The 546,740-nt window shown below is 42.4% G+C and overlaps 2 protein-coding genes and 1 long non-coding RNA gene across 4 annotated transcripts; all 3 read right to left on the bottom strand.

Annotated features, from left to right (window-relative positions):
• Positions 1-15,146: 15,146 nt before the first annotated feature.
• LOC132670459 (uncharacterized) lies at positions 15,147-32,910 on the bottom strand. The gene is made up of 3 exons (XR_009606701.2): positions 32,588-32,910; positions 15,736-15,925; positions 15,147-15,346 (listed from the first exon to the last, which is right to left on the bottom strand). It is a non-coding gene; the product is annotated as an uncharacterized LOC132670459 (long non-coding RNA).
• A 253,334-nt stretch (positions 32,911-286,244) lies between these two features.
• On the bottom strand, positions 286,245-336,769 carry LOC132668529 (S-formylglutathione hydrolase-like). Its single transcript, XM_081795801.1, is given in 5 exon segments — positions 286,245-286,832; positions 286,835-287,186; positions 325,329-325,430; positions 332,602-332,740; positions 336,495-336,769. Coding segments are annotated over 5 exon segments (1,413 nt in total). The 3' UTR covers positions 286,245-286,287.
• Positions 336,770-352,114: 15,345 nt separating this feature from the next.
• SV2B (synaptic vesicle glycoprotein 2B) lies at positions 352,115-546,357 on the bottom strand. Of its 2 annotated transcripts, none has more exons than XM_060617724.3 (13): positions 545,814-546,357; positions 436,062-436,904; positions 401,812-401,992; positions 401,321-401,472; positions 395,242-395,375; positions 393,073-393,162; positions 387,606-387,716; positions 386,689-386,777; positions 384,196-384,360; positions 366,079-366,212; positions 362,374-362,574; positions 357,760-357,919; positions 352,115-355,103 (listed from the first exon to the last, which is right to left on the bottom strand). In XM_060617724.3, the coding sequence occupies exons 2-13, from the start codon at positions 436,510-436,512 to the stop codon at positions 354,920-354,922; spliced, it is 2,052 nt and encodes a 683-aa protein (XP_060473707.2). In that variant the 5' UTR covers positions 436,513-436,904; positions 545,814-546,357; the 3' UTR covers positions 352,115-354,919. The 2 variants fall into 2 exon arrangements, with proteins under 2 accessions (XP_060473707.2, XP_060473710.2); XM_060617727.3 differs by lacking the exon at positions 545,814-546,357 and adding an exon at positions 521,497-521,519.
• Between the last annotated feature and the right edge of the window lie 383 nt (positions 546,358-546,740).

Here is a 546,740-nt window from a genome sequence, read left to right as displayed (position 1 = left end):
AGTCTTAAATTAATAATAGTTATTATTTTTAAAAGTTTTTTTTAAGTTTATTTATTTATTTTGAGAGAGAGCACGAGTGGGGTAGGGGCAGAGAGAGAGGGAGAGAAAATTCCAAGCAAGCTCTGAGCTGCCAGTGCAGCTGGCCCCATGTGGGACCCGAACTCACAAGCCATGAGATCACAACCTGAGCCGAGACCAAGAGTCAGACGCTTCACTGACTGAGCCACCCAGGCGCCCCAGTGGTTATTGTTAGTCAGCATTATCATTCAACGAGTCTCTGCTGACATGGAATAAACCGCAGAAGAATTTGGAGCCTAATGTCCCCTAAGATTTATTCTTTAGAGCATTCTTTATGGCAGGAAAGGGAGTGCCATGTGTCAGGACCTGTCAGCCGGCCAGTTCAGAGGTGTCTGTTCTTGAACATTTATTGAACACCTTCTACATGGCAGGTACTTTTGCAAATATTGTGGATATGTAGTAAGAACAAACAAGAAAAATTACTGCTCTCATAAACCCTACAGTCCAGTGGAGGAGGGAAGACAATAAAAACTTGAGTAAGTAAAGCATATAAGATGCCAGATGGTGATAAGTCCTATGTTGAGAAAATACGGGAAAGACTCAGGAACATGTATGCTAGTTTGGAGGAGGGTTTGTCATTTGAAAAGGGGTGGTCAGTGCCAAAAAGCTCTCCGTGGAGGTGATTCCGGATTTGTACTCACAGAACATCCTGCCTGGGACTCCCAAGGGCACCTACAACTCAGAGCAGAAATTAGGAGCCAGGAGGTAAAGGTTTAGGGGACACCCCAGGACAGACTCCTTGTGAGCCACCGGGCTGATGTTTCCCACTAGAGTTTTTTGTTGCGCACTGTGGTGGGTCCCTTTAGAACGGGACTGTCACACGCAAGTCACAAATGCCACCCAAGCATGTCTGAGACTTGGAGAAGTCCCGGCTGCCATCTGGAGCGCACTTGGAGAGGGAGATCCAAGACATGGGGACAGAGCTTCCAGGCACCTCCCACTGCCCTGTGGGATGGACTCCTGTGCCAGAAATCACAATTCTCATTCCGCAAAGTCCTGGGGAAAGCACGGAACTGTATTCAGAGATGGATCCCGACAGCAGGCATAAGAGAGGAACAGACTCATCTCTGGTGTGAGTATCTCAGTGGGGCTTTTATTCATGGTGGATTTCCCTTTCTGATGGGAGTCAGGCGAGTGGTTTTGCCAAGGAGATAGCACTGTGATGCCTGGCTTTCTGGGCTCACACACAGAAGGGACTTCATCCAGTGAAGAGATGTCTTTACAACATTCAAAACTGCCTTTTCTGCCCAAGGTATTAAATAGAATGTTACTCAAAGCTGTGATCTCTTTGGGGAGAAAAACACTTAGCAGGTAGCTCTTCCCCAGAAGTAGGTTAAATGAACACGCTGCAAACCCTTTTTTTCCTTCTTTTGACTTTATCAAGGGGAACTATCACTTAGGATCTCCTACTAGGTGCCAGGTATAAACGTGACACAGATATCAGCTAGGAATTCATCTCGCTGCAAGCAGCAGGATATCGGTTACCGGTGAATTGCGTGACAGATGCATTTAATTATGTAAAGGTAGACAGTGTGGGGCTGGTGTGAGGCGTAGTGATGTTATCAAGAACCTTGGATCTTCTGTCTTTCCACCTTGCTATCCTTAACCCGTTGAACTTCTCGGTCCTCAGAGCTTTTGCCTCCGTCGATCAGCATTCAGGGCAGGAAGGAAGAAAAACGGGCAACCTCAACTCCATCTGTCCTTTTTAAAAAAAATTTTTTTTAATGTTTATTTATTTTTGAGAGAGAGACAGAGAGACAGAGAATGAGGAGAGGAGAGGGGCAGAGAGAGGGGGAGACAGAGAATCCAAAGCAGGCTCTCGGCTCTGAGCTGTCAGCACAGAGCCCGACACGGGGCTCGAACTCATGGACCGCGAGATCATGACCTGAGCTGAAGTTGGATGCTTAACTGACTGAGCCCCCCCAGGTGCCCCTCCATCTGTCCTTTTTACTGGAACACATTCTTCCATGTTTCATGGGCCAGAACTGGTACCACACAGTCATCCCAAGCTGTGAGAAAGGCTAAAGTTTGGTCTAAAGTGGTCATTTTGCAAAATCGAATCAATGTCAGAATCACCTGGAGGGTTTCTTAGAGCACAGTTTGTTGGGCATCTCCCTAGACATTCTGATTCAGTAGGTCGGGGGCAGGGCTAAGGATCTGCATTGCCAGCAAAGTTCCCAGATAAACTGTGGCTGCTGCTACAGGGACCTCCTTTGAGAACCACTGGCTTAAAGGAGGTCTTTGACGTTTTTATTGGCACTCTCCTAAGCAGATCCTTATTTGCTTTCTCTGAACTCTTGCCATAACACCTTCCCTATTCTTCCTTCCTTTCATGGCACATTTATTTATTCATATTTGCCACGTTTGCCATATTTAGTTTCCAAATTCCAGGTCTGATCATCTTGTATCTCTACTCAAAACCCACCAGCGAGCCCCACTGCTTAGTATTCTCTGCAATGCAAGGTGCTGCATGATTGAAAACCAACGTGGCTGTGTTTCCAACCACTCATTGTACACAATCTATGCTTCGTTCACACATGGCCCTTAAGAAAGGTCTGTATAATGACTCAGTTGTATCAGAACAACATCGTGCCGAGAATCATTACAAAATCTGGTTACAAAAAAAAAAACAAACAAACAAACAACAAAAAAAGTTGTGTGAAATCATCGCACAGTAGCCAAGACAGCTGGATTTTAGAGGTCAAAATCCAAGAGAAAAGAGAAATGCATAGATCAATTTTTGCAAACATTTAAGGAATAAAGAACCCCAATGTTACACGAAATCCTCCAGAGAATAGAAAAAGGGGGAGGGCATCGGGACGTATTTTATGAAACCAGCATAACTTTGACACCCAGCCTGATGGGCATACTATAAGAAAGGAAAGACATTTGCCAATATCCCTCACAAACATAGAGGCCAAAATCCTAAACAAAGTAATAACAAGTTGAACCCAGTGACCTGGAAAAACAACAGACTACAGCCAGGTTGAAATCCAGGAGTGCAAGCTTAGTTTTAACACTAACAGAAAAAAGGTGAAAAATCTCAGGATCATGTTCATAAATGCATAAAAAGCATTTGATTAAATTCAATCCTCAATCAGGAAAACAAACAAAAAAATCCTTTTTTACAAATTAGGAGTAGAAGGAAACTCCCTTAATGTGGTGAAGCATCTCTACAGAAACTCTTCCACAAAAATCCTACACAAGGTTGAAAGAGAAGAATGCAAATTTGGATGTGAGGCAAGAATGCTCTCTGTAACCATTTCTGTTTCACATCACATGGGAGGACCCAGGTAGCACAAGAAGGCAAAAGAAAGAAATAAAAGGCACAATGGTTAGAGAAGTCGAATTCAAATAACAATTGTCCACAGGTGACCTGAGCGTGTATATCAAAATTAAGAGCATGACTAAGTATTCATGACACGTATATCTAGCGAAAGATTCCTACCAAACGTACGTTGAAAAAAGAACATCAAAAAAATCAGTAAGAAAAAGATATCCTGTTGAAAAATGAGAAATTGAGGAAGAAAACTTTTTGGCAATATTGATAAGGATCTGAGGTAGCTGGAACTCATAATTCGCTCTTGGGAGTATTAAGTGGTGCACCTATATTGGATAACCAAGCACAGATACACGCAACAGAAAGTTCTGTATGCTTTCCAAAAATCACAGACGGCAATTTCGCGACATTATTGCGGTAGGTAGAACCTGTAAACAATCTATAAGTCCATCGGCAGGAAAATGGATACATGGAAGTGAACTAATCAGATGACAGAATACGACACAGCAATGAAAAGAAATAGTCCTGGGTCAACCCCACACACGGGTTGAGCAGAAGAAACCAGACACAAAGGAATATACAACATGGTTTTATCTATAGAAAGTTTGCAAACAGGCCAGACTAATCCTTGGTGATGGACATCTGGACAGAGGTTGCTTTTAGTGGGAACAGCTGGAGAAGGCAGGAAGGGGCTCTGGGGACTCGAAACACTCTCCTTTTGGGTTTGGGTTGTGTTAAAAAGGAAACATTTACTCCAAAGACCGATGAGATTTGTGTGCTGAACTGCTCTGTTTGTATCTCGTACTTCAATGAAACATTTACATGAAACATTTACATGAAACATTTAAACAAAACCAAAAATAACAAAAGAAGGAAACAAACGAAACTCTGGCTTATGTTTGCAAGGACTCTTTTGCCAAGTATGCCCTTCTCCCTCCTGTCCCTCCTCTCTCTCTCTTTCTCTCCCTTGCAGCCTTTTTATAACCCCATTCGGCAGCCTACTTCCAATCTCCAGGCTAGAATTGGCTTGGACCGCAATCCTCTCTGCGATCCCATAGAACTCGGTTGTGATCTCCGCCGCGGCCCTTCCGTCTCACATGCCAGCTCTGTGTGCACGCCTAGTCTTCCCTGGAACATTGCAAACTTGTGAAGACAAGGATGGTAACGGGCATCTGCTACGATTCTTGAAATGCGAGGAAAACAAAAGTTCCTGACAGTGCTTATGGTCTCAAGAAGAGAAAACATTTATACACATGAAAAAAAAAAAAAAAAAAAAAAAGGAAGAAAGAAATCAAAACAACAAAACAGGAAAGACTTCACAAAGTGTCAAAGCGTATGATAGTAAGGGCAATGGGTTGTCAGTGACAGACCCTGTCTTTAACCAAAGGCTTTCTGCATCTTCTTTCTGACTAGGTTTTGCCCTTGGGGTCTGTCCTTGGCCTGCTAAGTCCAGTTGCAAGGAGAATCCTACTAGATCAGTTGAGAGGAAATTTCCACCCCCCTCCACCCTTCCCATCTGATCAAATTCCTCATCCTTCCCTCTTGATATTGGACCACCCAAGATATCTGATTGAATTCCATGTCTCCCCGTGCTCCCCCATATCTTATCACCCTGGCCTGCCTTCAGCAAGAAGCCTACCAATTCAGATTAGCCAAAGTTCCTCCTCACCTCTGGTGCTTCATCTTTTTCCATCTGGCACCCCCCTCCTTGCTCCTTGGCTGTGAATCCCCCCTTGTCTTTGTTGTATTTGAATTGGAACCCGGTTCTCTGCTGAGGTCTTTCTCCCACTCCTGCAATAGATCCTAAATAAAATATGCCTTTGCTGTTTTAACTTCTGTCTGGCTCTGGTTTTCTGTGACATCAGAAATAACTATGAGAGACAAACGGTTGGAAACGGGACAAGTATAAAGGCCCTGTGTCTGGGAAAAGGCTTATCTTGTTTTGAAAACTGTTGGAAGGCAGAAAAGGGCCGGCTCACCTGGGCCTTCTGGGCCCAGATACGGGGTTTAGTTTCATTCCAGTTGGAAGAGTTGAAGGTATCGGGGCAAGGCAGGATTTCTTGCCTCTTGGCCTGAGGCCCTGAGCCCCCAGCCCTCTCGAAAGCTCTCAGACCTACGCTGATTAGCATAGATTTCTTCCAAAGAGGTTGGCAGAGCCCCCTATTCTTGAATGAATGATCTGGGTAAAAGCTGAGTGAGTACTGGAATAGAAATGCAAATGTCTGATTAACGTGGTCAATGGATAGGGGATATGCTGATTGCTGCTTTATTATTATACAAATGATTGCCTGTTACTCAATCTGCAAGTATTAATCTACTGCAGAAACACCATGACTCAGTAATTGAGAGCACAGATTCTTGGTCTAGACCATCCTTACTCAAAATGAGGTCCCCTGGGGACCAGCAGCCCAGTCAGCGTCCCTTGATCTTCTATAGAATCTCAGGCCCCAGGAAGATAGGCTGAACCTGGCGTTGGGGGCCTAGCCCTCTGGGTTTTACCAAGCCCTCCAGGCGACTAGCACGCATTCCAACACTGATCTGACTGCCTGGCGTTGCACTCTGGCTCATCACTTAGCACCTACACGATCTACAGCAAATATTTCTATGCCTCAGTTTCCTCATTTGGAAATGCAAGATAATAATGGTTTGTTGGATTGTTGTGCAATATTGGGCACTCAATAAATGTTGCTATTGTGGAGTCCTTGCTGTAAACTCAACACCACAAAGCTAAAAAGGTAGAGGCTACCATCTCTGGCTTTCTGAGCCTGGCTTCTGCTCAGGGGGACGATACACCACCTTCACCTGGGTTTGTATGAATTCTATTCCCAGGCTCTATAACTCAGAGTGTGCATGGGCTCTCAGCCTCAGTCTCTCATCTGTACAATGGGGACAAAAACACTGCTTCCTGAATAAATCTGTTGGATGAGTGACTGAGATTATACACATTAAGCTCCTAGCAGAGTGCCTGGTATGTTTCAAGTGCTCAGTTTCATGGATAACTGGAATATGAACACGGAGTGTAAGGTTAGACGCATTGCTCAAAAAGGAGTTTTTAAAAGAACACATGTGGGGCACCTGGGGAGCTCAGTCGTTTGAGTGTCCAGCTCTGGATTTAGGCTCAGGTCATGATCTCACAGTTCATGGGATGGAGCCCTGCGTCAGGCACTACACTGACAGCAGAGAGCCTGTTTGGGATTCTCTCTCTCTCTCTCTCTCTCTCTCTCTCTCTCAAAAGAAATAAACATTAAAAAAATTAAAAGAACACATATTTTCTTGAAAAGCCTGTGTAAGTTATTGCTGGGCTTTACTGCACATTTTTTCTTGGCTAAAAGCCCTGAATATGGATGGCAACCACTAGTTGTATAAATTAAGCATTAGGTTAAAAATAGCTTTCTTCACACACTTCTCGCTATCTGTAAGAATATTATTTATTTACTTGTTTATGATCTTTTCCTCTCCCATTCGATGAAGTGGTACTCTTGTCCATCACCATAGCCCCATTGCCTATCTAAAATAGGTACTCACCATTTTTGAGAAAAGAGAGAATGACACAAATCCAATCCACATATCTTTTTAAAAAAATGTTTATTTGTTTATTTTTGAGAGAGAGAGACAGAGAGTGAGAAAGGGAGGGCAGAGAGAGAGGGAGAAGAGAGAGAATCCCAAGCAGGCTCCATGCTGTCAGCACAGAGTCTGACACAGGGCTCAATCCCACAAACCGTGAGATCGTGACCCAAAACAAAGAGTGGGATGATTAATACAGATCTTGTATGCAGAGGTAATATAGTAAACCTGGATTTGAGATTGGGAGCGTAGGAAAGGGAGGGAGAGTATTTCATATATTGATTTTTCAACAGAAAAAGCATTGCAGGGAATTCCAAAGTGACCAAACATATACCAGATACCTACCCAGAGCTCCCCATGAACACGGGAGGTGTTGTGGGCACATCAGAAGTATCAACGTGTGGAGGATGGTCTGGTCAAAGAGGAAGAGTAAGGGGCCATCTGATCAGTGGGGATAGATATGGTGAGTGATCCAGAAGGGCAACCTGATGGCAAGGGTCAAGTTCAACTCTAAAGGTCAGGTAAAAAATAAATAAATAAATAAATAAAAATAAAAATAAAAATTCAGGAAGTCTAAAGCCAGGGCAAAGAGTCAGTAATCAGGGACTGGAGAGTACCAGTGGGCTGGAGAAGATAAGAAGATACAGTCAATCCTTGGGCTTGAACTGTACCAGGGACAGTTTGTGGTCTTTTCTTACAGCAACACTAGGAGACAAACACAGCAGTCTTCAGAGTTTACCCCAGAGTCAAGGAGAGAATTCCAATGCCTAAGTCTGGGTCAGATCTAATCAGCTATGGCAGTGGTTCTCCAAGGATGGTCCTCAGACCAGCAGCCCCAGCCATACTTGGGGGTGTGTTTGAAACACAGATTCTCAAGCCCTACCCCAGTCTCACTGAATTAGAAGTTCTAGAGGTAAGGGTCCCCATATCTGCTCTCCCAAGCAACCCGTGGTGATTCTGACGCACCTTCAGATTTAAAATCCTTTGAGCTACGGCAAGAGGGAGGTGGGTGGGTTGTAGGAGAGTGGGAGCAAGTTTCATAGAACGTGTCCATGACTTCAGGGGCCCATTTCTCTGAGTGGGTAGGGCTTGATGGCTCTCAGGGAAAGGAACTTGGGCATGGGAAGGAATCCCAGGAGATGTCTTTTGTTCCTCTCCTCCTGAATCTTAAGAGAGGCATCTGGGATTCTAACAATTCCACTGGTGGGGATGGTATCAGAGATCTAATATTTTGTTACTGCTCTTATGAAACCATTATATTCCAGGGCTGGTCTGAACCAGGGCAGCAGAGATTACAGATAAGAATGGGTAACAGAGATAATACAGGAACTGGATAAAAGTAGCTTTACTAGAGTGTTCCTCAACCTTGGCTACATATTGAAATCACCTGGGGAAGTTTAAAAAATACAGACACCTGCGCCTCACCTCCAACCACTCTGATTCAATTGATCCAGAACGCAAGCCAGGCATGAGGAGTTTTAAAAGCTCCCCAGGTGATTCTCCTGTGCAGCTCAGTTTGAGAAGCAGTAGGCTAAAAATCTATCATCAAGGCTGTGAGCTTTAAGTATCTTTTGAAGGTGATAAGGGATGTGATTTGCTCTAGGTGAGTTTTCTGAGAAGAAATGGCACGCAGTTTGCTTTGGTAAAACATGTACCATCGGTTTACAGTAGGAGTTGAGGTTCAGCCCACGTCAACAAATATTAATTGAGCTTCCTGTGTCAAGCTCTCTGCTAGGTGCTAGGGATACAGTGCCAAAGGAAAGTTTGTGTTCAGCTCCCTCTTTAGGGCAGGAATCAGGTATACATGTGATCTGGGTTTTGTGTTGTTTACACATCGGTGCTTCTCAATTTTGGTGCTGCAGGGCATTGGTGAGATCCACCAGTTGCTAAAAGGCCATACGTAATGTGTTACTGACCATAGCGAAAGTCCCCAGATTTCCAATGAATTTACTCTAGATAAAGAAATTATGGCGCATGTATTGCTATCTCCAAAATACTGTCACTCGTCCACTGAAATTCCAGCATTTAATGAGAATTAGAGACAGTTATGCCTGGGAATTGTTCATGACCCCCACAAAATAATCTACACAACCTTAAATTATCTATGGAAGATCCAGTTACATCTGTTGTTGACTAATTTTATCAGTAAATTCAGCTTATCCAGTCAAACTGGTGGAGCGATTTGTCTCAGGCACACCTATAATATATGAGGGGATATCTGCATTGTAAGAAGGAATTGGGAAATATGGATGGACAGAGTAGAAGCCAGTGATTCCACGTAGTTATGTGGCACTGAAAGTTCCATGGAAGCAGATTCTTCATTTCTGTGTTCCTGGCAGAGCCCAGCACAGAAGGCCCTGCCTAGCACATAGTGGGTGATCCACCATGTTTATTAATGTTGAATTGACTGGCAGGTTTTCTGGGTAATCCGATATCACAGGATGGCCATCACTGTAGTGTATTGGTCAGGGCACTGGTGGCTGAAGATGGCAGAAACCTTCTCAGACTGCTGTAAGCACAGCTCTGATTTACCATTAGGCCATTATCTCTGTCTCTAGGATCTGTGGTTGGCTGTGTTGGCTCCAGATTCTTTCATTGTGAAGGTCATTTGGTCACCAGCTCCTCTGGGTTTATGTTCTATTAGCTCAGCAGCCCCGGGGGAGAAAGAATTCCTGTTGATTGCAGCAATGTCCTGGGGGAATGGGGGAGGGTCGATCCAGGTTGGCCTGGCTTGGGGCCCATGCCCCATGGGGATATGGTTATTTGATGGACAAAGCCATAGAACCAACCCATGAAGTATGAGGTGGGCTCTGACTCATTGGCTGAGAATAAGGGAGGGGAGAGTTCCCCAAAAGGAAAAGTGGGTTGCCATTTCCAACTCTACCAGGAGGTATTATTTGAAGTAGGTATCGTTTGAGGTAGGGATTGTTTGAAGAAACTGATGTTCTGAAAAATAAGTGATTTGCCTAAAATCATATAGGTAGTAAGTGACAGAGACAGACTTCCCCTCAGTCCGCTTAACTCAACAACCTGGCCTTAAGAATGGAGTACTCATCAAAAAAAAAAAAAAAAAAAAAAAAAAAAAAAAAAATTAAATAAGAATGGAGTACTCATGAGGTTAAAGCAAATTTGAGCATTAGGGCCCTCTCCTGATGGGCCATGGAAGGGCCGTATCATTCAAAAAAAAAAAAAAAAATAGTTTGATATCCTTTTCTCAAATAGTGTTGTGATATCTGTACAGGCTTCCAGTCTTCCCCCAGAATGTGAATTTGATTCCTGCTTATCTCCCTTGTCATACTCAGTGCCTCTGCTGTCTGCTGAAACAGTCTGCTTTGGGAAACAATTTCCCCACATTTCATACTTAACACCACGTCTGGACTGAAACTTTCTCTGGCTTCCGCAGAACATGATTACTCCCTATGCACGACACCTTCTTTGAAGATCTTCTAGGACATTTGTCATAGGCTCCCTGGTGTTGTTTTTATTGTTTGTGTGCATATTTTATCTTTCCTACTGAAATATAAGTCACTTTCAGGATGATACTTGCTTTCCTGGCCCCCACAGTGACAAGTGTATTGCTTTCTAGAGTGCATGCTCCCACTCCATGCGTGTTGTATGAATGGATGAAGGATGAATGTATGCCAAGAGCTTCTTTGTGGGATCTTCTTACAATTCCTGGCTTTTTTGTGTGTGTTTTGGGCAAACTCTTTATCTTAGTTTTCCAAAAATAGGAAATTGCTCTCTGTCAATGAGTGTTGAGGATTTTCTAAGTAGAAGCTTTGAAAGACCAGATATCCTTTTTGTTGTTCAGGGGTCATAAAGGATGCATTAAGGGAGTTGCTAGAAATGCTATCTCTTATAATTTTCCTGTGATTCTCCCCTGTGGGACACTTTGCCACTCATTTGAATGCTTAAAAGGTGGTTGGGTTGTTATCAAGTCTTTCCTGGTAAATATTTAATCAGTAAAAGCCTTCTTTAAGCCTTTCTAATGGTGCATGCCCCAAATAATACAAGAAATAATAGACTTCTCTCAAATGTATCCTGAACTACCTCTAGAAAATGCATAAATCCCTAGATCCAAGAGTGCAATTTTCTACCCATGATAACCTAACAATTCTCTTTTTTGTTAGATAAATTTCAAAGCACTCTTTTTTTCTATTTAATGTAAATAAAACTTATTTTTACCTATTGAAAATGTAATACACGCTTGTTGTGGAAAACACACAAAAAATACACGCTAGGGGGAGAGGCCTATATGTATCCTCTCTTTTGTAGATTTCTGAAACATTTTCACCAAGGTATTTAGTAGAACATCACTGGTAGAACATCAATAATTCCACTCTATCTCTGCGTGTGCCCACCTGAGATCTTAAGATGCTACTTTAGAACAATTGGAGAGGAAACATCACGTCACCAACCAGTAGGAACAGCCTTATCAATCTGTCAATAAATACGATTAAGATGAAGCTAGGAGGCCAGAAAAACAGGTGTACATATGTTAAAGAAGGTGAATCAGAGCCTTGGTGGACCATGCCTTCAGAATGATCTTATTTGCATTCAGGCTCTACTTAAAGTTCAATTTTAATGAGCAGATGATATTCCGAAAACATCCATTGTTAGACTTTGGGAATTTACATCATTGTTAGTTTTCTCCAGTAAAAGTTGCTTTTGGAAAATACTTAAGTTTCAGGAGAAATCAGGGAGGCTCTACAAGCCAGGTCTGGTGTTAATGGAGCCTGGACCTCCTCTTGAGAGGAGGGGATCATGTGGGGTCCTCAGAAAGGATCCTGTGCCACTGAACATTTCCTTACCTGCTCTGCCATGGCCGTCAGAGATCTCTGCCATCTCACGGACCACTCACTGGCAATGTGTGGATGACACCCGCATCTCCAGTCTCAACCCCAAATACCATGCCTGTACTGTGAAAAACCATCTCAATGTTGGTCACTTCCTTCAAACTCAATACGACTTATCTTACAAACATCCTTATTTCTATTGAATGTACCACCAACCATCCTCTTGATATGCTCAGGCCATAACTGTAGTCACTTTTGGATCTTCACTGTCATTTGCCTTCTACTGAAATCTCTCCTCCATCCCTCACCAAAACGAGTAACAGGTTCTTATTAGTCCTTATAGTCACATTTAAGTCTTTTATTCTCTTGCTACATGTATTATCATGTCTTTCACATTGGACGGCGGCCATCTTTAGTTATCCCCTTACTGGTCCCACCACCAATATAACAAATAACCATATTCACCACATTCTATCAATGTTAACTTGCTGTTTCCTTAACATCCATTTTTTAAAACATTCTACAGGCGCCTGGGTGACTCAGTCGGTTAAAACATTCTGGCCCTGCCCTAGCAGGACCTGGCCTCATTTGCCTCACCTTCATCTTGGTCCTGTTGAATACTGACTACTGCTCCATTACCAACAGACTCATCTACATCTTCAAGTTCACCAGATATCCCCTTTACGTTCTGACTTAACTGAGAGCTGCCTCCCCTGGAAGAGATCACTTCCCTCTGCTCCGTTCTTCTTAGTGGTGGCTGTTTAGTCTCTCATATCCCATGCAGCTCACAGTAATAAGGTGGGTTTTGTGTCCCCTGATTTCTGCTTCCAGACCCTTATTCTGCCTCATTCAAAAAGTTTTGTTTCTCTTAGCCTCGTTCATATGATCATAGCACTTCTCCCCCTCTTTTTCTATCAACTAAACAGCCTATCATTCCCCCTTGTTGAAGACATTGGCTCCTGGGCTCAAAATCTTCCTCTCCACACCAAGCTTTGCCATTATCCTAAAACGAAGTTGAAGCTGCACATGAAAGATCCATGTAAAGCCCTGGTATCTCAGTTTCTTGGACCTCCAATGGCTTTCTTTGCCTCTCAACCTCATCTGGACCTTTCATGGCCACTTAAAAGTGCTACACCTCCAGTATCATTAATTGAAGTATTCTCATTCCTAGGTTCATTTCAGCTTGCTTATCAGGTACCTACAAAAACCTAATGAAGCTTTCCAGCCAGTGGAGTACTCTATGTCTCCAAATGCATCAGCCCTCTCTTTACCTTTATCCCGCCCATCTTTACAATAGAGCTCTTATAAATACTCTAAATACCTCCTTCCCTTTATCTTTTTTGCCTTCTCCATATGGTAAAAACTCAGACTTTGATGAATCCGTTTATCTGTTTCCCTCTACCTATATCTTCACATCTGTGGGAAAGACTATTCTACCACAAAGTCATGATTGCAATTTCTGATGGATGCTGATAACCAAATCAGAATCCTCTAGGTAACTCTTTTATCCATTCTACAAAGGTACTTCTAGCCATCTTCACTCTCCTCAAAACTGTGACCCACTTAGGTCCTCTCTACAAGCACTCACAAACTTCTTAGCATATGGTTTTGTCTGTCCCCTTCCTTCCACAGAAAATGGGTGCCATAGATAGGGATGCCCTAAATATCCTACTATATGCCTACAACCCTAATTCTATCTTTACCTAGCTACTTTCCTTCCCATTACAGTGGGATTCTCGCACAGAGATGCAGGACACTGAGGCTCTTCTTTCCAGGAAGCAGCTTTATTCGTGTTGGCATGGACTCAGTAGGCTAAGACCCCAAGCACAGTGGGGTATAGCCTTTTATGCAATTTCTACTTCTTTGTCTCTCATTTATGGTGACAGATAGTCGGATTGGACACAGTCCAAGTTATACTTGTGTCAGAGTTATGCACATGTGTATAGGAGTTGATTGGGCCACATTGCACGTTGCCTTCTTTTGTTTTGATCCCCCCTAGGGAGGGGATCTACCACACCATCACCTACAACAAAAGTGCTGTATGGCCTCTTCTCTATGTTCAACGACTCCACCTATGTTTGGGTGACCCCTATTCTCCCCATCTCCATCTTCTTAAATTCTTGGAGACCACTAATTACCGACATCTCCAACTTTCAGGGCAGGTGTATTTCTGTATCACCTGGTTGTTTCCTTCCTTCAGCATCCAGACACCTGATGGTATTTTCAAAACCTTTCTACCAAGGTCTATTCACATATGCAAACAGCCCTCACAGACAGGCCCTAAGATGACTCTACTCTGGCTCTCCCTTGTAGGTAACCCACCTCTCACCTCTGGGCAACCCTGACTCTCCCTTTTTGCCCTGAGAAATGCTAAAAGCATGGGTTGATCCCTATACAGCTCCTTCCCATTGCCTTCATGTACTTTTCACAGTCTACTTCCACCAGTCTCTCAATCTTTAGATTTATAAGACATGAGTCAGATCTAAGGCAACTGTTTAATTCCCTACCCAAATTAAGGAGACACATATTCAGCACTCTCTCTCTCTCTCTCTTATGGTGAAGAGGGGGCATCACTACACCTGTGTCTTTTGGAAGAGTTGGGATTTCCAGTCTTCCAAAGCTATCTTTAAATATCTCTGTGCATCTTCTATTTGGATTCCTTATTGCCAAGCTTGAGTCTAAGAGACAGAACCCTCATGCCTAAAACTCTTACGCCTTTGAGGTAGGTGAGGGGTTCAGGTGTGTAACTAGTTTTTGATGATCTCCTTCACAATTCTGGATATGGTCTAACAATCTCTTTATAATATACAGTATTGATTGCTTCGTGCTGTATCACCAGAAACTCCCATTTAACAAAGCAATAATTATGTAAAGAAAAATTGGAGGGAATAATATGGAGGAAGAGATTCTGGGCATGCAGTCTATAGTACTCTACCCGTACAACCTACACATTTGTGTCTTTGGCCCCTAACTCTCCCTTGAGCATTAGACTCTACGATCTATCTGATGCTTTGACATCTTCATTTAGGTAACTCAAGGTATATCCAATTCAACAAGGCCCAAACCACCCATGATCTGGTTCTCTAAATCTAATCTTATCTTCCCTCGGTGCCCTCTAATGTGGTGGCTAACACCACAATTTGACTTTCTTTCATCCACTCAAACCCATGATCAGGACCAACTTATTTAGTTCCTAAAAACGTCCATATCTCTTGATTGATACTGCTGTCATCTGAGCTCATCCAGCTAACCATCACCTGCCACTTCACTGGTCTCCCTACCTTTACTCCTGACTGGCTCCAGACTGTTCATTGCACTGTAGCCTAAATTATCTTTATTAAATCTAGTTTTCCCTCCTCTATTAGGGCCCAGTCCTGGAAGAAGAAACCACACAATGATTTGAACAGGGAAGACTTAAATTTTTTTTTATGTTTATTTATTTTTGGGAGAGAGGGAGAGACAGAGCATGAGCAGGGAAGGGGAAGAGAGAGAGGGAGACACGGAATCTGAAGCAGGCTCCAGGCTCTGAGCTGTCAACACAGAGCCTGACACGGGGCTCGAACTCACAGACCGTGAGATCATGACCTGAGCTGAAGTCGGACGCTTAACTGACTGAGCTACCCAGGCGCTGAATAGGGAAGATTTAAAACAAATAATTGTTAACCATCTTTTGCTAATTCATTACTAAGAGAGGATAAATACTAAAGAATACCCTAAGGCTAAGGGGGAGTACCCAAACTTGGGAGAGAGCCCTCCTACCCAAGGTCAGGAATCCAACTTCAGTGGGGAGGATGTGGGGATGTGGTTGCAGCCCACTAGATGGCAAGAAGTTCACTGGGTTGCCTTGACCAGAGTTAATTCACAGCTGGGGGGTTGAGGTTGACAGCCAGAGAACTGTGGGTTGGGGCTGGCAAGCTAGAAGTCTCCTGGGGTACTGCCAGACTAAAGCTGGTGGGTAGGAAACCATCTACTGGTATGCTAGAAAAGGCTGTTCATGGTGAATTCTGCTGAACTCACCGGGGAATTGGCTGTGGCATCAGTAGGACTCACTGGAAAGCCACCAGGAAGCCACCTGCAGATGATACTGCTGTAGATGTTGGGAAGTTGCCTGAAGCATCCTTGGAACCTGGTAAAAAGCTACCCTTGAGGGTCCCTCTGAAACTTTCTGGGCATGAATTCCACTGGTAGCTCTCATGCCAGATGAGTACTGCAGAATCAATAGAGAAATGACACCATAAGGCGCTTGGATGGCTCAGTCAGTTCAGCATCTTGACTCTATTTCAGTTTGGGCCAGTTCACAGGATCGAGCCCCATTCCTGCTTGGGATAAAAACTTAAAAAACAAATCTCACCGGTACCAAAAGCCCTTTCCTTCTGCAGTATCTGTCTGCAACCTCTACCAGCAAAGGAGAGATGTTTACAAGATCCATCTCTAGTACCCAAGCAAGGACATGAAGGGCAGATTAGGAGCTGAGAGGCAACACACCGACAACTGCCATACCACTCGTGCTGAAAACTCCTCTGTTTCCCATTTTTATTGCTCCTTGGCTAAAATCTGAAGTGTTCCATACACAGCGGTGGAATGAATGTGTAGATGAATGAACACGTGGGCCCTTGCAGTACCCTGTGGTTGTCACTAATGTTGCTCACGAAATATTCCTGGCTCTCTGCCTACAAGGCAATGGTAGGATGGGACTTCTCCATCCCTTCGGGTTTGGGTTGGCCAAAGAGTTGTGAATGACAGGTGAAGTGAGTCCAGTGGTGTGTTGGCAAATGTTTAACAACTGGTTCTTTGGAGCAGGGAGGGAGCCATGATTTGTAGGGCTTGCCAATTTCTGCGGTGCAAGTAATCCCACCTCGGATGATCTCAAGCTACCAACTTGACATCGCTGAGTGTGAAGTTGGGAAAGAAAGGCCACAACTGGCTCTAGCCGACCGCTGTATGATTCATTTCAGCGCCAAGCCGTGGAATGGCTGGTGTGAGACCCTCCGGGGCTTTCTTTTGCTTTGTCAAAGTTTGAGACAGTGGTACCACCATCCCTCTATCGAGTTAGATCCCTGTGTGAACATAAAGAACAGAGCTCCCTGTTTCCTGGCAACAAACAGGTCATATGAATAAAAAATACACTTTTTTTGTTTGTTTCTTTGTTTTAAGTCAGGAGAGTTTGGGGGCTGCTCCCCTCTTTAGCATAACCTAGCCTAACCTGCCTGATAGTCTAGCTGGCTTGATTGGAGTGCTTTGTACTCCTTCCAATTATTCTTTTATACTACTGCCAAATGAAGTTCTATAATTATGTTTTCTTCATATTTCATATCTAATTAAAATATCTAATGGTCCCGCTCTGTCCCCTGCCTCGCGACAAAAATATAAAGTCCCAACTTTTTGGCATGGAGCTCAAATTTCTCCCAATGTGTCTTCACACTGCATTTTCTACCTTATTGATCATCATTACTTCGTATGAACGCACCATTCCTCAGAATTTTCTTTCCTTTGGCTTTTTCTGGGCTTCACCTTTGCCTCAGCCTAGTATTTAGCACAGTGATGGGAACGTGAGATGTTTGTTGAATGTTCTTTCAGCTTATCACCACTCGTCTTAATCAACCAATTCTGATTTTAAATGTAATAGTAGAAACATAATTACACAGGGATCTAGAGAGAAAATTTTCTGGTTACCTTCAGATGAATGTGGAGTGTTTCCAGGGTCTGAGGGTGTTCGTGAAGCAGAAGAAATTTCTCTCCCTATGAGCGATAAATATATCTTAAACACACACCCATGCACACACACACACACACACACACACACACAGAGTAATGCTTACAGAGAGAAAAGTACAGTGAAGATAAAGTTGGAGAGAGAGAAAGAAAGAAACCAACAAAAAGACAAGACAGAGGAGGAAAGGGAGTGACAGGCAACCTAAACTGAAAAGACTAGGGACAGTGATGAGAGGCAAACTCAATGAGAGTTCCCCAAACCAGTGACTGGAACAGCACAGTTCACAAAGGAGTGGGGAAAGCATTAGCAAGGAAGTGTAGTGCAGACTGCAGTGAGACAAAACAAACCACTAACATTGCTAATGTGCCAGGCCCTGGGAAAAGATCACCTTTCCTTTACAATTTTTTAAAAATGTTTATTTAGTTTTGAGAGAGAGAGAGACAGACAGAGCGCGAGCAGAGGAGGGGCAGAGAGAGACAGAGAGGGAGATACAGTATCCAAAGCAGGCTGTCAGCAAAAAGCCCGACGCAGGGCTGGAACTCATAAACTGCGAGATCATGACCTGAGCCAAGGTTGGGCACTTAACTGACAGAGCCATCCAAGCACCCCAAAGTTCACCTTTTCGAATTCTTACCCTTCTGTGAGGTGCAGGTGTTCGTTCCGTTTTTCAGAGTTAGAAGTGAAGCCTTGAAGATGTTTTGTAATGCGCCCAAGAACTCAAGCTAGTGGACCCTGGTTCCTTCTGCACCCTCCATTCTTCCTTCTTATTTTTTTTAATTTTATTTATTTATTTATTTATTTATTTATTTATTTATATTTTTGAGACAGGGAGAGACAGAGCATGAACAGGGAGGGTCAGAGAGAGGGAGACACAGAATCTGAAACAGGATCCAGGCTCTGAGCTGTCAGCACAGAGCATGACGTGGGGCTGGAACTCACGGACCGCGAAATCATGACCTGAGCCGAAATTGGCCCGCTCAACCGACTGAGCCACCCAGGCGCCCCCATTCTTCCTTCTTCTTGTAAATCCTCAGGTTTTGCTTGTCCTTCTTCACGGCGCGGGGTGCCTCAGTCCCAGGGGATGAATCCCCACTGGCCCAAGCGGCTCCTGATAATCCCACCCCTCCTGCAGTGACTGCTTAAGGGGTGTGCACCTGACCCAATTCCAATCCAGAACATGCAGGAGGGAGGCTCTGACACTGCCGGGAAAAGATTTGTTCCTTTCAAAAAGAGACCCAAAGAAGAGACAGTGTCTCCTTTTACCGGATGCTACCGTGGCTGACTGGGACATATGCTGTAATGTCCTGCTGTCTCCTAAAGACAAATGCAAAACACTAAGGAAGGCCAAAATGATAATGATAATCATAGTAATAATAATAGTAAGTTATTATTATTATTATTATTATTATTTGTATTACAAAGAATCTGGGTCTGTGATGACTTCCTCAAGTGACAAATTAACTGTCCCTCACTCCTGATTTCTTTAATTTCTTTACCGTGTGAGAGATACATGAATTGCGGTTTTTCGTTACTCGCACCCTAAAGCACACTAAATGATAAAGCAAAGACTTCAATATAGTTTTTTTATACTCCAAAGTCTGTGCTCTTTAGGATTATACATGCCTTGCCTGTATGGGCATTGTCTGATGTTCAACAATTACCCTTGGTCATGAACCCAAGGGTAAATTGTGTCATACGTGCTACCTTATATTCTTAAGGGAAAACAAAATATGTGTGTGTGTGAGAGAGCATACACACACACACACACACACACACACACACACACAAATTTATGTCAGCAATTTTAGAAAAGGATTTTTTAAAAAACCGGTCATGACTTCAAAGGATAAACTTCAATTTCTTAAGATCCACTCACTTAAAAGGGATTCCTCCTCATCCTTCAGGATTCCTCAGATGTTGCTGGTGATTATGGCCAGCCCAGATGTATCATTCTGTGAAGACACCACGGTCCCTATATACTGGATGTGAGTGAATTTTAGACATTTAGTAAGTACCGTGAAGTACGTCAGTTCCTTGCAAGATAAATGTCATGTGAGGTCAAAGTAACATCATTCATCAAATTGAATAACCTATTATAATGGCTTATAATGGTGATGATTTATTTTTAGTGCTCCCTCAGTTACTCTCCACCTCTGATAATAATTCAGATGACAAGAGTAGAGTGTAGTTGATATAATGTATACATCCAAGTGGTTGACTTGATGTCTCTTAATGGTCAAGAGTCATTATGGTTATTGAAGAAAGAGATACTGAATGTAATAAGCAGTATGAATTTTAATTTATAACTGTATGAGGGCACTGAAGTAGATGGGTGGCTTTTAAAAAAGTAGGAAAAGGGGCGCCTGGGAGGCTCAGTCAGTTGAGCGTCTGACTTTGGCTCAGGTCATGATCTTGCGGTCTGTGAGTTCGAGGCCCCGCGTCGGGCTCTGTGCTGACAGCTTGGAGCCCGGAGCCTGCTTCGGATTCTGTGTCTCCCTCTCTCTCTGCCCCTTCTCCGTTCATGCTCTGTCTCTCTCTGTCTCTCAAAAATGAATAAACGTTAAAAAAATTTTTTTAAAAAAAGGCGGGATAAAACCTGTGAGTTCACATTTTAAAAGAATCAACCTGTTTATACAACTCGATCTCTCATCCTAAATGTGAACACTGAAAGTTCCCTCGGTCAAAAATGTGGAGAGACTGTAAACGAAAGAACTAGTGGTGGAAGACAACTTTCTTCCTCAAGAAAGATACACAATTGAAGATATGCAAGATGTGTGCATGACAAGACGTGGGCCATGAGAACCAGTTAGTGATATTGTGCCGGCGTTACAAATACGTTCGGAGGAAACGTGGGTCTGTTCAGTAATCCTTCACAACTTGTGATTTGTGGGCATTCTCCAGGTGTCTTCTGGGGTGACAAGATTATCGAACTGATCTTGTAAGTAAGGGATTCATAAAGAGTTATGAGGGAAGACCGAACACATTTTTAGGTGAGAGAAATGTCATATAGGAACCCGGGAAGACTGACCAACTTACATTTTGGTAGCATTTGAGTAAGACTGGTACCGAAGATGATATTTGGAGACAGACGGGAGGGAAGTTGGTGAGACACGGAAGCGATACAGCGATGTGTCCGTGGAATCCAGGAATAGGCCATTCAGGTTAAAATGTTATGCTGCCTTTTCCCTGAGAGGTATCACTGTATCAGTGGGAAAAGCCTTGGAGTCAGAATCTGAAGACCTGGGATTAACTATTTATCCCATTACTGCCTCCTCACTTATAAAATTGGAATGGTGACAGTATCTATCCCGCATTGCCACTATGTCAATTAAGTAGGATAAGGTATGCAGATGTATCCAATTTCATTCTTGACACAAAGAAGGTGTAACTTTTTGCAAGTTATCCCAAATTAAAGCATATACAACCCAAACATGCTTACTTCTGACCTATTTCTTGTTAAGACACTATCTACAAAGGTCATTATTAGAAAGTCAGCCTGTTTGTAGCAGATCTGCATGGATTTATTGAATAGCCAGAAAGCATAGCACATAGGTCTTCAATACCTCTCTTCTTAAATCCATTATTTGATTGTTGAAATGAATACATTTCAGTTGTGCTGAACTGAGGAAGTCCTGTGAGGCCAGCACCTTCCACAGAAACCCACCAGCCCCATACCAGCGGGCTTCCTTTGCTACACCCTTGTCAGGCAACAGGCGGCGCTGTGCTGGGCTGTCTGTAAATGGATTTCCTGTAGAAAGGCTCTTTTTCCAAAGTTTCTACTGAGCAGTAACCAGCACTGTAATCAAGCTGACATCACTATTTATCTTCCTCCCAACCGCTGTAATTCTTCTCGTTGCCCACAGAGTGTTGTGGCCCAATTGCTTTCAAAGATCTTCTCAGGAAATGCTCTGTGAGCAAATTAAAGGGGAGGCAGAAATAACTGATAATTATTTATGCGCCAAACAGCACATTGCCAAGTTCTCCTGTGGTCACAAAGAGGAAGCGTTCAAAATGATTGAGGGAGCCTGAGTGCACACCCCACAGCCCCAGTGGCTGCAGCGGTAGAGAGGGGACTTTGGTGGTGAGGATCAAGGCAAGTGTGGGTATCAGAGGTTCATGAAATGTAAACACAGACTAGAAAATAAAGTTTTCGTCCTTAATTTCCTCGTCTGTGAATTCAGAATAATTACCGTGCTTTTCTCAAAGGCAGAGAGAATGCTAAAAGGCAGACTTGACATTTGAGAATAACACCGTTCAGTAGAACTTTCAGCGATGTTGGAAATGTTCTGTATACCTGTACCATCCAACATGGCAGCCAGTAGTCACATGTGGCTATTAAGTATGTGCAAAGTGGCTAATGTGACTGAGGAACTGAATTTGTAACTTTGATTTTAATTCAAATGGCCACATGTGCAAATCCAATGAATATTGGATAGCACAGAGAAGTTATCCAATTCAAACTACACTTCTTAAGCCCCATTCAAGTGTCCCACACCTGTAATCCAGGGGAACGTTTGTCTGGAAACCTCCAATGATGAGAAAATCATGGTTTCCCATGATGGCCCCTTCCACTTCGGGCCCTTGCAAAGAGAGAGGTGAACTTATTATTGTCTTCAAGTCAGTCTTTTGACACTGTCGTCCCAATGCTTTCTTTTGGGATACCCATAGAGGTCATTCTGCAATCTAGCTGCAATGTAGTGGGAAGGGGAGCTTTTGAGAAGTTGAGAACATTTAATATGTCACTGGTTGGTCTATATTCCAGACAAAACATGGTTTGAATACTATCTGATACTTAAGAGCACATCTTGTGGATGGAATTAGACTCCCTGGTTCTAAATATTGGCTTTATTATTTACCACATACACAACAGAGGACATATTACCAATCATAATTCCATTTGTGATTTCCCTTACCTACGCAGAACATAGTGGAGCTGAAAGAATGAAATAGGGCTGAACATGTAATACCATCAGTAGAGTGCATGGCCATTGTAAACATTCCAAAAGCATGAGCACCTCTTATCGTTATTGGTCTCCTCTGGATGTGCTCCCATTTATGAATGCCCTCTTATGCAATACCCAGAACTGTGAAGGTGTGTGCACAAGAGCTCCATAAACTAAAGGGCTGTAAAATATACGATGTATTGGTTTTTCTCTTATTGTTATGGTCACTGGGTCTTCCCTCTTACTTTAGTTGACATGGTGTTTTGAGATTCTTCCATATCCTGAAGTAATGCAACTTCATGGCTGGAAGAATCTTGGGACCTTTTATGGGTTCAAGCCTGACACACAGAGAAGCTTTCACAAACATTTGTGATTAAAATATTAACATATTTCCCAGTCTCTGTTTATGAGCTGTTCCCTTCCATCAGGCTAGATGCCAGAAAGAGTTGGAGGAGAAATGCTTAAAAGGGCATAGCCACAAGCATTTCTCCTCTTTCATATGGCAGAACTTATGCCCATACCTCAGCCAAGAAGTAATTGAGTTACATTTCACATATCAGTGGCACTGGGAAAAATACTTATGGGCCACCAAAAACAAATAGAGCAACAGAATAGTATTAATGCAAGTATGTGATCACCAAAACCATATCCTCAGGTGGTAACTCCTAACAGGAAGGACAGGCAGAGCCGGCATTGTGTGGGAGTCCGCTCGGAGTGGCTTGAGAGAGCTAACTGTTGAATTTTCAGGAATTTGGCAAGCTGGTTGACCTCACAGTGGCAGTAGCTTGAAATTGGCCATTGTGGGAGTTTTCATATCATGGAAACCAGCAAATGTTGTATCCCCCACCGTCACCATCTTGAGCCCTCCTTTCCTCTTCCAATCTCCCTTGCTTTGTATGTATCTCATTTCTGCCTTAAATGTAAAACTAAGGGACGCCCACTTATTTGAGTCGATCAAGACATTTTGGAAGCTTTGATATTACCGGATCATCTTGGACTAAATGAAATAATCAAGCACCCAAAGAGGAAAACCTTAGAAATTGTGTTTGAAATATCTTTGCTCACATATCTAGCAGGCTAAAATTTCCTTGCATTAGATAGGTGCACCAGATTAGACACTGACTTCTAATGCTGCCTGTGACACGTGATTCGTGGTGGGATCCTGGGGAAATCATGTAGCTGTAGATTAGCTACCTGGGCAGTGATCATCTTCTCACATCTTTTCTGATATGGAGGTTAATTGGAAATAGGGTCTAGATTACACTGGCATATCTACAATAAAATTTCACAATGTCTCCTTGATGGCCAACTTCACCAGCATGCTGGCCACGTGCATTCTATCAGGAAAGGCAAGTGCATTATGGAAGGCAATAGCCAGCTTTAGCTCAAAAGAACCAAGGAATAATGCCAAAGGAGCAATATCAATCATCATTCCAGTGGGGGAAGGATGAGGCCAGAGGCAGTGGACAGGGCAGCGTTGAAGCCGAGCAGTGTCGTTTATGGTCTGTAAGGGATCCACCAATTCACATCCGAGGCAAGAGTGAGATGTCTATGGCAAGTGCAATCTTGATCAAAGAGGAAAACAGTCAAAGCAGTTCTGAACTGATAGAAGAATAGATGGATCAATGTAGATACATTTGGGGAGTGCAGATACATAGTTGGCCTTGAACAACATGGGTTTGAACTGTGAAGGGTCCACTTAAATGCATTTTTTTTTACAGTACAGTTCTGTAAATGTATGTTTTCTTCCTTATGATTTTCTTTTTGATTAATTTGTTTTAATTTTCAAGTTTTTTATTTGTCTGCTTACTTTTGAGAGAGAGAGAGAGAAACGGCATGGGAGGGGCAGAGAGACAGAGAGAGAGAGAGACAGAGAGAATCCTGAACAGGCTCCACATATCAGTGCAGAGTCTGATGCAGGGCTTGAACTCATGAACTGTGAGAGCATGACTTGTGCTGAAATCAAGGATTGGATGCTTAAACAATGGAGCCACCCCGGTGCCCCTCCTTATGATTTTCTTAATAACGTTTTCCTTTCCTCCAGCTTACTTTATTGCAAGAATACAGTATATAAGGCACACCACACACAAAATACGTGTTCATCAACTATTCATGTTATTGATAAGGATTCCAGTCAAACAATAGGCTATTAGTAGTTAAGTTTTAGGGGACTCAAAAGTTAGATTTTCAGCTGCACAGAGGGTCCACGCTCCTATCCACTGCATCATTCAAGGGTCAACAGTAGGGGCGCCTGGGTGGTGCAGTCGGTTAAGCGTCCGACTTCAGCCAGGTCACGATCTCGCAGTCCGTGAGTTCGAGCCCCGCGTCAGGCTCTGGGCTGATGGCTCGGAGCCTGGAGCCTGTTTCCGATTCTGTGTCTCCCTCTCTCTCTGACCCTCCCCCGTTTATGCTCTGTCTCTCTCTGTCCCAAAAATAAATAAAAAACGTTGAAAAAAAAATTAAAAAAAAAAAAAAAAGGGTCAACAGTAATTGTGAATTACAGAACCAAGCATCACTCCAGCTGCAAAAACAATGTGCAGGAGAAATTGAACCCAGACTATAGCATCTTACACTGTCTGTGATGAGTTAATTTTGCCTTGTGCTGTCATAAGGGCCACGGCCCCTGTTCAGACTCGTCTGTTGTCCTGTTCACAGGAGCCAAGTGCTGTATGTCATGAGAACTGCACCCAGCCCACAGCTGACTTTGACATCTAGTGAAGCCGCTATGAAACACCCCAAATCATAGAAACCGTATCGCCTGCCTCACTGAGACATTCTGTTTTTCTTTGGTAAACTGAGTCCTCACTAGCTTGGCTGAGCAAAAAGCTTGTCTCTGAGGAACTCTCTCCTTGCCCATCCTTGCCCCCTTACATGGAATATTCATTTTGGGCAGAGAAATCCATGTTAGATCTTGCATTGGAGAACGTTTTTCTTATTTTTTTTCCCACTGCTTCTTTCTTGTTGACAGAAGGTCAGACTCCAGAATACCAAGGTGTCAGGAACCGGAAGGCAGCAGAGGGTTCAAGAAAAAAGTCAGAGGGACCAGGGTTCTGGCTTTCTAGGTGGCATGTCAGTTGATTTAAGAGCACCTAATTGGGCTAAGAGTCAGGCTCAAAGGGACCACAAATCACTGAAGTGTTTTATCATTTTTGTAAGTCTGTGAAAATATATTTTGTATGCTGAATACTTGACCCTGGGTGTCGTGAATAAAATTATATTTGACAACACTTAGCAAGTGCTGTATTGTTAGTGGGACTTTGGAGCCAATAATTTCAGAGTAATTACAATGTTATATGGGATGAGATTTTAGTGCAATCTTTTATCCCATCTTCTGACTTCTCTGTACTGTCTGTCTGTGTAAGGCAGGGAAGCTACTCCCTTCAAATCTTGCAAGTTCTGGCTTGTTATTCTGTGAGCTGTTACACAGAACTTTGTGTTTGCAAACCCCTTTGTAATCAATTATTAATCTCTTCCAAGATCACTCTTTGGTTATATGAATTCTTTCTCTTTTCTCTGCCTTTTTTTTTTTTTTTTGGTCAAAAAAGCTATATAGCGGTAATATTAATTTTGTAAAATAAAAGTCATTCATAATCCCCAAACCCTAATACAACTTGTCTGTCTTATTTGTATATAAGTGTCTAGGTTTTGCCTTTATGAGCAAATGCTGCAACAGAACTTTATGCAAAATTTAATATTTTCAAGTTAGCAATGTATCATGAAAATGCCCTTTTTCCTATGTAATTTTGACATATAATTTTAATATTGGCTATATTTATGCAAGTCAATGTAACATAATACATAAAATAACTCTCCATAATTGAACATTACGGTGGTTTCCAGTTTTCACTGTCGCAAAGAGGGCTGGCATGAAGGGATTTTTGGAATGAGTTTTTTGTTTGTCTTCTCCCCTGATCCTAACAGCATCTGATAGGCAATAGGCACAAATAAATATTTAAAATGTTAATTAATGAGCGATAGTTTTGTTTCCTTCTAATGAATTATTTCTTTAGGATGAATTTCCAAGAATAAAAGAGATTACTGAATCAAAGGGAATAAACATTCTGAAACTCTTTTTTTTTTAAATATTTATTTTTGAGAGAGAGACAGAGAGTGAGTGGAGGAGGGTCATAGAGAGGGAGACACAGAATCTGAAGCGGGCTCCAGGCCCTGAGCTGTCAGCATAGAGACTAATGTGGGGCACAAACCCACCAACCGTGAAATCATGGCCTGACCCAAAGTTGGATGCTTAACCGACTGAGCCACCCAGGCACCCCATATTCTGAAATTCTTAATATGTTCTTGTATGTTCTTGTATGTTGCCTCTTAAAAGACTTATATCAACTCTTTAAAGCTTTCTAATATTTCAAATTTTGGCTTGGTCATCAAAACGGTACCTCTAATGTTTTAATTTGCATTTAATTGCATTTAATTTGCACATCATATTGTTCATGGTTATTTTACATGCCTGTTTCCTCCACTGGATGTCTGAAAACTATCTTGATCTGTCTCCAATCCCTAGTGCGCAGCACAGGGCATGATATATAGTAGAGACTCGATGAATATTAAGTCAATGAATTGCAGAACACTTTTGACCATTTATGCTGTGTAATTTAATTTTTTGGAATATCTAAAAGGAAAAACAAGAGTAGTAGTTAGAGCAAAATTTCCAGCCTCTGCTTTCTATGTCTATGGGACCAAGTGGGGTAATATCTAGAAAATGGATCTATTAAAATCTCTGGTCTCATGGAGTTGTGGTGAGGGTCATATGAGCTAATGTAAATAACTGCTTGGCTCAAACACTCAACAAATATTACCTGTTGTCTCTGGCCCATGTATCTATATGGTCTTCCTGCTTACTTAATAAAATTGAAAGAGCTTTTACCATGTTGCAAATATTAATTTCTTGTATGTTTCATCAAATTTAGTGAGAATTTTTTAATATTGTGTACTTTTAAATTTTTTATTTTTTATTAACAGATTAATGTATTTTTGAATATTTTATGTATTTGAAATATTTTATGTATTATTTAGTGATTTTTTTTCCCTTCTTAAGTTGAAAAGGTCTTGATCATTTCCCCAATGACCTGGTTAATATTTTATTGAACTATGAGTATATCTTTAAAACAAAAATTTAGGGGCGCCAGGGTGGTTCTGTCGGTTAAGCGTCTGTCTTCGGCTCAGGTCACGATCTCATGGTTTGTGAGTTCGAGCCCTGTGCCCGGCTCTGTGCTGACAGCTCAGAGCCTGCTTCAAATTCTGTGTCTCCCTCTCTCTCTGCCCCTCCCCCTGCTTGTGCTCTGTCTTTCTCTCTCAAAAATAAATATTCATTTTTTTTTAGAAAAAACATTAAAATTTAAAATCTATTCTGCACTTTAGTGTAAACTTAAAGGTAACTTAAATGTGTTTTGGAGTATAGTGTCATATATAAGCTGAAAAACTTACTCTTTTTTCCTTCAATTTGCTATTTCATTATTATTAATTGATTCTTTCTTATTTTCTTGATTTGAACGTGTTAAGCACTCATGCAATATTTCAGATATTGACCCATTCCTGAGGACTTATACCTTCATTTTGGTGCCAGTGCCACACTGCTTAAATGACTTTGGTTTGTAATATATTTTAATATTTAGCAGGCTAGGGTCCTCGGTGCCCCCTTTCTACCATAATCTTACTTTGTGGTTTCTTTTAAGTTTATTTATTTATTTTGAGAGAGAGGGTATGTGTACATGTGCCGGGGAGGGGCAGAAAAAGAGGGAGAGAGAGAAAATCCCAAGCAAGCTCCACACTGTCAGCACAGAGCCCCACGGGGGGCTTGATCCCATGACCGTGAGATTATGACCTGAGCCGAAATCAAGAGTCAGATGCTCAACTGACTGAGCCTCCCAGGTGCCCCCACAATGATCTTACTTTGAACTGGCTTTTGAACATCCTGTCTCACCAGTTTAAAATAAGCTTGGTTGGAATTTTGATCGGAATTGTTTTAAATGTATGAATTAACATAATCTGCCTATTGAAAAAAAACAAGAGTCTTCACTTTGGGGAATGATTAACAAAGAAGGCTCTGTTGTATTTAAAATTCACATGCCACCTTTCCTCACATTTCCTTGTAAGTATCTTATGGTTTTTGATTTTGTGAAAAGTAACCTACTTTGCATTATTTCCTAGGTGAATTTTATACATATATTCTAACGCTATCCATTTCTGAGCATTTCCTTTGTGTCTGATCATTTCAATAAATGCTTATTTATAATTCTAGCATATTGTATATTTTTCATGTGTATAATCATTCTGTCTAGCAGTAATAATACCTTTGCTTTCTTTCCCAATGGGAAGTTATTATTTAGTGGTTATTATTATTGTTTAATAGATATAGAGTTTCAATTCTGCAAGATGAAAAAAGTTCTGGAGATGGACATTGGTGATGGTTGTGCAATGTGAATGAATTTGACGCCACTGGACAGAGTGTTTAAATGGTAAACTTCATGTTATGTATAGTTTGCCACAATTAAAAATAAATTTTAAAAATTGCAAAATTATGGTGATTGTTGCTGTCCTTTTTCTTACCGAACTTAAGGTATTAAGGTAATACTGTCCCAGATCCATGTTGAGTTGAATAGCACTTTGGGTTGAAAATAGAAACCTGACTATGAGAGAGTCTCTCTATTCTCATATAAGCTTTTTATTTGTACAGTACTACGTTCTGTCCACTGCTTTTTCTGCATTCTCTGATGGGTAAATTGTATGGCGATAATCGACTTTCTCGGGTGAATTTGCAATCACATAACACTGTCTGAAGATCTGGGATAGACCAGACCCTCTGCTGGAAGCTTTGTTTGCCCTGGACACAGCAGGTGAATTTTGTGGATGCTGTGGTCCAACAGTGCCCCAGGCCACACAGCACTGATGGCTGGAGCCAGGATTCCTTTCTCCTGACTTCCAGAGTAACTCTTTTACTTCACTACTGGCATTGCATCCTACTCATAGACATGATGGCCTTGATGAACAGGGTGCTTTAAAGAATGTTGAGCCAACATTTTAATAACCTGCAGAATTTGCATAGCCATCCACAATGTGTTCCCCTTCTTAGCAGGAAGTAGATTTTCTGCACAGTCAGCTCTCCAAGGGAAGAAGCCATGCCCCTTGGGATGGAGCACCTATCCCCAGGGCTCTGCAGTTTCAGCCACCCTCTACTCAAAGAGGAGTGGGTCAATGGCCACTTGTCACCTGCTCACACTGGTGTTCCCTGTTTTCTCTGGAGATATGCAGATTTAGGGGGATGATGGAAGAGAGCACTTTTCTTTGGAGAAGTGAAGTTTACATCAAGGCATTAAGTATGAAAGTTGCCTACCCAGTCCTCCAGTGGGTTTAGAAATGCTGCAGGATGTGAACAGCCTACTTGATCCTTGTAGGATTCTCCCTCTATGCATAACCAAATTTTAATTTCCATTACAGTAGTTTATAAAATGTTTGTGTTGCCAGGACTTGAATTATAAGGCAATTGATTCAATGGGAATAAAGATGCTTTGTGCTTTAGAGTTGCAGCTTGGCAATAACCACATTATTTTTCCTTCAGGAGTATCAAAAGTAAAGGTATTTTTATAGCTATAAAAGAATAGCTATAAAAACTCAACATCGCTGAGCAACGCAGTTTTGCTCAAATGGAGCTGGTGTGCACGAGTAATGACTTTTCCTCTTCTATTCTTGCCAACACTGTTATTGGCACAAAGACTCTCACTCACTTTTCCCGGCTTTATTATCTGATGAACTAAACTCAGAGACACTCTGAGAATTGCCTTATCGCTAGTCTGGTGGCTCCCTCCCCCCTCAGCCTGAGTTGCTGGTTCCGAATGCTAATTATAGCATTACCAATACAGCTCCAAGGGACTCAAATCACACCCCACACAGATCAATCAAGTTATTGATAAGTAGTGTTGTGAAAACCCATGTACAGAAGTAACACATTTAAAAGAATTTTTTCTTAATGTCCTCCAATGAAATTATTTTAAGTGACAAAGGGAGAAAGAAAGAAAGAAGAAAGAAGAAAAGAAAAGAGAAGAGAAAGACCTTGTATTTGTTTGCTAGGGCTACTTTAACAAAGTACCACAGACTGAATGACTTAAACAAGGGAAATCTATCTTTTCACATTTCTGGAGGCTAGAAGCTCAAGTCCAAGACCAAGGTGTCAGCGGGGTTCTCTTTGAGGGCGGTGAGGAAAGAATCTGTTCCAGACCTCACCTTTGGCTCATACACGGCTGTCACCTTCCTACCCAAATCTTCCCAGTGTCTTTGTTTGAAAATCGCAGTGAACTTAGCCTTATAAAAAGAATGTTATCATCTGATCATATCTTTGCTATTATTTTTTATGCAACAAAAGATTATTTCCTCATTGAATGTCTGAAACAATTTAAGAATGAGATTCTGATTTCCTAGACTAGTAAACTATAACATCTTTGTGAATTTTTTTTGGTCATACGTCTGTTTATGTTTTTTATTTAATTAATGCATATTGGTATTTATGGTCGTTTTTTAGTATAGTTGACACACATTGGTTTCAGGTATACAACTTAGTGATTTGACAAGTTTATACATTACAACGTTTCTGGTTTTTTTTAATAAGACATATGATTTATTGCCTTTTTCAAATTTAATAAATATTAATGTAATATTCATATGAAGTTAACATCTTTGATATTGGTTGTTTACCCTTTCTCATTTTTAAATGGTCCATTTATTATTTTCACTATATTTCCATTGTTAGATTTACCAACAATTCGTCCTTGTATTAGAGTTTTCAAAGATGTAGTCATGATATTTATCATTTCCACTGTTTTTGTACATTTGTCTAAATTTCTTTCTTCAGATGTATATATTTCCTTCTTTTAATTTTTCTTGCCATGTTTATTCATTTATTCTTTGAAAATCCAAACTCAATTCACAAATTTTTAACTTTCTCTAAACACACACACACACACACACATTGATCTCAATACCATACGATCAGCTAGTCATGAGTCCTATAAAGGAATGTGGCAATTTTACTTTTATTGTTGATTCTTCTGTCCTTATATCTTAATTAACTGCTAAAGCACAAGTTGTGCAAGAGGGTAAGATTCTTTTTTTTTTTTCTTTGAGATTCTTTGGTCTAATCCTTGAGGAAGTGGCTAGTAATAGGTTGGTATTTCTAGATGCATCCAGGGCTTCTACAGAAGGTTGTACAGTTGAAACTCTGCACCCCCGCAGTGGTACCACAAACAATGTGCAACTCTGGGGAGGAGGGAAGCTCTGTGAATAGCGCCATTGAGCTTACGCTGTGCACCATCCACAAGAAGGTATTTAGGAACACAACACACAGGTGCGTGCCTTTCTGTCAATAATTGCAGTCCCAGAATTTCATCTTGAGAAATAATTGCACAGAAGAAAAAGAAATGTGTTAACCCTTATCCATGGTGATGACAAATTGGGAACATTTATCATATTTTCGTTTTTAGTATCCACAATTAGAAATGATCGTAGGGGCGCCTGGGTGGCTCAGCTGGTTAAGCCTCCGACTCTTGATTTCAGCTGAGGTCGTGATCCCAAGGTCATGGTATTGAGCTCCACATTGGGCTCCACGCTGAGCATGGACCCTGCTTAAGATTCTCTCTTTCTCTCCCTTCTTCTCCCTCCCTCTGCCCCTCTCCCTTGATCTCACATGTGCTCTCTCGCTCTCTCTCTCTCTCTCTCACAAATAAAAAAAAATGATCATTACATTTCCATAAATTTAGATATCATGTATCTCAAATACACAAGCTATTACACATTTATTACTAATGTTAATTAAGAAAGAAAATCCAAGCAAATATCTGAACTTTATTAAACTTTATTATATAAAACTTTATTATTAAAGCAAGAATTATAAATTATATCCTCTCACTTATAATACCTATATCAATATCCTTTCACGTGGCCCCAAATTAGGATATATTAAAAAATAAAAATAATTATAGATTTTTTTTCTGTAAAAGTATTCCCCAGTGTTATAGTGACACATCTTTTTTTTTTTACATGCAAGCAAAAAATAAAATAAATAAAAAATAAGAGCTGCGGCTCCTAGAAAATTAACACTTGGTGCATGTAAAGTCAGAGTGCTATTCTTTGGACTGAAATGTGCTTTTTTAAAAGGGCATTTCAAGAGTGATGAGTGATCCAGCCTGGTGTCCCCTCCCTGACTTACTGTGGAATACGTGGCTGTGTTCTCCATTGTCACAGGGTGTCCCGACCTCTTCCTGTCATTTTGTGTCTTTGTACCCCTCTGAATTTTCCAAGACCCAGGATACGAAGCTCCCCGACCAGTTAACCACAGTCAGCAAGGGCAGGGGCAATTTTCTGTCTCCTACCAGCAGCGATAATCCATGAGAAGACTGGTTTTCATACTGGGAAGTAGAAATTGGCAGCAGGTGGCTTTCTGTCATGTCGACAGCATCTCATCGAGCTGGCACCTCTTTCTAAAGCACAGCAGGAACATTGCTCACTTGCTGATCCGTACGTGAGGACATGCCGTTCTTTTTTAAGAATTTCCCTCAAATACTTGCCTAATTTGTGATGAAATCATGGGCAGCCCTCGACCTTAGTTAGAGCGTTAAAACAGTGTAATCAGGTCACCCAGGTTTACCTAAATGTTCTTTGAATTCAGTCATGTTTTATTTCAAGAATCCAGGTTATATATAATGGAGCATCTGTTGTGTATGGCTTCAGGGAATTATAAAGCAGATTTTCCTGATAGGATCTGGGTAGATTCTCTTTTTGGATCTCAAGACCAGTACCCTGGTGAATGCTAGTACCCTGAAAAGAAAGAACACTCTATGCATAGACAGACAAGATTTTTTTTTTAACTGTGCAGTTCCCTGCTTTGGTATAGACATCAGTGATAGTTAAGCCAGGACATAGTTGAAAAATGAATGTAAACATTTGATTCCAGGCTGATTTATTCCTCCGAAAAACAAACACACCATAAATGATAAATGATAAACACGATGTCTTGAATCCAGTAAAATCTCAAACCCTGTTATTTGGAACTGATTGGGTGCTCCATAGATGATGGTTTCGAGTGAGCTCAGAAAATAATCACTTGAAGAAATAATTAGTTTTTCAATTTACAAATTTGATGTAGTCGGTTGCCTCATGTAACCCCTGCGCTCTCTCTCTTCTATGGTTTTCATCAATTTTATACTTAGTATCTGTCACAAAAATGGAAAGACTTGGCCAAACATGATCTAGAGATGTGACACTGCCTTAACGAGAAGAGGCATCTCTTAAATCCATGCTAATAATGTTTTCAGAAGTCTCTTGAAGGTTTGAACCTTTTTTTTTCCCTTTCATTTCCACTGCCCTAAATCCAATCCTCATGCCTTGACCCACTAGGGCTCGAGATATCCTGGAACCAGGAGAAACAAGTGAGGACAGACTTCTCCCTGCAGACGTTAACACCTGAATCAGGCAGTTTTCAAGAGCAGAAAAGCATGAGCACTTTCACAAGCAGAAAAACAAGGTCAGAGCTGGGTCAGCAATCAACATGGACCAGCCAATGTGAAAAATCGGTATCTGGAGTTTTCAGTGTCTATTTCCCACCAAGATGCAAGAGGCAGGGAATGACTTAGATACAGGGATGGGATTTGGATGCCAAATGGACAAAGAATGTCAAATATGTACTACAAGTCCCAATTATAGAACAGACTTTTGTTAGATGCTTTATATGTATCTTCTTATTCATTCTTGTAATAGCTTGTTATGATAGGAATTATTATTATTACCAATACAGAGGTGTGAAAATCAATGTTTAGAGAGAATGCAAACATGGGTCTAACAGATAACAAAATATGTATAGAAAAGGGACTTTTAAAAAATGAGAATTTTTCCTTGCAGTTGATCTAGGGGAGTAGCAAACTCATTCAGAGCCCAATCCAGAGCCTAAAGTTTATAGGATGTAATTTTATGGATGGAGGGTCAAGAGAATATGTTCTGCAGCAACACATTTATTTCTCCTCCAATATTTTTAATTGATGAATTATGTGAATTAAAATTATGGGGATCAGAATGGTTCTGGAGACTGACTTAAGTGATTTATAGCAGATTAATGTTCTGGAAAAATATGCTTGGCAGGGAAATTGGCCCAGGCTTCTCATGTGCTGGAGACCAAAATCACCCATTTTCTTGGCGAAGGTACTTGTAACAGAATGTCACATTTCTCTACCAAACAGCTGGTGCATGACACATGCTGTTAAGGAATGTAAACCCCACTGACTTTATTACAAAGTTATGTTTGAGTGGTCAACACGGTAAATCCAAGGCCAACAGCAGGGCACAGGACAAGATGCCAAATTCAAGGCAGGTGAGTCCACCTTCCTTAGGGGCTAACTGATATGTGCTCCCACGCTGGACTCCAGCCATCATTTCCCATTGGACGTAACACCTTCGGCAATCAGTCACCAGTAAGCCCGTTAGTGCTTCCCTGCAGGACGTCATGATGTCCTCTCTGAATGGAGGTAGAATTCTAGAAAGCCTGAGCTTCAAAGATTCTGAAGAGCACTTCCCTAGCACATAACGAATTGTGACAATTACTCTGCATGCTGGTCTTGGACAGGCTGCTTCCACGTGGGAAGAAGGTGTTTCTATATGATGCTTTCTTACCCAGAGGACAAGCGATGTCAAGAAGGAGGTATGGCCTTAGTTTATGGTACAGAACAGGAGGTGCACCCGTGGGACCTCCCCCTTCTTTCGACAAGAACATTTGCCCTTACGCACGATGCCTTTAGCGATATCCTGTCACATTCAAGACTTCCTCTGATGCCCGCTGAGCCTGATTATACATTTGCTAGTTGCATTCTTCCAGAAGCTAAGCCTGAGGACTGGATTTGAGTATAGGTTATTTCAAAAGTGACTCCACGGAGCACCTGGGTGGTTCAGTGGGGTAAGCATCCCACTCTTTATTTCTGTTCAGGTCATGATCCCAGGGTCATGGGATCAATCCCTATGTTAGGCTGTTTAAGATTCTTTCTTAGCATGGAGCCTGTTTAAGATTCTTTCTCTCCCCCGTTCATGAGCTCTTTCTCTAATATAAAAAAATAATTAAAAAAAATTTAAAGTGACTTCAAGAGGGTAAAAGAAAACCAATAGAGGGAATGTGAATGATAGATTATCTCAGCAGGTGACTGAGGCCCAGTCCTATGGGGGAGCCTCTGAGAGAAGTAGAATATAGGATGTATTAGTTGATTTGGGCTGCTATAACAAAACACCACAGATGGTAGTTTAAACAACAGAAGTTGTTTAAAAAAAATTTTAAAGACAACAACAGAGGTTTATTTTCTCTCAGTTCTGGAGGCTATAAAGTCCAAGATCAAGGTGCTGGCAAATTGAATTTCTTAAAAAAAAAATTTTTAATGTTTATTTACTTTTGAGAGAGAGAGAGAGAGAGAGAGAGTGAGTAGGGGAGGGGCAGAGAGAGGGATACACAGTATCTAAAGCAGGCTCCAGGCTCTGAGCTGTCAGCACAGAGCCCGAGGCAGAGCTTGAACTCACCAACAGTGAGATCATGACCTGAGCCGAAGTCAGATGCTTAACCAACTGAGCCACCCAGGCGCCCCCCCAAATTGAATTTCTGGCGAGCACTCTCTCCCCAGCTTGGAGATGGCTGCCTTCTCGCTACATCTTTACATGGTATTTCCTTGGTGCCTGCCCATGGAGAGAGCACGAGGAAGCAAGCTGTCTGGTGTTCCTTCTTATAAGGACACTGATTCCATTGGATCTCCAAATACAGCCACACCAGGAGTTAGGACTTCAATATAGGAATTCTGGGTGAGGACACAGAGATTCAGTCCAAACAAAGGTAAGGTCCCCACACGAGGCAGCCAGAGCACGCCCTCTAGTACTGACATGAGAAACTGAGGCACCTTCACCAGGTGAGCTCCAGAGTGGGCTGAGGAGACAAAAGCTGTGAGGAAAGCAGGTCCTGCAGCCGGTGGGCCTCAGTAACCAGTCCTGGGCCCTGGACCCCTGGACACGGCCCTGGGCATTCGTGCCTGGATTCTCCCAGTGTTTCAGGGGGATCTGCCTCTGATTGCCCAGTACATGCCCAGTACATGCCCCCCAGAAATGGATCAAGGACAGAGTGAACACAGGGAGACCGTAAAGGAAATAAACCTTTATATTCCCCAAGATGAAATATGCCACTGCCTTCCATTTTTAGGACATATTAAGAATTCATGAATTGAAGGGGTAGCCATGAAACACCTTTTCCAGGGGCCGTTCAACATCATTTTTTTCTCCAAATACTTACGAAGCAACTACTATGTGCTTTCAGGTGAGCTTTTTGTTTGTTTGTTTCATGGTAAAAATGTGTTTCCCCGGTGAACTTCTTGACCAGTGATCTGGACATACACTTATCCATTCTTGGAGCACCTGGGTGGCTCAGTCAGTTCAGCATCCAACTCTTGATTTCAGCTCAGATTGTGAGCTCAAGATTTGTGGACTCAAGCCCTGTGTCGGGCTCTGTGCCGATAGCGGGGAGCCTGCTTGGGATTCTCTTTCTCCTTCTCTCTCTGCCCCTGCCCCACTCGTGCGTACTCTCTCTCTCTGTCTCAAGATAAATAAATAAACTTAAAAAAAAATTATCCATTCTCTTCTTAAAGACTCACAGGGAAGACGGCATCAGAGCCCGCTGTCAGTTGGATTAGTGAGCTTCGCAGTCTGGAAGCTCTTCCTTCTGTCCAAAGTATTTTCTATTTTCCAGTCATTTATTATTATCTTTATCTGCTGGCTTGCATGTAGCATGGCAATTTTTATTTACACTGTCCAAGTATCTGCCTCCTTGGAACCAGAAAGCAGCAGAACATCATTTTTATTACAAAAGCTGCAGAAGAAAGGAAGGCAGACAGTGCATATTCATTTAGCACCTTATGGTAATCAACACAGCTAAATTTGCAGGCTACTTACTAAGTCTCAGACATGTTCTGAGAGCTTAAATATTTAGAGCTCATGAAAACACAAGGCGGTAGGTATTATGATTTCCATATTTTACAGGCAAAGGGACTGAGGCACAGAGAAGTGAAGCTGCTTTCCCAGAGTCACATGGCTGTACATGGTAGAGTCAGGTGTAGCTCAAACAGACTGGGTCCCTGGGCCACGGTCTTAACCACTAGGGTGTCTTTCCTCTTCATGTGCAATTAGGTGCTTAGGGGAGTCGTCAAGGATATGTAGATAGGTAGTAAATGGTGTGGCCACCTTTCTACTGGTCTCTAAGCTCTTTCCACTCTGCACTCCAAAACAATAACCAGATGCCCCCTTAGGTAATAATGTTTACTTCTTTCATTTTTGTAGAGCATTGTCTTGACAGATCTTCCTGGGAACCTGTTTGATGGGAAAACTCTATATCCTGTCTCTATGCATTTTTATATTTGTACCTAGGTTCACTTTGCAAAGAATTCGACGTGGTTAGTTTTCAGCATGTTCGCTTTCACAACTTAGATTTTTGGATTTGCTAAGCCTGGTCACACACAGGGAAGGAGGTGGTAAATTACTAAAACCAGCTTAAAGGAGGTAAATTTAGGCCCAATAAATATAAAGTTGATATGGGTCTTGTTATCCTAAGATGGTGAAAATGTAAATAGGTTTAAGGATGGCTGAGATAAATTTGTAAATGACAGTCCTCAAAGATGTTATTAAGGAAAATTGGTACATAGGAGAAATACATTCCTATCCTATTTATGGAATTTTGTCTAGTTTGCACATTTTCTTATCTCATCATTGATGAAATGGCTCTTCCTTGTCTCATACCAGTTTCTTAATGAGCAAGAGACCCTTTTGGCCTCCTGGCTTTGCTGGGGTTACTGGGGGCCCTGTGCACTGCCAGAGCGGACCCCCCTTTCCACGGTGTGCTCTGAGACTCTCATGTGGTCAAACATTCCGATCCCACAGCAAACCCTCAAGGCTAAAGCAATGCTTTAAAATTTTATTTCCTGCTGCAATCTCAGTGCTAGAAGGAATAACACGATATTCTATCAGCACACATTTATTTACCACTCAGACAAAATAGGCGAAATGTACATTTCAAGGGATTATCTGAGGATCGTAAAGAATCTCGGAGGCCACGGAGTCCGGTGGAATTCAATCTTTTTATTTTACAGGTGAGGATTCCGAGGGCCAGCATTCCAGTCATCTACTGATGCGCAACAAAATACCTCCAAATTTAGTGGCTTACCACAACAATTTTGTTATAGCGCCTAAGGTTGTGAACCCTGCATCTGGGCAGGGATCAGCTGGGTGATTCTTCCGCTCCATGTGGTGATGGCTGGGACTACTAGGTGATATTTGTCTTGTGGAGGATCCTTTCTTCTCTCTAGACTTCAAACCTGACAATTCCCATTGAGCCACAGAGCATCTCCTCCAAGAGGAGTGGATCACTTACCAAACTCCTCCCCAAACATGTTTGCTAATGACCCAGGCTACGTCATGGGGTATGTGACAAAAGGTGACAAGGGACATTTTCTTGCCTTCAGTTCTACATTCTACTCGGTCTTGCTTCAAGTTCTTTTAAATAGGGTGAGCATCTGTTAGCTCTTAGCTGTTTTCTTTTTGTTATTATTTTCCCACACATCCTTTGTAGACTCACCTTCGCTCCTTTCTGGTGGATGAGTGACCTAACTTGCTGGGGACTCAAGAGCATTTGTCTTGCTTGGTATGTAGTCACGTTAGAAGGAAGTAAGGGACTTTGGGGCTGGATCTAAATGAGCTGGAGCTCTGCCATTCAAGCTAGCAGCTCTGGTGTATACGGTTTCCAAAATCACAGCTTCTGTTTACTGCTAGGCAGTGAAAAGGGGGACCAGGTGTGGGGGGACTGCAGCAGCCCAGGGTATCATTATTTCTGGACAAACCAGCCATCCTGATGAAGGGTACCTGATGTGAATCCGGCACTGGGTGCTTCTCGGTTCTTCTTGGCATCTTCTCACTTCCTTTCAAAGATAAAACGTGGGAAGCACATGCTGTTATAAGGTAATTTCCAGTGCAGACACTACAGAAAGCACATCAGTAAGTTACTGCTTTTCCCCTTAGTTCCACGTGGCTATGAACTTGATATTTAATTTACTTTCCCAGATCCACATTTTCATTTTCTATTCCTCCTGCCACCCCCAGAATGACAGAGAGACAGAAAGAAGCATCTGTAAGGATCTGCTGAACAGCAGGTGCCTACTCAATGGGGCTGTTTGTTTACATTTTACAATAAAAAGTTGATTGAAAGAGAGAGTTACTGAGGTTACTAGAAGGGGAATATGTTTGGCATCAGATTGGTCTGAGTTCAAATTCTAGCTCTGCCACTTACTTACCATGTAAACTTTAGCAACAACAACAAAAATATCTCTGAGCCTCAACGTTCTCATCTGCCAAATGGGCATACCAGTACCTGTGTCATAGGGTAATGTTAAGGACTACAGGAGATGACGAATGTGCAGGAGTATAATACATGCACAAGAACAGTCCTGCGAGTGAACCTGACATATAAAAACTCAAGGGGATATATTTTTGTTAATACAGAGTTAGAAATGTGAGGTCATAATAGACATATTTTTTCAGCATTTCACATTTTAGACACTGCGTTAGATTCCATGGGGACCACGTGACAAGCCAAGTTCCCAATCCTCAGGTAGTGGAGCAGGGGGAGAGGAGTGGAGGTCAGGAGGACCACAGGACAAGAAGACAATGACTTTTGGGGGGTGGGGTGCGTGCAAAGGTTCTCAGGGAGACCGGAACTGCAGTGGTGGGTGAAACGAAACCCTTTCATAACAAGAACAGGAGAGTTGCATAATGACACAACACAGCTCACCTTGAACTCTATCGGAGTTTTCATTTGACTTTGAATTTTGAATTCTCTATCAAAGGAAATCAGTGCTCTAGAAAAATTGCCAAGAAATTACAAAAAGAAGTCAGATTCCCAGGGGCGCCTGGGTGGCTCAGTTAGTTGAGCATCCGACTTCAGCTCAGGTCATGATCTCGCAGTCTGTGAGTTCGAGCCCCGCGTTGGGCTCTGTGCTGACAGCTCAGAGCCTGGAGCCTGCTTCAGATTATGTGTCTTCCTCTCTCTCTGCCCCTAACCCACTTGCATTCTGTCTCTGTCTCTTTCAAAAATAAATAAACATTTAAAAAATTTTTAAATAAAAAAAAGAAGTCAAATTCCCAGAAATTCGGGAACCAGAAGCTGAGATAAATCTTTTTTGTTGGCCTGTTCAGGGATAAAAAAAATTAGAAATTTGGCAAAACTTAAAACATGTACAATGTGTTTTTAAAGTAATCTTTAATGATTATATAATTTAGGAACATGCAAATATATGCTTTTTTTTTTTTACATCAGAGGGTTTTTTTCCCCATTTTAAAGTTTTGAATAATTTCAGACTTAGAGAAAAGTTGGAAAAATAGCACTTAAAATCCCTACACAACCTGCACCCTGGTTCCTCAAGTGTTAATTTTAACAACTTTGCTTTATTCTGTGTCTCCCTCTATCCTTTGTTTCTGAACTAGTTTGAAGGTATGTAGAAAGCATTATACCCCTTTACCTCTAAATACTTTAACATATATATCCAAAAAACAAGGGTATTCTCTAACATAACCACAGTACAATTATCAAAATCAGGAGGTTAACTTTGATATTCTACTATTAATTATCTCCAGGTATTAAAACCTCGTCAGTTGTCCCACTAATGTCAGAAAGAAAAACTTCTCTGGTCCAGGATCCAATTGGGTATCACACATTACATTTACATGCCCTGGCTCCTTAGTCTTTGACTCAAAGCAGTTCCCAGTCTTTCTTTGTCTTTCATGATTGGCATTTAAAAAGAAAATAGACTTTCTGTTTTAGAGCAGTTTCAGGTTCACAGGAAAATTGAGAGCAAGGTACAGAGATTTCTCATATACTTCCTACCCCTGCATATGACCAGCCTCTTCATTATCAACATCCCCCCAACAGTGTGGTACATTTGTTACACCTGATAAGCCTACGTTGACACATCATTATCACCCAGAGTCCATAGTTTAGGGTCCACTTCTGGTATTGAAAGTTCTGGGAGGCTGGACAGATGTGTAAAGATATGCATCTACTATTCATACATACAGAGTAGATTCATTGCCCTGAAATCCCCGTGTGCTCACCCTATTCATCCCTTCACCTCCCCACCCAGCTTTTGGGAACCATTGATCTTTTTACTCTCTCCATAGTTTTGCTTTTTCCAGAATGCTAGATAATTGGGCATATAAAATATGTAGCCTTTTCAGTCTGGCTTCTTTCACTTATTAATACGCACTTAAGTTTCCACCATGCCTTTTCAGGGCTTAATAGCTCATTTCTTTTTAGTGCTGAATAATATTCCATCGTCTGATGCATCACAGTTTGTTTATCTACACACTTACTGAAGGACATCTGGGTTGCTTCCAAACTTTGGCAGTTCTAAATAAAGCTGCTACCAACACCCCTGGGCACGTTTTTGTGTGGACATGTTTTCAACTCCCTTGGGTAAACAGCAAGGAGTGCGATTGCTGAATCACGTGTTAATAGCATGTTCGGTTTTATATGAAACAGCCTGAGTGTCTTCCAAAGTGGCCCTACGAATTCTCACTTCCACCAGCAACGAATGAGAGCTCTTGTCACTCTGCACCTTCACCAACATTTAGTGTTGCCAGGGTTCCGGACTCGGGCCATCGTAATAGGTACGTAGTGTTAGTTCATTGTTGCTTTAATTTGCAATTGTGTGTGTATGTGTGTGTGTGTGTGTGTGTATGTGTGTGTGTGTGACTTAAGATGTGAAGCATCTTTTCATCTGCTCATTTCCACCTGTATATTTTCTTTGGTGAATGATGGGCATTTTTGAAGAGTACATACAAGCCTTTTGTAGAATGTCCCCAATTGGTTTTGTTGAATATTTCCTCGTGTTTAGATTCGTGGTGTAGATTTTCATCAGGGATACACAGGAGTGTTATGCTTATTCTTCAGTACATCATATCGGTGGGCACATGGTGATGATTTCTCTCATTATCAATGATGCTGACCTGGACCACTAGGTTAAGGTGATACCCGCCAGGTGTCTCCACTGAGAAGGTATTTTTCCTCCTTTGTAATTAAACAGTATCTTGTGAGGGGATACATTGCAAATACGCACATGTGCCATTTCTTGCCACATTTTCCCCCACTAGTTTTGGCAGCCTTGATGATTCCTATACAATTATTACCATAGTTGCTGCCAAATGGCAAGATTCTAATTGTTATTTCTACATTTTACTGGAATTTTTCTGGGAGAGCTTCTCTTCTGCAACATGGTCTTATTTATTAGTTTACATGATCATCTCAGTGAAGGCTGATGGGTTCCTATTTTATTCTATGGGTTACTATACTTACTTATTTTGTGGCTCCAATTATCCCATAGTTGATTAGCGGAAGCACTCTCAAGTTAGCTTCTGGATCCCCTTTAACAAGATACTCATTTTGTATTCTATTCGCCCAGCCCTGGAATCAGACATTTTCCCAAGGAGCCCCGGTTCATTTTATTAGAAAAAAAGTGTGTTGGTTAACTCTAATGTATGGTTTATGCTTTTTCTTTTTTGGCTATAACTCATCATCTATTATAGTTAAGGCACTGAATGTGTTCCTGGAGACTAAAGATGTGATTCTTTACCCCAAGGAGTTTCTTACTAAAGGAAAGATAAGGCAAACACACAAATCCCCATATAAGATAAAGTGATGCATCACAAGAGGCTAAACATGAGGTGCTGTATGAGGCTGAAAAGGGGAAGATCCCTGCAGGCTGTGAAGACTTAGGAAGGTTCCACAAGTAGTATCTGAGCTCTATGGGAGGACTTAAATAGGGAGTAAATGAGGAAGACATGGAAACGGGATCCGGTGGAGACAGATTGCTCATTACTGACACAGCAGATAAAAATTTGCGGAATTTACCTGTAACTATTTTAAAGCTGTACCTCTTGTAAAATTTGGAAGATTTGCAGTTGCCTCCTCTATTTTAAAGTAATTTCTGATATCACAAAGCAGGTGGACAGATTTCTTTTGCATGGAATGTCAAGGAGGTGGGGGTCAGGGGTTTCTCCTCAGGCCTGATATAGACCTGTCCCTGGGCCTGGCCCAAAGCAGAGCCTGCTCTGATCAGTTTCTGGAATCAGGCAGGGCCAGAGGGCCCTGTCTCACTTCACTCCAGCCCCTCTTGTCTCCTCCGGGAAGCCCCGGCTGTGGCACTGAACACAGCTCTGTCCTCAGATGTTGCTGGGCTTTGCCTGGATGTATGGCCCATTGGGGCCTCCATTTTTGCTCTGAGTCTGAGGTCCTGGTTCAAGGGTCTGTTGCAAAGAATAAAGGAATGTGCAAGAAAACACATGGTAAAGCATGTGAATTTTTAAATATGTGTCTCCTGCCCTATTTGTGCTACAAAATTATCCTTTGTGTATCTGAAATTCAAATTTAACTGGGCATCCTGCATTTTATCAGGAACCCACACTGTCGGGAAGCAGAAGTCAGTACTGACCTCCTGCCCCATGATACCTCCCTCCTAAGTGCCCAGAGCAGCCAGCAACCCTTCTGGAATGCCCAGCAGATCACACCCTGCTTGCTCAATAATTGTGCGGTGTGAGATTGGTGGGTAAATTGGACATTGTGGGAATTTACAATCAGATGGTTCATACAAACACCATGAGACAAATTACCCATATTAGTTTTTATTTAAACTATAATTGAATATGTGAATAGAAAATTAGTATAATGTATCGATACCATCTGGTGCTCCAATCTTATACCCGTTTTTTCATCCATCTTAATTTAAACAGGACTGAATTTTTTCCCTACACATTATTTTATTTCATTAATTACTCTGTTGTCATTTATATGCCATTGCGTTGCCCATCATCACGAATGCATTTAATAATTTGTAGACAACAGAACAGGTGTGTTGCCTTCAACAAGCCAGTGTTTTTCCTAGCGATACAGATGCTGACCCTTGATAGTCACCCCCATCCCAAGATTGAGTAATTTCCAATATAACATGGCATTCTCCAGAAGCGTATATAAATAGTTCAAGTTCATCACTGATGTATTCTTTCCGTACCTCCTTGTTAACTGCCTACTATGTGCCAGGCATTAACTGGGCACAGTGTGATTCAATAAGGCACAATGGCAGTGCTCTGGGGACACACAGAAAAGGGTCCCTGATATGTAGAAAGAAGGGAAATGGGTAAAGAGAGAAATAAGCAAAGGACATTCAGCCGGAGAAATGGTCAGAGAGGCAGCAGGGAAAGGCGCTTAACACAATCCTGTTTTCTAGCCCAGTTGTTGAGCTAAGAGTACGATAGACTAATATGGGACTTTCTGGTTTAAGAGCACATCCACAGACTCACACACACACGTGCTTGCGCTGTGCAAAGAGTAGTGTGAGGTTGTCTTTAAGGGCAAGGAAGCCCAGAGGAACGGAGAGAAGAGGCAGGTGGGATCTGGATCCTTGGAGCTCACCGAGGATAGCGGAGAGGTGAGAAACAGCCAGCCTGACTGGTTGGAGGTCTCCGCTTACAGGTGGGTTTTTCCTTTGTGTTTATCTCTATTTTCTGAGTTTTATGCCTTAAACTTGTGTTGCTCTGGTGTCATTCCTTAAAAGGCATTTTTATCAACATGCAAATCAAAACCACAGTGAGGTTATCACCTCGCATCTGTCAGAATGGCTAAAAATCAAAAACACAAGAAACAACAGGTGTTGGCAAGGACGGGGAGAGAGAGGAACCCTTGTGTCCTGTTGGTGGGAATGCAAAGTGGTGCAGCCATGGTGGAAAACAGTGTGGAGGTTCCTCAAAAAGTTAAAAATAGAAACACCATAGGATCCAGTATTTCCAATAGTGGGTATTTATCCAAAGAAAACAAACAAGCTAATTTGAAAAGATACATGCACGCCGACGTTTATTGCAGCATTATTTACAATAGCCAAGATACGGAAGCAGCCCAAGTGTCTATCCATAGATGAATGGATAAAGAAGATGTGGTGTATACACAATGGAGTATCACTCAGCCATAAAAAAGAGTGAGAGCTTACCATCTGCAACAGCATGGATGGATCTAGAGCATATTATACTAAGTGAAATCAGTCAGTCAGAGAAAGACAAATACCGTATGATTTCGCTCATCCACTGAATTTACGAAACAAAACAAATGAAGAAAGGAAAAAGAGACAAACCAAAACCCAGACTCTTAGATGTAGAGAACAGACCAGAAGGCAAGTGGTTGGGCAGGTGGGGGAAATAGGTAACGGAAATTAAGAGTACACCGAATCATGAGAGCACTAAGTAACGTATAGAACTATTGAATCACTGTGTTGTACACCTGAAACTAACATAACCCTGTGTGTCACTTATACTGGAATTAAAAAAAAATTAAGGTATTTTTATGAGACAGAGAAAGGCTATCTATACAAATGTTCCAGATTAAAGGGGGGTAGAGACATGTAACCGGCTGCACAGCCTGACCCTAGGCTGTGTCCCAGAGCAGAGGGGGAAATGCTGTGAAGGTCAGAGCCAGGTCAGCCGACGGAGCTGGATTAAACTATTGGATCCTGTTGAATTCATGCAGTTGGTCACTGTGCTGTAGTTATACAAGGGAATACCCTTATTCTTAGGAAATACCGGTATTAAGGATCATGATGTATGTACCTTATTCTCAAGTGGTCAAAGTATTTTTTGCATATATTTACTGCAAAGCTTACCTACTTAGAGAGAGAACGAGAGAGAGTGCAAATGCCAAATGATGAAGCAAATAAGGTACAATTCGACCACAGATAAATCAGGCGAGGGATATACACGCGTGCTCTCTGTGTTATTTTCGTTCTGGCCACTTCTCTGGATGTTTGAGATTATTCTCAAAAAGCACTTTGACACATCATCACTGTGGTCCTCACAGCTAAGTAACACAGCCTTATCCTCACGATACAGGTGAAGGCGCCACGAGGACATATGCAGAGTCACACAGCCAGTAGGTGACAGGCTGAGGAGCAGAGCCCAGGGTTTCATGACACAAAGCTTGTGTGCACCTCCTCAGTCTACTCAGACAGCCACATAGCTGACTTTATTTAGGTGCATGGGAAGGGGGATTGGTTTTTTTGGAGAACTTTTGCCAATGACACACACAGTGCCTCAGGTCTGCCCTGGGGGAGGCATCATCCGCATTCTGTATCAACCCTCTCCATCTCTCCGTGGGCAGCCTCCCACTGGCCGGACATCCTGCACTCTCCTCCCATCTGTGGAACTTCTGTCCCATGCAGACAGACTCCCTTACATGGTTCATCTCTCTCTAAATGTCCTTTTGTGCTCATCACCTTACAGGAAACCCGACTCTGCTGAGATGGCATGGCTCCCCTGCCTCTGTCCCTCGTGCAGACCTCAGGGTCGGGATTTGGGTCTGAATTTTCCTTACCCCCCAGTGTCTGCTCCCTCCTCTAAGTTCTCCACCTTGTGTAAAAATCGTTGCTCTTCCGAGACTTGATCGGTTTGGCTAAATCATTGTATGCCAACCTCCTCATTTTTTTCAGAGTGGCTGGTTGGCCACTTTCCCTCATTTTCTAAAGTTTGACATCTGGTTTACCATATTCCTCTTCTGCAAATCCTACCATTATTATTCATGACATCAGTCTTCCACACATGGCATGTCCAAAGCTCTGGCCTTTTCCTTGACCACCTCTTCTCCAGTGACATGTATCTTCACTGCACTTCCTCTACTCGCCCCAGACCTTCCTATTGCACAAACCACTTGTTCCAGGCAGGGATATTGGTTGTAAACCACAGAAATCAATCTCATCCACTAAAACAGATGGAGCTGCCACTCATCCACTAAAACAGTGTACAGAGTGACAGGGAAAACCAGAACACCAAGTCAGAAAACTGTCAGGGCTCAAGCAGTTCTGGACAGCTAGGAGCACGGGCTGGTCCCTGGTCCTGGGACCCAAATCATAGACCATTGCCCTGTAACTGGCATTGCTGGCCCCCCTGTAAGCACACCACTGGACTTAGCTCTACACTCACTCAAGTAATCACCCACTGTCCCCTCTTCTTGGCTGCCCTCCTTCGGGAGTAAGGGTCTGGGTGAGAGTTCTTGATTATCCAAGCATAGCTCATGTGTGCACTCCTTCCTAACTCTAGGGACCTGGGAAGAGAAAAATGTCTTCCGACTGTGCAGCCTCCCCTGTAAGGACAGGGCTGTGTTATGGTCTGGATGCATGTATCCCGCAATGATTAGTGCCCATATTAGAAAAGGAAGAGAGAAAGATCTCTCTGTCTGCCCATGCTTGGGCACCAAGGAAAAACCACATGAGCACACACATACAGCAAGAAGGCAGCAGTCTGAACGCCAGAAAGAAGGTTCCCACCAGAACATGACCATACCAGCAATCTCACCTCGACTTCCAGCCTCCAGGACTGGGAGGAAATAAATATCTGTTGTTTAAGCCACTCAGTCCATGGTATTTTGTTGTAGCTGAATGAGCAGAATAAGGCAAGCAGAGTAAGTCCCACGTCTGTGATCATCCTAAATGGGAAGAGCATGGGCTACTGAGAAACCAAAATCAACAACGTCCCACACTGTACGTCTGCTGTCTGCTTGGCGACCCTGCATTTTCTCGTACTCTTCTCATGATTACCTTTCAAAACAAAGCTCTCCCCTTGCTACTTGCCACTCACTTTTATATGTTGAAAACTCATTCACTCCCCCACTGTCCAACCAAGGAGACATCGCACACATCCCTCCTAGAGGCTAAAGCGTCCGGCTCTGAGTCCAGGGTTTCTGGACAATGTCTGCTCCCCCTGATTCTCCCTTGATCCAGTCTCAATATTTTGAAACTGTAAACCATTACAACCTATAAACAATAGTGTGAGGGGGAAACAAATGGATGGAATGAAAGAAATAGCAGTTAAAATTTATGTTTGTATGTGTATGTTTATATGTATATACTTTGTGTGTGGATATATTATATATATTATAATATTAACTTAAATTTATATCAATATATTAATATAAATATATAGTTGTTAATATATAATATAATATGAATATATTTATATTAATTATACATTTATATCAATTCTATTAACCTATAATAATATGTTAATTTACATTAATCTATACTATTAATTTATATTAATAATATATTATATATATATAATAATATCAGAGAAGGCCATGACCCTTGTATTGCAAGTGGTTTCAAGGCCATAGTTGATATATGCAACTCTCTCCAATATCCTATGCTTTCCTTGTTCCCTAGACCTTCAGACCCCACTATGGTGATTGGAAATGTTTGCCTAGTGAGATGACGCCAACCTTCCTTCCCAGAGGATATGAGCCCTTGGTGGTCTCACTCATTAGCATTGTGGAGTGGCTGAACTAAGAGACACCCAGGGGAACACCTGTGTTCTATTTATAACTCTTCCCATTCGGCTGCTTAAATCAACACTCTTTCCTCTTGGTGAGATTAAGGTTCTCAGCCAACACTCTAGTGCCCATTTTTGCTGATGGGTTGAATGGCATGAGGAGCTCCTTGGGACTCCAAGATGGCAAAGCAAGATTTTTGCTAGTGAATCATTAGGTTTAATTGTGTCATGTTCCCCCTCAATTCTAGACCTTGTAATGGACCTTTGTAATATTCCTGAAAGGCTATATTACAAATTTGTTCTGAGCATATTCTTTATTCTGCAAGGCTTCATCCCCTCCAAGGAAGGTATTATTTCTTAGTTGGATCAGGAGAGTGGTTACACACACACACACACACACTAATATACAATGACATGTACAGGTAATTAGCAGAAGTGCGACTAGCAGAGAAAAGAAATTAAAATTCAGAATGTATCTCTTCCACTGAGAAGGAATTTATGTCTCTGCATGGTGGAAGGGGGTTGATGGAACCAACCAGCCACCAGGTGCCAAGATGGTCCTCCAAGATACTATACTAAAGGCTTGGAGTTAGTTGTTGCTGTTGAAAGTTGGCCACTCGGCAATGGGATAGCCAAATAAGCTTACACAAAGAGGGACCCATGTTGTCAGGCCCATGTGTGGCCCTGGGGAAGAAGGCTGGTGGATGGATATTCCCAGACTGAGTCAGTTTTCCCTCCTGATTAGTGAGAAGTCACTATGTGGTGGCTTTCATATGAGATTCAGATATTTTTGCATTCTGGGGCCATTCCAAAATTTCCACAGACCTCTTTCCTGAGAGTCTTTGTCACTGATGCTCTAGTATTACTTCTTCCAAGTCCCTGACCAACTGATCAAACCATTAACCACTGCCCATGACCAAGTATAAATACTCAAGCTTGCTCCTCTTACAGATAAAATGGCGAAGAAGACAGGCTGTTAAATTGTGTTTGCTGAGCCAGTTTTCCTTCTATGTTTCTTCAGGACCATTCTTGAGTAAGCTTAACATCGTATCAGTTAATGTGGACCATTGCTAGGATGCCACACAGAGCCATCCAAAACACAGGCTTAATTTTCTTCCTCAGTCAAGTGGCATAGGGACCCATCTATGAAGGCACAGGTGTGGGTTGAGGGAAAGGCAGACCCTGTGCTGATATGTGTTACGCCTGCATAGCTCAGAGCACCTGGGCTTCTCATTTTTTTCTCCTGAGAGAGAGAGAGAGAGATTGCACAGGCAGGGGAGGAGCAGAGAGAGCGGAAGAGAGAATCCCAAGCAGGCTTGCACTCTCAGCGTAGAGCCTGAGATGGGGCTCTATCACATGAACCACGAGATCATGACCTGAGCCAAAATCAAGAGTCAGACACTTAACCAACTGATCCACTCAGGTGCCCCTGGGCTTCTCACATTAAAGGATGTATAGGATACCTAACTGATATATGTGTCCATGTGCATATTTTCCATACATGTATGTATATAATTCTTACACACATGCCTGTATTATCCCAAATCTTATAAGCTTTTGGAAGGGCAGCCACCTTTCTATCATTCTTTCTATCATTCCCAGCCACCATCTTTAGCATCCAACACAATGCCTAGTCATAGTTGTGTGGTTGTTATATTTGACAAATAAAAATACAGGACATCCTGTTAAATTTGAATTGCAGGCAAATGATAAATTATTTTTAGTATGAATACATCCTGTGTGATATTTAGGACCTCTTTATACTAAAAAATGTGTTATTCATCTGAAATTCAAATTAACCTGGCTTCCTGTATTGTATCTGGAAACCTTAAGAGTAGGTTCTCAATAAATATTTGTTGCATTCATGAATAAATAAATGAAGGAAATAATGAGATTTACCTAGGACTTTCATATGTCCTCCTCACCTCTTTGGACTTTTCTGTAGCTACATAATAGATTGAAGTGCCAGCGTTTTCTCTCTGCAGCTGTTACAGATGGCCACTTCTACCCCAATGGAAAGTTGTCCTAGTGGAGCCAGAGAACATAAAATGTCAGGGTTCAAGTGTGAGATGGGGAAGTTGGGGGAGAATCGCTGCGAAACCAATGGTTTCTCCTTTGTGTAGTCTACCTGTGGGCACAGGGGTTGGGAGGGAGTCTGAGAGTTGATCCTGAAAAGATGATGCTTATTTTCTGACCTGGTTGAATACTGGGCTCAGAGAAATGATAGAATTCCTGGATAGATCAAGAGATCCAAGAATAGAGGAAACTGCTTTCCAACTCTCTGTCCATTTCCCTGGGAGACTGGATTCATCGGCTATTGCTAAGTAACAAATAGTCTCAGAATCTTTTGACATATGGCACTGGGCATCTATTTTTGCTCATAGGTTTGCAGATTGGTTATGGTGTCCCTGTTTCAGACTGCAGGTTTCCTTCATGGGTTGTAGTCAGGAGCCCGGGCCGGGGGACTCATGGCAGGATCAGGAAAGTCCCAGAATGATGAGCAGAAGCATGCAATGACTCTTCAGGCCTGGATTCAGAACTCAGACACTGCCTACATGCCATTTGGCCAAAACAATACAGGGCCAAGCTCAACTCAGCATCAATGGTGAAGAGGTAACCTCCTTATATTCCTTGTATGGGGTGACAGCTCACTGGATAATAACTGAATTTTCCACCAGGACTGTAAACTCTATGAGAGTCACACAGGGTGTTGAAATGGAAGAGGTAAGGCCGCCTCTCTGAGACCTTGAATCCTCTCCTGAATAGAAGGAGCAGAAATATTGTACGTGCTCACAAATATTTGCAGCGTCTTGGCAGCTCTCCCATAGGCCGTGGGCTACCTAGCACCCGCGTGCGCACGTTAGGTGTAACAGTCACCAGTTGCTGAAGGCTTGATGGGTGCCATTGTTTGGTCTCAGTTAATCCTTCCAATCATCTAATAACATAGAGAGTATTCTTTCTGATTGGTATATAAGAAGGCTGAGGCTGGTAAGCGGAGTAATTAGCCCAGGGAGCCTGGTGAGACCAGAAGAGCTGGTGTCAGAACCCCAGTGAGTCTGGGTACAAGGCCTGTGCCTTTTCACTGCTCTGCCCGGTGGTATGTGAATTCCAGTCTCCTCTCTTTCACAGTCGTTCTCTTCTGTCTTCTTCCAGGGGCTTCTGAGAGCGCTCAGGAATCAGCTTCTAGCCACAGCTGTGCAAAGTCCAGGAGGAGAGATTTATGGAGTGAATTAAGCAGCTTTCCAAGTAGGAGTTTGGTAAAGGATTCACAACCAAGACCAGTGGGGTCCAGAAAAAGTCTCTGCCAAGAGGTTTTGAGAACGCACAGCTTGCCTGCCTCCAGCAAAGACCCCACGGGGTCCTGGAGAAGGGGAAGAGGACTAGGGCCCTGGGGCCTGGCCCCAGACAGGGATGGCAGGCTCCAGCCACGGCCTTCGAGATTGACCACCTCCAGCAACACTCTGTTTATCAGGCTCCTGGCTCTGCACTTGGCTTTGTTAGCCACTGCTGAGTCAGTAGGGGGAGTATTTAATTAAAATCACTGTAGTGCTGCGAAATGAGAGATTGGGAAGACGGCCAAGCTCTGCAGCCCTTCCCACTAGCTTGGCCTTCTGTGTGGAGCCCCACTGCCAGGCCTGGGGCCTGTGACTGTCCCTCTGACCCCTCTCCTGTGAGGGGCATGGCCTGCCGTGAACCTCCAACCTTCAGAGGGGGGCGCTGGAGCTCGTAGAGCTCCACGTGGATGGAGGATACGCAGCTTCTGTTTTATCCAATAATCATGTGCAGAGGCTGGTGGCAGTGGTGGGAAGCAGGGGTGTGACGTTACCGGCTTGCATCATGGACCAAACCCTACTTCCAAGGAGTGACGTGCATGGGGTCAGACGTGGATGGAGAACCAAAGTACCCTTTCATTAGGACGTAGCTGGGACTGCGGCCCAGACACCGCCGATGGGCTCTCTGGGAAGCTGGGCCCGAGCAGGTGGCCTAGGCTAATGTGAAAGGGTGCTGCTCGCTTCCTGGGCCCAAGAATCTGGGACTCGGTGATTGCACAGCAAGCCTGTGGGAGAGGCGAGAGTGCCTGGGCATGTGTGTCCTGGAAGAGAGGAGAGAACTGAGCTGGGGGATGTGTTCAGGGAACCAGCCAACTAAGGTAACTGAATGAGTGTAAGATGGGGAAGAGGCTCGAACCATAAGGTGTCACTGCAATGTGCCGGACACGCGGGCTGCCCGAAGTATGAGCTGTGTGTGTGGAATACAAGGCAGAGAAGGAGGTGGGGCAGTGAGGGGCAGGAAGTTCCAATCCCTTCCCTCCACTGCTGGCCCACACCTGCCGTGCTCCAGACCGCAGGTCCACTCTGAGCGCTCAAATGTGAATAAAGCCCAACGTCTGCCTTCAAGCAACTGACTTTCTATCACAGGAGATAGATGCTTTTTCAAGTCGTGATGAAAAAACTCATGGTTTGGGGAAGATTGCCCTCATCTCCTTTCTGTACTGGTTCCCTCCTCTCCTACCTGCTTAGCTGAGAGAGTGCTGGTAAGAGGTACTCAATACTCAAGGTTCAGGACTTATGCACAGGACTGATGGGAATAATTCTGACCCCCAAGGGGAGGCAAGAAACCAGCCAGCAGTTACCTTGATGCTCTTGTACATTTCTAATCCTGAAGAGCTTGTTGTTAAACTGCTTCTTGAGTCTAACCAGCCTTAAGATTGTGCATAGACTATTTCCAGGAGGGTCTATCCCCAGATGTTCCTCTTTCTTCTCCCAAATCCACTTATCCTCAGCTTGTGCCAACTGGTTGGAATAAAAAAGAAAGAGAGATGGCTTTTGCAGGAAAACAAAAGGGTCCTGTGCAAAGGTCCTGGGGCTTGAATGTTAAGTATCCTCATCACTCTCTCAGCTAAGGGTGGATTTGGGGGCATGGTCCTCCTTGGTGCTCAGACTGCATCCTGAGTCTAACTTCCTAACATTCATTGTGGTCTACTGTTACGTTGTCCTCCATGTCCATTTTTCCCACCTGGCCATGAGCTCCCATTTAGTACCTGGTGGAAAGTACATGCTCAATGGGTACCTGTTGAAGCAATGTAAGGTTGATAGAGTTAGAAGTGGGTCCAAGTAATAAGAAGCATAGAGGAGGCGGGACCTTTCTGCTATGGTAAGAAAAATCCAGAAAGCTTCATGGAGGAAGTGACTTTTGAGCTGGGCTCAGTACCTCCAGTATTTACTAACTGACCTTATGAACCTCAATCCTTTCATTTGTAAAATGGAAATCATAAGTTCGGGGTGGGGGGTGGTAATTCAATATGAATGTGAGAATCTAGGGCAGAACCTGGTACACAGTAGACGCTCAAAACCATGATAGTTGTTTTTATTAAAAATGTATACATTACAAGGTATTCAATGTAGCACAGGGTGTGCTGGGTAGAGGAGGTGGGACACGATGAAAACAGGGTCTAGAAAGGTGGCTTGAGTCCTGTTGACAGAGGTTACCCGGCCAACCCAAAGAATTTGGCCTCGTTTCTGGAAACAGGCTCGTGGTACCAGCGTGAGGCTCTGAGCACAGCCTCTGTGGTCAAATTCTAGCTCTGGCTTGATCTCTTGGTAGCTGTGTGAATGGAGCACTCTACTTAAGCATTGTAAACCTCAGTTTCTTCATCAATAAAATGGAGATAATAAAAGTATACTGATTCTCTAGAGCTGCTGTAACAAACTATCACCAGCTTGGTGACTAGAACCAACATATTTATTCTCTCACAGTTAAGGAGGCCAGAAATCTGAAATCAAAGTGTTGGCAGAATCGTGCTTCCTCTGAGAAGCTCTGGAGGAGAATCCTTCCCTACATCTTCCAGGTGATTTCAGGTGGCTCCAGGTGGCTCCTGGTGGCTCCTGGCTTGTGGCTGCAGAACCCAGATCTCTGCCTCTGTCCTCACATGGCCTCTCTTCTGTGTTTGGGTCTTTTCTGCTCTTTTAATGGTACTTGCAAGATTTAAGGTCCACAGGGGTAATTCGGGGTGACCTCATCTCAAGGTCCTTAATCTGATCACGTCTGTAAAGACCCTCTGTTCAAGGTCACATTCACAGATTCTGGGAGGTGGACACATCTGTTTGGGGAGTCACCATTCAACCCATCACAAAGAGTGCATGAAAATGAGACCTGCAAAGTTTCAGTAAACTTTACCGCGTGAAACTTGACTGCGTGAAACTGCTGACACTCTCGTGCACGTGTTTTGCGCGTATGGTGCGCACGAGAGTGTCAGCAGTTTCACATGGTAAAGGAAATTTTCAACTTTGAATGTTTGTGGGCCCTCCTGGGCTGCCAGAAAAGCTATACCTTAACTTTTAACCAAGGTCAAAATGACTCGGCAAGACCTCCCAGCACGGGCTCTGTCTCTGCCCTGAGCACACACTGTACATCTGGGAAGAACAAAGGAACCCAAAAGGAGCGTTCCAAACCTAAAGATGAGGAAAACAAAAAAGACCTCCCTGGCTCCCGTAAGATTAAAGTCACACAACTTTGCACACACAAAAAAATGTAAGTTAAAGCCTGTAGCTTTCTGCAATGCCTTTCGTCATGATGATTTGTAACTCTTTATGTAAAAAATATAGATATCCCGTGAGCACTCTCTTCTTTGTGAAGATTGTGCCTCCCGGACACCTGCCCTAATGGACTTGAATAAAAACGCTTTTGCTTCCTCTTTAAAATGTTTACAAAAGGCTTGTTCATGTGAGCATCTACCTGCTAATGGAATACAGGTCATGGTGGATGCGTCTCTGGGAATTCTGCTGCATAGTCCACAGATAGGCACTATCCTAGGGTCTGTTCCTAGACCACATTGGCTGGTTGTTTCCATTGTTGCTTGGCCTTCCTTCTCCTCCCGATGGCCATCTCACTTTCTAGTTATTCTTCACGGTGCCTGATTGCCTGGTCTTCATCTTTGCTCAGTCATGAAGACTGTCATGATGGCATCCCCAGGCCCCTACCAATATTTGAATTCAGGCACTAACAAACATCACCGGGGAGGCATGGGAAGAAGGTGGGTTCAAGAAGACTTGCATGAATTCCAGCCCTGTAACCTTTCTGTGCCTCAGTTTCCTCACCAGGAAAATGGACACCTTATTCCAACCTTGAAGACGATTGCAAGGAACGAACTGAAATTATCTGTTATGTCACTTCAGATTCAGTCTTGTGCCTCTTAATCCACTTACCCACAGTGTGTCTATTTTTAAATATACCCTTCCAGAGAATATAATTCAGGCTTTCAATTCATTGGGGAAAAAAATCCCGGGATTTCATCAGGTTAAAACCAATATTTCATCCGTTTAATGTTTTGTTAAGATTGATAATATATTTCTTTTTCTTGAAGTTTATTTATTTATTTTGAGAGAAAGAGAGAGGGGGAAAAAACAGGAGTGGGGGAGGGACAGAGAGAGAGGGAGAGACACAATCCCAAGCAGGCTCTACAGGGTCAGTGCAGACCCCAACACGGGGCTCGAGCTCATGAACGGCGAGATCATGACCTGAGCCGCGATCAAGAATTGGATGCTTAGGGGTGCCTGGGTGGCTCAGTCGATTAAGCATCCAACTCTTGGTTTTGGCTCAGATCATGATCTCAGAGTTTTGTGGGTTCAAGGCCCCCCCCATTGGGCTCTGAGCGCTGACAGAGCAAAGCCTGCTTGGGATTTTCTCTGTCTCTGTCTCTCTCTGCCCCTCCCCAACTTGGCTATCTCTGTGTCTGTCAAAATAAATAAATAAACTCAAAAAAAAAAAAAAAAAAGAAAGAAAGAAAGAAAGAAAGAAAGAAAGAAAGAAAGAAAGAAATTGGACCCTTAACCAACTGAGCCCCCACGTGCCCTGACAAGCTATTTCTATCTGCTTTTTTTATTAATCACCAAAGAGAAAAAATTCCCATAGTATTGTGTGTTTAGCTTACCCTATTTATCCAGAACTGAGATAAGTAAATACGGTAGCAAATTGGACACTAAACCACTGGTCAAAATCACAGCAGTTGCCTCTGGACACCTTGTGTTTGGACATATTGACATTTCATTTAAGCCTTAAGTGGCTCATCTCTTAAGTGAAAGTACAAATGAATACTATACTTACTGAGCTTTAAAAAATGCCATTTCCTTCTCTTCTTCAATGCTGGACAAAACAGTGTGCCACTAGAGTTCCCCGGGAGAAAATGAACCATTCTCAACAAGGAAAGTAGAGTGTGCTGCTTTGTATATAATCTGCAATCTGTGCGTCAACGGTATTAGAGCTTTTAATTCCTGGTTGGACTACAGTAGAAGCAAGAGCAATTAGATGTCCATTTTCCTTATTCTCTGTGTTGGAGGTTTGGGGAGGGCTATGCCACTGAGGAGCGCTTCTCTGATTTCAGAAACACAGTTCCCACAAAGGACAGCTCTTCAGTAGAAGCTGGAAAGCACTTTTAGCCTTGTGGCTTTTTCACTCCTTGAGTGGTTTTGTTTTATTTTTCTTTTACACTTATTTGTTATTTTATTTTTATTTTTTTAATATGAAATGTATTGTCAGGTTGGTTTCCATACAACACCCAGGGCTCCTCCTGACAGGTGCCCTCCTCCATGCCCATCACCCACCCTCCCCTCCCTCCCAGCCCCCATCAACCCTCAGTTTATTCTCAGTTTTTAAGTCTCTTATGCTTTCGCTCCCTCCCTCTCTGACTTTTTTTTTCTTTCCGTTTTATTTTTTTTTTAAGTTTATTTATTTTTGTAAGACAGAGAGACAGAGCATGAGAGGGGGAGGGGTAGAGAGAGAGGGAGACACAGGATCCTAAGCAGGCTCCAGGCTCTGAGCTGTCGGCACAGAGCCCAACACGGGGCTCAAACTCACTAACTGCCAGATCATAACCTGAGCTGAAGTAGGATGCTTAACCGACTGAGCCACCCAGGCACCCCTCATTTTTTACTTTTAAGTGTGGTTTGGATAAGATATAAAAACCAGTGGCTCTCAAAACTGGCCTGTGAATCAGAATCACCTGGGGAGATATTTTACTTTTAATTAAGCTTTTATGGAAGTTTTCTGCCATATCACATACAGGCAGAAAATTGTAGCATTTGGGGGGGGGGCGGTTCACAAAGTGAACACACCCATATAACCAGTTGGGTTGAGAAATGGCACATTGGGAGCTCCCTGGGAGCTTTCTAAAGCCCATATTTCCAGGTCCTAAGAGTGGCTCACTGAATGCAAAGCTCTAGGGTATGAACCAAGGATCATTGTTTTTAACAGGCTCCCAGGTATATCTGACCCAGCCAGACTGACGTTATCATTTGGATGCCTCCGAGGTAGACAGGAATTTGTTGTTGTTCGACCAAACAAAAAGGGTCTGATCATCTCTATGGAAAGGGACTCTGGGCACCACATTAGATGTGTTAGCCTGAGGCTTGGTGTGTCAGAATCGATGTCGGCATGGAGTAACCAGGCCACAGGGAAGTGGCTCCTTCCCAGGCTGGCCATTCTGCTTAGAGCTTTCTGTGTGTTCTTTCCAAACCCATGATGACCCTGTGATGGTTGTATTGTACTCTTACTTTGCCGATGAGAAGCTCAGAAGGGTAAAAGAAGGTGCCTGTCATCACACAGCCACAGTGTTGGGTTTAAAACTCAAGTCAGTCAGATGTAGAAACCCACAGTCTTTCCACATCCTTTGTCATCTTAAGATTAAAACCAGTTCCAACACAACCAACAAACAACTGAATCTGTGTTGGGGGACATGGTGCCTGGCACCAGTTCGCATCAAATTTGTCAAGTATTGCCTCAATTCCAGCACAGACCGGTTTTAATTGCACTGTGGAGGTTCTAGAAAAAAACTTGGATAATCTTACCATTTAAAAAAATGTATTTATTTATTTTTTGAGAGAGAGAGAGAACAGGGGAGTGGCAGAGAGAGAGAGAGAGAGAGAGAGAGAGAGAGAGAATCCCAAGTAGTCTCCTGGCTATCAGTGCAGAGCCCCACATGGGCTCAATCCCATGAACCATGAGGTGACCTGAGCTGAAATCAAGAGTCAGATGCTCAACTGGCTGAGCCACCCAGGCGCCCTGCTGTCATTCTTTGTGATCAGACAAAAATGGTTCTTCATATATAGCATTGACAGAGTGATCCCTTCATTCTAAAAAGGTAGCTTCAGGGAGGGGGGGGGAGCACCTGGGTGGCTCAATCAGCTAAGCGTCTGACCTTTCATTTCAGCTCTGGTTGTGATCTCACAGTTGTGGGATTCAGCCCCCCATGGGGCCCTGTGCTGGGCATGGAATCTGCTTGAGATGCTCTCTCCCTGCCCCTCTCCCCTTCTGCCATTTGCATGTGTGTGCTCTTTCTTTCTCAAATTAATAATAATAAATAGATAGATAGAAAAATTAATTAATTAATTTTTTAAAAGATAGTTTTGGTCATATGGAAATGCAAGGAGCTACAAATATTTTTTTATTGATTTAGAAATTTTGTTATAGGTAGATCTTGTTGGGAAAAAAAAAAAAACACCAGTGATCTCCTAGGGCTTACAAGTGTTACATAAATTTCCCCTCGGATGTGTCTAATTTTGTGGTTAATTGTTGGCACAGGCAGAATCAATATTCTATAAAACTGTGTCCTGTGGAATCCACATTAGACTCTCCATGACTCCCTCTCCTATTTTATTTTATTTTATTTTATTTTATCTTATTGTGCCTTTAGTTTTCATGTCTTGGGGCTGGGAGGTGCTAGTGACTTCCATGTGACGTGCATACTTTCATAAAAAAAATAGGGGGTGTGATAGTGAAAAGCTGTGACAGAGACAGGAAATGACTGAGGCCAGAAGACAGGTCCAATCAACCTCGAGTAAGGATCTTGCTGCTCTTGTGATACTCACTAAATTATGTGCAAATATATCATAGTTCCCTTTAATGGGCATTCTGGGCATGGGCTCTCTTGTACTTGGAGTATCGGTTATCTAGTTTAGGAAGCTAAAAGCGAGGACTGATAAAGGGAGTTATTCATGGGATCACATGAAAATGAGTTATTCATGGGATCACATGACATTTCTCCTTCAGATAATAGATCTCAACTGGAGTCATTTTGCATGCCCCCCCCCCCCCCCGGGGATATTTGGCAATGTCTAGAGACTTTTGGTTGTCCCAGCTGGGGATCAGTGGTGTGGGGGGAGAGTGGATCTACTGGCATCTATTGGGTAGAGGCCAGGGATACTGCTAAACATTTTACACAAGGCAGCCCCCCCGCCCCCAATTATCCAGTCCAAATTATCAGTGGTGCCAAACTTCAGAAACCCTGGTAGGAAATGGTAATAAATCTCACACAGAGACCAGCTTTTCTGTAAAAACAATGGGAACAACTAAGTTATTTCTACTTGGATTGAATAACACGGTACTAAGGAGACCATGTATTTGACGGGGCTTGCTTGGATTCTAAATTAGTTCCCCTCAGGGCTATATGGGAAACTGGAGCTAAGAGAAAACCACTTCCTCTTTGGGATTCAGGTTATTAAGCCTCTCTAATCTCTACCCCCCAGCTCTCTCCCCTCCCAGCCAACTCTCCTCTGAGGGTGGAATTTGCTATTCTAATGAGAAATAGCACACAAACTAAAAAAAATGATAGCAATGCAAAACGTATCTCTCTTGAGCAAAGTTAATTTAGGTGTATAAAATCTCAATTGAAATACTGTCAGTTTTTGTTGTTGTTAGAATCCCGACTTTGAATAAACGTGGCTGCCATGGTGCCCCTAGGAGAGAGTTGCTAAGGAAACCAAAAGCCAACCCCACAGCCAATGTTCTTCATCCCCATGGAATAACATTATGGCCCATCAGTCATTTTGAGAGTTAGAGACACCCCAGCAAACAAAATGACAAGTATCTGTTTATCCCAGGAGAATAGTTTCAGGAAACAGATCTACCCGACACCATCAGAAGATTATCTAACGACCCCTCCCGCTAATGAGACAGAAAATGGATGTCGCTCAAAGAAATGCTACCTCAGAATACCTCAGAATAAAGAAATCCAAGTCTTTAACATAGTGATTATACAAACGCAAAGTATATTTTCTGATAGCTTGAGTTATAGCTAAGGTGAGTTATATCTGCATGCAAGCAATTATTGCTGGGGGCACAATGCATTCACTTAAACACAACCTTCGTACAGTTGCTAGAAAAGCTAACAGAAATTCCCTGAAACTCTTCTACATCAGCACAGGAAGTTTGCTTGTTTGTTTGTTTGTTTGTTTGTTTTGGCTATTCTTTACCAGTATGATTACATCTGGAATACCACAACAAAAGTTAGAGAGGGAGGAAGCCAAACCATAAGAGACTCTTAAAAACTGAGAATAAACTGAGGGTTGATGGGGGGTGGGAGGGAGGGGAGGGTGGGTGATGGGCATTGAGGAGGGCACCTGTCGGGAGGAACCCTGGGTGTTGTATGTGTTGTATGGAAACCAATTTGACAATAAAGTTCATATTAAGAAAAAAATAAATGATACCATAAAGAAAAAAAAAGTGGAACACCACAACAGGCAATAGCTAAGGAGAAGTTTTCTGTCAATGTGATCAGGAATAAATGCTGTAGAAGGAAGAGTTGTCAGGAATTGGGATACTTCATCTAATAGAGAAATAGGAGAATGAGATCTGTCTCCTAATGCCTCCCGAATTCCCCTTCCTGGGGGCCCGTGGCCTCATCTGAATCCGGACCAGCCTAAGCCATATGCGGAGGTGTTTTAGGTTTCTGTAGAGAGAGGGCTCTCCAGCCCCCCTCCATAGCAGCGCCCCTGTTGATTCCTTTTGCATTCACACCCACTAGCCCTGCGCGTGTTGTTTCTTGTCCTCCTGATATGGACACCCTGCACTCTGGGCCAAGCACCCCCAGCAGGGTCCCTGACTCCCTCTCCATGCCCGCCCACCAGCCTTGACCTGGGAGCCATTTCTGTTCACCCATTGACGGGTGCGCCAGCTGGGGCTCCTGCAAGCCAGCGAGCTCTTTGGCCACCCACTGGCCTGCAACCACAGCTTCTCCAATGAGATGAGAACCTCTTCTAAATTTGTCCTTCTTAGAGCATTCCCCCTGGCCCCAGGGTATCCTTTAGACATTTCCTCCCAGCCCCCACCATCTTTATAGTTACTCTGCTGTCATAGCTGAATGATCACTTATATTATACGTGCTCTATCTAAATTACTTCGTGATGTCTGTCTTCTGGTTAGGCCCAGATTGATACATCTCTTTCCACACCCCTTGCCCAGAATTTGTGTCAGATCACAAAAATAAATGCTGATTTCTTTCATTTTGTTAGCATGGGTGAAAACTAAAACCACGTCCACATTTTCCAGAGTGGCTGGTCTCTGGGATATGAAAGTTGGATTTCTCTGAAGAGGCTTGAACGGAAGCAGGCACAAGTTTCCTTTTCTCCCTTCTGGAAACACCTACCCTCTCCAGACAGGAAATAGCCCCTTGTTTCAAGAAACCACAGTGATCTGTAACCTAATATGCATCAGTGCCCAGGTGCTGTGTTCCTCAGGAAGGAAGAGCCACTTTCTCCTCCACCTGAGTGTTCATCCCCATCCCTCATACACACCTCTCCCCATCAGTGTGTGTGTGTGTGTGTGTGTGTGTGTGTGTGTGTGTGTGTGTAAAAGATACAAATGCATAGTGCTCCCTATGTGTCAGCACTATTGCACCTCTTTATGTATCAGCTCATTCAATCCTAGTTACCCTGTTAGGTGCTGTTAATCCTCCCATTTGCAAAGGAGGAAATCAAGGCCAAGAGAGCTTAGCTTGGCTTGCCCAACATAGCAAAGCCACCTGATATTTTTCAATTCACCTGTGCTGTGCTATTCAGGTTGACGGTATAGGTCTCCAAAATAAGGGAGGGTAAGAAGCTAATGAGCCAGTGACCCTAGGGAAGTATCTCTTCATTATACATGATTAATCATGGAAAAACGTAAATCATAAACAAGACGAGCTGTGCTCTCTCATCTGCTTTTAGCCTGCTGTGTTGGAGGAATGAAAATAAAGACCAAGCTGGGCTCTCCCTCTCCCTCCTCCCTTTCCTAGATATCCAGCCTCTCAGTCCACAGGAAAGACTGTAAGAGATTAAGAAGATTCCAGCCAGAGAGAAGGCCATCTGGAGAGATTGATTTACAGGCATAGCAAACAGAACCAGGGGATCAGAGGTAGGGTGACTATATAATTAATCAAAACTGGAATACTTTGGGGAGTGAAAGGGATGCTATTAATAATTACACTGGTACAAATCATGTAAGCCAAAACTGTCCTGGGCACACCTGGACATATGGGAACAGGTGCACCTGTCGGCAGGTAAGACCACCAGGGACCAGGCATGAACCAATGGGTCACTCAACTGAGGAGCTGATGAAGGGTTTGCTGGATGAGGTATGGGCAGAGATGTGAGAACCAACAAAGATGGTGATTACCAAGGGATCAGCACAGGGAGAAGAGTCACTGGCTCTTGATCAGCATGAGCTAGAGCCATAGAAGAGGGGCTGCCTACAGAGCTGGCACTCAGAAGAAGGTAACCGTTGCCATGATTGCTAGGAGGCAGGGAGGAAGCAAAGAAAAAATACTGTCTCCTCTCTCTCCTTTAGCCTTCTGATCTCCTGCTACAGCTTCCCACTAGCCAGGGAAAGCTGAAGTCAAAGGAAAAAGTAGCCTAAATGGTTCAACTGCAAGGAAAGTAGGCTTCAGAGAAGGGCAAAGAAGGGCAGAGAATGGGTTTGGGAGCAGAGTCAAACACAGATGCCATGCATTTTGTGACTAATTCAAGAATTCCCTTCTCAAGAATTCTCATTCTATGTCAGCTCTCGGAAGTCCCAACTCCCACTTCTCCATTACATTGACTCTAATACCTATAAAGATCAACACATGCCCTAATCTAACCCCATTGCCACCCCACAGCTCCTGGCCCCTTCCTCTGTGCTTCGAGAATTATGGGCAGCCATTAGCAAAGTCTTCCTCATCACCAGCCTCTCCTGTAATGTGCCCTTCATCTTTGTCCAAAAGAAACTTAGTTCTCTGTGGACTCTAATTTCTCTACAGATCTCTCAAGTAGTGGCTGCTTTCTTTCCCCTTCCCTCTACTCTGCAGACTGGTGGTGGGAGATATATATATATATATCTCCTATAGCCATCCTTGGATATATCTAAGGATATCTATATATCCTCCTTAGATAGGTGGTAGATAGATATATAGATAAATAGATAGGAGATAGATTACATAGGAGATAGATAGATAGATATCGATAGATATGGAGATAGATATGGAGATAGACAGTAGATAGATGGATAGATAGATGATAGATAGATCGATGATAGATAATAGATAGATAATAGAGAGATAGATAATAGATAGTAGACTGATAGATGATAGTTAGATACATAGATAGATATAGATAGGGAGCTAGATGATAGATAGATAGATAGATAGATAGATAGACAGACAGTAGATAGATGGATAGTTAGATGATAGATAAATATAGATAGTAGAGAGATAATAGATAGAAGATTGATAGATAGATGATAGATACATAGATAGATATAGTTAGGGAGATAGATAAATAGGTGATAGATAATTGAAAGATGATAAATAGACAGATAAAGACTTCCTCTAAGGAAGATATAATATATATCGTTAGTCCTCATTGACGCTTTACTATTCTTCCCTCTCCCTAACAACCCACAGTTTTAAAGACCACCCTTCAGACTCCACTATTTACTACCCACCATCTTGAAATCACTTAAAATGCTTTTCTCAGGTACTGTTTTTCATTCTTTGAAGATGTAAGCACTGAGCTTATGGCCACTCACTGCAACTGTTAGTATAATTCCAACACTTACTGTAATCCCTGATTATTCCAATATTAACGAAGACCATCTTTCTAACACTGCAGAGTTTTAGTTTCTCAACTTTTGTCCTCAAATAACCAGTTTTCCACTTCCTTGATCACACCCTAGACTTTGTCATCATCAATTACAGTACCACCCCTACGATCTTACAGAAAACATCCCACTTTCTGACCATTACCTCCTATCTTTCCACTTTACCCCCTCAAGTACCCCACTCTCTGGACTCTTAGACTAATTTAGATCTACAGTCATTAACTTTATCATATTAAACAGTTGTACTGCCCTTCATCCCACATCATTATTACTTCCTTTCTCGTCTAATCTCGTTTCCATGGTCTGTGGTCATAACCATTCTCTTGCACACAACCCTCAACTCCCTTGGCTCTCTTTCCTTTATCATACTCACCTGATGTTTTAGCTCAGGCTACCATAACAAATACAATAGTCTGGGTGGCTTAAACAACAGAAATCTATTTCTCACAGTTCTGGAGGCTGGGGAGTTCAAGACTAAGGTGCCAGCAAATTTAATTCTTGGTGAGAGCTTTCTTCCTGGCTTCCAGACAGCTGCCATCTCAGTGTGTGCTCATATGGCCTTTTCTTCATGCATGAGCATGAAGACGGAACTCTCTTTTTCTTTTTATAGGACCACTAATCCTATCAGATTTGGAATCCCCACTTGTGACCTTATTTAACCTTAATTATCTCCTGAAAGCCCTTTCTCCAAATAGAGTCTCATTGGAGATTAGGGCTCCAGCAACTAATTGTGGGGGGACACACTTCAGTTCAGAGCAGCCAACACAACCTATGCCCTGTTTAAATCCAACATTACACCTATTCCATGTAGGTCAATGTTATACTGATTGATTTAACTTTAGATCCTCAACCACTAACCTGCAGTGGACCTTTGGTGCTTTCACTAATTCCACTACATTTCCCTAATCCATTCACTTGTCTACTCTCCTGGTTGACTATTTCCTTCTTCCCAAATCTTCATGGTCTCTTCTTTAATTTTCACTCCCAAATAGTTGCTTTGCTTCCTATTTCATTGTACATCATAAAAGCAATCAGAAAGTAATTTCCATACATTTCCATCACCATATCTATCTGTCAACATACACAAACATCTCACATTCTCTTGTTTCTTTGGACTGACTTCCTTTCTCCTTTCTCTGGCCAACTCCCCCTTTGGGGATGTACCTGCTATTTCCTCTCTGCCTTGCATCATCAACCTCCCTCACTCTTTTTCATTAGTGCAGAAACATTTTATATTTTCTCATATTAAAAAAAAATCTTCACTTGCCCCACATCCCTCTTCAGCTACTGTACCCATTTTTGCACCTCCTTTCCAGGAAAATTATCCTAGAATAAAGTCATCATCCTCATTTCCTTTTCTCCTACCTTCTCCCTAACCCAATGGCATCCAGGTTTCATCCTTTTTCCACCCCAGAAATAGCTCTTGTCAAGGATGCCAATTACCTTCTCATCTCCAATTGCAGCAGGTAATTCTCAACATGCATCTTCTTCCATCAGTGTTTCAAGCAGTTGATTGCTCCCTCCCTCTCCAAGCACATTTTTATACTTTTCTACATACCACTCTGTTCTGCTACCTCATTGGAAATACTCCTATAAATTTTAGAAATTTCCACATCTCACTTCTTTTTAAAAATTTTTTTTAAATTTTTTTTTTTAACGTTTATTTATTTTTGAGACAGAGAGAGACAGAGCATGAACAGGGGAGGAGCAGAGAGAGAGGGAGACACAGAATCTGAAACAGGCTCCAGGCTCCGAGCTGTCAGCACAGAGCCCGACGCGGGGCTCGAACCCACGGACCGTGAGATCATGACCTGAGCCGAAGTCGGATGCTTAACCGACCAAGGCGCCCCAAAAATTTTTTAATGTCTATGTATTTTGAGAGAGAGAGAGACAGAGTGCAAGTGGGGCAGGGGCAAAGAGAGACAGAGATGGAGACACAGAAGCAGAAGCAGGTTCCAAGCTCTGAGCTGTCAGCACAGAGCCTGATGCGGGGCTTGAGCTCACAAGCCATGAGATCATGACCTGAGACGAAGTCGGACGCTTATCCAACTGAACCAACCAGGCGCCCCTCTTTTTTGCTAATTCTTAAACATGCCGCCCATGCTCACAGACCAGGGACTTTGCACTTGCTGTCCCTTCTTCCTGGGACACTCTTCCATGCAGAGCTATATGGCTAACTGACACATTTCATTCAAGTCTCCCGCTTCCCTCCTATATTATCACATGCTGACACACTCTATTTTATTCTTTGTTTAGTATTTGTTCCTCCCACTAGGATATAGCCTCCTTGCTCATAGTGGACCCTCCATAAGTGCATTTTTGAAGAATAAAGAATTGAAGATGATTGAAGAGAGCATGGAATTTGTATTCTCTCTCTTTCTCTCCCTCTGTGACTGCAGGTGAGCCAAAAATTAGTCCAACAGCACCTGATAAACACATCTTTGAGACTTTGACTATTTCAACATTAGCATATTGTCTTGGCGAAAAGCACCCTTGTGGAGTAGTGACTACTGAGGCAGAGTCACCTTCAAAGGAGTCATGAACTCACCTGACAAGACCCCAAACCTGTTTAAATTCTATTCTGCTCCTATGCCATCTATGCTTGCCTTTCTGTAGCTGAACATGGCTGGGGGAAAAAATGTCACAATGACCACCTAACCTTAACATGTGTGACCCCTAATCTGAAAGGGACCCAAGGGCTAGTCTTTGATAACCAGTGAAGGAAGCAATTTTTTTTTTTAACGTTTATTTATTTTTGAGACAGAGAGAGACAGAGCATGAATGGGGGAGGGGCAGAGAGAGAGGGAGACACAGAATCGGAAGCAGGCTCCAGGCTCTGAGCCGTCAGCCCAGAGCCCCACGCGGGGGCTCGAACTCACGGACTGAGAGATCATGACCTGAGCTGAAGTCGGACGCTTAACCGACTGAGCCACCCAGGCGCCCCTGAAGGAAGCAATTTTTGAAGTGCAACCTGACTTATGAACGGAATCCAGATAGGCCAATCCCCAGGGAATAACATTTGGGCAGAAGGAACAGTAAGAAGAGAGGCCTTGAGGTCAGAACAAGCCCAGTGGGTTCAATGGAGAGAAAGAAGCAGTGAGCACAGGGCTGATGAAATGGGAGGGGCTGTCAGGGACTAGATCACGCACAGGTTTGGAGACCCAAGTAAGGATGTTGGAGTTTCTTCCCATGGCAGCATCAAGGAAGACACTAGAGGGTTTCAAGCAAAAGAGTGATGGAGTTCTGGTTCCCAATTCTGTGTCACAAAACTCCCCTAAACTTAGTGTCTTGATACAGTGACCTCTTTCTTGGGCGGAGATCTGTAATGTGGGCAGGGCCTGGTGAAGTCGGCTGACGTCTCCACCATTTGGTGTGGAGTCATCTGAAGACTTGCTCACTCATGTCTGGTGGCTGATCCTGGATTTGGGACCTCAGCTGGATGACACCTGGCCCTTCTGTGTGTCTGCTTAGCTTCCTCAAAATATGGCGGCTGGATTACCAGGGCAGCATCCCGGGAAAGAGCCCAGTGGTAGTCTGTATTGCTTCTTCTAACTTAATCTTGGAAGTCGGCTGTGTTCCACCCTTGGAGGCCAGCCCCCCAAACCTGCCCAGCATCAAAGGGAGAGAATAGAGACTCTACTATTCATGGAGGAACCTCCACATCCCCTTGTAAGAACATTTGGAGTGAGATGGACCAGGGTAGCTGACTTTGGAAAATAAAATTTGCCCCAGACAGTATGTGATTTGTGTCTGAAATGACACTCTGGCTGCTTTGAGGAGAATAAATTATGGTGGGGGAGGGGATGGGAATGGAGCTTGGTCCCTTGGGGCAAGCAGTCCTGGGGAGAGATGATATGGCTTCAATGATGGTGGGGGAGTGCATATAAAAAGAAGGACTGAGGGACGCCTGGGTGGCTCAGTCGGTTGTGTCCAACTTCGGCTCAGGTCATGATCTCACAGTTCATGGGTTCAAGCCCTGCGTCGGGCTCTGTGCTGACAGCTGGGAGCCTGGAGCCTGCTTCGGGTTCTGTGTCTTCCTCTCTCTCTGCCCCTCCCCTGCTCATGCTCTGTCTGTCTCTGTCTCTCAAAAATAAACACTGAAAAAAAAAATTTTTAAATAAATAACTAAAAAGAAGGAGTGAATTCAGGATTTAAGTGCCAGTTTGGACAGAGGTTAAATTAAAGTTCTAAGGGGGCTCTAAAGACAAAGGAGAATGAGCAAGGGGTGGGGACACAGAGACAGGTCTCTTACCTTCAACGGTGCAGGACAGCCTGACCCTCAGGGAGAGAAACATGTTTATATTTCCTTTCTCGCTATTGGAGGTTACCTAAGGGTGAGTTTGTTGTTTTGTTTATATTATGATCATTATTTTAAGCACTCATATTTGGAATGGCTGCTTTGGCAGAACAGAAGTGCTGTGCTAAATAAAGAACCAAGATAGATTAGGAGAGTGCACCTCACCTTGGTGGTAGAGGAAAAATCTGGAAAGCTGTGTCTGTTTCTCCGGAGTGCCTGCAGGCAGCCTGTTTTGAACAGATATGACTGGGGTCAAGGTCGAGGCACTTGACCTCCTTCTTAGCAGTTGTGACAGCATCTGCTCCCCTCCAGCCATGGCAGGCTGTGTTCTTTAATAATTAAGTCATTAGGACTCCAGAGAAACAATGGTGTGTGCTCCCACAGACCCAAGCATATCTACAAGCCAGATTTCATCTTTGTGGTCCCACATCCCAGACTTCTTTCATTAGAGTCTCCTCATTCCTGGGGCACCTGGGTGGCTCAGTTGGTTAAATGTCTGACTTTGGCTCAGGTCATGATCTTGCAGTTCATGAGTTCAACCCCTGCATCAGGCTCTGTGATGATGGCTCAGAGCCTGGAGCTTTCTTTGGATTCTGTGTCTCCCTCTCTCTCTGTCCCTCACCCATTTGCCTCTCTCTCTTTCTCTCTCTCTCTTCCCCCCCTCAAAAATAAACATTAAAAATAAAAAAAAATTTAAAGAGTCTTCTCATTTCTGCTTCAAGTCACAGAGGGAAGAACTAGCGTTGAAATCAAGCAGCACTAGGCTCCAATCCCAGCTCTGCCACTTAGGAATTATTTGACCTTGAAAAGTTATTTAACACTTCTGGGTCTGTTTCCTTCTCTCTAAAACGATGATGATAATCCTATCTCATGAGATTTATTGTAAAGATTAAATGAAACACCGAGCGGGTAGCTAACGGAATCTATCACGTATTAAGGGCTCAATAAAATGTAGTGATAACTATTATATGTTGAAGGATAGGATGCCACAATATTTAGAGGTCCACCCCCAAATTCCCCACAGCTAGCAGCACGCACACCAACTGACACTGCCTGTGGTCATGTCACATCTTTTTATGCCTCGGTGACTTAACATTTCGAAGACGGAACTTTCACAGCCAGAGCAAGTTGAAAAATAAGTAAAACCCCAGAGAGCATTTAGGCACAAACTAACTTAGATGAACGTGGATTTCTCAGCTTGGTCTGCCAGCTGGATGGCTTTTACATTCCGCCTGAGCAAAGCTATGCTGTCCCAGAGGTTGTTGCAAATTCACCAGCACTATGTGCATGTCAAAAAGTCCGGAAGAGATCAGCTTTGAAAGGCTGACACGTTTCTACATATCGCCAAAGCCAGGAGCAAATGGGGGTCTGAGAAACACTTTGAGTGCCTTTAAGAGGGTTAATAAGAGAAGCTGTCACTAGACTTAACTTTCTGGGTGACGCTGAGTGTATAGGTCATTCAGATCACCTGCACAACACCAAGTACTCAGACGTTGGGAATCCCCAGATGATTTATATTTAATGCATTCTAACGGATGCATCCAAAAATTAGTCTTGCGCTGGGAGCCTCCCCTTGTACGAGACTTCCTTTTAAGGGCCACCTATAGCTGTTCTTTGATGAGGGCCCAGAAGTGGCAAGCATCATACTGGATTTTATACGCATGATGTCATTTGCTCCTGACAACTAAACTCATTTGTTCATCCACGTGACAAATGTTAACTGATTGCCTGGGAGGCACTGATGTCAGGGTTCCATTCCAGAAGGGAGGCACTCAAGTTTCAGAGAAGCTCAGTGGCTTGCCCAAACCCACTAAACTGGTGAGTAGGAGAGTCAAGATATGAGTAAATCCAGTTCCCACCCTGTCCCTACAAAACCATACTTTTCCAGGGGTACTAACCTAGAGACAACTTACTGGATGACTACTGGTTATAAGATCTTGGTGAAGTCACTTAATCTCCTTGGGGTTATTTCCTTATCTCTATGGCAAACTGCTGATCGCTTTTTTTTTTTTTTTTAATGTTTACTTATTTTTTGGAGAGAGAGGGCATGAGCAGGGAGGGGCAAAGAGAGAGGGATACAGAGAATCTCAAGCAGCCTCTGCACTGTCAGCATAGAGCCTGACACGGGGCTCGAACTCATGAACCATATCGTGACCTGAGCTGAAACCAGGAGTCAGATGCTCATGTGACTGACCCATCCAGACACCGCTGCTGACCAACTTTTAACCTCCCTTTTGGTGTTTCTGTGAGAATTAAATGCTATAAAGTAACAGTATGTAGAAATTTCACAAACATCATGTTGGGTGAAGGAAATCATACCCAAGACAGAGTATACAATGTGATTCCATTTAGAAAGACTTACGAACAGGTCAAAGGAATAAGAAATAATGGTACTGGTTTCTTCAGGGAGCAAGGAAGATATAATTAGAAGGGACAATAAAGGACTTCTGGAATTCTGAGAACGTTCCACGTTCAATAAAACACTACATTAAAAAGTATACGGGTATGTAAAACTACTTTGAAAAGAGTAGAATCAAATGGAAGGTAGCGTTCTGAGCTCCCCACTCCCTGCCCGCCCACACTGCTCATCTGCGGCTGCCGCCAGCAGTGACCTGTCTGGACATCCCTATGTCTCCAGGTTAGACCTCACCCTTACAGAAAAGCTAAGCTCTGGGTTTGGTCCATGCCTGGTCTTCCAAACAACCCCAGACCTCAGGGTTGGTGTCTCTTAGGCAGCCTTCAGTTTCTTTTTAAGAACACCCCTAATGGAGTCAGCCAGCCTCAACTCAGATGACTCCAGAGACAGGGAACTCCCTCTTTGCAAAACTCCTGCTGGCCTAGTACATGCTTCTCCAACATTAAATCTGCCCACTGCCCTCTTCTGCTTTTCATCCCAAGCGGATTCTCAGCCACACTTCATCCAAACCACCCGCGAATGAGCTCTTAGAAAGGTCTACTATTTACCCACCATTTACATCAGTGTAATTTCTCAAATTTCATATATTTCTGTGTTTCTCAAATTTTCTACAGTGAACATATGTCACTTTGATAATCAGAAAGAATTCTCTTTTTTTAATTTTTTTTAAAAAAGTTTTTAAGCTTATTTATTTATTTTCAGAGAGAGGGAGAGCACTCAGGTGGGGAAGGGGGAGAGAGAGAGAGAGAGAGAGAGAGAGAGAGAGAGAGAGAGAGAGAGAATCCCAAGCAGGCTCCACACCAGCCGTGTGGAACCTGAGGTGGGGCTCAAATTCAAGAATTGAGAGATCATGACATGAGTTGAAGTTAGACACTTAACCCACTGAGCCACCCAGACGTCCCAAGAAAGAATTCACTTATAAAACTAGTCTTTGTCTGAAAAATATTTAGGGACCTTAATAAAAAGTAACATTCTCATTAGGCTTTACTGTCAGAATGTTGTCCCCTGATATGTCCCTTCTCATAGACATTTGGGTGTGTCCCCTTTTGGAGAATAAATTACATGGTCACTCCATCCATAATCTTACTAACCAGATAAAACCTTTATTAGCATTTTATTATAATCCACTCTGGTCATTTTTATCCGTTATTTTATACCTTTGATCTCATTCCACATATAAAACTTTATACTCTAATTTTATATTTTTCACTAAAACCTAGGCATCTCATGATCTTAAAATATTTTACAGATATTTGAGTGGCTACATTTTGTTATTCTGATTTGTGTAATACCACTCTTATTTTTTGGAAATTTAAATTCCCCAATTTTAATATTATAAACAGCAGTGCAATGAATGTCTCTGGCAGAAAACCCCTTTTCTGTGTTTTGGATCATTTCCATCATTAGAATCCCAGAAGTAGACTTTTGGAGGTGAGCGTTACAAATATTTTCAAGGCTCGCACACTGCACGCCACATTCCTTGCCGAGGGCTGGAACCGCTTTGTATTCCTTCCAGCTGAGCTGAGCTCCTCTGTGTCACTACACTCCATCTCCGCATTCGAATATTCTCTCTCTCTCTCTTTCTTTTTTAGTGTTCTAGTAATCTGATAGGTTAACAATAGCATTTCCCTGTTATGCAAATTTCCGTTTCTTTGATGATGAGGGAGGTTGAAAACTGTTCAAATGTTTCTTAGCCATCAATATAGCTGTGCTTTCGATTGTCGATTGTCTTTACTCCCTTCCCCCCTTTACTGAAGGGGAACTTAATGCTTTCATTATTACCTTTTGGCAGGAGCTCTTTTCCTGTTAAGGATATCACCCTTTGTCCTGTGGAGAGCGAGTATTTCCCCCGGTTTATTTGCCTGTTAAGCAATTTTGAGAGAAATCGTAATTCGTACATGAAGTTCTTACTGATCTTCCCCTTTGTTATTTCTTCTTTTTTTTTTTTTTTGAATGTTGTCCATTTTATTTCTTCCTTTTGAAATCATATATACATATATATAATCATATATATATATACATACATAAATGGACATAAAATGGACATTAAAAAAATGTGTGTGTGTATATATATATACACACACACATTTTTTTAAAATTTTTTCTTTTTTTAACTCGAGTTAGTTAACATACAGTGTAATCTCGGCTTCAGGGGTAGAAGCCAGTGATTCATCTCTTACATACAACACCCAGTGCTCATCCCAAAAAGTGCCCTCCTTGAGGCCCGTCACCCATTTACCCCATCCCTCCTTCGTTATTTCTACCATTCCTTGTCAGCTTAGAAAATTCTAACTTCAGTCTACATTTGATCACTATTTCCATTTACCCTGACTGCTCTTTACAATTTATAAATGTTTAAACAAGCCTCGATTCTCCTTGGTCTGGCCACACTATATACCGCTGGGGTTTAATAGAAAACGTTAATTTATATTTTGTTTTGTTCTTCTGCTTGGGAATTCTACTGCTACTACTCATTGTCCCTCTTAATAAGGTGCTTCCATTCCAAGGCAGTTATGCAAAGGATACAATTGGATACATAAATAATGAAGAAAAAATGCTTTTTTTTCTCTTACTTCATTATTTAAGTAGAGAAATGCTAATTTTTCCTCAAGTGTGGGGCACACCCCATTTTTCACCAATAAATGTGCTAAAAATATACATTTCTTTTATCTGGGATAATGATAGAAATAAATCGAAGTTTTGAATTATTCAAGTCTGTTGTATTCCAGGTAACTATGTTCAGATGGTGGCATCTAGGGGATTCATTCTAGTCCAAAGGGTTTCTTTGAGTCGTTAACCAAAAGTTCGGTGACAAGGGCAACAGTGATTTTGGAATGCAAAAGAAAATGCCAGGCAACCTCTCCAGACAATAGACTATTTATCACAATTTGCAGAGGTGGAGCAAGTACATAATTTTTTGATCCAGTTGACACATTCAATTATCTTCTAAAAGTTTCTATCATTGGACTTCTTTCAGCCATTTATTGGGTACAAAATGTAATCCATAATTACAGATATTTCATGTGCCTTCTATCAAAAGCCCAAGAAGCCCTTCCTGGGGCTTTCTGTCTTCCAGACAAACAGGAGAAAGAAACTAAATGCTTGGCAATCAAGACTTGCAAAGTGGCTGTGAGGGGCAGTCAGGGAACTGACATAGGAAAACAAGGGGAAAATATATACAATGTAGCCTCCAGTTTGGGCTTGCAGTTGGAAATAATTTGCTGTATATCATAGACCCACAGATGTCTGGGACTGAAAGGGACTTTGTGAACATTAATTTCATCTGTCTCCTTGCTTTTAGCTAAAAGCAATAAAATTTTCAAAATCTGCGTGCATATCTTAAAGATCAAAATGTAATATGGTGAAAAAAATCAGAGTCTAGGTCCGAGGTCAATTCTCATTTTTCTAATAACGTTTTGGAGGGTAGTAATGTGTTTAACCCAAACAATCCTGGATTCTTTTTTGAAAGTATGAGGTTATTGTACTTACCTGGCTGGATTCTTGTGGTGTTTAGTGGGACTGCAGCTCCTTCTTAACAGTAAATGCCTGTCAATTTTTCTCCCCTTCATTCTCCATACAAAGACAGTGAGAGAGGCAAGATGTCAATGAAATCTTAAGATATTTCGATATTTATCAATCAGCCTTCTAAGATGGGAAACCTTCCTGCATGCCCAAATTCTATTTTTCAGGTTATAGTTTTTGCTCTTTTCCTGTTTTGTTGTTGTTGTTGTTGTTGTTTGTTTGTTTGTTTTGCTTTTTGGGTTTTTTTTGTTTTGTTTTGTTTTGTTTTGTTTTGTTTTTGTTTTTAGCCAGTGGAATCGGACAGCACAGGTGATGGAACTTGGTAAGGCAATCTTCCATCTGATGTTTCTATAGAGTTGATAGCTGTCATCCACGGATAGTTCATAGGTCTTCTTCTTCCCTTAGGCTTGAAAAATGAATGGGAAACAGCAAGAAGGTTGTATTGCTAGATAACATCTGACAAGTATCTTCTCTTTTCCTTCGTATCTCATATCCAGCTTCCCTTCCTCTGCTCCACGTGTCCCACTCTGTCTGATGGGGAATTCCTAAGACAGGACACCTGGTTTTATGTTAGACTATCCACTTCTTTAGGTTTATTTATTTTGAGAGACGGAGAGAGAAGGAGAATCCCAAGCAGGCTCTGCCCTGTCAGCAGAGCCTGATGTGGGGCTCGAGCTCACAAACCTGAGATCATGACCTGAGCTGAAATCAAGAGTTGGATGCTTAACCAACTGAGCCACACAGGCGCCCCTAGACTATCCTCTTCAAGTTGCTTTACCCATCGCAGCAAGGGCCAAGCAATACATCCTGTGAATCCTTTCCATTGTCTTTGAGTTACTCCATGGCTGAACTGCCTCTAATGAACATCAACTGACTATGTTTAATGTTTTTCTGTTCTGCTTAAAATGCATAAGACCGACTGGTGGAAAGCAAAAGTCTTTTTCTATGTGGAAAATACTCAGTAAAGTAGGAGGAACATAAGAGAACATCTTTCCATTTCTTAGATTAGAAGAACCGATGCTCAGAGATGTCCAAGGAGTCACCAAAACTGTGAGTTAGTCCGTGTACATTGAATTTGGCCACTCATTTAGCTTCTGTTTGTCTATTTCCAAGCTGATGGAAATAATCTGCACAACTCAGGTCATTGTCTTTGAAGCCATCCTTTAAGCCACACATCCAAGGCACTAAATGGTTGGGAAAAGCTTAACATGACCCGGGAGACCTAGGCAGCCCCTGGCATAGTTTGGCAGCCCACCAAAATCAGTGGAAGGAATCAATGATTATTTTTCTTTACTATTGCTACTCATAATATTACTACTACCACTAAATTAATTTAGCATCATTATTGTAGTATGGTCGTTCAAATTATTGTTTATCAAATATTCACTTCCTTCTCTTTCCTATAGTGGGTGAGAGTTGCCCTACCCCATTATGCTGGGGTTGCCATGTGACTTGCTTTGACCAGTGTAATGTCAGTAGATGTGATGTAAACAGAAGGCTTCAATGTGTGTCTTTTGGCTTGGCATGGTGCTCCTGTGACCCATCATGAGGAGAGCACAGCCTGTAGCTATTGATCCTTAGCCTTGACCATGGAATAAAACACACATGGAACAGAACTGAACCCAACTAGCATCCTGGCGCCGAGCCCAGCTGAACCCCAGCTCAAGCAGAGCTGCCCAGTCAAGCCCAAGCTGCAAACAACCTGCAGAGTCTTGGACAAAAGAATAAATGTGGACCATTGTAAGCTACTGAGTTTTGGGTGGGTTGTTATGCAGAGTCATTATAGCAATAGCTGCTAATAAATACAGCCAGCCTTTGCATATGAACTATTTGACAGACTCTATACTCAACATTTTAATCATTTCACTGCAATCTGAGAATAACACTGTGAGGTAGGTGATATTATTGAACCTTGTATTTCTTATAAGGGCGTGGAGCTTCAGAAGGGTTAGGAAACTCACCCAGGGAGATATGGTAAGAAAGGGCTGGGACATGACTGGAATCAATGAGTCAGTGTCTTTCCGATTCCAACATCTTTGTTATGTTTTAACCATGTATTCTTTTCAGTTTTCACTAATATGGGGGAAATGAAAGCTATGCTTGGTACTTACCGGGGTGGTTATGTGGGCACGGAGCCCAACAACTGCTGCTCAGCTCTTCTGTTTCATTCCCAACCGTCATCACAAATGAGTTCGTAAGGGCTCCATTTCAACTTTTGCCAAGAATTGGGCTGATTCAGCTCTTAGAAGCTCAGTTTATGAGGCAATAGATAAAGACTTCTCTGAGGGAGACAGACCGGTAATTTCTCAGATAACTTCCCCAGCAAGATGCCATCAAGACTGGGAGGCGCATTTTGGGGCCATGACAAAAGTGAGTGATAAAGCCCTTCTGATCTTCAGGATCATCTCTTGAGCTCTCTGGAGCCGTGGATATTACGACCGTATGAATTTATTCCAGCTTTGAGGGTGGGGAGAACAACTCAACGTATTCTTCAAACAAAGGACAACTCTTTTTTTAGAATTAGCTCCTTCAGAGTTCTTCTGTCTTTATAAGTGTTTGCCTGTGGGCTTCAAAACAACCTCTGTGTGCTCCATAATTAATTTCAAAACGGAGGGAAATCCTCTGCTTAAGCTCTGGCTGTATCCTCCTATTTCTCTGATTCCTTCTACTCACCTCCTTTCCTCCAAACTCTGGCATCAACAAGACTTGGACAAAACCTTGAGGAAAGGGCTACCTCACCTCTGCACCCTCATGAGGGTATTTTCTTCATATTTCCAAAAGGGACGGATGGAAGTTCTTGGAATGGTGAGCTGGACATGGTATCTGCTAAGGGGGGTTGATCTTCCCCTGAGAACGGGGAGGAGGTGGGCAATGAGTAGGAGAGATGGGAATCCAGCTAGAATACAACATCCAAATGAGGTGGCACATGTAAATGTTGAGTCTAGGGTTTGTGATTTTTGTGAAAGATATTTCTGAGGCCTAGGGAGATGATCAGTGGGAGCTGGAATCCATGCTCAACAGCAGCATCATGTAACCAAAGGTGCATAAGTGTATCAGCCATCAAGGACCTGATTGTTAACTTCCTGGCTCCACATAAGGCTGGGAATCTTGTCTGTAACCACAAAAATAACTTAGGTACTCTGTGAGTGTAGGATCCTCACGTAATGCCTCATTCATTCATTCATTCATCCATCTATTTGGCAAATATTTATTAAGAGTCTACGATGTGAAAAACATTGTCTTTTTTCCAGGAATACAGCAATGAACAAAAGAAACAAAGTCTCTTATAAATCTTCCATTCTGAAGTGACAGATGAGAAAGAGATAAATATAGAATATAAGTTGGCACTGTGAAAAAAAGTAAAAGAGAGTAAGAGGATGGAATGGAATAATTTATATAGAGTAGCCAGATAAAGCCTCTCTTAGAGACGTTTGAATAAAGACCTCAATAAAATGAGGGCATACACCATGTGAGTATCTAGGGGGAAAGTGTTCTGGCCACTACAACAGAATTGTATTTGCTTGGTGTGGTCAAGAAGGTCAGTAGGCACAGGGAACAGTGAGTAGGAATCACAGTGGTACATGGCGAGGTCTGAGAAGCAGGCGGGAGACAGATTGTGCAGGGTCTTGTAGGACCTTGTTTGAATTTGGATTTTATTCCAGTAAGATCAGATGCCACCAGAAGGTTTTGAGCAAGGAAATGACACGATCTGACTTTATGTTTACAGAAGGTCGCTGACTACTGTGTCAAGAGACGACAACATGGTAAGAGTGGAGGTAGAGAAGCCAGATAAGAAATTATGTAATAATTAAGGCGAGGCATGATGTGGTTGTTTGAAGGAGCCTGATAGCAATGTAGGAGATGACGAGCGGCTGCATTTTGGATATATTTTTAAACTGGAACCAACAAGTTTTGATAAGGGGTTGGATTTGAAATATGAGAGGAGAGGATTCAAAGATGACTCCAAATTTTGACCTTGACTTAAGCAACAAGATGCAGTGGGAGGTACTGGGTTTCTTGTCAGCTTGGGCTGCGGTAGTAAAATACTGTACAGCCGATGGTGTAAACAACGGCCATTTATTTCTCTCAATTCTTAAGGCTGGGAAATCCAAGATCAAGGTGTCAAGGCAGATTTCGATTCTGGTGAGGGCCCTCTTCCTGACTTTTGCTTTATCCTCACAGAGGGGGCTCTGGTCCTTTCCTCTTCCCATAAGGACCCTAATGGGGGCTCTTCCCTCACGATCTCATCTAAACTAAATTACATCCCAAAGGCCCCACCTCCAAATACCACCGCACTGGGGTTTAGGGCTGCTACGTACTAATTTTGAGGAGACACAAACATTGATTGCTCACAGCACTGGGAGAGGGGATGGTTTGTGTGAACAGGAGAGAACCCAAGGGCTCTGTATGAGATACCTATGACACATGCAAGAGGAAATGTTACATGGAGATTTGAATACCCGAGTCTGGAGTTCAAAGAGGTGTTGGCTGGAGACAGAAATTTGGGCATCATCAGAGTATCCACCAGGGGAACAAATAAGTGGAACATTTAAAGGCTGAAAGAAGTAGAGTCAACAAAGGAGACTAGAAGGGAAACTGAGTTATGTTGAAGGTAAAGCAGGAGATGGATGTTTTAGAGACCAAGGGGAAAGAGAGTCTCAAGAAGAAGGGACTAACTAGCTTCCTAAAATGGTGCTTAGTCAATTAAGAGGAAGACTACGCACAGGTTGTGGGTTAAGCAATGTGATTTCATCGATGACTACTACAAAAACTTTTTCTCTGGAGTGATGAGGGGAAAAGGCGTTAACGGAGTTGGTCCGAGAGAGTGGGAGCATGTGAAAGAGGCCATCGTGAGTGAGAATGGGGAACTCTCAACAATTTTGCAACAAGGGTGCAAAGCAGGCTGGGGGTTAGAGGAATCAAGAGAAGTTTGCGTTTATCTTTTTGTTTGAAACAGGGGAGACAAAAGAACACATTTTTTGTGATATTGAAAATGATCTGGATGGGAGGAAAAACTTGATGATATAGGAGAGAGAGGATGGGATTGATGGGTGGAGCTAACCGTAATGAGTGTTCTGGGGCCACAGGATCCAGTCACATATGGAGGAGCTGATCCTGACCCACAGTCTGGATACAATTCATGTAACAGGGGAGGAGGCAGGCAATATGTCCTTACAGATGAAGACAGGTTAAGAAATTGGGTGGGAAGATGAGGAAATACTCTTTTTATGGGTTTTGTTTTCTCAGCAAAATGAGGACAAGTCAACAGTTGAAGCTGAGGATGAGGAATGTTCATTCTCATTGGAGATTTGAGGAAGCAGGGTGGGAGGGGTAAGTGGTCATCTAGGAGGATAGAAGAATGTGGCAAGGACAGTGTGTAGGGCCCCTTGGCAGTGATGGGAGCTCAGTAAGGTCACGAACTGGAGTGTGGCCACTAGTCCTGAGTGTGTTGTTTTCCGAACCACATTCATCTCTCGCACAGAGGGCCGGGAGTAGGACAAAGGGGGAGGGGCCAAGGATGTTGAGTGAACAACCCACTTGACAGGCCTGTGATGTCAAACAATTCATTGAATAATTTGAGTCATTTTGAAAAGTCTTCTCTTAAGAACAATGTTTTACAATTTAGAATAGAGTAAGCTGTACTGTCTCAGAAATGAAAGTAGCTTATGATTAGTTTCATTATCAATATCAAGCACATGTACAATCATATTTCACAACATCATTAGTAGCAAGCCATTGAAGACAAAATGGCAGAAATCTTACGTTAAACTGATGATAATGCAGTTGTATCCAGGTAAGTATGTCTTATAATAATACTCATCCAGATGTGCTCAGAATAACAATTAACTCCTCTATCAATCTTCATAAAACACAAAGGTCAAAATCATAGAGAATCAAACCTCCTTCTCTCAGTCTTCACTCCATAGGCAGCTCTTTCTTGCTACTAAAGATATTTATTTAGAATAAATTATGTTTGAGTTTTCTTCCTTATATCTTTCCTTTCTTTTGTCTATTTTGCTTTATTTTGTTACCTTTCTCTTTCTTTCTGTATCTTTTTTTCCTTTTTCCTTTTCCTTCTTCCTTTCCTTCTTTCTTTCTTTTTCTTTCTTTCTTTCTCTCTCTCTTTTTCTTTCTTTCTTTCTTTCTTTCTTTCTTTCTTTCTTTCTTTCTTTCTCCTTCTTTCCTTCTTCCCTCCCTCCCCCCTCTTTCCCCCTTCCTTTCCTTCCCTCCCTTTCTTTCTTTCCTTCCTCCCTCCTTCTTTCTCTTTCTTTCTTTCTTTCTTTCTTTCTTTCTCTTTCTTTCTTTCTCCTCCCTTCTTTCCCTCTTTCTTCCCCTTTCTTAATATTGAAATTTACCATAAAAGAGAAAGAAAAAGCGCTACTTGTAGAATTTAGCTGTTCATGTGTGCTAAATCCACCATCTACCCTCTGCTCTCGAGAGCATTATCTGATTACATCACTTCAGAACTTGGAGAGTTACCATGGTAACAGCTTTCCAACCTTTTCCTTTGAAAAGAATCCCTCCTTGCCCTAAGAGAAATCACCTTCAGGTAGCTGTCCAGCTGCCTTTGTTCTGCTTGCTATCTTCACCCATTGTCTGCAGTCGGACTTAGGTCAAGAGCCTTGCTAATGACCCCTGAAGTGGAACAGCATCCAGAGTGCTGGTTCAGGGCTGGGCTGGAGCCTGCTTTCCTCCACACCTCTGCCTCCCCTCCTCCACTTGCCTCACAATATGGGTATTGAGTCCAGAGGGAGGGGGCACAGCAAAGTCTCTTTTCGAAACCACCTGGATTCCTTTTAGCTGCTGCCAAGCCGCTAAGGAATTGAGCCCCTGCCCTAGAATTTGACAGATTCTGTCCTCCACGAGAGGGGAGTTTTCCTCTCTTTTGATTTGCCAAAAGCAAAAGCAGCAACCCCCACCACCTTCCACTTAAGCAAGAGCAGATTTATTATATTTGTTCCCAAGGATATTTGTTACAATTAGAACATTGTGTCAATCAAGAGGAAGTTTGGCCATGATGATTCGTGTGGTTAACGGACGGATGCTGTCCCACTTACCCCTCACTTACCTTCCAACACGCCTTCTTCCCAGTGATGTGGCATGGTCTTCCTTCCTGGTCGGTTGGTCTCTCATTTGCCCTCTGACTATAATCACGGAAACAGATCAGATTAGTCACTTAATGTGAGGTGATATGTGAACTTAGTCCCTGACATGAAGAGTCCTGGCAACGTCTTTGTATGGCTCACTTTCTGCAACATGGAGGGGCTGGCATTTATTCCCTGTCTGAGCTGTGTCTCTCCCACCAACAGTCAGGAAGAGGATATTAAAGCCAGCCAGGGGTACCACTTCAGGCACTATCCACATGTCTGTGACTTGTCTGTCTCAGACAGACCCAGAAACATAACTTGTTGGCAGGGCGTTGGAGTAGCTTGGAGAACAATTTTTCCTTTAGCTTTGGTTTTAGAAAACAGAACTATTTCTTGGCTTTTGGGGACCTTATTCTTTAAGTGGAGCTACTGTAATTGGCCAATAAATAAGAGATTACAACTCAGAGGTATAGATTTGTGTACCAAGTCTGATTTTTGTTGATGTTTGACAGCCTTTTAAAAGAATAGTTTTTAAGTTTATTTATTTATTTTGAGAGCAGGGGACAGGCAGAGAGAGAGAATCCCAAGCAGGCTCTGTGCTGTCAGCACAGAGACCAATGCAGGCTCAAACCATGAGATCATGACCTGAGCTGAAATCAAGAATTGGACGCTTAAGTGACTCAGCCACCCAGGTGCCCCATGATGTTCGACAACTTTTAAGCCTCATCTCTCCTTCTTCCTCTTCTGCTCTGCATCCTGGAAAGTTGATAAGAAAGCCTGGGTGCTCCCTCCTTGGCACCGGGTGGGAGTTTCAAAATCCACATAAGCCCATTCTTGTAAATAAAAGTCCTTTCCCTGGCCTCAATTCCCACCCACAGTAAAAACCCCAAACAAGTTGGGGCACCTGGGTGGCTCAGTCGTTTGAGCATCTGACTTTGGCTCAGGTCATGATCTCATGGTTCGTGGGTTTGAGCCCTGTGTCAGGCTCTGTGCTGACAGCTCAGAGCCTGGAACCTGCTTTGGATTCTGTGTCTCCCTCTCTCTCTGCCCCTCACCGTCTCATGCTCTGTATCTCTCTCTCAAAAATAAATAAACATTAAAAAAAGTTTAAAAAAAACCCAAATCAATTTCCTTGTCTTGTTCTCTCAAGTCATTTTTTAGACCAGCATGAGAGACACTCCTTCCCCTTCCCCCAAAGGCCTCATTAAGTAGTTAAAAACTCTTTCATACATTCTTAGTGTGTGGAGTCACCAGACTTGATATCTAAGCCAACTTTCCAATGGGGGTCCATCTTATTTTTGCATATGTCCACAAAAATTTGAAAAAAAAAAAAATGGGGCGCCTGGGTGGCGCAGTCGGTTAAGCGTCCGACTTCAGCCAGGTCACGATCTCGCGGTCCGTGAGTTCGAGCCCCGCGTCAGGCTCTGGGCTGATGGCTCGGAGCCTGGAGCCTGTTTCCGATTCTGTGTCTCCCTCTCTCTCTGCCCCTCCCCCGTCCATGCTCTGTCTCTCTCTGTCCCAAAAATAAATAAAAAACGTTGAAAACAAAAATTTGTACAATAATTTGTGTATAGGAGGACTGAGAAAAGAAACTTTCCAAAGTAAGAATAGAGAGCTACTCTAAAAAATCTTGTAAAATCTTGTCCATCTTTCCATCCAGTAGGGAAAAGTTGAAGGGCTAGACCCTGACTTAGGTTCTATGTTCTATGTTTTCTGAGCTTATTTTCCTAACCAAGTATCAGGCAGGGGGCAGGCTGATACAATGATCAGCCAAGTCTCATGAAGGGGAGAGTCCAAACTCCATCCTTGCAAACTGTTCAATATCCATGGCCTAAAGGAGCTGGTAGAATAGAAGCCAAGGGGGACATGGTAGGGACAATGGAAGGAAAATAAAAGTGGTGACTTGAGTGAAGTGACTTCAAGTAAACACACTGGGGTTGGAGATAGAGCTAGAAAAGTTTGAGTTGTAGGAATGAAGCCATCAATGACTTTTATAGGGAACCTGCAGGTTCAACTCTGGGTAAAGATGGAGCCAAAGGTTTTTAGAAGCTCCTCTTCTAAGTACAAATGTCACGTCTGGCACCTGTGGCAGCCTATCCCCATTTCATCTGACAGGTACAGCTAGTACTTACCACAGATGTTGTGGAAGGCAGCAAGACAAGTGAAAGTGTTGCTCAGGTGCTGATGCCTGGAGGTGGAGAGATTGAGCAGATGGTTAGGAGCATAAGCTCTAGCCCCAGACTTCCTGGGTGTGAGGGCATGAACTCTGCCTTGCCACATGCTAGTTAAGTGAACTTGAGCAAGCTACATAAAATGAGAAGAAGTTGAGTTAAATTTTAAAGAGCATCTTTAGGGACAATAGAATCATTTCATAATATGCTCAATTCACCAAAGAGATGGATATGTAAGCACTTAATAACATAGGCTCAAAACATACAAAGCAAAATTGATAGAAATAAAGAGAGCTTAATCTATCTGTCACCCAAGTGGGAGGTTTCAACACACCTCTCTCACTATTGATAGGTACAATAAGCAATATAAATAAAAGAAAACACAAAGAACTTCAAAAACACAGTTAATATGCTGACTTTTTTGTCAAGCAGGATTGGGTTCAATGATTCAGAAAAGACATTTTTCTCAAGCAGACATACACCATTTACAAAAATTATTTCTCTACCAGGCCATAGAACAGGGAAAATACGAAAGGACAAGTAATATATAAATAAAACATATTTTCCAGACAAACTGAAATAAAGTTATAAGTAATTTAAAAATATATATATTTAAAATATTCATGTATTTAAAATTTTAGGAATGATTTCTAAACAACATATAGATCGAAGAAGAAATCATAATAGAAGTTAAACAATTCTTAGATAAGAAGATCACATAGGAGAAAAATCTAGGTGAACTTGCATTTGGGAATGACTTTTTATTATTATTATTATTTATTTATGTTATTTTAGAGAGAGGGAGCATGAGCCAGGGAGAGGGCAGAGGGAAGGACAGAGACTCTTAAGTAGGCTCCATGCTCAGCGCAGAGCCTGAGGCACGGCTCAATCCCACAACCCTGGGATCATGACCTGAACTGAAATCAAGAGTCGGACACTCAACTGACTGAGCCACCCAGGCACCCTGGTAGTGACTTCTTAGATAAAACACCAAAATCATCATTCATAAAAGAAAGAAAAATGATACATGAGACTTCATTAAAATTTTAAAATTTTGCTCTGCAAAAGACACTGTTAAAAAAATTAAAAGACAAAGCCAAAGAAGAAAGTTTTTGCAAAACACATGCCTGATAAAGGAGTAGTGTCAAATATATATGAATAAGTATGAAAATTCAACAATAAGAAAGCAAACAATCCATTGAAAAAGCAGGCAAAAGATCTGAACACACACTTCACCAAAGAGATACACAGATGGAAAATAAGCATATGAAAAGACGCTCAAGATCACATGTCATTAAGGAATTGTGAATTAAAACAACAATTTTAGAATGGCTAAAATTCAAAACGGTGACAAAATCAAATACTGGCCAGGATGTGGAGCAACATGAACATGAACAATGTTAATTGCTAGTGGGAATACATAATAGCATAGCCACTGTGGAAGATAGTTTGGTGGTTTCTTACAAAAGAAACTTACTCTTACCATATGATTCAACAATTGTGCTTCTTGGTATTTACCTAAATGAGTTAAAATTTCCACCTACACAAAAACCTGTGCATTAAAGTCTATAGAATCTATATTCATAATTGCTATAACTTGGAAATAACCAAGATGTCCTTCAATAAGTGAATGGATAAACAAACTATGGTATATCCATAAAATGGAATATTATTTAGAAAAAGAAAGAAGGAAAGAAAGAAAGAAAGAAAGAAAGAAAGAAAGAAAGAGGAAGGAAGGAAGGAAGGAAGGAAGGAAGGAAGGAAGGAAGGGAAAAGAAAGGATATTAAGCCATGAAAAGACATGAAGAACATTAAATGCATATTGCTAAGTGAAAGAAGTCCATCTGGAAAGACTACATACTGTATGATTCCAATTATACGACAGTCTGGAAAAGACAAAGTTATGGGGACAGTAAAAAAATTAGTGGCTTTCAGAGGTTCAGGGGGAGGGAGAGATTAAGGTGAAGCAAAGGAGAATTTTTAAGGCAGTGAAACTATTCTGTCTGATACTATAATGGTGGATATATGTCGTGCATTTGTCAAAACCCACAGAATGTACATTGCAAAAGGTGAACCCTAATGTAAACTATGGACTTTAGTTAATAGTGTATCAATACTTCATCAATTACAATAAATGTATCTTAATGGAAGATATTGATAATAGGGGAAACTGTGGGGGCGGGGGATTAAGGATGTCTATGGGAACTCTCTGTAATCTCCAGTTTTTCTGTAAACCTAAAACTGCTCTCAAAAATAAAGCCTGTTAGGTTTTTTGAAAATTTACATCTGGAGCTTACATTATATTTCTATTACACAGTATCAGTATAAAGGCTTTAGTCAGTGTAATAAGAATTTAAAGGTATAAGAATTGGAAAAGAAGAAATAAACCTTTTATCGATGACATTTCGATGATTATTTGCATAACTTTTCCAAAAACAGTAGCCAAATTATTGGAAATAATCAAATTAGATGAATGGAAAATCACAACACAGAAGTGAATTTCTAGTCCACTACCAAGGAATAATTAGAAAATGTAATAAAAAAGAATACCCCACTTAAAATAGGAGCAAAAACTTAGAAAAATTTTTTCTCACAAGACCATTAAAAAAGACCAGAATAAACACAGAGATACACCTTCTTTGTGTAGAGAAAGACTTAATATCACAAAGATGCCAATTATATTAGCTGCTCTCATTCTTGATGCCCAAATATATGATTAGTACTGTTAGGCTATTTTCAACATGCTGGCATTTACAGTTAATCCTTGCAATAGTATCTTCATTTTATAGGTAATTGATGCTCAGAGAGATTAAGGAATTAATACAAGGACACACAGTGCTAACAAGGGACTGAGCTGAGGGTGTATCCAAAAACTGTGCTCTTCTTCCAAGAAATCTGCAATGGGCTTTTCAATAAAACATGTCATTGTGTCACTAGACCCCAAGACCTGGCCTTTACCACCCACCTGCTTATATTCACTAACCTTTGTCTTAACATTTTCCCCTAAGCTCTTCTTTTGGGTTTTCCTCTTAACTCAGGCAAATGAGACCCCAGACCACCCCCAGGTGATGGCAATGGCCTGGACAAGACCTCCCGCTGGCCCAGACCGCCCAGACCATTTGAGTTAAACTTGACTTACATCTGCGCGGATAGACGATGGAGTGACCTCTGGAATGACCCACAGTCACCTTTTACCTCATTATAATACTAAAATCTCCACCTAGGGAGGAGCCTCAGCCTCATTTACATACCATACAATATACATAGGCATGTTTCCTTAAGACACATTCACTACCTTATGCCCACCTATACACAGGATTACAAGGCTTCCCTATCTAAATATTCATCCTAATTCTAAACAAAAGACGCCCATTCATTCACTTTTGGGAAGTCACGGCTTTGGAAGCCATTCCCTATGACCTCCTCATTTGCTGCAAATAAAAGTTTTCTTTATGGGGCATCTCAACCTGGTGCAGTTTCTGACTTACCAAGGAATGAACTCACGTCGGTTCAGTTACAACCGCAAAGCTGGAAACGTGGAAATCATCCTTGATTTCTCTCCCCATCTCATGCCGCAGCCAATATATCCCAAGTTCTGACAATTTTTCCTTTTCATCGTTTTCAAGTCATTCGTGGTTCTCCATCCTACATAGGCAATAGCTTTTATTAAACCAAACCTTTATGTCTTGCCTGGAGTACTGCAATACCACTTCCTAACTAGTCCTTAACCTACTCATTTCCCATGCTGTAGCCAGAGTGATCTGCAATCCAGTGTGGTCCTCTGCATAAAGCCTCTTAGCATGTGTGGTACTCACTGTCCTCAAGGAAATCCTTTAACCTGTAGCCTCTTAAAACTTTCAGTGCTTGCAGCTCAGTACTCTTCTCCAGACTCAGGTCTGCACGATTGATCATCCTTATATGTACCAAGCTATATTCTGCCTCCAGATCTGTTCACATTCCCTTTTCTCTGCTTCCCCCAATTCTTACCCCTCCAGGTTCTCAATATTAATCCTCAGGAATTACCCTGAAATGAATAATGTCCTCCAGGAAGCCTTCCTTAACCCCTCATCTTCCATGAACACCCCTCCTTCGCCTTCACCCTATCTCACTATGTGTAATTCATTCTTTTTTTAATATGAAATTTATTGTCACATTGGTTTCCATACATACAACACCCAGTGCTCATCCCAGCAGGTGCCCTCCTCAATGCCCATCACCCACTTTCCCCTCCTTCCCACTCCCCATCAACCCTCAGTTTATTCTCAGTTTTTAAGAGTCTCTTATGGTTTGCCTCCTTCCCTCTCTGTAACTATTTTTCCCCTTCCCCTCCCCTATGGTCTTCTGTTAAGTTTCTCAGGATCCACATAAGAGTAAAAACATATGGTACCTATCTTTATCTGTACGACTTATTTCATTTAGCATCACACTCTCCAGCTCCATCCACGTTGCTACAAATGGCCAGATTTCATTCTTCTTCATTGCCAAGTAGTACTCCATTGTATATATAAACCACATCTTCTTTATCCATTTGTCGGTTGATGGACATTTAGGCTCTTTCTATAATTTGGCTATTGTTGAAAGTGCTGCTATAAATGTTGGGGTACAAGTGTCCCTATGCATCAGTACTCCTGTATCCCTTAGGTAAATTCCTAGCAGTGCTATTGCTGGGTCATAGGGTAGATCTATTTAAAATTTTGAGGAACCTTTTCCAGACCGGCTTCACCAGTTTGCATTCCCACCAACAATGCAAGAGTGTTCCCGTTTCTCCACAGCCCCTCCCCAGCATCTATAGTCTACTGATTTGTTCATTTTAGCCACTCTGCCTGGCATGAGGTGATATCTCAGTGTGGTTTTGATTTGTATTTCCCTGATGAGGAGTGACGTTGGGCATCTTTTCATGTCCCTGTTGGCCATCTGGATGTCTTGTGTAATTCATTCTTGACTTGATCACATCCCCATTGGACTTAGAAAGCAGGGGGCATTGACCAGCACATAGTAAGAGCTAAATAGTTATGTATTGAATGAATTCCCTTAGGTTTCACTAGGGAGACACATTGAAAGGCAGATGCCACAGCCCACAATACATACGACCATGGTTGCAGGTCATTTAATACAAGGTTGGGCTAGTAAGTTGGAATGTAAGAACATGCACTAAAAAATTAAATTAAAAGTCTTCAAAGAACCAGAGCCCAAGGTCATATTGATAATGACTGATAATCATTCATGACAATATTTATAAATCCCGAAGAGCATGTGAAAGAGACTGATTGGGCAGCTTAGAGTCTTTATAGGACATGAAGTCCAGAGAATGTTTTAGCTTGTGTCTGATTTTGACGATGAGATTTGAAATTAGGGCAGCCTTCACCCCAAGAATAAGGAAAATAAAGAGTGGTAATCATTGTTAGCCACATTATCTGCCCTTTTTTTTTTTTTTTTTTTTTACTCAGAAAAGCTTCATGAGACACTAAAAATGAAACAAAACACTTTGGGCTGTCAGATTCAAGTGCTTCCCACAGAGAAGATAAATGCCTGGGACACCGTAGGAAGGTTTGGGGAGAGGGCTTGTTGAATACCTGTATGGCTGACAGGAAGTGGTTAGTGCATTTCCCCCTGACATCTGCATTGCATTTAGCCTCATTATATGGAGTTTTATGAGGATAAAAGGCTGGTGAGGCACTTTAGAAAATTGGGTGACATTTGCGGATTCAAATGTGTGAGGTTTTTTTTAAAGAGGCACAGGTGGGTATATATTCCTGCCTATTCATCCCTTTGTTAACACCAGAAAACTGTATTTGGCTTAAATATTATAAAACCATGTAATGGAAAAATGTGACCACTCTGTAATTTGGATAGCAGGCAGCATTTAAAAATTAGCAAGGTTTCTTTGTGTCCAAGAAGAGATCTGATTAGCATACTCTTTGGGATTTTTCTAAACTCAGGTTGCTCGCCCCTTCATAAAAAACTGCTGCTTTTGAAAAAGGGGAGGGGAGCTGGGGGCTAGGCTTTGTATCCCTCAGGCCTGGTAAATTGATGAACTCAATTTAAAATCTTCAGACTAGATTCACAAACATGATCTAGAGGTGAGAATATATCAGCAAAAATGGAACAACTGGGAGATTCATTTTTTTGTAACTTTCTACTTGATAAAAGAAAAACAGTTAACAAGGAAAGCACAATTGCTCATTTCTGTGATCCTTGTGCTTTTATAATTTTTTAAGCTTGTTTATTTATTGAGGGGGAGGGGCAGAGAGAGGGAGAGAGAGAATCTCAAGCAGGCTCTGTGCTGTCAGCACGGAGCCCAACTCGGGGCTTGATCTCACAAATAGTGAGATTGTGACCTGAGCCTAAATCAACAGTCGGACGTGTAACTGACTGAGCCACCCAGGTGCCTCTGTGAACCTTGTGTTTTTAATGTGAAAGGAACCCTTTAAATTCAAAACTCTTGGTATATATTATGATGTTTCTCAACTGCAGATACAAAATGCAAGTGAGTCTCAGGTTGTTCATGCAGCAGGCTTTCAGAGTACAAGGCAATTCATTGGTATCTTACAGCCTCCCTTCTCTTCTCTACGGAAGCGGCAATTATCTGAGTAGCTATTTAAGAATCCTATTATATTTTGTGGATTTGAATTCAATTATATTCAATTATATTGTAAACTCAACAAAGACAGAAATTGGAGAAATCAATTGCTTCCCAAAAATCAGTTAGAAAATGTAAAGTACAAAGATCCCATGACAATAGCAAATTATAAAATACTTACAAGAAGCTTGAGGAAAATAACCTAGATCTATGTGAAGAAAATTATAAAGCTCTACCTACCACAGTCATAAAACAACTTCTAAAAAAATGCTGTAAATTGTATTTCTGGGTAGAAATACTCAATATTCAAAGATACATGGTTATCTCAAATTGGTCCATAAATTCAGTTCAATTCTAATAACAATCCCAATGGGATACTGCATAAAATTTAAGTTAATTCTACATTTATCTGGAGGAGTCAATGCATAGAATTAGCCAACATATTTTTAAGTAAACTTCCATGATTAATAAAACCACCATACTGGTAAAAAATATTATATATATATATACATATATATATATATATATGTATATATATATACACACACATATATATATGTGTGTGTATATATATATACATATATAGAGAGAGACAAATAAATAAATAGACAAGCTACAAATTCCAGAAAAAGAGCCTTTGAAACTTAGTGTAAGATAAAGATAATAATTCAGTTTCAGTGCAAAGATGGAAACTTAATGAATAAATGGTGTTAAAACAATTTACTGTATCAATTATTAGATTGGTATAAGGCTACATTCTCATCTTGCCACACATTTAACTAAATACTAGGTAGAATGAAAATCTAAATGCAAAATTTATACATGTATTAGAAAAATAAGACCTTATTTTCCTAATCTTGGAATAACAAAGGCCTTTTGTAAATGATACATAACCCTGAGAAACAGTCAAAAAAAGATTGACATAGTTACATTAATAAAAAACAAAACCAAACTTTAGAACTAGTAAGTTAATTTAGCAAGGTTGCAAGACACAAGGTTAATATACTGAATCCAAAGTATATCTATGTACTCTTAGCAAACAATTGGAAAATTAAAGTGTAGCAAATTCATTTACAATACTGTCAAAAAACATAAAATACTTGGGGAAAGCTAACAAAAGATCAGCAGTACCTATACACTGTAAACTATATAACATTGCTGAAAAAAAATGAAAGACCAGAAAGTAGAGAGACATACTGTGTTCATGGATTGGGAGACTGAATATGATTATGCCGTCTGCTTGAAGAGCGCATTTGGAGGACTTAAACTACCTAGCATTAAGACTTACTATAAAGCTATACTAATTAAGACAGTGAAAAAGTTCGACAAGTAGATTAATGCAATAGAATATTTAACCCAGAAATAGACCAGCATTTACACAGTCATTTGATTTTTGACAAATGAACCAAAGCAATCCAATTAGGAAAGGAAATCTTGTTAGTAAACGAGTGGTGAAATAACTGATATCCATGTGTAAAATAAATGAATTTCAACCCCTATCTCATGCTATACATGAAAATCAACATGAAATGCATCAGAGACCTAAATGTAAATCTAAAACTTGATTAAAGATTTGATTAAAATTACTAAAATGCCATCAACCAAAAGAAAATATTTGAAAACCATATGTCTTACAAAGAACCATAATCCAAGAAAATAAAACATCCACATCAAACACTTCTCTAAAAATTGGCCTAAGACTTTAACAAATACTTAGCAAAGGGAGATATAGAAATGGACAGTAAGCATCTGGAAGAGTTTTCATCATGATTATTCGTCAGGAAAATGCAAACCAAACCATCCTGAACTATCACTCTACATCCACCAGAATGGCTAAGATTAAAACTAACACCAAATATGAGCAAAGATGTGGAGTAACTGGAACTTTCATATGATATTGGTGGAAATATGAAATGATATGACCACTTTAGAAAAAAATTTTGAATTTCTCATATAATTAAACATATACCTCTATTTGACCCACCCATTCATTCCATATGATATTTACTCAAAGAATTGGAAACATATAGCTACAAAAATACAGGTGTAAAACTGTTTCTGGCAACTTTATGCATCATAAACCCCAGGTTGGAATTCCATGTCCATCCCCAGAAGAATGGATAGAGAAAAACTTACAGTATACTCATACAATGAACATTGCCCCTGCACAGAAATAAAAACCAAGAAACTTTGATACAAGCAACGTCAGGGGTGAACCTCCAAAACATTATGCCGAGGAGGAGAAATTTTACACAAAAAAGTACATACTGTGTGGTTCCATTTATATGAAGTTCTAAAATAGGCAAAACTAATTTATGGTGGAAAAAATCAGAATAGCGGTTACTTCTTGGGAGGAAAGACTAGGGGTGGGTGTTGACTGAGAATGGACACGGGGTCATTGCAATATTTTATATTTTGATAAGGGCTTAGGTTACATGCATTATGCATTTATCAAAATCATGGAATTAAAATGTGTGTATTTGGGTGTATATTAATTTTTTTAAATTACTGTGAAAGAAAACAAACAAATAATGGATTCTAGTTAACAAAATACATGTTGAAGAACTCACTGGGAAGTGTGCTGTTATCTGAAACCTACTTTGAAATGCATTAAAAAAATAAAATTTATTGAAGATGGATGAAAGGACAGCTATGTAATAAAGCACATATTGCAAAATGTCAATTATAGAACCCATGCAGGAGATAACTGTAAAATTCTTCCAACTTTTCGGCATACACAAATATTTTCATAATACAGTGTTGGAAGAAAACACCGCTGAAAATAATAAAGAGAAAGAAACAGAAAATAAGTATTTTTGACCTCAATAAAACAAGGAAAGGAGTACAACTACAAACCACAAGTATGAAACATGATTTAATCTGTGGATCGAAAGGACAAAAACTTTCCCAAGAACTGATACAAAAAATAAACACCGAGACATAGCTTCTTGAACCTGAACGTCAAGGACAAAAAATATATCTTATGGTCAACTGGGTAGAAAAATCCTGTCACGTCAAGGAGAAAAGAATTCAAGCTGACCTCATACTTCTTCCCCAAAACAGCTAATGCCAGAAAACAGTGCAGTGATGTTTAACATGGTCCAGTTAGCCTCTCAGGAAAACAGACCAGAGCAAAATGAACAACTCAGACATTCCCAAGCAAATAAGAACTTAGAGTTTCCTGGATCCCTGAACTCTTAAACTGATTGAATCTAGTTAACAAAGATAAATCAAAACATGGATGGAAAATAAAATCTCAATAAGGGAGAGGAAATGGTACAAGAACTGGTGGGAAACCTTGAATGCATTATGATATGAAACCAAAAGAAATAAAAAGTAGTGCTTGAGAACAACTCACCTGACTACCTTATTCAGACTTACAATTTTATTCAATTTTTTTTGTATTGAATGGTAAATATGGTCATGAGGGATAAAAATTGAAATTATATAAAAGGTATCTATTAAGTTTTCCTTCTACCACTTTCTCCATCAATCCTATCCTGATTCATTTAGAAAAATCACTTGTGTTAGTTTTTTTTAATCTTTCCAACCTTCCATTGTATGACAATTTGGAAATGCAAAGATTACTTGTAGCTGTGAGACAAGGGTACACCTGTGAAATCATCACCACAGTGAACGCCATAGATTTATCCGTCACCTCCAAAAGTTTCTTCCTGACCCTTTGGCTTTTGTATGTTTTTATGTTTACTTTTGTTTTTATTTTTGTGGTAAAAGCACTTCACATAAGATCCACCCTCTCAGTAAATTTTTAGGTATACAAAACAGAATTGTTCATCATAGACCCTATGCCATATAGTAGAACTCCAGAACTTATTTATCTTGCATACTGAAACTTTCTACCCTTTGATTATCGCCTCCCCTCTACTCTCTGCTTCTATTAGTTTGACTCTTTTCAATCCTTCATATAAGTGAGATCATGCAGTATTTATCTTTCTATTGTTCATTTCATTTAGCATAATGTCTTCCAGGTCCAGCGATACTGTTGCAAGTGGTAGGATTTCCTTCTTTTTTTAAGGCTGAATGACATCTCATTGTAGGTACATACCACATTTAAAAAATCCATTCCTCTATAATTGAACATTTTAGATTATTTCCATGTCTTGGCTATTATGAACAATGCTGCAGTGACCCAGGGAGTGCAGCTATCTCCTTAAGATTCAGATTTCAGTTCCATACAGATTTCTGATTTCCGTATATATCCAGAATTGGGATTGTTATATCAACTGGTAATTCTATTTCAAAAGTTTTCGGGAAAATAATCTTTGAATTGCTTTCCCTAGTAGCTGTACCAATTTACACTCCCACCAACATTTCACAAAGGGTTTCTTTTCCTCCACACCCCCGCCAACACTTGTCTTTTTATTTCTTTAATAATTGTTATTCTAATATGTGTGAGGTGATCTCTCATTGCAGTTTTGATTTGCATTTCCCTATTGATTAGCAATGCTGAGCACCTTTTCATATTCTGTTGGGCCTTCATATATCTTCTTTGGAGAAATATCTGTTCAGTTCCTTTGCCCCTCTTTTAATCTGGCTATTTGGGTTCTTTGCTCTTGAGTTGTAGGAGTTTCTTACATAGTTTGGATAATTAACCCCTTACCAGATGTATGGTCTGCAAATGTTTTCTCCATTCCCTAGGTTGCCTTTTTATTTTGTTAATTATTTTCTTTGTTGTGCAGAGACTTTCTAGTTTGATGTAGTCCCTTGTTTATTTTTCATTCTGTTTCCTATGCTTTTTGTGTCATGTCTAAGAAATCATTCTCCAGTCCAAGGCCTGCAAGCTCTTTCCCTATGTTTTCTTCCAGGAGTTTTACTGTTTCAAGTTTTACCTCCATTTTGTGTTGATTTTCATATGTGGTGAGACAAAAGGGTTCAGCTTCATTCTTTTGTATGTGAATATCTGCTTTTCCTAACACAAGTTATTGAAGAGACTGTCCTTTGCCCACTGTTGTACCTTTTGCATCCTTGTTGAATATCGGTTGACCGTATATGTGTGGGATTATTACTGGGGTCGCTATTTTCCTCCATTAGTGTCTATGTCTATTTTTAATGCCACTACCATACTGTTTTATTACTTTAGCTTTGTAATATGTTTTGAAATCAGAGTGTGATGCCTCCAGCTTTGTTCCTCTTGCACAAAATTTCTTTGGCTCTTTAGGGTTTTGTGGTTCAAAATAAATTTTAGGATTGTTTTTACCACTTCTATAAAAAGCACCATCAGGATTTCAGTGGGGATTGCATTGAATCTGTAGATCACTTTGGGAAGTATGGAATGATTATAATCTTAAATTTGGTGAGACTTGTTTCGTGACCTACCATGAGGTAGGTGATCTATCTTAGAGAATGTTCAGTGTGCACCTCAGACACGTCTTATGAATCACTCCGGATCCTCTGAGCCACATTTGTCTCTGGGACCATTATCCACTTTTTCCAGGCTCACCGTTTTGATAATCAGTTGTCATACAATCAAATTCATGAGTGCGCAACCTAGAGATGCCTCGCCTACCACCCTCTCTGATGTTTCCTGTCCCAGTCCTCCAGGTTAGCTGGGACTGGGATGCTGCAGGAGAGGTGGGTGCCCAGGAATGCACAGCCTATAAATGCCTGGAATTAAACCCTGTGGCATGAACCTTTGCCCAGTGGGCGACAGGAGTCTACAGATAGATTCTTACTTCCTCCTTCACTTATCCCCTGGAACTGACCTGAGATGCAGGCATCATAGTTGAATTACAGGATTGTATGGGCATTATAGGATCCAGCACCCAGAAAACACTCTTGACGCCGAGTGCTGCTGGTTTCATTAAGCTCCTTCATTTGGAATGTATCTTCTTGGCCTCACTTCACATTTTTGCAGCAGGTTTCATTCTCTGGGGAACTCAGTCTAAGATTAATAATTTATTTAACTAATAATTTATTTAACCATTTAACTGGGCTGCCCCTGGCCACATGTGGCCGTTCAATGCCTGAGGTCTTGCTAGCCTGGATTGAGATGTCTGTTGTGTGTAATAGACATTGGCTTTGGAGAACTTAGTATGAAAAAAAGTCATGTAAAGTATCTCATTGATAGTTTTTTATATTGATTACATGTCGAAGTGAAAATCTTTTGTCTCTATTGGGCGAATAGGTTATTAAAATAAAGTATACCTGATTATTTTTATTTTTTTTGAAGGTAGACACCGGAATACTCAAAATTACAAACTGACTCACATTTTTGTTGGACAGCACTGAGCAAACATTTGATAAGACTTGGGCTTTTGCTATTTTTTGCTGTAACAAAAAAAAAAAATGTGTATGGAATAAATTCCCAGAAGTAAAATTTCTGAGTCAGCATTACCTAGGCTGAAATTTTTCTCCATAGGAGTAATACCATTTCTGACTCCCTTATTGTATGTTGGAGCCTGTTTACTCGCAGCTAATCAACAGAATGTGTTATCAACGTGCTGGATTTTGCTTGTCTAATTGGTAAAAAATGGTACCTCTTATTTGCTTTTTCCTTCTGTTTGGTTATCCTTTTTTGTGCATTTTTTTTGTGTTTAGGGACCATTTTTGTGTCTTTTTCTGTGAACAATCTGTGCACCTCCTCTGTCCATCATTTCACGGGGAAGAAGAGGCTTTTATCTTTGATACATATTGTACATATTTCCCCTGTTTTGACATTTTTCTTTTGACTTTGTTTATGGTGTTTATATATACTTTATGTGGTAGAATTTATCAGAGTTTTAAAAATGACTTTTGGATTTTGGAAAGGTGAGACTGTCCACGACAAAGGGACTTTTCATGTTAGATTTTCATGAATACACAGTTTATCTGTATGGTTTAGAAAAAGGAATTACAGTGGGTTTTGTGGGTTTTTTAAGGACACACAGAAATCTCTCACTATCAGGTGGGAAATTAATAAGCAGTGTCCCATCCTGAGACAGGTAGTTTTCTTAGATTTCAAGAGCCACAGAGCTCTCAGCTGCCAGTAGATTCAAAGCCACTTGGGATTGGGGCAACTGAGCAGTGTGAACCATATTCTTTATATATCTGTGCTATTATTCAGACTAATAAAGTTGTACCACGTCCATGCCAGAAGAGCTCATCTTACCCAAATTTCTCCTTTTAAATTGTTCACAGACTTTTGGAGGTGAGACTTTCCTTAGTTTCCTTGCCTAGGGAGTAGAAAGAGGCACTCTCCAGAGCAGGAGTCTAGAAACCTACTAGTAGCGACCCTCTTGTTGACATCTTGCTGATCACCTTAATATCCCTATGGAAGTATGAGCAGGAGCCACCCGAGGCCAGTCTTGGAATATTCATCTTGTTGAAACTGGGTGAAGCCAACTGCTGTCCAGGACAGGGATCCAGTCATTCTCACACATGTATTTACAGAATACAACATTAATGTTTGGAACCGTGAAAACACAAGAGAAAAGAAAGGAAGTCAGAAGAAGTGGACAGGTACACATTATCCCCATCTTTCATTATAGGGAGTAGGTAGATACAACCTAAAATAGGGGCGCCTGGGTGGCTCAGTCCGTTGAGCGTCCGACTTCGGCTCAGGTCATGATCTCGCTGTCTGTGAGTTCGAGCCCCGCGTCAGGCTCTGTGCTGCCAGCTCAGAGCCTGGAGCCTCCTTTGGATTCTGTCTCCCTCTCTCTCTGCCCCTCCCCCGCTCATGCTCTGTCTCTCTCTGTCAAAAATAAACATTAAAAAAAATTTTTTTAATAAAAAAAAAAAACCTAAATTAAAAACATTCTGTCTTTCAACTTGTTTCTTTTTATAGGTTTACCATAGATGTTGATTTCCCAAATAATGGTTTTGTTGGTTTTGCAAAATTTTCAACTTCCTGTAATTATGTGTGTGTTATGGTACTCCATTATTCTTCAGTCACTTGGCTTTTTCACTAAATAGTGAAATTTTCTCCAAGTCCATTAATTAAGCATCTTAATTGTGTTGATCAAAACTTTCAGTCTTCATTGTTTTTTTTTTTTTAATGTTTATTTATTTTTGAGAGAGAGAGAGAGAGAGAGAGACAGAATGCTAGTGGGGAACAGGCAGAGAGAGAGGGAGACAGAATCTGGAGCAGTCTCCAGGATCTGAGATTTGAGCACAGAGCCCGACATGGGGCTCAAACCCATGAAGCGCGAGATCATGACCTGAGCTGAATTCAGACTCTTAACTGTCTGAGCCACCCAGGTGCTTCTTCACTGAGTTTTCTTCACTTGACCTATCAGTTACTGACAGGGTAGCCTGGTTTTGACGATTCTCCTCATAGTTCCTTCAATATTCTCTATCGAATACATTTTGAAGTTAAATTGTTGGGTTCATACTAGTTTATATTTTAAATATCTTTTCTGTGAATTCAACCTTTGATATTTTGTATATTTTGTAACTGTCAGATATTTTTTTTTAAAGTAGGTTTCGTGCCCAGCGCAGAGCCCAACATGGGGCTTGAACCCACAACCATGAGATCAAGACCTGAGACATGAGTTGGAATTGATCGACTGAGCCACACAGGTGCCCCCTTAAATTTTATTTATTTGTAAAGTAGGCTTTAGAGTCCAATGTGGGGCTTGAACTCATGACTCTGAGATCAAGACCTGAGCTGAGATCAAGAGTTGGACACTTAACCAGCTGAGTCACCCAGGTACCCCGAAACTCAGTTTTATTTCCATTAGTGCTGTTGCCTTAAATTCATCTTAAGCTGCTATTAATATAGGTCAGTTTGCTTCCTATTGTTTAGTACTTCACTAATTCTTTTAAAAAAATTTTTAACATTTATTTATTATTGAGAGACTCAGAGAGAGACAGAGCATGAGCATGGGAGGGGCAGAGAGAGGGGGAGACACAGAATCCGAAGCAGGTTCCAGGCTCCGAGCTGTAAGCACAGGGTCCCACGCAGGGCTCGAACTCACAACCTGCAGATCATGACCTGAGCTAAAGTCGGACACTTAACCGACTGAGCCACCCAGCTGCCCCTTCGTTAATTCTTTCTAAAAAATGTTTACTGATTTTGGAATATGTATCTGAAAATTTAGATGAATCTAATGAATACTAATATTTGTTGGCTGCCTGACTGAATAAAGCTTCCTTTTAAAAAAAGCTTTTATTTTAATTTGTTAGGTAACAGCATATTAGCTTTGGGTATATAATAAAGTGATTCAACACCTCCATACATCACCCAGTGCTCATCACAAGTGTACTCCTTAATCCCCATAACCTGTTTCCCCCATCCCGCCCCCCCCACCTCCTCTCTGGCAATGACCAATGTGTTCTCTGTAGTTAAGAGTCTGTTTCTTGGTTTTCCTTTCTCTTTCCCCCCCACCATGATAGTTTATTCTGTTTTTTTTAATCCCATATAAAAGTGAAATCGTATGGTATTTTTCTTTCTCTGACTTATTTCACTTAGCATAGTACTCTCTAGCTACATTCACATTGTTGCAGGATTTTCTTCTTTTTTATGGCCAAGTAATATTCCACTACATATATATATATATATATATATATATATATATATATATATATATATATACATACCACATCTTCTTTATCCACTCATCAGTCGATGGACACTTGGGCTGTTTCCACAATTTGGCTATGATCAATAGTGCTGCTATAAACATCAGGGTGCATGTGCCCCTTCAAATTAGTATTTTTGTTTTCTTTGGGTAAATACCTAGTAGTGCAATTGCTGTATCATAGGTAGTTCTGTTTTTAACTTTCAGAGGAACCTCCACAGTGCTTTCCAGAGTGGCCACACCAGTTTGCTTCATCCTTTAACTTCACCTTTTCAGAATTTTTATGTTCTATTTCTTCTTTAAACAACATTTAACTACATAACTTTTTTTTTTTTTTTTTACTTTTTCTCAATCTTTTTAAACTAGGGAGGGATTTTTTGTCATTTTATCAATTATAATGACTGATATATTTGGATGTATTTTTTTAACCATCTTATTTTGTGCTTTTCATTTGTCCCAACCCTTGAATGTTAATTTCCTTTTCCTTTCTGGATTTCAATTAGACTGATGGATATTTTCTCTCATGCCATGTTTTCTCTTTACTTGTTGGAAGTTATATAATTTCTTTATATTTTTAAAATTCTTTTCCTTAGAAATGTTGTGTGCACGCTATGTTAAAAACTGCTTTGGAGTCCCTGGGTGGCTCAGTCGGCTGAGCGTCTGACTTTGACTCAGGTCATGATCTCATGGTTGGTGGGTTCGAGCCCTGTGTCAGGCTCTGGTGCTCACAGCCGGGAGCCTGGAGCTGCTTTGGATTCTGTGTCTCCCTCTCTCTCTTCTCCTCCCCTGCTCGCACTCTGTCTCTCTCTCTTTCTCAAAAATAAATAAAAATTTTAAAAAAATTTTAAAGACTACTTCTATCCTCTAGTGTCCATTACGTCTTTTTTCCTTTTATTAACAGATCCCCTGCACAATTCTGATAGTTGTGTGTCCATACCATTATTAACATTTCTCAGTTTTCGTCTCTGCTAATTAAATTGGCCATGTGCCTGGGTAGCTCAGTTGGTTGAATGTCCGACCTTGACTCAGGTCATGATCTCACTTCAAGCCCCTCATTGGGCTTGCTGCTGTCAGGGTAGGGCCTGTTTTAGAAACTCTGCCCTCCCCCCAACCCCCCGCTTCTCCTTCCCTCATGCAATCTCTCTCAAAAATGAATAAACATTGGGGCACCTGGGAGGCTCAGTCGGTTAAACGTCCGACTTTGGCTCAGGTTATGATCTCACTGTTTGTGAGTCCGAGCCCCACGTCAGGCTCTCTGCTGTCAGCATGGAGTCTGCTTTGGATCTTCTGTTTCCCTCTCTCTCTGCCCCTCCCCAGCTAGCGCTTTGTCTCTCTCTCAAAAATAAATGAACATTAAAGAAAGAATTTGTCTCCTTTTTCTTTATTCATTGGTTTTGTTTCTTAAATTCCACGTATGAGTGAAATCATACAGTATTTGTCTTTCTCCATCTGATTTATTCACTTAGCATTATACCCTCTAGAGTCCATCCATGTTGGTGCAAATGTCAAGATCTCATTCTTCTTTATGGCCGAGTAATATTCCAGTAATATTCTATTATTTCTATATATCTATATATCTCCACACACATATATGTACACACCACACACACACACACATATATATGTATGTACATATATATATATTATTCATTCATTTAAAGATGGACACTTAGGTTCTTGGGTTGCTTCCATATCTTAGCTATTGTCAACAATGCTACAGTAAACATAGGGGAGCATATATGTTTTCAATTTAGTGTTCTCATTTTCTTTGGGTAAATACTCAGTAGTGGGATTACTTGGTAATATAATAATTCTATTTTTTTAATATTTGAAGAACCCTCAAAACCCTGTTGAGGGAAAAAACCCTATTTTCCATAGAGGCTGCACTAGTTTGCATTCACACCAACAACATGTGAGGGTTCCTTTTTCTTCACATCCTTGCCAACCCATGTTATTTCTTGTCTTTTGATTCTAGCCATTCTGTGAGGTGATACATGTTGTACATGATTCTTGATTTACGTTTCCACGATGATTAGTGGTGTTGAACATCTTTTTTGTGTGTCGGCTGGCCATCTATATGTCTTCTTTCCAAAAATGCCTCTTTAGGTCCTCTTGCCATTGTTTAATCATGTTGTTAATTATAATTAGTCACTTTAACATTCAGTGTTAAGTGGTATTTAGTGTATTCACAATGTTAGGCAACTGCCATGTTTTTTAGTTTCAATTTATTTTTAATCTTTATAGAAACACCCTACACCTCTAAAGTAATTACACTCCATTTTTCCCTTCCCTCCAATTCTAATCTGTGTGTCCATGGACTCATCTATCCTGAATATATCATAAAAAAGGAATCATACAATATGCGATCTTTTGTGTCTGACTTCTTTCACTTCACATAATGTTTGTGAGGTCTCATCCAAGTTGTAGCTCTTATCACTACTTCCTTCCTTTTCATGGCTGAATACTATTCCATTGTACGAATGTGCCACATTTTCTTATCCATTCACCTGTTGATGGACATTTGTTTCTACCTTCTGCCTGTTATGAACAATAATGCTACGTGCATTCATCTACAAGTTTTTTGATGGCAAGTTACCCTCTTCTCTCTTGTTTCAAACATTTTCTAGTTGGTTCTCATACATTTTTCTTCTAGATGAGCTTTAGAAGAACTTGCTAAGTTTCAAAGAATCATGCAGGAATGTTAGGACTGGAATTTGAATTGTGTTAAACCTGTATTTGGGGGGAGATTGATGTTTAAAATTTTTTGTTTTCCCTCCTAAGCAATTATTTGTGTTCTATTGACTTCTTTTTAGTTTCATGATAAAGCTCAGTGCACTGTTTTAATCTAGGTGCATATTCATAGAAACATTCGTAGTTACACTTGTCTTGGGAAGGCGGCTATGCTTTGGGCTGGGAGAATCTACCTGTTAACATCTGGAAAGCTGTTGACCTTGGTGATGCTGTGGGAAATGCATGATCAAACCGTTACCTGTTGTACTTTGAAGGTCAGAAGGTGTCTGCCACATCAGGGAAAATACAGGAAAATGGTAGCTGTTGGCATGTGTTAGCTACTCACTTTATTTAATATTGTCCCATGAAAGAGGCAAACTCAGAATGGAACCAGTGGGGAAGTAACCCCCTGGAGCACAGAACTTCCAGATAAGCTAACTGCTCTGCCAGAGCAGGAAGCCTTGCTAATCTTGCCCAGCAGGATTTCATCATTGCTATGAAATAGTGACTGATACATCCGCCCATTATCCCTTTCTGAAAGGAAGAGTTCAACCATCACGATCCTGTTTCTTTATCATAATTGCACTGGCAGCAAATAATTTTTTCTATTTTTATACATTCCTGGACATAAGAAACCACACTTGGACCTGATACGGAGGGCCACATTTCTCTCTCTGGCCCTTGAGTGAGGTGCATTCCCTGGATGATGACTTGGGATGTCTCCTTAGGAAAGAGGTGATGTGTTCTATGGAAGAAAAGAAGGACGAGTATAGATGCTGAGAAATAAAAAGGGTAGGCTGCAGCTGAAGCTGTTAATTACTTGCCAGGTAACCATGATCTTCTTTGCTTCTTTCTTTTTTAAAAAAAATTTTTTTTGTTTTTAACATTTATTTTTGAGAGACAGAGAGAGACAGAGGATGAGCAGGGGAGGGGCAGAGAGAGAGGGAGACACAGGATCTGAAGCAGGCTCCAGGCTCTGAGCTGTCAATACAGAGCCCGATGCGGGGCTCGAACTCACAGACCGTGAGATCATGACCTGAGCTGAAGTCAGATGCTCAACTGACTGAGCCACCCAGGCACACTCCTACTTACTTCTTTCTTATTGATAAAACTCTGGTTTTATTACAGGAAGCAATATGCTCAGCTAAAATACTATTTTTCCAGTCTCCTTTACAAGGAGTGGGTAATGAATGGCAAATGGAAATCATTGGTTAAGGCCTCAGGAAAAGCTTTCTAAAGGCAGCTGGTCTCGTGGGAGAGGCTGTCTTTTGACCCTCCCCTTTCCTTCTCCTGGAATGTTTCAGCAGGTTGGAAGATTGGCTTACTGTCTATTGCAACTCCCTGCGAGCATTGTCTTTCAAAATTTCAGAGACCAGAAAGCTAAAAATGATTTTCCGCAGGGGCGCCTGGGTGGCTCAGTCAGTTAAGCATCTGACCTCAGCTCAGGTCATGACCTTGCAGTTTGTGAGTTCAAGCCCCACATCGGGCTCTGTGCTGACAGCTAGGAGCCTGGAGCCTGCTTCACATTCTGTGTCTCCCTCATTCTCTGTCCCTCCTCTGCTCATGTTGTGTCTCTGTCTCTCTCTCAAAGTAAATAAACATTTTAAAATATTTTAAGAAATGACTTTCTCCAGATTTCCTTGCAAGTAAGGTTCTGGACATGGTAAATGTTTGACCCCTCTGATGCATGCATGAAAGATCTGGAAGGCAGGAGTAAGCAGAATGCAGATGTGCTCGTTCTACTGTTTATGCCGGCAAGCCTCACTGTGTGGGATCCAGTTAGCCGGGGAAGCATTAGCTGAGGACCCCATTTTCGGTCACTGAAGTCGTGGGTGCAGACTGAAGCAGAAACACCTTGGTTCCGAAAACACCAGCAGTGACTCCGACTCTCCAATCATTGTAGCTTTGTGGTTTAGGTGACTCCAGGGATTGGGTGGCTCTGACTGTGCAGTAGCCGTGTGGGTCTGGATCCAGCAAATGAAGGGGCAGCTCTCTCACCAGGCAACCAGCTTCTTGGTCGCAGTAGGGACAGCAGGACCCTCGATGGCCTGGTTTTTTCATGTGACTTGGGAGTTTATTCCTGAAAGCTTAAACTGGAGGTTGTTTTTTCAGCCTTCTCTCTGATTCTATAAGCACTTTAGAATGCGGGGACGCAGTCATTTTTGTGTGCAGTGGCTAAAGTAGATTCAATTCTCGGCAACCGGAAACTGATGAATGCAAATGTGACATGATGGGAAAAACAAACGGTTATCCTGGACCCTAAGGTCACTGTAGAGTCGGAAACTGTGGCCAAGGAAGGTGGAATAGAAAGGGAAAAGGTAACTGGGTGCCTATGGAACCACCACTTTAGTTAGCCCTTTGTTGCCTACCTTGGAACATTCTTTTTTTAAGACAGGTAACAATACTTCCTTAATTTAAGTTCTCAGTTTCTTGCAGGCAAATGACCTTCCTTTTGTACAAAAAGAATGTTATACAACATTCATTCTATTATTTATTTTTGTATTGATGCTATTTTTTAATGTTTATTTATTTTGAGAGAGAGAGAGAGAGCACAAGCAGGAGAGTGGCAGAGAGAGAGGGGGAGAGAGAATCCTAAGCAGGCTCCTCACTGTCAGTGCAGAGCCTGATGTGAGGCTTGAACTCCCGAACCGTGAGATCATGACCTGAGCCGAAACTAAGAGTCAGATGCTTAACCGATTTAGCCAGCCAGGCACCCCCCCCATTGATTTAATTAATCCTATCTGTTTTCTACCACTTTCATAACTGATTATTAACAGAAAAAATTTCTAATCTTTATTGTTGTATCCATCTACATTACAGAGCTCTCCTACTCATATGAGTAATTTTACTGTGAGTTCTCTTGGGTTGTATTTCTTCTCCAATAAATCAGGATGTTGAAAGGGAAAGAGAAACCCCAAGATGGCTGTATAACAGGATATCTTTAACTTCTCATATAAATCTGGCTAAAACAAGTCTTTGACTTTTATATAATTTCACATTTATTTTATTATGTGAAATATATCCAGAAGTTTTTGTGCTTATTTCATCAAAAAAGGTTCCCATTGTTAGACACACTGAATATTTAAAAAAAATTTTTTTACTGTTTGTATTCATTTATTTTTTTAATGTTTGTATTTATTTATTTATTTATTTAAAAAAATTTTTTTAAGTGTTTATTTATTTTTGAGACAGAGAGAGACAGAGCATGAATGGGGGAGGGTCAGAGAGAGAGGGAGACACAGAATCTGAAACAGGCTCCAGGCTCTGAGCTGTCAGCACAGAGCCTGACGTGGGGCTCGAACCCACAAACCGCGAGATCATGACCTGAGCCGAAGTCGGACGCTTAACCGACTGAGCCACCCAGGAGCCCCATGTTTTTATTTATTTTTGAGAGGAGCAGGGGAGGAGCAGAGAGAGAGACAGACACAGAAACCGAAGCAGGCTCCAGGCTTTGAACTGTCAGCACAGAGCCTGATGGGGGGCTTGAACCCTAGAACCACGAGATCATGACCTGGGCTGAAGTCGATGCTTAACCGACTGAGCCACCCAGGCACCCCAAGACACACTGAATATTTATAAACTATTGCTTTTGGTTACAGCTGTCCTTCTACATCAGTAACACAAACATATTCTCAAACTTCTCTTGCCGAATTACAGACGGTTCACCTTCCAAAGAATTAAGTGCATGTTTCATCTCTTCAAAATAAGAGCAACACTGATGGTAAAGAAGCTTTTCGGGGCACCTGGGTGGCTCAGTCGGTTAAGCAGCCGACTTCGGCTCAGGTCATGATCTCACGGTCCGTGAGTTCGAGCCCTGCGTCGGGCTCTGTGCTGACCACTCAGAGCCTGGAGCCTGTTTCAGATTCTGTGTCTCCCTCTCTCTCTGACCCTCCCCCATTCATGCTCTGTCTCTCTCTGTCTCAAAAATAAATAAATGCTAAAAAAAAAAAATTAAAAAAAAAAAAAGAAGCTTTTCATGATAAAATGACTGCTTTAAATGTACATTATCTTCCTTTGGATAAAATGTTGTGAACAGAAAGGCAGAAAAACTGCACATTGCCTATTGAGTCATATCCGGTCCTGTTCCCTTGCAACATCACTGAAGTCTTTGAGACCCAACTTGTTAATAAGGAAATTCACCTTGTCTAGCTCTAAAATTCTACTTCTCGTAAATACATATTGAATATATAATAAGTTTGCACCAAGGTATAAGGTAGTTTTTTTTCCAAATTTCTTAATGTTTGTTTATTTGTGAGAGAGAGACAGCACACGAGTTGGGGAGGGGCAGAGAGAGGTAGTCACAGAATCAGAAGCAGACTCCAGGCTCTGAGCTGTCAGCACAGAGCCCCATGTGGGGCCCAAAGTCATGAACTGCGAGATCATGACCTGAGCTCAAGTTGGACGCTTAGCTGACTGAGCCACCCAGGCACCACGGCAGGGTTTTTTTGGAATAAAGGAAATACAAAAGCAAATTTCCCCAAAATATCTCCTGCCTCACCCCCCAAAACCCATTAAATTAGATCTCTTTCTTCAAGTTTAAGTTTGATTTTTTTTCACTTTTGAAAGTTTTTGAAATTGAGATGCATCTTAGAATCAAAAGTATTTATAATATGGTAGTTCTTTTTCCCAGCCCTCCCCTACAGCTGCCACCACCACCACAACAACCAAAAATAAATCAAAGAAAGAAAGAAAGAAAGAAAGAAAGAAAGAAAGAAAGAAAGGAAGAAAGAAAGAAAGAAAGAAAGAAAGAAAGAAAAAAGAAAACAGCTCTTGCTGCACCAGTGATTCCAAGAATCTAGGAACAAATGAAACAAACAAACAAAAAAAAACCGGGGCCAGTTTCCCGCATGAATCTAAACTGATATGTACACATAGCTGTGTGTGGGGCCAGGGACACACAAGTGTCGATGTCACTTGATTCACATTTGGAATGTAGGTGAAGAAAGATGACTGCCAGGAGGAATTTGTTGGACGGAGATGCCTGTAGACAGGGTCAGGAGAAAGATGGGTAAGCTGTGAACCGTACGGGGGGCTCCAGATGAAGAGCTATGACACGGCATCTGGGAGATGAGCTCTTGGCCCACCTTTAGGAAGATCACATCACCGCTGTGCTGGGCCCGTTGCCACCACGTTGGTGATGATCTCAGGAACTGTGGCAAAGTGCCAGGAGGGGCTCTAGGGGCCGGAAAACATGTTAACCACCACTGGAAGCCCCATGGACGTGGAGGGCCTCTGATAGAATCACAGCAGCATCCAATAAAGCACATTTATTTGTGTGATGAGACGCCCGGGAACCATCATCATTGGGGCGGCTGTGAGTGAGGCCCTACAGAGAAGTGGATGTTGTGAGCAAATGAAATTTGGGTGTTAATGTTAATGTGATCTCATCCAAACCCACAGGCTAGGGAAATGTTTTGGAGGAAATATAGAAATACATACACAAATACACACACACATATGTATGTATGTATGTACATATATGTATATGTATGTGTGTGTGTGTGTGTGTGTGTATAAAATATCTATACGGATGTATAGAAGTGTATATGGAAAAACAAAACCATCCCCATCAACCACACATAAATTAGGAAAGAAAACAGTATTTAATTTGGGACTTCCTTATAAGTCCTAATTTGTCTTAAATAAGTCCTAATGAGTCCTAAAGATTTGTTTCCACTCAGGATGCCTGGAGCTGAGTTTGAGTACAAATCCAGTGAATGCTAATCACGCGACATAACAAAAATTGTATAAATTGGATGGAGGGAGGGAGGGGTCCTGTGAAGGTGGTGCCAGGAGGGCAAGAATGGATGAGGGCATGAAAGAGGAATTTGAGAAACAAAGAGACAGAATATTCAGTTTTAAGTCACTTGGGACATAAGGTGTTTGCTCCTCTTTCAATGTCCAAATTTGTCATCCAACAACCAACATCCAATAATATCTGTCACAGAAGTTGCTGTTTTGTAGAAATCAAAAAAGGAGTTGAGTTTCCTTTGATGCCAAAATGTAAATTAAAATAGAAAACAGAGGTGTGAACAATAATTCAGAAGAATCAGAAAGTTAGGGCCAGAGGTAACCGTGAGAAGGCAAGGCCCTGGTAGCCACAAACATTTTGGAAAGGGCACTGAGCACTTACAAGGCAAGAAGATGAGCCCATCTTACCCGGGTCTTAAGAGAGCAAAGAGACATTTAGAGACAGAAATAGATGTGGGTGTAGGTGTAGGTAGGGTGACCATGTGACCTGGTTTTCCCAGCTCAGTACCACTTTATCTCCGTTGCCTTCAGGTCTCGTCAACTTTTGCATTTGCCCATTTTCTAATCGAGCATCATGATTAACAGTTCTATCAAAATAATGCAAGCTGGGTTTAACAGGTGTTTCACTTTGAAGTTCCAGCTTCTCTTACAATCTGGCAACATGTAAGACACATATGCTAATGGCTAAACCTACATGCTACCCCCAACCTTTTCCAGATGTAACAAACGTAACGTTTGTCTCTCAAATGACTGCAAGCAAGTCAACTGATGATAAAATGAAGTGCGCTTGAACATGAATGTTTGGGAACAGCTAATGCCATTGGTCTTAGGAGGAGGTAAGAGAAAGATTCTGTGCTACTGTCTGTCCCTGGCTGACCCCACGGTCTGGGCCACAGTCTGCAAGATGCATAAAGTCTCTGAACTCACGTTGGCAAGGTCAATGGCAAGGGAGGGAGGCTGCAAGTTAAGAGTGTGCCAAATGTGTAGACGGAGAGACAGAGCTGTCCCATTATAAATTATACAGTGTGCAGAAAGGGTGTTCTTGCTTTAGTGGCTTTGCTATTTATCGTATGGTGTCCAACTACAGACATTACTTCATTTCAGTTTTTGGTAATTTTTTTTTTTTTTTTTTTTTTCAGATTAAGCCCTGTAGGCAGCAATAAGCTGACAGTGAAAATCAAAAGATAAGGGTCTGCTGAAGAAGTATCCCCATCAGTGTCAAAAGTTATCATCTACTGTTCAGGAAAAACTCGTCGTGATTTTCCTTGACCCTCACTCGTAACACCTCTCACACCAGATGTGTGGGTTTTTCCCACACTGATTGGTTCTCCAACACCAGTTGAGTATCCTGTAATCCTGGTAACACCATCTGCCTGGAGATAGCATCAGACCTCACAAGTTAAGGACTCAGTCTCACAAGATGGCCCCACTTGAGATTCAGTTACAAGCCCCCGTTTGTCACTCATAGTGATCAACCAGCTGCAAGTCAGAGTTCTCAGGACCCCTACCTTAAGTTAAATAATTTGCTAAAATGGCTCACAGAAGTCAGGGAAACCCTCACTTACATTGATCAGTTTATTATGAAGGACATAATAAAGGACACGGATGAACAGCCAGATGAAGAGATAAGTAGAGCAAGGCTCAGAAGGGTCCCATGTGTAGGAACTTGTGTCCCCATGGAGTTGGGCTGTGCTACTCTCCAGGCATTTAGATGTGTTCACCAACCCAGGAGCTCTCCAAACCCCATAATTTTGGGATTTTTATAGAGTCTTAATCCTGTGATCATGATTGATTTTTAACTCATTTTCCAGCCCATCTCCCCCCTGGAGAATGAGAAGTTGCCCTGGAAATTCCATGATTCTTACCATGGCTTGGTATTTCCGGTGACCAGGCCCTATCGAGGAGCCCCATCAAGAGTCACCTCATTAGAACAAAGAATGCTACTATCACTCAGGAAACTACAAAGGTTTTATGAGCTCTGTGTCAGGAACCGGGAACACAGATGACAAATTAGCATGAACAGGGGTCAGAGACCCATATACTCTGTTATTTCAGAGTTATTTAAAGAACATTGTGCTTGAGGACAAGTTCATGCGTGCAGTTATGCAGAAAGTATATTTACATATCCCTGTGAAACATGACTTGTCATCTAGATCAAATGAAAATAATACAATTGAGATCACTTAGACACTTCTAAAATAATTTTTCTTGCACTTATTCCAAGTTTCCTTGTGCCTATAAAAAAGTAAAGCAACAGCTGTTCATGTCCCAGTACAATTAGAAAAACAAGCACTTTGCAAGCATGAGATGCTTCAAGTAGAAAATTAGGTTGATTCCATAAGTGCTGCAATTTTTTCACCCAGTTTATGAAATTCTAGCAAAGCTTTCTGAAGCTCATCCTGTCACAAAAGTGAAACACTTCTGAAATTATTGTAAATGTGTTGCAAATTCAATGATAAAAACTCAACATTAAAGGAAAAGTTGTTTGATTGGGGGATGATAATACAAATACAAGTTTTGGTGGAGGACAGCATCATGAAAAAATAGTGTTCTAAATTAAGAAACCCATGGAACAGAAGTACTCTTGAATTGGTTGCAGTGAAAATAGTCCATAATTGCTTCTAGATAAGCAGTGATACTCTCTCAATCAGAAAGAAGCAGGAGTTGACAAAATTTATAAATATTTTTACATACATTCAGGGTTAATAAGCCACATAATTTTGAGGATAAGGCTGATGTTGAATTATTTTTTTCTTAATTATTTTCACCACAAAAAAGAAATGATAATTATGGGATGTGAGAGAGGTACTAGCTACTGCCTCAGTGGTAATCATATTGAATATAGAACTGCATTACATCAACACATTGTATACCTTAAATATATTTTAGGGGTGCCTGGGTGGCTCAATTGGTTAAGCGTCTGACTAGGTTTTGGCTCAGGTCACGATCTCATGGTTCGCGCGTTCGAGCCCCGAGGGCTGACAGCGCAGAACCTGCTTGGGATTCTCTCTCTCTCTCCCTCTCTGTCTGCCCCTCCCCTGCTAGTACTCTCTCTCTCTCAAAATAAATAAACACTTAATAAAATAAAATAAAATCTATTTTAGCACGGAGATCATGCTTTCAGTCTTTGATGCTGATTATGTCATATTTTAGAAATGTTTGAATCTTGGAAGATTTTTTTTTAAGTTTATTTAATTATTTTTTTAGAGACAGAGAGAGCAAGGGGAGAGGGGGAGAGAGAGAGAGAGAGAGAGAGAGAGAGAGAGAGAGAGAGAGAGAGAGAATGAACCCAAGAAGGCTCTGCACACTCAGTGCACTCATAGACCGTGAGGTCATGACCTGAGCAAAAACCAAGAGTCTGATGCTTAACCAACTGAGCCACCCAGGCGCTCTTTGGAATTTTTTTTTTTAATTAAATGAGGTGATCTAAAATAGTATGAAGCATTTTTGTAAATCAGTTTCTTAATTTTGTTTCTATTACTTACAAAAACTTACAACTTGCTCATCAGGTCTACTTCAGGTTGTCATGTTGCCCCCGCCCGTCCAAAGCTCTTACACCGTGAATTGTGCCCAGTCCTGACCAGTTTGCAATCTTGCAGACCTGCCCTAAAAGTATCCAGCTCAGGGGCACTGGGGTGGCTCAGTAGGTTAAGCGTCTGATTCCCGGTTTCAGCTTAGGTCTTGATCTCGCGGTTTTGTGAGTTCGAGCCTGACGTCAGGCTCTGTGCTGGCAGTGTGGAGCTTGCTTGCAATTCTCTCTCTCTCTCTCTCTCTCTCTCTCTCTCTCTCTCTCTTTCTCTGCCCCTCCCCTACTTGCACTGTCTTTGTCTATCTCAAATAAGTAAAAATAAATTAAATAAATAAGTAAATATACAAATAAATAAATAAAAGTATCCAGCTCAGACCCAAAAGCCTGATAAAGATCCTTCTCCAATTTCCCCACTCAGAGACACCACTAAGACTCTGTGGGCGGTGGTATTCTCCCTCACTGCAGAAGGTGTAATAAACTCACCTTTGCAATTTTAAATTTTTTTTTTTTCAACGTTTTTTATTTATTTTTGGGACAGAGAGAGACAGAGCATGAACGGGGGAGGGGCAGAGAGAGAGGGAGACACAGAATGGGAAACAGGCTCCAGGCTCCGAGCCATCAGCCCAGAGCCCGATGCGGGGCTCGAACTCACGGACCGCGAGATCGTGACCTGGCTGAAGTCGGACGCTTAACCGACTGCGCCACCCAGGCGCCCCACACCTTTGCAATTTTAAATTGATTGATCAGTTTAAACCAAACGGGCCCTGATTTTTTTGGTACTTTGTCTCTCTTCACCTATTCTGGTATCATCAGTTTGACCCACGTTTTGATTTCTCTTGTGGAAACTGTTTTCTCTGAAAATTACTCTCACTCCTTTTCCTGCCGTTTTGCAGGATCAACTGTAATGTTAACAGTTTTCTTCCATCTTTGCTGTTTCCAGGGCAGGTAAAGGGTTTTGTTTACAGGAACAGGCTTACGATCTACCAGCGGCTGAGGTAGGGGAAGCGCAGAACTATTTGGCCTTTATTCACCTTTTTTTTTTCTCCTTACTGCTCTCTCCTTTCCACTTAGATTGAGAGTAACTGTCATCAGTCTACAAGAAAAGGAGAATCACTGGGAGGGCTTATTAAAACACATATTCCCGGGCCCTTTCCCAAGGTTCAGACAGCAGTGTTTCTAGGATAAAGCCAACGAATTTGCATTTCTAGCCAAACTCCCAGGTAATGCTGATGCTGCAGGCCTGGGGACCACACCTTGAGTACCACCGCATCTAACACATCTCCAAGTAAGTAAAGCAGCAGATATTATCTGGTTCTTCTTCCTCTGAAATAAAACAATACTTAAGCAGTAGATACTGCAACATGGTTCACAACAGCCAAGACCCAGAAACAACCTAAGCGTCCATCAGTGGATGAATGGATAAAGGAAATGTGGTATATGTATACAATGGAATATTATTCAGCCACCAGAAAGGATAGCCTGTCATTTGCACCAATGCGGATGGACCTGGAGAGCCTTGTGCTAAGTGAGATAAGTCAGAAATAGAAAGACAGATACTATGTGATGTCGCTTACACATGGAATCTAGAAAAGCCAAATTCATGAAAACAGAAATGGAGTGGTGGTTATCTGAACTTTATATCCTATCATCAGGGTGCCCAGGAGTGCCTAGGTGCTGTTCTAAAGACGATGATAAGAATGATTTTTTGGGGGGGTCCCTGGGTGTCTCAGTCGGTTGAGCGTCTGACTTCGGCCCAGGTTATGATCTCATAGTTTGTGAGTTCCAGCCCCACATCGGGATCTCTGCTGTCAATGTACAGCCCGCCTTGGATCCTCTGTCCCCCTCTCTCTTTCTGCCCCCCTCCCCCACTCGCACATGCTCCTTCTTTTCCTCTTCCTCCCTCCTCTGTCTCTCTCTCTCAAAAATAAATATCTAAAGAATGATCTTTCTTGGAGTTGCATAGTGGTGTTGTACTGTGATGTCAGGCCTGAGATTAAGGCTTGATACTGCCATCTGGTAAAAATGGGAAGGAAGGTCCCAAGTGGTCTAACAGCAAATTCTCCCCACCCCCAACTCTGTTCCCACAGATAAGGTCTTCTAGCCAACAACCTTCCCTATCCAAGGTACCAGGCACAGTGCCTGCTTATTCTTTTTTTTTTTTTTTTTTTTACATTTATTTATTTTTGAGAGACATAGAGAGACAGAGCACAAGTGGGTGAGGGACAGAGAGAGAGGGAGACACAGAATCCGAAGCAGGCTCCAGGCTCCTAGCTGTCAGCACAGAGCCTGATGCGGGGCTCGAACCCACGAACCATGAGATCATGACCTGGGCTGAAGTCAGACGATGCTTAGCCAACTGATCCCCCTAGGCAGCCCATAGTCTTGAGCATGGGCTTTTGTTTCCTACTATCCCATAGAATTACTCAAACAAGCCAATCCCATACTCCTACAGGATCCAAGAGACAACTCATCCTCTTTATTCTACAAAGCCTCCCTCTCTCCGCTCTTGGTTGTTCAAGCCGCTCCCCAGAGCAACCCCTGCGTGGCCCTGTGTGGCCTGTGGTGTCTTCCTCTCCAGGGCTGTGAGCACATACAATTAAAGAACCACTCCCAATCTCCTCTGTACCGTGTCAGATGTCATGTGTCCAGCCATCTCCACAACCCCGGAGCAGAAACCACCCCCACCCCCTTACCAGGATAAAGAGGAGGCAACTAAAACATGGATTTCTCATAGCAGATAAGGTTTCCTTAGAGGGGAAACGAGGCTGAGTCTGGGGTTCTGAAGTGAAATCAAACCCAAAGGTACCGCACCACACTGGTATCTAATTATACCCAGCCAGCTCCAAACCCAATACTGAAATAGACAGTAGTCTTGAACCTAAATACCACAATTTCAATCACTTGAAATCCATGCCCCACGTTAATTGCAATTCTAAAAACGATCCCAAAGATAACAACAGGCTTTCAAACCAGGCAAGAAAGCAAAATCTTCTGGTGCAACACAGGCTTCTGCAGCTCATCCGCGTGAGATTGTCTTTAAGGAGGGACCCTCTGGGCTCAGCACGCCCCTCTGCCCACCTTACCCTTTCCTCCTGTCCACCACACGCCCTCTGCACCCACATACACATACTCGGTCCCTGTGGCACATTTGAGGAGTGAGCAGACCTCCCAGTGTGGGAAGTAAGCCACGAGAGGTCTTGATTTCAATTATCCTTGCCACAAATTCTCTCTGCCATGGTGGGTAAGTGACTGAGAGCAAGGCTGTCTTGCACAAACACAGAGGATGCACAGCTTCGTGAAGCAGGTTCCCATGCTCTCCCACAATTGGCCTCCCGGGTGTCCCCCTCTCCCTTTCGGTGCCCGAGATGATTAAGGACAGGGAACGAGAACTAATGGATGTAAATATGCTTTCTCCGTGTCAGAGGTGCTTGAGAATGAACTAAAAAGCAACGTGACTTCTGGCCTCAGATGTGCTTTCTGGAGATTTCAATGCACTCACAGAACATGGGCTACGGCATCCAGCAGCAGTAAGACACCAGCAGGTTCTCTCCCTCCGCCCACTGCTGTGCTGCCTGTGGCCCAGCGAGGCCGGCCTGGCCGGGAGCTCACTGTTTTCTCACAGACCTCCAGCAATCGCCCAAGGGCATGAAACCTCTCTGCAGGGTAAGCCTCTGAAGAGCTGAGATAAAATCATTGAAACTGTTCTTGCCCTGGGGCACCTGGGTGGCTCCTTGGGTTAAGTGCCTGACTTTGGCTCAGGTCTTCATCCCAAGATTCGTCAGTAGGAGCCCTGTGTCGGGCTCTGACAGTTCAGGGCCTGGAGCCCTGTTCAGATTCTGTGTCTCCCTCTCTCTCTGCCCCTCCTCCGCTCATGCTCTGTCTTTGTCTCTGTCTCTCTCTCAAAGATAAAGAGAAGAAAGAAAGAAAGAAAGAAAGAAAAGAAGAAAGAAACTGTTCTTGCCCTGAAATGTGTGGGAAGATCGCCCCAGGGCTAAGCCCCAGTTGTCTCTACTAAAATTCATTTTGCTGACACAGCAGTCCTATGTGAACAAGATAAAGTGGTCACCTCCACTAGCGATAGACAAGGAGGAGTCAGTTATAAGACAGGGGGACAGTGCTGTGATAGCCAAGGACAGTGTGCTGCGGACCCCTTCTGAGAATACTTTGTCCAGGCCTTGGAGCTTTAAAACCTGGAGGTGGAGCCCCCCCACGTCAGTGACATACTACCACCTGCAACTCCTTCCAAAATGGAAATCATCACTCCCCAAATCTGTTCCTCATCTTGTGTTTGGAGAAAATTAAGGGTACCCACTAGTAGAATGAAAAGTAATAGGATGTAAACCTTAAGGACCATAAATAAGAGAAAAACTAAAACAAAGGGAACTTGAATATTTAGAAAGTCAGTAAGTAGAAAAAGGATGAAACGTAAGAACTCGGTGGGGCGGGGAGGGGGGAGTACATAAAAGACAGCAAGAATAATACCCAACACACCAATGATGACAACAGAGTTTAAAAAACAAATTCTCAGGGCGCCTGGGTGGTGCAGTTGGTTAAGCCGCCGACTCTTGATTTCGGTTCGGGTCATGATCTGACAGTTCGTGGGTTCGAGCCCTGTGTCAGGCTCTGTGCTGATAGCACGGAGCCTGTTTGGGATTCTCTCTCTCCTGTCCCTCCCCTGCTCAAGCTCTCTCTCTCTTTTGAAATAAATAAATTAAATTAAATAAATAAGTAAAAACAAATTCCCTTAGATTGAGTAAAAATAAAATCCTACCATAAGTTGTTCATAGAAATATACATAAAGTAATTTGATGCCAAGTTTGATGCAAAATTAGCTGACCAAAATACTCCAAACTAATATAAACAAATCTTAAATGTGAGCAATGCATCATTAAGCGAGGTAAAATTCAAGCAAAGCAGGTGCAAAAAGAAAAGAGAAACATTTTCAATTCATCAGAGGTACATTTAACCAAGATCTCAAAACCACAATGAACCCCGAAGCATCGAACAACCTTTCATCAAAACGTGTAAAGCAAAACTGTTAGAAATACAGGCATTCTACAAAGCTGTAATTAAGGTGGGAACATTTGAAACATCTTTCTCTAAATCTGACAGATCAAATAAACAAAATTAAAGAAGTTTGAAGATATACATAATTTAGACCCAATTACTATGAACTGAAAGCTTATTTAAAATTAATTTGTCCTCAAAAACAAAAACAAAAAAAACAATCCAAAAGTGAGCAAGGCACTTGAATAGACATTCTTCCAAAGAATATATACAAATAGCCAAAGAGTCTGAAAAAATGCTGAACACACTAGCCATTTGAGAAATGTAAATCAAAACTTTGAGATACCATTTCACACCCACTAGAATAGCTGTAATAAAAATAATCAGTGAATAATGTGTTGCTGTGGAGGTGGAGAAACCAGAACTCCCCCACCTTGTTAGTAGGAGTGTAAAATGGGGCAACCACAATGCACAGCAACTTAGCAGTTCCTCCAAAAGTTAAACATAGAATGACCACATGATCCAGAACCCTACCCCTGGGTATGTCCCCCAAAGAATTGAAAGCAGGGACTCTCACAGATATCTGTTTCCCCTTGTTCCTTGCAGCATGGTTCACAATAGCTTAAGTAGAAATAATCCAAGTGACCATTGACAGACGAGTAGATAAAGAAAACGATTCTACTTATATAAAATATCTAGCAGAGGCAAAATCATAGCAAGAGAAAGTTCATGAGATATGACCAAGGGGTGGGGGGGGGGGAGGGAAGAAGCAGCAATGGGGAGTTACTGCTAACGGATACAGAGTTTCTGTCTGGGGTGCTGAAAAGGCTTGGAAAATAGTGGTGGTTGTACAATATTGTCCATGTACTTAATGCCACTGACTTGTCCAATTAGCATGGAAAACTTTATACTATATATTTTATCACAGGAAGAAACATTTTTTAAATAGGCTCCACCTCTAGCATGGAGCCCAGTTCAGGACTCGAAGTCATGACTCTGAGATCAACACCTGAGCTGAGATGGAGAGTTCGACGCTTAACCAACTGAGCCACCCAGGTGCCCAAGAAATATTTTTTTTTTCATTTTTTTCCATTTTACTTATTTTAGAGAGAGTGAGAGCATGAGTCGGGGAGAGGGTCAGAGAGAAAGCGGTGGGGAGGGAGAGAATCTGAAGCAACCTCCACCCTAGTGAGGAGCCTGACGCAGGGCTCGATTTCACAAGCCTGGGATCACGACCTAAGGCGAAATCAAGAGTGAGACACTCAACTGACTGAGACACTCAAGCGCCTCCCAAGCAATATTTTTTAAAAAGTAAATTAGTCCTTTTGCAAGAGATCGGTTATTTTCTGAGAAAAGGATTAGAGGTAAAGAGTAAAGAACAAAAAAATGGAATGGCTTGATTTTAACATTAACTCAAAATTTGCCATCATGTGCCATAAATTAACTTTCCCAGGATCAAGAGCTCCATTTTTCTTCATTCACTCATTCATTTGTTCATTCTTGGACCACAACAACTTATAAGCATTTCATATGTTCCAGATCCTAGACCTTTCACACTTAATTATTGGACTTACTAATAAAGGCAAAATAAACAAACAAACAAATAAATAAAACATCCATCAATAAAAATACTATTTGAATGTATGTCAATTCTTCGGAGGTCCCTAGGTGCTATAGCTTACTAAATTCTTAAGCCCCTGGGAATTCCCATGAAGGACAAGGAAATGAGCTTTCATTTCATGCCAACCACAGCAATGAACGCTTTACCAGAATCTTCACAACCTTTTACTCTTAGGAATCATCGCCTTTTCTTACAGGTGAAGAATTACACACAGAGGAGTCAAATGAGTTGCCCAAGGTCCCCTGCTCAGTGAGCAAGTTTTAGAGTCAGGGTGAATCCAACCTTCATGGACTCCCAAGTCAGGCTTTTCCAACCACATCACACTGCTACCCTTGGCCGAAAGGAAAATCAAAGAGACAAAATTTGTTAGATGTGATTATAGATGATAATAGGAATAGTAATCACATTAAGATAAAGAGAGGGAGGACGAGGGGGAGGACGAGGGGGAGGAGGAGGATGAGGACAAGGAAGGTCGCACCTTGCACCTAGCACATCACTACTGCACATCCATGCATCATCTCATTCCATCCTCAGAACAACCCTTTGAGATAGAACAACTATTATCTTCATTCTGTAGGTGGGAAAATAGAGACTTATGAAATTCAAATAACTTCCCAAAGTCTCACAGCTAAAAAGTAGGGGACCCAGAACAAAATATTCTCATCATACAAAAAAAAAAAAAAAAAAAAAAAAAAGTTGGCAATATTTAGAAATCCCTTAGACCTTAAAACAAACAGGACAGAATTAAGTTTTTCTTTGTTTTGTTTGTTCTCTTTTCTTCTCTCAGAGACCAGCAGCCCTAGGGTGGCCTTAGCACTGTTTTTCTGGGTCACCTGTCCCTAGATGGCCACTGTGTAGAGTGACCAATAGCCTGCATCACCTTCGGGTCTGTGAAGGCTTTGGGTAGCAAGACAAACTAGAAGGCAACTTTCGACTTTGTTCTTCTCCTCCAAGTACACTGTAGGAGCGCCAGAACCTTGACCCAGTGATGTGAGCTTAATAGTAACCATAGCTACATTTATGGAGGCTGCCACTGGGACTGGCCGAGACTGCAAGAGCCTTCCAGAATCTGTGCTCCATTTGTCTTCTTAGGTATATAGCTAGACCAACTTTTCCAGGCCCCTCACATCTCAACATGGCCATGTGATGAATTTTTGACGATGGAACAGCCACAGAAGTGATGTGTGGTTGAGACTGGTGAGCCTTCCCCATGCTTCCTCTTTTCCCGGCTGCCTTTTCGATCTGCAGGCTGAATTCAGAGGATGATGTGGCTCTAACAGATAATGGAGACAAATACTGGCGGGTGCCTGGAACCTTGAATGACCACAGGGTACTGAGCCCCTCCCCCACAAGTCACATTGGACCAGACATGAGAAATTCCCCCCTTTGATGTGTGGCATGACTGTATTTCTGGCTGGCCCATTCACTGTTATTCTAGCTTCCTCAACATTTCTGCTAATGTTGAAAATTATAATAATTCTTAGAACTGTTGACATTGATTACAGAGAAAAAGTCAACAAATGTAATTCTGGCACTTACCAGTTGTATGTTCTGTTCCAAAGTCATAAACTCTGGCTTCATTTTTCTCCTAGTGAAATGGGATCATTGGTGTGGATCTCTGAGGCTGCCTCATATCCAGGGAGTGGATATATACCTGAGTATTAATGGAGGATATGACAGAAAAATGTAATGGAGGTAGAGAGTAGGTGGGAGCCCAGTATAGGGAAGGTTCCAGAACATAGTTCAAATAGATCGCCTGCCTAGGGTTGGCTCTCCCTTCCACCAGTCTCATGGGATTATTAAGAGTTCCAGCCAGTTCAGTGATTACATAGTCCTTCTCTTTGGAGTATGACATTTGAGTCATTAGGCTTTTTCAAAAGTCATCTAACAAGTTATTTGAGAGACCAGAAGGGAACAATTCAGGTAAAAGTTTCGGGGCTCTCTGTGCAAGATTTTCTAGCTGAGACCTTGACATCAACCATACAGATCCTCCTTGCAGGCCTCATACTTCATGCTATGACGTGTGACTCTGAGATTTATTGTATCTTTTCTCCAGGTCCTTCCTGGCTTCCGTTGATAACATATGTAATTAGCTCTTTCTCTCCTCTATTAAACTCTGCATATTATCACCACCATTCTGTTTCAGTCATTCACGAGAGGCCAACATTAATGAAACGAGGATCTGGGAGATCAGTCTTCATTAAACGAGAAACAGAATAACTGAGAGAGTCAAGATGGAAAAATAAACTTCAGTGTGGGGAGGCTGATAAGAATCGATTGCCCAGACTTACAAGGCAGTTAGTATTTCATTAAAGGCACGCCATATTCTGCCATTTCAAATTCTTCTGGAAAATGTTTCCACTTCCATACACATCCCATCTCAAATTTTGACCACGATCCATCAGTTTCATTGTTTTGGAGTTGGGTGTCTGAATTTCTAAAATTGCATGAGAAGGGCTTCCATTTAATGTTGCAAAAATAGAAGTTGACTCAATATCTTTTTCTAATTCCACATCAATGGAATAGACGGTCCCCGTCCAAGCATTATTTGCCTCCATTTGAAGCTGCTATAGAAAGTTGGTTTTATCTGAGATGAATAGCTCTAGACTACAAACTTGTGCTGGGAAAAATGGGCTGTTCGTGCTTCTTCCCTAGTTTCAAAAATGTTTCCGTGTTGCATTGGTGACATGTGCAAATATAAAACATGTTAACCATCAAATCGGTTCCCATCGTACAGCTGCTAGCACTGCGAAAGTGACTACTTGCCAAGATATAAAGGATTAAAAAGGCCTTAACTCAGGGGGAAATGTCCAATGTGAATGCTTCTAGGTCTTGTCCCTTTTCACTTGTCTTGGCTTCAGACCTGAAGCATCATCAATGAATGATGTGTTTAATTGGAAGAAAGGGATATTATACAGATGCACACAAATTAGCAGAAAAGGGCAGTTTAATTACAAAGGAGGCAGGATTCTTATCGAGAAATATTGATGACTGTGTCCTAAAAGTTTCCACCTCGTCTGACATGTATTGGAACCGAAGAGGAAATACAATGAATGTTCTACTGTGGGCTTAATTTGGAAAACAGGAAGGTAGTTCAAATGTATAATGTAACCTCTATTTAAGTGCTATTTCTGCTCATGAACTAAAGACATTTTATAACCATTTTCTCAATAATGTTCCTTCGAAGGCACCTTTACTAATCAGCTTAAGGAGAAGAAAAAGTCAAGATCAGTCCCCATGTGCTACTAACCAGCTCTGTAACCTTAGGAACGAAACTGTAATCCACTGATCACCAAAGACAAGCCAAGTATTATGCTAGCTGCCATCATTTCAGCAGACACGCATTCATTTTCCTTTTATGCCAGGCACTGGGGTAAGCCCTGGAAATGAGCAGGTAGGATAGACACAACCCTTTCTTTCAAGAGGCTCACAGTCTAGGGACAAACATAACATCAGTAGGGGGATCGGCGCTATACTGTAGATAGAGTGTAAGTTATGTGGGGGTTCCAAAGGACAGGGTTGTCACGCATCATCTCTTTGAACCCTCCTTAGTTGATTCCTAGCCCACTTTAGCAGACTAGGAAACTGAACGTACGGGAGTTACATAATGTTGGAGATAATCGCACACTTCCAAAGCTTAGGCTTCTTGTACCACACCAAGGAAGGGAAGCTTGAAACCTCATTTTCTACAGAAACTGGTGAGAATACCACCTCAGGCTGGGTAAAAAGGAAGAACATGAATACTTACTGAGCACTTACTAGCTTCCAGACACTGTTCTAAGCCCTTCCCATGTATTCAATTATTTAACCTTTCACTGCCTGTTAACTTAGGTGACGTACTTATCATTCTCACTTTCTTAATGAGGGAAAGGCAGGCAAAGTACCTTGCTTTAAATGACACAGATGATGAGAGATAGTAGTGAGAGGTTGGGAACCTGGGCAGTCTGGCTGAGCACCAAGGAGCTAGAAGAGGTTGCAGGGTTTTCCAGCAGGAATGCTTTGGGTGGGGGCAGGGAGACATGAGCCAGGTTCTTTCTGAAGCTAGGACCACTCGGGGCATTCAGTCCCGACTGCGTAAGGTGGGGAGAGGTCACAAACTCGCTAGTCAGAAGACTAAGGAACACCCTGGAGAGACAGCCTTCTAAGGAAAGAGTGAGTTAGAGGGACATCATTCGAAAGCAAGGCTGAGCGTAAACTGCAAAACACCTGCATTCTTGGCTCTTAACTCCCGGCAGGGCTCTCCCTTTCATCCTGGAGAAGACTGGGTGTTATGGCGGGAATGGACCACCACATTCCTGTTAGCCCAGGAAAGGGGAAGAGCCCACTGCCAGAGTGCGAGAGTTTGGAGAAGAACGGGTGGCCCACCGATCTTTCAATGCTGCGGAAAACGCACCCCGTGCCTCTGCTCTTCCGAGGGGCTGGACAGATGGCATCGTTGGAGCAATAGGGCTGCCATGTCCTCAAAGCCCAGCTACCGTGGGGTGATTTTCCCTTCTGCTTTTAAACAGCCGGTTCACACGCACTTCTTGTTAAGAAGCCATTTTTACCTTAACCAGGGCAACCACTTCATCTTGGTTTGCTCAGGATCTTGGTTAGCACAGAAAGTCCCATGTCCCAGGAAAGCCCTCAGGCATGGGCAAACCAGGACTTGACCGTATCTTACTTGGACTCCATGCCTACACACAGCTGGAGCCTCAGTATGTATGTTTCATCACCGTATGCCTCTCCACCAGGTGTGCAAACCTCCAAGTTTCTTGTCCCCGAGCCTCACTAGATGTGCCTCCCCCCTTCAGTCTCCCAGAGGCTCAATCCATGACACCCCACGTGTGCATGTGTGACGTATAATGCACAAAGCTCCTTCTCTTAGGACTTTCCAAGAGACTACAGAATAGGCCGGGCAGGATTTAGAAATATCCTGACTATAGACGATAAGATGACGGTTCAGGCGGAGGTGACTTACTGAAGATGTCACAGCCAGGGTGTGGCAGTGGTGGTTGGTGACCTCCTTCAGAGCTTCCAGGTAGAATCTGAAACTGACTCCATTCTCAGAGGTCAGAAAGAGACCAACGAAAGAGGTAGGCCACTCCAGATCGGAAGGTGGCAGGTTCAACGGGCAAGGGAGCTTGCAGACAAGACTTGTCTTGGGTGGCCTCAAGAGGAGTAGATCCTCTACTTGCCCACCCAATCTAAAACATTTATGCAGAGACCCTAACTATGTTCAATCATGTACACAGTCCAGATGGTCTCAAGTCCACATCACTCTCTCAAGGCTAGATCCTTGGGCAGCTTCTGGGAGCAGGGAAGCCAAGCAAAGTGCACATTCCAAGGACAGGGGAGGAAGTGAGGAGCCTTTCATTGCTGAGGTCCAGCGCACGGGTCAACTGGCTGTCACATCCTCTCAATGACCTTCCCCAACAAGCAACATGAGCCCATCCCTTTTCAAGATCACGGGCTGAGAATCTGGCTCACATTCGAATCCCAGGACAGCCGTCTACAAGCAATGTGACTTTTCGCAAGTTATATAACCTTCCCATAATTCCGCTACTCATCTGAAATTTGAAACAGTAACCCAGGACTTATTGAACTCAATGAAATCATGTGGGTATATGATAAATGCTTAGAAAATGATAGCTTTTAGGGTTGTTTGTAATTGAATAATGTGTTGATTTTCATGGGTAGGAGGATCGCGTGACTTAAAGAAGGATTCCTTGTCAGAGGAAGAGGTTTTAACCTGCCCAACTGAGCTTGAATGGGTGAATTAGTCAGGAAAAATGTGCAATCCAGGATGGAGAATGACGGTACCATAGGGGAGAAAGATGGGCCCCTGTTCAGGGTAAGCTGGGAGATGGAAGGAGAAGAGAGGAAGCAAATTCGCAGCCCCAGAGGAAAGCCATGTCCAGTGCTGCTCCCTGCATGGTGCCCCCTGCTGTTCTTACTGGTCGACCGTCACTGGTCGACCATTTAATTTACATCACACACTTCAAAGGAATCCATTCCCCACCCACAGGTGGACTTCTTGGAGTCACAGAGCACCCACAATTTTCTGCGTGGAATTCTTCTTACCCCCAGTGGCTCAACCAAAGCTTTATATTGCCAAAACCTTCATGTATAGTAACAAACCCGGTGTCAGTGAAGCTTAAACACTTTTGTTTACAACAAGGTGAGATGGTACAGGCTGGACAACTTGTAAGCAAGGCATGGTTGTATATCCCCATAATCCCATCATCCAGAACAGTGGCTAACACACACATTGCTACCTACACTTTTTCCCAGTAATTTTTCAGTTTGTCTCAACACATCTGTGGATGTATTTGCATGTATGTGTGAACACCTGTTTGTCTGAATAACTCTGTGCTTTACTCCCTCTGGTAATAGCATAACCACCTTTGCTTTGGAGAAGCAATGCTTCCCGACCCCCACAACACAGACGTGAGGGGCTCTGCTAGTCAAAGCACCTCAGCCCCCCAGCTTCCACAGTGATTGACGCACAGATGGTCATGGGACCCAGGCCAGCCCAGTCTGAATCTGTCCCCAGGAACAGAGTAAGTGCCTGTAAGGGGGAAAGTTTCTTTTTCCACCTAGATGGCTGAGATGGAATAATGTTTGCTCATGTTCAGTTTAAACCCTAATAATAAATTAAGCTGTTTCCAGGGTTAAAAAGATTTAAAGAAGAATTCAGAGGTGCCTGAGTGGCTCAGTCAGTTAAGCCTCCACTCCGGCTCAGGTCATGATCTCACGGTTTGTGGGTTCGAGCCTTGCATCAGGCTCTGTGCTGACAGCTCGGAGTCTGGAGCCTACTTCAGATTCTGTGTCTCCCTCTCTCTCTCTGCCCCTCCCCTGCTCTCGATCTGTCTCTCTCTGTCTCTCAAAAATAAGTAAACCTTAAAGAAATTATAAAAAAGAGAATTCAATGAAACAAAATTGTCTAATAAACAGAATACTCAAAAAATGTCCACAGCACTTACTAATAAGGTCGTGATAATACTATCATATTGTTAACGACTTTCACGTCATGTAAATTCTTCCTAAACATAATGTTTATGTTTCACGTTGGCCCTAATAAATAAATGCTGCTGGGCAGGCCTAAAACTTTTGCTTTATTAGATTCCAGAGACAATTGCATGCTGGTGTTTTCAAAGGTAATTTGCATATGCAATGTTCAAGATGTTTTGCAAGCTTTCTGATTGAATGATTCAGTAGAAATGATCAACTTACCCTCTCATAGTAAGCGTCGAAGATAAATGCAATGATCTCTGTTTCCATCATTATTTGCCCTTACAACATACACCTATGTCACTCTGTGCCTGAAGCTTGCTCTGCAGGTGGTTTGTGGGAGTGAAACAGTTGTATCAGAAGAATTTTTTCTAAATCTCTAGTTTCTAGGATTGTAATTGGAGACAAACAATTTAAAAAAGTTAAGAAGATCTATACCAAGGACTCTGATTTTCTGATGTATTCTGATGTTCTCAAGCAAATATTAGGTTTCTAGGGTTTTGTTCCCCCACTTCTCTCCTTCGTGTTGTTGGTAATAGGATGTTAGCAGTTTTGTCTCAGGAGCATATCCAAACTTCTACACCCTGATGTATAGGCTGCCTCTTTTTCTTAACTGACATGCGGATAGCATTTCCACCTTTCAACAATGCCCAATGAGGGTCACGTTTGCTTAAAGAAATAAAATCTCCTAGAAGCAATGCCCTGGTCATATGCATCTGCTTGTTGGTTCTCAAAAAAGTTTGTGTATAGTTAAGAATCCCCATCACGTTTTTTTGAAATAAATTTTATATGGTTGCTATCAAGAATGTTGAGCCATAAATACCATCAGAGATGGTGAGTGGTGTTTTGAAATATTTTGGATCAGACAAGATGTAATATTTTCCTGAAAGCTGATTCTACGTAAGCTAGCAAAAAGATACATAACTGATCTTTGCTCCTTTGTTCCAGGGGGAGGTGTTTCTGGCTGGGATCGGGCAACTGACAGGATTATCAAAGAGACGTCTGTAGTCTCGGTCTGTGTAACGTCTGTATTGGTTTCCTAGGGTTGCCTTAACAAATCTCCACACACTTGTACCTTAAAACAATAGAAATTTCTTTCTCACAGTTCTTAAACTCAAAGGTCCAAAATCAAGGTGTCAGTAGGGCCACGTTTTCTCTGAAAGCCCTCGGGTGGAATCCAATCTTGGCCTCTTGAAGCTTCTGGTGGCTCCAGACAATCCTTGGCCTGTGACTCTGTGCCTCTGATCTCCCTTTGGAGGGATGTTATTTTTAAAAGTAACACGGTAAAGCCTTGGTTTGTGAGCATAATTCATTCCAGAGACAGGCTTCTAATCCAAAGCACTTGTACATCAAAGCGAATTTCAAGAACCATTGGCTCAGTTATGATCATGTGACATTCGGCATCATGTACTACTTGGGTTACAAGACATCACTCGTTTATCAAGTTAAAACTTATTAGAAATGTTTGCTCGCCTTGCAGAACACTCCAGGTTTTACTGTACTTGCAAACTGACCTAAACCAATGTAGTTGTCCATCAATGCTAGGTCCTTCTGGCAGTTATTGGTAATGTCCAGTGGTTGAACATAGGTGAGAGAACACAGGTTGAACAGAGGTCTCCTCTTCCACCTGTTCGCTACCTGGCTGTTATGTCACGATGCAAACAAGTCCCAGACCACATTCGGGTGCACACACATTCATTAGCTCCTTTACACAGAAACATGTGCCCATCTGTCCTGTAACCCCATGACTCCCTCGCTCCTGGCTGTGTCAGGCCCTCTAATGAGTACCTTGCAGGAAAGTCTCACTATGGCATATGCAACAATATTCTAGTGGCAGGATTCTGCTAGCTCTGTGGGCTAGAGTTTTCAGAACTGTTATTTGTATCCCGCTAGGGTATTCTGAAATAAACGGAGCGGACTGCAACCAGCAATTAACAAAATGAAATATAGTAGAATTGAATCAGATAGAAAATAATAGAATGCATTATATAAAGTGGGGGTAAGAAGTGCTTTGTCTGGAAACTTTTCCTTTTCTTTTTAAGGTTATGTATTTGTTTTGAGAGAGACAGCAAGGGCAAGTGGGGGAGGGGCAGAGTGAGAATTCTAAGCAGCCTCTATGCTGTCAGCACAGAACCCAATGTGGGGCTTGAACCCCAAGAACCGTGAGATAATGACCTGAACTGAAATCAAGAGTTGGACGTTTAATGGACTGAGCCACCCAAGAGCCCCGAAACTTTTCCTTTCAATGTGCATGTGTATGTATTAGGTCATAATGGAAAAAGTATTTACCACTGTGATCTAAAGAGAACAAGAAATTATGTCCTAAGGGAACGTAGGCACAGAATTTGACGGAGTCCTTTGGCCAGGGTACCACTTTAGTAGTTGTTGTCTGACTGGGACCCTAGTCTCATAACTCATACGTGGAAGGGAGGTTGTTTCTCTAGAATTATTTCTAGTCAGTCTACATAACTGAATATAGCTCATTTCACCAGTAAAAAAAGAAAAAAAATCATTTCTAACATCATTCATGCTAATCAGCAAATGTTCTAAAGATAGTCGAAAGCTTGGAATAGCTTCCCCTGGAATGTGAGCTTCTGGTTAAATTCATTAAAATAAAAACTACCTCTGGAGTGTGTATCCTGAAAGAGTAGCTCAACTGTTACCTACCCATCCCCATCACTAAAGGATAAACAAAACAACAGTATATTCTGTACGCTGTCGTGTGAGTGCATCCACATAAAACAGCCAGTATTAAAGTTATCCTTCTCTGTCAGTAAGGCTGATGGAAGGCTTGCAGAGAAAATAGTCATGTTAAAAAAGAACACTGTGATCTAATATACAGTGCAATATTGTATTATAATGGTTGATATTCAAAGTAAAACAAACCACAAGAAAGTCTCACCTGACACTGGAGTTAATGGACCTATAAACCAGAGCTAATCTAGGGAATTACAAGGATGTCATCCCAAATCTGAAAGTTCAGTCATATCTCAAGCCATGGTTTCAGGTGTTTCCTCTTTATATGGAACACTATCAAGTCCCTAAAGAGGATGAGTAGTTATCCATTACCTGAAACATAATACATATGTCACAACAAATATGTCAAAGGCAGACACTGACTGCAGACTCTTACCTCCACACTCTGCTTTTCTCTTTCCGTGAGCCCACCGTTGGGAGCTCATGTCTCAAAGTACATGAGAAGGATGGCCCTGAATCCTTACACATGGTGTCCAAAGACCAAGCATGGGAGCTGGCTACATAATTTGCAGGGCCCAGTGAAAATGAAATGAAATAAAAATGGGGCCTCTTGCCCCCCAAAAGTGGGAAGAGCCTTTTTTTCCTTTCTTTTGTTATCTCTACCTCAACTTTGCCTAGTTTTCTGTTTGTTTGTTTTTTGTTTTTTGTTTTTTTTTTGCCATTTAATTTTGTGTCCCCTTCGTCACGGGGACACCTAAGGAGTGAGTGCTGACCTTTGCAGGTGCCCAGGCCTCTCCCTGTGCCTCGGTGCACAGCTGCCGAGCTCATTCCTCCCTGATCCTGTCCCCAGGGCAGCAGGCAGCAGAGACCCACGTCAGGGAGGGGGTGAGGCTTCCAGCCTCTGGCACATGCTCCATTATCCCATTGAGCTACACGCACATCACCCAAATTCAATGATAAAATTATTAAGAATTTCCAGACAGCACCGGTGGACCACTATCCCTAAGCACAGGCCTGCTGGAAGCAGAGCCTTGCCGGACTCTACTCGCTGCACGCTCATGACTCTGGCCTTGGTGGGTATCTGCCTCTGTCCAGGACTCTGGTTTCTGGGGGCTCTTTTCAGCGGTGATGGCTTTGAGAGACAACGTCCATGATTCTTTCTAATACCTTCCCCAGAGTCAGTGAGGAAAACAGGTCTGTCGTCATAGTAATACCAACAAGGGCTAAAATACCAGCACTCCCCTGTTTGACACGACTTCTCATGTTATAACTCAGACAGTCCAGGGCTCAGTACCTAGAACTCTGGAGGTGAGGCTCCGATTTACTCTTACACATGTTAGGTTGAGCACTGGACATTCTCAATACGTAACTGCTTTTGTTTTCCTCAAACCAAGCGGCAAATTTACGGAGAAAATCGGAGTTCAACCCAGCGTACCCCTTTCTTCCCCTTCCAGACATCATTCTCTTCCTCTTACAAACTTTTCTCAGATTCCTCCCCAGTCCTTCGCACAAGATGTCATTGATTGAACCACACAGTGGACCCCCTCCCTGCTTTGTCCTTCCCTCTTCCCTGGGGTCTGGCTGAGGCTGACCCACTTGTGGTTACAACTCAGTTCCTTACACTAGCTTCCCAGGAAGCTATTTCTCCTCCTGTACAAGAGCTTCTTTTGATCTTTGCATGTCTTCTTCTTCTTTTCCTTCTTTTAATGTTTATTCATTTTTGAGAGAGAGAGAGAGAGCATGAAGAGGGGAGGGACAGAGAGAGAGGGAGACACAGAATCTGAAGCAGGCTCTAGGCTCTGAGCTGTCAGCACAGAGCCCGATGTGGGGCTCAAACTCGCGGACTCTGAGATCATGACCTGAGCCGAAGTTGGACACTTCACTGACTAAGCCATCCAGATGCTTCTGATCTTTGCATCTCAGTCAACAGTGACTGATGCCTCCATAATGGAAGATGGATACATTAACTGAGGTCTACCTGCCTAGGGCTTGGTAGCATCAATTGTAATTTTATCGGATATTTTTCCCAGTGAGAGTCAATCAGCCCTGGCAATGAAGGATGATGTTGCTGGTTCCCCAGGGATATTAAAACACTACCAGAGCCCCAGGCATACCAATGTTTTCACTTATACGTTTACCGTGTATAAAGCACCACACTGGGTGTTACACAAGGACACTCGGGACTTGGACAATCGGAGGAGATGATGTTTGGTATGTAAATGATGGCTGTAGGAGACAGAAATGATGATGGGAGAGATCCTTGGTGTTGGTGGGATCAGCGAGAACCTGCTATTCAATGTTGCGTCTGGGAATAGACCCTCATCGTGTCCCCGTGCACACATCAGCGTGAAACCAGCGTAGGGGACTGCAGGAACGCAGGATGTGGGGTTTGTTTCACCCTGTTTTTTTGGAGAGAAGAGACCTCTGTTTCCCTGAGCACTTAAGTGGGTGCTCATTTGAGTCATGGAGCTTCGTGGTTTAACATATCATCTCCTTCCATCTCACTATGGGCTAACTGCCCCTTTTCTTACTTGAGAAAATTGAGGCTCAGAGACTTAAGTGACTTGCTCAAGGCCAGACAGTAACTAAGCAGCTGAGCCAGGAACCAAGGTCAGCTAAGGTTTCTCATTGTGGACGGAGCTTAGTCTCGTAGACTGAACAACCCTCACCCATGTTACTCTAAAATTGGTGATCGGCCCCGGCCCCGTAGCACCTCCCGAGTCCTCACAGCTGGAACTCAGCGGTCCCACCCTCCCATGGCCCATCAAAAGCCAACATTGGTTTTGTCTACACTGCAACGAAATCGGGAGCCACCGAACTCCATAGGTGGGTGCCCGAGGCTCCCTTTGGCTCAAATCTTAGCCTTCTGTGCCGCTGATGACCAGGTCTGTCAAATTCAGAGACACACACCCTATGACCGACGAGGCTTTAGCTCCTTGTGGGAGAGCAGAGACACTTACCCTGTTTCTGTCCACAGACACTCTCTCCTCTTTGACGTTTACATTGACTCTCGGTCCCCAGAGGAGGAAAGGGATGCTTTGGGCACAGAGCTCCGTCCTCCCCTCCATCCCCTCAGGGTACCTGCTGGTGAAAACAGTGTGCAGACTCGGGAGTGTCTGTCTGCAGCCAGGAGGCAAGCTAAATAAACACAAGAATGCTTGGATAGCCGAATAGTGGGGGCTCCCCCGCCTCTCCCTAATCGCTCTTTGGGTTTTTTTCCACCGACAAACTCTCCTCCGGGCCAGCCACCGCTTTCAGAAAGGCTGACCGCTCTTTGCTACCTCTGTTTCTGCGCTAGCTCTGCTTCCCGCCTCCCTGGCCGCAGTAATTGTGATCCACTGGGCTGCCGGCCTCCCCCACCTACTCAAAAGAACAGTTTGAAAGATCCATTTGAATGAAACAGCTTGATTACAACCAAGAGACAATTGGTTGAATGAAGTCAATTATCTTTCCAGTGACAGGTGCCCACTTTGAAGTCTGGGCACCTGCTGGTGTAATCACTGAGGCTGACATTTCCAGGCCCTTATTAAGAAGGGAATAATAGAATGCCAGGCCTGAATTTTTTGGTTGTGTGTGTGTGTGTGTGTGTGTGTGTTGTTTTTTTTTTAAAGCAGGCCAGAAGGGTAAGAGTGATCTGCAGCTTTTGGGCCATTTCCTCCCCATTAGCGAACAGAATCATGAGCCGGGCCCTCCAATGCTGCCAGAGCTGTGAGACGCTCTGCCCAAGCCCGTGCCGTCTGGGGATGTGGGAAGGGAAATTAACTCCGAGTAGCCGACCGGCAGGACCGTGCTCCCAGCTCTAAGACACTTAACCACTCAAACCTGAAAGTCATTGAGATCTGAATATTTAGCAACAGGAATGAGGGGAATTGGGGCATATCTTATTAAGCCAATTAGGGAGGCATCGTATAAGGGGGAAGATGATTTCCTCCATGCCAGGAGGGCATTCGCATACCCCTCGGTGTCACCTGCAGCCCGTATCCTCAGCCACGTCTTCCTCCTGGCCCATCTCCCTCCCTCAGCCATGTCCCACTATGTTCCTTTTCTGCACTCACCTGGACCAATGGACACTGCGGTTATTAGGACAGCAGATGGCTACAGTATGAGTGGGCGGTGGCAGAAGGGGGAATGTGTGGGGACCAGGCAGTGAATGCAGACTTGTTTATTCAACTAAAACATATCATTGAGCTGCTTATGCACAGAAAAGAATAAGTGAAGCACTAGCTCCCTAGGAGTTCATCACTGTACTTACAGGACAGGGCAGGTAGTACAGATGTGTGCAGCCAGCCGATGTCTAATAGGGACCGGTGGAGACTCTGGCAGACTGGACAGCCTCGGTGTGCTGGGAGAAACAACCAACCTAAAACAATTAGAGAAGAATAAAGACGAAATAAAGGCTTTTTCAGGAAAAGAAAAACCAAGATTTACCAACAAATCTTATCCTAAAAGAACATCTGAAGTATGTATTTCAGGAAGGAGCCATGCCCAGAACAAACATCTGAGCTGCAGGAAGAAATAAGGAGTAAAGCCATGTACATGTATATGTAATTTCATCCAAATAAACACTGACTGTATACAACAAAATGAGAATAAAATTAAAAAGTCAAACTCCTAGAAGCACAGGATAGAATGGTGGCTGCCAGAGGCTGGGCGGGGGGAGGGGAAATGGAGAGTTGTTAATCAAAGGGTATAACATTTCAGCCATGCAAGATGAGTAAGTTTTAGAGAACCCAACATTGTACCTGTACATGACACTGTCGTGCACACATATATACCTGTCAAGAGAGTAGATCTTATGGAAGCGTTTTTAATATAATTTTAAAAGGGGGGCATGGGGAGACTGAGATGTGCTAGCTGTCAAAAGGGCTACAGGTTGGATTTCCCTTCTGTTCTGTGTTCAGGCTGAGTTTGCTTCTGGCATCTTGTTTGGAGAAGGACACTAAAAGTGTGGAATCTACCCAGAAAAATTATGACCAGCTTGGTGAGAGGAACTGAAATCTTACCATGTAACTAATGGGGGAAGAAGCTGTCTCCATTTAGACTGGAGAAGATGCGGGGCCCCTGGGTGGCTCAGTCGGTTAAGCATCCGACTTCGGCTCAGGTCATGAACTCACGGTTTGTGGGTTTGAGCCCCGTGTCAGGCTTTGTGCTGACCGCTCAGAGCCTGGAGCCTGCTTCGGATTCTGTGTCTCCCTCTCTCTCTGCCCCTCCCCTGCTCATTTTCTCTCTCTCTCTCTCTCAAAAATAAACATTGAAAAAGCTAGATAGGAGAAGATGCTTGGTCAGGCATTCAGAACCTTCACAACCTTGAAGAGAATGAGGGCTTGTTTGTCAGAACCTGGACCAACAGGGCTACCTCTTCGCAAGTGTGGGAGGGAGTCTATAAGGAAAAACTTTCTGCCCAGAATTCGAATGTCTGCCTCAAAGAATACCAGTCTCCCCACCCTAATGGTATCCAAAAAAAAATCTCATTTTGAAAACACTGCTTATTAAATACAGATGAGCATTTCAATGGTGTTTATATGAACGATACTTATATAAGTAGGAAGCTAATACGTAAGATCCTCTATACCCCTAACAGCTGATGACTCAAAGTACACACGTTGGTTTTGCATGTCCAAAGGCCACACCGAATTTCCAAAATGCATTATTATCATGGTCAGTGCCACACTGATGCCTATTTATAGGGAAAATCATGTAGATTAGTCCTGCCTTTACTTTAGCCCATTGTGGGTTTCAGATGGGGACACTGCCATCTTGGTAGAGGACAGACAGGATGGGAAGCTAAACTCAATTTCTGGTTACCACATCTTCAACGACTTCCAGTAGACAGATTGCCTCCTTTATTCATGCGCTAGTTTTTAATTCTCATAGTATGTGTCAGGGAGAATCCTTTTACAACAGGAAAAACCTGTTTTCCAAGACATGGTATTAATACTTGACCATTCTATCAATTAAAATTTGCAAAATCTTTAGACATCACACATCATCCGCCAATAATTTGTATAGAGTACTTTTTTATTATCAACAGTTTTATTTTTTTAATTGTGACTATAATTTATTGTCAAATTGGCTTACATACAACACCCAGTGCTCATCCCAACAAGTGCCCTCCTCAATGCCCATCACCCATTTTCCCCTCTTCCCCACCCCCCAACCACCCTCAGTTTGTTCTCTGTATTTAAGAGTCTCTATGGAGTATTTTCTACGTTTGATTTTGTAAATTTATTTTTGAGAGAGAGTGTAAGTGTGGAAGAAGCAGAGAGATTGGGGGACAGAGGATCTGAAGCAGGCTCCGTGCTCACAGCAGAGAGCCCCATTGAGGGCTTGAGCTCACAAACCATGAGATCATGACCTGAGCTGAAGTTGGACGCTTAACCGGCTCAGCCACCCGGGTGCCCTGTATCAAGTGTTTTCTGCGTGTGGAGTGCTGAGCCTGAATATCAGCTACTTTCTTACACACTCACTGTTAGTGATTCTGAAGCCTTAGTCTCCACCACGGGGCGGGGGAAGCCAAGAGACCACGTGACTCCTGTCTGCTGCCCTGAGAGCCTCATAAAATAGAATCTTCTTAGGAAATCAGAGGCCTTGAGTTTGGGAGTGCACGTGGAAAGAACGCACGTGGTGTCACCGCCTCTATCTGAACCTAACACTATTAACTTTGTAATTTTGCCCTGATTATGGATGCTGGTACTGTTGCCGTCCTCATTACCGCAATCACTTTTGTTTTTGGTTGGGGAGGGCTCACGTGGAGCTGCTGGCACTTGACAAACATGATGTCAGCAATACGCCCTGTGAGTCCCAGAAGTGGTTTCTCTGTGACTATTCTTGGCACCGACTGACCCGGATGATGATTGCAAAGCCGAGTGCCCTGGTGCGATGCTAGCACGCTCACGTGATGGGGGAAACGAAACACACCTGGAAATGGACATATTGGCTCTTTCAGTGGCCTGCGACCAGAAGCTCCGTCCCGGAGAGAGTAAGAGTCCGAGTCCTGCTCTGTCTCACCTGACAGTTCACAGACCAGGACCCTGAGTTTGAAAGCTCTGGGAGATGGAAGCAAAGCAGCAAAGCAAGACCATGGACGTGTCTTGGTACATCCCTGCAAGCCTTGTTGAACTTGGGCATGGAGTATGCCTACTGCGTTGCAGAGAATATGTCAGGCACTGTGGATGTAGAGAAGATAAGCTTACTTCCTCTCTTAAGGAGAACTGACTAGTGGAAAAGTAAGAGCATAACAGGAAAAAACAACATATTAATAACACAACACGAAGTAAGTGTATTGTATGAATAGTCAGTGCTATATCCCTGTGGCTCTTGATTTAAATTTTTTTATGTTTATTTATTTTTGAGAGAGAGGGAAAGGCAGAGTGTGAGCACGGGAGGGGTAGAGAGAGAGGGAGACACAGAATCCGAAGCAGTCTCTAGGCTCTGAGCTGTCAGCACAGAGCCTGAACAGGACTTTAACTCAGGAGCCGTGAGATCATGGCCTGGGCTGAAGTTGGACACTTTTTTTTTTTTTTTTTTAATTTTTTTTTTTCAACGTTTTTTATTTATTTTTGGGACAGAGAGAGACAGAGCATGAACGGGGGAGGGGCAGAGAGAGAGGGAGACACGGAATCGGAAACAGGCTCCAGACTCTGAGCCATCAGCCCAGAGCCTGACGCGGGGCTCGAATTCACGGACCGCGAGATCGTGACCTGGCTGAAGTCGGACGCTCAACCGACTGCGCCATCCAGGCGCCCCTGAAGTTGGACACTTAACCGACTGAGCCATCCAGGCGCCGCTGATCTTTAAAATGGGGGTGTGCTGCTAGGCTTTCCCAAGGAATTGGGGTTTTTTGTTTGTTTTTTAATTTAATTTAATTTATTTTTAATATATGAAATTCATTGTCAAATTGGTTTCCATACAACACCCAGTGCTCATCCCAACAGGTGCCCTCCTCAATGCCCATCACCCACTTTCCCCTCCCTCTCACCCCCCAACAACCCTCAGTTTGTTCTCAGTTTTTAAGAGTCTCTTATGCTTTGGCTCTCTCTCACTCTAACCTCTTTTTTTTTTCCTTCCCCTCCCCCATGGGTTTCTGTTAAGTTTCTCAGGATCCACATAAGATTGAAAACATATGGTATCTGTCTTTCTCTGTATGGCTTATTTCACTTAGCATCACACTCTCCAGTTCCATCCACATTGCTACAAAGGGCCAGATTTCATTCTTTCTCATTGCCACGTAGTACTCCATTGTGTATCCAAGGAATTGTTTTTAAAAAATATGGAGTATTTATGAGAAAATTAAAAAATGTAGATAGCTCACAAATTAATGCCATGGGTCACTGGATTTCAGGATTTAGAGGGACCTTAAGTGCTCATCTAACAACTCTCTAATAGATGAATACTGTGTGCTTTAAGTTTGGTGATCATTGAACATGTAATTACTGTCTGGTGTGTGTGATGCCAACCAGAGCAGTGAACAAGGCAGATATGGTCCTTGTTTTCTCTGCCTGTATATCTTCTAGAAGATGAAGATATACAATAAATAAGCAAAGAAGTGAAGAAGATAGCTTCTCATAGTGACGAGTACAATGATGGAAATATAAAGGCAGCACGGGAGGGTGAGAGAAAGGGAGATGCCAGCACTTCAGATGGTGAAGACAAGAAGACTTCTGGAAACCAAACACAAGGACTTGTTTAATAAGAAGACCTTGTCGGGGACAAAATGACAAAGGATGAGGAATTTGGTTTGGAGGGTTTTCCTCATTTCCTTTACCCTTCTGCCATCCAATCTGAGCACCTGCTTTGGCCCCAGTCCTTGCCAAAGACAGTGATGAATGCTTTGGGCAGTGGTGTGCACGGGTGTGTTCCTTGAATGTTGGTGATTTATCACTGATGGCTCAGGGGCTGGCAGGTCAGAAAAGGGACCAAGACCCAAATATGTTGAATATAAGCAAATACTCATCCTTGCTAGGGACTGAAATTTCATCTCCCTTCCGTCCAGATGCTCTGACGGTCCTATCTCTGAGAAGGACTAGACGTACAATCCTGGTCCTGTTGCACACACTCCCCGGAACATCACTCTCAAGTCCAAAACTCTAGGCACCTGTGTTGTAACCAGGAAGCGTGAGCTTTGGGGAAGGCAGTGAGTTGCTTAGGCTGTTTCTTACCTCTTCCCAACTGCCCACCTCTTACTTATCTCTTAAAAGTTTTCTGAACTTGGGTTACCCAAACTAGCTCTCTCCCAAGGGAAGGAACATGCATCCTTGGCCTAGAACTTTCTACTTTGGACAGATTGCCAACAACTGTGAGATATTATGTGGAGCATCCTGCTCTCTCCCAGACAGAGGATCCTGAATTTCACCTTTCATGGGTATGGAAAAATCACCTACCAGGTAGTAACAAGGTCAACCTGGAAATGTACGTAAAGGCAATATTAATCAGGGGTGCCAGGGTGGCTCAGTCAGTTAAGCAGCTGACTTCAGCTGAAGTCATATCTCATGGTCCTTGAGTTCGAGCCCTGAGTCAAGCTCTGTGCTGACAGCTCAGAGCCTCGAGCCTGCTTTGGATTCTGTGTCTCCCTCTCTCTCTGCTCCTCCCCTGCTCACACTCTGTTTCCCTCTGTCTCTCAAAAATAAAACGCTAAAAAAATAAAAATAAATAAATAAAACAATATTAATTGAGTTTTTACCATTTGCAAAATGAGGAAGTATAACCCAGGTCTTACTTTGAGTAACTTTCAATCTGATATGTGAGTAGTTATTTTCAAAGTTAGAAGGGGTAGTAGAGTGAAAGGGGAGGGGACTTTTAGAAAAAACATATCTCCCCTCCACGACCACCACTACCACACACACACACACACACACACACACACACACATGCGTGCACACTTGTCCTAGAAGCTATGAGCCCTAGGACTCAGATGTATGGTCACTTAAGGCAAAGGTTTTGTCTTTCAGAATCTTGGGAGATTTTATTGGCCACAGGATACCCCTCTCTCGTGGGGATGTGCGGCTACTCCAAACTCCCCACTCCCAATCATGTGCAAGAACAAACATCAGACACAGATAGGCCCTTCCATAATTATTTTATGAACTAGAATTCCTGATGCCCATCCCCCCAGTTTGGCTCCATCCCAGCAGAGCCCTATGCCATCTATGTGACAAAGGAGGGCTGGGGACATTTGCTCTTTCTCCAGAGAGTCTGCCTCATCCATTGATATTCCGAACAGCCAGCCTCCATGGTGCCTTACATCAAACATCTCAAAATTGTAAATTCTAGATTTTATTATATACCAGCAAGATAAGTATGCATTTTTCATCCTTCCCAAGACCCTTATACCCACAGAAACCTTACTAGAAGCTATGCTATCACTTAGTACAGTACCTACAAGAGGTTGGGAGAATTTTTATCCAATTAAACAGCAAGAAAGGAACAAAGGAGTCCTGGAGAAAATCTCCTGTCTTCTGGCACCATCCTGACCCCAGGAGGAATGAAGTACATTTGCCATCTCAGACCTCCCAATAGTTAACATCAGGCCTCTCCTTGGTTCTGGTGATGGATCAGGAATGGTGGGGAGGGGTGCACTGGGGGAGTGGCTTTTGAACGCTCTCCGGGCCAGCTCCCCAAAATAACCAGAAATAGTAAAAGATGTTATTGATGGTAACAGGTAGGGTGTGTTAAGTGGGTAGGCAGATAAAAACAGTCGTGAACCACCCCTCAAGAGGAATCAGTTGCTAGTTAAGTATTAATAAGTACTTTTTTGGAACAAAACCACAAAGACCCTATGTGTACAAATGAGCACTGTTTCTTTCAAAGGAGTCCTTTTGGGAAAATAAACAGTTATTCCAACAATGCTGCCGTCGATCAAACTATTTCTGGAACTGGGACATTATCTTTCAAGCCAGTTTACTAGTCACACCAGAAAAGGGCCTCATTTGAGGATCTCATGTCATTCTTCATAATCAGAACCAACTTTGTACAGCTTGAGTATCTCTCAGAAGCTTCCAGAGCTCCCTTGGGAAGCAGGAAGGCACTGGCCTGGACTTGGGCTCAGATGGGGGGCAGCTGCTGAGGAGCGTCTCACCCACAGCATCTTCCATTTTAATTGCCCAGTGTCGATGCTATCCCCCCTACACCTGGGGTCCCCCACCTCCCACCTCATCAGTGAACCAGTGATCATTTTGGCTTCAAAACTCAGTTCCGACTCACTAGGAGCCTCAGGCATCATATTGTTTGGCTGTCGTTCTTCCTTCTCAGGGTTCTTCTTCACTATTTTGGACACTGTGGAAAAGTGCCTTGAAGGCTTCTATTAACAGTAAACAGCAGCGTTAATTACCCAAGGGCTCCAGCTTCTATGTTCTGCATGGAAGTAAAGTGTTCTCCACCAGCTATTCCCAGCATATCACAAAGCAAGGCAGGGACACCAAGCAGATGTGGGACTCCTCTGATGGCCAATGATAGGTGAGCTTTGGCTCAAGGACTCCCAATAACCTCTTAAACCTCCCTTAGACTACATGGTCATCCAGGAAACTTCTGCCCAACCTTCCCTCCTTTTCTCCATCACTGGGGATCAGGCTTGTACTGAGGTCCAATGACCTTCCCAGCCTCCTGTTTTCTCTCCTATAGGTATTTCCCCTCACCTTATCTCAACACCTGCTTCTCAGAGGACTCAGGCTAACACAGTCCTATCTGTGTCCTCAGTTTTACCTACTTCCAATCCCCAGCTCTTGACTGTCGTCAGCCCTTCCTCCCTAACCAGCATATTCAGTAACCAGAGACTCTGTCTTCCAGTCCTGGCCAAGCCATGTCTGGACACTCAGAGGGGGTTTCATTCACCCCATCCTTTTAATTCATAATGATAGAGTCTATTTAACTTCCAGCTTCCTGTTTCATGGTTCCTCCACAGCAGAAGATGTGCAGATCCTGAGAATATCCTAAAAGGACACAAACACTCTGGAGGCAATTCCCAAAAGGCCATCCCGGCCCTGGTACTACCCTGAGCCCTGAAAACATCATTGGCACAAATATCTAGTATCTGATAGGAACTATGTCATAGGCAACACCATCCATTTTGAAGTATATGTTCGGATTTGTTTGTTAAAAATAGTAACGGTGTGGTTTCACAGCCTCCCTTTGTGCACTAGAAATAAATACAGCTATACTTGGGTTGGGAGAGGGGGAGTTATGGTTGATACAAATGGCCAGTTCTGAGTTAGGAAGAAGCACCCCAAATGTCCTAGATAGGAGCACAAAGGAACCACTACTCTAGTTTTCAAAGTCTAACTCCCATACTTTCTTGGGACTTCAGGATGTAGGGTTCTATCACAGACACTAACTTAGGCACAGGGTACTTACTGAGAGCCCCAGAAGGAGTAAGTAAAATATCCAGCACCATTCTCGGCACACAGAAGGTACTCGGTTAATGAGACTGAGTCCTTTTTACCCTTTTCGACCTCATCCCTTGCTTTCAGGCACATTTTAAAAGAATCACGTAAAGCTTTCCCATTACAAAAATTTACCAAATTGGAATGTGTTAGCCTCTCCTCATTATCTGATTGCCAAGATGGAAAACTTTAAAGAGAGGTGGGGCCAGTAGTTAGATGCTTTGATCCAGAAAATATGCAAAAGATGTTTGCATTGCTAGGAATTCATTTCAGGATTTTAACATGCTTATCCAGAGCCAAATTTTCTGGGGGATCCTCCCCTGCACCACCTGTGTTCAGAGACTACAGAAAATAGAAAGGAGAGGAGCCAAGTATGGCCTCTCTAGCTTCACATCTTGAAGCTTTCCCAACTGGGCTCTTAAATTTAATCCAGAGAGATTTTATTTTGTGAAGGCCTAGCACCAGGAAAATAGGAGGAAAAAATGCGTGCGTTCAGAGCAAATGGCAACAAATAGGGCCACAAGACCTAGGAACATTTTGGAGCCTGAGAGGGATCATTTCTGAGACCTTAAAATCTACTGGGTAACAGAACAATACGCTTTGGCATTCCATGTCCAAATGCTTCCCCCATTGAGCTAGTTAAAAACAAACAAGAAGACAGACAAACAAAAACAGGTAAAATCCAGACATGCTTGGATTATCTAATTCTATCAGGTACTTTACAGTACAACGTTCTGGACTTCCTGCTAGAGAGTGAACTATCCAGTAAAGGATTAAGAAGTATGTATTATCAAATGGGTATCACGAAAAAGAACAAAGAAAGTATTTTTCTTTCACTTAGAGTTCTAACCATTTGAAAGGAGACCCTTCAAAAAAATAATTAGGAACCTCTTCTCCCTTCCTGGTGTGAATCACAAAGGTGATTTGGACATAAGCCATCCTGAAGTGTTGGTATCTTATAACTGTATCTTGTTATATTACATCTGGATGATATAATTGAACTTAGAACTATCCTTCCACTAAACTACCTGGGAGGAAGAGCTCTGAAATGAGCCCTTGTCAGATAAGTCAATTCTGTGGCCTCAGTTAAATCTGTAGGGCATATGGTATCATAAAAAAAGAACGAACAGGCAACAGTCCCCTAAAACCATTACAATTACCAGTTGGCCCTGTTCAAGTGAATTAAAGACCTCCTAAGGTTTGGTGAGTATTTTAGGACGTTTGTGGAAAAGTATTCCATTTTCCTAAAATTCTTTAGTTGACATAACCTCGAAACTTCAGTTTTTACTGGGAATACCAACAAGGAAGGGGGAGGCCCAGGACCAGAGGAGGGCCCAGTCTCCCAACACCGAGCACTTTGTGGGTCTTCAGCCTTCACGTGTGGCCAAGTGATCAGGGACCCCAGTGGCCTGATTAATGCATCATTTGCTGATCCCACTGACCCTTCGCCTGCATTTGAACAACAGATCTGAGGACCTACAGAATGATCTATGGTAGGTTCAGGAAGCCCCTAATTTCACCAACAGACTTCTGCCTGATAGTAAGACTTGACACCCCATTCACAAACTGCATTCCCTGTGTTAACATGGGGAACCAGTGGCACAGCCTGTATTTTGCTTCAATGTGGGAAGAGGTTTTTTTTTTTAAATAAAACTCCAGATGAAGTAATGAATTCATTTGTGTTTGAGTTATCTTGTTTGAAAAAAAATATATATCTTTATTTTTTAAATTTATTTTTAGAGAGAGAGAAAGAGCGAGTGGGGGAGGGGCAGAGAGAGAGGGCGTGTGAGAGAATCTCAAGCAGACTCCCCACTGTCAGTCCAGAGCCTGGTGTGGGGCTCAAACTCACGAACGATGAGATCATGACCTGTCGGACCCTTAACCAACTGAGTCACGCAGGAGCCCCCAAAATATATTCCTTTAAGGGCTAGAGTGCCTCAGGGTGAAGATTCTTAACTATGTGCAGAGTAGGGGACCCACACCCCCAGAAAGAGCAGTGGGTTTATATCACAGGTTGGAACGTGTGTTCCTTGAAAGAGATCAGGATTAATCAGCCACACTTTTCAACCTTGTTATTTTCCTTGCTGAGCAGCTATAGTCAAATTCATATAAATTAAATTTCTGGGTAGCAGGTTTGAAATTTACAAACAAAATTAGATGTGCATGTACAGAACTTTATGTTTCTATAATTGAATTTCTTCATTCATCAGGATATGGTAGCTGTAGTAAAAACCCCCAAATCTCAATGGCTTAAAATAACAAAGATTTATTTCTCACTCATGATACACGTTCAATATGAATCCATAATAGTCACTCACAATCCCAGGATGATAGAATCTCCATCATCGTATGACATCAGCTTCTTAACAGAAGTCTTCAGGGTTTGCCAGAGTTAGAAGAAGAAAATGTGGAGAACTGTATGTGTGGCACTCCATAAATGCTTCCAGATCGAAATGATATACATCATTTCCATTCATATTTGATTGTTTAAAGCAAGTCAGATGCCCCCCCCCCCCAACACACACACAGCTTTAAAGGAATACGTATCCCAAAGGAGAGAATGACCAGACATTGTCATAAACACCAGCGATGTTTATGCACCATCACAACTTTGGAGCTGCCACTTTCTCTGATGTTGAGCATTTCTTGATCTTGGCACTTAGAAGGAGTCACTAGAAGTTTGACGCATGTCAAAATTCATAGTTCTCTACTCCTCCCTTCCAAAAAGATGGCAATCTCTAGCCCTTCCTGGCAGTAATTTTGGAATCTCCACTGAAGGTGACTCAATCCCTCCCAGTTTCAAATTGTCTGTTTGGGGTAATTATTCAGTTGGTTCAGGCTTTAAACTCACTCATTCGAGTTAAAATTCTCTATCAGGACTGGAGTCTTCTCTCACTCTACTCCACCCCCCCCCCCCCCCACCACACTCCCCACTCAAGCTGGAAGATGGCCTGGGAAAATCATCTCAGGGCCCACGGAGAATTTCCTGATTGTGTTGGTCACCTGAAGAGACGAAGAACCAGTAAGTAATGCAACATGTTTGGGTTGGGGTGGGAGGTGGGGTGACATGAGATCTGAGGACATCATTTCAACTGTGAGGGTAAGTCTTAGATCATACAGCAGAATAACTTTATAACATGGGAAGTTCATGTGGAAGTAACACAGATAGGTCCAGTTAAGTGTGGAAACATTGTTTGTTTGCTTGTTTATTTGTTTTTTTAACCCATGAGCTGAAACCTTGGGAACACATTTGTGGTGATTTATCACTTCAATTGCTATGCAGAATCTTATCCTGCTAGAGACTCGGGGACTAGAAGTAAAAATAAAAACCCAAGGCCTATTGAGATAAATGTTCCTCTGTAATCAGTTTCCTATGGCATCCACTCTGATTATGGAAGGACTTTGAGAGTCTACTTCTGTGTGAAGTATTCCACTTAGCTGGGGTAAAAATGTCCTGGATCATACCCTGTTCCCCTCAAAGGGACCTTCAAGTGAAATATTTAACCAAACAACATTTAGCTAAGAGCATTACAGCCATAGAAAAATATTTTAAAAATAAGGATAACAGGGGCGCCTGGGTGGCGCAGTCGGTTAAGCGTCCGACTTCAGCCAGGTCACGATCTCATGGTCCGTGAGTTCGAGCCCCGCGTCAGGCTCTGGGCTGATGGCTCAGAGCCTGGAGCCTGTTTCCGATTCTGTGTCTCCCTCTCTCTCTGTTCCTCCCCCGTTCATGCTCTGTCTCTCTCTGTCGCAAAAATAAATAAACGTTGAAAAATAAGGATAACAGTGAACTGGTAGTGTTCCCTGCATGACTCAAAATAGTTACCTGTTCCATGTTTGAGCAAGAATGGAATTATCCATTGGTCTCTGCCTCGAGGTATGAGAGGGAATCGAGGGATTGGGGAGTCTCTCTCAGTGTAAAGCAACAGGCAAATCTAAGCAAGTTTTCAGTTAGCTACATCTCATCTCTCTTCAATAGTCATACACAGGTGTAATGTCTGCACCTGAAGACGAGAGCTTCTCAAAAGGCATCAAGTACAAAACCAAACACACCACTACCATACAATCCTGTAGTCATACTCCTTGGCATTTACCCAAAGGAGGTGAAGAGTTATATCAATACAGAAATCCACCCACGGATGTTTACACCCATTTAATTCCTAATTGCCACAACCTGAACACAACCAAGATGTCCGTCGGTCCATCCAGACAATGGAATGTTATTCAGTACTAAAAAGAAAGAAACTCTGTAAGCCATGAAAAGAACCGGAGGAACCTTAAATGCACATTACTGAGTGAAAGAAGCCAATCTGGGAAGGTTACATGCTGTGATGATTCTAATTCTACGACATTCTGGAAAAGGCAGAACTATGGAGACAGCAAAAGGATCAGAAGTTGTCAGGGGTTAGGGAGGAGAAAGGGATGAATAAATAGAGCACGGAGGATCTTCAGGGCAGTGAAAACACTCTGTATGGTACCATAATAATGAATACACGTCATTATATATAGAATGTACATCATAGAATGTGCAATCAAGAAGGTACAACAGAGAAGGCACAACATCCAGAGTGAACCCTAATGTAAACTATGGACTTCAGGTGATAATGATGTTTCAATGTAGGTTTATCAGCTGGAACACAGGTACCACTCTGCTGGGAGATGTTGACAGTGGTGGGGGTGGGGGGACCATGCAAATGTGGACACGAGGATATAAGGAAATCTCTGGAATTTCAGCTCAATTTTGCTGTGAACCTAAAACTGCTCTAAACAATAAAGCCCATATATATATATATATATATATATATATATATATATATATATATATATAAATATAAATATTTTGTCATATATATATATTTTTTGTCATATATATATATATATATATATATATATATATATTTTAAGTCATCAAGTAATGAGTTTAACTTGCACAAAGTACTGGACCAGCTGAAGACTGCCCCCATTCAATAGCATAACAACGGGGATGATATAACAGATTGACTGACAGTGTCTCCAATTTGGCCAAATCAAAAGGGTCAAAGAAATGATTTATTGCTCTCGGGAGACTGGAAGGAAAGGCTTACGTTCTGCCACTAAGCCTGGAAAATGGAAATTGGGGCATTTAAAACTCTTAGGGAAGAAACAGAAATATGCAATGTCAAGCCTCACTGGAAGCGCGATAGAACAGGGTGGTGCCTCAGTTTAGAAGCCTGCATTTATGACATCCCAGACCGAGGAGCCAACTGGCCCAATGACTCAGGACTTAGACTCTGACAAGTGGCCTTGGAGCCAGCTGATTCAGCACCAGATGTCCTTGGGAAGTGTCAAAAATCAAAGAAACAAGAGACCCTGTGCTAGAGGAATTACAACCAACACAAAGGAAGGCCCTTAACTCAGAAGGATCTCTAAGTCAATGAGTAGCAATTAGTACAAAAGAAGACACCGGGTTTTGTGGAGGAATGTACCCCATACACACCGGTTCTCCAGACCAGACAACTGCATTTCAGCAGTGACATCGTAACATTCCATCTGTCACAATGGTATGAGGCACTGATCAGTGACCCCAATTTTCTTTCTACAAACTTTAATTGTATCTAGGATTGATGCCCTGGACTGTGGAGGCTCTGGGAATCTCGGGATGTTCAAGGAGAGGCAATTGTAGAGGTTGAAAAATGATATTCTTGCCAAAGTGTTATGAGACTTGAGCCATTTATTGACAAGAATAAAAAGATGCTCCTTTATTTTGAAGTCCAAACTCTGTTGAGGTAGAATATCTCTGTTACAGAGTCACTTTGTTACAGAGTGATTTTTGTTCTCTTCAACTAGAATTTGAGTTACTGCGAAGTAGGAGCCATGTTTATTCATCACTGTGTTTTCTGGAATATATCAGGACTCTTTGCAGCAGAGGTCAAGCAACTTTTTCTGTAAAGGGTCAGACAATAAATAATTCAGTCTCTGTGGGACATATGATCTCGGTCATGGCTACTCAGCTCTCATGTGTATTGCAAAAGCCATATACAATACATAAACAAATTACCACAGCTGTGTTCCAATAAAACTTTATTTACAAAAACAAGTGGGGAGCCACAGGACCATAGTTTGCTGACCCTGCTTTACAGCCCAGAGTATTGGAAAGACCATGAGTTTCAGGGCAAGACAAGGCTTATTTCAGACTCTAGTTGTGTCTCTCACATAACCTTTCAATCAGTTTCCTTTGCTGAAAAATGGAGGATGATAATAGATCACACATATAAATGAAAATGATGTGTATGAGAGATCCTGAGAATATTTGGAACATAAGAAAATACTCAGTAGATGTGTTTTCCTAGGAGATGAAACTATAAAATCTATAACTTCAGAATTTAAATTTGAAGATATTTTACTTTTATAAATCTCTTGACCAATCTTTCCTAGAGAGCTCTTTACATCTCTTCTGGAGGTCACGTTTGTCACTGAGTCCGGCAGAAAGCCCATGCAATCAGAAAGCTCAAATGGAGTTTGGTTTATAATTCTGGTTGATATATGTTGATTTAAACCTTGAAGGCCAATGTAATACCTCATAAAATTGAAAGGAATAGGGGAAACGGAGCCTTCAGACTTACTATGTGATTAACCTTCGACACACAGAGAGAAAGAGCATAACAAATGTGCAGTGTTTGCTACATGCTTTTGATGGTGAAATTAAAAAAAAAAATAAGGAGAGTCTCTTGATGTCAGTGGATAATGCAGGACACATCCTGTGATGAATTCCACAGTGATAGCATTTATCGACCCGCGTGCTGGAGAAAAACATTGTACATGAAGAATTTGCCCTACCTCATGTGTTTAATGGGAAGGACAAAGCTGATTTGGGAATACATTTTTATTTGCCAGGGTGTAAACAGAGTAAGCAAAGTGTTTTATGCCTTCACGCCTATGGTGGGGCTCTGCTTGAAGCATTATGCTATCACCAGAGTGATTACCTACACAGAGTGCTGTGTGTTTCCAGAGAAAATGGCCGGTATCATGACCTTTGCCTTTCCCTTACTCAGGCAAGCACCACAGCCTTCTGTGTCTGTGGACAACCGTTTCCCCCAGGCCTTTAGAGCGTGTAAGGGACAGGGGCATCTGTGATACCCTGGTGGGTGCTTCTCTGATATTCACTATGAGCTGGGGCGGGGGGTTCTCCTGCCAATCTCTGCTTTCCCGAGGATATCTGGATTTCCTCTTCTCCCCCTAACTAAGAATGATTATAACATTTACAAATTTATTTCTGAAAATCACACTGGGGGAGATGGGCGCAAAGGTCTTGATAAAGCTGTCACTGAGGGGAGCATCAAGGCAGGATGCGAAAAGCATGGCCCAGGTGAATTCTGGCTCTGAATAACCACTGAAGGGGGCCTGGGATAGATTACCCAGCTCTTCACTTCTCAGAGTCTCTCTCTCCTCCTTAGAAAATGAAAGAATAATGACTAGTTTTGGGGCAGTGGAATTGAATGAGATTGAGTATAAAGCACATGGCATAACATCAGGGACACAGGATCGATAAACAGTATCTAACTATTATTACGTACATTACTTTTTTTATTTACCCAAATCAATAAATTACCCTTTTCTGGAGAAAATGAATTAGCTGAGGAAGTATAACTGCTGAGAGAAGAATACAAAGAAGAATTTCCGTAAATAGAGTTTTGCATCGGTGCCTAACCAAGTGTAGTGATTCAATCACGGTTGGGTAATTTGATTGGACACCACCGTCATTCTTAGGCTTTGCAGATTCCAAATCAGGCCATTGATATCCTCTCAACTGTCTTAACCAGAACCAGATGGAAGAAGAAACAGAGGCAATGCATATAATAATCTGGTTTATATCAGGCCCCAGAGGACGGACAGAGGAATTAACAGGTCTTTTCAGTCTGTAGTTTCAGTGACTCAACAGGAACAAGGCTACCAGGACAAATGGGGCTGCTCTACATCCCTGGGTGCAGGATAATTCGATACGAGCAACCTTTCCAACGAAAGAAGTTAGGGCTGTGACTCGGCACACCAGGCAGGCAACGGCCTAAAAAAAGTCTCTGTGTGCCCTTCTGGACTTTGGATTGAAAGCTGCCTGTTTTATCTGGTCTCCTCCTTTTCACATTACTCCACAATTGCACTAGGTGTCCTGTAACAGCCTTGGCTTAGCCCCCACCAGTGACATAATTGCACTTGCCATCGAGCATCAGAATATCCATGTCAGGACTATGGAAGATGGATGAAGCCCTCTGCTGAATGCAGCTCCCTTTTCACGTGCCTAATGGTGTGTGCACCAGCCAAGTATGACCATGTACCTTTGGGTTGGGAGTGGGCAGCCTTTGACTGCTCGGGCAGAGGGGTTCAACTTCTTTGCTGTGCATCTTTCACGAGCAGGCTGAGGAGATCAATGGTCTCTTACAGACCTTCCTAAATTGAGTATTTTTCCTCCCTGGAAGTGGGCTTCCAGAATGAAAAGAAAGAAAGAAAGAAAGAAAGAAAGAAAGAAAGAAAGAAAGAAAGAAAGAAAGACAGGAAGGAAGGAAGGAAGGAAGGAAGGAAGGAAGGAAGGAAGGGGGAGAGACAGAAGAAGGAGGGAGAATGAAAAGGGAAAGGAAAGGAAAGGAAAGGAAAGGAAAGGAAAGGAAGTAAAGAAAGAAAGAAAGAAAGAAAGAAAGAAAGAAAGAAAGGAAGGAAGAGGGAGAGAGAGAAGAAGGAGGGAGAAGGAAAAGGGAAAGGAAAGGAAAGGAAAGGAAAGGAAAGGAAAGAAAGAAAGAAAGAAAGAAAGAAAGAAAGAAAGAAAGAAGGAAATTCTAAGCCACACCAGGTCCCAGAAGACCACGTGTGACAAAAGGATGCGTCGATTTCCAGCAAGGACCCTTTGGGAAAATGTGCTGTGTGATCCACAGCCCAGCACACACAGCTCATCTTCTTTAGTTAACCTGTGTGCACACCCTCTCCAGTGAGCAAGGTGGAGCTGAGAATGGCCCTGCACGTGCAGAAAACATCTGGGACTTGACCTTTCCTTTGAACCCACAGGCAATTCTTGAGTTCAAAGACGTCAGCAGGGACAAGGGAAAGCCATGTCTGGAAAGCCAGGTTTTCTGGAAGCTACTGGTTTTGGTTGAGTTCATTCATCCTTTATTAACCCTGCCATAGTCATTTCTTCTGGGTTACAAGCTAATTTATGCCATTGTAGAAACGGTTTGATACGAAACACGAAGCACAAACCATGGAGGGCATGAGCAGTGAGTAGTATGCCCGCAAACTGGCTTTCTGGAGGAAAAATAAAGCCGTATTCATAGTCTTTTTTATACTTATAGCCATATTTATATACTATTTCCACGGTGTAAATACACCCTTAATGGCTGGTATCAAGCTAACTCCAGTTTAACAACTAGTTCTCAAAACCCCCGAGAATGGTTTATTTCCAGTCTTTTTGCTTCATTTTCCCACAATTACGCTTTTATTCTAAATAAAATATATTCTGCTTTTTCCTAGTGTTTGCTTTTTGAATTTATTCTATGACTATGTTTTATTTATTTTTACAGAATGCTTAGGTGGTCTTTTTTTTTTTTTTTTTTTACATGGAAGAAATTGCCCAAGCCTTGGAGGCAAACAGCTGGGTTCAAATAGTGGTAATTGTGAAACATTTTAACTTTGTTCAACTTCATTTCTTTACCGTCAAGGTACAGATAACAAACAACACCCAAGTCACAGGGTAAAACTAGTTAATATTTATTAAGGGATCCTAAAATCCTACCTTCTGCTTCTCACTTCCACCCCTTCGTTAAGTAATTGGTTGGTTCTTACTGCAAGCATCAGTCTTACTGATGTTGACGATCCTTCCTGGTTCCTGCCTCATGAGAAAGTTTTATAGTACGAAGTGCCCTCTATCCACTTTAGAAGTTCCTTAGAGATTCAGACTGCATGACCTTAAATTCCTGCATTTTTTTCAAGTGACTCACTAAGTAGAGTGACCACATTCACACAGTCAAGAGGGCTGACTGTCAATGCCTTGTAGAGCGTACTTAACTACATGCATTCAGAGAATGTCATTGCTGGAAAAGACCTCGTGGAACAATTAGCCTGAATCTTTCTTTGTTCTTGGGGAGAATGAAAACTTCAAATAAGAGTGGAAAATATTGAATATGTGATTTTATGAATCCAATATCCTATAAATAAAATCCTATATCAATCCAAAAATATTATCTACATATAAATAGTGTGTGTGTGGGTACGTGTGCAGGATTTAATTTAAAAAAAAGTAAGCATGGCTGCTTTCGACATCTTCCAGGTTGTGAAAGGTTTACCATGACTATCTGAAATGTGGTGGTAAGCTGCATTAGTGGAACAAATACAAAATGCTGTCCTCTCCCAAGCCACAGTCAGCAAGTCAAGGTTGTAAACCATGCCCCCTTGACCCGCTCCCCCAGCTCCTCCAGTAGATGGTCCATGTTCTGTTGGCTTGTTTTCTCCAAGTGACCTGGAACCAAACCAGTGCCGTAGAGTTATAGCCACCAGGGCCTGACTCTACACAGTGCACTTGAGACAGCGGGCTTATCAATAGGCCGCTGCACCTTAACACTGTCACAAGTGCGGCAAAGGGATTCCCTACAGTGGGAAGGGATTCTAACCCAGGCTCCGGGGCCAGGAACAGGTGCACTGCTTGGCTGACTTTAGAATACTGTACCATGGGAAAAAAAAATATTATACATAATGTGATCTACAATATCAATGATACCAGCATTGGCAACACTCAATGCACTTAGTACCATGCTGGTGAATTCTTTCTGTTGGCAAGCACACTAGAATTACAATATAGAGAAAAAAGAGTTCTATTTAGTGTGGCCACTTTGCATGTTTCTCCCATTCCTTCCATTGGGGAGAGATGATACAGCCCGAAATCTCATAATCAGGTCTAAGGAGGAAGACGCGCCACAGACCCCGCATACAGCACAGATCGCTGACTACCCAGAAACACCTCTGCTCCTGCCCATCTTACAAATAGAACCTCCGGCTACAGGCAGCCTGGGTCCTTGAGGCCATCACCAGCCCTGAACTAAGGGTGTGAGGTCTTATTTTACGTAAGAGAAAAAATAAATTTCTATCTTCTTTTAACCTACTATTATTTTGGGTATCTGTCACATGCTATCAAACTGAATCTTACCTGATATCCCATGTAATCCATGTTCAGAATACCTGAACGCCAGGTTTGTGGCTTGAATGGATTTGAAGAAGTGAGAAGGCCCATCAACCGGACCGAATCGCGTGGGATTATTACAGCCATAAAAACTGTCAGTCAGTGGGTTTCCATTATGTGCCAGGCGTGGTTTTGAGTTTATAAACACATGGTTATTTAACCATGAGCAGGTATGACTGTCCTCATTTTGCTCAGAAAGAACGGGCCCCAGCTTACTTTAGACAATTGGCTGCGGAGGCAGGATTCAACTGCAAACTTGTCTGACTCCAAAGCTCAGAATCAAACATTTGTTACCAGCTCTTTCAAAGACATCAGAAATCTTGCACCTTTACTGCTGGGTTTTCAACAGCCACAGACCTTCTCTGAAGCTTGCAAGCCACTGTCAGGTCCCCAGTCATTTCTGCAACATGAGTCAAACTGACGAAAAGTCATTTTGATATTGATTTTAAATTATACTGGAGTTAGCCTCTAAACCACGTCAGCCAAAGATTCCCGTTGCTACTGAAAATGTATGCAGACATGCAGAATTCTGCATTCTACATTTCCTTCTGCATTTATTTGTTCTCTCTGGCTGTAGATTTTTGCAGGACAATGGATGATTGTTCCTTTAGAATATCTCACCTTCTCCCAATTCCAATTTTTCACTTGAATTCATCCTCCTCTGATTGGAAGAGAACTCTTATTCCTATGACAACAAGGGTTTTGTTCCCTACTCCCTCCGTTTTAAAAATCTAAGCAGATACCCTTCGCCTCGGAATTGGAATAAACAGTGGAAACAGGTGACTCTATTTTTTTTTTTTTTTTTTTAAATTTTTTTTTTTCAACGTTTTTTATTTATTTTTGGGACAGAGAGAGACAGAGCATGAACGGGGGAGGGTCAGAGAGAGAGGGAGACACAGAATCGGAAACAGGCTCCAGGCTCCGAGCCATCAGCCCAGAGCCTGACGCGGGGCTCGAACTCACGGACCGCGAGATCGTGACCTGGCTGAAGTCGGAGGCTTAACCGACTGCGCCACCCAGGCACCCCAGGTGACTCTATTTTTAAACGTGTTTTCCTCCACAAATGGTCCCTTACCATCAGGTTAGGGGAAACATTTTTCACAACCTCCTCTCCCCCTTGCCTTCAATTTTCTTCTGAAATAGTTGCTGTTGGGGAAATTACAAGCTGGGCCTGGCTGCACGGCTGTCCAGTTACTGGGACACACTTTGCTTTGGGATGGGGTGGAACAGCCCTTCAAGGCCAGCTGGCCCCTTTCGAAGATTCTCCAGAACAGATCAGAGATGCCCAGGTTGACAGAGAGATGCCGTGTACATTTTAATAAGAGAAGATGCAAGGAGTGTCTGTGTAAGTAGGATCAAGCATCACACTTTTCACATCTCCCGCTTTGTCCAATAGCACGGGGGTCTCAACCACTGGCGTTTTCAAGCATCAGACCTCTAAGAAATGCCCCCTGGGGCTGCACCAGCCACCAAATGCAGAATGGGGCATGGCGGGTGGGATCTTCACATCACACAGGCTCACTGTAGCAGCCTGTAGCTTTCTGAGAGCCCCTAGCGCAATCACCCACTGCCCCCAGTTCGAATCCACCTGATATCCAGCTCCTGGGAAACATGTCCATCCTGCCTTGTCCCCCATCTGTCTGCTCACTGTCAGACAAGGGAATGCATTTCGTCAGGATTGTACGTATGTTTGCCAAGGTTCCTTCTCTCAGATGGTATATGGAGTGGGGTTTCACAGTCAGATGGTCTCTCACTGTTGCCTTCCAGATGATTCTTTGGTGTGTGTGAATCTCAGGAGTTAAAAAATACCTGCATCATAGGATAGTTGGTGAAATCCTGGGCATGAAGCACCTGACAGTAGAAACTCACTCATTGTTTCATAGAGTATGCATACCTTTAATTTTTACTCAATAAATGCCAGTTTCTCATCATCATTGCCATGACCACCCCTATTATTATTTCCCAGTTGGAAATCACAGGCTTTTTTTTTTTTTTAATTTCTTTTAACGTTTTATTTATTTATTTATTTATTTATTTATTTATTTATATTTATTTATTTATTTTTTTTTGAGAGAGACAGAGAGAAACAGAGTGTGAGCAGGGGAGGGGCAGATAGGGAGACACAGTATCCAAAGCAGGCTCCGGGCTCCGGGTTGTCAGCACAGCGCCCGACGCAGGGCTCGAACCCAAGAATGTGAAATCATGACTTGAGCTGAAGTCGGATGCTCAACCGACTGAGCCACCCAGATGCCCAGAAATCACAGACGTTTACCTGATGCTCATGGATGTTCACTCTGCTATCTGAGACTTGAGGGAATCTTAAGTTTTTCATTAACCTTTTCACTTCTGGGCTTTTTTTACTTCGACGCCTTCAGTTCAATTTTAGGGTATCAGGGTTCGGTTCGATGTAGAGATAAGACGTTAGTGAGAAGACACATGCTTGGATTCAGAAAGCCCTCCAGTTGAATCCACTGCATCTCTGCCGGTGCGGAGTGTCAAATGAGTACATGGCTGGCCTCTCCAGCAAATGTGAAACAACAGTCCTTCCTTCATGGAATCAATTTCAGAAACAGAGCAGATAAGGCATATGGCAGGGCCTGGTAAGATGCCTGCCATATAAATATTAGTTCCTTTGCCCACTCCTTCCTTACCATCACCACCACTACTGCTAGGCCACCAACAAAATGCTCAGAGGACATTGCTCTTGAAGCCGTTCCATTACTTACTACTGCAAAGTAGACCAGCCCAAAACATAAGGACTGAAAACAATAATAATCATTGATTTTGCTCACACATCTGCCTTTTGGGTAGGGCTGGGCAGGATCAGCTCACCTCTGTTCTGTGCAATGTCTACTGTGCTAGGAGACCGCTTCACTGGAGGCTGGAAGGGTGACTTTCAAGGTGGCACCCACATGTGGCTGAAAGGTTGGTGCTGCCTGTTGACTGGGAGCTCAACCAGAACCGTGGCCAGGGGAACTTGATTTCCTCTCCACGGGCTCCTCCGTGGCCTGCTTAGGCTTCTTTACGGCGTGCTGGTGGGCTATAAGGATAAGCGTGCTTCGAGAACAGACTGAAGTGCTGGGTATTTTACAATTCAGCCTAGAAAGTCACTCATTTCAGGCCGGTCATGGGGGCAGCTGCAAAGGTGTGCCCAGGTCCAAGGGGGAGGAGATAGACCCCATTGCTCAAGGGGAGGAGCACTGAGGTCATCTTTTAAACGGAGCACAGAGGATGGGTAGGACTGTTGCAACTAGTTTTGGAAAATACGATCTGCCACAAAAGCGCTGCCTGGACCAGTTTCCGGATAGACTCACCGATGGACTCACCAGGAATGCTGTTGCCTTGCCATTGAGCTAAGCCCTCGGTCCTCGGGAGGCTGATTGCATAGCAGTTAAGTCCCCAGAGTCAGAGTGCTTCTATTCAAAGGCCAACTCTGCCATTTACTAATCTACGTGACTTTGGGCTAGGGATTGAACTCCTTGGCGCCAGTGCTTATTTATAAAATAGAAACAGTAATAGCAGATAACCTCATAACGCTGTTACAAAGTATATGAGTGTGCCTAACACACAGTCAGCAAGTTAACCATTGTTTTTATTTCTTGTTACATTTATTGCTTCTTTTGATGGGAAGCAAATTTTCCTGGTTCTCAGTAAAAGAGTGACAGCTTTTCCAAAGGAAATCTGGGAAATGATCTGAAGAAGGAAACAGCGACCATGACACTTCTCCTCGGCTCTTCTTGTGCAGAAAAGAATGGGAAAAAATGTAGGTAGTAGAGTTAGACGGACTTTGTGTGTATCCTGGCTCTCCTTAGTAACATTTGTACTTTGTATCCTGGCTCTCCTTAGTAACATTGTGACTTTGGGGAAATCACATCATGCACACAAGGGGGCTGAGGGTTATTAAGAGCACAGAATTAAATAATGTGCATGATGGAGTATCTTGTAGCACACAGATGAGAAATATGTATTGGAGTAGAAAAAGGCACCAGAGTTAGCTAATAGCAATGATATGAATCCTAAGTGCATTCTTGAAGGAGCATCCAGCTCAAGGTGAACTTGAGCTAGCTTGCACAATGTTTTGAAATCTTGGTGGAGTGACCTGGGTGTGCACTCTGGTAATACACATTTCTCTCCTGATATGATATAATTGAGGAAATCTACATGACAAGGAAGTCAATAGAACCGGAGGCAGAAAAACACATGGTAAAGACATCTCACCCTTATGGGGAGATCTGAAAAGGAGTTTGCATGGCACATCAAAGATGAATTCATAACAGACTGGATTGCATGAAAAATAATTTCATCAAACCTTCATGCTTGGGTACTACAGTATGTCAGAATAAACAAGTTCACTTTGTGGGAGTCTCCCCTTCTACTTTACTTTCTAACTGAAACTCTCACCTTGATCAGGAGGGGGAAAAAAAGAATAATTTGTGTTAGGAAACCTGTGCTTTGAGTGTTGAGTTTGATATAACTTGGAACAGCAGCAGCCATAGAAACTCCTTGATCATTAAGAAGTCAGCATTCCTGGGGTGACTGGGTGGCTCAGTCAGTTAAGCCTGACCTCAGCTCAGGTCATGACCTCACGGCTTGTGAGTTCAAGCCCCACATGGGGCTCTGTGTAGACAGCTTGGAGTCTGGAGCTGCTTCAGATTCTGTGTCTCCCTCTCTCTCTGTCCCTCCCCCGCTCATGCTCTGTCTCTCTGTCTCAAAAATAAACATTAAAAAAAAAAAAAAAAAAAAAAAAAGAAGTAAGCATTCCTCCTAAACACATACCTCCAACAATCTCTTACCCAGTGGTAAAGTTGTAAAGCAGCCCTTTGGCAGAGAGTAAGCTAAAACCAAAGGAGTTCCAAGAACAGCTGCTTTCCCTGGAACATCAAAGACCAAGCAAACCAGTTTCTCAGAAGCATGGCTTTAATTATTTGTGTTACCTCTGTGGTGTTTTCTACTGTTTCCTTGTAAGCACATAATATTCCTCCCTATTATGAGCCAAAGTGGGGGTTATCTGAGAAATACACCAGCATATGACATTGTTTCCAAATGTCAGTCACTTTCAAGTTCTCAACAACTGAATTAGAAACAAACTTTCTGATCAAATGAATCTTTGTTGTTTTTCTTTTTAGATCAGAATGCTTCTATCTAACAGGTGAGTGAGTCATGATTGCATACTTTTCCAAGTTTTTAGGCAAGTTTCCAAACATATGCACTTTGCTTCCATACTTTGCAATATTATGTGCACCTTGCTTCTGCCTCCATTACTCCACAGTCTCTCCTCTCGCTACTGGAGCATCCTTAGTGGGCACGGTTGATGCCTCCCTCCACCAAGATACTCTCAGATCCCTTTACCAATTTCTGTGTCCCCCCTCCAAGTTTCAGGGTGCTTTTGTCTCCAAAGACCTGCACCTGGAATTCTTTTTCCAAAGCCTGTCTGTGGGCTCTGGATCCGCTTTTCCCAGGCAGTGCCTGGGGGCTTACGTCTTGATCTTTAGTGAGTTAACGAGTTAACGGATGGGTGGGAAGAGTGAGAGCCAGCTTCCTGGTTTCTGGGCAAAGCAGCTTTGAGGCGTAACTTAACCTGGTAGATTCCCCTGAGGGTTGAAGCTGAAAGTACCCTTTAATACAATGTCTGAAAGCATTCCTTGGTGACCTCTTACCCCTCCTGTCCTGCTTCCCTGCCCACCTCTGCCCCCACTAACAATCTCTTCTGGAAACACATCCCATACTGTGTGGCTTGCATACAAATCTGACATCAGGGTCAGTTTCTGGGGACCTGAACCAAGACAGGGAGTGTTAGCAGGAAAATCCCAAGCATCCAATTTCACCCATATTTTTCAGTATGTGTAATTAACAAGGACTTGCTTCTTTCTTTTGTGAGTATAGTGACTATATTATTATTGCACATAAAAATGTATTATAAATCCTTAATACCATATACTAGAGTCTCAGAAATCTTATTAAGCGTAGAGTCTTACTATTCAGAATTCTTACTTACACACATTATATGGGTTTGGTATGTTTCTTCTAAAGCTCTTCCTCTCTTTTTAATGCCACATATTTGTTGAAGAATTAAGATCACTCATTTTTAAGAGATTCCCCATTACGATTTTGACCGATTGCATTTTTGTGCCTTTAATGCAATGCTAATCCTTTATCATTCCTGTAAACCACTGGTTAGATTTAGAAGGTTGATTAAATTCAGATTTTGCTTTTTCTTTGCAAAACCTCTTCATAGTTGGGGATCTGTTCTTCCTTAAATTCCTGATTTTCCTTAAATCACCTTACATCCAGGGGCCCATGATATCTGGGTCTGGTTTGGTTTTTTTTTAATTTTTTTTTAACATTTATTTATTTTTGAGACAGAGAGAAACAAAGCATGAACAGGGGAGGGGCAGAGAGAGAGGGAGACACAGAATCTGAAACAGGCTCCAGGTTCCGAGCAGTCCGCACAGAGCCTGACACAGGACTCGAAATCACGGACCGTGAGATCATGACCTGAGCCAAAGTCGGACGCTTAACCGACCGAGCCACCCAGGCACCCCAGGGTCTGGTTTTACCAGCCTCATCTATCCACTATAAAATTCACTATCAACCCTTCTGATGAGTGTTAACTACAAACAGTGTTTAATTATGAGTTGCCAAATAGTGAATTCTAACTCTATTATTCCTCTGTATTTCTTTTATTTAAAAAAAATTTAGTGGTTTTTATTTATTTTTGAGAAAGATACACAGAGTGCGAGCGAGGGAGGGGCATAGAGAGAGGGAGATACAGAATCTGAAGCAGGCTCCAGGCTCCGAGCCGTCAGCACAGAGCCCGACATGGGGCTCGAACTTGTGAACCATGAGATCATGACCTGAGCCTAAGTTAGATGCTTAATCAACTGAGCCACCCAGGCACCCCTATCGCTTTGCATTTCTTAGCTGGAATTCACCTCTAAAGAGTATTCTCTTACAGAAGAAGAAGGGGGAGGGGGAGGGGGAGGAGGAGGAGAAGGAGGAGGAGAAAAAGGAGGAGAAGAAGAAGGAGGAGGAGGAGGAGGAGGAGGAGGAGGAGGAGGAGGAGGAGGAGATTCTCTTAGTAAACTATTTGTTTACCCAGAAATATAATCTGTACAAGAAAGCAAGACAAATACTTGATTTCTTACTTCTATTTGCTGGCTTTTAGAACAGTGACTTGGTATCCTAGCAACATCCAGAGGTGACCAATTAACGTAGTATTTTTATGAAATTCTTACATATTTGATATATTTTAATCCACTGAGGTCATTATTCTTTTTTATGCTTAATTTGCGCCCAAAACTTAAGCAATCCAAAATTAATTTTCCTTAAATTTACCAGTCATAATCAAAAAAAAAAAAAAAAAAAAAAGGCTTGTAGACAAAGCAACCAGCTCACCCTCTTGATTTGGTAAATTTACCAAAATCACAGTGGACTTAAATTTAGTTGACTCTGTATCTTGTGTGCCACTTATGTGATAATTAGGCATCTAGATATCATTTCTGCTGAAACATCCATCTGGTGTTATCATTTGTAAGCACAAAGATGATGGGATATTATTCTGGCCTGTAGAAAACGGCAATTGGAACAGGGAGATGCTTCTGGGGAAAATTCAAAGGTCTGATGCGATTCAACTGACAAAGACCAACCGCTTCTCAGGTCAGCAGAGAAGGCCCAATACAGAAACACGAAATGGGAAAAAGAGATGGCAGACAGATCAAACAAACCCACACATTAGGAAACCCTCAGTAACACACGCTTATAAAACAGAAGTACCTTCACTTACTTGCTATTTGAAGGTATCACCACGTTCTCCAGGAAAGTTCACATGACTGAAAATAAAAAACATAGATTATTCTCACTTTATATTTGCCCCAAATTCTCTAAGTGGTCCCTCCAAGCCATTCCGAACAATCCATTACTACTGTTTCAGCCCTGTTTCTGCTTCTGTGTGACAGTAAGAAAATGTATTAAGTTTCTCTAATCCTCAGTCTCCCTGATTTTAAGGTTAAGATGGAACCATTTTTAAAAGTCCCTACCTAGAGGCACCTGGGTGGCTCAGTCAGTTATGCCTCTGACTTCGGCTCAGGTCGGCTGACCTGATGGTTAAGTTTCTGAGTTCGAGCCCTGCATCGGGCTCTGTGCTGACAGCTCAGAGCCTGGAGCCTGCCTCGGGTTTTGTGTCTCCCTCTCTCTCTGCCCCTCCCCTGCTCACTTTCTCTCTCTCTCTCTCTCAAAAATAAATAAACATTAAAAATAATAATAATAAAAAAGTCACTACAGAAAATTTGAAAGAAAGAGAACATGTACAGGCAGGAATGGGGGTATTGCTCAATTTGCCGGAAGTAGGATGAGCTACGTTGGCACTATTTCAGATCCTGAAACACAAAGGAAACAAGTGCCCCGCATCTGGGTACCCTGGTTTTGGAGAGGAAGAAAGAAGGTGGTATGGAAAAGACGTGGATAAGAACAGTTTCCAGCTCCAGGCACCAGATGGTACCATTAGCCCAGAGCACTTAAAATCGGAGAGAATCTGGTCAGAAAGGAAGAGGGTTACTCTGAGCGCACCAGAGTGGGAATGCATTCGTATATGGAAATCTGCACAACAGGCCATTTGTAAATTGAGGTTTTGTTATTTCTTTTCTCAATTTAGGAAAGAACTCTTGGGAACACTGCCCTGGTGGGAAAGAGAGAGAGGTAGAGAGAGAGAGAGGGAGGGACAGAGGGAGAAAACTCTCCAGGGAAGACAAATATTTCAAAAATAGTGTAGTTTGAAACAGTTTATGGCTCAGAGAACTTCACCGTCACAGAGAGTGGTTATCACTTTACCTCTTGGCACAAGACTATACGCTTCTCCAAAAAGAAAAATGGTAACTTATTTGGTCTGCCCAATTTGGGCCACATGATTGCAAATATCAGACCAGGTTTCAAAATTTAAGTGATTTTTTTTTTTTTTTCTTTTACTTACACCTGAAGTGACTCCATTAATTTAGGGCTTTATAAAGACAACTCAAAGAAATAAATCATACTATGTAATAATATTATTAGAAATTAATAAAGTCAACCATATATTCAGAAGATTATAAATAATCTTCTGGGGCACCTGGGTGGCTTGGTTGGTTGAGCATCTGACTCTTGATTTTGGCTCAGGTCATGATCTTTGGGTTATGGGATCGAGTCCTGTATCGGGCTCTGTGATGAGTGTGGAGTCTGCTTAAGATTCTCTCTCCCTCTCTGCCCCTCTCCCCATTCTCTTTCTAAAATTAAATAATGATAATAATAATAATAATAATAATAATAATGCACATAGCCTTATTATACATTGGTCTGAAAAACAATCTTAGTGTGTGTTCCTAGACAGATCCTGGAGTCAGATAAGGTGGGTTCAAAACTTGGTTTCACCACTTAGTTGCTGTGTGACTGACACAAAAAAGCAGGAGGGGGGAGTCTCGCTCTACTGCTTTTCCATTATCCACATAGTTTTAATAGGAGCAGAGCTGTTAGGCAAAGAAATTGCAGTATTGCTATATGGCTGCCCCTGTGCTAATGTCTATGGACCCGGTCAACGTTCCTACTTAGCACATCTCCCACCCACCACCCCCTCCTTCTACATTTGAAAATAATTTTCAAAATTGAGTTATAACCTCAGAAAAGTTTACAAATAAATTTTACAATAAAGTTAACAAATCTTAAGCACAGAGGATGATGAATTTTAAATATAATATATAATATATGCCACCAGACATCAAAAGATCTAGAATATTTCTTTTTTTTTAATTTTTTTTTTTTTTTTTTTTTAATTTTTTTTAACGTTTATTTATTTTTGAGACAGAGAGAGACAGAGCATGAACGGGGGAGGGTCAGAGAGAGAGGGAGACACAGAATCCGAAACAGGCCCCGGGCTCTGAGCTGTCAGCACAGAGCCCGACGCGGGGCTCGAACTCACAGACTGTGAGATCATGACCCGAGCTGAAGTCGGACGCTCAACCGACTGGGCCACCCAGGCGCCCCATCTTTTTTTTTAATTTTTAAAAATGTTTATTTATTTTTGAGAGAGAGAGCATGAGTTGGGGAGGAGCAGAGAGAGGGAGACACAGAATCAGAAGCAGGCTCCAGACTCTGAGCTGTCAGCACAGAGCCCAATGCGGGGCTCAAATTCACGAACTGTGAGATCATGACCTGAGCTGAAGTCGGATGCTTAACCGACTGAGCCACCAGGTGCCCCTAGAATATTTCTATTCTGTATCATTTTTACAGGTGGATGGCTCCACCACAACCCCTTCCTCCTCAATATCCTGCCCCCAAAGGTAATGACTCTTCTGACTTCTCTCCCCATAAATCTGGCCGTATTTGATTTGTCAATGGTATCACACACCATGTGAACCTTCATTTCTGACTTAGTTCATTCAACGTGATAGATTCATCCATGTTATTGGGTATATAAGTAGTCTGGGTTCTTTATTTCCATTGCTGTGTGTAATTGTATGGTTATGAATACAATACAATTTGTTCTCCATTATAGTTTTGATGGATAGTGGGTTGTTTTCAATTTTAGACAATTATGAATAAAGCTGCTCTGATTATTTTTTTAAACATGTCCTTCGGTGAATGGAAACACTCATTTCTTATAATATATACACAGGAATATGGTTGGGTGTCATACAGTAGGGATGTGCTTAGCCTTCAAGGTGCTAAAAAACAGTTCTATAAAGCGTACCAATTGAACCCTCCAGCTAATAGTAGCAAAAACACTGCAAGGATGCAGTGTTTTGCATCCTTGCCAAACTAGGTATCCTCACCTTTTTAAGATTTAAGTGTCGTTGACAAACAATATTGCATTAGTTTCAGGTGCACAACATAGTGATTCAACATTTACATACATTACAAAGAGATCACTACAATAAATCTCACTACCATCTGTCACCATATAAAGTTGCTAAACCATTATTAACTCTATTCCCTGTGCTGTACATTATACCCTGTGACTTATACACTGGAACTCTGTACTTTTTAATCCGCTTCCTCTATTCTGCCCATCCCCCCATCTCCCTTCCCTGTGGCAACTACCATATTGTTCTCTGTATCTGAGTCTTTTTCTGTTTTGCTTTGTTTATTTGTTCATTTGGTTTTTTAGATTCCACATATACGTGGAATCAAATGGTATTTGTCTTTCTCTGACTGGCTTATTTCACTTAATATATTATCCTCTGGGTCCATCCATGTTGTCACAAATGGCAAGATCTCATTCTTTTTGATGGCTGAGTAACATTCCATTGTGTCACATCTTCTTTATCTATTCACCTATGTGTGAACATTTAGGTTGTTTCCATATCTTGGCTATTGTAAACAATACGGCAATAAACACGGGGGTGCATTTCTCTTTTCGAATTAGTGTTTTCATTTTCTTTGGGTAAATACCTAGCAGTGGAATTACCAGACCATATGGTATTTCTATTCGTAATTTCTTGAGAAGCCTCCACACTGTTTTCCAGAGTGGCTGCACCAATTCGCATTCCTGCCAACAGCGCACCTCCTCCACATCCTCACCAACACTTGTTATTTCTTGTGTTTTTGATATTAGCCACTCTGACAGGTGTATGGTGGTACCTCATGGTGGTTTGGATAGCATCTCCCTGATGATTAGCAGTACTAAGCATCTTCACATGTCTGCTGGCCATCTGTAGATCTTCTTCAAAATGTCTATTCAGGTCCTAACCTGACCACATTGTGCTTTCAATTTCCATTTTAGCTAATCACTAATAATATAGTGCATCTCTCTCTCTCTGTATCTGTATACACACACACACACACACACACACACACACACACACACATACACATACATATATTTGGAGGACATTTCGGATATCCTATTTGTGAAGTGTTGTTCAAGACTTTTACCCATTTTTATAGTCTATTTGTTTATAATTGATTTGTAGAAGTTTTTTTTTTTTTAAGTTTATTTATTTATTTTGGGTGGTGGGTAGAGAGAGAGGGAACTGTGAGACCACTACCTGTTCCCAAATCAAGAGTCAGACGCTTAACCAACTGAGCCATCCAGGTGCCCCAACTTGTAGAAGTTTTAAAAAACATATTCTGGATATGGGTACCTTGTTTTAAAAATCATTGCCTATCCCTCTATGATGAAAATATTTTCCTCTGTTCAGTTTTATAAGTTTAATTCCTTTATGACACAATCTGTGCTCCAAATCAAAAGAATTTTTCTTTATGGTGAAAGGTAGCGATCAAAGTTTACTTTTTTAAATACAGATATCCAACTGACCTTATACAAATCACTGAAAAGATCATGCATTCCTTACTAAGGTTAGTATGATAAGCCATTTAGCTCAATATAGTTTTTAGTTTTATTTTTACGTTTCTATTCTCTTTTTTTAATGTTTATTTATTTATTGAGACAGAGAGAGAAAGAGCATGAAGGAGGGACAGACAGAGAGGGAGACAGAGAATCCCAAGCAGCCTCCGTGCTGAAGCCTGATATGGGACTTGATCTCATGAACTATGAGATGATGATCTGAGCCAAAATCAAGAGTCGACGCTCAACCGATGGAGCCACCCAGGCATCCCCTTGCATTTCTACTCTTTATCATGAATGAATATTGAATTTTATGTACACTTTCTGTACCTATTAAAATAACCATGTGGTTTTTTTTTTTTTTTTTTAATGTTTATTTTTTAGGGGGGGAGGGGCAGAGAGAGAGAAGGAGACATAGCATCCAAAGCAGGCTTCAAGCTCTGAGCTGTCAGCACAGAGTCAGAGGCAGGGCTGGAACTCAGGAACTGTGTGATCATGACCTGAGCTGAAGTCAGACATTTAATTGACTGAGCCACCCAGACGCCCCCATGTGGTTTTCTTTTATATATTCAGTTATGGTAAATTACATTTATTGATTTTCAAATATTAACATAAACTTACATTCTTAGGATGAAATCAACTTAGTCATAAAATAGTAACCCATTTATACTTGGCTGGATTTGGCTTACTAATACTTGGTGTATTTTTTTTGTGTAATATTTGTGTGAATTTTGCAAGTATGTCTATGACAATATTGGCCTACACTTTTCCTTTATCATACTGATCTTTTTGGTCTCTACTGAAGACCAAAGGTTATTGTAGCTTTATAAAATGAATTGGAAAGTCTATACTCTTAATCCTCTGGAAGGATTTATGTATGGTTGGCACCATATATCCCTTAAACATTTAATATAACTCACCATATAACACTCTTGGACTCAGAGTGTTTTGATTCTCAGGGATATTCAATGATAGTGTATTGATTATAGAGTTTCAAGAAAAGGAAGAGATAATTCTTGACATATATATATATAGGTGGAAAATTTTGAGGTCTGATGGGAAGAGACCTGACATGGGTCATGTTGGTCTGGATTCATGGCTCTTTACCAGTTCCCTCCCAGAGGAGCCCATGGCCATTTACCAGAGTCGCTGTGCACTGGGAAGGGAAAATATAGAGAACCTCCAGGGATTATTAGAAATTGGTTCTAAACTTATGATCATCCTCAGAGACATGATCGATATGATGGTCTGTCATTCAGAATAGGGGTTCTAATGAATAGGGGGCTGAGGTCTCGGAATGAATAGTGGGTGTAGACACTTAGTAACTGATAGAAGGTCCACATTGGTTTCCTTACCAGTAGAGGGAGGGCGATTATGGGAGGAAGGGCCAAATGGAGACTGCTGGATCTGCTACTTCTGCCATAATAGCAAACCCAAAGCAGGATTTCATCCCTGGAGGAGAAGCAGAGATTAGCACAGCCATCAAGGACTTGAGAGGCACAGAGGTGGTGATTCTCACTCTAAATATTTTGGTTTTCCTATATTCCTGGCGCAAAAGCAAGATGGGTTTTAGAAAATGGCAGCAGATTATTACAAGCTTATTCTGGTAATAAAGGTAGTCAGGTAATAAAGCCAATGACAGAAATGGTTTCAGATGTGGTCCTTTACTGGAGCAGATCCGCACAGCTCCTGCTAGCCGGTATGCAGTTAATGACGTGACAAATGCTTTATTCCTCCATTCCAAACAACAGGAGTTTGTATTTATATGGCAGGGACAACAATTTACTTTTATGGTATTGTTTCACGGTGGTGTAAAACTTTACTACACTGTCTCATAGCTGTGTAAATTTTTTCATTCTCTCATCTAATATGAGCCAAAGGAACATTGCTCACTCTGATAGCTCACAGAACGTCATGGTGATGTGTCGTATAGATCACCTGACACTAATCGGATCTAGCGAGCAAAAGGTGTCAAGCATTCTAGATAGCTCACTGAGGCATATGAATGCAAAAATATGAGAGAGAAACTTTAAGAAGTTTAGGGGCCTGCCAGGATGATAAAGTTTCTAGAAGTCTATTGATCTATGAAACGTTGGAGTTTCACTCTTAGAGAAAAGGTATTGGAAGGTACTCTGCCCATGCCTAAGAGGGACGCACAACGTCTTGGAGTTGGGAGGTCACGTATGCTATATTTTGGAATGTTTCTCTGACCTGTTTACCAGATACTCCTTAAAAGCCTTTTATCAGTACCATTTGTGGGTTTACATAATCAATTACCTGTTGCCATGGGTTACCATACGCCCTCACCTCCATCCACGGCATATGTTTTACAGCAAAGAAATGCAGGGATGGAATACAGAAGACGATGTCTTCTTCTGTGCATTAGCATTCGGAAGCAGTGTGCTCAACAGAACAGTGGAATGCCCTGCTGAAGACTCCGCTATGGTGCTAACTAGAGGACAGCACCATTCAAGGCTGGACATGGCATGTGTCTTAAACAGCCGAAATATATGGCATTATCTCCCCATGATGCGTGGGTCTGAGAATCAAGAGGTGGGAGGGACCCTCTCACTTTTACATCTAATAAGTAACTTGAAGGACTTTGGCTTCTTACTCCTGAGACCTTGGGCCAGGTGGGTCAGAGGTCCTAGTGCCAAGGAAGGAATGCTTCCACCAAGAAAGACGACGAGGGTGGCATTTAATTAGAAGCTGGCCATTTGATGGGGCGCCTGGGTGGTCCAGTCGGTTGAGTGTTCAGCTCTTGATGTCAGCTCAGGTCATGATCTCGAGGTTTGTGAGCTCGAGCCCCTCTCTCTCTCTCTGTCTCTCTCAAAATAAATCAATAAAAACTTTAAAAAAAACCAAGAAACTGGCCATTTGAGCTTCTCATGATGCTTCTAGAGAAGAGCAGGACTGTGCTGTCAGTGCTCATCATGTACTTATCATCAAGGGAAATTGAGGTGCTGCTACTCATCAGGGGGAGGGAGTCTGTGGCCACAACCCAAGGGATTCATGGGAGTGCCTCCCAGGACCCCTTTGCCCAGTAGATCTCATCAGTGGAATATTGTGGGAACAAAATGAAGGGAAAAAAAACATAAAGAGCTCAGCTACTAAAGAGGTTAAGTTTGAGTTCACCTCATCAGCTAGAGAGTTCCATCCATCTGAAGTGTTGGCAGGAGTAGAGGAAAGGAGAGTAGAAAACCACAGATACACGATTCCCAAATTTGACCCCAAACCAACTACCACATTGGGGACTATAGCAGCTATATTCATCACTTCTTTTGTTCCCCCATTTTCCTCTCATACCTTCTAGTAGACTGCTGACAGTGGCTAATGTTTTAGGTTTCAGGTGGGAGTATGGCTGAATTTATAGCGTCCCTTGATAACATGGTAGCAGATAGGATTGTCCTGTCCCTTATGATAATACAAACTCTTCTCACCCAGGGGAAGGCAAGAGCGAATGTTGAAAGGAAACGGTTTGGGTAATGACAGATGCACTCTATTTGGTCCTCTGATTTGCACCCCACCCTTTTCCACCCTGCTTCCTGTTAACCTACAGGAACAACAATGGGCTCCCTTGCCCTTTGGTTCCTGACTGGTTTGGGCCACGAGGAGGTGAAGCAGGAGAGAGGAGGGAAGGAAGGGGGTGATATAGGGGTATTTTCCTTCCTGGCTCCCTCCCTGCCTGGCTTCCTAGGGCTGGTGTGTCCCTCCACCCATGGTCATGGCCACTGTCCAGATCAGCGTCTTGAGGCCACGCTCTCCTTCCTGCTCTGGCAACCACTGCCACCCTTCACCCCTTTGGGCCAAGTGGTGAGAACAGCTGTGCTGTTATTAGACTCCGGTTACTTCCTTCTTCCTTAGGGTTTCCCTTCCCCTAATTTGAGGGCATTATCACCTTCCTGCTGGGACCATGAATGACACAAGTTCCACCTACATTCCTGTAGGACTATCACCCAAATGAGCCTATGTGCCCCCCTCCCCACCTCCCAACCACCTTCCTTCTTTTTGAAACACATAGCAAAGAATCTTTTAATTCAGTTTAAGCTTTTACAAAGGACGGGTGTTGTTTCCCCTTATACTCCTCATATTTTGCCCAGCCATAATCCCACGAGCAAGGGACTATAAGGGACTTGCCTATCTACCTAGAAAGGTGGGGAGGGAAGGAGAGACAAAAACAAATTAATACCTTAAATGTATTCTGATATAAATTTCCCTGGCTGGCAATTTGCCTGCTTTCAACCTGGACTTGGATATTCTACCCCACTCAGTGACTTCATCCACAGCACACTTGGAAGTAAAAACCTAATCAAAGCAGGGCAGATGCATTTCATTTCCAGTGTCAACCCTAATTGATTGGCTCCCGGGACATGGTATTGGGAGGGATCCCGAGGCCTCATCCCAGCTCAGCAGGAAAGAGTGCTGGAATCAATTGGGGATGCCTCTCAGGATCTGGGGCCAGAGGTATATCAGCCAAGGGCTGCATGTTTATTCTCTCATATCTAATCTCTTCATCTGCCTAAGCAGTAACCCCTTTCTTGGCCAGTTAACCCTCAGGTGTTCAAGACGCAAAAGGCCATTTTTCTCATGGGGAGGACCAAGTTGGGGGATAGGGTGTGAACTGTGGGCTTCAAACCCTAATATCTGTTCAGATATAAAAGTGGTTGCTCAGGGGTGCCTGGGTGGCTCAGTCAGCTAAGCGTCTGACTTTGGCTCAGGTCATGATCTCAGTTTGTGAGTTCGAGCCCCACATCGGGCTTTGTGCTGACAGCTCAGGGCCTGGAGCTTGCTTCAGATTCTGTGTCTCCCTCTCTCTGACCCTCTTCTGCTCGACTCTGTCTGTCTCTCTCAAAAATAATAAATAAACATTAAAAAATTAATAAAAGTGGTTGCTCAATGTGAGTTCAGTGAGTACAGGCTGAATAGAGATCAGTGGACAAGGGGGTTATCCTTTATCGTCTCACATTCTTACCATGCTTGCAGAGATTTCCACCTTGAGTCATTTTTAGAATAATATACTTTCTAACCTCATGCTAATTAAGCAGAAGAGTGGAAGTAGCAAAGAATGAATTACTTTGGTTTAATTTAAGCATGAGATCAAGATGTTTTTGCCCTCCTACAGCCACGCCAGAGTCCCCGCACCTGCTGTAATTGCTGTGTGTCTGTTTCCCCACATCCTCGAAGTCAGATTCAAAGACATCTCCTACCTCTGGTTCTGGACCTATTCTAGAATTAGAGAAGAAGCTCAGAGCCTTAGACTACCAATCGCTGAAACTCAGCATTGGCCAATTGGCATATCTGGTTGTCCCAGCACTTACCCCTGAGCTGCCATCTTGCTTTCCCAACACACCCAGGGTCCTACATCTTGGTCATCATGATCCTCCACTTGGAGCACTAAGGTTTCTGCTTCATTCCTCCTACCCTTCCTGGGAATGAGCCCCTGAGCCCCTTGCTTGCAGGAAGGTTCCTTGCTACTCCTTAAAATTCCTCTCAAATGATGACTCCAAACCACAATTCCCCTCCTCTGCATCCACCTTAACCTGGGGGAGGAGGGGGCTGCCACATCACTTCTGCTGTTCCTCCATCTGATGGATGACTATTAGATGGGCCTTAAACTTTGGTCTCACCTACATTGCTGCCTCTTCTTTCAGTAAGTTGCACTGGCCTTTGTCTAAATTGGGATGGGCGAGTCCCATAATGGGTGCACACTCTATTCTCTACCGCTCACCTCCATGTTGCTGTGTAGAATCGGGAATATTTGCATAACCTAAAACTTCAGAACAGGAGATGCTCTAGGCACCAGGCAGGCCACAGAAATGAGTGCCACTGACCAGGAGGGGACTCTGTGAACAATGCAAAGGGGCAGACACAACTCACCTCTGGCACTGGAAGCCAGAAATCCAGATTATGTGACGTCTCTCAATTGACATTGCCAACTAACCTAGGTTTCTAAACACTGACCCAATCCACACATCACTGGTTTGTGATTTCCACTTTCAGGCGAGGTGAAAGGTAATCTAATAATGCAGCAGATCATCTTTCTACACTCCAGCTTATGGTGGAAAGCTGATCCTGAATTTCTCTGTACACAAAGGGAACGAATTCGGAAAACAAAACAAAACAAAACACCACAGTCTTTCTTGGCTGGGTTGCACTGAACACTAATTTAAAATAAAACTTTATTTCAAGCTACATTTAGTCCCTAAGAAATTAGATGAAAAGAGACCAAATGAATCAGCCAGACGAGTGGAGCTCTTTAATCACCACCCTCACTATTGCTAATTGAATCTTCAATGAACATTGGCTTTGTTCCCTGAGGTACACTAAAACAAATATATAACGCATGTCTCCTTAAGATGAAAGATTTTACGTTTGAAATTAAAAGTACCCGTAAATTGCAGCGAAAGCAGAGTATGACATCTAAATAGGATACTGAAACCTTGCAGGGAAGATAATAACATTATTCATTGAATCACAGAGGTTTAGAGCCTGACAGGTCCTTGTTACACAGGTTTTCCAATGAAACTCAGAAAGTCTATCAGTGTTCTTAAGCAAAACAATGAAAGGAATCCTGAGATTGTCAGATGATGAGTTATCTCAAGTCGATCTTTTGTTGCTGTTGTCACTGAATCAGATTTGTGATTCGAATTGGGTTGCATCCGAGTGAACTGGTTTGGTCAATATGACCATCAAAATAACCAGATGTTATCCTGTTCGTTGATTGGCAATTGATCTGAATTTTTTTTATGATGTATTTGACTCATCTGTGCATTTTTACTTGGTTTCCAAGGTAGAGATGTTGACAGTGAGTACAATATTCGGCATTGGTGGGAAATGCCCATGGACCCTTTCCAGGTATATAGTACTGAATTTCATCTTTTCTCTTGTTTTAATGTTTTCCTCTTTTTAAAATTTATTTTTATTTTTTTAAGTTTTTGTTTAAATTCCAGTTAACATGCAGCATAATGTTACTTTCAGGTGTACAATATAGTGATTCAACAATTCCATACATTGTCAGGTGCTCGTCATGACAAGTGCCCTCCTTCATCCACAGCCCCTGTCTTACCCATCCCCCCACCCACTCCCGCCTCTGGTAACCACCAGTTTGTTCTCCACTGTTAAGAGTCTGTTTCTTAGTTTGTCTCCTCTGGTAACCACCAGTTTGTTCTCCACCGTTAAGAGTCTGTTTCTTAGTTTGTCTCCCCCTCTCTATTTTTCCCCTTTGCTCATTTGTTTTGTTTCTTGAGTTCAGAAGAAGAGAATGTGGAAAAGTTAAGTTTGGGCACCAATAAGCCAAATTGTAGCGAGCTGATTGCTGGGTGGGGCATACCTGTAAATCAAATATTAACTGGAACAGGAAGTGACCACGGAAAAGCAAGTACCCATCTTTAAAGTTCAATTCAACTCTTCTTTAAAAAAACTCTCGTTCAAAAACATAACCAAGAACATTCTGAGTGAATCCCCTGTACACACTGATGAACTTCTGAAGACACCTCTTATCCCACTGTGCTGTGATTCCATGTTGTATTGGCTGTGATGAAAATAGGACCTACATAGCATCTGAGAAAAAATTTTTTTAAAAAATGAATTATATTTAAAAATTTAAATTTTGCCCCACCATAGTAACAGATTTGTGTAATATTGTCCCTGGTTGAAACAAATCCTAAATTTAATTTTAAAAGGGGGAAAATTTAAAGAAGAAAAACTATGACAGTATTAAGATGTGAAGAAATGTTAAGCTATAACATAGCTTTAGTGACCCATAGACTGAATGAAAATGTTAATCCTTTGTTTTAAAAAAAAGTTAAAAATAAAGCGGAACATAATTTGACAATATGTTTTATTTATTTATTTATTTATTATCCTTTTGGTTCATTCATTAAAAAAATCAACTTCCCAAAATACACAGCCCTGGTACTCTAAGTGTGATCCAGAGGCCAACAGCATTGGTCTTCCTCTGGGAACTTGTTAGAAATGCTGGCTCGGCCCCATGAAAGATCTGCTGAATCAGAATCTGCATTTTACAAGATGTCAGGGGATTTGTGTGCACATTGAAGTTTGGCAAGCACCAGTTTCCAAGGCTTTAAGACAAAAGTAAAATATAAGATTGACCCTGACCTCAAGTAAGTCATATTCTAAGGAGGTAAATGGATCAAGTGAGCAAGTAATTATGGTCCAAGTACACAAAACATGATGGAAAAGTAGTGGAGAAAATGCAAAACTAAACAAAATCAAGTCCTTGAAGATGTAGAGAAATTACAGTTGGATTTTGGAAACTGAGTAAAGAAGAGTAAATGACACTCCAGGCAGAGGAAACCTGATGTCTAGAGAATGGCAGCCCCTTTCATATGGTGGACTAGTGACTAGTGGAAGCAAGAGGTAAAGTCAGGAGTCACTGAGGCAGGACGGCAGCCACTGTAAGGACCTGGCAACAGAATATGACTTTTACCCTTGGGACAATGAGTCAACATCAGAGATTTGAGGAAGGGGTGAGACTTGAGACAATTGTGTTTCAGAAAGACAGTGTGTGGTATACAGGTTGCACAAGATGAGGAAAAGCACCAATGAGTAGGCGATTGCCTGGTCTGCATTCAGGAAGTAAGAACTCCAAGTGAGAGATTTAAAAGACATCTAGATGATAGGATAGACCAGGTATGAACTTGGCTCCTGATGTCCATTGAGCCATCATTAGTGCCTATAGAATTCTGACATGGTGGATGTTCACTTAACCACATTTCCCACAAGGATCATCTCCACCAGTTCTTGGTCAAGTTCCATTACACTCAGTGTGCATGAGCTGAATCAGTTGACTCTCTTCTAGATGTTTTCTTTATCATGAGGATAGTGATCTCATTATCAATAGGCAGGATCTAGTCTTATTAAGCAAGAAGCAAGGGAGAACAAAATACTATTGTATTCTAACAATAAAAAGGACCTCAGAGTACATCCAGATGTAAACAAAATAAGCCACAAAAATGTTTAAACAATGCTAATTCCTTTTGGTTTAGACTTCCCATCTCAGAAAGATTAATTAATTAATTAATCAATTGGTCTGCAAACCTTCATTGAGGTTGTCTGTGTGACCTTTGCATGGAACCACAGGTAATGATAGAAAAAGAAGTCTAGTAAGATGTTACACTAAAATAAAGTATGGGTTAAGGACACATATGTATATGACTTATGCAGGCTTTCAAGCCAGGTTGGATTCAGATCTTAGCTCTGCCACTTATGGATTGTTTGACCTTTGGCAAATTACATAAACCTTCTGAACTTTCCTTACCTATTAAATGTAGATAATAAAAGTGTATATCTTATAGAATTGTAATTATTGAACGAGTTAAGCCATATGAAGCCCTTATAATGGTGGTTAACCTACCATGAAATCTCAGTCAATGTTAACCATTACCATCATTATTAGGAAACCTCTTTGGGGCTTTCCAACAGGGACCACAAGGGAAAGACCTGCCAATTCCAGCAGAAAGGTTAGAAGGTAACATTTGGACCAAGCCTAGAAAGTTGACTGGCCATTCTCCTGGAGAGGAAGGTAGGAGGAAGAAGAAGAGTAGGAAGGAGAAGGAATGATCTAAGCAAAAACATGGGGGTGTGCTTTTAGGATTTTATGAGTATAGGAGTATAGGAGACAATTGCAGCAATCCAAAGAGGCAAGTATTAGGGACCTGAACTAGCTCTGTTGAACAGGAAATGGAGAAGAGGAAAGAGATTATAGTGAAGCCATGGGATTTGTACATTACTAAATGTGGTGGTTGAGTTATGCAGAGGCCTCATGATGACTTCCACATTTCCCACTTAGGTAGGTGGGGATCCTGTGCAACTGAGGTTAGGAATACACGAGGAGACAGATTTCAAGATATGAGGGTAAATTTAGTTTTAGACATATTGACTTCAGGGGCATGTGAGGCATCCAGGTAGAAATGGCCAATAAGCAGTTGAGCTAACTGATAGCACATCATAGGGACTCAATAAACATTTATTGAGTAAAATAAACTAGAACACGTGAGAGAAAGGTCTGGGTTATGTATAGACTTCATTTTAACTATTTTATTTTATTTTATTTTATGTTATTTTTTTTTATTTTCAAGTTAGTTAACATACAGTGTAGACTTGGCTTCAGGAATAGAACCCAGTGAATCATCTCTTACATATGACACCCAGCGCTCATCCCAAAAAGTGACCTTCTGATTGCTGTCACCTATTTAATCCACTTCCCCCTCCAGAAACCCTCAGTTTGCTCTCTGTATTTAAGAGTCTCTTATTTTAAATGTTTTATTTGCTTTATTTTGATAGAGAGAATGCACAAGCAAAGGAGGGGCAGAGAGAGAGAGGGAGAGAGAGAATCCTGAGCAGGTTCCACACTGCCAGCTCAGAGCCCATCACAGGGCTTGATCTCACGGGCCATGAGATCATAACCTGAACCGAAAACAAGAGCTGGACACTTAACTGACTGAGCCACTCAGGTGCCCCATTTCAACAATTTTAATACGTGGATGGATTATTTTTATTTTTTCCACAAGTACCTGTGTTTATTCTTTAAAGCGATAACTCATTTATTTTTCAAAATGAAAATAGTTTTATGGCTTTTCCTAATTAAAAAAGCGATACATACATACTGTATATATATTCAGATAGCAAGTTATAAATAACAATGAGAAAATACAATAAATTATAGAGAACAATGAGAAAATCACCAGTAATCCCAACAGATTCACCCAGAGATAACTGTTAGCATTCTGTGGTATAATTTTTCAGACTTTTTATGATGAAATGCACATAGACATATTTTTTATAAAATTTGGATCATAAAATCTATAACATTTTATAGCCATCCCTTTTCTATTAGCAATTTATAAGAGTCAACTGGCTATATCTCCGTAAATAAACACACATGACCGTTTCAATGTCTGTTTTGTATTATCATCGTACATATATCTCATAATTCAGGGGTTCCTACTTTTTTGATATTACAAACAATTAGCAATTACTTGTATATACATTTTGATTAACATATCCAATTATTTCCTTAGGATAATTCTGAAGTGGAATTTCTGGGTTAAAGGGAATGTCCATTTAAAGTTGGATCAACCTGACAAAATTTTCTCCAAACAGATTTGGAGGAATCTGTTTACCTTGCCAAAAACAATGTAAAAGCGCCATTCCTCACGCCTGCTGTACCACCTTCAGCAACACTAGCTTTGAAACAGGAAGAGGAGTTAATGAAAAAGATGAGGAAAAATTAGTCAGCAAGAGACATGGAAGAAAGCTCTCTATTTAAGCCAAGGGGCCTGTGTCTTCCATAGGCCGCCATCACTGTCTCCAGAGTTAAATTCAAGTCCATGATTCCTGTAAGACCTCCACTGACCTCATTAACCGGGTCAGGTAGGGTCACAGAAACTAATTAACTCTATATAACTAGACATTTTCAGAGAAACTAGAATATTCATTTATCTTTCAATTTATGTCTCCCAAAGCAATCTGAGTCTTGTAAGAATTCCTATTAATGGTTCTAGATGAGACAACAAGAGATGTTAAAACCCAGAGTTAAAAAAGCCTGATCTCACACATTGTAAAATTTAAAAGGCAAAAGTTCTGTTAAAGTATGACTAGACATACAGACTCATGGACATTACAGAGAAAACAGATAAAAATATGATCAATAAATGCAACAAAATAGTAACTTCAAAATAAATTTAAAAATTGCCTCTTGTCCATATACTTTCAGTTTCTGGCATGAGTGAGACATCTGCTCAGGTGGGGGGAAAAATCAGGTGAGCCTAGCTTTCTTCATTCTTTTTCACTAAATCTGAAACTTGAAAGCTACCGCTAGTTAACCTTCCCAATCCCCCAAATAAAATAAAACTTCTTTTAAAAAATACATACCATAGGAGAGCAGGAGTAATGTTCATACAGCATATAGAGATTTAAATATCTTAAAAGAATTTTTTTTTTCCTCTCAAGTGGGAGCAAATCTCTCTGAGCGAATATTTTTAACGATTACCAAGTCTTTTGATAAGAAGTTCCTACAAGGTGTAATGGCTACTGATAGACTCTGAGAAGAGTGAATATAAATTTAATCATACGTAGTGTTATGCTTTTAACAATTCTATAAGATGCGGGATTTTCTGGAATTTTCAACATAAAGAGATCAGTCTTGCCTTAGGCAAATATTCCTTCCCCAGTGATTTTTTTTTCCTTTCTCAGTTATTCTTTCTTTAAAAAATTTATTTTAATGTTTATTTATTTTTGAGAGAGAGAGAGAGAGAGAGAGAGCGTGCGCAAGAGAGAAAACACAAGGGGGTGGGGGTGGGGGGCGGACAGAGAGAGACACACAGAATCCGAAACAGGATCAAGGCTCTGAGCTGTCAGCACAGAGCCTGATGCAGGGCTCGAACTCAAGAACTGTGAGATCATGACCTGAGCCCAAGTCTGTAACTTCACTGACTGAGCCACCCAGGTGCCCCTCTCAGTTATTCTTCTGAAAGAAGAATCTGTTAGTGGACACCTAAAGTAGGAAGCATGGAAATTTCTTTATTCTTGTCAGTTTGAGACATGTGAAATTATTGCATGCTTTAGATGCCCGTATATGAGAATCAGCCCTCAATACTTGACACAGTCGAGTTGTCAAGACAACAGAAAAAGGAACCCAGAAAACAAAAAACAAACGCCATCTCAGGCAGGTAAGGGCCTGGAAAAAAAAACAACCTTACTTCAGGGTATAGTCCATCTGATTGGAAGATTAATTTAAATTACAAGCACAGAAATAGGGCAGTCTAGTGGAAAAAAAGACTAGAGGTATAGGAACAAGTTAAAATATCTCTATATAATATGATTTAAAATATGACCATAAGATGAAGCCAACAGAAATATTCATGAATGATAAAACATATACTATGAACAATATAATCTAATAGTGATTATCTGGGTCCTAAATCCCAAAGCTTAGATCTCAGATCTCAGATCCAATCCCTCCAAAGAAACCGGACTACCCAATATTTCCCCGCTCTCCAAGCCATGCAATAGTGTTTGACCAATTAAATGGGTACAAAATATTCACCCCACCTCCAGGTCTGATGCATAAAGCCTACCCTGCAACTCTCTTCTTTCTATCTGCCTTCAGGCCTCTCTCTCTCTTTCTCCTATACTCAGACTGGAAGTGAACACCTACGGGGGTTTTGAAAGTCACAGGCTGAGAGCAGCAAGGTTCTCATCAGTCTGGATTCCTAAGTGACTTCGTGAACCAGAATCCACTCCACCCAACTTCACTCCACCTCACCTGCATTCCCCATGTCTGAACAAACTCAACCTGCCTCACCTGCATTCCCCATCTCTGAACAAACCCAGCCTGAGTGAGAGTTTGTGCTTTTTGTGCTAAGTCCCTGAGGCATTGGATTTCATTTGCTGCAACAGCTAGCTTTACCTTCACTAATATAATATCCTACTCAAACTGCAAAAATAAGTCTCTTTGTTAAGAACACCACCACACTTGGTGTTGAATTCTGGAAAGAATTCTGACCCATGAACCATCAAGATTTATGATCAGCCTTTCTGAAATCATTCAAAGGTCACACTAATATCACAATCCATGACTGTCCTCTCTCTCTCTCTCCCCTCTGTATTCCTTCATTGGCATGGTGGGGAACAGGAAAGGAAAGAATCATATCAGTTTGATAAAAATCAAAAAGCAATTCATTAACTCCTTCCTTACAAAAAATATCAGACATGTCTACATGGAGATTGAATCCACAAAGGAGTGGTAAAGAGGAGAAAAGAACATGATTTAATTTATTCTCAGCTAACAGGAAACTGAAATCCATATGGCTTTCATGTCTCCTGCACAGGAGGTGGGTTGCCATGCCACATCTGGGAGAAATATGCTTTATGTCAAACTGGTTAGGAGAGTCAATATTAGACATGACCTCTTTTCTCTTTAAGGGTAGGCAAACTCCATCATCCATTTATTTCTCTGGTGAGGCTTAAAGGAAGGCCTTAATCAACTTGCCTTATAACCTGAAGGCATTGGAAGAAAAATCTATATTTGTTTCCTTAGTCAGATTACTGAAGCATGAAATGGGATGTCTTGTCCTACTGCCTTTGGTGGAAATGCCATATATTCTGTTTATTTATTTGGATGGGTGGTAGGAGAATTGTTTAAAGGTTTTATGTATTGCCCACTGACTTTGAGTGATGTGGTTCAAACCGCTAGAGAAAGACAGGCAGATGCTCGCAGTGGAAAAGACTCATAGAACAACTTTTCCTTTAAACCACAGGAAAACATAATCATGGCATTGCTATCAACCTGAGAACAACAAGAAAAATTCTCAAATCATTCCTTTTCACCCAACTTCTTTGAGCTCATTAATTGGCGATATTACAAACATAAGTTCCCAACATCCTCTGAAAAGGATCTGATGGCTGAATCAACAAAGGGAAATGGAGGCTAGTGAAGGTGCTCTGCAAGGACCTAGGTCCCCAGATTGGGCAATGTGATGGAGATGAAGAGGAAAGAGCAAGGTGTTTCCCCTTGGCTTGGGCCCCAGACAACATGGACATGTAGGCAAAATTGCTCATCAAAGTAGGGATTCTCCCTAGCTGAGCTCCCTACCTAAGGAGGTGCCTTTTCTCAGTGCCCTGCATATAGTTCACCAACTGGCAGGATGGCAGGAGAACCAGGTTTGGGAAACAGACCATTACAAGGGAGACCAAGCAGCAGACAAGACCCATCTATGAACTGTCATTGAACTTCTGATGGCAAATCTTGCCCTGTTGCCTCTACTCATCATACTTGTTTAACACTGGGCCCGGTGACACTGCAGCCATTAATCCAATCGGTTCTTCGGTGTCACCAATTCTGTGCACCGCTAACTAGGTTCCTATTAAAAATTGTGGGTGAATGCATTTGATTAATCCAACCTGAGCCTCCTGGGATGCCCTAACTGCCTGCCAGGGGCTGGGAAAGTGCCTGGCCTTTGGACATTTATGGTGGAGGGAAACTGCCTCCCGACAAGATTCCAGCTGGGGAATTTCCAAAACATTAAGACGGAGGTCCCTAGCAATAGTCAAAAGAATGACAGAAGCTCCCACAAGGGGAATGTTCACTTTGTTCAACTAAACCAAGAGAAACCTGTGGCAAGAAGAGGGAAGCAAAGTGACAGAGGTGACAGAGAAAGTTCATAGACTAGAGTGACTCAGGAGTAACTCTTTTTGGAGAGATTTGGAGAAAAGATGAATTTAGAAATCATTTAGATGTTTAGCTGCAAGAATAAGTCATATTTGAACAAAAATACTGATAATGGAGGTTATAATGGGAATATAAATTTTTTTTAATATAATTCATTGTCAAGTTGGCTAACATACAGTGTATACAGTGTGCTCTTGGTTTCGGGGGTAGATTCCCATGATTCATCACTTCCGTACAACACCCAGTGCTCATCCCAAGTGCTCTCCTCAATGTCCATCACTCATTTTCCCCTCTCCTCTGCACCCCCCCCATCAACGTGCAGTTTGTTCTCAGCATTTAAGAGTCTCTTATGATTTACCTCCCTCCTTCTCTGTTTGTAACTGTTTTTCCCCCTTCCCTTCCCCCATGATCTCAATGTTTTTATTTTTAAAGGCATTTTAGCTATTAGTGCACTATGAAATTCACAGTCCATATTACAGAGTATATTTGAAGATCTGTGTTGGAAATTTCTTGTAAGAATACTTGGGAATCTGAACAGGTTACAAAGTTCTCCAGACCTTCAAGTCTGTATATTTATACACAGGAATAGCAGATTATCTATCTCAGCACAAGAAGGAATTCTAGATTCTCTCTCAGGATCAGCAATCACTGGAAAACTGCCTATCATATGCCAGTTTGGCTCCTCACTGAATCAGCATAAAAAGCCAGTATTTGGGTGTTCCCTCCTTTCTACCCAAATAGAGCTGAAATTTCCAACTCAAGATCAATAAATCTGGGGAGAAACACAAAAGTGAAATGAGATTTCCAAATCCCCAAGAATAACAGTGGCTTCATTTCTTTTGTATGTGGGACTATTCAAGGGTGGGGGGGGGGGGAACCCTGATGGTTATCCACAAATTTTTCAAGGTGAAATTGCTTTTTTTTATTTATCATTTAATTACAGAAATGAAACAGACTTGTTGAAATAATTTTTAAAATACCAAAAAGAATGAGAAAGAAGCAAAGTGATCTGAATTATTCCCCTAAAGAAGGACAAAATACAAACAATAGCTTCTTCACTCTTACTCTTCTGTTTGCTTACATAGGAAACCACCCACCCTGCATCCTGTACTTAAATGCTGATTTGTTCTACGAGTGGAAGGTTAGTGCCGGTTACCAACACATTTCTGATCATTCTGGAAGCTCTAAACCTCTCTCAAATACCAGATTCAATTACTTCTGAAAGAATTTGGGCAGGAAAATCATGTGGCCTTGCCAAGGATGGGAGATATACTTCTGCCAACCTTTACCAGACCATCCTGGTTGTCCAGTATACCTCCAGGCAGTAGGTCACTAACCCTGGACTGGCATAGACTTCACAAGGTACAGGCTTGTCAATATGGTAAGAGCTTCCCCATAGGGAAAGGCCTTGCAGGTTATGCATGAACTTCCCAAGAGAGCAACCTTCTCTTTCAGCTCATAAACATGATTTAGGGTTGGTCTAAGCTCCCTGATTTGTTTGCTATACTGACTCCATGTATTTCTTCATAATTACAGCATTTTGTACTTTTTCCTGGATTAGCAGAATATTAATGCATATTTACAACTTAAATTTTAAACTGGTCCCAAGTTATGATATAGTACGTTTACATGGAGAAATTGTGTGCTTTTTCCTACAAGATCACTTTAAAATCAATATCAATGTTGTATTATGAAAAGAACTTACCTTTTTCCAAAAATATTTCCTTACTTAATGGTGAGAGAACTCACCATTTCCCAGTAAGATTAGGAACATGGTGGGGCGCCTGGGTGATTCAGTTGGTTAAGCGTCCAACTTCAGCTCAGGTCACGATTTCATGGATCATGACTTGGAGCCCTGTCTCAGGCTCTGTGCTGACAGCTCAGAGCCTGGAGCCTGCTTCGGGTTCTGGGTCTCCCTCTCTGTCTGCCCCTCTCCTGCTCATGCTCTGTCTCTCTCTCTCTCTCTCTCTCAAAAATAAATAAACATTAAAAAATTAAAAAAAAAAAAAAGATTAAGAACATGGCAAAGGCATCCTCTGTTATCACTCCCATTCAACATTGTGCTCAGAGTTCAAACCAGTGTGATCAGGCAAGAATATGAAATGAAATACGGATTAGAAGAAAAAAGCTACCTCTATTTACAGAAGACATGATTGTCTTCCTCAAAAATCTTGCAAAATATTCTTAGAATTAATAAATTCATTTAACAAGGTTTAAGAAATATAAAAATCAATCCTTTTTCTAGATAGCAAAAATTAACAGTTGGATTTTGAAATTTAAAAGGCAATATCATTCATAATAGCACACTCCCACCCAACCCACAATGAAATACTTATATTTAAATCTAACAAAATATGCTCGGGAACTATCCACTAAAAACCACAAAACGCTGATCAAATAAATAAAGGAAGATCTAAAATAACATATTCCTGGATTGGAATACTCAACATAGTAAAGGTGTCAGTTTTTCTGAACGCAATTCCACTCAAATCCTAACATGCTTCTTTGTGTAGATATCAACAAGATAACTCTAAACTTTATACAGCAAGGCAAAAAGTACTAGAATAGAAAAACAATTCTGAAAGAGAAGAACAAAATCAGAGGATTGATGCTACCCGCTTTCAAGACTTACTATAAAGGTACAGTAACGAAGACAGTGGCAAAAGGGTAGAGACACGTATATCGACAGAACGGAATAGCCCAAAAGTAGACCTGCACGAACGTAGTCAATTGATTCTTATGCCTCTTTTTTTGGTTAACATTTCTAGTGGTTGCCCTATGGTTTACAGTATACAGTATATAATTTTAAATAATCTAAGTCCACTTTCAAATAACACAGTGCTGCTTCACATGCAGTGTAAGACCTTATTCCAGTGTATCCCCAATTCCTCCTTCCCATTCTGTGTGCCATTGGTGTCATTGTTTCACATTTACATATGCTATAAACGTATTATACATTATAGTTATTATTGCTTTAAACTGTCAGTTATCTTTTATAGCAATAAAGATTTGATAAAATATTTTCTTTTTGTTTATGTCATTTGTGCAGATCCAAGCTCCTGATCCGTATCAATTTCTTTCTGAATAGCTTCCTTTACCTTTTCTTGTACAGGAGCTCTGTTGGCATTGCATTCCCATAAGTTTTGTTTGTTCAAAGAAGTGTTTACTTCTTTATATTTGAAAGATATTCTACTGGATGTAGAACTCTGGTTTGACAGTTGTTTACTTTCAAAACTTAAAAGATATCATTCCATTGTCTCTGGCTTGCATGGTTTCTGATGAGAAGTCTGCTGTAATTCTTATTCTTATTCTGCTGTAGGTAATATTTTTCCCCCCCTTTGGGCTGCATTCAAGGGTTTATTGTTGTCTGTGGTTTTCAGCCTTTTGAATACAATATGCCTTGGTGTGTTGTTTCGATTTCGTAGTTATCCTGTTTGGTGTTCTCTGAAATTTTTGATTCTGTGGTTTGGTGTCTGCCACTGACTTTAATCATTTCTTAGCCATTATTTCTCCAAATATTTTTTCTGCCCATTCTCTTTTTATTTTCCTTCTAATATTCCAAATATGTGTGTATGTTCGGAAGTTTAGTATTGTCTCACAACTCTCTCATGATTTTTTCCCCCTACCTTTTTCCTCTTGACATTTCAGTTAGGGTAATTCCTACTGACCAATCTTCAGTTGTCTGATTCTTTCTTAAGCTGTATCTTGAAGGCATTGTTTACTTCCATTACTTGTTTTTTTTTATTTCTAGCATTTTCATTGATGTTCTCTTATAGCTTCCATCTCTGCACTGGAATGACCCATCTGATCTTGCATAGGGCCTATTTTTTTTTTCTATTAGAGCCTTTAACATATTCATTTCTACTTATTTTAAATTCTCTATTAATTGCGTTATCTATATCATGTCTTAGTCTCATTCCAGTAATGGTTACTCTTGTTAGATTTTATTTTTTCTTTCCCTTTGGTATGCCTTGTAAATTTTTGTTGAAACCTGGACATGAGATAGATGCCAGATAAATAGATGGATAGATAGTTGACAGATCAATAGATAGATAGATAGATGACAATGGATACTGACATAAGCACATTTTATGATTGAGCACACATTTCCTTTTGGTAGTCCTTTAATATGGGCAGTGTGTTAATCTAGTCAGGAGTTGAGCTGTGTTTGAAGTTTGTTGTTGCTATGGTTACCAGAGTTGGAGTTTATTGTTGACCATGGGCACAAGAGACTTCCAATTTTTTCAGTAATATTTTACTTTTGTCTCTCTGATTGCTTTGGGTCTTTTTTTATACTGACAGCTTGTCTCTTATAGCTGTCTGAGTGAATTCCCTTGTTATTATTATTTTTTTTTTACATGACACCAATTAACATGGCAGTCACATGATGTGGGGGAGAAGGACAGTCTCTGGTATTCTGATTAAGTATCAGACTTGGGCAGGGGCTGGGAACCTAGTCCTAAGGGGTGTGGCCTTCTCAAGAGTTTCTGCCCTTCCTGTAAAAGTGTTGTTGTTGTTGTTGTTTTGCCCTTAGTTCCTCTACTGCTGTTAGTATCCACCCGTATCCTCAGGCTAAAGTTTTAACACGCTGACCTTGTCTCCTGCAGATTAGGCTTTTTTCATTGTTAACAATGTAGAAAGATGGGTCTGGGCAGAGCTTTGGCGATTGGCTCTATCCTGCCCCTCCCCAAATTGCAATGAGATTCACCAGACCCGTAGCTATAAGCCTCAATAACAGTCCCCTGCAGATTGAGCCTTTTATTCTGGGGGAATGAGCCCGCTGCATTTGACGGTGGCTACTACGATTTCTCCTCTAACAGGCACCACAGTTGGGGAGGTGATGGGGAGCTTCCATTGAATTCTACCTTATCTTCCCTGTGAGTTCCTGGAGGAAAAGACTGCAGAAAACTCCTTCATATCTTTTTCCCCTAAGGGCAGCACACTTTTACCAACCTATGCTTAGTATTTAATAGTTTGTTTAAAATTTCTGGTTTAATCTCCCTATCAGTTTACACAGTAGCTGGTGTTCTGTGCCCCAGGTAAGCTTTGCTCAGGGGGTATTTCTCTCTGCAGGCACCTGTATCTGTATAGAATTTAATTCAGTTGTCTACTTTGTGATATCAGTTCTCTGATAGCTTTAAGAAATGTTGCTGACTTTTTTCGTTTGTCCAGCCTTTTGTTGTTGTAGGATTGGAGCAATGTTCCTTCCAGCTGTCTATCTAGTCAGTTCTGACCATATTTGAACTAAAATGGGAAGCCTGGTCAACTGATTTTTGACAAAGGTGTAAAGGCAATTCAATGAAGAAAAGATAGATTTTTCAAGAAACAGGGTTGGGAGATCTGGATATCTATATGCAAAACATGAACCTTGACACATAACCCACACTTTGACAGAAATTAACTCAAAATATATCAAATACATAAATGTAAAATGAAAGATGATAAAACTTCTATGAGAAAACATAGGTGAAAATCCATGTGCCTTTTGTTTTGGCAATGAGCATTTAGATGGAATGCTCAAAAAAACATGATCTATATCTGTAAACATATATATATATATATATATATATATATATATAAATTGGACTTTATCAAAATTAAATATTTTGCTTTACAAAAGACATTGTTGTGAGAATGAAAAGGTAATCTATCCAATAGAGAAAGTATTTCCAAGTCACCTAACAAACAATTTGAAAATAGACTATATGAAGAACTCTTAGAATTTAATAATGAGAACACAGAGATGCCACTTTTAAAATGGGCAAAAGACTAGGGGTGCCTGAGTGGCTCAGTTGGTTGGGAGTCCAACTTCGGCTCAGGTCATGATCTCATGGCTCGTGAGTTTGAGCTCCACAGTGGGATCTATGCTGACAGCTCAGAGCCTGGAGCCTGCTTCAAATTCTCTGTCTCCCTCTCTCGCTGCTCCTCCCCTGATCACACTCTGTCTCTCTTTCTCTCTCAAAAATGAATAAATAAACATTTAAAAAAATAAAATAAAATGGACAAAAGGCTTGAATGAACACTTGACTGAAGACACACAGAAAGCAAATAAATGAAAAGATGCTCACATCTTAGGCATAAAGAAAGTGAAACTTACAAGCACAAAGAGATGCCACTAAAAATGTATTAGAGTTACTGAAAAAAAGGAAATTGTCACTTGAAAATTCAACTGACAACTGAAAATTGGCAAGCAGGATGCAGAGCTCTAAGACCTCTCATTCATTGCTAGGGGAAATGTAAAATAATTCAGCTACACTGGAAAATAATTTGGCAGTTTTCTATGAGGTTCAATATACACTTACCATATAATCTAGCATTGGCCTTCCTAGGTATTTACTCAAGTGAACTGAAAACTTACATTCACACCATAACCTGCACAGAAATGTTTATAGTGGGTTTATTCATAATCACTAAAAATAGAAAACAACACAGATGTCCTTCAACAGGTTAATGAATAAACAAATACCCATATATCTACTGAATAATAAAAAGGAATGAACTATTGATACACATAATAACTTGAAACAACTTTAGATATATTTTGCTGAGTCAAAGAAGTCAGACTTAAAAGGCTGCATATTGTATGATTCCACCTATGCGATATTGTGGAAAAGGCAGAATTATAGGTACGGGATACAGAACAGTGGTTGACAAGCACTGGGATAAGACACAGGTTGTCTACAAATAGCCCACACAAGGGAATTGTTAGGGAGACAGAACTGTTAGTATTGGGGGAAGCTGGGTGATGAGTACCTGGTGAACTCTTGAACTATCTTTGCAATTCTTTGGTAAAGCTAAAACTAAACTAAGATTTGAAAAACATCTGACAGATCAACAGGCTTAACTGAGTAACTGATGAAAAATGAAATAGGAAAACTTTTTTCATGTGGCAGACTGAGTTGTGAGATGGAAAATCCAGAGGGCGGATAGCTTAACTAACTTATATTTTAAAAATTATGGAACGCATAGAGTATTAACTGCCGGCTTTTAAGATGTCATGATAATTGATGACCTATTTAAATTATAAGAGGAAATAGAGAATAAAGTATGCATCTTTTAGAAAATGGAATAAGAGTGAACATGGGAACATGGATATTTATTCTCTAACCAGAAAACTATTGCTTTGCATTGAAAGAGGAAAACACTCATTCTCATATAAGTTTACTTCAAAAGGTATACAACCCTAGGGAATTTAAAACAATGTAATTTGTTTTTATAAGCTAATAAAAATCATTGAGTGTCCTAAAGAACAAATTAGGATGTGTTATATGCCTGTACCTGTTGGCAAATATGCTATTTTACTTTTGCAACCAATGCGTCTCATGCAACCAGTCTAGGGAACAAAATGAGGTCAATTTGTTTTCTTTTTGAATTATTAATGACTTATTTACTCAAGTAACATACAAATACAATTATCATTTTTCCAGCTTTATTGAGATGTAACTTGACAAAAATTACAGTTGAGGTGTGCAATGTGATGTTTTGATATGCGTAGACATTGTGCAATGATTACCATAATCAAGCTAATTAACATATCTACCATCCCAGTTACAATCTGTAAGAACAGACAATGGGGAGGGGATAGTCTCTTCAATAAATGGTGTTAGGAAAACCAGATATTCCCGTGAAGAATTACGAAATTGGACTTATCTCACATCACATACAAGAATTTCTTTTAACATTCAAATGAAATGATGTATTCCCTGCAGCTTATTGGGTCCCATCCAGCTTGTTGAGAGAGGGTCTTTCTTGCCTCTCTAGAGTTCTTCCTGACACGATAACTCCCAATCCTCTAGCCTTGCCCTACCCCAAGTCTAGGTGCCCACAACTTCAAGAAGACAGAACCACACACCCAGGCCCACCAGACCAAAAGTTGCTTGATTTTCTGCCCTAGTTGCTGTCATTGGCAATTAGTCATTGTCCTTTTGAAACGGGTAAACCGACCATTCCCTTGCCCCTCTTGCCCTCTTATCAACAGTTGAAGTCGGCCGTTCTCAGTGTGTTCTCGGCATTACCACCTCCTGGAATCTTGCTCAAAATGCAAATTCCTGGGCTCCCTCTAGACCTACTGGATCAGAAACTCCCTCACGGAGCCCACCAACCTGTATTTCAACCAGCCCTCCAGGTGATGCTAAAGTCTAAGAACCACTCATGTCTGGCAACCTGGCCACAGGCACTCACAAAACATGGAGGACTCAGAAGCCAGGTGTGGTATGGTCCCTACCCACTGAAGGAAAGCCCTTCAGTGACAAGGACTTCCTCTAAATTGCTGGTTTGCCACTGCATTGTCTCTGGCTATGGGAGTAAAAGAGAAAACTGCTCTCTCCTTCCAGGTCAAGTTCAACCACGGGAGCTCCATGTCATGGTAGTCTTGTGCTTGCCTTTGGACATCTCTTTGGTTGTACACCCACACAAGTACATTCCCGAAAGAATACTCATGGAAACAGGGTCAAGTGATCTGGAGGGGTTTTTATTTTAAAACATACTTTGTACCTGGAGCTCTCTTTCTCTCTCAGTCTCATCATTTGGGTCTCCAAGACTCGATGCAGTTCCTCAGTCTAAGTCCCAAGGCTCTAATTTTCTCTCCCAGACAAGGGATTCCTAGGCTGAAAATTCTCATTTGCACATATATGTTTGTTTTCATGTGTAGTTTTTTCTTACAACTTAGAAAACTGACAGTAAGAAAATTGGCACTGTTCTTTGGCCACTAAGACGTTGCTATCTGGGGACGTTTGAGAAGGTGCAGCATGGGGGCAGCTTTGTGATTTCATCCTGAAAGTCTTAAATTAGAGTGAAGCCCACCTCACGAAACCAGATGGACCACCTGTGAACCATGGCATCACCGCTCATCACTCATCACCGCTTGGCCGTAAAGGCAAAGCAATTTGCCACAGCAGGTGTCCTCAGGGGTGTGTGTGTGTGTGTGTGTGTGTGTGTGTGTGTGTGGCAAAAAGCTATGGGGAGCCTCCCCTATGCCTCATGTTCTAGATAGCCTGAGTGCCCTGGAAGGGATGGTAGGGAATGAATGGGGACTGGAGGAGTGATGTGCTTCAGGGAAGCTTCCTTGGCCAGCTCCCAAGAGCCCATCTTGTTGCTTAGAACTACAGCTGTTCCAACCTCCGCAGCTCCACACCAAATTCCTCTATTCCGGAATTTTGGGGAGGAGGGCAGTCCGGCGCAGCTGCCTTCTGGCTCACTGTATTCTGAACTGGGAATGCCCCACTGTCCACCGGGGCAGGGATCACATCTGTCTGGTTCATTGTTGCATCCCCAGCCTCTAGCATGGTGACCAGCATGTGCCAGATTATAATTTGAACGGATGACGTAATGAGCCTCAGGTCCTGGGCCGCTCCTGCTTCGAGTCCACCAACTCTCATAGCATCTTTCACAGCCCAGCGCATTAAGGCTTAGCTCACCCCTGTGCCAAGGGACAGTGAGCCTGAACGTCCGAACTCAACCCCTAGCTCCCTGCTTGTGTTTCCTGACTCAAATCACTCAACCTTTCTCACTGTTTCCTTGTTAAATGAGAGCAGTGATGCCTACGTGGCCAGGGCACAGTGAGGATAAATGAATAAGGATGCCCTTTGGGAGCCGAGAGGAGCTACAGAGATGTAAGAATTGATTACAACTCCTCAGAGAGCAAGGAGGGAGCTGCCTAAGTCCCCTCTTGCCCAGATTCCCATTGATCGGGGTGTTCAGAGGCCCCAAACCCCATATTGTTCACATCCCCTGGAGACCCTCTTACAATTTGGCCTCCTGGGTGGCTACTGCTGTCCTCCAAAAGATCTGTGCTTAAATGGGTTCACTGATGCTTATTCCAGGATTGATTGCAAATCTCCTCACTTGTTTTAGTCTCTGAGCTGAAAGTACATTTATTTTCACTTCACCCCCAGCCTAGAACTCCTAGAAGCATCCCCTGCCAGCAACTCTTTCCCCAGATGCTTACAGCCTCCATGCACCAGGGCACCAGGCCTTCCCTCTGCACCCATCAGTATCTAACCAGATTCAGGAGCAGAGCCTGGCCATTTGCTTCAAGATTGAGAAGAAGATGACAAGACAGAGTGGCTTAAACTGTCTCTCCCTGCTTTTCCAACCCTGTCACCTTCTCCAAACTGTTCTTAGCTCTCTGAAGCCTGTGGAAAGCCAGGGAGCAAAAGAGAGGATTAAACACTCGAATTATACCTTCTAATCTCCACGTATCCGTTAAATCCCTCTGTGCCTCTCGAGCCACTGATGCAGCCTCTCTGTGCTTCAGTCCCCAAAGCTGTGATTAGAGATAATGTCACCAACGGATGTCCTGGGGACTTTGTGAGACTGAACCTAAAAAATGTGTTCTTTAATGTCTAGGGTCTTAGAAGAGATTCAGGACTTAGGCCCATGCAATTTATAACATGCCAACTTAATATTTACTTTCTGAGCATTTTGTACAACAAAAAGACTAAATGTTTTTGCTCTTAAATCAAAATCTCAAGATCTCTTCCTTTTTCATTTTCTGACATTTGATTTGTAGAGTAGGAGACAATATTTACTTGAACATTTATGAAGGTAAGGTCACATTTATCTGAAAATTTCTAAGGAGCAATGAGGCCATAATTACATAAACATTCACTTATTATTTGGGTAATATCTCAGTGTGGCTACTTGGGGTTCAAAGATGCATGGGAGACAAACACGACATATGAAGAGCTGACCAAATGGTGGTAGAAACAGGTTATTGTAGACTGAATGTTTGTGTCCCCCCCCCCCCCCCCAAATTCCTATGTAGGAGTCCTAACCCTCCTTGTGATTGTATTTGGGGATGGGGCCTTGGGGAGGTGATTAGGTTTAGACGAGATCCTGAAGATGAGGCCTTCATTATGGCAAGAGAGACCAGAGCTCACTTTCTCTGTGTCATGTGAGGACACAGCGAGGACAAGGCTGCCTACAAGCCAGAAAGAGAGTCCTCACCACAACCCAATCATGCTGCCATCTTGATCCTGAACTTCCAGCCTCCAAAACTGTGAGAAATAAATATCTATTGATTAACCCAGCTAGTCTATGGCATTTTATTCCAGCACCCCAAGCAGACTAAGACTCAAGTATATAAAATTCCACGTCCATGCCCTACTACAGATGTATCCAGGTGTAGTGGGAAATTGGAGAAGGAGCAAATTTCTTGCCTGGGGGAGGTCACGGGGAGCTTCATCAAGGAGGCAATATTTAAACTGAGACTTGAATTCATTTGCTTATTATTCATTCCCCCTATGTTTATGGAAAGTGAAGACATAATGCATTCAATTATGCCAGAGATAAAATGACTCTGGTCACCTGGAGCATCAGACAGCAAGGGGGATGTGGAGGGACAGGCGTTAGGGCAAGGAAGGGCCACACTGGGAATGGCCTTCTTTCAGACCCATGTGGTTTATTTTCTTGACTATAAATATGCAAAGTTGCACTTGCTAGATGTCATTTGGGTATAAAACTCTATGGTTATGGCCGCAACAACCTTTTTCACATAGAAACTCCTTTGGGAGAGTAATTGTATTTGCAAGTCTGAAACTCTCTGCCAACTCCCTTTTATGCACCCAACCATTGTTGGAAACGTTACAGCTGTAGAGTTTGTTAGAAGTAGAACCATCACCACAGAACAGGGTATACCACCACATGCATTAATCTATCTAAAAAAATTTTTAATGTTTATTTATTTTTGAAGGAGAGAGAGACAGAGTGTGAGCAGGGGAGGGGCAGGGAGAGAGGGAGACACAGACTCTGAAGCAGGCACCAGGCTCTGAGCTGTTAGCACAGAGCCTGACACTGGGCTTGAACTCACGAACTGTGAGACCATGACCTGAGCCCAAGTCTGCCCCTTCACTGACTGAGCCACAGGCACCCCATGCGTTAATCTATTTTAGGACTAAGCGAGCTGAGCTGTCATTCCAAGCCTGTTCCCCTCTCAGATTCTGAGCCTGAGAGCAGAGATTATTTTATAGGTTTATCATTGCATTGCAGGCATGCAGGCTAATGCCTGGCACATAGTAACTGCTCAACAATCGGCATGCCATTTTAGAAAGTGTGACATTTCCGTTGTAAATGATAATTATTCACTTCAATAGAGCTGCTTAATTTTATCCATTTTAAATACACTAAAGGGACTTCAGAAATCATTTACAGAAGCATTCTATTTTTCAAGAGAATTGCATAAAAACAAAACCTTCTGATCCTTGGAGGATTTATTCATTTCACACACACCTTTTCTCCCCGGCATATGGGGAGATCTGTCCATTAGAACTACCGAGCTCCCAGTGGGAGATTTTAAGCTGACATCCCCGATTTTAGAATCCAATAAAAAAAAAAAAATAGGTAAAGCTGAATCTCAAATAATACAAACAGAACGACTGTATAAACCAGAGCACTCATTTAAAAGGAGGCTTGTCTTGCACCTTTGCAACAGGGGCCCATACAGCTCAGCCCTGATCTGGGGTCACTTTTGCAGAAACACAGGCCAGCCGTGAAAATAATGAAAATGCTGCCAGACGTCTCGTCCGTCTTCGGCTGAATCCACGAGGAGACCTAACGAATGAGCACAACAAGGCCTCTTGCCTCTTATTCCTCATGTTTGTCTCTTCCATCACTCGCTGGCAAGTTTTGCCACCTCTTTTTTCCCAAGCTCCCCAGAGAATGCCCTCTCCCCATCCATCACACATTACTCCACGATTTTGTTTCCCTCCACCTTTCTTCAGTTTTTTCTTTTCCCACAAATAATTTTTGGTTCTTTCCAAAGCAGCTCTCAGCCTTGCATTTCTGGTTTTATGCTTTATGGCCATCGCTCTGATGAGGCCCAACCAAAGTCGAGGGGCCAGGCTGCTCCTTGTCCCCCGGGGAAAGATGCAGAGGGACAGGAGCTCTGAGGCCAAAGCAGGATTTCCCCATTGGGCAGGGAAGGGGAGAAAAGGTCAAGGGTATCATGTCAAGTGTTTTCCTTTATCTTTATCACATAGGCAGAGTTGCTTTACTTGTTGAAACTGTTTCAATATCTGGAGCAAAAGGAAGGAAAAATTCAGAAAGACCTAAAAAAAAAAAATATATATATATATATATACATATATATGTGTATATACATATACACATATATATGTATATATATATATACACACACACACACACATATATATACACACTTTAATTATGTCCCCAAGTGAGGCATAATGAAACGAACTCCAGAAACCATAACTGGGGTGAGATCAAGTGAACATGGAGGCTGGGGGGATACTGGGTCTGGAACGAGGAAGCCAGGGAAAGGAAAACAGGTGGTTAAAATAGGACCCTGGGGTCAGGAAGACCCAGATTCAAATCCCACACTTAGACCATAACAGCTGCAAGGCTTTAAGCAGGTTATTTAATGCTTCTAAAGTTATGTGTCCTTGCTGGAAAAATAATAAGACTGATTTTTACACTGTTAAAAGCACAAACGAGAAATTGGTTGGCACTGAGTTCAATAAAAAGTAAATGTCAAGGTCAGTTATTGCAATGATTATTTTTATTAAATTCAAGTTGACATACAGTAGAGTCTTGGCTTCAGGAGTAGAACCCAGTGATTCCTCTCTTGCATATGACACCCAGTGCTTATCCCAAAACGCACCCTCCTTAATGCCCATCACCCATTCAACCCACCCTCCCTTGACCTCCCCTCCAGCAACCCTGAGTTTGCTCTCTGTATTTAAGAGTCTCTTATGGTTTGCCTCCCTCTCTGCTTTTATCTCATTTTTCCTTCCCTTCTCCTACGTTCATCTGTTGTGTTTGTCAAATTCTACATATGAGTGAAATTCTATGATATTTGTCTTTCTCTGACTGACTTATTTCACTGTTTTCTCCATTGTTTTCTACTTAAATATCATACATTGTTCTACAATATGTCCTTGGGATTTTCAATAAGCCTTAAAACACCTGAGAGAATTTAAAGTTTCAGGCCTGATGGAATATCATAGATAAAGCTACTGTGACACACACACACATACAAACACACAGATACATGCATGTGAGTGTGAAGGTTTATGGACATGTGCTTTCGTAACCTTCCCTTGCATTATTATTTAAGTGTCCAACTACCAGCCAGTTCTCTACTAGCATCAGCAGGACAGGAAGGCTGGACCGAGGGCTTTCTAAGTGTGCGTGGAAGGTTTTCATATACATTTTCCCATTTATCAAGCCATATTGAAATAATAAGCTATACTCCAGGCACACTATGGCAGCCTTATGAAATTGTTATGATTTGTTTCTTAGATAGAGTACAAATTCCATGGCAATCTTCCCTGAATTTTAATAAGGGTGAAAGGAAGACTTAATTAACAAGTGCTTCGTGGCTTTTTTTTTTTTTTTAAACCACAGCCATCTGCAGGCACTTCCTCCTGGCATCTTATCTCTATGGTGCAGGCACCATCGCGTCTTTATCGAGCGCGGAGGGAGCTGAGGTTCGGAGACACATAAAAATAATGACAACGCACTTATTTTTAAGGACACTGCACTGTTGACTTCTCTTCCAGGCATCTAACCCCAGATAGAGTTCCCTCTGTGCTTAGTTGCAAGATGCTATTTTTATACTATGGCTCTTCCTTACCCTTTTCTCCAAGCATCCTAGCTATTGCGTTGAAAGTGTGGTCCTCTTTCTAGAGCATGAATTTTGCTAGTTCAGGGTGGGGGCGGGCAGGAGATTTGTCAAATAGCAGAGTTTTGTTTCAAAAGTCCAAATGGAAAGCCCCTCCCCCCAAAAAACAAAACAAAACAAACAACAACAACAACAAAAGTCCAAATGGAGACTAAATAGTATTTAAGGGACTTTGGCTTCTGTGTGATTTCTCCAGATACCTGCCCATTGGCTACAACCAACATAAAAGCTGCGTAACCTAAATGCTTAACAATAAGAAATTGGTTTTAAAAATGAGGGTACATCTAAATGAAGGAATGCCTGCCACGTAATTGTGAAAAATTATTTTGAGGAAGAATGTATATTACCATGCAAATAGGTCTACAGTGCATTAAGTGAAAAGAGAAAAAGCCATGTGCACAGCATGATCTAAGTTTGCTCAAAATGCAAATTAAAAAAAGTTACACTGAAATGTTAATATTATGGGTCATTTTCACTTCTTTTCCTTATCTGTATATCCTGCATTATCTACAACAACTAGGTATTAATTTTGTAATCGTGCAAAAAAATCTTTGAAGTGTAATCTATGGCCTGGTTATAGAGAAGATGGACGAGAACACTTGCCCTGTCTCTCGTGCTGAATACACTTACGGAGCTTGAATAGCATGCAAGGAGGAGGCTTTGAGAAGTCTAACCAGGGATGGTAGCAGGTGGATCTGGGAGGAAGACCAGAGCTTGAAGTCCCACTGAACTAGTGGTGGATTTACCATTTTTTTCTCTCTAATATCTAGCCAGGAATCAAAGACAGCCTGAAGCCCGGAAATACACACCAGGCATGGACAGAAAGAGCATCAAGAGAAGACCTCCCTCTCTTGTTTAAGGAGCGGAAAACGTCAAAGCGATTGAGGAAAATCCCCTGGGTTGTTTTTGTTTGTTTGTTTTTGTTTTTGTCTCGTCTGATGACAGGCTCCAAGCAGTCCTTTGGTGGTACCAGTGGTAACAAGATGACAGCAATAGCAGTGGGCAGAGGAAGGGGAACCGTCTCTCTGATCAAAAGGCCTGTGGTCCCAAGAGTATGCAGTGAACACATGTAGCTATATATTCCTTGACCCTTTCTCCTTCCACCACTTGGCCTTGGACACTGGCGCAGCTGCAGGAAATTCATGGAGCAGCAGGGAAACTAAGGTCCCAGATTTCTGGTGAGGGAACTGGGAAGAAAAATCCCGGAGAATGAGAAATTGGTGGAATTACTGAGAGGATCAGTAGAGTGGTTTCGTAAATCAGGATATGAACTCCTGAGTACACCCCCCACCTGTGCCTGTGCCCAGTCAGCATATCACAGGCTTTGAGAACTAAGCACAGTGTCACAAACAAGCCACCCGGACTGATCTGAGTTAACACTGAAAATGCTTTAAAAACAGAATTACATGGGGGGGGGGGGGGGAGGTGGGGAGGGGGTGGCACCTGGGTGGCTCAGTTAGTTGGGTATCTCACTTCGGTCAGGTCATGAGCTCACGGTTCGTGGGTTCAAGCCCTGCGCTGGGTTCTGTGCTGACAGTTCAGAGCCCGGAGCCTGCTTCAGATTCTGTGTCTCCCTCTTTCTCTGGCCCTCCCCTGCTCGTGCTCTGTCTGTATCTCCTTCAAAATTAAATATACATCAAAAAAATTAAAACAAACAAACAAACAAGCAAGCAAACACACAAACAGAATTACATGGAAACCAAAATGCAGAGAAGCAGGTCAGAATTTGTGTCCCAAACCTAATCTGGTGGTTGCATACCAAAACAATGCCGAAAACAGCAACACCAACAAGAACTACAAAACCAATTTTCTCTGTAGAATTTAAACAAGACCCAAGGTCTCAGAGTATAATTTTTGAAATATCCAGGCTATAATCCAAAATTAATTGCCATGCAAAGAACCAGGAAAGCCTTAACTCACAATGGAAAAGGTAATTAACAGATGTCAGCCCTGAGGTCACACAGATGTTGAAATTAAGAATTTAAAGCAGCTATTATAACCATGCTCCCCAAAGTATATGGCCTAATCATGCCAAATGGTAGATGGAGAATGTCTGGACCCCTAAAAAATTTTTTTTAATAAAATAAAACCAACACTCAAATATATACTGTCTTCAAGAGACCCTCTTTATACATTAGGTTAAAAGTGAGTGGTGGGCAAAGATCTATCTTGCATGCGTGAATCAGAAGAAAGTTGATCTGTCTACATTAATTTCAGACAAAGTAGATTTCAGAACAAGAAAAATTGCCAGGACTGAAGAGGACATAACATGATGGTGAAAAGGTCAATTCATTAAGCTTTGTAATAATTGAAATATGTATGCACCTAACACTAAAGCCTCAAGATGTATGAAGCAAAAACTGATAAGCCTGGAAAGAGAAATGGACAGAGTCATAATTATAATTGGAAACTTTAACACTCCTTCAGTCATCAATCAAACAAGCAGACAGAACATCTGCAGGGATATAGAAAAACTTAACATCCCCATAAACTCACTGCATCTAATTAAAATTTCCAGAACATTCCACTCAATGATAGCATAATACACATTCTTTTCAACTGCACATAGAGCATCCATCAAGAGAGACTGTTACTGGGTCATAAAACAAATGTTGATAAATTTAAAAGAATTTAACAAAGTATATTCTCTGGCCACAATAGAATTAAGCTAGAAATTATCAAGAAAAATATATCAATGGACCAAGGATGGTGTTTTCAACACATGGTGTTGGAATCAATAAATGTTCATATGCAAAAACCTATAGCCCTGCCTAAACCTTACACCATAAACAAAAATTAATCCAAAATGGGTTATAAATCTAAATATAAAACATAATGTAAATGTAACATAAATCTCATTGTGAAATATAAAACATTTAGAAGAATGAATGTAGGAGAAGATCTTCCTGACCTGGAGTTAAGCAAAGACATCTTAAAATGACATTAGAGGCACAATCTATAGAGGAAAAGTTATCAGTAAGTTAGATCTTATCAAAAGAAAAGATTTTGTGCTGTGTAAGAAGCCGTGAAGAGACTGAAAAGATGCTTATACAATAGCAAAAACCATTTCCAAATCACACATCCGACAAAAGGCTCACATTAGGAATAGATTTTTTAAAAACTCTCAAAACTCAACAACAAGAACACAAACAACCCGATATAAAACATAGGGAAACAATGAACAGACATTTCACCAAAGACGTTTAAGGATGATAAATAAGCACATGAAGAGATGCTCGGCATCATTTTGCCATTAGGATCATGTAAATTACAACCATGATGAGAAATCACTGAGCACCTTATAGAAAGTATAAAATATTTTTCAAAAACTGACAACATCAAGTGCTGACGAGGAGGTGGAGCGACCTGAACTCTCACATGTTGCTGGTGAGGACGCAAAATGGCACAGACCCCTCTGCACAAATAGTTGGGTGTTTTTTATAAAAGGAGGAGAATTTGACATCCAAACAAAGATCAATTTTCTGTATGATAATTAAAAAAATCTTTTTAAATGTAAGCTCCACAGATTTCCAAGAGGCCAATTGGTAACAGTGCTTTTATTTCATCAACCATTCATGACATGAGATGCTGTTTAATTTACATTTTTTCCCATTGGCAATCAGTTATTCTCACTTTTTGTTCTTTGGCTAAAATACTCCATGTCATCTTTTAGTATCAGATGTTTAGATATAGACAAGATCTGTTTCTTGGGATTCTATTTATTGAAGCAGCAGAGACGTAAAGGTAAAAGGCTGGTGACTTCCTATGTTAGAAGTCTAAGCCAGAAGGTTTGTTTCCCATGGGAGATGCAACGTACTCCATATTGTGACACACCAGACTTTTCAAGGAAAGGAAGTTATTGATTAGTAGAACTGATTCACGATCGTGGTTGTGTATACCAACAGACCATTACTATGTTATCAAGACCTCCCTACGTCTAAGTGAAGGGCATCCCAAGGGGAGGATGAGATGATAAGTAGGAGGGAGAAAAATTTCTTGAACAGGTTAAGAAGGCCAGTGGCTGGAGCACAGAGATGGAGGGCAGGGTGAGGAAGATATGGGCAGAGTTCAGACCATACAAGGCCCAATCAATGCAGGTAACGATTCTCATCTTATTCTAAGAGAAGAGTAGGAATCCTTTGATGGATTTTCAAGGAACATGATCAAATTTGTTTCCCCCCACATTACATTTTTTAACTGTAGTAAAGTGTATGTAACATAAAATTTACCATTTTAGTCATTTTTAAGTGTTACAGTTCAGTGCCAGTAAGTATTTTCACACTGGTATGCAACTGTCACCACCATCCATCTCCAGAACTTTGTTCACCTTCCCAAACTGAAATTCTGTATCCATTGAACACTAATTCCCCATTCTCCTCTTCCTCAAGCCCTGGAAACTATTCTTCTGCATTTTATCCCTACGAATTTGACTACTCTAGGTACCTCATATACACGGAATTATAAGAATTTTTCTTTTATAATTGGCTTATTTTTGTTAATTAACATCTTCAGGTTGATCCATGTTGCAGCCTGTGTCAAAATTTCCTTATTTAAGGCTGAATAGTATTGCATTATGTGTAATATAACACATAATGTTTATCTATCCATCAATGGATATTAGGATTACTTCCACCTTGGGACTATTGTGGAAAATGCCACTATGAACATGGATGTGCACATATCTATACAAGTTCCTGCTTTTGATTCTTTTGGGTATCTACCTAGAAGTAGAATTTCTGGATCATATGGTAATTTTATGTCTAGTTTTTGGAGGAATCTCAATACCATTTTCTGTAGTGGCCAGATTAGTTTTTAAAAGATCATTCCACGTACAGTTTGACAAAGAGACGCATGGGTCTAGAATGTTTATGAGGGGACCAGTTAGGAGGTGACTGCAGGAGCCCTGGTGAGAGAGGACAGTGGCTTCAACGAGGGTGTTGGTGATAAATGGAGAGACAAGAAAACAAACATGAGAGACATTCAGATAACATTGATAAGACTTTGGAAGGGATACATATCTCCTGTCTGGGGATAAGTATGCAGGTTTCTGCTTATGTAAGACACCATGCTAGATACCATGAGCCATGTGTCTTCACGTTTGGGTCAAACAGTGACGGCTGGTGACCATGTGGGTAGGGCAAACATGGCACTGGGGGAGGCACTGGGAGCTGGGCAACCACCCAGTCTATGGTCAGTTGCCTGGACTTTGCAACACATAGAGTTTCCTTCTTTGGGAGATTACAATCCAGTTCAAAAGGTTAAAAAATATTCTTTGCAAAAAAAGCTATGATATGAGTGAAAGGCAAAATGAGAAGGAGCAGACATTTTTTAGAAAACCTACAAATAGTTTCCACTTTGCCTTGCACTGCTGCGGCCACCCTGTGTCATAAGATGTGGTAGGACCCTGTCCATAGCTCTTCTCGTTCCAGAAACTTCAGACCCACGCACAGCAGACCATTTCTCAGAAAGAGGTTCCGACCACAAAGGAAAATAATTCTCAGAAGGTATCAGGATACACGAGTTACTGATAAAATGGGCTGGGTTGCCAAAGTTGCTCAGTTCCACGTTTTTGTTCCCCATTTCAATGTGTAAGAACATCACCATCTTGCTGCAGCAGGAATGGAGAAAGCGGAACATTGCCACGGAACCTGGCTCTGCTTTGCCTTCCCACATACAGACTCGGTAAAAGACCCGAGAATGCAGCCATAGAGCACACAAGGCCAGGCAATGGGCTACAAGGTTTACGAGTATTAGTTGATGTAATCTTTACAACAACCATGTGACATTCTGATAGCGCATTTCCATCATTATACACATGAGAGGCATGGATGTTCGGAGACATCGACTCATTCCTCCGAGTCCCACACCCGGCGGGCACAGAACCGGATCCCCATCCCCCTTTTCACTAGGCTACTCTGCCAGCCGAATGGTAATGAGAATAAGTGCTCTGAAGGTGAATATATAAAAAGACTGCCTGGATTGACAGTGTTCTGGGATATAACAGGAGTAGGATTTGGATGGTATCATGAATGGAAGGATTTTCATCAGTAGGGTGGAGGAATTGAAGGGGTAGAGGCATGGTTGGAGAATACCCAGCAGTTGAGGGAAGCAAGGGAGAGAGGATGCCTGAGCAGGGCATTCCAGATTAAGTGAGGGAACTCAGAATTAACTCTCAGCAGTGAGGAGCCACTGAAGGGTTGTGAGCAGGGGAGGGAAATGAACCAAATACTTCTGACCCTTAAAAAAATGTAAGAAGAGTTGGGGTGTCTGGGTGGCTCAGTTGGTTAAGTGTCTGACTCTTGATTTCAGCTCAGGTCATGATTTCATGGTTCATGAGATGGAGCCCTTTTTTTAAGTTTATTTTGAGAGAGAGACAGCATGAGCAGAGGAGGGGCAGAGAGAGAGAGAGAGAGAGAGAGAGTGAGAGAGAGAGAGAGAGAGAGAGAGAGAATCCCAAGCAGGCTCCATGCTGCCATCATAGAGCCAGACACAGGGCTCAAACTCACGAAACTGTGAGACCATGACCTGAGCCAAAAGCAAGAGTTGGATGCTTAACCAACTGAGCCACTCAGGTGCCCTGAGCACCTATTTAAAAAAAAAAAAATCTCTATATATATCTTTTTTCAGCTTTATTGAAATACAATTGACATAAAACATAGTGTAAGTTTAAGGCATACAACATGATGATTTTATATGTGTGTGTGTATATATATATATATATATATATGTATGTATGTGTGTATATATATATACACATATGTGTGTGTGTATATATATATATATGTATGTGTGTGTATATATATATATATATATGTATTTGCAAAATGATTACAACAATCAAGGTAGTTAACAACACCTTCATCACCTTACATAATTATCATTTGTGTGTGTGTGTGTGTGTGTGTGTGTGTGTGTGTGGTGAGAACATTTAAGATCTACTCTCTTACCATTTCAACAGTTCAGGATTGTTAAATATAGTCACTATGCTGTGACTATGGAGACCCAGAACTTACTCATCTTATAACTGGAAGTTTGTGCCCTTGACCAACAAACATCTCCTTGTTCCCCTCAACCCCCAGCCCCTGGAAGCAGCCATTTTCCTTAAAACACCTCTTTGTATGACTTACAAAGATAATGGCCAAAACTAGGTTTGTGACTCTTAGTGCCTAACTCCCCACCTGGGTCATAATGGGGTCAGGAGGGAGATAATATTATTTTTAAGAAAGAACTCTCGGCCCTTATAATGAGGTTGCAGTGTGAGGTTGTCAGAGCAATGATGTACCACCTGTGAGCTGGATGTGGCCACAGAGACATCAGGCTGGGTCCTTTTAACCCCATCCAAGACAGCTGCCTTCAATGGAGGAAGGACTCCTGGAAGCCTGGACTTCCAGGGGCTGAGGAGGGGATCTGACCCAATATCTAGGAGCTGGAGGCTACATTAAGGAATTATATACGAGACATCACCATTGAGGGGGATTCTCTGAAGATCACAGAAGAAATTAACATTTGAATCAGTAAACTTTGAGTCAAGCAGATTATCCTTTATGCTGTGGGTGGGCCTCATCCAATCAGCTGAAAGTCTTAAGAGAAGAAGCCTGAGGGCCCTTGAGTGAGAGAGAATTTTGCCTCAAAACTGCCTTCAGACTCCAGCTGCAACATCACCTCCTCCCTAGATTTTGGATTTTCCAGCCTCCACAATCACATGAGCCATTTCAATACATACATACATACATACATACATACATACATACATAATAGATATATATGTGTATATATCTGTAGTTATTATAGTAGTCTGTGCAATAATTATATAACAGAGACTATTTGTGACAAGAAGTAATCTGAGGGCTTTTTATTATCTAAGAATAGGCCGATGGGCTATGTGGTCTGCCTGAAATTTCATCCAAAGGATGGTGAAGAATGAACAACAATGACTAGATTTGAATGGATGGGGGAAATAGGTTTTCTGAATCCCAGAAATTTAGTGTTCCAATTGTATAAGCAAAATGCAATCCAATAAAATGAACTATTTATAGGAGCATAGGAGTGAGAGATCCAATTTAGGGGGCTGTTACAATAGTCTACATGGGGGGCAATAGAGATTTTAACTCAGAGGTGACCACGAGAATGTAAAAGGGTGTTCAATGGCGCAATCACCGGGAAGAATATTCGAGAGGTTATGACAGATTAGGTGAGAGCCAGGCAGTAAAAGAAGTTGAGTAGAGGGAGGTGGGGGTAGTGATGTCAAGGAAGTAAACTGAAGCCAGAAGGCTGTAATGAGCCGGGGAAGTAAAGAGGTGACCAGATAAGGGATGACCAGGAGGCAATACCCAACTGGCCCACATGAGCTCAAAACTAAAGGTTTGGAAAGGAAAAGCAAGTTTCAAAGTCATGAGGTACGTGTAAAATTGGGAGAGGCACAAATAGTTGAGAAACACAGAAGAGAAGGGATGAAAGATGGGTCCAGGGCTCATGGGACCCCGTGCCTTTAAAATTGAGGGGGCCATCTTTTATTTTTTTATTTTTTTATTTAAAAAAAATTTTTTTTTAACATTTATTTATTTTTGAGACAGAGAGAGACAGAGCATGAATGGGGGAGGGTCAGAGAGAGGGAGACACAGAATCTGAAACAGGCTCCAGGCTCTGAGCTGTCAGCACAGACCCCGACGCGGGGCTCGAACCCACGGACCGTGAGATCATGACCTGAGCCGAAGTCGGACGTTTAACCGACTGAGCCACCCAGGTGCCCCAAGGGGGCCATCTTTTAAAAAGAGAATATATGCAAACACAAAATTAACTACAAATATGATCATTTACTTACAATCAAAACAAGTTATACACTTTTAAAGAGTTGATGAATACTACCTATGTCACAAAATGCCAAAAAAATGGCATGGTATTCTTAGGATGAACTTTCAGACACACATTTTCCCTATAGTTTTGGCTACACAATCTCATATCACCTCTTCACGAAACTACAATTTCATAATAATCTCATTTTCTGCTGATAGAATAGGAAGCTAATTCAGTCTTGTAGCACTGGTGGTGAAAATTGTTTAGCTGTTGATAGTTTAGTTTCATCACTGGTCCTTGTTGTGGTAATGTCAACCTCGGATACTGACATGCGTAAAGTCTCGACTTCTCCCACGGAGGTCATCCCTGGTGGCAATATCACCACAGGGCTATGCCCTGCAAATACAGGAATTCTGAGAAATTGTCTTTTGCTCAATTGCCATTAAAAAATTTAAATATAATAGTATTCTTCATATTTTAAGTACCGAGAGGCAAGAATATCTGTTTGACTAGTCAAATGGTACATATCTGATGATTAGAAGGATTTTGCACAGACAAGCTTTTAGTACAGTAGATTACAAACCATGCTTCTTCTCCAGTATCCACACTACTCATGCACTAGGTGCCTGGGGATACACTCACGTCGCCATAGGTCATCTGGCCCTACAACTTTGTGTCATGAGATCAGATGAATCGGAGTGGACGGGAGTTGCCCTCCCCACACCAGGCCGGCTAACCACAACTTAACTGTACACAGAAATCACTGCAAACCATAGAAAGAGACCCTACCACACCCAAAGTACTCAGCTTTCCCTTAGCTGAATCACAAAAGTGCCCAGGCTCACCTTTCCACCATCCAACAAGAGAGGAGGAAAGGAACATGCTTTCCTTTTCCAACAAGGAAAGGAAGAGGTTTATATTTTGCAAATACTATAATATATGACCACGTGAACATGCTTCCAGGCTCCTCTGAGTGTCTGGGAAGGAGTGTGTGTAATAAGGGGCCCTGAAGCTCAAGGTCCATTAGTTTCCTGGTAAATCTGCATCTCATTAGGACAGAACCCGGAGGGTCAGCCGGCTATCCTTGGGAAATGAGAGACAGAAAAATTACCACAATTAAATTCCAATTTAGGATAATTGGGTTTTTTTTTTTTTTTTCCATGTAGGCTTCCAGGGCAGATTTTCCATTTGTTTGTTTGTTTCCTTTTATTTATTTTTATTTTCATATCAGCCATTCATTGGCCCTTTGCTAGGCACTGAGGTTATACAAATAAATGTGACACTCAGATCCCTTTAAGACCATCTGGATGAGCAAATGCACTGCAATGTATTCAATGGCGAGAGCCCCAAGCAGAGAGCCACCAGCTGGCTCTGGCTGGGGATGCTGTGGAGACCCAAGGCAGACTTCCTCAGTCGGTGCTCCCCCCTAGCCTCCACCCCCTCCTTGAGTTTGACATGAGATCCGCATGAGTTTGCCAGGTGGACAAGAAGGGTGGACGTTTTCCAGGCAGAGAAAGCTGTGTAAAAGTGAACCAAGGTGAGATGCAGCATGGAGTTTAGGGGAGAGTAACTAGCATGCTCAGGCCAGATTCCAGGGCCCACAGTGGGGCATGGCCTGGTAGGAGCCCAGTGCAAAAGGAAGCGCAGAAGAAAGAACATGGCAGAAAGGTCTGGGCTGAGGACAGCTGCAGCAGTGAGCTCACAGGCTAAAGGTCCGGAGAAGGCAAAAGAGCTGCCTGAGCTAAAGCTGTGATGATGTTTAAATGGCTGTTAGAATTTGATGGTAATGGACTGGATACCGAATTTGAGAAAGAGAGAGGGTTTCTAATATGAAGGCTTAAACTTCATACAATTATAACTGTAATGAACTCATTTTCTTAGAGAAACTTTTTAAGTGCAAAATAAAAGGAGAACCCCCACGATGTACCCCCACATACCCATTACCCAGATTCAATAATAACCAACATTATGGGGGCCTGGTTGGCTCAGTCGGTTAGGCAGCCCACTCTTGATTTTGGCTCAGGTCATGATCTCATGGTCATGGGATGGGGCCCAATGTCGGGCTCCGTGCTGAGTGTGGAGCCTGCTTGAGATTCTCTCTTTCTCTCTCTGCCCCTCTCCCCCACTTGTGGTCATGCTCTCTCTCTTTCTAAAATAAAATTAAAAAATAATAACCAACATGTTGCCAATCCTTTATAAATACCATTCAAGAGATTGATAAAACTTATTGTAGAGCTTCAATAATTATAAATATATAGTAATAATGTATGAACTGATACATTTGGGGTAGAATCTCAGGTAGCTGAGGAGAAAAGAAGATTCAGTAAATAATGTGGGGCAAATGATTAACCATTCGGGAAAATAAGTAAGTTTAATTTATATCTCACAGTATATTTAAAAGATGTAGTGGGTGAAAAGTTTTTAAATGCCATAAAAACTGGAATAAAAAAATACCTGAATATTTATCTATTTTAAGGTTGGAAAGAACTTTCTAAGCATTTAACAGAAAAATAACTGCAAAAGAAGAGATGCATAGTTTTTTTTAAATATAACTTATTGACAAATTGGTTTTCATACAACACCCAGTGCTCATCCCAATAAGTGCCTTCCTCAATGCCCATCATCCATTTTTTCCCTCTTCCCCAGCCCCCATCAACCCTGTTTGTTCTCAGTATCCAAGAGTCTCTTATGGTTTGCCTCCCTCCCTCTCTGTAGCTTTTTTTTCCCCTTCCCCTCCCCCATGGTCTTATGTTAAGTTGCTCAAGATCCACAGATGAGTGAAAACATATGGTATCTGTCTTTCTCTGCCTGGCTTATTTCACTCAGCATAATACCCTCCAGTTCCATCCATGTTGCTGCAAATGGCCAGATTTCATTCTTTCTCGTTGCCAAATAGTATTCCATTGTGTATATAAACCACATCTTCTTTATCCATTCATCAGTTGATGGACAATTAGGCTCTTTCCATAATTTGGCTATTGTTGAAAGTGCTGCTGTAAACATTGGGGTACAAGTGCCCCTATGCATCAGCACTCCTGTATCCCTTGGGTAAATTCCTAGCAGTGCTATTGCTGGGTCCTAGGGTGGATCTATTTTTAATTTTTTAAGGAACCTCCACACTGTTTTCCAGAGAAGAGATGCATAGTTTTAACCAAACGGGTTTCCTGTTTGTCAGGGATGGTGATGTCCCTGCATGTCAGTGATGGTGAAAAGTAGATTGAGAGAAAAATGACCGGTTCAAAAAAAGACAAATACTACAAAGAGTTTATTTCTTTACATTACGGAATGCCCTTACAAATTAACAGGAAAAAGATACATGCCAATAGAAAAATTAACAAAGTACATGAACAGACAACCCTCAGCAGAAAAAAGTTAAGTCACATAACTATACAGAGGGGAAAAAATAATTCTTGCTCGTCAAATAAATTGTAATGGAACTGAAAGTACACTCTGGCTTGTCAAAAGTGGCAAAATTAATTTTTAAAAAACAGGTTTTGCGTTGATGGAAGTGCTGGAAATTGGATGCCTTCTGTACCCGTAATGGAATATATACCGCTACAATCTTTCTAGAGGGCAATTTGACAGACAATTTTTATCAAGAAGTTTGCAGATTAGATGCCCTGACCCATTAATTCCACCCTTTGTAATTATCTTAATATAATCAAAGATGTATACAGAGGTATTTGTACAAGGATGCTGATGATAATGTTAACTACAACAGGGAAGTGTCGGCAATGGTGGAAATATTCAATGGGCAAATATTGAAATTTATTGTGATTGTGGTAAATTCATGCATGGAATACGATGTGGCTATTAAAAAGTCACAGTTTCAAATTGTTTAATGACAGGGCATTGTTCATAATGTTTTATGTGTTGTGAAAATTATATGACCCAATTTTAATTTAAAAAGAGATATGTGGGGGCGCCTGCATGGCTCAGTTGGCAAAACGTCCAACTTCGGCTCAGGTCGTGATCTCACGGCTTGTGAGTTCAAGCCCCGCGTCAGGCTCTGTGCTGACAGCTTGGAGCCTGGAGCCTGCTTCGGATTCTGTGTCCCTCTCTCCCTCTGCCCCTCCCCTGTGCTCTGTCTCTGTCTCTGTCTCTCTCTCTCTCAAGAATAAATAAAACATTAAAAAAGAGAGAGAGAGAGATGTGGGTGTATGCATAGTTGTAGTTTATAACATGCATAGGGTTATACATAGTAAAAAGCCTGGCATTAAACACACTAAAATGTTAACCATGACTGTCTCTTAGAAATAGGAATCTGAGTGACTATTTTTTATTTTACATACTTTTTCTGTATTTTCTACTATGAACATGCATTACATTGATAATCATAAAGAGAATGCCTTTTTGTTTATGGAAGTTCATTTGTTTGTATTCTGTTCCTAAAATGATTTCAATATTGAAAAAAGGAACAGACTCATTACTTCACAAATATGAAGAGCAGCATGAAAATCCATAATGTGAATATTTGTTTGCCTGGGGGGCAAACTTTCCATGTCAAGAACTGCACAAATGAATAAAGAATGTAGCACATTTGGAGCCTGGCAGTGTACTTTGATTTCATGCATAATATTGAGATGTGAATAGTTATCCCCGAAATATGACCTTATTGCCCAGCCTCACTGAAACAGTTTGCTTTTCTGGTTTATGTTTTGCCATGCAAATGTACTAAAGTACCCCTCAAGGAAAAGGAAATCCACTGTCCTGGGCACATAACAGATATTTTTGTGGCCCTAGATGGTCACTTCCAGGGAGAGGAAACATTTCTTTCTGGGGTAATGTTTCCCATTTTTAAATAATTGTGCGAGAGAGGCCTTTGATAGGCAAAATCTGATTGTCTAAAAATTCCTCTCCATGGTGCTACCCTTCCAATCCTGAAGGTAAGCATTTCTATTCACCTTCAAGTTTCTTCTCTCCATTTTGGACATCCTTAGTTCCTTGAATTTTTCCACATACAATGCAATTTCCAGAGCCCTCTCCTCTGCTGTAATGGGTATATTTCACTTACCCATTGTCTTGAAATGCAGATGTGTGTATGGATTTCAGATGTGATTTGACCTGTGCAGAATGCAAGGGTTCTGTCCTGTTCCCAGAAGGAAACAAACACCAACAGTCTAGGTCAAAGTTGCTTTAGCCATTCTGACAGTTCAGCCCGGCACCACTCATGCATTGTTGTAGGGTCAACAAAACAAATAAAGAATCTTCCCAAGTGCTTTTCGTACAAGGCTTTTGTGTTATATGCTTAGGCTGCCAAAGCAAAATATCACAGATTAGGTGGTTTACACAACAGAGATTCATTTTCTCTCAGTTCTGGAGGCTGAAAGTCTGAAATCAAGATGCCAGCCCATTCAGTTCCCCGTGAGAGCCCTCTTCCTGGCTTGCAGATGGCCACCTTCCTGCCTGTCCTCACATGGCCTTTTCTCTATGTGCATGAGGGAAAGGGCACGCTCTCTAGTCTCTCTTTCTCTTTTTATAAGGATACTAATCCCATCAGATTAGGGCCCTAACCTTAGTTACTTAGTTGAAGGCTCCATCTCCAAATACAGTCACGTTGGAGGTCAGGACTTCAACATATGAATTTGAGGAGGACGCAATTCAGTCCATAGCACTTTTGTACAAAAGTCAAGAGAAATTCATTTAAATGCTTCCACGCTTGCCCACCCACCATTAAGGCCCCACAGAACAACCAGGTTGATCATCTTTTATAAACACAAGTCAAATCAACTCACTGCTGTGTCCCAAACTGCCCCAAATTCCCTTTACACCCAAAATAAAATCCAAACTCCTTAGGGTCCCCCTACCAGGCCTTCCTTCTCTTCCCAACTGCCCCTCCTCCCTCCAGCGCTCTCTAACTGCACTCCCCAGACTGGCCTTCCATCCGTCCTACACCTCCATCCACCCTGTCCCAACCCCTGGCACTTCCCTGAGGCCTTGCCCAGGACTCTTGCCTGCCTTGATCACTACGTCCACTCAGATCTCCACTCAATCACTACCTCCCTGGCCCATCCTTCTGACCCCACCCCTCACCTTGCTTGACTTGCTTTAATGCAGATGCATAGTTCTACCTGAAATCATAGCTCACACTTATTTGTTCACTGGGCATCTCTTCCACCTTTTTTTCTTTTTTATCCTGTTTACTTCCAAAGCCTACAAGAGTGGCTGGCACATAAAAGATGCTCAATAAAGGTTTGAATAAATGGATCCTGGTGAAGAATTTTGAATTTTTCCCCCTCCTAAGTATAAGACTTTACTTGGGTCTAGTTACATTTTATTTCCAATGTTTCTTTTTCTGCTCACCATTTTACCTGCCAGTCTTGGGTTGTTTGATTGATTGATTTTTAATTTATTTATTTAAATTCAAATTAGTTAGCATAAAATGTAGTATTGGTTTCAGGAGGAGAACCCAACAAGTGCCCTCATCCTAACAAGCGCTCTCCTTAATGCCCATCACCCATGTAGCCCATCCCCCTGCCCACCTATCCTGCCAGCAACCCTGTTTGTTTTCTGTATTTAAGAGTCTCTTATGGTTTGCCTCCTTCTCTGTTTTCATCTTATTTTTCCTTCCCTTCTCCTATGTTCATCTTCTTGGTTTCTTAAATTCCATGTATGAGTGAAATCATATGATATTTGTTTTTCTCTGACTGACTTATTTTGCTTTGCATAATACAGTCTACTTTCAACCACATTGTTGCAAATAGCTAGATTTCATTTTTTTGATCACCAAGTAATATTCCAATATTCCATTTTGTGTGTGTGTGTGTGTGTGTGTGTGTGTGTGTGTGTGTGTGTATTCTTTACCCTATTCTTTACCCATTCATCAGTTGATGGACATTTGGGCTCTTTCCATAATTTGGCTATTGTTGAAAGCGATGCTGTAAATATCGGGGTACATGTGCCACCTTGAAATCAGCATTTTTGTATCCTTGAAATAACTAGCAGTACAATTGCTGGGTCATAGGGTACTTCTATTTTTAATTTTTTGAGGAACCACCATACTGTTTTCCAGAGTGACTGCACCAGTTTGCATTCCCACCAGCAGTGCAAAAGAGTTCCCCTTTCACCACCACATCCTTACCAATATCTGTTGTTTCCTGAGTTGTTAGTTTTAGCCATTCTGACAGATGTGAGGTGGTATCTCATTGTGGTTTTGGTTTGTATTTATCTGATGATACGTGAAGTTAAGCATCTTTTCATGTGTCTATCAGCCATCTGGATGTCTTCTTTGGAAACGTGTCTATTCATGTCTTCTGCCCATTTCTTCACTGGATTATTTGTTTGTTTTGGGTGTTGAGTTTGGTAAGTTCTTTATAGATTTTGGATACCAACCAATATCCAATATGTCATTTGCAAATATCTTCTCCCACTCCATCAGTTGCCTTTTAGTTTTGTAGATGGTTTCCTTTGCTGTGCAGAAGCTTTTTATCTTGATGAGGTCCTAATAGTTCATTTTTGCCTTTGTTTCTCTTGCCTACAGAGACATATCTAGTAAGAAGTTGCTGCATCCAAAGTCAAAGAGGTTGATGCCTGTTTTGCACTGTAGGATTTTGATGGTTTCCTCTCTTTCATCCATTTTGAGTTTATTTTTTTGTATAGTGTAAGACAGTGGTCCAGTTTCATAGTTCTGCATGTTGTTGTCCAATTTTCCCAGCACCATTTGCTGAAGAGACTGTCTTTTTTCCATTGGGTACTCTCTCCTGCTTTGTTGAAGATTAGTTGGCCATACACTTATGGGTCCATTTCTGGGTTCTCTATTCTGTTCCATTGATGCATGTGTCTGTTTTTGTCCTAGTGCCATACTGTCTTGATGATTACAGCTTTGTAATACAGTTTAAAGTCCTTAATTGTGATGCCTTCAGCTTTGCTTTGCTTTTTCAACATTGCTTTGGCTATTTGGGGTCTTTTCTGGTTCCATACAAATTTTAGGATTGTTTGTTCTAGCTCTGTGAAGAATGCCGGTGCTATTTTGATGGGTATTGCTTTGAATGTGTATATTGCTTTGCGTAGTATCAACATTTTAACAATATCTATTCTTCCAGTCCATGAGCATGGAATGTTTTTCCATTTCTTTGTGTCTTCTTCAATTTCTTTCATAAGCTTTCTGTAGTTTTCAGTGTGCACATATTTTACCTCTTTGGTTAGGTTTATTCCTAGGTATCTTATGGTTTTTTGGTGCTATTGTAAATGGTATCGATTCCTTGATTTCTATTTCTGCTGTTTCATTATTGGTGTATAGAAATGCAACTGATTTCTATACATTGATTTTATATCCTGCAACTTTGCTGAATTCATGTATCAGTTCTAGCAGTTTTTTGATGGAGTCTTTCGTGTTTTCTATGTAGAGTATCATGTCATCTGTGAAGAGTGAAAGTCTGACTTCTTCTTTACCAATTTGTATGCCCTTTTTTTTTTTTTGTCTGATCGCTGGGACTAGGACTTCCAGTACTATGTTGAACAACAGTGGTGGGAGTGGACATCCCTGTCATGTTCCTGACCTTATGGAGAAAGGTCTTACTTTTTCCCCATTGAGGATGATATTGGCTGTGGGCGTTTCATATATGGCTTTTATGATGTTGAGGTAGGTGCCAATATTGTTTTAAATGTGATTCTGTCATTCATCATATTATATATTTCTCTCAGCTATTTCAACTCATGAAAAATGTTAAGTGTTCCTTCCATGCCTTCCTAGAGTTATATCAAAAAAAAACCAACCAAACAAACAAACATACAAGTTCCTTACAGGCTGTGAGATATCAAGCAAACATTAGTTACAACGTTTATGCTATTTGTATGATATATGTGGCTATTATGTACCCACTATTTACAACTACGTGATTATTATGTATAATATATTATGGACTATATATGGATTATTATGGACTATATATGACTTCAGTAGTCCCCCCCCCCCACCTTACCCACGGGGAATATGTTCCAAGACTCCCAGTGGATTCCTGAAACTTCAAGGGCATCAGCAATTTGGTCACAGAAAACTGGATGATGTTATATCCAGCCCAGGGATGTGGCAAATGGCATTCATAAAGGCCTCATTGTGCCTCCCTGTTCCTTTGGGTGGGTACTTTTACTCCAGCAGCCATGAGTGATCCACCTGAAAGACTTTCAGAGGGGTGAAAGGAAATACTCACTGAGCATGTATGTGAAGGCATTCTGCTCAGCACTATGAAGGACACAGATATAAACACATCAAGGAGCTTAGAATGTGATGCAAGGAAACTCTTTTTAAAGTTGGAATGCACTTATGTTGTTGAAGGGCTGACTGGTCATAATGCTATTTATCTCTGAAATATTTCTCTTGCCTTCTCTCTCTCTCCACACACAATGGCACTCACTGACCAGGGTCTCATCTGCTTGTATAGGTTTAATAGCAATTAAAACATGGGAGAAACATATATTAACACTACTAATGTTTTAACTGGTATTAAACCTATGTAAGCAGATGAGACCCTGGCCATTGAATGCCATTCCCCTAACCTGAGTGATTGCTAAGATCATCTGGTTTATTCTTCAGTGGCCTCTCCTTCTGAAAACTATTTTGAGTCCTGATAAAGAGTTCTGACCCCTAACGACCAATAGAATGTAATTAAATGATTGTGCAGAGCCTAGGAAGGAATGAGTGAAAATGAAGCATATTGTCCAGCATGTCAAAATATTTATTTCACAATGACTCAAGATAACTTCAAGAAATTGGCTTACAAAAGATTAGCAGGAAGGTAAGAGTTGGTGAGGGTCCCTTGCCATTATAAAGTGCAGTGTTATACAACACTGGTATCCATTAGGATTAACCAAAACTTAGATGAAGGCAACCAGAAGAAATCTTGGTAGGAGGCGTTTTAAGAGTCCAGGAGAAGATGTGAAGAGAACAGAAGGGTACTTTCCAGGCTCACCTTCCAGAAAACACAACTCCATGGGGGTCTACTGTTTAAGGACTCTATATAGCAGTAAACGTTTGGCACCCCCAATTCAGGAACCACCCACACTAAACATGGGGAGCATGTGTGTCTCCATAGAGACAGCGTTTGGAGAAGCACTTGTTACAATATCAGGAAAAACAAAAACCTGAAGATATTTGATTCTATGTTATGATCCTAACTATCAAAACCAAAAGGGCAAAACTATACAAATAAAAGAGACAAGGTGGCTCAGTCAGTTAAGCATCCGACTTCAGCTTAGGTCATGATCTCACAGTCTGTGAGTTTGAGCCCCTCCTCGGGCTCTGTGCTGATAGCTCAGAGCCCGGATCTTACTTCAGAATCTATATCTCCCTCTCTGCCCCTCCCCTGGATCCTACTTCAGATTCTATATCTCCCTCTCTCTCTGCCCCTCCTCTGCTCTCTCTCGCTCTCTCAAGAATAAATAAACGTTTAAAAAATTTTAAAAAAAGATAAGGTGGAAATACACAATCTGTTAACAATGATTGTCTTGGCTGGTAAAACTGGAGTAGAGTTTTCTTCCTTCTTTCTATTTTCCAAATTTTGAGTAATCATGTGCTTTTACGATAGAAAAAATATTTTCAGAAGATGGAATTTACTTTGTTTTCTTCTGCTTTTGCTGGAAAAAAAACCCACTATTTTCTCTTAGGAGTTGCATCAGCTGCCGTTCCTGGCACACCATTAACTGTCACCCAGGCCAGCACACAAGGTTGAGCAGATGAAGAAAATATGGGGATATTGGGAGGTGACACTTAGATTTGGAGGAAGCTGAATGACTAAAAAAGTAGCTAATACCTGTTGCTTACTCTGCCCTGACAAATTCTAGGAGGGCTAACAACTGCCAAAATACTACCTATCTCCTTTCAATCTTATTTAAAATTTTTGTAACTAAAAAGCATTATGGAAACCATTCTTTTCAAAGTGAAACTCAGGACACAATAACCAACAAAGGATTTTCAAGCTGCCTCTGGGAGCAAGCGCGATCTGGAAGATACATATACCTAATTAGTGACACTTGGGGAACATTTTGGTGGTTCATAGGGAAACAGGACAAGTGTTGAAATTGAAATGGCCATAGAACACTATTGTGTTTGATAATTATGCTTCAAATGCTGGAACGGCTCTGGATGCAGCTGTTTGTTGCTTTAAAAATTGTTTTGTCTCCATTACGTGCTAGAAAAACAGGTTATCAATAGCAGTAGCAGCAAAATGCATTGAGCTTAAGAGTGTGATGCAGGAATCAGATCTCCTGAACTCAAATCCCAATTCCCTGAAGTTCATGACCATGTGCAAGTTTTAAATTCCCCAAGTTACACTTTTCTGATTGATAAAGTAGAGGACTTAGGGGGTTTGGAATGATTAAGTGACATAATTGATGTAATGTAAAAATTACATATTGTCTGGCCCATGTGAATCATAATAATCTCGATGTTAGTCACTGTTGTTCTCATCCTTAAAATCAAACAAGTACCAACAGAACCTAGTCCTGAGCTTTCAGATCAGTCCCTTGCTATGAGAGCCACAAACTATCTGCATCTGATCCCACCTGAGATGTACTTCCTGGAAGCCATGTGTATCTGCAGGAAGCCAGCATGTATTGTAGCAGGAAGATAAAACTTAGAATTCCATGATGCTAACCATATTTAAGGATGTCTTGTGCACTCAGTTTTCAAAGAAGGAAAGAGCAGCTTGAACATTTTGGGAGTGTTAAGTACAGAACGTGAATTTTCCAGCTCTACGTCCTTTGGAATACAAGCTGCTACTTGTTGTCAGTGTTGGAAGGGAGATTCATTTTGGCCAGGATGAGATTCTCTCCCTTTTAGAATTTTTGAAATTTCACATGCCGGATACTAAGTTCAGTTTTCCATGCAAAAGCACTAGAAATGGCATCTGGTAGATCTCCATATCCTTTCTAAGCAACTCACCTGCCCTACCTTACTAGCTATAATCCTTTTCTAGAATAAAATCTAAATGAAATTTTTCTGCACTTCCAAAGATTTTAGTTTCTGTGGTGTACAAATACCAATGCCGAGGGCTAGACATAAAAACTGGTTATGTAATGGGAAAATTCCCAAATTATCCGGTACAAGCAAATGTAGAACCACACCTTAGCAACACTGCCTCAAATATGATTGCATTTCATTTTCACAGAATTATTCATTCTTCCCAGTGAAAGTGAGCTCATAATGAAAAATTAGAAAACACATAAGAAAACAAACCCAAGAAGATGCTAGGTACAATATTAGAAAAATTGGCACCCCAAGAATCTAAATTCATAGAACTAAATTCAATAAGATATTACTAAAATATGTATGTTTAAAATTATTAAAGATATAAAAGAAGGATAAATCACAGTGAAAGAACAAGACAGTAAAAATGATCAGGAAAATTTGAAAATGAAACAAATGACGTTTCTAGACATTAAAACATAGTTACTGAGATTAAGCTCAGTAGAGAAACATAATTGCATAATAGACACAGGTGAAGAGAGGATTACAGCACTGGAAGCTAGAATTGGGAAGAAAATAAAGAAACAGGATGTGTGAAAGTTTTAGAGAGACATGAAAGATAGAATGAAAAGTTTCATTTCTATAGAATGGAAAATATCTTAAAATAGTAACAGAGGAAAATAACAAGAGTATATAGAAAAGATAAAAGTAACATTAGATGGTCATATCTTAAAATTTCCATAATTGATAAAATATATGAACGCTCAGTTTGACAAAATACACTGACTCCCAAGCAGAATGAAGAAAAATAAAAATCATTATTTAGATACATAATAGTGAAACTGTAGAGCCCCAAGATAAAAATATAATCTTAAAAATAACCAAAGGGATGAGCATGTGGGTGATCAGTTGGTTAAGCATCTGACTCTTGGCTTTGGCTTGGGTCATGATCTCACAGTTCATGAGTTCATGCCCTGCACTGGGCTCTGTGCTGACAGTGTGGAGCCTGTGTGAGATTCTCTCTCTTCCTCTCTCTCTCTGCCCCTCCCTTCTTGCTCTCTCTGGCTCTCTAAAAATAAATAAATACACTTAAAAAAATAAAAAATAAAATAACCAAAGGGAAAAGACAGTTCTGTACAAAAGAGCTACGATTAGAATAATAGCAACTTCTCAGCAGCGATAATAAAGACCAGAAGGCAATGAAATAATGTTTTTAAAATGCTGAAAGTAAAAGATCTTTTATAGCCACCTAAAATTTTATACTCAAAATTCCATACACAGTTAAACAATTTTTTTTAATAATCAAGATGAAATGAAGTTAATTCCATACACATTTTGATAAAGTTTACCATCAATAGATCCTTACTTATAGAACTCTAACTTAAGGATATACTTGGATCAGAAAAAAATTAAACTAACTTAGGAGCACTATGCAGGAAACAGTAATAACAACAACAACAAAAGTAAGTAGGTAAGTACATCTAAGTAAGTACAGGGAGTTAATAATAATAATAACATTGTGAGTAATTTGGATGAGGTATTAGTAAAAATTAAGTTTTGCTAAGCTACAGGAAAGATCATGAGTCAACAGACCTTGGTTCTGGGGCTATTTTTTACCAGCTGCATGAACTTTGAACAAAGCATTGTTCCCATTTGTAAAATGATATGCAGATAAGGTGAACATTAAGTTTTCTCTGAAATCTAACGTTCTTTGATTTTACTATACTGCCTGCTGACCCCCTTTCTCCTCAAGAGAATAATATACGTACCTACGTGAAATTTCAATGGAACCAAGGAAATGCAACCCTTTGGCTCAAATATCTTGCTATTGAGCTACACACATATTTGCTGCTTTCCCAAGAACATGTGTGGTTTAGGGGAACATCCCTTGAAATCCCCAAACTGATCCACAAGATTTATATCAACATTGTGAAAGAGAACACTCCCTTTTGATGTTGTTTGTGTTGAACATGTAATGAACGCGTGCTGCATACTGATGTTGCACAGAGCACAAGTTACCCTCCAGTCATTGAACATGTTATGTCAATCAGCCCTGGGGTGAGACCCCTCTGGGGCCTGGTGAGAGCCAGAGATGCTTCCTACCATCTCTGGAACATCTTCAAAATGAAAAAAGAAGGTGAAAAGAAAGCCTAGTAATCCTACGTATTCTGTCTTAGTTGGGGAGGGGGCAGTGAGAGAGTATGAAATGTATTTCTCCCTAGAAGACAGTAAGAATGATTTCTTTCTGTCTGAATGGAGCGTGCAGTCTGAAGTCTGAGAATTACACTAGAGATGAGGCCTTTTTCCTTTCACTTCTGTTAAGTTTTACAAGTTGGGCAATTATTTCTCAGTTCTACATTTGCTTCAAGAACTTTTTGAATCATTGGTTACATACTAAGAATATGGTGTCAAACCCTTCATATTCTTATTTGAAGATTACTGTCAACCCAGAATTTATGTCATGTTTTAAAGGGGCACTTCCTGGCCTGTGTCCTCACTACTGGAGACCTTCCTCTTCTTACCCTTTCCACAGATGCCAAACAACTGACACTTATCTGGACATTTTCATACCTTGGTACAAGTGGGTCCCTCTGTCTGGAATTCACTTTCTCTTTCTTTAGAAGATCTCTCCTCCTCATTCTTAAGGATGCTTTCATTGGTGTTTTTTCTATGTTTCTCTTGGGTTTATCAATTTTATTAATCTTTACAAATAAATGACTTGTGCATTTGTTAGTTTTTTTCTATTGTTTATTTCTTACTTTATTTATTTTTGTTTACCTTTTTCAATTTCTTCTTACTTTCTTTGCTCATTTTTTTTCAAAATCTTTTAAATGAAAATTTAGGTCATTTATTTTAAAACTTTCTTACTTCTTTTTTTTTTTTTTTTACTATTTTTTAACGTTTATTTATTTTTGAGACAGAGAGAGACAGAGCATGAACGGGGGAGGGTCAGAGAGAGAGGGAGACACAGAATCTGAAACAGGCTCCAGGTTCTGAGCTGTCAGCACAGAGCCCGACGTGGGGCTCCAACTCACGGACCGCGAGATCATGACCTGAGCCAAAGTCGGACGCTTAACCAACTGAGCCACCCAGGCGCTCCAAAAACTTTCTTACTTCTTAATGTAAGCATTTAAAACTATAAAATTCCCAGGTGCCTGGGTGGCTCCATCAGTTAAGTGGCCGACTTCAGCTCAGGTCAGGATCTCGCAGTTTGTGAGTTTGAGCCCCGTATCGGGCTCTGTGCTGACAGCTCAGAGCCTGGAGCCTGCTTTGGATTCTGTGTCTCCCTCTCTCTTTGCCCCTCCCCCACTCATGCTCTGTCTCTCTGTCTCTCAAAAATAAAATGAACATGAAAAAACTGTAAACTTCCTTCTTAGTGCTGCTTTGTCCACATCCCACAATTGCACATATTTCATTTTCATTTTCATTCAGTTTAAAATAGTTTTTAATGTTGTTTTTACTTTAATCTATAGGTTATTTTTAAATGTATTATTTAATTTCAAAATATCAATTTAGTTCTTTGTTTTTATAGTTTTATTTTTTCTGTTGAAATGCCCCATCAGTGCACTCATTATGACAGTTTTACCCTTTAAGTCCCTAAATATATTTCTATGACCTATAATAATGTATATCACCTTGATTTCTGTTCCCTTTGGCTACTTTGACTCTTGACTATGAGTCACAGTTTTCAGTTTCTTTGCATATATGGTTTTTTTTAAATTATTGTATACTGGATATTGTGGAAGAAATGTCTATCCAGCCAGAAGTTTAACTACTGCATGATAATCTTGAATTAGTTGAGCCTTGGTATTATATTTTCTATGCTGAATCTGCTTAGGATTTTTCCTCATTATTTAAAAAAAAAAATTTCTTTAACATTTACTTATTTTTGAGAGACAGAGAGAATGAGCACAAGCAGGGGAGGGGCAGAACGAGAAGGAGACACAGAATCTGAAGCAGACTCCAAGCTCTGAGCTGTCAGCACCGAGCCCAACACGGGGTTCAAACCCGTGAACCATCAGATCATGACCTAAGCCAAAGTCAGATGCTTAACTAACTAAGCTATCTGGGCACCCTTCCTCAGTCTTAGAAAGAATCCTTAGACCTGGGAAAGAGCATTCACTCTTAGGGAATTTCTCTTTGGGGTTTGAATAGAAAGCTTAAGTTGTTTATCAAATCCTTTTACCCGGATGGATCCAAACTTCAAAACGCCTCCCCTACAATAGACAGCAGCTGAAATCTCTGCTCTGATTTTAAAACTTCAGCTTTTTCTTTCTTCTCTGCCACATGAAGCCTCTCCTATATACATGCAGTTAAAGATTCAATGGAAGTTTATATACATATTTAGGGATTTTACCCTCTAGAGATCCCTCCTTTTTTCCCCCTTAATTCATAGCAGTCCTCTTAGCCTTAAGTTTAGTTCTTTGAAACATGAAACCAATAAAACTATACCTTTCTGCTTGAGTTCTAGCTACCCCCAGGCCCTGGGAATTGGGGTGTGTGCTTTCATGGAAAAACTATGTAAATGGAGAGTTCATCGAATTTGGTTTCCTTCTTCCAAATGTTTGATTCCCTCAAGTTCCTGCCTCCTTTTAGATACCCTAGTGGTTTCAAATAGGGGTGTTTTTTTTTTCTTTTTATCCAGAGTTTGTCATTGTTACTGAGAGAAGAGGACTGTCCCACCCAAGCTATGCCACCATTACTGCTACAGAAATGCCTGCACTGTCCTTTTAATGACATATTTCCTGCTTAAATGAGGTATATTGATCTGGCTAAAAATTTTGTAACCAAAACCTGGGACTAGCACTAGTATTGATGAATAATTAAGATAGATGTAAAAGTTACTAGTTATATCCAAGTGTTTATGTCTTTAAAATCCAATTGCGATAAGTATTACCTTTTGAAAACACTGTTTAGATAGAACTTTTAAATACCACTTATTTTAATATTTTTGAAAATGCATGAGTAAGTGTTATTTCACAGCCGCTTATCCTTTTTGTGGGCCAGAATTGTCAACCCAACTTTAAAATGATAACAGAAACACTGCTTTTCTGATGGACTTGCATCCATTAAGACTTTTGGTGACAAGTTACAGAAAATCATCTTGGGCTCACATTGACAAAAAAAGATCGCCAGACTCTCAAGATCCCAGGTACAACTGAAGAATTAAATTGTGGTAAGGGGAGGGATGAATGTGGCCCTTAAAACAATTGAAACCTGGAAAATTAAGAGTTCAGGGGCTCTGCTATTTCCCTTCTCGGACCATCACCTTCATTCTCTTACCACCTGAGGAAAGCTGCTGACTTTTACAAATTAAAAAAAAAAAAATCAAGAAAAAAAGAGAGCTTTTTTCTTAGATACAGTCACAAAAATCCTGTGGATAGACTCTGATTAGCTCACTTAGGTTATCCTTGTATCGTTCACTGTGAGATGAAAAAAGGCAAGTTGCAGCAAAACCATCTCAAACTGATACACAACAGTGGGGGATGGGGGGCATCCAGGGAGGAGACAAGATAAATCCCTTAATTTTTCCCTGCAGCTAATCATTTATAAAGGTTGAGTACATGTAGGGGAAAAAGAATGTGGAGCGTAGAACACATAGTCTGAAAATTAGGTCCATTTTCTATTTAAAAGAAAATTGGGGGTGGGGAATGCAAGCTGGTGCAGCCACTCTGGAAAACAGTATGGAGGTTCCTCAAAAAAACGAAAATAGAACTACCCTATGACCCAGCAATTGCACTACTAGGCATTTATCCATGGGATACAGGTGTGCTGTTTTGAAGGAGCACATACACCCCAATGTTTATAGCAGAACTATCCACAATAGCCAAAGTATGGAAAGAGCCCAAATGTCCATCAATGGATGAATGGATAAAGAAGATGCGGTGTGTGTGTGTGTGTGTAGGAATATTACTCGGCAATCAAAAAGAATGAAATCTTGCCATTTGCAACTATGTGGATGGAACTGGAGGGTATTATGCTAAGTGAAATTAGTCAATCAGAGAAAGACAAAAATCATATGACTTCACTCATATGAGGACTTTAAGAGACAAAACAGATGAACATAAGGGAAGGGAAACAAAATAATATAAAAACAGGGAGGGGGACAAAACAGAAGAGACTCATAAATATGGACAACAAACTGAGGGTTATGGGAGGGGTTGTGGGAGGGGGGATGGGCTAAATGGGTAAGGGGCATTAAGGAATCCACTCTTGAAATCATTGTTGCACTATATGCTAATTAACTGGATGTAAATTTAGAAAAATAAAAAATAAAACAAGTTAAAAAAAGGACAGGAGATGTCACCAACTTGTCCTCCAATAATAATAATAATAATAATAATAATAATAATAATTTTTGAGTGGTTGACATGAAGGCTGTATCATCTATACTTAAAAAATCTCTTGGGGTACCTGTGTGGCTCAGTCAGTTAAGTGCCTGACTCGGTTTCTGTTCAGGTCATGATCTCATGTTTTGTGAGTTCCAGGCTCTCTGTGCTGAGAGCATGGAGCCTGCTTGGGATTCTCTCTCTCCCTCTCTCTCTCTTCCCGCCCCCTGCTTGTGCTTTTCTCTCTCTCTCTCTCTCTCTCTCTCAAAATAAATAAACATTAAAAAAAATCGCTAATATACAAAACCTACCTGAGTAAATATGAAGTGAAGTAAATAGCATGGGCTTTGAATACAACAGACCCGGGTTTAAGTTAGCAGAACTGGTAGATCCTAATCATTAACTATTTACTTTTGAGCAGTCTAGGTAATCTCTACCCCTCCATTGCCTTCATCTCTAAATAAGTGTAACAAAAATTACTTAGTAGGCTTGTTGTGGGGACTAAACAAAAAGACAAATAAGATAATAGAGGTACTAAAAAATCCTGGCTGTTTTAACACATTGAGAGTCAGAACCTGTTCCCTTTAGCAACACCAACAAATTTATTTTCTTTCTGAGGCTTTAAAAAATAAAATCCATATGCCTGATTTATTTGTACTCTGGAGAGAATAATACAGAATGAAAACCAAAAAGAGTAAATCTCCTTCTGGCTATTTTGCAATTACAAATCCAGGACAAATGCATTAAAAAAGGGATTCCAATAAACATTCCAGAAAGGGCTTTGATAGCAATTTTATTAAATTATTTATTAAGCATTTAATGATGGGGTTTCACATAACTCTCAATTGACTCCCTTCTCCTCCTCCTCCTCTGCTTTTCTTACTGCTGCTTCCTCTCCTTCTTCTCCTACTCATCCAACTTAAAAGTCATCTGAAGGCAAAATTAACTTGGGATCCTCACCATAATGGTTTGGGAATGTTACCACAAAAGCCCTTTCCCCGGACCTTTAAGCAAATTGATTTCATCAAGATACATTATTTAGCCCAAGCTTAGGAGAAAAATTTAACTTACCCTGTTAAGGAGAGAAATATGTTTTACTTACATTCAAAGTAACTTGAAATACATAATGCAAAAAGACAAAGACAAATTGTTGGTCCTGACTGGTGTAAACACTAGAGATCCATGAGAAATGGAACCAGTACACTCATATTTGTGCTTTTTTTTTTTTTTTTTCAGGGCATGTAGTCAATAATATGAGTGGAGGGCAAATGAACAAGGTTATTCATTCAGTCAAGGCCCACTGGTCTTTATTTCTTTTACATTTTTAATTCAGGTATAATTGACATATAATATTATATTAGTTTTAGGTGTACAACATAGTGATTCAATATCTGTAATTGTTGTGAAGTGATCAAAATAAATCCAGTTACTATCTGTTCCCATACAATGCTCACATTTAGGATTTACTCTCCTGACATCTTCCAAGTATATGTGAGTACATTATTGAGTATAGTCACTATGCTGCATGATAACATCTCCATAACTTATTTATTTTATGACTGGAAGTTCATACTTCTCGAACCCCATCCCCCAACCCCCTTCCCCTCTGGTACAGTCACCATTCTGTTCTCTGTATTGACCAGTTTTGTTTGATTTTGTTTATTTATTTGTTTTTTAGATTTCACATGTAAGTAAAATCATATGGTATTTGTCTTTCTCTGACTTATTTCGTTAGCATACTACTCTCAAGTCCATCCATGTTGCCCCAAATGGTAAGATTTTATTGTTTTTGAAAGAGTTTTTGGAAGATTAAAGATTTTATGAAAGGTTAAGACTTCATTTATACACACACCCACACACACACACACACAGACTATAATTCAGTTATGATTCTGAATAAATTCTAAGATTGTTCTATTTCTGTGAAAACTGCCATTGGAATTTTGACAGGGACTGCACTGAATCTGTATAATGCTTTGGATAATGTAGACATTGTAACAATAATAATTTTAACATTCCATGAGCATGGAATAGCTTTCCATTTATTTGTGTCTTCTTCAATTTTTTTCATTAATATCTTATAGTTTTCAGTATACAGGTCTTTTATCTCCTTGGTTAAATTTATTCCTTGATATTTTATTCTTTTTGATGCAATGGTAAATGGGGCTGGTTCCTAAATTTCTCTTTCTGTTAGTCCCTTGTTAGTGTATAGAAATGCAAACAATTTTTGTATATTTATTTATACCCTGCATTTTACTGAATTTGTTTATTAGTTCCAACAGTTATGCGGTGGGCTCTTTAGGGTTTTCTATATATAAAATCATGTCATCTGCAAACAGTGACAGTTTTGCTTCTTCCTTCCCAATTTTATTTTATTTATTTTTCTTGCCTAATTAGTGTGGCTAGGACTTCCAATACTATGTTGAATAGGGGCACCTGAGTGGCTCAGTCAATTAAGTATCAGACTCTTGATTTCAGCTCAGGCGTCGATCTCTGGCTCCACGCTGAACTTGGAGCCTGCTTGGGATATTCTCATTCTCTCTCTCTCTCTCTCTCTCTCTCTCTCTCTCTCTCTCTCTCTCTCTTCCTCTCTCTCTGTCCCCCTCTGCCCCTCTCCCATCTCCTCTCTTTCTCTCTCTCTAAAACAAAATACTATGTTGAATAAAAGTGGGGATAATGGGCATCCTGGTCTTGTTCCTGATCTTAGAGGAAAAGCTTTCAGCTTTTCACCATTGAGTATGATATTAGCTGTGGGCTTGTCATATGTGGCCTTTATTATGTTGAAGTACATTCCCTCTATGCCCACTTTGTTGAGAGCTTTTACCATACCTGGGTTTTGAATCTTGTCAAATACTTTTCTACATCTATTAAGATGATAATATGATTTTTATTTTTCATTTTGTTAATATTGTGTCTCCATTTATTGATTTGTGTATGTTAAGCTATCTTTGCATCACTGTAATAAATCTCACTTGATCAAGGTGTATGGTCCTTTTAATATATTACTAATATTACTAAATTTGGTTTACTAATATTTTGCTGAGGATTTTTGCACTTCTTTTCAAGGGATATTGGCCTATGATTTTTTGTGGTGTAACTGCTTTTGTAATGGTTTTGAGGATTTCGCACCTATGGTTAGGGGATTTGGGCCTGCATCAGGAATACTGGCCTATAATTTTTTGTGTGTGTGATGTCTTTGTCTGGTTTTGGCATCACGGTGATGCTGGCCTCATAAAATGAGTTTGGAAGTTTTCTTTCCTCTTCAATTTTTTGAAAGAGTTTGAGAAGGATAGGTATTAAATTTTTTTTGAATGTTCAGTAAAATTCACCAGTGAAGCCATCTGGTCTTGGACTTTTATTTGTTGAGAGATTTTTGATTCTGATTCAGCCTCCTTACTAGTAATTGGTTTATTCTGATTTTCTATTTCTTCATGACCTGGTCTTGGAAGATTGGATATTTCTCGGAATTTATCCATGTCTTCCAATTTGTTGGCATGTAATTGTTCATAGCAGCCTGTTATAATCCTTTGTACTTCTGTGGTAACTGTTGACTTCTTTTTCATTTCTGATTTTATTTATTTAAGCTCTCTTTTTTTTTAATTTGGTGAGCCTAGCTAAAGATTTATCATTTTGTTTATCTTTTCAAAGAACCAGTTCTTAGTTTCATTGATCCTTCCTATTGTCTTTTTAGTCTCCAATGTGGTTATTTCTGCAGATCTTTATTATTAACTTTCTTCTGTTAATTTGGGGCTTTGTTTGTTTGTTTGTTTTCTAATTCCTTTAGATGTAAAGTTCGATTCCTTATTTGAGATTTTCCGTGTTTCTTCATGAAGGCTTATATCACTATGAACTTCCCTCTTAGAACCACGTTTACTGCATCCCATAGATTTTGAAATGTTTGTCCATTTTCATTTGTCTCAAGATATTTTTTTTTATTTCTCCTTTGATTTCTTCATTTACCCAATAGTTGTTCAGTAGCATGTTTAATCTACACCTATGTTGTGATTTTTCCTGTTTTTTGGGTGTTTTTTTTTTTTTTCTTTGGAGTGGGGAATTGCTTTCTTACTTCATACCATTGCGGTCAGAAAAGATGCTTGATATAAGTTTCTTAAACTTATTGAGGCTTGTTTTGTGGTCTAACATGTGATCTATTCTGGAGAATGTTCTATGTGAACTTGAAAAGAATGTGTATTCTGCTACTATTGGATGGAATGTTGTATATATCTATTAAGGCCGTCTGGTCTAATGTGTCATTTAAGCCCAAATTTCCTTATTGATTTTCTGTCTGGAAAATATATTCATTGATGTAAGTGGGGTATTAAATTCCCCCACTCTTATTGTACTGCTGCCAATTTCTCCTTTTAGGTCTGTTAATATTTGCTTTGTATATTTTAAGTACTTCTGTGTTAGGTGAATATGTATTTATAAGTGTTATACCTTCTTGTTGGATTGACCTTTTATCATTATGTAATGCCCTTCATTATCTGTTGTTATAGTCTTTGTTTTAAAGTCTGTTTTGTCCGATATGAGTATAGATACACCAGCTTCCTTTTGTTTTCACTTGCATGGAATATATTTTTTCATCCCTTTGCTTTCAGTTTGTGTATACGTGTACATCTGAAGAGAGTGTCTTGTAGGCAGCATATAGATGAGTCTTGTTTCTTAATCCATTAGCCACTATATGTTTTAGTCCCTTTATATTTAGAGTGATTATTGGTAGGTTTGAACTTATTGCCATTCTGTTTATTCTTTTCTGGCTGTTTTTGTAGTTCCTTTCTGCTCCTTTCTTCTCTTGTCCTCTTCCCACATGTTTGATGAGTTTCTTTACTGTTATATTTGGATTCCTTTCTTATTACCTTTTGTGAATCTACTATAGGTTTTTGTTTTATGGTTACCATGAAGTTCACATACATCATTTTATATACATAACATTATATATATAATAACATTAACATTATATATAACATATATATAATATCAACATTATTTAACATATAACATATATATCACATGTATATGTGTGTATATATATACACATATGCAACACCATATATGTGTAATATCTATCTCTACATATATATATATATATGTAACATATGTGTGTGTATAAAACATCCACTTTAAGTTGTTTAAGTAGGTAGAAAATTACTCCCCACAACATATTTTGTTTTTGATTTCTCATTTTACATCTTTTTAATTTGTGTGCCCTTTAACTAATTATTTTAGTTATAGTTAACTTTAATACTTTTGTCTTTTAATCTTCAACTAGTTTTATAAGTGATAAACCCACTACTTTTACTATATATTTACTTTAAACATTGATATTTTCCCTTTCATATATTTTTTGTTACTAATCAGGACCCTTTTTTTTTTTCAGCTTAAAAAATCCCTTTGACATTTCTTGTAATGGCAGTTTGGTGGTGATGAATTCCTTTAATTTTTGCATGTCTGAAAAACTCTTTATTTCACCTTTAAATCTAAATGATAATTTTGCCAGGTAGAATATCCTTGGTTTAAAGTTTTTTGTTTTCCTTTCAGCCCTTTGACCATGCTACTTTTCCCTTGGCCTGTAAAGTTTCTGCTGAAAATTTTGCTGACAGGCTTATTGGGGTTCCCATGTGTATAACAAGTTGGTTTTCTCTTGTCGCTTTTAATATTTTCTCTTTATCTTTAATTTTTGACATTTTAATTATAATGCCTCTTGGTGTGGCTCTGTTTGAGTTCATTTTATTTGAGACTCTCTGGGCCCCCTGGACCGGGATGTCTGTTCCTTTTCTAAGTCAGGGAAGTTTTCAGCTATTGTTTCTTCAAATAAGTTTTCCACCCTTTTCTCTCTCTTCTCCTTCTAGGACCCCTATAACATGAATGTTATTACTCTTGGTGGTGTGCTATTGGTCCTGTAAGCTATCTTCACTTTTTAAATTCGTTTTTCTTTTACTGCTCTGTTGTGGTGAGTTCCCATGTTCTGTATTCTAGATCCTTGATTTGCTCTTTTACTTCACCTAGTCTGCTATATCTTTCTGTTCAGTTATTGTATTCTTCAGGCTTGTGACTTCTGTTTGGCACTTTCTTATATCTTCTATCTCTTCGTTGAAATTCTCAGTGTGTTCTTTCATTCTTATCCTGAGCTTGGTGAGCATCTTGCTGACCATTATTTTGAATTCCATATCATGTGGGTTACTTATTTCCATTTCATTGAGGTATTTTTCTGAGGTTTTATCTTATTTTTTTGTTTGGAACATATTCCTCTGTGTATTCATTTTCTTGATGCTCTATGTTTGTTTCTATGTATCAGACAAAAGAGCTACCTTTCCAGTCTTGAGAGATTGGCCTTCCATAAGTGGTGAAACCTATTGTTCAACCTGCCCTAGCTCTTGGTTGTCTCCCAAACATTTGTGATTGTCCACACATCCTGATTTATTCTTGATAGGCACCTGTTGTGGAGGATGTGCCAAGACCTGTCTATGTCTGAAGAGGAAGCATCTCAATTAGCACCTACTTGCAGCCTGATTGGAAGCCAGACTTTCAGGCAACAACTTTTAAAGTGTGCAAATATATACAATCCTGTGGGGCCACAATCATAAACCCTGCTGGCTTCCAGACCAGGAGATCTGGAGGCACCCACTGGGTGACAGTTGCAAATCTCAGGGCTCCAGATGGGTGTATAAGCTCCTTTCTGTGAGGTATCAGTGAGCTACCACCAGGCCAGGGAGAGCTCAAGAAAGGTGTCTCCCTGCCTATATTCCAAGAGAGCTCCTTCCTAGTCTCTAGGTGTGTGGCAGACCTGAAACCCGTCCGTAAGGCTGAAACTCCAAGACAAGTAAATAGGCCTTTTTCACAGGAAGACTTTGGATGTGTTTCAGTCTACTGTCTGTGCAGTGCCCAGAGGGCGAGAGTCTGCCAAGAACTGTCTTTCCAATTGTTCCAGTTCCATGGAGCCCATGAACACAAGTCCCCATGGCTACCAGGGCCAGGCATCAATAGGCATCCTTTGTGTGGAGTGTGCACATGCCTGTAGGCTTTTGCAATGCATCTGGAGAGTGCAGGGTGCCGGCATGCCCACCAGCCTTAGCGAGTGGAAGAATGCCTTGGCTGTGTGTGCTCATCAGCCTTCTGTGAGGCAGAAACGTGTCATGTCTGCAGGCACCCATCAGCTCCAGAAAGACAGCAGGAGAATGCTGTGATTACTTGTACCCTTCAGCCTCAGCAAGGAAGTGGGGGAGGGGGGTGCTGTGTCTGCACACCTTTCTGCACCAGAAGGAGAGTGCAAAAATGCCACTGGCCAATGCCTCGTCTCTGGAGAGAGTTCTAACTGTCCTCTGCCCCTTCAACCGATGTCTTAAGGTTAGCAAATGAATCTCTTTCACATGTAGTCCAGGTGCTTTTCAAACTGTGTTTGAACTGCTTTTGCACTGGGTTCTATGGCAAGTAAAACCACACACAAGTCCTTTGAAAAGTGTCTCTACATTTCCTACCACTTTTTTAGGTCCCTTGGATGTAATCCCTATTGGTTTTCTAAACCAGATATTTGAGAGCTCATTGCTCCTCTGTACATCCCAAGGGTTGAGGTGCCTGACGTAGGGCACAAACCCCTTGCTTCTCCAGGACAAAGTCTGGACTCTGGAGATCCCTCCCTATTGTGGGTCAGCACACCAGGGTTGGGGTTTTGGTGAGACCATGTCTCTACCTCTCCTACTCATCTAAATGTGGTCATTTTATTCTTTGTCGTAGGGGAGCAGTTCAGCTATTTCCAGTTCTTTTTCAGAAGGAATTCTTCCACATGTAGCTTTGGTGTGCCCGTGGGAGGTGAGTTCAGGATCTTCCTATCCCCCCTATGCTCCCCCAACACTGATAATTAGATTTGTGAATCATAAATCTTACTGAGAAAACTGGTCCTCCTCCAAAAAATGGGATTAATATTGTTAATATATTCATTGGTCCTATCTCTCTCCTTGACTTACATCTTCCTAACGTGGAACACAAGCCCTTCACCATCTGGTATCTAAGTGCGTCTCCAGCCCTGTCTTAAACTGCATTACTTTAAAACTCTACACTTCACCAATCATCCCTCTCTAGAGGGATTCTTTCTGATTCTTCCAGACAGAATGCATTCCTGGATGGGCCTGCTTCTGCACATTGCCAAAATCTTCTGTAATTGAGCCAAATATGTGCAAGATAATGGTATGTTTATCTATCTACTGCTCTCTGCAATGATCAACTTGAGAGCAGAGCCTTTTGTGTAGTTTTAAATTGCTTTCATTGTGATATTCTTAATGTACCTGCACGTATGTGAAATATACAATCTGATAAATTTTAATACACACACATGAAACTATTACTGAAGTCAAGATCATAAAACATTCAGTACCCACAAAGTTTCCTCCTGAGCCATTGTAATCCCTCCCTCTCACATCTTCCTACTGATCCCAATCCACAGTCAACCACTGACCTGTTCTTACTATGGTTTAGTTTACACTTTCTAGACTTTTATATAAATGGAAACACACAATATGTATTCTTTTCTGTCTGCCTCTTTTCACTCAGCAGAATTATTTTGAGATCCACCCATGTCATGTGCATCAGTTTTTTCCCCTTTTTGTTGCTGAATAGTATTCTGTTGTAAGGATATACCACAATTTGCTTCTCTTATTCACTGCTGATATGCATTAAGGTTGTTTCCAGTTTGTGGCTATTGAAAATAAAGTTGCTATGAACATTCCTGTACAAGTCTTTGTACGGACATATGCTTTCCCTTCTCCTGAGTAAATACTTATTAGCAGGTTATGTGGCAGATATATGTTTAACTTTTTAGGAAATTTAAAAACTTTTTTTCCAAACCGATTGTACCATTTTATATTTCCACCAGGAAGGAATATATAAGAGTTTGTTTTTTCTTATCCTTATTATACTTGGTATAGTCCATTCTTACAGACATCTCTTAGACCCTCTAATAGGTATGTAGTAGTATCTTCTTGTGGCTTTAACAAGTATTTCCCCACTAAAGTAATGACGTCGAATATCTTTGTACATGTCTTTAGGTTAACACATATGTGAATTTCTCTTGGAACTGCTGAGCCGTGAGGGATGGACCTTTTTTCCTCCCACTAGCAGTGTGAGACAATCCAAGTTATTCCCCATCCTCATCAACACTTGGCATTATCTGCTTTATTATTATTATTATCATCATTATTTCCATGTATGTGCTGGTATTACATTGCGGCCCTGATTTTCATTTCCCTGGTAAGTAATGAAAATGAGCTGTTTTTCATATGTTTACTGGTTACTTAGATGTACACTCTTCAAGTATCAGTTAAAGTCCTTTGCTCCTGCTTTTATTGGGTTGTCTGTCTTTGTATTTTCATTTGTAGGAGTTCTTAATACACTCAGCATTTGATTCTTGTGTGAGATATACGTACTGCAAATATATTCCCCATCCTGAATTGTTGAGAAAGAGAAAGAGACAGAACGTAAGTGGGGGTGGGGACAGAGAGGGAGACAGACTCCGAATCTGGCCCCAGGCTCTGAGCTTTCAGTACAGAGCCCAACACAAAACTCGAACCCATGAACCCTGAGATCATGACCTGAGCCAAAGTCTGACGTTCAACCGATTGAGCCACCCAGGCACCCCTCCTCTTCATCCTCTTAATGGTACCTTATGATGAGCAAAAGTACTTATATTATTATACTTAAATTTTTAAATTTTTTTTCTTTTGAGTTAGTGCTAAGGAATTTTTGCTTACTCTCAGTTTATTAAGAAGTTTATGTTCCTTTTGAGAAGTTTGCTTGTTTACCATTCACATTTAGATCTGCAATTCATCTCAAATTTATTTGCTACATTCCTTTTTATTATTTATTTTCTGTATTTCTCATTATTAAAAATCAGTATTTCCAGCTTTTCCTTTTGTGCAGACCCCAATATGGCTCAACAGGGCACTATTATTGATCCTGGCTTTATTCAAAATTTGGATATTTTGTTCAGTGTGCATTTTTTGCATGAATTCTTATTTTTTTAAAATAAACATTGCACTAAAATATTATTTATCTTGATGGCTGAGTTTACAGAGCCCCTTAAGTTTGGTGCCCAGTATGAGTCCCTCACTCACCTCATTCTGGTTCCTGGCCTACTTTATTTTTTTTTTAATTTTTTTAATGTTTATTTATTTTTTGAGAGAGACAGTCACACAGAGTTGCAAGTGGGGAAGGAGCAGAGAGAGGGGGAGACACAGAATCCAAAGTAGGCTCCAGGCTCCGAGCTGTCAGCACAGAGCCCCATGTGGGCTTAAACTCACAAGTGGTGAGACCATGACCTGAGGTGAAGTTGGTCACTTAACCACCTGAGCCACCCAGGTGTCCCATGTTCGTGCCCTACATTAACACTAGAAGCACACAGATCTTCTTGATAATAAGGCTACCTATCTGCCTCCTTCAGAATAGTTCCATGGATTGTCTGTAAGGCCCTCAGACTAGGGATCTCATTCCCCTCTTTATAGTCAATACTCGGCCAGAACATGTGTATATTATCACTGTAATGACAATGATCTGCCTGGAAAGGGCTCTACACCAACACCACCACCAGCCTCCTCCAGGGAAGGATCAGCAGCCTACATCATAAGTGATTTACTCTTCAAAGGCCCATCCAGGTAATTTACCAGCTAGTGCCTTCGTCTGCAGAGCAGAAAAGAATAAAAGACCACGTTACATTTTGAGTGGGTGATTCCACCACAAGCAGCATTGGATTAGACTAAATCCCTAAATCATACCTGTTGCCGTTCAGGTCTCAGCCGTGTATACCGGAAGCATCAAGGAAAGCTCACAACTAAGCCAGTGACAAAAATAAAGACGGGAGCAGCCACCCTCCAGAGAAGGGACTTCGCTACTTAGATCCACCAACAGTTCCCGCTAGAATCAGTTCCACTTACCAGAAAACAGACACTCAGAGCCCACGGCCAACACAGGATACATAAACCCCAGAAGGTGCAGCAAATTAAATTCTTCACCTGGTGCTGAGGAGGAACTTGCGTCTGGAGCTAAGGCACTGAGACACCAGCGCAAGTTGGAGTTGAGATAACCTGCCTTCCTAACACAAAACCACGCACTCAGAAAAGGAGGATACGACACACATTCGTTCCTTATCTCTCCTCTGGCGTCCAGTGAAAGCTGTCCTTTTCAGGTGTCCATCTCAGCTCACGGCCAGCTCCGTAGATCCCTGTATGTACCTGCTCATCAATTTGGATAGTCACCTGCAGCTATGGGATTTCTTAACAGCAGGATAGTGCACCGAACATTAACTGAATAATGCTTAAGATGGTTTTAGCTGTGGCTTTTTTTTTTTTTTTTTTGACAGCAATTTCATGGTAGAGGCTCAGGAGCTCCATTTCTGCCAACACTCTGGTTAAACACAGTCAGCCCACCACACACCAGGTCATGGCGAATACATAAAAACAGCCCAATAGCCCCCAGTCAGTCCCTGCTTACACTAACCTACTGCCCTTTCTCTAAAACCATCGGTTTCATTCCTCTGATTTTGGTATTTGTTCACTTAGTTTTGGAGACCCGTTAGCCTATTTTATTTTATTTATTTTATTTTATTTTATTTTATTTATTTTATTTTATTTTATTTTATTTTATTTTATTTTATTTTATTTTATTTTATTTTATTTTATTAAGTATGCTTCACACATAGCACAGAGCCCAGTGCAGGGCTTGAACTCATGACCCTGAGATCGAAACCCGAGCTGAGATCAAGAGTTAGTTGCTTAATCGACTGGGCCACCCGGGCACCCCAGGCTTTAACTTTTAGGAAAGGCTGAGTTCCAGTTCCAACGCGACCACTATTTGGTTGAGTATACTTTTCAAAGTCACTTTACCAACTTCTGTACCAGCTTTTCTCAACATAAGCTGCTCATTGGATAGAGTACCAGTACCTGGGGCCCACTCTCACAAATTCCAATTCAGGGGCGCCTGGGTGGCTCAGTTGGTTAAGCATCTGACTCTTGATTTCAGCTGAGGTCATGATCTCATGGTTCATGGGATCGAGCCTCACATTGGGCTCTGTGTTGACAGTGCAGAGCCTGCTTGAGAGTCTCTCTTTCCTTTCTCTCTGCCCCTCCCCCCTCCAAATAAATAAACAAACATTAAAAATTTTATTTTCAATTCAGTTTGTCCACAGTTAGGATATCATCCCTAGATGATTAAGAACCACAAAAACAGTGGTTCCTAATCACCTGGGAGGTGGTTAAAATGCATATTTCTAACTTTCACACTCACCCACCCCCACATGCTGCCTTCAGAGAGTCTGACTGAGAACTTTTGATTACAGACTAAGGATTTTCAGTTGTAATGAAGCTAAAAAAAACTGGTAGTTCAGGGAGAAATCTTTGAGAAACACTGGTGTAAAAGAAGACCATAGGACCTTTGGTTCTATCTCAGGGCTCATGTTCTATAATTCAGAATTGCTGCCCTTCAGGAGGAGTGAATGATCTCAACACTTTGTTTCGATGGAGTCTTAAGGATGGTGGGTTTTCTTTATCTTAAGATAAAGAACATGTCTCTTCCTTCTCAGATTGTCTTTCCCCAGAACTGGGCAATTGATCCCAATGTGTACCTCTTATTTCCACACCCTTCTGCTCTCAAGGTTTTGAAACCAGTGCTACTGATGATAAGATTTAAGAAGCACTGGGGGTGCCTGGGTGGCTCAGTTGGGTAAGTGTCTGACTCTTGATTTTGGTTCAGGTCATGATCTCACAACTTGTGAGTTTGAGCTTTATGTCAGACTCCGTGCTGGCAGCATGGAGCCTGCTTGGAATTCTCTGTCTCCCTTTCTTTCTGCCCCTTCCCTACTGGTGCTTTCTGTCTCTCTCTGTCTCTCTGTCTCTGTCTCTGTCTCTCTCAAAAACAAATAAACATTAAAAAAAGTATTTAAGAAACAGAGAATATTCTGGATTAATTTCCAGGCCTGATTGCTGGATTCCTACCCTGACCGCATGAAATCAAGCCCTCCCACCTTGGACCTTAATCCTGTAACAGACCCCTATGTTGTGGCTTGTGTCTGAATCATTGTCTTGAAAACTGAGCTGAAAGTCAGGCCATCTTGCCGCCTTCCCCTTCCCTTTTCCCATGTGTAATATTCACAGATTCTGGGGATTAGGGCATGAAATCATCTTTGGGGGCCATTATTATGCCTACTATAAACTTAATGATCAAATGTAGGACAATCAGGGACAGAGAAGAAAGGTGAAAAGATTGGTTAGGACAGGTTCAGATGACAGTGAGAGAAAGTCAACTGAAATTAACTTAAGCCACAGAGGGAAATTTGTGGGCACACATAAGCAAACTTCTAAAAAGGCAGGAGTGAAGACAGTCCACTTCCAGTATAACTGGATCCAGGACCCCAGGATGAACAACTCTTCATCTCTCATCTTTTGTTTCATTTTTCCGCATATCATTGCCAGTCAGCTGATAAGGGGTTGACATCCAAAGTATATAAGGATACTCAACCTTTACAAATGAAGGAAATCCCGCCATTTGCAACAGTATAGATAGATTTAGAGAGCACTGTGGTAAGTAAAATAAGGCAGACGCAGAGAAACAAATACTGTATGTGGAATCTAAAATAGCAACTCCCAAGAAGCAGAAAGTAGAATGGTGGTTGCCAGGAGCCGTGGGGAGGGGACATGAGGAAGTTCCAGTTATGCAAGATAAATAAAATCTGGAGATCTACTGTGCAGTGTGGTGTCGTTTCTCTGGATTTCCCATTAATGAGAAGGGGGCATTGGGATGGGTAAACTTGACAGCTCCTCAGCTCATAAAGCCCACGGCCCTGGAGTCCCCTCACCATGTGGATTGACTCTGTGTTTCAGGTCCATGTTCTTATATCTTAGGTAATGGTTTGTTGATGTTGTTTGGCTCTTTAAAATTAATGCCAACTGAATTGCTTGACTTTTCTCTTTATGTGTCATATATGAAGATGCCAGGAACTGCTCATAGATTTCTCACCTTCTAGCTGAGCAGGGAGTGCTGTGGCCAGAGAGATTAAGCCAAAAAAGAATCTTGAAACTGTAAATTCTCAGTTTTTCATTTCCAGTTAAAATGAAAACAGGCCAGTGTCACTGTTTTGTCAATATTAGGCAAGTGGCTCCCAAATCCACTTCTCTGGAACATTCTCTCAGTCAACAGCGTTAAGACAGGAGTCTTTACTCCCATATTACTGAAAGCTGCTGTGTAACCATGCATTTGTAACAGCTGCTGGGATAATTTCTCATTCACATGAACTTTACAAGGGAAGTAAAATTAAAGTCCCTCATTTTAAAACCTAACCTTACAAATTAGCCACTTTTCGGATGCCAACAAGGGCAATATGCTAATGAAACTGCCTGGTGAGAGGGAATTATTTTTTCCCATCTTTAGGGGACAAAATAACAGCTAAAACCTCTGGCAATACTAAATCCTAAAAGTTATTTTCCAGGAAGTTCAATCTAGTAAAGAGAGGATGCTTTTGACCTGTAACTCCTAAAGTACTTCTGCATGATTTTCTTTTTCCTGATACACATTATGTACTCCTTTCTGCAATTTGTGTATTTCAAGACCACATCAAAGGGAAGGATGGGGAAGGGGATTTTAAAAAGCAGGATTATCACTAAAATAAAAAAAAAGTATTTTTCTGCCTCTGCCTTTCTTCCATGTTGAATAATTCAGGGAATCCTGGAGGGTGTCTTGCTTGAGCTCAATCACCATGTATCCATAATTTTCCTCCTTTTCTTTCTCTGCCTGTGTGGCCCTGATTCTCAATCTCTCTGTCTCTCTCTCTCTTTCTTCCCTCCTCTTCCCCCTCCCCCAGATTTAGGCTTGTCAGGCTTCCTGGCTAGGCCAATATCTCTACCCTCTATCAACATGTGTTTCAACAGTATCACTCCAAGTGGGACAATTACATTTCTAACTCCCCTGGGACTCCTTTTGGCTAGAAAATGCCTCTGAATGTCCCACGTGGATCCAACTAAACTCTCTCTTATTTTTATTCCATATTTTTTTGGTCCTTTCTCCCAGGATTTGAGGTTTGGTTCAAGAAGACTAAATCAGACAGTTCTTGGAATAAGCACCGAGCTGTGCTTAAAATCATTCTCCCTCTCAGGGGTACCCGTCTGGCTCAGTCAGTTAAGCACCTGACTTTGGCTCAGGCCATGATCTCAAGTGCTGACAGCTCAGAGCTTGGAGCCTGCTTCCGATTCTGTGTCTCCCTCTTTCTCTGCCCTCCCCAGCTCGCACTCTGTGTCTCTCTCTCTCTCTCAAAAAAAAAAAAAAAAACATTAAATTTTTTTTAATAAAAACATCACTCTTCCTCTCTGATTTTCCCAGTTGTCCTCAAGATAAATGTGTAAATTCTTCTTTTGGCATACTTACTTTTCCAGAAATACCTAGTATCTACTTATTTCATGTTGTAGACATATCCAGGTTGGTCTGAATCTTAGGGTGAACACAGCAAACATACTCCTGATCCATAACTATCTCACAAAGTTCCTGGAACTTGCTGTTTCATAAAGAAAATTAAAATTCCCTAATTATTGGCTCACAGTTGCCATATTTTCATCACCAATATTTATAGAACACCTTCTAGATGCCAGACACTAAGGAAGAAATGGGGACATAGTGTTGAACAGGACAATAAACCATGCTCAATGATCTACCATCCATTAGAAGAGATAGATGGGGGGGGGGGGACACCTGGGTGGCTCAGTCAGTTAAGTGTCCAACTCTTGGTTTTGGCTCAGGTAATGATCTTATAGTTTGTGAGTTCAAGCCCTATTCTGGGCTCTGTGCTGATGGTGAGGAACCTGCTTGGGATTCTCTCTCTCTCTCTCTCTCTCTGTCATTCCCCTGCTTGTTCTCTATAAATAAATAAATAAATAAATAAATAAACAAACAAACAAACAAACTTAAAAAAAAAGAAGAGATAGACCGGATTTACAAACTGTTAATTATAAGAGTATAATAAATGATATATAAATTTATGTTCTAGGTACACTGGAAACCCAAAGCCTGGAGATCAACTCTGCTTAGAGGTGGAGAATCAGATGAAAAACTGTGAAGAAGCTTATTCAGGGATATGTAGGAGTTATAGCTCACATATAGGGCATGAAAAATGTGGATTGGAAGAAGATCAATCCAGAGAGGTGGGAAGAGGTTACATCATAGCGGCTCATGTGCCATACCAAGGAACTGAATCTCATCTTTTCAGCAATGGAGAGCTTTTCAAATATGTCAAGAAAGGGAGAAATGGAGGTGGCAGATAGGTGGAAGCAAACTTGGAGAGAATCTTCCATGGAGGCCAGGGTATGATAAGCAAGTTGGGGTGTACCCAGATCACTAAGGTTGATATGAAAGTGTGGAAGTGTCCAAAAACAAGTCCTGAGGCTCATGTGCTGACTTCTACAGTCTTCTTTCAAGCATTGCACCCCACCACTTCGGGGTCTTCCCTGGGTCTATCCTTAAAGAACTTTAGCTTGGTTATTTGGTGACAAGTCCTAAACTGAGCCTCTGAGAGAAGGCTCTTGCCAGGACCCTTTATAAAAAGGCCAGTTAGCGTGGGCCTCTGCCCCTTGCTTACATGACACCAATGTGGGAAAGTCGAAGTTGGGAAATGATTGTTTTACACCGCTTGTTTTGTACACCTGTGACTTCATCATTATATTTTTCTCTCACTGTTGACCTCAGCCTACACGAAGAAGCAAAAAATGATACCAGATGGTATTGCTATGTACAAGGCTCTCAATTCCCAAGAAGAGCTCCAGAAACCTCTTTTAGCTTATTTGTGGGTCTCTAGGAACCCACATGACAGGTCACTCACAGCTCTACCTGGCAACCCCAGCAGGTGGCAACCAAAATGCAACCATTGGTAGTGTGACAATTTTTCAACACGTGACAAAACTCACCCAATTTCTACAAGATATGGAAAGACTAGAGCCTCAAAAGCGATCCCGCATGTAGGGGGCTGCCAAAACTTATCAGACTTCTAAGATTCCAGTTGCTTTTCATGTGAAACATAACATCTCAGTTGTATTTGTAACAACTCATGGCTGATTTTGATGTACCGTCAAGTTTGGGATCTTCTAGTCATCCTAAAAAATGTTTGAGTTCTACCTCAAATACCCCTTCCAATTAGTTGATTAACATCCGCTAAAACACTTCCAGCACTAAGACCTCACTTCCTCCCTCCATAGTTCACTTTCTATTTCAACAATTTAAACTATTATGAAGTGATTTTTTTATACAACCAGAGTATGTCAGGGCCCCCTTCTTGTCCCTAGGTGGAGAGGTTATCAGGAGAACATAGGAAGTCCACTCTGCATTCTTCAGTGACCAGGAAGACATCTGATGATGGTGGTCTTCTCAACATGGGTGACTCCAAGGCAAGGTCAACGCTCTCCCTTCTACCTGCCATGACTACTCAGGAGCATCACCAGGTGGTTCTACATGCTATCTGGAACAGCTTCATTTGTGAATAACCCCACACCCTCTTCCTTAAAGAAACAGATACAGAGCTCAAATGGAAGTGTAAGGGGCTCTTTTACTAATGATTCAGGCAAGTATCAAAGCAATAGAGACAGAAGATTATGACTTGGTCAGAATCACTTATGACTTTTGGAGGAGATGTCAGAGTACTTATGGTTGGGGGCCTTTGTTGGTTGTACATGTAAATGTTCTGTATCTCCTTATCCCTCTTCTTCTCGGTGACCCTCTTGCTGATTCCAGTTCTTGCCTTCCTCTTATAGTCACACCTCAGGACTGACTGCCCTTATAAGAAAACTCCAGTCTCTTTACTTCAGAAAGGAAGCCACGCCTCCAAGAGACTTTCCCCATGTGCTAGTGGAGGTTTCTTTCTGCCCAGGCTTCACAAGCTCTCAGGAAGCTGTGAAGGCTTGGGCCCCGCGAATGGGGGAAAGAAGATGAGGGACTCCTATTTCATTCCATTCTCTCCTCCAGGAAGGGTTAACATTTCCTAAGGACAAGCACATTTCTCCTTAGCAACTATTCATTTTCTTCCTAAAACAACATAGTCTAGTCTTATAAGTTTTCTATTAATACACCTCTGACTAAATCTCTTGTGAAATGTAACATTATGGGCATTATTGAACCAAGAAGCATTTTAACATCCTTCTTGCATCTGTTTACATTATAAGAGCTACAACATTGGCTGAGATCTGGGCAGGCTGCTGGAGAAAGGAAGTACCATTCCCAAAGTGTTTTTTTTTTTAATCCCCAACTTGTTCTCCTGATGAAAAGCAGTGCTTTCAGTTTACTCACACCTAAGTTGACTTCAAATTTCTCTCATAGTGTTGTCTGCCTTTTGTTCAGTGAGGAGATCAATAAAGCATCATCCATCATAGAAATACAAATAATTTATCAAAGGCATGTTTCTTTGAGGGAATAGTGTAACAAAGGTCAGGTTCCATACCCTCCTTGGGCAGAATCACCATTCTCAGAGACAGAATACAAAACTGTACAATTATTTGCAACGCAATAATTTTCCATACACTACTGTTCAATAAATAGCACTAGGCTTTATTTTTCAGATCCATATGTCTTTGAGACTTTCTTCATCATACCAAGAGCTTCTTGAGCTTCTGTTTCTCATATTAGTAATGCCCTGAGTCATTGACGGCCTAGCACATATGAGGGGTTGAGCAATTTTTGCTAAAATGGAATGGATGGTAGCATAAATATGGACGGATGGATTGATGGATGGATGGGTGGGTGGATGGATGCATGGATGGATGGATTAGGCTCAGTGGAGCCTAATGGGGGTCCATCAGTGCAAATAGCCCACACACTTATTCTGCACGTTTGAAATTGTGATTTCCCAGCTAGGATTTGAGGTGAAGAAGGGCCCTGGATCTTACCTTAGGAGATGTGATTGCCTTGTTCTGTTGTTTTTAGCTATTGCCCACGCCAAGCAAAAGCAGATACTGCTCATAAACATGATTACGCCAGATGGGAAACTGATTAGACAAGCCAGCTAACAATATCTGTTCATCTTAATTAGGGCATAGCTTGAAGATGACTGCCTGAAATTCAATCTGATCACAACCAGAAGCAATGGAAATTGCCAAATGTACTGTTTCCTCCCTAAGAATATGAGTCTGGGATGACTGTAATTTCTTTAAAAAAAAAAAAAAAACTATTTCAGAGGAAAATTGATCTCATTTGTTAGGGCACCATTTGAGGGAGGCCCAACTCATAGAAGATAAATATGGAAAATGACAAAATCAATCAAAAGTTGATGATAAACGAAGAAACTAGAGTCTACCCTTTATTTCTACAGGCTTAGAATTCTTTTTTAAGGAGCAATGAAAGCCCACATAACTGTTATGTTTTATTTCCTCCCCCAGGGTGTCAAAATTCATGATTTTCTAAAATAAACTTGGTCCTGAGCAAACGCAGCTACTTATTAACCGGGTGCGACCTAGGGCACAGCAATTAATCATTTTGAAACTCAATTTTCTTGTGCAAAAAAAAAGAAAGAAAAATTAGAAAGCTCACCCTATCTACCCCCCTATGCACATTAAAGAGGTGTGCAGACCATCAGTCCCAAGCTGCTATTCTAAACCATCTGCATATGGTAATTTCTTTAACCTGATTGGAGTAGGTACTATTACACAGGTAGGCACTGTAGCACTAAGAAGTTAAATACCTTCCCCAGGTCACATGCCCAGCAAACGGAAGATCTGTGATTGAAAAACAGGAAGTCTCACCCCAGAACGCTCTGCTATACTACCTCACACAGTAAGTTTTCAAGAAGTATTTGCTGAATGGAGACGTGAGGAGAGAAAGAGGAAAGGAGGGATGAATGGAAGGCCTAGCTGATAGACACCTCTTAAAATCAGTAATTCCATACTTTGCATAATTCAGGCTTACCAACAAACCTTCTCACTGTAATATGGCTTTCTCTGTAGATCAGCCTATGAGGGAAATCCTTATCTGATTGGGTCAACTCGTATGGTATACTCCAACAGAAGTAAGAATGCTCATGGCAAATTAACAAATTCAGATTAATGTTTATTTGTCTGTCTCTAAACTTGGTTAATGTGAGTCAGTCTATGAGAGACAGTCTATATCCTTTGGCCAACAAGAGCCTACAAGATCAGACTGTGAATCTACCTAAGATATGCCAGCCTTAGGCAGGAAAAGTGCCCTGTGGACAAATAGGCTTTCCTCCCAATGTCTTTAGGGCTAGTGACTTATTTCCATATTTTCCAGCCTCTACTGCAATGAACACTAGTCTTGTGAGATTCTCTGTGAAGAGATACACAGTTGACCCTTGAATAATGTGGGGGTTAGGGGCACCCCCTCCCCACCCCATAGTCAAAAATCTGTGTATAACTTCTAATTCCCTCAAACTTAATTACTGTTGGCCAGAAGCCTTATCACTAACATCAACAGTCAATTAACCACATTAACAGTCAATTAATAACATATTCTGTATGTTACATGTAATATATACAGTATTCTTACAATAAATTAAACAAACTAGAGAAAAGAAAATGCTAGTAAGAAAATCATAAGAAGGACAAAATACAATTAAAGTACTATACTGTATTTATTGGGAAAGAAAATCCACATATAAGTGAACCAGTGCAGTTCAAACCATGTTGTTCAAGGGCCAGCTGTATAAACAAATAATGTATCTTAGAGTATCAACTAGTCTTAAATTTTGTTTAAAAAATGCATTCAGGCACAACTTGATGTTTTCTAATCTCTGTGGCAATGAAGCCATTAAAAAAATTTTTAACGTTTATTTATTTTTGAGAGACAGAGACAGAGCATGAGCAGGGGAGGGGCAGAGAGACAGGGAGACACAGAATCCAAAGCAGCTCAGCTCCAGGTTCTGAGCTGTCAGCACAGAGCCCGATGTGGGGCTTGAACCCATGAACCGTGAGATCATGACCTCAGCCAAGTCAGATGCTTAACCAACTGAGCCACCCAGGTGCCCCCATTTTTTTCCATATAATTCTCATCAACATTTTCTGAAAATCCAATTCAGCAAGCAAACAAAAAAATTGAGTGTATACTTCTTACAAAGGACTGTCCTTAGGTTCTGGGGAAGTCTCAAAGAGGAATCTTGGAGAAGGGACTTATAATTTTGAATGCCCAATGTTTGTAAGCTACTTTGATCTTATTGAATGTATTCTTCACCAAAAACAACAACAACAACAACAACAACAACAACAACAACAAAAACAATTTCTGAAGGAGACATCACTAACCTCATTTTACAGTGAGGAAACTGAAATTCAAAGATATCAAGCTTTTTGCTCATTGCCCCCTAGATATTAACTGGTATGACCTGCATTTGAAGCGTGCAGGTGCAATACTCTTACACTTTTAGACCATGGAACTTTCTTTTCTTAAGTAACTTACAGTTATGTAGAATAGGCATGTATGTGGCTGTATAATGTTTGATAGAAAGCCCAGCGTCCTCAGAGAGGGACAGAAACTGTGCTTGCTATTGGGCATTCAAACAAACTTGACATCACTTTCATCTAGGAAGATACAAGAAAGGTTTTATTTATGATGTAGCATTTGAGCAGAGACTAGATGGGAAGATGTTATTCCATATGGTGAAAATAGGGAAACAAGTTTGCAAAATCTTGATCTGTCCATAAAGAGAATCCTCATTAACCTATATAAGAGTAAATGTTCTCCTCTCTATAAAGTAACCATTATTGAGTATCTAATACGTGCAGGACATGATGAAGATACGAAGGTGGACAAAAATTCCCTGAGTTCATGGCAGTTTACAACATAGTAAGGCAACCTTCCCTTAAAGCAACCAGTGGCAATACAAGTACTATGGAAAAGCAGAGGATGTCCAGACTGGTTTCAAGTGGGGCAAATCATAAAAAGCTTCCTGGAAGAGGTGGCATCCAGGTTGGAGGAGTATTTGAACAAGCAGTGCCAGAGAAGGAGAATATGCCACGCAAAAACATCCAGCTGAGCAGCAGGACAGAGTAAAAGCACAGAGAAAGATGAAGGATTTATATGAATGGTCAGAGCAGCCTGGGATTTGGAGGAGATGCTTCCATAGCCAGGGCACAAAGAAGACAAAGCATTCAGGCTCTGATTGCCACACCCCGCCACTTCTAGCCAGACAATTCTACCTTTATCTGTGCTCTATTTGCTTTATTAAAAAAAAAAAAAAAATCGCTTTGCTTAACAAACAGCTTTGAGCTGGAGCAGACAGAAGTTGGGTGTAATGGTAGATAAGTTTAGAAAAGAAAAACATAATCAGTGGTTCAACAGATTACCTCCATGCCAGGGATTCTGGGTTTATTTAGTGGATGATGCAGAGAATCAATTTTTTATGTAATCAAAGATGTAAAATTGAGAAAAATGCCTCACAGTAGGCCATGTCTCATAGTCTATTCCTGGAGAGTATTGTGATGGTCCCAAGTTATAGAATCACTCTCCTCTACCATCTTCTGCTGGTCACGGCCACGATCATTGTGTGGCAGCAGCATCGGAAGGAAACGAGGCCAGAATGTTCCTTCCTGTCCTTCCATTATCAGACAGCAGGTACTCTCAAGGCAAAGTTAACTCACCACCATTACTGCTCCATCAAAGACATAAAAGACCAATGTGACAAACGAGGAAGAAGATCTGGCTAACCTGGGGACCATCCCAAGAATACTATTTGATAGAAAATCTACCTTTCTTCATGCCCTTCCTTTGTCTTTGATTGAAGTGGAGAACTGGTATCTTTAAAAAGAAAATAAAATATATAGCTTCAGTTGAAATGTTTCTTTCAGAGGAAAGAGTTTGCTGGGAACTAATAAAAATGATCTCGGTTTAGGTCAAATATTAGGGTACGAGCCCCCCATTAACAGAACATTTATCTCATCTATTCTAGTTTCCCCAGTACCTAATTTGGGGGTGTTTGATAAATGGTAATTATTGAAAGGGCACCAGAAATGGAAAAATCCAATGTCTTTTCGCCCTATTTTAGGAACTGCTACCAAATCACTGACATATTCCAAATAGGAATATAAATTGCCATTTCAATTTTAAACCTGTTTTCTGGGGCATAAGAAAATACCATAATGAGTATCTGTAGAAGATCCCAGCAGGGTTCCAGACTGCTACGATTTCAACCCATGGGTGCCAATGCCAATATTCACAAACTCACCAATACGGAAAATTTCCCCTCTCTTTTGAAAGATCGGTTTCAAAGTTGAATAAAGAGCAGGAATCACAGGACAAATGAACCTGTTTTCAGGCCTCAGAAATGTGAATTTTCAAGCAAAGTGAATTAGATTAGCTCAAAAATGAATTTTCAAGCAGAGTAAGGTTAACTCAATAGTATCACTTTGCCATTCAGCATAAACATTCTACAGACAGGCAGCATGGGGTGGCCTCGCCATGCACCCTTCCGGCTGTATGTGTTTCCTGGGCATTTTTCTGTCATCCCTCCAAGCCGTCCTCACCCTCCTCTCTTTTCTGCAGGGCTGGGAGTCTGCAGGCCCTTCCTCGGTCCCCCTCACCTGCTGGTTTCCTGTTCGATTCTACTTCCTACTTATAGGACGCACTGGCAAAAGATCAGAAGGCAGGAAGACAAGAGAGGCCTTCCACTTCTGACTCCAACAAAGTAGTAGTTGCTGGACACTGGTAGGTGTGTTCATCTAGATTATTCCAGAATCTGGCAGCTCAAGCCAATTCCAGACCTACATGCTGAGGCACCTTTTTTTTTTTTTTTTATTTACTTACTTTTGAGAGCGAGAGAGAGAGAGAGAGAGAGAGAGAGACAGAGTGAGGGGCAGAGAGAGGGGGTGAGAAAGAATCCTAAGCAGGCTCCACACTCTCAACACAAAGACCGACATGGGGCTCAAACTCACGAACCGTGAGATCATGACCTGAGCTGAAACCGAGAGTCAGATGCTCAACCAACTGAGCCAGATGCTGAAGCACCTCTTTGGTGTGTTTGTAAATTATTTCTATGGGGTCAGCAGCTCAGCTCCAGTTAAGGCACTAGCTTCTCATCTAAGTATCACCTCCTCTTTCTTTCCGTTCCTCCAGTGACCCCTAACTGGTTCAGTAGCCTCTCTTGAGCTTTAGTTTCCTTGTTTCTAAAATTGGGTTAATAATATCTGGGGAAGAGGGGTTAGAAATTAAGATTTTTGGAAATCCTATGCACTAAAAAAGTAATAATGACTCTGTGTATAATTTTTTAATAATTTTAAATAATAAGAAACAAGTGTAAAGAAATTCACAAAGTTCTGATTTCTAGCACAATGAACTTAACAATAGTTTTCAATATTAAAAAAAATATTGGTGCCCCTGCATTTCTGGTATCCTAATTACATACCTGGCCCACCTATTGTGTACTAATACTTTTTTTTTTTAATTTTTTAATGTTTATTCATTTTTGAGAGACAGAGTATGAGCAGGGAAGGGGCAGAGAGAGAGGGAGACGTAGAATTCAAAGCAGGCTCCAGGCTCTGAGCTGTTAGCACAGAGCCCCACACGGGACTCAAACCCACAAACTGCAAGATCATGACCTGAACCGAACCCGGAGGCTTAACCAACTGAGCCATTCAGGCGCCCCAGTGTACTAACACTTATAACCCCAGTGTATGGAGTCATTCTGAGGGTCAGTGATAAGGGACATAAAGCACATAGCATAGTCCCTGGTCTATAAAAGGATTAATGCCTATGGCAGTGATTATTTGCCTTGTGGACCATTTTAACAGTGTCCATATTTTAATACATCCCATACTTTCCAATGTCATTGCTATTGTAATATCTTACATTATATTCCCCATTATATCTCCTCACAGCTAAAGGCGATGATCTTGGGAAGCCCCAAGTAGAGGCTGCAGAGGTAATAAAAACAAAAATCTCTCCTGATTCATTTGAATTTGTTACAAGCCATAAACAAGAAAGTTGACACTCTTCCTAATAAAATATATCACACAGCCTACTTAATTCTAAAGGGAAATAAACAAACATTAAACATCAGGTGGTTTGCCAGGCACCTTTATCTGGATTATCTCATTTAGTCTTGTTAAACCAACTAGTTAGAAAATGATTTACTTTACTAATTGGATGAACATAAACAAAGACAATGGATATTGCCTGTCTTAATTAACAAGGGAGTATGTATTCTATTAGGAAGAGACTCATTCAGGTAACCAAGATTTATTGCACTCTTGCTGAGTGCCAGGAATTGTATTAGCAACTAAGGAAACAGAGATTAAAATAAAAAGACACACCGGAACTGCCTCCCACTCTCAGCTGCCTGAGTGGTGACTGCCAGGGGCTCACAGGTGCCCTCTAAGAGGAGCAGCCTCATCCAGAAAAGGCTGAGAGGCTATGCGCCCCTCCAGCAGCCCTGGCCAATGACTGATAGGAGGATACAAAGATCAGCCCCTTGCCTTCAGGTGGAAAAATTCCATGGTGCTGGTCACACCCCAGAGCTTCCCATGGGATCAGGGTGAGGTTAGACTTTGGTGCAGCCATACGATCTTTACTAATCCTCTTACTCCACCCTGTCCTGCCTCCCTCCCTTTATTACAGGTTCTTCCTGAGAAAGATCTTGGATAACCCCCTTGAATAGAATCACCTTCCCTGGACTCTGCTTCTAGGGAATCTGGTCTCATCCTGAATTCAGGGAGCTTTTTGCCCAGTAGGGAAACATACCTATAGACATACAAACAAAAAATAAATCATAACATAAAGGCATGAATACAAATGTACCAAAGTCTACAGGTGCACAGACTAAAGAAGAAGGGGGAATCCTTGCCCATCCTCCTTCAGGTGGTGTTTGCATGAAAGCAAGATAAAAATCCACCCTCGGGCACCTCAGCGGCTCAGTCAGTTAAGCGTCTGACTTCAGTTTAGGACATAATCTCCCAATTCATGACTTTGAACCCCACATCAGGCTCTCTGCTATCAGGACAGAGCCTGCTACAGATCTTCTCTCTCTCTCTCTCTCTCTCTCTCTCTCTCTCTTTCTCTCTCTGTCCCTGCCCTGCTCACACTTTCTCTAGTTCAAAAATATTTAAAAAAATTAAGAATCCACCCAGAATTCAAGTACAGCAAGCCATATCCTCTAGAGTGGGATCAGCAAACTTTTTCTGAAAGAACCCAGGTAGTAGATAGTTGTAGGCCTTTGAGGCCAAGAGGAGAAATTGAGTCTACCATATATAGGTACTTATATAACCATGTAAAATGTGATCGCGGGCAGCTGACTAGATTCGGCCTGCAGGTGTTATCTAGAACAGTGATTTTCAAACATTATTGTGCACAGCAACCACCAGAGGCTGTCGTGAAAACACAGATTCTGACTCAGTACGTCTGGGTGGTGTCTGCAAATCTGTATTTATAACAAGGTTCAAGGTGATGCTGTTGCTGCTGGTCCATAGACCACACTTTGAGTAGCAAGGATCTGGAGAGACAAAAATGGTAAGAGGAGAAATCCTAAGAGGAAAAAAAAAACTTGGTCAACTCTGTAGCAGTTAGGAGCAGAGGAAGCAAGGAAGAAGCTCCAGGCTGAGGTCACAGGGAGTGCAGATAATTTAATTAACAGTCAACTCACTGCAAATCATTGCTGTAAGCGCCATGAGGAAAGAACCCGAGCTTTCACAACCATAAGCATACATTTTCTTTTTCTTATTTCCAATCTCTGCTTTATTTTATTTTAAATATGAAACTTATTGTCAAATTGGCTTCCATACAACAGCCAGTGCTCATCCCAACAGATGTCCTCCTCAATGCCCATCACCCACCGTCCCCTCCCTCCCACCACCCATCAACCCTCAGTTTGTTCTCAGTTTTCAAGAATGTCTTATGTTTTGGCTCCCTCCCTCTCTAACCTCTTTTTTTTTCTTCCCCTCCCCCATGGTCTTCTGTTAAGTTTCTCAGGATCCACATAAGAGTGAAAACATATGGTATCTGTCTTTCTCTGTATGACTTATTTCACTTAGCATAACACTCTCCAATTCCGTCCACGTTGCTACAAAAGGCCATATTTAATTCTTTCTCATTGTCACATAGTATTCCATTGTGTATATAAACCACAATTTCTTTATCCATTCATCAGTTGATGGACATTTAGGCTCTTTCCATAATTTGGCTATTGTTGAAAGTGCTACTGTAAATATTGGGGTACAAGTGTCCCTATGCATCAGCACTCCTGTATCCCTTGGGTAAATTCCTAGCAGTGCTATTGCTAGGTCATAGGGTAGATCTATTTTTAATTTTTTTGAGGAACCTCCACACTGTTTTCCAGACCAGCTGCACCAGTTTGCATTCCCACCAACAGTACAAGCGGGTTCCCATTTCTCCACATCCTCTCCAGCATCTATAGTCTCCTGATTTGTTCACTTTAGTCACTCTGACTGGCATGAGGTGGTATCTGAGTGTGGTTTTGATTTGTATTTCCCTGATGAGGAGCAACGTTGAGCATCTTTTCATGTGCCTGTTGGCCATCTGGATGTCTCCTTTAGAGAAGTGTCTATTCATGTTTTCTGCCCATTTCTTCACTGGATTATTTGTTTTCCAGTTGTTGTGGAGTTTGGTGAGCTCTTTATAGATTTTGGATACTAGCCCTTTTCCAATATGTCATTAGCAAATATCTTTTCCCATTCCATTGGTTGGCTGTTAGTTTTGTTTAGATTGTTTCCTTTGCTGTGCAGAAGCTTTTTATCTTCATGAGGTCCCAATAGTTCATTTTTGCTTTTAATTCCTTTGCCTTTGGGGATGTGTCGAGTAAGAAATTGCTTCGACTGAGGTCAGAGAGGTTTTTCCCTGCTTTCTCCTCTAGGGTTTTGATGGTTTCCTGTCTCACATTCAGGTCCTCTATCCCTTGTGAGTTTATTTTTGTGAATGGTGTAAGAAAGTGGTCTAGTTTCATTCTTCTGCATGTTGCTGTCCAGTTCTCCCAACACCATTTGTTAAAGAGACTGTCTTTCTTCCATTGGATATTCTTTCCTGCTTTGTCAAAGATTAGTTGGCCATACTTTTGTGGGTCTAGTTCTGGGGTTTCTATTCTATTCCATTGGTCTTTGTGTCTGTTTTTGTGCCAATACCATGCTGTCTTGATGATGACAGCTTTGTAGTAGAGGCTAAAGTCTGGGATTGTGATGCCTTCTGCTTTGGTCTTCTTCAAAATTACTTTGGCTATTCGGGGCCTTTTGTGGTTCCATATGAATATTAGGATTGCTTGTTCTAGCTTCGAGCAGAATGCTGGTACAATTTTGATTGGGATTGCATTGAATGTGTAGATAGCTTTGGGTAGTATTGACATTTTATTTTTATTTATTTTTTATTTATTTATTATTTATTTATTTATTTAATATATGAAATTTACTGTCAAATTGGTTTCCATACAACACCCAGTGCTCATCCCAAAAGGTGCCCTCCTCAATACCCATCACCCACCCTGCCCTCCCTCCCACCCCCATCAACCCTCAGTTTGTTCTCAGTTTTTAACAGTCTCTTATGCTTTGGCTCTCTCCCACTCTAACCTCTTTTTTTTTTTTCCTTCCCCTCCCCCATGGGTTTCTGTTAAGTTTCTCAGGATCCACATAAGAGTGAAACCATATGGTATCTGTCTTTCTCTGTATGGCTTATTTCACTTAGCATCACACTCTCCAGTTCCATCCACGTTGCTACAAAAGGCCATATTTCATTTTTTCTCATTGCCACGTAGTATTCCATTGTGTATATAAACCACAATTTCTTTATCCATTCATCAGTTGATGGACATTTAGGCTCTTTCCATAATTTGGCTATTGTTGAGAGTGCTGCTATAAACATTGGGGTACAAGTGCCCCTATGCATCAGTACTCCTGTATCCCTTGGATAAATTTCTATCAGTGCTATTGCTGGGTCATAGGGTAGGTCTATCTTTAATTTTCTGAGGAACCTCCACACTGCTTTCCAGAGCGGCTGCACCAGTTTGCATTCCCACCAACAGTGCAAGAGGGTTCCCGTTTCTCCACATCCTCTCCAGCATCTAGAGTCTCCTGATTTCTTCATTTTGGCCACTCTGACTGGCGTGAGGTGATATCTGAGTGTGGTTTTGATTTGTATTTCCCTGATAAGGAGCGACGTTGAGCATCTTTTCATGTGCCTGTTGGCCATCTGGATGTCTTCTTTAGAGAAGTGTCTATTCATGTTTTCTGCCCATTTCTTCACTGGGTTATTTGTTTTTCGGGTGTGGAGTTTGGTGAGCTCTTTATAGATTTTGGATACTAGCCTTTTGTCCGATATGTCATTTGCAAATATCTTTTCCCATTCCGTTGGTTGCCTTTTAGTTTTGTTGGTGGTTTCCTTTGCTGTGCAGAAGCTTTTTATCTTCATAAGGTCCCAGTAATTCACTTTTGCTTTTAATTCCCTTGCCTTTGGGGATGTGTCGAGTAAGAGATTGCTACGGCTGAGGTCAGAGAGGTCTTTTCCTGCTTTCTCCTCTAAGGTTTTGATGGTTTCCTGTCTCACATTCAGGTCCTTTATCCATCTTGAGTTTATTTTTGTGAGTGGTGTGAGAAAGTGGTCTAGTTTCAACCTTCTGCATGTTGCCGTCCAGTTCTCCCAACACCATTTGTTAAAGAGACTGTCTTTTTTCCATTGGATGTTCTTTCCTGCTTTGTCAAAGATGAGTTGGCCATACGTTTGTGGGTCTAGTTCTGGGGTTTCTATTCTATTCCATTGGTCTATGTGTCTGTTTTTGTGCCAATACCATGCTGTCTTGATGATGACAGCTTTGTAGTAGAGGCTAAAGTCTGGGATTGTGATGCCTCCTGCTGGGTCTTCTTCTTCAAAATTACTTTGGCTATTCGGGGCCTTTTGTGGTTCCATATGAATTTTAGGATTGCTTGTTCTAGTTTCGAGAAGAATGCTGGTGCAATTTTGATTGGGATTGCATTGAATGTGTAGATAGCTTTGGGTAGTATTGACATTTTGACAATATTTATTCTTCCAATCCATGAGCAGGGAATGTCTTTCCATTTCTTTAAATCTTCTTCAATTACCTTCATAAGCTTTCTATAGTTTTCAGCATACAGATCTTTTACATCTTTGGTTAGATTTATTCCTAGGTATTTTATGCTTCTTGGTGCAATTGTGAATGGGATCAGTTTCTTTATTTGTCTTTCTGTTGCTTCATTGTTAGTGTATAAGAATGCAACTGATTTCTGTACATTGATTTTGTATCCTGCAACTTTGCTGAATTCATGTATCAGTTCTAGCAGACTTTTGGTGGAGTCTATTGGATTTTCCATGTATAATATCATGTCATCTGCAAAAAGCGAAAGCTTGACTTCATCTTTGCCAATTTTGATGCCTTTGATTTCCTTTTGTTGTCTGATTGCTGATGCTAGAACTTCCAGCACTATGTTAAACAACAGCAGTGAGAGTGGGCATCCCTGTCGTGTTCCTGATCTCAGGGAAAAAGCTCTCAGTTTTCCCCTGTTGAGGATGATGTTAGCTGTGGGCTTTTCATAAATGGCTTTTATGATGTTTAAGTATGTTCCTTCTATCCCGACTTTCTCAAGGGTTTTTATTAAGAAAGGGTGTTGGATTTTGTCAAAGGCCTTTTCTGCATCGATTGACAGGATCATATGGTTCTTCTCTTTTTTTGTTGTTAATGTGATGTATCACGTTGATTGATTTGCGAATGTTGAACCAGCCCTGAATCCCAGGAATGAATCCCACTTGATCATGGTGAATAATTCTTTTTATATGCCGTTGAATTCGATTTGCTAGTATCTTATTGAGAATTTTTGTATCCATATTCATCAGGGATATTGGCCTGTAGTTCTCTTTTTTTACTGGGTCTCTGTCTGGTTTAGGAATCAAAGTAATACTGGCTTCATAGAATGAGTCTGGAAGTTTTCCTTCCCTTTCTATTTCTTGGAATAGCTTGAGAAGGATAGGTATTATCTCTGCTTTAAACGTCTGGTAGAACTCCCCTGGGAAGCCATCTGGTCCTGGACTCTTATTTGTTGGGAGATTTTTGATAACCGATTCAATTTCTTCGCTGGTTATGGGTCTGTTCAAGCTTTCTATTTCCTCCTGATTGAGTTTCGGAAGAGTGTGGGTGTTTAGGAATTTGTCCATTTCTTCCAGGTTGTCCAGTTTGTTGGCATATAATTTTTCATAGTATTCCCTGATAATTGTTTGTATCTCTGAGGGATTGGTTGTAATAATTCCATTTTCATTCATGATTTTATTTATTTGGGTCATCTCCCTTTTCTTTTTGAGAAGCCTGGCTAGAGGTTTGTCAATTTTGTTTATTTTTTCAAAAAACCAACTCTTGGTTTTGTTGATCTGCTCTACAGATTTTTTAGATTTTATATTGTTTATTTCTGCTCTGATCTTTATGATTTCTCTTCTTCTGCTGGGTTTAGGCTGCCTTTGCTGTTCTGCTTCTATTTCCTTTAGGTGTGCTGTTAGATTTTGTATTTGGGATTTTTCTTGTTTCTTGAGATGGGCCTGGATTGCAATGTATTTTCCTCTCAGGACTGCCTTCGCTGCATCCCAAAGCGTTTGGATTGTTGTATTTTCATTTTCGTTTGTTTCCATATATTTTTTAATTTCTTCTCTAATTGCCTGGTTGACGCACTCATTCATTAGTAGGGTGTTCTTTAACCTCCATGCTTTTGGAGGTTTTCCAGACTTTTTCCTGTGGTTGATTTCAAGCTTCATAGCATTGTGGTCTGAAAGTATGCATGGTATAATTTCAATTCTTGTAAACTTATGAAGGGCTGTTTTGTGACCCAGTATATGATCTATCTTGGAGAATGTTCCATGTGCACTCGAGAAGAAAGTATATTCTGTTGCTTTGGGATGCAGAGTTCTAAATATATCTGTCAAGGCCATCTGATCCAATGTATCATTCAGGGCCCTTGTTTCTTTATTGACCGTGTGTCTAGATGATCTATCCATTTCTGTAAGTGGGGTGTTAAAGTCCCCTGCAATGACCACATTCTTATCAATAAGGTTGCTTATGTTTATGAGTAATTGTTTTATATATTTGGGGGCTCTGGTATTCGGCGCATAGACATTTATAATTGTTAGCTCTTCCTGATAGATAGACCCTGTAATTATTATATAATGCCCTTCTTCATCTCTTGTTACAGCCTTTAATTTAAAGTCTAGTTTGTCTGATATAAGTATGGCTACTCCAGCTTTCTTTTGGCTTCCAGTAGCATGATAAATAGTTCTCCATCCCCTCACTCTCAATCTAAAGGTGTCCTCAGATCTAAAATGAGTCTCTTGTAGACAGCAAATAGATGGGTCTTGTTTTTTTATCCATTCTCATACCCTATGTCTTTTGGTTGGCGCATTTAATCCAATTACATTCAGTGTTATTATAGAAAGATACGGGTTTAGAGTCATTGTGATGTCTGTATGTTTTATGCTTGTAGCGATGTCTCTGGTACTTTGTCTCACAGGATCCCCCTTAGGATCTCTTGTAGGGCTGGTTTAGTGGTGACAAATTCCTTCAGTTTTTGTTTGTTTGGGAAGACCTTTATCTCTCCTTCTATTCTAAATGACAGACTTGCTGGATAAAGGATTCTCGGCTGCATATTTTTTCTGTTTAGCACACTGAAGATATCGTGCCAATCCTTTCTGGCCTGCCAAGTTTCAAAAGAGAGATCAGTCACGAGTCTTATAGGTCTCCCTTTATATGTGAGAGCACGTTTATCCCTTGCTGCTTTCAGAATTTTCTCTTTATCCTTGTATTTTGCCAGTTTCACTATGATATGTCGTGCAGAAGATCGATTCAAGTTGCGTCTGAAGGGAGTTCTCTGTGCCTCTTGGATTTCAATGCCTTTTTCCTTCCCCAGTTCAGGGAAGTTCTCAGCTATAATTTCTTCAAGTACCCCTTCAGCACCTTTCCCTCTGTCTTCCTCCTCTGGGATACCAATTATGCATATATTATTTCTTTTTAGTGTATCACTTAGTTCTCTAATTTTTCCCTCATACTCCTGGTTTTTTTTTTATCTCTCTTTCTCTCAGCTTCCTCTTTTTCCATAACTTTATCTTCTAGTTCACCTATTCTCTCCTCTGCCTCTTCAATCCGAGCTGTCATCGTTTCCATTTTGTTTTGCATTTCGTTTAAAGCGCTTTTCAGCTCCTCGTGACTGTTCCTTAGTCCCTTGATCTCTGTAGCAAGAGATTCTCTGCTGTCCTCTATACCATTTTCAAGCCCAGCAATTAATTTTATGACTATTATTCTAAATTCACTTTCTGTTATATTATTTAAATCCTTTTTGATCAGTTCATTAGCTGTTGTTATTTCCTGGAGATTCTTCTGAGGGGAATTCTTCCATTTGGTCATTTTGGATAGTCCCTGGAGTGGTGAGGACCTGCAGGGCACTTCCCCTGTGTTGTGGTGTATAACTGGAGTTGGTGGGCGGGGCTGCAGTCCGACCTGATGTCTGCCCCCAGACCACCGCTGGGGCCACAGTCAGACTGGTGTGTGCCTTCTCTTCCCCTCTCCTAGGGGCGGGATTCACTGTGGGGTGGCGTGGCCCGTCTGGGCTACTTGCACACTGCCAGGCTTGTGGTGCTGGGGATCTGGCGTATTAGCTGGGGTGGGTAGGCAAGGTGCACGGGGGCAGGAGGGGCAGGCTTAGCTCGCTTCTCCTTAGGTGATCCACTTCAGGAGGGCCCTGTGGCAGCGGGAGGGAGTCAGATCCACTGCCGGAGGTTTGGCTCCGCAGGAGCACAGAGTTGGGTGTTTGCACGGAGCGAGCAAGTTCCCTGGCAGGAACTGGTTCCCTTTGGGATTTTGGCTGGGGGATGGGCGGGGGAGATGGCGCTGGCGAGCGCCTTTGTTCCCCACCAAACTGAGCTCTGTCATCTGGGGGCTCAGCAGCTCTCCCTTCCTTTGTCCTCCAGCCTTCCAGCTTTCCGAGCAGAGCTGTTAACTTATGACCTCCCAGAGGCTAAGTCGCGCTTGCTGTCGGAACACAGTCCCTCCGGCCCCCCCGCTTTTGCCAGCCAGACTCGGGGGCTCTGCTTGGCCAGCGAGCCGCCCCTCAGCCCCGGCTCCCTCCCGCCAGTCCGTGGAGCGCGCACCGCCTCGCCGCCCTTCCTAACCTCTTCCGTGGGCCTCTCGTCTGTGCTTGGCTCTGGAGACTCCGTTCTGCTAATCCTCTGGCGGTTTTCTGGGTTATTTAGGCAGGTGTAGGTGGAATCTAAGTGATCAGCAGGATGCACGGTGAGCCCAGCGTCCTCCTACGCCGCCATCTTCCCCTCTCTCAGTATTGACATTTTAACAATATTTATTCTTCCGATCCATGAGCACGGAATGTTTTTCCATTTCTTTATATCTTCTTCAATTTCCTTCATAAGCTTTCTATAGTTTTCAGCATACAGATCTTTTACATCTTTGGTTAGGTTTATTCCTAGGTATTTCATGCTTCTTGGTGCAATTGTGAATGGGATCAGTTTCTTTATTTGTCTTTCTGTTGCTTCATTATTAGTGTATAAGAATGCAACTGACTTCTGTACATTGATTTTGTATCCTGCGACTTTGCTGAATTCATGCATCAGTTCTAGCAGACTTTTGGTGGAGTCTATCAGGTTTTACATGTATAATATCATGTCATCTGCAAAAAGTGAAAGCTTGACTTCATCATTGCCAATTTTGATGCCTTTGATTTCCTTTTGTTGTCTAATTGCTGTTGCTAGCACTTCCAACACTATGTTAAACAACAGCGGTGAGAGTGGACATCCCTGTCGTGTTCCTGATCTCAGGGGGAAAGCTCTCAGTTTTTTCCCATTGAGGATGATATTAGCTGTGGGCTTTTCATAAATGGCTTTTACGATGTTTAACATAAGCATACATTTTCAAAGAATCAAGTGGGGAAAACCCGGGTGGCTCAGTTGGTTAGGCGTCTGACTTCAGCTCAGGTCATGATCTCACGGTTCATGAGTTCGAGCCCCCCATCAGGATCTGTGCTGACAGCGTAGAGCCTGGAGCCTGCTTTGGATTCTGTGTCTCCCTCTCTCTCTGCCCCTCCTGTGCCGGCTTTCTCTCCCCCGCCTCTCAAAATAAATAAACATTTTTTAAAAATGAAAATAAAGAGGTGTCTGGGTGGCTCAGTCAGTAGGTTGAGCATCCGACTTTGGCTCAGATCATGATCTCACGGTTGGGGGTTCCAGCCCCACATAGGGCTCTGTGCTGACAGCTCAGAGCCTGGAGCCTGCTTTGGATTCTGTGTCTTCCTCTCTCTCTGCCCTCCCCTACTCGCGCTCTGTGTCTCACTCTTTCTCAAAAATAAATAAACATAAAAAATTAAAATCAAAGAATCAGCTAGAAGGCAGTGCAGCAGAGAAAGAGAACCTTGCAGTCAGTTGGGGCAGGAAGAGTCAGCTGTGGGGCAGAAATGTAATGGATAGAGGGCTGGAATACACAATAGGTGCTTTGAGAGCAAGTAAACCAACACACCGAGATTCAAGTTCTAGGTCAGCCCTTTTGTAGCTTGTCACTAACCTAATATGCATCTTCTAATTACTCGGAGCTTCAGATTTCCAACTTGAACATGCAACCAACAGATCTACCTGAGAGTCATCACTGAGGGTTAAATGAGATAGTGTGTTTGGAGGCACCTGGCATAGACTCACTAAGTACAGGACAATTGCTCTTCCTCTTCCCTTGGTAAAGACTTTGGTGCGGTCACCTGCTTGGAAAGTATACAAAGACAAAACCAGCAGTTTGAAGAGAGTATCGCGTTTCATACGTATTTTTGCTTATGAATACACACAGCTCTCTCGGGAAAGATCTCCCAAGGGTTGACAATGTTGATGGTGTCTGGTTCGGGGAGCTGAATGGGTGAGGGACACAGATGAGAGCTAAGCTTTTGTATATCTTGACTCTGTTCCATGTAAGTATATTGCTTATCTTAAAATGGAATCTCTGTCTCTCCCCACCCCCAACACCCACTGGATTGCTGAATGGATCCATGATACAGATTTGTGAATGAGGTCTATTGGCAACAGGTGTGGGTAAGGACAGCCTTCAGGGAGTGACTGAATTTCTGTGCAGGAACCCAGAAAACTGGATTGGACACTGACTTTGGGTTTTATTTCTAAATATTATTATACACAAGAAGATGCATTAAAATTGTTCTGGAAGGCCGTGGAAGTTACAGTTAGTTGCTTCTCTCAGCATGCATTCCAACCCCATTCTTTTATACTCATTTTTGTTTTTAAAAAATTGGTTTTCCAGGGGTACCTGCATGGCTCAGTTGGTTAAGTGTCTGACTCTTGATTTCAGCTCAGGTCATGATACCACAGTTCATGAGATCAAGCCCCACATCGGGCTCTGTGCTGACAGCACAGAGCCTGCTTGGGATTCTCTCCCTCCCTCTCTCTGAAAAATAGAGAAGTAAACATTTAAAAAAATTATTAAAAAGGAAAAGAAATTAATTTTCCAGCCTTCTTATAGCTAGAATGACCACACAACAGAGTTCTAGCCATTGAGAAATCAGCAGAAATCTGGTAGTTCCGCGTCTTGCCTTTCATCCTTCTTGTGCCGGTCATTCTGGCTCGATGGCTAGAGCCCCCACAATCATTTTTGTAACCACGGGAATGAGAGCCACAGGGGTGGGTAAGTGCAGCAGGAAGACAGAAGCTGCCTAGGCTCTGACAGTATCAGCAAGCGGCCACTTGAGCTCTTCCTTTATGTTTCTTCTGAAAGAAAATTTAATCCCCTACTTGCTGATGCTATTTTATTTTATTCCAGGTCATTTTGTTTTGTTTTGTTTTACTTTTGGTTACAGCCAAAATCAATTCTCAGTGATATAAAGAAGAGGTACGTTTAAAGAACTGATGTTCGGAAAAGAAGGGGGTCCATGACCAATGGATGATAAGGGCAGAATCTACTTCCGGATACCATCGGATTAACTGCATGTGAAATACACACCTCCCTAGAGTACAGCCGTCTCTTCTTTCTGTGATACAGGAACTCAGCCCTCTAAACAAATACATTATCATCAGCTCTCTCGGTTCTGCTTAAGATCAGATGCCTTGCCCTATTTCTTCCAATTTTTTTTTAATTATTTCAAGCCAAGGATGTATTATAAAGACCTTCAGATAGTCCTAGAAGAAAGAAAGACCTGAACCATTCAGCTTTGGAAAGACTGAAACGGAGAAGTTCAGGGACCTCCAGCAGCTGGAGACTGGAGACCTGCTTTGTACAGCATCGCCCTGCGTTATGCAATTCCAACCACTTTCTATCTCCATGTGTCTCAATTCAGGTTTTCAAACTGCTAGGAGAGAGAATCTAACTGACTCAACCTGGGTCAGGTATCTCTATTCTTGGAACAAATGGCCGTGCCCAGGGGACAGAGTATATCATGCAGGCGTGGCATTGGGGAAATCATTAGACGCTGGGCAAACGTCCCAGTTTGTCTCCTACATTCCATCCCTTAGTTGCCTGTGGTGTGTGTGTGTGTGCACGTGTGCGAGCCCATACCCTTCTCCCCACACATCCACAGAAGGTTCCATACAGCTAGAAGTAATTATTCCATATATAATAACTAATACACTCTCTTCCTGCAGTTGGAAACAGACTAATTTATACCCAGCTACCAAGCAAGGGACAAAGACACGAGACCACATTTTTCTGAATCCAGGTTCTCCATTTGTATCCTTGATTTGTAGTAATTCTGTCCTGGTATTCTGCCACTACATACCCTCTGAAGGGAAAGAAAGTTCAAGAAATCCAACTAAAGAGTAATAGAGATACTTTGTGGACATGTTGTAAACAAAGAAATGCCAGTAGATTTTTGCCTTTGTTGCTCAAACTGATCGTGACAGTCTAGCTGACATTTCTGACTTCCTTACAGACTCTTGTCTCTTCCCTATAGCCAGAAACTCAGCTAACAAGGATTCCTGGCCCAGGGAAGTAACCCGATATTTTATTCCTGAGTTGTCTGGGCCCTTACTGAGCCAGCTTACAAGGCATTGCATCAGCTTCTAGCAACCTTTGCTGTTGACACTGGTTGATTCTTTTCTCTGGAAAGACTTGTCATCCATACAACTCAGGTCTGCTGGCCTGGATCTCTGCATCTTACATGTTCCGAATGCCTATAAAAAGCATTTTTGAGGTCAGATATCTTCATCCCTGGTAACGTGTGAGCATGGCCAGAGGCCTGGGGTAATATGGACATTACCTCAGGAATGGCTGTGGATTGTCACCATCCCAAATTTTTCTAGGCAAATAGATCTTTTCTTTATCAATAGCTGTTTCCAATGTTGTATGAAGAATTGAACACTTTTATACAATGACATTTTATGTCAGTATTAATTTTATTCTCACACACTTTTTTAATGTTTATTTATTTTGAGAGAGAGAGACAGAAACAGAGAGAGAGAGAGAGAGAGAGAGAGAGAGAGAGAGAGAGTGTGTGTGTGTGTGTGTGTGTGTGTGTGTGTGTGTGAACAGGAGAAGGGCAGAGAGAGGGGGAGAGAGAATCTGAAGCAGGCTCCATGCTGTCAGAATGGACTAGGATGCAGGGCTCCCATGAACCATGAGATCATGACCTGAGCTGAAATCAAGAGTAGGATGCTTCGCCGACTGAGCCACCCAGGTGCCCCCCACACAAATTTTGTTAACACTGACAGAACTGAGGTGCCTAGGTGGTTCAGTTGTTTAAGTGGTCAACTCTTGGTTTTGGCTCAGGTCATGATCTCTTGGTTCTTGAGTTTGAACCCCACATCGGGCTCTGTCCTGACGGTGTGGAGCCTGCTTGGGATTCTCTCTCTCTCCTCTGCCTCTCCCCTGCTCATGCTCTCTCTCTCAAAATAAATAAACTTAAAAAAATTTTAAAGACTGACAGAATAATCTAATTATTAGTCATGTGTCAAGTATTTCCATTTAATCCTTCTTTCTCAAATTCTTTCTAAACCACAAATTCCTACTCGTTTGATTAGGTTGTCTCACAGATAAATCAAACAGGTAGTAAAACAGCCTAACCAAATAGAATAATTTGTGTGTGTGTGTGATCAACCTGGTCACATAGTTGAAAGAGCAAGGGCTTGGGAATTAGGTTGATATGGGTTTTATTTCTACTACTTCCTGTCTGACCTTGGCAATTTATGAATTGCTCCCAGTCCCATTTCCTTCATCTATAAAATAATCATCATAATATCTAATTGATAAGCAGGTTGAAAAATGTAATCACGACTTATACAAAGTTTCTGGTACAGTTTCTGGGAAATAATAGACATCCAGCAAGTGATAACCATAATAATCAGAGTTTATTCTTCACACTGACTGAGACAAAATTTAGCAGAGAATACATGAAGAAGGGCCCAGAAACCCACAAGCAGGTGTTCCAGTTACTTTCTACAGAGCTGAGAATTTTCTGCCATCATCTTATCCATTGTCTACAGCACAATCCTTCCCCGATTCCTCCTCAGACTTCCTCCGGGTGGAGCACCTTGGCTCATGCAGGACTGTGCCTCTTCTGATTATTTTTGCGAGATGTTTCTCATTTGAGTACCCTTAGCAGAAGTGTGTCCTTATCAAAGTAAGCAGGCAGCCTGCAAACTCTGTTCAGCCTCAGCTAGAACTGCTTGATCTGGTCCAGCTCCGACTACACGCTTGGCTTCCCTCACTCTTGTCTCCCCAAGAATGTAAACATTCTGCCATTTCTACTCCCTTATTTTGTCATTCCCCATGAGGTCTCAGGGAACTATGCATTTTCCCTAAAATTTTCTCAACTCATTTGATTTCTTCCAAGTAACCTTGATATCTTCCCCTTCTCTAATACAATAGAACTTCTCATCGATACTGCCTGCTAAAAAGTTGTGTGTGTGTATGCGTGTGTCTATTGTGGCTGAGGAGTGTCCATAATAAAATATGTCCTTTACTGCTGCACCCAAAATACTATTTTGCAACTATGAGGAACATCCACAGCTATGCCAAGAGCCCACAAATCTTCAACAGTATTTTATTCAAGAGAATGGGGCAAAAATATTTTTTTAGTCAACAGGAACACAAAATATCTATTGAATCTGACTTCAAACTGTACTTTTTTACCGGCCAAATATAAACTATGCAATGGTAAGTCATGACATTATTTCTATGCTTTATGCAAAGTAAAGTGGGGGTCTTATTCGGTACACTGGTGAAAGGTGAAGCCTCCGGGTTTTAGACATTTCTCTCAATCACCCAGCTTCCCCTCCTGTGCCCCATGCAACCCACTTCCCCACATCTCGAGTGGTTTATTAGTTCTTTAGAGATTAGTTTAGATGTTATCACCTCCAGGAAGCCTTTTTTTAAATTGTTTAAAATTTTTATTTAAATCCAAGTTAGCTAACATATAGTGTAATAATGGTTTCAGGAGTAGAATTTAGTGATTCATCACTTACATATAACACCCAGTGCTCATGCCAACAAGGGCCCTCCTCAATGCCCATCGCCCATTTAGCCCATCCCCCATCCAACACCTTGCCAGCAACCCTCAGTTTGTTCTCTGTATTTAGGAGTCTCTTATGGTTTGCCTCCCTCTCTGTTTTTATCTTATTTTTCCTTCCATCCCCCTATGTTCATCTGTTTTGTTTCTTAAATTCCACATATGAGTGAAATCATGTGATATTTGTCTTTCTCTGACTGACTTATTTCACTTAGCATAATATACTCTAGTTCTATCTACATTGTTGCAAATGGCTAGATTTAATTCTTTTTGATCACCAAGTAATATTCCATTATATAAATATATATACCACATCTTCTTTATCCACTTATCAGGCATTGGACATTTGGTCTCTTTCCATAATTTGACTATTGTTGATAGTGCTGCTATAAACATTGGGGTGCATGTGCCCCTTTGAATCAGCATTCTTGTATCCTTTGGATAAATACCTAGTAGTGCAATTGCTGGGTCGTAAGGTAGTTTTATTTTCAATTTTTTTGAGGAACCTCCACAGTGTTTTCCAGAGTGGCTGCACCAGTTCCCACCAGCAGTGCAAAAGAGTTCCCCTTTCTCTGCATCCTCGCCAACATTGGTTATTTCCTGAGTTGGTAATTTTAGCCATCATGGCAGGTGTGAGGTCCCTTTCTTGGATTTGTTTGTTTGTTCTGCTTAATCCCAAAGAAGATATTGGGCATCTCTCCCTGGCGCCTCCAGTAGAGGCTTACCCCTTTAGTACCAGTTATCACACTGCTTTGTAATTGTTTTTCAGTATCTCACTCACTGGGCCATGAGAAAATTGAAGGCCATGCCAGGTAGTTCAATGGAGGGAATTTGAAACAGGAACCAGCCTCAAAGTTGTTAGAAGAGCTGAAAGGGCAAACAGGAGGAGGGGAGGCAAACCAGAAATTAGTACCAGCAGGAAGCCGCACCCATCCCAGGGCTGGGAAGATGAAAGGAAAAGATACGCTGCCTGAGCCCAGGAGCCAGACTACCTGAAGGGAAGGGATTCTCCCAAAATAGGGAGAAAGGATAGAGAAATATCCTTGCTTCCTCCTTCTACTACCTTCCAATCTTCCACCAGTGGCTCCCCCCACCATGGCCAAGTCTAACTAGAAGATACTTGGCAAAAGGCCTGAGAAGGACAGGGACTGAATCTGAAAGCAAACCAGCAAAAATATGACTCGGGTAGTCACTTCAGCTACTCAGCATTTGTTCTCACCCTTGTACCAGGACGAACTTCCACATGACAGCAAATCCAGGTCTTCATACAAAGCGAGACACTCTCACCTCTTTCTACAAAGGGAGCCACAAATCTCTGAGGATTCTGAACATAGTCCTCCCTGCCCCCATTGTATTGCCCCAACCCAATGTCTCCTGGGTGAAATCTGGATTCCCTTCTTTGCCTGCTGGTTCAGAAGCACAAGGAGCCCAAAAATATCTGGGTGCAATTTTCAATGCCCAGTTCAATGGAACCATTATAGTGTCCTCTGATAGAAGCATCCCTCCTTTGGGAATTCAGACTTCTAAACCATAGTTGCTGATACAGGGGAAAAAATACTGTAAGTGGGCTATTTAAGGTAATAGTGAGAAGAAGTGTTTGCACTCCCCTCAATTCCCAGACCTGTGTATTCTGGCTAAGGCAGAAAGAACACCAGGCCTCTACTACTGCTCAGAACAAATGCTTTATCCTGCAGGAAACAGGGTTATTTAGTAAAACACTGAAATCTATGCTGAGACTAAGTCAACTTCTCTCACTGTAAAATGAATTCTTGGTCAGTAGCATGACTAAATGGGATACCATGATGATGAATGCAGCATTTGACAGAAACACTGGGGGAAGGAAAGATAAATCAATTTCCAAGATGGATATCTCCTTGATATGGAAAGAGTTCAGTGTCAACAGCCTGGCATGATATTGCACAGCACTGACCCTATAGTTCCCGCGTGGGCACTCACTAGTGGCAGCAGCCAGGTCAGCCTTTGTGAGTGGAAGTCCATTCATCTGAGCCTACGAATGGCTTTTCTTACTGCTGCTGTAGCCATTTTGAAGTGGCTTTGAAGAAGAGGCCAACTGATACACATAGAGTAGGCCATCTTGTTTTCCTGATTACTGGGGACTTCCACCTCAGCGGGAGCCCCATGGGGACCATATTCATGCGGCAAATATATTCACACTCTGTGCCCTTTTCATGAAGTCCATCCACATTACTCTTCTCCAGATTTCCTTGTCATCAATATTGCAGTCTGGTTCATTTCCAGTCCTTGACTAACCAGCCAAACACTAAGCTGCCACCATGAATTAGCATAGACACAAACTTATGGCCATACCTCCTTCCTTATGAAGTAAGTAACCAGATATTGCAGGAAGTTCTACTCACTCGGGGGATTCTCTTCATCACTCGTAAAAGGAGCTATAAGGCAGAAACAGTCCACTTCTGGCTATTGTCAGGGTATCATGCAGACCATCAATTCACCAGTTCCAAGTTCTCTTTCCTCCATCAACTAGTCTTAGGAAACTCTCCATTAGGCATAGGACTTGCTGGAAGTAGAGGTGGCAAAGCCACAGAAGTAAATGCTCTGGGGATCTGAGTCACTTGCCCATACACCTTATTTGTGTCCACTTGAACTTCTAGAGCCTGATCTTATGTTTACTATTTCCGTTGGTGATGTAGTGTTGTTACACACAGGCAAGCTCATGTCTCAGTAGATCAGAGAGCACCCAGTTCACAATTCTCAGGTCAAGCCATGTGGTCTACCTGGGACTATATCTCAGAATAAGAACAGTTATCAACAGAAGAGAGTGAATGAGAAATACTCAGGCTTTCTGCTCCTCTCCCACTGATTTCCTCCCATTGGTTGCAACCTGACCAGGAGCCATTTGGCAAAGAAACCTGAAAAATGTTGCCTGCAGCAGAGCAGGGGAACATCAGAGCATGGGTGTGTAATCAAAATGGCAAATGACTGCATGCTGTTGTTTTCCAAATTGTAGGACAGTGTCTGGCACATCATAGGCCCTCAGTAAAATGTTACTGAGTGAATGAGGATCCATTCATTCTCATCAGGTTCTACAATGGACCCAAATTGCAGCAGCAATAAATTGCAGTGGCACCTTGGTTTTGGGAAACTTTGTCCTATTGTTGGCAGTTCTGAAACAATAAAGGAGTCTAGAGAGGAGTCCTATTTTCGGTTTTGGAGCTCTGTTGCCCACTAAAGTGGACAAGCTGGGAGTCTTGTTTGTGGGAGAGCTTCTTATCAAAGCCATAGAAGGAGAGCAGAAATACCCACTGACCAGAACACCCATGTTTTAAATCCCTCTTGATTTATTCATTCTTTGCTCTGAACTCTGGCACATTCCAAGGGCATTATTTTAGACCTAAACATTTTAAGATTCCATTTTCCATTGAAGAGCTATTATTATTATTTCATGAAAAGGCTGCAAGTTGAGTTTTATAACTTTTCTCTTTTGAAAACATAGAATAATGTCACATGTCTAATGATGAAATAGGTAGTTTAGGAAAGAAGGTAATGAAGATAATAATCTTAATATGACTCTAATAATATTAATAGAGATTTTAGGAACATCCAAATAAAAATTACACCCAAGTAAGTAATTCCTTTTCAAACCAGGTGAGCCAGAATCCTGCCTCGGAGATACTGCCTTTATCAAAAATATTTTCAAAGCTAGCTTTAGAATAAATTATAAGTCACAAAGGAAAATGAATTTCTTGGCTGCAGCAGAAGCTGCTAAATGTGTCCCCAAATCAATTCCACCCCTCTTGCATAAAAAGACAATTTTCAACTTGGCACATGACTTTCTTGTGGCTTGGTGTGGCCATATGACTAAGTTCTGGCCAATGGGATGTTAAGGGAAAGGTCATGTGGCAGCTTCCAGGCCCCCTTCTTTAAGTGACAGTTGGGACGTGCCCTGGACCCTCACCTCTTTGTTCATCCCTTCCTTCTTACTGCAGTCTGGAATGAAGGATGTACCAAAGACTAAAAAATTTAGGTCATATTTAGGGAGAGTAGAGTGGTGAGCTAGAAGAGTCTGGGTCTCTGAGGACGTAGGCGCAACACTGTCATGCACATGAACCACTTGTCACCAGACTTTGTTTATACCTGAAAATGAATACACATCTATGTAGAGTCAATCCTCAGTCATGTTGCATAATGCATGTTACTTTCAGCCAAACCGGTTACTCCACAGAAATCAGGTAGACAGAACAGCATTCTGGAATTGGCAGGCCCACCCTGAAGCTCTGAAGCCAACTAAGGGAGTGGATTTGGAAGACTGACCTGCCAGGGTAGGGGCTGAAGGTGAGCTCATGCCTGAACAACTCAGTGAACCCTCTTAAGAAGATGGTGAAACCAAAACTAAGAGAAAATAACAACTGAGGGTGGAAGAGAGGCTGGAAAATGGACAAGAACATATCTTCCCTTCAAGAAACAAACACCAATTAGAGAAGGTGCAGTAAATTTCATTGCTGAATAAAAGCAAGACCATGGCCTTTTCAGAGAAATTGCATGTTATGTCCTAAACAGCTGAGCGACAGCTCTTACCATCACCAGCCTAGCAACTGAGATAAAACAACTGAGCTGTAAAAATAATTACTTATTTTAGGAGTATTAAGTCTGGAAAATCAAGCCAAAACCTTGCTAATAGACTGTCTTCTTTGGAGGAAGTTGAGAAATTTGAGAAGTATGTTCTGTCCTCTCCTCCAAATACTTTTCTGCTCTGGCTGTTCACTCCTGAGACAGTTGAGTCACTGGAGTGATAAGTACTATGCAAATATATTGAGGAAAGAACTTATAAATGATTCCATTTAAGATCCTGAATTGACTTTGTAACTTTACAGTATATGAGTCACACCAGCCACAGGGATCCCCACCCATCTCCTCTCTCCAACAGTGTCACAACCAAAGCTCTCAAACTTTACAGAAGCTCGCACTTTCTGTTTTCCACAGAACATCAGCATCCCTAAGGATGTCAATAAATGTCCAACGACCAATTATACTTGGGAATGGTCCATAATAGGAGAATATTTTATAGATTTTTTCAGGTGCCTTTTTAAATGTCAGAAATCTTGTTGCCACATGGCTCCCCACCCATAGCAGTCTTCTGTTTGGAGGAGGGGGTCAAGAATTACTTAGAAACAAACAGGGCTCTTATTGAAAGTTAGTCTTTGTCAAGAGTCAAAGGAATTCCTAAATTAAAAAACAAGTAAGCAAGAGAAAAACACTCTTTACTAATCACATCAAATGCAAGGTAGGAATGAGATCTGAACTCATTTGAGTTTTGAGATTGAACTCATGGAATTTTAAAATAAAGCTAAGGAACTCAGCACATAATAAAGAAAAGTTCAAGTTGTCTGGAGAGAAAGTGTGGATGGTCTGGGACAGGAAGGTGGAGAGTTTTGAAAAGAGAAGAGAAGGGTAAGCACATGAGCAAATAGATTGATCTGATCCACTGACTAGAACAAAATCCCAGATGATGCTGTCTTGATAACCAAGTAATTTGGGAGATTTTACTGGGACTTTTTCTTCACTTTCCCAGACACAGACTAGCAGACTATAAGGCTTCATTTGGAAGATTGGCATTCAGCTAGTTGCTTGAGCAAGATGGCACCTCGAGAACAAGGGTATATTCCCCCAGGGTAGCATAGAGAGGCAGAAGTCTCTGTATGTCATAGAGAGGAAAAGAGGAGGTGCCAACAGGTGACAGAGTCTTCAGGTCACTTTTTGTAGGGACATCAAAAACAGAGACAAATGACCAGAACTTCAGTAGTGGGCACCAGTACACCATGCCCCAAAAGGTCAGATGAGGCCTGTCATTCTCCAGTGAACACCAGTCTATGTTGAACCAAACCTGACCCACCCATCCCTCTATAGCAGAGACCAGGGCAGATTTAGAATACATCACATGGATCCAAAGTCCCTTGTCCCCAGTTATCTCAAAGATATGCAAGGGAGGGATGGGATGGAATCTAAAAGACAGCATTTCCCCCAAAAGAGAGTGAGATATCCAAAATAGTCTCTCTGACTTGGGAGAGATGGAGATACCATTAATTAGCAAGATCTATGTTTACTATATTGCCTTCACTCCACACCAGGAATCTCATATGGAAAGTTGCAAAAAGTCTTACATATGTATACCCTCCATGAAAAAATTAATTAATTAAAGGGACATACTGGTCAATAATAAATGGTCATAATTTATTACCCTAAAATGGAGTATGCATGAAAAAGATTTCTGGGACTTGGAAATTCAGGTGGGTTGGGTAGTGAGGAGGGTTCTGCAAAGTTTATCCTGCAGAGGTTCCAAAATCCAATTCTTCTTCTATGTCTACTCTTTTCCCACTACCAGGAAATTGATTTTTTTTCTTGAGCCTTATCTTTTAACCCACTTTCAGATGGACTCCCTTGCAACTTCTGATGGCCTTTTCTAAAAATGAATTGTTCTTTTCTTTTAACCATACTTAATAAAAATAGAAGAGTCATTCATGAGGTTTGGAAACTATGCTGAAAAGATTACTATTTCAAATATCCTTTTCTTTTTCTTCTATCAAAACTGAGCTCTTTCTCAAATAATTCGCTGGTGAAACTTACCAAATATTTAAGGCAGAAATTATACCAATTCTCTAAAATCGCTTTCAGAAAATAGAAGCAGAGGGAATACTTCCCAACTTATTCTATGAGGCCAGTATTGCCCTAACACCAAAACCAGAAACAGACATTACAAAAAAAGAAAACTAGAGACTGATATTTCTCACAAACATAGATGCAAAGATTCTCAACAAAATATTAGCAAATCGAATGTATAAAAAGAACTATACACCACAACCAAGTGGGATTTATCCCACGTATGCAAGGTTGGTTTGACATCCAAAACTTAATTATGTAATCCATCACATCAACAAGCTAATAAAGAAAAATTACATCATTAGGGATACCGGGTGGCTCAGTTGGTTGAGCATCTGACTGCGGCTCAGGTCATGAGATCACGGTCCATGGGTTCGAGCCCTGCGTCGGGCTCTGTAATGACAGCTCAGAGCCTGGAACCTGATTCAGATTCTGTGTCTACCTCTCTCTGTCTGCCCCTCTCCCACTCATCCTCAGTCTCTCTCTTTATCTCAAAAATAAATGTTAAATTTTTAAAAAATTAGATAATTATATTAATAGATGCACAAAAATAACTTGACAAAACCCAACACCCATTCATGATAAAAACACTCAGCAAATAAGAGTAAAGGGAAAATTTCTCAAAGTTTATAAAGATGGTAAAGAACATCTATAAAAACATAAAGCTGACATCATACTTAATGGTGAGAAACTAGAAGCTTTCCTGATGATATCAGGAACAAGGCAAGGATATGCCCTCTCACCACTCATTTTCAACAGCATAATGGAATTTCTAGCTAATGCAGCAAGACGAGGAAAGGAACTAAAACTATACAGATTGGGAAGGAAGAAACAAAACTGTCATTGTACATAGATTACAAGATTGTTTATGTAGAAAATGCAAAAGAATCATCATCAACAACAAATAACTTCTGGAACTAATAAGCTATTATCATAAAGTTTCAGAATACAAAATCAGTCATTTTCTTAAGTACCAGCAATGAGCAAGTGTAATTTGAAATTAAAAGCACAATGCCGTTTATATTAGCACCCAAAATAAAATTAAATACTTAAGTATAAATCTAACAGAGTAGAAAACAAAATCTATCTATATGATACAACCCTCTAATGAAAGAAATCAAAGAGCTCAATAAACTATAAGGGGAAGCAAGACCCAGAATAGCCCAAACAATGTTGGAGGAGAAGAACAGAGTTGGAGGACTAATGCTACTTGACTTGAAAACTTACTATAAAGTTATAGTAATCAAGACAGTGTGATACTGGCAAAATAAGAGACAAATAGACCAATGGAACAGAATAGAAAGCCCAGAAATAGACTTCACACAAATATAGTTTGACAAAGGAGCAAAGGCAATACAATGGTGAAAAGGTAGCGTCTTCAACAAATGGTGCTGGAATAACTGACATCCAAATGCGAAATAAATAAATACATAAATAAAGTAGACACAGACCTTACATCCTTCGCAAAAATTAACCCAAATGAATCAGAGATTTAAATATGTAATTCCGAACCATCAATCTCCTCGAAGATAAGATAGAACATGATCAGATGACTGTGGGTATAGTGCTGACATTTTAGATACAACACCAAAAGCATGATCCATGAAAGAAATAGTTAATAAGTTCATTAAAACTTCTGCTCTGGGAAAGACATTGTCAAGAGAATAAGACAAACCACATACTGGAAGAAAATATTTGCAAAAGGACTGATACCCCAAATTTACAAAGAACTCTTAAAACTCAACAATAAGAAAATGAACAACCCCCCAGATTGGCAAAAGACCTGATAAGACATCTCATCAAAGAAGATACACTGACGCCCAATACACATATGAAAAGATGCTCAATGACAAATGTCATTAGGGAATTGCAAATTAAAATGGGATACTACAATACACCTATCAGAATGACTAAAATCCCAAATGCTGTCAACACCAAGTGCTAAGGAGGATTTGAAACAACAGAACTCTCATTCATGGCTGGTGGGAATACAAAATAATACAGCTGCTTTGGAAAACATTTTGGCAATTTCTTAGGAAACGAAACGTAGTCTTACGGTATAATCCAAAAATCACACTTCTTGTAATTTATCCCAAAGAGCTAAAAACTTATGTACACACACACACATACACACACAAAACAACCTGCACAAGAATATAGCATGTTTATTCATAATTGCCAAAGCCTGGAAACAACCAAGATGTCCTTCCAGAGCTTAGTGGATAAACCATGGTACACCCAGATAATGGAATACTATTCAGTGCTAAAAAGAAACGAGCTATCAAGCCATGAAAAAACATGGAGGAAACTCAAATGCATGTTACTAAGTAAGAGAAGCCAATAAGAAAAGGCTACATGCTGTATGATTGCAATTACATGATATTCTGGAAAAGGAAAAGCCTTATAGAAACAGTAAGAAGATCACTACTCTATGTGATAGCATAATGGTGGATATATGTCACTATGCATTTATTCACACCCATAGCAAATAGAACACCAAGAGTGAACCCTAATGTGCATTCTGGACTTTGGGGGGCATGATGAGTCAATGCAGCTTCATCAGTTGTAACAAACGTACCTCTGGCGGGGGAGGTTGGTGATAGGGGCAGGAGGTACATGTGAACTCTGTGTACGTTCCTTTCAATTTTGCTACGAACCTAAAACTGCTCTAAAAATTAAAGTCTATTTTTATTTCCAAACTGAGCTGTTGACAGAAACACAATTGTCTATTTTTGTGTCCAGGAATTTGTCTTCAAAACCCACGTTGAGGGGCGCCTGGGTGGCTCAGTCGGTTAAGCGGCCGACTTTGACTCAGGTCATGATCTCGCGGTCCGTGAGTTCGAGCCCCGTGTCAGGCTCTGTGCTGACAGCTCAGAGCCTGGAGCCTGTTTCAGATTCTGTGTCTCCCTCTCTCTGACCCTCCCCCATTCATGCTCTGTCTCTCTCTGTCTCAAAAATAAATAAACGTTAAAAAAAATTTTTTTTTTTAAAAACAAAACCCATGTTGAATAACCTGTATCTTTGTCCATGATCTCTTTGAAATGGAAAGGGCCAATATACTACTGGGCCCTGGCACAAAATATTTGTCACCAAATCCTTTTCCAAATCACTTACTTTGGCTTGTAGGGCTTTGGCTTAACTATACTTAAGAAGTAGAATATGTAAGTGCTCTGTCTGCGATCCCAGCAGGGCCTTGGAGCCCTGGCCCAGACAGGGGTCTTGCTAAACTTTTGCTGCCCCTTTCTAGGGTTCTCTCCTTTCTGAGCCCCGGGCACTCTCACTGCTTCAGAGCAGAAATAATGGGTTTCCTAGAACTTTGTGCTGTGTCAGTTTCAATCTCTATTAAAGAAAATAGAAGGAAAGGGGATTTAAGTTACATTGAAGTGAAAACATTCAGAAGCCCTAGTGGGACAGAGGAAAGAGCCTTCTCTCTCTAGTGGAGTGGGATGATCCAACTGGAGGCAGTCCTTTAGCTGGGGCTTCTCATGGTCACATTGTTTCTTTGGCCCAGAATGGCTCCTTGCCTAAACCAGGAAGCCAGAGGATCCCTGTTAAAGTACACAAGGTTAAAAGAAAAGCATTAAAAGCTGGTCATTCTGGGGGTGCCTGGGTGGCTCAGTAAGTTGGGCATCTGACTTCGGCTCAAGTCATGATCTCGCGTCCTGAGTTCGAGCCCCACGTCAGGCTCTGTGCTGACAGCTCAGAGCCTGGAGCCTGCTTCAGATTCTCTATCTCCCTCTCTCTCTGCCCCTCCCCCACTCACTCTCTGTCTCTGTCTCTCAAAAATGAATAAACGTTAAAAAAAAAAGAACTGGAATATAGTAGTATCTCAACACCCTAAAAATACAGTAGAAAAAAAGTCAAAGAAATGATGTATGTATGATGGAATTATGGGATGCTTTCCATATCTCCTCTACAGTGCTCAGTATTTTTCAACTTCCCTATGATGACTCTAAATTATTATGACCCACAACAAACAGAAATCATTTCAAAGAGAAATATTTATGGATTGTATACATGCATATATACACATTCACATACACATCACGTTATTACCACTATGGGTGGGTACAGGTATAACAAAAATAGAAAATGGGTCACATCAACATATACTGGAGCACCTGGGTAGCTCAGTTGGTTAAACATCTGGCTTCACCTCAGATCATGATCTCACAGTTCATGAGTTCGAGCCCCACGACGGGCTCTGTGCTGACAGCTCAGAGCCTGGAACCTACTTCAGATTCTGTGTCTCCCTCTCTCTCTGCTCCTCCTCCATTTGTGCTCTCTCTCTCAAAAATAAATAAACATTAAAAAGAAAGAACAACATATACCAAATGGCAGCAAGGATATAACAATGGCCTGCTTTGTGTCCTAAGAGTAGGGAAAAAAAATTTAAACCTACGTTGCTATGTTTTCCAGATGTTTTATAATGAATCTATATTTTTATATAGAAAAACACACCTGGATGTATTAAATAAAAATTCAATAGCACCATATTAGGAGACATACTTCTTAAATAATCTGAGCATGAAGAAATTGTTATTACCATTGCGATGAGCATTTTTGAAAGATTAGTAGAAGCGAGATAATGTGACATTTAGCTGATCTTTCAGAAGAAGCTGGACAAATAACACTTTCTTTTCTAAGGAAAATAGTAGCCAGCAATGAAACATGGCATTTCTAGTGTGATTCAGAAGCGAGGTGTCAAATTTTTCTGTGGAAAAAAACCAAGAAGGCACATATTCAAAAACAGAAGTGAAAAATATCTTGATTCATTTATTTAACACTGCTTCAGAATCCGTCTCAAAAAAGGCCTATTTTGAAAAAAATTCTGACTCATGTAAACTCTCCTTTACAGTAAACTGGCCAAATAAAAATATCTAATATACACTGAACACCTACCATGCTCAGAGCATTTTACATACGTTGTCTCTAATCCTTACAATAGTGGAAAGGAACTATTTCTAGCCCCACTTTACAGATAGGAAAACTGAGTCTCAAAGAGGTAAAGTATCTTCTCTGACATCATATATAGCTACTACATGGCAGGGGTAGGATGTGAACTGTCCTTCCCACTCTAAAGTCTGTGCTCTTACAGTCCTCTGCCTCAACCCAGTGCTTGGGGTGGGGTGTCTTTGCCATGACATTACCATTATGGGTGGGTACAGGTACAAGGAAAATAGTAAATGACAAAAAATAGTTATGACAACTCATCACTGTGGGCTTTGTCATGAAGTTTTTTACTCAAACATTATCACCCAGCAAGATGCTTTAGCTAATTTGCAACACATGACTTCACAAAATATATATATATATATATATATATATATATATATATATATATATGTGTGTGTGTGTGTGTGTGTGTATAAATTATATAATATTTATAATATTATAAATATATATAAATATATAAAATTATAATATATAATATTATATAATATATATATTTATTATATATATAATATATATATTTATTATATATATATATATTATATATATATATATATAATATATATATAATTTTCAAAAACAAACATCCAACCAGAAGGATAGAGACTTGAACCAGACTTGACCGGAAGCGCTTTCCAGAAGGAGGTAACCCAAGCAGTAAGGACTCTTCCAGAAATATCTGGAACCAGAGGGTGGGTCATTTGTTAGAAACTATACTCATGCGGAGGCAGAATTTCTTGTGTGCCCATTTAAAATAATAGTCTTGTTACTTTAAACAGTGCTGCACAGGTAAGAAGGGTGACTTAGATATTTGCTTTTTATTCCCTTTGCCTGCTTGCTCCAAGGATGGGTTTCCTCCCAAACTTTAAATGTAATTATAACTTATATGCCTGGATTTCATTTTTAAGGGTGAGACTACACATAAGTAGGTTTGTATGGATTAGTCACAATCATACCCTGAAAAAGTAAGCCCTAGAGGACAGCGTTGGACCTGGCTTATCTCTACAGCCCCGTTGTGCAAGGCACACTAATTAGTATAAACTAACTAATTGTGTATTCAAGAATTCTAGACTGAGAAGTTAAAAGAGAAGTAAGCTTTGGGCCCAGAGCGATCCTAAGAAGCTTCACCAATGGAAGAAGAAACCCTTCACTTCCCTCTGCTTAAAGTTCCTATTTCTAAATCAGAACAATGGAAAGATGAGCAAAAGGGAAGAGAAGGAGGGAAGGGGAGGAGGGGAATCACTCGAAGAGCCCTTCTGTCTGCCTCCACGATGCCCTGATTTGGATAGAGCCCAGGGTTAGGCCAACTGTGGCCCATGGGCCAAATCCAACCTGTGGCCTGTTTTTATCCAGCCCATGAGCTAAGAATGCTTTTTTACCTTTTTAAAGGGTTGGAAAAATTCAAAAGAATGATGGTATTTTGTGACATGTAAAAATTAAATGAAATTCACTTTTCAGTGTCCATAAATAACATTATATTGGAAGTCAGCCACAGTCTCTCATTTACGCATTTCTATGGCTGCTTTCACACTACAACAGCAGAGTTGAATAATTGCGACAGAGACCATATGGGCCACCGAGCCTCAAATATTAACTATCTGGCCTTTACAGGAAGATAGCTGCTGACCCCTGGCAGAGACAATCCGTTGGGAAGGATCGGTTGAGAAGACTGAGATATGAGTCTAGGATAAGTGGGGGCTGGGTGCATTAAGGGGCAATCTCCCCAACTATTTAAGCTAACAAACTTGACTATGAAAGCATGGGCTACGTGGCTTGGCAGCAGCATTACCACCTGTCCAAACGTCCTCACACCTTGCCCCTTAAGCGGCCAACATTTCACGGTCATCCATAGAGAAGGAGGAAGTGTTCTGATGGCTTGCCCCACATCTTCCCCTCCTCCTACTTCCTCACATTCTATTTTCTGAGTGGTTGTCAGAGGAACGCTGAATTCTGCTGTCGTTTTTCAGACCCCAGGAGCAGTTCTGACAGTCTTGGTGCCGTGAAGCCTTCCAAGTTCCTATCTCATCTCTGCAGCTGCCTGTTGCCCATTCAGTCAGGACACGCTTCCCTCAATAATGTATTTGTTCTTTAATCTCTCTCTCTTCTCGCTCCCAATCCCTCTCTATTTCTCCTTTCTCTCTCCTCTCTTCCCCCCCTCCCTTTCTCACTCTCTCTCTCTCTCTCTCTCTCTCACACACACACACTCCCACTGGATAGAGGGAGAAAAACCTTTCAACTTCTTGCCAAGTCTAACAGAAAAAGCCCTTCATAAACAGAGCCACCTTTGTCATTTGTAAAAGTGTAGCTGTCCCTCCTTCTGGAAAGTGATAGTATTGTTTTCCTGCATGGACTACTCTGACCCATTGTGTGTGTGTGTGTGTGTGTGTGTGTGTGTGTGTGTGTGTGTGTGTGTGAAGTAGGAAGGGAATGAAGGACAAGGTTCTAGGGAGAGAAAACCACAGAGTAACCAAACCGAAGACATAATGTCAACACTCTACAGTTAAGATATGGGGTTCCCAAGTCAATCACCTTCAGCTGGGAAAGCTATAGTGTGAGGAGAGTGGGTGGTCCTCTCTGACAACTTATTCTTCATCTAAGACAATTCTGTGATCAAAAATATCTTTTTTTAAAAAAGTGCCTAGAACAAAAAAAGTATAAAGAGAGAATATAGCAAAATGTTACCAATGGTTGGTTTTAGGTGGGAGGGAGAGGGGGCAGGTTATGGGTAATCTGTTCCTTTTATTTCAGCTATTCTGCATCATCATTTTCTCTTTTTGATGTTAAGCTGAAGAGAAAAGACGTCAATAGAAAAGACATCAATAAAGTCACTGACAGAGAAAATCACAATGATGTCTGATGTAGCCAAAGATGCATGGGCTATCTTCCAGTTATATTCCAATTATTGGAGGGTTAATCAGAAAACATCACTTGTGAAAACTAGTTTAAAAATGTGTTTTATAATATTCCTCCTTTTGGCCTAGGAATGATGAACTGAATACAGTTGAATCTTCCCCATTGTCCTAAGACTGATTCAGGGTCATTTTCTGAGCATTGTTTCTTTTTAAACAGGAAACAGGACTAAATTCATATTGACTCCAAAAAACATAGACCAATGGGTTTGTTTATTACAATATCATGCCCCCCTCATTCTCTCAGTGTCTCTCTCTCTCTCTCTCTCTCTCTCTCTCTTACCTCATCAAAACAGAATGCATAAATAGAATTCTAAGTAATCGAAACATTGAATGGTTAAGATCTTACTCTAACAGAAAAATACAGACCAGCTAAGAGGGATGACTGAATAAATACAAACATCTTCACTCCTTCACTACATCACATTAAAGTAGAAATGAGAGGATCTTTTAAAAGAATAAACCATAAGGATAAGAAGGAGAGAAAATACAATACCTACAGCATTTAGGAAACTGGAAAACAGAAGGTATAAGTAAGTGTTACTTGGCATAGACCCAGGAATCTAGAACCCTAAGCCAATAATGGAAAAGCAACCAGAATCCCCCAAATGCTCAAGAATTGGTAGTATAATTTACCTCTGGATGCAAAGGTTGAAGGACAAAGACAGGGCTGAAATCTGTTTAAGTATCAGGTAGAACCCAGATCTTCTACCTACTCCCTAAGGTGAAAGCATTCTGGAAGTTTCTTGTCTCAGGGTAAAATGCAGTGTCTCTGGACAGGAGCTTTCCATACATTGAGTGCTGAAAACGCTAGAAATAAGTGATCATTTACATAGTGAATATAAGATCTTCCACTTTTCCTCTCATTTGGTTGTAAAAAGGCTAGCAGACACACAGGCAGGAGACAAGAAGATTCTTCTCTGGAGAGATTCTTACCTGCCCAAGTGAACAAAGTCTAAAGATGCTGGTATTGGATGGGGAGGTAGGCAGGTGCCAGAAAACTGACAGATCACTTCCAAGGAAGCCCACAAACACAGCTTCTAATGGCTTTTAAGGGCTCCATTTATTAATAGAAACAGGCAGCTAAGGGTCACTAGACATCTGAGGAAAACTCCTAACATGAAAGGCAGAGCAAACAGACAAATAAAAGCAACTGTGTGAAGAGGTAAAACCTTCAAACACCCATCCTGGGGTGCCCGGGTGGCTCAGTTGGTTAAGTGTCCAACTTTGGCTCAAGTTATGATCTTGCAGTTCATGAGTTTGAGCCCCACGTAGGTCTCTGTGCTGACAGCTCAGAGCCTGGAGCCTGCTTCGGATTCTGTGTCTCCTTCTCTCTCCACCCCTTTCCCACTCACACTCTGTCTCTCTCTCTTTCAAAATTAAATAAAACATCTTGGAAAAAATTTTAATGAAAAAAAAAACCCATCCTGAGTGTGCTCAAACAGATAAAAACAGACTATTATTTTCATGAAACAAGAACTCAGTCCAGAAAAAAGACAGTTCTTTAAAATTAAAAATATGAGAACAGAACCTTTTAAAATTCTCATTAGAAGAGTAAGAAGACAAAGTTGAGGGTAATGAGTTTCGCTCTATTTCCCCCAGAAATAAAGCAAAAAGAAAAAGAGTTGGAGAAATTTTTAGAAAGCAAGAAGATTAGAAGAGGCTCAATACCAAAATAATCAGAATTCCAGAGAGAGAGAAAGAGAGAGAGAAACAGAGAGAAAAAGAATAGACATGGAGGAAGAGGAGAGGAGGAGAGAAGAAGAAGAAGGAGGAGGAGGAGGAGGAGGAGGAGGAGGAGGAGGGGAGGGGGAGGAAAGTTCCCATAGTTGAAAGGCAAAACTTCCCAAATTGAAGCAGATGAAAATAAACACACGCCAAGGCACACCATCTCAAAAATTTGGAAGATAGAACAAAGAGAATATTCTAACAGTTCCCAAAAAGAAAAAAAAATTAATTTACAAAGGATCAAGAATCAGTGTGATTTCAGCCTTCCCAAAAGCAACACTAGAAAAGAATGGAAGACACTAGAAAATAATGGAATAATATGTTCCGAATCTGAAGGGAAAAAATATTTTCAACAAAGAATGCTATACCCTATCAACCACAATATGTACCTTATCAGAAAGTTATTAAAAGATGTGTGGCAGGGGCGCCTGGGTGGCTCAGTCGGTTGAGCATCTGACTTCGGCTCAGGTCACGATCTCAGGGTCCGTGAGTTCGAGCCCCGCATCGGGCTCTGGGCTGATGGCTCAGAGCCTGGAGCCTGCTTCCAGTTCTGTGTCTCCCTCTCTCTCTGCCCCTCCCCTGTTCATGCTCTGTCTCTCTCTGTCTCAAAAATAAATTAAAAAACGTTAAAAAAATTAAAAAAAAAAGATGTGTGGCATCAAAATGAGAGAGTATTAAAAAAAACTAAGAAAGGTACAGAATCTAAGAAATAGGGGTTCAACCCAGTAAAAAAGAAAAGGTAAAGCGGGGCACCTGGGTGGCTCAGTCAGTTGAGCGTCAGACTTCAGCTCAGGTCATGATCTGACAGTTCGTGGGTTTGAACCCCGCATGGGGCTCTGTGCTGACAGCTCAGAGCCTGAAGCCTGCTTCAGATTCTGTGTGTGTGTGTGTGTGTGTGTGTGTGTGTCTCTCTCTCTCTCTGCCCCTTCCCCGCTCGTGCTCTGTCTCTCTCTGTCTCTCAAAAATAAATAAACATTAAAAATATTTTTTTAAAAAAGGGTAAAGCAATTTTCATGTTGATGGTAAAGTGAGACTCCAGGTTGATAACAGCACAGGCTGGCCAGAGAGCAACCACTCCATGTTAGAGCAAGAAACAAGCTCTAGTAGAGAAGACCCAAAGCAGATAAAATCACAGAGTGTTTGGTGCGCTTTAAGGTAACTAGAGGAGAAATAACCAACAGGGAGAGCTTAAGGATGACTTAGCTACACAGAACACCGAAACAACTCAGAAAGCAATCATTAACTTCAGAGAAAGCAAGTATTACACCAGAAAGGAAAATGCATCATAGTGTATATATGCTGTGAATAGCCTTTATTTCAAGTCATAAAAATGTAAATGCTGAATATCAATATCACCAAGATGATACAACTATTTGGGAGGATGGGGTGAAGGGGAGGAAAAGAAATGTGCCCATAGAAAGAAAAGTGAAAAGAGAAATTACAGCACGCTCAAATCCCGCAGAATGGAAAAGTAACAGGATACACATATTATTTAAAGATAGGAAAGCTACCAAAACAAGTAACTATAAGAATTGAAAGTGACTGTCTCTGAAGAGCACAGAACAGCGGCAGCGGAGGCGGGAGGATGTGAGGATTCAGAATAAGCCTTATAGAACCACTTGACCCTTTAAACAACATCCATGTGAAAAGTTCTAAGTTCAAGTCAATATTTTAAAATCTCCAGATTTAGGATACATCCAACCCAGAAATAGCAAACTTCTACCTAAAGAAAAAGGAAGTAGTTTTTGTTGGAACCAAAAAGGATGAGAAGGCGTCAGGGGACAATGAGAGAGATCAACATCACAAATCAGAAGGAGACATCAAAGCATAATTTTCATCCTTCTAACACTGCCCAGGGCTCTCTTCTTCGGAAGAGCATATGAGGACTCTGTGTCACCTGCTCTTCCCTAGCCCCCACCGTTAGCCCCCGGACTAGCCTTTGCCAATCATTCGCATTACAAGTCATTTCAACACGTGTTGACACTAGATAGTTGATTAAGGATAGGGAGCAAGAAGCACAGTCTTGGCAATGGAAGGGAAAGGAAGAGACAGCTATTTACATGTCACACAATTCATACCCGTGAGGAAATCCACAAAGACTAAGGGGCTGACTAGTGGTTGACAGGTGCGGATGTAATACCTGGGACTGAGCGACTGCTAGGGATAAAGAGATTGCCACCACCCAACCCCTCTCTCCCTCATCACATCAGCAGAGGGATGGATTTGGAAGGGATGCGATACCCTTCTCGCATGCCCTTGTCTGGCAGAGAAGTATGTCCAGTAGAGGTCTATTAGAGCATGTCCCCAGAGTTCCCTCAGAAGCTCCAGAAATGCCTTCTCTCAAAAAGAACTCCATACACTGTTTCTTTCGCACCTGAAGCAATCCTGTTACAAGAAGACAATCTTAATTCTTCTCAGGGCACCTGGGTGGCTCAGTAAATTAGGCGACCAACTCTTGGTTTTGGCTCAAGTCATGATCTCATAGTTTGTAAGTTTGAGCCCCTGCACTGACAGCAGAGAGTCTACTTGGGATTCTCTGTCTCCCTCTCTCTCTGCCCCTCTCCCACTCGTGCTCAAGCTCTCTCTCTCTTTCTTTCTCTCTCTCTCTCTTTCTCTCAAAAGTAAATAAACATTTTTTAAAAAATCAGTTCTTCTCAGGGCACCTGGGTGGCTCAGTCGGTTAAAGCATCTGACTTCAGCTCAGGTCATGATCTGGCAGTTCGTGGATTTGAGCCCCGCATCAGGCTCTGTGCTGACAGCTCGGAGCCTGGAGCCTGCTTCAGATTCTGTCTCTGTCTCTCTCTGTCCCTGTGCTCTCGCTCTCTGTCTCTGTCTCTCACTCTCTCAAAAATAAAAAAAAACATTAGGGGCGCCTGGGTGTCTCAGTCTGTTAAGCATCCGACTTCGGCTCAGGTCATGATCTCACGGTCCGTGAGTTCAAGCCCCGTGTCAAGTTCTGTGCTGACAGTTCTGAGCCTGGAGGCTGCTTCAGATTCTATGTCTCCTTCTCTCTCTGCCCCTCCCCTGTTCATGCTCTGTCTCTCTCTGTCTCAAAAATAAATAAACATTTAAAAAAATTTTTAAATAATAAATAAACGTTTAAAAAATGTATTAAAAAAAAAGAAAAAAATTAATCCTCACCAAAATTTAAAGTTTTGACACTGATATCTCTAACAAGATGTAGTGGCCTTCCCTGTGGCAGAGCGGTATAAACCAACAGACTAGGTTTTGTATTCATACTTTTTTCCAGAAAAAGAGATGTATTTATTTTCATTGTTCTGGGCTTGCCTGATAATATTTTTTAATTGAGATATAACTGACATAAAACATTGTGGAAGTTTAAGGCATACCACTTGTTGAGTATTTATATATTGCAAGATGATTACCACTGTAGCATTAATTAACCATTCTACCACATCATATAATTATCATTTATTTTTTGTGGTGAGAACACATAAGATCTAGTGTCTTAGCAACTTTGAAGTATAGAATATTGTTGACTACAATCACTATGCTGTGCATTAGATCTCCAGAAAGTATTCAACTTCGAGTTGTAAGTTTGTGCCCTTTGACCAACATCTCTCTGACTCCCCCACCCCAATGCCAGGGTTGGGGTGCACCAGGAGAATTCTTCAATACCCTCTGAGTCTAATTCCTCTCTTTCCCATATTCCCATGTTCCGTTGCTGCCTGTGAATTCTCATCACATATTCCTTTGACAGAGGCAATTATATCACTGATTAGCTATAGTCAAGTGGCTCTTCCTGGGGTTACAGGAGGCAATCCATTGCTTTCCATTAAATGTCAATTTGATTACTTTAATATGAGATCAATGTTATAGTTTTTGTCTCTGGATTCCTGTGGGGAGTTCTCATGAATTCCTTAAAAGACTTGACCCCTCTACCTCTGACTTGTGTGACTCTTGGATAAGTACTTAACTCCTTTCTCATCTGTGAGAGGGAAATAGAGTTCCAAGGCTCTCATGAGTCTGAAGTGAAATCATGACCTGAAAATTCCTAGCCTAGAGTCCACACACAAGGAGTGCTGGAGAGAATAATCTAGTTTCTTTCCCTCTGAGGCCACAATATACGGAGGACCCTAAGACAACCACAGCCCTGGTGAGCAAGATTAACACAAGGTTCAGACCAAAGCATTAAGGCCTTTGCTTAAATCGCTACTCTGCCTTCAGGTCACTCCCTTACCACCTGACTCCACAAGCTCCCACCCCTGGAGAGCAAGTGCCAGTTCTGCCCTGCCCTCCGGAAGAAAGGCCAGGAGCAGAGGGGCCCATCCTAAAATACAGACAATAAAAAGCATTCCAACATAGAATGGAAGCACAGAGTTCATGGTCAGCCACAAACAGAGTTATTCAAAAGATAATCAGAGAAATTCCAAGGCTCCACTCCTCTACTTTATCTTCGGTCCTAGTTCAGAGCCCCAGTCTCCTTTCAGCTGACTCACGAAGCCAAAAGACGCCCTTCGGGCCAGTTGTCTTTTCTAGGGGCAACAGCTTGAGCGATGCATAGTGCAGACGGTTTCAGGTGGCCTGGGGGTCCCGCCAGGGCCGTTAGAGACGGTACTGTGCTCTCAGCCACTCACAGCCAAAGATGTGGAGCAGTGGAGCCCAGGCTCAGAAATGGGAAGAAAATTGCTGCCTTTAATTCTTATCTCCCTGGCAGAGGGGAAACTATGAAAGCCGATTTCTGAGCAGTGAACCAGAAATTAGTTAATCTCTCCTGTTACCTAGTTGTGTTTCCCCAGGCAAAGCTTGATATCTCTGAGTTTCTTCTGTGAGGAAAAGAGGTGGGATTAGTTCTGTGAGACTCCTTTCCACATTAGGGTCCTTTCCTGCAGACATCTGTACCTCATAAATATTCTTCTACACAGGAGACAGCGAAGGGAAACAGATGAGCTGTTGTTACAGGATAATGGAAACTTTCTATCTTCTCCAAGTTTTGCATTGGAGCCAAAGCTTAAGTACCAAACAACAGTTGTCAAGAACCCTCTGGTTTATTTTTATTTTTTTTTTCTTTTTTTTTTTTTTCTTTTTTAATATATGAAATTTACTGTCAAATTGGTTTCCATACAACACCCAGTGCTCATCCCAAAAGGCGCCCTCCTCAATACCCATCACCCACCCTGCCCTCCCTCCCACCCCCCATCAACCCTCAGTTTGTTCTCAGTTTTTAACAGTCTCTTATGCTTTGGCTCTCTCCCACTCTAACCTCTTTTTTTTTTTTTCCTTCCCCTCCCCCATGGGTTTCTGTTATGTTTCTCAGGATCCACATAAGAGTGAAACCATATGGTATCTGTCTTTCTCTGTATGGCTTATTTCACTTAGCATCACACTCTCCAGTTCCATCCATGTTGCTACAAAAGGCCATATTTCATTTTTTCTCATTGCCACGTAGTATTCCATTGTGTATATAAACCACAATTTCTTTATCCATTCATCAGTTGATGGACATTTAGGCTCTTTCCATAATTTGGCTATTGTTGAGAGTGCCGCTATAAACATTGGGGTACAGGTGCCCCTATGCATCAGTACTCCTGTATCCCTTGGATAAATTCCTAGCAGTGCTATTGCTGGGTCATAGGGTAGGTCTATTTTTAATTTTCTGAGGAACCTCCACACTGCTTTCCAGAGCGGCTGCACCAATTTGCATTCCCACCAACAGTGCAAGAGAAGAACCCTCTGGTTTAAAGTCAGGTACTAGACCTTCTAGGCAAAACTTGCAAAGGGTAAAGTCAAGAGGCAGTTTTACAAGCGTAGACTATCATTCACTCCCAAGCTTTATTTAAAAAGACTAAGATGTCCCTGGGGGGCTAGACGGAGGACTTCTCTAAAAGGGGTATATGCTGTATGTGCCTTCTCCTCACACCGCTCCCATAGGCTGGGAAACGCTCTCCCCTCATTTTAAGGCAAGTGAGCTTGTGAAAAGGAACCTCACACACCCACTCAGAGACCGACAAGTGCTCCTGAAGTTTGAAGAACTCAGGGATTGCCATTCACATCTGAATCAAGTCCAAGGGCAAGAAGGTTGGACTGGAGGAAGGGGACAGAAAGAAGAAATAACTGAATTGGGAGGGGCCCATACATCAAGTTAGGCTGGACAAAGGTGCGCGTGTGTTTTCCCAAGGCCAAATATGGACTCCACAATAGAGAACCAGCCAGAGAGATTAAAAGAGACTGCCCCCAAAACCTTCCTCCTGGGGGTGAGGCAATCTCTGTGGGAAGAGGCCACCAGAAGTAGATCGTAGGGGCGTTCGAAGTGGCCATCCGGACGATATTGCCTAAGTTAGCAAACCGCAGCCAGAGATTCCTACTAGAGAAGTCTCTGTGGAAGCCACAAACAGGTCCCCCGAGAAGAGGATGACAAGTGCAACTGACCTATTCAGTAAGACCCTCTTGTTTCTCCTGTCTCCTCTCCTCTTAGTCAACCCTAGAAAAGCCTGAAGCCATTACTAAGAGGCTATATGAGGTGGACAGACAGACAGACACCAAACGCACTGCCTTCCTCCCCTTTCCCCACTGCAGATTTCTCAGGCTGAGGCTGTCACAAAGAGGGGGAGGGATGAAGAGGTTTGGGGTCTTTATTTTTTTATGAAAGTGTTCAGACACACAGCAAAGGTTGAAAAAATGTTAGAGAACACCTGTACGCCCACCACCTAGATCCTTGCTGTATCACATATCTATCCATCTTTCTAGCCGTTCATCACTCCATATTGGTTTTTATGCGTTTCAAAGTCAGTTGCAGACATCAATATACATTGCCTAAACAGCTCAGCATGCATTGACTGGAGTTCAGTACAGTTTTTGATAAAAAGTTTACATATGATGAAATTATAAATCTTAAGTATGTATTCGCTGAGTTTTGACAAAGTATAATATGTATAACCTAAAATTCTTATCAAATACAGAACATTACCATAACCCCAAAAGTCCCTTTATGTCCTTCCTCAGGCAATTGCCACCCATATACTCTTAGATTTTTTTCAAGCCAAGGATAGATTGGGTTTGCCAAATTTTAGAAGTCCATGTAAATTAAATCATTTAGTTAAAAAATTATATAGTAATGACTCTTCATTTCAGCAAAATGTTTTTGATATTCAACCCTATTGCTGTACATGTCAAGAGTTCTTTTGCTTGTATTGCTGGGTACTATTCCACAAATGAATTAATATATTTGCTTATGCATTCTCATGATTATAGACACCAGAACTGTGTCCAGTCTTTGGCTATATAAATAAAGCTATTATGTTCTCCTACCAGGTTTGTTTTTAAAAATTTTTTTAACATTTATTTATTTTTGAAAGGGACAGAGCATAAGCAGGAGATGAACAGAGAGAGAGAGAGAGAGAGAGAGACAGAATCTGAAGCAGTCTCCAGGCTCTGAGCTGTCAGTACAGAGCCTAATGTGGGGCTTGAACCCACGAGCCGTGAGATCATGACCTGGGCTGAAGTCGGACGCCCAACTGACTGAGCCGCCCAGGCACCCCTACCAAGTTTGTCTTTTTAAATATACATTTTCCTTAACCTTGAGTAAATACTTACCAGTGAAGTTACTGGATGTATAGAGTAAGTGTGTGTTTACTTTTATAAGGAAACTCCAGAAATTTTCCAAAGTCATTGTACTTTGTATTCCTACCAGCAATATGGGAGAGTTTTGGTCACTCCACATTCTTACCAACACTACTGCTTAATCTTCCCAAACACCCATTTTGGTGGGTGTGGAGTGGTACCTTGTTGTGGTTTAATTTGTATTTCCTTGATGAGTAATCATGCCGGGTACTTTTTCCCATCTGTGTATCATCCTTGTGAAGTGTATCCTGAAATCTTTCCTTCTCCTGGAGGGTCGTTTTTGTTGTTGCTGTTCTTTTATCTTTTTATGGTCAGGTTGTAAAAAAATCTTGGTATACCTTCAAATCTTGTCTTTGGTCAGAAAATGCATTTATCAATCTCCCAGTCTGTGGTTTGCATATTCATTGACTTAATGTATCTTTAGATTAGCAGAAGCTTTTACCAATTTTTCTGCTAGATCCTGTGTCACTTGTTATAAGCTGTATTTTCCAAAAAAAAAAATGTGTTCATTTCATCCACACTGTTGAATTTGTCCCCTTAAAGTTGTTCATAATAGTCTCTTTTTTTTTTCTCCTGGTTTTATATATTTACTCAGAAAGTGATTCAACTATGGAATGATGTATTTTTAGCACTCTGAAAGCCAATGTCTTGAAATCCTCTTTCCCTGCAGTACTGTTTATTACAATTTTATAATCCTGAACAAATTCTCTTATCTGAAGTTTTTCATGCATTCAGGTATTTTGCATGATGTCTGATGTGATCAGTAATGAAGGTTGCAATGAAGTAGTAGCTGTAATCTACTCTACATAACCCTCTTGTAATCTAAAAACAGGGGAAATTCTTTTCTGTACTGGCAGCTATAAAGTTGCCAAGTAGTAACTGTCCACCTGAAAGGAACTGGTCATCTTTTCCTTGATCAATTAGTATGTCCAGCTGAGAACCCAGATAGGATTTCACAAGATGGGTAGCATCATAAACCTTCCATTTACTTTGATCTGTTCCCAAATATCCACTAAAGGTTTTTTTGTTTTTTTTTTTTTTTTTGCCCCAAGGACAGAGCACTGGGTTACAAATTGGAGCAAATGCTGATACAGATTTGTATTTTCCAGGATTCTTCAAAGCACAAATCAAAGCTCTGTGGCCTCCCATGGAGTGGCCAAAAATAGGCATCCTTTGGAGGTCCACCGGAAAATGGGCATTTATGAGTTGGAGAAGCTCTTCAGTTACATAAGAGTACATTCTGTAGTTAGTTTTCCAAGGATCTTTATGGCATCCACATAAAACCCTGCACCTGTGCCAAAGTCCCAGTTCTCATCTCCTCCTTTAATATTGCAGCCATGAGGGCTGGTATCTGGAGTGATTACAAGGCTATATTCTGAGGCAGCTTGATGAGAACCAGAGTTTGATATAACATTTTGTTCTGTGCAAGTGAAACCAGACAGCCAATACAGTGCAAGGCATTTTCCAGTTTCTGCCTTTGGTGGTAAGTAGATAGCAAATTTCATTTTTCAGTTCAGTTCAACACTGTCATGTTCAAAAACTTTCTGCAATCCTCCAAAGCACTTGTTGCTGGAAATCGGTTTATGAGCAGCAGCCAGAGTGGAAAGGCAGGGCCTCAACTTCTAAAGTTGTTCTTGATACTTTCTTATCCTCCTCATGTCTATAGGATCTGTAGTGATAATCCCTCTTTCTCTTCTGATATTGAGAACTAGTGTTTTCTCCTCTTTTTTTCATGATCAGAGTAGCTAGTGGTTTATTAATTACAATCTTCTCAAAGAGCCAGCTTTTGTTTTGCTAGTTTTCTCTCTTTTCTGTTTTCATTTATCCAATCTCTGCACTTTTATCTTTATAATTTCCTTTATACTATTTCCTTTGGGGTTTCTTTGCCTTTTTTTGTTTCCCCTATATTCTTCAGGCCATTGAGTTGAGATCCTTCCCTTTTCTTAATATTATCATATAGAGCTATAACTTTCCCTCTAAGCACTCCTACAGCTGTATTCTACAAATATTGATATGTTTTATTTTTATTGCTATTCATATTACAATGTTTTCTATTTTCTCCTGTGATTTTTCTCTTTGCTCCGTGGATTATGTCTAATCTCCAAATAGTCGAAACTTTCCTACATATCTTATTGCTGATTTCTATTTTAATTTTATTGTGGTCAGGGAACATACTGTGTGTGGTTTCAATTTGATTTAAACTATTGAATTTTTTTTTAATGACCCAGACTGTGATTTACCATATGCTGGTGAATACAATATACACTTGAAAAATATGTGTCTTCTGTGGTTGTTGCGTATAGTCTTCTATAAATTAGCTTGGCTAAATTTTGTCTAGTTGATCTATCAATTGCTTGAGAGATGGGTATTCAAATTACCAATAAAAATTGTGGATTATCTATTACTACTTATTTTGCTTCATGTAGATTAAAGCTCTGTTATTAGGTACTTATATATTTTTTTAATGTTTGTGCTTCCTGGTGAATTGATTCTTTTATTATCAGGAAAGATCCTTCTTTTTCTTTTTGACTTATAACACATATTGTCCACTATTAATATAGCTACTCCAGCTACTTCTATCATTTTGTTTACATAGTATATTCTTAAAATATATTTATTTAAATCTATCTATAGTTTTATATTTGAAGTGAATCTCTTATAGACACCCTATAATTGGGTCTTTGAGCTTTGTTGTTTTTTTTTTTTTAACCAAGTAGCAATCTTTACATATTAATTGGAGTGTGTAGCTTATTAACATTTAATGTTATTAAATATTGACTTACTGGTGACTGAATGATGTGATTGGATTTAGGTCCATCATTTCATTATTTGCTTTGCAATTTTGTTGGTTTTCTGTTTGTCCCCTCAGCTTTTTGTCCCTGTTCCTTTTTTCTGACTTCTTTTGGAATATTTACATAGTTTTTATGATGCCACTTAAAATTATCCATTGAATTTTAGCATTTCTCATTGATTTTTCTAAACATTAAAATATGCAAGGAAGAATAGGTTTTAAATTGGATGAGATTTTAAAATTTTGAAATTAAATGGGATAGGATTTCTTAAACCCTAAAGTTGTTTAAAAAAATACATAGGATGCCAAATTCTTTATCTAAAGGATGGATAAGAATGAACCCCAGAGCAACTTTGAAGGATAAAGGGAAAAATTAACCATCTCTGTTTCCTCCTTACTAGAGCCAGTGCATTCCAGAAATTCTGGAATTCTGGAATAACTGTTTTTGTTATTTTTTATAATTGTTACAATCATTACAATTATTCCCAGACAAGAGAATAAAAGCAGTGGGAAACTGATGGCAAGAAAGCAAGAATTATCAAGAGCTGCCTTTCTGCCTCACTTTACCATTTGAGAAATACAGTCCACATGATGGCTTTTCACAAAGATGACTGAAGAATTTTTCCCTCTATTACCCTTCTTTTTACATTCTGAATGGACAATATATCTTTCTTTCCATAGGAATCTGTTAGAGATATTGGAGAACAATTCCAGCTCTAGACCAAAATCTGATATGAGTGGAAATGTGTTTCATTTCCGTTTTTGATACTTCCTTTTTGCTGAGAAAGAGATGAAAAACAGACTTTGATTGAACCTCTACTATGGTCCAAACTCTGTGTACAAACTTTATATACATTATCTCATTCAGTCCTCAAAACTACCTTATCATTGGGGCCCCTGGGTGGCTCAGTTGGTTAAGTGGGCAATTCTTGATTTTGGTTCAGGTCATGATTTCACTGTTCATGGCATCAAGCCCCAAGTTGGGCTCTGTGATGACAGTACACAGCCTGCTTGGGATTCTCTCTATCCCTTTCTCTCTCTCACTGCCTCTCCCCTGGTTGCATGTGCACATTCTCACTCTCTATCTCTCTCTCTCAAAATAAATAAGTAAACTTAAAAAAAAAAACAACTACCCTATCAGGCAGTTACTATGACTTCCACCATTTTACACAAAACATAAAGTTCACAGAATCGACGTACTACGTCCAAAACCTACTGAGAAGTCACCAATTTATCAGGAACTCAAAAAATTGGTATGTAAATAGCACTTCTAGAAATTTTCTCCTGAGGCAAATGTCCAAAGATGTCCAAAGACATTTGCAGGAATGTTTTCCCCAACATTGTTCACAAATGGAAAACTGGAAGCACCTAAATTTAGCCCATAATTAGCAGAATTTGGTTAGTTATGGTGCTTCCATACTATAGAATACTGCACAGATGGTGACAGATCATATTAAGTTAAAAAAATTTTATGAACCCAAGAGACATGTTCAATAACATTCATTGTATTGGTGCATAAACACAAATAGGAAGGAAAAAGCACAGGTTATCTACAAGTGGTTATTTATTGGATAAGGGGGACAAGATTGTAAGAGGATTTGCACTTTCCATATGCTCTGGTATTGCATGTATATGCTCTGGTTTCATGTATAACTTGTATAATTAATTTAAGTATATTTTATGGTCAGCATGATTAGTAGGTAAGATGATGAGAGTTGCTTTAATAGAATCCTTCCTGTTACTGCAGCTGATTTCTATAGCCAGAACCTTCCCAGGGAGGAGAAGGGGAAGAAGGAGAACTCTAGAACCAGAAGACAGCAATACTGATGGTGGTGGAGGGCTGGAGAAGGTAGATCTGAGCGGCCAGGCTTGGCAGCAGCCCTGCTTAGCAACCTCAGAAAACCCTGAACTTGATGAGTACTCAATAAATGAGTTGAACTGAAAAGCAAATCCATACCAGCTGTGACTTACAAATAAAAGTCACATGTATCACCAATAATAAGGTATAGGCAACATACAATGAAAGAAGCCATTTTACGTTCTTAAGATTAGCAAACACTTTAAAGCTTAGCAATACCAAGTGAAGCCAAAAACAAAACGAGCTGTCCAATGTCGCTTATGGGAATACAAATTATTACGACCACTTTAAACAATTTGTCAATGTCTGGTAAAGTTGGACACAAGCCTGCCCCACATATTAACAATGCCACACATGTTAAGAGATGCTTTTCAAGAGACCTACATGGGAATGCATATGGCAATAGTGTAGATATGTCCATTTGGTAGAATATTAGTCAGCAGTGAAATTAAATAGACTAGAGTTTCACATTTCAATATGGATAAATCTTGAAAAGATAAAAATGAGCACAGGGAGCATCAGCTGTATCTGTAATGTTCCATTTTGCCAAAAAAAGGGGGGGGGGGGAAGAAGAGGGACACTGGATAACAAAAAATAAATAAATAAAAGAATCTGAACTATATGTAGAAAAATATTCATATTTTTGATACTTTGATGTTGGATACATGGGTGTCGGTTATCTTAGTCTCTGTCTTTTCTGTATTTTTGAAGAATTTAATAGGAAGAAAAAAGAGAAAAGGCCTAGAAAAGAATATTCTGAGAAAATACACCAAAATTTTAATGGTGATTATCTGGGAAGATTCTAAGTGACCTTAGTTTTCCTTTTTATGTTTTTTTATGTGTTCTATTTGTACATATGAAACATGTATTTCATTTATAATAATCAAATGTGTTATTTTAATGTAATATAGGGACACCTGGGTGGCTCAGTCAGTTAAGCATCTGACTTTGGCTTAGGTCATGATCTCATGGTTCATGCCATGATCTCATGGCATCAGGCTCTCTGCTGTCAGCTCAGAGCCTGGAGCCAGCTTCCGATTCTGTGTCTCCCTCTCTCTCTGCCCTCCACAGCTTGCACTGTGTCTCTCTCTCTCAAAAATAAATGAACATTAAAAAAAATTTTTTATGTAATATATATACAATTTTTGTGACATGTGATGAAACTATATGAAATACAGGTGCAGTAAAAAGGACCAGAATTAGACTAAGAGATTAACAGTATTGTTTAATCTTTGGAGTTGGGGTAACAGATGGCTTTTTGTTCATACTTTGCTCTAAACACCAATTTTTCTAGAGTGGGAAAGTACAATATTTATGAACATTGGCTTATATAAAAGGCTACAGGTTTTAAATGAAAAGAAATTCAAATAGGTTTTTCCAACATTGTAAAATGTTCACGGTCCTAATGATAAACTTAGTTATAAAAAAAAAAAATCTGTTCTTAAAGAAAAATTGAATTAGAGCAGATAATTGTTAAATGAAGTCTGGTATGATAGTGCAATTTATATTGATATTCCATGAATGCTAGCCCTGCTAATCAAAATATTGAGTTAAATAGCACGAGCTACTCCCTAAATAAATTCTATGAGTGGGGGTTATTGGCAAAGGGGAACATGAGGTCCTAAGTAGCCTACTGACCTGAGTTGTCTCCATGGAGAAGGACGCATCAGAGTCATTTAATCAATGCTGTTTCTTTTATAAATCGTCAGGGACTCTCCTAGGAAACCTTTAAGAGATTGATTCCTTATTACCACTGATATATGTTCCAATTAAATTTTTCACATTGCCCTCCTGGGACTGCCCAGCCTGAAGGGAAAGAAGATGTGATCCCAGTCTTCCATGCCCCGTCATTGACAAGATTCTTGCATGTTAGGGACACCATGACCAGCCTGTTGCCTAAAATCTGTAATGGAAAACCATGGCACTGCCCAAAATCTTGAAGCACTACTCTAGAATAAGCACAAAGCTCTGACAACCTTAGGATTTCCATATGCCTGTCCAGAGAGGTGTCTTCAAATACAAGTGCAATGTTTTCTTTCTGGAGAAAAAAAAAGAATCTATGAAAATCCTAACATCCCCTCCTGACACTGCTCTCCAGTCCACCCTGTTGGTACCAGGCAAACCCCAAGAAACAGTTGCCCTCAACCATGATGGGTGGTGAGTTTTCCAAAGCCCGTATGTAACCAATGATCTTAGGAGATCTGAACAATATTATCTCAAGATATGAAAATCCAGGATTATTTCCCCAAAGTGTATAAACTCAAAATACAGAGAATTGAAGCAACTTGCCCAGGTCACCCTTGTAGCTCATAAGCCAGGTGGCCATAGACAGGAAGAAGGAAAATGTAACTGTGATGACAAGAAAGCATCAGAAGCAGATAAGCAAATCAAACACTGAATTTTAAAAATTTACATTGTTTTTAGTCCTTTCTGTTTTGCACTTTTCTTGGGTTAATGAGACCCTATAAACATATTTCCATCCACAGTTTTAGAGACTTCTATCTGGCTATCCATAGGAGATACGGCTGACCACATCCCTAGGTGTTTAATGGCCTCATAAGCTCTCCCTTTTTTCACTTTGCTGTCTCCACACCCATAGAAGACATACAAGGATTTTGCTGCCCCCGAGATTTTGCATCTTTCTGCTCAGCTAATTACCCCCAACTGAAAAAATGACTGTCCCTCATACTTGGAGAAATATGGTAATCAAGCAACTAAATGCTCCTTTTGCTAATGACATGTTTTTTCAATATGTTCAAATGAGAGGCTCATTGGAAATTATTCACTTTCTTCTAAGTTGCAAAGGAAAATGAAAGGCAAATTATGGCTGTCTAAGCACGTGTTTGCACGGATCCTATCTCCCTGAACTAATTTGCCATCCGCAGAGCTATTGACAGCTAGTGCTTCCCTTCAGCCTTTGCACTTACCCGGTGGAAATGATTAAAGATTTCATTTCCGTGAGGGGTCATTTAGGTGGGCGATGACCCCAAAAGACAACACAGAAGTCATAATGTCCGAAGGAGAGAGTGAGAGAACAATGGTTTCCATAAGTATTTCAACAGTAGGAAGACAGAGAATGGAGTGTCCGATTTGAAAGGAATTCAGGCCTGCTTATTCACTCTGATTTTTCAGATGAGGAAACTGAGGCCCAGAGAGGTTAAAAGGGGATTGATCAAATTCCATTTGCTCATTTGTAGCAGAATTGAAACCAGGAGCTAAGTGTTGGCTCTTCTCTCCTTCTCCTCCATCCCGTAGCCATCAGTACCAGTAAATAAAAGTAAGTTCAAGATGATGTGGTTTCTGGGGCAGGGGGGCGGTGCTTAAGACAAAGTATGATGGCATACTTGGAATTTTCTACCAATTCCTCAATTGCGCAACTTCGCTGATTCAAAGAAACTGCTTCACTCATACATAAGCCAACACACACAATCCAACAGAGATCATTCATCATTATCTCACTGCACTCAGGGTAGGGAGCTCCACGTAGAATGCAGAAAAGGCAAGGTCAAGGGCACTATAGAATGAGCCACTCTCCTTCACCCTCCAGCCCCCACCCCCTCCCATCAGCCCAGGTTGATCCATTTTCATTACATTTCTCTTTGATGCAAAATCCCCAAACCTTGGGCAGGCAGCTCGGCTTATCAAATCTGTTCTTAATAATCCATTTTTATCAAACTTTATCTGATGAAACCAAAATATGTTTGATCTTAGTATAAAGTATACTTATCAGTCCTACTGCTAGAATGACACTGCCCTAAAGTGAATGGTATTAAGTGCAAAGTCTTTAGAGTCAGAAAGAAATGAGTTTAAATCCCCAGTCTGTCACTTCCTAGCTGCAATGCCTTGACCAAGTCCCCCACAAACTCAGCAATATCTCCCTTAGCATGCTAGGCTCTAGGAACTCAGATACCAGCCCTGCCTTCCTGGCTTTACACTTTGGAGGCAGAGACAGATACCAGCATACCTGTTACCCAAGTTATAGCAACTGTTATAAGTGTTGGGAAGGAAGGTTCCCTGGAACTGTGAGGGCATCCACCAGGAGGATGTGTCTTTCTTGCGAAGGTCAAAGAAGGCTTGCCTTAGGGGGAACGCTGGAGCAGAGATGAGAAGGATAAGAGGGCGAAATGAGGAAGAGCCAGCATCCCAGGCAAGGGCACAGTGCTGGGATGGACCACGTCCAGCCTGGGAGAGTGAGTGTGCACAGTACGGAGCAGAGAAGAGGGGCCCATGGAGAGGTCTGAACAATGGAGAGGCACCTGTGACCACGGCTAAGAGGTTTGCCCTCCTTCTGAGTGGTATGGGGCTGCAGGACATGATCAGTCCCAAGCGTGAACACATCAGAGGACAGCATGGACACCGGTACCCGGGTAGAAGTCCAGTGCCGTGATTCATACAAGAGCTAGTGATGGCATGAATAGAAAGAGTGAACAGAATCTAGGGGATACTTAAGAACTAAAATCATTTAGGTTGTCATGATACATTGGATCAGGGAAGTAAGAGAAAGGAGTACATCAATGCCAACTCAGAGCACTTTGGCTTGTGAAACCAGTTAAGTGGTGGTCCATATTCTGAGAACTAAGATTCAAAGGAGGCAGATGGATGACCTAAACATCTGAGCCTCAGTTTCCTCATCCATAAAACAAGAATGGTAATGCCGTCTTTTAGGTTTTCTTACCCAATCCAACATGGTGGAAAGGGAGGTGGGAGTTCCCACACATACAACCCCAAGCAATTCTCGGACACCAGCAGGGTATCCAAGGATTCACCTGAATTCTAACACCATCTACCCAGAGATAGCATCAGATCCCACAGGTCAAGGGTTCAGTCCTACAAGACTGCCCCCAACCCCACTTCCAACTCCCGTTGCAAGCCCCAGATTTTACCTGTACTTCTGACCTACCAGCTGCAGATTGGAGGTTCCAACAATCTCTTCCCCAGGTTCGACTCATATGCTAGAGTGGCTCACAGAACTCAGGGAAACACCATTTACTTAGGTTTGCAGTTTATTAAAGGATATGATAAAGAATATGAATCAACAGCCACATGAAAAGATGCACAGGGTGAGGTGTGAGAAAAGAGGGCGGAGCTCCCATGCCCTCTCCAGGACACCACTCTCTCCAAACCCCCCTCCTTCCATGTTCACCAACCTGGAAGCTCTCCCAATCTGGTCCTTTGGGTTTTTATGGGGGCTTCATTACATAGTCACGACTAAGTCATTGGTCATTGGCTGATTCAATCTCCAGTCCCTTTCCCATTCCCCACCCCCACCGCCCCATCTGGGGGTAAAACTGAAAGTTCCACCCCTCCAGTCACATGCTTGGTTCTCCTGGCAACCAGCCCCAACCCCCATCCTTTCCAAAAGTCACCTCATTAACATAAAAAAGGTAACTTTGTTGCCCTTATCACAAGAAATTTCAAGGGGTTTAGGAGCTATAAGCCAGAAACCCTGGACAAGAACCAAATACATAAGGAATATTATATTTTGATCATTTGAATGACCAAAAATATATTTCTTATAAATCACAATATTGCATACATAAATCACAACGTTGTCGGAAGGCTTAGAGAAGATTCCTAGAAAGTGACTGGTATATGGTACACCCTGAAATAAATGGTAGCTCTTCTCAGAGGTTATTCTTTCTCGATCTGATTGCAAATTCAGGATCTCAGGCACTCATTTCTCTTCACTCTCCTCTCTGACCATTCCTTCAAACTGTCAGTTTGCAGATCTAATCATCCTAAATCGTCTCTATTATGCCATACTAGCAAAATAGGCAAGGTAGCGATTGCTCTTATAAACTTATTATTGTAAATGTCACAGCTACAGTTTAGCTCACAATGGCCCACTTTGCTGTTGAAGGGAAAACATGTATTGCAAAGGTAGTTCCCATTATTAGCCAAATGCTCATGCACAAATGTGTTTATTAACCAAGGGCAAAGTGTTGGGTCATTTAAGGGGAACTGAAAAGCACTGCTCTCAGATGGAAGGGAGGGGGAAAAAAAATAACACCTACACAGCACTTAGAGTTCATAAAGCACCGTCACAATCACTGTATCAGCCAAACCTCACACTGTAGGTAGGGGGTGGGGAGGAAGGGCAGGTGTTTTCATTGTTACTTTTACATGTAAGATTAATTTAGAAAAAGTAACTTGCTCAAGCTTACAAAACAAGTGAGTAATAGAAATGATTTAACTACAAGTCTCTGGCTTCCCGTTCTGTATGTGTATCAGAATCCCCCCTTCGACCTCTGCCAATGTCAAACCACTCAATAGGGACCATAAAAATCGCACAGCCACCAAACAGAGGAGCGGGGCAAAATCAAAACTCAGCGGAACTCTCATGCTGATATGTTATCAATTCATTATTACTTCACCATGATTGTGGTTGCCATTAACAGACAACATGAGCTGAATGATTAGTATATGCCAAGCTACGTGTTAAACATTCCGCAGGCATGATCTCATTGAACCTTTACAGCAACCTATAACATGGATGCTTTTATAAATTAGAATTATAAAAAATACAGATGAAAACGGAGGCTTAGAAAGTTTAAGTTGCTTGTCCAGTTCCTAAATCCTGGTCTCTTTCCACAGCCACTACACTAGACAGGCGTGCTTCTACGGGACATATTATATACATGGCAGCAACGTGACTTACCAATAAAGCTACTAAAGTGAGTAATTTCAAGTTATCCTGATTTTTTTGGAAAATCACACCATACCTCCCATTCTCCTACAAGAAAAGTATGTAATCTAGTTCTCCCACTCAGTGAGCAAATGGGTATGAGCCCTTATCTGGGCCAGGTACCACCACAGATTCTTGTAATGGTCCCTTTGGAGTACTGAGGTTCCTGTCTCAAATTTCAGTCTTGGCTCTGCTCCTTACCTGCTAGAAAACCTTGGACAAGTTACTTAGCAGCTCAGACACTTAATTTAGTAGTCTGTGAGACGGGGGTGATAATAGTTCCAACATCATAAGGTAAGTGGGACCACATGCCTAAAACATTCAGCATGGTGCCTGGGACATGGTCGGTGCTCCACACATATTTGCTATGATGATTTTATATTTTGATGATCCTCCAGATAGCAGAACAGATGTTAGTTTCATTCTACAGAAAGGAAACTTGTTTCAAGACATAAAGTATTTTGCATAATCTCACACAGTTTGTAAATGGAGAAGACAAAGATAAGAAATCGGGTCTTCTAAACACAACATAACAAATTTTTGTCATTAAAATCCCGCACAGCTCTCTACGGAGAATGGATCCCGGTATCTGGAAGATCTTGGAAGTAAAAGCAGGGTGGAGCCATGTGGCTTGTCACACAGGGTTGAGAGGTTAAAAGACCTGGAAGACGATTCAGAAGTGGGAAGAAAGGACCAAGGATTAGAGGCACGGAGGGAAGCATCGGAGAAAGTAGGGGGAGGAGGTGACAAGAGAGAAGGGCTGGAAAAAGAGAATATGTCCACAGGGATCTGAGAAATTGGCCCCAGGGTACATAATATACCTCCATCCTCCTTCTGTCTTCAGAATTGCCATGAAAATCTAGACTACTTATAAATATAGATGACCCCCATCTGAAACTGGATAAGGAGTGGCAAGAGATAGCATACAGGACAACACCCTGCGAGGCACTGTCGTGGGAAAGCAGTGGGGCCCGTGCTTTATGTTTCATAAGGAGGATAAAAGGTGTGGAATCGGACTGTATGGACCAGGTGTGGCTGAAGACAGAAAGAGGGAGGTAGGGAGGAAATCACCCAATTCTGCACATTCTGAGAAAACACAGCAAGCAGCTTTGGCTTCTAGGATACCATTCTTAGTCTAGCCATCTTATAGGGGGGAACCCAGGCCGTTTGTTCAGAAAGCTATCCATCCTGTCACAAAGCCTAGAAGAGGATTCTTCATTGAAATGCTCGCTGACAGTCTTGGAAAGGACATGCCTGATTTAGATAGAAGCGTAAATCTGGATATTTTTCATGATTGCTCCTCATTTATTATTTCACCGTGCTAGATAAAGCCCAACCAGGGAGTTCCAATAGCACACACTGAGATAAACGTGTTGTCCCCTTAGTTCTGTCCTTCCCTCTTTGACGAAAATATAATTGATGAAAAACAGAATCTGCATTGGCCACATGTGACTGAAGTTCAAATACTTAGGTTGTTGGGTTTTAAAATCAGATCTGCTAAGATATCATTTGCTTTTATGTCCCTTAGCCTGGACATAGTAATAATTGCTTGCAACTGCTGGCGGTGGGTAGCAAGAGGGATGGGGAAGAGAGACAAGGGTGGGGAGCAGGGTACTCAGGGAGGACAAAATAGACCAAGAAAGCTGATCACTCTCCTTAGGAAACTGAACAAATACATCCCTGCTCTGTTTTGTTCAGAAGTCAGACTCGGGGCACCTAGATGGCTCAGCCAGGTAAGCGTCTGATTCTTGATTCAGCTCAGGTCATGATCCCAGGGTCATGGGACTGAGCCCCACCTCAGGCTCCATGCTGACAATGCCAAGCCTGCTTGGGATTCTCTCTCTCTCTCCCTTTCTCTCTGTCCCTCCTCTGGGCTCACTCTCTCTTTCTCTTTCTCTCTCTCAAAATAAATAAATAAATATTTAAAAAAGGGAGAAGAAGGCAGAGTTGGGTGTTCCATTAGCCCTCCCTTCTCTCCTCATGCCCTCTTCAACCCCTTTCAAAAGGTACCATATAAAGGATCAGGTAGGGTGGGTGAAAGATAATAGCATTTGGAGTCAAATGATCCGGGGGTGGGTCCCAAATTCTACCAGTGATTAGTTGAGCAATTCGAAATGGAACATTGTATCCCTTTTGGTTTTGCTTCTTCTCACAGGAAACATGATTATGAGTATGATCAATGAGATAATGCAAGTACTATGTATGTTTCCATGAATACTTATTAACATTAATGGACAAAAATATATTGGATCATGGATTTGAACATGAGACCCGAGAGTATAAAACTCCTAGAGGAACACATGGAGGAGAAGCTCCATGACCTTGGACTTGGCAATGGTTTCTCGGATTTGACACAGGAAATAAATGCACAAGAAATAAATCCCAAATTAGACAAGTAGGACTCCATAAAACTAAAAAGCTTCTACACAGCAGAAAGCAATCTACAGAGTGAAAAGGCAAACTACAGAACAGGAGAAAATATTTTCAAACATGAGAAGGAATTAGTATCCAAAATACATAAGGACATCCTACAACTCCATAGCATCAAAACAAATAAGCTGATTTAAAAGTGAGGCAAAGAGGGTGTCTGGGTGGTTCAGTGGGTTGAGTGTGCGACTCTTGATTTCAGCTCAGGTCATGATCCCAGAGTTGTGGGGTCAAGCCCTGTCTCAGGCTCCACACTGAGCTTGGAGCCTACTTAGATTCTCTCTCTCTCCCTTTGCCCCTCTCCTCCACTCACATGCTCTCTTTCTCTCTTAAAAAAAAAATAGGGCAAAGGACTTGAATAGACATTTTCCAAAGCAAGACTGGACCTTACATTGCCGCACTAAATGTGCCAGATTGACATGTCTTCCTTTCACCCAGCTCTCCCATCACCACCTAATTTGCAGGCATGTTTTTCTGTCTTCTGAGCCCAGCTATTCCATCCATTGGCTGACTGCAGTCACCAGACCCCAGCCTGGGACAACCAGTGCAGAGGCACATGAAGAAAGTCTGAGTTAGAAATTCAAGGATTCCCCCAACCTGCCCACAGACTCTCAGCAGCCTGTGGGGAAGACGGCTCCAACAGACATGCGTCCTCCGCTTTCTTGTGCTTCAGTTCTATCTATGGGTGTGTTTCAACTCCAAATGTGACCTGGAGACGGAGGTTGCCCTGTGAAGTTTGCATTTACCATGACTGGCACGCCTGCATGTTCCAAGACCACACAGGTAAATATGGCAATGGAATTGCAATAGGCTACCATGAGTGGGCAAACTATGGCCTGTGGGTGAAACGCATTCCATTGCCTGCTTTTGGAAGGCCCAGAAACCAAGAATGGGTTCCACATTTTTACATAGTTGAAAAAATTCAAGAGAAGAGTAATATTTCATGGCATGTGAAAATTCTATGAAATTATGTGAAAATTATATAAAATTCAAATTTATCATCCATAAATAAAGTTTTATTGGACCACAGCCAAATGCAATCATTTACATATTGTCTATGGCTGCTTTCCCACAATTGCAGAGTCGAGTATTTGCCACAGAGACCGTATGGCCAGGAAAGTCTAAAATATTTGCCATCTAGCCCTTTATGGAAAAGGCTTCTTGACCCCTTTGAGCTACTGCTCAAAGGCTACAGATTCATTTATCCTTAAGTACAGGTCAAGACAAAACTCTCTTTCATTCCAGTCTGACCCACTTCATCAACTATGAGCTTACTGCTTTCATTCTTGCCCTTTTTATAACACATTTTTCATAACTCTCTTCATGCCATCACCCTGTCCAAAAGCTTTCTCTATACTTTTATAATCAAGAAAAGATTTTTTTTAATTTTATTTATTTATTTATTGAGAGAGAGAGAGAGAGAGAGAGAGAGAGAGAGAGAGAGAACAAGCAGGGGAAGGGCAGAGAGAGAGGGAGGGAAGGAGGGAGAATCCCAAGCAGGTTCCAGGCTGTCAGCACAGAGCCTGACATGGGGCTGGATCTCACGAACTGTGAGATCATGACCTGAGAGGAAATCAAGAGTCGGACACTCAACTGACTGAGCCACCAAGGTGCCCCTGAGGAAAAGGTCTTTTAATATGCCAGTGGTTCTCCACCATGTATAGAACTAAATCCAAAATAGCTGTGATATGCCTTCAGGGCCATTCAAATCTAGCCCCAGTCCCCCCTCTCTTTTGAAACAAGCTGCTGCCAAGCTCCCCACTTTGCCACAATGCCTTTCACCTTCACTGACCTAGAAGCTCCCTTACTGCCTCAAAGTCCAGCCCAAAGCACCACTCCCCTTCTCTTCATATCCTTGAGCAGAAGACTATTTTGTCCACCAATGTTTCCACCAAGGCACATACTTTTAATGAACTTCTGCAAAGAGATGTATCCTACTACCTTGAAATGACTCACGTGTACATCTAGCCTGACTGTATCTGCCATGTCCACCAGGAAGTGAGCCACAACCACGGTTTCTTCCTCTTTATGACTCCAGCACTTGTCATGAAGAAAGACCATACTATGTGTTTATAAAATTTAATAATAATAGTTATGATTCCTTTTATTGCCTTTTTCATCTCAGTAGTCGAGAAGAGGATTTTTTTTTTTTTTAAGAGAGAGAGTGGGGAGCCTGGATGGCTCAGTCAGTTAAACATCTAAATCTTGATTATAGCTCAGGTCATGATCTCACAGTTTGTGAGATTGACCCCTGTGCCGGGCTCCATGCCAACAATGAGGACCCTGCTTGGGATTCTCTCTCCTTCTCTCTCTGCCCCTGATCTGCTTGCACATTTTCTCTCCCATTTTTCTCTCTCTCCCTCTCAAAATAAATAAATAACATTTAAAGAGAGACAGAGAGAGAGAGCACAAGTAGGGGAGGGGCAGAGAGAGAGGGAGAGAGAGAATCTTAAGCAGGCTCTGTGCTCAGTATGGAGCCCAACACAGGGCTCAATCCCACAATCCTGAGATTATGACCTGAGCCAAAATTAAGAGTCTGACACTCAGCTGATTGAGCCACACAAGCATTCTACGAACAGGATTCTTTTTTTTTTTAAATTTTTTTTTTAACATTTATTTATTTTTGAGACAGAGAGAGACAGAGCATGAATGGGGGAGGGGCAGAGAGAGAGGGAGACACAGAATTGGAAGCAGGCTCCAGGCTCTGAGCCGTCAGCCCAGAGCCCGACTCGGGGCTCGAACTCACTGACCGCGAGATTGTGACCTGAGCTGAAGTCGGACGCTCAACCAACTGAGCCACCCGGGCGCCCCTACGAACAGGATTCTTAAAAATAAAAGATAACCACAGACATAAGACATATCTCCACAGATTCATCCTAAGTACCTCTGTGACCTTAGATAATCCACTTAATTTTTCTGAGATGCACATTTCTCATGTGATAGAAAATAAGGATGGGACCTAAGTGGCTGACTTTGCCTATTTAAAGGGAGAGGATGATAATCAATCATAAAAGTAACAGCCAGCATGAATAGTATACATTCACATATCTAAACATTACTAGTTTCAAAAGAACTTTCATAAACAAGTTATTTTACGTTGGCAACAACAACAACGACAACAACAACGAATGCCCAAATAACATACTGCCAGTAAAAGCTATTTATAAATTGTAAAATACACATATGAAATGATATGGCTTTTAGTTTGTATTATAATAACCACCTGACATAGTTCAAAAGCTTCCACCCTAGGCTGGCAGGTAGAAGAGGCTGTTTGGAGGCTCATAATGCATTGCAGAGTAGCGTAACTTTATTCTGTATGGTAATGAACCTGCCATCTGGCTTCCTATACTTCAGCTTGCCCATGAGGAAATAAAACAATACCTCACAAGTTCACAGACCTTAGATTTACAGGATATGTCCACATCCATTATCTGTTATAACCCTCAGGACTGTCCTCACTTGAGATCAGAAATCCATTCTTCAGAGCTGTAAGTGGCTTGCTTTAGACCTTCCAGCAAGGGAGAAAGGACTGCAATTTGAACTGAGGTCCTCACTCTGTAAGTCCCTGATTTTCCGTCATTTCAAGAGCCTGTAGCATCTTTAGAAATTAAGAAATTGAGACTAAGACATTACAAATCATCTAAGATCATATAATTCATGAGAAAGTTAGGAATCCAGGCAGAACACTTCCCCCTTGGTCCCTAAATAGTTATATTTTCTCTTCTGTGGTAACCAACCTCAAAGATGGCCTCCAGTGATCCCTATCTACTAGTATTTACACTATAGTATCATCTCCTCCCGCACCGAAGAGGGAGGACTTGTAGAACTAATAGGATATTGAGGAAATAACAATGTGTATTTCTGATGCTAGGTCATAAAAGACATTGTGATTTGCATCTTGCTTCCATGAATCATTTTCTCTGAGGGAAGCCAGTCACCATGCTGTGAGGACACTCAGGAGCCCTTTGGAGAAGTCCACATGGCAAGGAGCAGAAACATTCTGCCAAGAGGCAGCACCAACTTCCCAGTCGTGTGACTGGGCCTTTTTAGAAATGGATCCTCCAGCCTCATTCAAGTCTTTAAATGACTGCAGCCCCTGCCAATATCTTAACTGTGATCTCATAAGAGACCCTGAGCCAGAACCACCCAGCCCAGTCGCTCCTGAATTCCTGACACACAGAGGTTGTGTGAGACAATAAATGTTTGTTGCCATCTAAATCACTGAGCTTTGGGGGTGCCTGGGTGGCTCAGTTGGTTAAGCATCCGACTTCAGGTCATGATCTCACAGATTGTGAGTTCGAGCCCTGCGTCGGGCTCAGAGCCTGGAGCCTGCTTTGGATTCTATGTCTCCTTCTCTCTCTGCCCCTCCCCATCTTGTGCTCCGTCTCTCAAAAATAAATAAATGTAAAAAAAAAAAAAAAATTTTTAATCACTTAGCTTTGAAGTAATTTGCTATGAAGCAATAAATAACTAACATACTTTTCATTGTGGGCAGTAGTTTCTCTGAGGTATGTGCACATTCTTCTTTCCTCTCCTGGATTCCAGGGTTTTCTTCCTAAAATGTAGTCACAAATCCATTTTTCAGCTGTTTCCCAAAGTCGTTCTCAGAGACATTAATCAAATGAAAGGTGTTGCTTGCTTCAGTAATCTGATTCTCCATGGCCTTCACCCAGCTAGATGCCCCAGAAGCTTTCCATCTTGTCCTCAAGCAATTTCCTCATGGTATACTCATGTCTAAAGCCCGAGATAAGGTTGAATAGAAAGTGTGGATGTCACATGCTCTATATCTGATGTGTCCTCTGAGGAACACATAATAAGATCTCAGTTACATCTGTTGGAAAATTGGATCCCGAAATGATAGGATCATGGTACTTAAATATATTCTTGTTTATTCAGTCCCGATCCTATGTTTCTCTCTTCTTTAAATACTTCTACCCTGCTCCTGTCCTTTATGATCTATCATCCTTATTACTGAGAAACCAAAACCATAGAAACTGGTTGTTAGCAGTAAATATGCTCATCCTTTTAAAAAATGTATTTATGAATCAGAGCCCCTTCTTTTTCCAAAGCAAATAAATTGTGAAGCTTCTAGTCCTCTAGAGACTGGATCATTTATACAATGGAAATAAAGGGTGAAAATCCTGAATTCATCCCCTCTATGCCCTATGAAAATCTAAGACACTTGTCAAGAGAAAGGAAACAGGATGCTGGCCTATCAGCGTGTTGCCCCGTGGCCTAGCTACGTGACCAGGAACAAACGTCACCAAGTCTTTGCAGTGGGGGTGAGAAAGCAGAGCTGGCCACACCTTCCTGAAATACTCAGTATTATAATGAGAACCGAATGAGCTGATTACAAGTGCTTCTCAAACTTTCAAGAGTGAGCAAATGATGTAGAGAGTTTAGTAAAATGCAGATTCTGGACTATGGCCTGAGATTCTGTATTTCTAGCAAAGCTGCCAGGAGATGCTGGTCTGAGGACCGCATTCTGAGTAATGAGGATGTAAAAGAATCATAGCTGTTAGCAACGAGTCTTGCTGTTGTTAACATGATCTCCATGGCAAGACACGCAATGCTGGCGAGTGGCAGCAGGAGGACTTAAATCCAAGATGACCTACCCTGGCCTTGCAGCCCCCATGTTGCCTCTGAAAAGGAGCAGGATGTGCTTGGAGCAGGTTTAGGCAACACTTCCAAAGAGCCATCCTGCCAATGGTTTACCACCAGCCCAGTGCCTTCTCTTGTGACAGTGCAGCGCTGATCTCTCAAAGGCTCCAGAAAATAATTCCAGCAGAGGAGTTATGGATTCATTATAGCTTCCATCACATTATCACATACTGAGGACTTTCCGGGTTGCCCAGAAAACATCTGTCAGCAAAGACAGATTCAATCAAAAATAAAAATTGAGGCTTAATTCAGCCTGGGGAGGAAACCCATTAACCAGGACATGGGAGGTTAACCCCCTGGGCCACATCTCAGGGAGGAGCCGGGGCTGACAGTCCTGTGTTCATTAGAATCAATTAAGAACTGTCTGCCCCCAGGGATCACAGCGGGGTGGGGGGGGGGGGGGTGGTTTCTCTTCCAGGACTGAATGGGCCCAGAGATGTGAGCTCAGGGCTTAACTCTATTGCTTCTCAGTGGAGGGCTGGGCCTGAATAAGCAGATATTTGGCTTTGCAGAGTATCTGATGAGGTTGCAAAGACAAGCCTGGCATTATTATTTTACACTTACAGCACTTTTGAAGCAAGAGTGCTTTGCCCTGTTTTATGAGTTTGTCTTAAATATGCCAGTAGTCATGGGGAAAAAGCAAAGACAAATTCTGAGAAAGAGAAAGGAGTGGGCAGTGCTTACATTCCAAAACCCTGGCGTCAGACCCTTTAGGAATCATGTTCGTGGAACCTGGGAATTAGGGCAGGTGCATCAGCAGCTAGCCACAGAAAGTTGAAACCTAGCGAAGTACTTGAAATCACAACTAATTTAAAATTGGACTAGGAAGAGTTATAATTAATAACAGCTACTATCTCTTCTCTGGTGCTTTGTTGAGCACGATAAATGCATTTTCAGAGTAAATCTTTCCCTTAGTCTCACAGAGGATAGGGGTCGCCCTATTTTACCAAGAAGTGGAGTGATATTACTTGCCTATTTCCATAGGCAGAATCAATGCTATAAATGAATCTACCGTTTCATTTCAATTAAATCTTTGGTAGAAACAAGAGACTCAGCACCAGTCAGAACACAGAATTTGAGAGAGCACACAAGAGAGAAGAAAATGGAAGGGTCTTATTGTTACTGACCAAAATATAATCACTATCACCTAGGGTTTGTTTTTTGTTTTTTGTTTTTGTTTGTTTGTTTGTTTCGTTGGGTTTTTTCCAGTTGCACATAAGCATTCAGTAGAATATTTGTAAGCTTTATTTGAGGGCAGCATGCTGGAGGTTCAGATTAATTCTAGATGTGGCTATAGTTTCTTACTAATGCTTCTTTCTTGCCTCCATTTAGAGCCACACCCATTGGAGGAGGGTGGCACTGATCTGATGGAATTCTCACTTGGCATCACGAAGCGTGAGTCTGCACCCAGGTCACTGATGGGCTCTGGCAACTCCGAGAAGACAAGTAACCTTTCTGATCCTGTGTCCTTATCTGTACAATGGAGCTAATCCTACTCACTCTAAAGGATTATTGAGACGCACAGACATATACTTGTGAAAATCCTTGAGTGTGCTATACAAGTGTTAGGTACCATCCTTAAGGACAACTGGGTCTCCTTTCTTCCCCAGGGAACACACCCTGCCCCAAGTGTCTTTAGTTACTACTTCCCACAAAGGGGACTGCAAGAGATGCATAAATCATCAGAGCACACAGCACATCTTTGCTTTCTTCAGGGTCATCTTCCCTCTGTCATCTCTTTCTATTGGCCACATGGCCTTTGAGGACTGACAGTGACCTCAGTCGGGTGGCTCACTCCTTCATGCCCGACCAGAAGTCTCTTTAGGAAACTGAAACACGTCTCTGGCCAGCACCCACCCTGTAAGGGGCAAGTTGACATGAAGATAATCTAAAATCACGGGCAAACCAACCAATGCAGTTATAACTGCACTGTCCTCAAAAATCTCAGAAGCAAACACAAGTACACACGCCTGCACACGTTCACATAAGACATGCAACCTCAGTGTGATGAGAAACTCTCGCCCTATGGCATGCTCCCTGCCAGAGCAGGGGCTCCACGAACTGGCAGTAACATCCTAGAAGGACAAAAGCTCTCCACGGAAGTCAAGGTGGGGCCGTTTACTGATCGTCTTGGGTCAAAGCCTCGATGCCGAAGCAAGAACAAGGTTAGGAATGGGCTGAAGTTCTTCCCAGTCTGAGAGGGGATCTCCTCATCTCTGTGGCCATCCCCTAGTGCCAAAGTGGTCTAGCTTCTGGGAGTATTGACTTCGGCTTGTCGTGTTGACTGCCCCCAACCCCTCTTCCAGGCTACTACTGTGCACTGGTTGAGCCACCTCCAGCTGTCTAGGAGAATGCCCTGTGGTGGGAAGTGGAAAGAGGCTTGGTGCACTTCAGCTGGGATACAGTAGCCGCCCATACAAGCAGACGCACGCCTTTCTAACTCAGCCGCAGCCGCGATTAGAGGTAGACCCACCAGGATGTGACAAGCAACAGCAAAAGGGTCTGCTATACACAGATACATATCATAACCCCTGTCTGCTCCTTTCACCATATGACTCTTGGGCAACTTCTATGGAGAGCAATTTAACAATGTCTCCAAATGAAAAACGCACGTGCCGCTTGATCAGGAAGTTCAGATTCTAGAGATTTGCCGTATGAATGCTCTTGCTCATGTGTGAAATGTCCTATGTCCAGTATTTATTGAAGCAACATTTGTAATGGCAAGCAAATTGGGAGGAAAATAAGCATCAATCAATATGGAACCTGTCAAATAAGGAATGACATGTCCATGGAACAGAGGAATCATGGTGATAATTAACCATGTTTAGCAAGCTACATGAATTGGTAACTAACAAATCAGAATGGAACAGAAGCCAGCTGGCACGCCCGTGACTATGCACATGAGCCGAATGTCAGTCACAAGAATGGCAAACCACGTGGCAGTTAAGCCATGTGACCTCCCTGCGGTCACAGTTCTTGCTCCTGCTTTTAAAGTTGGTTTTAGATCATTGTTCAGTTAAGAAGCTCAGGCTGCAAGTTCAACCATCTTGCCCTCAATTCCCCTGGCTGAATTCTTCTGCCCTGGGAACAGCCCAGCCTTCCTACAAGCATGGAATGTCCATGCTTATTTAAAGGGTGAATGGAAGAACATATTCATTACACTAGGCTTATTATGTAGTTATTAGTAGAGGGGTTTTTTTCCTGCTCTGCTCTTCATTTTATTCTAGATGTTTAGGCAGCTGATTGAATCATAAAGCCAAGAGTCCTACATATGAATGGCCAGACCTCACAGAGTTAAACTAATTTCACAGCAGGATCACTACATCAAGCAAACTGATAAATCATGCTCAGCAGGGTTTTTTCTTCTTCCTGATAGCTTTCCTCTCAGTTTTAATATGCAAACAAAATTGTACTAGCCAGAAAGAAAAGGAGTCCAGAACCTAGAATCCTCCTTCGTCTCCCCTGTGGGAGCTAAGAGGCTGGAGAGCTATGTCCAGCCCCATCTGACACAGATGCCCCCATCTGGCCTCCTGTATTCTCTCTTTAAAGGCAAAGAAAATTCACCAAATCACATCGTGATTTTTAAATCTCAAAAGAGTCTCAGCCAGGATCCCATGCCTAGAATCATGCCTTATTTTCCAGGTGAAAAAGAAATTTCTGGTCCTGGGCTGGACCCTCCTGGAGAGTTTGTTAACCCCTGCAGGGTCCCTCCTGCACCCATTTATGTGGCCATCCCTCTTTCTGCTTCAACATGTGCTCAGCCATGGGCAGCATGTCAACAGAGTGGGATGCACCCAAAGCAAACATTAGCGTTTAGACTATCAGGGAAGCAAAAGCAGTCCCTATCTGGTGTCCTGTCTGGTATTCTGTCCCTTTTCCCAGTGGGAAGAAATCCCTGAAGAGAAGAGGAAAACTTCCCATAGCAGGGTTAATTCCAGGAGTGGTGCATATTCTGCAATGTAGGAGAAAGTCTCTGTTCATTAAAAACAACTTTCTTTGACATTTTATGAAGGACTGTGAACAATCCCATAAAGCATTTCCCCACCTCATCTCCCAACCACGGAGATAAGAGTTGGGATCCACAGCAGCTTATAACAAAGCACATGGTGAGAAGGCTCATTCATCACACTGACAAGGACTGCTATAAAATTTCAAAGAATTGGACACCACTCAGCAATGTTCACGGGGACTGAATATGATGATAAAACTTGTTGATTCCCTAGTCTTCAGGAGGGATCCTGGAGCCCAAGAAGCCATGGGGAGATTGGGGGCTGCAGAGGGGGACAAAGGGGCTGGTGGGGAAATGAGTGGGCAGAGCAGAGAGGAGAGGTGCGAGTGCTGGCATCTGGTTGGAGCCTCCATCTCCAGACAGGCTTGTCCTATTTCCCTGTCTTGCCTCTGAATCTTGCTCAGGACTGAAACAGACACAGAGATGCTAAGCTCACATCATGAACTCGGAAAAGCCCAAAGTGTAGAAATGCAAGATTAGGCATCTCTCATCTAGATCTTGTAGCTAATGGAAGGTAAACAGGACACAAGTTTTTTTATTATTATTTTAAAATACTGTTTAAATTAGTGGAGGCAATGTCCCTTCCACTCGGACCTTTATTTCCCATTTGTCATTTGAAATATTTCAGATACATGAAACAGTCCTGTCCCTGCCCATTAGATTCTCTTCTCTCTCCACATCCCCCATGACACTTCAAGTTTAGTGCATATTTTTCCCATAGGTTCATCTGTACTTTATTTATATACGTATATACAGTTGGCCCTTGAACTGAATGGATCCACTTATAGGTGGATTTTTTTCTTTTTTAAGAAATGACAGCAAAAGGCACAAGGCATTTATTCACAGCTGCTCACCCCAGTCTCCAAGGGACAGAATGGAAGGCTGTGCCTTTAAGCAGAGATTGTGCCTGCTGCCCTCTGAGCACCCTGGGAGGTGGGGTGGAGGGAGCCCCCCCAACCCCCCTTCAAGGCCGTCAGCAGCCCCCGGGCATGTGCAGGCTCCCCCATGTGCAGACAGGCTGGTGGGGTCAAGCATGGGGACTGGTGGGCAGGACGCTGGACTGAAGCAGAGTATCCAGAGGGCAGGGGTGATGCTGTGCAGGGAGCCTCGAAGCCCCAGCACTCCTGCCCTCCCTCCCCATAGTGCTCCAGGCCGGGCTCAGGGGTGCAGACCCTTCCTGGATCAGGCTTATAACCCTCCTCCCTGCTACTGAACCCCAACCCCTCCGTCTCCTGGAGCCCAGCACACTCACGACTGACCACAGCTATCCATGGCCACAGGCAGATGGTGCACCTCTGGGTCCTGTTGCCGCTTGCCTGCGCACCCCTCCCCCTCCACCCAGGCTTCCTACTGGACCAAGGTCTCCATGCTCGGGAAACTCTCCATCCTGGGCCCCCTGCCATCCACCACCCCACTTTGTCCAGTGCATCCAGCTTGGCCTGCCCACAGGCAGATAATTTTTCAGTAAATATACACACAGTACTATAAATGTATTTTTCTCTTCCTTATGATGTTCTTAATATTTTTTCTCTAGCTTACTTTATTGTAATAATCCAATATATAAGACATGTAACACACAAAAACATATGCTAGCATTACCATGTTCATGTTACCATTAGGGCTTCCAGTCAACAAGGGGCTACTAATTATGTTTTTAAGGGAGTCTTAAGTTATTCATGGGTTTTTGACTCTGGGGGCATCAATGCCCCTAACCCATGCATTGTGCAAGGGTCAACTGTACTACTAAATAATACGTAGTGTAATTTTGCATGCATTTAACTTCTAAAAGATACACATACTTCCTTCTGCATTTGCTATTCACCCATATCGATACAACCCCTCTAGTTTAATCTAGCTGCCATTTAATCATCCATTTTATGAATCCACCACAATTAGTTAACACGTCCCCTGCGGATGGGTATTTAACTTGTTTTCAACTTGTCACTAGTGTGGTAGTAAACACCAACACACATCCTCGTCCTTGTCTCCATGTGCACACGTGAAATGGTTGTGGTACATTTTTAATGATGTGGTACATCTTGGAGATATTTTCATGCCCATATGTATGTTTAACTCATTTTAACAAGCTTAGGAAAACACTAAAATATATCTGGTCCATGTTTATTGCTGGACCATTCAATTGCCCCTTCCTTCCTTTGTGCGGTTAACAACCATGCTCACACATCTCCACGGACACGTGTGACAACTGCTCCTGAGTACACACCTACAAAGGCAATCACTTGGTCAGAGGCTGCGTGTACCTTCAACATGACTACATATTGTCAAATCACTCTCCAAAGTCGTTTTACTCATTTTCAAAGCCACCAGCAGTCTGTGAGGATCTCCATTGTTCTGCCACCTCACCGTCTCTTAGTACTGATGATCTTACACTTTTTGGCAGGTGGATGGGTCTGAAATGACGTTTCATAATATTTATTTTCATTTACATGATTAAGACTGAGGATCTTCTTATGTGTTTATTGACCACTAGGTTTTAATCTTCCATTAATTGCACGCCCATATTCCTGGTTCTTTTTCCTTCTGGGTGAATCTTATAAAAGTCTGTTCTGAATAAGCTGTATATTCTATTTACTTTAGAGGAGGATAGTCCATGGAAATCTTGACTGAGAAAAATCTAATAAGTGAATGATAAATAAAATAAACCTAATTAGGTAAAGTAATTTAAAAATCTAATAAGTAAATAAAATTAATTCATGGCTGCTTCTCAGGGCTCTGGAAATTCAACAATGATGGCTGTACTATAGGTGAAAGATATCCTCCTTGAGGAATGTGGGTCTCTGCTTACAGTGTGAGCCAGACACTGCTTCCTGCTCCTTTGACTAAGGAAATAGGGAAGGAACAAACATCATTGAATATTGACTCTTCACTCAGTTTAACAGATATCACATCATCTAATCTTTGCAAAAGAAAGCTGTGAAAGAAGTATTATTTCTCTCCCTCAAGGATGAGGAAATGGAGTCTCAGAAAGAATAAATGTTTACCCTGAGATCACAGACTTTGTATTCAGCAGAGCCAGAATTTGGACCCAGCTGTTTCTGCCTCTAAAGCACACGCACTTTCCATTATACAAAAGAATAATAATCTTTATGGATAATGTAGTTTGAAGAGACGGTTAGTATGTAGAGTGGTAGCCATTCTTTCAAAAATAACCATTTGAGGAGCTGAATATTATGCCCAACCTTCTCTGAATCTAACCATTAGAGATTGTCAGAGTCACACTCTCCCCACCCCCAACACATCCCCAAGAGGAAACTGTGGCCATTGCATTATTTTTCAAATACTATGCATGCTGTGGGGAATTGATATGCATTCTCTTCTTCTCCTTCACTTAGACTACATGTCCTCCTGCTAAGAAAAGAGTGGTTAGTTTTTCAGGAAGCAATATCAGCTGCTTCCTCAGGGGGTTGATGATTTGACAAGGCATGCTAAGAGATGAGTCAGGCTTTGAGAGAATATAAAACAAGTTTTAGTTTCAAAAAATGCTAGTATTTATTCTGAAAAAAATTAAATCACACACACACACACACACACACACACACACACACTCAGTGAATATATTACACATTTTTTAAAACTAGTGGTTTGTTTCTCAACTATGATTGTTGGGTAGTTACAGAAGGAAGCCAACTGAGCTCTGATGGTGTGTAACTGTGGGAAAATTCAGGAATTTCTGAAGTGGTTTTCATAGCTCTTAAGATGTCTTGAATGTTGGCAAATTTCCCATGAGGTTTAGGGCAAAGCATTTTTTTTTTTTTTATCCCAATGGGTAGATAGATGGTCAAGGCCCTCTACATTGTACATAGTCACCTTGGATGTGATTTCAGCTGAAGCTCTGCTGGACAGTTCCCCCTGCACCCTCCCACCTCCCACAAAACTTTCTCCACTTTCTGCCTTAAGATTCTTCGGATGTCAAAGAAGTTGGCTCAGCCTCTTCTAAGTATAAAAAGTATAGCTGAACTTCCCTTTTTAACACAATATGTGTTACTTTACTCTTTATCCATATTCCTCATGAGCCTGTGAGCTTTCTGAAGATAGGGACTGCATACCATTGCATGCCTAGCCCCTAGCACATCTGGCACTCAATAAGTACCTGATGAATAAACAGAGACAGGTACTTGGCAGTATGTGCAGGTACTGGCCTCAGTACTCGTTAGTCATGTACCAAGATTAACAATATTCATAGCACGCCTTTTGGTCAAAAGGATCCAGTGGACTGGAAGAGACAGATTAAAAAAAAAAAAAGATAAATTACCAACAACATGTTTTGAACTTCAACTGAGACATGAAATAAGCATTGCCTGAGCTCTACCTTGAAAAGCCAGGAAAAAAAAAGCTCTCAGAAAAGATACTTGAGCAAATACTTTAAGAAATCTAATGTATCTTAATAAAATGAGTAGGTAAAAACAATTAAAATAACTCACATTTGTTGGGCTCTTATTTCATGCCTGTGACTTGCAGCACAAGGGGCTCTCCAGGCATTATCTCATCCAGCCTCTGTAGGTAGATATTGATCAATTCCATTTTCCAATTGAAGGTTGAGGCTCATGAGGTTAAGAATTTGTCTCTCTTTGCCCAGGCAGCAAAGATAAAACTAGGATTCTAGGTTATTTAATGCCCAGACTCTTAATCTAGCATTTATTATAACAAAACTTGCTAATGGAAAAAAAAAAGAGTCAAATCACAGGTTATTCCTCATATGCCATGAATTCGCACATGAAACAGGCTTCGCTTAGCAATGACAAAGAAAGCCTCAGGCAAAGAGATATGGTGTCATCTTTGAGGAATGACAAACATTACCATGCATGCCCACATATGCCCAGCCACATGCTCACCCCACACCAAAGCTCACATTCATCCTTCTGTAACTGGAGAGTTTTAGGGTCTGCCCCCCTCTCTAATCTGAATGGGGTGCACTAGTCTCTTTCCAAAATCTCTCTAAAATGTGATTCTAATCAGAATCAGCTTGTAGTTCTTCAAGCACTTCTCAGTCATTTTAAATCAGTCTTCAGAACCTCCCCAGAGGTGCATCTTTCCACTCTTTCCACCCTACACACACACACACACACACACACACACACACACATGTACACACGCACACACATGCACAGAAAGATGCACCAAAGAAAGATCTCCAACAACCATCTGGGTTATACATAGAAAGGATAATTCACTATTCACTAGTTAGGAGCTGATGCAAAATATTTTAAAGTGAAATTCTCAAATCCAGACTTCAAATTTCCTCTCAAAATCTGATCAACTCGACTGTAGAAACAGATTATTTTGGTTGTTTTCATTCTCAGGAGATTCAGAGCACTATTTTGGCAATTCCTTGGAGGTGAAATTATGCAGAACATAATCTATTATAGAAGTCACTGTATAAAAGTGAGAAAAAAGAGAGAGAGAAGGCAGGAGGAAAGGAAGGAGGGAGGAAGAGAGGGAAAAGAAGAAAAGAGGAAGATGCTTCTCTAAGAGGAATAAGTGTGGCTGGTGAATAAAAAATAAATAAATGGTAGGGAAACAAAATCCCTTTCCTAGGTTTCTTTTCCATGAAAACAAGAGAGGAAGCTTCTTACATTGCCTCTGTTCTGCAGGACACCAGACAGGAAGGAAAATTCCAGAGGAGGAAAAATATCTCTGCCCTTAATCGAAATGCAGTGTGGAGAGTTGAAGAAATTGTAGACCTTCTAATGGCCCAGAAACGGCAAAATTGATTAAGCGAGATCAGGATGAAATGAGTGACTTTCTTTTATATTCTTTAAAGGAGCTGGTCCAGGCTCCAAAGAAGGAGGAGAGGCCAGTCACGCAGGGGCAAGCTGTTATCAGCACCATATCGAAGGTTTGTTAATAGGATCTTGGAAAGAGAACAGGGTTGGGCGGGGAAGGGCTTCAAGCTGGTTTAGCTGAAGACAGTAAGAACCTCTTCCGGTAGGACTCTAATCCCCACAGGATCCTAGAGAGTGGCTGCACTGTGTAAAACATGACCACAATTTATGGCACGCTTTCTGGCAAAGATCTCAGGCAGCCCCTGAGGAATCTACAAAGCTGTAACTCCATGTTAATTGATTCAAAGGGTGCTGTTTTCCAGATGATGTCACACCTAATTGAATGAGGCAGACACACTTAGCACACGTGATCATCTGTATTGCATGCATTATCATTATTTGGCATTTAGCATCATTTACCAGTAGCACATAATGGTTAGGAGGAGTGGCTCTGTACCCTGACAGATCCAAGCCCTGTCAAAAAAAAAAAAAAAAAAAAAAAAAAAAAAAGCTCTGGGGCATCTGTGCTGCTCAGTCAGTTGAGCATCTGACTCTTGATTTCAGCTCAGGTCATGATCCCAAGGTTGTGAGATCAAGCCTCGCATCAGGATCTTCACTGAGGGTGGAGCTTTCTTAAGATTATTTCTCCCTCCCTCTGACCTTATCCCCTGCTTGCATGCCCTTTCTCTCTAAAAACAATAAAAATAAAATAAAAAATAAAATAAAATGATGGCAAAGCACAGCATCTACCTCAAAAGGTTGTGAGTGAAGGAGCCTGATGATTGAAAAATATAATATTAGATATACACTAAACATTTGTAAGTAGTCCTATCATTTGCATTTTCTGAAAGCATTATGGATGGGTTTGTTAGCTACGCTCTGTTCCTTGGGCAAATTCAACCAGTATCTTTCAAGCATCTATTTTGTACACAATGCTAAATTCATTCATATTTGAGTTTTCCTCCTCATAGTACTCCAGTGAGGTAGGCATGATGATTCCTACTTAAAAGCTAGGAAAATCGAAGCCCAGGTAGGACAAAATAATTTTCCCTTCATCACTTGGCTATAAGGTTGTAAACTGTTTGACTTGAGCTCCCATTTCTGACTCCATAGCATGAACACTTGCACTGCATCATACAGCATTCAGCCTTTTATATACATGAAGTTTCATAACTCATGCAAATTGCATCCACCGGCATTCTGGTCAACCAACTCTCTAAAAAACAAGCCCTGATTTGTCACATTTTCCCATTTCTGTGGTATAAATACTCTCACTGTGGCTAATTTAACCTACCACCAATCAGCTTGGAAAATTCTTCCATACTTAACAATCTGCTCCCACTCACCATCATAAGGGGATGGTTAGGAGGCTGGCGAGGGAGACGCTGGTAAAAAGGTACAAGCTTTCAGTCAAAAGATGATTCAGGCCTGAGGATCTAATGAATAACATTAGACTATAGTTGATAACACTGTATTGTATCATTGAAATTTACTAAAATTCCAACATTCTTACCAAAAAAAGAAAAGGGGGAGGAGTAAATATGTGAGGTAATGGAAGTATTAATTAACTCAGCAGGAGGAATCCTTTGACAATGTGTACATATATCAAATCATCACACTGTGCACTTAAATATCTTACAGTTTGTGGGCACCTGGGCGGCTCAGTCTGTTAAGTGTCTGACTTCGGCTCAGCTCATGATCTCACAGTGAGTGAGTCTGAACCCTGCATCGGGCTCTCTGCTGTCAGCACAGAGCCTGCTTCAGATCCTCTGTTCCCCCCATCTCTCTGCCCCTCCCCAGGCTCTCTTTTTCTGTCTCTCTCAAAAATAAATAAACATTTAAAAATCATAAACATTTAAATATAAATTATCAATTAAAAAAAATAAAAAGTATCCATTTAGCACTAAAATTCAAACTTCCAACCAGTAATTCTCAACCTTGACTGTATAGGGCAGTCACCTGGCAAGCTTTCTGAAAATGTTTGTTGCCAAGATTGCACCCCCGACTAGTTATATCAGAATCTCTGAAGATGGAACTTGGTCACCCATATTTCAAAGTGCCCACAATCACAGCCGAAAGAGTTAAATAAAGCCTGATCTTATGCTTCTTTCTGCCTACTGCTGCCTGTGTTCTTTCTCTCTGCCTCCAGCGCCCTGACCTTGGGGATGCAATGCTGGAGCCACCCTGGTGAGGTGCAAGTGTGTTGGTGAACCAGGAGAGAGCCAGCCTGCACATCAGGGCCAGACAGTAGCATCAGAGAGCAAGGCAGGTGACAGGAGACCAGTGACTCAGAAAGAAGACAAACACCTGAGAGAAAGGAAGGAATCCAACTCTAGACATGAGGAAAGGGCCGAAGAAGCTGAAGAGACACAGATGCTAAGTTATGGACGATCAAATGGGAACTGCCAAGGCTCAGGGTGGGAATCACACAGACTGGAGTTCAACCCCCTGCCCACCACTACTCATGGTGTATCTATGGACAGCATACTTAAATTCTCTTTGCCTCAGTTTCCTCTCGTCTAAATGAGAGCAATGTTGCCTTCATGTAGAAGATTTAATGATGTAAGACAACCTCTCATATAGTAGAATTCAATAATATTAGGTTTTTAAAATTGGTGTTATCCCTGCTAAGAAAGCCCACTCTGCCTCAACCAGGAGAGACTATCTTTTTATTTTACTTTATTCCATTTTTTAAGTTCAGGTACAGATTTGAATTGATCACCTTCTCAAACACATGGCACACTATTATCACCCATCCGTGCATGGCTCTCTTTTCAGATTGTTTTTCACCTTATTTCCTGCCCCAATACCATTCTCTTTCCCTCACAGACACCTCCACTCCGAATGTAATACACGTACTTCTGATCTGCACACGTGTTTAGTCAACTCCCTTGGTATCTGTGGAAAACACAATCATGGCTTGCGGGTGAACCCTTCACATTTAGATGAATACCACCATATGAGTTAGCTCGGGCAGCCATGACAAAACACCACAGATGGGGTAGCTTAACCAACAGAAGTTTTTCACAGTTTCAGAGGCTAGAGTCTAAGATCAAGATGTCAGCAGGGTTGATTTCTTCTCAGGCCTCTGCCTTTGGCTTACCAATGGCTGTCTCTCACTGCAGCCTCACGTTGTGTCTCCTCTGTGTGAGCACAAACGTGGTATCTCAATTTCCTCTTCTTGTAAGGGCATCAGCCAGATACTACTGGGGCCCAGGCTGAAAACTTCATTTTAACTTAATTACCTTTTTTAAGACTTTGTCTCTAAATATGGTTACATCCAGAGGTCCTGGTATTAAGTCTTCAACATATGGATTTGTGGGGGAACACCATTCGGCCTACAACAATTAGTATTCTATTGTGGCAGATTGTTGCTGTTCTGGCATCCAGTGAACCACCCACCTCCTTGGATCCATGCTGTCATGTACCCTCTTCATTTGTGACCCCAGGTGTGGCACACAACTTGCACATGATCAAGCAAAGGCTTAATAACAGCTTGTCCTTTGGGGCCTGACCTCTCTTGCTCTGGCAACTCTCCTGCTACTATGTGAGAAAGCCCAGGCTAGCCCACAAGTTGTTGCAAACATGAGGCCCTCCGAGACAGAAGAAGCCAACATCAGTGCCAAGATGGGCAGGTAAAGCCATCTAAGACAACCTTTTAACAATTGTTCCAATTGCCAACCAACTGCAGGGGAATGAATGATGAGCCCAGAAGAGACCAGCAGAAATGCCCTGCACATCCCAACCCCAAATGCGGACGCATAGCCTCATGAGCTAATAAACAGTTGTTATAAGCCAATAAATTCGGGGTGGTTTGTTAGTAGCAACAGACCTCATTCTATGATCTCATTCTATTTCCTTTTTTTTTCACTTAACATTATGTGTTTGAGACATTGCTATTTGTAGATCCGTTCCATCCTTCTGGCTGCTATATGGCATTGTGTCATATACACACGTTGTATTTTACATACCCCTTCTTTTAGGGATAAACAGTGCCGCTGCCTCCAATTTTTTATTCTACGCATATTCTCATAGATTCTCATCATCCACCCATGGGCGAGGTTCTCTGGATACACTACTCACAAATGAAATTGTTGAGTTACAAGGCAAACAATCACTTAACTGCACTGAATATTGTTGGATTGGTCTTCAGAATAGCTGTAGCAATTTACACTCCTTCCAGAAGTACAGGAGGGTCAGCCAGGGGGCTTTTATGCTTCTTATTAGAGCAGGAATCATTCCTGGACAATGGCCAGCTTTCAGCATGCAAGGAAAAGTAAGTAGTGGTCCCTAGCTGGAGGAACAAGGAGTGGTCCAGGGATCAAAGCTCAGCTACGGTCACGGGCAGATCTTAACACTTTTTCCCTCTACCTCTCTTCTTCACTAGCCTTACCTGGAATTGACATATTATTGAGGTTTTCATTATTATTGTTATGCACCTGATATATTATCAAATTCAGTTCTCTGTTCTCTAGTGTTAGACCGAAATTTTATGATCTTCAATATTTTTATTTCTCCAGTATAAAAGATCTAAAAGGTAATCAGAATTTACTGGTAATAAATTTTGCTGGAAAAATTTGTTTAAGTTCTTAATATGGTGGAAATCCTGTGAAGATTTTTTTTAAGCAGTTTTTGGGACACCCAGGTGGCTCAGTCAGTTAAGCACCTAACTCTTGGTTTTGGCTCAGGTCATGATCTCACAGGTCATGGGTTAGAGCTCCACATCAGGCTCTGTACTGACAGTGTGGAGTATGCTTAGGATTCTCTCTCTTTTCCCCTCTCTCTGCCCCTCCCAAGCTCTTTCTCCCTCTCTCAGAACAAATAAACTTTTTTTTTAAGCAGCTTTTGATAACTCTAAAAAAGAATTACATTATTTTGTTGAAAGATAAATATCAGGTATGGAGTATATGGAAAACATAATGTTAAGAGAAAAAATCAGGATAGAGAATATCACGCAATGAATAATCACAAGTATAATGAATGTAGCACTTGCTCTGAGGTTGTCAGTACCAACTTCTTACCCTCTGGTCCTAAGGCTTCGCAGAGCATGAGGGCAGAAGTTCAGGCCCAAGACCTGCCTGAGTTTGGGATTATTACAGGAGTTCTTTCCTTCTATAAACATGACCCTTAAGGGTAGGGGCAAACCAGATCAAAACCCATCTGCTAACCTCCTGTCCACAGACATGTATAGCCTAATGCAGGCCAGGAAACCTCAAGCTTCTAAGGCACTCTGGAGTAAGGCCCATTTATCTCTGACCTCAAGGAATCTGAACAAATATTTTTCCAGTGCAATGACCAGGAGGCTGGCAAAGATAACCAGCTGTACAAGGAAGCAAGGCAACATGAAAGAAAATGAACAAAAGGAATAGAATTGCACACTGATTATAAAATAACCATGACGTCTACAGAAATAAAAAGCAAGCTTGAAAATATTCAGTGGTAACAGAAAACAGTAAGAAATGATACAGTAGATTTGAAAGAAAAAAAAAAAACCCAGAACTTCTGGATATAAAATATACAGTAGAAGGAAATAAGAGCTCCACAGTTGTATTGGACAGCAGATTAGACATAACTAAAGGGAGACCAGGAAAGAAGATGATGTTTTCCAGTGTCTAAGTCACTGGGGCTGTTTTAACAGAATACCACAGACTGAGCAGCTCCTAAACAAGTGACATTTATTTCTCACAGTTCTGGAGGCTGGAAAGTCTAAGGTCACAGTACCAGCAGGTCCAGTACCTACTTCCTGGTTCATACACAGCATCTTTTTGTTGCGCCCTCACACACAGGAAGAGTGAGATAATTCTCTGGATTCTCATTAATAAGTGCACTGATCCCAATCATAAAGGTTTACCCTTATGACCCAATCACCTCTCAAAGACCCCACCTCTTCATACCATCATTATGGGGTTAGGATTTCAGCATACGAATTTGGGGAGAACATAAGCATTCAGACAATAGCATCCACATACAGCCCAGAGACAGAAGGAGAGACAGAAATACTGGTGACTATAAGTTTCAGAAGGAGAAGAAGAAAATGGAACAGAGGCAATATTTGAAGAGATAATATGTGATAATTTTCCAGAATTGATGAATGAAATGAATCCACAAACTCAGGTTCAGAAAACCCAAGCAGGATAAATAGAAAAAGAAAATAATATCTATATGCATTATTGCCAAACTGTGACAAATTACAAAGTGACAGAAAGAAAGAAAGAAAGAAAGAAGGAGAGAGGGAGGGAGGGAGGGAGGAAGGAAGGAAAGAGAGAAAGAAGGAGGGAAGGAGGGGAGAAAGAAAGAAAGAAGAGAAAGAAGAGAAAGAAAGAAAAGAAAGAATAAAAGGGAAATAAAGTAGATTACTCTCAAAGTTTAGCAATGGATAGATATAGGACTTCAACATCAACCATGAAATCCCAATGCACGGAAAGAAACTTCATGTAAATTTAAAATCCTACACTGGGCAAAATTATCTTTTGAGAATGAGGGTGAAACAGTCTTCCAACACCAAAACCAAATTCATGATCAAACATCTCACTGACAAAGAGTATAGTTCAAACAAAAGGAAAGTGACCCCAGATGGAAAGCTGAGATGTTGGAGCGAATGAAGAGCAAAGAAAGTGATAAGTATGTAGGTAAGTGGACACTTACCTTAATGTCTAGTCACATACACGCACATAAATAATATCACACATATATGCATATGCACAGCACAGAAAAGTGCATCGCTAGAGAGTAAAATACCATATAACAATAAGACAAAGGGAGGGGTAACTGAAAGTGAAGTATTCTAAGGTCTCTCAAGGAAGAGGGTAAAGAGTTTTATTAAACTTTAATTTTGAATAAGGTAGGTGTGCACGTTGTAATTTCTGTGGTGACTACTAACACAGCCACGGAAAACTAATAGAAGGAAAATATAATATCTAGAGCAACAATTCTCATATTTCTATGCATATAAACAGCAACTGAACAATTAAGTAAGTGGGTGGTGGATACTAGAAACTGGTTTTCTCCCTGTTGGGGTCCAACTTCACAGATAAGCAAGGGAAGAAGCTGGAACGATCCGCGAGGCAACGCATGAAAGTTGGAGACATCGGCAAAAACTCATGCTCAGCTTAACACAGATACATTTGTTAACGTAACAGCGATATTTATAAATATGTGTACACCAGCTAATGTATACACACGTATCTCTTTGCTCTGTCAGCGAAGCGGAAATAAAAGAAATGATACCCCATTAGCAACAAGCACATCCAGAGCCCAGATTTTCATTCTTAAAATCAATCTCCAACGAAAGGAACCAAGGCTCTTTGGAAATGTGATTGATTCTAAGATCAGCAAAGGAAATATATAAGATGAACCCAGAATATCTTGTACCGGCAAGAAGTAAGGAAGTGTTCACACACACACACACACACACACACACACACACACACTGATAAGAGTATGGCAGGAAGACATGGGACACAACTGACAGAGGTCCCAATGGCCAAAGATGTCATAATTTGAACAATAAAGTATGGATTATAGCCCAAAATGCAAAATAAATACCCATGAGTCAATATGACATAAATACATAATTGAGTAAATTAATAAGTGGAAAATAAGAGACAATTCTGTGCAGAAAAATTCCAAATAATGTATGTAGCTACTCAGCTCTCCACTGCTTAGGTGTGAACCGCTCATAGTAAATTCCTTCCAAAGAGGACAGTATGGAAAGAAGGGGGAAAGAGTAACCTTGCAGTGGGACAATGAATACTGCCTTAGTTAGCCAGGTGACCAAGGTCAACATCAACAGTCACAAATCACCTTTTAGATGATTTGTATATATACCTTTTAGATGATGTGATGACTGTGCCACTGTGTCTCTGCAATTTTCCCTCCCAAAGCCCAAAACTCCAGTCTAATCATGAGAAAAAAAAAATTTTTTTTAAATTCCAGGAGAGGATGCCCTACAAAATACCTGGCCAGTACTCCTCAAAACTGTTAAGGTCACCAAAAACAAGGAAAGTCTAAACAAATGTCACAGCCAAGAGGAGCTTGAGGAGGCATGACAATGAAATGTATTGGGGTGTCATAGATGGGATCCTGGAACAGAAGAAGGGCAGTAGATGAAAACCAAGGAAATCTGAATAAACTATAGACTTTAGGGGTGTGTGGTGAGTGTCTTGACTCTTGATTTCGGCTCAGGTCACGATCCCAGAGTCGTGGAATCGACCTCCGTGTCAGTGTGGAGCCTGCTTAAGATTTTCTCTCTTTCTCTCTCTCTTCCCCTCTCCTGCTCATGCTCTCTCTCTCTTTCTCTCTCTAATAAAAAACAAACAACAACAGCTATAGACTTTAGTTAATAATAATGGATTGATATTGGTTCATTCTTTGCAACAAGTGTTACAATTAATGTATAGTGTAGGGACACCTGTATAGGTACTAAAACTATACAGAGAAGCTACAGAAATATAGTGATCATACAAAAGGAAGGTTGCAATCACAAGAGCCATAGATATTTTCTGGGGTGCTTATAATATATTTCCTGACCCGAATGACAGATAATAGGTGTTAAAATAAATTTTCAATTTAGTAATACTCATTAAATTTTATAACTATATGTCAACGCATACACATATGTTTTATATACTTTTATCACCATAAAAATTTTTTAAAAAGAGAAAGAGTATGAAATGCATTGAAATAACAAAGGAGATTTTCTCTGAATGGTGAAATCATGGGTATTTTTTTTCTTTTTACTACATTTTAAAATATTTTCCAATTTTTCTGCAGTGATCCTGAATGCCATTTATTAGCTGAGAAGAAAAAACTCTACTTGTAAAGGAGACAAAATCAAACCATCAAGGAGTATTTGGCTAGGAATTGTCTTTTTCTTTCTATTTACAGCTTTTTGTTGTGCTAAGAGTTGATGGAATATACCAGTTATGGTCATTTAATTGCATACCAAATGGAAATGTAAGGTAGAGTATAATGCCTGAAAAATCTAGAAATGCTGTATTATAGTTTGCCATAAGTCATTCTAATGCCTTAAGAGATCGTTTTCATAATTCCCAGTTTGGAAATAAGCTAACAAACAACAAAAATACAATGACTTTGGAGAAGACACAATGACCCACAGAAAAGATGGCAAAAAGTTGCTTATCATTTCACAGCCTCCATTTAGAAGCAGTTAAGCATCTGGCCTTGTGCTTTCGTGTGTAATGTCAAATACCAGAGGGGAAATTATATGTGAAATAGACAACAGCCTCAGCTTGATTTTGTGCAGGCATTTCAAGGGAGCTGCTCCACAAGATGTTTATCCTTAGAGAAGTCCAATATTGAAGATTTTTTTTGATTATATGTGACCTTCTTCAAGCCACAGAGGCCTCCCTGGGCTCTGTGTCCTCATCTGTAAAATGAGAGGCTTGAAGAAATGACCTCTAAGGACTCTCCTAGCATTAAAATCTCTGGCTGAAGCCACATACAAGAGGATAGATCTTATGCGAAAATCAATGGTGAAGATAATAGCACTGAATATTCTGTAACATTTTAATCTATAACAATGCTTTTCAATTTGTGTGCACTTTATCCACAACAACTTCTATTTTGGGTAGGAAGAGAAATATCATTACACCTACCTTGAAATGAGAGAGCTGGAATGAAGTGGATATTGACATAATGCAATAGAAAGTAATACAATGCAACATTCCAGTGTATTCTGAAAACTAGGACCTGGCACTAAATAACTGTGGGCTCTTGAGGATTCTGGTGGTCAAGGTGTTGTGGGGTTTTTTTAAAATTTTTTCCCATCTGTAAAGTGAGTAGGTTGAACAAGGCTAGATGATCTGTATGATTATTCACATTCTAGTAAGTAGAGGCACCATACAAATATAGTTATGAATACAGTCTTCCCTAAACAATGGTCACCTTATAGATAGCTCAGAAAACATTGATGTGCATGGAGGGGTGCCTGGGTGGCTCAGTCGGTTAAGTGTCTGACTTTTGGTTTCAGCTTAGGTCATGATCTCATGGTTCACGAGTGCGAGCCCCACATGCGGCTCTGTGCTGACAGTGTGGAGCCTGCTTGGGATTCTCTCTCTCCCTTTCTCCTCTGCGCCCCTCCCACTCTCTCTTTCTCTCTCTCAAAATAAATAAATAAACTTAAGAAAACAGATTTGCATGGCAATAAAAGCAAAGTAATGATACTGGTTCATGCCGTTCTTAAATCTCTCCAAATTTTAAGATATTTGCTTTAAAAACAGTCATTATATCCTATCTGTGCTGCATTATTCTTTATTAATTTGAATATGTCCTCTCTCCCCAGTTTGATTCCATAGGTTTCATTCCAAGCTCTACATTGAGAATAGATACATTTAAATAAATATAGAGGCATATACCTCATAGAGTTAAAAATCTGCAACTGCTCACTTCCTAGGAAAATGGATTGACTTGACTTCGCAGAACTAATGAATTCAGTGTTTGCTCACAAATACATTGACAGGTTGCTGGTTTTCATGCTTATTTTTCATTTTCCCAACACCTTCGCCCTTCTTCTGACACCCACCTACCGCATCTGACAACTCCATCCAGATGGTTACCAGGAGACCCCTGTGAGTCAGGCACCTCTCCCGAGTTAAGCCAACCAGAGGGCTGGTGTGGGCGTCTTGGAACTAGAACCAAGGAAAAAGAAAGTCAGTCAGTCCTTGAATGGTTTACTGTAGGATAGGACGTGCATGCTGGGTTTATATTCTAGCTTCCTGTGATGTAAGTAAATGGAAGAACCACTCATACATAAAAAAGGGGAAGAATGAAAGGGATATGTAGAGAGAATCAGAGATAAAAGAAACAGAAATTGAATCCTGAGAGCATCTCTGTTTCTGATGGAAATAGAAATTGAACCCTGAGAGCATCTCTGTTTCTGATCCCAGGAACTGGTCATATTTGTGTTCCCAGATTCTGTGGGACATCCCAGTGTCCTTAAAATAAATCCCTCTTTTGTCTAATTCAGCCAGAGTGATTATCTTCCACTTATACTTAAATAATCCTGATTAATGGTATGTCCACCCAAGGCAACCAGTCTGAAGGTCACCATTCATTTAGGTATAATTGAAGCCATCCCCAGAATTCTCTAGTAACTTAGGTTTTAAAATGATACATAAAAACGTATATGGCCATAAAAGTATTCATCTGAGATATAATATAATATATATATAATATATATTTTGGGTAAAATTGAGGAAGGTCAAAGTCTGAATCTTACATGAGGTCTACAGTCAGTAAGAAGAATTAATGAAACAGACAGGTGAGCCCAGGCACAACCGGGTTCATTCTCTGGTTCAGCTCTGAGATTTTGGCTTCAGGATAAAATGGTATCTCAGCCTTCAGTGAATGTGGCACATTCAAGGCCCACCCTCTCATGTGAGGGAGCCAGAACATAATAGACAATCTTGATCTCAAAAAAAAAAAAAAAAAAAAAAAAAAAAAAGTCTAAGACAAAGGAAAAAAAGATGAATAAAAAAGACCACACTTTTTTTGGCTCTTCTTGAGAAGTCTAAGCTACATTTCTGCACTCCCAACCAACCAATCAGAAGACAAGCCTCCAGGGGGCTAAGTGGTAATGGAGGAGAAAGATCCACAGGCCAGTCTTGGAGATGCACCCAAAAGAGGCCATGGGCCATTGCTTTGCATACCTAAAGTGCTATTTTCTCCATTGTCCAGAATAGTGTTAGATGCTGCTTTAACAGGCACTTCCTAGAACAGACAAACTATAATCTGGCTTTAAGGGTTTCCTCATTATTTCCAAAGTAAATTTACAAAAAAAAAAAAAAAAAAAAAAATCAGGGAGACTTGCCATGCAAGCCATGGCTACAGTGAATACTATGGCTGTTGGTAATATGGCTTTAGATTCCAATCCAAAGGGAAAACCCGCATCCCACCTCCTCTGGCTGATTTGTTCTATCTTGTTGTTCCATCCGATTGAAGACCTAAAAGTTAAACCAGCCTGCAGAGGGAATATTTCAAGAAAACACAGGAAGGGGTGTCTGGGTGGCTCAGTTGGTTGAGTGTCCCACACTTGGTTTCAACTTAGGTCATGATCCCAGAGCCGTGTGATTGAGCCCCGTGTTGGGCTCCATACTCAGCGTGGAGCCTGCCTGAGATTCTCTCTCTTTCTCTCTCTACCCCCCTCCTCAACTTGCTATAAATAAGTAAACCTCAAAAACAAAAAGCAAGAGGGGCGCCTGGGTGGCTCAGTCGGTTAAGCGTCAGACTTCGGCTCAGGTCACGATCTCGCGGTACGTGAGTTCGAGCCCCGCATCGGGCTCTGTGCTGACTGCTCAGAGCCTGGAGCCCGTTTCAGATTCTGTGTCTCCCTCTCTCTCTGACCCTCCCCCGTTCATGCTCTGTCTCTCTCTGTCTCAAAAATAAATAAATGTTAAAAAAAAAAAATTTAAAAAAAAAAATAAATAAATAAACAAAAAGCAAGAAAGAATGAATGCCTGCCTGAGAGAGCTGCTACATCCTAACCCATTCATTCTGTCAACCAGGATCTATGATTCAATCTGATAACTGCAATAAATGGGTTTGAATAAAATCCTATGGCACAAAGAAAGCAGCTTGGTTGATTCTGCCTGGAGGACTTGGGCAAGGTGCTCGGGGAAGGCAGACTGGAACTTGGAAGGTCCATCAAGTCAGCCGCGACGAGGGATCATTGTGAGAAGAGGCAGGAAGTCACAAGAACCACGTGAGTTGAGAGATGACACGTGGGCTCCGTGGATGGAGCCTCCCGCAGGCAGCACTGGGCATATGGAGGCTGGAAAGGGAGGTTGGGCCCCGATCGGGCATGCTTGGAATCCAACGGGAAACTGCGTTGGGGAACATTTTCTAAACTGTAGAAGGAACGTGAACATCTGCTGTTATGATTATTTCTTTTCCTCTTTCCTTCCCTAGTCTTCCTTAAGTGCTGCTGGAAATGCCAAATTCTCCTATCAGGGTTTCACAAAGAGAAGCCGTGAAGCCTTCAAACCTGTACTTGAAACTTAGCTCCACATACTTGCCCTGGGAACCTCCATCTCCCCATCTTTAAGCTGGGGATGATACCACCTACTCTTCAAAAAACGTTAAGGGTAGTAAAGTTCACTTATACAAAATGCCTGGCACATTCTAGGTGGTCAATAAATGGTAGCTATTAGTATACTTTTATTAGCAATACTGTATCTGAAGTGCCAGGATCAATGCCTGGCACAGAGGAGATGTTAATAAGTCCCCTGCATTTTCCTTGAAGGCGACAAGGACAGCTTCTGAATTAGCATTGTTTGAGAAGAGATCAGAATTCTAATTCCCCCGATGATTCTCCCCATCTGAAATTTTCGCTCTCCTTCCATAGGTGGTGAGAAAATATTTCCAAAGTGTGTTTTTCAGGCACATTAGCTCTATGGTCTGAATGTGTATTAGAAATACACACACACACACAGAACCATGCAGCATTTCTCAAACTTATGTGACCTCAGGACACTTGCCTCTGTAGAGCCAAACTCAAATGGAGAAAAAGGCAGATTCAGTCTCTATCCGCAGGAGGCCCCTGTTAACATTCAGACATCTTACCTACAAGGAGATAAAACTCAAACATCTTGTAGTAATAGTGATAGTATCTACAATTCAATGCCTTTACATGCTTAGAACGTTAACTGGCTCTATCTCATTTAATTATCTCACTTAATTCATTAAGGTCTCAAGATAATAATGGCCACATTTAGGTAACACTTTATATAGTTGTACAAACATCAGGTCATTTATCCATTAACTCGGGGATCCATTGCTGGGCATGTAAATTGAGGCACAAAAACAGAAGAAATGCTCCACAGGGAAATCGAAAGATGCTTACGGGAAATAGGATGAATACTCAGAGTACCCTCTGAAGTTCCTCGATGTAATCACCTCTAGAGAGCTGCTGCTTATGACATGGTGGGGTTCGGGACCCTCAGGGAGCCAGTCTCACCTCCACAAGGCAATTCACAAGAAAATATTTATCAGACAACCCCAAACAAAATCCCTTTTCCTACATAAACGGAGTCCCTAATTTGACATGGAAGCTAGTAATGGACAAGCCTTAGCAACAGTGGCTTGTCACATGAGTCCCCTCAAAAGAGCAGTGACTTGCTGCCCAAACCTTCCCCAATTGTACTGAACGTGCCCAGGGAATGGGGTTCACCTGCCACTCGCCACACCTGTTTAGCCACTTCCTTATTAAACCAATTCTAGGTCCACTTCACTTACCGCTTTCAAATTTAACAAATGAGCCAATATGGCTCCTTCATTGGATTTACAAAACCACAGATCTAGCCCTACATCCGGCTAAAATATCTTAGACCACAAAATCAGCTCCGTGGGGCTGGAGCTGGGTGCTATGTGTCATTGTCATTGACAGCACCTGCAGATGGCTCTGTTTTTCCTCCCTCGGGCACAGTCACACTAATATAACATTGAGGACTTTATTACTTTTCCTGCATGCTTGCTTGTCTTCTCAGGGAAGAGAGGATTTATAGGAGCTCAAGAACCCCCATGTCCCGAGACCTTCCCCGCCATCACTCAGCAGGTGCCAACACTCTGAAACCAAAAGGACACCAACCCAGGTAATTGATGCTCAGGCTAGAGGCCTCAAAACCTCTCCATGAAATAGTTTGCCTCATATGGTCCAGCCAAATGATAAACTATCACAAAGCCTCAGAAAGAGATTATGAGGGAAAACAGTATAAGAAGTATAAAACAATGTTTTGTTTTGTTTAATGTTTATTTATTTCTGGGAGAGAGAGAGAGAGAGAAAGAGCGTGCACATGTGAGAGTTGAGGAAGGGCAGAGAGAGAGGGAGATACAGAATCCAAAGCAGGCTCCAGGCTCCAAGCTGTCAGCACAGAGCCTGATGCGGGGCTCAAACCCACAAACTGTGAGATCATGACCTGAGCCGAAGTCGGACACTTAACCAACTGAGCCCTTGTAACACAATGTTTTGATGTCAGAAAATTTTAAATAGCAAAATTCAGAATGGCCCATATACTCAGGATGCAAATATGCAAAAGTATGTGTGCATGTGGTATTTAATATGTAATGTGGAAGTCATTATTGTACTAGGGTGTTGAGAAAAGCATTTTTTTAACTTATGGCCTACGCTTTTCAAATTTTTTCAATTTGATCAACATGGTTTAAGATTTTGAACATAAAACCGTCATATATTCCAATGTAGCTGTTATAAAGCAAGGAAGTTAATAGCCATTGATTATGTACTACGTGCCAAGGGATGTACATACAATATTGCAACTAACGCTCAAAACAAAATTACAAAGGTGCATACTATTATCTCCTTCTTTCAGATAACACAAAGTAACTTGCTCACAAATGACTATAATAGACCGAGCAATGGTTCCAAATCTTTACTCCATCCCCAATAACAGGATCATGCGTCCCTTTGTGTCGCTGTGTACGTAAGCTTGCAGTGCTCTGGTGACTCTGGGTTCAGCTACGTGACTTGTTTGGCTGATGGGAGGTTAGCAGACAGGATGTAAGCAGAGGCTGCAAAAGTGCAGAGAGATGACCATAGTTGAGGGTATTCTCTTGCACCTCTGCCATCATCAGCCTAGTTTTCCTGCCAGACACATGAAGCAAGGCAGCCCTACTGAGCCAAGGCTTGATCAGTCTATCCCCCGCACCCCCAACCTTCATTAGTCCTCATTGTTGTCCACTGCTGGGATTTCGCAATCGGTCATTATCTAACATTATCATGGCCGTTGTCAACTGAAATGGTGACTAACTTGAATTCAAACTCAGCCACTCACTCCAAATCCGTAGCCTTTTTTTCTGTGCCATACTAACACACAGTCTGAACTTCTACTAAAATCACACTTGATACATGGGAAATTGGGCTGAACCAAATGGAATACTGATCAAGTTCATCTTTGACATCTTTTTCTTTTCCCACTGTGACCTCCCATGCGTAAGTATTCATAGGATAATGAATTCTACTGCAACTATTCTAACACAGGTATTTTCCTGAACTTCTAAAATTGGGCTAGATGTGGTTGGGAATAAATTTTACATGGTGATGACTGCTATTAGATAAACAGAATCACAGTTTTTAAAGATCTAACAAGGCAATGGTTGAATAGGGAAATAGCTACATAAATCGTGATGCATCAAACAATGGAATATTATCCCTCTATATTGTATATTAAAAAGCTAAATACATAGGTTTGCTTATTTTTGCATGAGCATGTAAAAAAGTCTAGAAGGATACACACCAAGCAGTTGTACTGGCTGCCTGGGGGGAGGGTCAGGAACACAGTTGTGAGTGAAAGATTGTCAGCATTTACTTTATACATCTTCATATTACTTCACTTGCTACAGCAATCTTACATAACTTGTAAGCCACTATTTCTTTGAATGTTTTCTCCTCTCTCTCTCTCTCCTCTCCTGTTCGCCCATTATGCATAAATTGGTACGATTGATGGTCTCCCACGTTTCTCTGCGATGCTGTTCATTTTCATTCACTTTTTTTCTATTTCTCATCTTGCACAGTCTTTTTTAATCTACAGGTTTGGGAATTCTTGGGTTTGCTGTTTCAAATCAACTAGTGAGCCCCTGTAGCAAATTTTTATGTCAGTTATGTATTTTTTCAACTCCGGAATTTCCACTCGGCTGTATGTTATAATTTTTATTTCTTTGTGAATATTCTCTATTTGATGTGACACTGCCTTCTGTTTCTTCTTTAATCATGGCTTCCTTCAATTCTGTGAACATATTTACAAAGACTACTTTGAAGCCTCTGGTTGTTAAATCTGACATCTGGTCATTCCCACAAGCAGTTTCTATTGTCTTCTTTATTTACCTCATGTGTAGGTTACACTTTCCCATTTCTTTATAGGCCTCATAATTTTTTGTTGGTAACCGAACATTGGAGATTAAATATTGTAGCAACTCTGGGTACTGGTATTTTGTTACTGGTATTTTGGGGTGCCTGACCAGATTTCAGTGAAGTCTATTGCAATCCACACCTCCCTCCCCGCCCCCAACACACACACACACACATGCACACGCACACGCACGCACGCACACGCACACAGTGTTAAGCCTCTGGTGTTGCTCTTCAGAAGGTGCAGATTTGGGGATAATGAAGGTATTGGTTGGGTTCTCTGTCTCTTCCTCTGACTTAACCAGAGCTGTTAAACTCTACTCCTTGTCTACTGTTTTCAACAATTCTCCCGGTGACATAAATTGCTCTATACCGTAATCCAGATTGTGGCTCCTTTGGAGGAACGGTTCCTGTGAATCTGTGTCTGATATTTGTTCTGAGCCCAGAAGAGCTCCTACCAGCTCCTACCAACTCCTTCCCCAGTTCTCTCCTGAAAACTAGCCTGCCTATAGCCTGGGCCGTATCTTCATTAAATTTATGAGTCCCTACCCAATTAATTACCTTTTACCACAACCTTCACTCTCCCTGAGGTTTGAACTTCTCCACGCTCAATTGACGAGATTAGAAGCTCTCTGTCTTATGGTCTGCTAATCTCCTAGGCAAAATCTCTGAGTGATATCTCCGGAGCTGGAGGCTAGGGCAACCTTTGCTGTGAGGGACACTCTGGTCTACTTCCTGAGCACTTTGTTGAGGGTTGAGAAGGAAATACAACATAAAGTACTCTTGCTTTGCCTTTGCTGGTATGGAACCACCATCTCACAAGCCCTGGCAAAGGCAACAAGACCCCAACATTGACTGCACACGATGCCTAAGGTAGAACATTGTCCCTCACATAGGGGCTGGGCAGAAGAAGGGAGTCCCCACCTCCCACGCCCACTAACCTGCATCTTTGCCTCAGCAGCAGATAATTTGGGGCAAGGTAAGAGGGCTTTCCTGGGAAGAAAGTCCTCCAACTGGAAGCAGGGACAAGGGAGCCCGGTGTTCTTGGCCACAGCAGCCTGGAGTGGAGTCTCCTCTTTGCTGAGCAGGAGTGGGTGATAAAGGAAGTGTCTTGATTCAGATTCTACAAGCTCCACCCTTTACCTAATTTGCATATATTTTTTTGAATCCATGTTTTTTCACTTGTCATTTGCAAACGGGACCATTTCCAGAAGTTCTTTTTTTTTTTTTTTTATGTTTATTTATCTTTGACAGAGAGAGAGAGAGAGACAGAGCATGAGTGGGGGAGGGGCAGAGAGAGAGGGAGACACAGAATGCGAAGCAGGCTCCAGGCTCTGAGCTGTCAGCACAGAGCACGATGCGGGGCTCGAACTCACAGACCGCAAGATCATGACCTGAGCCAAAGTCGGACGCTCAACCGACTGAGCCACCCAGGCGCCCCATCCAGAGGTTCTTAATGGTTGGGTTTTTAAAGCATTTTCTCCAGTCTCACTGGTGAGTGGATCAAGAGAGGACCTCATGCTATCATTCCAGAAGTCTCTGTTCCACCCACTGACCTTACACGACATGTGTAAGCAATGAAAATGTAAAGTGAAAAGTAAAACATCTGGAAGGCTTTTTACTCCAAACCTGATTATTTGTGGATGTAGAGCCTGAGGCCCAAAGTCAGTGGTTCATCCTTACCCTCCTTCCTTATGTTATCTCTCCCCAGTGCCATGGTGTGCTTGGGAGCCCAGGCAGCCCCACTAGAGAGGTGGCAGGTGTAGATTAAGACAGAATGATGAGACGGATGCCCAGGTGGCTCAGTTGGTTAAGCATCTGACTTCAGCTCAGGTCATGATCTCACGGTTCGTGGGTTCAAGTCCCATGTCGGGCTCTGTGCTGACAGCTCAGAGCCTAGAACCTGCTTTGGATTCTATGTCTCCCTCTTTCTCTGCTCACACTCTGTCTCTCTCTCAAAAATAAATGTAAACACTTAAAAATTTTTGAAGAAAAGATGACAAGAATTGTCATGTTGTCCACTTCACCCTCCCTAGTTCAACAAGGGTGCTCCCCTTGAGGGGATAGTTTATTTATGCGGCACAGAGACCCCCGACAATGCCAGTGAAATCAAGCAGCACTGTGGAGTCGATTCCCAGATTTCCTTAGAATTGTTACATTCAGTCACTGCTCCTTCAATGTTCTATTACTAAAGATAACTCTGCTTTGTTTGACAAAAATGCATCTGGAGTACAGAATCTTAAAAGAGAATGTGCCCAGATGGTAGTGATATTTAAGGAAATATAGTTTTCCAATTTGGGAATTTGTAACCCCCTCTGATTTCATTTGTATGATTTTTCAGACCCTCCTTTTGCCCATACACTGTTCAAGTTGCCAGGGGAGTTTCGTGGTGTAGTCATGGTAACCACGAAGCCTCACTAGGATACCCACCCCCCACATACACGCATGCATGCACACACACATACACACACACACACTTCACATGCTTTACCCACCAACCACAACTCCAACTCCAAAAGTCATTTATATCCTGAAAATGAGTTTAAAATAACAAATTCCAAAAGTTGTATGAGCCACATGTTGTGTTTTTGTCACTATGTCTAATTACTATTCACACTGAAGGTACAAAATATAAATGGAATTCAGTAGCAGATTGCTTGCTGTTGAGGATTTCCTTTTTAATAGGAGGAGGATGGGGAATGGGTGTGTTCCCCACTCTGCTAAGGAGGAAAGCTAAAATTGAAGGTGGCTTTATTGAAAGTGGCCTTCCTGATTGTTTTCACTTTCCTTGGAGTAATAATTATTCTTGGCTAATAATGTTGGTTTTTAAAGCAGGTAATTAGTGCTTCCAACACTGTAATTGAATTCTCTGGAAGCCAAGATCTGCATTCTACTATCTGGGTCCCAATTATGTGACCAAGAACTAAGTCTCAGTGACGAGAAGCAAGAATCCCCCTGCAATTGCTTTGGTCAGGTCACAGCTGGAGGGATGTCCAGGGTTCAGGAGACCAATTTGGGGGGAACGTTGATGACTAGGTCTGCATGCATGGACCAGAGACCAAATCCGTGAGCAGATCTGGAAATTCTATCTTAAAACTAAGCTTTGTGGAAACTGAGAGTCTTTGGTCTGGAGAAGTGTATGGGATTTTAAGTCTGAAACTATGTGTTTTCTGTGACATGATCTCTGAAGAGCAGAGGAACTGAAACAGGAGTGTCCTTAACCAGGGAGAAACCAGGCCCAAGCTGTACCCTCCAAAGCAAAGGAGTGGGAAAGTGTCCTCACTGTTTGCTCTAAGGCCCCTCCTACCCCTGCCCTGCAAGGTGATAGGTTATGTACAAGAAGCCTTCCCAGAGAGGCTTAGCTCCTTCTCACTCAGTCTATTATTTTCCTAGCCTGTGTCAGCCTGGAGTAGAGCCGGAAATAAAGGTTGGTGTCAGAGTAGTTTATTTGGGAGGATGATTCCAGTGAGCAGGACAGAGGGACAGGGAAGGGAAAGGAGACTAAGGAAACCTATACAAAGAAGCATTTGCAGGGTCTAACTGGCCCTCGTTCCTGGGCCACTTACTCACGCACGATCACCTGAGAAGTCATGAAATGGGTCTCTGAACCATCTTCCCGGGCTTTTGGAAAGCATTTATCCTAGGGTCCTTTCCCATGATAGTCTAGGGCTTTCTCCTACAGGGCATGGACTCCCCTCCATTTTCAGAGCTGAGCATTGGTGCGTACTGAGCAGTTCTTCAGCTGTGCCATGCTGTGGTGTCAGAAATGGAGGAAACTGTACAGATGGATTGCCACAGTAGCATCAGTTGAAAGAAGGGGCAAAGCCAAGAGGATTCAAAATGGTGCCCCAGAGGCATCCACAACCAGGACAGAGGATAGGCAGACACTGTTCTGGAATCCTTGGGCATGTGGTACTAAAGACCTGACTGTCCACTTCTGACCCAGGGATGCAGCTTCCCAGTGCCTTCTTTAGAATCTTCTCCAACTACTGTACTGTGCTGCATGTACATCCCGCTGAAACTCTCTGCATCCTTAAACATGAATCCCATCTCCCTCTGACCTATTGGAATGCACAGTGCTGACCAGAGCCTATAATCTTTGCTTCTCACCTTTTCAGGTTCCCCCTGTTGGAGGAATCAGAATTTCTGAACACATTTTCCTTCTGTCTTCTTAGAATTTTTCAGATGACCTCCTTCTTGCTTCTGTGTGCACCACCTGCTGTCCCTTCTGACCTGGCCTCTTTCCATGTCCTGGCCTCCTCCTCGCCTTCTGTGCTCTCTCTGTGTACATCACCTAATTCATTCTCTCTGTCTCTCTTCTTGATCCTCTTTCCTTTAGACTAGGTTTCTCCAGGGAAAATCCTATATGTGGTGTAAATTACATTGAAGAACTTCATGCAGAAGCAATATTGATTTTTTTTAAAGCAAGATTATGTAAATTGCAGAGAGTCTATTATTTTGCTTGCCAAAATTCCTTTAGCAAAATTATGAAGTCAAAGTTCTTTAATATGAGGCAGGCCAAAAAAGAAAAATATGTACGATCAAATCACGAAAACATGCAATTCGGATGCATTCCTGTTGGTGTCTCAGGCATTGCATTTGGACTCCATGAAACCCTAACACCAGAGTGTTTCTGCTAAACTCCACTCCATATTCTTATACTTCTTTTCTATGTGAGAAACCTGAACTTCTCTCAGTCATTCTTCACAGGGTGCATGGCCTACGTTTCTAAGTTTCCCGTAAAGTGGGTCATGTTTACAGTAATCAGCTAGGTCTCTTAAGATTTCCTCTGGGCTGGTAACGTAGGATTTCCAATCCCATTTAAAAGTTTCACCTGGTTCTTTCTGGAAGTCCACAAGAGGTGCCACACGTTTGCATATAAGTGCTTTCCTCAAGTTCCTCTGCCAGCTTGGCTTCCCCACTTTGATATACGGTGCCCTCCACAAAGCCTTTCCCACTGGTACCATTGCTAGGATTGCTATTCATAGCCCCGCAGCAGGCTCCCGGACAGGGCTCCCATTCAGGCCGGGGGAGTGGCTCGTGACTGATCTCTGAGATGACATTGTCTTCCCCACCCTTCTTTAATTGAGGCCTGATGCACATGACCATCTCTGTTCTTCTCCAGCTGAAAAGGATTCTGCTCTGCAAGCTTATGCCAGGAAGGTCCATTTCATGATACACACCAGGACTCACACTCAGACACATTTCCAGATCCTTCCCCATCTGTCTTTTCTGGTCTCTTTTCTCTGTGTGCTCATCTTTAGCGGTGGAATGTTCTGCGAATGGCATGGTTTCTTCAGGACAGACTTAGTGTAGTGACTTTTCTGTACATTTCCTGGTACTTTTTCTACCCATTTGGTTTCAGAGAGAATTATTTGTATTAAATAGATGAAACAGAAAGCGCTTTTTTTCCTCCTCAGAACTACAGATTCAAAGAAAAGCAAAAGGGAGAGGCAGCTCACATTTACAGACATTGGAGGAGAAAAAGAAGGCTCAGAGAGGTCTCTCACTTGCCCAAGCTTACCCATCTAGTAAATGACAGAACCAGGATCAAGCTTACCCATCTAGTAAATGACAGAACCAGGATATGAACCCTGGCACTTTCTAGCTGCAAATCTCTCTCTGTTTCTCTCTCTCTCTCCCTCCCTCCCTCTTTCTCTCTCTCTCAATTTCTGGCCTCTTTGATTGCCTTCTTTTATAGCTTCTGTTGATGTGGCCAAATGAAGTTTCCTGTCACTATTTTGTAAACATCTCAGTTAACATCTGAACATAAAACTAAGCTCCGTTTTCTCCATAGAATCTTCATTTTCCTTTTCTCTTTAAGTGAGTCCTAAGTCCAGATTTCAGATTTCCCTCCACATTGCACTTACAGGTCACCTGCTGCTTCTTCCTTCAGCAGAAGCCACCGTGAGGAGCAAGCAAAGCACATCCCACGAAGTGTCTCAAAATGAAACATATCTAACAGTACATGCGTTTTCTTCCTTGCATCCTACCAAGAGTCACCCTCAGAAAATTCTATTTCTGTGCTTTGCTTTGTAAGCATTCCCTAGAGGACATTGTTCTCACTGTAGAGAGTCAAAACTTGGAAGGACGTTACAGTCATTTCGCCACCTCTTCCATTTTTTTTAAATTTTTAATGTTTATTTTTAAGAGAGAGAAAGAGAGCGGGGGGGGGGGGGGGGGCGGACAGAGGATCCGAAGTGGGCTCTGGGCCGACAGCAGAGAGCCCAGTGTGGGGCTCCAACTCATGAACCTTGGGATCATGACCTGGGCCGAAGTCGGACGCTCAATTGACTGAGCCACCCAGGGGCCTCTCCACCTCTTCTATTTTAAAGATGAGGAGATTGGGATTAAGCACCCAGCCCAGAACCTCACAGCCTTTCCCTCCATCACATAAATTAGGACTAGAACCAAGAACCTCTGGGCTCCCAAACTGAACTTCTCCTAGTGTATCTGACCACCTTTCCATGGATCAGTTGTGCTGGAAAGATGTGCTCCCACGAGCTCAGTTAGGGCAATGCCTATATGTGTTTAAATATGAGTTAGTGTCGGGGCCACCTCCCATACGCGGAAGAGTTCAATTTTTGAGTAGATACATTGTGAATAGAGAAAGCACCACTCACTTCTGCATTCTCATTTATAACATTTACCTTCACAAATTCCCAGGCACACGCAGAGGTTTTGCCCATATAAAACCCCAGCAGCTGCAAATGGGGAAGGACCCCTGAAATAAGCACGGGTTAAATGCCAGCCATCTGCTAGGATGGTTCTAGGGGTTTCCACAGGAGCATTTAATAAATGTTAGCTGAATCTGATCTAGATAATTCCCCCACCAAGATTAAGAAAGTCCTTCTGTGTGAGGCTGGAGTATATTATACGTGGTTGAAAACCACCCTGGGCTCTCCAGCAAATGTGTTCTGGAATCATGTCTACATTTGGATGCACTCTAAAGAACAGAGGGGAAATAAGCAATGTTTTGCAAAGGCTGTCTCATTCCACTTGACGGAGACTGGGAGGGAAGGCTAACCAACCCTGGAGTATAATGCATCTTCAAGGTAGTTACTGCCCTCTAGTGTTACATGAATAGAGCAAAAAGTGTACCTGGCAGAACCTAAATCCAACTCCATAGTTTTTGAATTCATGGTAAGTCTCAGCAGCCTTAGGAGGTCCTTGGAAAACACCGCTGGAAACGGATGCCTCACTGGGGTTGGCCAGTTGTGGCTCCCAGGGTGTGCACACAGCCAGTTAACACTAGTATTTCCATATGCCAAAATGCATCTATACTGGTTGGCAAAAAGCCACTACCCTATGCCCCCTGGCCCCCCACCACCAGCCCAGAACCAGGACCCTCCCTTGGACCCCTCCCCCCAGAGCTCCCCACCGCCCAATAACTGAAGCTTTAATGTTTGCCAAAGCAAGGGACCTCCAAGACCCTGATCCAGTGCTATGGGTGCAGTGTTAGGCCAGTGTTTGAATCGACCCAGTGATTAAATATTACAAATGTGACACTTAATTGCCTCTCACCATTCAACTATCATGTTTCTTCATCTGTCCATCCATAATTAAGTGAGGAGGGTCCTATTAAAAAATCACCATCCTGTGGAATTCTCAGAACTGAAGATGGCATTCAATTTGGTTACTATTGTCCTGGTGGCTTGGAAACACCTGTAGCCAATGACTAATCTACACCCCGGCTTCTTTGGGAGGAACTCAGGGGAATGATTACACTGTTCTATATGCTTGGTGACGAGGGGCCAGACCTTAGCCTCACCTCTGAATCACTCTTTGGACTTTGCTGAGTTACTTTGTCTTTCTACATTTCAGGCCCCCATCTCTAAAGTGGGGGGGGGGGGGGGGGGGACAATACCTATATCATTAGGTGATTATGATAATTAAAGGAGGTAATCTGTATCACAGCCCTTGTCACACAGTAAGTTTTTAAGAAGTGTTTGCTAATATGTGGATTGCAAAGTATTAAACGTTAAAATTTTAGTCACCAGTCACCAAACCAACTATTTCTACTACTTCAATATTTTAAAGAACCAAAAAACTTAGGTCATCAGGGCAATTCCACTTTCCAGGCACAGTCAGATGGAAAACACTTAAGGAAGGACAGAGGGGAAACTAAGGGGTGGAAAATAGGGAAACAACAATTGGTTCTGGTTAGTCCACACTCGTGGTGTGAGCTCAGTCACCAAGTGGGTGTGTTCACTGCACGTGACATTATTGACAGACGTAGCCAAACAGCTCTAGATGGACATATGGCAAGGGGTTGTTCAGCCATTTGTCAAGTTGTTGCAACCCAGGTAATGGGTCCCTCTGCACCTGCAGACTTCCTTTTCACAGTTCACAGAATGTGGGTCTGTCCACCTCGTGGCCATGGAACTGAGGACTGGTCAGTATGACACAGGACTATGAAACATAACTGACTTCTGGTCATCTCAACTTGAAGATGCTTGACAGAAAAATGGCGGGCTTCCAGAGAAACATCTCCTTCCTCCACTGGCTGTGTGTCAGCATACTTCATCAACAGTGATGGTATTACCAATACCTTCTATCCTACAAAGTATTCTTTACAAACCTGAGAGCACGCCACAGGACCCCATGAATACCTGGCGAGATGGCCTTTAACTTTTTCCCAAACACCACTGTTCTAGGAGCAAGACTCTACACTGACAGGCTAGAAAACATGTCCCATCCAAAGAACTGAGATAGCCACGTTTGTAACAGTGGCTATAAAACAATTCAACACTGCTGGCCAAACATTCAGGGACGACCATGAACGGTCACCCGTATCTGGATACTTTTAACCTCTCCCCCAAAACGGCATGTCTCTTCACTCTCTTCCCAAAAGAGAATAAAAATTCTTAATCCCCCAGCATTGCTCTTGGGAACCTACAGTTTGGACTTCCCAAATAGAAAAGAAAAATGATACACAGGCATAAATCGGTATGGAAAGATGAACCAGTAAACTTTAAGAAGAGCTCTTCCTAATATCTCACATCTCACCTGTTGTATCTCCCTAACCTATCACATCAAGAACAGAGAAGGGAGAACAAAAGATACAGACACTCCCTTAATCTCTTAGGTTTGAGGACCTCCAGGATTCAAATGGACCAAAAAGCTGAGGCCAAATCTCATGCAGAAAAACAACCTTAAATTCTCCTCCATTTCTGAAACCGGAAATGCACAGATCAGCTCTTTTAACATTCAACCCCATTTGAAATGTAGCCTAATTGACAAATCTGTGTTTAACTACTTAATGTTTCACATTTATAAATTTTGAAATATCTTTTAGATTTTAACCCTTATGTGAAAATAGCCCAAATCAAAACTGGCCAATCCATGGCACGTAGATTAATCAGTACGAGTTTTCACATCTAGATGCTATGGGAGGTATTTTGTTTTGTTTTGTCTTGATACACCACAAATTCCTCCATCTTCCCCCAAATATAATTTTTTAAATGTTGAGCTCTTAAGGTGCCTGGGTGGCTCAGTCAGTTGAACCTCTCACTCTTGATTTCAGCTCAGGCCATGATCTCACAGTTTGTGAGTTCAAGCCCTGCATCGGGCTCTGTGCTAAGACCATGGAACCGGCTTGGCCTTCTGTCCCCCCTTCTCTCTGCCCCTCCCCACTTGTGTTTCTCCTCCCATTCTCTCTCTCTTTCTCTCTGTCTCTCGTACAAAGACTGGCAAATCAGCTAACAGCAATCCACTCCAAACATCTGTTAAACGTGGGTTTCTTTGCCTCCAACTGGCCAATTCCAAATTGAAAAGAAACACATTTTACAAAACACATTTTAAAGTCTAATTTTATCTCTTTCAAATATTTTTGAGGTCGATAGAATTTGCTTTGTAATTTTCTGGGAGAAACATGTTAATAAACAAGAGTCACTTAGAATATGTTCGTCTATTGCTTACGTCTATTGCTTACTTGTTTTTCTAAGCATTTTTGAAAACATTCTTTTGTGATATAGTCCAAAGTCTAATTTTCCTGCAAAGACATTGTTATGGGTCTTTTGTTCATGCCCTAATGAAATCACATAGGCTGACTTTGACAAATTGGAATCACTGAGATTATTTAATGTATATAAGAAGAGGAGGACAGGACAGTGGGTTTGAGTGACACTTACTGATTAAACAGACCTCGCTTCCCAGCAAAATTACCCAATGTGGTGACCACATTAACTTGGGTAGAGGATAGTCCCTTTCTGAAGGAATACATATTTATGGTCTCTGAAATTTTAAAATCATCTAAGCCAGCAGGCCCAGAGGTGTTTGGACAGAAAAGTATGTGTTTTAGGTGAAGTGACAAGGACTCTCTGTCCCCCGGCTCATGGCTCAAAGCTTCCAAACCTTCCAGAGGATGTATTATAGTCCCGGTAAGCAGAATTCCTCTTCATTCTGTAATCAGCAATAATGCAACTTTTATTTCTCCACTTCCCCTTTGTGGACAGCTCTAGTCTGTTTCATTTCATTCTTAATCTTCCTAGAATCTTTGGTTTTTTATGTGTCTTGCATCCATGAATATAGCCAGACCAACCCTAGACCATCCTACACACCTAGAAAACTGATTGGAGGATTAATACAACAATCTGCACAACCTGAACCACAGAATTCAGCAGGTTCGCGGCGCAGAGAGGTGAACTTGGGGAGAGAGAAGCCAGCGGTGGGCAGGGAGCTGCTTTGGCACGCGGAGAGAGAGGACGGAGACCGGGGTGGGGGGGCAGGGAATGCGGGAAAAGCACCCCCTCCCCAAAACCAGATGGAGAGAAAGTAGAAAACTGGAAACATCAGCAGGCACTAAACTAAAAAGGGAGAAAGGAGAGGGTTTAAATTCCATTAAAACTGTAAACAAGGGGAACACAAAGGCTGCAACCCCGCAGCTAGGTACCTGGTGTTGCTCTGGTGGGAAGAGCGAATCCCCAGGAGCAGAGTGGGATCCGGGAGGTTCTTGGGCCACACGGGGAAAAGCGGTTCCACTGCTGGAAGGACATTCGGTAGAGACTGTTGAAGCCACGTGGTCCCGGCAGACCCCAGAAAACGGCCACATTCGCTGCTGCTGGAACAAGGTCATTAAGGGTGGAGCCTGGTGCCAGGCGTGTGTTGTGATTTTCCAGAATCCCTGAGACGGTGCTGCTACACTATCTCGCGAACTTTTTCTGGGGCGGGCTGGCACCTGGCCGCAGTCTCGGGGCACCGGCAGAAGCAGGGTCCGGCAGGCGTTCCTGGGTGCAGCCGACATTCGGCCATTGCTCGGTGAGACCCTCCCGCAGAGGGGCGGACCGGGTCAAAGCCGCAGTCCTTCGGAAGTAAGGGGCCGGGGAAAACAGCCGCGTCTGAGACAAAACTCGGGAGAGAGGTACGGCCTGGGGCCTGGTCACGGAGAGGGAAAAAGCGAGGAGTGGACTAAAGCTGAAGACAGAGGAGGAGCGCGCGACTGCTGACCCGGGAGAACAGACCAGGTGGCTGGGTGGAGGCATTTTCACCGCTCCAGCGCATGTGCATACGCTTACGCACACGCACCTAAGAGCGCGGCAACACTCCGCCCCAGTAGGCTAGCAGCGCCATCTAGTGGAGAGCGGAGCTGTTACACTGAGCCCCGCCCAACAGGGCCGACTTCACTCTTGAAGAACACAAGTCTCACCGCCGGCTTAGTTTATGGACCATAAAGAGCTACGTACACTGACTTCTAGGGGAAAATGAAGCAATTTCAGTCCTACTTCAATCTGTTAGCAAGTTCATCTACTCAATTTTCTTTCTTTTTTTTACTATTTTCTTTTTCTCTTTTACAATTCTTTTCTTGAATACAGAAAGAGAAAAAATTCATTTTTATTTTCAATTTTTATTAAAAATATTTTTCTTTAATTTTTGTTACTATATTTTTTACTTTTGTGTAATTTTTTTCAAATTCTATTTTACTTCCATCATTTTATTTTAGTCTACTTCAGTGCATTCACCTTTTCAAATTTTCAATTTCCTTTTTTTCTTTTTCTTTTTTTCTCTTTTTCATTTATTTTCTTTTTCTTGAATGCAGAAAGAGAAAAACTTCATTTTTACTTTCAATTTCTATTAAAAATATTTTTATTTAATTTTTATTACTATATTTTTTGCTTTTATGTAAATTTTTTCAAATTCTATTTTACTTCCGTCATTTCATTTTAGTCTACTACAGTGTATTCACTTTTTTCAAATTTTCAAATGATTTCTTTTTTCTTTTTTCTTTTTTATCTTTTTTCTCATTTTCATTTCTTTTCTTTTTTCTTAAATGCAGAAAAATAAAAAAATCATATTTATTTTTAATTTTTATTAAAAATAGTTTTCTTTAATTTTTTTCTACTATAGTCTTTACTTTTGTGTAAATTTTTTCAAATTCTATTTTACCCTCATCATCTCATTTTAGTCTACTTCAGTGAATTCATTTTTTCAAATTCTCAAACGGTTTCCTTTTTTTTTCCTTCCCCCCTTCTTTTTCTCTACTCTGTCAAACCACTTTCAACACCCAGAACAAAACACACCTAGGATCTAGCATCATCTATTCGATTTGTGTGTGTGTGTTTAATTTTTAATTTTAATATTTTTAAAATTATAACTTTTTTAATTTCAATTTTTCTACCTCACTAATTCCTTTTCTCCCTTCAAAATTACAAAACGAAGGAATTAACCCCAAAAGAAAGAGCGCGAAGAAACAACAGCCAGGGACTTAACCAACACAGATACAGGCAAGATGTCTGAACCAGAATTTAGAATCACAATAATAAGAATACTACCTGGAGTCAAAAATAGACTAGAATCCCTTTCTGTGGAGATAAAAGAAGTCAAAACTAGTCCGGATGAAATAAAAAAAGCTATAACAGAGCTGCACTCACGATGGATGCCGCAGCAGCAAGGAAGGTTGAGGCAGAACAGAGAATCAGCAACACAGAGGACAAACTTATGGAGAATAATGAAGCAGAAAAAAGAGGGAGATGAAGGCAAAAGAGCACGATTTAAGAATTAGAGAAATCAGGGACTCATTAAAAATGAACAACATCAGAATCATAGGGGTCCCAGAAGAGGAAGAGAGAGAGAAATAGGGGTAGAAGGGTTATGTGAGCATATCATAGCGGAAAACTTTCCTAACCTGGGGAAAGACACAGCATCAAAATCCAGGAGGCACAGAGGACCCCCATTAGATTCAACAAAAACCAGCCATCAACAAGGCATATCATAGTCAAATTCACAAAATACTCAGGCAAGGAGAGAATCATGAAAGCAGCAAGGGGAAAAAAGTCCCTAACCTACAAGGGAAGACAGATCAGGTTTGCAGCAGACTTATCCACAGAAACATGGCAGGCCAGAAAGGAGTGGTGGGATATATTCAGTGTGCTGAATCAGAAAAATATGTAGCCAAGAATCCTTTATCCAGCAAGGCTGTCATTCAAAATAGAAGGAGAGATTAAAAAATTTCCCAGACAAACAAAAATTAAAGGAGTTTGTGACCACTAAACCAGCCCTGCAAGAAATTTTAAGGAGGACTCTCTGAGGGGAGAAAAGATGAAAAAAAAAATTACACACACACACACACACACACACACACACACACACACACATATATAAAGTAACAAAGATTAGAAAGGACCAGAGAACACCACCTGAAACTCCAAATCTACAAGCATCATGATGGCAATAAATTCATATCTTTCAGCACTCACTCTAAATGTCAATGGATTCAATGCTCCAATAAAAAGACATAGGGCAACAGAGTGGATAAGAAAACAAGATCCATCTATATGCTGTTTACACGAGACCCACTTGAGACCTAAAGACACCTTCAGATTGAAAATAAGGGGATGGAGAACCATCTATCATGCTAATGGTCAACAAAAGAAAGCCAGAGTAGCCATACTTATATCAGACAATCAAGACTTTAAAATAAAAACTTATCAAGAGATGCAGAAGGGCATTATATCATAATCAAGGGGTATATTCACCAAGAAAACCTAACATTGTAAACATTTATGCAACAAATGTGAGAGCACCCAAATATATAAACCAATTAATCACAAACATAAAGAAACTCATTGATAGTAATAACATAATAGTAAGAGACTTCAACACCCCACTCACAACAATGGACAGATCATCTAATCAAAAAATCAACAAGAAAACAAAGGCTTTGAATGACACACTGGACCAGATGGACTTAACAGATATATTCAGAACATTTCATCCTAAAGCAGCAGAATATACATTCTTTTCCAGTTCACATGGAACATTCTCCAGAATAGACCATCTACTGGGACACAAATCAGCCTAAGTAAGTACAAAAAGATCGAGATCATACTGTGCATAGTTTCAGACCACAACGCTATGAAACTTGAAGTCAACCACAATAAAAAATTTGGAAAGGTAACAAATACTTGGAGACTGAAGAACATCCTACTAAAGAATGAATGGGTTAACCAAGAAGTTAAAGAGGAAATTAAAAAGTATATGGAAGCCGATGAAAATGATAACACCACAACCCAAAACCTCTGGGACACAGCAAAGGCGGTCATAAGAGGAAAGTATATAGCAATCCAGGCCTTCCTAAAGAAGGAAGAAAGATCTCAGATACACAACCTAACCTTATGCCTTAAGGAACTGGAAAAGGAACAGCAAATAAAACCCAAAACCAGCAGAAGACAGGAAATAATAAAGATTAGAGCAGAAATTAATGCTATAGAAACCAAAAAAAAAAAACAAACAAACAAAAAACAAAAAAAAAAACAAAACAAAAAACAGTAGAACAGATCAATAAAACCAGGAGCTGGTTCTTTGAAAGAATTAACAAAATTGATAAACCACTGGCCAGTTTGATCAAAAAGAAAAAGGAAAGGACCCAAATAAATAAAATCAAGAATGAAAGAGGAGAGATCACAACCAACACAACAGAAATAAAAACAATAAGAGGATAGTATGAGCAAGTATATGCCAATAAAATGGGTACCATCTGGAAGAAATGGACAAATTCCTAGAAACATATACACTATCAAAACTGAAACAGGAAGAAATAGAAAATTTGAACAGACCCATAACCATTAAGGAAATCAAATTAGTAATCAAAAATCTGCCAAAAAACAACAGTCCAGGGCCAGATGGGTTTCCAGGGGAATTCTACCAAACACTTAAGGAAGAGTTAACACCTATTCTCTTGAAACTGTTCCAAAAAACAGAAATGGAAGGAAAACTTCCAAACTCTTTCTATGAAGCCAGCATTACCTTGATTCCAAAACCAGACAGAGACCCCACTAAAAAGGAGAACTATAGACCAATTTCCCTGATGAACATGGATGCAAAAATCCTCAACAAGATATTAGCCAACCAGATCCAATAATACATTTCAAAACTTATTCATCATAACCAAGTTGGATTTACACCTGGGATGCAGGGCTGGTTCAATATCCGCAAAACAATGAACGTGATTCATCATATCAATACAAGAAAGGACAAGAACTATATGATCCTCTCAATAGATTCAGAGAAAACATTTGACAAAATGCAGCATCCTTTCTTGATAAAAACCATCAAGAAAGTAGGGATAGAAGGAGCATACCTTGAGATCATAAAAGCCATATATGAATGACCCAATGCTAATATCATCCTCAATGGGGAAAAACTGAGAGCTTTCCCCCTAAGGTCAGGAACAAGACAGGGATGTCCACTGTCACCACTGTTATTCAACATAGTATTGGAAGTCTTAGCCTCTGCAATCAGACAACACAAAGAAATAAAAGGCATCCAAATCGGCCAGGAGGAGGTCAAACTTTCACTCTTCGCAGATGACATGATAATCTATATGGAAACCCAAAAGATTCCACCAAAAAACTGCTAGAATTGATTCATGAATTCAGCAAAGTTGCAGGATATAAAATCTACGCACAGAAATCGGTTGCATTCCTATACACCAACAATGCAGCGATAGAAAGAGGAATCAAGGAATCGATCCCATTTACAATTGCACAAAAAAACCATAAAATACCTATGAATAATCTAACCAAAGAGGTGAAAAATCTATACACTGAAAACTATAGAAAGCTTATTAAAGAAATTGAAGAAGTCACAAAAAATTGGAAAAATATTCCATGCTCCTGGATAGGAAGAACAAATATTGTTAAAATGTCAATACTACCCAAAGCAGTCTACATATTCAATGCAATCCCTATCAAAGTAACACCAGCATTCTTCACAGAGCTAGAACAAATAATCCTAAAATTTGTATGGAACCAGAAAAGACCCCAAATAGCTAAAGCAATCTTGAAAAAGAAAACCAAAGCTGGAGGCATCACAATCCCAGACTTCAAGCTAAACTAAAAAGCTATAATCATCAAGACAGTATGGTACTGGCCCAAGAACAGACACTCAGATCAATGGAACAGAATAGAGAACTCAGAAATGGACCCACAAACGTATGGCCAACTAATCTTTGACAAAGCAGGAAAGAATATCCAGTGGAATAAAGACAGTCTCTTCAGCAAGTGCTGGGAAAACTGGACAGCGACATGCAGAAGAATGAACCTGGACCACTTTCTTACACCATACACAAAAATAAACTCAAAATGGATGAAACACCTCAATGTAAGATGGGAAGCCATCAAAATCCTCCAGGAGAAAGCAGGCAAAAACCTCTTTGATCTTGGCCACAGCAACTTCTTACTGAACACATCTCCGGAGGCAAGGGAAACAAAAGCAAAAATGAACTACTGGGACCTCATCCAAATAAAAAGCTTCTGCACAGTGAAGTAAACAATAAGCAAAACTAAAAGGCAACCGACAGAATGGGAGAAGATATTTGCAAATGACATATCAGATAAAAGGTTAGTATCCAAAATCTATACAGAACTTATCAAACTCAACACCCAAAAAAACAAATAATCCAGTGAAGAAATGGGCAAAAGACATGAATAGACACTTCTCCAAAGAAGACATCCAGATGGCCAACCGACACATGAAAAAATGTTCAACATCATTCATCAGCAGGGAAATACAAATCAAAACCACAATGAGATACCACCTTACACCTGTCAGAATGGCTCACATTAACAACTCAGGCAACAACAGATGTTGGTGAGGATGTGGAGAAAGAGGATCCCTTTTGCATTGTTGGTAGGAATGCAAGCTGGTGCAGCCACTCTGGAAAACAGTATGGAGGTTCCTCAAAAAACTAAAAAGAGAACTACCCTACGATCCAGCAATTGCACTACTAGGTATTTATCCAAGGGATATAGGCGTGCTGTTTTGAAGGGACACATGCACCCCCATGTTTATAGCAGCACTATCCATAATAACCAAAGTATGGAAAGAGCCCAAATGTCCGTTGATGGATGAATGGATAAAGAAAATGTGACACACACACACACACACACACACACACACACACACACACAATGGAGTATTACTCGTCAATCAAAAAGAATGAAATCTTGCCATTTGCAACTATGTGGGTGGAACTGGAGGGTATTATGCTAAGTGAAATTAGAGAAAGACAAAAATCACATGACTTCACTCATATGAGGACTTTAAGAGACAAACAGATGAACATAAGGGAAGGGAAGCAAAAATAGTATAAAAACAGGGAGGGGGACAAAACATAAGAGACTCTTAAATATGGAGAACAAACAAAGGGTTGCTGGAGGGTTGTGGGAGGGGGGATGGGCTAAATGGGGAAGGGGCATTAAGGAATCTACTCCTGAAATCATTGTTGCACTATATGCTAACTAATTTGGATGTAAATTTTAAAAAATAAAATTAAAAAAAAATCTTCTTAGAATCCTCATTGCTGCCACCAAAACCATGCATAGAAATTTCCTCCCCGCAAAAAATAAAAAAATTCTCCGCCTTCCCCCATACTCTGCTAATTAATCAATATGTGCTATAAGCTTGCCTCATATGCAAAAGCTCTGTGGGATTTATTTCCAAGCTGTTCCTATGGCTGCACCTGAACACAACATAGCTACCCACAAAAGCATAAAGCTTGGGATGGGGATGAGGGGTTGGGGGGACCACCTAAAGGTCGGGACCTGGTATACCACGGGACACACAAGAGCCATTCTGTAAATACATGTTGAATGAGGTCTAAGTGAAGGACTTTATCCCACTCCGCCTTTTTCTTATCTAAAGGAAAAATCGCTTCACTTTTTCAAGAGACATTTCCAAACCAAGTTCAGGCTGGCTGTCAGCAGGTCAGGTTCACACCTAGGTACGTCTTTATTACTGCCTGTTCACCCCTACATAGAAGAAAGCTTTTAGTAGAGTACCAATAGAAGGCCTAATGGATTAGAATGTGCCGCAAGTTTTTTAAAAATCTGTTTAAAAAGGGGGTGCCTGGGTAGCTCAGTTGGTTAAGCATCTGACTTTCACTCAGGTCATGATCTGAGGGTTTGTGGGTTCGAGCCCCGCATTGGGCTCTGTGCTGACAGCTAGGAGCCTGGAGCCTGCTTCAGATTCTGTGTTTCTCTCTCTCTCTCTCTCTCTCTGCCCCTCCACCACTTGTTGTCTGTCTGTCTCTCTCTCTCTCAAAAATAAACATTAAAAAAATTTAGAATGTGCCACAAATATATTTGTGTCTGTAAAAATCATTACCTTATGGAAAGAGTCAAAACAGAGCTCATCAACCCCAGGTGAAATGGTGTCCACCCTCTCCTGAGCCTAGAAAATAGAGGCCTACAAACAGACATGGGCTCACAAGTTCAAGGCCTGAGTGAAACCAAGCAGTTTCCAGGGAAGGGAATATTTTCATTGATGCTCTTCAATTACTGATACACTGCCACTTATGGACTGTCTCTGAACTTTAAGGAAGATGATGATCATTTTTCATGAGCTGCTAGTTTTTGTGAGTTTCTGGTTGGGCTGGATTTAAATTACCAGGGTAATAGAGCTTCCCCAACAAATGTAATGGGCAGGTTTTCAGCACTGCTCAAAATACGGCCAAGGATGACACCATCCACATCACCTGGGAGTTGTTAAAAATGTATAGTCTCTGTTCCCACCCCAGCTGAGGGTGGAGCCCAGCAGTGTGAGGTTGAATGTCCCTCCAGGTGATTCTGATACACAGAAAAGTTCAAGAAGCATGAGCCACCCATCCTTTCTCCCCTCCTCCTTTAGTTTGGACAAAGTGTGGCAATGTTCCCAGGTAAATGGTAGATTTCCCAGCCTCCCCTACAATATTAAGGGAGGTCGATGAATATATATGTGGAAGCAACTGGAAGAAGCATCTAAGAGAATAGTTTCCAGGGACGCTGGCTTAGCTGGCAGGTGAGGTCCCTTTGCCCCTTGCCCTTTTGTCTGCTTCCTGCCTGAACTGTGGACATGAGCACCAGCCCTTCGACTGCCATCTTGGTCCCTGAGGCAGCCTCATGGAAAACTGCACTAAAAACTCAGAAGCCTAAAGGCAGGAGTCTTTTCCCAGTAACAAGATCACAAAGCAGCCATACCAGCCATGGCTTTCTTTCCTCCAGATTTCCTCAATCCAAGAGAAAAATAAAACTTTAACTTTTATAAATGTTTTCTACACCTGCTTGTGGGTTTTCACTTGTGTGTCATCAAAGGACCAACCATGGAAATGGAAACATGTTTCCAGGGACTACTGGGAGACTTGCCCATGAACCAATGTCCAGCTTGCATTCCTGGCCCCCATCGCTTCTTCCATGTACAACTATTTGTAAAGTCAATTAAGTAAAAACTGATTGATTAAGCTCTGTAGAAAATGAGCAAGGGTGTTTGTTGTCTTTTCCCTTACCGGGTTTATAAAGATGAGAAAATAGCACACTCCTTGAAGAAAAGAGAAACAGGAAAAAACAAACAAACAATGGCATTCTGAAATCCACGGTTGACTGGTAAAAAAGTAAGAATCCTCTTACAAACAAAAGGTGTATTTTACTGATGATGAGATCATCGTGCTTTTTTTTTTTTTTTATGGCCAACTGAATAACCATCTTGCCCACTTGTAAGTAGTAGGAGGCAGGAGGCAGGAACTATGACCAGAGTTTTCACGACTGGATTCCCAGGTGCCTGGCACAAGGTTTGGGCTCAGTAAGGATTTGCTGAATAAATGAAGAATGAGTGACTAGATGGATTAATAATACCAATCATTTCATATGTATACTGATCCTTCCACTTATCACATGAGTTTTCGGTGAATGGCCTCCAGGAATGGAGGGTAAATGTTTGTCACACTGTCCCATTCCTCAAAGATTCGATGACTGAGAGATAACTCCAGAACTATAGACAGAACATCGCCATGGGCCTGGTAGCCCACTCCCAGCACTTCGTGTCACCTTGGTCACATCATTTGACCTTTGCATTATACAAATTAAGAAAGCTGAAGGAAATGAGTCTCAGCGTGCCAACCCCAGCTGATCCCATCAATTTAGGAATCCAGAAGAAACCTTAGTGTCTGGAAATAACCTCTAGTCTCACTTCTTAAAGGTTTGTTTACAATGATTTTTATTATTATTTTTAATGAGCTAATACAAGGTCACGGGGAATCCTGGGGATGTGGTTATTTATGACCTCAGGTGCATGTGCTACTTCACAAATAGGCACACCCCTTTCACTAATTATTTCCAATAAAACAGAAGGTCAAAAATCAGCATCAGGAGATAACACAACACAGTGGAGGCTGTTAAAAGTAACTACTCCCAAAATGAGCATCATAAAATACATCATGAACTGGGAACAGTTTCGCTCAACGAAGGAGAGCTTCATCCTTCTACTCTCCACGGATTCCATCGGTAGTTTCTCCAGGTGGAATGCAAAATGAAAAAGAAGTGCCTGGCCAGATATGCTGTGCCTGATCCCTGCCCCCCACCCCCAATGACCTGCCACAGAGACTATTTTTAAAGACGCATTTATCTCAGCAGTAATGACTGCACTTGAGAAGTGGCCGGGTACCAGTGCCAGGCAATTCTTCAAGAGGAAAGGCTGCAGGGCATGACTGCACCCTTTACAAAGGCTTACGTGATGGATGAGACGGGAATTGCCCTTGGTTGGTTAGGTGGTCAGTTGAAGGAGCCATAAAGGTAATGCAGAAGTGACCCCAAATAATGGCAGCCACCTCAACACTTAAAAACAAATCAGATGTTAAATGTGCAAGATCCATTTTCACTAGAAATGCAGACGCTAACTGCTTTCTAAATTTCTTAACCAGCAGCTGCTCATTAAATCGTATCCCATTGAAGAATAATGTTACAAGGGATGTGACCACCTCCAGTTTACAGTGGAAAGTATATTACAGCTATGTTACATGGGGCTTCTCATTATCAATGTAGCATTTACGTTAGGTAGCTCTTGTAAAACACTGAGAGAAACGTTAATCCACAATAGTATGTTTATATATTTGGGGGAATCAGGGTATCAAATCAGCGTTAAGATGTCTTCCTTCCCTGGGCAGGAAAAAAAGAATAGTGAAGAAAGAGGTAGGGGACAAGAGAAGCAGAGTAAACATTTTAACCATTAAAACTGATCTCAGTTCCAGGGTAGAAAGGTTTCATAATATTTACTCTTTCCTTCAGTTGACCTGTTTGTTACTCCAGAGAATAACAGAAAGATGACCTGAAGCTATCGTGGGGCCCAAGCGTTTCTCTAAATCTGACAAAACACTCCATGCAGTCATCATTATCCTGTTTAAATTTTTGGAGATTTCTGGTAGGGAACATATGACATTCGCCGCACTGAGAACACTGGAAATCAACTTAAACAACAAGTTCTTGCAAACTGATACTCTCCTGGCCTCGGCCAGTTCACCCCCAGGGGCATGAGCTCATAGCTCACCGTCCTTCCATGCTAGACAGTTCTGGTGTCCGAAACGTTCCTTTCCTGTGTTGTCAAGACTTCAGTCTATTGCTGATCTTTGTCCAAAGCAGTATTTTCCTAGGTTCCCCACCCCGGTTCATGCTCCAAACGGGTCTCAGGAAAGAGTTCTGTTGGAACACGGAAGGGAAACATCTTTGACATCCACTACATTCCCTAATTCCCATGCCAGTGACATCTGTTTCAAAAGTCCTGAACCGGGACACGTAGCACAGATTTCTCCTGCCATGATAACAAACATGGATCGTGTTTTACAGTTGAAAGAAACAGAAAGAATTTACGCTTTGGAGAACTGTGGCTACACTTCCCTCCCTCAATCGCCCCTGTTGTCCGCTGCATTTTATTCTCGTCTCCAAAGGGAGGGCCAGAAACCCCTTCTCACACTGTTTCCGGGTGAGCAGCCACGTCAAATGCCGGGGCCCACGTTGGTGAACTTGAGTTTCACAAGTGATCTGTGTAAGAGAGAAAAGTATCTACTCCACCTACACGAAGAACAGCGCCTGGGTTAAATGAACTGTACAACGTGAGTTTGCCGAGTGCATCCTCCTGACAGCGAGTTAAATGGCTATAAGATATTGTGCTTGCATTTCATTCAATCAGACCCAATTTCCTGGGACCTCAAACACCAACTCCTCCCAAAATATGGCTAAAATTCTGGCAAATATCTGCAGATACCACTTCCGCAAATTAAATCCGAATATAGTTATGTACAAAGTTAGTTTACAGGATACCTAAGTCTCTTTGAATAGATCGAAGCAGGAATAAATAGCATCCTTAAATTTACTATTTGATCATCATGGGAAACTTAGGACACCTGGTGGGAGGTGAGTAGATTTCTATAGATATTGCTCAAATATTTGGTTTTCTATATTAGAGTATCTTCAATGCTATTGTGCCAATTTTCAAATGGAACATATGACTGGTGACACTTTTCAGTGCAAAAATATAAGTATCCTGTTTTTCAAGCCCACTATTTATATGACTCTAATTTCCTGGCAAGTCAGTTTGCTAGGTCATTGGGCTCCAAGGAACTTTACGGAGGAGGAGCTTAAATGTTTCTCACCCTCAAATTCATTCTGAAATGCAAATAAGTCCTCGCACCTCCCCATTGGGGAACACACACTCCTTGGTCAGCGTGTGCACGCCCTGGAAGGTGTTATCCCTCTTCCCCTGCTCTGGGCCGGGGAGACCTGAAGCCAAGAACACAGCTCTGGGATTGTAAAGGTGATTCAGGACACCCCCAAATCAGTCACCTGAGTTACAAGCATATTGACAGCTGAAATGGATCCTAAACTAGGAGTCCCAAAATCGACTTCTCCTCCTGAGTTCGCCAGACAGTGTCCTCTGGACAGTGACAGACAGGAAGCGTGGGCGCATCGAAGGTTCCTGGATAAGATTCTTCCAACATTTTCTTTTCCCAGACGGTGTTCACATCAGGACCTGTTCTCGGGTCTCTGGCAGTCGAAGAGCGATCAGGCCACCCCCGACAAGAGAGGCAGCAGCCAGAAGGATGGGGACCACTATGGTTATCCCAACAAAAGAAGCAAAGATGGTGTTTCCCAGGATGGCTCCAAATTTGCATAATCCATTGAGGATGCCAAAGGCCGTGGCCCTGTAAAAGAAGAAGAAAGTAAATCATCGTGAAAGTCAAACCAGACTTCCTTAGATGAGCGGGACCATGGGTCCTTTCTTTTCCTTGTTGTGAGAGAAGGTATAGTGAAGGTGTGGAAGGGAACTTTTTTCCTAAACAGGAAGCATTCTCATTTAAATCAAATGTGGAAATACAGAATAGCATAAAGATGCAAACTTATATAACTCCACCACTAAAAGGCGATCACCACTATTCACATCCTGCAGTGTTTCCTTAAAACTTCTTTCTCTTTTCTAATGTTATCTCTTTTTGAAATTGTCACAGGTAGTACATGCAAACCGTGAAACACTGAAACAAATGGAGAGAATGAGGCGGAAAGGATCAGCGTTCCTCCTTAATAACACCCAGACCCTCTTGTGGCAGACACTGCTGGGTGTCCCTAAATAGCATTTCTCCAAATATAGACTACATTTCCCAGACTCCCTTGCTGCAGAGTCTGGCCATGTGACTAAGTTTTAGCCAATGGGATGTAGGTGCAAGTGGCAGCTCCCGAGAAATTTCCTTAAGAGGTGTCGTGAGTGGCACTTTTTGCTCTCTTCCCTTCCATTTCTCTTCCTTCCTTCCTTCCCACTTCCTGGAATGGAGATGGTCTTCTCTTGGACCCTGGCAGAGCTCATGAAAGGGATAAAAAGAGCCTGCAGTGCCTGTTCTGGACTTCTACAGGAGAGAAAAAGGAAATGTCTGTCTTCCTAAGGCTGCATTTTTTTGAGATTTCTGTCACTCATGGCAAAGCCTAATCCTAATTATTATCCCTCAGTCACACTTCTGAGGGGTAACTATTATATATTTAAGTTTATTTATTTATTTATTTATTTATTTATTTATTTAGTAATCTTTACCCTCAACGTGGGGCTCAAACTCAAGACCCCGTGATCAAGAGCTGTGGGTTCCACTGACAGAGCCAGCCAGGTGCCCCCTGAGTGGTAACTGTTAGGAACCATCTACCCTTTCTTGGCTCCGTCTGTACACAGAGACTATATTCCCAGCATCGTCTTCCTTCACCTGAAGTAAAATAGTTCTTTTATTAATATATTTCATACCACAGGTTTATCAAGAAGGTACCTACATTTTTGTACCTTAAATTCCTTTTATAATTTTTAATCATTTTGTGGATAACTAGCCCCTCAGTCCCAATCTTCTGGTTTTCAGAAGTTTCTTGGGTATTTTCACATGCATATTTTTCCAAATGAAATTTCCAAAGTTGTCCCAAGTTTCCAGAGGGAGGGAGAAAATATCTCACTGAATTTTGAATGGACTCTTTGAAGTTAGAAGAAAACTAAAGAAGATTTGAAAGATTTGTAAGATTAAGTCTACTTAGAATTTCATAAGGTATATCTTAACATATATGTAAGTCTCCTGTTGTATCTCTCAGTAAAGCTGTGTGGTTTTTTCTACATACAGCCCAGGGAAGAACGGACCTCTGGTTGGTAGTGAAACCTAAGTGTTTCACTTTTGTTAACAAATTGATTCCTAGATATTTTATGATTTCTTCTATTATTAAATGGAATTCAATTTTGTTTTTAAATGTGGTGATATATTTGTAAATTCCATATGCAGCTAAGTTACTTTTATTATTGACCACCTTATCAAATTATTTTATTGTTTATAGCAGTCTCTTTAGTTAATTGTCTTGAGTTTCATAGATGTAAAATCATATACTATTGATATAATGATAATTTTTCCTCCTCTTATTTTTTGTAAAGCTTAGAAAGCTCTTTGGTTCAGGGGAGGGGGGCTCCAAATATGGGATGCTATCCATATTCCAACACTTCTGTCACCCATTTGGAGAATATCATTAAGATATTTTGCAGAATTTCATTCACCTGCCTTCCATATCACTTCACACTCCTTTTTTTTTTAATATGAAATTTATTGTCACATTGGTTTCCATCCAACACCCACTGCTCATCCCCACAGATGCCCTCCTCAATGCCCATCACCTTCCCTCCCCTCCCTCCCACCCCCCATCAACCCTCAGTTTATTCTCAGTTTTTAAGAGTCTCTTATGGTTTGGCTCCCCCTCTTCACACTCCTTTGTGACCACAGGACCACTTACCTGCTACCCTTCAAACTCACAACTCCTTCTCCATAACGAGAAATAACTGCTACGTAATGGCCTTGACCCTATGCCTTTAAACTAGGACTCTTCTCATATGGCTTGCACAAAATAAAAGTAAATGCTGGGCTTCCCTACCACGTTCTCTGCACATGCCCTAGACCATCATGCCTCATCCCTACCTTTATCTTCCCTTACTTCTCATCTACCTTTTGTTTACCTAGTTCCTCAACTTTGTCCCATATCTCCCAACAGAGGCCTATTCTCACCTCTCTTTGGATTGCATGACACATACGGTGTCACCCTCATTCCTCTCTCCTGAACATGGTTCACACCTGTCCTTTGTATCTAGCCACCCACCCCACTCTATCAGGCTTTAGCCTGCTCATCTCCATGCCTCTGCTGGCCCCCCTACAGGAGAAACTCAACAGCTTAAGAGATGCTTTGCTCACAAAACACCTGGAAGACCAAGATGGCAGCGACAGAGGATCTTGGAATGGGTAGACCTCTGGCCACAGAAGTCCAAACAACTCCCAGAGGGAAGCCCAGGGAAGAACTGACCTCTGGTTGGTAGGATATAGTTCCACCGTGATCACATCCAGAGCATTCCAGGCTGCAATGCTGGTCCCACAGAACAGGCACTGCCAGCCAATCATCTCAGACTCGCTGTTGCCAAAAAACAGGAAGAAGCAGCAGACCGCGGAGATCAGCATGGAGCCACCTACAGGGGGAGGTCAAGGGCAGAAGAAAAAAATGAAGACAAGACTGTCACCCACCAGTCTTTCCCCTTCTCCCACCTTCACAGGTGCAGCCTGTGCAACAGGTCTATCTCTACACGGAGAAAGCACAGCTTGAGGCCCCAAACATGGTGCTCCAGTCATGGGAGCAGAGCCTTCTGCTTGGGTCATGTCACCAGAGTCAGCCCCCGAGAAGGATTTTGAAATCCTCATGCTGTGGTGCTGCCCAGCCCAGAATTACTGGGGATGAGCCAGAGGGGGCCCTAGTTGAAAATCTATGTCCCAGACATTGTTCTGGGTGCCTGAGATACATGAGTATCAAAACCACCTCGTGGAGCTTACCTGCTATTGAGAGCATAACCATCAATGGGCTGCCGAAGAAAACCTGAAAGGCCGGCTGTTAATTCTTCATTTATTCCCATCTCCCGCCCAGATATCTGACCTGCCCTTCTCAGCCCTGCCCTGTGCCCTGAGAAGCTACCCCCAGAGACTGCATACCTTGTCAGCTGGGAGCGGAGAGGGGTTGGAGTATCTCTTCCCAATTCCCATCCCATTTATAAGCCCCGTTTTGGTGATGGCTGCAGCCCCCCCCCCCCCCCACAGGACTATGGTTCCTTCCAGGAGCCTCCCCCTTCATGGTTCCAGTTCTCACTGGGCTATTTTTTTCCCTGTAACCCTAGAGGTGGAAACTGCTGCCACTTCTGCTAGCATCCGGGTGCCTCATCTGCCTTATTTGTTCCCATAGCCCTGCCCACCCCTCTAAAAGTCACATCCCATCAATAAAGTCTCTTCACTAGAACTCTCTGGGGTGGCTTCTTTTTCCCACCAGCACTCTGGCTGATCCAGCTAATGATAAGAGGTCCCACTGAAAGAAGGCTTGTGTCAAACGCTGCCCAAATCCAACCCACCCAGCCCGGCCCAGAAGAGCTTGGGAAATGTGGAGTGGATGCACAGCATAGACCAGGGGTCTGGCTGGAAATGCGGTGAGAATGGTTAGCAGAAAGAAAGAAAGCCGCTTGCAAATTACCAGCTGGGAAACAGGCCAAGGCGCCCCACCAGGCAACCGGGGGTGGGGGGGAGGTGGGGGTGGGGAAGACAGGTCCTCCAGTTGCCAAGAAGCCATGTTGGGGGCCTGGTCTCACCAACAAGTGCCTCCTGGGGGGCCTCTGCCTGGAATCTCACACTCAGACCTGGAGCTGCAAAGATTGAGGCCAAACCCTACTGATGAGCGGGGACATGGTAAGCATCGCCTGGGTTCTGCTGATTCTGGGAAGGGGTAGGGCTGTGAGCAGGTCACCTTGTAATCTCTTTCCAAACAGCGAGGAAGGAGACAAACATCTACTGGACCACCAGTGCCTTGAGAACCCTATCATCTAAATGCATGCCTCCCTCAAAGTGGCCAGCCATGGCACCTGGCTTACAATAAATGTTGACAGCTCTTTGTTGAATACAAAATATGACCGTCAAATGAATCAAGTGATAGTTGAGGAACTGGCCTCTCATCTATATTAGGTAATCCTACCGTAGATCCCTGTGGCCTGCTATAGATCCTTGGTTAATTCTCATTTCACTTGTGATTGAGAGGCCTGAGTTCAAATCCCTGCTTCCCCTGCGTGACACTGAGCAAGTCTCATACCCTCTCTGTGCTGCCTCACTTTCCCCATCTGTAAAGTGTGGGCAAAAACAGTACCTACCTCACAGGTTTATTTCGAGTGTTAAATAGGTTAATATTAACAAAACGCTTGGCACAAAGCCTGACCTATAATATGTGCTTCGTAAGTATTCGTTAAATGAACTTTCTAGTTTCTGTCTCTCTCTCCCAATAGATCATTTGCTCTGTGAGCATAAGGACAGTGTCTGTCTCAATTATCGCCGTGTTCTCATTGTCTACCGCACAGCCTGGCAGAGAGTATGCGCCGCATAAATTATTGCTTATTGAATGAATACACGAGGACTAACGGTCTCATCAGGAAAACTTCTACCCTTGTTAACAAGACGCTAGTTCAACCCAGGAAACAGCACAGCATCGCAAACAGGACAAACTCTGCCCTCGCAGATTCTGCAGGGAATTTGAGGAAATAGCCATTTCCTTTCATGGAAAGGCTATTTCAAAACAGGTCACCCACACGCCATTGAGACATTTATTAAGCATCTACTGCTGCGCACTGATAATATCACAGTTGGTCCCCGGCATGCCAGGCTTTCTACTAAAGATCAAAGATAGAACGGTCTGAGCTCTCAACAGAACCAGAGAAACAAAATACAGATGCTAATAAGAGAATAGAACATAGGGGAGCCTGGGTGGCTCGGTTGGTGAAGCACCTGACTTCCGCCCAGGTCATGATCTCGTGGTTCATGGGTTCGAGCCCCGCACCGGGCTCTGTGCTGACAGCTCAGAGCCTGGAGTCTGACTCGAATTCTGTGTCTCCCTTTTTCTCTCTGCCCCTCCCCTGTTTGCACCCTCTCTCTCTATCTCTCAAAAATAAATAAACGTTTAATAAAATTTTTTTTAAATAAATAATTTTTTTTTAAAAAAAACATGTAGAACATAAAGAATGAGAAATATTAGTTCCGGTTATCCAATTGGGGAGCATGCCAGAAATCAGTTTTGATCTGGGGTACATTCACAGTGCTAAGGAGAGCTTCAGTAGCGGTGAAGGGGATGTCTGCTCTCTCACTGTCCTGCCTTCTCCCCGGGGCCCAACCTTCCCGCTGTCTCCATTGGGGAACATGTGCCTGCTCTGGGCAGTGAGCCACGCCCCTGCACATGGGCACCCACCCCATTCCTCACAGGCCCTGCCTTCCCAAAGACGTCCCAGGCTACCCCAGGCCTCAACCTCAGAATTCACTATTCAGCCTGGGACTCAAGAGGCCAGTGGCAGAAGGGCAGAAATGTCACATGCCTATGCTCACGTGCCTTATCTCATTGGAGCAAACAGAGGTAGTACTTTGACAACTGTGTAATATAAGCTCGCAGAAGGAAAGGAAGGTGTGCAGACTCATAAAGAGAATGTTGGCCAAGATGGTCACCTGACTCCCAGCCACTGGTCTTATGCATGGTGTAGCCCCTTCCTCAGAAAAGCTTGGGCATTGCCGGAGTTAGCAAACACTGTCCTTCCCTCAGGGGACTCGGGTCTAACCAGTACACAGGAGACAGCTCAATCTTCCAGGCCTAGAGATGACCCTATCCTCACCACACACTTAAAAAGCTGAACTCATGTTGGGGCGCCTGGGGGGGGGGCTCAGTCGGTCAAGCGTCTAACTCTCAGTTTCGGCTCAGGCCATGATCTCATGGTTCATGAGTTCAACTGACATCGGGCTCTGAGCTGACAGTGCAGAGCCTGCTTGGGATTCTCTCTCTCTCTGTCTCTCTCTGTCCCTCCCCAACTCCTGCTGTCTCTGTCTCTCTCAAAATAAACTTACAAAAAAAAAAAAAGCTGAAATCACAGCCATGTCTTGTGCTTACCCTTCCAAATATCTATGCTCCTCTATAACAACAATATTCAATATGAGCCCAACATCAGGAAAAGATTCCCTTGCCAAGATCTACCTGATTGATTTGTTCTTCTCTGACAAAATGACTACGTGACTTATTTTCTTTGCCTTTGAACTTCACTGCTAGGGAGCTGGTATTAATTTTCCTGATCAGCTGCAACCCTAGAGCAGACCCTTCACGACATGTGAATCCGTGTGTTGTTCTGGTCCCCACCCTGGGCTGACAATATATATATTCTAATGTATGTTTTTCCTGGCCCTGGGTGTGTACTTTTTGGTTCTTGTTTCTGTAGCAAACTTCTGGGGATCCTGGTGCAGTGAAGCAAAGTACATGAATGCTGCCACCATTTTTAAGGACCATCTGTGCACCAAGCACTGTGAGATCCTCTGGTGACACAATGTGCCAGCCAGTTACAGTTACCGATAAGGAAACTGAGTCCTGGAGAAATAAAGGAGCATTTCCAAAGTCAAATAAGCCTCAGGAGGACTCCAACACAATTCTGTCCATCTCCAAAGCCCAAGTGTTAACATTACTAAATAATAATAAGTAATGCAATTTATTTTAAAGCCTGCAAACGAATCGATGCTCATCTAAGAGCACTTTATATATTTTTCTGACAATAATCATACACAGTGGGTAGAGCGGATATATTTAATATCCTTACTGAAGTGCTAATACCATGACTATCAAAGAATCGCTCAGTCAGGAAATTAAAGAGGACTCCCTGACCTGGACCATGGGTCTCAAACTATCTCCGTGGAGTCCTGGGGTTTTGGAAACATGCCTGCCCCCTTGGCTCCTACACCAGCAGATGCCGTCTCATCTGTTTGGTTTCCGGTGGGAGAGTTCTTCAAGGAAAAGAAAAAAAATCTGCTTCTTTATTACACTTGAAAGCCACCGTCCTTACCTACTGGAGGAGAGGTGGCATGCCTGACTACTCACCGATCATCTTGAGTCTTCCAACTTTGTCCATGAGCAGAGCAGAAATGATGTTCCCAGGCAACACAGACAGACTGCCAAGGAAGCTGACGAGGTAAATCAGGAAGTCATTATCTTGCTCAAAGTCCATGTGGCAGCCTTCTTTCTGCTTCAGAAAGGTGCTGTTGATAAACCGGCAGTTGATGAACTTATGCTCGTAGAGGTCTGGGGAGAGAAGGAAACCTTTGGTTCGTGGCAAGTGGACGGGGGGCTGGGGAGAGATGGGGCAGAGGAAGGGATGAAGTCATGCCCCTTCCATGGGCAGACTGCCACAAGCCTCTGGGAATCAGACGGTCTCAAAGTCAAGGTGACATGTGGCCAGGTATGAATGAAGAGAGGAAACTCTAAAAATGTAAGGACGGCTTCAACTTCCTATAAGGAAAATGTAAGGAACACTCACTGAGAGACATGCCTGAATATGTCATCTCTCAGGCTACAGAACAGCCTGTTTCTATCAATGAGATGACACCAAGGTCCAAGGCTACCAGCTTATAGGAAGCAGAAGACAAGAGTATTCCATCCAGGGACGCCTGGGTGGCTCAGTTGGTTAAGTATCCGACTTTGGCTCAGGTCATGATCTCGTGGTCCGTGAGTTCAAGCCACATGTCAGGCTCTGTGCTGACAGCTCAGAGCCTGGAGGCTGCTTCAGATTCTGTGCCTCCCTCTCTCTCTGCCCCTCCCCAGCTCGTCTTCTCTCTCTCTCTCTCAAAAATAAATAAACATTAAAAAAATTTTTAAAAAGAGAGAGAATTAGGTCCAGAGCCCATGCAGAAACCTGAACATTCTTCAAAAGAAAAACCATCTGCTCAGTGGTGTCCAGGATGGGAAGCAGGGGGTGGTGAATATGGAGAGCACAGAGGATTTTTAGGGCAGTAAAAATACTCTATATGGCATGGTAATGATGAATATATGCCATCATCCATTTGTCCAAGCCCATAAAATGCTAAACACCAAGAGTGATCCCTACAGTCAACTCTGGACTTGAGATGATCCTGATATACCAGTACAGGTTCATCGATGGTAACAAATGCACCCTTCTAGTAGGGGGATGTTGATAATCGGGGAGGGGGGTGGGGCAGGAGTTACATGGAAATCTCTGTACCTTCTTTCCAATTTCATTGTAAACCCAAATCATGTCCAAAAACATAGTTTTTAAAAAGTATAAACCATTTGCTTTAAAACTAGTTCCCAAGTCTTCCGGCACCTTCTACCACCAACTGTTCTTGCAGAAAGATCGCCTACGTGGGCTCTCAGGAAACCTGGCTTTCGGGAACCGGCTCTGCTGTTGACCCTCTTTAACCTCCCCAAACTCCCTCCTACAAAATTAGAAAATTACACCTGATTATCTCCATCACTTCCCAGCCCACCGACATTTCATGACTACAGGTGTTCTCAGAAATCCCCATGTAAGAGGATGCAAACAAGGAGGCAACATTAAAGCTTGAAAGAAGAGGGGCGCATTGTGGTTCAGTTGATTAAGTGTCCAACTCTTGGTTTCAAACCAGGTCATGATCTCACGGTTCATGAGCTCAAGCCCCGCATTGGGCGCTGTGCTGACAGGGCAGAGCCTGCTTGGGATTCTCTCTCTTTCCCTCTCTCTCTCTACTGCTCCCCTGATTGTGCTCATGCTCTCTCTCTCTCTCTCTTTCTCTCAAAACAAATAAATAAACTTAAAAAAGTTTCTTCTTGAAAGAAGAAACTAAAAGATTCGTCAGGTTTTAATGACAAATAGGAAATGTATAGCTCTCATTTTTTTTTAAGTTCAGGAAGGTAAATCTCATAATGGATTTTTTAGAGACTGAGGGATATCTGGAGGCCAGACATTGAACCTTTTGAGGCTGACCTGATAGAAGAAAAATGTTCTTGCATAAACCCTGGTGCTGATGCCAGGGAGAACGCACTGATATGGCATGATGCATGGAGTTCAGTGACAAGATGACAGACTTCAGAGCCAAACAACTAAGGAATAAATCCAAGCTCCCTGTGGCCTTTGGCAAGACTTGTGATCCTGGGTTTCCTCGGCTATAAGATGGAAATAATCATGCATTTCTCACTGGAGACAATGTAGGTGGAGCCCCTGGTAAAACTCAGGTAGTTTCCCTACATCCCAACTTGACCTGGTATGTTAACGTAGGATGTGGTAAAAGTAACAAGGAGAGGTGGCCTGGTGGGATTTTGTGAACTTTTTTTTAATCACGGAAATCCGAAATGGTGCGATTTTAAAATACTCTTATCATCTCACTTCATGCACAGACCTTGAAAACATACAATTTTTCCTTTTCCTTCATTACTGTGAGAACATGACTCTTGAATTTTGCAAGATTCAAATTCTGCGAGGTCTTCAAGAGCACCCCGTGTACGTAAAATGCAGCCTTCCTGGAACCCTGGGTTTTCATCTGTGCCTTATTTTTTAATGTTGTTTATTTATTTTTTTAATTATTTTTTTGGATGTATCTTGTTTTATTTAACAAAGCCTCTGTCAGTTAATATTAAAGACAATTCCAGATGTTCTTTACACATGTATAATTTCTCATATACGTAATTACAACTGTATCTGCTAGCACGGTTCAATAGTAATATGATGTGAACAACTTACATAAATTTAAATGTTCTAGTAGCCACATTAAAAAAAGTAAAAGAATCAAGTAAAATTACATTTTTTAAAATACTTCATTGTCAAGTTAGCTAACATGCGATATATATGGTATAGTCTTGGCTTTGGGAGTAGGTTCCTGTGATTCATCACTTACATACAACACCAATGCTCATCCTAACAAGTGCCCTCCTCAATGCCCAACACCCATTTTCCCCACCCCCCAAGGCCCCCATGAACCCTCAGTTTGTTCTCTGTATTTAAGAATTTCTTGTGGTTTGCCTCCCTCTCTGTTTTTATCTTATTTTTCCTTCCCTTTCCCTATGATCACCTGTTTAGTTTCTCAAATTCCACAAATGAGTGAAAACATATGATATCTGTCTTTTTCTGACTGACTTATTTCACTTAGCATAATACCTTCCAGTTCCATCCATGTTGTTGCAAATGGCAAGATTTCATTCTTTTTCATCACCGAGTAATATTCCATTGTGTGTGTGTGTGTGTGTGTGTGTGTGTGTGTGTGTGTCTGTACATATCACATCTTCTTTATCCATTCATTTAGAGAGAGAGAGAGAGAGAGAGAGAGCGAGCGAGCATGTGTGAGCAGGGGGAGGGGGCAGAGAGGGAGAGAGAGAATCCCAAGCAGACTGTCAGAATGTAAAGGGCTTAATTTCATGAACTGTGAGATCATGACCTGAGCCGAAATCAAGAGCAGGACACTCACCCGACTGAGCCACCCATGCACCCCTCATCTGTGTTATATTTTGTTCCTACTGAGGACCTGTAGCACATATCATCAGTCTCCTTGAGACTAGAGCACTCACCCAAACTTTTGTTTTTCGCTTCACGTGCAATAAAACATGCAGACAAAATAAATGCATTGGCAAAAACTGTGCAACTAATCCATGCCATACCTAGGGTGAGAACCCATTTTTCCAACCTGAGTGAGATTCAGTAGTCACATCTGTAAGCACCTTGCTACCGACCCCTAAAGCTTATGACTAAGACTATCGTGTCTTAGATAAGACTAGTCCAAGACCCTTGACCCAGCGCACCCACACCACCCATGTTCTTACCTGTGTTGTAGAAGGTGGTTGATTCAATGGTGCAGTTTTTGAAATAGGTATCAGTAGATGTAACATCTTGAAAATAGCACTCATCAAAGAATGTATCCTCAAAGAGTACGTGTTTAAAGTACATCTTTGTGAACCTGTGGAAAAGACATTAGCCCCTGAGTGATTCAACCAGGCAGAAAGAAGACTTGAGACCAAAATCAAAAGCACAGAAAGGCAGAAAATGGAGAACTTCAAACCAAAGGTGCTGAAACATGGAGTGTTTTTCCATTTCTTTGTGTCTTCTTCAATTTATTTCATAAGCTTTCTGTACTTTTCAGCATACGGATCTTATATGTAGGGGAATCACTGGGTTCTACTCCTGAAACCAAGACTACATTGTATGTTAACTAACTTGAATTTAAATAATAATAATTTTTTTTAAAGATCATTTGGGGCACCTGGGGGGCTCAGTAGGTTGAGTGTCAGTTAAGTGACCGACTTCAGCTCAGGTCATGATCTCACCATTCCTGAGTTTGAGCCCCGCATCGGGCTCTGTGCTGACAGCTAGGAGCCTGGAGCTTGCTTTAGATTCTGTGTCTCCCTCTGCCATTCCCCCACTCGCATCTGTCTCTCTCAAAAATAAACATTAAATTTTTTTTAATTAAATAAAATTAAAATTAAAAAAAAAAAAAGATCACTTGCTTCAGTGGCTCTCATCCTGCCCTTATATCAGAATCATTGGAAGGCTTGTTAACAATGGCTGGTTACATAATTTGTGGGGTCGAGTAAAATGAAAATGCTGGCCCTATGTTCAAAAAGTAAGAAAAAAATGCCTTTAAATGTACTAAAATAATATAAAGCTTTTCCTTTTTACTATGGTCTCTCCCTCTCCCTTCTCCTGATTTGTCCTGGTAGGTTTTTTTTTACTTGACTAATGTTATTCTAAATAAAGAAACATTTAGAACTTTTTTTAAAAAGGACTAAAACATTATTTTTGACCTAGACTAGTCCCTGTTCCTTAGCTGATGTTTATAAAGGCGGGAGGGCAGCAGGAGTGAGGAAGCTGGTGCCTACACCCGGTAGATACAGGATCTTCTACAGCACCTGGTGATTCCCAATACGGTCACAGACCTTATGCATCAGACTCATTGACATGTGGGATAGTGTGAAATGAAAATATTGATAAAATGTCACTCTAAGCGGAGCTTTAAGAACATGCAGTTCCCTCAGCTGGTCTTAGTAGGTTTGGAAGCAATAGATTTGGGAGGAACTGAGCGTCTTCATTTTAAAGATTTCCCCAACCAAGATCTGGAGGGACAGGCACTCTCATTCACACGGTTGGTAGAATATAATTGGTGTAGCCTCCTTGGGGAGCAGTTTTGCAAAATTTTAAGTGTGTAATCGCTTTGACCTAGAAATCCCGCCTTGAAGAATTTATCCTGCGGTTTGCCTCCCTCTCCGTTTGAAACTAGTTTTTCCCCTTCCCTTCCCTCAATGGTCCTCCATTAAGTTTCTCAAGTTCCACATATGGGTGAAAACATATGATATCTGTCTTTCCCTGACTGACTTATTTCACTTGGCATAATACCATAAGAGACTCTTGAATGCAGAGAACAAACTGAGGGTTGATGGGGGGGTGGGCAGGGGTGAGGGGAAAATGGGTGATGGGCATTGAGGAGGGCACTTGTTGGGATGAGCACTGGGTATTGTATTTAGGTGATGAATCACTGGAATCTACCCCCAAAACCAAGAGCACGCTGTATACACTATACGTTAACTAACCTGACAATAAATTAAAATGAGAGAAAGAAAGAAAGAAAGAAAGAAAGAGAAATAATTTATCCTACCTATACCTGCTCATACATTCAAAGAGAAGCATTCACTGATGCTCATTTTAACATCTCTTTTTTTTCTTTTTGAGAGAGAGAGACAGAGAGAGAACATGAGCATGAGTGGGGGGAGGGGCAGAGGGAGAGAAAAACTCTTAATCAAGCTGCATGCTCATTGTGGAGCCCAACTTGGGGCTCAATCTCACAACCATGAGATCATGACCTCAGCCAAAATCAACAGTCAGACGTTTAAGCGACTGAGCCACCCAGCCACCCTGCAACATTTCTTTTTTAAAAAAAATTGTTTTTAACATTTATTTACTTTTGAGACACGGAGCATGAGCAGGGAGGGGGCAGAGAGGGAGACACAGAATCTGAAGCAGGCTCCAGGCTCTGAGCTGTCAGCATAGAGCTCAATGCGGGGCTCAAACCCACAAACTGTGAGATCATGACCTGAGCTGCAGTCGGATGCTTAACGGACTGAGCCACCCAGGAGCCCCATAACATTTCTTATAAGAATTGATTACTAGAAGGATGATGGGTACGTAGGTAGGTAGGTAGACAGATAAACAGATAGATACCACACAGTGGAATCACATGTGGCTGTTACAGTTATTAGGTAGATCTGCATGTCTTAATATGGAATAATCTTCAAGGTATATTGTTAACTGAAAAAAAAAAATCAAGTGCAATATAGTGTCTCTAGCATGTGAGCATTCCCGTAAGAAAAGATATGGTACATCACCTCTGACGCATAGAATATATCCAAAAAGTTGCACAAGAAACTGGTAGGTGTGGTTGGCCCTAGGGAGGTGCAATGGGGGTCAGGAATGAGATAATGTCAATCCTTCCTTTATACCACACATATATACACTTGTCACTTAAAAACAAAACAACTAATAAGGGGGAAGCATCTACGTGACTCTGAGATGCAGCCACATTTGGAAGTACTGCTCTAGTCCAACTCCTTACTAGGAAAAAACTATCTTACATTCAAAAACATGGACCAGGGGCACCTGGGTGGCTCAGTCGGTTAAGCATCCGACTTCAGCTCAGGTCACAATCTCACGGTCCATGAGTTCGAGCCCCGTGTCGGGCTCCGTGCTGACAGCTCAGAACCTGGAGCCTGTTTCAGATTCTGTGTCTCCCTCTCTCTCTGACCCTCCCCCATTCATGCTCTGTCTCTGTCTCAAAAATAAATAAACGTTAAAAAAAAAATTTTTTTTAAACAAAAAATGTGGACTGATGTACATGAACTAACTTCTTCCTCTGCTGGGCCTTTCCCAAGCTAGGTCAAACCTGTAAGCTAGAAGCCTTGGATGTGATTTGTGGAGAATTACAACCCATTCGTTCATTTGTCTATTCATGTATTTATACACTCAGTCTTCAGCAAAACTCAACTTAGCATGGTATTAGGTGCTACGAATACAGAGAGGAAAGACATGGTCCCTGCCTTCAAGTCTAATTGGAGAACAAGCCAAGCAAACAGACAACACACAATACAGTGGGAATCACAGTGACAGAGGTAGCACAGGCTGCTGCTGAGACTCATTGTTCCCCTTCAGGGCCACCACATAATTCAGTCCATGACCACGTATGATGACCAGTTCCCCTTTTCCTTCATGCTATATTGTATTTTGCTAACAGCCCTAATCTAGATTCACCTGTCGCTAGCTTCTGCAAAACGACCCCCACCCAGTAAGAAGGCCTGAGCGTGTGCTTCTCAAAGAGAGGTCCCCGGACCTCTTGCAACAGAACACAACAGAAGACTGCTGTGAAGGATGCTGTCTCCTATATGCCTAGACCACTTGAACCAGAATCACCAGAGGCAGAGGCCAAATTACTTTGTACAATGTTTCATAGGGTCAGATGTGCTACAGACTTTTAAACAGGGGCCTCCAAAGGTATCACTGAACTCTTCAGGTTTCCATGGAGAAATGAATCGGTAAGCCTTTTGTTACAGGAAGATGCCTTTGATTTCAAAATTAATGTGATTCGTATGCTGGATATGTTTACTCAGGAAAGCTATTCCTGGAGACTGTCTCAGGTCTTTGTCTTTCTTAATATATCCTTCTCTTTAATATAGTAATAGGCTGCTGATGTGGCCTTCAGATATATTTTAATGTTCTGGCGAGGGTGGGTGAGGGAGCAGAGCCATAAATCATAATGGGCCTGACGCAAGCAGACCTTAAAATGTATCTCCAAGTGAGTTATAAAAAGCCAAAGTTATAAAGAAAGAGATAAAAGGAGAAAGGGCCATGGCATATTTTATGAGTCTTTATATAAATCATCCCCTATCTCTAATTTATATACTGAACTGGTCCAAGATTCTTCATACAGGAGAGTTAAAAGGCTGAAAGGAAAGTTTGCACAAGTATCTTATGGAACTTGTCCTGTAAGAAAACAGGATCCGTTGGCAATCCAGAGTCCATGGCAGAATTATTACTACAAACACTTTATGTCAATGGTTAGTCTACCAAAGGATCTAAACTGTGCCCAAAATTGTATCAATTTAGTCACGTGTTTTACCTGATGGCATCCTCAAGAAACTCAGTCTAATTAAAGAGATAAACAAGGAAACTAATCATTAAAATTTAGTGTGATAATGATCAAGAGAGAGGTATGTCATAAGATATTTCAAAGGGGGCACTTTTCAGGGAGAATATTTCAGGGAGAATATAAACAATGGGTACAGTTCTCCAAAGCTTCTGCACGTATATCCTATTATATCATAAGCCTTCCGGGTACAGTAAAATGAAACAGAATGGTCAAGAAAGGAACTGGAATTCTAGTCTCTCACACATTATCTCATGTCAGGTCCTAATCTGATGTAAAGCAGAGTGTAAACAAGGGAATCGTTGGCTTCAGAAAATATATGCTTGGACCTAGTTTGCTTAAAGAATGGAGGAAACTGAAAATGTTGCCTGAACTCTCTATATAATTTCCTACATTCCCCAAATGTAGTCATCAGGCTTTTTCCCCACCTCTGATACCATTCTCCAGAAAATGAAGAGTAGGGTCCCAACTTTCAGAGCTTAATCACCAAGAGGTCTCAGGCAAGTCTTTTCTCCTCTCTAAGCTTGCATTTAAAAATCTTTAAAACGGGTATGGAGGAGGTGTTTTTTTCCCAGCTCCATATGGTTCTATAAATGAGAAGGGCCTTAACTGTGTGTTGCCTGAGAGGAAATAAAAGATATGGCCTAGGATATGGTCATCTTACTTCTCCACATTATGAAAATATGCTCTCACGGAGAATAGGAAGATATTTATGAAAGGAAATACTGGTGCCAATGTCAATCAAATAGTCTCTAAAAACACATACTTATGCCTCAGTGAATCTGCCAGTAAACCCAATCTCCTTGTTTCCACTTCTTTCACACTCAAGGCCAACCAAGTGCTGAAATCGCAAGAACTCATCCTGTCTCTTTTACAAAGATCCTAGCATGTGTATAGCATTTGGGAATAAAATCTTAAACAGAATGCCAAAAGTAGAATATAGGGGGGCACCTGGGTGACTCAGTCGGTTCAGCTCCCAACTCTTGATCGTGGCTCAGGTCATGATCTCACAGTTCGTAAGACTGAGCCCCACGCTGGACTCTGTGCTGACAGCTGGAGCTTGCTTAGGATTCTCTCTCCCCCTCTCTCTCTGCCCCTCTCCCAATCACATGGTCTCGGTGTCTCTCTCTCTCTCTCTCTCTCTCTCTCTCTCTCTCTCCCCCTCAAAATAAATAAATAAACTGCTAAAAAGTAGAATATAGGAGTGTTGCCTGCGTGGCTCAGTCAGTTATGTGTCTGACTCTTGATTTCAGCTCAGGTCATGATCTCACAGTTTGTGAGTTTGAGCCCCACATTGGGCTCTTCACTGACAGTGTGGAACCTGCTTGGGATTCTCTGTCTACGTATGTCTTGCCCCTCCCCTCCCTCTCAAAAGTAAATAAATAAACATTTTTTTTAAGTAGACTATAGAGTCACCTGGGTGGTTCAGTCAGTTAAGCAACTGACTTTGGCTCAGGTCATGATCTCACAGCTCATGAGTTCAAGCCCCATGTCAGACACTGTTCTTACAGCTTGGAGCCTGGAGCCTGCTTTGGATTCTGTGTCTCCCTCTCTCTCTGCTCTTCCCCTACTCATGCTCTGTCTCTCTGTCTCTCAAAGATATTTTTTTAAGTAAAAAGTAGAATATAGGGAAAAAAAGAAATAACAAAGATAAAGCAATTATTAATTTGCAAGAGAAAAAAAGTAGAACAACTTCATATGCAAATAAAGTTATAAACATCCTAAATAAAATATTAATTTAAACACACTAAAATATGGAAAGGACTAAAATTCCTTCAACTGGTAAATGGATGAAAATGTAGTAGTACATTCATACCATGGACTAGTACTCTGCCATAAAATAAACTGCTAAATGTGCAATGACATAGATAGAGCTCAAGTACATAATGCTAAGTGAAAAAAAAAAAAATGGATTAAAAGCTTCGTATTACAAAATTCCATTTATGTGACAAAGAGATCATTGGCTGCCAGGGACTGGAGGTGGAGTAAGGATTGACTGCAAAGTGGCATGAGGAAATCTGGGGAGTAACGAATCTATTCTGTATTTGGATTGACTGTATGCACTTGGCAAGCTCACAGAACTGTACTGTAAAAAGGGCAAATTTTACTGTATATAAATTATACCCCAATAAAAAGGAAGTCAAAACAAATTTCTAAGGTAATAATAGCTACCAAAAAAACTGAAACCAAGCACAAATACTAGATCATCTCAACACTCCCATATCCCGTAAATGCTTAGCAAAAGAGAAGATGTACCCATTTCTTTAAAAAGTCTCTACCGTCCTACATAAGATATCTGACTTTCAACAAAAAATTACAAGATACACAAAGAGGCAAGAACAAAACATTATGTCAAAACAAAGTAATATTACAAAAACAGAAATAAAGTGGTGCCTAGGTGTTTGAGTTGGTTAAGTGACTCTTGATTTTGGCTCAGGTCATGGTATCACAGTGGGGAGAGGGAGCCCCACATTGGGCTTCATTCTGGGCATGAAGCCTGCTTAAGATTCTCTTTCAGGGTGCCTGGATGGCTCAGTCAGTTAAGCATCCAACTCTTGGTTTCAGCTCAGCTCATGATCTCATGGTTCATGAGTTCGAGCCCCACATCAGCTCTGTGCTGACAGTGTGGAGCCTGCTTGGGATTCTCTCTCTCTCCCTCTCTCTCTGCCCCTCCCTACCCCCCTCTCTCTCTCTCTCAAAAAAAAAATAAACTAAAAAAAGAAGATTCTCTCCTCTCCTTCTGCCCCTCTGCCCCGCCCCCACTGCTTGCACATTCTCTGTCTGTCTCAAAATAAATAAACAAATAAAAACCATATATATATATATATATATATATATATATATATATATATATATATATAATCATTGCTGGAATTATCATTTAATTTAAAATAACTAGAATTAACATATTAAAGCCCTAACGGAAAAGGTGGATAACATGCATACATGATGGAGAATTCTATCACAAAGAGGTAAACTATTAGAAAGAATCAAATAGAAATGCTAGAAATTTTGTTAAAACAGTACAACAGATTAAGAATACCCTTAATGGACTCATCAGGGACTCATCGTATTCAAGGAAGGAATTACATAGCTTGTATATAACTCAAGGGAAATTACCAAAACTAAAACATAAAGAGAAAAATAAAGGGGAAACCCCAGAAAAGAGAATTCAGAGACTTGGGAAAACTATCAAACAATCTAACGTAAGTGCAATTGGAATTTCAGAAAGAAAAGAGAGAAAAAATTTGGCATAGGACCTATTTGAAGAGATAATGGCTAAAAATTTTCCTAAATTAATGAAACAGGCCAAACCACAACTCCAAGAAACTCATAGAACCTCAAGCAGAAACTCATAGAACCTCAAATATTATCAACTTACATTTGAAACTTGGATCTTCATAAAGAAATGAAGCCCTCTAGAAATGGCTAAATTATAGGGATATATAAAAAAAACATCTTTTTTCTTTTTTAAGTCACTATAAATGATAACTGAGTGTCTAATGTAAAAATAGGGGGTGCCTGGGTGGCTCTGTTGGTTAAGCATCTGACTCCTGATTTCAGCTCAGGTCATGATCTCGCAGTTCGTGTTTTTGAGCCCTGCATCAGGCTTTGTGCTGAAAGCATGGAGCCTGCTTGGGATTCTCTCTCTCTCTCTCTCTCTCTCTCTCTCTCTCCCTCTCCCTCTCTCTCTCCCTCTCCCTCTCTCTCCCTCTCCCTCTCTCTCTCTCTCCCTCTCCCTGTATGCTCCCCAGTTCACATGTTCTCATTCTCTCCCTCCGTCTCTCTCTCCCTCTCTCTCACAAAATATTGTGCACCCTAGCATATGTAAAAGTAAACTGCATGACAGTAGCATAAAACATGACAGAAAATGACAGTGTTCTATTGAAAAGCTCTCACATGACGTGTGAAGTTAATATATTATTTGAAGATAGTGATTAATGAAAGATATATATTGTAAGCTCAAGGCAACCACTCAATTTTTTTAAAAGAGGAATAAATAATAAGCTAGTAGTGAAGGTAAAACAGAATTATGAAAATAATATAAAACAGAGCAGAAAACAGTAAAAAAAAGAGAATAGAGAAAACAGCTAACAATATGATAGAAAAAGTGGAACTATATGCTATCTATAAGGAACCTACTTAACTCTAAAAACATAATAAAAGAAAAAAATGGAAACAGTAAATACCAATCAGAAGAATCCTGGAGATTCAGATAATATCAGATAAAGTAAACTTAGGGCAAGGAATATTATCAGGGAATAAGGGGTATATTACATAATGATAAAGCCATCAATTCTCCAATAAGACAAAACCAATACAAATGTGTATGCACCTCACAACAGAACTTTAAAAAAAGAAAGCCCAGGGGCTCCTGGGTGGCGCAGTCGGTTAAGCGTCCGACTTCAGCCAGGTCACGATCTCGCGGTCTGTGAGTTCGAAGCCCGCGTCAGGCTCTGGGCTGATGGCTCGGAGCCTGGAGCCTGTTTCCGATTCTGTGTCTCCCTCTCTCTCTGCCCCTCCCCCGTTCATGCTCTGTCTCTCTCTGTCCCAAAAATAAATAAAAAAACGTTGAAAAAAAAAATTTTTAAAAATAAAAAAAAAAGAAAGCCCTATTGCATACAGATTGCATTATCTGGCCAAAACATAAATATATATATATATATATGTATATATATATATATATATATATATATATATGTTACATTATATTATATTTTGACACTTCTAAATAATTTTGAGATGAAGAGTAAATATTATGGGAAAATATAAAATAGATATAAGAAGTTGATGCTGCTGAAGCAAAATTGGAGTGAAATGTTCCTAATTAAATTCATTCACTTTTTAAAAAATATCAAGAAATATGAAAAAGAAACTAAGACATAAAGAAAGAAATATGAGAAAAAATATTATTATTTAAATATAAAATATGCAAAACTCCAGTAAGACTGATTGTAAAAAAAGACTAAAAGCGCAAATGGGTAGTATTAGTAGTAAAAAGGAAGAATTTATTGTTACAAATCTAATAAAAACATATATATCATAAGACAATGTTGTGAAGAACTTTGTGACAATATAATTAAAGCTTAAAAGAAATAATTTTCCAAAAGAAAAATAAGCATATCTGAATATATTAATGCCATTTAAAAATGAATTGTTAATCAAAATCTGTTACCTCAATTAATGGCAAGCTGATATGGTTAGAGAGGCTATCTTTACCAAACCCTCAAGGAATCAACTACCACTACCTTACACAATTTGTTTTAGAAGAAAAAGTGTGTGTGTGTGGGGGGGGTGGGGTGGTAATAAACTTGATAACAAAGGCAAATGGAAAAAGTATAAGGAAAATACATACCATCTTATGAACAGGTGTAAAAATCCTAAATAGTACTTTAGCAAATCAAATTTGTCAATCTATTGCCATAAAACAAATTAACAATGAATTAGTAATACACATCCCAGGAATCAAGTATGGTTGAAAACCAGAAAAACTATTATTTTAACGTATCATATGAGTAGGTCCAAGGAGAAAACCATATAATTATCATAGTAGATGCAGAAAAACATTTGACAGACTCAATATACTTTTTTGACAAAAAAGAAGCTCGGCATAATCAAAACAGCAGAGATTTTTCTTAACTTTCTAAAGACTAAGATTCAAAACATACAGCAGATATCATATTTAAGGATGAGATACCAAAAGCACCCACTGATGTCAAGATACCCATTAGTCCTGCTCCTATCCATCACTGAGCACAACACAACGAAAAGAGAACATAGTTATAGGGAGAAGAAAGGAAGAGATAAAATTATCATTAATTTTTGTCAATGTGTTTGCCACATACAAGAACCAAGCAAATCTACCAAGAAGTTATCAAAATGAATAGAGTTGTGTCAATGTGTTAGATCAAAAAAAAAAAAAAAAAAAACATGTATAAGGGAAAAAGGTGAAGAAGGGGCAAGAAAAGAAAGAGAAGAGGAGGAGAGAAGAGGGAGGAAGAGGAGAAAAAGAGAGGGTAAAGGTCCCACTCACAATAGCAGCAGGAACAATAAAGCATCAGTAATAAGCCTCAAAAAATACATACGAGATTTTTTGTAATGTTTATTTATTTTTGAGAGAGAGAGAGCAGGAGGAGCACAGAGAAAGGGAGACAGAGGATGCAAAGCAGGCTCTGCACTGACAGCAGAGAGCTTGATGCGGACTCGAACTCACAAACCACGAGATCATGACCTGAGCTGAAGTCAGCACTTAACCGACTGAGCCACCCACATGCCCCGTGAGATCTTTATAGAGAATATTTTAAACCAATATTGAAGGGCATAAAACAATGACTAAGTAAACAGAAATGCAGTATTCAATGATTGGAAGATTCTACTTTGTAAAGATGTCCCCCGATGAATCTAGACCTTCTATGTCACTCCAATCAAAATCCCAACCAGCTGTTGTTAATGGAATTTTAGAACTTGATCCTAAAACTCATCTGGAACAGCACAGGGGCAAAATCAGCCAAGAAAAATGTTAAGAACGAGGTGGAAGAACCTGGAAACACAACAAAACAATGAAGTTCCAGCAATAACGTCAGCGTGGTAAAGGAAGAGATAAATTAGAACCATGGACCCAAACGGAAAGCCGAGAAATACAGTCACACATATACGGAAAAGTCACTTACGATAAAAGTGTTACTACATAGCAACAGGTGAGAGATGGGCAACTTCATAAATGTAGAAACAACTGGTTATTCCTATGGGAGAAAAATCAAATGATTTCTCTGATAGATGGAGACCACCTCCAGGCAAATTAAGGGCTGGAGTGTGAAAAGAAGCTTTCAAACTTAGAGAAACAAACAGAAAATGACTTTGGACTTCCAACAGGAAGGATTTCTTAAATTAGAGCCAAAAGGCACAAATCTTAAAGGTAAGTGGCAAACCTGGTGTTAGAGTACAAAATCTCTGCCCAAGAAAGGACTGTTTACATAAAAGTTAAAAAGCAAATCGCAAAATGTCACAGCCGAGAGGAACCCAAGGAGGCATGACTGACCACTAACTGTGATGTAGTGTCCTGGATGGAACCTGGAACAGACAGAGAGCAGCGGGTAAAAGGAAATCCAAGGAAAGCATGGACTTTACTGATACCATACTGATATTGGTTTATTAATCGTAACCCGTGTGCCATGGTAATATAAGATATTATAACAGAACAAACAAGGGGTTGGGTATATGGAAACTCTGCACTATCTTTGCAATTTTTCTGTGAAACTAAAACTGTTCGATAATAAATAAAATAGACTTATTTTTTTAAAAACACAGAAACATTTCAAACATAGAGTTGACAATTGGTTTTTACAAATAAATGTAAAGAACTCCTGAGCTGTAGACTGAGTGTGTGGGTCCCCCCCAAATCCATATGTTGAAACCTAATCCTCAATGTGATGGTATTAAGAGGTAGGGCCCCTGGGAGGAATTAGGTCATGAGAGTCATGAAGGGGATTGGTGCCTTTGTAAAAGGGGCCTCAGGAAGCTCCCTCCTGCGTTTCTCCTTGTGAGCACACAGCAAGCAGACAGCCATCTAGGAACCAGGAAGAGGACCCTCACCAGACACAGAATCTCCCTGTGCCTTCACCTTGAACTTCCAGCCTCCAGAACTGGAAGAAATAAATTTCTGTTGTTTATAAGCCACCCAGTCTGTGGTATTTTGCTATGGCAGCTTGAAGGGACTCAGATATCATGCAAATTAATATGAAAATGATTATCCAATGACTGAAATAAACGGAGCCCATGAACAGGTGCAGAAGAAGAAACCTGAAGAGCCAAGAAATACAGGAAAAGATACTCAAACTCATCAGGACTAGAAAATGCCAATTAAATGACAGAGAGACCACATCACCCTCCTCAATCCCACAAACCGAGACTGAGCCCAGTTGTAGTGAAACAGGTGCACTCATCCTGCTCAGTGGGAAGTGTACTTTGTACAAGCCTCGTGGAGACCAGTGTGGCACTGAGGCTGAAGGTGTTCACATCCTTCCATCCAGCGATTCCACCTCTAGGTATATAAGCTAGAAACGTCTTCCACAAGAACACATATAGTCAAAAACTGCGAATGATTTAAATGTCCATCAAAAGAAGAAGAGACAAAGGGGTGCCTGGGTGGCTCAGTCAGTTGAGTGTCTGACTCTTGATTTTGGCTCAGGTCCTGATCCCAGGGTCGTAGGATTGAGCCCTGTGTCCATGCTGGCTGTGGAACCTGCTTAAGATTCTCTCTCTCCGTCTGCCCCTCCCCTGCTCACACGTGCACATGTGTGAGTGCTCTTTCTCAAAAAAAAGTAAGTAAATAAACAAATAAATAAAGCACAACTACATTATGGAATGCTCACATAATGGGATTTAAATTAATGAAACTGAATTATGTAGCTATATTAACGAATTCAAAGAATCTTCAAAACCCTAATTTATACAAAAAAACAAGTTGTGAAATTTATAGTATAATTATACATTTACATTTATAACATAGTATGATATTTATCTAAACTTTAAACCACACAAAAGAATACTGTACAATGTTTGTAGATATATAAACACATGGGAAAAATATAAAAACACTCATGAATATAACACACCAAATTTATTAACAATGGTGATCGTGGGGCACCTGGGTGGCTTAGTCAGTTGAGCATCCAACTTCAGGTCAGGTCATGATCTCGCAGTTCGTGGGTTTAAGCCTCTCATCGGGCTCTGTGCTGACAGCTCAGAGCCTGGAGCTTTGGATTCTGTGTCTCCCTCTCTCCCTGCCCCTCCCCTGCTTGCGCTCTCTCTCTCTCAGAAATAAATAAACATTTAAATTTTTTTTTTAAAAAGCAATGGTGATCATCATGCTTTGGGAGAGGGAAGGATCGCACCAAGTGACACAGAGTGAGTAATATTTAATCTATTTTAAAATCTGGAGTAAATATAGCCTAGTTTATGATTTTATAATGTTAGGTGCTCTGAATAGGGTTGTTGGCATTATTCTCCATTCTCCACATATTTGATGTATTTCACAATGGAATTAAAAAGAAAGGAGACAGAACAATTGTTATTTGCAAATGATGAGATCATATAACAATAGCAAAGGGAAACTGTTAGGACTAATAAAAGAGCTTAGTTAGATACCAGATAAACACCCCAAAATCAATAGGATCTCTATTTATTTGCAATAACCTGTGTAAATGTTTGATGGGGAGAAAGCAAACCCATTTTCAGAAGCCAATTAAGTTATAAAATATCCTGGAAGGGTCTCCACAAAGAACTAGGCAGGGCCTACATTAAATTACAAAATTTTACACTGAGCAATTTTATCAACTCTGAACCATGATGTATGTTTTATATCTCAACATTACGGTGCTCAGATATGGAATTGGAGGCTTACACAGGTCAGAGAGGGTTTGGCTAGTCTCTGATGCGTATAGACTTGGAACCTAGTCCCTTAAGCTTCTTCCTCAGACCCAGAAGCCAGAAGGTGCATTTACACATTTCCCAGCCTTTGGAAGTTCACGGACCTTCACTGCCCTGAAACAGACCCCTGCAGCTGAAGAAATTTCTTATGCATGCCTCACTACAAGGAGCTTTGAACAGTGTGGGTTACACCTCAGTGTGATGCATGAAACCAACCTTCTCTTTTCTGCTACACTAGCTGCCTTATTTCAGAGATCAACCCCCTGACCTTCCATTAGAATTCATTAGATGGTATCTCATTGTGGCTTTGATTTGTATTTCTCTGATGATGAGTGATGTTGAGCATCTTTTCATGTGTCTGTTAGCCATCTGGATGTCTTCTTTGGAAAAATGTCTGTTCGTGTCTTCCACCCATTTCTTCACTGGATTATTTGCTTTTTGGGTGTTGAGTCTGATAGCTTTTCTCCTATTTTTTCCCCTGGCTGATTGTCTTGTATAATCTCCTTCCCCGGTCCTAACCCTCCCAGAAAGGAGACCCGCCAAGCAGAAATTCCTTCCCATTGGAAAGGGTAAGTTAATTAATTAATTACTTTACACGTGCTCTGGGGCAAAACGCTATCCTCCTTTCAATTAACAGTACGAGAAGCCTGGCCTGACATTTTGGCTCAGGGTTTAGAATACAAACTTTTTCTCTTGCCTTTCTTGCACTTTCCAAAAACTCATGAGTTCTACCACAAAAGCGGTGTGAGAACTCAGAGCCCCCTGATCCCATTAGATGCACCAGGAGGCTGCAGATGGTGCTTGGGGGACAGGCCAAAACTGATCTGTGTATACTTTGGTTTCTTCTTGGTGCCAGAGATGGTCTTTCAGCAGGATGAAGTTCAGGTTTCAAGAGGTTCTCTTTTATTGACAAAGCCTGTTGGTTTCCCCCATGTGGGGTAGTCAGTAAAGTAAATAATTTCTATCTAAATTTTAAATTAGCAAAATGTGGATAAAATCAGCAAAGTGCGGATTGGAGAAGTGTCCCACCCAAGCTAGAGAGCAGCAGTTAACTCTCAGAAGAGGCTTGGGGTTTTCAAAGATGAGGGGTCTTCTACTGTACGACCGGCAGGTGGCAGCAAAATCCAAGAAAAGAAATCAGGTTCCTTCATTTCTTAGATCAGTTTCAATGTTCCTAATCTTCCAAGTTAAAAACCCCCCTTTATATTCATTCAAACAATTTGCTGGGAGTAAAAAATATGGGCTTCACGTGATAGCGGGCTACTTTTAGGATCCACTGGTTAAAAAACATATAAATGTCAAGTTAGAATGAACTCACCGCTACTTTTGAAGGAATTTATATTTTACTAATTACACAAAAATAGCCACGTGCTCTTGAAATGTAGAAATATGGCAGCATATCTGTGCATGTGGAATGTTTACATCCATTCTCAGACAATGCTTGGCATGCCTATGTATTCTCAGACCCTTGGCAATAACTGTATGGTCGCCTAGGGTCCTGAGTCCATTGGAGATCACTGCTTTCATGAACCCTGGCTTCCTCCTCACTCCCACCCGGAAGCTTGACACAAGTTTCCGGAGGCTGAGAAAGTTTAGAAGAACTGAGTGGATCAGAAGTTCCCATTTTCTATGTACCTAGGTCTAAGAACTCTAAAACCAGCCTGTTGCAAACCATGAGGCTTCTGGCATTGCAATGAACTTTTCAATGCAGAAAATACCATGTGACACAGGGCCTCTGTGGGAATGGAGAGTTTCCCAGTGAGACACTATCTGGAGTTAACCAAGGGTCTGGGATCGAAGTCCGACTGTTCTATTTACGTTGGATGCGTGACTTGGGCAAGCCAGTCAGCCTCTCTGAGTTTCTGTACCCTCAAGCATATTCCTTGCCTCCTGAAGGGTTCCATCATTTTTGTGAGGATTAAATGTAATAGTCTAGGGGCACCTGGGTGGCTCAGTCGGTTAAGTGTCTGACTCGGGCTCAGGTCATGATCTTGCGGTCCATGGGTTCGAGTCCTGCATCAGGCTCTGTGCTGACACCTTAGAGCCTGGAGCCTGCTTGGGATTCTTTGTGTCTCCCTCTCTCTCTGCCCCTCCCCCGCTCATGCACTCTCTCTCTCTCTCTCTCTCTCTCAAAAATAAACATTAAAAAATAATAATAAATAAACAAACTATCAAATGCAATAGTCTATATAAAGCGCTTAAGGCAGCTGCCAGCACATAGAAATGCTTCATAATGTCAACGGTCATGTTATGCTTATAAGCCTCATTAGCCATGTCATACTATGGTCACTACTACTAACATCACAATAGAATATCAATGAACATTGGAAACTTCATAAATGAGGTCTTTTTTACTGACTCGGTCTGTGCAGGGAATGGTGTCACATCATGGGTGACATCTGGCCATCCGTAATGTCCCTTAGTTTCCAACACTTACAAAGAGTTCTTATAAAGCAAGGGCAACATTTCTTCCTTGGCAACGTCAGCACAAAGTCGCCTGACGTAACAGCAAAGAGCCCTGAGAGTGAGAAATCCGGGGGTAACTGCCGTCCATCCCCACTAGCTGCCATCGCTGGAGTGACCACTCTCAGCAGATTTCAGTGACTGAAGTGTCTGCACAGAGGCCATGTGCATGCGTGGGCAGTAAGTGTGTAGATGTTTGTGACCGGACTTCTGCATTTAAACAAACATCATCTATGGGGCGCCTGGGTGGCCATCAGGCTGAACAACCACCTGATTTGGGCTCAGGCCACGATCCCAAGGTCATGAGATCAAGCCCCGTGGCGGGCTCTGAGCAGAGCATGGAGCCCGTTTGAGCTTTTCTTTTTTTTAAGGTTTTTTTTTTTCTTTTTTAAGTTTATTTATTTCGAGAGAGACAGAGACAGAGTGGGGGAGGGACAGAGAGAAAGGCAGAGAGAGAACCCCAAGCAGGCTCCGCACTGCAGCACAGAGCCGGACGTGGGGCTTGAACTCACGAAACTGTGAGATTATGACCTGAGCTGAAACCAAGAGTCGGACACCTAACCGACTGAGCCACCCAGGCGCACCAAGATTTTCTCTCTCTCTATCCCTCCCCTCTCTCTCCTTCTCTCTCTCTCTCGAAAAAAAATTAATAATTTTTTTTTAAACACATCATCTGAAAGTCTGAATTCCTTGTCCACTCGTGCTTGGTCCTAACCTTCTTCCCCAAAGGTCTCATATTTGTAGAAATAATATTCCCCTTTTCATCTGACACTCTCTGTCTCATCCTAAAGAGCAGCGAATGTTTGCTAAGGGGCAGCCTATCAGAGCAATCCAGGCTAGCCTGCAGCAGACATCCTCCTATCCTCCCTGGACGTGCCCAGACACAGGCTCCTCTCCCAGTGTGGCTGACTGACGGCCAGGGCCACTTCTCTCAGATGCTTAGCTGGGCACAGGGACCGTGGGACCCCATGCACCGCAGGGCGGAATTCTTGGTGTCAAACCTTGTACAGAGGTGGTAAATATGGAGCAGTTTACATCACTGACACTGAACTACCTGGGTATTTCTGGTGCCACCATGCAGCCTGGCTTGATGAGCCTGCAAAGTGCAATTCAGGAAGGGAAACAGGAGTAAACGTTCGGCTGAGTAAATCATGTGGTCTGGGGTCAGCTTTAATGTACTGTCCTGGACCCATCTGGGGGCCTGCAGAGACCGGCCTCAAAGAGGCATTCTTAAAGCCCAGTGCGGGGGACGGTCCATGTCACTGGTCCCAGGAATGGGAAGAGAAGTAAAAGGGATTGATGAGACAGCCCCACAAAGATGTGGATTCTTGCAAGACAGCACTGCTTTTGCCCCTCTTTATGGCAGTGAGCCATGCAGACCCACCCTCGGAGGTAATATTAGATGAAAGAATCATATAAGATAGCATCATATCAGCATCTGGAGTCGCTTCTAGAGAACTTCCAAACTCAAAGAAAAACCTCAAAACCAGACATTGGTTTGGCATAGGGATCTCAACCCTCTGGGTTGAGAGGGTAAGAGGCCACAGCCCTGTGGGCATCTCCATTAAAGGTGTGAGGTCTCAGGAAAAGTGGTCTGATTGCCTCTCCTCAGTCAAATGTCCCCATCCTTGGATGAATCAGCCTCTAGCCAGGAGATTAGGGATGACTGGAGGCCAGCACCACACAGAGCCCCAGGATGCCTCATTATATCTCTGGCAACAGAGTAAAGCCACGGTACTACAATAGCCTCGGAGCTCATCCTCCTGCCATATTGAATTCTCTTTCCAATGGCCCCCCTGCCAAGAACAGTCCCCGCAGACTATCACCTTGATCCGGGGAGAGTCCGTGGTCTCTCACTTACTTGTCGTTCACAAGTTTCCCGCGTCGGTGAATCTGATTCTCCATCGTGAAGTTGATGGTGGCATCGTATACGTGCTCACCGACAAACACCTTCATGTTGGACTTGTATTCTACGTCTTGAAAATACCGAATCATATCAGGGAACCAAACCGTCAGTCCATAGTAGCTGTAATAGAGAAGACAGCACATTCGAGCAGCAACATGCTTTGTGCCTTCATGATCAGAGTCCACATTCCTAGGCTGGTGTAAATCAAGCTCATTTTAAATGTATGAATATGGTTCGTGATTAGAAACTCCAGTATTATCACTCATCACACGAACAGATCTAAGGAAAAAATCACGACCATCTCCATAGATGCTGAAAAGCCATGTGACTTTTTTAAAAATGTCATTCCTGACTTAAAGAAACACCAATAGATTGGGAACCGGTGGGCACTTCCTTAACACATAAGAAGATACACATCTCAGTTCAAAAAGGAAATGGTAAAGGCACTCTCACTAACATCAGAAACAAGACCAGGACACCTATTATCCCCACCACTGTTTAACACCACATCTTACGTCTTGGCCAACTCCGTTAGGCAGGAGCAAAAACAGGAATCTAAAACTGTGAAGCAAGAGGTAAGACTATCTCCATTTACTGGGATGACAAATGTATCGAATATACTGTTGAGTGCGAAAAGCAGATGTGTGTTCCTTTAAATAAAGAATAAATAAAGAAAATAAAGAAATGAAGAAGAAATAAGAATGAGAAACTATGTCTATACCTCTCTATTGTTTCAACATTTGAAATGCATTGCCTGTTCAACAAAATTAAATCAGATGTAAATAAATATAAATAAGACCTATTTTAGAACTATCAGAGAATTGAATCCTTGTGTTTACTATCTTTAGCTTCTCAAATGTTTCCTTCTCATTTAGACAGAGGAAGTGGGGGGGAATAGGGTCTGGTTTACTTTCTAGCTTTACCTATTCGGGTCTCCATGAATAGGTATGGAGAGAAAGTAGGTCTCGCCATGTTCCTCCATGAGTCAAAGAGCTAATAGACCCCCTTTAATTTCCTTTGGGTACAAGTGACGGTGAACAAAGCAATTTCACAAACGGAAGTTTAAAATCTCATTGAAAGTTTCTCGCTGATAACAGCAATTTATTGAGCACTTATTAAGTGCCAGAAACTACTGCAAGCACTTTCTACCTACAGTAAGTAGCCTCACAATGCGGTAAATGGCTGAAGTGGCATAAAGAGGGTCATTATATTTGGAGGGGCATGAAATGACAGGGATGAGAACCTACCAGTTAAGAGAGGAGCCAGCTAATCACCAATCCTGTTACATTCGATTTTCCTTATTGGGGGGGGGGGGACATTATTGCAATGTTTCACTGTTTTATCTATTTAAAATCACAGTGCAACTGATGGCCGCCTACTCAGGCCTTGTTCCCTGCTTGTTCCTCAAGAACAGAAGCTAGATTTTGTTTCAGCAGCAATGGTATCTTTAGCTCAGAGGCCAATCCTGACTAGTCTGAAATCCCTGGTAAATCACATCCCCTTTGCCAGTGATTAGTTAGGCAGTAGGTGTGTGACACATCTGGCTAATAAAGCGGAGAGAAAGGCTGCTGGGGAGGGGGGTGTGCTACTGAGAAAGCATTCCTTGCTGTTAAAAAGAGAAGCTCGGGGGGCACCTGGGTGGCTCAGTTGGTTAAGCGTCCGACTTCGGCTCAGGTCATGATTTCATGGTCCGTGAGTTTGAGCCCCGCGTCGGGCTCTGTGCTGCCAGCTCAGAGCCTGGAGCCCGCTTCGGATTCTGTGTCTCTTTCTCTCTCTGCCCCTCCCCTGCTCACACTCTGTCTCTCTCTCTCTCTCTCTCTCTCTCTCTCTCTATCTCAAAAATAAATAAACATTTTAAAAAACTGAAGATAAAAGCAGGAGCTCAGAGAGAGGCAGCCTCTTCCTCCTTGGAACATTTTCCCATTGGTGTTTTTGTTTGATTTGTTTTGTTTTAATTTTTTTAATGTTTATTTATTTTTGAGACAGAGAGATACAAAGCACGAGCAGGGGAGGGGTAGAGAGAACGGGAGACACAGAATCCAGAGCCGGCTCCAGGCTGAGCGGTCAGCACAGAGCTCGACGCAGGGCTCGGACTCACAAAACCCGAGGTCACGACCTGAGCCGAAGTTGGACGCTTAACCGACTGAGCCACCCAGGCACCCCACCCCCATTGTTGACGGGATGCCAAGAAGAGGTCAGGCATCTGGCTATCACCAGGAGAACTATAGCCTGAGGCTGAAATGCCACCTTGAGCCTGTCTCTCTATGGAATTCTTGTTACAAAGGAGAAGACATGCCCTTGTTGTAGAAGCTACTAGAATGGGTTGCCTGTTACTTGCAGCCAAAAGCATCCAGACTCTATGTGTTAGAACTAATTGTAATCTTCGGTAATTTATAGATGAGGCACTTGCACAGGGAAATTAAGGAGGTTAAGTAAGACAGAATTTACCTTAAAGCCATGGTGAACCAGACCACGGCCAGAATCAGTGTGTTCATCCTGTAGGGTCCCATCACGCAGTACATAGCATTATCCCAGACCTGTAACCCACACAGAGAAAAGTTATTAAAGCAAGGGACTTGTGACCTGGAAGATCTCATTTCTAAGATGTTCTGATAAATTCGCAAGGAACCCACAAGAGAATGAGGAACCTCGGTCTCCTAGAAGCAGCAACGCTGTTCAAATAACAAAGAAAGCCTCTTCTCTTCTCACTGCCTGGCCTCAGCCTCCAACATAACAGTCCTAGAGCATCCTTCCTGGGAACATGACAATATTCCACACATGTCATCAAAAGCACACTGAGTTGGGATTCTGAGACACTGAATAACCTTGAGTAGTGAGTTCTGCACCCTGCGTGTGGGAATGGGTGATATCCCAACATTTAACAGCCGTTCAAAATGAAGGTCATTGGCTGCCTCAGTGCTCGACAGCGACTTGACTAGAGAAGTCACTTCTCCAGAGAGAAGTCACTTCTCCATGGCCTTGCTCTACACAGAGACTTTCTCAGAAATCTCCAACACACTTCAAGGAATCTTCTATTTCATTCACTCCTTTCTTCCTCTGAATTATGTAAAAAGAAGATGCTAGAGAGAAGGATGTTTACTAAGAGTAGACGTTGCACCTGCATTCAAAATCTCTTCTTTGGGGAGGAAGAGCGAAGAAAAGCACTAAGGTTTAGAGAGTTTGTGGTTCAAGTCACCCAGGGAGTGAGAAGCTGGCATGAGCTACGTCCCAAACATGCCCGTCCAAGGTACTTCCTCCCATCACATTGCCTTGGGTTGATGGGGGCATTCAGGGTCTTTATCCTTCATCCACTGAAGTTACAGCTTGCCTACTCCCTCTCATCTCCTGCATGTTCCCAGGCATACCTGCTTGAAAGTGGTCTTGAACCTGACCAGCCAGCGCTGGTACCAAGTTCCTGTTGAACTTTGGATCTCAATGAATTCATCCATTTGCTTGGGAGTTTTGATGTGGGACACCTGCAAAACAAAGACGATGGAGACAATCTTAACCCCGCTTTGTGTCACACTTTTCAATGTTTCATTTAGTGTAACTGACTTTACGTACATTATCAAGGGCTACGGGACCCTTTGATGACCCTCTAGTTCAGTGATCTTAACCAAAGATGGACATGGCCTCTCTTAGGGCTCTTTCCCAGACAGGTACGTCCTACCGCAGACAAGATGAACCCATCTTTTCATTAGATCATGCTTTTGAGAAATTTATATTCGTCAGACATACTACACTGAATTCCCATCTGTATCTGATTTGCCTACACTAGAGTTGACTCCACCTTGAAATCCACAAATCAATCCTTAATAGGTATTAACTATTAACATCACAGAAGTCTAGGACCCATATAAGCAATGGTGTGTGTGTGTGTTGGGGAAGGTGTTGCTACTTAAGATATTTTTTTAATGTTTATTTATTTATTTTGAGACCGAGAGAGAGAGGAGAGGCAGAGAGAGAGAGAATCCTAGGCACTGTTAGTGCAGAGCCTAATACAGGGCTCAGTCTCACGAACTGTGAGATCAGGATCTGAGCCAAAATAAATAGTCAGATGCTTGGGGTACCTGGGTGGCCCAGGTCACAATCTCATGGTTTTGAGTTTGAGCCCCACATCAGGCTCTCTGCTGTCAGCACAGAGCCCCCTTCAGATCCTCTCTTTCCCCTGCTCTCTGCCCCTTCCCTACTCATGTGTTTTCTCTCTCAAAAATAAACAATTTTTTTAATAAATAAAAAATTTTTTAAATTAAAAAAAAAGAGTCAGAGGCTTAACTGATTGAGCCAGATGCCCCACTACTGAAGATATTTTTTTTAAACACAGCAGAATGGAAGAAATCATGTCCTCCTTGCTGTCTCTGGTTTTCCTGGTAGAAACCAAATAAATGCGGAGTAGGGATAAGGTTATATATCTCAGTGATCCCTCTCAAGCACCCTGCAAAGTGTTGACTTGTCCAATGTCACCAGGTAGCCCCTGTGAGCAATCCTGACTCACCAACACAGTGTCTGTCAAGTTAACCCATGTTTAAAGCAACCACTGAATTCTACAACCAACCATCATGTTAGGGAGATTCCCAACCACACAAACTCTTTTTAGCCAAGGTTCATGCTTGCAGACATATTCAGGGGGAAAACAGAAGAACATTCAAAAAAAATTCAGAGTTTCCATCACCCTCTCCAACAAACTTGTCTAGGGATAAAGGTTTTAGTCACAAGAGTGTCTCCATCGCTTTCTTTAGCCATCTGAGAACGTGAGGACACGTGAGGAGACAGGGCTGGAAGTCCACAGGGAAAAATCAGACCCCGGGTATGGACAATGGACTCATTAACTCTGAGCACTAGGTCGAGGACAGCACAGCTATGCTTTTCTAAACCCTAAAAGCAGTAATTCTTAAACTTGGGGGAGTGCCGGGCACTCCTTTGAGAATCTGGTAAAAGCATCTTCCTGAAATTGGAGGGACATGAGCACACTGAGAGCCTCCTGGGTGTGTCCAACCATCCACAGGTCCATTGCAAATCTCTCTGCCTGGGGACACAGGAGGGTGGACACACAGGTCCTGCAGCAGAACTGGGCTTCATGTTATCAGACACCTGCAGGGAAACCATGAGCCCTTGCTGCAGCCAAAAGAGGTCAGAGAGGAAGGCTGACACCAAAATCAGGAAGCAATCAAAAATCAGACTCCAAAGCATGAAGATGGACACTCAAATGCAATCTTTTCCCTTCGTTGCTCCCCCTATTCCCCAGGGATTTAGGGATTGAGTGTGTTAACAACTTCAAGCAAAATTACTCTAATTTACAATTAACTAGGATACTTGTCTTTGATTGGGTCTAAATCAGGACACAGCCTGTGTTCACCCCAGCCGTGCAGAACATTTCACTGGGGACACCTGCCAGGGGGCAGTTCCGAAACTTGGGAGGCAGTCAGTAAATGGGGTGGCTGAAATCTAGGGCTTTGTAGGGAAGCAGAAAGTTTTCCTCACCCCTCTTAGCATCCCAGGCTGGGTGTGAAAATTAAACTGACAAAGATAAATTAACAGGAGAAAAACCTACACATTCGATTGAATTTTAACATGTACAGGGAGCCTTCCAAAGAGAACGAAGAAGTGAGCAGAGCAGAAAGCTTTTATTCCTTTTAGATCAGGAACCAAGGAATTTGTAAAGAATTGACAAGACAAAGGGGTTTGGGCCAAGGGTAGTAAATGGTGAAGAAGTAACTGGGACCAAAGCGTTGATTTACAAACAAATGTTTGTTTACACAGCCTTCTCGTGATCCCTCCCCCCCCCCCCCCCCCATCTCTAGTGATAAGAATGTCTTCTTTCCTCCTGGTACAGGGATAGTAACTTCACACAGCAGATTAACGACCTGTTCCAGGGAAGAAGGGTGAGTGGGGAGAGGTCAGAGTGACCTTCCTGCCTCTGCCATTTTCCCAAACTCCTTCAGTTTAAGACACTCAATATGCCAAGGTGCCATGTTTTAGGGTAGCGTGTCCTGAATCCCGGCAGCTCAAAGGCGAAAGCGAGGACCCGGCATCTGTCGCTCTCCTGCTCATGCCTTCATTAGCTGCGGGGAGCACTTGGGACCAAAGCAGTTAACCCCATCCGGCTGGAGTTCACTCCCGACTGCCACTGCTCTCTGACCTGTCAGCACTTTCTGATTGTTCTTTCTTTTCTTTCCCCCTGGCCCATCCACTCACTCACTTCTACATAATTAAGAGGATTACAAAGTCAGCAGGGAATGCTGAGGCCACAACCTTTTTAATTCTCTCTCCTGTTAGAAGAAAATTACTAAAAGCAGGGGTGATGCCTAAAGACTCGTGGACCAGCATGTGGGCTGGAGTAACAAAATGCCCACGGGTCACAGTACCCACCTCCCCACTCAGGGATCCCGGCCTGAACTCTTCCTCGAGATACACGTCCATCCCCAAGGTGAGGGGCTCTAGGGCACGAGGGAAAGGCTGAGTTTTTGCCTTTGGAAACCAGAGGCTTCCGGTTTATTGATTTCCAGGCTGAGACCTCCTTCCTCAAAATTAGGCTGCTTAAGGTTGAACACGTTAAGAGAGAATGTGGGATTGCTTCCCTAAAAACCACTCCTGGTCTGGCAAACCCACACGGTTGATTTAGAAGCGGTCCTTCCAGAAGCAGCAGTCAGGGAAGCCACCGCGTGTCAGATACCACAGGGCCACCTGGGTGAGACGGAGGCCAGGAAGAGTTTACAGCTACTGGGAAAGGCAGGGACAGGTGCACAAACGAGGCAGAGAGCAATCATCCAGCAAGACACCTCTCAGGAGGGTTCTGGGTTTGCTTGGAGTAAATACACCAACAGACTGCTTGACAGCTCAGGGAATGACAGAGACCAGTGACCTGTGGCGCATGAGTCAGAGGGAGGGCAGGGGAAAGAGAGAAAAGGCAGGAGGAAAAGGCAGGGGAAGGGGTAGAAGGCTGTGTGCTCTGTGAGGAAGTTCCTAAATTGTCAGGAAGGCTATTAAACTCGCAAATGCCTGGAACAAATGACGTGTGTCTGTGTCTGTCTGTGTGTGCATGTGTCTTTGTGTCTGTGTGTGTGTGTTTGTATACATGTGTCTGTGTGTCTGAATGTGTGTGTGTCTATATGTGTATGTCTTTGTGTCTGTCTCTAAGGAATAAGCAGGAGTTTGGAGAACAGTCTGTGGCATGGGTGGGGATGGGGAGGGGGGGCAGGATGGAGCCAAGCACGCCCAGTGGGCAGGGAGCCCCACTAACATCTGGTGTCCACGCCTGCAGGATTACAACCCATCGCAGACAGCGGTAGGGGTGGGGGTCCTGGGAGGACCATGCACGCCCTTAACATCTTTCACTTGGAGTGTTTCTGTTAGTCGTGCTTCTTAATAAATGTGTGTCATAAAAGCACTGGTCTCATATTTTAGATATTTTTAGGAGCATTGGAATCGACAGAAACAGGCCATTGAACAGCAGCCATTTATTGCTTGGTTTAATTTATGAAAAATAACAGGTCATAACATTTTTCAATAATAATTAACACTTATGTAGCCCCTGCTCCAAGGCAGATACTGGCTTAGGTCATTTATTCAATCCTTACCATAACCATATTTACAGATATTATTATCGGGTTTTTTTTCACAAGAAGGAAACTGAGGCAGAGAGAGTGTCTTGCCTAAGCCCACACAGCTAGAAAGTATCAAAACTGGGATTTGGACCCAGACTGTCTTGCTCTGGGTTGTGGATTCTTAGCCACCACATGGTCCTGCCTGAGCCTTGGGGCTTGTAAGCAACAGTTAACAAGGACAAGTGTTCTGTCCAGAATCGATGGCAGAGGCCAAAGAAGAGAAAGCAGTGAATCGGAGCTGGAGGCGGTTCCCCCGGGAGGGCTTCCTTGTGGAAATGGATTTGAAGTCAGCCTGAAAGGAAGTTATGCAAACAGGTGCTCAGAGACCCTCAGTGAGCCATTCCTCCCTCACCGGCCACAGACCTTGGCCAGGGGAGCATAGACCGTGGTAACTAACAGGACATCTTCGTCGTGGAAACTGACGCTCACAAGTTCCTCACTTATTAAACCAGCAAGAAACAAAATTCAGCCTAAGAGAAACGGCTCTCCTGTTGCTTGCAACACTTAGATTGGCACAATCCGACTGAAATGTAATTTGGCAAGATAACTCAAGAGCTATAAAAATCCTAGTGCTTTTTGAGCCAGTCATTTTATTTCTAGGAGTCTAGTTGGAAAACCAACCCCAGAACTGGAAGGGGAAGCAACCACGTGGGTGAGAAGGGTCACTGCAACAATGTTAACAGGAACAAAGTAACAAAACAGGGTAAATAAATTTCTAGTATTCCCGGACATGTCCAGAGAAACTGTGTTAATGTTCCCAACATTAATGTTTATTAAAAGGATAATTCTGTGCGGTGCCTGGGTGGCTCAGTAGGTTAAGCATGTGACTTCAGCTCAGGTCATGATCTCGTGGTTCGTGGGTTCGAGCCTCACGTTGAACTTTGTGCTGACAGCTCAGAGCCTGGAGTCTGCTTTGGATTCTGTGTCTCCCTCTCTCTCTGCCCCTCGCCTGCTCATTCTCTCTCTCTCTCTCTCTCTCTCTCTCAAAAATAAACATGTTTTAAAAAGGATAATTCTGAGACAACAGACAGAATGCTTATGAGTACTCTTAAAAATATGTCAATGTAAATATATGTACATATGCTTATCCCCATAGAAGGTCAGGGGTTTTACTGTATACTTCCTTTGTCCAATTAATATAATAATAGAATAAAATTAATTTTTAGCAAGACAAGCTAGCGAAAAAGGACAGTCCCCCCCTTTGTTGGCATAGATGCCACACACTCACCGTGAACACCTTCTCGGGGGCCCCCTTCGCCCTCATGTTGGTGTCATGCACTTGCTTGAGGATCATCCAGGCTTCGTCGTGTTTGCCCATCTGGTTAAAGCAAGCATAGAGGAATGAGAAATCTGTGGCTGAGTAGGGCTGGAAACCCTATGCATCTGAGTGTGTGGTGATTAGACAGGGACTCGCGGCCATCCAGGGCTCATGAAGGACTACGACTAATGTCCGCCCCCAGCCCATCTTGGAAGGATAACAGGGTAGCGCCTTCCAGGTGCAAATGGGAGGCACTACTCGGGGCGCCTGGGTGGCTCAGTTGGTTAAGTGTCCAAGTTCGGCTCATGATCTCACGGTAGTTCGTGGGTTCGAACCCCGCGTCGGGCTCTGTGCTGACAGCTCAAGCCTGGAGCCTGCTTCATATTCTGTGTCTCCCTCTCTCTCTCTCTGCCCCTCCCTCGCTCATGCTCTCTCTCAAAAATAAACACTTTTTTAAAATTGTAAAAAATGTGAGACATTACTCCATTATACACTATTCCCATCACACAGTACAACACTCCTAGTTGTAAAGTTGAATGGACTGCTGGGGCATCCGGGTGGCTCAGTCGGTTGTGTGTCCGAGTTCAGTTTAGGTCATGATCTCACGGTTTGTGAGTTTGAGCCCCGAGTCGGGGTTGCTGCTGACAGTGTGGAGCCCGCTTCAAATCCTCTGTCTCCCTCTCTCTCTCTGCTCCTCCCCCTCTGGTGCTCTCAATCTCAAAAATAAACAAACATTTTTTTAAACTTTTTTTTTTTAACGTTTATTTATTTTTGAGACAGAGAGAGACAGAGCATGAACAGGGGAGGGGTAGAGAGAGAGGGAGACACAGAATCTGAAACAGGCTCCAGGCTCTGAGCTGTCAGCACAGAGCCCGATGCGGGGCTTGAACTCACAGACTGTGAGATCATGACCTGAGCCGAAGTCGGACGCTTAACCGACTGAGCCACCCAGGCGCCCCAACAAACATTTTTTAAAAATTGCATGGACCACTAAGTGGGAGCCACGTTCCTCTCTGACTAGGGAGAGCAAAGCAGCAATAGGTTACAATTGAATTGTGTTCCTCCCACCCCAGGACCTTGGAACATGACCCTATTTGGAAAGAGGGTTGCTGTAGATGTAATTAAGACAAGGTCCTCCTGGAGCAGCGTGGGCCCCTAATGTGGTTCGACTGGAATCTTTATAAAAAGCCAGCCATAGGAATATAGACACACACCAGGAGACCACCTGGGATGACTCGGGCAGGAAGTGGAGTGAGGCAGCCGTGAGCCAAGCGACTGCCGGCAAAGCACCAGAAGCTGGAAGAAGCAAGGAAGGACTGCCCTACAGACTTCAGAGGGAACGTGGCCCAGCTGACACCTTGATGTTGGACTTCCAGCCTCCAGAACTGTGAGACAATTTCTGTTACTTTAAGCCACTCGGTTTGTAACAGAGTCCTTTGAAACTAATACACAACAAAGGGTGTATTTTGAGATATCCCTGGTTAAAACAAAATGAAAACAAACAAACAAACAAACAACAACAACAAAACCCCTGCCGTGTCTGCCCCTGATCAACGGGACAAAAGGGAATTTGACAAGCTGATCACTCTGTAGAAAGATCTAGAAGGAGACACATAAGTGGACTCAGAATTGGGGGTGGAAGAGATTTCTCCTCTGCCAGCCCCACCCTGTCTGACCACCACAAGCCCAAGTGCCCCACCCCACCCCGAGCTGGAAGGATTCTTCTCTCAAGACACCAGCAGAAACTCTCAGATGGTCCGGATGGTCAAGAGTCCTCATGGACTTGGGAACCACACAAGTATTGCCACAGATCTTGCTGCAGCCACTTGAAAAAACACCCCACCGCTTTCAAGAGCCTCTGGAGAGAGTGGGGGCTGGAGGCAGTGTCGAGAAGCCCCCTCCACCGCCACCCAGCCTGGGGGAGCCCTGTCCCACTCTGCACTCGGGGAGCCCCTGCGCCCCTCCACCCCTGACAGTCTGCGATCCAGGGTGCGTGGCCACCGCGGATGGCAGTGAAGCCAGACATAATGATGGGCCGGGTCGGCCAACAGAGGGGGTGGTTTGCAACCTGCAGGCAGGAGGGGACGCGGGGCTAAAGGGCTCTCACATGGGGTGGGGGCGGTGGGGGTGCTGACTCACCTCCAGCAGGAACCGTGGGCTCTCTGGCATGAACCTCAGGGCCACCATGGACACGGTGCAGGGCAGAGCGCAGATGATGACAAACACCCGCCAGCTGTGGAAGTGGTAATTGGTGCCCATGCTGAAGCCCCAGCCTGCGAAGAAGCAGCCAGAGCACTTTGGACATGATCTCAGAGTCACCTTCCAGCCCTGGCTCTCAGCTTAGGGCGCGAGAGCATCGTCTGGGGAGCAGGTTAAAGTGCAGGCCCCCGCCTGTCCCCCCAGCTTCTGATGCAGAAGTCTGGAATGGGCTCTGGGAAAGTGCATGCCAACAGCCCCCCAGGGTGGGCCAGGCCCGTTCTCTCGGCCAAGAGTACAAAGGAAGGCAGCATCCCCTATTTCGATATATTCATTAAAATTTAACGCCAGTGACAGCGCGGACCCTGCTGGGGATCCTCTCTTTCCACCCCGCCTCTCTCCCTGCCCCTCCCCCGCTCATTTTTTCTCTCTTTCTCAAAATAAATAAATGAACTTCTAAAAAACTTAAGTTAAACAAACTGTTAAATAACAGATGTTCTATTCCCTGGCCTTGACAAAAAAGGTGCCCCGACCTACCCTTGCAGGATTCCTTTCCTTTCCTTCTCCTAGCCCCTCCCACAGAGTGAGGGGCCTTGCGTTGACCCACGTGAACAAATCTCGCTCCACCACAATGAGAATGAGTGCCCTTGTCATGATTCCTTGAGTTTAGTGGGAATTCCTGGGTTCTGAGCACCAGAGCATGATGTGGTAGGAGGGTGATCACTCTTCAGGGACGCCTTGCCTTATAGGAAGGGGTATGGCTGAAGGAGAGCCAGATCAGGGCCTTACATGACCCTGGGGATCCCTCTTACGCAGGTCAAAGGGCAATACCAGCTCCGGGTGATTCTAACGCAAAGGATTTCAGGACCCACACTTTGAAAAACACCGTCGGCCATAATACGGGCACACCCCGTTGTATCGTGTTCCACAGATACTGCGGTTTTTGCAAATTGCAGGTTTGTGGCCACCCCGTGTTGAGCAAATCTACTGACACCATTTTCCCATCAGCATCCACTCCCTTTGTGTGCCTGTGTCAGGCCTTGGTAATTCTAGAAATATTTCAAACGTTCCATTATTACCATATTTGTAACGGGGCTCTGTGATCTGTGATGATTTGCCATAAGCTCAGGAGATGGTGAGCATGTTTTCAGCAGTAAAGTATTTTTTTAATTAGGATGTGTACATTTTTTAGACATAATGCTACTGTGCCCTTAATACAGTATAATTTGGTATAAACATAACTGCTGTATGCACTGGAAGCCAAATAATTCACTTGACTCACTTTACTCTGATATTTGCTTTATTGCAGCAGTCTGAAACTGAACTCCTAATATCTCCAAGGTATGCCTATATTACTTTTTTTTTTTTAATTTTAAAGAGATGGGGCTTCCAAATTCAAATGAATTCTATCATCACTGAAATGGAGAGACTAGCTCCTACTCAGCATTGGTTATTAAAAGCACTCTAAAATTCATTTTTAGAAATTGCTTCGGGATCTACAAAACATTATTTCAAATGTGCCCATGGGTCGCAAAAGTCCCTCTTTTCAGGAATGGTAGCACAGAGGAAACAGCCTAGACATTTGTAGTCACATAGATCAGAGTATAAATCCTGGCTTTCTCACATCATTACTGTGTTGGTGGGTTTTCATAGCTGCAGAATGCAGGTAACACTATCACCACAGATTTGCTGGGTACAAAAGCTTCTGGCAAACAATAATCATTCATCTGCTTTGAGGGTAGATTTGATTTGTTTGGAAATAGCTACATGATACTTAGTGCCGAAGTTGTTGACTGAAATAGATGAATATCAGCAAAGATCAGCAAAAGAATTGCTTTTAAAAAAAAAAATCCAAGGTTAGGGGCACCTGGGTGGCTCAGTCAGTTAGGCATCCGACTTCGTCTCACGTCATGATCTTGCTGCCTGTGGGTTTGAGCCCTGTGTCGGGCTCTGTGCTGACAGCTTGGAGCCTGGAGCCTGCTTTGGATTCAGTTTCTCTCCCCGCACCCCCCACCCCCCCCCCCCACCTCATGCTCTGTCTCTCTCTCAAAAATAAACATTAAAAATTTTTTTTTAAAAATCCAACGTTATAAAATAGATTGGTTTTCTCATGCCACTCAGAGCAGCTTTGAAGACACTCCAACAGCATATTTTTAAGACAGAACTGTATAAATGAATATATTGATTTCTCAAGTTCGGAGGGTAATCATTGCTGGGACACAAAGTAACTACTCCATTTACTATCTGTGAAGCACAGTAAAATGCAGTGCAATAAAATGAGGTATGTTTACACTTCAGAATACACCATATGGCCAACTCCGTGGTGGGCAGTGAATGTCTTGAATGCTCTATTCCTCTCATTGTGCTTCAACTCGGTCTACTTGCACTGCTGTTTCTGCTGATTCTTCCTACTTGGAGCAATTAAAGGACGAGCCAGACGGAATCCCAGGTTGGGGGGGAAAGAGGGACTGAAACCACCGTGACACATTTGGTCACACAATACACACTTCATCCAACTTTCTCAACGGGAACCAAATCTCTGTTTTGCACAGCATGCTGTCCCTGGGGTTTGTGTGTTTTAATTTTAATTAAAAAGCCTTTCCTTCCTCCTGAGAGCAACACTAGAAAGGGGAAGATAAAACCATAGTCATATTTACACATTTGCAGCTCATGTCCAAAAGCCAGTCTGGAGTAATTAGAAGTCAAGTTGATCAAAACTACACAGCAGTGAAACTCAGGTGGACAATGAGGGAAGGAGAGCAGAAGCAGGTGTGTTTCTAAAGCATTCTGCCCAAGACAAACTTTTTTCTTCATGAAAATATGTGTAAATTATCTAAAATCCATTATTCCTTTATGCCTCTATGGTTTTTATGGTGGCTTTACTAACCTGCATTTATCACGTTCATTAGGCAGATCTTTGGGACCTTAAATTAAATAAACTTAAACAGTGAACTGCTTCCAAATATATGTAGCAACTATTAATTTGGAGACAGGGATTGTTCTGGTTACTGATCTTTTAGCTTGCCCTCCGTCATGATTTCACAAACAGCTGGTGGTGCTGACTACAATGGGAATTCATCTTCCATAATATATTCATATTTTTTTTTCTGGACTGTGCCCATGAATTCCCAGGAAAACAGTCTGAGTTTTGTAATCTTCTTTCTCAATGACTCAGTCGCCTGAGTTCCTGGTGCCAAGACCTCCCATCACTTCATTCCTGCAAAAGCAATTAAGTGGGTTGCACAAGCCAAACACAAACATGAGTCTCCTTTCTTTAGTTCCCCTGGCGTGTGTCCCTGCTCAGGGGAGGGGTGTGAGAGGATTAATGTCTTAGGCACATTGAGAAACATCATCAAATGTCTGGTTCACTGTGGACAGGACATCTGGTCCCGGTAAAATGAGGCTTAAGGTAAATAATCACTCCTGTGATAAGGTCATTCTAGTCTCCCATGTTCCTAGCGTGGGCTTCCCGCCCCAGTTAATGCTTGTTTCAATGAAGCATAATCATCCCAGAGGCTTGTATGTTAAAAAGGGACTATAAAAGTCACAGATTTCATACAAGCCTGCGAACAGGAAACACATCCTGTCCGTTTGGGGTAAAATATTTCACCAGGAGCCCTGATGTCAGCCAGCAAAGGCCAGCCAGCAGCTATGTGGCCCCTCCGCCATGGGCATCCCATTCAGACTTGGTCAACACGCTCCCAACTCGAATCCTAGTATTGCTTCCTTAGCAACCAGACCCCCAGACATCAGTGTGTGCTTGTACACGTAAAGCAAAGTGAAAAAGCGATGCACCGTGCAGGGACCATTGTGGGTAGCCCCTCTCACAACACCCCACAAGCTGTGGGCTCGGTCATAATAATGCAGACACCTGGTCTGGGGGGCACTGACTCCGCCCCCCATGCCGGAGAGGAGGGAAAAGTATCCGGAAACCAATCAGGACCCAGCATCTCTGGGGTGTCGTGATTGGCTGAGGTGGGCTCATGACCTAAGCTGAACCAATCAGAAGCTCCCTGGTCAGGTGCGCGGGGGGAACTTCCTTGGTGGAACAAGCAGTGTGCAAATGGGAGGGTGACCTTGTTGGTGCTGCTGGGATGGAAGCTAGCTCGAGGACGAGAAGCATTTTAAACATATTCTCAGCACTGCCCTTTGCATCCTAGTTATTACTGAATGAGAGGCACGGATCTCTATGGCTCTTACTTCCTTCCCTCTCCGCTTCTAGGTGAAGGAACCATGGCTGGACGAGATGAAGTGACTTGGCCGCAACCACACAGCATCACTACTTTGGCTCAGCTCTTATGCAGGTTTTATTTGTCCCTACATGCCTCCCCTCCATAAAAAAAAAAAAAAAAAAAAAAAAAAAAAAAAAAGATTGTTTACTTAATTTAAATGTGGCAATAGTTTCTTAGAGCTCACACATGGGGATGAGTTAACAGTGTTAATGATACTATAGCAAGAATTGGCGGGGAGGGGAAGCAATTCCTCTGACCCATGTAACCAACACTATAGTATACAGGTCATTAAAGTATGTGTTTGCGTGAAAGGCAGAGTGCAGAAATGATATTAGGAGTAATATGATTTTGTATCTAAAATGATGGAGAACTGCTTCTGGTGACAGAATTCTCTGGAAAACCCTTCATCCCTTGATTTCATTATCCCTGTTTCTATTTCTTATACGAAAATCCAGTGGGTTCTCAAAGACGAGATGTGGCAAAGATTCCACGTTCACAAACCCGCTTCCTCCACTTGCCGGGCACACGGCAAGATTGCATCGCCAAGTGTCCTTTGCAGTATTGGTGATCACGTTACAGATTTGGGGCCAATGGGATGGAAGCAGAGAGGGCTGTTGGCCCTTCAAAACCACGCACGTACAATCGCCCATACTCTTTCCCCAAGCAGACTTTAAGCCACGTGTTACAGACAGTGCAATCACACGCTGGAAAGAGTCTGAGCCCCAATATTGCTGATGGAACAAAGCCACCTGCACATCAGGAATATCAGCCCTATTTTACAAGAGGGAGAAACTTCTGTTATGTTAAAACAATGAGATTTTAGGATTTATCAGATGACCAGGGTAATGAATCCAGCATCACCTTAACTAATAGGGTAGGCAGTGTCTATACCGGAACTTCTTAAAAAGATATACAAGAGCTTCCATCACCTCAGAACACACAAAGAGGATGAGATTTCAAACAAGGACACCAAGGAGGTGAATGGCTAGGGAAGTGTTGGTTAGCTTCGGGCAGTTCTCTGCTACCCCTATAGTTCTGCAGGATTCTAAATGATGGCACAGTCTCACCCATCATCAGGGGTTTACCGAAAACAATTTTAAGGACGCTGATGGTATTTATTGCCCGGGATGTTTAAAAGACATAATCGAAATCAAAACTGCCGCGTTCTTCCTACTTTACTCTTAACAAAACCAATTGTGAAAGTAAACATTGCCAGGTCTCTGTCCAGAGAATCTGGTTTTTGCAATTATCCAGGATAATAAAATTGTCCCAGCTGAATCGAAGACCTTGTCTGTAAGGGCTGCCCCACTTCTGCAGCCAAACAAGAGTGACGGCAGGCACTAGAATGGAGAGTATACAAGAGTACCGCATGGGAGCAGGGGGCAGGCAGAGCACCAGGATTCAAGGTCATGCCAGGACGTGACCTTGGCTAAGTCACCAACTTCTCTTGCTTTTGTTATGGAATCTAGAGAATGGGGTTATCAAAGCCTAACTTGCTAGGGGGAGGAGGGCTGGGGAGATAAAGGTTGAAATTCTTTCAAATAGAACGAAGAAAAGAAGGAAGGAGAGAGGGAGGGAGGCAGGAAGGACAGATTGTATTCTATCCAGAAAGCTGTGTGTACTGAAATTAGTGATGTGTCTTCCAGCGTTGGAAGTTCTATAGAGAGATCAAGGTCACATACAGGAACTGTGTGTGAGCTTGGGAAATAAGGTTGAGGACGGCAAATGTTGTTGGATGCAAGTGCCATAGTGACAAGGATCCCTGGGCTTTTTGAAGGCAGTGCACTCACCATAGTGTGGAATGATGCTCCAGGCCATGGCAGATGCATAAATGCCCCCCGTCATCCAGAAGATGCCCAGCCAACTGAGGTGTTCTCCTCGCTTCTCCCGAGACAAGAATTCAGAAAAATAGGCAAAAACAATGGGCAGAGCACCCCCAATCCTGCAAAAAGAAAACGCCAAAAAGAAAGAATCGAGTCATACACTAAAAATGGGCTTAGCAGAAACCTAGTCACCTTACACCCCACCCGTAAGTTCTGTGGTAAAGTAACCCAGTGAATTTGAAAGACTGGCTAAAGTGAGGCCAGTGTCGGGTTATTTTGACCTTATATACTGACTTTACAACCTAACCCCTTTCTAAGGTTCAGCTTTAATGTACTATCTTGGAAGTCAAACACAAAACCCAGTCCAAGGTTTTCCAGAAGTACCACTCGGAGCTATAGTGCCAGGATGGATGGAACACTGGTCTATGAGGGTCCAGCAAAGCCCTGCGTTTGCGTACCCTATGCCTGAGAGGAGTCGGCAGAAGAGGAAGGCTCCATATCCCTGCACGAAGGAGGAGAGAGAGGCGAAGGAGGCGTTGAGGGCCAAAGACATGCTGAGGACTCTCTTTCTCCCCAGCTTATCGGCCAGGCCCCCCAGCACGAAGGCCCCCGCCATCATTCCTAGGTAGACTATCACCCCTGCAAGGTGGGGGGAAAGAGAAGACAGGGTGGAGAGAAAAGACAAGACATTAGAAACCATGCAATGTTCTAGAAAATCCAATGCCCCTTTTTATGTGTTCTAGAGAGTCTGCGTCACAGACATAAAAGGTGGACTATAACAGATGTTCGTGGCAAATTAGAAGTGCTGTATGAATTCAAATTCTTAGGAATGCCATTCGAAAAACTAGCCTCACAGGTTGCCACATATGTGCACATACTAAAATAGATCAACCATAGCTGGGTCTGATGTACCCTTCTTGAAGATGACTCTTTTAGAGGCATAATCTGCAGAAGGTAGTGCTGTCATTTTATTTTTAAGAAAGAAAGAAAGAAAGAAAGAAAGAAAGAAAGAAAGAAAGAAAGAGAAAGAAGGAAAGGAAGAAAGAAAGAAAAAAAGAAAAAGAAAGAGAAAGAAAGGAAGGAAGGAAGGAAGGAAGGACTGTGTGATAAAAATCCTTACCTGCAGGGTTATGTTTAAAGAGAGAATTTCAAGGGGAAAGTGTGACCAAAAGGGTATAAGGAACATGGGAAGGAAGAAAAGGGTGTGAGTGAAAAATGCCAACTACCCATAAGACTGGCTATGTTATTATTCCCCCCAAAAAAGACCATCTCCAAGCTACAACCAATGTTCAGATTTCTTAGGGTAATAAGAGCCCAGCAATGAGCATCCTTTCTATAACACATGTAACTTTACTTCCCTTCTAATAATAAGATCGGTTAATTTAAGATATCCTATAAATATATTGCTATTGACATGTTTATGGTATTGCAATGAAAGTCAGCATCTTCACGGTCATGGCACATCCCCAGAAGCATGTGGATAATGTCTTCCTACTAAATATTGAGGGCTTACTAATTATCAATGCCTGTGCTAAGTCCTGATGTGATTTACCACACCTGTGAAGGAAACTTTGCAGACCATCCTTCACAAAGTCAAAATATGGAATAGAGATTACATAAGTATCCTTTCACCCGGCCTTGACTGGAAACCAAATGGTGAACACAAACTGTCTTTCACAGAAAGGAAGCTTCTGGATCTGCAGATGCTTTATTTCTGCAGGTGTGTGCCAGGAAGGGCCGACAGAAAGCAAAGAGCTTCAATTAGCTGATTAACTTGAAGGCTGGTCCCCAAAAGGAGAGATTTAACTACGCTCTGTCTTATCTTCCCCATGACAGAGTTCTTTCTTTTATCATTTTATTCCATGAGATGAAAAGAAATGATAGCTTTGGTGTTGTCAATGGTGTTCATTAAGATTATTTTCACTCACCTGTATTGTCACTTTCAGCCTTTACACACCTCAAAGCCATGGAAGATGCTATTTCCTTTTACGTTTCTGTATATGCTGTTACTTTGTGAAATATGCCTATGAGTCTACAGTATATATTAAATGCCTATTATTAGGTAAGCATTCTTTTAGTTACTGGGCATACAGTGAGGTACAAACACCTGAAAATCTTGGCCTTCGTAGAGCTTACGTTCCAATTGGGGAAAAGAAATAATAAATGAGTAAAATATACAGTTGGTAGGTGGCTGATAAGAGTCATAGAGAAAAATAATGGGAAGGAAGGGAACCAGGAGAGCCAGGGTGGGAGGTGGAGATTTTAAATAAGATGGTTCAGGAAGCTCTCATTGAGACAGGACATTTAGGGAAAGACCTAAAGGAAATGAACCATGGGGATGTCTAGGGTAAGTTGCCAAGCCTGTGTTCCTAAATCTGCCATTTCTCTGTACACTCGGAGGATCCACAGACAAGTAATAGAATGAGGATAACTCCTCCTCCCTATTTCACCACTTCCCAGCCCAAAGCCCAGAAAATGTAGCGAGCAATTTCCCACTAATATTAAGTCACCCACACGTGTGTTTCAGAAAATGAGTCAAGACTGCAAACCCAACTCACAGTATATGTCATGCCGTATGGAAATGATGTGTCCGTCAGTATGCTCTGCTAGACTATGAGTGTATCTGTTCCCCAGACCTGAGCAGCTAAGGATCGCCATCATCTGGTTCCCTGTAGACTTAATCTTGCTCAGTTCTTAGCCATTGTGAGCTATGTCCAACAGAACTGCCTTACTCACCATGAGGGTATCTTAAAACCATCTTCTGTGGCTATGACCCCAGAATCCCACCACACAAGCCCAAGTGAGGGTCAGCCTGCCGCCTCCCTGATACTTTCACCTGGTCTTTCCAGTCCACATAACTTCCTTGTGCCTGGTCCTGAGATCCTGGCCCCCACGCTAATTTCCAATTAGCATCCAGTACCTTAACCAATTGGAAAAGACCCAAACTCCATCCATGCCCAACCAGGTTCTCACCAGGAAAGAACTGGGTTCTGCTTCCTCTGACTTAGGTAACCCACCTAACATAATTGCCACGTTCAGGAGCCCCACACCTGAGATGCCCCACCCTTCCCCCCACCTTCCAGGTAGACTGCTGGGCTATCACCACTGGCCCAACTTAGAATGGAGTTTTACACAAGCCCTTGTACTTGGTAATTTAGGACTTCCAGATAAGAGCAGAGAGGGAACATCTTTTTCCAAGTTAGGTCTGTTCAGCTTCCAAACTGCGTTGGCCTCAGCACAACTTCTTGTCAAGAATTTCCAATATCTCATTCAGCCAACAAATGCCTTGTGGTTCTCTCATGATACCTGGTCAATAAATGTTTTGGAATAAAGAACAGATGTTGTAAGGAAGGAAGGGAGGGAGGGAGGAGGAGAGTCCTGCCCAAATTGCAAAGGAAATGCTATGGGTGCTTTAAGCCCACAGGTTATACAGCAATAGATCATAAGAGCCTAACGTATCACATCATAGTACCCAGCTGGCAAACGCAAGAGTGAGCGCTCACCACCAGCCAGGCTTCATGCAAAGCATTTTACTGGCGTAGTTGATCCCCTTTTAACTACTGGCATAGTTGTTGTGGGGTTCACAACAACCCCACAGATACCATTACTGTTTTATAGGGAAGAAAACTGATTTGCAGAGAGCTAAAGTAGTTCCGGAAGGTCAGACAACTAGCAGAAGTACCAAGATTTTGATCTGGGAATCCCAACCTCAGAGTCGATGTTTAACCACTACGCTTTATTGTTCTTTACAGATAAGCATCGGTCAGACTTACTAGCTCTGTATTAGTTTCTTCCTTCCTTGTTTGCTCCTCCTCAGAACTGCTTGCTAAGTGGGGCAAGGTTCCTTCCTTTCAAGGAGATAAACCATAAATCATACGATTATCTCCTAGTGAGAAAGGATGTTCCATGAAAGGTGTGTGTTGGGTATTATACAAACACAGAGAATGAGCGCAGCCTGAATACACCTTACTCAACGTGGGAAGGCTTCTAAGAGCCAGACGTTGAGCTGATGGCCAGGTTTCCATCTTGGTCATTGGGCGTGTGAATCACAGGCAGTGGCAGGCAGCATGCGCACAAGACTGAGGAGGCGAAGGGGGCACCTGATATGTTCGGGCAACTGTGTCCAAGTAGATCAGTGTGAGTAGAGCACAGTGTACAGCGGGGAACGAGGTGAGGGATTCGGGCCGGGCGGGGGAGAACAGAGGCCACATGATAATGGCTCATGAGTGAGTGTGTGTGTGTGTGTGTGTGTGTGTGTGTGTGTGTGAGAGAGAGAGAGAGAGAGAGAGAGAGAGAGAGAGAGGAAGAGAGAATGCATATCATGTAGGCATGCATGCACATGTGGTTATATGTGTGCATGTAGCTGTTTGCATCGTGTGTGGGGGCCTATAAATTGGGAGGAAAGGAGGAGGGAAATCAGAATAATTGTCAGGAGACTTGCTGAGAACCCACCTGTACACTTCATACTCTGGCCCTACCCCAAAGGAAAACAGTAACATCCAATTAATGTTTGCTTCTCTTTGTTCTATAAAGCTATCTTCGGCATGTCTCAGATGCTACTGTGCACACGGAAAGCATGACGGGATCGCAGTAAAATCAAATACTGACTCAGGGGCACCTGGGCAGCTCAGTGAGTTAAGCATCTGACCTCAGCTCAGGTCATGATCTCACAGTTCGTGGGTTCAAGCCCTGCATAGGGCTCTGTGCTGACAGCTCAGAGCCTGGAGCCTGCTTTGGATTCTGTGTCTCCCTCTGTCTCTGCCCCTCCCCGGCTCACACTCTGTCTCTGTCTCTCTCTGTCTCTGTCTTTCCCTCTCTCTCTCTCAAAAATAAACATTAAAACAATTTTTTTAATTAAAAAAAATCAGGTATGATTCAGTAAGTCTGGGGCAGGGCCTGACATTCTGCATTTCTGACAAGACTAGTGTTGCTGATCCGAGGACCACACTTTGAGGAGTGGGAGACCAGAGCTCACCCATCCTCCTGGGAGCACACTGACGGGCAGTGAGGAGAATCCTGGCCTTAGAACCACAAAATTTCATTCACTGGTTGTGAGATTTGGGAGAATATTCTCACACCCTCTAAGGGCCCTACCACCATATGTGTAAACTGATCACTGGTTTCCAAACTGCCTTCCTATTCATTTTTTTTTTTTAAATATAAATCATGAATAATGAAAGTGTATGGATTTCCCAGGAAGAACATATTCAGATTTAAAAAATAAACCCAGATAGGGGCGCCTGGGTGGCTCAATCGGTTAAGTGTCCGACTCTTGATTTCAGCTCAGGTCATGATCTCACGGTTCGTGAGTTCAAGCTCCACATCGGGCTTTGTGCTGACAGTGAAGAGCCTCCTTGGGATTCTCTCTCCTTGTTTCTCTGCCCCTCACCTGCTCTGCCCCTCCCCTGCTCATTCTCTCTCTCTCTCTCTCTCTCTCTCTCTCAAAATAAATAAGTAAACATTAAAAAAATCTTTTTAAATAAGCCCAGACACAAATGTTTAAGTAAACTATTGTGAATGCCACACAAAACATGTCTACGGACCAGACTTTGGCCAGTGGTCAAAAGTAGCTTTTAGACTAGCAGTGTGAAATCTCAGCGATGAGCATTGTGCCACTTATTAAGCTATTGTCACTCAGCCCCAAAGCCACCCTTCCAGCTCCTACTTTGTCCACAAACACCTATGCTCTGCCAGACAGTCCCTGCTGGGCCTCTGCCAATAGGGGGCACTAGAGAGAGAGGCTGAAAGGCTGGAGCAAGAAGAAGGGACCCGAGGTTTCTGCTCCTGTAAATTCCACCCCAGCATCCATCAGCAGGAAGCAGCAATGCCTTTCCACAGGAGCCACTGAATGCAATTAGCTGAACCAGCCACATCCTGCCCTTTCCTCCCCTCCCACACCAACACCGGCCAGGCAGGGTCCCAGAGATCTGAGTTATGGCTCCTCAGGTTTCCTTCTCTGAGCTCTGCAGTTACAATAATGCGGATCTCTTTACTTTACTCCCCCAGTCCCACGGTGGTACCTGCTCCCTGCATTCACTATCTCGGTACATTTTATAAACACATTTCACTCACCCAGCTAATAATTCTTTATATTAAATTCTCTCTGTTCCAATAACCGCTACGATGTCTGTCTGCTGACCACGCCCTGACCGATCCAGACACATCAGCAAATTGATGCATCTCAGAGATTGGATATTGACTCCAGCAACTCAGCTTTAGTAGATGAGGACTCCAAGCCCCAGATAAGGTCAGTGACTCTTCTGGAAGTTCCCTGCTGGCCCAGAACCTGCTGGCACCACACCTCTGGTCTCCTGGCTCCGAGCCTGGTGCTTTTGCTACCCACTGTCCGCGGCAAAAGGAGGAACTAGAAAGAATAAGAAACGTTTCTCAAAATGCTGTGGTAGCGGTCAAGATATGCTGCCCCCAAAATATGCCACTTTGGTTGAAGGGTTATTTTGAGCTGATGACAGCTGAGAAACAGCAGACTCCAAAAGAGAGCTCTGTGCCCTCCCTCACATTTGCCTAAAAAATGGGTTTGGGATTGTAATCACCATAGACTCTTACCAGCTCAGGGACAGCACCAAGAGGCATCAACATAACAAACCTTACTGCAACAACCTTATCTTCCATTAGTTTGCACCATTTGCCAGCCCTGGAAGGCTTTCTTGCCTTCCCCTGGGACTTGTTCCTTCTCTACAAATGTATTGTCCTTTGGGAAAATGCTAAGGCGAAGTCCTAACCATCCCTTTGGAGTGCTTCTGTGTGTGTGCGTGTATTGTACATGCTAATAAACTGCTTTCCTCTTGTTAATCTGTCTTTTGTCACTTTAATTCACAGGGCTTCCAGCCAGGGAGGGCGGAGGGAAGATTTTCCTCCCCTGCACTTTTTTGGGAGGCTATGACGGGGAAGAAATGGACGGAAGAAGGGCTGATCCACAGAGAAGAGAAATAGAAAATTAACGATGCCTCTGAAATGGCTGTGCTATTAAACCCATTTAAAATCTGTCTTTAGCAGAGGAAATTAAGACAATAAATTTGGAAAATTGAAATGCAATGGAGTTATCAAAAATTACTTTAGCACGCAGCAGATAAGGGACTAGCTAGAAGGCTAGAGAGTATTACCCTTCAGTTCCACTCAACAAGCTCAGTGGCATATTAAGAAAATCTGCCGCCAAATACACTGAGGTTTTAAGGAAATTAAAAACCACGATGGCTACTTGCAGAGTTGGGGGAATGGAGGCAAAAGGAGGGGAATGTGGTAGAGCGAGAAGGGCTCTTAATAGTGAGAACACCACACAGGAAATGAATTAGGCCTTCATGGAAGAAGGAGGGGCCCGCACCGACAGGTGCCATAAGAGAAAGAGCCCCGTCTTGAAAGTGAGATGAGCCAGCTCTTAGCCCTGGCTTCACGAATTACCCGCAGCATGACCACGGGCGACCCATTCGGCTTCTCTGATAGTTGCTCCTTCTTTGTGAAAGTCAGATAATGTGCTCATCCTGTGGAGTTGTTAGGGTTGCATGGCACAGTGGAAGGAGAGTACCTAGCAGGACGCCTGGCACAGAAGTAAATGCACAATTAATACAAGTTGCGATTGTCGTTCGGAGTGGTGCAGCGTGGAACTGGCTGTGACCTAAGAAAGCCACGGGATCAGATACATGAAAATAAGCTGGCGGTATTTTAAAGTCAAACCCACCATATATTAAAGGCATTTGAGGTAAAAGGACATAGACTGGCAGAAGAAACTTATTTATAGTAGCATGCCCTTTAAATGTACCTCCCTCCTTACCTGCAGAAGGAGCCAGATTCCCAATAAAAAAGCTTTTTTTAACTAAAACATTTTCCGAGTTTCCTCTAATAAGACTTTGTTGGGATTTTTTTTTTTCTTTTTGCTAACTCGTGGGTAAGTGCCCAGATTTATTGCCATCTCCTTAGAGAGGCCTCCTGATGTTCCCAAGTAGGACTCAGCAAACTTTTTCTGTCAAGGGGCAGAGAAAAAAAACATTTCTCTTGTAAAAATAGTTTACTTTGCAAATGTCCTATAGCTCTTTAACATCTTCTTCTTCTTCCTATTTTTCTTTACAGTCCTTTAAAAACGTAAAAACAGGGGCACCTGGGTGGCTCAGTTGGTTGAGCATTGGGCTCTTGATCTTGGCTAAGGTCATGATTTCTCGGTTCCTGAGTTCGAGCCCTGTGTTGGGCTCTGTGCTGACAGTACAGAGGCTGCTTGGGATTCTCTCTCTCCCTCTGTCTCTGCCACTCCCCTTCTCATGCTCTCTTGCTCTCTCTCTCTCTCTCAAAATAAATAAAACATTTTTAAAAATATGTAAAAACAAAAACAGGTTATAGTTCCCTAGCCCCTGTTCCAAATGCAATTCTGTCCTCTCTGCTGGTATTTCTGCAATATATTCTTCCTTCTTCCCTATCACATATGTCTGTTTGCTCTTATACATGTATTTGTTCAACATCTGTCAACTCCTGGAGGAAGGGATTGTGTTGGTTTTGTTTGAGTGAAATTCTCTACGTCTCTAGCACCCAGCTCAGAGTTTGGCACATAGGTAGCACTCCATTAATATTTGTTCCAGAAATAAATAAAATAATTCATAATCACAATAGAAAAATATGCAAAATACAAACACACACACACACACACCCAAAACTGTATAAAAGTGGAGGCAAAAACCCTCCATCATGCTGCCCACCCAAAGCTGTTGTTAGCATGTTTCTGTCTTTGTATTTCTATTTGTACACATACAACTACACACTGCATTTATATGGTTGAGATTGTTCTGTATTGGAAGTCTCATAACCTACTTTTCCATTTGATAAATATCCCTACAAAGAACATGTTTGTACATATGTCTCTGTCTGTGTTGCTGGTCATTTGCTCAGAATTGATTCCAAGAAACGAAACTATGAGGTCAAACAGAATCAATGAGTTTGTGGCCAAATTTCCTTCCAGAGAGCTGGTACATATCACACTCTTGCCACCTCTAGAGATGCTTTTCATGTAAACAGAATATACTCTCTGAGCATCCGAGGCAGCAGGGCGAAGTGTACAATGAACCAAGGACTAAGAAGCCATTTTGAACTCTTTTTTTTTTGTTTTGCTTGAATACATAGAAATTAAATGCATTAATTATCCTGGGAGGCTTCTGAGCTCCCTTTCTGTACAACAACTTATTTGTTGGACTGTACACGTATACTTTGCAGGGATCAAAAGGAGCACCTCCCAAATGAACGATTTCCTTTCCATTTCTTTATTATTCAACCAAATATACCTCCTTGAAGGGCAATATTGTCTTAGACTAGGGTCTGGGAGGTAAATTTGATAAAGATTTAACATATGCAGGAACCCCCTAGTGAAGTCTCACTTTGGTATTAAGTCACAGAAGGACATCAGGGTATCTGTTTGCACACCTCCATGAAATCAGATGTGTTAGGTTAAGTCAGCCAAGCACTGTGTGTATATGACATCTGGATGCTTGGAAACTTCTGGGATGAGTAAATGCTTTCTTTTGGATCCAGGTACTTGGCACCAAAAAGGTTTGGCTTGAACAACTTGTCAAGTGGAAAACAATCTGGCAATTACTGTGTTGGACTTTTCTAGTACTTTATGTGTCCAATAAACTCAAGTGAATGAATCTTTGGAGGTAGGTTCACTTTCCTAATCTATTGAAAGCTGAGACTCTTTCCTAACTGTCACACAAGATACTTAGAAATAAATGGGCAGAGGAAAAAGGAAGGGGCAAAGGAACCAGTATCTGTTTAGCTCCTACTGTGTCCTAAGTACTACACCAGGTGACATATGTAATAATTTCAGTTTGTCATTCCAACCATGTGAGGGAATTATTAATATCTTTATTTAACAGATGAAGGGGGGCACCTGGGTGGCTCAGCCGGTTAAGCATCCAACTCTTGATTTTGGCTCAGTTCTTGGGTTCAAGCCCCACATCTGGCTCTGCGCTGACAGTGCGGGGCCTGTTTGGGATTCTCTCTCTCCCTCTCTCTCTGCCCCTCTCTCTCTCTATCTCTCTCTCTCAAACATAAATAAACATTAAAAAAAATTAAAGATGAACAGATGAAGAAACTGAAGTTAAGAGTTTTCCTCTCTGACCACAATTTAAAAATAGCTAATAAAGTTTTCTGATATCTGATGGAAGAAATCCGGGCTTACAGTTGAGTGACTGACTCATCAATGTATGGAGAAACCCACAAGAAAAGACACACCAGTACCAATCAAGGACACCTGGGTTGGATAAGGCCTTTGTCACTCTGCCTGAGGATTCAACACACCCCCTCAGGTCTGGCCCCTCAGCTCAGGAGAAGCCCCAACCCTATGGAAGAGTAGAATTACCACTTCTGAAGTTCTAGGTTCTGCGTGTGCCTAACACGTCCAGAGATGGAAGTCTGCAGACAGACTGGGGGGTCTGAGGGACAGAAGTCCCTTGCTTCAGCAACATAGCATAAGGGTAGCACCTTAAATCAGGGAAGGGTTCTCTCTCCAACCATACTTATGGGAAATAAAGACGCTGCAAGGCAGCCTGGAGACTTCACCCTCCCAGCAGTGTGTAATCAAGCTTAAGCCACATGCAATACTCTGGGTCAAGCCATGAACCTGTGAGCAGACGAGGCCATGTCTTTGGTGAGCAGAAGACAGGCCCACAGCCATGGTGGGAGCAACTGTAACAGAAAGGAATCAGGTCACTGGTGAGGTTTCTGTCCACTAGCCCTGGGGCAGTGGTACTTGTCACTTCCCTTAATCTTCTCTCACACTGGACACAAGAGGCCTCAAAAAGTATTTCCTGACAGGGGCGCCCAGGTGGCTCAGTTGGGTAGGCATCCGACTCTTGGTTCTGGCTCACGTTATGGTCTCACAGTTCAGGAGTTTGAGCCCCAAGTCAGGCTCTGCACTGGCAGTGCAGAGCCTGCTTGGGATTCTCTCTCTCCCTCTCTCTCTCTCTCTCTCTCTGCCCCTCCTCTGCTTGCTCTCTATCTCTCTCTCTCAAAAAAAAAAAAAATTCCTGAGAATACTGTGAGAATCTTGAAATTGCCTTGTTCACATATGACCACACTAGAAATCTCTTAGAAAAGCAAAGCTTCCCTCTGGACACCTCCCACAGCAGGTGAGAGGAGGTGAGGCAGGTGACAGAGGGTGTCACCTGGGCCAAAGCCAGTGAAGGGAGGTATGTACTGTGGGCATCTCAGATGTGATCATTACCCAGTGAGACTGGGTGATCCCTCGGCCATTCCACTAAAGAAAAAGTCGGGACTGCCATTGTGGTGGTTTCTAGAGGGTGGACCCGTTCAGAGGAACCACAATAAGGCCAGTCATGGACAGTACAGCCAAGAGCCAGAGTCTGAGACGGGAATGGTTGACAAAAGAGCAGGAGAGGAAACCAAAGTCTTCACAAGGAAATTTGCTAAGCCCCGTTCTCCGCATGTCGGTGAACCCGGAAAAGCGGCATAAAGATAAATAAATCCTTGCCCTGTGCTTTCAAAAGACTCAGTCTATCAGAAATAAAGAGGTAGAAATAAAGGAGAAGGGGTGGATCAGGGCAAGGGCCAGAGAGGAGACACGGCAAGAACTCCGGCAAGCCGGTAAGTGGAAAGAGGCTGATAGCTGTACTTGGCTGTCTTACAACAAGCAGATGGCCAGTGGGGCGGGAGCGGGGCTGAGCTTCACCCCAAGGGACCAGAAGGTGATGCAGCTGGTTATTGGCAGAAGTCAAACCCATGATCTTCCAGAACTCAGCTGCCTTTTTGGTACAATGTCTCTATACCAAAGTGGGCTACCTTGTCTTCAAAGCACATTATCTTCTTTATTAGGATAGACTTGATTTGCAGCCAGACTGGAAAAGATCTATGTTTATCTTTAGAGACACCTGGATATTGGCTCTGACTTCTGGGCAAGATAAGGGCAGTGGTATTTACGAGGTGCTGTTTAAAGTCTGAAACTCCCCTGGCAACCCTGGGGCCAGTTTGTTTACTAATGATTTTCGGTGGTATCACTGGTCGGTCAGGGCTTGATCGTAAGACCAAAGGGACATGAAAGTCCCTGTGGGAACTTCTATCTTAGCTCTCCCAGAGTGAAAATTTCTTGCACAGACCTTGGTGGTTCAATCTAGAGATAGGTCTATATGGGAATAAGAAGGACCCTGGATAGACTGTGCCTGGATGTCTCTTGAATCCCCAATGCTTACCTATATGATCTTCCATTGCTCCACCGTGGCCTTTGCCTTTAAATAAAAGCCTTATTTGACCATACTCAGTGGAGTCTTATGAATCCTTCTCAATATCCAAAATGATAAAATCTTTTCACCTCCTGGCCTCAGGGTTGCACCTACAAGGGCCAGGCAGGGAAAGGAGTGAAGCTACCCAGACATACCTTGTAAGGAATGGCAGAGACTCAGAAATACGTGCCCACCTAAAGGGAGCAGCCATACCCAACTTTAGCCAATTGCTGTGTTGTAGAATATAGATGCTATTTCTACAATTTCAAAAAGCATCAGAAATCTGGATTTCTAAATAAAATTCTTTGCTTTTTAAAACACGTTACTGGCAAAGCAATTATTTTCATCCACTGTTTGAGAACTCCATGTGACAGAGAGCAGTGCAGGTTTTAGTAGTATATTAGGAATGTGAGTATTCACATCTTTATTAAAATGTTTCCCATGGTTCAGATCTCTTATTTTTTCTATTCCTTTGACAATTTGTCCTAAGTTGCTATTTGCCTTTTTATCACGCATCCATTACCCCCTGGGTAGTGATGATCTGTGTTCTTTCTCACCCCAGAATCTTCACACTGTTTGCTTTTTGTCCTACTTAGTATAGTCTTTATTCATATCTTTGCATGGGTGGCTCCTTCTTATACTCCAGCCCTAGGCTCTGAGAGCCCTTCCCTGACCACCCAGTCACAGTGACTCTCCTTCCAAAGGTGGAATCATTTAGGCCAGTTAGAAGACCATTACATATATTCCAAGTGAGTGATGCCAATGGGGTGGGCCAGGGTGGTGGGGAGCAGTGGAAATGGTAGGCAGTGGCTGGATTCTGGATATGTTTTCAAGGTAGGGTCAAGCGAATAGATGGCATTTAAAGCAGAGACAAAGAGATCCCCAAAGGAAGGGCAATAGAGAAGAGATTCCAGGACTGAACACTGAAATGTTCCAATGGTTAAGGGTCAAAAACATGATAAGAAGCCAGCAATGGAGACTGGGAAGGACCAGCAGGGGACAAGCAGCAGGAAAGTTAGAAGACTGTGGTAGCTACAGGTCCAATAAAGAATGTGTATCAAGAAGGAGGAAGGGGTACACTGTTACAGGTTCTGCTGACAGGTCAAGAAAGCTGAGGACCAAGATTGGGCCACTGGATTGGCCAAGTGGGACCACTAGTGATCTAGACAAGCACAGTTTTATGAAATGGCAGGGACTGAATCTCACTCCCAGATGTTCCAGTGAGAATGAGAAATGAGGAACTGGATTCAGCGAATTTTACCAAAAAGGGAATAGAAAAGATACACGTAGGGTCAAGATGAGAGAAATTATATGTTTGTGCGCTGATGGGAGGGTTCCATACAGGTAGAAAAAGAGATCAGGAGGAGAAGGTGATAATTATGAAAGAAGTGTCCTGGGGAAGTGAGGAGGAATGGGCATCTGGTGTGAGAAGGGACAGGTCACACTAAGGCTCCTCCACGGCAACTGGAATAAGGTAAAAACAGAGGCAATTAGCAGGGTAGGCATGGTGGTCAGAGCCGTGGGACTTCTTTTCTGGTTTCTGTTTCTGCAGCGAAAGAGGAATGAGTTCTTTGCAGTAAGGGCGAGGATGGGGAGGAGATTCTGGGAATTGGAAGCAATGGATAAGGAACAGAAGAGTCATCAAGGGGCAGGGGAAAGTAAGCAGTTCACGGAAATGGAGGATGACAGCTGGCAGCACAAAGGGCCCCTCGAGGTTGCTGATCATGAATTTAAAGTGAGGCCAGTGGACAGCACTGTGTGCATCTCATCAGCCCATGTTCAGTTCCAGGGTCTGGGGACTGGCTGATGATGAGTTTGAGGTGACCAGATTTGGGTAACACAGCAAAGTAAAAGATGTACATGGAAGTTGATGGTGTACACAGGGAATGGGGATGATTCTGGTCCACAGAGTTTAAGCTCAGTGAAAAATGTGGTGAGGACAAGAGGGTGGTGACAGACAGACCAATGGCTGAAGGTGTCCCTGAGGCTGAACAGCTGGGGGGAGTGGGGAGGGAGAACTAGGCAGAGTGAGCTGAAGACAGAAGAAAGGGTGCTTGACATTAGGGGTTGTGAAGGGGTTGGAGTTACCAGTCATGATAAGACCTGGGTAAGACCGGGAGGGTAAGTACTTGAGGTGGGGGGTGTCACTGGAGAGGGTCTCGACAAATGACAAACCGGGATATTGGAAAGCACTTACTGAAATTACCAAGAATTATAACGGAAATAGTTTTGGAGTGTGACAGTGGACCTCGGACTAAGATCCTCCAGGAATGAGGGGATGAAATAGAGATCACTAGATGACTATGAGAATAAGCAGGAGGCAATGCACCCCAATGACAGATTAAACATGGGATGTGTAGGGAGGAGGAAGGGAGAATGGTCTGGAAATTTCAGGGAGAAGTATGGAAGAGCAATGGTACGAGAGGTGTGGAGTGTGAGAGAGAAAACAGCTGCCATCTAAGACTCCAGGAGGATGCATTTCAGCTACAGCAAGAAGGTGGATGACATTGAGAGAAGAGGGGAGGAAAGGGATGGGCAATGTTGTATGGGGCTGCAAATCCAGGTGATAAGAAAGGCTTGGGAGATATGGACCGCCTCATAGTGACCAACACAGAGAGTGATAAAAGGGCATAACAGAATTAGTTCTGATGGTTTTGAGACCAATTTTGTGGGCAAGGCTGGTAGTGTCGGGAGAGAAAGAAGTATCGGAGGGCGTACCAAGAGCTCAGTGAGCTCTGGAGCCCCCTTTGTTCCTGCCAGTGGAGGAGTGGAGATAAGCAGAACCACCTTATTTATTGTCTCCTTCCCCTAAAATGTTAGCTCCATGAGAAAAAGACCTGTATGTCATTCAGCAATGAGTCAGCCAACAAATAATTGATTCCTTAGAGTTATTAAATAAAATAAAGAATACACAAAGCAAGTTCATATTTATTGGGTCCTTATGGGGCACTGTGGTAAGTCTTTACTTATTGCATTATCTTATTTAATCCTCACAGTGGTTCTGTAAGGTAAGTACTAATAATATCGTAATCTTATAGATAAAGAAGCCAAGGTTCAAGGCGGTTAAGTGACTTGTCTGCAGTGACAGAGGCAGTTAATGGTGTAGCCACGATGTATAACCGCACCATCTGCCTTTAAAGCACTTACGCACATGGTAGAGTCTGTTGGCCACATTCCCCACAAAACTTTTTCCTTCTCCTTCCCTATTAAGGAAACCTTGGTTTTTGTTTCGGTATTAAAATAGTCTCAGAGCAATTGTCCCTCTACATACATACTGAACCCTAGAGGGTGGATCATAGCTAACTTAAGATGGTCATCTCCATCCAATTCCTCTTGCCAGGGATTTATTCAAGGAGTTATCAGAGGTTTCTGGGCAATATTTTTGCGCCTAATAAGAGCAGAAGAAGCACTTCCTTGCCACCATCCTTCTTACTTTCTGCTGGGAAAGCCATTACGGGAGGATACAGAGCTTAGAGCTACAGTGATCACCTTGTGACCATGAGGAAAAGGGAAGGAGAATGACAGAGATGCCCGACCTTACGCCCTGACATCAGTGGAGCACTAACCCATCCCGGGACCACCTAGTCAGGGAATTCTTGATAAGTAAACAATAAACATCTCTATGATTCAAAGTCATTGCTATCGGCAACTGAGTGTATCCTAAACACATACTGCCTCCTAAAAAAGAAGTCATATAGAGAAAAGATCATCTGATTGATTTGTATAGTCTTCCTTAAGACCAAAAGGCAAGATTACTTGGTGTAGAGGCAAGAGCTCTGTGCCAGTAGGCAGGGGTCCTATGTCCCAATCTCAGAGTATATGACCTCGACCAACTCACTTCCTCTTGGGGCTTGGTTTCCTCCAATTGGAAACCAAGGGCATGCTAGGAGCCATCCTTCATCCCTTTCACCTCTAGTATTAGATGACTGTATACTGTTGTAATTAATGGCTCACGCCTTATAATTTGTTATCACATCTCCTTTCAAGGACAACACTTCCCTTTCGGGGGCCCAAGAGAGGTGAGGCAGAGAGGCCAAGGAAAGGATGAAACTTCACTGGGTCACTTCCTGCACATCCATAGCAGAGATTGATGCCCATCTCTGAGTCAGCAAAAATTCCAGCAGTGAAACAAAAAATGCTCACTCTGCACATGTGAGCAGCCCCAGCTGGCCCCCATTGGAGGGGAAGGTGTTCACATTCAGTCTGTTCAGTGGGCCCCATGGGGCATGTCAACGGCTGTTACATTCCCAGGACTATCTATCTGACCCTCCCTTCCCTCCTCCCTGCCCTGCTACTATCTGAGACTTTTTCTGGAAACAAAACTGATCTTTTGCAAAGTGAAAATCAGTTCAGCTGGGCTTGGCTGCACAAGACTTATAAAGAGGGATTTTTCCATCCACTGGCCTACCAAGGACCATTTTAGCTGAGCAGTTATGAGCTCCACCTCTGACATGATTCTTGGCCGTGGGGATACGGGGAGTCCTTTTAGCTTCTGCTGCTCTGGTCCATACAGGGTGATGGATCATTCCTTGGGACCCCTTACATGGCCCGATACAGGAGGAGGGCGGTATTGCTCTTCAATCTCTGGACAGCCTATTCTCGGCCGACAGTCTCTGCCTCCGGAACTGCTGTGGATCCCAGTAAAATCATCACCCTGCCTTTCTGGTCTAGCTGCCTGGGACATGGACTACATCCTTCTCTCACCTACAGAGATGGGCTGCACCCTACCCTGCACTCCAGTGGGGGCCCAGTTGCCTTGCAACTGCCTCTTATTGGAGTGATACGTTTCACATAAAAGGTTGCTTAAGGTTAATGGGCACCTAGGGGCGCCTGGGTGGCTCAGTCGGTTAAGCGTCTGACTCTCGATTTCAGCTCAGGTCATGATCTCATGATCTCTGACCAGCTCAGGTCAGGTTTCGTGGGTTTGGGCCCACGCCAGGCTCTACACTGAAAGTGTGGAGCTTGCTCAGGATTCTCTCTCTCTCTCTCTCTCTCTCTCCCTCTCTCTCTCCCCTTCCCCCACTCACTCTGTCTCTCTCAAAATAAATAAATAAATAAATAAACTTAAAAAAAAAGGGTTAATGGGCACCTAGAAACAACTTTCATGGATGCGGCAGCCAAGTGAGAGGAGAAACCTTTGAAGTTAAGCCTTTGAAGTCAGACATAATTGGTTTCAAATCCTAGATGTATCTCTAACTACTTTTGACAAGTTACTTTAACCTCTGTGAGCCTAACTTTTCCCATCTGTAAAATGGGAGAAAATAAAGCTTCCCTTGCAGGCTGTTACAATACTGAGGAAGGTCAAATAAAAAAATGCCTAATACAGAATGGTTGCAAGGGAAGAGCTTATCAAATTATAGCCCTTGGTGGTGATAGTGGAATTACTGTAATTGACTTTTAAATGAGAAGGAAGGTAACAGAGGTTGTAGCAGGCACTGGGAAATCACGATTCTCCTTTGGGTTTCTATGAATAAATCTGTCCATGAGAAAATAACCTCCCAGCCTCATCACTATGAAGTAGCCCACGGTGAGCACCGGTGGCAGTGAGTGTCGACACGGGACAAGAGAACAACATTAGGAACTGAACGGCAGGCCAGCATGCAATCACTTAAGGTCTCTGACAACATCTCCCTCATCGTGCAAACCAGGGATTATCACTCTGACCATCTCACAGGGTCATTTAAAATTCAGAGTATCCATGAAAACCACTGAAAATCTGTAAAGCGCTGTGCAAAAGTAAATCTGATTTTTGGACACAACCCCATTTTTTTCATGCTGGTCAAGGTGTGTGCAAATGTCCCAGCCATCGTCACCAACATGAGAAGGAAGCCTTTGGGGGACAGTTCCTACACAGCATAGTAAGCAAAACCCCTGACATCTCAGCAGCTCTTACTGGGTCTCTGTAGAATACCTAGTTCTCGAACCCGGCTACACCACAGAATCACAAGGGAGCCGTGAACAAATGCCTATGCCCACACCACACCCAGAGATACTCTGACTTAATTATTCTAGAGCAGGGCCTATTTTTTTTGTTCTTGTTTTTGGTTTTGTTTTTTTAACAGCTCCTTGGATGATGTCATGGGCAGCCAGGGCTGAGAATGCTCATCTAGAAGTGGTTCTCCACTAGAGCTGATTTCCACCCTCCCCCTCCACCCTGGGAACATCTGGCACCATCTGGAGACATTTTTGGTGGTCACAACTGGGAGCTGGGTGCTTCTGGCATCTGGTGGGGTGGGGGCCTGGGGTGCTGCTCAATAGCTTTGAATGCCCAGGACAGAGCCCCAGAGCAAAGAATTATCTAGAGCAAAATGGCAATAATGCATGCCATTAAGAAGGGCCATCCAGAGGACCAGTTCCAAATAAGATCGGTCGCTGATTGTACTGCACAAAATGGCTAAAGCAATATTTCTGGTCCCATTGCACCCCTCTGTCCAGAACCCTGTCACTTCTGAATCAGGAGATAGAGACTATTTCCCCTCCCTGTTGAAATGGGAAAGGTCTTTATGATGGCCTCAACAAATGGAATGTAGAGAAAGTAACACTGCCTGCCTTCTCAGACTTCGTCACAAAAAACAATATGGCTTTGTATATGTGTATCTATGTATTTCCTTTATCCATTCATCCATCGATGGACACTTGGGCTGTGTCCGTAATTAGGCTCTTGGAGATAGTGCTGCAATATACATTGGGGTACATATATCCCTTTGAATCAGTGGTATATACATACAATGGAATACAACTACTCAGCCATAAAAAGAGTGAAATTTCATCATTTGCAATGACACGGATGGAGCTAGAGAGTCATGCTAAGCGAAATGAGTCAGTCAGAGAAAGACATATACCACATGATTTCACCCATATGTGGAATTTAAGAAACAAAACAAATGAGGAAGCAGGGGCGGGGAGGGGGCGGGGAGAGAAGAGAGAAGCAAACCAAGATATCGATTCTTAACTACAGAGAACAAACTGCTGGTTACCAGCATGCAGGTGGGTGGGGAGGTGGGTGAAATAGGTGACGGGGGACTAAGGAGTGCACTTGTCCTGAGGAGCCACCAGGGGATGTATGAAGTGTTGAATCACCATATTGTATGCCTGAAGCTAGTATTACATTGTATGTTAACCGACTGAAATTTAAATAAAAACTTAAGAAGAAAAAAAAACAATATGGCTTTTGCTTATCTTTCTCTTCCAGGAAATGCATGTTGGCCACCCTGAGCCAGCAAGTATGAAATCTAGCTGCTTTGAAGGCTGCCTTGTTGGCACAGAGAGATCATATAACATAAGCAGCCCCCAGATGTTTGTGTCTTCCCAGCCTTGGCACCAGAAGTGTGTGAGTAAGCCTTCGGATGATTCTAGTTCCACCCTCCAGTTGCCCCAGGTAATGCCAAGTGGAGCAGAGGCCAGATGTCTGCCAAGACTGCAGGTTCATTAGCAAAGAAAATGGTGTGAAGGTTTTGGTGTGTTTGTTTGGTATTCAGCAATATAGAGCCAGAACAAAGCCCATTAAGATGCCATGAGAGATCCATCCCAGGCTCCCCTTGATTGGGGCACTCACATCAAAGGCTTCATATCCTTTTTTTTTTTTTTTTTAATTTTTTTTTTCAACGTTTTTAATTTATTTTTGGGACAGAGAGAGACAGAACATGAACGGGGGAGGGGCAGAGAGAGAGGGAGACACAGAATCGGAAGCAGGCTCCAGGCTCCGAGCCATCAGCCCAGAGCCTGACGCGGGGCTCGAACTCACGGACCGCGAGATCGTGACCTGGCTGAAGTCGGACGCTTAACCGACTGCGCCACCCAGGCGCCCGCTTCATATCCTTTTACAGGGAATGGACTACTTATCTATCTAGCCTATGCCCAACCCTGAAACTTCTCCTCCATTCCCAGTAAATACACCAGTCTACTTAGAAATTGCCCTCATTCATTCCTGTTGTTTTTTCCATGGTCTGGGGATCACATTTTCAAATATGTGGATTAACAGCCTTATGATCTTTTTTAAGTTTGCTGAAGTTTTCCATGATGGGGGCAAATATAAACATAAATACAGGTAGGTCAATATAAATAAATAACCACAACATTTTTATTCTGATAATTAATAAGGTGATAGTTACCAAACATCTTTTATTTACAAGGTCTCAAGGAGTGTGCATATAACTGTAGTGGCAAAAAAAAATCCTTCAAGTCTTGGAAGGTCTCATTGCCGAAGGAGATGTTCTGCAAGGACAGTAGAAAGAATTGGCTGAGATATCCTTGCCCTAGCCAAGGTTAAAACAAGTCAGAAGCTAAAACATCGGTTTTGCAGATGGATCGGAGGAGCAAGGTGAATACTGACCAAGCACCTACTGTGTGCCTCTCCTGAGTTGCATGGTTAGCATGGGTGATTCCATTTAATTCCCCCAGCAACCCCAGGGGGTAAACGCCATCCTCTGTTGCCCTCTCCTTCCTCTCTCTGTCTCTGTCTCTCTTTCTATCTCCCTCTCTCTCCAGACAATGCCATTTATTCCAAGTAAAACTAAAAACTACACATGCATAAGTTCCAAATACCTTTGATTCAATCTAGATTAAAATCAGAGTAAAGCCCAGGATCCATAAGTTTGAATCAGCAGTTAATAATTTGAAGTCATTGACACAAGTGCTTTGAGATCGAGGTAGGCACTATCCTCTGATGTAGGAGTAAGTGGAAAAACACAAAAACGGACACAGCTGTAGACAAGTGGAAAAGCGTCCCACTCAAAGCTAAATCCATACTTAATCTGGATCCCACATCATGAAAGTGAGGGTTTTCTTTGCAAGAAGTTCTCCTTGTAAGATTTTTTTTCTTAACCCCAATGGTTAATTGTGGGGGAAAAAAACACCTTAATCTTGAGAACATGATGCCGGTTTTTTGGATGGTTGTTTGGCTGGTGGGTTGGTTGGTTATATAGGAAATTCTTTTTATTCATTGTATATTTATTACCAAAAAATTGCATTTACTTGTCAGCTTTGTAATAGCCAACACTTTGCTATGAATTCAATTATCTTATAATAAATACAACCAGCTGTGGAAAGGTGTAAATCTCTTAAAGAGGGGTTGTCTTCTTTGCCTGGGCCCTCTGTTTCCTTCCTTGCATAAATTACACAAAAAATGGTGCTTATAGCAGAAATACTTTAAAGCTCTATATAAAAATCTCAATTTTTCAAAACACTCAAATGCTATCTACTATTTCCTTCCCATACTAGCCCAGGGACCACACACTTCTCCCCTGGGCTATTCCGGGACCTTCTGTCAGCTCTCCTACATCCAGTCTCCCTGACAATCCATTCTTCATCAATGTAGGGGTTTTGCCAGTTGCTGAGTAGGTCTACCCCAATTGTGCATTCCAGAACTGGGGTAATAACCAAAGGAGGGTTTGGGGACCCACTGAGCCTACTGTGAGAGGGGCCTGAGCTAAATCTCCACAGATCGCCTGACCTCCATGAGCCCCCACTCTTTCTGGTGAACCACAGGAATGTTTGGGTCTCCTGGGATTAGAGCCATTTCAGAGCCATTTCAACCCTCAAGAGGTCGTATTTCCTTTTTCCCAGTGCACAATTACTCTGGTAAAAAGACCATAGGTCCCTTGGGAAGACTGGGGGGAAGTATGTTTTCAGTATATACTGGTATCCTTCCTCACGGGGACTCAGCCTCCCTCTTCATGAAAGGAGTTCTGGATCTGTAAACTGGATCAAGTCTGGAAATTGACGTGATGCTATTTTTATGACCCAAGTTGTAGCTTTGTTCACTTTACCTAGAATTTTTCTGCTTATACAGAACAAGTGACAATTTAGCAGGCTTCCTACCTATTTCACTTTTGGAAACACTACAGTCTTCCAGAATCAGACTATTCAGATTGCTGCTTTGACTCCACCACGCTCATTATACTCGTTAGTTAGACAAAAAAATTCCAAGGGATTATGCACATGGTCACCTTGCCTCTTCAAAATGTTTAATCAGGAGTATCCAAGGATGATATTTTCTGTGTCTCTGTTGCCACATCACACCATTGGCGAAGTCCATCGTGTCTAAATCTAATCAGACTAGAAAGCCAATTCCAGAAGCTCCAGAACCAATTCAGAATCTCATCCTTAAGATCATAAGATCATTAATTCATCCTTAAGAACAACTCCCGGTACCAAAGCCACTCTGGCAGAGTGATCCTCCTAAACCCCAGGTCCCACCTTGTCATTCCCTTTCTCAAAAGCAATCAATAGCTCCTCATTAAATAGCTCTCCAATGCCTGTGGAATCAAGCCCACACTCCTAAATATGGCGGTGAGTGTGAACTCTATTAAGGGAACCCTTATCTTTTCTTCTAAAGAATCCCATGATCTAAAGAAATAAATAAGAACAGCTCATATAAATAACACACACACACACACATACACAAAACATATGTATATATGGAAATTCCTACTGGTGGATTTTGCCATAAAGAGTATTTATTTTCACGGTGGTAAGTACTCAACTGAACACCTATTTTGTGCCAGGCTCTGGGACACAGAGTGGCCCCTCTTTTCAGGAACCGACACTCTGAATGCAGGGCTAAAGAAAAAGTGGTTCAGAAATCAAATGGTCTTCTCTGATGTTCACCAGGAATTCACACATAAAACAATTAAACGATAATTTTTCATGACACCCAAGTAATACATCCATCTCAGAGCAGCTGTGGAAATTCAGCTCAAAATGTATTCTCGTGCATCTACCCCATGTGACATCACTCCATGCCCTCACAGGGTCCTCTCTTAGGCTCTAAATTACTGTCTAAAGGTAATTTGGGTCTCCCTGAGCTGTCCCACAGCAGATGGCAAGAAAAAACTAAGAGCCAATAAAATACATACCGAGCATCTAGACCCTTCCAGGAAATCAAAATTCTCAAGGCAAAAATGGAACTCTTGCCTGAAAATGGGACACTCTTGCTTTTGGTCAGCATGAAGGTGGGAAGAGACCACAATTGGGGTGTTTTTGCAATTATGGGGAGACTTTGGTATCGATGTACCCACTGCAGGCAGAGGAGGATGCCATTGGTATGTCCTCTGTGTCACCAATATTAAACGCCATCCTAGCTGCAAGGAAACAAGGCATTGAGATGCAAACAACTCCGTTGAAAACACCAAACACAGGGGCCCCTGGGTGGCTCAGTCAGTTAAGCCTTGGACGTTGGCTCAGGGCATGATCTCACAGTTTGTGAGTTCAAGCCCCCACGTCAGGCTCTGTGCTCACAGCTCGGAGCCTGGAGCCTGTTCCGGATTCTGTGCATTCCTCTCTCTCTGCCCCTCCCCTGCTCACGTTCTGTCTCTCCCTTTCAAAAATAAAATAAACATTAAAAAAATGTTAAAAAGAAAGCACCAAACACAGTCCCATCTCTTTGCGTGGAAAATACATCAATATTACATGAAAAGAGATTAAAAAGAAATGTGGATTCCTCTGTCAACCACCTAAGATCACGGGATCCCAGAGGAAGACTTCTGGACGGCCCGAGCTCGGACTCCATCCCTTCAACGGCCTTTCTTCCCTTCATATCTGGGCAACAGGGATAACATTAAATGCGGCACTGCGAGTCTCGTCACACTATTTCATATTTTCTATTTCTTGTGTGAGCTCTAGTTCTGCCTTTAGAATGAAACTCATTGATTTGTGCCAACTACACTCACACTAAAAAAAAAAAAAAAAAGCAAAACATAAAACTGCAAAAAAATAAATGTAATTAAACCCATAGTACAGATGGACATTAGGTATTGGCTATCCGCCCCCCCCACCCATTTTTAACTTTTTGAAAGTGACCTTTAAATAAATAAAAGCATTTTTCTCTGTCTTGCAGTGTGCAGACAGGCCCTGCCAGAGTCCTCTATTCTTGAGATGTTCTGAACCACACTCTGGAAGCAAGCAGTTACTGAGGCAGACCTGCATTGATTTCCTTTGATGCACTGCGTGCAAGGAAGTCATGGTTTTGAAAACAAAGCAGTATTATTGCACGAAAAATAGTTCTTAGGTCAGAAAAGTAGTATGCAGAGTGTACCTTCTTGTTTTGTGATAAACTACTGAAAAACTGTTCTCGTAATAATGTTACTAAGTTAGCACACGCACACATACATGGAGAAAAATAAAACTCACCGAGTGCCTTGACTTGCCCTCTTGGTGTGGCCACCGAATAGAGGACATATCAGGCATATGGTAATATCCACTAGTTTTGTTTGTTTGTTAATTTTTTTTAATGTTTATTTTTGAGAGAGAGACAAAGACAGAGCGGGAGTGGGGGAGGGGCACAGAGAGAGGGAGACACAGAATCTGAAGCAGGCTCTCCAGGCTCTGAGCTGTCAGCACAGAGCCCGATGTGGGGCTCGAACTCACGAACCGTGAAATCATGACCTGAGCTGAAGTTGGACACTTAACCAACTGAGCCACCCAGGTGCCCCAGTAGTTTTAAAAGTAATAATGACTTCCCTGAACTGGGGAAGGAAAAAGGCATTGAAATCCAAGAGGCACAGAGAACTCCCTTCAGACGTAACTTGAATCGATCTTCTGCACGACATATCATAGTGAAACTGGCAAAATACAAGGATAAAGAGAAAATTCTGAAAGCAGCAAGGGATAAACGTGCCCTCACATATAAAGGGAGACCTATAAGACTCGTGACTGATCTCTCCTTTGAAACTTGGCAGGCCAGAAAGGCTTGGCACGATATCTTCAGTGTGCTAAACAGAAAAAATATGCAGCCGAGAATCCTTTATCCAGCAAGTCTGTCATTTAGAATAGAAGGAGAGATAAAGGTCTTCCCAAACAAACAAAAACTAAAGGAATTTGTCACCACTAAACCAGCCCTACAAGAGATCCTAAGGGGGATCCTGTGAGACAAAGTACCAGAGACATCACTACAAGCATAAAACATACAGACATCACAATGACTCTAAACCCATATCTTTCTATAATAACACTGAATGTAAATGGATTAAATGCGCCAACCAAAAGACATAGGGTATCAGAATGGATAAAAAAACAAGACCCATCTATTTGCTGTCTACAAGAGACTCATTTTAGATCTGAGGACACCTTTAGATTGAGAGCGAGGGGATGGAGAACTATTTATCATACTACTGGAAGCCAAAAGAAAGCTGGAGTAGCCATACTTATATCAGACAAACTAGACTTTAAATTAAAGGCTGTAACAAGAGATGAAGAAGGGCATTATATAATAATTACAGGGTCTATCCATCAGGAAGAGCTAACAATTATAAATGTCTATGCGCCGAATACCGGAGCCCCCAGATATATAAAACAATTACTCATAAACATAAGCAACCTTATTGATAAGAATGTGGTCATTGCAGGGGACTTTAACACCCCACTTACAGAAATGGATAGATCATCTAGACACACGGTCAATAAGAAACAAGGGCCTGAATGATACATTGGATCAGATGGCCTTGACAGATATATTTAGAACTCTGCATCCCAAAGCAACAGAATATACTTTCTTCTCGAGTGCACATGGAACATTCTCCAAGATAGATCATATACTGGGTCACAAAACAGCCCTTCATAAGTTTACAAGAATTGAAATTATACCATGCATACTTTCAGACCACAATGCTATGAAGCTTGAAATCAACCACAGGAAAAAGTCTGGAAAACCTCCAAAAGCATGGAGGTTAAAGAACACCCTACTAAAGAATGAGTGGGTCAACCAGGCAATTAGAGAAGAAATTAAAAAATATATGGAAACAAACGAAAATGAAAATACAACAATCCAAACGCTTTGGGACGCAGTGAAGGCAGTCCTGAGAGGAAAATACATTGCAATCCAGGCCTATCTCAAGAAACAAGAAAAATCCCAAATACAACATCTAACAGCACACCTAAAGGAAATAGAAGCAGAACAGCAAAGGCAGCCTAAACCCAGCAGAAGAAGAGAAATAATAAAGATCAGAGCAGAAATAAACAATATAGAATCTAAAAAAACTGTAGAGCAGATCAACAAAACCAAGAGTTGGTTTTTTGAAAAAATAAACAAAATTGACAAACCTCTAGCCAGGCTTCTCAAAAAGAAAAGGGAGATGACCCAAATAGATAAAATCATGAATGAAAATGGAATTATTACAACCAATTCCTCAGAGATACAAACAATTATCAGGGAATACTATGAAAAATTATATGCCAACAAACTGGACAACCTGGAAGAAATGGACAAATTCCTAAACACCCACACTCTTCCGAAACTCAATCAGGAGGAAATAGAAAGCTTGAACAGACCCATAACCAGCGAAGAAATTGAATCGGTTATCAAAAATCTCCCAACAAATAAGAGTCCAGGACCAGATGGCTTCCCAGGGGAGTTCTACCAGACGTTTAAAGCAGAGATAATACCTATCCTTCTCAAGCTATTCCAAGAAATAGAAAGGGAAGGAAAACTTCCAGACTCATTCTATGAAGCCAGTATTACTTTGATTCCTAAACCAGACAGAGACCCAGTAAAAAAAGAGAACTACAGGCCAATATCCCTGATGAATATGGATGCAAAAATTCTCAATAAGATACTAGCAAATCGAATTCAACGGCATATAAAAAGAATTATTCACCATGATCAAGTAGGATTCATTCCTGGGATGCAGGGCTGGTTCAACATTCGCAAATCGATCAACGTGATACATCACATTAACAAAAAAAAAGAGAAGAACCATATGATCCTGTCAATCGATGCAGAAAAGGCCTTTGACAAAATCCAGCACCCTTTCTTAATAAAAACCCTTGAGAAAGTCGGGATAGAAGGAACATACTTAAAGATCATAAAAGCCATTTATGAAAAGCCCACAGCTAACATCATCCTCAACGGGGAAAAACTGAGAGCTTTTTCCCTGAGATCAGGAACACGACAGGGATGCCCACTCTCACCGCTGTTGTTTAACATAGTGCTGGAAGTTCTAGCATCAGCAATCAGACAACAAAAGGAAATCAAAGGCATCAAAATTGGCAAAGATGAAGTCAAGCTTTCGCTTTTTGCAGATGACATGGTATTATACATGGAAAATCCGATAGACTCCACCAAAAGTCTGCTAGAACTGATACATGAATTCGGCAAAGTTGCAGGATACAAAATCAATGTACAGAAATCAGTTGCATTCTTATACACTAACAATGAAGCAACAGAAAGACAAATAAAGAAACTGATCCCATTCACAACTGCACCAAGAAGCATAAAATACCTAGGAATAAATCTAACCAAAGATGTAAAAGATCTGTATGCTGAAAACTATAGAAAGCTTATGAAGGTAATTGAAGAAGATTTAAAGAAATGGAAAGACATTCCCTGCTCATGGATTGGAAGAATAAATATTGTCAAAATGTCAATACTACCCAAAGCTATCTACACATTCAATGCAATCCCAATCAAAATTGCACCAGCATTCTTCTCGAAACTAGAACAAGCAATCCTAAAATTCATATGGAACCACAAAAGGCCCCGAATAGCCAAAGTAATTTTGAAGAAGAAGACCAAAGCAGGAGGCATCACAATCCCAGACTTTAGCCTCTACTACAAAGCTGTAATCATCAAGACAGCATGGTATTGGCATAAAAACAGACACATAGACCAATGGAATAGAATAGAAACCCCAGAACTAGACCCACAAACGTATGGCCAACTCATCTTTGACAAAGCAGGAAAGAACATCCAATGGAAAAAAGACAGTCTCTTTAACAAATGGTGCTGGGAGAACTGGACGGCAACATGCAGAAGGTTGAAACTAGACCACTTTCTCACACCATTCACAAAAATAAACTCAAAATGGATAAAGGACCTGAATGTGAGACAGGAAACCATCAAAACCTTAGAGGAGAAAGCAGGAAAAGACCTCTCTGACCTCAGCCGTAGCAATCTCTTACTCGGCACATCCCCAAAGGCAAGGGAATTAAAAGCAAAAGTGAATTACTGGGACCTTATGAAGATAAAAAGCTTCTGCACAGCAAAGGAAACAACCAACAAAACTAAAAGGAAACCAACGGAATGGGAAAAGATATTTGCAAAGGACATATCAGACAAAGGGCTAGTATCCAAAATCTATAAAGAGCTCACCAAACTCCACACCCGAAAAACAAATAACCCAGTGAAGAAATGGGAAGAAAACATGAATAGACACTTCTCTAAAGAAGACATCCAGATGGCCAACAGGCACATGAAAAGATGTTCAACGTCGCTCCTTATCAGGGAAATACAAATCAAAACCACACTCAGATATCACCTCACGCCAGTCAGAGTGGCCAAAATGAACAAATCAGGAGACTATAGATGCTGGAGAGGATGTGGAGAAACAGGAACCCTCTTGCACTGTTGGTGGGAATGCAAATTGGTGCAGCCGCTCTGGAAAGCAGTGTGGAGGTTCCTCAGAAAACTAAAAATAGACCTACCCTATGACCCAGCAATAGCACTGCTAGGAATTTATCCAAGGGATACAGGAGTACTGATGCATAGGGGCACTTGTACCCCAATGTTTATAGCAGCACTCTCAACAATAGCCAAATTATGGAAAGAGCCTAAATGTCCATCAACTGATGAATGGATAAAGAAATTGTGGTTTATATACACAATGGAATACTACGTGGCAATGAGAAAAAATGAAATATGGCCTTTTGTAGCAACGTGGATGGAACTGGAGAGTGTGATGCTAAGTGAAATAAGCCATACAGAGAAAGACAGATACCATATGGTTTCACTCTTATGTGGATCCTGAGAAACTTAACAGAAACCCATGGGGGAGGGGAAGGAAAAAAAAAAAGAGGTTAGAGTGGGAGAGAGCCAAAGCATAAGAGACTGTTAAAAACTGAGAACAAACTGAGGGTTGATGGGGGGTGGGAGGGAGGGCAGGGTGGGTGATGGGTATTGAGGAGGGCACCTTTTGGGATGAGCACTGGGTGTTGTATGGAAACCAATTTGACAGTAAATTTCATATATTAAAAAAATAATAATAATAAATAAAAGTAATAATGAATGAGCATTTTAAAAAATTTTTTAGATGTTTATTTATTTTGGGGAGAGAAAGAGAGCGTGAGTGGGGGAGGGGCACAGAGAGAGGGAGACACAGAATCCAAAGCAGGATCCAGGCTCTGAGCTGTCAGCACAGAGCCAGATGTGGGGCTCAAACTCACGAACCGTGAGATCATGACCTGAGCCAAAGTCAGATGCTTAACCGACTAAGCCACCTAGGGGCAACTGAATGAACATTTTAATTAACAAATGAATGCATTCTCCTTGTCTGGAAGGAGACCATCTGCTTGAGAGTTAGCAGGATAGGGCCTTCGTCGCTGACAATGTTCTCCTAAACTTTTTCTTCCCGAAGAAAGACAGTTCTGGATAAGTGACCCCCTAAACCTCCACACTTGAAGAAGCTCAACTTTCTTCTTTCTAAAAGCTCAGGAAAGAGGCACAGGGACACCCAGATATTTTTGTTACCTGGCCTAAGGATACTTCTCTTATTTTCTGAACTGATTCATTTGATTCCAGGAAGAAAATAACAAAATACTCTACGACTTGCGGTCTGAATTTTGGGGTAAAAAATGTTCTCTTACTGAATTCTCTTCCTGGAACATCAAGGAGGAGTCAAGTCTAGGGGCATCACTTTCTTTCTGTTTCTTTATAAAGAAGCAGAGTCCAAAGGAGAAGACAGGTCACAGACTAGGAGAAAATATTTGCAAAAGACACATCCTGAAAAAGGACCGTTAGCCAAAATGTACAAAGAACTCTTCAAACTCAACAATCAGGAAGCACCTCATTTAAAAATGGCCAAACACCTTCACAGACACTCACAAAAGAAGACACATATTTGCTAAATAAACATAGGAAAAGATGCTCTGCATGGTACGTCATCAGGGAAATGCTGGTGAAAACATCAAGGAGATACACATGTAAGAGTGGTCAAAACCCAGGACACCAACGACACCAAACCCAGGTGAGGACGCAGAGTGGCAGGACCTCTCATTCACTGCTGATGGGAATGCAAAGTGGTACCGCCTCTTTGGACGACTGGCAATTTCTTACGAAACCAAACGTATTCTTACTATGTGATCCAGCAATCACACTCCTTGGTGTTTATCCACAGGAGTTGAAACCTTATGTCCACATAAAAATCTGCACACAGATGTTTATAGCAGCTTTATCGTAGCTGCCAAAACTTGGAATCAACCAGGATGTCCTTCAGTAGGTGAACGGATAAACTGTGGTGCATCCAGACAATGGAATATTATTCAGCACTAAAAAGACATGAGCCATCAATCCATGAAAAGACTTGCAAGAAATGTAAATGCAAATTACTAAGTGAAAGAAGGCAGTGTGAAAAGGCTACATAAATACTGTACGACCCAACTATTATAACATTCTGGAAAAGGCAAAACCTTACAAAAACAGAAAAAAAAAAAAAAATCAGTGGTTTCCAGGGGTCAGAGTCAGGGAAAGGCTGAATGCACAGAGCACAGAGGATTTTTTAGGGTAGTGAAACTACCTGTGTATGATACTATTATAATAGATACATGTCATTGCATTGAATGTGTAACACCAAGAGTCAGCCCAATTAAAAGTAAAGTACAATTTTAATTGACCAATCAAAAGTAAAGTGCAAACTTTGGGTAACAGCAATGTGTCAATGTAGGTTATACAATTATAAAAAATGTATCAGTCTGGTGGGGTGATATTGGTAATGGAAGGAGACGAGGCACATGTAGGGGCAGAGACATGCCGGAAATCTCTGTACCTTCCTCTCTGTTTGGCTGTGAAGCTAAAACTGCTCTTAAAAAATTAAGTCTTAAATACATACAAACACACGCACGTGTGCGCGCACACACACACACACACACACACACACACAGAGGAAAGGGAAAGAGAGTTAGAACTGGGTTAGCACAGAAATGAGGAGGCATTGTCACCACCCAAGGGAGGGCAGCTTGATCTTAAAAGCCTGCGATAAATAATTTAGGCTGAAAAAAAAATATGCAATGTCATCACCTGAGAAGATGTAGCCCTGAATTTGGGTGGTTCATCATTATCAAGCCATCAGTTTAGTAAGAATAACACCTGTATAACAACAACAACAACAACAACAACTAAGATATCTTGAGCACCTATTATGTGCAAGCACTGTTTCAGGCAAGTTAAATACATCGAACTCACTGAATCGTCACAAAACCCTACAAAGTAGATCCTATTGTCAATCTCCATTTTGCAGACAAGGAAACCGAGGCTCAGAGAAGTGAGGCAACTTTCCCCAAATCATCCTACTAAGACTCAAACCCAGGCCACCTGACTCCAGAGTGCATGCTGCTCCTGTATCACTGCGACTATAATCTGCGGCCAGTGCTGGGAAGGAGAATGTCAGGATACACAGTAACGACAACTAACAGTGGTTCAGGACTTACGGAGAGCTGGTTGCTTTACCAGCTTTATGTCACTTAGTCCTCACATACACACACACCAAGTATTATCACCCTCATCCACATACGGGAAACTCGGAGAATTTACGACCTGCCCCAGGTCACTAGCTGATAAATGACATACCAGTGGCCAAACCCTAGTGGCCAGACTCCAGCGCCCACACCGTCATTTCTCACACCATGCTGCCTCTCTGTGGGAAGCAGTCTATGGTACTCTAAGCAACCTACCAGGTGCCTGAAGATATGGAAAGCAGACCCGCCCCATAGCATAACCTCTTTTCCCAAGACCGTGTATGAGAGAAAGGCAGTATGGTGTAGCAGAACGAGTGTAGACTTTGAAACCAGACAGACCTGGGTTGGAATCCCAGCTCCGGCAATGATTACTGTGTAACCTAGGATATGGCTCTCCAAGCCTGTTTCCTGATGCGTACAAACAGGATGAAACTGCTCTCTAACCACCATGGTGACCACGAAGGTCAGAAGAAACAGCATGTGGAAATGCTGGTCCCTGGAGACCTTCCCGTCATCCACCTCCCCGGATCCATTTCCTTGCCCACAAAGGGGGTCCGCTGAGTGCATGGGAAGTCTTCCCTGCCCTTCTTGGGCTGAGTCATAGCACCTTCTTGGCAAACACTGAAAGCAAAATTGCACAAACATGAACTCTCCAGATTAGGACCACGTTCCCTCGACTCCCAGCATTTGTCCGGGGAGCTGTCAGGAGCCGTGACAGCTCTGTTACGAGACTGCCAGGCACCAAGGTGGCAGAGAGACCAAGGGGACATGAAATTATTACTGACATTGCCAATTTGGCCTGACAGGGACCCAGGTTTTCTGTTGAGAATACCACAAAACAAATCAATGCTGTGGATATGTTTAGATCAACTGGGGACTGTATGGTTTGGCTGGAGGCTTGGGGTCTGTTTTGGTTTTTGCCCTTATTAAAAAAAGAAAGAAAGGAATTTTAAAAAGCAACTAAACTGGGGCGCCTGGGTGGCTCCGTCAGTGAAGCGTCTGACTTCAGCTCAGGTCATGATCTCGCAGTCCGTGGGTTCGAGCCCCACGTCGGGCTCTGTGCTGACAGCTCGGAGCCTGGAGCCTGCTTCAGATTCTGTGTCTCCCTCTCTCTCTGCCCCTCCCCCGCTCACACTCTGTCTCATTCAAAAATAAATAAAACATTAAAAAAATTTTTTTAATAAAAAATAAAAAAAAGCAACTAAACTTCTGTTGGTGTTTAAAAACTTTGGGTAGGGGCGCCTGGGTGGTTCAGTTGGTTGAGCGTCCGACTTCAGCTCAGGTCATGATCTTGCAGTCTGTGAGTTCGAGCCCCACATCAGGCTCTGTGCTGACAGCTCAGAGCCTGGAGCCTGTTTCAGATTCTGTGTCTCCCTCTCTCTCTGACCCTCCCCCGTTCATGCTCTGTCTCTCTCTGTCTCAAAAATAAATAAAACGTTAAAAAAAATTTTTTTTTAATAAATAAAAATAAAAACTTTGGGTAATATTCTTGTTCCTCAAGTTACTCCTTCTGCTTGTACATACGCAGCCTCTTTGGGTTCCCTAACAATCACCCCTGACGCAATTTAATTATTTTCAGTGGTCCCTTAGTTAAGCAGAAATGGAGAAAACAAACTTTAAAAGCTTCCAGAAATGAGTCTTTATTGCAGATGTTTTCTTTATTTTAATGTCTCAATCTTATTAATAGTGGCTTTGAATCAGGGCCGGCAAACTACACAGCCCATAGGCTACATCTGGCCCTTTGCCTTTTTTTGCAAATAAAGTTTTATTGGGACACAGTTATGTCCATGTGTTTGTGTGTTGTCTATGGCTGCTTTTGTGCTGCCAAGGCAAGGTTGAGTAGTGGTCACAGAGACTATCTGTACCTGCAAAGCTTAAAATATTTGCTCTCTGGATCTTTATAGAACATGTCTGCCAACCCTTACTTTAAAGCTAGTACCGGAGAAGAGAACCACACGAGGCATTTCACAGCACTCGTCTCTACAGTAATTACATAACCCTCTGTGTTTGTCTGTCAACGCATCGTTAACACAATGCCTGTTTGTCCTGCTGTGTGTAAGTTCTTTGAGAGGCAGGGACTATGTCTGTCTGGTTCAATATTTTCTCCCCAAGGGCTGAGCACAGAGACTGGCACACAGTATATGCATAATAAATATTTGTTGAATGAATGAGCTAAGTTGCTAGATAGATTTTTAGTTCTTGAGGGTTAAGAACATGACTCAGAGCAAGTTCACAATAACTGTATGTTCGTTAAATAATCAATCATACGGACTTCAAGTTTAGAGAATGGATATGTTTTGCAAGACATTTAATGATCGAGGCAAATCCTTGTCTGTATTATGATCAATCTCTTCTACACCACGCCATTCGTGCCAACCTCTCTCTACACAAAATCCTCTGTCTCAGGCTCTGACATCTGATGCTTGGTTCTGATGTTGCTAGTCTCATTACTGATTTGCAAGGCTGGTCTTGCCTCCTGTAGAATTCATCTGTGCTTCACAGTGTGATTCCCAGTGGCCTGCAGGGGCTCTGGGGGTGTGCTCAGCCCAGCGTACATCCCCAAGGCACACAGGCAGTCAGCCCACTAACACTTACATACAAGAGAAACCAGGAGCAGGTGCCATTGGATTCTAGAAGGACACAGAGAGGACAGAGAGGAAGAGGCCTCTGGCCTACCACTCACAAAATGTACTTGTCATTTGAATGTAGAAGATGGTTGGTTTTAATACGAAGATGAGAGAACTGTGACTCTCAAAAAGGCAATGAGATTTGGAAAAAGAACCAAGAAGTTGAGATTCAGGAAGACCTAAGCAGGGATCCAAGCTCCAATACTTACCAGCTGGGTAAACTTGAGCCAATTAATTTTCTCTGAGACAAAAATATCTTAAAGGCAAAATGGATGTAAAGTGATAGCATCGCAAGGGAATTGTCATAGATTTAAGGTGTCTAATAGTAACAGGTGCTATGCAAGTTTTACTGCTCTTTCCCCTTCATAATTTAATGCCACAGAGAGAATGATCTTTGGAAATTTTACTTACCGAGCATTCCTTTTTTGGAACTGGACAGACACATGTCCTTCTCTGCACTGGGCAGGACAAAACTCACCACGAACACCTCCACTCCATCGGCCATCAGAGCCAAACCCAAGACGAAAAAGAGGATCCACTGGAAACGCCCGTGGCCACACTCCTCGATGATGTTCTCATACTGGTGGGCCAACTGCTCCTCGTCTTCCAACCTCTCAGCCATCAGGTCAGCTTGGCCCCGAAGGCCATCGGCTCTGGAGGGTGCCATCTTGGCCTGCTTGGCCTTGACATCATCTGGGTGAGGGATGCCCTGGTACTCCCCCTCATAGATCTCATCCTCCTCATCGTGGCCCTCTGTAACATCACTCTGTGCATCCTCCTCTGGGTTGGACTCATTGCCACGGTAATAGCCATCACTGGGGGCATGGCCCTCATAGCTGTCCTGGTACTTGTAGTCATCCATTCCTTGGTCCTGGGACTGCCTGGTCACCTCTCGAGCTATATCTCTCACTCCTTGGTAGAGGTTTGGGCTGTTTCAATAACCATCACCCATTATATGTGTAGAGGTCTCAATGTAGAATCTGTTCGTGTGACTCCTTGGGTGATTCTCCTTCTCGTCTCCCAAATAGAGCAGATGCGGGCAAAGACAAAGTAAGTATCCTTTTGCACTCAATGTCTATTGCGAGTCTTTGGAAAGTTTCAAATTCTAGTCTAGTCTCCTTCAGTGACCCAGCAGTGTTTTTGTGGGGGAGATGTTGATTAGAAATGGGGCCAGCTGTTTTCCTTGACAAGGAGCCCACAGGACTTGGCAGCGTGCTGGCTGGCCTGATTTGTTCTGCTACTGAAGGTTATGCCCTGGGAGTGCAGAGAAGGGAGAGAGCAGTGTTACAAAATGCAGAAATTCTCACAAAATACTCTCAGAATTGAATATATTTACTAATGCCAGTGCTTCAGGGGTTAGGTGGAGGAAATCTTGATTAGACGTTCAGATTCATATCGAATGAATAAGGACTGAATCAGTGAGACAAAGAGTAAGGGGAGAAAAAGCAGAGGGTCAGAGAGGCCCTTTGAAGGGTTGATGAACCTGTGAAGGGTGTCAACTCAACACAAGAACTAAATAGAAAGCAGGCAAAGGATTCTCAATACAAGGCAATTTTGTGCTACAGATTTTCTGTTAGAATTTGTCAAACCTTTGGCAACAGGGTAGGTTTCTTACATACCAGCTTCTGTTAGGAAAATGCCAGCTTTTCTAACTTTGCTATGAAGCGGCCATATGATTTTACATCTAGAAAGGTAAGGCAAATATCCAGGACCATTTCTCCAAAGACTCAGCACTGTGGTTTGAAGGCCACTCTGACCTTGGACTTGACTTAACTAGGCAGGAAAAGCTGCTGAAGACCCAGAGCCAGAGGGCTTGAGTCTGACACATAAGGACTGTGTGACCATGCTCACGTCTTTCTGAGTCTCAGGTTTCTCATCTGTAAATGGGGATAACAAGAGTACCTAACTCATAAGGTTGTTCATAAAATGCTTAGCACAGTATCAGACCTGCATGGTAAACACTATTGAGGCCCTGACATTATTGTTGCTCTTTTTTTTTTTTTTGGTAGCCCCAATTCTAGAAACCGGGACACTGTATTGTCAGAGCCGAGTCAAATCCCTGGGGCCACCTGTTGATTCTTATGCCCCATGACTACCACACCCTGCACCAATTCAATTCTTGAATCTCAGTTCTCACAAGGTTTGGAGTCACCACTTAATGAAGTCTACTGTGTGCCAGAAACTGTGCTTAAATGTGTCACATCCCTGGGGCACCTGGGTGGCTCAGTCAGTTAAACGGCCGACTTCAGCTCAAGTCATGATCTCGCAGTTGATGAGTTCGAGCCCCGTGTCAGGCTCTGTGCTGACAGCTCAGAGCCTGGAGCCTGCTACCGATTCTGTGTCTCCCTCTCTCTCTCTGCCTGTCCCCCGTTCATGCTGTGTCTCTCTCCATCTCAAAAATAAAGATAAACATTAAAAAAAAATTTTTTTTAATGTGTCACATCCCTTAGCCCTAACTCTCACAACAATCAAAACAAGAAGAAAGTATTTGTACTTTCGTTTTACAGATAAAGAAATTATGACTCAGATGGAGCCAGGTCAAGGTCAAATAGCTAGGACCCAACGCCAGGCCCACTGATTCCCAAGGTCAGTTCTTTCCATGGCCCCTGTGCCTTCCAAATGCTATTCAGAGGGAGTGTCACATTAGATCACCCGGAGGGCTTTAGAATGCAGATTCCCAGAGCACACAGAGGGGCTGGTTCAAGTTCAGGAATCTTAATCTGCACACAGCTCCCTGGGGTGGGGGGGCTCCCCAGCCTCTCATCGAGCAGCCCTCAGGGGTGGAGGCAAGGCCCCTCCCACACACAGGACCCCACTTCAACTCTCTCTGGCTGCCAGACTCCTTCATTGGGGCCGCCAGAAACCCACTCCCCAGCTCAACCCACCTGCTGTCATGTATATGTGCCTTCAACCTTTACAACCTTCCCTGTCCCATCTGAAATCCACGTGGACCTTTCTCACCAAGCTCAGCAGATGCTACCCCACAACGGACTACACACACTCATCCTCACCGTGCTGACGGCACATCCCTGGGTGCCCCGCCCCACACCTGCCTGCCCAGCTCTTCTCACCTTCAGCCCTGGACAGACTCCAGTTCTGGAACTCATCTGACTCAAAAACAAAACATATGTCTTCTGGACGAAGCCGGAGACCAGGGGTTCTCAAACGAAGGGTGAGCCAGAATGACAGGGGCTTGAGGGACTTACTGGAAATGCAAATCCCAGGACCCCTCCTCCAAAGACTCTGAACCTGCGAAATGGGGGGTGGTACCTGAAAATCTGCATTTTCCACAAACACCCCAAGGACTCCACCAGTGGGCTGCCTTCTCAGAAAGGATCATGAGAGTTAGCAAGAAAGATTTACTAAGGACTGATTCTCACTTTATCTTTTCAGATTTTTCACCCACCCCAGTAAATAAATTTGTATTAGACCATGCTGGCCTGAACCATGTCAGAATAATATTCTAAATCTGTTTTTATTATATCCATTTAGGAACCACAGAAGGACTATAAATCGCATGTTTACAGCATGAGAGTTTTGCAAAGTGCTATAAAAAAAAAAAAAAAAAAAAAAAAACAGAGAAAGAATGCCAACTGCCTGAGATCTTGTGTGTTATTTCCATCCTGGGGGCTCTGCAAAAATGTCATGAACCAGAAACGATAGATTTGCAATTCTAAAAGTACACGTGGGAACTGTCTCGAGGGGCAGAGGTCCTGGACTCGTGTTTTGCAGAAAGACGCAGATCTTCGTCAAAGCTGATTCCACTCATCTGATCCAGGGAAATGAGCTGCTGTGAGTGACTAGTGCAGAAGAGTAGGGAGGAATCCCTGTCAGGTGTTGTGGGTTGTTTTCTCTTCCATTGAGAAATGCCAAGTTATTTTTCCAGCAAAGCATTTTCTAGAGAATACAACCATCAATCACTTTCAGTGCGATGGGCGGAAACGTGATCCCCCAAGAAGGTGCACCAAAGCCATAAACCCCAGTACTTCAGAATGTGACCTTATTTGGAAATATGGTCTTTATAGAAGTAATTGAGTCAAGATGAGGTCATTGGGGTGGGCTCTAATCCAGTATGACTGGTGTGACCTTATAAAGAGGGGAAATGTGGACTCAGAGACCCATCTGAAGAGAGAGATGAGGTCAAGACACAGGGAGCATGCCATCCATAAGCCAAGGAATGCCTGAGGCTAACAGAGAAGGCTGGAACAGTCTCCCTCACTGGCCTTGGAAGGAACCAACCCTGATTGTGGATTTCTAGCCTTCAGACCCATAAGACAGTGAATTTCTTTAAGCCACCCAAGTTGTTGAACTTGGTTATGGCAGCCCCAGTAAACTAACACATTCAACACCATTGACAAGCCAAGCGTTTATCAACTGAAGAACAATAATAAATAACCACAAGAACAACCATTCACTGAAAAGCAATACCTCATTTATTCTCACAGCCAACAGTGAAGCAAGATTATTCTCTCCATTTCATGTAGGATGAAAGCCAAGGCTTCAAGGAAATTAAAGAATGTGTCCAAATAAACACAGAGAACCAGCATCAAGGATTGGATTTGAGGTTCACAAAGAGCCTTAAGGATGATGTACAAGGTGGAAGACACTGGACTCCAAAGATACAAGTTCAAGGTCACAGGCTGAGTTGCCTGCAGAGCTAAGAGTGACATCAAGCTTCTGACTAACAGGTTGGGCTTTGGGTGCCTATCCCCACAAACATCCCCCAGGATCTTTGGTGCTTGAGGCATTGTGATAGATACCGACCTGACCTGAGCCCCATTCTCAAGAGGTCTGCTCCTCATGAAAGAGTCAGATAAAACAACACAAAGCATCATACAGTAATAAAAATGACAATCTTAATTATTAACAATATTATCTTTTATTTATTGAATACTTGCCTCGTGGCTTTGTGCCCAGGTGCTATGCTAAGTGTATCATGTGCTTCAGGCCTTTTAACCAGGACAACAACCCAATGAGGCAAGGATTATTATTATACTCATTTCACAGTAAACAAGATTGATGCTAAAAACATCATGATTGTAGGCTCTCCCAAGGAGTTCAGAAGAGGGACGGGTCCTTGTCGGCTGGGATGTGCTGAAATAGCATCCTGGGGACTTCCAAGGGCAGGAAAGGACTCAAAGAAGCCAGCAATTGAGAGGAAGGCACTTCAGGCTGGGAAATAAGGATCAGCAAAGTCATGGAGAACAACTTGGCTTAGCTTGTCTGGGCAGCAAAGAAGCACGTGCCCACAGCAGATGATGCATGAAGGAAAACTTACAGGAGACACAGTGGGGAAGAAAAGAGCAGTCGGTCTGAATGCCCTGCTCAGGGACTGGGAATTTTCCATTGAGCGAAGGGAGCCATGACAGTTGCTGAAGTGACCACAGCAGCATATCACACAAAGCAGGGATCTAGAATGATCTCCCTGGTGGGGATATGTGGCCTAGTTTTTAAGATAAAACCTAGGGATGACAAAACTAAGTAGAAGTGTGTGTGTGTGTGTGTGTGTGTGTGTGTGTGTGTGTGGTTGGTAATAATCCAAAGGTGAGATTAAGCCCAGAAAAAGTTGGTAGCCATGGGACTGGAAGAGAAGGAAGGACACAAGGAGACTCCCACAGGAGAACAAGTGTACATTTCCTGTCAGCTGAGAAGGAGAAAGCGAGGTGACCAGGACAGTGGTGACTCCAGGGGGGCAAACTCTGGACTGGAAATCTTTCCAGAATCCTCCGGTTGCTGTATAATTAAAACAACAACAAAAATCTTTGACTTCTTTCAAACTGCCTTTGCCGGGGGGAGGTGGGAGGGGGGTATATGCAACAGAGTGGTTCGAGAACACAAACTCTGGAGTCATAAGGTGCCAGGTTCAAGTCCTGACTCCACCATTTCCTCTGACCTGAGCGCAAGCTATTAACCATCTGTGTCCCAATTTTCTTATCTGTAAAATGATTGTGATAAAAAATACCCACATGAGAAAATCCATGAAGAAGGCTTAGCATGCTGCCTGGCACAGATGTGATTGATACAAATCTGATCTGATTTTCATTGTCGTTGTTGTCATTATGATCATTATCTGACTGCGCCTTGACAATTAACATGGAGCCAGGATCTCAGCTTGAGCCCGGCCTAGCTCTGCTTGAGATGTGGGGTCCATCTGGGCCAGGCTGGGGAATCAAGTGCAGATAAAAACAAAGTGACATTTAGTTTCTCAAGAAAACCACTGCCTCTCAAAAACACGCCAACCCCAACCTTGTCAGCCTCTTCCCTCACCTCTCACATTCTACAAACCTCTGAGTCTGTGCTGTTTGATTCAGCATCACTGTGTGGTAAACACTTGTTCATAATTAAATATCACAGAGAACAAAGCTAAAAATAATATTATAATAAAGTGATGTAACGCTTCCCAAAATGTGTGCTGTAGAAAGTTAGGCATTTAATACGCTCATTTCAGAGGGGAAAAAAAAGAGAATTCTAAGAGCAAATAAGTTTAGGAAACATGGCATTCTGTTCTGGAGATTCAAACTGCATATTTCTATATTAAGTGCTGTGAAAGACCTGAATAAAAACCTAACACCGCAATGAGATTTACCACACACCCAACAGAACAGCTCCCATCAACAGATAGACAATAGCAAGGGTTGGCGGGGATGTGGTGAACTGGAACCCTCATATGTTGCTGCAAGGAATGAAAAATGGTTCAGCTCCTTTGGAAAACAGTTTAGCAGTTTCTTAAAATGTTAAGCATGCTCTTACAAAATAACCCAGGGATTCCACCCTAAGAATCTACCCGAGAGAAAAAAAAAACAACAACATATGCCCACCCCTGGAAAGCTGGGAACACTTATTGGCCCCCTTGGCAGGAATCAGCAGCAGCTGTGTCTTCTGTTACAAGTGGCCTTGATGGGAAATTCTCCCCAGTGAGTCAGGGCCGAAGAAAATGGCAGATAATCTGGACCAGAAGGACCAGTACCCCGATACATGAGCTAGACTAGGGTACTCCTGAAACTATTTGGCTTAAATGTAAGGGGAAATGAGGCACATAAATGTATAACTTGAGTAAATGTTATTTGAGAACCTTACTGTAATTCTATTTTACACGAACAAGACATAGGGAAGTCAACAGACTCAGATGCATACTAATGAGATGTCCAATGTGTTAGTTAGCTTTGCAAACACCTCTTCCTTAAATTCCTATCCTAACTGTGTAGGTCATGCCAATAACGAGTACTAAGAGCTGGGGCGCCTGGGTGGCGCAGTCGGTTAAGCGTCCGACTTCAGCCAGGTCACGATCTCGCGGTCCGTGAGTTCGAGCCCCGCGTCGGGCTCTGGGCTGACGGCTCGGAGCCTGGAGCCTGTTTCCGATTCTGTGTCTCCCTCTCTCTCTCTGCCCCTCCCCCGTTCATGCTCTGTCTCTCTCTGTCCCCAAAATAAATAAAAAACGTTGAAAAAAAATTAAAAAAAAAAAAAAAAAAAAGAGAGGGCAGGGGGACTCAGCACAAAATACTATCAGCTGTGTAAGAGAAAGACCACTGGACCACTAGACATCGGACCTGAATTATAGTCCTATCTCTACCATCAGGTCATTGTGGGACTTTGGATGAGTCATTCACTCTCTGAGGTCCCTAAAATGAGGGGCTGTGCTAGGTGACTTCTTAAAGTCCTTTCCAGTCTCAGACTCAACATTTTCTTCTGTATCTGTGACAGTGCTTCGAACTATCTACATAATATTTAAAACATAATTGTTATTATTTTAATATCTAGGATAGTGTCTTTTAAGAGCAACCATCTTTAGCAGCCAAAAGATAAACCATTTTTTGGCAATTGGATGGCTCTTTATTCTTAAACATTTAGAATTATTCCAAGAGGTCCCATGGCATCATGCACATATCTCTCTTATCATATTTTATCATAATTGTTTATATGTCTCCCTGCCAAGAGATTGTAAGCAATTCTAGGATAGATAACACCCTGGGTTTTACTGATTTTTGCACCTACAACACCAAACACAGAGCCTCTAACCACAGAAGGTCTTTGAAAATATTTGCTCATGAAAGAAGGTTAATAGCTATTTAGTGCTGGGCTGGAAGCAAGTCTAAAATGGCCCATGGGCCAGAGTGCCCTTGCACTTGCTGTAACTAGACCAAATGGTTTACCTTTGCTAAAAAAAAAAAAAAAAAAAAAAGTCAGATCAACTGACATCCTGAAGATGCCACCTTTCACAAGAAGTCATTCATTCACTCTTTCACCTCCCTCACGAGCTTTCTATTAACGCCATGTTCCCAGCTGAGATGGCTGGGGTGCTTGGGGTTCCAAGGACTGCCTGAGTTATTTATTATCAACTTCCTGACCATATGATAGGTTTGAGCCACCTGCAATGCTTTTTGAAATACACTGCTTGATGTTGCTGGGGTAGCTGACGCCAACCAGTGGGCTGAAAAGACCAAAGCTTATCTGGCTGGTTTTGGGAGACGGTGTTCTCTGAGGCACCCCGCCATCACTGTCCTTGTCCCACTTACAACACCGTTGGCTCATTAGCGTGACACAAAAGCACTTCTCTCCTTTCTTAGCTGAATCACCCAGCTATTTCTATTGTGTTAAAACAGGAAGCTAGTCTCCAAGGAGTGAGAAATGATTGATTATTAAACAAGAACCAAACCACCTGATTTTTCGGTGGGAGGAAAACAGCAAGTATTTCAAAGCAACACTAAATCCTTGAGAGCAATAGGAATGTTCAGAATGCTTCTTCATTTTATACATTTTTAGATTTTATTTTATGGAGGGGGAGAGGGGGAAAGGCATAGGGAGAAAGAGAATCTCAAGCAGGCTCAGTGCAGAGCCCAATGCAGGTCTCAATCCCACAACCCTGGGATCATGACCTGAGCTGAAACCAGGAGTTGGACACTCAACCGACTGAGCCACCCGGGCACCCCAGAATGCTTCTTCATTTTAAAATACAGAAGCAAGATGGGGTGCCTGGGTGGCTCAGTCGGTTGAGTGTCCAACTTTGGCTCAGGTCATGATCTCACGGTTCATGGGTTTGAGCCCTGTGTCAGGCTCTGTGCTGAGAGCCTTGAGGCTGCTTCAGATTCTGTGTCTCCTTCTCTCTCTGCCCCTCCCCTGCTCATGCTCTGTCTCACTCTGTCTCTCAAAAATAAATAAATGTAAAAGAAAAATTTTATATACAAAAACAAGAGCACAATTTATGGAGAAGTATGCTAATCAACATATTTTTTACAACATCAAACTTGGAAAACAAACGTATTACACAACAGGGAACAGGTAAATAAGAGTTAGTATATTTATACAGCTAAATATTATGGTGTTATAAAATTTTGTTTTTTGAAGGACTTATTAAGAAAGAAGAAAATGATCACACTATAAAGTAGGTGGAAATGCTAGGTAAATAGTATATTTATATCATTATACCAATAGTTTCCATAATATTATATATTCCTAATATGTATTTACATTATGTAAATAGGCAGGATGACTTATTAAGATGTTAATGTTTGCCTAGCATTCCCTGAAGTGCTCATTTTCTTTCTCTGCTCCTCGGTGTGCTAAAGGTAGATCAGTGTTTTCCATGGTGTGGTTCTCAAACCACCTGCAAGAGAAAGGAGAATCATTTCGTGCCAGTTAAAAACAGAATCCTGGACCCCATTCCTAATCTTATGAAACAGAAAGGGGACAGAAGTCTGTTTTATTAGCAAGGTCTCCAGGTAATTTTGTGCTTGCTCAAGGTCAAGAACTTCTGGCTTAGGTTTTTCTTTCTGCAGGAAGCAGGTTACATCTCTCTCTCTCTCTCTCTCTCTCTCTCTCTCTCTCTCTCTCTCTCTCTCTCTGTGTGTGTGTGTGTATGTGTGTGTGTGTGTGTGTGCACGTGCTGATTCAAGGGCGAAGCCAAAGAAGGCTTCAACCAAGTCTTCAGACAATTAGACCCTTCCAGGCACTAAGCTAGAAGGGAAGAGGAAGAGAAGCTGGTGTTTTGACGTGTAGATGAGGTGCCCAAGCTCTGAGAGAGGGGAACTCTTCGAAATAGGAAGTGAGTCTACGGCCATACCACCCTGAACGTGCCCGATCTCGTCTGATCTTGGAAGTTAAGCAGGGTAGGGCCTGGTTAGTACTTGGATGGGAGACCGAAATAGGAAGTGAGTTCCCTGAAAGGAGATGGAACCCAGTCCCTTTTGAAAGTAGCACTCTGGATGAGGGATAGCTGGGGAGTATCTACGTAGGCTGTTAACCCTGCAGCTCTGGGATCAGCAACAAGGGTTGCACCCAGTCATACAATCTGTAAACAGAATCAAGAACTGTTGAGTGGTGTCAGTGTTTTCATCCAAACTGGAACTGCCTAGCGGATGGCAAAAAGCTTGCTCCTTTGGGCACCCCTGAGTAGCAGCTAGAACAAGGCTACATGCCATGGACTAACAGCCAGGTACCCCCAATGTTTGGGGGACCACTTAAGTGGTCCAATGGAGTGGGGAAGGAAGCCCCAACCAAGACTGATAATGGCCATCTTATCAACACTACTGTAATTTGATTAAGAAAAACATTTTTAATGCTGTTTCTTGCCTTGGGTGATGTCATAAAGAAAATTCTTGCCTGCCATGAACATTTACAGTTACCAGCTCTGACGCTTACAAGCTCAGAGAATCAGGGAGAGCTATTTAGCTTTTAAGCTTCAGCTTCTTCATGTGTGAAATGAAGGGAATATGGGTTTTTATTCATTGGGATGTTATGAGATTTAAATGAGTTAATATGTTCAAAAACCTCAGCACAGTGCCTATCACCAAGACAGAGCTCGCTAAAAACAGCTATTATTATATAAATGCCCAACACACAGACATGCATTTCTACACAGTCACTAACCCCTGCAACAACGCATTGCAGAGCCAAAAGGACAATAAAAGCCTTAACCTCACCCCACAAGCAGAAAATCTGCAGCCTTGGAGGGGAGACCCTCTGGATTTTCAGCACTCTAGTCTGCTGCAGCCCTGCCCTGAATCCCCTCCCCATCCCAGGCCAGGGTCTTGACCGCTGCTCCCCACCACCCCACGCCAGCTCCCTTCTCTGGAGATCCTGACCCTGACCCATGTGCCTGCAGTCATGTGCTAATATTTTGCTCCCAAATGATTGATGCCCTAGGCCAGTGTTCCCAAAGTGGAAGAGGCTATCTTTTGTGGGACCCGACCTAGTTGCAAAGGGTGTTCAAATGTAGCATTAAATAACACTGAATCACATACAGAAAGGGTGAATGTATTTTCATGGTCCTTTCAATCCCTTTGATTGTCAAGGAAATCAAAATCTTCCTGAGGGAACCAGCACAGCTCTAACACCTACCTGCCAACTAGCGACTTACCCTTCTTCAACAAAGTGAAAAGAAGCGTTACATTCACAGTCTTTAGCAGAGAACAGTACCTACCTAGCTGAACATCAGTAACATAATAACACTGTATTGTTTTCATTGTGTTTGTTTTTATAGTTACCCTATGGTTAGAGGAGTGATATCGTTTCCTTTCTTAATAAATGCTTTCTGGTAATAGGAATGAGTTCATTTTTTTAATTAAACGGAAGCACAGGTGATGTATGATATTTGCCAAGGATATGGTAAAAATCGCAGGAATCTCCGGATGATTGGATGGAGAGCTGGCGAATTCCACCCAGATGGAAAACACTGCCTTCTAGGTAGAAGGAAAGCAACATTTTCTCACTGGAGTACCAAAAATGTATCATCTCATTTAACTTAACAACACTACAAGATAGATATCCTCATTTCCCTATTCCATAGAAAACAGAAACTCAGAGAGGTCAAGTCACTTGCCAAGGTCACACAGCTAGTAAGTTTGATCCCCAATACCCATATTTCCTCTCCTGCTGTCAGATAGGTATCTCCTGGAAACCAGTGCTATCTCAAAGAAACCTTAAATGTGCATAGGAATCTGTTGGTTACCACTGGGAGGGCCTGCCTGCCAGACAACTCAGAGCCCCCAACCCAGGTCCTTGGGATCCTGGCTTCCTCTATTCTACACCAGAACATTCCTCTACAATTCCACTTTACCTTACAATCAAATACATTCAACAAAGGGTATATACTGTATCCCTATAACTGAACACATCCCTGTATGTTCACTTAGGAACATATGTGCCCTAAGTAAATGCTCAGAATGACAAAATTATACAGCAAATCTTATAAATTTGGGGAATACAATGGTTGGAAAAATTTTCCATTCCTGCCTTCTTGGTTCCTTGGCTGACCTAATAATTGACATAAGACAGACTAACAGAAGAAAAACGAATTTAATTTTGTATGCACAGGAGTACCATAAAAATATGATACTCAACGAAGTGACCAAGACAGGCAGCTTTTATGCCTTTTAGACAAAGAAACAATACATTTTTAAAGAACTGACAAGGGACACCTGGGTGGCTCAGTCAATTAAGGCTCTTAATTTCGGCTCAGGTCATGATCTCATGGTTTGTGGGTTCAAGCCCCGCATCGGGCTCCATGCTGACAACACAGAACCTGTTTGAAATTCTCTCTCTCTCTCTCAAAATAAATAAAGAAATATTTTTTAAAAACATAGATTTAAATTAAGTTTTAATTTAAAATTAATTAAGATTAAAAAAAATAATTGACAAGAGGAAGGAGTTTGGGCTCGGGGCAGTAAACTAGTTAAGTGATAAGTTTTCTTCAGGCAACCCTCTTGGCCCTAAATTCTCTATTTCTGGTGATAAGGATGCTTTCTACCCTCCTGGTATAAGGAACACACCTTTCACAAAGCGGATTTATTTCCTGCTTTCAGAGGAACAAAGGAGGATCAGAGGAGTCTTCTGGCACCAACTGTTTCTTAAGTAAGCTTAATTCAAAATAATCAATTTGCCGACGTGGCATCTTTTCAGGTGGCCTCTTCTGCTCTCCTTCAGATATGCCAAAGTCTAATGATGCACCTACAGCAGAGCTGATGTGTCAAGAGGGAGCGTGGGGGAAATTTGGGGGGATGGCTGGAGATAAATGTGGACGAGAGGGTGGAGCCAGACTGGGAAGGTCCTTGAGAGACAACAAAAAGGTGTTCAACTAACTGACACCTTGAAGCTCAAGGAGGCTGGCACAGACCCATTTTAGGCTAGACTGGAGGAAGGGAAAGTTTTTTTGTTTTTTTGTTTTTTAATGGTTGTTTTCTTTGGGTTTTTTTTCCAGAAGCAATAGTTCCTTTGGAAAGAAAAGAGCTGTTAAAACAGATCCCCTGTGCTACCAAGATCCACTGGAGGCTCACAGAACACAACAGTCGGGGGTCTCTAAGGGGGCATTTATAGGTAGGTCATGCTGGTGGTGGACTTCAATTTCCCCGGAGCAAGAAGAGCCATTAGAACCTGCTGGGCCTTTCATATACATTTTCCTCCTTCCCCAAATAGATCTGATTCAAAAACAATTCTGCTGGTTGAAAGCCCGGCTTAAAGAGAAGGAACAAATAGTTTAGACGAGGACGAGGATGCCAATAAAAGAATGGCTTTGAAGACACCCATGGCCGTCATCAAAGGAAACCAAAGATCCCCTTCTTGTGTGGCCTGCAGATTTTTTCCAGCTGACCCTCTTTGCTTTTAACTTTTGACATTATGCCAAACAAACGAGCTCTGGAGACGTGCCCCACGTCTCTGGCACTGTCTTAGTGTATCTCTCAACTGCATTCCCACAAGGCTGTTAGCCCCCCTGCACATGGCCAGACTAAAATCTCTCAGTGGCTTCTCAAGCCCCTCAAAAGACTGTCCTTAGTTTGGCCTTGAAGGACCCTCAATAAATACCCACTCTACCTCCCCAGCTTTATTTGCTCCCTTTCTGGTAACCCCATCAACCATACCAAACTACCATCATGACAGTCGTTCACCATTTCATAAAAACTTTTGGGGGCTCCTATTATGTGGTAGGTGGTAGGTCCCAGCTGCTAGGAACCCCCAAGGAGAACATAACGAGCCTCTGCCCTCATGGCCCACGTATTCTAGTTGATAGCAATTTTACTGAATCTCAAAGCAACTGGCTTTCTGCAAGCAAATGGTCCTCTCTTCACACATAGGATAGTCTCCATCTTGTGGTTTGTTAGCACCTTTGGGAGTATATCCCAAAAAGTAAAAATACAGAACTGGCATGAGACGAATGATGTGCTACTCCCAGAGGGGACCCTGGTAGAAAATCGGGGTCTTCAAAAACTTTGTAGAAACACATCTGTGAGGAACACAAAGACTATCAGGTGGACAAACTGATGTCGATGATATCAGGGAGGATCCAAGAACGTCCTGGCTTGCCCCAAAGGCAAGTCGGAGCACCATGGCAGCCTGGGTGAGCACTTCACCCTGTCCTGGCGTCCTGATTCACCTGTGCTCCCCCCTCAGGGGCCGTGCATGTTTTTTTCTTGAAGTTAAACAGTTTTTTGCTACATTCTAGCCTTGTAATAATTACCCAGCTCCAGAAATGCCCCCTCCTCGAGTACTGCCTGCAGCTCAGGTCCATGGACTTACCCCACACTGCTTGGCTAGGGTCACCTGGTCCCCACCATCCAGTTACCGCTTCGCCCTGTACTCCATCAGCCTACAGCTCTCCCAGCCCCAGAAACCTCCCCCACACTTCTCACTTTGGGGAAACCAGGAGAGGCTCATAGCTCATCTTGCTCTTATCGGTCCCATGTATTTCCCTGAAGTAATAATTTTTTTAATTACCTCGGTGTGTCCGAATTCCTGTCTGCATCTCCTAATTATTGCGGAATTACTCAGCCTCTGGGTGTGATGGGCCCTGTGGCTCTCCTCCTCTCCCCTCCCCCCACTGCAGCGTGTTAGTCTCTATAATTAGCCCGCCCCTTCTCTCCATCCTCACCCCTAATTCAGCTTTGGCAGAGTATAAACTTTGTAATTAGAAAGGGCTAAAATGTTGCCAGGATTGCAAACATATTTAGTGCGGGAGCCTAGCGTTTTGTACAGTTCTGGGCTCTGCTCCAAATCCTAGAGTAACAGGGAAAGGACAGGGGAGAGGAAGAAACCCTTTAATGAGCTTGTAGTATATGTTGGGAGCTTTCTCACTCAATCTCATATAATCCTCACAAAGACCTGGGAGGTGGGTTTGGGAAACAGAAGCTCAGAGAGGCCAAGAGCATTGCCCAAGGTTGCATGCCCAGAGGGAGGCAGAACAACGGTCTTTGGGGCTTGCCCGCTTTATCACAGAATATCACATATTATCTCAGTCTGGCATCTCTGGCCAATCAGGTGATGCAATTCCTCCTCGTGCCCTTTCTGCTGTCCACTGTTTGGCTTTCCTGTTGAAATTACTCCTTTGTATTTGGCAAGGAAAATTTTCAAAGGGTGTCAACACTTTAAAACACTTTGCTTAAGCCCCGGAAAGCAGGACTGCCCCCATGGCTCACTCTTGAGGCTGACAGCCTAGACTGTAAGCGCCTTGAGGGCAGGGTCCATCTCGTGTTCATCTTTGTTTCCTAGGCAGCAGGTGGCGGGACTTTTGCATTGATAGGCTCTCAGTGAATATGATATTGCAAAGGAGAAATAAAGCCGAGATTGGACCCCTGCCCAACTGAAGCCCAGGGCAGTGGAAACCTGCCTCAGTGGAAACCTGAGTAACACATCACAGCATCCTTTATACTGCCCTTGAGATGAAAATGAACTCTGAGAGAGCCAGGTCCTGGCCTCCCGAGCAGGACCGAAGGGAGGAGCAGGTAGGAGAGAATCTGGGTGACAGGAAGATCATCTTTTTTAAAAGATGTGTTTTCACTGTCCTCCTATTCCTAAATTGCCTTATTATATAGAGGGCTGTCATACACAAGGAGGGAAAAAGATGAATTTGGAGAAAACCTAGCGGGGATATTTTCATGGGCTCCTCAACAGCTCCTGGAATCATCCTAGAAACAGATGGCACATCAGTGTGATACGCCACATGAAGGACAGCTCCCCCCTAGGCCTCGTCCGGGGTCCACCCCCAGAGCAGCCTGCTGTTGTCATCAGGAGCCTTGGAACCAAATACACGATGTGGCTCTGTGTTCCCTGAATACGTGAGTGTCATTCGCAAAATGATCTTTGGAAACTTTCACCTCTGAAACCAACGAACCCAGCGTTGTTTTCCTTTCAAAGGGGAAAATGACACGTTCTTCTTCATCATAAACCACCCGGTAATGATTCCCCCTAGAGATCTAAGGAAAAAGAGGCAGTCTGCAAGCTGTTGTGCATAGAAATAGAAGTACAGACACACACCTTTTTGCAAAATGGGAGTGGTCTCTGGTGGAGAAGTTGAAGCCAGCAGCTCAGACACCGGTCGGGCTTCTACTGCATCAGAGTTTCTACTACATCAGAAAAGCTACAGCTGCTTTCTCTGGGCTCAGAGCCCCTGGCTCGGCTGTTGATGTCAAGTTGACCAAACAGCCTTGATAGACACGCTCCTAAAAATTGGCCCTTTGTTTGCATGAACTAGACAAATCACCCCCCTGGTGGGCGTCACCCAGGCCATTTTCAGATACAAAGATGACAAAGGTGCCCTACTGAGGCCACTGTTTGCTCTGGACACAGGATGCTCTCCACAGAGGTATTCTTCAACCCCACCTTTTAAATTTGCAGCAGGAGAATGATTTAAAAGTAACTGCTTAAGATTCCATTTCACATCTTTTACAGAGTGGTCTCAACCCAAGTGCCCCTTTGTCACTCTCCTGGGCCTCTCTGGTAGACACACGTCACCATGGGTCACAATCTTCTTTCCTATTTGGGGTGATGTAGCAAAACAAGGGATCCTCACATCAGCACATCAGCCTTTCAAATTTCTAGATTGATCAGAGGACCCATTTTCCTTCCTCTTGACACCCCCCGACTTTAAACTTGCTCTCTGTACAGCATAACCAAGTCAAGAGGAAAGATAACAGGCACTAATTAGGTCTAACATTTACAACTTCATGAGCACATCGGTTGACAAACCAGACGACAACTCCATTATCCTCTTAACGAGTCATGGATCCCCTGAACCCCACTCCCTTTCACTCAAAGCGATTGTACAACTGTGAGCTTCCCAGCAGGCGTTGGGCACAGTGTCCCCGGATGGACAGCCCTTCTGAAGTCCCCCAGCAAAGGGAAAGTTTTCAATCCAATTATAATGCAAAGAAAATAAAGCCTTCTAGAAGAAGAGGATACAAAGGAGGGAGAAGAGAAGCAACAAGGTTGAACTCCTTTCTAAAGCACAGTGAGTTGGTAAGCTTTTAGTAAATGCTTATTAACAAACACATACTGGGGCCCCTACTTCAGCATTAGATCAACGTGGGTCCAAGTTCTGACTGAGCCTCTCAACATCAATTTGCCTCTTTATTAAAAACAGACTCATAAGGGGGGCTGCCTGGCTTGCTCAGTTGGTAGAGCAGGCAACCTTTGATTGTGGGGTCATGAGTTCAAGCCCCATGCGTGGAGTACAGTTTACTTAAAATTTAAAGAAATTTAAAATAAAAACAAGCTCAGAGGGTGGTGGTGAAGGTTAGAAGAAAGTGAGTGGATGGATATATAAGCACCAGTGTGTGTCTGTGTGTGTGTGTGTGTGTGTGTGTGTGTGTGTCTGTGTGTGTAAATCCCAATAAGTATCACCCACCATCATCAACTCTCAACACATCACAAATGTGGGTTAGTTTTTCTTGTAAACAAATACCCCTACTCAAAACTAAAAAATGTTAGAAATTTACAAGAAATGAGGGAATTATCTTCATGCACTTGTCCAGTAGAACTTTCTGCCCCGTCCATTACAGCAGCCACTAGTCACAACCGGTCATCGAGAACTTGAACAGTGGTTCGTGGGACTGAGATACTGAAATAAATTTAAATTTAAATTTAAATTTAAGTGTAAATAGCCACAACAGAGCTAGTGTTGGACAACGTAGATCTAGATAGAGGCCCTTTCACCAAGGGAACAATGAACTTCAGAGACAGTAAGGAACTTGGCATTTGGTAGAAGCTCTCCACCTTCCAGAACACATCTCACCCTAGACTCCACCTCTCTGGCTCCAAGCCCTGGTTCTACTGTCCCCCAACTCCCCTCAAGGAAAATGCCCAGGGCCCCTGGGTGGCTCAGTCAGATAAGGTCTGGCTTCGGCACAGGTCATGATCTTGAATTCTATGGGTTCAAGCCCTGCCTTGGGCTCTGTGCTGACAGCACAGAGCCTGGAGCCTGTCTCAAATCCTCCGTCTCCCTCTCTCTTCCTGTTGCCTGTTGGCACTCTGTCTCTCTCTCTCTCTCTCTCTCTCTCTCTCTCTCTCTCTCTCAAATATATATACACGTGTATATATATAACAAAAATATATTTTTAAAAAAAACTTACAAATAAAAAGAAAAAGAAAAAAAGAAAATGTCCAAGTGAAGGAATCCGGATTGTTTTCACTAAAAGCAAATGAAATTCAAGCTAAACCAGAACAAGATCACTGCGTTTTGAATAATTTAAAATGGAATACACAATAACGTTTTCGAATAAAGATACAAAAGTACTTCATCACAAAGGCTTAAGCCTTTAACTTTTACGGTTATTTGCATTTGAACAGGACACTCTTGATGCTTTTTTAAATGCTTCCATACATAATGGAACTCTAATGGTAGAATTCCAGGCAGGAGGGGGATGTCCTTTAAATGGCACCACGCACCAACCTGCTGACCTAGACTACTGGAAAGGCTTGCCCTGTTTTGTTCTAAATCACCCCGATGACAGGAAATGAGGTAGAACATCTCAGCCATGTCCTAAGTAATTGGGCGTCTGGGCAAGGCCCCCACTTGACGAAGTCTACAGGGAGAAAGGCTTATAAATCAAATCCAATCTTAAATCTTTGCAGAGAGGTTGAGACTCACAAAGGATGGCATTTGCCCCGCGCTCCATGGGCCCAGGCATAACTGCAGGCTCTTCGCAGGAAAGTGATTACTAGGCTAGGGCAGTGTGGTGAGAAGGTGTGATCTCGGGCATTTACTGGAGTTGCCTGGAGGGGGTACCGGCACACTGCACGCAGACCTTCACACACACCTGAGATGGTACCCTCATTCTCCAGCTGCTGGGAGTGTGGGGGTCTTCAATCCACCCTAGAGAAGGGCTTTGCCCAAGACCATGCCGCCTCCCAGAGAAGCCTGAAGCCAATGACTTAGTGACGTGGGGATACAAAGGCCAGGTCCACTTGCCCCAGTACAAGCCAACTCTACTGGGTCTCTCCAGCTCCTACACTCCCTGGAGTAATGAGACTGTAGCCACCTCTTCCTTCCTCTGGCCACCCTGGCTTTGTTCACTGCCTCTGGTCTCACTCCCAAGCACACAGATCCTGCTTGCTAACCCCCCTCTGCTTCTCAGGGAACCCACCTGGGACAGGGACTGTGTGCCAAGCCCTGTTCTCAGGATTTACGTGTCCTCACTCTTAGAAGCAAGTGCTATTATTGTGCTCATTTCAGGGATAAAGAAACTGAGGCTAAACAGAGGTAGCTAAATGTTCCAGAGTCATCCAGGGGGCCTCAGAGAGCTTATGAAGATCAAAAGAGCTGATGTATATAAACACGCTTCTAATAGTGACTAGCACGCAAAGTAGTCACCTCATTCATTAATGTGTTTTGTTCACGCTATAAATATTGATTGAGCCTCTAGTGTATGCTAAGCCCTCTTAGCACTGCAGGCACAGCACTGAGCAAAAGAGTCAAAGCCTCTGCTCTCATAGAGCTAACATTCCAGCGAGAGGAGCAAGGCCCACTTGCCCCAGTGCAAGCCAACTTTGCAAAGTTGCAAAGTATGCAAGTATGCAAATCAACAAGTGAAGGTAAGTGTCCTATGAGCACTGTGCATAAGGATAAATCAGGGTAAGGGGGACAGGAAGGCAGCAGTGAGGATGGGGCTATGTTATGTAGGGAGGTGAGGGAAGACCTCATTGGCAAGTTGACTTTGGGTAGAAATCAGAAGTGAGAAGGGAGACAGCCAGGCAGATATTTAAAGAAAGAGTATTTCAAGTAAAGGGGGCAAGTACAAAGTCACGAACAAATACAAAAGACACCGAACAGCGGTATGACATGATCTGACTGATTTCAAAAGGGATCACTCTGGCTGCTGCTGTGCTGGGAATGGGTCCGGGGTGGGGGACAAGAAAGGAAGCAGGAAGCCTACAGGAAGCGTACCTTGCCATCATCCAGGCCACCAACAGCAGCGGGTTAGCCCAGGACAGTCACAATGGAAGGGGCAGGAACTTCCAGATGGGGCTCCTTGCTGAAAGTAAAGCTCTCTGGATTTGCAGATGAATCCGATGTGGGTGTGACAGCAAGAGAAGAGTCAAGGAGTCGAGGATTTGGGGCTAAGCAGTTCTGAGGATGCAGAGATGGAAAACCCATGGGAGGGGGCACCTGGGTGGCTCAGTCAGTTAAGCATCTGACTCTTGATTTCAGCTCAGGTCATGGGTTCCAGCCCCGGGTCAGGCTCTGCACTGTCAGTCATATTGCATAGACAGACTACCCAGAGCTGAATCTCGGCTCTACTACTATGAACCGTGTGACCTCGGGCAGGATACTACACCTCTCTGGGCTACACTATTCTCATCTGTAAAATAGGTTGAATATTTGCACTCCCCTCATGTGGCCACTATGAGACTTAAATGAATAAATATACATAAAAGCGCTTAGAATAGGGGTTGTTAGGCAATAAGCACAATATAAGTATTTAAAAACTAAAAACTAGCCCTTCAAATAGTGTCAAACTTGAGGATTCATATGCAGTCTATAGGGGGAGAACTAGTTTTCCTCAACCCTCGTAGGGCCCTGGGCTGGGTCTGAAAATTAAACTGACACATTAACAGGAAGATTTATTTAATGTCAGTTTCATGTGACATGGGATCTTTCGTAAAGAAATGAAGACCCAAAGAAACAGTTATAGCTGAGTATATTTATGCTAGTTTTGATGAAGAGTGGGCAGTTGGGTAGAAAAATGATAGGATAAAGAACCTGGGGTAAGTGTAGTAAACTGGACAAACTTAGCAAGACCTATTTGTTGGGATTCTTCTTGGGGTTCATTTGGATTCAAAGATAAGGATGTTCCTTTCTTCTGGATATAGGAAGGGCACCTCTCACATGCAGGTTTTATGACTCATTTCAAGGAAGAAGGACAAAAGGGAGCAGGTAAGAGTGACCTTCCTGCTCCTGCCATTTTCTCAAACTCCTTCAGCTTAAAATATTCAACGTGTCAAGGTGCCATTTTGGGGGTAGCATGCCCTGAACCCAACGAGGTACAAGATGGTGCCCAGGAAAGGAGATTCACTGTATCTGAAGACTTGCTTCCCAGAGATGAAACCTGACCTTGACTCTGAAAGATGAATAAAAGGTAGTCAGATGGACACAGGGTGTGGGGTATGGGGATCATTCAAAATGGAGGGGTCAGGGGGCACCTGGGTGGCTCAGTCAGTTAAGCATCCGACTTCGGCTCAGGGCATGATCTCATGGTCCGTGAGTTTGAGCCCTGCATCGGGCTCTGTGCTGACAGCTCAGAACCTGGAGCCTGTTTCAGATTCTGTGTCTCCCTCTCTCTCTGCCCCTCCCCTGTTCATGCTCTGTTTCTCTCTGTCTCAAAAATAAATAAATGTTTAGAAAAAATGGAGGGGCCAGCATGTCCATTTCCCCAAAACCATAGCCAACATAAAATAGTTATCTTATGACACTTGTATCAATCCTTCTCCCTGATACTGGAAATGGCAATACGTCTAAAGAGAATGAGAATGGCTTCTAGTTTATTTACGGAAAATAAATCACCTCTGGTACAGTCCATCTGACCTTCTCACGCATCTGTCTTTAAGAGTTGGGCCAGGACTGCCACCACTGACCATGTGAAAGCTCCTGTTGACACACTGGAGTTTCCAGCAGCTGCTAAAGGTCACTGCCAACACCTCTGAAGTTTCCTCCCTTAGCCCCCGGGGCAAGTGTGTTCAAAAAGTAATCAATAGTAGCTGGTATTTGCCTTTCTTCTAACTGTAGTTATCCCTCACTTTTTGAAACTTCACCTTATACCACTTTGCTTTTAAGAAAGACCTACCTATTTTTTTTTTTTTATCTTTTCTAATACTTATTCATTTTTGAGAGAGCACAAGCGGGGGAGGGGCACAGAGAGACAGGGAGACACAGAATCCAAGCAGGCTCCAGGCTCTGAGCTGTCGGCACAGAGCTCGGCATGGGGCTGGAACCCACACACTGTGAGATCATGACCTGAGCTGAAATTGGACGCATAACCAACTGAGCCACCCCAACACCTACCTATTTTTGCTAACTGAAATAAATCCAGAGAGGACTTTTGCTGTTGTGAAAAATATGAAAATGGCATTCAGTGACTGTTTTGCAGTGAGCCATTACAGAGGCAGCATGCACCCCAAGCAGCAAGAGTGGCCCCCCCAACATCCTTCCCCCAGAACCACACTCACCACCACCAAGCTCCATAGCTTTGAACTGTCTGTGAGCATCTATGCTTTACCTCCATTTATTTTGTGCATCTGTTAGCAAGATGTGTCCTCAGGCATCAGAAAAGCCTAAGAGAGGTTATTTTGGGGTCTAAAAATGCTCAAAAATTTTTCCATATAAATTAATGGTAATTGCTTTTTTGCTTTACATCATTTTGGCCTATGAAGAATTTCATGGGAATGCTCTACTTTCAAATAGTGGCGAGCACCTGTATATTTGAACAAGTTTCAAGGCCATATGGCTCAATAAAAATCCCTAAACTCTCTGCATCTCACCATTGTTATCAGTTCTAGAAATAGCATTTCAAAGGTCAAAAGCTTGATTCTGACAGACCAATTCTGCCTGAATCTCAGTGAAATGGGCCACAAAGACCAGACACAAATATAAAGCATCTGATTCCCTCAGCAGAAACCTTACCTCTATGTAAATTATCAAATATCAGAACATAAACAATAGGAGAGGGCTGAACTTGTGTAGGATCAAGACAGTTGCTGGACTTTTGAATGCACCTTAGATACCTAAAGATGGAAAGTCCTAACCAGTGGTACGAGTTCAGAAGAAAGTGAGACTCAGCTGTCAGAGCTTGCCTCCCTCTCTAGCTGGGCCACACATCTGAAGCCCCTCGGCACTCAGACCCTGCGCCATTTGGTCCCCAGTTAGAGAGAGGCACACCTAACCACACAGGTGCCACAATATGTCCTAAAGGGTGGCAGGCTATGCCACCCCCAAATATACCACAATGGCATATTCATTGTTTTGAGCTGAAGACAGTTGAGAAGAAACAGATACAAGGAAAGCTCTCTGCTTTCTCCCATTTGCCTAAAAGAAGGACTTAAATTTGTAAAGGTGTCTCTTCTTTCCTCTCTACCAGAAAGGACAGAATTTAATCACCAGAGATAATTCTAAGACCCTTATCAGCCTGAGGTGGTGCAGGAGGAGTTTACATAACAAATCTTACTAACCAACTCTCACTTTCCATTCTTTCCCCCCATATTCACTTTCCCACAATTTGCCACCCTAGAAGCTTGAAGCCTTTCTCTTTTACCTTGTCACTTCTCTCAAAATGTAGTGTTCTCTTGCTAAGATGCTATATAAGCCCAAGTTCTAACCACCTCTTTGAGTTCCTCATTGCTACGCATGTCTGTGTGTCTGCACACTGCACTTGGCCCTAAGCTTCAGTTAGTTTCTCTCGTTAAACTGTCTTTGGTCAGTTTAATTGACAGGGCCCCAGCCAACAAACCTAAGATGGATAGAGAAAAAGGATAATTTTCCTCCTCAGTAATTTATTTATTTATTTATTTATTTTTCCTTCCCCTCCCCCATGGGTTTCTGTTACGTTTCTCAGGATCCACATAAGAGTGAAACCATATGGTATCTGTCTTTCTCTGTATGGCTTATTTCACTTAGCATCACACTCTCCAGTTCCATCCACGTTGCTACAAAAGGCCATATTTCATTTTTTCTCATTGCCACGTAGTATTCCATTGTGTATATAAACCACAATTTCTTTATCCATTCATCAGTTGATGGACATTTAGGCTCTTTCCATAATTTGGCTATTGTTGAGAGTGCTGCTATAAACATTGGGGTACAAGTGCCCCTATGCATCAGTACTCCTGTATCCCTTGGATAAATTCCTAGCAGTGCTATTGCTGGGTCATAGGGTAGGTCTATTTTTAGTTTTCTGAGGAACCTCCACACTGCTTTCCAGAGTGGCTGCACCAATTTGCATTCCCACCAACAGTGCAAGAGGGTTCCTGTTTCTCCACCCTCCTCAGTAATTTAAAGCTGCTTCCTCATCAGCAAGTTGATGGCCTGAAGTTAATAGCCTTCAGCCCAGAATAACCCACCAAGCCCTCATCCTTACTATGCAAGCCCAGAAACTTCCATTAGGCCTCTGCTCTACTATCTGGCTTACCCATCACCCTACCTGGGCCCTGAAACCTGCATCCCTCAATGGTTCCTCTCAGCCCATACGGCCCATGGTCCTAATTCAACAGGGACAGGTTTGGAAACAAACAAGGAACACCACTGCCTGTCACTGCAGTTCTCAAAGCAAATATTTGCTCTGCCCTGAAACATCTGAGGGCCTAACATCCCCCACAGGCATCTTGATTTATGACAGCAACATTTGACAAACAGAACCACGACCCAATCACCCCAACTTCAGGTGGGGGATCTCAGTGAGGAAGACTACACTTTGCTTGTCAACCCCTCTCCCCAACTCCCTCACCATCACCACCAAGATTCTGGTTCCCTGAGCATGCTCCCTGCTCTTCTGACAAATCTCATGGCCATTCGTTCCCAAATCCTCATTCTCCCCCACTCACTCCCACAAGGAAGCAATGGCTTCAGTTAAGAGTCAGATTATTTCCTGAAAATTCTTCCCCCAAGATTTGTTGAGTTTAACTTTCTGTAGTTTACATGGAAAAAAATATTCACAATAGAAAATATATTTAATGATAGGCTGTTTCCAACTTTAAATACACACGGATATTGTGACAGTCCCAGAAGGCATCTCCACATAGTTAGAATCCCTGGCTTTTGTTTCTCCCCCCACCAGCTCAGGCCACATGCACACTAGCCTGGGTCCAGGCCCAAGTTGGCCACAAAGCTTTGAAAATTATAATTAAGATCTCCAGCCACTCCCCTGAGGCAAGATCACCCCAGCCAGGTTCTTGCTTTCCCACTCTAGAACATGCTTACCCCTTCAGTGCCCCTCATCTTTTGTGGCCTTGGCCCAGCTGTCCAGAACACAAGCCCTTTTCTCATTAAGATAACATATTCTGGGGGTGCCTGGGTGGCTCAGTCGGTTAAGCATCTGACTTCAGCTCAGGTCATGATCTCACTGTTTGTGAGTTTGAGGCCCCCATTGGGCTCTGTGCTGACAGTTCAGAGTCTGGAGCCTGCTTCAGATTCTGTGTCTCCCTCTCTCTGCCCCTCCCCTGCTTGTGCTCTGTCTCTCTCTGTCAAAAATAAGTAAACATACAAAAAAAAAATAGTATGTTCTGCATTTCTTTTTTTTAATGTTTTTTTATTCATTTTGAGAGAGCACAAGCACATGTGCACACAAGCAGGAGAGGGGCAGAGAGATGGAGAGAGAGAATCCCAAGTAGGTTCTGTCAGGGCTCAGATCCCATGAACCGCGAGATCATGACCTGGGCCAAAATCAAGAGGTGGATGCATAACTGACTAAGCCACCCAGGCGCCCCTCTTCTGGATTTCTTTTAAAGAAAATATGTTTTGGGGCACCTGGGTGGCTCAGTCAGTTAAGCGTTCGACTTCGGCTCAGGTCATGATCTCACGGTCCGTGGGTTCGAGCGCCGCATCGGGCTCTGTGCTGACAGCTCAGAACCTGGAGCCTGTTTCAGATTCTGTGTCTCCCTCTCTCTCTGCCCATCCCCTATTCATGCTGTCTCTCTCTGTCTCAAAAATAAATAAACGTTAAAAAAAATTTAAAAAAAAAGAAAATATGATTTTAGGTCTCTGATACGAACATAATAATCCACTTTGATAAATGTGCTAACTTCCACTAACAGACCCCCAAATACACACCTATACACCCAAATGCATAATGGATAAAAACCAAAAGCTGCCACTGGGAAGAAAAAGCAATTCAAATACTCATTCAGTCTCAAAAGCAGCATATTTGTTTGAGTAGGCCTTGGAACCCTGATGAAAACATTTCCTTTTAAAATTTTACCATATTACGAAATTTCTCTTTCTATTTCTTAATAATATAATGAACTCATTGCACAGCTTTATCTAATCTTAACATTTACTTTATTGGCTTTGTTTCCAAAATAAAGGAAGCACTACAGGTAAAATTGACACCCCCCCCTCCTTGTAGACCTTTCTGTCTTGCCCCTCTCTCTTCCTGCCAGAGATTCAGCAGTTTTTACATCTTCCTACATATTAATACATATTAATGTATGTGTCCAATATGCTTTGTGTGTGTTTTAAGTAGTATCATATTTGTAAGTATGTTTGCTTTTCAGCCCAACATATTTCAGAGATATATATTACATTTATTTAGCATATATGTAGTTCTAATCAATTTATTTTAACTCCTATATCATATTCCCCTGTACACCTCTCTTTAATGATCCATTCTTTTCTCTATGGTGATTTTTTTTGCTATTAAAACTAGGATGAGAACATTCTTTTATGTCAACTGATATTGACTCTGGGAAGAAGTGAGATATTTTGATAAGGCCAGCCTCACTCCTGTATCTATCAGGAGCAGGGCATACAGACCTTCCTCATTTGCTTCCATCTAAGACCAGCATGTATGGACTATAGGCTGAACAGGAGAGGGGCAAGATCTCACAGCCCCGGGATTAGATCTCAGCTGCCCCATGCAATGGGGCCAAGTGTCATAGCCGGGCATGATACTGGTGCTATGTGAAAAATAGTCATCATTCTTATTACCTATCTGATCCTGTGCTTAGCTAGAATCCCAGGGCTCCCTTCCTCCTTCTCTCCTTTAGACTCACCCCATGGTGACACTTTTACTCATTAATAGTTCCAAATGGCATAGCCCTTTCTTTAGTGCAATGTCATCTTGACAAACCTAACTAGGCACACCTTGTTCAGCAGGCAAAAAAGGAAAGAAGGAAGGAAGGAAGGAAGGAAAGAAAGAAGAAAGAAAACAACAACACAAAACTTTGCTTGATATATAAATAGAAAATAATTCATCACTTTGCTGATTTTCCATCCTCTCTATCTCTGGTGTTTCTCCAAGGCACAGGTGCCAAATGCATATGGCTCTACAACATCCCTCCTTCAGCAGCAAAATCAAATCCAAATTCCCTAACTTGGCATCAAGGACCTCACAACCAACCTCAGCTACTTGCTTCATCTGTATCCAGGCCTCTCTCCATCCCACAGGGTCCCACATATCCAGGGAGGATCCAGTTAGTATGTAAAACCTAATTCAAATGTCACTTCCTCACCAAGGCTTTGGCCAGGACCCACCTAGACATAACATGTCACTCCCAGCTTGTCTGTGTAATTCTGTGATGCAACAACACTTAGAGAATCTTATTTTAATTCTTTAATTCTTTATATAGAACTATATACATCCTCTAGACAGAGCACCTTAGTACACAGGCTCTGCTTTCTGCATCATTTTATCCCCATACCTTGCCTGGGACATAGGAGAGTAAATATAGGTTTCACAAATATGTCAAAAGTGATTTTTCTTTCCATGACTAATTTCTAGCAAAAAGAAGAGAATTTTAGTATCTTGGCCTATGTGTGAACTATTGATTTATTTTTGAAAGAAGATACTTTTAGTAGATCTCTAATAAATTACTATGAACATGAAGCCAAAAGCACTTAAACAGTTTCCTTTGTACGGATATTTTCCCTGCCTGCAGAATTTTTTAAAAAGAGATGGGCATATTTTGTTCCAGCTTCAATAGACTAGAACTAACTGCAGAACCCCAGCCCTCCCCGGGACCCTCTGATCCTGAGGCTGACAGAAAATGTACCTAGGTAACAATGTCAACATCCATAACTCAATGAAGGCAGCTATAGCAGGTAACCATTGAGTGTCAGCTACTCTGCTACGCCTTATCTGTACTTTTGCATTTAACCTGAACACCACCCTAGAAGGTAGTGAAAGTTCATTTTACGTGTCAACTGGAATGGTCCATGGGGTATCCAGATTAAATATTATTTCTGGGTGCATCTGTGAGGGTGTTTCCAGATGAGACTATTCTCAATCACCCTAAACTGGAAGTAATCTAGCTGCCCAAAGGCATTATCCCCACTTTATCGAGACAGGAACTGAAGTGCATGAGCAGGCTGGCCCAGGGACACCCTGGTACAAGGCAGAGCCAAAGTGGGGAGGCCAAGCCTTCTGGTGCCATGTGCATTGCTCTGTTCATCATCCTTCTGACAAGTCACCAAGCCAGAGCTCCCTGCTTCTCCATCTTCCCATTTCTGCTTCACTGGAACATCGTCTTCTCTCTCCAGAACTTCTCTCTGTACTAGTTCCCTTGTTCAAGACACTAATCAAAGCTGCCCTCAACTGATCGCAGCTGACTCTGCTTAAAATTCCATTCTCTCCTACACTGGCCATCCATTCCAGCATCCCAGTGCCTTGGCCAGTTCCTATAAGAAAGCCAGCTCTCTGACTCATCTATACCCTGATGATTAGTTAGCTAACACAAACATGAGTCTGCAATTCCTGCATTTATACTATAAAAGGAGGGCAGAAACTTGGGGGTCCTCAAGGTTATAATCTAGGTTTGATATACCTAAACACGCCAGTGTGGAGGAAAACAAAATATTTTTCTGGCCTGCTGTCTGTGAGCTGATAAGCACATTCATACCACTTAAATCTACTCCAGTGATCTCTTTGGGGGTCATTTTACAAGCATTTCACTTGAGGATTAGTCCTCATGTTAATATAGACGGACAGCTATGAAAATCCAAGTGCTTTCCAGAACTAGGACGTGACGCAACTTGAGAGGCTGAAGGCTGCTTTCCTTCTGTGTTGGCAAAGTGTCTTTGTGCTTTTCTCGTGTATTTGGATGTCTTCGAAGACCTTAAAATTTTTAAACGTGCACGGTGTGGGTCCACTCTTCGATCTGCCTCTTCTTGCTCAGATCTGCCCCATGGAGCTACCATCTGCTGTGCTCCAGGGGAGAGAAGGAAGCACAGGCAGTCTGGGTCTTCCTGAGGGGGTTCCCTGGCTCTGAGGCTGCTTTTGTTTTTGTTCTTTTTAATATCCAGTTTTGAAAACGTCAAGGCAAAGCAAAGCTGGCCCTACTTCGTTGGAAATGAGAGGCTAACCATACATATCAGGTGAACAAGGAACACCAATTGTTGAGGTGCTACTGTGCGGTGGGGACATCAGGCTGGCGTGGCAAAATCTCCCGGTATTGGTTCCCTTCCCACAAACTTGCGGTCCCTATTTCCCAGCTGCTGCCTTCTCCCCAGACTCACTCCCTTCCAAGAGCAGAACAGGGCACACTGTTGAGCAGACACAGATGCCTAAGAAACCGATGCCTCACTGAGCCAACGTGACCACTATGTGCTAACAGACAGAAAACAAATCAGTGACCAGGTTAACATTTTTTCACCTCAAAAAGAAAAAAAAATGGGCCAAATAGTCACGTATGGTATGAAAGCAGCCACGAGCCTGAAAACAACAGGTTTGAACGGCTGCAGTGGAAGAGTGTCCATCCTGCCCTGCCTCAGGAGCCTGTACAGCAAGGTGCTTGGCAAACAGCATGGCTTGGTCTGAAGCTAGGAATCACAGGTCAGTCCCCAAGGCCCACTTCATAAAAAGAAGCTGCTAAAAGTCATTCACCTGTCCACAGCGAGAAAAATTTTCTACAGTTTTTACTTTTTTTTACTTCATTTTTTTTAAGTAGGCTCCATGCCCAACATAAGTCTTAAAGTCACAACCCTGAGATCAAGAGTCACATGCTCCACCAACTGAACCAACCGGGTGCCACCATGGTCTTTAAAAGTGGGAAAAATCACAGAGAATTCCCTGGCCTTGTGAAACAGAAGAAAATGTCACCTGCTCTCCCTTTTTCTTCCTATCCTTTTGTAAAAGGAAGAATTTTATCAAAAATTTTACAGACAGGGGCGCCTGGGTGGCTCAGTCAGTTAAGCCTCTGACTTAGGCTTAGGTCATGATCTTGCACTCTGTGAGTTCGAGCCCCACTTCAGGCTCTGTGCTGACCGCTCAGAAGCTGGAACCTGTTTCAGATTCTATGTCTCCGTCTCTCTCTCTCTGCCCCTCCGCCTCTCATGCTCTGTCTCTGTCTCTGTCTCTCTCTCTCTCAAAAATAAATAAACATTAAAAAATTTTTTAACTTTACAGACATAGTGGAGGTAATTCAGTGACTACTCTCTTATCTGTAAGCACATCATATGTCTCATCCACTATTTCATTAATTTCTTATCACATCCACTGTAAAATACGTACTGATACTCATCTCATTTTGCAGATGAGGAATTTGAAGTCCAGTGAGGCCAAAGGTCACTTCCAAGACTGCCCTCAGACCTTATAATAGAAACACTAAATTCAAGAAGTCATTTTACAAAGACTAGCAGGCCAAGGTCAAGGTGTAGTCAAGGAGAGGGTAAAAAGGAGTCTGACAGAAGTTTGGTCAAGGAGAGAGTCTTTGTCAGTTGAAAATAAAGGAATGAGACAATATGAGTCAAAAGAAATTCACAATAACAACTCTAATATCAGACTAGGGAAAGTTTAAAGTAAAAATTATAAGGATAAAAACATTATAAGGATAAAAACATTTGATCTATACTGGTAGAAGGAGCACTAGATCAAGGAATTATAATAGGCATGACCATAATGCTCTAAATAATTCAGTATCAAAGTATATGAAGCAGGGGCACCTGGGTGTCTCAGTCGGTTGAGCATCCAACTCTTGATTCCGGCTCAGATCATGACCCCAGGATCATGGCGTTGAGCCCCGTTTTGGGCTCCACGCTGGACACAGAGCCTCCCTAAGATCCTCCCTCTGCCTCTCCTTCTGCCTCTCTCCCCCGCTCGCACTCTCTCTCTCAAAAAGCCTCATAAATAAATAAATAAATAAATAAATAAACGTAATTATATATATATAATTATATATATATATATATATATACATATATATATATATGAAGCAACACTGATAAAACTATAGAGAGAAGTAGATAAATCAACAATTGTAGCTGGAGATTTCAATACTTCCTTCTCAGAAAAAGATAAGGCAAACACAAAGTCATTTCACAGAAGAACTAAAAAAGTTTCTGTGTATGAGTGTGTTGATACATATGAAATATTTGAAAACATTTGCAATGTACCTGGCCACAACAGAAACTTCACGCATATTAGCTTCTGACCTTGAAGCAATAAAATTAGAAATCAACATCGTATGTATGAAAAATAAGAAATGTTCTGTGTCTTGGAGGAAGCTAAAGTGAAAATGGAAAACTGAAGATTCTTGGAGCTTAATGAAAAAGAAGGCACTCTAAGTAAGTATTTATTACTATAGATGAAACATATTAATGAGAAAATTTTATACGCATCCTCTTTAAAATCAAGAAAATAATACAGACGTTTATCACAACTGTACAACATAGAATTGGAGGTCTTCACCAAAGCAATTAGGGAAGAAAATGAAACAAGGAAAAAACAGAAAACATTGGAAGCAAAAGGCATAATAAGCATTACTGATGAATGATGTGATCAATCACATAGATTATTCATATAGATGTAATAATCCAAGGTTGATAGATAAAAGATCAACATACTAAAATAAGATTTCTCTTTATCAGCAGTAACTAACAAGAAAACATAGTATGAAATAAGATAATATACAGAATAGCAATAAAATATAACAAGTATCAAGGAGTTATTCTAAAAATAAGTGGACAAGACCTTTATGGAGATTATCTAAAACCCTGCCAAATAACACTTTTATTATATTATATATTATATGGAGAGATTTACCATATTCATGTATGAAATTACAACATTACAATAAAGGAGGATTTTCTTATAATTATATTGGTAAGTTAATTTGGAGAAAATTGACTTCTTCGTAAAATCAGAAGCACTGAAATACATATAAACATGTATGTGTATACACATTAGCACATATATATTAGCGTGGGTAGATCTTTAAAAAAATAACACCGAGCTGGGGTGCCTGGGTGTCTCAGTCAGTTGGACTTCCAACTTCAGCTTGGGTCATGATCTCACAGTTCATGAGTTCAAACCCTGCATCAGAGTCTCAGGCTCTGTGTTGACAGCTCAGAGCCTGGAGTCTGCTTCATATTCTGTGTCTCCCTTTCTCTCTGCCCTCCTCTGCTCACGCTCTGTCTCTCTCTCTCTCTCTCAAAAAGAAACATTAAAAAGTTAAAAAAAAATAGCACCGAGTGAAAAAGGAAGAAACAGAACAAAACTATGGTGCGGTGCCATCTACGTATATAAAACACATAAAAATAAAATGATGAATGTATTTTCAGAATATATGTAGGTGTACTCATCAAACATGTTGGAGTGAATGCGTAGGAGAGGAGGTAAGTGGGATGGAGGTAAGGCAAGAAGACAAGAGCTAACCTACAGAACACAGGACATCTTTCCAAGGACCAATTATGAGAGTGCGTCATGAATTAAATGTGATCCACAAAAGGAATAGAGGTGGGGGAGGGGGGAATTTGGAGAAAAACACTAAGGTAAGAAGGAATATGCAGATAAACTAAGGCTTAGTATTAAAAGCTAGGTCATGAGAACAATCTTAATGAAACCTGTCTTGGCATCTGTAGAAGGCAGGTGGTAGAACTGTGCATATCTCACTTAATCTCTGTATAATTATTCTTTTTTTAAAAAAAAAAGAAGTATAATTGGCATAACAAGCTTATATTAGTTTCAGATGCACAACATTGTGATTTAGCAATTCCATACATTACGCTGTGCTCACCATGATAAGTGCAGCTACCATCAGTCACCATAGAAAATTATTACAATATTGTTGACTATATTCCCTATGCTGTACTTTTTACCCCCATAACTTATTTAGTTTGTAACTATAAGTCTGTATCTCTTAATCCCCTTTACCTACTTCACCCATGTCCCCATCATCCTCCTCTCTGGCAACCACCAGTTTGCTCTCTGTAGTTATGATTCTATAATGATTCCTTTTAGACTAAGGTGAGTAAAGGAAAACTTATTGGTAAAATAAAATGACTAAATAAAAGCTAATATATAGTTTTAAACAACATGGTAAGCTTTCAGCCCCAAATTTCTCAGTAATTCATATTTGGATATTTTACGAATATAAGCTAACTGCATTATTATCATTTTATTTTGTGGTTTTAAATTAAATCCAAATATAGTGAATTAAATCCAGTTTAACTTCCAGTTATGTGGTTCATTTTTTCTTCAAAAGCTCTAGGCATCAAATACCAGCCTTAAAAGATATATAGTTTGAGTTTTGTGAAGAAGAAAGCCCACAAATCCCAAATGCTGCTTCCTAATAAATGAATATACAAAATCATTATATTAGTTATAATTTACACTCAATAAAAATTATACAAATCCACTTACTTTGCAGCAGGTGAAAATTTTATTTAGTGCCATAATAAAAAACATAAAGTCAACTAATTTCAGGGTTATCACAATTCTTCTAGGTAACAAACCAGTATTTGACAGATGTTATCCTACAAGCCACAAAAATTACTTTAAATACTGAAGAGGGTTTTTAATTTTGGGATTTTATATTAGAAAGAGGTGTCTTCCAGAAAACAAAGCCAGGGGCACTTATTTCAAAAGCAGTAGCAGCTTTCAGCACATTGGACAGTGACCTTCACCTGCTGTTTTCTGATGCTGGGGAGCAAGCTGGTTGCGGTGCTCTCCTACTCTGCTGTCAAGTAGAAAATCATTGATTAAATCTGATCTGAGACTCGGAAATCCATCTCTTACTGAGAAACATTTAAGAGCATTACAGAATTCATTTTACCTATGCAATATATCTATTGAGAAATGAGAAAGAAGAATCCGCTTGCAAATATGGAGAAATACTTCCTCAAGCAGCCACACCAGATAAATTATTTACCTCCAACAACATGCCACAAAACGTAACGCCAGTAGATTTTTTTAATGCAATATTCACGCACCAGGGATGGATGTCTGTGAAATGTTAATGCCTGTCAGTTTTTCTTAAAAGTATGCCTTGTGTGTGACTCAGGACTTCTCCTGCACTCATTATAAGAATAGAGCATGATCAAACAATCCTCTCTTTCTGGTACAAAAATAAACTTTAAAAAAGGTACTTTAAAAAAGGTAAAGTCGTCCAAACAAATTTCTTTTGTGTATTAGATTGATACATCATGCTTCCCAGTTAATTGCCTCAGAAAGACTAGTCTTATTTTTTTTTAAGTCCATTAAGCCCATAAATCTTTCCACATTTCTACAGCTTGTTCAATAAGTCTGCTGGTAGATGAGCTTACCTCCTCTAAAAGTTAGAAAACTAAGTCTCCGAGAGGTCAGGTGACTTACTAAAGGACACACAGCAAGTTAAGTTGCGGAGCTGAGCTTTGGAACTAGCTTTAGGCAACTCCATGCTTAATGATTTTTGTATTTATCGCGACGTTGCTCCTCTACGGTATGTTTTACCAATAGTTTTTGCTCAGTGGTTTATCTCACTTCTAGACAAGCATAAAGAAATTTAAACTATATCATTAGTTCTACTTACATAAAGGAAAACATGTCTATGACAGTGAGCTGTCAAGTAGGTGTTCTGAAGACTTGCAGTTACCAGCTTTGGGTATAAAGGAAACCAGTCTCAGTCCTTCATTCCACGTCTTGCTAAGAAATATCCAGATTGGCCAGGGCATATTTTGTTAGGAGAAAGGAAGCAGGGAATTTCCTGCCAACACCCACACTTGTTCCGAGAAGAAAAATACCATAATGTAATAATCCCTTATTTATAAATTATATATTTATAAATGATTAAGATGGGAGAGAAAAAAAGCAGAGGTTCAGAGAGAGCCTCAGATATACAGGAGTCTATCTTCAGAAAGTTCTGGCCATACTCCATTAGGTTATCAAGATACATTAATGACAAAACACTGGCTGACCTCATCGAGTGGTAACGAGTGCAGGTTTTGGAGTCAGGCCACAGCAACATGACCTTGGGCACGTTACTTTACCCCCCTGGGTTTTAAGTTCCTTTAGCTGAGAAAAGGAGGTAATGAGATCTACCTTACAGAGTGGTTGAGAGTTCAATGACTTACTGAGGGCAGGTAAGGGTTGAGCAAAAATGTTGGCCATTATTATCGCCCTAATCACCATTATATCACTTTTCCAGTTCAGCAATTTGACCTTTGAAAATGTACTCTTTTTCCCAGGAAACCTCAAAGGACACTGAACTTAGGTATGAAGGGCAGAATGATATCCATTCCATTTCATTCATTCGTGTATGCTTTGCTGGGGAAAAAACAAAATATCTTCTGACAGAGCTGTGAGCTCTGGACTCACAAGACTAGGACATGTTCAGTGTTTGGGAGACAGCTGCATATCTTACAGGCCAAGCAGTGCCCATCGACTATTTAAATGGAAGGAAGGAAAATGTCAACTGTATCATGTCAAAAGAACTACACACAAAAAGCCAAATAGATGCAAACAAATGTGCTGCAGATCTTTGTGAATTAAAATAAAAATAAATTTGAGGGTTTTTTTTTTCCTTAAGTGTCTTTTAGTTGATATTCAACTAGATGGATAGAATATCTGCTTCAGAAGTTTCTTCTAATATCATACCTCTTTTAAAAAGGAAAGAAAATTTTATAAATATTTATCTTAATTGAAATATATGTTTAATAATGTTACATTACTAGCATTAATATATGTTTTGTCTACATTTATGCAAAATAGCCGGAGAAATCCTAAGACACAAATGGTGATATTTTGACTCAGAGTTTCCGAGCAAACATTTGAGGAGATGAAGGGCAATTGATTCTGACTGCTTGAATCCTGAATAAAGTAGTGAAGGTCAGATAGATAAGTCGGATGCCAATGATAAAATAAAACATACAGCTTTGAAGTAGCAGATAAGTCATGAGTAAGCACTTTCCAAGCTCACAAAGCAAGAAGCAGCTGACCAGCCATGGAAAAAAACAAGCTAAAGAAGAAAGAAATGGGGGGATAGAATTCTGGGGTGATGAATCAGAAGGAAGGGTAGATTCTAATAGCAGAACCTTGGGGAAGATTCCAAGGGACATTTTAGAGAGCATTACCAAGGCCAAAATATCCCCCCAAGAAATACCTGGCAACTATTTGTCAAATCTCATAACACCTATCACTTGCTCATGATATCCAAGTAAGAGATGAATAGGTCACTTTACTGAAAAGTGACTATGTGCCATATATTTTTAAAGCATTCTTTACAAGCATTTTCTCACCTTTCAGGTGGGAGCCACTATAATCTCCATTTTTCAGATGAAAAAACTAAGGCTCTGAGAAATTAAATAACTTGCCTAAGGATGTGTAGCAAATCCATGGTGGTGTCCAGGTATGAAGCAGGAAAATGTGATACAGAGCCTATGGTCCTAACTACATAACTGCACTTTTGTATACATCATGGGACAAATTGCTTGAAAGTTAAAAAAAATTAATAGAGCTCAACCTAATGAAATGAAGAAGAGAGCATTCCATGCAGCCCTTCTTCCTTCAACAGTAAAATCTCATTAGATACCTATTCATATTCTCACCACATCATACTTTTTTTTAGAACAGGCAGTATAGGAGAGTTCCAGACCCATGGGGATAAGACTTCCATACATCAGGGACTTTCTTAAGCTAGGTAGTGCTTTCTCCCTTTCCTTTTTATACACAAAAAGCCACTGCTTTTTACCACCCTAAAGCTTCTTTAAAAAATATTATTTCATCTCATTGTCTTTAAATAATGACTCGCCCAATTAACCAATTAGATAAACAAATGGAATAATCAGTTTGGCAGCCAAAACGAGGTTGTCACTTCTTTGAGTAAAGGGGTTTGTCACACATCACTTCTCATATGTGGGAGTCGTGGTTGAAGCTGTATTAGTTTATTTGTAAAATAATGTAAGAAACTTCATGGCATCTGGTCTAGAATGAGAAAGACTTTAGTTCAAGCTGGATTGCATGTCTCTGTAATTAATATCTAGAGATAGATGATAGATATATAGATAGATATGTATATGTATATTTACATTACAGGCATTTTTTTAAGAGCTTAACTCTAAAAGACAAGGAGAATAGACCTTTGGGATTTTGCACTTTCTTCTTTCATTTTGAAATACACATCTCAAATAAGATTGTCTAGAACCACATTATCACTAGCCTTCTGATTAAAAATGCATCCAAATAGAAAACATAGTGACACTTCAAAAGAAATTCAAGTAGGAGAAACATAGCTTGTACAAAACAGAAGAGGAATGTTTTTCCTATGATTAATTTAAAGCAAGGATCAGTTCAAGCAGGGAGTGCTTTCCTCTGTAGAAACCTCTCAAGGTATGATGTGGGACCATCCATCTAACCGTCATTGTGATTGAGCACCTGCTTTGCTTCAGCGCCTTGCACTGTGGCTGACAAACAGCAAGTGCTCAATTAATATTTGTTGAATGCATGCATACATATTAATAACCCAATAAACCTATCTCAAAAAGCTCAAAGTCTGCAAGTTCTTATTTCAAGAGTCTGAAATATTGTGGACCTGAATACAGTCCAATGATGATGATAGTACCAATGACACTCTTCAGGCAATGTTCTTGAGCTTGATTCCATGAGAGGCCAGTGAGCTTTGGTGACTCTGAGCCAGAGGCTCAATGGGCCATCTCTCAAATGCATGTCACTTACCACAAGGGCATCTCAGATGAATCAGCATTGAACCACAGCCGGATGAAACAATTCCAAGTGCCTGTTCCATGGCAGAGGTCAGGAACACCTCTTTGCGTCCTTCATCTTAAGGACTTTATCTTTATTTTCTTATCCCTATAACCTTTAAAAATGCCACTTGTGAATGGGAAAAGTCCACAGTTCCATCAGATATTAGTTCATCACAAGCCACATTCAAAAGCACATAGGACTTTCAAGTTTGGAAATGGTTACAGAGAACTGTCATTTATCCATATATCCAAAGTCTGCATTAGCTGTTCATCTTGACTCATTCAACAGCCTCTTTTGAGCACTTACTATGTGCCAATCACCTCCTGTGACAAGATAGGAGAGACCTGCCCTTATGGAGTACATCAAAAGAGATAGACATTGCAAGTATATAATTCTTTAAAAGGAAAGGACTAACACAAGGACTTAGGTAGTCTAGGATCAAGAAAGAAGGTAGTCTGAGGATGAGGTCTGAAGGATGAAAATTTGCTTAAAATATAGCCACGGTCACCATGTGATCCTAATTACATACAAATTAGGATTAAACTAGGTAAGTATGGGGAAAGTTGGACTTCACTTTAATTAAACAGATACTGCAGTTTGATTTTCTGTTGTAAACTACCGAAATGCCAAGTGGAGAATCAAAGCCATTGACCAGAAAATATGTTTGCTGTTATTATACAGACACTTGATGAAAAGAAGTTAGACAGGAACTATACAGACAGCTGCTTGGATTCTCCACATCACTTGTACACTTGTATCTGGTTCAAGATTGAGGACTTGAACCAGGTCAAAACTTTGAGGCACATGTCTCAAAAACTCTTCACATCTCTGATGGTAGATGACATCGTATATTATTTCCTTGATTGTACATTATTTCCTAGACTAAGCTCTACTGTGGAATCCATTTTCTTGGACCTCACAGTCATTTTGCTATGTGACTGCCCAGGCATTCATCAAGATGACAAAGGAAATGAAAACCCCAGTCCCAAAGCTGTGTGAATGCCAATGAGCAAACAGATAAAAGAAGTAAATAAGCCAGATCTACATTCACTTGTGATTAATAAGAAAACAGAGGGGGAGGAAACTGACTATCTGCCAAGGACAGGATGGAACACAAATTGAATTTTCCTCCTGGCCTTTGAAAATGTTGACATTTTCATCTGCTCATCATTTCTACATGTCTTATTTTCACAACTTGTCCAACACCCTAAATAATTGCCTGGGGCCAAAAATATATATATAACTTAATTTCTGGTCTTGTTAAGAAGAAACTGTAGCCACTTTCATCTTTTACAAAGTGTTTAGAACACAAAATTCACAACATTGTGAACTCATAAAGCATGAGGGAGACTTGAAGAATATATGTCTCACTTAATCTAGCACAGACCTGTCACGAAGTCCCATTACATAGAACCCCCTAAACCCTTGAGCATAAAGGCAACTTGCCCATCATCAGTAGGAAAGGTAATACGGTGAGTGGAAATTGGTGGTCTTAGGAATCAGAAATATGAGATTTTGAATCCTGACCTCTATTTCTTAGTCACATGACCCAGGGTCAATGGCTTAAACATTCTACACCATAGATTCCTTATCTATCAAGAACAGGTATGTAGCACCCACATCACAGGGATAAGGTGAGAAGCAAACCAGATCATGCCTGTAAAATGTCAGCACTTACTAGGAAATAAGGAAATGCTTGTTCTCTTTCCTTTATTTAAAACACCCAGTAGATCAGCTTGGGACACGTCAGTGGTATGGAATTTTTATTTTTCTTTTACCAGTGGAGGAAAGATGGGGGAGGAGGCCATGTTGCATTCAATATGACAAATACATCGTTGGAAAGTTACTCTTCAACAGACTTGCTTCATTCATGCCAGCACGGCGCACTATATAATCATGTGTCTGAAACGTGCTCTCCTGTGGTGGTGTAGCTACAGGGCTGATAGAGAAGACTTCCCACCATGTTCTTAGAGACATTAACTCCATCATCATGCTCACTGTCTCTGAAGCAATAAACACAAAGAACTTCAAGGCCATCTACTTCCTCTTTCATCTCTACTGTGAACTACAGGGTGGGCAATGACTCCCCCACCTCCAGATCGAGATGGCTGGGTACTAGCTTGCCTTCACTCCACTCAGTGTCTACAACTCAAGCTGAATCCTTCACTGGGGGTGCCAGTCGGCTCAGAAGGTTCAATGCAAAAAGACTGGCCCATCCTGGAGTGGGCTACACAGAAATGAGCTACACAGAAATGTCACAAATTTGGAGAGCTATTTTAGAGAAAGCTTTCCTTCCATTATCACCACAGTAAGATTCCATTTGCCCCCTGAATTAAAATTCCCTGCATGGGCTGCTCCCTGAAATATAAACTGTCTGCGCTAGCCAGCAGCTTTATACACACTGGTTCCCATTAACGAAGATGATTATTGGGGTGCCTGGCTGGCTCAGTCCATGCGTGGAACAGGGGACTCTTGATCTTGGGCTTGTACATTCAAGCCCCACGTTGGGTGTAGAGATTACCTAAAAACAAAATATTTTTTTTTTTTTTTTTAATTTTTTTTTTTCCAACGTTTTTTATTTATTTTTGGGACAGAGAGAGACAGAGCATGAACGGGGGAGGGGCAGAGAGAGAGAGGGAGACACAGAATCGGAAACAGGCTCCAGGCTCCGAGCCATCAGCCCAGCGCCTGACGCGGGGCTCAGAGCCTGACGCGGGGCTCGAACTCACGGACCGCGAGATCGTGACCTGGCTGAAGTCGGCCGCTTAACCGACTGCGCCACCCAGGCGCCCCTAAAAACAAAATATTTTTTTAAAAAAATATTGAATGGAGGGCAAAGGAGGGTAGAATGGGATAGTTCAGGGGGCTTAAACTAATGGGAGACTAATGGGAGAAACTAATGTGAGAATGTGACCTTCGGTTTTAAGTCAAAGGCCACTAAACTAAGTGATAACATGGCCTTCAACATTCAATTTCCAGCCAGGAACAGAACTAACATATAGAGTACCTACTACGCACTTTCAGACAGTTTACAGAATTATCGCACACAAAGGTACTACATTGGTAATGGCAAAGTTTAATGATTTACCCCAATGAAGCACAAAAAATTGAAGTAACTTGCTTGAAGCCACAAAAATACTCAGTGAAACTGAGATTCATAGCCAGGTTTCTCTGTCATTTAAGTCAAACTTCCTTAGCCACAGACCCTTCTATTTTTCAGGCTCTAGCATACTTCATTTGCTGTTTTTTCAAATCAGAATTGGCGTTGCTGAAGGCTATATCTCCACATTGATCCACTGGCTCTTTAGGAATCTGTTTAGTGTCAGCCTGTTGGACAAGTGATCAGAAGATTCATGCAGTCAGGACACTAAACTGCTCAATGATTATGGGAGATGATGACTGAGCATATTTTCTCACATGAATACTGGCTGGCTTGATTTGAGGACCATTGCAGTGGCTCTCAACATATACCAAAGCCAAGATCCCAAGGACGGGATGGAAATCCTCAGATAGGTAAGATAAAGGCAAACCCACGTCACAATGCCGAGAAGGTATCCAGAGGAAGAGACTTCCACATCAGAGGCACGGTCAGATCTGAGAAAGCCACAGGGACTGGTCTTTTGACTCAACATTTGCATCAGCTGGTTTGCATGATGCTAATTCTGTGGCCGGGAATATTCACCCATGCACACCTGCCCTTCCTCGGTGGGCCTTTCCGTTAAAGAACTTTGGAAGAGATGGGGAACATTTCTCCCAGGCTGGAGCTGGACGGTCACTTAGGAAGGTCATGAGGGCGTGGACACAGGCTAGGTAAGTTTGAATAGGCTGGGGGACAAAGAGGCAGGATGACAGAACAGGGCAGGCCTGGGCGGGCCACTCTACCGCAGGAAACAGCATCATGACACCACCACGGAAGAACCCTTGCGGGGAACAACAACCCACAAGCCAGTGTTCCTGATTTGGCTTTAACTGGAGACTGAAGGTATTAAATGTTCTGATGGGAGCAGACCTGCTTAAGGCTCTCCAGTGGCTTCCAACATAGTTAAAATCAAATTCAGACTTCTGGTCACAGCTGGCACATGTTTGCGTGACCAAGCTCCCGCCGGCCCCATGACCCCGTCTCCCAGCCTCCCTGTGCTCCAGTTGAAACAGCTCCTTTCTGTTCTTCAAACACGCCACACTCATGCCTCCACAGGGCTTTTTCCCTTACTGTTCTCTCTTCCTGGACTACCCTTTGCATGCCTGGCTCCTTGTCAGCACTCAGGCTGAGTATACCCTCTTCGCAGAGGTCCCACCACACCAGCCAGAAAGTTCTCCTTTCCTCCAAAACTAAGTACTCCAGAGCACATTGCCCTCTCTGCTCCTTTCAGGGGAACTATCACGATGTGGTATCACCTTGGCTTGTTCATTTGACTGTCTGAACTTCACCAGGAAAAAAAAAATGCTCCTTCAAGGTGGGGCAATATTTGGTGGGCAATCGTAATACTAGCAATCCTTACATGACCTTTGTTATGAGCAAGATACTGTCTTTAGTACTGTACGAACGAGCAGGGGAGGGGCAGAGAGAGGGGGAAAGAGAGAATCCCAAGCAGGCTCCGCACTGTCAGCACAGAGCCCGATGCAGGGCTGGAACCCACAAACTGCAAGATCATGTCCTGAGCCAAAATCAAGAGTAGGATGCTTAACCGACTGAACCATCCAGGCGCCCCAGGACTTTATACATATGAATCCACTTAATCCTCTGGGCTGAGAAACTATTATTGTCCTCATGATCTTACAGATATAAAATCAAGGTACAGAGAGGGTAAGTAAGATGCCTCAAGTCACACAGCTGGACAAGAGGCTGGAAACCTCAACAGACTGGCTTCAGTGTCCAAACTCTTAACCACTCTGCTCTCCTGCTTCTTTTGTTGTTGTTGTTGTTTGTTTATTTACTATTTTTGAGAGAGAGAGAGAGAGAGAGAGAGAGCGCGTGCGCGCGCGAGCAGGAGGGGGAGGGGCAGAGAGAGAGGGAGAATGAGGATCCAAAGCAGGCTCCGTGCTGACAGCAGACAGCCGGACATGGGGCTTGCACTCATGAACCGTGAGATCATGACCTGAGCCAAATCACTTAACTGACTGAGCCACCCAGGCACCCCTGCTCTCCTGCTTCTGTTTGTTGGAAGGAGGACAGGAGATTTCTTGCAAGAAGCAGCAATAGAGAAGCTTTGGGAATCTTATTTACATCAGCCTGTGTGTATCCCGGCCATCCTATCTGCTCCTGCCTCCCTCCTTTCCCTCTTTTCTAAAGTTCTCATGTTCCAGAAGAAGAAAAAGAAAAGACTCAATGGGTACAGAAAGGCCCTATGAGGGGGAGATAGTAGACTTGTTCAGTGTGATCCAGAGAGCCTGGCACACAGGAGATCTTGAAAGGCAGGGAGGGCAGGAAGGACAGAGAAGAGTTTTTCTGGAAGAAGAAACAGCACGTGCAAATGTTTGGGCTTGTGCATGGGTATGACAGATGCAAGGAAAGGTGCCCGGCTACAGTGTAGGGGACAGGGAAGCAGCATGGCAAGAAAGGAGGCTATAAAGATGCTGTGGCCAGGCAGAAGAGCACTCTGGATGAGCACTGAGGCAGTTTGGGCTTTTCTCTGCTCCTGGTTACTTTTATTGTATTGAAGTGTAATTTACATATGGTACACGGCACAAATGTTAATGAGGCGATGGTAATCGAGTTTGATGAGTCTTGATCGATAATCACCACTACAATCATGACTATCTATCAATATTTCGATCATCCCAAAAGCATCCCTCACCACTGAAGATTTTTTTAAGCAGAACAATGACACAGTCAGGTTGGTGTTCCAGAAAGATGATTCTGCAGCTGGCATGGGGAGGGAGAGGACCAAGGAGGCAATAATAATCTTCAGTCGTCTCAGTGCTTGAGCCACAGAGTAAGATAGATTCATAAACAGCCAACCACTTCAAAACACTCCCTGGAACATTGTTAATTCGCAGACTTTGTCAAAATGCCAAAAGAAAAGAAAGCACAAAACAGCGGAACGGGTCTCTGTGGGGTAAGCACAGGGCTTTTCGTGAGAACAAGAGATTGCTGCCTGATCAATAAAGCTGCAGCAATCCATACACATCACGAGGAAAGATGATGACCGTTCTAGCCGGGTCTGTGTGTTTTAGGACTATAGGCACATTCTCTGAGTCTCATTCCAGCCAACCGCTCTGGGAAAATGAGCTGCCAGTGTGACACACGACCCAAACCAGCACACCAGGCAAGTGTGAAGTGTCTGACACCAACTGCAGTCGACTGCACGGCGCTAGGCTGTTGCCAGAGTTACTGCAGCAGCAGAAAGGCAGCCTCGCCCAGATGATCAAGACCATATAAACCACCAGCCTGGCACTTTGCCCCAGCTCAAAAGAATAAGCTAAAGCTATTACCCGCTAATACCCAAAGTCTCTGTGCTCAGAAATAATGCTAGAAAGTGACTCTTGTGAACTCACCATTCATTTTACATAAAAATGTATTTAATTATCTTAACAACCCTATTAGGTGAGCATGAGTTTATCTCCATTTTAGAGGGGATAAAACAGAGGCACAGAGAGGTCCAGCCTCTTGTCCAAGGTCACACAGCAGAGCTGTGATTCCAACCCCAACCAGCCCAGCTCCAGAGACTTTGAGACCTTGAGACCATGATCCCCATGCTTTCCTGCCTTTGTGCAACACCATAGCTGGGAGCACAGATTTCAGAGTCAGACTTACTGACATACAAATTCAGGGTCTGACAACCAACCAGCCGCACGACCTTGAACTTGACCTCTTTCGGCCACAGTTTCCTCACCTGCAAAATGGGCAGAGTTGTGAGGATTTAAATGTGTAAAAGCGCCTGGCACAGAGTGAGTCTTCAATGAACAGTGGATGGGACAGTATTTGGGAGCTCACAAACCTCTAATTCCAAGGTGGATGTTATTCAAACTTCACCACCAAATAGCCACTAAAAAACCCCGAATACTAATAAACTTTCATTGGTTTTAATAAAAGCTTTATTATTCTGTTAGACAGGAAAGCATGCATTCAGTTGACAGATATCAAGTACTTACTCAGTGCCAAGCACTATTCTGATTTCAGAAAATACAATGGTAAACCTAAGAGGAGAACCTTTGACCTCATGGCGGGGACAGGTAGATTTTTTTCTAATGTATTTTTAATCAAGTTGGTATAATGTTCCTCTTAATTTTAAAAAAGCTCTAACAAACCAACATCTTTACCTATAGTCAGGCAACACAAGTAATCGAAAGAAAGAAAGAAAGAAAAAGAAAGAAAGAAAGAAAGAAAGAAAGAAAGAAAGAAAGAAAGTCAGTCAAGGGTCCGTCTTTTGACTGGAACTGTGTGCCACTCTTGATCTCAGGGTCGTCAGTTCAAGCCCCACGTTAGGTACAGAGATTCCTTAAAATAAATGTCGACTGGAACTGCAACCCTGTGAGAAACCTACTTAACTAATTAAGGTTTTCTGGAAGGTTCTCTGGCTTTTTGTTGCTGTGCCATTGTTTGTTTTCTTTTGTTTTTGGTGGTCAAACTCTGAAAACAGAGACTTGGGGAGACAAATTAAATAATAGTAATTTTTTAATTAACCTTTGATGATTAGATAAAAACCTCACCGAGCTAACACAAGTCATTGGATGGTCTCCAAGGCTCCTTCAACAATATGACAGTAACTTGATTCCCTGCGGTCAAATTTAACCGTTTCTCCTTCAGTCTTCCATATGGTATGAAATTTCCCAGTAAGAACAATAGCATTTTAAGCAAGAGGAAAATTCCAGGTTGGTGTGAGACCCTGCAGATGAATCCTTTCTCACGACTCAGTTCACACGTGACCTCCTCAGAGAATCTCCCCAACCACCCTAACTCAAGTAGCCCCACATCCCTAGGGTCTGTCCATTACCCTATTTTATTTCTTCATATCACTTACCACCATCTGAAATTATCTCATTTGTGTATCATACTTGTTTCTTGCCTGTCTTTCACACACTGGAATGTAACTTCCATGGGGCTGGGGTCCCAACTGCCTTTCCCTACTGTATCTCCAGCAGCCAGAATGCTTGCTGCCTGATGCATATTTGGTGAGTTAACAGATGAACAGCAAAACCGAGGTACTCCTTTGAACGGGTCTTTCCCCTCATGTGCAGCAAGGAAAGAGAAGCATATACAAATCCCTAAATTCTCCTCAAAATGCCTACAAAGCAGTGTGTGGGTCAAGGGTGGTCCCGCATCCATCCATTCACTGGGTAGATTGTTTACTGAGCAACCATTATGGACCAGGTGCTGGACTACATGCTGGGTATGTGCAAGAGAATAAAACAGATGTACTCCAGGTTCCTAAAGAAGCCATTATTGCACAAGCACAAGCCTGAAACATCCAAGCCTGGAAGCATCCACAGAAGGGGCTACTTCAAAGATCTACAATATATACAAAGCCCTTAGCATGAGCCCTGGAGCACAGGAAGCACTCAGGAACCAATGAGAAGGAAGAAAATATTCAGGACGACAATAAGATGATGACTAATTTATATGCAGAAAGATAAAGTAACCTCCGACAGACATCAAATGAGCAATAAATATTTACTGGGGTTATTTTAAAAAGTATCGGGGCGCCTGGGTGGCTCAGTCGGTTAAGTGTCCGACTTCAGCTCAGGTCATGATCTCATAGTCCGTGAGTTCGAGCCCCGCGTCGGGCTCTGTGCTGACAGCTCAGAGCCTGGAGCCTGCTTCGGATTCTGTGTCTTCCCCTCTCTCTGACCCTCCCCCATTCATGCTTTGTCTCTCTCTGTCTCAAAAATAAATAAACATTAAAAAAAAAATTTAAAAAAAAAGTATCAATATCTACCCCTGGAATAACTAGGAGAATTCAATATAAGTTCTTTGTGCAGATAAGATGAATCACCATGGCCAAGACTGGTGATGTATTTCACTTTCTTATCTAAAGCCACAGCCATGTCGTCATTTATATTATTAATAATCTGGTAGGGACTTCCAGTCCTTGGGAAGATGATATGAGTACACTTTGCTCTATCACTCCCACTGGTTGCAGCTAAAATCTGTGGACAAGCTAGATAGAACAGCTATATGAGAATTCTAAAAGGAAAATAATAGCAAACATGCTGGGGAGGAAAATCAAAAGTCAAAGAACAACCAATATAGCAGTGAGTTTCCTGGTTTAATTTTTTTTAACTCAATTCTCCAGCTTAGACCCCAGAGCAACCCAAATCCCAGAACAACACAGCAAGCACAGGCAGGAAAAAAAAAAAAATCCCCAAGAGAAACTTTCTTTTTGTTTTTTTTAATGTTCATTTATTTTTGAGAGAGAGAGAGAGCATGCACAGGCAAATGGGAAGAGGCAGAGAGAGATGGAGACAGGGAATCCCAAGCAGGCCCCATGCTTGTCAGCACAGAGCCCGACGCGGGGCTTGGACTCACGAACTGTGACATCATGACCTGAACCAAAACCAAGAGCCAGTTGTTTAACCAACTGAGCCACCCAGGCTCCTCAAGAAACTTTCTTTTTTTGGAGGGGGTGGGGGCTAGAAAACTAGAAAAGGGGACCCCAATGAGACAGACGATGTGGTGGTATCCCCATATTTTGTCTTCTTTTTACCTCTCCTGGCTCTGTCCCAAGCAAGCCTCAGTCATGAACCTGCACTTGTAGAGTAGTTCAACAGTGTCAGCCACAAAGGCACCAAAAACTCTAAGAAAGATCCTGCTCTTTGACCAGAAGAATGAGCTTCTCTGGTGCAAAGCGTGTGGGAGAAATCCATTGTTTTTCTCTCTCTTTTGTCCCACTGTTTCACCCGAAGGTGGACCCATTAAGGTGGTCCCATTCACATTAAGTGTGGAACTGGTCAGAGAGACTGAAACCCCAGACTTTTAGCCAGAGAATCAAGAGAGTAAGGAAGCAATCACAAATTGGAACAGGCTGGCAAAAGCTATCCTCTGTATATAAGTATGAAATCCTAGCCTCACTCTCAAACTGCCCATGTGTAGAATTTCCCAAAGCAGCATAGCAAAACCTGAGAACTGAACTATAGCACGGACCATCCCACAGAGCCCAGGCTGGCCCCTGAGTGGGCAGACCCAAAAGCAATACAGACACTTCAAAAATAAAATTGGCATTGGAACCAGAACCTACCAAATGCAAGACTTGCAATATAAACCTTACTGAAATGCTTTTTTTAAAAAAATAATAACAGCAATAAAAATCCCACATTCTCCAGAAGATTTTATAGAACCCAGGGTCTCATAAACACAATATTTACTATGTACAGAATGCAATCTGTGGTTGGCTGAATAATGTCCCACCAAAAGAGGTCCATGCCCTAATCCTCAGAACCTATGAATACGTTAAAAGGGATTTCACAAATGTGAGGAAGTTAAGGATCTTGAAATGGAGACAATTATCCTGGATTGTCTGGTTGGGTTCAATGCAGTCACAAGAGTCCTTATATAAGAGGAGCAGGAAGATTGGGACCAGACAAATAAGAGATGTGAGGATAAAACCAGAAGTCTAAGTGATATATTTTGAAGATGGAGAAAGGAGCCACAAGCCAAGGAATACAGAAACCCCTACAAGGTGGGAGAGCTAAGGAATGTCTTCTCCTTTCAAGCCTCCAGAAGGAACGCAGCCATGCCAAGTCCTTAATGTTAGACTTCTAATCTCCAGGACTATAAGAGAATAATTTATGTTGTTTTAAACCATGAAATGTGTGGTAATTTATTATATCAGCAATAGGAAACTGACACACAATTTAAAATTACTCAACAAAGGAGAAGAAGAGGGGGGAAATGAGATAAAATCACTCCATAAAACACTCAGAAAGTCTTAGCCACTCTCAAGGAAAAGTCAACAGATGCCAACCCCGACGTGACCCAGGTGTTGACCTTATCAGACAAAGGCTTTAGAACAGCTACTATTGGGGGTGCCTGGCTGGCTCAGTGGGTTAAACGTGCAACTTTGGCTCAGCCCATGATCTCCCAGCTCATGGGTTCAAGCCCCGTATCAGGCTCTGTGCTGACAGTGCAGAGCCTGGAGCCGGCTTTGGGCTCTGTGTCTCCCTCTCTCTCTGCCCCTCCCCTGTTCACTCTCCATCTCTCTCTCAGAAAATGAATAAACAATAAAAAATTTTTAGCAAAAAATAAAAAAGCTATTGTAACCATGTTCCATGAAGTAAAGGCTAACTTTAGAGAAATGAAAAGAGAGAGATTTTCAGCAAAGAAGTAGAAACTACAAAAAAATAGAAATTTTTGAACTGAAAAATATAACTCAAATTAAAAATTCCCTAAATGGGTTCAACAGAAGACAAATAACTCAAGAAAGAGCCCATGAACTTGAGATTGATCAACAAAAATGTCTAATGTGAACAAAAGCAGAACAAAAATTGGAAAAAAAAATAACAGTTCAGGAACCTATGGAGCATATTAAAAGGTCTAAAATCTATGTCACTGGAGTCTCAAAAAGATAGGAGAAAGAGACTAATGCAGGAAAGAAATATTTGAACAAATGTCTCAATACTTCCCAAATATGCAGGACGTAATTACAGATTCAAGACATTCAGTGAACCTCAATTAAGATAAGCTCAAAAAATAAAAACAAAAAACTATGACCAGATACATTGTAATCAATGCTGAAAACCAAAGTCAGAGAGATGGATGGTTGGAAGGATGGATGGATGGATGGATGGATGGATGGATAGATAGTGAAATACAGAGATACAGAGATACAAGACAGATGGAGGAATGAGGGATGATGCATGGATAGATAGACAGATATAGAGATGACAGATGATAGATGATAGATAGATAGATAGATAGATAGATAGATAGATACAGAAAAAAGAAAGAAAAAATTAAGGAAGGAGGGAAGGAAGGAAGGAAGGAAGATAGGAAGGAAGGGAGAAAGAGAGAAAAAGTAAGAAGGAGGGAAGAAGAAAGGGAGGGAGGGAGGGAGGAAGTAATTTTTTTTTTAGATTATATATAGGGCATGACAGTGGTTCTCAACAAGGGTGGCTTTGCCTCCCAGGAGACATTTGGCAATGTTTGGAGATATTTTTGTTTGTGACTGTCATCTAGTAGGCCAAGGATGCTGCTAAACATCCTACAGTACACAGGACAGCCCCACAACAAAGAATCATTCAGCCCAAAATGTCGATAGTTTTGAAGTCCACAACCCTGAAATAAGGAAACAATTCAAATTTCTGGAGAGTTCTCATCAGAAAGCATGGTGGCCAGTAGACAGTGAAACAACACTGTTAAAGTGCCAAAAGAGCTGTCTACCTAAAATTCTATATCCAGTGAAAATATCCTTCAGGGATGAAGGCACGATAAAGATATCTTCGGATGAAGAAAAATAAAAAAGAATTTTTTTGCCAGCAGAGTTGATGTAAAAGAAACACGGCAAGAAACTCATCAGGTGGAAAGGAAGTAATACCAGAAAGAAAATGGAAATGTTAAAAAATATAGATAAATGTAATCGACAATTTTTCTCCTGTTAAATTCTTTAAAATACATATGACTGTTGGGAAAAAATTATAACCTTGTCTGATGAGACTTTCAATGTATGAAGACGTAAAATACAGGAAAAGTACAACCTATATAATTGTAATTAAAGACTCTAAATTTCTCTTCAAGTGGTAAAAAAATTTTTCAGAAGTTAAATACAGGCACACTTTGTTTTATTGTGCTTTGCTTTATTGCATTTTGCAGATACTGCACTTTTTACAAATGGAAAGAAGTTGTTTGTGGCAACCCACATCAAGTAAGTCTATCAGAGCAATTTTTCCAACAGCATTTGTTCACTTCATATCTCTGGGTCACATATTGGTAATTCTCACGATATTTTGAGTTTTCCATCATTTTTATATTTGTTATGGTGATCTGTGACCAGTTTACTACTCACCAAAAGCTCAAATGGATAATAGCAATTTTTAGCAATAAAGTATTATTTAATTAAGGTATATACATTGCTTTTTTTAGATGTAATGCTATTGCATACTTAATAGACTACAGTATAATGTAAACATAACTTTTATATGCACTGGGAAACAAAAAATTTATTTGACTCGCTTTACTGCAATATTCACCTTATTGTGGCCACCTGGAACCAAACCCACAATATCTTTGAAGTATGCCTTGTATGTACATTGTAATTTATAAAAATTTTTACGTTGTAATTCTTTGCAAGAAGAGAGAGAGAGAGAGAGGGAGGGAGGGAGGGAGGGAGAGAGACTCTTCAATGAAATATAATTTTTTAAAAACAACAAATAATAAAACATTTAAAAAATTCAAATCCAAAAAGAGAGCAGGAGAGACAGAACAAAGACAAACAGAAAACAATAATAGTAAAATTAATTCCACCATATCAATAATTACATTAATGGTCTAAATCAATCTATGAAAAGACAGATTGTAAATTGGGTTTAAAAAAGACCCAACTATTGGGCCGCCTGGGTGGCTCAGTGGGTTAAGCATCTGACGTCAGGTCAGGTCATGATCTTGTGCTCCGTGAGGTCAAGCCCCATGTTGGGCTCTGTGCTGATGGCTTGGAGCCTGGAGCCTGCTTTGGATTCTCTCTCTCCCTCTCTCTCTCTCTCTCAAAAACAAAAATAAAATCAAATATATGCTGTCTTCAGTAACCCACCTGACCACATAGCCAAACTACTTTGTTGGGTGAGTGATAGCAGTACTAGATGATAAAGAAACCCTGAATTGCCAGAACTTTACAGATAGTCTTGTGCATTCATCCTGTCCTCAGAAGCTCTTGTGTGGCTGTCCACTGTCAGCCCCAGCCTATACCAGTCTAAGTGTCTGATTTTTTCACAGTCACTTATTTCTTTATCCAAATCTTACCTAGAACCATTGGTCAAGGGCTCCGTATGTTCTAGCCCCTTTCTTATCATTTTCTTTGTCACAGAATCTTTGTTCACAGCAGAACCTATGCACTGGTGTTAACTTGTAAGCATCCTTCGTCCTGCATCCCTGTAACCATTAGCAGGAAACAGGGTCTCTCACTATCTTTCCACACACAGAAAAGCCTTGTCTTGTGGGTCCATTCTGAGTGTTGAGTCCTTCGCAACCTACTTGTTTGTATGAATCTTTCCTACTTCATCATCCCCTACATTTGCATTTAAGTACATCCCTTGCTAATTATGTGCTCCCTAAATGCATAAATTCTGTCCACAGCCATGGGACAGAATCCTTTCCCTTAGGAGCCTTCCCTCCCCCCCCATCCCACCCCCCGCCAAATTTGTCTAATTTTACCTTTGGAGGGAGCAGCATCATGGCTTGGGCTATGAGCAGAAAAAACTGAGAGACAGTGTGACCCACAGATGGGCCACTTTCCTCCCTCAGATGCGTCTACGAAGGTGACATCTGGGGCCTTAAGTGTTCATATGAATCATTAGGGTGTGCACTCTTTAAAAAAAAAAACCCACTAAAAATTATAAGATAAACATCCATAATTTCATAATCTAAAACATTTAAAAACATAAAAAGTAAAAGTCCCCTCTGCCCCATCTAATCCCACTCCCAGAAACAGTCACTGTGAACAGTGTGCCCTTGAATGTTCTTCAGTGGCACTCCACTGTCCAGCTCCATAATAATCTCTGTGTGTACATGTGTAAACATATCCATCTATGTGTCTAGCCATATAGAAACAAACATTTTTTTTTTTTTAATTTTTTTTTTCAACGTTTTTTATTTATTTTTGGGACAGAGAGAGACAGAGCATGAACGGGGGAGGGGCAGAGAGAGAGGGAGACACAGAATCGGAATCAGGCTCCAGGCTCTGAGCCATCAGCCCAGAGCCTGACGCGGGGCTCGAACTCACGGACCGCGAGATCGTGACCTGGCTGAAGTCGGACGCTTAACCGACTGCACCACCCAGGCGCCCCAGAAACAAACATTTTTAGTGGATTCATGCTCAACCTTTTGATCTAGGAATAGCTTTTTCATCGTGGTAGAATTCTAAGATGACCCCACTATTCCTGGACCCTAATGTACACGTGTACACATACCTTCTCCCACTATTCAATCAAACATGGATCGAAGCATTCCTGTGAAGAGATTTTGCAGATGTAATGAATGCCCCAAATCAGTTCACCTTAAAATAGGGAGATTATCCAGGTGAAACTGACATAATCACATGAACACTTTAAATCTCGGTCTAGGGGCGCCTGGGTGGCTCAGTTGGTTGAGCGTCTGACTTCAGCTCAGGTCACGATCTCACGGTTCGTGAGTTCGAGCCCCGCGTCGGGCTCTGTGCTGACAGCTCAGAGCCTGGAGCCTGCTTCCGATTCTGTGTCTCTCTCTCTCTCTGCCCCTCCCCCATTCATGCTCTGTCTCTCTCTGTCCCAAAAATAAATAAACGTTAAAAAATAAATAAATAAATAAATAAATAAATAAATAAATAAATAAATAAATCTCGGTCTAGAGGTCAGAGACAGAGGAAGTCAGAGGTTGAAATCTTGAAGATCTGATGTGCTACTCTGGTTTAAAGATGGAAGGGGACACATGACAAGGACCACAAGTGGTCTCTAGGAGCCGAGAGCAGTCCCTAATTGACAACCAGCAAGGAAATGGGGACCTCAGTCCTACAGCCACAAGAACTGAATTTATCCAACAATAAGTATCAAGTTGGGAAGCTGACTTTCCCCCAGAGCTTCTGGATGAGAACTCATTCCAGCTGACACTTCAATTTCAGCCTTGGGATACCCTGAGCCCAGAACCCAGCCATACCAAACTTCTGAGGAGGTGTTATTTTAAGTTCCTAAATTTGTGGCAATTTGTTACACAGCAAGAGAAAACTATTACAGCAATATACAGCTTTCCAAGTCAATATAGATAAATGTTTCTACTTATTTTAAGAGTCATATAATATATTGTTTTGATATTATTTTGATATAGCAAAACATATCCAAACAGACATGCACCTGTTCCTATTTCTTGTTATTTTCAAATAACCAACCAACAAACATCCTAATGCACCTGTCTTGAAATAGCTGTGATATTTTTTTCTGGAAGACAAATTACAAAAAGAGGAGTTATTTTACTAACAGCATGCACATTTTTTAATAGCCATCATTCAGTTAATCTCCAAAATTGAATTGATTTACCCTCCCCCCAAAATAGACTGCCCAATTCCACACACCCTTATAGATAATACCAAGTATTATCGCAAATTTCCTCATTTTATTGTCCATTCGTACTGTCATCTGTGAATATCTTTTACTAATTTGAGATTAAATTGTTTGCCTTTTCTCATTTTTATGAGGTTTTATATAACAGAAGTGGTCATTCTTTGTCTTTTACAAATGAGGGCAAATATTTTCTCCAAATCTATCATTTGCACTTTCACAGTTTACATGTCTTTCACCATGATTTTTAATTTTTTTATGTTATCAAACGTACATTTTTCTCAATGGCTTTTGTTTTTTTTAATTTTTAAAAATTATTTTAATGTTTTTATTTATTTTTGAGACAGAGAGAGACAGAGCATGATCGGGGAGGGGCAAAGAGAGAGGGAGACAGAATCCAAAGCAGGCTCCAGGCTCCGAGCTGTCAGCACAGAGTCCAACATGGGGCTCGAACTCACAAACCGCGAGATCATGACCTGAGCTGTAATCAGATGCTCAACCGACCGAGCCACCCAGGTGTCCCAAATGGCTTTTGTTTTTTATGAATTATTTAAGAAAGCCTTCCTCATCATATGGTTATACACCCTATCTTGCAATATGCTCCTCCAACATTTTATACTTTTTCTTTTCTACCCATAACATTTTTAATAGCTTTATTGAGGACAATTTACCCCCCCAAAAAATCACCCATTTCAATTCTGCAGCTTGATAACATGGAAAAACTCATGCAAGTTGTGCAACCATCTCTACAATCTAGTGTGAAAGCACATCAAACATCCTAGAAATGTCCCTGTGCTTGTTTTCAGGCAATCCTTGCTTCCATTCCAGCCCCTAGGAAACCACTGATTTCATGCATTTTGCCTTTTCTAGAAACTGCATATAATAGAATCATACAAGATGTAGTCTTTTGTGTTTGGCTTCTTTTACTGAGCATGATGTCTTTGAACTTAATCCAGGTTGTATGCAGTTCAGTCCTTTTTGTGGCTGAGTAGTTAGTATTCCACTGTCCCAATAAGCCACCTTTTGTTTATCCAGTTACCACTGAATGCCACTTAGATTGTTTCCCATTTAGAGCTACTCTTAGATGATTACTCCATATGAAATTTATTTTTAATATAAGGTTTCACGTAGGGATCCATTCTTTTCTAAATTGGTAACAGGGGCGCCTGGGTGGCGCAGTCGGTTAAGCGTCCGACTTCAGCCAGGTCACGATCTCGCGGTCCGTGAGTTCGAGCCCCGCGTCAGGCTCTGGGCTGATGGCTTGGAGCCTGGAGCCTGTTTCCGATTCTGTGTCTCCCTCTCTCTCTGCCCCTCCCGCGTTCATGCTCTGTCTCTCTCTGTCCCAAAAAAAATAAATAAAAAAACGTTGAAAAAAAAATTAAAAAAAAAAAATAAATTGGTAACAATCCTTCCCCCACTATTTAATGAATAATACTAACCCCACTGGTTTGAATTACTACATTTATCACAAATTAACTTCCAATTTATCCTTGGGTCTATTTCTAGACTTCCTTTTTTTTTTTTTTTTTTAAGATTTTTTTTTTCAGGAATCTCTACCCCCAATGTGGGGCTTGAAGTCACAACCCCGAGATTAAGAGTTGCATGCTCCACAAACTGAGCCAGCCAGGTGTTCCTAGACTTCCTCTTTCTTTCCACTGTTTGTCCGTAGCTTTATGCTATTTTAATATGTAGTAGGGTAGTTATGTTTCTTTGTCAAAGATTTCTTAGCCATTCCCACACATTTAGTATTTTTTTAAGTTTATTTATTTATTTTGAGAGAGAGAGAGAGAGAGAGACAGAAAGAGAGAAAGAGAGAGAGAGGAGAGAGAGAGAGAGAGAGAGAGAGAATGTCAAGCAGGCTCTGTGCTTTCAGCATTAGCCCAACACAGGGCTCAAACTCATGAACCCTGAGATCATGACCTGAGCCTAAATCAAGAGTTGGATGCTTAACCAAGGTTAAGCTACCCAAATCCCCCCATTTAGTATTTGATATGAAACTTAGAATACATTTTTTCAGTTCCCCGCCTCTTCAAAAAGATAAATTATCAGAACTGCATTGAATATTTATGTTGGTTTTAGAAGGATTTTTATCTTTAGGGTGTTAATCTTCTATCCAAGAACATAGCACATGCTTTCATTTATTCCTTTGGTAAAATTTATGCCCTTCCGTAAAAGCTTAGCATTTTCTTCACATTGCTATTATGTTCCTTATTTAATTTATCATTAGGTTTTTGATAGCTTTTGCACTCGTTTTTATTCCATTTTATTTTCTAAATCGTTTTTGACAGTGGAAAATTGAAAATTAATTTTTGCTTATTCATCTTTTTTCTAGCTAAATGCCCTTACTAGTTATAATAGTTTTTCATTTGGGCTTATAGCTTTCGTACATATAAAGTGATATCAGAAGCGTGTAGTAATAATTTTAATCATTCTCTTTCAAAATTTAAGTCATGTATCTTTATTGTTGTGTTCCATCAATTAGACCTTAAAATTTTTGTTGACTGCTAGCAGTGTTAACAAGTATCCCTGCTTTATACAAAACTCGAATGGCAAGTCTTATACAGTTTTGCTATAATGCTTGCTGTTGATTTTTAATAAATTTCCTTATCCCTTCTATGAAGTTTTCTTCTACTCTTTTTGTAATTTTCTTTATTTATTTTGAGAGAGAGAGAACCCGTGCACCAGCAGGGTAGGGGCAGAGAAAGAAAGGGAGAATCCCAAGCAGGCTCCACTCTGTTACCACAGAGCCCAACATGGGACCTGATCCCACAAATCCTGAAATCATGACCTGAGCCAAAATCAAGAGTCAGATGCTTCACCGATGGAGCCACACAGGTGCCCCAAGTTTTCTTCTATTCTTACTTCCCTATATTTTATCAGAAATAGTTGCTGAAATGGTGATCTACTGATTTGGCCATATTTTGTCCAATTTATTAATGCAATTATTTGGCTAGGTGATTTCCCAATGTTAAATCACTATGACATGCTTAAAAATAACCCCCTTTTCAGGAGGGCAGAACTTCGTTGTATAGGCTGATCTAAATATCTAGAAATTTTATTTTCTACCATACATCCAACTACCCAGTAAATCATTGGGATTTCCTTGGGCAGTTAGGACTTCCTAGCAAGGCCCCACTGCTGTTCCCTGAACCTCTTCCAACATGCCAGGCTCTCCTCAAATATGCTTTGTCTCAGATAGATAACCCTTATTTATCACTTGGGCCTCAACTCTGGTGTCATTTCCCCAGGAAGCTTTCTCTGAAGCTCCCAGGTGGGGCGGTATCTCCCCCTTGCATGTTCCCAAAGGTCTTAGCACTTCCTGCTATCCCGTGTCATTCTGCCTTTTGGGGGAGCCCAGGGACTTGGAAAGTCCTGGCATTTCCATGAGGCAGGATTAGAGAGTTAGATTTCAATGAAGAGAGCTAAGTAACTTGCCCAAGATCATACAGCAAGAAAAGGGAAGAACAGGTGCTCACAGCCACATCTTTGACTGCAAGTCCATGCTTTTAACCACAAGGGAATCATTATCTACTCCAAAAGGTACATGGTTAAGTTCCTTTCATGTTTTTAAGCTGTATTGGACAGGATACAGGAAATGTCCACGAAACCGTAAGGGACTTCTTAAGGGTAGTGGTCCAAGTTAAGGCTCCCAACACATGTGTTAGGAAAAGCCAACATGCTTCACTGACCACAACCATCTGGACCAGGGATCAACAGTGCCCATGCCATAGGCCAGCATGTCTCAGATGCACATGATAGGTCGACTGCCTCTGAGGAAGTTTGGTGTAAAGCTCTGTGCATTGAGGCCTTCTATATGGGAGGAAGACAAACTAACCAAATCGGAGCCTCTCTTGGGAAACATTAAGCTGGTTGCATGCACAGAAACTTGAGCAGGATATAAGGCCCAAACTAGGCCCAGAATAAAGGACTCATCCATGCACATCCATCTAGACCATCTCACTGTGATGGGAGAGCATCATAGAATCCCAGTATGTCCAAACTGGAGAGAGCAGGGAGACCATGCAGTCCAACTTCCACCTTCCAAGGGTGAGGAAACAGAATAATGGAAGGAAGCTGGCCCACCCAAGGGCTCACAGAGGTCAGTAGCAGAATGAAATTCAACCAAAACCTCTGAATCCTAGGCCAGTCCTTCCACGTGCACTCCCAGAACTGGACATGCCTAGAAGATCAGAGAGGACACTCCAGGTGGAGATAAGAAAGCACACAGAGTACTTGCGGGCATAGACAGGGTACACAACAGATGGGGTCCAGGTGGTGGAAGACACTGACTGCCAGTCCAGTGAACTTGTTCTTAATTCTACAGGCAGAGCTGATAACAGTGTGGACTCTCGATCCAGATCCCAGGCTCAGATCCTGCCTCTGCCACTTATCAGCTGTGACTCGGTACAAGTAAATTAAGCCCTGTACGTCTTAGTTCTCACCTCTTGAAAATGAAGATGGTGATAGCATCGACATCACAGTGTTGTTGTGAGGAGTAAATGAGCTGCAATGAGCGAAGGGCTCAGAACACCCCCTCCCAGCATATTGTAAGCATCAAAAAGTGTCCGCTTTATTACTATTTTTGATCAAGAGAGTCATGAAGAAAGCCATGTTTTCAGATGGTTACTCTGGCCAAAATTATCCCAGAGCCAGGGAGAGATGAGAGAAGTGTTAACATCACCTCGTGTGTGGGATGGGAAGGGAGAGAAGGGAAAAAGAAGCAGGATGGCTGGGTCTCCCATGGTCGATCTAGAACACCTCTTCTGATTTCATGCCTCTTTCTTGTTGCTTTGTGGAGATGAACTAACTCAAAGACCCATTTATTCTCTGTACAGCCAATGATTTCACACCCAGTTCCTTCAGAATGAGGATGGAAATGGGGAAAAGGAGAAAGTCCTCCCTGAATCTTGCTCAGCTGTCTCTAACCTCTCCAAACTTCCCCATCCCTAACTTGTCCTTGTGACTTCAGTGTTTAATATGCACAGGGCATTAACCACACCCTTACCGTGACCTGACTGACCCCGCAGCTGGAGCCAAGCACAGTGACAGAGAGCCCCAGGCAGCAGGCGATGGGCTTGTGCCTGTACCTGTTTATCTGAGGATTTAGTTTCCAAATAAAGCATCTGTCCTGGTGCTTTATGTAAATGCAAAAATGGCAATTAGCAGCCCACATAAAGGAGCTAAGGAGTTCCGCATCCATGTGGCTCATACACCAGGGGGGTGTTCATGCCCAAGAACAATGGACTGAAGGGATCATACACCTGGAGGTTTTCCAGGCAGTGTTACAAGCAAGTGACATTGACCTCCTTAGGGGATTTTGGTTTTCACTCTGGCTTAATGATGAGCCTCCATCTATCTGACTTTGCCTTCAATTAGAGATTCTCAAGAAGAAAACAGTGCATGTCCCTGTATGTGGAAGCCAGGCCAATGGCCGTCAAGGATGAACACTCCAGAGCCATTAGCACCAGTCTCCCCTGTACATTTTCATGTCAGTAACCTACTCCCATTCTGCTGTGATTTCTCACATCACCTTGCATTCAGCTTTAGCTTCTCATTCCCACTCTAATCCAGCCATTTTGTTTAGGGTTTGGCTTTGATATATCTGATGCTTACACACTTCTGCCCACCTCCAACTCCAGAGTTCATTTAGCTTTGGTGTCTTGTGTAGTGTCCTCTGCCATAATTGCATTCCAGGGAATTAAAAGCCCATAGGGCCCCACACTGACTCCTAAGAAGGAACATCAAAAAAAGGAAGGCTATGCCTGTGGCCCTGGTGGCCAAATGAGGTACACATCTCTTACACTGGAAGTCCTGAGTCTCACATCAGCGTTTCCAAAGTGCGCACATTCATCAAATGACATCACACAAAAGAATCCACCTCCAAGAAATCCCAAGTGGCCACATTTGGCCTCTCATTCCACTTCAGGGAAGAAAGGATAGCTATCTGTATGCTTGCCCTAAAATCTGGCGAAAAGAATACAAGCTTACTGGGACTTCTCCTTTCGTATGTCCCTTGGGCATTGCAGCCAAGTTCCCCTGAGACATTTTTCCCCAACCTCCAGCCAAAAGTGACCTGAAGGCTCTATTACATGAACATAAAGCATTACTCCATTCCTTGCTTTCTGCCTGATCTTCCTGCTCCTCTCTAACCAACTCCTGTGTTTGAAATTCATGTCTATATGATCTCAGCTGAATAACAGTATCTGGGTCTATCAGTTCTTGGAAAGAGGGAAGATAGCATTCAGAGTTGAGGTAGTATGAATTTGGAGTGGTCACATGGGGCTTAGGGAACTGCTTGAAATGCACAAGATTCCATTAAGTCTAGATGACAGTTTTAACTGTCTAGAACGATGACTACCACACAATATCAAAATGTCTAGAATGATGACCACCACACAATATCAAAATGTCTAGAATGATGACCACCACACAATACAATATCAAAATGTCGAGAACGATGACCACCACACAATATCAAAAAAACAAAATTGTGATCCAATCCTTCCAGTTTTCTCAAATGGCACAGATTATTTTAACTCTCTTCTTTACATTGAATGCAATTCAACTGATGAGTACTTCTTTCTTTTCATAAAGACCACCATGAGGGAGAAGAAGTCCATTATGAAGACCCTACTAAATGGGTCTCCGTCCCAGGTACTGGGGCTTAGGACATGAACATATCTTTTCAGGAGAAAGTTCAACCCACAACAGGACAGAAGAACTCCTGGATCAGGCAGTGGAGGGAGAAGTTTCTTAGAGCTGCCATAACAAATAACCACAAACTGGGTGACTTAACACAATAGAAATTTATGCTCTCACAGTTCTGGAGGCCAGAAGTTCAAATTCAAGGTGTCTGCAGGGCTGTGTTCCCTCTTAAGCCTGTAAGGGAGCCCTTCTTTGCCTCTTCCAGCTTCCAGTGGTTTCTGGCATTTCTTGGTGGTCTGTGGCCTGCAGCTACAGTGCTCCAGTCTCTGCTTGTGTCCTCACATGGCCATCCTCCTTCTGTGTGTGTCTCTGTGTTCAAACCCCCTCTACTTATAAGGACACCAGTCATTGGACTAGTGTCTACTCTGATCCAGTATGACTTCATCTTAACTTGATTATGAATACCCTACTTTCACATAAAGTCTCCTTCTCAGGTACTGGGGCTTAGGGCATGAACATTTCTTTTCAGGACAAAATTCAACACACAACAGGGGACTAAGGACAGGCACTAACCTGACTCTACAAGCCAAGTGGGGCTGGGTCTGTCTTGCATCCTGCCTGCTCCTTCCAGAATAGGTTCCCTCTCTAGCACTCAGCCTCTGTCCTTTGATCCCAGTATCTCCAGGACCCCACACTCTGGGCCATCCTGACCAACCATGCTTCTGTCCTACCCTGCCTAGTGCCTAGCACTGTACCCAGCACATAGCATGCATACAAAAGATGATGGATGCATGACATCCAACTGGTCTTGTTTTGGAGACAAGACCGACGACCCTAGACATAATTATCTCAGAGGAACTGAGAATACCAAAGCTGTCTCCCTTAATCAGGACCACCCACCCACGGAGGGGAACTGAGGGCCAGCAAATCTTCAGGCACACCTCAGAACTGCCTGCCAGTGTTCTGGGAGTCCTCTTTCTTGTTCCTACCATGTTCTTGACAGATGTTCTATTGTTGTTCCCTTCCCTGGGGTTATCTATTTTGTTTTGACCCTTGTCTCCAGCCCTGCTTTTATGATCTTGATGCAACAGGAAGTGACCTCAGCACTCAGCTTGCCCTTCCCCTTCCCCTATCAGTTTGGATGGACATTCCCTGTTACCCAGATCTGACCTCTAGGATCCACCCAGCCACTAGCTGTTTGCAAGATACAGAGCACAAGCTTGTCCCAGCATCCTAGCTCCTGTGTATGGAAACTGTAGTCTATGCCAGGCATGGTGTTAATGGTTTCCCATGGATCAGTTCATTAGATCCTCAGAGAAACCCCAAGAGTTCAGACGAATTACTATACCCATTGTACAGATGAGGAAGCTGAGCCTTGGAGAGGTTGAATACCTGTCCCAAGGCCACACACCTAAGAAGTGGTGGCCTTGATTCCTTCCTGGGCCTCCAACTGTGCAGCAATGGTCTCAGAGCACAATGCCAGTTTCCCTGAGTGTGGGACACACTGTCCTGTTGGGACCACCATGATCTGGGGTGGTGCACAAACACAGTCAAATTGACTCCCTACATTAGGTTTAATCCTCTCCCATCTCTCTGGTTGTATAATGGAAAAGTCTTGCTTTGGTGCTGAATGGGATCTGATTTAGCACCTTTCTGACATTTGCTATTATCCTCTCCACCATCCCCACCCCCACCACCATCCCTGGTTTTTATTTTTTTTAAGGCAAGTCAATCCTCCAGCTCAGGCAATTTGACAGGCAACCATCTAGGGAAGAAAATGCTACTGGTCATCATCTTATTTATTTTTCATGGTTACTTTGAATTCATGCAAGTGATACTGTTTTTCCTTTCATGGTACCAATTAAAGGCTTCATTATGTAATGTATTTGCTTAAGTACACGGGAATCCACTTCTTAAAAATTAATAGTGCATGTGATACACCCAATATGGAACACTCAAAAGGTGGAGCACAGGAGACTCCAGTGTGGAACAGTAAGGGCCCTGTGTGTTACTACCTCCCAGGACTGGGGGATCCCAGCTACCATACCAGCTGAGCTGGTGTCTCCCACCTAGATGCTCTTCAAATACCTTCGTGGTGTGTAGTCATTTAGAAAAGCTACAATTTTTCACAAGTTTCGGAAACATCAAAGAGCACTGACCCATTAACCACCACATTCTCCTCCAAAAAACCTCAAAGTTTGGAGAAAGTAATGATTAGCTCAGACTGAAGAAGTAAAAAATCTGCCCTGCCATTCATCGAGCTGGGATAACACACACAGATGAAGCCAGGAGCAATGCAATTGAAAACAATATTTCTCCCAAGGACACTGCACATTATAACCTTCTTTAACTATGGCTTTCTCACATCCTGAAAATCCTTGATCTCTAAAATCAGGGACCACGAGAAACTCAGCTTAGGAAATCATACAGGTAAAAATGAAACATTTCCCTCTTGCTTGGTGGAGGATCTAAGTCACTTTGACACAGAGATGCAGCCCCAATTTCCAGCCCAGGTGCAGAGCTTCAGAGAAGGGGGTTTCGAAGACATTTATCTTAACTCTGTTGTTTCCAAGGAAACAAGAGCCTGGCCCAATTTACAGTCCAGAACTGACACTAACACGCTGATACCCATCTCTGCTTTGTTTCGAACCTTTATTTCCATTTTTACCCTAAACATTACCCTTCCCGAAAACCCTGTAACAATTCTGCTTCCTCCTATGTTGGGTGAGATGCCCCGTGGTGAGCAGCCTCCCCCATCACAATGAGCCAACACCTCTTCATTAGGCCACAGATGGTGGTCTTAGGCTGATCTCGCGTATTCCCACCTCTGTTTGTTTCTGTTTACCTTTTCAAATAACCAAACAAACAAATCACAATTTGTCCCCTAGGGCTATCAGAGCAAAATTATGAAAACTGTAATTGAACTCTTCTATAGAAACCACCTGATAATTTAACTCAACCTCTCTAGGCAACCATTAATGTTATGGTTCTTTTTTTTTTTAATTTTTTTTAACATTTATTTATTATTCAGAGACAGAGAGACTCTGAGCATGAATAGTGAAGGGGCAGAGAGAGGGGGAGACACAGAATCTGAAGCAGGCTCCAGGCTCTGAGCTGTCAGCACAGAGCCCGATGCAGGGCTTGAACTCACAAACTGCGAGGTCATGACCTGAGCTGAAGTTGGCCACTTAACCGACTGAGCCACACAGGCGCACCATCTTTTTTTTGATGATTGTGGTTTTGTTTTGTTTCAGTCAGGAGTTCTGGCCTTGATCAATGCTGTGAGTAAACACACAGGCTTGAATTTCCACAAGGCTGCTTTAGCTGTCCGCACTCCACGTCTGCACGGGCAAAGTTCCATGCCCATGATGAAGCAGCATCTGTGGTCAAAGCCCACAGGCTCTTACACAAATTGTGTTGACTGGAGGTCATCTGGATGAAGAGAAGACCACGCCCCCCCCCCCCCCCCCCAGCTACATGTGGGGTTCTTGAGTCATGTGGCTCTTTTAGACAAGTCTAGCCTGGGATGGGATGGGGTGCAGGGTCCAAACTCCTTCCACACTGAGCCATCTGTTCTCTCGCCTCTGCTTCCTGGCAAGCATCTGCCTGCTCCCTGCTCACTCAGAGCTCCTCGGCTCTCCCCTAGCTGAGGCTCACACTTGATTTTGTAGCATGGCTGGCCACAGCGTGACTATGTCAGTCACTCACAGCCACAGGACTAAATCCCCAGGGCAGAAAATGTGATCAGATCAGTATCCCCTCACGCACGGGGCTGCCCTGTGCTTATGAAAGCAGACACAAACACGGGCACCTGGTCCTCCCTTGGGTGACAGAAGGAGATCCAAAGAGGGAAAGGGCTTTATACATCCGTTCTGTATTAACCTTAATAACAGAAGGATCGAAGACAGCCAAACCTCTTTTGCAACTTATGTTTGTCTAACTCAGGTATCACAATTATCTGCCTACTGATACCTCAGGAGAAAGTCTCAATAGGTCAAGGGTAGGGTTAGCCCAGCATTAGATGCCTTCATTGGCTCAGGAACATGGCCTACTACCAACATCTGTATGCACCTGATGAAAGAGAGACAAGGAGAGGAGAGAAGGGGATAGGAGGAGAGGGGAGGGGATGGGTAGGAAGAGGGAGGAGAAAGAAGAGAGGAGAAGAGACAGGAGGTCAGAGGGTCAGTGCAACTTATTACTCCATCAGAAAAACAACTTCCTGCCACTCAGGAAGAAGTCAGTGAGTCAGTGCAAGAAGAAGTGTAGAAGTGTATAATTATAGCATTATTAATTCATGCTGTGCCTTTGAAAGGTCATTTTCCTGGGGGAACAGCCGAGTATCATGGAAAGGGCACCAGTTCTATCGTCAGGCGGCCCCAGACTCCACTGTGTGACTTTCCCAGATGTGTGACCTGGGCAAATTCCTCCCCTTCCCTGACCTCAGTTTTCTCTCTTGGGAACAATAGGGAGCACTACCTTGCCCAAGGTTGAATATGAAGGTTACATAAGATAATGTGATTCATCCTCCCCTTGGGCTCCAAACCAGATCAAAGATGGAGTGACTAAGATCTCGGCTGCCATGGTTCAGGCTGCAATCAACATCATCAACAGCCCCATCCCTTAAGCTTCTGTGTACAGGATCCTTGTTTTGTCTTCAGTAGTTTGTTCCCAGAGAAAACATCACAAGAGCACAAGTTTCTCTTCTGAGATAAAGTCCTAGAGGTCAAAACATCCGAGCCTTCGAATGAATCTCCAGCTTTAAAATGTCTTAGTGATAAAAAAAAAAACACTTGATGAACTTCTACGGGCTTCACCACATCCTATGTATGGGACATAGGGGATGTAGGGGACACTGTCAGTGCCCACCCCGTGCACCAATGGGAAAGGGCGGGGGGGGGGGGAGAGAGAGAGAGAGAGAGAGAGAGAGAGAGAGAGAGAGAGAATGAATCCCAAGCAGGCTCCGTGCTGTCAGCACAGAGCCTGACGCGGGGCTTGAACTCACGAACCATGAGATCATAACCTAAGCCGAAGCCAAGAGTCAGACGCTTAACTGACTGAGCCACCCAGGCGCCTCCATCTCCCCTCATCTTACTACTTTAGATCACCCTCCAGACATCCAATGGCCGCACCTGCACCACTTTGCCTGAAGGCATTCTTTGGCCAAAGCCTGTTTGCCAGCTCACAGGCAGGACGGAAGTGTCAGGGACTAAAACTCCCCAGGCAGCCCTCAACCAGAGGCCAGTGCCAGGGTGATAACCCCCAAGGGTATATTTTACTCCGGCTCTCAAAGTTACACCAACAGGACTGGGCTCCAGCTGCCCTCAGCGGCAGCCGCCTTTCCTGGAGTGATGGTTAACTTTATGTGTCAACTTGGCTGGGCCACGGGATGCCCAGAAATTTGGTCAAACATTCTGGATGTGTCTGTGAGGGGGTTTCTGAATGAAATTAGCATTTGAATGGGTAGACTGAGTAAAGCAGACCGCCTCCTCCTGGTGGGCCTCATCCAATCCACCAAAGGCCCAAATAGAACAAAAGTCTGACTGGAAAGAACTCTTCCTCTCTGCTTGACTGTCTTTGAGTTAGGACACCATCTTCGGCCTTCAGACTCAGACTGGGAATTATGCCTTCAGCTCTCCTGCTTCTCCCGCTAGCTGACTGCCAATCTTGGACAGATTCTCAGTCTCTATCATCTGTGTGAGCCAATTCCTTATGGTAAGTGTGTGTGTGTGTGTGTGTGTGTAATCATATATATATATATATGTATATATATATATACATATATATATATATATATATGATGTGCATGTATAAATATACATGTAAGTTATTGGTTCTGTTCCTCTGGAGAGCTCTTACTAACACAGGAGACTTCTCTTCTTTGCCTCACTTCTCCACTTCTCTCCTAGGGATTACTCTACCAACCAACCAACCAAGCTACTGACATTCAAATCCTTGTGTCAGAATCTGCTTCTGAGGGAACTCAGACTAAGACAGACCAGCCCAGCTGCATTCCCGACCCCCTCTGCCTTGCCGTCTCTGACACGGTGAGGCTGGAAACCCAGCCATTGCTTTCCTAGCTTCCTGTGTAGTTATAGGTGGCCATGGGACCCAGTCTCGGCCAATGAGATATAAGAGTTAATCTACTGGGGCTTCTGAAATGCTATTTTACTTCTTGTTAAAATGGCAACGTATGGAAAGAAAACTTGTCTCTTCTGTTCTTCTTCCTGCCTTTAAATGCTAACATGGTACCTAGAGTTTTATCACCATCTTATAACCCTAATGAATCCAGAGTCCCGAAAGGCCTGTAACATTTGCCATGTCTAATAAGACAAATCCCCAGAATCTAATTATTTTCTCCTGGGCATTGTGTATATAGTATTTTAAGATATTGACTCTCCCTTCCCCCATTCAAGCAAGTAGGGAGTTCTGCACATTGGCACCCAGGAGAGGTTTATGGCAGAGCAGAAAATAAATCTCCTGAAAGTGTTTCCGGCTCATATGTTCCAAAGACCTAAGGCCTTTAGGAAAGAGGATTCTGGCCATGGGATTGAGTGTCTTAAAAAAGAGAGAGTTGATCTCACACAGGCAAAAAAGAAATTCCCCTGGGGTTGGAGAAGAAGGGCAGAAGCAGGGATTACAGAGAGGCCTCTGAGGCAGAGGAGACGTAGGCCCCACTATGTGTCACACTCTGCTTGTCTACAGCACTGTCACTGGCCAATGACAAGACTCAAGACAGGAAGAGTTGCATGGTGCATCTGGGCTGTCTGGGCCAGACCACTGGCATCTCTGCGAAGTTCCAGGGAGCTACAGAAGACTCCCAGAAGGACTGTGTAGGAAGGACAGGTCAATTCTCAGTGCAGTCTTTGGGGACTGGCAAAGCCCAATACTCTGAAGTTGAGTGATGGGTCCAAACTCCTTTATGGACAGAGATATATTACGAGTTTAGGGATCAAAAGTTGGCCCACACCAGCAATAACCACTGCACTGTTGTGAAGGTTACAAACCAAATGAGACCAATTCATCTTTCATTCTTTAAAAAATGAGTTCCTACCTTTAATGAGCATTGGAGACAAAAATGAAATAGGACACAGAGCGTGTTCCCAAGGAGCTTGTAGTGTGATAGGATAAATGCTTATGGCCAATTTGTAGGCTCATGGGTTGAGTTACACATCTCAGAAGCTTCCCAAATGTTGCCTGAACTAATTCTACCAAAAAGGTTTGTTCTGTGCCCCATCGATGGAATGAGCAAACATGACTCCAATTGGCTAAGCAGCTTACCAAAGATCACACAGTCACTGTGGGGTGGCACGGAGACTCAGACTCAGGGGGCACCTGGGTGGCTCAGTCGGTTAAGTGGACAGCTCTTGATTTCAGCTCAGGTCACGGTCTCATGTTCATGAGTTCGAGCCCCACGTCGGGTTTCGAGCTGACAGTGCAGAGCCTGCTTGGGATTCTCTCTCACTCCTTCTCTCTCTCTCTCTCTGCCCTTCCCTGCCTCTCTCTCAAAATAAATAAATAAACTAAAAAAAAAAAAGACTCAGATTCAGGTCTGACTGATTTCAATGGATGGGTTTCTTTCACTCTGCTCATCATCCTCCAATACCTACAGAGAGAACCGAGAGGAGTCTGAGGACCACTCTCCATACCCTAGACCCTAGACTGTATCAAGCAGAATTAGTTGTGTCTTGCTCTCCAGCGTGAATGTTTCCCAAAGCCAATTGCTACATCTGCTAAAGCTCTAGGTGACTTCCACGAAAACCAGTTCTATTCATCACACCTTACAGGAAAACGGCAACCTCCTGTATACACACATTAATTAACACAGCCGAAATAGGCTCAAGTTAATTATAGAGTCTTCCTAGTTTAAAAAAAAACAATGACGAACAGACCAGCTGCCAAAGAAGACTCCACACCACGGAATGAAGTGAGAAAAGTAGAGGAAGACATCCCCTCACTACACTGTGTCTTTGCCTGAGAGATGACCCTCTGTTGAGAAGGAAAAGGTTTAGTGGTCAACGCCTCCAAGACTATGGAGCTGGCTACAGACTCAGAAGGTCTCTCGCAGCTTTGTCCACATTATACCTCCCTTTCAGGAAAGGCCCTGTGCCACTAGAAAAGATGTGTACATCAATTATTCAAAAGGGCTTATATCAAAGAGGAAGGAAAAATTTCGCGTCACTTTCCTAGCATTCGATATTTTTTCATTATTTATTACTAGCATCCATCTACTTGGGGAAGCATGAGCCAATGCTTTTTTAAAAATCCATGAAAGATCCAACTCAAGAACTAGAGAGATATTGAGCAGTGTCTTCTCCGAGACCCAGAAAATAGACATTTACCACTGAATCTCCTGAATTCACGTTTTCTTTTGCTCCTCCAAGCATGCCAAGAAAAAGTGTAGAAAGCATGCTACGTTGCTCAAACCATCTCAGTCCTATGTTTACCTTTCTGGGTTTTTTTTAAAGTTAATTTATTTATTTTGAGAGAGAGGGAGGGAGGAAGAGAGAGGGAGAGAGACAGAGCATGCCAGCAGGGGAGGGGCAAAGAGAGAGGGAGAGAAGGAGAAAGAGAGAATCCCAAGCAGTTTCTGTGCTGTCAGTGCAGAGCCCGACATGGAGTTCGATCTCACAAACCATGAGATTATGACCTGAGCTGAAACCAAGAGTCAGATGCTTAACTGGCTGAGCCACCCAGGCCCCGTTTTTTAAAATAAATTTGATACCGGGGCGCCTGGGTGGCTCAGTTGGTTAAGCGTCCTACTTCAGCTCAGGTCACGATCTCGCGGTCCGTGAGTTCGAGCCCCGCGTCGGGCTCTGGGCTGATGGCTCAGAGCCTGGAGCCTGCTTCTGATTCTGTGTCTCCCTCTCTCTCTGCCCCTCCCCTGTTCATGCTCTGTCTCTCTCTGTCTCAAAAATAAATAAACATTAAAAAAATTTTTTTTTAATAAATTTGATACCAACCAAGAATCTCATCTCATCTTGATCTCTCTAGCCAATGCCTGCAGGTGTATAAACATTATCCGGCTTCTTCAAAGTAAAGTGTGTGTGGTCTGCTGACATCATCAAGTACCACCGGAGCAAATAACATTTTCCATTACAAACAGAATGAGCAACCAAGATATTTTAAAAGCAGCTCAGTATCATATCTTCCCCCACGAAAGAAATAGAAATAATGTTTTACCAGCTGTCACTGCCCACATGAACAGAAGATTGTGCTTTAAAGACTACATGGGGCACCTGAGTGGCTCAGTCCATTAAGCATCTGACTCTTGACCTCAGCTTAGGTCGTGATCTCACAGTTTGTGAGTTCGAGCCCCGTGTCAAGATCTGCGCTGACAGTAAAGATCCTGCTTGGGATTCTGTCTCCCCTCTCTCTCTCTGTCCCTTCCCCATTCATGCTCTCTCTCTCTCTCTCTCAAAAATAAACATAACAACAACAACAACAATAACAATAAAGAATACAAGATAGGGAAGACCGTGATTCTCCCTCTCTTAACAGAAGACAAAATTCATAGAATCTTGACATACAGGGAAATTTAATGGCAATCAATTCCAACAGTCCTCAAAGCTGGGTGTGTAATCAGTCTAACTAGGGTTTTGGGGGGATTACATGAGCTAGATACTGGCTTTCAGTTAAATGTTGGTTCCTTCCTTCCCTTTCCTTTTGTTTTTCTTCTATGCTCGATTTGTTGTGGGATCTTATTTCCAAGTATCTCCTGGATCCAGTCTGTCTTTTCCATTACTAACACAGCCTCCACCACTCACATGATCATGCCTATATTTGTTCAGCATCATGTTGCTTAAATATTTAGGTTTGGATGGGGGATAAGAAATAAATTATCATTTTAAGAGAAAGCTTCAAACTCCCTTTCAGAGAGTTATTCTCCGCTCGGGAAAATATCTTGCAGTGCGTGTTGGGCAGCAGAAACCCTGGGAGCACGGGTGAGCAAGAGAAAACACAGCAAAAGAGGTAACGAAATTGTTCTGCATTTGAAATGAACAGGATGAGCTAAACAAGAAAGAGGGAGGAAAGTGACAGCACGGTGAGATTGGGGCAGCAAGGAAGAGAGGTCTTAGACAGGTTTAATATTTGAGTGTAAGTTGTCGCCCTGCTGTGCTATCAACTCATGCCCATTTCTCCAAACTTAGGTAAAATGTGCTACACATGAAAAAGAGTTTTTGAGGCAACAAGGAAAGTAGCTGCACAAGCCAGAGTAAAAGGACAGAAGTCAGAGGGAAGGAAGTCAAAGTCGACCTTGGCATGAAAACCCCCAAGAACTGCAAGAAATTCTGGGCTTTGCCACGGGATCAGCCAACCTTACCTAACTCTGAAGAGTCAGAGCGCCTCCTGCTAACATCTAGGCTGCACTGAGATTCCTGCCAAAGCCACCTGCTCTCAGGGCACCTGGGCGGCTAAGGTGGGTAAGTATCTGGCTCTTGATTTCGGCTCAAGTCATGATATCATGGTTCGTGGGATTGAGCTCCGCATCGGGCAGTGCAGAGCCTGCTTGGGATTCTCTCCCTCTCTCTGTCTACCCCTCCCCTGATGGTGCTTTCACTCTCCCTCTCTCTCAAAAGAAATAAATTAACTTAAAGAAGAAAAAAGTCACCTACTGTCTTATATCTCTACTCTTTTCATGCCACTCGGCCAGCTGCTTGAGACCTTGCACCACCATTGGTAGGACCAGGTGTTCTTTACTGGCAATTTCCATCAGAAAGTCCAGTCTTTTAAACACATACTCTTCCAGTTACAGCATTCACTCTCAGAATGAAACTTTCTATAATCTCTCTTAGCAGAAAAGTGTTACCAAAATGTGGTCTCTGTTCAGAAAAAAAAAAAAAAAATCAACTATGTGGCAACTCTTTAGGCTTGAACCTTCAAGAAAAAAAAGAACTATTTATTGAGTTTCCACTAGGTGCCAGGCTGTTGGCTAAGTATTTTACGTATATTTTCTCATTTAATCCTCATAAGAGCCCTCTCAGGTAGATATTATTCTCACCATCGTTCAGATAAGCAAAATGAGGCTCACAGGAGCTTGATAATCTGCCCAACGTGGTGAGGAGCAGAGCCAGGTTTACCTCGACTGTGCTGGCGCCTCTCTGTGCCCCTGGCCAGGCCACCCTGACGGACTTGCCCTTCACTGGACTGGGACGAGGTTAGAATAGCAAACTCCAAAGCTGCTCCCAAAAACACCAAGTCTTCCTGGAGAAGACTCTGCAACACATCTGCAGCTTGGCAACAGATCTCAGACACCAGCAAAGGACCTGGGAAAACTTCCAGCCTTTGCCAGAACAGCTCTGAGCCCACCCCAGCAGTTTCCAAACTCAAGCTGTATGTCAGAATCCCCTAAAACACCTTCCAACCTTGGGAATTTCTCAGGTCTCAATGCAGACCTGCTAATCGAAATTCTTTTGAGATGGGGTACAAAAGAGACTATATCTTTCAACAGGTCCCCAAAGAATGTAGCCAGTTCCAGAAGTGGGGTTTAAGAAAGACTGTGATTCTAGGACTCTGAGTATAATCCTTACCAGCCTGGTGAAAGTGGTGCCCCTAGCTTCCATCACAATAACTGCTCTATTTTTAAGAAAAGCTGGGGGAAGTGTTGGGAATCTTAGCATTAACATATGTTCATCTGACGCTCTATGGGTTTCTGTTTGGTGCCTGTGACCACAAGAAAGCAGGGAGACTTCTACCTCTCCATCTGTTTATTAACTTCTAGCAAGGCTGTAATTAATGAGGGGCCCATCTTATTATGCTTAATACAGAAGTGATAAACAGCCACTGAGGCATGCCAAAAACTCATTCAGGACAAGCACAAGCATGCTCTTAGCAGAAGATGGTCATTTAAGCCACAAAAATATCTGGTACATGCCCTCCAAACCCAGTCTGGTTAGTTCAGGAAGTCCAGTGGGGACAGAGACTGAATATCAGCCATATTCTCCAATTTTTGTTGAAAATAGATCAAAGAAAAGAGACAGGAATGGTTGCTGCTCAGATCCCAGGTTAAGTGAGACCAGACCTAAATGAGCTAGTGCTAATTAAAGACAGTTCCAGACAGAAGTGTTTGAGATGCCAACTCCTTGGAGGAAGGTTCCATGGAGAGGCATACAGCTAATTAAAGCCCCCTTTGAGAAGGTAATATTTTTGTTCGTCTCTGGGACAGTCACCATACCTTTGGGATACTAAATATGTACACAAAATGCTAAAAAATACATTTTTATTATTTTTTAAAACTTCTTAATGGATAATTGTCATATGACTTTTATTAGCCTTTATTTATAGAATTACCTAGGGCCATCAAAATGTTTATTATTGGGGCGCCTGGGTAGCTCAGTCGGTTAAGCGTCTGACTCTTGATTTTGGCTCAGGTCATGGTCTCACAGTTTGTGGCTTCGAGCCCTGCATGGGGCTCTGGGCTGACACCACAGAGCCTGGAGCCTGCTTCAGATTCTGTGTCTCATTCTCTCTCTGACCCTCCCTCACTTGTGCTCAGTCTCTCTCTGTCTCTCAAAAATAAATAAATGTAAAAAAAAAAAATTAAAAATGTTTACTATTGGGAAACTGTTAACTTTCTTTCCTATCTGCTGAAAAATATCACTGGCCTGGTGATGTTCATGAAATGTTTCCTAATAGCTGATGAACATCAGTTTTAAAACGTTTACCTAGACCAGAGGCTCTCACACTTGGTGCATCAGAATCACCTGGACGGGTTGTTCCAAAGCAGGTGGCTGGGCCCCACCACCTGATTTATTAGGTCTAGGGTAGGGCCCAAGAATCTGCATTTCTAACAAGTTCCCAGGGGATGCTGTGCTACTGGTCCCAGGACCACACACTGAGAACCACTCTCCAGGACAATCCTACTTTATGTTTTTGCAATAATTTACACCTTTTAGTTATCTGGGCACACTCTCTCACCCTCCAAAGTCCCCCACTTCAGATGATAGTTTCTACATGCACCCTACTCTTTGTTCATATTTGCTTGACCTTAATCCATGGAAATCCCACACACCAAAAATGGAGGATGTTTTCCTGCAAAGAGAATGTGCTTTTGCTTTCTCTGAGAGTCAGGGATGCTGCAGTTCTGGGCTCATGTGAGCTGGTGTTGCAGCTTGCTGGAGAAGTCTTAGTTCCAGTTCTTCAACACTGCCCCTGGCCCTGGGCTTACTCTCCTTATCGCCGTGTTGATAGGGGTGTTTGCCCTCAGGGGACCCTGTCTTTCCCTTGGGGTACACTCCATACACCCTCACTGTCCCTGGCTCCCAGCTCTGAAATCAGCTCAAGGGTGAAGTTCTTGTTGCTGCTGTTATGGCTGTTGTTTGTTGGGGTTGGAGGGGTTCCTTGGAAGTTCCCCATACTTATTTCTGCTTTTCACATTTTATTGTGAAAATTTTCAAACACATTCAAACATAAAGAGAATGATATAATGAACTCCTATATACCCACCAATCCGCTTTAATAATTACCAACCCATTCCAATCTTGTTACATCTACACCCCACCCGGTTTTCCCTTTCACACACCCCAGACATCACATGATTTCATCCATAAATATATCTATCAGTAGTGTCTCTTTGAAAATAGGACTCCTTTAGGGGTGCCTGGGTGGCTCAGTCGGTTAAGCGTCTGACTCTTGATTTTGGCTCAGGTCATGATCTCACAGTTTGTAAGGTGGAGCCCTGAGTTGGGCTCTGTGCTGATAGCTCAAGGATTCTCCCTCTCCCTCTCTCCCTCTCTCTCTCTCTCTCTGCCCCTCCTCTGCTTGCACGTGCATGCTCTCTCTCTCAAAATAAAGAAATAAACATTTATAAATAAATAAACAAAAACAGGACTCCTTTAAAAATTAGAACTCCTTTTAAAAATAATCAGTATAGCATTATAACACCTAAAACAATATTTTTGTAATATCATTTCATAATCTTTATACAAAATTTATTCAAATCATGATTTAGATAAGCCCCATACCTTACTATTGGTTGATATCACTTGTCCTTAATAATTTATATGTTCCCCCCCACACACTATTTCTTTTTTATTCATTTTATGTTATTTGTTGATGAGACCAGATAGTTGGTCCTATAAAGTTTCCTATAGAGTGTGTTTTGCTGTTTGCATTCTTATGGTGTCATTTAACATGTTTTTCTGTCCCCTGTGTCTCCCTCAGTTCATAGGTTAAGTCTAGAGCCAGGCTGCCGAATGGAGCAGCTTTTAGCCACACATAGCTATTTAAATTAAAATTAAAATTCAATAAATTTTAATAATTCAGTTCCTCAGCCACACTACTCTATTTCAAGTTCTCAGTACCTACATATGGCTAGTAGCTACTATGTTGGACTGTGCAGACAGAATTTCTCTATCACAGAAAGTTCTACTGGATAGCTGTTCTTTTATATTCAGGTTAGCCTTGTGGGGATGGGAGCAAGGCTACTTCATAGGCAGTGTTGTGGTACTTCTATCAAAGGCACATAAAATCTTGCTCTCCTTCTTCTCATGGTATTAACAGACACCAGGGATCATTGCCTGGACTCAGGATTACAAAATCCTAGTTATAAAGTCATTTCTTCAATTACTAGCTGGGATACTTATATAAAGAGAAACTTTCCTGTATCCACTATTTGATTGTCCTGAGATAGAGTTTGCAAAGGAAAATCAATGTAAACATCTAATTCTTTGCCCTCATCTATCTACCAGTTTTCAAAACAATAAGTTGGCTCCCTAGCATCATCCAAAATGACCAGTGAGATGTTCTGTTCTGAGTTCCATTATGAACCTATAAGTTTTTAACCTATTGGATGTGTTTAGATCAACTGTAGTCTTAGCCACAACTAACAGCATTGAGTGTATAGTTTTCATATTTCCATGGCTGTACTTTTGTAACTAAATCTTAGAAGTAAGATTTCTGAGTCTAAAGGTAAGTGTACATGTAATGTGTTCACTGTCTCATGCTTGGCATACGGCTACTCATGCATTATTTGTGGACTCTTTACCCATAGTAAATCTAATAATAAGTTAGAAACAAGTAATAGCTCTAAGTAAATGCTGGGATGCCACTCTCATCTTCAGCTGCTGGATTCTGATATGAACATGGCTTAATTAGTTGGGGTGATTAATAATTAGAGTCTGTGTTAAAAACTGAGAACAAACTGAGGGTTGATGGGGGGTGGGAGGGAGGGCAGGGTGGGTGATGGGTATTGAGGAGGGCACCTTTTGGGATGAGCACTGGGTGTTGTATGGAAACCAATTTGACAGTAAATTTCATATATTAAAAAATAAAAAAAATAAAAAAATAAAAAAAAGAAATTGAAAAAAAAAAAATAATTAGAGTCTGGAGGAGGGCCCCAATAGCATATTCAAGTTTTCAATAAAACCACTTATTTTAATTTGAGAAAGAGAGAGAGTGGGGGAGAGGGGCAGAGGGATAGAAAGAGAGAATTCCAAGCAGGCTCCACACTCAGCATGGAGCCCAACACAGGGCTTGATCCCACAACCTTGAGGTTATGACCTGAGCTGAAATCAAGAGTCAGATGCTCAACCGACTGAGCCACCCAGGCACCCTCCCCACAACAAAACCATTTTAAAGTAGTATAGAAAACAGTAAATGGTGTGTAGAAGCTATCTGACCCACCCCTCTCATCTTATACCTGGGGAAACTGAGGCTTGGCATTTTCCTGATGCCTGATTTCCCCTAAGTCATCCCAACAACTGACTTACAGTTGGGACTTCCATTCCCTGCAAATCAGACACGGGCACTTTTGATTTGCCTATAGACTATCTTTTGCACAGGACCTGATTTTTCATTTAGGACCAGATATCTCTCCCTTAATCTGCCATAACCCTAGTCAGGTGAGCAGCCTGTGTCCAGGAGGGCAGGAATGAGCAACCACCTCAGAGGCATCTTGCTTCTCCAGCCAAAGCTGCAGCTCTGTGTTTCATCACTGCCAGCTCTAGATCCCCAGGAACCAGCCTCCAGATGCCTCTCAGCACAGCAGGAGAGCCAGCCAACCCTGGCTGTCACCACCCCCGCCTTCCCCGGGGAAGGAGGCAGCCATTCCCACTCCTGGAAAGACAGACATGATGACTAAAAAAGCAGTCCACCTACGGGACCCTAAACTCTTCCTCCAGGGTGTGGAAGCCAGGGTTGATCCTGCCTGGCTGTCAGGTCAGGGCTCAGCGAATCAGGCCAATGAGAAAATGAAAGACGTAAGGGGCTTGCTGATAGCTTCTCCCAAGATCCCTCATTCCACTGCCTGGTTCTCTGCCTGGGGCAAAGCACCAGAGGGGACTGGGTCCTCCCCCCGATGCTTCACTGGCTGGGATCAGCACATGTAGATGAAGACGGTCTCCCCAAAGACATACGAAAAGGCCCTAGAGAGGAACCCCCCAGAAACTGACTCCTTGTGTTCTGGAGTTGTCAGTTGCATTAACCCTGCATCGAACCTCCCAGCAACCTACTCAAGTAAGGCCACTCTCTCTTCCTCCAGACCTGAGGTTCATCTCTAAACCACACCATCCGCCCATGACTGCCTGAATGCCATCCTGCTATATTATCTCCAAAGAGCACAGGTCACTCTTTGCCATATCAGGGACCAGTGATTTCAGCTGGGCTTCCCAGATCCTCATAGTTTGTGACAGTAGTGATATTTACAAAGTTTTCAAAACAGTATAATTTATATTTCTCGTTCTATCTAACTGTGCCCCCCAAAAACTGAGTGTGTGTGTTGGGGAAGGGGAGTTGAAGCACATAAAATACTGGCCGTGGGAGAAAGCTACAACTTTGGCGGGGGGGTTTCTCTCACCCTCCTGCAAGGTAGGTGCTCAGAACACTTCCTTTAGGGAGTCTCTTTCCTCATGGTCAGAGAGAGGGGTTTTAGGAGCAAGCAGACCTGGGTTATAATCCAGCCTTCATGAATGCTGGCCGTGTGTGAGCTATAACAAAATAATCACTGTGAACCCATTTTTCATCTCCAAAACTGGGGAACACCCGCCTCACAGAGCAGAGGTAACAATTACATGAGATAAAGTGGATAAAGCCCCTAAGAGAGCCCCAGGCACATAGTAGGAGCTCAGGTAATGCTGGTTTCCTTCTACCACCACCTTCTCCCTGGCCAGGGTGTCAGAGAGGTTTCAACTTTCCTATCTGACAGACACAGTTTTAAATTCTCTTTCTGTCACTCAACAGTCATTTCAGCCATGGGTGACATTCCCTCTCTGAGCCTAAGCTTTCTCATCCATGAAAAAAATTTTTTTTTCTTTTGCAGGATTGCTGTGAGGGTTAGCGATAAAGTGCCTTGAGGTGTTTGCTCAACCAAAGGTAGCTCTTACTGGTTTTCATGGCTTTTCCCCTCCCCACCACATGGGCTCCAGCTGAGAAGCACCACATTCTGGGCATGGGCAAATCTATCATGGGTAGATAGTGGGTAGATCAAACATGACCATGCTGTATGCCAGGAATTCTCAAAGGGGGACCTTGCCCCCCTCCCAGGGTGTGAAACCCACTTCTTACAGGGGGCACCTGGGTGGCTCAGTGTGTTAAACGTCTGACTCTTAATTTCAGCTCACAGTTTATGAGATCGAGCCCTGCATCAGGCTGCACGATGACAGCCTGCTTGGGATTCTCTTTCACTCTCTCTCTGCCCCACCCCTGCTAGTGCTCTCTCTCTCTCTCTCTCAAAATAAATACACTTTAAAAAAGAAAAAGAAAATCACTTCTAGGAGGGAGCAAAAATTGGTTCTATGGGGTGAGAAGAAGGCATCACAATGGTCTGGGCTCCTCAAAGGGCCACCATACGTGAACAGATACATGGTGTACCTGTGGTATTAAAGTTTCGTGGTGGGGAGGAAAGGGTTAGCAATTAGGAGGAAAAAATATCTAAAAAGCCTCCTGAGGGCTAATAATGAAAAAAGAAAAAAGTTGAGAAACACCACTATATATATAGACCAGAAACATCTGAGAAAAAAGGAAATGGCTGACTGAAAACTCAACACCCCAGTCTGGGTTAGCAAGAGCGCTGGGTGAGGGGGGGGGGGGGGGAGGGGTGGGGATGGGGGGGGGTGGTAGGAGAAACAGGTGTTCAATCCCACCTGCTGGGAGCCTACAGATGATTCTGGTGCCACTGCTTTATTTTTTTTTTTAACTGAGTTTTTTTAAACTAAAAAGAAGAAAGAGCTAATATATATTGAACGCTTACGTGCTAGGCATAGTGCCTGGCCTATTAGCTATATTACTGCCACGTGATCATGAAAAGTAGGCTTCAGTTTAACAGATGAGAAAACTGAGGTCCCTTGAAGTTAAGCATACAGTTCGTTCTGGAGTCTGTGTTCCCTCGAGAACATCGTGCTAAATTATGCCTGGTGTTCTGGAACCACTATGAAAGAGAGCCCCCTTTTCACTCTGGTAGGTGTCCTGGTTTGGGTAGTAAATAATCTTCCCATGTCACCCCTACATGGTTGTGCCGTCCAGCCCTCCAGGGGCTTGGACATAAACAGGGCTGGAATGAGAGCTATTCAATCCTGAAGAGCCTCTTGCACCAACATCCTCATCAGAGGAGGCACAAAGGTTCCTGGAGGAGAGGAGGCTGAGTAGAACCAAGAAAAGTGGAGAGTTATAAGAGGACTCCCACGTTCAGAAATCACAGCCCACCTCACTTTTGGAAAGATCCTGCACAAAGCCCCAGTGGACGCGTGTGGACCTTTGGAAGCCCAGAGAAAAGCAAACACCACGTGTGTGGTGACCCCACATCGGCTGGCTGGAAGCATCGGTTCCAGCATCTGGTGGATTGCATAACTTACTAGCACACCTACACACAAGCAAAGAAGCTCCAGCCAGGGTCTGGTTGCCAGGGCGCCAGTCCTGCCCAGGGACCCCACAGCCTGGGACTGGAAACGGCAAGGGTTTAGAGTTGCAGATGCAAGCCCTGCCACCTGCCCACCCAAGGTATCGTCTGCAGACCCTCGCTGGGCTCTGCAAACTGACATCTGCAAGTTCAAGCAGGAAGTCAAGGCTGCTGGAGACATTCTATTTGAGCCTGCATCTGAATAATTTAACACTCCCTCCAAAATAGACTATCATTAGAATTTGTCAATTCCTGTGCATTTGAGCAGTCTCCAAAAAAGAAAAGAGAGAGAGAGAGAGAAAAAAGGGAAGGAAAAGTTCCCATACATACTGCCTGAGAGCAGTGCTATGGGAAGGTGGCAGTTCAATGTTGGTTTCTTTTCTAGAGTCAAAGCCCTGTGCTTACAGGTGCCTCTGACCCAACAGACAAACACAGCCCCTTCCACGTCTATTTCACTCTAAAACCAAGTCTGCACTGTGCACACAGGATGTCAGAGAAAATGCCTGTTTCTCACATGGTCACAGATGTCCACTGCCACCTTCACCACTTATTCTGTGTGTGACCGTATTCAAGTCCCTTAACTTCTCTGGTCCTCAGTTTCTCTATCTGCAAGGTATGAGTAATCGCATAGCCTTCCTCCTGGGGTTTTTATAGCATTAACTGAGCCAGCAGGGGTGATGGGAGAGGTCTCCCTTGCTCTGGCATGTAACAGATCCCAATAGTCTTTAGTCTCCCAGTCCTTATTATGCACCAACTGTATGTAAAATGCTGCTGGTTCCATGTTCCACAGACAGGCACCCTTTCCAGCAGAAACTCATTTTCTTTTTTTCCCGTTGCTTATGCTGCTGAACACTCATTCTAAAAGCAAACCACCAACAGTGGAACAAAAAACAAACAAAATACATGGATACATATACACACACACACTACACATATATGTAGACACACACACACACACAACTCAACTTCCAAGGCAGGTGTTCACATCAGCTGAGCCCCCATCCTGCTTGTCAGTGACTGGAGAGCCCCCAGTAAGTACCTAGTTTTATTCCCTTGGGGGTTGTTCCAAACCTTTCTCATGAATCCCGTCCCACTTCCTAAACCTTCCCTCCTGCTTCCCGATCACATTCCCAACTCAGTGAACCCTGTCGCCTTGGCTCACAGTGACTCCCACCTCTGTCCACCCCAAACTCTCCCCCATCCCCTGTGCTCTGCCTCCCCAGCACCACTACTGACTTCTAAGGCTCACCTCCTCCCTGGGCTCAGCCCCGCCTGCCCCCATTTGTTCCTGAACTTGGTTCCATCCACCGCCTCCTCCCTCTGAATCTCTAAGCTTGGTCTCCTCACACTATTCCTTTTTTACCCTATAAAGATGCTCAAATATCACACCATCCGGAAACATTTCTCTCAGCAACCTTTCCCGCCGCCTTGAGCTGAAGGGGCTCCACTTTAGAAAGTCTCGTCTCTGCAGTTTTTCTACTAAGGCTCTATTTCCAAAGCAGCCGAAGGAGCCTGAAGTTCCCGCTTCAAGGGGAAAGCAAGAAAATTAAGCATCCTCGGCCCGAAACACCTGATCACAACCTAAGAGGAGCCAGATCCCATGGGGCACCTGGGTGGCTCAGTCGGTTGAGCGTCCGACTTTGGCTCAGGTCATGATCTCGTGGTCTGTGAGTTCAAGCCCCGCCGTCAGGCTCTGTGCTGACAGCTCAGAGCCTGGAGCCTGCTTCAGATTCTCTGTCTCCCTCTCCCTCTGACCCTCCCCAGCTCACACTCAAAAATAAATAAACATTAAAAAAATTAAGAAAAAAAAAGAGGCAGATCCCAAACCTGCTCCAGGACATTAGCTTCGAACAAACCTCGGCCAATGTCAGCACTTTGGGTAATTTATGGAATAACACCTATTGGTCACCTGGCACTCGCCTTTGATTGGACCCTTCCCTGGATTCCTGGAGCAACATGTCCCCTAGACCCTTTTCTGATATAAGTGCCTACCCTGGGCCACAATGAGACTCCTTCTCCCCTTTCCAAATCTCCCAGACACTCTGTCTTCTCTTCTCTGTCACTCACGCTATTCAACAAATTCTGTTTTTTCTCCGGCACACTGTGGGGTCCTCCTCTGGGTTCCTGGACCCAGCCAGCCTGTATCACTTTCACCAGCAAATACCTTAAAGAATGTGTGGATTCACTGGACCCCCATCCTCCTGGACCCCCTTCTTGGTCAGCCCTCTTCTCTTCGGGACCCATGCACCCTGCTCTCTCCTGGATCTCCTCCTTCCTCCCTGAATGCCTCTTCTCTCTCCCATTCCCTGCTCCTCATCCTCCAACTCCAGTTTAAATAGAAATGTTTTCTGTGACTCTGTGCATAGCACACCTCTCTTCTGCCTCCACCCTGTCTCCCTGGAAGATCGCAGTCACTCCTCCCACATCACCACAACACTTGACCCTGGTCTTGCCCCTGAATTTGCAATTAGCTCATGAACCTGCCCACTCGGATGTCCACCAGCACCTGCTGAGCCATGCCAAGTGTCAGCCACTGAACAAAGCGCTCTCCCAGGCTGGCACACTGAACTCTCTCGAGCCCCCTTCACGCATGCCATTCCTGCCTCCATTTTACAGGAAACGAAGCAGAGGCCGAGGAAAATCGTGCTCATGGGCACATACGTAGTAAGGGGCAGGGCTCGGATTCTAACCAGGGGACACACCAAAACCCACAAAGTCATACTGCCTCCAACCACAGACCAGAGCAGATTGAAAAACATCCCCTCCAAAGAAGCCATGGCTCCCTACTACCTAACAACTTCCCCCACATAGGCCCTCCTGGGGGTTCTCGCCCACGCCAGGCTCATCGTGCTGGACGCCTATGTGGGAGCTCCACCTGGGTTCCGTCCACCTTTGCAGCCACATCTGTGCCCCCGGACCACATTCCCATCCTGGGCTGTTCCCAAACATACTACACCTTTGCTGGCTTTGGCTTCTCCCCTGGCTCAGCCACAGTGCCGCATTGCCTCTACTCATTCAACCCCAGGCGACTGACCTCTCCTTCAGCACACCCATCACTGTGATTCTTTTACCCCTGTCTAGAAAGCTGCAGGACAAGGGACTTGCACATGGAGACACAGGGACCTCATATTCAACCAGGTGGCGGGGAGGTGGGGGGCGTGGGGGGGGATTCTGGACCCTGGGTCGCTATCTGCTTCACTCACTTGTTCTGACGCGTGCAGAAAAATCATTGCTTCCAAGCTGCAAAGTTCATTGTCGAGGGAAAGGACAGAACAGCTTTTGCGTGCTGACACCTCCCCCAGTTCTCCCGTCCCACTTCCTCGGAGAGCGGGCTCGGAGGCTGGCTCACAGTGGGAGGGGGTGAGCACAGCTCCCCGGAGGGGCTGACAACCTCTGTGAGACACTGCATGGGGCTGGTGATGCGATGGGACCCCGGAGGGGGCAAGTGCAGTTTCTGTACAGTCTCGAGTTTGGTTTGAGCCCTTGGGACGAACGTGAGAAGGACAACAGGGCTCACAGGTGTGCTGCCTTCCTTTTCTCTATGGAATCCGCTCAGATACCTGGGGGATGATTTTCTGTGCAGGGCCCCAAATATTATTTGCTGCCTCCACCCGAGTCTCCTTAGAGTCCATAAAATACATGTCACATCAAGGCTAATAATGAGAAAAAGAAAAGAAAAGCTCAGAGAACTACTCCTGAATCTGCTTAGCTGGGCAGAGCTAATGCAGAAATCCTGATGAACCCCTGGGACTATTTATTTCTACACCCCCAGTATGCAGGGGTTAAAACTTGAACTCCATCCGTAAAGGCATCCGGCTAGACTCAGCAGAACACTTAGCTCCTCCTTCCCACCTCCCCCATCTCCACCTCCTCACTGCCATCTCAGCTCCTTATGCACCCAAACCCCCTCTGGGCTGTTCCTGGGCCCATTCTGGGTCTGTTATGCCTCTGGAGTATTTCTTTCCTTTTTCATCCCAGAAGCTATTTATTCCATAGAATGAGCTTTTCTTTCCCAAAATCAGGACAGGTGGACAACCTGCTTTCTAAGCCCCTACTGAGCCTCTCCGCCAGAGGATGCAAGAAAAGCTGGCTGGACAGGGCTTTCAGTGTGAGGTTAGAGACTACAGAATGCCTTCCCAGCAACCTCAAACAGGGGGGCATGGCATAACAAGCTTGTTCTAGAACAGCCACACAAAGGGTGCAGCTGATCTGTTTCCAGGCTGGCCTTTGCCCGTTAATTAGTTTATGATATCCCAGAATGTTGAAATTCATCGCCCACGCTCCCTACCACACTCATCCATCCTTTTTCTCTTTTCTCTAAAGGTAAATCTAAGCCCCAAGGGGCAGGACAGTGAGAGAACATTTCATAAGCATTCTGCCACGAGCCCAACTTAGAGCTGAAAGCTTGACATTCATTCAGTCCCCACGAGGACCTTCCAAGGTAGCTACAGTTATTACCCCATTGTATAGAAAGAAAAAATGAGGCAAGCTCAGAGAAGTTAAGCAACCGGCCCGGGATCACACACTAGGGATGGATGGAGCTAGCATTTGAGTCCATGGTTTCCGATTCCAAAATCTCTGCTGTGTGGCCGGCAAGACAGATGACCAGACTGAACTGCTCAGCTGTAGACTCCTTTAAATTTTTTTCAACATTTATTTACTTTTGAGAGACAGAGAGAGAGAGAGCATGAGCGGGGGAAGGGCAGGCAGAGAGAGAGAGAGGCACAGAATCCCAAGCAGGCTCCAGGCTCTGCTCCAGGCACAGAACCCGATGTAGGGCTTGAACCCACAAAATGTTCATCATGACCTGAGCCAAAGTCTGATGCTTAACCAGATGAGCTACCCAGGTGCCCCAGATGTAGACTCCTTTAGAACAAAAGCCATACCTTAAACGCCTCTGTATTCCCCAAAGCACTCACCAAAGGAAAAGACCTCTATGGGTGATAAAAGAATGAATGAATGAATGAATGAATGAATGAGTGAATGAATGAACAATTAAATGAAATAAGAAATAAAATAAAAGATTTTCCTGCTTCCTTCTGAAGGTGGTTTGTAACCTGATTTGCTGGTTTAGTTTTACAATAAAGCTAAACACAGAATGACACCAGCAACTGAGGAATGTTAGCTTTTGAGGCAGACAGGGCAATTCCCAGCACACCTCATGAAGATCTACACCCGTAGATTCCTACATTCCCACCACCTGGTTGGGAAACTGTATTCCTTCTCCTGGTTCTCCACTTACCTATCTAACAGAACTAAGTCTCCGCGTCCCTATCTGTTAAATGGATCAGAAAGGAAGCATGGTGTAATGAAAAGGACAGAGCTGCTGGCCAGAATAGGTTCCAACCCCAGGGAACCACTCAGCTTCTGTGAAACTCAGTTTCCTTTATGTCCACATGGAGTACTAACACCCTCCCCCTTGCCTCCTCGGGAAGGGAGGACGACCTCAAAAATTAGAGAATTTGGGGTAACTAAGGTGACCAGCTGACCATCATTCAGAAATCTTCCCAAATCTGAGTTATCTCAGGATAACTGTGGATAATTGCGGAAGGCAGAGGAATGAAACCCCCCCCTCCCCGCCGAAAGCCATCCATGTCCTAATCCCTGGAGCCTGTGCAGGTGTTATTTTACATGGCAAAAGGGACTTGCAGATAAGATTCAGTTAAGGATCATAAAAGCGAGAGACTATCCTGGGTTATCTGAGTGAACCCACCGTAGGATCGCAAGGGTCCTCATAACTAACGGAGGAAGGCAGGGGGGTGTCAGAGTCAGAGAAAAATTTGAAAATGCTAAGCTGCTGGTTTTGAACATAAAGAAAGAGGCCGTAAGTCTAACAACGCACTGGGCCTCCAGACACTGGAAAAAGTAAAGGAACAGAAGGAAATGTTAGCCCAGTGACACCCATTTCAACCTCCGATCTCCAGAACTGTGAGACGACAAACGTGTGTTGTTTTAAGCCACTAAGTTCACGGTCATTGGCTCCAGCAGCCATGGAAAACAGACTACCCTTGCCTGAGGTCTGGCTCCCACCCTAAATCAGGTTGCACCAACCCTACACCGGCCCCTCTAAATTGATCACGCATTCTGGACAGAGATATCAACCAGAATGCCACATGGCTTATTGCCAAGGAGAGATCTACCTGTCAGACAGGATGCTCAGCTTGGTGTGACTGGCGTCCCCTCCTCCCCTTAGGCAGACCAGCGTGGGAAGGATATCTGGAAGGAGGCTGAAGAACACAGAATTGCAGCAAGCAGAGGCAGATGAGTCACCCGGCTCCAGCTCAGAGACCCCATACCTGTGCCCACAGCAGCAGCAGCCTCGCCAAGGGACCCCTCCTACCTGAGTCTCTCGGGGACAGTGCCCTCTCTCTTACACGGACTCGGAAGCCACCCGCTGACACCACCTTCTGAGGAGCTCCCCTTTCCCCACATACTTGGCTGACCAACACCTCTGAAAAGTGTTAGATGTGCTTTCTTTAGAATTCTGACAATTAAATAGCTAATACATTTAAAGCACTTAGAACACAGGAAGCACTCAGCAAGTATCAGGTATTATCATTATTGGTATATTCGATCCAGTGATGTTCAAGTACAGTGGCGCTGGGGGCCCTTTTCTCTCTTCAAAGTGAGTTCATTTTCCGACTCTGCTCCTCATGCCCTGATGTTAACTTTCCAGGTTCTCGAGGGAAGCCTCATCCCTTGTACCAACTGCACGGGGGTGATGATGAAGAGGTCACCTGGGATCACTGTCAGGTGAGCTGGGGGATCCTCTTTAATAAACGAGAAAAGGTAGGGGCACCTGGGTGGCTCAGTCAGTTAAGCGTCCGACTTCAGCTCAGGTCATAACCTCACAGTTTGTGAGTTCGAGCCCGTGTAGGGCTCTGTGCTGACAGCTCAGAGCCTGGAGCCTGCTTTGGATTCTCTGTCCCCCTCTCTCTCTGCCCCTCCCTAACTCAGGTTCTGTCTCTGTCTCTCAAAAATAAACATTAAAAAAAATTTCTTTAAATAAATGCGAAAAGGTAGGTGAAGCTGTGAGTACAGCACCTGGCACAGAACAGAAACTCGGGTGTTTACCTCATCACTCATTCACTCTCTGTCAGGGGCTGAATTGTGCCCCTCAGAATTCGTATGCTGAAGTCCTGGCCCCCAGCACCTCGGAATGTGACTGTGTCAAGATAGGACCTTTAATTTAATTTTTTTTGATGTTTATTTATTTTTGAGACAGAGAGAGACAGAGCATGAACGGGGGAGGGTCAGAGAGAGAGGGAGACACAGAATCTGAAACAGGCTCCAGGCTCTGAGCGGTCAGCACAGAGCCCGACGCGGGGCTCGAACTCACGGACTGTGAAATCATGACTTGAGCCGAAGTTGGACGCATAACTGACTGAGCCACCCAGGCACCCCAAAGTAGGACCTTTAAAGAGGTGTAAACATGAGGCCCTTAGGGTGGTCCCTGACCCCATCTGACTGGTGTTCTTATAAGAAGAAGAGATTGGGGGGGGATGGGTATCTTGGTGGCTCAGTCGGTTGAGCATCTGACTTTCTCTCTGCCCCTCCCCTGCTTGTACTCTCTCTCTCTCAAAAATAAATAAACATTAAAAAAAGAAGAAGAAGAAGAGATTGGGACACACAAGGAGACACCAGGGATGTGCGCACGCAGAAGGACGCCCGTGTGGAGAGTGGGTGGATCATCAGGGTGGCATCCTCAAGCCACGGAGAGAAGCTTCAGAGGAAACCAACCTGCTGGTACCTCGAAGTCAAATTTCTAGCCTCCAGAACCACGTGAGAAAAGAAATGTCTGCTGTTTAAGTCGCCCAGTCGTGGTGTTTTGTTACGGCAGCCCAAGCCAACTAATGCACTCCCCTTTCGAGAACAAATACTTTTTAAAAAAATGTTTCTTCACTTTTGGGAGACAGTGTGTGAGCAGGCAAGGGGCAGAGGCGGGGAGGGGGACAGAGGATCCAGAGCGGGTTCTGCACTGACAGCAGGGAGCCCGATGTGGGGCTTGAACCCACGAAACGGGAGGTCATGACCTGAGCTGAAACCAAGAGTCAGACGCTCAACAGACTGAGCCGCCCAGCAGCCCCGAGAACAAATACTTTTGCATTTCTGGACAGCAGAACGTTGTAGTATGACTTCGCAGCAGCCTCCCATCTCTCTGTGGGCTGAAAACGTCTGCTTTGTACACGAAGGGGTACGTGCTCCCACAAGCGCAGGGCTGCTGGGCACGCGTGACAGGGTTTCTCGCTCCCTGAGGAAGAGGGTGCCACTAGCTTCACGATCCCCCCAAGAGTCCTGCTTGGAGAGTCACGCATCGTCGCCTGCAGAGGAAACGCCACGGGCACTGCGGATACGCAAAGCTGTAAAATCGCAAATGACAGATTCGTGAGGTCCCTGAGAGAATAAATAGCGAGAGCAGATGGAGAGATGAGGCTGGGAGGTTTCATTTAAATCTTAATAACATTTTGATAATTGAATGAATGTAGCGAGAAAACCATAGCAGACCAGTACTGGCGAGCCAAAACCGTTGCCCACCCAAGCTGCCTTTCCCATAATGAGGGGCCAAGGTTACGCGGACAAATGGCGTCCTAAGGGAGATTAAGCACCCTCTCTGAACTGGCAAAGCCAGGTGTCTTGTCATGGGGTGACATTCAGGGCAACACAGTGCACCCCACTTTCCCTATACACCTCTCCAGGGCACGTCTCTCGACCACAGTCCTCCACACGGTCCCACGTGATTTCCAGGTAAAGGGGTGACTTACAGACATGCAGACAACACAGACAAGTGTGTTCACCGCTCAGGTCTGTGTCCCCTGGAGATGGCTTAACCACAAATCCAGCCTGTTCCCAAGCAGTCTCTGGAGACCTTCAGTGAAGACAGGCCCAGTATAGAGAAAAAAAGCACCAGGCAAGGAGTCCACAGGCCTGCATCACCACTCTATTGTGCACCCCTTATAAGACTTGGAATGTGTGATTTAGCTCCCCTGTAAAATGGAAACAACACTTCCTACCTCACAGGAATTTGTTGCAAAGGGTAAGCGAGGTCTGCTCTTCAGAAAATGGGAGGCAATTAATTACCTGACATTCAACAAACTCAAACTCCCCCACCACCCTCATTTCTGTCCCACAAATGGCACCATGTACACAGGGACCCATGAGCGTTTGCCCCATGGATCTTAACTTTTGAGGTTATTCCTGGATAAGCACATGCCGACTCTATGCTTTTATGGCCCACCCACACCCGCTTTCCTCAAGCTCTAAATAGACATCTTGGGTCTATTTGCACCTGGGTGGCTCAGTCAGTTGAGCCTCCGACTTCGGCTCAGGTCATGATCTTGCTGTTGACGAATTAGAGCCCCATGTCGGGCTCTGTGCTGACAGCTAAAAGCCTGGAGCCTGCTTCAGATTCTGTGTCTCCCTCTCTCTCTGCCCCTCCCCTGCTCATGCTCTGTCTCTCTCTGTCTCAAAAATAAATATAAAACATTAAAAAAAATTTTTTTAAAACAGACATCTTGGAACATGTAGGCCTGAAGACAGGCAAAAGGTTGGGGCAGATGAGCCCCAGATGCAAAATATGTTAACTGGCACATCCAGGTTTGTTAAATGGCTCAGAGAGCTGAAACAAGCAACTAGAAGCAGCAGAGGGGACGGAGAAGGAGCCAGAACTGGGGAGGACCAGCTCTACAGCAAGCGTGCTGGCAGAGAACAAGCAGGGGACTGCTGTCCAAATGGCTCACAGCACAAAAGGCTGGGGCAGAGTCAACCCAGCAGGAGAAAGCTTAGTGATTAAAGATGATTCACACAGAGAAACCAACCTCAGGCACTCCTGCTTTCCTAACTGAATCCTCAGGGAGGATGTCTGGGGACCCCATTTGCGAGCAGTGTTGATGGAGCGGAGGGAGGGCGCCTATGATAAACACCCACTCTGAATCAGGCTCTGTGCACACCTGACCTGCATCCACAGCATCCCTGGCCTAATGAGATATATATCCATAAGGTAATATGTTCATAGTGCTTGGCATATTGGGAGTTTTACCAAACAGGGACCAGTTAGCACATATTGGAAATGCAGTCTTTGTAGTAAGACTCCTGGAGTCAATGGGCAAGATCACATTAAAAATATTGATACAGGGCACCTGGGTGGCTCAGTCGGTGAAGCGTCCGACTTTGGCTTAGGTCATGATTCTGCGGTTTGTGAATTTGAGCCCCACGTCGGGCTCTGTGCTGACAGCTGAGAGCCTGGAGCCTGCTTCAGATTCTGTGTCTCCCTCTCTTTCTGCCCCTCCCCCATTTGCGCTTGCTCACGCGCTCTCTCTCTCTCTCCCAAAAATAAATAAACCTTAAAAAAATATTACTGATACAAAGCAATGCTTTCTTAAGGTGGGTGTGGAAGGGAAGGAAATGGAAAAAAGGAAATAATTCCCTGCTTAGGAGGAGGACCCACCACAGTTCAAGAGAAAGAATGTTCTGATCTCATTTGCTACTATTTCTAACGCCAACTCCTCCCTCTTCCGTTCTAGCTAGGGAGTGCCCCGTCTGGTTTGCCTGGCTATGGAGTCCATCTTCAGAAGAAAAAGAAAAAATATAAAAAGGTACAAATGATGAGAGAATATAATAGGCATGAAAGACAAAGAAACAAAATTCTACCCAAGAATTATAGGTGACTCCAGCAAGAAAATAAAAACAGTAGAAACCAAAATAATAATTGAAGATATACTCTATCACTGGGTCCTTTGGCTGCATATTGGGGTCATTGGGCAGTTTATTTTAAAAAGTCGATTTCCCAGCCCCATCCCTACAGTTTTGGGCTTTCCTAACTGTCTCAGGACAGTTAGGAAGTGAATTTTTTAAAAATAAATTCCTCAGCTGATTCTGATGTACAGTCAGGTTTGAAAACCAGAGCACTAGATGAAAACCTGCCTAAGGTCTTTAGGGGGTTCAGTCAGTTAAGTGTCCGACTTCAGCTCAGGTCATGATCTCACAGTTTGTGAGTTCAGGCCCTGCATCAGGCTCTGTGTTCCTGGAAACTGCTTCAGATTCTGTGTCTCCTTCTCTCTCTGCCCCTTCCCTGCTTGCACTCTCTTTCTCTCTCTCAAAAAAAAAAAAAAAAAAAAAAAAAAAAAAAGATAAACATTTTTTAAAAAATAAAAAAAAAACCTGCCTAAGGTGACAGAACAAAAATTTGTAGGTTCATAGACATTAGTCCCCACCACTCAAATTGCATGATTTTTAAGTATTTATTTATTTATTTTGAGAGAGAGAGAGAAAGATAGTGTGATCACAGGGCGGGGGGCAGAGATAGGGAGAGAGAATCCCAGGCAGCCCCCCTGATCAGCGAGGAGCCCTATTCAGGGCTCAGTCCCACAACCAACCATGAGATCATGACCTGAGCCAAAATCAAGAGCCAGACACATAAACTGAGACACCCAGGTGCTGCTCGATTTGCTGGAATCTTAAAGAAAGGAATATATTGTAGAAGTTAACAGCTCAAGCTTCAGAATCAGAAAGCTCTGAGTGGGTGCCATGGCACTGCCATTCGCCATCTGTATCACCTGGGGTAAGTTGGGAGGATTAAGTGAGATACTAAATTCAAAGAACCCAAAGCCTCACACATATTAAGTTCTCAATAAGTATAAGTTTCTATTATTTTATTATGATTTTTAAATGCAAAGTTTTATAGGGAGACTGAAAACAAACATTGAGTAAATAAAGAAATTTACCATGTTATGGAATGCCAATTCTCGCCAAATGGTTTGCAAGGTTACTACATAAATACAAATGTAATTTGTAATAAAATTGAACTGTAATTTCTATCCAAATTCCTCCACCAGGATTTTTTTTTTTAACTTGGCAACATGATTCAGCAATTTATCTGGAAGAATAAATGGGTGAAAAGAGCCAAGGAACATTTTAAAAGAATGAAGAGGGACTTGTACTGCTAGATATTAAAACGTAACATAAAACTAAAACAATTACATTAGTTTGGGCACAAAGAGGCAGAAAGATCAAATAGAACAAAATAGAAGGTGGATTTTCAATTCACTGGGGAAAGGAGGAGTATTCATTAAGTACATATGAAAGAACTGATTAACAGATAAGCGGACTAAAATAGAGACAGATCCCTACCTCACACTATATGCCATAATAAAGTCCAAACGATTAACATTACATCACATATAAAATAAAAGTAATAAAAATAGTTAAGACATCCAGATGAGTACTTTTCTGATTTTAGGGTAAAAAAGGACTTCCTAAGCATGAAATGAAAGAGATTTTAACTGAAAATACTGGTAATATGAGTATATAAAACTAGATTTCTACATGGCTAGAAGACCACATAAATACAAAATTAAAGGCAAATAGACTGGAGAAATGTTGACAATAATTATAAGTCACTGATTTAATATCCTCAATATACACAGAGCTCTTACTAACAATATACACAGAGCTTTAATGACAAATACAGAAAACACCAACACTCAATTTGAAATGGCATAGAGCATGAAAAGACAGTGCTTATAAGAGGAAACACAATTAGTAAGTAAAAGTGCTGAATCATGTTAGCAATCAAATAAATGAAAAGTAAAAGAAGATATTTTCTCATTTAACAAACTGACCATGTTTGATTTTTCTCTTAAAGGTAATACTTCAAGCAAGGATACATTGAGGAGGCACTCAGACATTGCTGCTTGTAGGGTAAATTAGAACAAACTTTGTGGCTAGCAAACTGGAAGCAGAAATAAAGAGCTTTATAGTGCGTCTTACTATTTTCCAAATCTTATTTAATAGCAAGCACCACTTTTCTAATCAGAAAAAAATTAATAAGCATCAGAAAACCAACTATTTGCATGGCAAACTTGAACGCTCACTGATTTCACCAACAGATTTAGGTAATTTCAAACTTCCTTGCAAACACAAGGTTTGGAACAAGTCGCCCGTTTGTGTGACATTAGTTTACAACAACCAGAGCCCGAAGTGGGATTTGTCACTTGCTAAATTCAAGCAGGTCACCCAGCAGCCCAAACCCAAGCACAAGAACAAAAGAACTGCTAACCATAACTTTGTACTTGCATCTCAAATGACAGAGAACCTTCAGCACAGCTTACCTTTCCTCATCCACTTTAGCCACTAATCTCTCCCAGAATGCTAAAAGATTAACAAATTAGGAGATTTATCTTTAAAAAGACAGTTCTTACCTTTGGAAAAAGCTTGTTCCCCCAGAAATGCCAACCCTTTGCTCCTTGCAAAGATAGGTTTTCTACCAGGATTTTGTTTATGTATTTTGGACCCTGCCTTATTCTCAAAAGTGAAGCAACTTGGCTGAGCCTCCTGCAGAGAATTCCATCTGCTGCAGGCCAGACAGAAGCTGGAGATTAGGAGTAAAAGCCAGGAACCCCAAGCGGATCAGCCAGCATGCCCACACCCCCAGACCCTACCTCCGTGCAGAAAGAGCTCATTAGCCCATGCATAAAATATGTAAGGTTCCAAACCGAGCTGAAGGAGCTATAAAGAGAGGCCAGAAGTGGAGAAAGGAAGTAAACCAATTTTGTTCACTCAACCCAGAATGGGAGTGAAGCATAAAAGCAGTAACAATGGTGGTGGTGGTGGTGATGGTGGTGGTGATGGTGATGATGATGATGATAGGGAGATGTCTTTCCCTGGCATTACTCTGGTTTGCACTGGCCTCTCTCATGCCGATGGCTGCTACATATGCAGATTTCTTGAGGCAAAGTGTTCAGTCTCACTTTGGTCCCCATTGCACTGAGGAGCCGCTCAGAGAGGGGCAGCCAAGTCCCACCTCAAAGCCACCAGCTGTCCTCACATCCGGCCATTCTTTAGGTAGATTTCCCACTGGTGCAGGATTCAGCATCATGATTCAGCTACTATTTGGACAGCCCCAGGGCTTCTGCTCCTCCCCTGAGTTTTATGCCCCTCCCATGGAGACTTTTGCACCTTCCTGAGCCCTTAATGAATGCACTGGAAAAATGATCTTTTTTCCCTTGGCACTATACTACCATCCATCCTTCCCTGCTAGCATGGGCTATTCCATGAAGCCACCCATTTGCCAAAATTTCCAGACTACAAGTAGGCATCAGGCTTTATGCGTTCATTGCCCCAGAATCAGCAGGTGCATCAAGTCCTCAAAGGAACTCTGTTGTACAGCCACTTGAGTCCATTAGTACCCCAAGGGGTTGGAGGGTGGCTGACTCACAGGTCAACAAACACTCAGCCAGGGTGTATGGTGCCCCGTCTCTGCCCCCCCCTCCCCCCGGCAAGATCCCATCTCCACAAGGGAGTCTCTCAAAGCCCCTTCACTTGACTTTGTGGAGAATGAGAAGCCTTTCACTTTCAAGCAAGTACTTCCTATAGGCCAAGGTTCCAAAGATTCTACGTTCCTTTTCCATCTCTATACTTACATAGACCCTGGGCTTAGACTTGAGGGCTCTGAGGCCAGTTTTGATACCTCCTGGGAAGTCACAAGGGACCCCAGTTATCTGTGGCTCAAGTTAAAAAGCAGAGTGCCTGCTTAAGTGTCCAACTCTTGATATAGGCTCAGGTCATGAGATCAAGCCCCATGTCAGGCTCCATGCTGATAGCACAGAGCTTGCTTGGGATTCTCTCTCTCCCTGTCCCCCTGCCCCTCCCCTTCTCTCTGTCTCTCTCAAAATAAATAAGTAAACTTTTTAAAAAGCAGAATGCCCAAGACTTTTTATTTTATAGGTTTGCACTCTGAGTGCCATTCTGGGACAATAGAAAAGTCCCATCAACATCCTGTTACAGAGCTAACTCGCGTTGTTACACAAATCATCATTCCTGATGCTTCTCCTCCATGTAATCATGATCCACGTTCTTAGCCATGTAACAATACAGTATTTTCCACTGTAAGAGGAGAAGTGTACTCTCCCACCTCATTGATGTTGGGCTTGGCCATGTGATATACTTTGGCCAATGAAATGTTAGCAAACATGATGTGCACAGAGGCTTTAAATGTGCATCTAATGTCCTTTTACCATTTGCCATGAGAACAACATGTCCCTAGTAGCTAACGGTAGCATCCTGATAGCTGGATTGAACCTGACCTGCAGCGTGGAGAGCCACCCTAGCTGACAAGCCAGCTCCTAAGTGACATAGATAATGTTTGTTGTGTGAACCACTGAGATATCTGGGGATGTCTGTTATGCAGCATTATCATTATGCAGTAATAGCTGACTAATACACTTGCTCTACACCCAACGTCATGCTGAGCACTGTATTATCTCATTTAATTCTCTTAACAACTGAATGAGATAGAGCACTATTAATATTGCCCTCGCCTTACAAATAAGGAAAGTGAGGTGCAGAGCAGTTAAGCACACTTTATAAGTAAAGGAGATGAGCTTCAAACCTAGTAATCTGAGTCCAGAGCCTACACTCTAACTGCCATGGAACAGAAAACAGAGAGAGAAACGTAGCTCTGTGCACTTTCAAGTCTGTACTCTGGTGCTGACCTTGGGCTCTAAGCCACAATGGCTCCTTGTGAGCTCCCTATCAGCACAGGTCTGACCAGATCCCCAGGGCCAAAGCACTTTTTCTAGTTCTGTCAGTGCGTGCAAAGAGAATGAGACTGGCTTCCCTGCCAGAATGCATGACCCTTTCCTGAACTTTGAGGAGGGGAAGTCCCACAGGGAATTCTAACCAAGGAACAATCCTGCCTTTGTGAAGTGCAGCCATCCCACGTTCTGCACGGGATTGAGCGACACGCCTCCTCATTCTCTGCCTGTTTTCATTCTCTCTCTAAGCAAACATCTTCGGGCTTTTTTCCTTTGAAAATTATTACACAACTACCAGCTGCCGGGATTATACAAATAGCCTGATAATAGCCAGGCGATAGGCTGTCCGGTGTTCAAACGCCAGCACCCAACAACAAAGAAGCCCAGGGTGCCAGCTCTCATTCACAGCCTGCAGACAGCAGCAGCAGAAAGCAGGCCACCCACTCTCTCCCAGCTTCGGAGCGGCAGGCAGTTTGGTTGGGTCCCAAGACAGATTGTTTTTTACTCATCATCTTCCAAGATTTTCTATGCACAAAAGAATGCAAAGTCACATTCTTTGACAGAACAACTCGTCATCAGAGTGACTCAACAATGCACTTTCTTTAAGCAAACTCAGTACCCCCAATGGGCAGCAATGGTGCTTATGGGTCTTCAAGTAATAGATGAGCTAGCAGCTCAGAGGGCAAGGCTCATGTCTTGCTTGCCCATCACTAACCCCAGTGCCTAGCTCAGTGGGCAGTCAGTAAATGTTTGCTGGAGAAATCAATGTAAATGGGATTTAAGGGGGAGAGGGAATCCATCTTTGAGTTTTGCTTATTTTAATTCTTATAATGCAAGGTTGGGGCAAGCAAGGACATGGTTATGGAAACTGGAAACCATTTGAAAAGGAAGGAAAGACGGAAGTACAGCCAAAGTCTTTGACACTCGCCAACAAAGCTAATACTTAGGATTCCTTATTTCAGCAAGAGAAGCCAGCCCAGGGTGTGTGGTGGCCAACTGCGGGGTCTGCCTGTCCAGCAGCCATGTCCCCTGTAGTGATAGTCCTCAGTTTTCCTCTGAGAACCACCCTCCCACCCGATATGCAACTTATAGTGAGGGTACCCTTGGGTGTGGACCAGGCAGATATCTTTCAGAATGGGAATCTTGGGCAGAGCACCCAAAGCCAGACAATGGTTGGGGAACCCAGCCCCACGGAGGTGTTTCTAAATAGTCCACCTATCAATAAGGAAGCAGGCTGGACTTTCCACAGACTGACTGGAGACTTCCCCAGAACAATATGGAATTTACATCAGCACCAGACAGAGCTCTCCCACTGATCCACAGTTTGACTCTTTCAGCTAAGCTCCTTTTCCTGAACCCTTCACTGGAGACAAGCACAGAACTGAGGCGAGATCTCCAAGCTGGAAATTAGGGTTGTGATCACACATTTACTACAGGAAATAATAAGTTACTTCCCCTGTCAGGGCCTCAGTCTCTCCCTCCATAGCATTAAGGGGCTGGGATCAAATAACCACAAAGGACCCTTGTGTGCTGGGTCAACAGAAATTGACCCCTCGAAGCCCTAGCTCTTGGCAACATAAAGCTCCCATTGTCTGGGGCAGTGAGGCTGGGAGTTTAAAGCAGTTAATCCCCCAGCTGGATGACTCCGACAAAGAGGATTAACCCTCAAATGAGAGAGTCATCATCCAAATATAGAGCAATCCCAAGTGCATATGCCAGAAATGGGAAGAACAAATTCTTGTTCTCGAACCTTTTGCGGAAGCTGATAGATTAACCCCCCTGCACCCCACGGTCAAGGTGTTATACTTTGTCCACCTTCCTCTCATACCTTTCTTAATTCTGCAATCCGGGGTCACAGCAATTCCCCTTCGACATATGCAGTTTTCTTTAAGGTGCTCTGAGCTTGGTAAGTAAGTTTGAGCACCTGCTGTGTGCCAGGGGCAGTGTTAAACACCAGAGCTATGGTGATAGAGAAGATGACATGGTCCCAGCTCTCAAGAAGTCTCCTGTCAAGTGGGGAAGCACCTACTGAGTACCATGTATTCTGCTAAGCACGGAAGAACCATCATCTCCTTGATAAATGCCTCTCAATAACACCAGAAAGTAGATCTTATTGTCACCATTTGACAGATGATGACACCGAGGCTCTGAAAAGTTAAACAACCTACCCCAAATTATACAAGCTTTAAGTATCAGAGCAAGCCTCTTGGCTTAAAAATTATATGCGACAGGGGCACCTGGGTGGCTCAGTCAGTTAAGTGTCTGACTCCTGATTTCGGCTCAGGACGCGAACTTGCGGTTTGTGGGATTGAGCCCCAGTCAGGTTCTGCACTGACAGCCTGGAGCCTGCTTGGGATTCTCTCTCTTCCCCTCCCTGCTCGTGCGTGCACATGCTCGCTCTCTCTCTCAAAAATAAAAATAAATTAATAAACATGTTTTAAATTATATAGGACATAAAATGTACCACACCAAGAATGAATCTTTAGGTAAACTACGGGTTTCAGGGGATTATGATGTGTGAATGCAGGCTCATCAGTTAGTTATAACACGTGCACCACTCTGGGGGGGGGGGGGGGGCAGGGTTGGGGGAGGCTGATAACCATGGATGCTCTGCATGGGTAGAGGCAGAAGACCATGGAAATTCCCTGTCACTTCCACTCAACTTTGCTGTGAACCTAAAACTCCTCTATAAAAATAAAATCTTTTTAAAAAATTGATTTTGGGTACCTGGGTGGCTCAGTCAGTTAAGTGTCCTACTTCAGCTCAGGTCATGATCTCATGGCTCATGGTTTCGAGCCCTGTGTCAGCTCTGTGCTGACAGCTCAGAAGCTGGAGCCTGCTTTGGAGTCTGTGTCTCTCTCTCTCTCTCTGCCCCTCCCTTCCCTCCCTCTCTCTCTCTCAAAAATAAATAAACATTTTTTTAAAAATGGATTCTAGGGGAGCCTGGGTGGCTCAGTCAGTTAAGCATCCAACTTCAGCTCAGGTCATGATTTCACTGTTCATGAGTTCGAGCCCCACATCAGGCTTTGTGCTGACAGTGCAAAGCCTGCTTGGGATTCTCTCTCCGCCTCTCTCAAAGTGAATAAATAAGCTTTAAAAAAATTTTTTTAATGGATTCTACAAGATAGCCCCATCAGTATTGTACAAGTCAAAAACAACGAGAGAAGGAAGGGGAAAATACTGAACTTTAGACTTTTCAGAGTGTATATGCTCCTGGAATAGTCACCAGAGGGAAGGCTGATGTTTAACCCCACACCCTCCTCTGCACTGAAGGAGCTCCTTAAAAACAGGCAACCCAACGGTCAACCCAGGGCCAACTTGTTAATTTCCATGTTGCCAAGAAACACTCTTCTTGACTGTTGACAATGTGTTCCCATAAGCTTCTGAAAAAAAGGCTAATTACAATTTCTGGCTCTGTATTGGTGAAGGTAGGGTGTCAGTCGGTATTTTAATATAGACAAGGTTTATTTCTTGCACATGAGACAGCCCCAAGCAGGACCAGCCAGCGGATGGGAAAAGGACCTGGAAGAGCACATGGAGGTTCAGCCGCCAGGGACTGGTCACATGGCCACACCCACTCGCAAAGGAGGCTGGGAGATGTAGTCCACATGCACCGGAAGAGGAGGAAATGGGTTTTTTGGTGGGGGTTTTTTTGTTTTTGTTTTTGTTTTTGTTTTCATGAAGAGCTTGCCAGTCTCCGCCACAGGCTCCAAAAACTGCATACAACTCAACATACTCACTTAGATGATGGGATTATAGGTGGCTTTCCCTTTTCCCAATTTTCCAGTTGTGTGGTTCTAATACATCCAAAATGGTGGCTGGAAGGGGAAAGGAGGGGAAACCCACTAATTAGTAACTCTTGGAGCAGTTATGGGTTGGAATCGTGTAATCCAGGCAACCGCCTGAGAAATAGTGGCTCAGGCTCTGTCAAATACAGGACACAGAACTTTCTGCTCCATTTGTTCTGGGCAACTACGGTCTAAGGACTTTTTTGTACTTCTTAAATGTTATCCGTGGTCTCTTAGGTCTTTCTGTACCTGAAAGCATCTCACAGACATCGATTTCCAAAGCTGTCGTTTCTCTAATTGGATGGATGTGTATGATGGAGGCCATATCGGACTTCTGATCCGCTCAATTCACACACAGCCAGGACTTGTGGCTGCAGCACAGAACAGCAAGCAGTTATCTCCTTATTTACAGGACCATTTCAAGGAGCCAAGACAATCAGCTCCTCTATGCATCTCAGTGGTTCCTGAGCTTTTTTCTCCTTGGCACACCTGATGATAACCTTTAGCCACCCCCCCCCACCCCCGCCAAGAGATTCCACTAAGTGTTCGCACCACTTTCCAACAAATTTCTCTTCCCCATCACCCTCTCCTCGACTTTCACCCCTGACCAAAACCACCTCACACCCCACACCCCGTCCACACCTACCTATTGCCCAAATCAGCCGAACATTTGCAGATCTATATGCTACTCTCCAAGCTATGTTTGCTAGCAGGAATCCCTTTCTCCCCACCACCCACCTGGAAAACTCCTACCCATCCTTCAGGGCCCAATGAAGCAATACCCCATCACCCAATCCAATAGCTTTTCCTCGCCCCCAGTCTTCTTTCCTCAGACAGTAACAGCAACTTCTTAGAGTTTGTGATACTACAAGCATTCACTCAGGATATATCTCTGTGATATCACCTTCTTAAGTTGTGCTCTAGTTATTAATTAATGAGCTCCCCGATGGTAGAGCCCAGGCACTGCACCCCTTGTACGACCAGGACAAGAGAGGCAGCTCAGCCCCGGCCAAGTCATGGCCCTGCTTCCCTGAGGAGCCAGAAGCAGGGGGCCAAGTGTATGTGACCACGTGAGCTCTGAAGTAGGGGGAAGAAATGGTATGGAGATGTTTTGACCCGTGCAGAAAAATCATCTGGGGATCTTGTCAAAATGCAGGTTCTCATTCAGCAGGTCTGGGGTGGGGCCTGAAATTCTACATTTCTAACAAGCTCCAAGAGATGCTGATGCTAACGGTTCAGGGCCCATACTTTGAGTAGCAAGGCCCTGGGGTTTATTTGCATAGGCACCCGGTGCACCTCAGGCAAACCTCAAAGACCCCTGCTTCCAGAGGGGAAAGATTCTAGAGAGAAAAGACTCGAACTCTTCCAATAAGAGAAAAGTGTAAGAAACAAAGCCTGGAACATAGCAGTGGCTGAATAGGGATCTGCGGAAGACCGTGGTTTGGGTGTGGGTCCAAACCCAACCCTACGGTCCAGAATAAATGAAGTCAGATTATGCAGAGGAACATAAGCAGCGTTCTCTCAAAGCATCTTTGGGAAAAACAGGAAGTTGGTCTTAAAGTTATAGAAGAAACTCAGTTATGAGCTACGGAGCACTGAGTTAGGGACCATTATCCCTCAAGGACCCTTGAAGTCTGACCCTTTTAGAAGTTAAACATCTCCAGCCACAAGTGAGTACTGACCCTGAGAACAAGCCTACAGGTGGGGCAGATGGACATCAGTATAGGAAACCAGCTCCAGAGGCAGGGAAGCCGATTGGATCCAATGCCTGGTTTAAGCCCACGTGGCACTAGCTGGATGTTTGCAAATCCCCTTAGAAGATCGGGGGGTGGGGGGGGGTTGTAGCAGGAAAAGCAGGGGAGGCTAAGTCAAGGTGGTGGGTAGAGGCCCAGAGCCACACCTAACAAGCCTTCCTGGACCACAGCACAGTGCAGAGAACATCATTCTAGAGCAGGAAGCAGCTTTGCATTAGAATCCACTCTGCCCTTTAGCAGATGCTACACTTTGGCCAAATTATTTAACTTGTCTGAACCTCAGTTTACTCCACCATGAAATGGAGACAATAAGCCCCCACTTCATAGAGATCGTGAAAATCCAATGAGATCAAGGCTGCGTGATAATAATCATTAGTGTTACATGATCGGACTGCTCGAGGAAGCTCCCAGAGAAAGAGCATCTAATGCATACGTGTTCCCGGCACCTCGTATGAAATTGTTTGCTACACTTCTCTGTTGTTGTTTGCATTTCTTTATCTATAAAATGAGAATACAACAGATTTATAAGCAAGCCCTAAGCACTCCCTTGTCTCTCCAAGGTGAGAGCAGAGGGGACAGAACCCTGAGCATGCTCCCACGAATGTGGGATGACAGACTCAGACTGGAATGGCAGCTGCCATAAAGGGACTTCAGCCAGTCCTTGGATTCAGGATGTGGCATTTATACTATCTGCCCCCAGTGAATGTTCCCCTAGGAGGCAGGCGCTATTCTGAGCTCCTGGTGCAAGTCAACTCATGTCTTCTTCCCCATAACTCTACAGAGCAGGAAACACTATCATCATTCCCATTTTACTGATCTGGAGACTGAGGCAAAGAGCTGTTAAATGACCTGCCCAAGTTCCCACATTCATAAGAAGCAGAGCCAGGCTGGGAACCAAGGCACACTGGCTCTGGGGTTCTTTGCCTTCTATAGTCTCAAAGGAGCTCAAGAATTGAGGAACCGATGAGAAGATCAAGTCGACCAGAAGAGGCTGTCCTTGTCTCCACGACATGGGCTGAAACCATGCTGCGTGGTGCCCCCAGGTCCCACACCCTGAGCCTCTGTGGAAGCAGGAGGCCACCAATCTAGTGATGTGAGGGCTGGAGCCCATCACAGCTTCTGTGCCAGAGACTGGCCAGCACGACCCAAGGAAGGAAAAATAAGTCCTCCGTTGTGGGCAGCAAGAAGACTTGGCTCAGCCTCACCCCCTGCTTCCATATTGCTTCTGGCAATTCCACCGGAGCTCATCTTTCATCTTTAACATTCCTCTCCTATGGCTTTCCTTTCCTTAATGATTAATTGTTATGTTTGGCTTCAAAAAAAAAAAAATGCAAGTGACTGTATTTAACCCATGGACATTTAAGCAAGCATGGGTGGGAGATGTTCATTATTCATCGTGACGGTAGGAGTGGAACTGAGTCCCTGGAGCCCTCCTGGGCCAAGGTCAGGAGCTCCAGTCTTTGCCATGAGCTCTCCAGCCCAGTCCCGGGGCCCAGCACTCTCTGCCTGGAGCGGGCCACCCCACAAGGCTGTTTCCTCTCTCTCAGAGCCACCCACATGCCAGCTGAGCTCCATTCCTCTCTCTGTGCCATCTGCTGCACCCCAGATCAGATCAGAGGCCATGGTCACATTCTGCACACGGCAAGAGAGCAGGGGCCACAGGCAAGGCGAGAGCAAGGCCTGGGCTTTGGAGCCTGGCAGGAGAAATTCCCGAGGACTTCTCAGAGGAAAGCACTGAGGGGTCTAACCAGGCTCTTTCCTGGCCAGGAAAACTAGTCATGCTGATTCAGAGGATTTCTAAGCATAACAATGAAGGGAACCCAGGCCCCATTTTTCCTGTCCCTCTCAGTCCCTATCCTCAGGTTAACTTTTGTTGCTATAAGCCTGATTGGCCTCTGATCCTCTTGCCATTGGTGACTTACTACAGGACCTTAGATAAGTCATTTCCTTCTCCAGATTCCGCTCCCCCTTTCCTAGGAGGAAGACTTCCTCTCCTACCCCTACAACAAGCAATGAGTGCATCCCAAGGAGTTGAGATTCCTGCATTCTGAGGTCCCTTCAGCTCTGCAAAGCTAGGACCCGGTAGTTCAAGTGAATCCTTCCACTGACTTGGAATTGCTCCGGACCTAAAAGGAAAATGCCCATCAAATATTCATTGCAACAAAGCCTGTGCACTTGAGAGTAATGATGGCACATTTATCCACAGACAGGTATTCATCTGCATGTTTCTGTCTTGAAAACTGACACCTATTGCCTGCTTAGGTGAGTTTTAGGAGCCCGGAGCTCCTGAAAATAGATGTGTCATCTGGGGCTGGCATGGAAGCAGATAATGGCACCGCGCCCCCAGCTTAAACAGCCACCTTCCAGACTCTGACGTCTGTGGTTCAAAAAGGCTCTGTAGGTCTGGCAAAATGACCTTCTGTTGCATCTACGCAGAGCTGGATGAGAAGGAAAGGAGGTTGGTCCTCCACGTCTCCAAGGGTACTTTTCTCTGTGATTTCTTTTCGCTGGGCCTCAGGTGTCCCATCTATAAAATGGAACAGGGAGAAAGGCTGTGGCCTACGTGATCGAAATCCTAAAAGTAGTGCAGCTCAGTTCTATTTCTGAAGGGTTCTGCAGTCACCAGCTAGGGGAGAATTTTCAGCTGCCTTTTGGGAGGAAAAAAGTTAAAGCTACTCTCTCCCCTGCCACCCAAGACAGAAGCAAGCTCTAAAGACTGAAGGGAACAGGAAATGAATGGAGCAGGAATTTGTATAGAAAACAGGAAGATCTGATAGGACCTCTTTCTGTGTGGAGGGAATCATGATGTGGATCTTCCCTCCTGGAGCAGGGGACACTGTTGGGTGAGCGGTAAGCAATAGTCAGGACAGCAGAGGAGCTTTGACCTTTGCTGCTGATGTATCTGACAGCTCCAAGGGAAAGTTGAGTGTATGATCTTTGATCTAGAAGAGGCCAGAATAGCAGCAAAGGCACAGAGGTCGGGGATGGAGACACCATTAGCTGCTGAGTACCTACTAGGTGCTGAAAACTTAGCTCATTACTGTCACATATGCTCTCATTTCTTGCCCAGGCCAGTGAAGAATCACCAGGAAGAAATTCAACTAATAGAACAACCACAACAGTATTTACTCACTCATGTATCAAATAAATATCTAGTACAAGTCTACTATGGGCCTGGAGCAGAGATAACAGCAGATTTTTCCAGCAGAAGACACCACGGGGTAGATTTTGTGAGAGCAACGCCCGGAGGCTTATGATAGGAAAGTTTCTGCATCTACATAATCCAAGGGACTCAGAAATTTGCATCATAGAATTCCAACAAACTCTGGGATATTACCAAGCTGAGCTAGTGGGATTGGTTTACTGCAGAGAATAGAAGGTTGGTTTCCTTCTGAGGCACTTGGAAATCTCCAGCCCATAAGGCTGATTATTATCCACTTGTCTTATTTTTAACATCATGAACGCCATGCAAATCATTTTCTCAATAGCACTGGCAACAGTAAATGACAGATTCTCAATTCTCTCTTCACACAGAATTGTTAAGTCCTTCAGAAACTTAAAGGTATGGTGATCACATAATCAGCATTTTAACCAACATCATTCCAAGTCCAGCAGCATGAAAGGAACTGCAGAGCACTTGGATGTTATTACCATCACTGTCACCATCATTATCATCACCACCACCACCACCATCATCACCATTAACTCCATCACCACCACCAACATCAACACCATCACCACCATCAACACCATCACCATCATCAACATCATCAACATCATCACCACCATCATCATCATCATCATCTTACAGCTGAGAAAGTCAAGGCTCAGAGAAATTAAATAACTTGCTCAAGTTTACACAGAAAGTAAGGAAACTTGAGTTCAAACCAACTTCTGTCTGATTCCAAACCCCACTGCTCTATCCTATGCCCCACGTGGTCAGGCTTATTGCCCACACATCAAAATGGAGGCCAACTTACTACCTTTCTCTTATGTCCTGCTGGGTTTCAATTCCTTTTCTCGCACTAGTATTGCCTCTCTCTCTCTCTCTCTCTCTCTCTCTCTCTCTCTCTCTACCTACCTATCTCTCATACACACACAAACACACGCAGAAGAAAACACTTTCAATTATAGTACCTCTTTTTTTTTTTCATTCCCTCCCTCTCAATATCATGGTGAAGAAAACCCACTCTCACACATATCCAGCCACACCATGGAGAGGAACTGGATAGCACTTAGAATTTGAGAATTTTAGCACCCTCCCCCTTTCCAATAAAACCATTGCCTATTTCTCTCCTTTTATAAACAGGAACACATTATGCAAGATGCTGTAGATGTGGGATTTTTCAAGTGAGCTGGTGACACTCTTTCACTTGGCATAAAGTTGATTTAAATAAATCGCTCCCTTTTTCAAGATTCTTCCCTGCTCCTGCTTAATCTTAAATTAAGAGCAGTACAATAATAACCAAAGAACATCACACCCCTGAATTTCAGCCACCTCTCTCTGGAAGATCTTGTCTCCTTTTTTGAAAGTATGAGCTATTTTTTGGCTTCCATTTGTTTCTTTTTCTTACTTGTCACCACACACTGCTTTCTGTAAGATATAAGCAATTGGAGCCTTTGTATTTAAAGTCTGTTTTTAGTCCACGAGATCCACAATAATGCTCCCACGAGACTTTGGAAAGAAAGGGAATAACTTCAGGGAGTTACACCTCAAGATCCACTGAAGTAAGGATGTGCAGTCACCTCCAGTGATTAAATGGTTCCATTCATTCATTCAGTAAATATTCATTGAGCACACATTATGTGCCAGGCAATATTCTGGGCACTGGTGATACAGCAGTGAATTGGCTTGCTGAGGGGACAAATAAATAACATGCTAACAACACTCAAATCTGTGTCTCCTTCTCGAACCCCTTCCTTCAACTCTAAACTCATATATACAAATGTCTACTTAAAATCTCCCATTGGACAACCAGTTGACCCCATAACTGTTCCTTCCCCATTTCAGTAAAGGGCCTCTTACAGTTGCTGAAGTCAAAATATGTGGTGGGGTGCCCGGGTGGCTCAGTCGGTTAAGCATCTGACTCTTGATCTCCACTCAGGTCATGATCTCACAGTTCGTAAGTTTGAGCCCCATATCAGGCTCTGCACTGACAGCAAGGAGCCTATTTGGAATGCTCTCTCTCTCTCTCTCTCTCTCTCTCTCTCTCTCTCTGCCCCTCCCCTGCTCTCTCTCTCTCTCTCTCAAAATAAATAAACTTCAAAATATATGTGGAGTCATCCTTGACTCCTTTCTTTCTCTCATACCCTAAATCTACCAATCAGCAAGCCCTGTCTTCTCCATCATCAAATATATCCAAAATTAGACCGCTTCTCACAGTCACCACTCTCCACCTTGGTCCAAACCACCACCTTCTCTCGCCTGAAGAACTACAGTAGCCTCCTGGATGCTCTCTCTGTTTTCATTCTTGAACCCCTAGAGTCACTTATAAGGTTAAATCTCAAGGGATCATTGTAAAACATAAATCGGATCATGGAAACCAGTGCTCAAAATTCTCCAGTGATTTCCCATTTGCTCAGAGAAAAAGCCAAAGTCCACACAAGGCCCTACAAGACTTTGTATTACTAGCTCCCTGCTACTTCTCTGACCTCAGCTTTTACCATGGTCACCCTCTCAGTTCCTTCTACATGAGTCTCCTTGCTCTTCCCAGAACATGCCAGCACCTTGTTGCCTCAGGGCCTTTGCACTTATCGCTTCCTCTGCCTAAAAGAGTCTTTCCCCAGATATCCATCTGGCTCACTCTTTCACTTCCTTCATGTCACCTTGACCACTTTGTATAAAATGCCCACCACCTACTCAACCCTGTCCCCAACTCCCACTCAACCTGACGCTGCCCATCCTCCCTTCCCCGCTTGATGTCCCGCATTACACATTTACTTATTTACTTCCACATTATTTGTCTCCCCCAGCTAGAGTAAATGCTTCACGAGGATGGACGTTGTATTTTCATTGCTGTATACCCTGCCTGTAACACGCCTGACACATAGAGAACACTCAACAAACGGCTGGCCAATGAATGACTATCTAAAGGTATATATGTCTAAAGTTGGTCAGCCACAGAAACACAGAGAAAAAGGAAAAGAGGAAGTTGCAGGCATTGCCCTTTCAAGCAGAGTTCAGGAGAAAAGGAGCCTTAGCCAGGGGACTTTAAATATTAAGGTCCCTGTAGCAGTAGATCGATGGCAAAAATATCCCTAATTCTTCCCTTCCCTGTATCCACACTCTCTGCAATGTGACTATGTAGCTCCTCTCACCAAGAAGTGGAGTCTATTCCCTGCTCCCTCACTCTGCACTGGCCTTATGACATCCTGCCAATAGAAAAGGATGAAATGATAGTGTGCCAGCTATAAGATTAGGCCTCCAGAGATCATGCCAGTTTCCACTCTCTCTTGGATTCCTGTCACCACTGTGTGAACATGCCAAGTCACCCCAGCTGAGGCCATCCCAAAGCAGCCAGCCCTCGGCCACTCCATCAGCAGACCAAAATCACATGACCAAACCCACTAAACCAGGCATAAGCCCGATCTGCAAACTTCCCAGCCAACCAACAGACGTGGGAGAAAAATACTATCTGGTTGTTTTGGGGCAGGTTTCTTCTGGAGTCCCATTAGCAGTATCAGCCCTAAAACATGTGATCGGTCCCTAGGGTAGGCATCTAAGCTGCTCTGCTCTGCGTGCATGTTCATTGGGATACTTCCTCCTTATGGTTTAGACATCAGGAGGGGGCTGGCCATGCCACACAGTGTCTCAGCCGTTTCAAATCAGTAGACTGGCATGCCATTGGGCAAGGTCACTGTGATGTGGCCCAGAGAGACAGATCAGGTTTGCAAGGCAGCAAAACTAAAAGCTGGACCTCAGAGGGGACATTACCCCAGGTAAATGTCTGATACCTTCTGAGGTATCTTGGGAGACACCCTGCCAGTCACTCTTAGGGGAACCCAGCCACATCATAGACTATTTCACAGAGACTTTGACAAGATTCTCAGACATCTGTACCAAGACCAGTGGTTGGAGCTCTCAAATCTGCGGAGGAACTAAGTCTCAAGGAGACAGAGCAGCAAACTGTGGTCTTCATACTAACCATACAAGATAAAAGCTTCGAATAAATGCATCGAATGATACTAGGTAAGTCATTCCATGATGCTCTGCAGGTGAGTCTACTTCCAATCAATTCTAACACCTTCCATAACCACAGAAACTATATCGTCCTCAAAGAAAACAAATAATAACTAGCAAGAGCAACATAAGCAGGGCTGTTTAGTAAAGGTGACACTTTCTTTTACAATTGGGGGGGTGGGGGGCGGAGAGGAAGAAACAAACATAACGTTAAGGTTCCAAAAGAAACTCAAATACTCAATCTGGGGGAAAGATATCTGAACACTGTTTTGCCCTCCTCCCTCATTCCTGTGCCCCTGGTTGCCTTGCAAAGATTTGTACCTCTGCTTGCTGCATCGGCTTATGTTCTGAGTGACCACAGGAACCTATACCTTCTAAACATAGAGTGTAGAATCTCAGCCGATTCCTTAAACAAGAGCTGGGGACATGAAGCTTAGTGACAAATATAAATCATGAGAGGCAATACCCCAGTGACCTTGCGGCGTCTGCCCCCTCAAGTCCCACTGCTGATACCCTCACTCACTCAACCACAGCCTCCTTGGCCTCCTTTCTGATTTTCCTATGAACACATCTCTCTCCTATTTCAGGGTTTTTGCAGGTGTTGCTCTGCCCGGAATGCTTGGTCTCTGCATCTGGCTGGCTTGCTCCCTCACTTCCCCAGGGGTCTGATCAAATGTCATTTATCAGCAAAGCCTTCCCTGACCCGGCTGCATAAAAAAAAATAACCATCCTTACCCCACCCTCTGGCAGAACTCCTCATTCCTCTTACCCTGCTTTATTCCTCTCCATTAGAACGCATTACTGGCTGATTCACTTTCTAGTTACTTAGTTATTTGTTGTCTCACAGACACACACACACACACACACACACACACACACTAAGCTCTTTCAGGATAGGGGCTTCATCTAGTTCCATTCTGCATTCCCCACACATAAAGCAGTCTCTGGACACCTAGTAGGTACTCAATAAATGAACTGTAATTTCTTGACCATTTACTTAGTGCCAAGCAATTTATGTCTGAAAATTATTCAACAAGGAACAAATATTCTTTAAGGATCCACTATGCAGCTATTGTAACAACTCTTGTTATCCCCACGTTACAGATCAGAAGATCAAAGCTCAAAGAGAGGCATGTAACTTGCCCAAGACTGTTTGCCCATCAAAGCCCAGGCGCCTTGCAGAGGCCAGCCTGCTTTTCAAACACCTTAATGACGGTTCAGATTTCCAAACGCATATGATACGCATCTCTGCCAAGCACGCATCACACAAAAGCTCTCATTTCTCATCACCCACTGCAGCTTCTGTGCAGGAAGAAACATCCATTAGATTGGATTTTCCTCTCCCAGAGAGCAGGCTGGTAATAACAGCTTCCTTTTTCCTTTCCTTTCTACCCATTGAGTCATAATCAAGGTCAGACCTTTCCTTTTGAACTGGGCTGGCACAAGTACAGACAGGTCAGGGACACAAGGGGGGAGAAGACAGAAGTTCATGTGCTCTGAGAATCCCCCAGAAATTTCCAGAATCCTTGCCTTTAAGAAGTACTGCTTCAAACCCTTGTTGGTCCTGGAATTTAGGAAAATAATCAATTTAAAAAAAAAAAAAAAAAAAGAAGAAGAACCTGATGGGCATTGTGCACACTTCTGTGTTTTGTGTCTGCTGGGTCTGGGCATACACCACAAGCGCCCGCCCTGAAGTGACTTGCAGAACTCTTGCCCATCCAGTTGCCCACCCAGTAGGTACAATGTTGATGGGGTGGGAGAGCGATGTGGGTCGCTCACAGACCAAGGGACCAAACAGAGGGACACAATCCCTGCGGAAATCCTTCCGTGGCATGCCTCATCTGTGAGCGCTTCGTTTTAAAAACAATCGACTGGCACAATTAATTCCTCCCTCCCCCCTGCGCCCGACACTCTTTTCTCCCACCTGCATGACTGAACTCATCACACTTCATTATTACAGGTGTTTCTCCCTGACCAGGTGTGAGCTTCTGGGGAACGTGGACTTTGTTTTCCTCACCGCTGCATCCCCAAGGACTAATCCAGCCTCTGACACATCCTAGGTGCTGGATGAGTATTTGCTGACTCAAGAAAGATGCAGAATGAGCCTGTACCGGACCTGCTGCATTGAGTGGAGCCCGCAGGACAAGCCACCACCTCTTCTGGAAAGGGCAGGAGGCAGAAACATAGAAGAGGTCCAGTATAGCAGAACGACCCCGCAGCTGGCCGCAACGCCCAGTTCTCCCCGCGACACACACCTCTCGCGCCCCTCAATCGCCACTCCTCGGACCTCAAAGCCACCTACGTTGACCTCCCAAACCGGCTTTAAGAAAACAAGCAGGGACCCCCTTGCACCCCACCCCACCCGGCTGCTCTTAGCAGAGCCCAAGACAACGACGTTAAGTTACCTTGAAACGGAGCTAGATTGCATCTGCAATTGGTTCAAGGGTCGGGTCTCAGCAGTCCTGCTGGACCCTGGACAGCAGACACAGCTAACACCCGTCTGCGGAAGAAACGGCTGTGCCTCGCTCCTCCCTGGCTAAACGCGTTTGCTCACCCGTCCCTGCAGAACAAATGATGTTCTTTTCCTTGCGCTAAAATCCATCTCTAAACAAATCCTCTCTGCCTCCCTAAGAAACGGCTCCCACGCCCGCGGAGGGCGCCCTCCACATACAGAGACACACACTCACCGACTGACCCCAACCCAAGCCACCAGGTGTAAGCAGGTTTTTCCTACGTTCTTTAGGAACAGACCGCCCCCCACCCCCAGGCAAAACCCATCTGCTTGGAAGAGAACTCAAACGAAACGCCCTGGCTGGGAAGCCTATGCAAACGGAGTTAGCAAATGTCAGTAGCCTAAGTTGCAGAACTGCGTGGCGCTAACAGTTCAAACCGCGTTTAAAAAACAGCCCTTGGGGATGCCACCTTCAATGAAGCGCGCAGCCGCAGGCAGCCGGCAGTCCTCGCCGCTCTGCGCCTGCTTTCCAAGACTCTCCCCTGGCTTTGGTGCCATTTACTATCAACAACATTTACAGGGAGCAAGCGGGTATGTTGCGGCCCCGCAGGCGAGCGGGGGAGGCCCCTGCAGCGCGGGGTCGGCGCCCGGCCGGGTCTGCAAGCACCCGAGCGAGAAACGGCGTCGCCTACCTGGGTGGGAAATCCGCGGGCCGGAGGGATGCAGGCGCGGGTGCGGGTGCGCGCGGAGCGGCGTCCGCGCTGGCGGCTCGGCCCCGCAGCTCCGGCCACCGCGGCGCTGGGGCGATCCCGGCGGAGGCAGGAGTCCGCGGCTGTCACACCTGCATCACGGCGCCCACGCCGCCGCCGCCGCCGCCGCT

The sequence above is a fragment of the Panthera onca genome, chromosome B3 (assembly GCF_046562875.1).
Source record: "Panthera onca isolate mPanOnc1 chromosome B3, mPanOnc1 haplotype 2, whole genome shotgun sequence".
In the NCBI taxonomy this organism is placed as follows: domain Eukaryota; kingdom Metazoa; phylum Chordata; class Mammalia; order Carnivora; family Felidae; genus Panthera; species Panthera onca.
The sequence above is the reverse complement of the archived record's forward strand: the minus strand, read 5'-3'. Positions and strand labels throughout refer to the sequence as shown.

Bases quoted from the DNA above. Each gene is read 5' to 3' on its own strand.
- SV2B (XM_060617724.3), bottom strand. From the start codon at position 436,512: ATGGATGACTACAAGTACCAGGACAGCTATGAGGGCCATGCCCCCAGT. The intron at 384,361-386,688 runs GTAAATTCTGTC...TCTCTATTACAG, and splicing joins TGGTTCACCATGGCTTTAAG to CTACTATGGACTGACGGTTT. The intron at 357,920-362,373 runs GTGAGTAGTCAG...CTCCCCCTGTAG, and splicing joins TGGAAGACTCAAGATGATCG to GTGGCTCCATGCTGATCTCC.